We start from the raw sequence: 538,351 nt of genomic DNA, 5'->3' as shown, positions 1-538,351 counted from the left end.
ACATTGCGAGTGTACCCATGAGTTTACCAGTCAAGTCAAATTGCCAGGGTTAGAGGTTCCAAGCCCGTTCTATTCATTATATTTCTATATGTGCTGCTGCTGCATTGTGGAGACATTGCCTAGGCAACCGTAGACTAATTTGCTTGTTTCAGCAAGGAGCAAAGTTTCATCACGTTGTTAAGAGTCCACGTTATGGCCAAAACGGACTCAACCTCACGAATGCCCGGCCATCCCATCTTCAGTTAGTTGTTTGTTCAAACAAAACAAAAAACAAAATATTTTAACGGTTATGATGGTTACTTTATTTTCATGAAGGTCTTCATCCATAACCGTCGGTTACACAGTTATACGATAATTGTGCCAGCCTTAGTTGTTCCTTCCCAGTAGTCTGAGTGACAGGACTGTGGTACTGGCACACGTTGCACGGCAGATTGGACCTGGACAATCTACGCAGAACAGCAGACACAGCTATTTCTCTGTTCCCTATTGTTTCCCTTTGATGCATATAAATAGCTGTTTATTCCACCTTTTGCTTACAACTCGTTTTAGTGGCTGGGTTCGATGTCACAGTCCACACAGCCTGGCAAAGTGAAATTTATAAAAGACCTCTGCTCTGAATTATTAGGCAGTCCATTAGAGCCAATCTTATGGCGCTGTAAATGGCTGTTATATGACTAGTGCAGAGTACATCTGTGTGAAATACTCTTATTACAGAGCAGTTTCTTTTCATCTGTATTTGTCTAGAGGGAAGTTAAGAGCTGGACCAGTTTCTGGATAAGTAAGAGGAGGGTTGTTATAGTATGCCATATATTTCACCTCAAAGAAGTGCTTCTGGACACAGCTGCACTTTCTAAAGTCAAGCCTTAATGTTTTTCTCTCAATCTCTTTGCTAATAATGAGATAGCAGCTCATCCATATGCATCTACCTTACTGAGGAGGACCTTGGGAGTATGTTTATGCTGAGTCTTCTTAGTCTAATACAAGTCAAACACACTATTCATAATTGCAATTGCAACCCAATAATACATAGACCTTGCTCACCCTACCTTGGGAAAGATAATACCGATGCCATGCTACAGTGGAACGCGTCTCCTTGCATATTCAGTAGTCAAGCGTGGAGAGTCGTAATGATATAAACGGTGTCGACGTCTCCTGATGGAGAGGCTGCTGCTATGTGGAAGGTTTGGAGGAGGGGTGGGTAACTCTCCTTCTGGCTTCATCTCTGCAGTGGTGGGTCTACTGTTAGACCCTGTAGCGTCAAGCTTCAAACAGGCTTGGACATTAAAGGTGCCATGCAGATGGCTCAGCTTTTCGACAGGGAAATTGATAAATACAGCAGAAATTAAAACGTAGGCCCATTGCTTAGTATGATTCATAAGCTACAGGTTAGGTAGAATTGACCCCATATTGAGCAGCCTTTGTAGTGTCTAAATATGTGCTGTATATGAGAATGTTCTAGGAAATGGCATGGTCAATACTACTGTTAGACCCTGTAGCTTCAAGCTTTTCCTGAGCCAAAAAAGATCAGCAATGACGAAGGAAATATAATAACTTGAGTGGATATCTAATGAAGAAAGAAGGGCCATATAACAATCAGTTTACTCACAAAGGCTGACACGGCTGATTAAATAAATCATGTAAACTGGTATAACAGCAAACAGCATAGGGAGACAAGGCTAGTACTCATCAGGAGTCAAAGTTAGTACCAGTGCTAGGGTTGTGGTTCTGGTTAGAGGAGGAAGAGGATGGGAAAGGGTGGGTGCTAATGTAAAATTTAGACATACAAATAATAATATTAATTAAAATCATCAGTCCGTAACTGATTAACAATACAAACAAATTGGTTTAGAAGAGATTCAGACTCCTTCTTCTAAATTATTAACGTAACAGAATCAAAGTGAAATGGTAGCTCCATGTTATTTTGTTATTACAAAAAAAATTGCTAAAGAGGCCAACTTCGTAATCCTAGATTCCACTAAATTAATGAAATGGACATTGGTGTGCTGCTAACAGTATATCTTCCTCCACTGTCCCTGTCCCCATACTAGGCTCAAACCAGTGATCCTAATGCTTTGCAACACACGTGACCGCCTCCTTGCCAATGTACCAACTGTTTGAGTTATACAAAAAGTACCAATTAGATAGCTCCATTAGTGACATTTCAAGCTAGCTGTGGAGTGAGTTTACGGCACTTTCTTAAATCTGTTCCATTAAGGGTTAAAACAATTCCAGCACTGACCCTTGACTTCAAATCATAAACCTTTACTAAACCTTTGTAATGAATACTCGGACAGAGTGGTAAGATCCAATCGCAGAATAGCGATGCTTTATTAGAGTACAGACAAGGGAATAGCTTAATCGTGGTCGGGCGGGCTGTGGTCAAAACCGGGCCAGGCATAGACAGGCAGAGGTACCAAAGGAGCGGGCTTAGTCGTAGTCGAGGTCACAGGCACAGGATCAGAGAATGGTAATCACTGGGGCAGACAAGCAGAGGATTAAGCAATACGGGGAGTCAAACAACAAGGCACAGGTCGGATACACGGGTAATCAAAACAACAAACTCTCTCTCTCTCTCTCTCTCTCTCTCTCTCTCTCTCTCTCTCTCTCTCTCTCTCTCTCTCTCTCTCTCTCTCTCTCTCTCTCTCTCTCTCTCTCTCTCTCTCTCTCTCTCTCTCTCTCTCTCTCTCTCTCTCTCTCTCTCTCTCTCTCTCTCTCTCTCTCTCTCTCTCGGAACAAAACGCTTAGCAAGTCACAAAGGAACAATACCTCGCACCGACTGAACCTCTGAGCACACCTTATATCCAACCCTAATTACGGACAGGTGTGCTCAGAACTCAGGTGAACCAGATCGAGTCTGATGACTCCCCCTCTCTGTAGATCGGGGAAGTGTCAGACTCTGTCTAGACCCAGCCAACCCCCGATCCCTTACAACCTTACACTCTGCCAATGCTTAGTTCAATCCATATGTCATCAGATTTATTTTGGGGTAAATCACCATGAGGATACGTATCTGGTTCTTAGATTAATAGACCATAGTGTGGAATAAAAGTGGATGAGAAAATGTTTTCGGGCCATATCAAGAGCCATACAATCTTCAACTCCGTATATTTTCATCTAAAACGATACACTTAAAAAAAGAAAGAAAAAAACCTGTTGGATATACCACACATGATCTATGTGTCCCTCTAGTAATGCGGTTGAGGTCTGCTTTGCTATGACAGCTCCCTGCTTGGGTGGGAAGTGTTCTTCATTCAAACTGGGTTGAATAACTTTTGAGGGTGTTGGTACTAGATATGATCCAGGATTTCCACCCACAATATTACTGACGTAATATAATGTATGGTTCTGGGCAAATGTACTTGTCCAACTTTAGTTTAACCTCTTTTGACTAAAAGTAAACAGGCTTGGAGAAACATCTTTAATGTCCAAACAGGCTTGGACATTAAAGGTGCCATGCAGATGGCTCAGCTTTTCGACAGCAGAAATTAAAACGTAGGCCCATTGCTTAGTATGATTCATAAGCTACAGGTTAGGTAGAATTGACCCCATATTGAGCAGCCTTTGTAGTGTCTAAATATGTGCTGTATATGAGAATGTTCTAGGAAATGGCATGGTCAATACCATGTTCAGTGGAGCTGTTTTATTAACACATTCAGATCCCCCATATGTAAGCCGTTTTCACTGTCAGTTGAGATCTCAGCTGTCTTGGATCAAGCTGTACCTTTGTTTTAGCATCACATGCATATTCTAAAGGTTGCATTGCTGTAGATTTGTGTTCTGTGTAGTATAGTGAGCTTTACTTTCCACCACTCTGTCGACAACAATCCGCTTTTAAGTGATACCATGTTTTAACATACAGTAAGTTCTCATCAAGAGAGATGCATAAAACGTGCACATAACTACCTGTTTGCCAAAAAGGAGAATTTGGATCCAAAAGCTAATATTGTTTGCAGGATAAGAAAGTGAGCTAGGTGGATGACGATGAAAGACAACAGCAATTGAATGAGAGGTTAAAAATAAAAGCATGGTAAAGATTGTTATAGTATGTCAGAGAAAGAATGCATCCATTGTCTTCTCTGTGGATTTCAATGTTAGCCACAGTGGGCCTGGCAGCATGGAGGATTCTGTCTCTGTCAGTGTTATGGATGGTGCTGGACCAATGCTGTTGCTGAGTGTGAGGCTCTTCACGGGACCCCCAGAGAGTGTCATCACTATGATGTTAAATTCGCTCACAGCCCAGACTCACTACCAGGAAGCTCCTCTCTAAAGGAGATGCTGTAGGTAGGGAGGGGAACCTTGTAATATTGGATGTTTCATTTATGAAATAGAAATGTGAAGAAACCATCAACAGTAACCCATTAAATATAAATAATGTTGTTATCGGCATATTGATAAACATTGTTTTATTAATGCTGTAGAAAATATCAATGCAGCTCCTGCCTCTGGCATTTCATAACAAATATTGGACTTGTTTATCTGATTCTGGTGGTGTTTGTCGATTAGTTATTGCGCAATTATACCAGCACTGTGTGCATGTCAATGAAGTGTTGTCTTTTACTAAGTCATTTGCTTATTTCAAGGCTATTTGTGATTTTGAATGTACACAGTGTTTGACAATTATGTAGATGTGGTTGGGATAGATGTTGAGTCTAGCCTATATACACTGCTCAAAAAAATAAAGGGAACACTTAAACAACACAATGTAACTCCAAGTCAATCACACTTCTGTGAAATCAAACTGTCCACTTAGGAAGCAACACTGATTGACAATAAATGTAACATGCTGTTGTGCAAATGGAATAGACAACAGGTGGAAATTATAGGCAATTAGCAAGACACCCCCCAATAAAGGACTGGTTTTGCAGGTGGTGACCACAGACCACTTCTCAGTTCCTATGCTTCCTGGCTGATGTTTTGGTCACTTTTGAATGCTGGCGGTGCTTTCACTCTAGTGGTAGCATGAGACGGAGTCTACAACCCACACAAGTGGCTCAGGTAGTGCAGCTCATCCAGGATGGCACATCAATGCGAGCTGTGGCAAGAAGGTTTGCTGTGTTTGTCAGCGTAGTGTCCAGAGCATGGAGGCGCTACCAGGAGACAGGCCAGTACATCAGGAGACGTGGAGGAGGCCGTAGGAGGGCAACAACCCAGCAGCAGGACTGCTACCTCAGCCTTTGTGTAAAGAGGAGCAGGAGGAGCACTGCCAGAGCCCTGCAAAATGACCTCCAGCAGGCCACAAATGTGCATGTGTCTGCTCAAACGGTCAGAAACAGACTCCATGAGGGTGGTATGAGGGCCCGACGTCCACAGGTGAGGGTTGTGCTTACAGCCCAACACCGTGCAGGACATTTGGCATTTGCCAGAGAACACCAAGATTGGCAAATTCGCCACTGGCGCCCTGTGCTCTTCACAGATGAAAGCAGGTTCACACTGAGCACATGTGACAGAGTCTGAAGACGCCGTGGAGAACGTTCTGCTGCCTGCAACATCCTCCAGCATGACCGGTTTGGCGGTGGGTCAGTCATGGTGTGGGGTGGCATTTCTTTGGGGGGCCGCACAGCCCTCCATGTGCTCGCCAGAGGTAGCCTGACTGCCATTAGGTACCGAGATGAGATCCTCAGACCCCTTGTGAGACCATATGCTGGTGCGGTTGGCCCTAGGTTCCTCCTAATGCAAGACAATGCTAGACCTCATGTGGCTGGAGTGTGTCAGCAGTTCCTGCAAGAGGAAGGCATTGATGCTATGGACTGGCCCGCCCGTTCCCCAACCTGAATCCAATTGAGCACATCTGGGACATAAATGTGGTCCTCTGTAGCTCAACTGGTAGAGCACGGCGCTTGTAACGCCAAGGTAGTGGGTTCGATCCCCGGGACCACCCATACACAAAAATGTATGCACGCATGACTGTAAGTCGCTTTGGATAAAAGCGTCTGCTAAATGGCATATTATTATTTATTATTATGTCTCGCTCCATCCACCAACGCCATGTTGCACCACAGACTGTCCAGGAGTTGGCGGATGCTTTAGTCCAGGTCTGGGAGGAGATCCCTCAGGAGACCATCCGCCACCTCATCAGGAGCATGCCCAGGCGTTGTAGGGAGGTCATACAGGCACGTGGAGGCCACACACACTACTGAGCCTCATTTTGACTTGTTTTAAGGACATTACATCAAAGTTGGATCAGCCTGTAGTGTGGTTTTCCACTTTAACTTTGAGGGTGACTCCAAATCCAGACCTCCATGGGTTGATACATTTGATTTCCATTGATAATTTTTGTGTGATTTTGTTGTCAGCACATTCAACTATGTAAAGAAAAAAGTATTTAATAAGATTATTTCATTCATTCAGATCTAGGATGTGTTATTTTAGTGTTCCCTTTGTTTATTTGAGCAGTGTATTATGGCTGATTGATTTTTTTGAAAGCTATATTACCAAGTACCATGATCACCATGGTGACATTCAGGATCTTATCTGGGTCATAAAGGATGCTGGCAGGATTTTGTTTCCACAACCTGAAGTGGTTAAACCATGATCTAAACTTGATGTCTAGCACAGAAGGTGGGCTCTTTCGTGAGATCATGTAAAACATAATTGTTTAGCCACACATACCTTCTTTAACAACACAACACTTCTGAAATAAAATGAATGTTAGTTGCAACAGAAATCAATGCCTTCTTTAATTTGCCTTCAATATCAACTGGTGTAGCCTACCACCTCAAGACCTAGTATTGATATTGTACATTACAACCAATCTGTCTATTTTCTATTCTATCATATAATTTAAGAAAACAGAAAGACACATTTTCCACTCAGAAATTGAGGTTGGCAAATGAACTAAATCACACTGATTGTAGCCAAACCCTGATGTTTGTTTCAATTAACATTTCTAAAACATGCTGCCTCTATTCAGCAGTCATGAAGATGTGTGCTTGATTTCTTTTTGACACGTAGCTCCCCATTTGTTCACACAGTCAACTAATTACAAACTAATTTAGGCAATGTTCTGAGGCACATTCCCACTCTCACTCTCTGTTGTTGTAAACTAGAAATTATAATAAAGAGAACTTTGCTTTAGAACAGGGTTCTTCATCCTTTTCTTGTCCAGGGACCCCCTCCCAGGCAAACCGGCGACCCAGGGACCCCCATCAAGTTAGCGAAACATGTTTTTTTCTCCATGTCTTGTCTTATCATCTGGTGAATGATAATGGCAAGGACAAGTAATGAACATTTTAAAAGTAATAGATTTGGTCGTTTTTCATTATTTTGACATCCCCACGTTATAATTGGAAGAAGTGTAAACTCTAACATTGCAAGGTTCTGTATTTATTTTCTTAGTCAACCTTGTGTTCCCTGTTTCTTTGTGTTCTTGAACGTAGCCCTGTCTTTCATTTTTGTTCATTGATTTCACCTGTGTTAGTTACTCACCTGGTCTCATCAGCTCCTTATTTAGTTCAGGTCATTCTGTTAGTGCCTTGTGAGGTATTGTTCATTTTGACTCTACTAAGCCTTTTCCTAGCTTGTTTGTGAGAACCAGTTATAGGCTTCAGTCCTAGTTTTTGATTCACCTACCGGTTTGCCTACCTGTGTATGACCATTGCCTGCCTGTGACCACGATTTCTGCCTTCTATGAAGGCGAAATTAACACCTGCCGCGCTCTGCGCGTGAATCTACACGTTTTTCTCCCTGAGTATTCATTACAGAATACCTCACCCCCAAAAAAACGGAATGGATTCAGCGGAGCTACAGCGGCACCTAACCCAGCAAGAGGAGCATATGGAGGAAATCTGCCATCTTCTCCGCAAGCATATCCCTACTCCTCTGATGCCAGGTATCGTATCCCATAGCCCTCGTTCATTCATATCCATGCCTGGAAAATATGACGGTTCACCTGGGAAATTTCTGATGCAATGCAGCAAATACATTGAGCACAACCCCACTAACTTTGCCACCGACAAGAGCAGGGTGGATTTTGTTGTGTCTCAACTCACAGGCAAAGCCCTGGATTGGGCTACCGCCATATGGACTGCCAACAGCACAGAACTCGGATCCGAGACCCATTTCCACACCCACTTCAAAGAGGTATTCGATCACTCTCCTTCCGGTCTTCCTATAGAAGACCTCCTCATAGAACTTCAACAAGGATGCAATTCAGCTGCCGAGTATGCCCTTGAGTTCCGCACCATGGCTGCAGGGAGTGGATGGAGTGAGGCTGCTTTACTTACCATCTACCGAAGAGGGCTCAACAGGGAACTTCAGGCGGTGCTGGCCTGTAGGTGACTTTCAGGATTTAAATCAATACATTCGTATGTCCATCTCCATCGACCACCTCATCGCCAACCGCCGAAGAACTCTGCCACCCAGGAACCCGAAACCTTCTCTTTCCATGATTCCGTCATCCCGTCCAAGTCTTCCAGAGCCCATGCAGTTGGGCCATGCTTCTCTCCCGTGTATCGAACGTCAAAGGTGGATCCAAGAAGGGCTCTGCCTATATTGTGGAGGGAAAGATAATCTACACAGCCAATGCCCTGTTTACCCCCCACGGAGAGATGAGAAGGGTCCCTCCGCTGCCACGCAGGTAGGCATGTCCTTATTGCTAAATATCTCCCAGAAGCAATTCTCCATCCCAGTATTGATAACCGTGAAGGGGTTACTAAGTACGTAGTGGGCTTGATAGATTCGGGAGCAGCAGGTAATTTTATTGATCACCAGCTAGTACAATAGCTTGACATTGATCTAACATCTGTCACTCTCCCTTAAGGATTAACACCCTGGACGGGCAGCCACTGGGCTCGGGCTTCATTACGTGGTCCTCTGTAGCTCAGCTGGTAGAGCACGGCGCTTGTAACGCCAAGATAGTGGGTTCGATCCCCGGGACCACCCATACACAAAAATGTATGCACGCATGACTGTAAGTCGCTTTGGATAAAAGCGTCTGCTAAATGGCTTATTATTATTATTATTATTATTATTATTATTATTATTATTATTATTATATTATTACACACCTGACACAGAGCGTCACCCTCCAGATTGGAGTCTTCCACACCGAAACCATTCAACTCATGGAACTCTCATCCCCCAAACAGCCACTCAACCTCGGACACCCCTGGCTTTGTCGTCACGACCCTGCCATCTCATGGCGACAAGGTGAACTTCTGTCCTGGTCTTCTACCTGCTTCACTAGTTGTCTCAGCCTACCCTGCAGAGCCACCACCATTGAGGCCTCTGCAGTGCCACCCACCATACCATCTGAATACGCCCAGTACAGCAATGTCTTCAGCAAAATCAAGGCCTCCACTCTGCCACCCAGGAGACTGTGCTATTGACTTACTCCCTGGAGTGTCCCCACCAAAGGGCTGTGTTTACCCCTATCTATCCCGGAAAATGAGGCAATGGAGAACTACATTGATGAAACACTCAGACGGTTTCATTCTTCCCCGGCTGCGCCCAGTTTCTTCTTCATTGGAAAAAAGGACGGTGGTCTCCGTCCATGTATTGATTACCATTCCCTGAATGACGTCACGGTCAAGAACCGTTTCCCTCTTCCTCTGATCCCAGCAACCCTTAAACAAGTGGGCCGCGCTAAAATCTATACAAAACTCGACCTGCAAAGTGCATATAACCTTGTCCGTATACGTGAAAGCGACGAATGGAAGACGGCCTTTATCACCGCACGAGGGCACTACAAATACCTGGTCATGCCCTACGGCCTTACTAACGCCCCGCCGTCTTCCAATCCTTTATGAACAAGGTTTTCCAGGATATGATCAACCGCTTTCTCATCATCTACATTGATGACATCCTGATTTACTCCCACTCCCTGAAGGAACACATTCCGCATGTACAAAAGGTTATTCAACGGCTCTTTGATCATAACCTTTTATGTGAAGACTGAAAAGAGCACCTTCCATGTAACCTCGGTAAACTTCCTCGGGTTAGTACTGACACCTGGAGGGGTCAGCATGGATGAGAACAAAATCACAGCCGTCAGTAACTGGCCCAAACCCACCACCGTTAAGGAACTCCAACGTTTCATTGGGTTCTCCAACTTCTATCGCCGATTCATTCGGAACTTCAGTCCAACTGCCGCTCCCCTCACTGCCCTTACCAGCCAGAAGACCCGGACCCTTCAATGGACTGATACCACCCTGACTGCTTTCAACAACTTGAAACGCCTCTTCACCTCAGCTCCTGTCCTTCGCCAAACCAATCCAACCCTTCCTTTCACCCTGGAGGTGGATGCCTCCGAAGTAGGTGTAGAAGCCATACTCTCTCAGCGGGTGGGAACACCTCCAACATCACATCCCTGTGTCTTCTTCTCCAGGAAGTTATCCTCCGCTGAGAGGAATTACGATGTGGGGAACAGAGAACTCCTCGCCATCAAGCTGGCCCTCGATGAGTGGCGCCACTGGTTGGAGGGCGCACAACATCCCTTTCTCGTCCTAACAGATCATCGTAATCTGGAATATATCAGAGGGGCCACGAGGTTAAACTCCAGACAAGCCAGCTGGGCTCTCTTCTTCACACGCTTCCATTTTCATGTAAAAGCTGATGCTCTCTCCCGCCAGTTTGACCTTCCGACCAGTAACTCAGACCCTACACCCATTATTTCTTCCTTTTGCATTATGGGACCGGTACTGTGGGAGGTTCTCTCTGCCATACAAGAAGCCCTAACATACCCGGCTCCTCCTGACACACCAGCTGGGAAGAGTTATGTACCAGCAGCTATTAGACCCCAACTGATGCAATGGTGTCACACGTCCTTTGGGTCAGGACATCCGGGCATTACACGAACCACGAACTGCTAGCCCGTAAATTCTGGTGGTCCTCACTGGCATCAGATGTAAGGGATTACGTACTCTCCTGTCCAGTCTGTGCCCTAACCAAAAGCCCTCATCTCCCTTCCGGTAAGCTTCAACCTTTGCCAATCCCTCACAGACCCTGGTCCCACATAGCTGTTGACTTCATCACAGACCTTCCTGAATCCTCTGGTAACACCACCAGCCTTGTCATAGTAGACCGTTTTTCAAAAATGTGTTGTCTTCCTCATTTACCTAATGCCATGGAATTGGCTGAGTGTATGTTCCAGCAGGTGTTCCGTCTGTATGGGATTCGGGAGGACATCGTCTCTGACCGCGGGCCCCAGTTTGTCTCCCGGGTGTGGCGAGCCTTCTGTGACTGACTGGGGGTCACCCTCAGCCTCTCCTCCGGGTACCATCCCAACGGGCAGACGGAACGCCTGAACCAAGAAATAGGGAAGTACCTCCGCTAACAATGTTCTGACTCTCCTCACGACTGGAGTCGGTTTATGGCCTGGGCCGAATACGCTCAGAACTCACTCATGCATTCATCCCTCCGTCTTACTCCATTTCAGTATGTACTTGGTTACCAACCCCCCATGTTTCCCTGGGAGGCAGAGCCTGGTACTGTCCCAGCTGTCGATGACTGGTTTGGGCATAGTGAGCGGGTATGGGGGACCACTCACCGGCATTTGCAGGAAGCCTCTAATACCCAGAAACGCTTTGCAGACAGACGCCACCGACCTACGCCACTCCTTCACCCCGGACAGCGTGTGTGGCTCTCTACCAGAGACATCCGGCTCCGCCTCCCTTCAAGATAACCCATCGCATCAACCCTGTCACGTACCGCCTCCAGTTACCCCGTTTGTATAAAATCTCCTCGTCCTTCCATGTGTCTCTGTTAAAACCGGTCACCTACAGTCCTCTTCATCCTCCAGTCTCTACCCGCAGTGCGCCCCCACCGTTGGACGTCGGAGGGGAACCTGCCTACGCCATTCAGGCCATCCTTGATTCCAAACCTGAGACGACGCTTCCACTAACTAGTGGACTGGGAAGGTTATGGGCCTGAAGACCGGTCATGGGTCCCCGACCAGGACATCTTCGACCCAGAGATGATTCAGGCATTCCACCGTAACCATCCGGATTGTCCCGCTCCCCGACCTCGGGGTCGACCCCCGAACAGACCCACTGGACATCAGCCTCGACGCAGAATGTTTGTGCCTTGTGAGGTATTGTTCGTTTTGACTCTACTAAGCCTTTTCCTAGCTCGTTTTGTGAGAACCAGTTATAGCCTTCAGTCCAGTCCTAGTTTTGATTCACCTGCCTGTTTGTCTACCTGTGTATGACCATTGCCTGCCTGTGACCACGATCCCTGCCTTCTGCGAATGCGAAATAAACACCTGCCGCACTCTGCACGTGAATCTACACCTTTTTTTCCCTGAGTATTCATTAAAAACATAGTCTATTAGCTAGAAAGGTAACTCCAAACTACGGCTGCTATGGAATTTTGGGTAACAAACAATTAATTGTCATGCAAATGGACACAGTTATTGTCATAATTGTAATTTTTGTAGATTTTATTTTCAGAATGCATCTTTGAAAAACATACCTAATGAATACAGCACAGCTTTGGTGACACCCCTGTCTCAATAACCAATGGTTTTGATAGACTTTTGGAAATGAAGCTTCTCCTCCTAAAACTGCCGTTCTGCTCATAAAATGATTACTAACTTTACCCACTTCATGTAAAAAAAAAAAAAACTGTAACGCCTCCTGCGTGGTGCAGCAGTCTAAGGCACTGCATCGCAGTGTTGCGGCGTCACTACAGCCTGGGTTTCGATCCCAGGCTGTGTCACAACCGCCTGTGACCGGGAATCCCATATGGCGGCGCACAATTGGCACAGCATCGTCCGGGTTATGGGGGGGCTTTACTTGGCTCATCGCGCTCTAGCTACTCCTTGTGGTGGGCCGGGCACCTGCAGGCTGTCTTCGGTCATCAGTTGAACAGTGTTTCCTCCGACACATTGGTGCAGCTAGCTTCCGGGTTAAGCGAGCAGGTGTTTAGAAGCACGGCTTGGCGGGTCATGTTTTGGAGGACCTTTATATACACTACCAGTATAAAGTTTGGACACATCTACTCATTCAAGGGTTTTTCTTTATTTGGACTATTTTTTTACATTGTAGAATAATAGTGAAGACATCAAAACTATGAAATAACACATATGGAATCATGTAGTAACCAAAAAAGTGTTAAACAAATCAAAATATATTTAATATTTTAGATTCTTCAAATAGCCACCCTTTGCCTTGAAGACAGCTTTGCACACTCTTGGCATTCTCTTGACCAACTTCATGAGGTAGTCACCTGGAATGCATTTCAATTAACAGGTGTGCCTTGTTAAAAGTTAATTTGTGGAATTGATTTCCTTCTTAGTGCGTTTGAGGCAATCAGTTGTGTTGTGACAAGGTAGGGGTGGTATACAGAAGATAGCCCTATTTGGTAAAAGACCAAGTCCATATTATGGCAAGAACAGCTCAAATAAGCAAAGAGAAATGACAGTCCATAATTACTTCAAGACATGAAGGTCAGTCAATATGGAAAATGTCAAGAACTTTGAAAGTTTCTTCAAGTCCAGTCACAAAAACCATCAAGCGCTGTGATGAAACTGGCTCTGATGAGGACCACCACAGGAATGGAAGACCCAGAGTTACCTCTGCTGCAGAGGATAAGTTCATTAGACTTACCAGCCTCAGAAATTGCAGCCCAAATAAATGCTTCAGAGTTCAAGTCACAGACACATCTCAACATCAACTGTTCAGAGGAGACTGTGTGAATCAGGCCTTCATGGTCGAATTGCTGCAAAGAAACCACTACTAAAGGACACCAACAAGAAGAAGAGACTTGCTTGGGCCAAGAAACACGAGCAATGGACATTAGACCAGGGGAAATTTGTCCTTTGGTCTTGAGTCCAAATTGGAGATTTTTGGTTCCAACCGCCGTGTCTTTGTGTGACGTGGTGTGGGTGAAACGGATGATCTCCGCGTGTGTAGTTCCCATCTTAAAGCATGGAGGAGGAGGTGTTATGGTGTGGGGGTGCTTTGCTGGTGACACTGTCTGTGATTTATTTAGAATTCAAGGCCCACTTAACCAGCATGGCTACCACAGCATTCTGCAGCGATACGCCATCCCATCTGGTTTGGGCTTAGTGGGACTATCATTTGTTTTTAAACAGGACAATGACCCAACACACCTCCAGGCTGTGTAAGGGCTATTTTACCAAGAAGGAGAATGATGGAGTGCTGCATCAGATGACCTGGCCTCCACAATCCCCCGACCTCAACCCAATTGAGATGGTTTGGGATGAGTCGGATGGCAGAGTGAAGGAAAAGCAGCCAACGTGCTCAGCATATGTGGGAACTCCTTCAAGACTGTTGGAAAAGCATTCCATGTGAAGCTGGTTGTGAGAATGCCAAGAGTGTGCAAAGATATCATCAAGGCAAAGGGTGGCTATTTGAAGAATCTCATATATAAAATATAATTTGATTTGTTTAACACTTGTTTGGTTACTACATGATTCCATGTGTTATTTCATAGTTTTGATGTCTTCACTATTCTACAATATAGAAAATAGTAAAAAATAAAGAAAAACCCTTGAATGAGTAGGTGTGTTCAAACTTTTGACTGGTACTGTATATACAGTGCATTCGGAAAGTATTCAGACCCCTTTACTTTTTCCACATTTTGTTACGTTACAGCCGTATTCTAAAATTGATTAAAAATAAAACATCCTCATCAGTCTACACACAATACCCCATATTGACAAAGTGAAAACAGGTTTTTAGAAAAAATTAAAAACAGAAATACCTTATTTACATAAGTATTCAGACCTTTTGCTATGAGACTTGAAATTGAGCTCAGGTGCATCCTGTTTCCTTTGCTCATCCTTGATTGGAGTCCACCTGTGGTAAATTCAATTGATTGGACATGATTTGTAAAGGCACACACCTGTCTATATAAGGTCCCACAGTTGACAGTGCATGTCAGAGCAAAAACCAAGCCATGAGGTTGAAGGAATTGTCCGTAGAGCTCCGAGACAGGATTGTGTCGAGGCACAGATCTGGGGAAGGGTACCAAAACATTTCTGCAGCATTGAATGTCTGCAAGAACATAGTGGCCTCCATCATTCTTAAATGGAAGAAGTTTGGAACCAGAGGAGAAGGGCCTTGGTCAGGGAGGTGACCAAGAACCTGATGGTCACTCTGACAGAGCTCCAGAGTTCCTCTGTGGAGATGGGATAATCTTTCAGAAGGACAATCATCTCTGTAGCACTACACCAATCAGGCCTTTATGGTAGAGTGGCCAGACAGAAGCCACTCCTCAGTAAAAGGCACATGAAAGCCCGCTTGGAGACGGTGAGGCTAGTTAGGATCGAGGGAAAGATGATCAGAGCAAAGTACAGAGAGATCCTTGATGAAAACCTGCTCCAGAGAGCTCAGGACCTCAGACTAAGGTGAAGGTTCACCTTCCAACAGGACAATGACCCTAAGCACACAGCCAAGACAATGCAGGAGTGGCCTCGGAACAAGTCTCTGAATGTCCTTGAGTGGCCCAGCCAGAGCCCGGATTTGAACCCGATCTAATATCTCTGGAGATACCTGAAAATAGCTGTGCAGCGACACTCCCCATCCAACCTGACAGAGCTTGAGAGGATCTGCAGAGAAGAATGGGAGAAACTCCCCAAATACAGGTGTGCCATGCTAATAGCATCATACCCAAGAAGACTCGAGGCTGTAATCGCTTCCAAAGGTGCTTCAGCAAAGTACTGAGTTAAGGGTCTGAATAGTTATGTAAATGTGATATTTCCGTTTTTTATTTATTTTTCATTTGTAAAAGGTTTAACATAATTTAAAGCATCTAATGTCCATTGCTCATGTTTCTTGGCCGAAGCAAGTCTCTTCTTCTTATTGGTGTCCTTTAGTAGTGGTTTCATTGCAGCAATCCGACCATGAAGGCCTGACTCACGCAGTCTCCTCTGAACAGGTTGATGTTGAGATGTGTCTGTTACTTGAGCTCTAAACAGCTTGGAAAATTCCAGAAAATGATGTCATGGCTTTAGAAGATTCTGATAGGCTAATTGACATAATTTGAGTCAATTGGAGGTGTACCTGTGGATGTATTTCAAGGCCAACCTTCAAACTCAGTGCCTCTTTGCTTGACCTCCACAAGTCTGGTTCATCCTTGGGAGCAATTTCCAAACGCCTGAAGGTACCACGTTCATCTGTACAAACAATAGTACGCAAGTATGAACACCATGTGACCACTCAGCCGTCATACCGCTCAGGAAGGAGACGCGTTCTGTCTCCTAGAGATGAACGTACTTTGGTGCGTTTAGTTTTACTAGCGTTTAAGAGCGGTTGGAGGCCACGGAAGGAGTGTTGTATGGCATTGAAGCTCGTTTGGAGGTTTGTTAACACAGTGTCCAATGAAGGGCCAGATATCTGAGAAGTAGTTGGTGAACCAGGTGAGGCAGTCATTTGAGAAACCAAGGCTATTTAGTCTGCCAATAAGAATGCGGTGATTGACAGAGTCAAAAGCCTTGGCCAGGTCAATGAAGACGGCTGCACAGTACTGTCTTTTATCGATCGCGGTTATTTTATCGTTTAGGACCTTGAGCGTGGCTTAGGTACACCCATGACCAGCTCTGAAACCAGATTGCATAGCGGAGAAGGTACAGTGGGATTCTAAATGGTCGGTGATCTGTTTGTTAACTTGGCTTTCAAATACTTTCGAAAGGCAGGGCAGGATGGATATATGTCTGTAACAGTTTGGATCTAGAGTGTCACACCCTTTGAAGAGGGGGATGACCGCGGCAGCTTTCCAATCTCTGGGGATCTCAGACGATCTGAAAGAGAGGTTGAACGGGCTGGTGATAGCCCAGCTGATTTGTAGGGGTCCAGATTTTGCAGCTCTTTCAGAACATCAGCTATCTGAATTTGGGTGAAGGAGAAGCGGGGGTGGGGGGGGCATGGGCAAGTTGCAGCGGAGGGTGCAGAGCTGGTGGCTGGGGTAGGGGTAGCCAGGTGGAAAGCATGGCCAGCCGTAGCAAAATGCTCGTTGAAATGTTCGATTATCGTAGATTTATTGGTAGTGACAGTGTTTCCTAGCCTCAGTGCAGTGGGCAGCTGGGAGGAGGTGCTCTTATTCTCCATGGACTTTATAGTGTCCCAAAACTTTTTGGAGTTAGTGCTACAGGATGCACATTTCTGTTTGAAAAAGTTAGCCTTTGCTTTCCTAACTGATTGTGTATATTGGTTCCTGACTTCCCTGAAAAGTTGCATATCGCAGGGGCTGTTCGATGCTAATGCCATACACCACAGGATGTTTTTGTGCTGGTCAAGGGCATTCAAGTCGGGGGTGAACCATGGGCTATATCTGTTCTTAGTTCTGAATTTTTTGAATGGGGCATGCTTATTTAAGATGGAGAGGAAAGCACTTTTAAAGAACAACCAGGCATCCTCTACTGACGGAATGAGGTCAGTATCTATCCAGGATACCCGGGCCAGGTCAATTAGAAAGGCCTGCTCGCTGAAGTGTTTTAGGGAGCGTTTGACAGTGATGAGGGGTGGTCGTTTGACCGCGGACCCATTATGGACGCAGGCAATGAGGCAGTGATCGCTGAGATCCTGGTTGAAGACAGCAGAGGTGTATTTAGAGGGTAAATTAGTCAGGATGATATCTATGAGGGTGCCCATGTTAACGGAATTAGGGTTGTACCTGGTAGGTTCCTTGATAATCTGTGTGAGATTGAGGGCATCTAGTTTAGATTGTAGGACGGCCGGGGTGTTAAGCATATCCCAGTTTAGGTCACCAAGCAGTACGAACTCTGAGGAAAGATGGGGGGCAATCAATTCACATATGCTGTTCAGGGCACAGCTGGGGGTTGAGGGGGGTCTGTAGCAAGTGGCAACAGTGAGAGACTTATTTCTGAAAAGGTGGATTTTTAGAAGTAGAAGCTCAAACTGTTTGGGCACAGACCTGGATAGTATGATAGAGCTCTGCAGGCTATCTCTACAGTAGATTGCAACTCCGCCCCCTTTAGCAGTTCTATCTGGACGGAAAATGTTGTAGCTGGGAATGGACATTTCAGAATTTTTGGTGGCCTTCCTAAGCCAGGATTCAGACACTGCTAGAACATCAGGGTTGGCTGAGTGTGCTAACGCAGTGAATAACTCAAACTTAGGGAGGAGGCTTCTGATGTTAACATGCAACAAACCAAGGCTTTTGCGATCACAGAAAACAAATGATAGTGCCTGGGGAGCAGGAGTGATACTGGGGGCTACAGGGCCTGGGTTAACCTCTACATCACCAGAGGAACAGAGGAGGAGTAGAATAAGGATACGGCTAAAGGCTTTAAGAACTGGTCTTCTAGTGCATTGGGTACAGAGAAAAAAAGGGGCCGATTTCCGGGCGTTGTAGAATAGATTCAGGGCATTATGTACAGACAAGGATATGGAAGGATATGAGTACAGTGGAGGTAAACCTAAGCGTTGGGTAAAGATGAAAGAGATAACATCACTGGAGGCACCGAAAATAATCATGTATTTTCCTGTTTCAAAAAGTATTTACAAGATTGCCTGTTGAACATTTGATTCCATCTCCTCTTAAATGTCTTGATAGGATTAGATTCGTTTTTAAACAGAATATGATCATACACTCAGGAACTTCAAACCCTTAGGGGAAAATACCCAGGGGAATCCTAGTCCTATGTGAAAACAAGCCTAAGTCATTCAGTAGCTCAAAAACGGGGTTCTAAAGGTTCGAACATGATGTGCCAAATCCTTTATAATTATATTATAGTTTTATTCATCAGAATATTGCAGAGACATTCTAAGACCATTTTCAAAATGAATGGGTGCACATTTGGAATCTCTATGAATGTATTCTAAAAGATCAAGCTCAAATAAACGTATCAGTTTACCTGTAAATTTGAGATTTAACCTGTGTTAAGAGCTGCTCTTGCCTGATTAAACATAATATGCGTCATTAGCACGTTCGCGCTGCTTTCTGCAGAATCCCACATCAGTTTTGTTACGGCAGCAGAGATGCACCGCAGTCCGCCTCTTTAGGATTTGTGCGGTTAACTGCTCATCATTTCATATCGACATTGGTGATTATAAGAGTTGGGTAATTTGTCTGGACTTGGTCTATCAACATACAGTTTAACCATGTCGGCGGCGCTCTCATTGGAACGTCAGACCTGACTTGGTTTCTTCATCGGTCTCTGTTCTGCTTGTTATTCCGTTCACTGTCAAACACACAGCAACTGGCAGAGGAGCGGGAGTCGACTGTTTTACCTTCAAACTTTGGGAAGGGATAACGGTTGCACCAAATGTAGCTTGTCCAAGCAGCTGGTCCAAGACATTCTGAGAAAAATTTGTAAACTGACTGTCGATATTGCTTTTTGGGAGTATTGACGGCAGAAACCGGGTGCCGTTGAAAAACCTTTGCCACTCCGGTTGCTTCAGTCATCTCAAGAGTCAACCATCATTAACTGTGTATTAACTGGGAAAACTCCATCAAGGATTTCTCCGAGTCGACGAGCAATATAGAGATTATCCCATAAGTCAGGTATGTTTTATAAGCTATCAGCATATTTGACATTCTTTCATGATTTATCATGTGATTTATTAGGCCTATGTTTTTAAGGCCATTCTCCATTCATTATTCAATTTGCATAATGCAGCTGTAGATTCATGCCTCTTGATGAAAACTATCAAGGCGAAACAAAGTTGCAGTTTCTGATTGATTAGTGTGTGTGTGTGTGTGTGTGTGCGAGCGTGCGTGCGCGAGAGAGAGATGATGAGTAACTGAGTGAGTGCGTATTAGGCTATATTACCCGGAGGTCGATATTTCCAAGTGAGATAATTGTTACTATGTCAACAAACTGATGAAATATTATTATATATTCTTATTTAGAAGAAGTTTAATTTCCCCTCCACAACATTATCATTGAATGAATAAACTAGCTCTCAAGACAGAGTGTCATTTACAAATAAATGAACAAATCTGAAAATACCAGTATTCGATCTCCATTGCGAAATCTGGTGCGACATTTTGTAGTATCAGAGATGCTATCATTTGTTGTTAATTTTGATTTAATTAACAATTGAGACAATAAGAAGTAAACAGTCTTGCCAACTTCCCCAGTGTTTTACTATTTCCCTCACATATTCCACCATTGAGCCAGGCCAGCTCTAATCTCCCTATTAGAAAGCACTGCGTCGCTGTCCATGGTCCTGATTATGACAGTTTGCGGGCCATGCGTGCAGTTGGTGTTCGATAGGAGCCCCTTCTCCAGCCTGGCTTTTCAGTTGAAATCACCAGCACTATGCGCATAGGGACCAGCCACCAGGCAGTACGGTATCAGTTGCCTCATCTCTCTCTTTAAATGAAACACTAGCTTGAGTTCAATTTGACACAGTAAATCAGTACCACAACTAGTACCATCAACGATTGCCACGCTTATTCGATCGGAGTCGAGGCACTGATTGGATACTCACAACATGAGACTCATGATTGTATGACACCTTCATATTCAATGCATTTGAGATACTCCCTGCCTCATGCAACTACAGTATAGTTGATAGCTGAAAAGGATAGCATAAACCACAAAGCTCCCGTCTCTGTAGAGTAGATAGTAGTGATAACACTATGTAGGCCCGAGGCCCTCAAATTGCTTGCTTATCTCCTGATAACAGTAATTGTGATAATAAATGATAGCTTGAGATAGCGTTTTTAAGTTCACTCAATTAGTGGCACTGCCAAACTCAGTGGTTGTTACCCTCAGGATTGTTTGCCTGTAGATGGCAGTACAGGTCAGATATTAATTTACACATAAGGCCATCAAACCTGATAGGCCATAGACAGGTCTAGTGTAATTGGGGTATCATAGCGAGATATTGGTGAATGATTCATTGTGGTTTGATGATGGCCTAATGTATCTTTATCATGATTTATGTTTGGATGGATGGTGATGTAAAACACTGACTTCAGTGAATGTGCAGAGTATACAGTAATGTCCATACTAGGCCTTCATCTAAATTCTGTGGATTACACAGTTGTGCATTATAGACGCTTTGCTTAATTTCATGTAGCAGACCTGGAGATATTTTATGAAGACCTGCTCACCTTAGGCTTCACAGGTGATATACTGATAAGGTCAATACTGATTCAGTTTGAAGTAAACTCACTATGAAATTAAGAAGTGATATTTTATTTATCTGGATTCGGTAAGCAATGCACAGGCTCTATTGGGTGTCTGAGTCACAGGTATCATGGTTTGGTGGTCTGTTGGTGACCCTGTGTTCCTCTTTGTAGAGATGAAAGCCAGACAGCTTTGACACCAACCACAATACAATTCTCTTTGTATTTTTCTGCTGGCCAGCTCCATGTCCATCATATGAATATTTAGAAAGTGAACAGCTGTGCTTCCAGACTACACTTTTAATTTGTATAAAACAATTATTTTCCATGGGTCATGCTATCTGGCCACTGTTGATGTCCCATTGAACATTATTATTGAATCCAGGATTGCATAATATAGACTGCCAACAGAGATGAGTTGATTCAGGTTGAATGTCTACTGCATAAGGAGATAGGGAAAGGGAGATAGATAACCATTAAAAAAGATATTCAGAGAAATAGAGAGAGCGAATATTCACCACTGAAGAGCTACAGAGCTATGAGTTTACTTGATGGCCTCCAATTCTTAGTCAAGTTTTCATTGTCAAATTAAGTGGTGTGTGCCATTTAGAAGATTGAATGGTTCTGTTACACAAACCAGGGCTTTTAGATAAACCAATATTGAATACAGTTGGGTTATTTTCCTTTTGATTGGTTGAAGGAGATGGTGAGGGTTGATCGAAGTGGGTTGCTGGTACAAACATGTATTTCAGGTTGTACATGACAGCCTGATTGGCTAATGGGCCAAAGGTAATGTATCACGTTTGTAATACTTTCTATGTTAAACTGCCATCAGTGCCATGTTGTAATTACATTACATGTTATGCTTCGTGTTGTGCTGTAACCTGAGTCATGCTGTTGGTCTGTCCTGACTGTTTACTGGTTGCCGTAGGCACAGGAGGGTACTGTAGCTAGCTAATCTAAATAACAGCATGTTTTCTCTATGAAGGGTCACTGCCTCACTCTGCCTCACGCTCAACAACAAATCATATAACAAGCACAGAAACACAACACGTTAACTAAGACTCTGCTTTATTTACTCACGTCTCGCAGGGTCACTTGAAGCTGGAGTGTCCTTTCTTTCAACACTTCAAACCTGAATGTTGTCTCCTTGACATACATGTTCTGTATGTCCATTGTTAGTGAATCCACTCCACAGTGTGAATTGGAAACAATGTTTTCTCTTTTCTCCATTGAGTTAGTCAGACTGATGTGTAAGCTGAGTGTTCCCCAGTCTTTCAACATGGCCTCATGACTACTTTGACTTTCTAAGCCTGGTTCACACGTGTTTGAGACCTCCACAGACATGAACCATGTCTTGTGTCAACAAGTCATGTTTATTTTTGTAGCTCATGTTCATTGTCTTAGTCATCTCCGTTATCTGACTTTGTGAACAGAAAATATGGATCTCATTTTTGGGAAGAATAATTTATGATGGTCTGTTCTGCAGTGCAATCTCATTAATTTAAGATCTAGCTACAATGTGTTTGACCCTGCTAGCATTGTGGCTATCTCCTTGTTTAGCCCTGTAGCCAGGAGACTGTTTATAGTCACCTTTGGCTCTTGAATGTCCCGGTCACATCAATAAGAGCACAGCTCTTCTACCTGGGTGACACAGGCTTGAAACACGGCAATTAGCTGTGCAGTCACAGCTAATGTTAAGGCACTTTGTCAGAGGGAACAGGGGGATGAGACAGAGACTGCATCCCAAATGGCACTCTATTCCCTATATAGTGCACTACTTTTGACCAGGCCCCATATGGCTCTGGTAAAAAGTAGTGCAATGTAGGGAATAGGGTGCCATTTGGGACGTACCCAGAGTCACAGAGCTGACGGATGGCAGAGGGCAAAGATATGTTACGTAACACAGCTCTGGTGACGGTCAGACTCAGACTCATTGGGTTCATTGAGCAAACTGATAAGACAGCATTAGTCAAGTTTGAATATTCCCCATTAGGGAAGTCACACATCAAGTGAAAATGGGGAACGGCTTCATTTAGTCTCTTTGGTGAGTATGACACTAATGAGCTCAGCCAACAGTTCTGTATGTATTTGGGTGAAATAGGACTGCATTTGCTGATATCTTCTTTACTACAGTTCATCATTTTTGTATTTGTAAGCCAATGGCTGATATAACCTACCTAGTCATAACTGGGGAATCAGACACTTTAAAAGTCATATTGATCTATTTCATGCCCCCAGTGCTGACATCATTACTTTCCATTACTTTCCTATTTTTCTGGATATTTTTCTGGTTTATGAAAGCAGGCAGTTTAAACTTTATCTTTACATTTTGAATCCTCACCAGTACTCAAATACTTCAGCATTGTATCATTATGCAATATTTCCAGGATCTGTCTCGATGCCATAATGTGATTCTAAACGTGGCTTGGAAAATTACAAGCGACAAAGCATTCAAGTATTGAACGCGGAGCACAAGGCAAGATAAAAAAAAGTTAATTTATTAAATTGTGCTTCCTACTAATTCATGGGCTGTAGTTATTCATTTTAGTCTGTGGTTTTGACTCGCAGCATTGTTTGCACACACAGAGGACATAATGAAATAAGATCTGAGGGAAAGGAATCATGAAGCGAGGGTGTAAAATGGCAAGTGTTCCCCACATTGATCATCAGACTCATATCCCCTGGGGGATATAGAAGACTGGAGTCAATTATCATCAAAACGTTTGTACATCTGCAGTCTATCTGAGTTATTAATGCCAATATAGCACACAAGCTCAGATGCAGATTTGCATTCAAATGCAGAGGATATTTCCTCCCACACCAGAGAAGATAGCATCTCTTTGACTCACTTATGAAATTGGCTGCTTCATTAGGAGCAGGGGGCCTCTGCCTGTACAGTACTTCAGTGTAATCGTCCAGTTCTTGTGGAAGAGAAGGGGAGGTAAACTGTTGTTTGCCAACAGTCAATTGGGGTTGGCTTTAGCTTGATTAATTGAATGACATCATGAATATGTTATTGAGATGTCCAGTTCAAAGATCACCCAGACTCCTACTGTGTGGCAGTTAATACAGAGGTGTGTGTGTCTGTGTGTCTGTGTGTTCGTGCTTGTGTCCTTATGTACTGGAACGATGGAGCTAGATGGGTGGTTGGTTGAGTGTTATTCAGAGCAAAAGGCTCCATATTGTCTCTATGATTTATATGTTCTACTGCTCAGCTGACGTTGACGCCTTAGCGTGGACGGGGCCAAGCTAGTGTCATCTCAGCCGTCCATACAGGACGCTACACGTCCCCATGTCCCCACCCCCCGCCACGTGTTTGGCTGCGTACGTTGTCACTGTGTACAGCACGATGATGAGGACCGTGACCTATCCGCCTTGACCCATACAATGGGTCCATCCGCCAGCCCTGCTCCTAACAGCAGCACTGGCCATTCCACCAGATTAAACGCCTGACCGCCGCAGTAATACACTATATGGTGCACCTGTCTATTGGCTGTAGATCTTTCTCACAGGGCCACTGCCAAGGTTACAGATGGCAACCTGCTGCACTACAGGCTGGTGCTCATGGCTAAAACACAGTCACAGACACTGACTGAGCCAGAATGTCTTCCTGAGATAGATAGAATAGCAACTGCTAGCTATCTAAGAGTGTAAACAGTACTAGTTTTATATTGCTTAAGGAATGCCTTTCCAAATACCATTCAGTATACAGGCTACACTCTTAGAAAAAAAGGTGCAATTCAGAACATAAAGGGGTTCTTCGGCTGTCCCCATAGGAGAACCCTTTGAATAACCGTTTTTGGTTCCAGGTAGAACCCTTTTGTGTTCCATGTAGAACCCTTTAAATTGTGGGTTCTACATGGAATCCAAAAGTGTTCTACCTGGAACCAAAAAGTGTTCTACCTGAAACCAAAAAGGGTTCTCCTATGGGACAGCCGAAGAACCCTTTTGGAACCCTTTTGAGTGTTGAACTTTTTTCTACTTTATTCTATTCTATTTAGGCTGCCCTTTATAGGTAATTAAATTATGTTAAGTGAATCTAGTTATACTTTTCTTTGCTGAAGATGCCACTAACAAGCTTACCCCAGAAGCTCAGGGTTCTTTCTCACTAGCGTTAAGGAGAGTTGGAAATGTAATTATTCTAATTGTTTATTCTCTCTCTCTATCCTGAGTAAATGGCCTGCACTCACTGCATTCATCTGAATTACCTGTACTGAAGCAATTGTACATTACCTTCTATTCTCCACCCCCCCTTCCCTTCTCCTTTCCCCATTTACATAAGTGGATGTTTGACTCTGGTCTCAGCCCAATGCTCCTGCAGCCCTCCGTTCTCCCTGACAAAGTAAGTAGCAGTTTAACATTTTATTAAATAGCTCTGTGAAAAATTAAACAAATCAGTACTTCCCTGTGTTTTAGGGAAGCCTTGTCCTCTACCAATGGCTCTGTGGGACACCCAGAGAGAGAGAGGTCTGGGTTTGTACATCGATCCGGCTGCCTCTTGCTTTTTAAGCTTAGAAACACTTGAAAACATGCCACACTCTCTCATGTCTCCCCCTCGTTCGTCTGGTATTGTTCTTGTTGCAAACATTGAAAACCTGAAAATGTTGTGTGAACCTTGTTGAACAGATCATGACCCTTCCTTCCAGGAAAAGTAGGCCAGGGGCCTGATAGATATGAGGATCATGTCCTCCCAGGCCTTTGTTGGTCAGTATGGGGAGCAGAGCAGAGCAGTGGAGGGAGGAGTGGAATAGCCACTGGTTATAGGAGAAGTGCTGGCACATGGGTTATCACTGCAGTGAGGATGAGACCTCTTTCACCTAGCAGCGTGATCTACTTACTGCCTCTCTTTGAACTCAAATGAGCACCTTGGGTAGAGCCACCGCTGCCTGTCCACCACGTCTTCTGTTCTCATAAGCACTGGGCCTCTTAGGAGTAAGAGGGTTCTCCAAGGTTATCTCTGGGGAGAGCTGATATGAATATGGAAGTGAAATGCTGGATACGAAGGTTGATCAGACAATTAAATCATTCCTGCCAGCCAGAGCACACTTTGGCTAACACTGACCACTTTGCGTATGCTTTTATTCTCAAGCCCCATCTGTTCTATTTTAAACTTTTTATGAGTAGGCTTAAGGAAATGCATTTCCTTTTTGAATAGTCAAATGCTTCTGTTTGACTTGCAGGTGAAGATCGTGACCTTGTGTATGCCATTTGATGCATTCTGCTGTATGTTTGATAGGATAAAGAGGCAGGGCCAGTGAAAGCAGACTCTCTCTCAGCCTGGTATTAGAGTGAAACAGCAATGGGCTGAGTGGCCCTAATATGCAATTTTTCACTCTCAACCCTCACACAGCCCTCTAAACTTCTTTGTACGAACTTAATTAAGGGCTTGAAATCAATGCACTATTGCATTAAATAAAACACAAACAGTGGAGATGGAGAGGGAGAGATTTCGCCATATAGTTAATTATAGAGTATATATTACCAAAGGACTGCTTTATGTTGGTTTTTGGGTTTTTAGTGTGCCCCTCCTAAACCGCTCGGCCCTGCTTTACTTTAGCTTTTACAGACAAAATTACCACGTCATCCGTGTGAACGATAAAAGGGCTGGTCTGTGTGTAAAAGCAGCAGCAGGATTGCAGATTAATGGCCAGACCTGAACATTTACGGCTGGTTATTACCAATTCAATGTTGGTTTTATTCATTTGTTTCCCTTTTTCTGAGGTGTGGTAAAAATGTCAAAATGTTCCCTAGTTATTTAATAGGGCAAATGTGCTTACCGGTAAAAACAGCCTCTTGTGATTCCCTAAACTACAACTATGGTAAACCCCAAACAACCTGGTCATCTACAATAGGTCATTGTGTTGTGTAGAGCTCACTAGACACTGAGACAGTGTATAATCAGAATTTCAGAGAAGTGCAGATGGATTGTCCTCTTTTTTAAAAGCAGTAGCATGATAGACGAGGTGAATGTAAAATGGCTTCAGAAACTCTGTCGTAGCCAGACAGGTCGTATGACACGGCTGGGTTGACTCTATGGAGGCTGTATTAGTATGCCGGGCCCACAGTCATGTCCCTGCTTGTGATGATATCATCTGTAGTGCTCTCCGTCAAATGTCGCCCCATAGTTTACTTGGCCTTACAAAAATTACCCTGGAGCGTGGCCAAATGCACTGCGAACATGGTTGAGCAGCAGCCAACCTGCACCTGGGAGTAGAGCCTAGGAACACTGTTCGAATTTGCTGACAAGTATTCTTAAGCAGTGAGCCCTGGTGACTATAAGATTATGGGAAACAATAATGTCCTGTCCTACAGGTAGCTCTGTCCTACGGCAGCCAGCAGAGGAGCCGACACAGTCCTTAGTCAGGCAGCTAACCAAGAATGCAGTGGTTGATTCTCAGTGACATTGAACAACACTGAACACACGTCAGTGATTGTGAGACAGATTGGGATGCTGTGATCTATAATAGACAGCCATTGTGGAAAAGGATCAGGTGTAAATTATTGCTAACCCAGATCCCTCATCACATGAACATCACATGATAGCTGCATGAGGCATTTGCAATGCATTATGTGAGGAACAGATGGTGCCATAATACATCCCCTCATATCAAGTGCCTATATGTCACATCTCATAAAACCATCATGTGCAGTGTCTTTCAAGTGGCTTATGGAGCCAGAATGTACTCTGTGTGTGTTGCCTGCTGGTCCCTTAGAGACTGTACAGTGAAAAAATCATTGTTGCTTTTTCTTGGATATATATAAATATACATGTTAAATATAATTGTCTTACGTCAGATCGCGTCACTCCTAAATGACGCTCGTCCCTCAACCGATCTGTCTTGTAGGACGTGGAACTCATCTATAAAAATCAAGATTTTGCTCATCCGCCTGACACCAGTTCCTAATTCGGAAAACCACTCCGCTGTTGGTAGCTATCCAGCTACTGTTGCAGCCTAGTGCAAGCTTGTTTGAATGGCCATACGGTAGCTAGTTTGCCAGCTTGTTGATGAAGTTGTACGGCACCAAAGTTATGGGACTGTTTTCAGAAATCAGCATGTATCTGACTCTGACAGCTGGCACTGTGCTTCGCTACTTTGTAACATTTGGCCAACGCGATAACGTCGCAGAGAGCAGTCAGCTGTGCTGTGTTGTTCTCCCCGCACTAATCACGGCAGAACAGATATAATAAAAACGAATTTTTGCATTAGCTAGAACGTCACTTAACTACACTAGCTACCTAGAGGTAGTATTCAGCATTGAGTGTGTGAACTGGCGCTGTTAGCATCTCTGCCTTTTGTTTAAATGGATTGATTTGAGACAGGTTCAGCCAGAAAGCAGACACTAGCTAGCTAACACGTTAACTAGCACATTTTCGTGTATATTCCGAATTTCATAAATACTCATTCTACCACCGCAAAACACCTTAGTTAGATGTAGAATTAGGTAGTAGTACCTACAGGTTTATACTTTTTGGTAAGATTAACTCTTTTGAGAATAAAAGGGGTTCAGTGGACGACATCACCTTGGTAACATTTTCAAATGTTAGGACAGCATGTTGTAGCCTAATTTATTTTTTAGCTATCCCATGAGTGTTTGCGCGTTATCTGACGTGAGACAATGTGTTAAATATAATACTCTAAATGACTCCAGGATGTAGGATCAGAATAAGGACCTGCAGTTGACCAGTCATTACTGTGATTTGTTAATAATTAAGTATTGAGCTCCTACAGTATCTCCTTGGCTGGTAGCAGTCAGAGAGATGATGAACCCGGTGAAACGACTTGGCAGGCCACGCCAGCCACTACTGTCCTGGCTCTCAGAATGGACTTTGATTCATGTCCACTGTCCACCCACACAGTCCCTGGGGGAGACGGACTCAGAGACTGGGTCATTGGTGTCACATTAAAGTGCTGTATATGCTGTGCATGGAGCTCCCTATGGGTGCTCTTTCTTTACTGTGTGTGTGTGTGAGGACGCCGGAACATTATGTTTGTGTGAGGGGGTGGTGTGTGTATATATTTTTTTTCGAACGCACATGTGTACAGCAATGATTTATATATACACTAGATGAGCCTCTCATTGGCCAATACATAGCATCAGCAATCCAGAGTTGATATACATAATTGTTATACAGTTGTTCTGTGCATCAAGGGTTGAGCTTGTTGTGGTTTTGAGTGTGTGAGTATTGTATGCTTTTCAGAAATGCCTGTGTATCTCAGATAGGCACTATTGCTATTGTACACACCTCTGACACTGTTCACTGGAGGCTAAACGCTACACACTATAAACCACTTTCAAGCTGCCCTCTACAACATAGCTCATGGAAACTACCATGTGTGAAGAGAAAACTATTTAGCTATTGATTTGTGTGCTACAGCCAAGCTTTCAAATCAAAGTTTATTGGTCGCGTACACAGTTTAGCAGATGTTATAGCGGGTGCAGCGAAATGCTTGTGTTACTAGCTCCTAACGACAAAATACAAAAAACAAGAAATCAAGAAAATGTCAGAACGAATGCCAGTTACAGTGGCTTGCGAAAGGATTCACCCCCCTTGGCATTTTCCCTATTTTGTTGCCTTACAACCTGGAATTAAAATTAATTTTGTGGGTGTTTGTATCATTTGATTTACACAACATGCCTACCACTTTGAAGATGCAAAATATTTTTTATTGTGAAACAAACAAGAAATAAGACAAAAAAACAGAAAAATTGAGCGTGCATAACTATTCACCCCCCAAAGTCAATACTTTGTAGAGCCACCTTTTGCAGCAATTACAGCTGCAAGTATCTTGGGGTATGTCTCATAAGCTTGGCACATCTAGCCACTGGGATTTTTTCCCATTCTTCAAGGCAAAACTGCTCCAGCTCCTTCAAGTTGGATGGGTTCTGCTGGTGTACTGCAATCTTTAAGTCATACCACAGATTCTCAATTGGATTGAGGTCTGGGCTTTGACTAGGCCATTCCAAGACATTTAAATGTTTCCTCTTAAACCACTCGAGTGTTGCTTTAGCAGTATGCTTAGGGTCATTGTCCTGCTGGAAGGTGAACCTCTGTCCCAGTCTCAAATCTCTGGAAGACTGAAACAGGTTTCCCTCAAGAATTTCCCTGTATTTAGCGCCATCCATCATTCCTTCAATTCTGACCAGTTTCCCAGTCCCTGCCGATGAAAACTATCCCCACAGCATGATACTGCCACCACCATGCTTCAATGTGGGGATGGTGTTCTGAGAGGTGTTGGGTTTGTGCCAGACATAGCGTTTTCCTTGATGGCCAAAAAGCTCAATTTTTGTCTCATCTGACCAGAGTACCTTCTTCCATATGTTTGGGGAGTCTCCCACATGGCTTTTGGCGAACACCAAACGTGTTTGCTTATTTTTTTCTTTAAGCAATGGCTTTTTTCTGGCCACTCTTCCGTAAAGCCCAGCTCTGTGGAGTGTACGGCTTAAAGTGGTCCTATGGACACATACTCCAATCTCCGCTGTGGAGCTTTGCAGCTCCTTCAGGGTTATCTTTGGTCTCTTTGTTGCCTCTCTGATTAATGCCCTCCTTGCCTGGTCCGTGAGTTTTGGTGGGCGGCACTCTCTTGGCAGGTTTGTTGTGGTGCCATATTCTTTCCAATGGATTTAATGGTGCTCCGTGGGATGTTCAAAGTTTCTGATATTTTTTTATAACCCAACCCTGATCTGTACTTCTCCACAACTTTGTCCCTGACCTGTTTGGAGAGCTCCTTGGTCTTCATGGTGCCGCTTGTTTGGTGGTGCCCCTTGCTTAGTGGTGTTGCAGACTCTGGGGCCTTTCAGAATAGGTGTATATATACTGAGCTCATGTGACACTTAGATTGCACACAGGTGGACTTTATTTAACTAATTATGTGACTTCTGAAGGTAATTGGTTGCACAATATCTTATTTAGGGGCTTCATAGCGAAGGGGGTGAATACATATGCACGCACCGCTTTTCTGTTATTAATTCTTTTAGAATTTTTGAAACAAGTAATTTTTTTCATTTTACATAACCAATTTGGACTATTTTGTGTATGTCCATTACATGAAATCCAAATAAAAATCCATTTAAATTACAGGTTGTAATGCAACAAAATAGGAAAAATGCCAAGGGGGATGAATACTTTTGCATGGCACTGTAGCAACCCAAATACACTGAATCAGTAATCAGAATGCAATCTATGTGTATGTAAACCAAAAAGCTATACTGAGAATAATATGTACAGCAGTAGATATATTCATTATATCAAGAATCCAGTATATAAATAAGAATCCAGCATATAAATATTTGGTGTGTATAAACAGTGTAACAAAAATGCAATGTACAGTAGTAGATATATTAGAATGAGTTATATGAAGAATACAGTATATGAATACACATTGTGAAAAACAGTATAAAAGAAACGGAAAGTGTCCAGTGTTTAATGTCTCTATATACACGGGACAGCACTGTTGGCTGTGTGTGTGTTTGTGTGTGTGTGTGTGTGTGTGTTTGTGCGTGAGTATGGGCAGATGCGTGTGTGTGAGTGTATATGTGAGTACAGGAGTCTGTGTGTGTAAGAGGTGTGTGTGTGTGTGAGCTTATGTGTGTGTTTTGTGTGCGTGTGTGGGAGTATGTGTGCAAAAATGTCTCTCAGGTGCAGGACAGAGTACAGGGCAGGTAGCCAGCTAGTGATGGCTGTTGAACAGTCTGATGGCCTGGTGATAGTAGCTGTTTCTCAGTGTCTCGGTCCTGGCTCTGATGCACTTGTACTGTCTCTGTCTGCTAGATGGTAGCAGAGTGAACAGACCGTGGCTCAGGTGGCTGAGGTCCTTAATGACCTTTTTGGCCATCCTTTGACACAGAGTGCTGTAAATGTCCTGGAGGGCAGGCAGCGTGTCCTCCAAAGAGTCATGCGGTTGAGGACGGTGCAGTTGCCATACCAGGCGGTTATGCAGCCCGACAGAATGCTCTCAATGGTGCATCTGTAGAAGTATGTGAGGGGCAATGATGAATTTCTTCAGCCGCCTGAGGTTGAGGAGGCGCTGTTGTGCCTTCTTCACCACGGTGTTGATGTGATGGGACCATTCTCTTTTGGGTCAACTTTGTTGTAAACAAACACAACCAATCAATAGAATATAGGCACAAAAAGTGGAAATAGAAAACAGCAAGAGACAGAGAACAATTCAGAATGGGTTTATGAAGGACAAAAAACATTGACAGTTATGAACAATTTGTGGAGCTTGCATTGGCAAGAGAAGACAATGTACCATCTACCTTTGGAGGGGATTAGGGAGAGTTTCAGTAACCTGAGCTGGCTGAGACTGGTTGCGTTCGACTTCATTATGGAAGAAGAGCAAATTTGGCTTCACATTTTAACTTACGTTGGCTTATGGTGGATGGCTGATGAATTTGTGATTGTGTGGTGGTGTAGATAGAGGTGGTGGGTAGATTTCATGGAAAAGATTGAACACATTTAGCCATAACTGCGGCCTACGCTCCCTAGCCCTCTATAGTCCTCTAGTCAGATGGAAACCTACAGTATGTGAATGGCCGTGCTCCAGTGATAACACAGGCCACGGGTAGGCAGAGCTCTGCCAGCCCCCTCGGGGTAAACATTGGATGCACTAAAGGTTTTGCTGTGTCCAGACTTCTCACATCTCTAGCTGGGGCCTGCTGAATACTAATGCTTTGCCTGCTGGTGTCCATGCATGAGCAAACAGACTGATAGACACGACAGACAGACAGACAGACAGACAGACAGACAGACAGACAGACAGACAGACAGACAGACAGACAGACAGACAGACAGACAGACAGACAGACAGACAGACAGACAGACAGACAGACAGACAGACAGACAGACAGACAGACAGACAGACAGACAGACAGACAGACAGACAGACAGACAGACAGACAGACAGACAGACAGACAGACAGAGCGAGCAGTAAGATGTCTGATCCAGGAGGCCTGAAGGAGAGCCAGCAGCCAACCACATGATTAAGGTGCCTGGTCTTGTTAGCAGAAAAAAGGCAGGGTTGCCATACACTGTGTCATTAGTTCAAACAATGTGCTCTGCTCTGTGTTTGTTTCTGCAAATGCAGAACGAAACATAATCGTATTAATGAAGGCATATAAATTGCATTCGGGCTGCCGCTAGTTTCTCTGTCAAGTGTCAAGTTATGAATTTCCAATGAGGGCTTTAAGAAATATCACTGGAGCACTCCAAATGGGCCAAGTTGGTTTGTTTGTCTGTGTTTTTTCCTCCCTTCATCAAAGCGTGTGATAAATTACAGGTACACCAGTAAGGAACCAGGAAGTCTCAGATAATAATGAGATTATTTGCTCCTGCTCGTACACGTTCCCCCATATCACTCCTAGTCCAGACCCATTGTACGGTTTAGGAAGTGGCTCTCTATTTATGTGCGCAAGTGTGTTCCCAGATGATAGTAGCAGGGGATTTACATTTTTAAAGGTAGTTCTTGGCAGGTCATCCACATTCTCACACAGCCGAGGCTCAGCTTGGAATAGAAATAAAGGGACATTCGGTGGGATATTCAGTGCAGCATGTGTGTATTTTCAGACGTTGAATGTGGATCATGCCATTCGCACAAACTTCCCATATCGTTGTGTGATTATCTGAATGCTGGACATGAAGTGGTGGCCTCAAGCATCTTTGTCGGTGAGGTGGGGAATAATAGCAGAGCTGGCTGATTTCTTCAAGGACAAGAGGACAAAATGGTTAGCATGAAGTGCCATCTTCAACTGAGACAATATAAAGGTCGTTCCACGAAATGAGTGCCTTTTGATATTTTAAATAGAAATTGTGCACCAATATTGTATTTTATAAGCCTGTTATATTAAATGAAGTGCCCTTTAATATAGACCACATGGAGAATTCAATAAATCAGTTATCACTATTTATATAAAACAGTTACCCTAGTTATTTTGTTGCTTTGACAAAGTCATTTCTGAAGATTATTATTTATTTCATATGATTAGTGGTTCATTTGTGCTCCCTAGCACTGAGATGCAGCGGTCTAAGGCACTGCATCTCAGTGCTAGAGGCCTCACTACAGACCCTGGTTCGATTACAGGCTGTATCACAATCCGGCTGTGATTGGGAGTCCCATAGGGCAGCGCACAATTGGCCCAGCGTTGTCCGGGTTTGGCCGGGGTAGGCTGTCATTGTAAATAAGAATTTGTTCTTAACTGACTTGCCTAGTTAAATAAAATAAAAATAAAAATGTGTGTCTGTTCCTAATGTTAAGGTCAACCCTGTTACGTGAACTGAACTTCTGTTTTAATATGGTGAAACTATTCCTTTTTAAATATGTTTTTAAAAGAAACATTGAACATCTATCTAATAGTCAAATCATACTGTAAAAGCAGGTGAGCTGGTTCTACTCTGGCAATTATTTGGTGTTTTGTGGTGGATAACTGAGCAGGTTGAGCATAACACATCAACCCTGTTACCCATAGAAAGACAGGCTAGAAATGTTGTAACAATAAATACATAAAAATTGAAGCTTGCATTCAACTGCCCTTCCCTGTCGCACAAAACAAGCTTCCATTCCCCCTGTCACAAGGGGATTTATGGCTGATTTAAGATGAAATCATCAACCCTGTTACGGTCAACCCTATTACTTTATTTGGCACTTAATAGGCTCTTACTATAGTATTTTTCATTTTATTTAACCTCTTGAAATGGGAAAACTTGTATTTTATTAAGTTGAACATGTGCTCTTTATGACAGAATGTAAAAAATTGGTGAAATCATCTTTTACTTTTTTTTATTTACCAAATGTCGAAGATTCAAAGCAGTCAGAGCATGACTACCCTGAAGGCTTGAGAACGAACATCCAGACGAAGGCTGAGGCACAACCAAACAGACAATCCCAGGTGCTTCGGAGTTATGACAAATCACTGGAGAGAGGGCATGTTCACTGATTTCACAGCTTCTCATACAAACCTACCTTGTGCAACATACTGTAGGAGCTTTAGAGTCAGGCTCCTAACACTGGGACCACTATGTTACATTTAGAAGCTAATAATATTGTTGTACTTCCATTTAGATGGAAATGAGTTGTTGGGCTATTTATTGATATTTTCATATTATTTAGACAGTAATGTTCCTCTCAGTCTGATGCTGTTGCATGATTAGTATGCAGCTAAGCTAAGTGTCCAACTACCGTCCTTCGGTGCACAACGCCAGGAGTAGGGTCATGCCAGCACCCACCTTGTAATAAAGGACAGAGACCTCAGAAGTGTTCCAGTCCTCCCGGGTGTTTGAGAGAGAGAGAGAGAGAAAGAGAGAGAGAGGATCCTCAGGAGGCCTGAGACTGGAGGAGTTAAAGCTACGTTGGCTCACATTGTCTTTCTCAAATTAAATCAGTAGAGCTGGATAGAGGACGGGACAGTTAAAACACTCCTCTTCTGAGGAACTCACTGATCTCTGGCTCTCACTTCAAAGAGCCTCATTATGCTACAGATCCTCTGTGACTGCCTTTACAGGAAGTGAGTATTCTTGCGTTAATCTGAAAAAAACAGTCATTAGCAGTCAGCCAGCATTTGATATCCTACACTGAAGTTTTGTTGGGTTTTGAAACCAGTCCAGCACCATGTGAATGGATTATAACCTTCTGGCAGTTTTGTGACAAGCCATAGTCCTACATACCGTAATTCTGAATTCATGACACATCATATGTTTAAAAGTCAGGGTTGATATTGTCCAATCTTAAATATCCTCCAGGCATATACTGTAGATGCATTCTGTCTCTACTTGACGTAATTGCATAGGATATGAAGAATTGCCTCGGGGTTACATGTGTAACCTTCATTCAGTGCAATTAATCTGCCTACAGTCCAAAAAAAGATACATGTTTTTCTCATTTTATTAAAGATGTTACCCACTTATTGATATCATCTTTTAATACAGCCTGTCATTTACATGCAGTACAAAGGAAGACAATGTGGTTCTTCAATCATTAACATAGCTAATGGCCCTCTTTGCATTCAATCTTCCAAACTTGTTAGTTAGTGCAGTGGACCAATCTTCTCCTATACTATGAGAGGGAATGGCCAAAGCTCCATTGAACAAGGAATAGGTGCACCATTAATATTCCAAAAGAGGTTTTATCCCCAGGTTTAAAAAAAATGGGAAGGCGACATAAACAGAAGAACATTTGTTGTCAAGGATGAACAGATTGGTTTCCAAACAGCGGCGAAGTGTATTAGATTACCCAGTGAGGAGTCTCATCCTGACATCTGAAATGAGGCCCGAACTGTTGAATGCCTAAAAACAAATCCATATTTTGCTGGAGGGACCTCCACGGCTCCCCGAATCCCACTTTAACGTCTTTAAATATCGAAACCTCATTATTTTGTTGTCAGAGAGGGGCATTGAGAGCCAGGGGAAGAGAGATGCCATAGTGGGCATAGGGTGGTGCACAGGAGGTGCGTCACAGAATGCACTCTAAAGATTATAGGGGGGCCGAGGGAGCAGGACTCCATACAGGAGAATTAATAAACCCTAATACCTTTCTGTTGTGTTGACTCTATAGACCCTGAACTGGTGGAGAAGAAGTATGTAAGTAAAGCTGGAGTATTTATTTCCTGGGTTCATAGTGTGGATCAATACTCCTTAGTCTAGTACCAATGACTGTGGCTGTATGTATGTGGCTGCATTTTTATAGACTGTGGCTGTATGTATGTGGCTGTATTTTTATAGACTGTGGCTGTATGTATGTGGCTGTATTTTTATAGACTGTGGCTGTATGTATGTGGCTGTATTTTTATAGACTGTGGCTGTATGTATGTGGCTGTATTTCTATAGACTGTGGCTGTATGTATGTGGCTGTATTTTTATAGACTATGGCTGACGGAGCATGAGTATGTGTGTTCATAGAGAGAGAAGTTAGACATGATAGTCTGACCATCACATTCTCTTTCTAGGAGTGGAAAAGTGGCAGAAAAGTGGTTACTTTGTGGGTTGAGGTGGAGTGATGCTTTTCCCACTGATATGAAACTGGTAAATTGCTCTGGGCGATTGGATGGGTACCATAGGATGGTGATGGGTGCATCCATGGCTCTGTCCATGCCTGTTTGAACAGTAGGAGGTGCTCTGACACCATACAGAGGGCTCATAGGAGGGGTCAGGATTGGTCTCCTTAATTCTACCACTTCAGGTAAAAATAATCTGGGTCCTGCTGAGCCTCAATCTGATAGGAACAGACAAGGCATGAAAGTAAATGCAGGGGGATGAGGGCCCAGGGAACTGTGGTGGCTGAGCTACCAGACAGCCTACATAAACACTGAGGCTCCAGGTGAGTCCTATCCCCCTGGTGGTAGTGGAACATTGCACCATCCAACAGTAGATGATGATGGCTTATTGGGTACAGCGTCAACCTGGGTCCCCACACATTGATTGCTGTCCTCTTGCTGACATGGAAGATGACCGAGGTGCCAGGCATCACCTCAGTGGCAGAGTGAAAGTGGACTTGTGTGTAATCATGGCAGAGTACACCTCATTCCCTTACCTCTGTGTGATATGATGCCCTGGTCATGTGACGTGTGCCAGGTCTCCTCCCACCGTGCCTGCCCCAGCCCCTCCTCCTCTCCTTGGCTGCAGCCAGGTCTGTTTGTCACTAATGGAGCTGCACCACTCAGACCTCAAGAGGAGGCAGCAAGCCTGGAAATGGTGGGCATAAATCATGCATCCCGCGCTCGCTACGCAGCCCCCTGTTAAAAATGCATGCTGTTGAGTACGGCCCTCTTACGGGATGAACGCTCCCACTGAGAGAACAGAACAGGAGCATGGCTGAGACAGACAGCCGCGGGAGGGGCTTTCAACAGGGAGCCTCCTTTAAAACAGACCTGCAGCTATTGCTGATTAATAAATGTCTTCCCACTTCAACGTATTGGCTTAGAAGGCATAAATGGCACTGATACCATTGCTCATTTATTCCCACTCTGACTGTAATTGACAGCACAGCTCGTTGGCAATGTGTTATTTTACCTCATGCTTGAATAAACCAGGACTTGAGTCATTTATACATGGTGTGAGCAGTCCTACCAGCTCCTGGCTCTCCTAATGGAACTGGGAGCCCCTTCGCTGACCATTAGTGCATCACAAACAATGACGGCCAGCAACAGAAAAATAACAGCAGATTGTGAAGTTCGATCCTTGGTTCCCACTCCTCTCTCTCCATCCATTGTGGAGTCATGACGCAGTGTGTCACAGTGGTGGTCTCCTCGGAGAGGGGTTGGAGGCACACAGGTGGTGATCCACTAGCCACTAATTGGGTTGGGTGTTTTACAAATGGTCAATAGAGGCACAGTGGGGGTACACTGACATAGTCATTAACTGTTGAGAACCCTTTGTCTATGACACTGCAGGGAGGAAGATCCCACCCTGCTCATTCATGTTTCATATTATTAACGGCGGATTCACACACGTACACACACACATACACACATACACACACACACACACACACACACACACACACACACACACAAATCAAATCCAAATTAAATGTAACTCACACTACACGTTGGGACATTCTTACAAGCTTGACTTACAGCATTATTGGAGACGGGGGTAATGATCATGAATCAGGTCTGGGTTTTGTCATTGTTGATGTCTGTGATTCATTTAAAGACTAGAGAATGACGAAGCTTCTGAATACAGAACAAGATCCCTCTAAGATCGCATAAAGACATCTAAGCATGGCTGGAGAGGACACAAAGAGAACATTGGCAGATATCTCTTTAGCTGCCTTGTACAAGGTTTCCCAAAAATAAAACATTGTTTACTGTAAGCTTTTCATCCCCATAATAACACACCAGAGAGAGGGGAGGAGGAATTACCGTAAATTAGCTTTTAACAAGCACTATGATTTCGGATTATGCTTTTGAATTGTGTTTAACCACACACTAGCATACAGTACAAAAGTAAGGTAACCAATTGATAACTGAACAACAGGAATGGATCCACTGAGATGAACAACCTTGTAGCCTAATGTAGATCAACAGCACTTAAAATGCAATTAGAGACATGCTCAATGTCTGTATGGAGTTTAGAGCCTCTTCCATTCAATCTACTGTAATCCTCTAAAGGACTTCTTCGCAGTTCCAATCTACGCCTCTGCTGTACAAGAAGTCCATTTTGACCAGCCATTTTAGTCAGATGTGGTAGTTCTTGGGTTACCAAAGTACCGTAGTGCTTCTATTGGGGTTATCAACATGACTACCATTGCCTCTGAAAGGGTGTTGTGGCACTTTGCTGCACTCCATTTCATTCATGCATGCTGCTTTTTCCAGAACATGAACATTTTCTTCCAGACAAAAATTAGTTATTTTTAATTTTCAGTCTCTCTCCATGTTCTTTGAAAGTATATTTTCCGGTTCAAATCCTTCTAAAGTAACTTAGGGGTAAATAAAACCTTCGTCCTAAAATATGACGGGAACAAAACAACAAATTATATGCTTGGCTTGAAGCTGGAATTGGCTTGCCCTTTTCTACTCTGCACATCTGGGTCTTGCAGCTTGTGCTCACAGCTCAGTGATCAGGCTAGTGCTCGGCCACAGACAGATAGACAGAGATCTTCTTCCTTGTATCTGAACATACGACTGCACATACATCTCACAACTGCCTTATGTAACACGGGCGGTTCTTTTTCGAGTGCCATAACCGTTCAGGGATTCTACACCGTCATCCTCCCCTGACGCAAATCCGTTGTTGACAGGTGGCACAGTGCAGAACAGAGATGGCTGGTGGGAATTATCTTGTTGTTGCTCGTGCTGTGGCTTCCTCTCACCCTGAGAATTAGGCCAGGCACACATCATTTGTAGACCTAAATAGGGCACACACGTCCTGCTCTGACTCAGAGATACATCTGAATTCTAATCCCGTTCACCGTGGGATTTTAGCGTTTGCATTATTTAGTGGAGAAAGCCTCTGTTAAGTTTTAGCCACTGACAAGACATAGCCTGTCATTTGTGACTCTATCAAGTATGACACTGAGCAAAAGTCATGAGAACATTGAGATGTGCTGTAGACTAGGCTATGTGATTGTTTTGTTAGGAAGAGGGGGAGTGAAATAGAGTTGTCACACTAACATTCTGAAGAGCTGAAATGACTTCTGGTGAATGCTCATCACATTGAATTTCCAGGAATAGAGGCCTTACAAACACAAACTGCTTTCCTTTTATATTGACCTCATATTAAGCCAGACACCTTTTGAACATACTGCACACATACAGACACACATCCATTAGCCTCAGACTGTTTGGAGCCATTACTGTTCCTTATTCAATTTGCCAGTAAGTCTACAAATGGTGACCTTAAAAGTCTGAGGTCATAGGTCACATTGTACAAAAATACCTGGAACTTTAGCTTGCATTCTAGTCTCTATAAATGTAAATATAAATGTAGAGAGAATTATTCATTACCAGTAAGTGAAAATGGAAGATAGAATTTATGTAATATTTCATCCACACAGATGCCACCTTGCATACTGTAATAATGTATTGGCCACGAACAGCCTCATAATGTACATACTTGTTCTCTATGCTGTAGTAATGCAATAATAGCTGCAGTTAGTATTATTTAAGAGCAGATTATTATAACTCGTATTATTGCTATTTGGAAATCGGTGCTCAGATAATTATTCTAAAAGGAGCTGCAATATGCTCATTAAAGTGGAAGAATATTCACATTAATGTATCAGCACAGCATTCTTCATCCTTAATGTATTCCATGTGTAAAATACCTTGTGGAGTTGCAGTGACATAATAAATAATGCAGGGATGATAAATGAAATTGTCTAGGCCAAGCTATGCAAGTAAGATAAACACACAGCATATGTGTGAATGTGTAATGGCACTGCTGTTGCCACAATGTGCCTTGTAAGGTCCAATCCCCTGACAGAACATCTGTATCAGTGAGACTAGAGAACCCCCACCCATAACACACACACACACACCCTACCCTTGTTTCAATTCACGATGATCCAGCTCAGTTTAATACGTAATTTTCTACAATATTGTGTTTCTCACCTTGGTTTATAACCTGTATCTGCAGTAGATGAGGGCGGTGTACGTAATCAACAAATGTGCCTCTTTGAGGTCTTTAATGAAGGTGGACCGAGATAGGGAGGGAGTCCATATTAATTACCTTTAGAATGGAGGGTATTCAGCTCTTCACTCTCCCATTTCAGATTTAATCAGGCTCTGGAAGGACTGGCTGAGATTTACAGAGAACGAGCAGAAAGTAGAGTAGAGGAGGGAGAGAGGAGGAGGGAGGGAGAGTAGGAGGGGGAGTGTTGAAAAAGAAGGCTTTCTCTGAGAACCACTATGAGGCCATTTCCACATTCAGTATAGCTTTTTAATTTCTTTAAGTAATTGTGTGTCTTTTCACAAGGGGCTTTATTTTACGGTGCAGCACACACTGGGCCGATGCCTATGCTTACAGCCCATAGAGCTCCTGTCAGCTGCTGTATTGCTCCTCCATGGCTGCCGATGCAAGCATAGCAGGCACTCCCTGAAGTGTAATGGAATGATGAATTAGCGATCACACATGCAATACTAGGACACAAACGCTAGCACTCACACACACACAGCTGTGTCCTTCAGAGACAGATGTTCCATCATAGGTCTCCATTCTCAGTGGTTACAGGAAAAGTCCCTCTATCTGATAGTCACGCACTTTCCCCCCCCACACTCTACACTATATCCCTGGACCATTCTGCATAACAGGGAGCTTGGCCCTCTGCTATCGATTTTCCCACTGTGTTCACCTGACTCCTGGCGTAGGGGTAATTCTCTGATTCAGCAGCATTCTGCAAATTTAAAGACAATGGCGTATCCATGGTGATGGCAGACAGAAGTCAGTTCTACAAAAAGGTGTGACAATTCGACCCCCCTTGCCTTCGCAGGTTAGCTTCTTTGTCATGAATCTTGTTCTGGAGGCAGCTCTTCAGAGTAGTCACTAGCTGGCACAGTCACAAAGTCACAAAATCTGATTTTAAACCTAACCTTAACCCTAACCTTAACCAGACTGTAAACCCTAATGCCTAACCCTAAGCTTAAATTTTGAGCAAAAAGCTCATTTTGGTTTTCATGAATTTTTACAATATCCAATTTTGACTTTGAAGCTGGCCTATCTAAGGGGAAATCACTCACTTCTGCATCAGGACAAAACTCATGACAATAAACATCAACCTGCCTTTCTGTCAGGATCGTCTAGAACAGATGAGGACCAAGGCGCAGCGTTGCAGGCAAACATACTCTTTATTACGAGACACGATCAAAACAACAAACGATACGTGACAGTTCACGGTCTACCATAAACAGACTAGAAACAAAATCCCACAAACACGAATGAAACACAGACTGTTTAAATATGGCTCCCAATCAGAGACAGCCAGCAACACCTGACACTCGTTGCCTCTGATTGGGAGCCACTCTGGCCAACATAGAAATAGCACCCATAGACACAAAACACATTGATCTACACACCCTGGCTCAACATAACAGCGTCCCCAGAGCCAGGGCGTGACACTTTCCTTCACCCCACTTTCCCCTCTCCCTGTTCCACCCCTACCTCTTGAACCCTGAGGTCTCATATCCTATTGTCAACCGTCATCTCTCATTTTCAAATGACTACAGCTTAATGTGACACTGCTGGGTCAATGAATACTGAAGATATTCATTTCAAAAATACACCTGGCTTGACCTTTGTATTATGTGTGTATGAACACTATACAGTGCCTTCAGAAGGTATTCATACCCCTTGACTTATTCCAATTTTTGTTGTGTTACAGCCTGAATTTAAAATGGATTAAATTGAGATCTTTTCTCAACCATCTACAGTGGCTTGAGAAAGTATTCACCCCCCTTGGCATTTTTCCTATTTTATTGCCTTACAACCTGGAATTAAAATTGATTTTTTTGGGGGTTTGTATCATTTGATTTACACAACATGCCTACCACTTTGAAAATGAAAAATATATTTTTTTGTGAAACAAACAAGAAATAAGACAAAAAAAACAGAAACCTTGAGCGTGCATAACTATTCACCCCCCCTCAAAGTCAATACTTTGTAGAGCCACCTTTTGCAGCAATTACAGCTGCAAGTCTCTTGGGGTATGTCTCTATAAGCTTGGCACATCTAGCCACTGGGATTTTTGCCCATTCTTCAAGGCAAAACTGCTCCAGCTCCTTCAAGTTGGATGGGTTCCGCTGGTGTACAGCAATCTTTAAGTCATACCACAGATTCTCAATTGGATTGAAGTCTGGGCTTTGACTAGGCCATTCCAAGACATTTCAATGTTTCCCCTTAAACCACTTGAGTGTTGCTTTAGCAGTATGCTTAGGGTCATTGTCCTGCTGGAAGATGAACCTCTGTCCCAGTCTCAAATCTCTGGAAGACTGAAACAGGTTTTCCTCAAGAATTTCCCTGTATTTAGCGCCATCCATCTGACCAGTTTCCCAGTCCCTGCTTCATGGTGTTCTCGGGGTGATGAGTGGTGTTGGGTTTGCGCCAGACATAGCGTTTTCCTTGATGGCCTAAAAGCTCAATTGTAGTCTCATCTGTCCAGAGTACCTTCTTCCATATGTTTGGGGAGTCTCCCACATGTCTTTTGGCGAACACCAAACATGTTTGCTTATTTTTTTCTTTAAGCAATGGCTTTTTTTCTGGCCACTCTTCCGTAAAGCCCAGCTCTGTAGAGTGTACGGCTTAAAGTGATCCTATGGACAGATACTCCAATCTCCGCTGTGGAGCTTTGCAGCTCCTTCAGGGTTATCTCTGCTGTCTTTGTTGCCGCTCTGATTAATGCCCTCCTTGCCTGGTCCGTGAGTTTTGGTGGGCGGCCCTCTCCTGGCAGGTTTGTTGTGGTGCCATATTCTTTCCATTTTTTAAATAATGGATGTTCAAAGTTTCAGATATTTTTTTATAACCCTGATCTGTACTTCTCCACAACTTTGTCCCTGACCTGTTTGGAGAGCTCCTTGGTCTTCATGGTGCCGCTTGCTTGGTGCTGCCCCTTGGTTAGTGGTGTTGCAGACTCTGGGGCCTTTCAGAACAGGTGTATATATACTGAGATCATATAACAGATCATATGACACTTAGATTGCACACAGGTGGACTTTATTTAACTAATTATGTGACTTCTGAAGGTAATTGGTTGCACCAGATCTTATTTAGGAGCTTCATAGCAAAGGGGGTGAATACATATGCATGCACCACTTTTCCGTTATTAATTTTTTAGAATGTTTTGAAACAAGTAATTTTTTTCATTTCACTATTTTGTGTATGTCCATTACATGAAATCCAAATAAAAATCCATTTAAAATCCAGGTTGTAATGCAACAAAATAGGAAAAACGCCAAGGGGGATGAATACTTTTGCAAGGCAAATGCCCCATAATCACCAAGTGAAAACATGTTTTTAGAAATGTTTGCGAATTTATTGAAAATGAAATACAGAAATATCTCATTTACATAAGTATTCACATCCCTTTGACAATACTTTGTAGAAGCACCTTTGGCAGCGATTACAGCTGTGAGTCTTTTTGGGTAAGTCTCTAAGAGCTTTCCACACCTGGATTCTGCAACATTTGCCCATTATTATTTTCAAAATTCTTCAAGCTCTGTCAAATTGGTTGTTGATCATTGCTAGACAACCATTTTCAGGTGTTGCCATAGATTTTCAAGTAGATTTAAGTCAAAACTGTAACTATACCACTCAGAACCATTTACTGTCTTCTTGGTAAGCAACTCCAGTGTAAATTTGGCTTTGTGTCTTAGGTTATTTTCCTTCTGAAAGGTGAATTCCTCTCCCAGTGTCTGGTGGAATACATACTGAACCATGTTTTCCTCTAGGATTTTGCCTGTGCTTAGCTCCATTCCATTAATTTTGTATCCTGAAAAACTCCTGTCCTTAACGATTACAAGCATACCCATAACATGATGCAGCCACCACTACGTTTGAAAATATGGAGAGTGGTACTTCAGTGCCTTGTTGCAAACAGGGTGTATGTTTTGGAATATTTGTATTCTGTACAGGCTTCCTTATTTTCACTCTTTCAATTAGGTTATTATTGTGGATTAACTACAATGTTGTTGATCCATCCTCAGTGTTCTCCAATGAAAGCCATTAAACTCTGTAACTGTTTTAAAGTCACCATTGGCCTCATGGTGAAATCCCTGAGCCGTTTCCTTCCTTTCCGGCAACTGAGTTAGGAAGGACGCCTGTATCATTGAAGTGACTGGGTGTATTGATACACCATCCAAAGTGTAATTAATAACTTCACCAATCACAAAGGGATATTTCATGTCTGCTTTTAAAATGTTTACACATCTACAGTACCAATATCTGCCCTTCTTTGTGAGGCATTGGAAGACCTCCCTGATCTTTGTGCTCGATTCTGTGTTTGAAATTCACTACTCAACTGAGGGATCTTACAGATCATTGTATGTGTGGGGTACAGAGATGAGGTAGTCATTCAAAAATCGTGTTAAACACTATTATTGCACACAGAGTGAGTCCATGCAACTTATTATGTGACTTGTTAAGCACATGTTTTACTCCTGAATGTATTTAGGCTTGCCATAACACAGGGGTTGAATAGTTATTACTCAAGACATTTCAGATTTTCATTTTTTATTAATTTGTAACATTTTTGAAAAACATAATTCCACTTTGACATTATGGGGTATCGTGTACAGGCCAGTGACAAAACATCTCAATTTTATCCATTTGAAATTCAGGCTGTAACACAACTAAATGTGGAAAAAGTAAAGGGCTGTGAATACTTTCTGAAGGCACTGTATATAGTATAGTCACCTTTTAAAGAAGCAACATTTCCTTCAGGCACAGATATTATGAGGCCCCCCCCCCCCTTTTATATGAACTACTTCCTCAAGGCACTAAAACCTTATTGGGTGTTGGAACAGAGGTGAAACTTAATGGGAAAAAGAACACCTCCAAAAATATAAACAATATTTATTTTGTGAAGTAACACTCGCACTTGATTACTATTATTATTTTTATTTTATTTAAAAAATCTTACTAGCTCTGACTTTGCTGATAGCTACTTTATTGAGGAAAAATGTACTTACTATGACTGTGATATGTGGTTGTCCCTTCTAGCTACAGTATTTTAAAATGAATGCACTAACTGTAAATTGCTCTGGATAAGAGCGTCTGCTAAATGACTAAAATGTCAAATGTAAAAATGTCGTGTTATTCTCCAGCAGTATCTCAAGGATGAACTTTTTGAGCAGTCAGTAATCCTCTTGTAATGTAGTATTTATTATCCAGTATGACGGAATCAAACAAGATAGAGTTCCATTACTGACATATACTGTATGTAGCTGTACATGATACAATAGTGTGTTAGAGCTTTTTACAGTTTTCAGAGGCCTTACATTCTCCCCATGTCACGACCATTTACATCAATGAAGAACTTGAAATCTAATAAAAAAGACAGACTTCCCTTTACACTTGAAATTATGAAGAGTGGAATATGTAAGGTATCTATCAGGTTTCACAACACATACAGGAATTTTAGCCTAAAAGGCATCATTCACAGGGTAAAAATCCATTTAGGTCCATTTCACACTTTCAGGTTATTCTATCTCTCTGGTGTTATTTTTTTCCACTCAGTTTAAACACATTATGCTGCTCGGGGGAACTCAGGGGTTGACAAATTCAGCAGTGCTTTTCCCAAGGTTTTCCCTTTATTTGCTAAGGAAGAGTGAGGCAGACATGGAGGAGGGGGAGGAGGCTGAGCACTTTTTCATCTGTTGTCTAAAAGTAAGTAAGAGGTTCTTTTTTTTTTTTTTTACATCAAATAAGATGGAAAGCCCAGGTTTCATAACGCAGTCTCATCAACCTGGTGTCCTGCGTGTTTTGGATTACAAATTAGCAAAAGGCACCGAGCAAAGACAGTTGCCCCGCAAGGATACTGAATGTGATCTCAATGTCAGGCAAATGGTTTGGGAAGAGGTCGTGCAGAATTCTGAAACAGCCATATTTGCTTGACCTTGCATCCAATGAGAAACAGCACTTGTGCCTTACTTCCCCTGGCCACTACTTTATTTATCAGTTCTCTACTAGCGCACTAATGTATCATCACGTCCACAATGCAGACACATCCTGCTAAGTTTAGCAGCACAGTAAGCCCAGCTTTATGGCCAGACCAAACTCCCTAGACTCATTGGCAAGTGGAAATGGGAGGTCAAGAAGCTAATGTGCCCTCGACTGTCCCAGATAAAATAAAAATAAAATAAAACTGTCTCAGATCAAATCTTTATAAATTAATTTTAAAAAAATACTTATTCCAGACACTGTCTGGGACTCCTTTGATTCGAGGGACAGGTCGCCACTAAACCAGGCTTTTGTATATCATAATCATTTCCCTACAATAAACCTCACGTTTGTCCCTTGTCCCCTGCTTCACAGACACTTCTGTCATCTTTTGTAGGCACAGAAATACTCCCAGGCACATTATGTAAGTCAGTGGCGGTCAGTGCTGTTTAAGATGAGGGAGGATGTTTTTTTTTTCATGATCATGGCCTTATTTCTATTACACCATATTGGATGACTGTCATTCATATTCCATTCACCCTGTTCAATGTAACAGCGATAGGTTTAGGCTACTACATGATACTCAAATTTTCCCTATACCCATCATGAGGTTGCTACAACCTAGCCTATGAATGAAAGTTTACAAGATAGGTGCACACAGGTCGTCGCTTGTGGACGTCAATGCACAACACATCAGCTTTATGTGACCAGGCGAAAAAACCTTTCCAAGCCAAACCATATCATAACTGCTACACACAGCCTACATCATTGGCACCATATTAGTTCTACAGCTGCACCATTGAGAGCATCCTGACCGGTTGCATCATCGCCTGGTATGGCAACTACTCGGCATCTGACCGTAAGGCGCTACAGAGGGTAGTGCGTACGGCCCAGTACATCACTGGTGCCAAGCTTCCTGCCATCCAGGACCTACAGTTGAAGTCAGAAGTTTACATACACTTAGGTTGGAGTCATAAAAACTCGTTTTTCAACCACTCCACACATTTCTTGTTAACAAACTATCGTTTTGGCAAGTCGGTTAGGACATCTACTTTGTGCATGACACAAGTAATTTTTCCAACAATTCTTTACAGACAGATTATTTCACTTATAATTCACTGTATCACAATTCCAGTGGGTCAGAAGTTTACATACACTAAGTTGACGGTGCCTTTAAACAGCTTGGAAAATTCCAGAAAATGATGTCATGGCTTTAGAAGCTTCTGATAGGCTAGTTGACATAATTTGAATCAATTGGAGGTGTACCTGTGGATGTATTTCAAGGCCGACCTTCAAACTCAGTGACTCTTTGTTTGACATCATGGGAAAATCAAAAGAAATCAGCCAAGACCTCAGTAAAAAAGTTGTAGACCTCCACTGTCAGGTCGTGTTGTAGGTGTGGTGTAGGAATCAAACGCAGGAAGCAGACTGAATTCCAAAAAGCTGTATTCCTGCCTAAACACAGGCAACAGGACGAAATAAGCCTGACAGCAAAATACGCACGAAGGCGAAAAGACAATGCGCACAAACAGGTGCGTCAGGATGAAATAAGTGCACACACAAGTGCAACGAACGCTCCAGCAAACAGTGGAGAAAATAACGCTCAACCGAGCAATACACAGACTGACGGTAACAATCACACACAACACAAGACAAACACAACGAGAAACTTATAGGACACTAATTACTACAAAACAGAAACAGGTGTAGAAACAAACAGACAAAAGCAAACGAACATGAAACATCAATCGGTGGCAGCTAGAATTCGGAGACGACGAACGCCGAAGCCTGCCCGAACAAGGGAGAGAGGCAGCCTCGGCCGAAACCGTGACAGTACCCCCCCTTGACGCGCGGCTCCAGACGCGCGCTCGACTCGGCCTTGGGGACGACCCGGAGGCCGCGGCGCAGGGCGCGTCGGATACCCCGATGGAATTCCGTCAGGAGCGACGGGTCCAAGATGTCTCTCCTCGGCACCCAGCACCGCTCCTCCGGACCGTACCCCTCCCACTCCACTAGATACTGAAGACCCCCTCTCCGACGTCTAGAATCCAAGATGGATCTCACGGTGTACGCCGGTACCCCTCGATGTCCAACGGGGCCGGGGGGTCTCCAAGATCTCATGTTCTTGGAGTGGGCCTGCTACCACCGGCCTGAGAAGGGACACATGGAACGAGGGGTTAATACACTTATACTCAACTGGTAACTGTAATCTATAACATACCTCGTTCAACCTTCTCAGGACTTTAAATGGCCCTACAAACCGCCGACCCAGCTTCCGACAGGGCAGGCGGAGGGGCAGGTTTCTGGCAGAGAGCCAGACTCGATCTCCAGGTGCGTACACTGGCCCCTCACTGCGGTGTAGGTCGGCGCTCGTCTTCTGTCGACGTATGGCACGCTGCAGATGGACGTGTGCAGCGTCCCACGTCTCCTCCGAGCGCCGCACCCACTCATCCACAGCGGGGGCCTCGATCTGGCTCTCATGCCATGGTGCCAGAACCGGCTGGTACCCCAAAACACACTGAAAAGGGGTTAGTTGGGTGGAGGAGTGGCGGAGAGAGTTCTGTGCCATCTCGGCCCAGGGCACATATCTCGCCCACTCCTCCGGCCGATCCCGGCAGTACGTTCTGAGAAACCTACCCACATCCTGGTTAACGCGTTCCACCTGCCCATTACTCTCCGGGTGGTAACCCGAGGTGAGGCTCACCGAGACCCCCAACCGCTCCATAAAAGCTCTCCAGACTCTGGAGGTGAATTGGGGACCTCGGTCAGCCACAATGTCCTCGGGCACCCCGTAGTGCCGGAACACATGGGTGAATATAGCTTCGGCGGTCTGCAGGGCAGTAGGAAGACCCGGCATGGGGAGCAAACGACAGGCCTTAGAGAACCGGTCCACAACGACCAGGATGGTAGTATTCCCTTGAGAGAGGGGAAGGTCAGTTATAAAATCCACCGAGAGGTGGGACCATGGTCGTTGTGGAACGGGCAGGGGCAGTAACTTACCCCTAGGCAGATGTCTAGGCGCCTTACACTGGGCGCACACCGAGCAGGAGGAAACATAAACCCTCACATCCCTGGCCAACGTGGGCCACCAATATTTGGCACTAAGACAGTGCACTGTCCGGCCGATACCCGGGTGTCCAGAGGAGGGTGACGTGTGAGCCCAATAGATCAATCGATCCCGACACTCGAGCGGAACATACTTCCGACCCTCCGGGCATTGTGGTGGACTAGGGTCGGTGCGTAATGCCCGCTCGAGCTCAGAATCGAGCTCCCACACCACCGGTGCCACTAGACACGACTCCGGCAGTATGGGAGTGGGCTCCACGAACCTCTCCTCCCCGTCATACAGCCGAGACAGCGCATCTGCCTTCCCGTTTTGTGACCCAGGGATGTAGGTGATCTTAAAAGAGAAACGGGTCAAAAACATACTCCATCTAGCCTGCCGAGGGTTCAGCCTCCTCGCTGCCCGGATGTACTCCAGGTTACGGTGGTCCGTCAAAATGAGGAAAGGGTGTTGAGCCCCCTCAAGCCAGTGCCTCCACACCTTAAGGGCCTGTACCACAGCTAACAGCTCCCTGTCCCCTATGTCATAATTTCGCTCCGCCGGGCTGAGCTTCTTGGAATAGAAGGCACAGGGGCGGAGTTTAGGTGGCGCGCCTGACCGTTGTGAAAGCACGGCGCCAATACCGGCCTCAGACGCGTCCACCTCTACCTGAAATGGTAAAGAGGGATCCGGATGCGCCAGCACCGGAGCCGAGGTAAACAGGTCCTTCAGCCTCCCAAACGCCCTGTCCGCCTCGACAGACCACTGCAGACGCACCGGACCCCCCTTCAAGAGAGACGTGATGGGAGCTGCCACTTGCCCAAAACCCCGGATAAACCTCCGGTAGTAATTCGCAAACCCCAAAAACTGCTGCACCTCTTTCACAGTGGTTGGTGTTTGCCAATTACGCACGGCCGACGCTTCGGTCTACCTCCATCTTCACCCCTGACGCGGACAACTGATACCCCAAAAAGGAGATAGACTCCTGGAAAAACAGACACTTCTCTGCCTTCACATACAGGTCGTGCTCCACCAGCCTCCGCAACACTCTGCGCACCAGGGCCACATGCTCGACACGGGTAGGTGAGTACACGAGAATGTCATCTATGTACACAACGACTCCCTGTCCCTGCATGTCCCTGAAGATCTCATCCACAAATGATTGGAAAACCGACGGAGCATTCATCAACCCGTATGGCATGACTAGATACTCGTAATGGCCCGAGGTGGTACTAAAGGCTGTTTTCCATTCATCATCCTTCTTGATGCGCACCAAGTTGTACGCGCTCCTGAGATCTAATTTCGTGAAGAACCGCGCCCCATGCAACGACTCAGTCATGGTCGCAATCAGCGGGAGTGGATAACTATACTTCACCGTAATCTGATTGAGACCACGGTAATCGATGCACGGACGCAAACCACCATCCTTCTTCTTCACGAAAAAGAAACTCGAGGACGCGGGGGAAGTGGACGGCCGTATGTATCCTTGTCTCAGCGATTCGTCTATGTAAATCTCCATAGCTTTCTTCTCCTCCTGAGACAGAGGATACACATGACTCCGTGGGAGCGCAGCTCCCTGCCTGAAGGTTTATCGCACAATCCCCCTGCCTATGGGGTGGCAACCGCGTCGCCCTCGCCTTACTAAACGCGATAGCCAAATCCCCATACTCAGGTGGAATGTGCAATGCGGGCACCTGGTTTGGACTCTCCACCGAGGTAGCCCCTACGGAAACGCCCAAACATCTACCCACACACTGAGCAGACCACTCCATCAGAGCCCTCTCCTGCCACGAAATCACTGGGTTATGGGTACTCAACCAGGGCATGCCCAGCACCACCGGATACGCAGGAGAGTCAATCAGGAACAGCTGAATCATCTCCTGATGATCCCCCTGCGCACACATCCTAAGTGGCGCCGTGACCTCCTGATCAAGCCCGTACCCAACGGACGACTATCTAGGGCGTGAACGGGAAAAGGAACATCAACAGGAATGAGGGGAATCCCTAACGCTAAACAAAACTTTTTATCAATAAAATTCCCAGCTGCGCCTGAATCTACCAGCGCCTTATGCTGGGCATGAGGTGCTACCTGTGGAAAACATACAGGCATACAGAAATGGGCAACAGAGAGCTCTGGGTGAGTGGGGCGCCTACTCACCTGGAAGGAATCCCCAGTGCGGGACCTGTCGTCATCTCCCCCTAGGAGGCCATCCCCAGCACCTAGCCGCGGTGTGTCCTCCCCGACCACAGTTGGTGCAGTGGATGGACCCCCTAGTCTGCCGACTCCTCCTATCTCTAGCGCCAGCGCCCCGAGCTCCATAGGACACGGCTCGGATGCGCTGGAGGATGGAATGGACGGACCCCCCTCAGGACGTCCGCGGGTAGCCAATAGGTTATCTAACCTGATTGACATGTCGACCAGCTGGTCGAAAGTGAGACTGGTGTCCCTACAGGCCAGCTCCCGACGGACGTCCTCTCTGAGGCTACATCGGTATAGATCGATGAGGGCCCGCTCATTCCACCCTGCATCTGCCGCTAGAGTACGGAATTCGAGTGCGAATTCCTGGGCACTCCTCCTCCCCTGCCTGAGGAAGACCAGACGCTCCCCCGCCGCTTTCCCCCTCCGGGGGATGGTCGAACACCGCCCTAAAGCGGCGGGAGAACTCGGTGTATGTAATAGTCGTGGCGTCGATCTTCCTCCACTCCGCGTTGGCCCACTCCAACGCTTTACCGGCCAGGCAGGAGATCAGGGCGGACACGCTCTCATGCCCTGAAGGTGCCGGATGTACTGTGGCCAGGTACAGCTCTACCTGGAGCAGGAATCCCTGACACCCAGCTGCGGTCCCGTCGTAGGACCTCGGGAGAGATAGTCGGACTCCGCGAGGTTCCGGCGCTGGACTGGGTGGGCTGGCCGATGGTGCTGGCAGGGCGGCTGGCGGTGGAGGCGGACCCCAGCCTCGGAGGGTGGTCATCACCTCCTGCAGGGCGGCCCCCCATCTGCAGGAGCTGCTCTTGCTGTTCCCGAACCTGGGTTTCCAGTCTTGAATGTGCTGCTTCGGCTCCTGCTGATTCCATACTGTAAGGTGTGTGATTCTGTCAGGTCGTGTTGTAGGTGTGGTGTAGGAATCAAACGCAGGAAGCAGACTGAATTCCAAAAAGCTGTATTCCTGCCTAAACACAGGCAACAGGACGAAATAAGCCTGACAGCAAAATACGCACGAAGGCGAAAAGACAATGCGCACAAACAGGTGCGTCAGGATGAAATAAGTGCACACACAAGTGCAACGAACGCTCCAGCAAACAGTGGAGAAAATAACGCTCAACCGAGCAATACACAGACTGACGGTAACAATCACACACAACACAAGACAAACACAACGAGAAACTTATAGGACACTAATTACTACAAAACAGAAACAGGTGTAGAAACAAACAGACAAAAGCAAACGAACATGAAACATCAATCGGTGGCAGCTAGAATTCCGGAGACGACGAACGCCGAAGCCTGCCCGAACAAGGGAGAGAGGCAGCCTCGGCCGAAACCGTGACATCCACAAGTCTGGTTCATCCTTGGGAGCAATTTCCAAACGCCTGAAGTTACCACGTTCATCTGTACAAACAATAGTACGCAAGTATAAACACCATGGGACCACGCAGCCGTCATACCGCTCAGGAAGGAGACGCGTTCTGTCTCCAAGAGATGAACGTACTTTGGTGCGAAAAGTGCAAATCAATCCCAGAACAACAGCAAAGGACCTTGTGAAGATGCTGGAGGAAACAGGTACTAAAGTATCTATATTCACAGTAAAACAAGTTATATATCGACATAGCCTGAAAGGCCGCTCAGCAAGGAAGAAGCCACTGCTCCAAAACCGCTATAAAAAAGACAGACTACGGTTTGCAACTGCACATGGGGACAAATATCGTACTTTTTGGAGAAATGTCCTCTGGTCTGATGAAACAAAAATATAACTGTTTGGCCATAATGACCATCGTTATGTTTGGAGGAAAAAGGGGGCTGCTTGCAAGCCGAATAACACCATCCCAACCGTGAAGCACGGGGTGGCAGCATCATGCTGTGGGGGTGCTTTGCTGCAGGAGGGACTGGTGCACTTCACAAAATAGATGGCATCATGAGGAAGGAAATGTATGTGGATATATTGAAGCAACATCTCAAGACATCAGTCAGGAAGTTAAAGCTTGGTCGCAAATGGGTCTTCCAAATGAACAATGACCCCAAGCATACTTCCAAAGTTGTGGCAAAATGGCTTAAGGACAACAAAGTCAAGGTATTGGAGTGGCCATCACAAAGCCCTGACCTCAATCCTATAGAAAATGTGTGGGCAGAACTGAAAAAGTGTGTGCGAGCAAGGAGGCCTACAAACCTGACTCAGTTACACCAGCTCTGTCAGGAGGAATGGGCCAAAATTCACCCAACTTATTGTGGGAAGCTTGTGGAAGGCTACCCGAGACGTTTGACCCAAGTTAAACAATTTAAAGGCAATGCTACCAAATACTAATTGAGTGTATGTAAACTTCTGTCCCACTGGGAATGTGATGAAAGAAATAAAAGCTGAAATAAATCATTCTCTCTACTATTATTCTGACATTTCACATTCTTAAAATAAAGTGGTGATCCTAACTGACCTAAAACAGGGAATCTTTACTAGGATTAAATGTCAGGAATTGTGAAAAACTGAGTTTAAATGTATTTGGCTAAGGTGTATGTAAACTTACGACTTCAACTGTATATACTAGGCGGTGTCAGAGGAAAGCGTCAAAAATTGTCAAAGACTCTAATCACCCAAGTCATAGACTGTTCTCCCTGCTACTGCACGGCAAGCGGTACCGGAGCACCAAGTCTAGGACCAAAAGGCTCCTTAACAGCTTCTACACCCAATAAGACTGCTGAACAATTAATCAAATGGCCACCCAGACTATTTACATTGGTTTTTACACTGCTGCTACCGGCCGTCTATTATCTATGTATAGTCACTTTACCCCTACCTAGATGTACAAATTACCTCCTTTTTATTGCCTCATTATTGTTAGTTTATTTTGTTACTTTTTATTATTTTGTACTTTTATTTGGTAAATATTTTCTTAACTCTTTCTTGAAATGCATTGTTGGTGAAGGGCCTGTAAGTAAGCATTTCACAGTAAGGTCTACACTTGTGCATGTGACAAATAAAGTTGGATTTAATTTGATTAGCTAAAGTAACGTTATTGTCAACATAGCTAATAGAACTAATACGTTAGTAAACCTGCTACAATCATGCAGTAACGTTACAGTGTACAGTCAGTAAGCAGTTTAGCACTACACCGCCGGGCCCTGGTGGCAATACATTTGTCAAACTAAAAGCTTACCTTGACCTGGAAGAGTTCCAGTGTTGTGTTGGATAGTCATAGCCAGCTAGCTAACATAGCATCCTTCTGTTTGAGTAGGCTAAACTAGCTAGCTGCAGTTGCTAGCTGAGTAAGTGAAAAAAAAGTATGAAATCTCTCTCTCTCCCGCTCGCTCTCTATCTCTCTCTTGCTTCGCCTTCATTTTGGAAGAAATTAATTTATTAAAAACTGTTCAACTATTGTCTTTCTCTCTCTTTGAGTCAACTACTCACCACATTTTATGCACTGCAATGCTAGCTAGCTGTATCTTATGCTTTCAGTACTAGATTCATTATCTGATCCTTTGATTGGGTGGACAACATGTCAGTTCATGCTGTAAGAGCTCTGATAGGTTGTCATAATTACTGTGTAAGGCTATGGAAGGGGGTGAGAACCATGAGCCTCCTAGTTTTTGTATTGAAGTCAATGTACCCAGAGGAGGACGGAAGCTAGCTGTCCTCTGGCTACACCATGGTGCTACCCTACAGAGTGCTGTTGAGGCTACTGTAGGCCTCCTTTGCAAAATAGTATGTTTTAATCAATTATTTGGTGGCATGTGATTATATTTAGTATAGTTTTATCTAAAAAGGATTAAATGTTTTACCATTTTTATTTTTCTGAAAATCACTGAGGAGGATGGTCCTCCCCTTCCTCCTCTGAGGAGCCTCCACTGATGTGAGTGTCTCTAAGACCATGCCTCTGTCAGTATGGAAGTCAGACAGAGTAGAAGAGCTGGCTGATGCTCCAGACAGAGAAAGGCTGAGGAGGGCTGGAGGCTAGAGGCTTCCTCTCCCATCCCGTGGAAATCTGTTTTGCCAGTAGTCGGCCGCAGCAGTCACACTTGTTGACCCCGTGGCGCGGTATAAACAAGATTTAGTGGGCAGTCAATACGTGCCAGGCAGCTCCAGCCCCTTCCCCGTCCTGATGTAATTGGAAAGTGCTCTCAGATATGGTGGATCCACGCTCTCCCAGTCCCTCACTCAGTGATAAAGGGAGAGATCCTGCACGACCAATGAATCCCATTTCACTCTACATGATGTAGGGCACAGACAATGTCCCTTATGACTCAATGGGTGGTCAAACTCCTAAATAATATTGGACCGTATATAGACCATTCATAGTGGTTAACTTTGAGAGAGGATTGTTGTGTTTTGGAGTTGAAATGGCTCTGTAAGACGCATTTAATTTCACTCTCGCCTCTCCCCCCCATACAGATTCATTACAGTTTGATGATATCAGATGATTGCTCTCTCACTCCTGGAACAATAGGCTGCTGGTCCCCCTGGCATCAGATCTAAATTTGATGGGCTTTTCGCTCAGACATCAATGAGTCACTTTTGCCAGAACGTCTGCCTCGAACCATATCCTACTAGAGATGAAGGAAGAGAGAAATTCAATTCAATGACTTGAATGCCAAATGAGTGTGAATGGTATTCTGTTAAAAAACGGTCTAGTACCTAAATCTTTTGGGTTTACAAATATACAGTAGAGCACCGTGCATATTGTTATCACCACTCTTTTAAAACTCACATGCCTTGATTAGAATGTTGTGTAGCTGACATTCTATTGATATACAGTGGGGAAAAAAAGTATTTAGTCAGCCACCAATTGTGCAAGTTCTCCCACTTAAAAAGATGAGAGAGGCCTGTAATTTTCATCATAGGTACACGTCAACTATGACAGACAAAATGAGATTTTTTTTTCCAGAAAATCACATTGTAGGATTTTTAATGAATTTATTTGCAAATTATGGTGGAATATAAGTATTTGGTCAATAACAAAAGTTTCTCAATACTTTGTTATACTGTATACCCTTTGTTGGCAATGACACAGGTCAAACGTTTTCTGTAAGTCTTCACAAGGTTTTCACACACTGTTGCTGGTATTTTGGCCCATTCCTCCATGCAGATCTCCTCTAGAGCAGTGATGTTTTGGGGCTGTCGCTGGGCAACACAGACTTTCAACTCCCTCCAAAGATTTTCTATGGGGTTGAGATCTGGAGACTGGCTAGGCCACTCCAGGATCTTGAAATGCTTCTTACGAAGCCACTCCTTCGTTGCCCGGGCGGTGTGTTTGGGATCATTGTCATGCTGAAAGACCCAGCCACGTTTCATCTTCAATGCCCTTGCTGATGGAAGGAGGTTTTCACTCAAAATCTCACCATACATGGCCCCATTCATTCTTTCCTTTACACGGATCAGTCGTCCTGGTCCCTTTGCAGAAAAACAGCCCCAAAGCATGATGTTTCCACCCCCATGCTTCAGTAGGTATGGTGTTCTTTGGATGCAACTCAGCATTCTTTGTCCTCCAAACACGACGAGTTTAGTTTTTACCAAAAAGTTCTATTTTGGTTTCATCTGACCATATGACATTCTCCCAATCCTCTTCTGGATCATCCAAATGCACTCTAGCAAACTTCAGACGGGCCTGGACATGTACTGGCTTAAGCAGGGGGACACGTCTGGCACTGCAGGATTTGAGTCCCTGGCGGCGTAGTGTGTTACTGATGGTAGGCTTTGTTACTTTGGTCCCAGCTCTCTGCAGGTCATTCACTAGGTCCCCCCGTGTGGTTCTGGGATTTTTGCTCACCGTTCTTGTGATCATTTTGACCCCACGGGGTGAGATCTTGCGTGGAGCCCCAGATCGAGGAAGATTATCAGTGGTCTTGTATGTCTTCCATTTCCTAATAATTGCTCCCACAGTTGATTTCTTCAAACCAAGCTGCTTACCTATTGCAGATTCAGTCTTCCCAGCCTGGTGCAGGTCTACAATTTTGTTTCTGGTGTCCTTTGACAGCTCTTTGGTCTGGGCCATAGTGGAGTTTGGAGTGTGACTGTTTGAGGTTGTGGACAGGTGTCTTTTATACTGATAACAAGTTCAAACAGGTGCCATTAATACAGGTAACGAGTGGAGGACAGAGGAGCCTCTTAAAGAAGAAGTTACAGGTCTGTGAGAGCCAGAAATCTTGCTTGTTTGTAGGTGACCAAATACTTATTTTCCACCATAATTTGAAAATAAATTCATAAAAAATCCTACAATGTGATTTTCAGGATTTTTTTTCCTCAATTTGTCTGTCATAGTTGACGTGTACCTATGATGAAAATTACAGGCCTCTCTCATCTTTTTAAGTGGGAGAACTTGCACAATTGGTGGCTGACTAAATACTTTTTTTCCCCCACTGTATGGCACAGGGGAACTCATAGCCTAGAGTTTTGTTACAGTAGCCTTCCATATTCAGCTCATTGGTAAATGTTGCAGTTCCTCTCACGCTATGGTTTTCTTATTTAAACATGGCTAAAGCCGCCATTCTTTGTTTACAACATACAACATGGCAGTTGTAATTTGTAGACAGTAATGTAAAGTGATTTACTTTGTATTACAGAATAGAATGAGCAGCACTATTTGAGAGCAGCCAGCAAGGACACAAACTACACTGTCATTACAGAATACCTGTGGAACTGATTATGGCTGACCACTCTCTCCGATACAAGGGAGGAGCAATCACAAATGGAAGCATTTTCATTTCCATTAACTTAGTTATGGATTAAAACCTGACCCATTTACTAATCACAGCGTTGGCACGGTTTCGGCAGGGCCTGTGCTGGAGACCTAGTTGTTAGACAGATTACACCATTAAACTATCATATCTTCTCTGTATGCGGGACCACCTGGAGGCAGGTATCCAGGAGACAGGTGGTTGGTGGGTGGGGCTTTAAATCAATCACAATACTTTTAGAGAGATAAAGAGACCTACAGTACTTTGCTGTGCTTTGCAACATGTAGTGCATGGTGGATTGGCAGGTAGTTGAGTGGTGGTATTCACAATATGTGATGATGGTGTGGCATGGGTTCTATTTTAGATTGGTGCTCTTTTCAGATTTGCTGGAAGGTAACTAAGTGGGTGAGGAGAAGAAGAAGCAAGAGAATGTGGAGGAGGAGGAGAAGGAGGAGAAGAAGAAGCAAGAAAAGGAGGAGGCGGAGGCAGTGGACAAGGAGAGTGGGTCAGATGAGATGGGGGTTGGGCACAGCAGCGGCAGCTCCTCGTAGCCAGGCGTAGGCAGGCCGATCCTCAGAGTCCGCCTGAGGGGGGCCTGGTTATTACACCAGCGTGTGCTTGGCACCATGCTCTCTTCTCTCCACTCGGGGCAATGGAGCCACGTGGTGCTGTACCCAGCCTTTCTGTGTCTCCCCCAACATCTGTCCACATGCTTGTTCCACATTGTGCATAGAAAACAACCAATCTGCATGATGGCACGCACCTCAGAATGACAGCCCAGGCTGACATATGGAAAAGCTGGCAGTGCTTCATGTAATTCTAGAGAAGACCTCTCCAGCTTGACCCATTGTACATGGGTGGAGAGAATGGCAGGGTGAATGACTAACATTTGAGTCAATTTCAAGTGTCTCTCTATTCAATAGCCACTACCTGGGAGATCATCTTGTTGCCCATGAAATACAGTATAGACAGGATGGATGCTGTTGTAGTACTGAGCATGAGTCATATGACGGGGGCATCCTCCTCTCAGGCTTTGAAGAGCGAACATGGATCCACAGAGGAGAAGTGGGTTGGTGTAATTTACATTGTTAGTGGTTCTTAACAGATATTAGAATCCACGGTCTGCGCTGAATGCAGAGCTTTCATCAGAGTATCCACAGGCAAAAAGCAGCGTTTAGATTCAGTGGGTGGAATGAATCTTGGCTGAGGTCAGGGCAGCGTTTCACTGCTAATGACCAAAGTGCATTAATGTGAAAAGTGCATTAAAACTTTCAATGGGTTATCCGGTTGTCTGTGATAAAAATGGAGCACGTCAATTAAAATATGCAATATTAATGAAATGATTTAAGAGACAATGACACTGAACAAGGAAGACCCAGTTAGCTGGAGGCAATTTTTTCTTTTCAAATGGTTCAGCTCACTCAAATGGGAAACAGGCTGTGCATTGTCTTTCATTCAGTGAAAGCAACAAGCAGCCACAGCATGTGGGTAGCTAGCCCAGTAGTAGCCTTTTGTGACGACACAACAGTCTTCAAGGACAGCTATGCCCACTTGAGCCAAACATCATCCATATCACAAAGGATTTACAATACAGCAACCTCTTTGGCAATAGACAGTGGCAGGAGCGCAACTTTCACTGGGGACGGGGGGACATGACCCCCCAACCCCACACACATTCTAAAATTGCATCCCCCCCTCTTTTATCATTAAACTGTGATACAAAAAAACAGCATAGGTGTGCTTTAGGAACATGCAGACGCCTCAGAGCGGTCGGGTAGGCTGTTTGGTGGTTTCAGCCGGTTGGATTTAGGACCATTCTGTGGTTGGATTTAGGACCACTCGGACACCACAGAGCATGCGGACAGGCTGTGTGAAGGCAAAGCTTCTGACCAGCATGGTGCTGCTGTCTGCAGCTGCAGTCTGTGTGTTGCGCTTTTTCTCAGAGTTGGAAAAGCAAGCAGAGCAGAAACTGGCTACTCTTTATTTGACTGATGTAGCTGGCAAGGTAACTGCTGTTTGACTTTTTTCCCCCAGTGCAGTTCTGAGCTAGTAGCGTAACTGACATGTAATGTTAGCTAATGTTTCATCCCTTCTCGACTGAAGTTCTATCTGAAGAGAATGAACTAGCTAGCTAGCTAGCTAGTAGCTACCACAGCCAGTTCAGCTCTAGCCTCTAGCTATCTGTCAGATAGCAGTATCTAACAGCTGTTGTGTGTATGGAAATGTTTTGTAGCCTTTTTGTCCCGTTTCAACAGGAGTACATTAACTTGATTAGTTTTCGCCAGTTGATGTACCATTAGAGCTATCCAAAAGTTAGATAACGTTAGCTAGCTAGCTCACTAACTTTAGGTATTATTTTTGCCTCAATCACACTAGACCTGAATCAAACGATGAAACCAGCAGCCAAACGATTGAAGATTGATATTCTGACATTTTTTGACAGCACAATGTGAGTTTTTATTAGAGTCAGTACAGCAATGTAAGGTTATTGATCTGTCAGTTTCCCTAGGTAATTCCCTACTTTTCATACTGACACGGTATAAACAGCTCAACAGACTACACTGTCATGGTGCACACTCAGTACACAACACAATATTGATGATGATGAATGAATACAGATACTGTATGTTTGAATGCCCAGTCATGCTCATATAATCTCAGACATAAATTACTGAAGTTTTTTTACCATCCATAGAACATCCTATATGAAAGTGAAACTGAATATCATGCACTCAGAAATGTAATTCCTCTGCTGGAAGTGTAAAACACAAAAGGGGACATCTTTGCATATGTTATTATGTTATGTTATGTTATTATGTTATGGTCCCCCTACCTCTGCGGAAGCACAGTTCCCGCTCAGCCCAGTCAAAACTGTTCGCTGCTCTGGCACCCCAATGGTGGAACAAGCTCCCTCACGACGCCAGGACAGCGGAGTCACTGACCACCTTCCGGAGACACTTGAAACCCTACCTCTTTAAGGAATACCTGGGATAGTATAAAAGTAATCTTTCTATCCCCCCCCACAAAAAAACTATATAAAAAAAACTATACATTAATAAATAAATAAATAAAAATATATAATAATAAAAAAATATATATAAAACAAATGAAGATTAAAAATATACTCTAAAAATTGAAAATGTAAAAATTATAAAAATATAAAAATAAATACATTGTAAAGTGATTGTCCCACTGGCTATCATAAGGTGAATGCACCAATTTGTAAGTCGCTCTGGATAAGAGCGTCTGCTCTTATGTAATGTAAATGTAAATGTTATTGTCTTGTTGGCTGAATTCTAGCAAAGAGTATGTTCTATTATCTCAGAATATCTACAAATTCTCCCTTCTCTCTGTTTTTGTTTGCTTGGAAATGTTGATACTGGAGACTGTTATCAGAAGAAACTGTGTAACTGTGTTTATAGCGTTTAAGAAATTAATTGCCATTAATTGGAAGGTTTGTTATCCTCCCACAATGTCACAATGGATGGCAGAAATGTCAAGTTATGTATCACTAGATCAGTGGAGGCTGCTGAGTGGAGAACGGCTCATAATAATGTCTGGAATGGAGCCAATGGAATGGCATCAAACCATGTGTTTGATGTATTTGATGCCATTGTGTAGCCTATTACCGGCAACTTCAGGAGCATAACAGCAGAATCTGCGAAGGAGAAGGAGGGTCGGGAACAGGTTTTCTTCTTCTGGTTAGGCTATCTTGATCTCTGGCTCCTTCTTGAGTCATTTGTTTGTCATAATTATTTAATCAAACACCTTGCTTAAAGCATCAGACAAGTTCAGTACATATAGCCTAGTTTATGTTTTTTAAACACATAGGGTGTGTCTATATATGCCTATGGAAAAATACACATTTAAAAATGTTGATCAATCGATTGGTCAAAAGAAAAGACTACTCTTGTTGGACCAAGATTTGTTGTTGTTGTGGATAGCCCTAGTAGAAATGCAGGAAATGAGCTTTAGATGCCCCCAAAAATTATGAAGGCGGAACCCCTGCCAGGTTATGTCCCCCCCACTTCTAAAACCAAAGTTGTGCCCCTGGACAATGGACAAAGAGAGTATGGTGGCTAAGTTTCCCCTTATTCTTAAAAACAACTTCCATTTTCCAGGTTGCCATATCAACTGTAGCAGCTGAGTTGCTTGCTATCTGTCAGTGCAGTTATCACAATCGAAAGTTCTGTTCAAGTGTTTATTTAGTCTCTGGTTCCCTAGCCTAGGCAGCCGAAAAAAACAGGGAAAATATTTGTATTTTCTTTATGAAACACCATTTTCCACCACCATTTTTGTATTTTCAGACAGGATGTTGCACACCCTTGGCTGAACACAGTGTGCAACATCCTAAATTAGCCGGAAATCTGAAAATGGTGGTGGAAAATAGCGTTTCATAAAGAAAGTACGCATATAAAGCTAGTTAAGGAGGAAAATTATGCCTTTGCAGCCTGATTGGAGGATGCACATCAAGTTTTACCGGGAATGCACATCAAGCATAGGTGATTGTGCAGATCTAGCGCCCATGCACTATTGGCTGCCTAGGCTACTGGTTCCCAAGTAATCTGATGACTGTCCAGCACTGCTTAAGATATCACAGACTTCAAGTTGCTCTATTATATCCGTGTAGTTATCCCAACTGAATTACTACAGTCACAACATTGTACTATGTTCTGTGTTACCACGTTTATACAATGTTGTTATTAGTGTAATTACAGCTTTCTACACGTTTAAGAGCAACTCAATGTATACTGAACAAAAATATGAATACAACATGCAACAATTTCAAAGATTTTTCTGTTAAAATTCATATAAGGAAATCAGTCAATTGAAATACATTCATTAGGCCCTAATCTATGGATTTCACATGACTGGGAATACAGATATGCATCTGTTGGTCACAGATACCTTAAAAAAGGTAGGTGCGTGGATCAGAAAACAGTCATTATCTGGTGTGACCACCATTTGCCTCATGCAGCACGACACATCTCCTTCGCATAGAGTTGTTCAGGCTGTTGATTGTGGCCTGTGGAATGTTGTCCCACTCCTCTTCAATGGCTGTGCAAAGTTGCTTGATATTGGTGGGAACTGCATCTCAAACATACTCAATGGGTGACATGTCTGGTGAGTATGCAGGCCATGGAAGAACTGAGACATTTTCAGCTTCCAAGAATTACAGATCCTTGCGACATGGAGCCGTTCATTATCATGCTGAAACATGAGGTGATGGTGGTGGATGAATGGCACGACAAATGCCTCAGGATCTCGTCACGGTATCTCTGTGCATTCAAATTTCCATTGATAAAATGCAATTGTGTTCATTGTCCGTAGCTTATGCCTGCCCATACCATAACCCCACCCCTACCATGGGGCACTCTGTTCACAACGTTGACATCAGCAAACCGCGCGCCCACACGACGCCATACACTTGGTCTGCGGTTGTGAGGCCGGTTGGACGTACTGCCAAATTCTCTAAAACGATGTTGCAGGCAGCTTATGGTAAGACATTCTTGATATGCCACACCTGTCAGGTGGATGGATGATCTTGGTAGAGGAGAAATGCTCACTAACAGGGATGTAAAAAAAGGTGTGCACTAAATATGAGAGAAATAAGCTTTTTGTGCATATAGAACATTTCTGCAATCTTTTATTTCAGCTCATGAAACACGGGACCAACACTTTACATGTTGCGTTTATATTTTTGTTCAGTATAAATTGAGATTCTGATTTTGTGACCATGTCTACACAATAGAATCACAACTGAAACTCCCTTTGAAGTGTAGAAATCTATTAGACCTAGCCTTCTCTGCCTTCTCTGCCCTATTATTTAAATATTCATAGGGTACAACTTCAAAGGTTGTTTGTACCCTCTATCTTTCTCTACATGGAAAGGCTGTCTGTGTTGCTGAAAATATTATTTAGGTGAAATTATATATAGTGGCAGTCCCACAATGCTTGTAGCAAACAGAGCAATACTCTCAGCATTCTCCATGTGCCTCAAGTAGCCTATCAATTGTGAAGCGCTTGCAGAACAATGGCTCTATATGGTGGCTAAATCCAATCCGTGGTTTAATTAATTATCCCTCTCAGGTGGTTATATGCTCATATGCACTGACAGGTGATCATTCTGTACTACAAAAAAAATAACATTCATGCAAATAAAATGCAGCCAACAAGTACCTGTGAATGTGATGCAACAGCAGTAAGCTCAGGGAAGTGATTCATTCTGGGAATAATTGCTACTCCAGAAATGCCCACACATAGATACAACACAATAGGTAACCTATAATGGGCTAGAGTAAAATCGTGACTTGATAAGAGGAAGTTTAGTTGCAGACATAGGGAAATAAATATTCCTTGTCTCTTTAAAAAATATTTAGCAGCTTTATTGAAGTTCTTTCCAGGGCCACTAGGTGTATCTCTGCTCCATTTTTCGATCAGCGCATCATCTCTCCAACAGGGACGAGAAGAGACCTCGGCATTTTATCAAGCAAGTGCACCCTGAATCGTGAGGAGCAGATAAAAAAATATTTCAGTTCTTTAGTTTTTATGTCGTTAAGATAAGACCCAGAGCAAATGGTCGTTTCTGATAAAGGAAAGGATTTTGGATTAAAAACACTTGTTCCGGCTAAGGGGGATCCTTTAGTTTGTCTTTATTCTGCGAAATTGTTGGACCGAATTACGACGAAGTATGAAAAGACGAGTTTATAACCTTTGAAGTGAAAAGTCCTATTTTTTCTGGCAAGCTTTCTGTCCCTGATTTTAAAGAGCAATGCACTCTGAAATAACGGGACATGGCACAGAGGAAAATTGTCTGAGGTGACGAGTGGTGGAGATCAAGCCTTATGGTAAATATACATATACGGAAATGTGACAGTTCAAACATGTTATTCGGTCCCAGCTCTTGTGTACTTTTATCAAATGGGGATTTTAAATGCGAGCCTTCGAGTCGAGGTCAGTTGTAAGATATTGGGAAAGAGAGGGGAAAAACAAGTTATAGAATGTCTAAATGTCTCTATTTTCATGCATAATGTGTATATTGTATAGCCTATATAATTTTCCCAGAGTTATGACGAATTTCAATTGGGGATGATGGAATTGTGGCTACATTAAATGATGGAGCATATTTTGCTATACATGCTTGACAATATGCTCCTGTCCAGCTCTCTGGTGTAATCGCTCTGTTGGAAGCTCACACACTCACGTGCCTTTATGTTGAATATGAAAATGTGATTAATCTACTTTCATAAGCGTCAGTTGTGCTGATGCCAGTTGCACAGGTGCTTAGGTCCAAAAATCGCTATCCATTTTAACACCACCAGCAGCCCTGTGAAGAAACCTAACCCTATTCAGTGCAATAAAGAAACGGTAATTCATTTCTCTGCGAATTGGAACATCATCCTCACTTGATGAAGGAAAATTAATTTCCACCCTTAATTGAAATTAATCAGCCAAATGAATTGATATTAATTGACCCATAATTAAGGATATATACCTCACGTTGAGTCGGAATTTCTTAGCCTTAATTAATTAATGTCAATGGTATGTTTATAGACGACTGAATAGACAATTAAAACTCTCAGATGGTGGGTAAACATTTTATGCTATGAAGAACTGAATGTATTATACAGTAAATCGAGTAGGCGACGTTTGATGGGAAAGTTCAACACTATTGGCTATAGGCACAGGGCACCAGAAAACTGGATAAATGCGGTATTTATGTGCGCTCAATTCATAGCCCACAGACAGGACTAGCTACTCATGGCAGTAAAAGACTGGATTAGTTTATTTGGTTTGGCTAATAGTCGTTAATGACATTATCTACAATATGGATGTTTAATGCATGTTTGATATGGGGGATAAATTCACCAGTTATCATTCTGTGATTTTCAAGCTATTAGTCATTGAATTACATCGGTTGCGATATGCATAAGAGGGCATTTATCATATAGGCTCCTATACAGTGCGCTCTGGCATGGTGCTGTTAATTACAGTTTTATTGACACGAACACTGCATGTTGTGTGGTTTTAGCCACATTGGACTTTGCACCTGTAAAAGCTCATAAAATGAGGTAGTAGCTAGAACTACCCAATCAAATCGCACACAATATTAGAGTCAAGGACACAGTTGAATGTGATTTGAAATAGAGAGCCATGTGATTGGCCTCTATTGTAACGCAGGCACAAAAAATGATCTATTAGGCCTACTGATTTGTGAGATCAACTAGTAAAATATTAGCCTCGTTCCGAACAACTTTAACATTAAAAGTCAAAATCAAAATTGTTCATATAAATGTTAATTTAAATGACTAGTTGCGGGATGAAGCTAAATAAAGATATGATCGTGACTCACTCAGCTTAACTAAAATGTATGGTAGGAGCCAAATTGATTTGAAACAAAGGGACACAATGTTGCTAATGCCTAGGCTACTGTTAATGTATTTATATATAATTTTTTTTTACATCTGCAGCATCTAGGTGCAGTAGTTCATACCCCAAAAAGTCTCAAACCATTGATCTATTGTCAAGCCAGTAGCCTGAAAGGTTAGAGCTTCTTACAGTAATCTACCTTCTTTCCTTTAGCTCCTGGCAGCCTCCAACTCAGCTACCCACTCTGTACATGGGAGGGAGCTAGTTCATAAATAATGGAATTGTTGACTTCTGCGTTCCTGTTGTTTCAGGTGCGTTACTTTTGAATTATGTGACCGACTTAGTGAACTCACCCTCATCATGTTGGTTGGGAACACTTTCTTTTTCAGTGCATTATGGCACACTGCAACACAGTGCCTACATTAGTGCTAAATCAACAGCCTATGACAAATGAGCATTGATAGCATATTCCATTGTTCAAGTACAGAAAGTAAACTCCAGGTGTCACAATGAATTATTCATCTAATTAAGTATTGCAAAAAAAAAGTCAGATTGCCAAATTGTCATTGGAATAATACTCTTTTCATTACAGTATTGGCAGAGAGCCTCCAACTGTTGCATGTCTTTGTACATAATATTCTCTGTCTGGGCATTTATAAAGTAAGATGACCTTCACCAGTTTTTCTTATATACTACTCTTTTAGATGAAATTGTTTTTTTTTTAATGAGCAAAATATTTTCCCTTTACAGCTTGCATGGACAGTACTGGCACATAATCACAGTCAGTCAGTGTGGCTTTTAATTTCAGATAATAATTCCACAAGCTAATAGACATGTAGGAAGCACACCTGTAATGGGATTGTGTATTGCCTTACTATAACCCTGTAAGGATCCAAAGGGGAATTCTGTGAAGAAATGAAGGAATATGGTTTGTGAGTACAGTATACAGCAGTACTATCTTTTGCTATGGGATGGAGACTATGGAAGATATCTGCTACCCTTTCCTCATTAGATGATTGCTGTGGAGGTTTCTGTTACAAGTTCTGACATGGTGTTGTTTAATTTGGGGCCATTTTGGAACTGTCTGCATATTGAGCAAATTTTCTAGCATGGGCTCCAAATGGCCCCTCTGAAGAGGGCTTTGTGAGTGTCCTGTGACATGGATGGTGTTTGGGATTTGCCATGGTAGGTGGTTTTTCATGTAAACTAGCCATTTGCTGGTTATTTAGCCCTACAGTCTTTCTTCAGCTCAAGTGGACTGATCACTGATGTCCTCCTCTTGTCAACATGAGAGCTGAGCTTAATGGTCATTTGCTGTGTTTTTGGTCAGTTCATTGTGTCTGACTGATCTGAGGTGGGAAATGGGTGCAGCGAGAGCCTCAGCCCTGACAGGGAGCACAGCAGGCTCTGGGAAATTGGGTATTAATCAGGTCTAAAGTGTGTGTACCCAATGGAGGGACGCTGCAGCACCCCATCTAATGGGTGTACAGAGGCACAGAGCTCTCCTGTGGGACCTGACCCAACCCTCTGGTCGGATGACTCAGGTTCTCACCTGAGGGCACCCAGTCCTTTTACACTTCTTTTGTCCATTTCCTAGAGAAAACCAAAACACATAAAGTGAAACACAGTATGTGCCAGGGACTCAAAGTGCAAGACAAATCTAAACGGCCTTAATGGACTTTTTTTCTGTGTTCCTGTGAGGAGTGCAGTTTTTGCTTGCTGCTCGCTTCCTCTCGTCTGTATTCCACTTCCCACCTATCCACAGCTGCTGGAGTGAAAGGACGTCTCAGCCAGTCGATCAGAGTCCTGTAGCTCTAAAGGTGAGAGAGAGCTGGGCCACAGCAGCACAGCAACACTTTCCAATTCAGTAGGCTCTGTGTTTTCACAATAACACCTGTCCTTCCACTCAGGGGGGTGGCTTTTAAAGCCAGACCAGAGCAAAGTGAAAAAATATTGGATTCATATAGAGAATAAACACCAGAAACGCCCCACTGACGTTTTGACTCATTTATATCTTTTAAAGAAAGTTTTGCCCTCTATTTGTGCCCATTAAGAAACCAAACCCAAGTTTGAGTCCCACCAGGGGAAACTAGCTGAGTGTAGGTTCCGTGTTTACTCTCCCCAGCTAGCAGGCTTGGCCCTTGAGGGCATTCCAGTCCCTTATGAGTTCTGCAGGAGCTAACTGACTAATTATTGCTTTGATGTAAACCAATTTGAGGGGGCCCCCTGGATCCTAGGGGTGGGCTAAAGTGGAGCCGTAAGACCTGTCTGCCCCATGAGAGCAGGGCTGGGGAGAAAACGCCACATTTGGAAAATATTATCTAATAGTGGAGTTGATAATTTTTCAAGTATGATAATGACTTTCCCACGCATCCTCCTAACCAGGCCTGTTCTCTGTGCCCTGCAGTGAGAGAGTGGGAGGTAGTGTTTCTCACTGAGCACAGGGACTCTCGGAGAGAAGGCAGGAAGCTTTTCCATTTTTCCATTTTTCACGCCAACCTGGTACTTCAGCTGTGACCCCTGGCAAGAAGGCACAAAGATGGCATCCAGGTGAACCTAGTGGAGGGAAAAAAACAGATGCCCTCCCACACAACCATCCAGCCATGCTGCATAAATGTAGTCAAATCATGCTTTCTAAATACAGGCTCTAACAAGGGCTGTGATCAGCTGATCACTGCCACCTCTACTCGCTTCCTGCCCCTGTCTTTATCCATTGATTGTGTTATCAATGTTTATTCAACTTGTATTCTCTTTTCTTGCATTGTTTTGTTTGGCTATTCTTGCTTCAGTTTGTTCAGTGTCTTGACACCCACGTGAAATGCACTTAAATATAAACTTGATTTGAGAGATTTGACCTGATTTGCTAAGTAGAAGCACCCATGAAGCTGTCCAGTTATGATCCTGTTTATCATCTTGGTAAACAGTGTAATGTGGGGATGTGAGGCCAGAGGAGGAGGCTTCCTTGAGGGGGCTAATTAAGGGTAAGGGGGTAAAGTAGAGAGTAGTGTAGGGAGTAGTGTAGGCTGAATTGTGCATTGTGATGCAGGACTTGGCCGGAGCCGCTGCAGACTCTGGGAGTAGAGCTGGATGAATAATGCACAGCCACGTCACCCCTGTCGTCATGCACCTCAGTGTTCCGCCACGAGCTGCAGGCGTATGCTGGGCACCATACACCGTGTGTTTCTCTGTGTGTGTGTGTGTGTGTGTGTATGTGTGCAGTTTGTGTGCAGTGTGTGTGTGCAGTGTGAAGAGCTCACGGCTTGCCGTTACAGTTTTAACTCCTCCATGTTCCCAGTACTCCAGAGCACTGAGGGGCCATCAGAGTTGATGTGACATGACAGCACACGAAAACCTGCTACAGTCAGAGGGACGTAAGCAGTAATTGAGTAAATCATGAAATTTGTTAAGTGTCATTAGCCATAATTAAGAAGGTAGTAATGATGGAAAACCAAAATGGTGGATACTACTACTTTTATTAGTGATTCTACTACAATGGCTGCTACCAAATGTAATTGGTGATATTATTGGTATCAGCGTTCTATAATTTTTTATTAGTAGCACACATAGTGGTGGTGGTCATTTGTAATATGATCATAATTGTTTCTTAATCATCATTTCCTTATGGATTTACTATAGATTGTAGATTTCTTATTATTAATGCGTGGATACTGGACTTATTCATCAGTCTTTATTAATAACCCCAGTCCTGGGATTTCCCCCAGTTTGGAGACAGGCCTCAGTGGAGCTGCTGTAGTCAAGTCTAGTTACCCACTTCCTCACAACGTGACTGACATGTTTTACTAAAGGGTGGTGGTGATACAATGGGCATTGTCACAAACGGTGCTCAATTTGTTATGAGTACAGAGGAGGCTTCCAACACGTGTTCTTAATTCACAGCGACATCCTACTGTCACACCGCAAAGTCCCTAAATCACACTCTAGCCATGGCGGACCTGCTGGCTAAGCATATCCACTGAAATAGTCATAAGCAGCCGACTATAAATTCTCCAAAAGCCTTTATTGGAGGTGAAATGAGATCATTAAGGTCAGTGGGAGCTCGCATGGATGTAAACCACACAGTGATGGACGATTTAGTCTGTTGACTGACTGCCACCATAACTCTGCTTTGTGCCCCTATGTTCTCTATTTTTGACAGCTTGGGCTCAAATAATAGGCCGTTTGTTTTCCAGAGTACACCTCTATATAATCGGAGACCTTCCAGTGGCTCCTATGGGGAAACATTTCCTGAACCTCATTAAACGCTCTTCATCTACCATCGTCTCTCAGTCTATGTACTGTATGCCTTTTCTGTGGTATTTTGCCACTCCGTAGACCCATCAGTATGTTAATAGGGTAATAAATAATGTGGTGATGATGTATTGTGATGCATCAGGTATAGATTGTCTATATGTTGGACATAAAATCAAGTCATAACATTGCTTCCCATTGCAAAGCTTCCCGTTTCAGCATTGACACTTGGCTGCAGTGTCCCTGAGCATGTTAGTGATTCGACTCACACTGGGACAAGTTCCTGCAGGGGATCTGCACGATGCATGCTTCTCCATGTACTCTGGGAACCAACAACAAACTAACAACATAGAAATAAACGTAGTTGGAAAAACAGGATAATACATGAGTGACTCCACATGCAAAATAAATGGCAAGGTTGATTTCATAGATCACCTCTTTATGCTTGATCTGCTGAGCTTATTATGGTAGGGTTCTTAAGCAGGGGATTTTCAAAGGATTTGTTAAATGGATATCTTGGCCACGTGTGAAATTTGTTCTTAACACCTGGAAGGGTTTAATCACACACAGAAAGCATGGAAATTGGAGGCAAAGTGGCAACCATTTTCTGTCCCCATTTAGGAAAAGTGAGGAAAATGGAATGAGAAAAAAATTTATAGAAGGAAAACATGGGCACTATTGTTAAGCTGTAGGTATGACATAGATATTACAGAGTGTTAAGGTAGCTACCATAGGTTTGTGGCCCAGTGTTGCTGGGATGTATACGGTACATTTCCACCCCAGAGAGATTTAGCTTTGGGAGATACCTCACTAAACTCCTCTCAGCATAGGCCTGTTTGAGTTAGATTGTCATAAGGATTAAAGGACACAATCTGATCTCATCCTCTGTGCACAGACTCATTCACTTCATCTCCCTCACACTGTGCAGCACAACAATGTTACCAAATCCTACTTTGCTCCAGCCAGCTATCATCGCTCCAGCCAGACCTCGCCCCTCCTGGATTCTGAAAAAAATGTTCAGATTAGAGCCAAAGCCTTGGTTTTTATTTGCCTGTCTGCAGTCTAAATATTTGTCTGGTGTGTCAGCGATGGCAAAGGGTTGCAGCGAGGTCCGTGTGCAGTTTTTCTTAGCCTCCCCATTGTAAAAACCACACAGTAGTTTTATAGCCTCATTAACAATACAGTATACAATCAATGCCAGAGGTTTTCATTTCATTCCTCTGTTTATCTGTTTGCCTAATTATTCCAGGGCGCAGACTGCTTGCTATGCATTTGTTTGGATGCATATAATTTGTACGCCTCTGTCAATAGATGCGATTTGTTTAGAAATATGGCTTTGTTGCAAAGGTTGAAGTGAGAGTGGTACTAATAATGAATGTGTTTGGCTATATACAAAAAATAAATGACTGCAAATATTACCATTGTGCACACAAGGACATCTCATCTGCCGTGTCTGGGATGGTTTAAAACTATCAGAGCCCTGCAAAACTCCTCCAACCCAGAGCATTTAATTTACATTTAGTATGGGATACACAGTATAAAGCTCTGTTCCAACCCTGTATTCTTGTATATTCACACACACATAAGTGTACTTAGGTCTACAGGAGGACCAATAAACAGACAGATCTGCTTGTCCAACCTAAGTGCTTCTTTCAACATGCCCACAGCTACAGTGTATTTTTAGAACTGCTGTATAAAAATGTCCAACCTTAGGGTGTGCTTAATGTCTTGGGGTTGTGGGTTGTTAGGATCACTTCATCTCCCCATGGTGTCAACCTACTTCACCACTGGGCCACTCATTTAAAAGTCACTTACTACATTCAGAGGCGTCATGCCCATAGGGGGCACAGGGACACTTGACTCCTCAGATTTGTCCTGTTTAAAAAATGTATATACATATATATTTTTTTGTATACATTTTTGTTGTTGTTGTTGTTTCGCTGTAATACTACTAGCCACCTAGAAATTTTATGAAGTTGGCTTTAGCTAGCCCAGTTAGGTTCCCAATCTCCAAATCTCATAACTAGCTACCAAGAAGCCATTTCAGGCTATCAATCAAGTTAGAGTAGCTAGCTTGTCAAACTATCTTAGCTGGCATGCCTACTGGCAAGGTTGGTAGACTTTAGAAAAGCAAGCAATAACTAAATGTACTGAATAAAACTCAAATGTCTTTACCCAGATTTTAGCAGAGATACATAGAATTAAGCATAATGATTATGGCTCTGTTTCATTACCAACTCCCAGCCATTCTCACGTACTTTGTGCCCCCTCAGATTTTTTTTTTTCTTGGGGGGCATGACGCCCCTGACTACATGGTTACTACACTACACTTTAAAGTCTCCACTCCGGATGCTGATGTCTCTACGTTTTGGTCTGATCTCTGAATGATGTGCCTGTTCTGCTGCTGTCTCTGTGTCTGTGACTCTGTGTCATTGACTCTATGTGTGGCGGACCCGGTACAGTAATATTGAGGACAAGCGTCCCATTGTGGGAGGACATAAACCTGCTTTGTGTTGCACTGGGAGATCTGGCGCTGTGTTCATGTGCTGGTCTAAATGAATGGCTGATCTGAATCCGCCTGTCACTGGCTCCCCTGGGAGAGAGAGAGCCAGTCGCCTCTAGTTGCAAACCAACCTTCCATTCCTCATTAAGACTTGTTTTCTATAGACAGGTTGGTTGTTTAGCAACAAAACCGATGCGTGCGCAACTATGGGGCAATACAGAAAGGGTTGGCTTAGATCGTGGACAACATGTAAACTATATTTCGTCTCCAATGTTTATTGAAAACATAAATACATTTGCACAATGAGCACTTGTTGTCTCTCAATTACATTGTTACAGTTGTTGGTTAGCTAGCGAATTTTAGCCATATTAGCATAGACGTGACATCAGTCAAAACACCTCAAAACAAGACATGGTATCAAGAACAAGATACAACTAGCTGAAACGAGCCTCCTAAGATTCCCCACATGGCAGCTTCTTTTCATTATTGCTAGCTACAGTGGGGAAAAAAAGTATTTAGTCAGCCACCAATTGTGCAAGTTCTCCCACTTAAAAAGATGAGAGAGGCCTGTAATTTTCATCATAGGTACACGTCAACTATGACAGACAAAATTAGAAAAAAAAAATCCTGAAAATCACATTGTAGGATTTTTTATGAATTTATTTGAAAATTATGGTGGAAAATAAGTATTTGGTCAATAACAAAAGTTTCTCAATACTTTGTTATATACCATTTGTTGGCAATGACACAGGTCAAACGTTTTCTGTAAGTCTTCACAAGGTTTTCACACACTGTTGCTGGTATTTTGGCCCATTCCTCCATGCAGATCTCCTCTAGAGCAGAGATGTTTTGGGGCTGTCGCTGGGCAACACAGACTTTCAACTCCCTCCAAAGATTTTCTATGGGGTTGAGATCTGGAGACTGGCTAGGCCACTCCAGATCCTTGAAATGCTTCTTACGAAGCCACTCCTTCGTTGCCCGGGCGGTGTGTTTGAGATCATTGTCATGCTGAAAGACCAGCCACGTTTCATCTTCAATGCCCTTGCTGATGGAAGGAGGTTTTCACTCAAAATCTCACGATACATGGCCCCATTCATTCTTTCCTTTACATGGATCAGTCGTCCTGGTCCCTTTGCAGAAAAACAGCCCCAAAGCATGATGTTTCCACCCCCATGCTTCACAGTAGGTACGGTGTTCTTTGGATGCAACTCAGCATTCTTTGTCCTCCAAACACGACGAGTTGAGTTTTTACCAAAACGTTCTATTTTGGTTTCATCTGACCATATGACATTCTCCCAATCCTCTTCTGGATCATCCAAATGCACTCTAGCAAACTTCAGACGGGACATGTACTGGTTTAAGCAGGGGGACACGTCTGGCACTGCAGGATTTGAGTCCCTGGCGGCGTAGTGTGTTACTGATGGTAGGCTTTGTTACTTTGGCCCCAGCTCTCTGCAGGTCATTCACTAGGTCCCCCCGTGTGGTTCTGGGATTTTTGCTCACCGTTCTTGTGATCATTTTGACCCCACGGGGTGAGATCTTGCGTGGAGCCCCAGATCGAGGGAGATTATCAGTGGTCTTGTATGTCTTCCATTTCCTAATAATTACTCCCACAGTTGATTTCTTCAAACCAAGCTGCTTACCTATTGCAGATTCAGTCTTCCCAGCCTGGTGCAGGTCTACAATTTTGTTTCTGGTGTCCTTTGACAGCTCTTTGGTCTTGGCCATAGTGGAGTTTGGAGTGTGACTGTTTGAGGTTGTGGACAGGTGTCTTTTATACTGATAACAAGTTCAAACAGGTGCCATTAATACAGGTAACGAGTGGAGGACAGAGGAGCCTCTTAAAGAAGAAGTTACAGGTCTGTGAGAGCCAGAAATCTTGCTTGTTTGTAGGTGACCAAATACTTATTTTCCACCATAATTTGCAAATAAATTCATAAAAAATCCTACAATGTGATTTTCAGGATTTTTTTCCTTCTCATTTTGTCTGTCATAGTTGACGTGTACCTATGATGAAAATTACAGGCCTCTCTCATCTTTTTAAGTGGGAGGACTTGCACAATTGGTGGCTGACTAAATACTTTTTTCCCCCACTGTATCTGACCATCCAGAATCACAACAACACACGGACTTCTGCCGCAACGTTTTCGTGACGTCAGCTATCCCGTCTATAGAGGATGATCCAAATATAGCTTTCAAATATTTATATGTACTGTACTGTATGCAAGGTTGAAAGGTTTCTCTCCTAAGATTTGGAAGTAGCCAGTTAATGTGCAAGGAGAAGCGAGTCAACATGTCGCATTACCTCAAGGCTCGGTTTGCAACTTTTTTATGTTATTGATCTGAGCATATTTCCCTAATTAACGTCACTCTCCTTGTTGAGTAAACTTGTTCAAAAGGGTGCTCTAGTCATAAGAATATGGATGCTCTTAGAGAATGTTTTGATATTTTTTCCCATTTCCATGCTAACACTGTCATAACTGAAATTTCTTTATGTCCCCCACCATGTGTCTGCTCCTGCTCTGGCTGCGAAGTGTCTATGACAGGTGTCATCGCATTATAAACAAATAGGATTTCCTTCTCTATGAACATGATCTTCATAATTCTCCCTCCCTGGTCTGGAAGAGGAGGAGGGATCCCTTACTTAACTAATACCCAGTCACTCAGTCAGTCTGCTACTTGCACATGATTGATGAGGTGTCACTAGGCAGACTGTCATTCCCCTGTGCTCTGCTTGATAGCAACACAGTCAGAATGGAACAGCCAATAAAGCCCTGCTCTGTTCATATTTCTTCTCTCCACCTCAGTACTAATTAATTTTTATTTCTTTCCTGCAGGATATAGACCCACGCCTCGACTGGGGTTGATTTATCTGTGGAAGACCTGCTGCAAATGGCTGCCCTGCCTGCGTCGCCAGGATGGAAAACAGGATTGTCAATAGGATGCGGCCTGACGAATAGCGGCAAGTGAAGATGTCGCCTTCGCCAGTGTGAAATCAGTGGGGAGTACTTGCCATGCGAAGAGCCTTTGAAAGTTTTGACAGCCGCACGTTTGGGAGGCCTGATACTTTTCCTTTGATTGTACCCCTTCCTGTGGGCGGACCTAAAGTGGATTGTTGCTGCTAGCGCTGCGGTGCGGTGAGCCCCAGTTGGTGTGTGTGTGTGTCTACTGGTGTGGCAGAGAGAGCATGCCCCTGCAGAGGCCTGGCCGTCTGAGGCTGCACCCTGCCTGGAGGGCCATGCAGCCCCGGCTGGGCGTAGGCCTGGGTCTGGGCCTGGACCTCACCTTCCTGCTGTGGATACTGAGCCTAGCACAGCAGGCCCTGGTCACGGCCTCTCAGAAACTGGACGAAACGGACCCTGTGGTCACCACCGTCTACGGCAAACTGAGGGGCGTCAAGAAGGAGCTCAACAACGAGATCCTGGGACCCGTCATTCAGTTCCTGGGGGTACCTTATGCCGCACCCCCCACGGGCGAGAGGCGCTTCCAGCCCCCGGAGCCGCCCATCTCGTGGCCGGAGGTCCGCAACGCCACTCAGTTTGGCCCGGTCTGCCCCCAGACCATCGTGGAGGGGCGCCTGCCGGACGTCATGCTGCCTGTGTGGTTCACTAACAACCTGGAGATAGTGTCTTCTTACGTACAGGACCAGAGCGAGGACTGCCTTTTCTTAAACATTTATGTCCCCACTGAGGATGGTGAGTTAACAGCAGGACCAACAGGAAAAACAGACCTAAACCAACAACCCCTTTTTAAATATATTCATATTTGTTTTGTGCTGACAAGAGTGTGAAAAGCATGACCTCTGCATGTTTACGTGCATGACACTGCTTTTGTGTGTGTGAGTATGTATGTGTGTGTGCCTCTGTGTGTGTGTGTGTGTGTGTGTGTGTGTGTGTGTGTGTGTGTGTGTGTGTGTGTGTGTGTGTGTGTGTGTGTGTGTGTGTGAATCTGTGTGTGAGTGTCTGTGTGTGTGTGTCTGTCTGTGTGTGAGTGTGCGGCTGTTCATCAGTCTCCTGATCCCTTCCTCACACACATCCTCCTGTCCACCACAGCACGTCCATTCAGGTGAGACTGGTTCCTCCTTTCCCCTCCTCCTACTGCTCCTCCTCCTCCTCCTCACTCCTCACTCCTCACTCCTCACTCCTCACTCCTCACTCCTCACTCCTGACTGACAGCGGCTCATCATCTGTCCATTGTGTGTAGGCACAATTAATAGGGCCCATCAAGGAGGAAGCTCATGTAAATAATGATTATTGATTGATTTACTGATTGATTAATGAACTAAGCCAGTAAGAGCAACCCACTGGGCACAGACGTCAATTCAACATCTATTCCACATTGGTTCAACGTAATTTCATTGAAATGACGTGGAAACAACGTTGATTCAACCAGTGGTGTGCCCAGTGGGCACTCTCTTTGCTACCTCATTCTCTCCTTCCTCAGCAGTCAGATAGTGGTGTTGCATGCTCCAACTGTCCTTAATGGAGCTCCATGTTATTTTTTAGTCTTCTATTCATTTTACAGTAAAAAGAATATCCAAGGAATGTGCCAGGAAACCGGGCAAGAAAATATGTAGACAAGGAGGTATGTATGCACTGGAATAAATAACAGAAAAAACAGAGAAGGGAAGAGTCTCCCAAAAGGGCTGGTTGCATGGGGCCCCAGAGAGAGGCGTCTCCCCTCCCCAGGCAGCGCTCTACCGAGAGGAGAGGAGAGGAGGTGGGGCCCTCTGATTGGCTGCCAGTTCCCAGGTCAGAGAGTATTCTGTAATTGATGACGTGTGTGAGGAGTTAACTGTGGTGAGATGTCAGCCACTCTTAAATTAGATGGGTGCACGGTGAACTTGCAGAGTCTAATCTCAATTAAAGGGATGGTATCGCTGTACCATTGGCTTGCTCTGGCTTTATCGATCATGGCTTCATCAAGATAATGTCCTCTAGGCTCCTTCCCTCCCCACTCCTCCCTGTCTCTCTCTCCTTCCTTCTCTCCCTCTCTTCTGCTGGCTGGTGGAGTGGCAGTGCATTGTGCCTCTCAGTGCCGGTGACAGCGCCCTTGATAAGGCGTGTGGTGTTAATGCAGCCACTCTGGCAGGCAGGAGGCAGGGGGAGCGCTCATTAAACATCCTCCCTCTGCGCCCTCTCTCCTCGTTACTGAGCTACACACACAGGGCAGTCAAACCCTCTCCAACCCTCCTCCCCTCCGTAGATTTGGGTTCTGGCATATCAGGCTCTGACACTGTTATAGCATTGCCAATATATTCCCACATCATCTCAGATATTCCATCCCACTAGCAGTCCTCCAAGTCCCTTAAACATGTATATCCAGAGGTAGTCACACATATAGTATTTTGTAAACATATACAGTAGCTCCGATGTACAGCACCAGTCAAAAGGTTTGGACACACCTACTCATTCAAGGGTTTTTCTTTATTTGTACTATTTTCTACATTATAGTATAATAGTGAAGACATCAAAACTATGAAATAACACGTATGGAATCATGTAGTAACCAAAGAAGTGTTAAATAAATCAAAATATATGTTATATTTGAGATTCTTCAAAGTAGCCACCCTTTGCCTTGATGACAGCTTTGCACACTCTTGGCATTCTCTCAGTCAGCTTCATGAGGTAGTCACCTGGAATTCATTTCAATTAACAGGTGTGTCTTGTTAAAAGTTAATTTGTGGAATTTCTTTCCTTCTTAATGCATTTGAGCCAATCAGTTGTGTTGTGACAAGGTATACAGAAGATAGCCCTATTTGGTAAAATACCAAGTCCATATTATGGCAAGAACAGCTCAAATAAGCAAAGAGAAATGACAGTCCGTCATTACTTTAAGACATGAAGGTCAGTCAATCTGGAAAATTTCAAGAACTTTTAAAGTTTCTTCAAGTGGAGTCACAAAAACGCTATGATGAAACTGACTCTCATGAGGTCCGCCACTGGAAAGGACGAGCCAGAGTTACCTCTGCTGCAGAGGATAAGTTCATTAGACTTACCAGCCTCAGAAATTGCAGCCCAAATAAATACTTCACAGAGTTCAAGTAACAGACACATCTCAACATTAACTGTTCAGAGGAGACTGCGTGAATCAGGCCTTCATGGTCAAATTTCTGCAAAGAAACAACTACTAAAGGACACCAATAATAAGAAGAGACTTGCTTGGGCCAAGAAACACGAGCAATGGACATTAGACCAGTGGAAATCTGTCCTTTGGTCTGATGAGTTCAAATTTGCGATTTTTGGTTCCAACCGCCGTGTCTTTGTGAGACGCAGGTAAACGGATGATCTCTGCATCTGTGGTTCCCACCATGAAGCATGGAGGAGGAGGTGTGATGGTGTGGGGGTGCTTTGCTGGTGACACTGTCACTGATTTATTTAGAATTCAAGGCACACTTAACCAGCATGGCTACCACAGCATTCTGCAGCGATACACCATCCCATCTGGTTTGCTCTTAGTAGGACTATCATTTGTTTTTCAACAGGACAATGACCCAACACACCTTCAGGCTGTGTAAGGGCGATTTGACCAAGAAGGAGAGTGATGGAGTGCTGCATCAGATGACCTAGCCTCCACAATCACCCGAGCTCAACCCAATTGAGATGGTTTGGGATGAGTTGGACTGCAGAGTGACGGAAAAGCAGCCAACAAGTGCTCAGCATATGTGGGAACTCCTTCAAGACTGCTGGAAAATCATTCCAGGTGAAGCTGGTTGTGAGAATGCCAAGAGTGTGCAAAGCTGTCATCAAGTGGCTACTTCGAAGAATCTCAAATATAACATATATTTTGATTTGTTTAACACTTTTTGATTACTACATGATTCCATATCTGTTATTTCATAGTTTTGATGTCTTCACTATTATTCTGCAATGTAGAAAATAGTAAAAAATAAAGTGTAGAAAATAGTAAAAAATAAAGAAAAACCCTTGAATGAGTAGGTGTTTCCAAACTTTTGACTGGTACTGTATATACCCAATTTACCTTTACTAACTAATTATATCATAACTTGTCCCGTCTCTCCCTGTTCCTCTTTGCTTTATCATTTTACCTCCTTTCCTGCCAGTCAGAGCCACCATGTTGACCCCCCCCCCCACACACACACACACACTTAACACGGAAATTAGAGTATGACAGATGTCACATAACTCTGCCCCTGCTGAGTGAAGGCCAATTAAGTGGCTGATCACACCTTTTAATTTTCTTTCTCTTCAATGTTCACTTTTTGATGGCAAAACTGCAACAACTATGTTACTGTGTTTTGCTACAGTGTCTATTTCCAAGTGTTCTTATTGTCTACAAAATGACACAGCTTCCTCTAAGTTAGGGCTAGAATTTATTGATTGCAGTGCTACATGGGTAAAGCAGTGTGATGGGATGGGATGATGTTTTAGACTCCACAAGCTGCAACACACTGGTATGTCTGATTCATTTTTTGACACTGATCACACAGCATATTGCCACTGCAATTATCTACTCACCCTATATCTCAGGTCACTGTGGAAGCACACAAAATCATGACAATGAGGAGAGCTCAGTGACATCAGTAATGCAGTAAAGAGTCATATTTTGTGCCTCTCTTTTATATGTTTATTAGTAGGCTATTTTTCATCATTCCAGCATTGTTAATAGGATTTCACCTTTACAGATTATCATTTCTCAGTCACATTGATTGTTTCAGGGGAGAGCTAATTCATCTTCTATATCCTCTGTAATACTGCAGAGCTTTTCAGTTATGGTTAGTATTCATTCAATGTTTTGTTCCTCTTTGGGCATATGTAGAAGAGAGGCACATTTTAAGTTGAGTGTTTGGTGGTAATGCAGGTTGAACTGTGATAGTGTGGTCCTTCTACATCAGGGGTTCTCAAACTTTTTAACTCGGGCCCCCCTTCCAGCATTGGGGAACATCCTGCGCCCCCCCTGCGCGTGCATGCACCACGTCTATTTCTATGGGCACAAGCACTGTCCATGACACAAACTGTTCACACCCCTCTTGTTGGTGGAGAGAATTTTGCAGGTTTAAAGCTTATTTCCTGCAATTCTACACATTTTGCCATGGGGTGCAAATAAAATGTTGCCGTTTTAAAGCAAAATCTATGGGCAAAAAAAACAACGAAATAAAAAATGTTAGCTGACATGGGCTAGTTGATCTGGACATTTCTGACAAGTTCTAAACATGAAAAGAGGAACTGATGATGCACTACCCAATTTCGAAATTGCACCATGTGCATTCTACTATTACAACTTTCAATAGGAAGTGTAAAGCCGGACTGAGTTCCTTTAAATAAATAAAAAATATATATACTTCCCGTAATACTTCCAGTAAGATGTTAGTTACGTTGTTCTCTGAATTTGCGTCGACATTGAGGGTACTACAGAGCTGATTTAGAATAGATCTGTGTGGTTGGGGAAAGTTGGATGAAGCTTAAATAAAGCTCTTTCTGCCAGCTCTATAATCAATTTGGGAATGGTTTCTATGAGCTGCTCTTCAGTTGTTACAGCAACACACATCAGTCCTTGGAAAGAATATTTTATAGTAGTTCTGCAGTACTCCAAATAACTGCAACCCAGTGTAGTTAGTGTTATGATGATGTAAGTTTTACACATTGAGTGGTACATAGTTGCCCTTAGTACTATTTGGCTACACTATTTGCCCCCCCCCCCTCCCCCCCTTTCCATTTACGAGGTCTCGTCCCAGTTTTGTAATGGTTGAAGGGGGCTCCTGGGGGAGGTGCAGGGCCTCAGGAATATATTTTTACAGCTCCAATAAGTTTCCAGCCTTCTCCCCACTGTCTCCCCGGAGAGAAGCTGTCTGTAAAACCTGGGCTAAAGTTTTAGTTTTAAAGGTGTGCTGTAGCTTTGTTTATGTGGGCTGAAGCACTGTGGGTGGGTGGGTTGAATTGGAATTGAATTGGTCATTTAGCAGACGCTCTTATCCAGAGCGACTTACAGGAGCAATTAGGGTTAAGTGCCTTGCTCAAGGGCACATCGACAGATTTTTCACCTAGTCGGCTTGGGGATTAGAACCAGCGACCTTTCGGTTACTGGTACAATGCTCTTAACCACTAAGCTACCTGCCGCCCTTGTGAATGTGTATATGATTGTATGTTACCATGTGTTTCAGTCTTTCTCTGGAAAAGAGGTCGAAAGAGGCAGACCTGTGTGTTTGTGCAGGCAAACGTGGGTGTGAATTTGTAGACTTTTCTGTACACATACAAACTGCCTTGCTCTCTCTCAGGAAATTATTCCAGTGGTGATTGTGAACATCACCTGTAGTTTGTGCTAAGTGTATTCAATTTGAGCAGAAGTGTACAATGGTGGGCTCAGCATTTAGAAATCCAGCGTGTGGAATAAAAATCAATCCGTGAGTGAAGTCATTAGAGCTTGGTAGAGTCGGGAAAGGCCCTATATGTTATTCATGGTGGATTGGATTCTCTTGGCGGATTGTGCATGCACATACAGAGGGTTTTAACTGCTGTGGTGTGTAGTAAGTATGTGTGAGTCGTGGGACTGCTCTGTAGACTTAACGAGGTGCCTCCAGACAATCTTTGTGGGAAATCTAATCTGTTAATTTTCAATTGATCGATGTTGATTCCACTACTGAGAGTCACTAGCCACACTTCAAGTGTATTTTCAATCTGAAAAAGTAATATCTCACCTGGATTTGAAAGCTCCGTGCTCTCATGCTGAGTTTCCATCATCTGAGGTATGAAAATGTTGATTGGAAAAGCCTCCCCTGGTCTTTTATGCTGTAGCAGGAAGAATGATGGCTGAACATTTACTATTGTTGTCATACTGAGAGGTTTCTATGAAGATACAAATGGTATTCCAAGGTTCCAATGTTGATAGCTTCAGTTAAATATTAATGACGACTGTATTATGATAAATATATGAGTATCTTATTTTTTTCTCTTTAATAAAGGGCATTAAACTGAAGTAAACAGGCCAGGCATGGCACTCATTATAGAGCTCCTAGTAGTATCATTTCTCAGAAATGATATTTTGATGCAGTGTGAAATACATTGCAAGCTCTCATGCACATTTAAAATATGCTGTTGAAACAACATAGATATTGCTGCCGAGAAGTAACAGCTTTTTACCATAGTTTCAATTTCATATTCGCAGATATTCTTTATGGGCCTTTCCAAAATGTCCTTACACTATGTAATGCAATGAGTAGAGAGGGAAATGTTCCCACATTTAGAGTTTGTTTTCTTTCTAACAATCAGTGTCAATACCATATACTATAGCCCTAGTGTTGATGCACAGACATACAAGCACTGTACAGTATGCACATCTTTCACTTTTACGCGTGCTAACATATGTTCAGCGCAGTAGGCTTTGATTCTATCACTTAATTTTTTGTGATCTCATGGCCTATTCCTCGGAATTCAGAGCAGGGATGAATAGTGGCTCTTTAAAGAAAACACAGGCCCGGATGTGCAATACTGCAGTGAAGGAGAGAGAGAAAGAGAAGAAGAGGGATAGAAAGAGGGAGAGAACGAGAGAGAGAGCGCCAGTGGGTGATATAATGTTTGGACCGACTTGGTCGGTGGCAGCTGTGATAAATTCTGAAACGCCAATTCACTGGGCCCATTTTAAAGGGCCAGGCCACACTTTAGTGCAGAGTTGCCGTGTGCCTCATTTGAACTACAGTGGGAAGCTGTTAAACATCATCTTCCTTGATTTACAATCCACTAATTGCCCAAGGACATGTTCGCTATGTGTCAGAAGACAGTGAAGTATAGCTCAAACAGAATGGTATTGCCATTGGCAACCTGTGATGAAACGTGATGGTACAGGAACCTTGATTTCAGGATGATGCAGGATTGGAAAGTGGCTTGTTTGTTGATTCTGTGATGAGTAAAACCCCATAGGTTTAATATAAGCCTCATATATTGAAAACCTGGGACCATATACTCAGGATACCTTGTTTTTTCTTTTTTGACTATAGTCCAAAAGTTTGTCAATATATAGTACATTAACCAATTGCCATTGATAGTTGTACATCAGTTTGAACCCATTTAATAATTGTCAGGATGGGCATTTACATAACAAGACCACAGCATCAGGCTTATTTCTGGTTACCAACTGCACACCCATTCTTGTGATCAGGAAGTATGACATTTGGTTTTAGCCGACTGCCAAGTCACTTTAATTACGGTTTATGCTAAATTAGGGAGCGTCGGATGAAACAGATTCCGTGCTGCACTTGGCCCCGTTCCCGGCTGAGCACAGTGCATTTTCTCAGTAAGTGACAACTATTGAACCTAAAGAAGAGGGGGGAAAAGAGAGAGAAAGATAGCGGGTTGGAGTGACAAGCTGTTGCAGATGGCCACTGTGCAGGGGAATGTAAGTAAATGCAGGTTTCACCTTGACTTGATAATGGGAACAGAGCACCTGACCCAGAGTGTGTTAATCACTGGGTTTAAGTTTACCTCCCAGCTGCTGCCTCTCCTACAGTCTGCCTGTTTACTGTAGAAAGGTCATTGGCACACTTTCATTCCCATGTAGAGACTCATTTTTAATACTTATGGCCCCCGTAACAAATATGTTTAAATGACAGAGAGGTTAGTGCTGGAATAAGAAGTAATAAACTGTAATTTGCACATACAGTAGTCAATAAATCATTTAGCCAGGAGCCACGTTCTACTGAGGTGCTCCATACCAGAGGGTGTCATTAATAAATGTTTAACCCCAGCAGTTGTCGAGGCGGCTTTGAGATGCATATTAAAGAGAAATCGATGGGGATTTGAAATCATGAAGTACCTTCACCCTGTGTCTACTTGTTTTAATGTTTAATTTAAAACAAAAATCAGGAGTGGTTGAGAATGGTACATGGGGGACTTGAATACTTCGGGGACCAAGACACAAAATACCCAAGTCTCCCATGCTCCCACTCTCCACCAAACATTTCATTATTGGAGTTAAAGCCAGTAATTAGTTTCACCAATCCAGGGAAGTGTGCCTAATTGGAATTTAAGGCTTCTGCCAGTCAAAGGGACAGCAGATGCTCCCCTGCCCCGCCATCTCTTACACACTCATATACAGTACACACACATATACACCCCCCCCATACACACACATACATACACTCTCTCTCACAGACACACACACACACACACACTCCCTGAAGTATCCAGATACAGTCCACCAAAGCAAAATCGATGGGCCTCTTTGTGTCTGCACAAAGGCTGCAATAGACACCTCAGTGCCTCTAATTAGACGAGAGCCGTCAATAACTCATCACTTCTGTCATTAAGCATATTGGCAACCAGGAAATGGGCCGCAGTCAGGTTTTTTTCACTGGTTCAGTGGCTCGCCACATCGTCCGTCCCCCATCTGTGACAGTGCACATCGTCGTTATAGCAGGGGTCATTTAATCACAGAGTTCATAATGTGTGCACGCAGCTGGAAAAGTAACATGTATTCTGGTGGGTGGCCTCCACTCATCTTGCAGCCAGGCGACGCTCTGGTCTGGCAGGTAAAGGCAAAGGTGATGATTAATGGAGGGGTGGAGTACATTAAGTGACGATCAGAAAACAGTCAGACTGGGAGAAATCAGCCTTGAGGTCCGGCCGTGCCGAGCAGGTTCCACAAGCAGTTGAAACTATGAGGAGTTCACCTTGAATATTAATGGCCGGGCAGAGCCATCAATCCCTGTGGCAGCCAGGCAGAGGGAGAGAGGGAGAGAGGGAGGTAGGGGAGCTTCAGTATCAGACCGCTGTGATTATTCTGTGTCAACTGTGCAGTCTGCTTACAGCAGAGTTGTATGTGGACATGATAGACAATTCAAAGCAAAATATTTTCAATCCAACTGCACCTACACTCTTAGAAAAAAAGGTGCTATCTAGAACATAAAAGGGTTCTTCGGCTGTCCCCATAGGAGAACCCTTTGAAGAACCCTTTTTGGTTCCAGGTAGAACCCTTTTGGTTCCAGGTATAACCCTATTGGGTTCCATGTAGAACCCTTTCCCCAGAGGGTTCTACATGGAACCCAAAATAGTTCTGCCTGGAACCAAAAAGGGTTCTACCTGGAACCAAAAAGGTTTCTCCTATGGGGATAGCCGAAGAACCCATTTGGAACCCTTTTTTCTAATAGTGTAGACAAGAAATATCAAGATGTCCTATAAGTAAACTAAAGTAAATCCTGGACAGACGATTTGTATCTATATATTTTCATTAGAGATATTCAATGAGGACACTATACAGGTCAAATCCCCTCCATACTCAGTTTTAAAATTGAAGAACAACAATGGTGGCATAATCCTACATTAGATATACCTTTCTGCCTTCCAGCCTATTATGTATGTCGATAAAGGATCCCAAAAGATTCCCCCATGACGAAAGCAGGGATTTGAAGTCACCAGAGAGAGTTCTTGATAGATTGGAGCTGCTGGACCCACTGGCTAAGAAACAGTATCTCCATTAATATTCATTCAACAAGTAGACATTTTTGTGAAAAAGGGGCAGAGGGGAAAAAAATTAAATGTGTATTGTTTTACGGAGTTTGGCAACTCAAAATAACCAATAATTAGTACACTACAATGCATTAAACCAAAACAACTACATATCTATTCAGACAAAACAATCAAACGGAATCTTATTCGTATATGTTTAATTCCCACAGTCTGCAGAGTGGAGACTTGTTTGAGCTGAGTATACTCCCCTGAGGTTTTGAAGGATGTCAGTGCAGAGTTAAAAGCAGACATCAGAGTCCGGCTGCGCCAATCACATGCCTCACTTTGAGTCAGTAGTCGATTCTATATAGATGGAGCACCATTTCAAGTATGAGTTACACTCCTTTTTGTGTGTGACTAACTTTGGATCATCCCACTCAAACCACACCCCGAGCTAGGATGTGATGCTTTGTTGTCTATTTTATGTTTGTGGGTGTTCGGCGGAGCTGAGTGTATCAGTGTCTCTGTGTAAGAGATCTAAGCCCAAAGAAGATAATGTTAGACATCAATAATTCCATAAAGCAGAATTTCATAGCATGTTGAGTCAGAGGATAGCATCATAAAAAGACAGCTCATTGGGAATGCGTTCCAGCATCCTTTTGTGCTGTCACTTTGTGACAAGAAGGGCTCTATTCAATCCGTAGCACTGAAGTTCCGCTTTATAGCACGATTGACAATTAAAGGCAATGTCTCAAGCGGAAATTACCTTTAAATTTTATCTTCCACGATACTTCGGCGAAACGGATTGAATCCAGCCCGAAGAATATGACAGTATATAGCATCATCTACTGTAGTTACATTATTGTCATATGATTTAGGAATTTTTCTGTTGACCCCATCAGTGTTAGTAAATCATACATTTGTATGCTCTTGCATGTGGTATACAGATGTAGGATATTCATTTGACCACTCTTTTGTTGCTGAGAATGTTCCTGCATTGCAGGAAATGCAGATGAGCTTTGTGATTTACATACATTTACTGAAAACCCACAGTAACACGGTTATATTAACAGTATTGCACTTTTCATGTAGCCTATTTTTGGCCAGATAAAAGCCTAACCACCGATCAAGCAACATTATGGACTAAACGTTCAAATCCTGTTGCTGCAGGATTATTTTGCTGTGAAATTAAGGTAAAATTAAGATCCTACACCTGCATCTGTACTATATGCTGCTTTCTGACACCCTCTAGCTACAGTAATTTTAGCATAACCTTTAAAACAGCTGGATCTTCTCTATGAATTCTGCTTGAATAATCTGTCTGTCTTTTGCAGGCAGCATAGGACCCAGGCACTGCAGGCATGCCATCAGGGTTCATTTTGTGGGATCTCTAAATTCAGTTCTACTCAGTGTCACAGTGAAGAATTCCAATAGTATTGGACAGGCAATGGTCAGGGTCACGTTTGCAATCTCCCTCCAGCGCTACTCCATAAAGAGCGCAATCGGAAGCCTTAGCACTCAGACCAAAGGTCAAAACAGACCAGAACCACAGAGAAAAACCGCAACAACATTCAGAATACAGAAACATTACATTCTTGTAGGGGCCAAATCATTTTTGTTGAAGATTGTAACAAATGTAAGGAGCATATTTCAGGAGGATTTATGACTTGGTGATATAAAACGGCACGCTATACTCGAATAGCCAGCAGCGATTTAGCCTCTAAAGCTGTCAGGACTCCAACTGTTGGTCCTTATTAACCAGTGTAGTGGCATTTAGGAAGCCACATGACAAGCATGGCTAATTCTCTACCTCCTTCCTCGTAAAAGAAGAAGAGAAGAAAAATCAGGCTGAAAATCAGGTTAGCCTCTCGAGACGGCAGAGCAGTCCACAGATTTGAAATATCATGATTGTTACACACACTGGTCTTTCGCTGGTCCCTGACGTTTGAATAATCGCAGGAAGTCAGCCTGGCTTTGGCTCTTAATGTGCTTGATGGCAGTCCACTGTGACTTGGCCCTCTTTGTTCCGCTGTTTAAATATTCTATCTAGCTGCTGACACAGAGGCCTGTGTTTAATTGTATTCAGGGCTCTTTGTTTGGGATTTTGGAGCGCCATTATGCCAGGAAGTCGGGTTAATTGGTGTTTCTGCTGATAGGAAGGACCTTTAAACAGCTCAAACTGAGTTTGACATCTCTGGCCACATATTGCTCAATGCCTCTCAAGCCACTGCTATAGCAGTAACATGATGCTAGTTTCACTGAGGCAGCTTGGAGCAACAGTTCCCACTGTACTGTATAACACAGGATATCGGAACAGCGACTTGTCATAATCTGCTCTCGTGACACCTGTCTCAGTGCACTCCGCTCCTGTTGTCTCAATAATGGGAAAGAAGGAAACCTTAACAACTCACAAATTGTGTTTGCCAAACGTTCCCATATATCAAAGGAGATTTGCACCTGGCTGATACCTCGCTTTTTATTTCCAAAGGCATTTCAAAGTTTGTCAGGGAGATAAAAAGTGCTCCAAAGGAATAGGGTTTGAAATGCTGTTTCTTTTAAAATCATTATATGTCTGGTGTTTCTCTTAAGCCCTTAGAATTGATGGTCGCCTGCTTGTCGCCTGCAGTTCTTAGACGATAAAGCAGAGGCTCTCCACATCACAGTGCCCCCCAACCCTCTGATCCTGCTCTCTGATATCTGCCACTGTCATCTTCCTTCAGCCAGTCATCGATAAGGCCTTGTTCTCAGTCCCTTTGACAGAAGCGAATTTGTTTCATGTGGATCATGTGGTTTGTGAGGATGCGTCACCAAAGCCATGGCTGGATCCCTCTGTACTGCAAATGTGCCCCCCTACTTCTGCACTTGGCTGAAAGGGACCCTTTTTGATGCCTAATGATGATTTGACAGACAGGCAGTGGCCTTTTAGTGTTTAGGGGAAATATGTTTTTGACACAATAAAAGGAGGGCCGATCAATCACTGTGGTCTCTCTAATTATCCCAGGGGAGAAGAGAAGCTGGTGATTAATGGGAGCAGGGACCAATGGGGTGTCAGATAGAATGCTCCCTCCCTCACCCCCCTCAGCTCTGGGCCATGCCTGCTGTTTAGCATAGAAACGCACCTGCTGTGAGGGTCCCTCTTAAAGCAGAGACAGAGCACTAACTGCCCAAGGGTTGGTTCAGGCGTCTAATGGTCAAGTTAAAAGGAAAATTCCTCCCAAAAACTATATTTTGGTATTTGTTTAATTAGTCTATTGTTGACATAGTCCCAAAATGTTTTGCTTGTCAGCAATCAAGTTTTCAAGATATGTAACTTTCAAAATACAGAAATCATCCCCGAATGATACAAAACAAATCATCATATGATGTTTTGAGGTGGATTTTTGCTTTAAGGCTTGCACACATCACAACAAACGTGGATCTAGCGTTCCTCTGCCGATTGTTCAGCGCGCTGTTTTAGGGACACTCACTATAGACGTCTGACTGACATTGGTTAGCAAATTACATTCAGAGGTGCTAAGTACTCTCGGCCAGCAAACGTTACTGCTGTGTCTGAGCCCTTAGATAGAACCTAGCTATAATGATTAATGTGTAGAATTGATTGATAAAAAACGCTGTGTCTGTAACATAGCATAGATTAATTGTAAATGACAGAAGGGCACCAAGCTTTGCAGTTGTCATCTATACAGTCAGTACAGTATATTGTATTAGGACTCCATGAGGCATAGATTCAGCAGATTAAGTTTTTAGACCTGTATTCTGGATTAATATCCCAAAAAACCATACGATGGCAAAGCAGCAGCCTCTAGGGGCAGGCTGAGCTTGCCAGAAAGCCCCTCTGACAGCCCCTTCCTTCCCCTTCTCCTTCTCTTCCCTCCCCTGGGTCGGAGACACACACAGGAGACCATCAGGGAAAGCACTTCCCTTTTGTTGAGAGAAAACAAGCTTGAAGAAATGTGTGAACTCAGGGGCGGCGTCTGACACATCGGGCCAAGCATCGGGCCCTGCAACCTGACCTGCCAGATTGGAGCTTCTGGGGAGGGGAAGCGAAACAGCGATTTCCGCCAATGTTTGGTATTTAAGACTTGGGAGGAGAATAAAAAGAAATTGATGTTGTGATGGATTGTCATTGACTTATGACCTTTTCCCCCTCATTTCAGTGCGGTGAGCCGTTGTCAAATGGCAGAGGGAATTTGCAAAGCCATTACCTTAGTGTCTAAGGTAAATCATATGCCTCTGAGTGGAGATGGCTCCCATAATACCTGCCATTTACTGCCCAAATTATCTATTATATTCCTGCTTCATATTTAGTTTGCTCCAGCCTGGCTCTGAGTCTGAGGGCAGGGAGGGGTGGGAGAATGGGAGAATGGGAGCCTCAGCTTTATTCACACCATGCAGGCCTGGCTTCTATAGTCCTCTTTTTTCTTATTCAGATATTTATTTGTGGATGGCTTTTGATACGCTTTGAGAGACAAGTTCAAATGCATTTTTTTTTTTATATTGCCACAGAGATTTATCAGTTGAGGAGATTTTCACCTTTGGAGATTTCAAATCTGGATAGAATATTAAAATCATCCCCAAAAGGGGCATCAAACTGAGGCAGGCTTCATCATATTGTTTGTGATGGCCTGGTGGAAGCAGCAGCAGCATTCGCAACAGCTGTGGATTCTCAAAAACTGTAATTGTGTGATGAAAGGAGCATAATTGAATTCAAGGTTGTAGGAGGCCACGTTATTAAGCCCTACCCTGCCTGTTTGTAAGGAATTAAAAGACCTAAAATAAACCAATGGAGGGGATATTAATTGAATCAGAAGTTAGACTTTCTGAGCAGGAATTATCTCTTTCTTATGCTAATCTGACGTCATTAGCATGCCTGTGGTAATCTTCCCCCATGCAGACTGACTCACTGTTGCTACCTTCATCTTTCTGTCCATCTGAAAACATGATGCTGTCAGCAAGGGTAAAGCTACAGTACATGGCCTTGTGCTCCATACTAGCTACTGTGTTTTCATAAAAAGAACACAGAATCAATTAGCTATAACGGACATTGAGAACCTAATGTCAGCTTTAATTATAAATACTGAACCATTTTTATTAGTACCCATACCATTGTTTATGTTTTGAGTACCAACAAATTATTTATTCTGTGTGATATACTGTATCTTAGTTCACAGCGTTCCATTTGACAGTAGGTTGCATTTTGCTTCATGGGTTTCCAGGAAGTCCAGACTAGGTGACTGTAATTAACGGTGTTGTGATGCTTGAACACAATATCCCAGTCGCTAGGTCCTTGTTACTAGGTCAAGACACTTTTAATGACTTTGGAATATGAATATATTAAAAGATAATTAGCTGATCTCTGGTGATAATCTCAGTCAAGAGTCAATTAGTAGGTTTTTTTGTTAACGTGACAAAGGTTCCAGAGATAGAGAGGTGACAGTTATTAATTACCTCAGCTTGTCAGGCGTTCTCTATGGAGAAACCCAGACTCAGAGACCAGGGTAAACTGTCTGACATGCCAGCCATAGCCCCAAACAATGGAGAATTTAAAATATTTGACATACTGTACAGGCTGACTGAACACCCTCTCTCCTATTCTATTCTGAGAGCCATTTGTTTCTTTCACTGGGCTTATCTATGCCTTCTCCTGTCCTGCCATACTTAGTTGGACTGTGCCTAGGTGTGGGTAATGAGGATCCTCAGACCTCATTGCCCTTCATTATGACGCGTCCTGCTGGGACTATTTCTCTGTAAGGAATGTCACCCTCAATGTGTTATCCATTGGCGCATCCGTGGAAAAGAGCCCTTACTCTATCTCTATGAGGGTTTTAGTGATCAGGTCCTCATAGGCTTTAGAGTAGAACCATTACACCCATTCACCCATGTACTGTATAGAGTTATTTTAATGGAATTGCTCTAATTCAAGCTTGATTGTAATTTCTTGTGAAGGATAAAGGGTGCCCCTATATGCAAAATATGTTGAAAAGACTTTGAAAAGACATTGAACATAAATATATTTTTAAAGGGCTTGATATTTGCCTTCATGTCTAATCCCCTCTACTCATAGCATGTTCACACATTATATGCACTATAATTATATGCACATCATATGCCCTATATGCCCTGTGTGCTGAATATTACTGTCAAAGTGAAGAAGAATCTGTCCTGCAGCAGCCTCGTTATAAACCATCCTGTTACATTCTGTTTCGCTACATGCAGGTTGGTTTGTACGAGGCTACTGCAAGACCCTCACCAACACACACGGACCCAGATGAGGGAGGTGAAATTGGATTTGAGCAGAGAAAGAGGGGCGCGAAGAACTCCAGATATTTATTTTGATATAGGTGGTATTTATTTACGGTGCAGGTCGTGGAGATAACTGGATCCAGAGTTATTTTGACAAAAATGTAGGCTACAAAATGACAAAAAATACTTGAGAACATTTCAAGAGAAAAGCTGACAAATTAAACTTGGTTAAAAGTTTGGTTTAAGGCAATACATAAGCGTTAACGTTTCTAATAATACTGAACAAAAATATAAACGCAACATGTAAAGTGTTGGTCCCATGTGTCATGAGCTGAAATAAAAGATCCCAGAAATGTTCTATATACGCACAAAAATCTTATTTCTCTAAATTTCTTTGCACAAATTTGTTTAAATCCTTGTTAGTGAGCATTTCTCCTTTGTCAAGATAATCCATCCACCTGACAGGTGTGTCATATCAAGAAGCTGGTTAAACAGCATGATCATTACACAGGTGCACCTTGTGCTGGGGACAATAAAAGGCCACTCTAAAATGTGCAGTTTTGTCAAACAACACAATGCCACAGATGTCTCATGTTTTGATGGAGCGTGCAATTGGCATGCTGACTGCAGGAATGTCCACCAGAGCTATTGCCAGAGAATTTAATGTTAATTTCTCTACCATAAGCCGCCTCCAACGTTGTTTTAGAGAATTTGGCAGTACGTCCAACCGGACTCACGCCAGCCCAGGACCTCCACATCCGGCTTCTTCACCTGCGGGATCATCTGAGACCAGCCACCCGGACAGCTGATGAAACTGAGGAGTATTTCTGTCTGTAATAAAGCCCTTTTGTGGGGAAAAGCTCATTCTGATTGGCCCAACCATGATTTCCTTATATGAGCTGTAACTCAGTAAAGTCGTTGCATGTTGCGTTTATGTTTTTGTTCAGTAAAAATGTAAACACCCCCTAAACGGTAGAAACCAAATAAAAAGATTGGCACGAACTTGTGGCTAAATCCGGGTACTTCACCCGCGGCCACTCACATCGGAGCCAGTTCACTGAGTAGCCTACAAAGAGGTTGGCGATACCAAACAACAGAAATACAATCTTAACATTTGTATGAATGATACAATTACCAGTCTCTGACGTTTGTTATTTTATAATGCAAAGCACAATGTTTGATGGGACCAGCTTTAGAATAGGTTAGTTAGTAAGCAATGTGTAAAGCGAACAGTTAGTCCGTTCATATGGGGGGGAAACGGAGAGAAATGTCAGATTTGAGGAGTTCACATGCACATACATCATTACAGGCGCCTACATAGAAAAATTGTATCAGCACATGCTTTATTGCCAGAAGCTGAAGCAATACCTTGTGCCTTCTGCAATAAATTAGGTAAAAATAATCTGGAGGAGTTGGATGGGAGCTACAGTGTTGGACGAAACAATCTGGCTACCAGAATCAGGGCCAAGTAGAGGCCTAGATAGAAGGTAAGTTAGGTGAGAGCGCTAGTGAGGTGCAGTCCTGGGGTGTATTCATTAGTCGGATTCTCCAAATGGAAAACGTTTTGCAACAAAAACTAGAGTTTCTATTGGACACATTCATGTAGGCCCCTCCCCGTTTGGGTTTGTTTACTTTTGTTTTGTTCCTAAAGTAAACGGTAGACTCTTTCCCTTGCAAAACGTTTTGCAACCGACAAAACCTTTTGCAACGGAATGTCACGATCGTCGGGAACAGAGGAGGACCAAGTCGCAGCGTGGAACGACCGCGCCAACCAAACACCACTGGGGAGGGACCGGGTGGGCACTCCGGGCATGATCCCCACTCCCTCTCTAACCCCCCAAAGTACCCCTGGTCCGGTCTGACCCTGCTGACCGGAGCTGGACTGCACACTGGTGGAGCGGATTGCTCTAGCTCCGGCGTGACGCAGCTGACCCGTGCCGAACCAGGCACCGGTGGAACAGGCACGGGCTGTGCCGTACTGACGACGCACACTACTGGCTTGGTGTGGGGAGCAGGAACGGGCCGAGCCGTGCTGACGAAACGCACCACTGACTTGGTGCGGGGAGCAGGAACGGGCTGGACCGGGCTGACGAAGCGCACCACTGACTTGGTGCGGGGAGCAGGAACGGGCCGAGCCGTGCTGACGAAGCGCACCACTGACTTGGTGCGGGGAGCAGGAACGGGCCAAGCTGGGCTGACGAAACGCACCACTGACTTGGTGCGGGGAGCAGGAACGGGCCGGACAGGGCTGACGAAACGCACCACTGACTTGGTGCGGGGAGCAGGAATGGGCCGGACTGGGCTGGCGACGCGCACCACAGGCTTGGTGCGGGGAGCAGGAACAGGCCGGGCCGAGCTGGCGACGCGCACCGTAGACTTGGTGCGAGTGGCAGGAACAGGCCGGACCGTACTGAGAACACCACTGGCCCTACGCGGGGATCAGGAACAGGCCGGACCGGACTGGCAACACACCCCAGTACCTCTCGCCGTGCCTCTACATCCTCCTTCCCCCTGGTGACCAGTGACTCCCGTAACCTGGCGGCCTCCTGCTGCCCCGTCGTCCACGGCGTGAGCCCCCCCCCTAAAACATTTCTGGGCGTCTCTCCTACCCGTGGACCAGGTCTCCATGTCCCTCGCCAGACTTTCGCCCTTCTGCTTCCAAGTCCAGCCCTTCTCTTCCTCACCCGGCTTGACCCAGTCGAGGAGGCGAAGGAGATCTGCTAGAGATCTCCCTGGCGATGGCTCCTGGACACGCTGCTTGGTCCAGTCTTGGTGGTTTCTTCTGTCACGATCGTCGGGAACAGAGGAGGACCAAGGCGCAGCGTGGAATGCGAACATATTTATTAATTGATGATCACACGAACAAAACAACAAAACGAAAACGTGACGTCCCTGGTTACATTCACAAACCAACACGGAACAAGAAACCACACCAAATGAATGCCTAACGGCTACCTAAGTATGACTCCCAATCAGAGACAACGAGCTACAGCCGTCTCTGATTGGGAACCACCCTGGCCAACATAGATATACAAAACCAGAACAAACACAAATGAAAACTCACACCCTGGCTCAACATACTAGAGTCCCCAGAGCCAGGGCGTGACACGGAATCGGTGTAATGAATACAAATGTTTTTGAAATAGCTTTTATGTTCTCTACCAAATGCTGATAATGGTGAACCACGGCCAAACGAAAGTTCCCAGAGTAGAACATATCATACCCAGTACCCAGTCAGAATCCCATGCAGCTTTATAAGAAAACTGGGCCCAATCCAGCCCTATCCCCTGTCTTATCACTGGAAAGGGATATCCCTGGGCCGTGTGTTCACCCTGCTGTTCTGCACCTGAATCCCAGGGAAATAAATATCCACTCTGGAGTGTTGAGTCTCAGGAGAGCTTTCCATTGTCTAACCTTACTGCTCATTTAAGTTCAGGGGTTTATTGTCATTAAGGGAAGGGAAACAAAATCCCTGAAATGTTCTCCCTCTGTGTAAAGCAATGAGTTGCCCTTTGATGCTGGGGGTCTTAAGATGTTATTAGCTGTGGGTATTGAGCTTTAGAGAATATATGGGGCCCTCTGTTTAAATTTAGAACCGTTTTTCTTTATCTCACCAGTCTAATTAGATGCGGTAGAGACTAATTGTTAATGGCACTGCCATTATTGCTCTGGGTTCTCTTTTTTTATTCCAAATGGAACGGGCTGCTTTTGTGAAGCATAATTAGGTTTTATAGTGTTACTCAAACCAGCCCTTTTTGTGGTGGCAGACAGTCCACACGGTTTTATCAGCCACTATTCTAGAGAGCAATTAGTACGACTACAGCATTTGTAATTCGTCCGTCCCTTTCTGCTTAAACCAATAGATTAGTATTACTGTGTTAGAAGCACTGCTGTGTTCTTGCTCTCAACCTGCTGTAAGACAAGCAATTCTCCAGTAGTTTAGCTTGTTGGTAGAGCCTTGCTGATTTCTAGAGAGTCTTGGTTGTGAATGAAGAAATTCATAACCAGATCTACGGACTGAAGTATGAAATGCCAGTGATTAGGAGATGGGATTCCTCCTCATTTGTAATTTGGCATTGCTCTTAACTAATTTGACGCTTTTCATGGATTTCTCAATTCCGCTATGTTTTGCCTGCTCATATATTTCACTTTAACTCCAGCCCATTAGATGTAGGCCTACACCCCCCACACACTACTGTGTTGTTTGACCCGTTGCCAAAGTTGTAAAGGATATTTAACAAACCAAACAAAAACAAACTTCTTCTTCATTGTGTCTCTACTTAGACGGTCTCACTCCAAGAAGTGTGTTTTCTTTATAATCCTGGCAAGCGAAGCGACTACTGAGAAAACAGCAATTAAGAGGGAGTCATGGAGATGATCCATATTGTCTCCCAGTATGGAAACCATATTTAGTCTTTCCTATTGCTCCAACAATAGGAGAGTTATTGTACTGTTTATCTCTGTGGGCTGCAGGATGTTGCATCCCACCAGTTAGCAGATACATTGATCCCCAGCTAACCAATTAGTCCAAACACACAATTTCATCTACACACTGAGCTCAGTGCAAATACGAGCGGATTGTGTTAAGTCAAATGACACCAAACGCTTTGTATTTTCTCCCTTTGTTAAATTCACCTGCTGGATTGTATGAGTGAAAGTGTGAGTCCCCTAGCCCTGTGTGCCCTGGTCCAGGTCTCCTCTTTAATGACAGTCATCCCAGCCCGAGCATAGAGCTGGAGCTGGGCGTCCTGAGCTGAGCCCTTTAGACCGTGTCAGTAGGAGGCTTAGCACACAGCATTTCTATCTCCAAAGGGCTTATCGGTTACACATCAGAGTAGCCTTTCATGTCCCTACCACACTATCATCTGAACCCAAGAAGCTGGATGTTTTTTTAAGGTGGTGGAACGATTTAGGTAGATGTACGTAGATGTTGATGCAATCAAATATTTATAAAATATCAAAATGTTGTTTGTGGTTTTGATGTCAGTCAGAGAAGTTGAAGGTATTGTTGGTGAAAGATTCACACAGATGGCTGAAGGGAACAGGTATTAACGATAATGCACATCTGTTAGAAATTGGATAATGCACATCCGTTAGAAACTGTAACACCACTTTCTTTTGCAGTTTCATTATCATCAAGCCTGCAGTGGATTTGGTTAGGCTGCAGCTCGGGCTTATTTAGTTGAAAACCCTATTATGAGCTAATAAGTGCTATGCCTGTCTTTATTTCCTGTGTGAGAGTTAGAAAGTCCTCTTCAACTCCGAGGTCGGTGACTTTGTGGATTCAGCCGGTCTGGACACATTAGGCTACACTACATTGCTTAAACAAAATTGATTGTGAGCCTTGAGCCATTCTCAGGAGATTGTCTCTCTTTGTCATCGTTTTTCACATGTCAGCTCCACTAATTGATGTAATTAATTTGCTTATTGATGGGACTCACTTGCCTGATGGTTTTAACTTTTAAAAAATCAGACATTTTAGTCAACTAATGAAGCAATCGTGAGAATGATTGTTTATACTTTACAAGTAGTTTGTGTGAAACTAATGGCTTGTCTGCTATAATTAATTGACCCCAACAAACCTGAATAAGCAGACTTTTAATGAGATGTGACAGGAAAAAAAAGATTCCACTCAGAAGCAGTTTACTGTAAAGGAAAAGCACTGAATCATATGTTCTGTCAGATGAATAGGACATGGCCTTTTTAAGGTTGGTCCAAGTGTACATTGTACATATTAATAATTGTTTTAGGATTAAGTGTGGATTTTTCTTGTAATGGGACTTCTGTAATATTTCCCTAATTTACTATGCTGACTGTGTGCTCTGAGCCATCTCAAGGACTTGGGGAAGGGTGTAATCTATGGAAATTCCATACAATCCAAAGCACATCTGTGTGATAGGCCTACATGTTTTCAAGGCTCAAGCACTTCTCTGCAAAGGGGTCCTTAGCAAATCTGAATATTACTTTCAGAGAATATTGTAGCATAACACAGTATTAAGGCGTTTGTTTTTGACTTTCTTTGGCAGGCTTCATGTTTTGACAGACCTACCATGCCAGTGACTCTGATATCCACAGTAGACATCAATGTGCCAGCATACATGTGTATGACGGATTTCACAGCTGTAAAGGAACAGGTCTCTTTTCTCCAGAGCTGAGGGGCTGAGGGAGGGCTGACATCAGCACAGTACCAAGGGTAGCGGGTTGCATGTTGATCTGCAGATTTAGACTTTAAAACCATGTCATGCTCCTCCATCTCAAAGCAGGGCCGAGATATAGATCCATTGGGTGGGAGAACAAAAGGCCGCCATAAACCCAAGGGAAGGGCAACGTCTTTTTTTCCCACCTCTCTCTTCTCTCGTTTTTGCAGAGTATGCACATTGCCTTCATCCTCCCATCCCATGATATGAGAGAGAGACATGAAAGGCAGCCACATGGAATAAGGATATTTCTGCCAGGACAGGAGTATGGTGTAATTGGATGAAAGCGGTTGACCTTCGCCTCATTCGTTCACACCCATCTAGTGGCAAAATCTGAGAACTACCAGGTGTTAACATGGAGGTGCTCTGCCCCAGCTAAAACAGGTCTCGCCATATCAGCTTCCCTGTCTCTGCTGAGTTATACAGATCCAAAGAGAGATATCATGGTAGGATGTGAGCAAAGTGAAGCACTGGTATTTGGTTTTGGGGGGTGGGAATACCCACTGGGCACACACTGGTTGAATCAACGTTGTTTCCACATAATTTCAATGAAACTACGTTGAACTAACGTGGAATAGACATTGAATTGACGTCTGTGCCCAGTGGGTAGTCATGGATCAATGATGTAGACTCTACTTTGATCTTAGGGGCTCCCAATTGGTTATGTGGTTTGATTACCATGGAGCTACAATTGTAGGTATGCTGTCATATTGGAGAGCTGGTAAAAGCCTTGTCAAGTTATTGGGAAGCTGCATGTGGAATCTGGGCTTGCTGCAGTTGCAACATATACTGATCAAGAACATATAGCTGTTCATCAGAAAAGGAAGGTGTTAGTGAATTTGTGAATGTGGTTTCTGAATTATGGGTGAAGGATTGAATCTACTTGGGAGGGATATTCATTCCGGTTAGGTTGGCATAGGCTACCTAACAAAAACCTGCATACAAGGCCAAGTTTTGTCACTATTGCATGTTCCTCATTTAAACAATGCACAGATAAAGGCCTTTTGATAGTGTAGCCTGCCCACAGAGTTAAATAGCTAATAAAATATGACCTCTAAGAACCTGTAGTATTCCAGAAATGTCTCAAGGACTAGTATAGATAAGTATTCTAAATAGAAGAATGCAATGCAGGGTAAAGGCTAAATGAAATAGTGTATCCTGGAAGGAAATATATTATTGTAGATTAAAAAGAAGGATTGTGAGGTGAATGACTGTTTTTAGCAATATGACCTTGAAATCAATCAAATGGTTACCTAGACCGTCAAAGTATGCCTTTTTAGAGGTCATGTCCAAGCCAAGAAGTGGTTAGACAGTCTTTGGGGTTCTGAAGGACTTATTCAACACCTCAGGGCCAGCAGACCATGGTTATCCAGGAGGGGTTAGCCCTAGTTCAAACACCGCACCATCGCTGCACCAAACAAAACAATTTCACTTTCTCTTTGGAAGAGCGGGATAGAGTGCCGTCTGAAACCACGCAGTCCACCTCGTCGGACTTTTTACGTTAGTTCAGCAGCCTCTGCCGCTCTTTTGCCACGGTGTGGATGAAGCACGCCTCTGTTTCATGCAGCGTGCCAGAGCAGTTCTTCCACTGTCGGGAGAAATGGTAATGCATATTAATATATGTTAATTGCATGCAAATAAAGGTTGCTTCGCTACCACACACACGGAAGCACAATCATGTCCTCGGATTTCGGAGGTGGACGTGTTAGAGTATCTAGCGTCCTGCCTAGCATATCTTTGCTCCGTGGTGCACCTGGGAAGGATCCACTACCTAGGGCGAATGGGGAGGGGGTACTCTTTGCCTGGTCTAGTCAGTGCCCCCTCCACAAAATACAGCTGACAGAGCTTTTAAAAAAATATATATGATAAAACTTGGGCTTAAACATTAAGTTGAGTAAATAATTTAACATCTGAAAAATTCAAAAATAAGTAAAATGTATAAATCTTATGGGGCACGTGCCCCCTTTGGGCATGACATCTCTGCTCCTAGTCTGCTCTCAGCCCCTGCTTTCTGTGTCTGCTGTGTGAGTGTGTTTGTGCCCCAGCCTCTCCATGGAGCCAGCCTTCCACAGATGGTGGCAGCCGCAGCAGACCCCTGCATTCCCATGCACTGCACGTCCTGGGGCAATCGCCACAGCGATTTACCCGCCGCTCTGTTGCCGTGACGACTGAGTAGGAGGGTCAGGATGGGGCCCTTATTAAGTGGTTTTCACCATATGCACATCCTCCCTGAGTGACAAGATCACATCTAACGTTAGAGAGACACAGAGGGCAGAGAGTTCCCATGGTCAACATCTCTTATTTCCCAATTCTATATTTATTTTTACGATTTCACATCTTGTCCATTTTCAAATGTTTCTGCAGGGGGCTAATTGTTCCCTGAGAAGATGCATTGCTCAACACCTGACTTGTAGTCATTCATAGCTGAACCAGTGGGAATATTTTCCCAACTCTTTTTCATGTGGCTGTGCAAAGGACTATTGTCTTGTGGCTTGTTGCTTACATTTTATTGAATTGATTTATAATTTTGCATAATTTGTTTTAGCAGAGACTTCCAAATTGAAAGCTGAATAACATTAGGCACTTAGAATGCTTAATATTGAGGATGAAGCCTTAATATACTTCTTATTACTCATAACTTAGAATTACTGCTGGAGTGGGCTGCGACATATTATAATTTGAGGAGGGAGCCTTTGAGAAGTTTCTCTGCTGAAAAGGCAAGGATGAGGGCTGGAGATTAGAGTTTAGGCTAATGGGAATCTTAGGCTCATTTTGAGTTGATATCTCATCTTTGGTCCTGCTCGTGAGGGGATTGGATTAATCAAGGCTGAGCTCATCTGTAATGGATGCTTGAGCACACAATCTGACGATTTGGATGCAGGGAATGGACGGCTCTCTCTGTTCCTCCTGTGCATATCAGATCTTCATTAATAAGAGAGGGGGGATGCTTTTCAGTTCTGCACACACAGTCCTGTCTGTCTTTCTGTCTGTCTTTTGTTGGTCACTCAATATGTGTCATTTATTTCACAACGGGACTAAAAGTATTGCAGATTTTGTCAGATAGTTTTGACAGGTTAGCGTTTTTCGTCATGAATCTTGTTCTGGAGTGGTCACTAGCTAGCATAGCCACAAAGTCATAAAATCTGATTTTAAACCTAACCTTAACCACACTGCTAACCCTAATGCCCAACCCTAACCTTAAATGAAGACCAAAAAGAAAAATGTTGTTTTCACAATATAGCCCATTTTGACTTTGCAGCTGGCCTATCTAAGGTCAAATCGCTCAGTTCTAAATTTTGAGCCACCTTTTTCCAGTGTTCTTTTATCATTGCTATGCAACAAGAAAACAAACCTCTAATCTTCTGTCTGTACTGTAGTTGTGTCGCAGGGGCAGCATACTGAATTGCTACTGTAGCTGCTTTTTATTCTGCCTACAGAGGAGAATGGAATGGGATGTAAAAGCAAGACTCACGTGAAAGCAATGCAGACGTTAAATATGTTTGACATGGCCCTTCAGGTCCGATGGGAGACCGTCTAAATTAGGTTGCTTAAGATTCAGCGGTTCAATTTGAGGGGAGGTCACGGAGTACCATGAAGCCTACTCACATGAGACCTGCTCATCCGAGATGATTAGACATTTTAGTCAGAATTGTCTGTCAGAAAGAAAAGAGCCTTGTTAGCCTTCGTTTGTAATTGTTTAACAAACTACTGTGATAAACAGATCAAAACAGCTAGAGAAATATGAAATCTCAGGGTTTTCCAGCATTGGCTGTGGCATGTTGAGGGTTTCTTTCATTTGTTCTGTATGTCTCACATTTGTGAGACAGGTAGTATTTTCTACCCTGACTGCCATGCTATTGTTTTAGCTAGGTGGTCACCTCAACAAGCCTCCGACTGATTATCGCAATCCATGTAGCAAAACAGAATGTAAGCATGCAAGCATGCAAGACGTTCAGATGGTTGTTTAATGTTACACCTCAACTGCCAGGGGCCAGTTTGTCAGCTTGTCTTGTACACTGTATGGCAGTGCTGTTTCTGCTTTGTCATAGGAGGTTTGGAGTCCCATATCTGGGCCTGTTGTTTTGGGTTGTGATGCAGTGCGGGTCTCTTTCCAGCCTTTTTGGGAATGCAAAGGCGTGTAGGTTGTCAGCAGTGGTTTGCTTGATGCCAGCCAGGCATGCATAGACATGTGAGCTGGCGGGCAGGCTGGCAGGACGGACGTAATGGGAGAGGCTGCAGCTCACATCCCCTGCGGCTCTTACAGGAAACCCCCCTCCCTCCTAATGCAGGAAAGGAATGACTCTTTCTCCTTCTGTTCTCCTTATTCCTTTTGTCCCTTCTGCCTTCACACTCCTCTTCCTCTCATTTCCCTCCTCTCTTTTTCTCCTCTCTGCCGTCTCTTATTCCCAGCTTTCTCTTTAGGGATGGATTGAAATTTGCAGAATGGTTGCCTGGAGGAAAATGGGGAGGGTCATGCTTTTTTAATTTCAGTCAAGGGGAGGGTTTAGTGTTTATTAAATCTAGTCCAGAGGAGGGTCATGTAATTTGTAATTGACGAAATTTCAATTTTTCTCAGTGTTTTAGAATTAGCTGATTACAGTGCCTTGCAAAAGTATTCATCCCCCTTCACGTTTTTCTTATTTTGTTGCATTACAACCTGTAATTTAAATGGATTTTTATTTGCATTTCATTTAATGGACATACACAAAAAACTTCTAAAAAATAAATAACGGAAAAGTGGTGCGTGCATATGTATTCACCCCCTTTGCTATGAAGCCCCTAAATAAGATCTGGTGCAACCAATTACCTTCAGAAGTCACATAATTAGTTAAATAAAGTCCACCTGTGTGCAATCTAAGTTTCACATGATCTGTCACATGATCTCAGCATATATCAAATCAAATCAAATGTTATTTGCCACATGCGCCGAATACAACAGGTGTAGACATTACAGTGAAATGCTTACTTTCAAGCCCTTAACCAACAATACAAAGTAAAAAAAATAAAAGCAAATAACTAAAGAGCAGCAGTAAAATAAAATAACAGTAGGGAGGCGATATACAGGGGGTTACCGGTGCAGAGTCAATGTGCGGGGGCACCGGCTAGTCGAGGTAATTGAGGTAATATGTACATGTGGGTAGAGTTAAAGTGACTATGCATGAATAATAAACAGAGTAAGGGGACGGGGTGGGAGTGGGGGTGGGGGGGGGGGCAGTGCAAATTGTCCAGGTAACCATGATTAGCTGTTCAGGAGTCTTATGGCTTGGGGGTAGAAGCTGTTGAGAAGCCTTTTGGACCTAGACTTGGCGCTCCGGTACCGCTTGCCGTGCGGTAGAAGGTCCTGGATGGCAGGAAGCTTGGCCCCAGTGATGTACTGGGCCGTACGCACTACCCTCTGTAGTGCCTTGCGGTCGGAGGCCGAGCAGTTGCCATACCAGGCGGTGATGCAACCAGTCAGGATGCTCTCGATGATGCAGCTGTAGAACATTTTGAGGATCTGAGGACCCATGCCAAATGTTTTCAGTCTACTGAGGGGGAATAGGCTTTGTCGTGCCCTCTTCACAACTGTCTTGGTGTGTTTGGACCATGATAGTTTGTTGGTGATGTGGACACCAAGGAACTTGAAGCTCTCAACCTGTTCCACTACAGCCCCGTCGATGAGAATGGGGGCGTGCTCAGTCCTCTTTTTTTTTACTGTAGTCCACAATCATCTCCTTTGTCTTGATCACGTTGAGGGAGAGGTTGTTATCCTGGCACCACACGGCCAGGTCTCTGACCTCTTCCCTATAGGCTGTCTCATCGTTGTCGGTGATCAGGCCTACCACTGTTGTGTCGTCTGCAAACTTAATGAAGGTGTTGGAGTCGTGCCTGGCCATGCGGTCATGGGTGAACAGGGAGTACAGGAGGGGACTGAGCACGCACCCCTGAGGGGCCCCCGTGTTGAGGATCAGCGTGGCAGATGTGTTGTTACCTACCCTTACCACCTGGGGGCGGCCCGTCAGGAAGTCCAGGATCCTTAGCTTAGTGATGAGCTTTGAGGGCACTATGGTGTTGAACGGTGAGCTGTAGTCAATTAATAGCATTCTCACGTAGGTGTTCCTCTTGTCCAGGTGGGAAAGGGCAGTGTGGCGTGCAATAGAGATTGCATCATCTGTGGATCTGTTGGGGCGGAATGCAAATTGGAGTGGGTCTAGGGTTTCTGGGATAATGGTGTTGATGTGAGCCATGACCAGCCTTTCAAAGCACTTCATGGCTACAGACGTGAGTGCTACGGGTCGGTAGTCATTTAGGCAGGTGTATCTTAGTGTCCTTGGGCACAGGGACTATGGTGGTCTGCTTGAAACATGTTGGTATTACAGACTCAGTCAGGGACACTTGCCAGTTGGTCAGCACATGCTCGGAGTACACGTCCTGGTAATCCGTCTGGCCCTGCGGCCTTGTGAATGTTGACCTGCTTAAAAGTCTTACTCACATCGGCTACGGAGAGCATGATCACATAGTCATCCGGAACAGCTGATGCTCTCATGCATGCTTCAGTGTTGCTTGCCTCGAAGCGAGCATAGAAGTGATTTAGCTTGTCTGGTAGGCTTGTGTCACTGGTCAGCTTGCGGCTGTGCTTCCCTTTGTAGTCTGTAATAGTTTTCAAGCCCTGCCACATCCGACGAGCATCAGAGCAGGTGTAGTACGATTCAATCTTAGTCCTGTATTGACTCTTTGCCTGTTTGATGGTTCGTCGGAGGGCATAGCGGGATTATATACACCTGTTCTGAAAGGCCACTAAGCAAGGGGCACCACCAAGCAAGCGGCACCATGAAGACCAAGGAGCTTTCCAAACAGGTCAGGGACAAAGTTGTGGAGAAGTACAGATCATGGTTGGGTTATAAAAAAATATCAGAAACTTTGAACATCCCACGGAGCACCATTAAATCCATTATTAAAAAATTGAAAGAATATGGCACCACAACAAACCTGCCAAGAGAGGGCCGCCCACCAAAACTCACAGACCAGGCAAGGAGAGTATTAATCAGAGAGGCAACAAAGAGACCAAAGTTAACCCTGAAGAAGCTGCAAAGCTCCACAGCGGAGATTGGAGTATCTGTCCATAGGACCACTTTAAGCCGTACACTCCACAGAGCTGGGCTTTACAGAAAAGTGGCCAGAAAAAAGCCATTGCTTATAGAAAAAAATAAGCAAACACGTTTGGTGTTTGCCAAAAGGCATGTGAGAGACTCCCCAAACATATGGAAGAAGGTACTCTGGTCAGATGAGACTAAAATTGAGCTTTTTGGCCATCAAGGAAAACACTATGTCTTGCGCAAACCCAACACCTCTCATCACCCCGAGAACACCATCCCCACAGTGAAGCATGGTGGTGGCAGCATCATGCTGTGGGGATGTTTTTCATCGGCAGGGACTGGGAAACTGGTCAGAATTGAAGGAATGATGGATGGCGCTAAATACAGGGAAATTATTGAGGGAAACCTGTTTCAGTCTTCCAGAGATTTGAGACTGGGAAGGAGGTTCACCTTCCAGCAGGACAATGACCCTATACTGCTAAAGCAACACTCGAGTGGTTTAAGTGGAAACATTTAAATGTCTTGGAATGGCCTAGTCAAAGCCCAGACCGCAATCCAATTGAGAATATGTGGTATGACTTAAAGATTGCTGTACACCAGCAGAACCCATCCAACTTGAAGGAGCTGGAGCAGTTTTGCCTTGAAGAATGGGCAAAATTCCCAGTGGTTAGATGTGCCAAGCTTATAGAGACATACCCCAAGAGACTTGCAGCTTTAATTGCTGCAAAAGGTGGCTCTACAAGGTATTGAGTTTGGGGGGGCATGTTGTGTAAATCAAATGATACAAACCCCCCAAAAATCAATTTTAATTCCAGGTTGTAAAGCAACAAAATAGGAAAAATGCAAAGGGTGGTGAATACTTAGGCTATATATGGATGTGTGCCCAATGCCGCCCCTCATCTCTGATTCTCCACTGTGCGTGCAATATCAAGTGCAACTATACGCTATTTAGTATGATCTCAATCAAATGATCCATAGCCTGTAAGCTATAGGCAACAAAGTGAATGCTCAGAAAAGCACAGAGCAAAGTTATATTTCTAAGATAGCTGCTGGAATGGTGTAAATAAAACTAGGCTGCATTACACATGGCAATGGATATTCCAACCCTGAGCCTTTGGCCTGCTCTTGCTCTTGCTGATCAAAACGTTTTTTTGTGTGCTGTCTAACCAATGGCTGTGCTGTGTAGGCCTACGGTGGTAGTTCAGGAGGAGAGTCAAAGGCTTATTTTGATTATTTGTTTTATTAGGCCTAGTCCAAAAAATGGTGCATGCTGACTAGCCTATGTTCTGTTCAGTTTGAGAAGGATAGCCCGAAGATGAGAAGGAGGACCGGAGGTCAATTTTGATAGCTTGCTACTACTATAATTGATTTGATTAAAAATAATGTTTCTTGACCATGATTTATTTATCAGCGTTATTGACCTCACAATAAGCCGTATTCAAGTAACTTACATTGTGGTGCTGAAACTTGAAGCAGCAGCGGCACAATCAATCGGAAATGGACCACTCATGGTACTGAAAGTAGGCAAATATGAGTATGCATAATTAATTTAAACCGACTTTACTAACAACAAGAGGGCTTTGTGTTGTAGCCTATTTCTTCCTATTTATGAAATAATAGGTAGGCCTATCTGTTTGACAGACAAAAATATCAAAAAATATCAAAAAATATCAAAAAATATCAAAAAATAAAATGTATCCGATTATATAAAGTGATCTATAACAGCGCTTTTGTCCGCAATGCTTTATGCTAGAACCAAGCTGTGAAATACCCGGGAAAGACATGACTCCGATGCATATTGGGAGATACATTACATTCGGAAAGTATTCAGACCCCTTGACTTTTTCCACATTTTGTTACATTACAGCCTTATTCTAAAATTGATTAAATTGTTTTTTCCCCTCATCAATCTACACACAAAACCCCATAATAACAAAGCAAAAACAGGTTTTCAGAATTGTGTGCAAATTTATTAAAAATAAAAAACTGAAATATCACGTTTACATAAGTATTTAGGGTCGTTGTCCTGTTGGAAGGGGAACCTTCACCCCAGTCTGAGGTCCTGAGCACTCTGGAGCAGGTTCTCATCAAGGATCTCTCTGTACTTTGCTCCGTTCATCTTTCCCTCGATCCTGACTAGTCTCCCAGTCCATGCCGCTGAAAAACATCCCCACAGCAGGATGCTGGCACCACCATGCTGGCACCACCATGCCAGGTTTCCTCCAGAAGTGATGCTTGGCATTCAGGCCAAAGAGTTCAATCTTGGTTTAATCAGACCAGAGAATCTTGTTTCTCATGGTCTGAGAGTCCTTCAGATGCCTTTTGGCAAACTCCAAGCGGGCTGTCATGTGCCTTTTACTAAGGAATGGCTCCCGTCTGGCCACTCTACCATTAAGGCCTGATTGGTGGAGTGCTGCAGAGATGGTCGTCCTTCTGGAAGGTTCTCCCATCTCCACAGAGGAACTCTGGAGCTCTGTCAGAGTGACCATCGGGTTCTTGGTCACCTCCCTGACCAAGGCCCTTCTCCCCCGATTGCTCAGTTTGGCCGGGCGGCCAGCTCTAGAAATAGTATTGGTGGTTCCAAGCTTCTTCCATTTAAGAATGATGGAGGCCACTGTGTTGTTGGTACACGAGGTTGGTGGTACCTTAATTGGGGAGAACGGGCTCGTATTAATGACTGGAGCGGAATAGGTGGAATGGTATCAAATACATCAAACACATGGTTTCCATGTGTTTGCCTTTCCATTTGCGCCGTTCCAGCCATTATTATGAGCCATTCTCCCCTCAGCAGCTTCCTGTGGTTGTTGGGGAGCTTCAATGCTGCATTTTTTGGTACCCTTCCCCAGATCTATGCCTCAACACAATTCTGTCTCGAAGCTCTACGGAAAATTCCTTCGACCTCATGGCTTGGTTTTTGATCTGACATGCACTGTCAACTGTGGGACCTTATGTAGACAGGTGTGTGCCTTTCCAAATCATGTCCAATCAATTGCATTTACCACAGGTGGACTCCAATCAAGTTGTAGAAACATCTCAAGGATGATCAATGGAAACAGGATGCACCTGAACTCAATTTCGAGTCTCATAGCAAAGGGACTGAATACTTATGTAAATAAGGTATTTCTGTTTTTTCATTTTTAATACATTTGCAAAAATGTCTAAAAACCTGTTTTTGCTTTGTCATAATGGGGTATTGTGTGTAGATTGATGAGGATTTTTTAATTTATTTAATCCATTTTAGAATAAAGCTGTAACGTAACAATTTTGGAAAAAGTCAGGTGGTCTGAATACTTTCCGAATGCACTGTTTCTTTGAAATTCAGAAGCTGAGCTACAACCTTCTGTAGCCAAGGAGACAAAACATGTACTTTGCTTGGGAAGTAATCTAATTTTGTCACTATCAATTGATTAAGCTATTCACTTTCTGTACAATAGAAGATGTTTAAACCCAGACAGCTTTTGGGGAAACACTTGTGACCTTCTCGTTGGGTTAAGCAACGGAAGAAGAGTAGCCAGCAGTTAAAGCTTACATTTTTCTGTGTCGGTAGGCCTACTCTGTCTGGGGTGGAAAGGCAGGCCTAACTTTTGAAAGTACCATGCTCAGATTCCTAATGACGTCTCAGAATGTATTATTAGCAAACAGGGACAGTTTCATTGCAAATAAGACGCACTGATTTGGCATTAGAGAAATATGATAAGCTGAACACATAGCCCTATCTCTCTGTCCATTCTTATCCTGTAATTTCTGTAATTTGTGTATTACATATTCTGCTAATATGTAAAATGACGTAGAATTCCATGAAATGTTGATAAAAGGCAATTTGTTCTCGGACCTGTAAACACGAATATAGATTCATGCAATGCTTTTACTATAAAGGAGATCTTGTCCACCCCTACTCTTGTTCACCCCTACTCTTGTCCACCCCTACTCTTGTCTACGAACCCACAACAGATGGACAGTTCAGTGAAATAACTGTCCATCTGCTGGTACTTCTCTGTCCTGGTGCAGAAACATAATGAGAATACCAAAGTGTGGGGGCTGAAGCAAGAGGATGCCATGGCAACTCAGCGCTTACCTGTAGCACTGAGTAGGAGGTGTGAAAATAATGAGTTTTTGAAATCGCAGGGGGATAAAATACACCAGCAGGGGCGGATTGGCCATCTGGCCATCTGGCCATTCTGGCAAATGCCAGATGGGCTGGACAATTTGTTGGTTGGGTGGGTTGGTAGAAATGGACACACAAAAAATATATTTTTTAATATAAAAATAAAACAATGAAAAAGGTAACAAGATTTTTATGCAGTTTCTCTGTTATACTAATCTATAATGAGCCTTTGGCTGATCAGTGGGCAACGGCCCCCCCTACCAATATGGGCCGGCCCAGTTTCTGATAGGCTGAGCTGAGCTGAGCTCACGCAAACTCACATTCAAAGTCAAACGCAGCATCAGCAAAGAGACCTGCTCTAACTCCAGCTGGGGGCTGCTGCTGTGATGAGCGAGCCACTCTCCACTCTCCTCTCCACTCTCCCCTCATGCGTTCGAGAGAAAAATGCGCTCTGATCGCATAACATTTAAAAATGCAATTGCAGGAAAAACACAGCTTTGGAACCTTAGTCCCCTTGTTCTTGTCGAACTGAGGTATCAGCTTTCTGGAGGTATACTTTTTAATTCTCAACTCTCCATATTCAGCTCAATAGCAGCAATGTTTTATAACCAATATATTTTATAAAGCTTTGAGATATGGAGCATATTGAGCGGTGCGCACAGGAAATGCGCAGGGCATAGGCCTTTAGGCCTCATGGGGTAGTAGCCTGACCTACAACTACAAAGTTTTTTAGGGCATAAAACGTACTGTTGGATGAATACATGGCTCACAGTGGGTATTATATTTAGAGTTAGCAATCAAGTTAATGTGTTTTGAGTTAATGTGTTTTGAGTTTCCACTTCCTAAGGTGTTAAACCCCAAGGTAATTAGGCTATAAAATTAGGGCTGTCCCCGAAAAATAAAAATGGTTGACCGAGAGTCGTGTGTTCTTTTGCTTAATCGATTGGTCAACATTTAAAAACGTTTTTCCATAATATCCAAATCAACTATATGCACTGAACTTGTCTGATGCTTTAAGCAAACTGTTTGATGAAATAATTAGGACACACAAGTGGCAGTTTGTTAATGTTCTTCAATCGCATTCATCTCTCTACTCGGCCTGTCTGCAACGAAATTGAAACATTGTATAACTATCAACTGGGTCAGGCTTGGAGTTGAAGCTCGCACTAGCAAACTTGCAACATTGTATCAACTATTCTGGGCCCTCACGCCAGTGCTCCGGACAGATACAGCACACAGCAGTATTTGCGCAAGGGATAAGAAGTAATCAGGTATTTTATGACGTTTGCACTGGATCAGAGCATGACATTTTTCGCTTTCATGCCGAGGCTCGTGGTTATCAAAAGGAAGAGAGCTGGAAAGATTTTTCAAATGCATTGAGGAACTGTTGTCATTCTCAATGGATGTAAAAACAGACTTTGTTTACTTGCAGTTTGAGGTGAAGAAAACATTACTTTGAGAAGTAGTGGTGAGTTAAGACAATCAGAAATACTATCAGACATCCCCAAATGGGCACATTTAGACATTTGTGCGCAGGCCAGGTAGCCTAGGCCTACTTATTTTTTTTATTTTTATTTTTTATTACTTTTTACCCCTTTATCCAATTATTATTATTATTATTATTATTATTATTATTTATTTTTTTAGGGGGTAGATCAGCTTTAATATTGCAGATAGATTGTAACTTCCATCAATGTAATTGTCTGCATCACTTCCAATCCCCCATATGTTTTTTTTTCTCGCAAACATATATATATATATACACATACATATACTTTTTAAAAATATATTTCCCTTTATTACTTTCCAACCCCACCACCCTTCCCTAATTGGAGTAAACATTTACATTTAAGCAGACGCTCTTATCCAGAGCGATTTAAAGTTAGTGAATGCATACATTTTCATACTGGCCCCCCATGGGAAACGAACCCACAACCCTGGCATTGCAAGCGCCATGCTCTACCAACTGAGCTACAGGGCACTAAATTAGTGAACAAAAATGCTTAGGCCTCTACTTCCAGCTTATACATACTATATACATTTTATGGACACAGTCAATTTTACAATAATTCTATTTTGTTTGTTTTTACTACTGAACTTCCTCTACCCTCAACCTCTCTGATCATTTTCATGATGTCCATCCGGTTTGCTTCCATATGCCATATCTTTCTAACTGTGCTCTTTCACAAAAGCTCTCAACCTATAACCTATATACTTATTATTGACACAGTATGCTTACATTATTAGTTATCTTGTTGTTATTAGTTGTTGTTAGTTGTTATTAGTCCTATCCTTCAACTTCATTCAACACCACCCATCTATCACTTAACACCATCCATATTGGATTTCTATTTGCCATATATTTTTCAACTGTACTGTGATGTTTTACAAAAGTTCTGAACCTTTCTATTCTCATTGTTTCTACAGATTGTAAATGGAAAATAAACATTTTTGCTAAAAGTATTATTATATTATTGATCGATTGATTATGACTTTTCAGATCACCCAGTAGTGCTATCTGCAGGGTTAGCTCCAGGTAAATATTGCAATCCTTCAGCCATTCGTGGTCCTCTGTAGCTCAATTGGTAGAGCATGGCGCTTGTAACGCCAGGGTAGTGGGTTCGATCCCCGGGACCACCCATACGTAAAAATGTATGCACACATGACTGTAAGTCGCTTTGGATAAAAGCGTCTGCTAAATGGCATATTATTATTATTATTCCTGGACCTGTGACCAAAAACAAGCTACAAATGGACAGTACCAAAACAAATTATCTAATGATTCTGTCTCTTCACAGCAAAATCTGCAGAGCTGGGAAGATTGTATCCCCCATATAAATAACATTCTATTGGTAGCAAGAATTTTATATAATAATTAAAATGGAAAAATTATACGTTTTGAATCCGGCGTTTTGCGTATCAGTTCATAAACACTATGTCATGGAATCGGTATGTCAAAAATCTCTTCCCAACTATTTTGCAATCTATATGGGAAGGCTGTCAATCCTTTGGTCCTTAAATGAAACGTATACTTTTTTATTTATCCCTGTTTTCTTTAACCAATTATGTTATTTAATGCAAGGACGACAGACAAGTTCCTTACTTTTTCCCCCTTCCACTTTCCTCTTCCATTTTTGCTGTAATGCTGCAATTATTTGGTTGTAATTTTGGATAGAGCAGACATTTCCATATGTTTTTGTTATCCAATTGGTAGTTACAGTCTTGTCCCATCGCTGCAACACCCGCACGGACTTGGGAGAGGCGAAGGTCGAGAGCCATGCATCTTCCAAAACACGACCCTGCACTGCTTCTTGACACACTGCTCGCTTAACCTGGAAGCTAGCCGCACCAATGTGTCAGTGGAAACACCGTACAGCTGGCGACTAAAGTCAGCGTGCATGCGCTCGGCCCGCCACAGGGAGTTGCTAGAGCGGGATGGGACAAAACTCCCCTAACCCAGACGACACTGGGCCAGTTGTGCACCGCCTCATGAGTCTCCCGGTCGGCTGTGACACAGCCTGGGATCGAACCCGGGTCTGTAGTGACGCCTCTAACACTGCGATGCAGTGCCTTAGAACGCTGTGCCACTCAGGAGGCTAGTCTAGGCCTACTTCTATGCGTAATCAGGTGTGCATCCTTATAAAAGACAATAAATAAATTGACAAAACTCGTAAATGGAATGAAATAAACCAAAACTTGTTTCTCACACGTATCATAGGTTGTGGGGTGCCATGATTTATTTTTTTACTATTTGCGACTGCTTGACTTAAATAAAATCTCAGTCAACCAACAATGACCAATACAATCAACCAGTCGACTAAATTGGTCAGCCCTAGTGCACATAAAGATGTATGTAATTCATCTCTATAAAATAATATATACAGTGGGGGAAAAAAGTATTTAGTCAGCCACCAATTGTGCAAGTTCTCCCACTTAAAAAGATGAGAGAGGCCTGTAATTTTCATCATAGGTACACGTCAACTATGACAGACAAAATGAGAAAAAAAATCCAGAAAATCACACTGTAGGATTTTTTATGAATTTATTTGCAAATTATGGTGGAAAATAAGTATTTGGTCAATAACAAACGTTTCTCAATACTTTGTTGTATACCCTTTGTTGGCAATGACACAGGTCAAACGTTTTCTGTAAGTCTTCACAATGTTTTCACACACTGTTGCTGGTATTTTGGCCCATTCCACCATGCAGATGTTTTGGGGCTGTCGCTGGGCAACACGGACTTTCAACTCCCTCCAAAGATTTTCTATGGGGTTGAGATCTGGAGACTGGCTAGGCCACTCCAGGACCTTGAAATGCTTCTTACGAAGCCACTCCTTCGTTGCCTGGGCGGTGTGTTTGGGATCATTGTCATGCTGAAAGACCCAGCCACGTTTCATCTTCAATGCCCTTGCTGATGGAAGGAGGTTTTCACTCAAAGTCTCACGATACATGGCCCCATTCATTCTTTCCTTTACACGGATCAGTCGTCCTGGTCCCTTTGCAGAAAAATAGCCCCAAAGCATGATGTTTCCACCCCCATGCTTCACAGTAGGTATGGTGTTCTTTGGATGCAACTCAGCATTCTTTGTCCTCCAAACACGACGAGTTGAGTTTTTACCAAAACGTTCTATTTTGGTTTCATCTGACCATATGACATTCTCCCAATCCTCTTCTGGATCATCCAAATGCACTCTAGCAAACTTCAGACGGGCCTGGACATGTACTGGCTTAAGCAGGGGGACACGTCTGGCACTGCAGGATTTGAGTCCCTGGCGGCGTAGTGTGTTACTGATGGTAGGCTTTGTTACTTTGGTCCCAGCTCTCTGCAGGTCATTCACTAGGTCCCCCCGTGTGGGTCTGGGATTTTTGCTCACCATTCTTGTGATAATTTTGACCCCACGGGGTGAGATCTTGCGTGGAGCCCCAGATCGAGGGAGATTATCAGTGGTCTTGTATGTCTTCCATTTCCTAATAATTGCTCCCACAGTTGATTTCTTCAAACCAAGCTGCTTACCTATTGCAGATTCAGTCTTCCCCAGCCTGGTGCAGGTCTACAATTTTGTTTCTGGTGTCCTTTGACAGCTCTTTGGTCTTGGCCATAGTGGAGTTTGGAGTGTGACTGTTTGAGGTTGTGGACAGGTGTCTTTTATACTGATAACAAGTTCAAACAGTTGCCATTAATACAGGTAACGAGTGGAGGACAGAGGAGCCTCTTAAAGAAGAAGTTACAGGTCTGTGAGAGCCAGAAATCTTGCTTGTTTGTAGGTGACCAAATACTTATTTTCCACCATAATTTGCAAATAAATTCATTAAAAATCCTACAATGTGATTTTCTGGATTAGTTTTTCTAAATTTGTCTGTCATAGTTGACGAGTACCTATGATGAAAATTACAGGCCTCTCTCATCTTTTTAAGTGGGAGAACTTGCACAATTGGTGGCTGACTAAATACTTTTTTCCCCCACTGTATATATATATATATCATGACAATCACTGGGTTAGGTTGCACATAAAAATATCTTGACCATGCATTCCTGCTTGGACCTGTTAGATCAAACAACTTATTTCTTGAATACCTCAGTAGTCTTTTTATTATACATCTTAATAAAGCACTATGAATTACTTTATAAGATGATTACTCATGATTTAGGTCCGACCAAATCATGGGCTGGTGCCACCAACTGTAAAGGTTAGTGACACCAGAGGAAAATGTTAGTCTGGAGACTTGTAATAGTAATTAACTCTTAAGGGTAGATGTTGCAAGGGAACACATATGACAGACACTAATTTGCAATATAGACTAAGTCGTTAGCTTGGCTTTTATAACATACTGTATAAGGCAGACAGGCAGATAAACAAGAGAACAAGAAGAAACACAGTGACAGCAGAGAAGGTGCTGAGACAGATGGACAGCACGAGGGAGGCAAACAAAATGGCTAGAGCAGAGGCACAGTTATAGTGGTGAGTTGTATCTCCAGTGGTGTTTTTACATAATGTATTTGTTTTGAACATGAACTGGTTAAAAAAGAGGAGGACCATGTCTCACCAGTCACTGGTACAGAAATGGTTGAGGAAAGCTGTACTGTACTGCCAATGTTATGTGTCAGCACTACTGCCTGTGTCAAAGTAGGGTGTGTAGGGTCAGGGTATATGGGGTGTGTGTGTATGGCTGGTGGCCTGCTGGGGTGTGTGTGGGGGGGGAGTTGGCGGCATGTGCAGTGATGTGTGCTGGTGTGGATAAAATGCCATGGCAGAGTTCTTGTCCCAATCCGCCCGTGTACACCAGCCATGCATGCCACAAGTCTCCAGATATTCTGGGGAAATTTCCTCCATCTTTCTCTGACACTTTCTCCCCAATGACACCTTTAATGGACTGAGATGAGATAAGTGTATAAGTCTACATGGTCCTTCGGAAAGTATTTAGAACCCTTGACTTTTTCCATAATTTGTTACGATATAGCCTTATTCTAAAATGGATTAAATAAATAAAAATCTATAATAATGACAAAGCAAAAACAGGTATTTAGACATTTTTGCAAATGTATTAAAAATAAAAAAACAGAAATACCTTATTTACATAAGTATTCAGACCCTTTGCTATGAGACTCGAAATTGAGCTCAGGTACATCCTGTTTCCATTGATCATCCTTGAGATGTTTCTACAACTTGATTGGAGTCCACCTGTGGTAAATTCAATTGATTGGACATGATCTGGAAAGGCACACACCTGTCTATATAAGGTCCCACAGTTGACAGTGCATGTCAGAGTAAAAACCAAGCCATGAAGTCGAAGGAATTGTCCATAGAGCTCTGAAATAGGTTTGAATCAAGGCACAGATCTGGGGAAGGGTACCAAAAAATTTCTGCAGCATTGAAGGTCCCCAAAAACACAGTGGCCTCCACCATTCTTAAATGGAAGAAGATTGGAACCACCAAGACCCTTCCTAGATCTGGCCGCCCGGCCAAACTGAGCAATCGGGGGAGAAGGGCCTTGGTCAGGGAGGTGACCAAGAACCCGATGGTCACTCTGACAGAGCTCCAGAGTTCCTCTGTGGAGATGGGAGAACCTTCCAGAAGGACAACCATCTCTGCAGCACTCCACCAATCAAGCCTTTATGGTAGAGTGGCCAAATGGAAGCCACTCCTCAGTAAAAGGCACATGACAGCCCGCTTGGAGTTTGCCAAAAGGCACCTAAAGACTCTCAGACCATGAGAAACAAGATTCTCTGGTCTGATGAAACCAAGATTAAACTCTTTGGCCTGAATGCCAAACGTCACGTCTTGAGGAAACCTGGCATCATCCCTACGGTGAAGCGTGGTGGTGGCAGCATCGTGCTGTGGGGATGTTTTGCAGTGGCAGGGAGACTAGTCAGGATCGAGGCAAAGAGGAACGGAGCAAAGTACAGCGAGCTCCTTGATGAACCTGCTCCAGAACACTCAGGACCTCAGACTGGGGTGAAGGTTCACCTTCTAACAGGACAACGACCCTAAGCACACAGCCAAGATAACGCAGGAGTGGCTTCGGGACAAGTCTCTGAATGTCCTTGAGTGGCCCAGCCAGAGCCCGGTCTTGAACCCGATCAAACATCTCTGGAGAGACCTGAAAATAGCTGTGCTGCAACGCTCCCCATCCAATCTGACAGAGCTTGAGAGGATCTGCAGAGAATAATGGGAGAAACTCCCCAAATACAGGTGTGCCAAGCTTGTAGCGTCATACCCAAGAAGACTCAAGACTGTAATCGCTTCCAAAGGTGCTTCAGCAAAATACTGAGTAAAGGAAAGGTAGATACCTGTCTATTGGTGGAAAAACTACCCTGATTAACTCTTTAGTATTATCCCAGTTTACCTATTTGTTTATGGTCTTGCCTACGCCTAGTGAATATTTGTTTAAATTATATGAGAAAAAAATATTCCATTTTATTTGGAATGGCAAGCCAGACAAAATTAAATGGGCCTATTTATATAATGAATATGAATTTGGAGGACAGAAATTATTAAATATTAAAGTATTAGACCTATCACTAAAAGCTTCAGTCATACAAAAGTTGTACTTAAATCCGAACTGGTTCTCTTGCAAATTAGTAAGATTGTCTCACCCCATGTTCAAGAATGGCCTTTTCGCCTTTTTTTCCAGATTACAACCTCTCACTGTCAGTTATTTGAAAAGGAAATAATCTCCCAAATATCACTATTTCTAAAACAAGCCATAGAAAGTTTGTTGGAATTTCAATTTAATCCTCCAGAAACGACAGAACAAATAATGCAACAAATATTGTGGTTAAACTAAAATATACTAATTGATAAAAAAATGTTTAGAAAAGGTATAATCTTGTAAATTATATCATAGGTAGGACTGGTGGAGTTATGTCACACATGCAGCTAATAAAAACATATGGAAATGTCTGCTCTACCCAAAATTACAACCAAATAATTGCAAAAATGGAAGAGGAAAGTGGAAAGTGGAAAAAGTAAGGAACTCGTCTGTCGGCCCTGCATTAAAGACCATCATTGGTTAAAGAAAATTGTGATAAATAAAAAAGTATACCAGTTTCAATTAAGGACCAAAGGATTGACAGCCGTCCCATATAGATTGCAAAATAGTTGGGAAGAGATTTTTGACGTACCGATTCCATGGCACATGGTTTATGAACTGATACGCAAAACAACGCCGGATTCAAACCTTTTAAAATTATTATACAAAATTCTTGCTACCAATAGAATGTTATTTATATGGGGGATACAATCTTCCCAGCTCTGCAGATTTTGCTGCAAAGAGACAGAATCATTAGATCATTTGTTTTGGTACTGTCCATTTGTAGCTTGTTTTTGGTCACAGTTCCAGGAATGGCTGAAGGATTGCAATATTTACCTGGAGCTAACCCTGCAGATAGCACTACTGGGTGATCTGAAAAGTCATAGTCTATCAATCAATAATATAATACTTTTAGCAAAAATGTTTATTTTCAATTTACAATCTGTAGAAACAATGAGAATAGAAGGGTTCAGAACTTTTGTGAAACATCACAGTACAGTTGAAAAATATATGGCAAATAGAAATCCAAGAGATAGATGGGAGGGGTTGAATGGAGCTGAAGGTTGGGACTAATAACAACTAATAACAACAACAAAACTCATGTAAAACATACTGTGTCCATAATAAGTATATAGGTTATAGGTTGAGAACTTTTGTGAAAGAGCACAGTTTGAAAGATATGGCATATGGAAGCAAACCGGATGGACATCATGAAAATGATCGGAGAGGTTGAGGGTAGAGGAAGTTCAGGAGTAAAAACAAACAAAATATAACTATTGTAAAATTGACTGTGTCCATAAAATGTATATAGTATGTATAAGCTGGAAGTAGAGGCCTAAGCGTTGTTGTTCACTAGTTTACTCCAATTAGGGGAGGGGTGGTGGGGTTGGAAAGTAATAAAGGAAAAAATATATTTTTAAAGGATATGTGTATATATGTATTTATATGTATGTACAGTACCAGTCAAAAGTTTGGACACACCTACTCATTCCAGGGTTTTTCTTTATTAAATATATTTTATATTTGAGATTCTTCAAATAGCCTTGATGAGAGCTTTGCACACTCTTGGCATTCTCTCAACCAGCTTCACCTGGAATGCTTTTCCAACAGTCTTGAAGGAGTTCCCACATATGCTTAGCACTTGTTGGCTGCTTTTCCTTCACTCTGCCATCCGACTCATCCCAAACCATCTACATTGTGTGAGGTCGGGGGATTGTGGAGGCCAGGTCATCTGATGCAGCATCTGTATTAGCCAAAGCTCTCAGATTCAATCTAATATATGCTCTCCTCTCTCTGCCCATCGCCTCCTCCCTCCCTCTCTCTTCCTCTACTAGACTGGGCTGCCAATTTAAAATGGCAAAGACTGATAAGGTTAAACTGGCTCTACATGTTGTAAGATCTACTCTTAGCTTTACTTGTTTTCCTGTTTGTTAAAGCAGAGGAACCTACAAATAACTTCCTGTCTGTGTATTTCTTCAGAGGAATGTTCTGTCATCCCTTGTTTTCTCTGTGGGCATGTCTGTAGGGAGAGTCTGTTTCAGTTTGATTCTCCTCCGTCGGGAGAAGACCAGAATAAACCCCTGCTTATCAAGCTGTCTGCCGTGTAACTACAAATACAGTTTTAAATTTACATTTACATTTACGTCATTTAGCAGACGCTCTTATCCAGAGCGACTTACAAATTGATGGCTAATCTACAGCCCCGCTTCCTGCTTTATTGTGAAATATAGCTTTTAGTTTACACAGCCATTGTGGTCATAGATAGTAGAGCTGGGCAATATGGACAAAAATCCATATCGCAAAATAAATTGCCTGAATTGAAGCGATAATGATAAATGTAATTATAAATTTATCACATAAATGTGCAGCACAGTTTAAAAAAAAAATCATTTAAACTACTAGTTTGATGGTTGTAGCCATCAATTGTCCCATTAACTATCACCCATATTAGCAAACTTATTTCATTTCAAACTTCACATTTCTCTAGTATAGGCTACTTATCGTAACGAACGATATCAGCAAAATGCCTGCAATAAGTGATCAGGATGGTCGGTGTCAATAATTTTCGGTTTATCGTCCCAGCTATGATAGATACTGTAGGTCATAATTTTCAGTTGGTTTATGTCACTGCAATGTTCTTACGCTCTCCTAACCCGCACTTGTTCTGTGCTGGGTGGGACTGGGACTGGGTGGTTCTCCAGCGCATTGCAATGCACATAGAGAGGTGATCATTGGCTGCCGTTTTCCGTGCGATCCATAGCCGACCGTATGCTCAACGATTTCCTGCCAGCCTTTTAATGTATCTATAGGACAGGTCGATGCCTCCGTGGGAAGAATTGTATATTTTTGTGTGATGAACTACTTAATCATCTCAGTTGGTCACTTGCGTCAGAAAATCCATATCCATTTTCCTTTTGTCTTTTATTGACCTGTGCTTTTCAAGTCATCAGAAAGGGAGAGGGGATTAATGGGTCGGCTACTCGGCTTCATACTTTGATACTAATTAAAGCTTTCTGAGACTAATTTATTAGATCATTACCCCTCCCTGCATTAGTGATATGTGGGCGTTTACCCTGATAAGTGCACAGGGTTCTCAGCGTTTAAAATAACATTTATGGTAGGACCCACCTTGCATTTATAACCCCCTTTCACCACTCATCTGCCTCTCTGTCTCTACTTCTCTCTCTCTCTCTCTCTCTCTCTCTCTCTCTCTCTCTCTCTCTCTCTCTCTCTCTCTCTCTCTCTCTCTCTCTCTCTCTCTCTCTCTCTCTCTCTCTCTCTCTCTCTCTCTCTCTCTCTCTCTCTCTCTCTATCTCTCTCTCTCTTTCTCTCTTATTCACACTTTGATCCGCTATCTCTGTGTAGCTCTGCCTCTCCCTCCCTCTCTTTCTATCCCTCCCTCTGTGTTCCTGTATCTCTTTCACCCCCTCCCTCGTCTGTTTTCCTGCCAACTGCTTTATCACTCTCCACAGAGTAAGGTTTGTCTGTGCAGGGCTGCCCTGGTACATATTTGACCAGTTTAATGGCAAACAATAAATGGATTTGAAATGAATTTGGAGCTGTTAAGCGGCTCAGTGCCATAGCTATTTTTACCAGTGTGCCCTCCATATGGAGATCTGATAAGAATGACACGCTCTTCCTGCAGCTGAAATGTTCTTGATTCACTGTGCAATATGTCTATGCAGATGTCATTGCTTGCACGAAGCACTCTACAAACCCCATCCATTAATCCCTAGTAAAATATAACCCCAAACTGCTGAAAAGACTCCATATGGGGATAACTTATTCTATCAATCCAGGCTTTGATTTCCTAGATACACGTAGAGTATACTGAATGCACTTTGATGCATGTTATACAGCCAGACATGATCGTTGTAGTGTTGTAGCATTGTAGCATTGTCAACTGTTTAATGAGTCACATTGAACTGTCAGACACTAAGGTGATCTGCCAAAACTGACACTGTACAACCATGGCTCAATCTAAGAGATGATTTCCAAATAATTTACGTTACATCTTCTATGCTGTATCAAAGTAACCTGATGCTACTTTGTAGTGTTGTGTTTTGCCCAATGATTTATATATACACTAGGTGACTGGTAGGGGCGCTGTGTTAAAGCCACTGTGCCTCAATCTTGGCACTCACCCACCATTGTAAAAAATATTTTGGAAGCTATAGAAATGCATTTATTAATGTCTACATTTGATTTTGCCACATTTATTATATTACAGACACCATAATGCATACTTAAAATTATATTATGTGAGCTAAACATACAGATAAAAAAAGGAAAAAAATATACACTACCGGTCAAAAGTTTGGACTTTTCCTATTTTGTTGCATTACAACCTGTAATTTAAATGGATTTTTATATGGATTTCATGTAATGGACATACACAAAATAGTCAAAATTGGTGAAGTGAAATGAAAAAAAATTACTTGTTTCAAAAAATTCTAAAAAATAAATAACTGAAAAGTGGTGCCTGCATATGTAATTACCCCTTTGTTATGAAGCCCCTAAATAAGATATGGTACAACCAATTACCATCAGAAGTCACATAATTAGTTAAATAAAGTCAATCTGTGTGCAATCTAAGTGTCACATGATCTCAGTATATATATGCACCTGTTCTGAAAGGCCCCAGAGTCTGCAACACCACTAAGCAAGGGGCACCACCAAGCAAGCGGCACCATGAAGACCAAGGAGTTCTCCAAACAGGTCAGGGACAAAGTTGTGGAGAAGTACAGATCAGGGTTGGGTTATAAAAAATATCAGAAACTTTGAACATCCCACGGATCACCATTAAATCCATTATTAAAACATTGAAAAAATATGGCACCACATTAAACCTGCCAAGCGAGGGCCGCCCACCAAAACTCACAGACCAGGCAAGGAGGGCATTAATCAGAGAGGCAACAAAGAGACCAAAGATAACCCTGAAGGAGCTGCAAAGGACCACTTTAAGCTGTACACTCCACAGAGCTTGGCTTTACGGAAGAGTGGCCAGAAAAAAGCCATTGCTTAAAGAAAAAAATAAGCAAACACGTTTGTTGTTCGCCAAAAGCCATGTGGGAGACTCCCCAAACATATGGAAGAAGGTACTCTGGTCAGATGAAACTAAAATTGAGCTTTTTGGCCATCAAGGAAAATGTCTGGCGCAAACCCAACACCTCTCATCACCCAAAGAACACCATCCCCACAGTGAAGCTTGTTGGTGGCAGCATCATGCTGTGGGGATGGGAAACTGGTCAGAATTGAAGGAATGATTGATGGCGATAAATACAGGGAAAGTCTTGAGGGAAACCTGTTTCAGTCTTCCAGAGATTTGAGACTGGGACGGAGGTTCACCTTCCAGCAGGACAATGACCCTAAGCATACTGCTAAAGCAACACTCAAGTGGTTTAAGGGGAAACATTTAAATGTCTTGGAATGGCCTAGTCAAAGCCCAGACCTCAATCCTATTGAGAATCTGTGGTATGACTTAAAGATTGCTGTACACCAGCGGAACCCTTCCAACTTGGAGCTGGAGTAGTTTTTCCTTGAAGAATGGGCAAAAATCCCAGTGGCTAGATGTGCCAAGCTTATAGAGACATACCCCAAGAGACTTGCAGCTGTAATTGCTGCAAAAAGGGGGGAATAGTTATGCACCCTAAAGTTTTCACACCCTGTTTGTTTCACAATAAAAAATATTTTCATCTTCAAAATGGTAGGCATGTTGTGTAAATCAAATTATACAACCCCCTCCCAAAATCAATTTTAATTCCAGGTTGTAAGGCAACAAAATAGGAAAAGTGCCAAGGGGAGTGAATACTATCACAAGCTACTGTATTTTCTACATTGTAGAATAATAGTGAAGACATCAACTATTAAATAACACATATGGAATTATGTAGTAACCAAAAAAGTGTTAAACAAATCAAAATATATTTTACATTTGAGATTCTTCAAATAGCCACCCTTTGCCTTGATGACAGCATTGCACACTCTTGGCATTCTCTCAACCAGCTTCATGAGGTAGTCACCTGGAATGCATTTCAATTAACAGGGGTGCCTTCTTAAAAGTTAATTTGTGGAATTGCGTTCCTTCTTAATGCGTTTGAGCCAATCAGTTGTGTTGTGACAAGGTAGGGGGGGGTATACAGAAGATAGCCCTATCTGGTAAATACGAAGTCCATATTATGGCAAGAACAGCTCAAATAAGCAAAGAGAAACGACAGTCCATCATTACTTTAAGACATGAAGGTCAGTCAATCTGGAAAATTTCAAGAACTTTGAAAGTTTCTTCAAGTGCAGTCGCAAAAACCATCAAGCGCTATGATGAAACTGGCTCTCATGAGGAGTTACGAGCCTCAGAAATTGCAGCCCAAAAAAACGCTTCACAGAGTTCAAGTAACAGACACATCTCAACATCAACTGTTCAGAGGAGACTGTGTGAATCAGGCCTTCATGGTTGAATTGCTGCAAAGAAACCACTCCTAAAGGACACCAATATGAAGAAGAGACTTGCTTGGGCCAAGAAACACGAGTAATGGACCTTTGTCCTTTGGTCTGGAGTCCAAATTAGAGATTTTTGGTTCCAACCGCTGTGTCTTCGTGAGACGCAGTGTGGGTGAAGGGATGATCTCTGCATGTGTGGTTCCCACCGTAAAGCATGGAGGAGGAGGTGTTATGGTGTGGAGGTGCTTTGCTGGTGACACTGTCTGTGATTTATTTAGAATTCAAGGCACACTTAACCAGCATGGCTACCACAGCATTCTGCAGTGATACGCCAACCCATCTGGTTTGGGCTTAGTGGGACTATCATTTGTTTTTCAACAGGACAATGACCCAACACACCTCCAGGCTGTGTAAGGGCTATTTGACCAAGAAGGAGAGTGATGGAGTGCTGCATCAGATGACCTGGCCTCCACAATCCCCCGACCTCAACCAACAAGTGCTCAGCATATGTCGGAACTCCTTCAAGACTGTTGGAAAAGCATTCCAGGTGAAGCTGGTTGAGAGAATGCCAAGAGTGTGCAAAGCTGTCATCAAGGCAAAGGTGGCTATTTGAAGAATCTCAAATATAAAATATATTTTTATTTGTTTAACACTTTTTTTGGTTACTACATGATTCCATATGTGTTATTTCATATTCTGTTGTCTTCACTATTATTCTACAATGTAGAAAATAGTAAAAATAAAGAAAAACCCTTGAATGAGTAGGTGTTCTAAAGCTTTTGACCGGTAGTGTATAAAAACATGTTTCCTTAAAGTATAATGTTTTGGAGATTAATAATGTTACTGTGTCCACTACAACAACAACTTGTACAGTTAAATACATATAATTTTGTCCTTGAAACATTTAAATACTGTAGAATTCCATTCACTCCTATGGAGGACTGCTTCTACTGGGGAGTGCCAATATGGCCGACCGGTAAAGAGAACTAGGCTATTATAAATGGCCAAAGCGTAGCATCAGCAATCCAGGGTTTATATCCATATACAAAAAAAAAATACACAAAAAACGCACCATGCAACAATTTCAAAGATTTTACTGAGTTATAGTTCATATAAGGAAATCTGTCAATTGAAATAAATTCATTTGGCCTTAATATATGGATTTCACATGACTGGGAATACAGATATGCCCCCTTCACAATGGGCCATTAGGATCTCGTCACGGTATATCTGTGCATTGAAATTTCCGTCGATAAAATGCAATTGTGTTTGTTGTCCGTAGCTTATGCCTGCCCACCATGGGGCACTCTGTTCACAACGTTGACATCAGCAAACCGCTCTCCCACACGACGCCATACACGTGACCTACGGTTGTGAGACCGGTTGGACATACTGACAAATTCTCAAAAACAACATTGGATGAGGCTTTTGGTAGAGAAAGGAAAATTCAATTATCTGGCAACAGCTCTGGTCGACATTCCTGCAGTTTGCCAATGACCATCTGGATGATACAGAGGAGGAATGGGAGAAGGTCATGTGGTCTGATGAGACAAAAATATAGCTTTTTGGTCTAAACTCCACTCGCTGTGTTTGGAGGAAGAAGAAGGATGAGTACAACCCCAAGAACACCATCCCAACCGTGAAGCATGGAGGTGGAAACATCATTCTTTGGGAATGCTTTTCTGCAAAGGGGACAGGACGACTGCACCGTATTGAGGGGAGAATGGATGGGGTCATGTATCGCGAGATCTTGGCCAACAACCTCCTTCCCTCAGTAAGAGCATTGAAGATGGGTCGTGGCTGGGTCTTCCAGCATGACAACGACCCGAAACACACAGCCAGGGCAACTAAGGAGTGGCTCCGTAAGAAGCATCTCAAGGTCCTGGAGTGGCCTAGCCAGTCTCCAGACCTGAACCCAATAGAAAATCTTTGGAGGGAGCTGAAAGTCCGTATTGCTCAGCGACAGCTCCGAAACCTGAAGGATCTGGAGAAGGTATGTATGGAGGAGTGGGCCAAAATCCCTGCTGCAGTGTGTGCAAACCTGGTCAAGACCTACAGGAAACGTATGATCTCTGTAATTGCAAACAAAGGTTTCTGTACCAAATATTAAGTTCTGCTTTTCTCATGTATCAAATACTTATGTCATGCAATAAAATGCAAATTAATTACTTAAAAATCATACAATGTGATTTTCTGGATTTTTGTTTTAGATTCCGTCTCTCACAGTTGAAGTGTACCTATGATAACAATTACAGACCTCTACATGCTTTGTAAGTAGGAAAACCTGCAACATTGGCAGTGTATCAAATACTTGTTCTCCCCACTGTATGTGGCATTGTGTTGTGTGACAAAACTGCACATTTTAGAGTGGCCTTTTATTGTCCCCAGCACAAGGTGCACCTGTGTAATGATCATGCTGTTTAATCAGCTTCTTGATATGCCACACTTGTCAGGTAGATGGATTATCTTGGCAAAGAAGAAATGCTCACTAACAGGGATGTAAACAAATTTGTGCACAAAATTTAAGAGAAATAAGCTTTTTGTGCGTATGGAAAATTTCTGGGATCTTGTATTTCAGCTCATGAAACATGGGACCAACACTTTACATGTTGCGATTATATTTTTGTTCAGTGTAAATTGGTTGCCCCTATATAATCAGACTTTTCCCTTTTCGTACATTTAATTAGAAATCGAAGATGATTCATTGTGATGTAGTTTTGCAATGTTTCTCCATTCAGCCGACCGTTGGAGCCAGCCAATAGTGTACCAGGCTGGCCAAATGAGTGGCCATGTTGTTCAGTCTGGATACAATGCTGCTGAGATGTGCTCATTAACTTGAAAACAGGGAAGGAGGAGATCAATTAGCCAGGCTTGGGTGCTGCTGATGTAATTGAGTGATCTGCAAATGGAGAATATTGATTCAGTATTTTGCTGTGCACTAACATTCTGACCATAGGTGGACACCAGGGGATACACAGAGAGAGTTGTGACAGTGGTAGTTTGGCAAAGATTATTGCCTTGCAGTAGTGTTCTTCTGATACCTTACCATAGGTCTACACTAGGAGATACAGAGAAATAGGCCTAGTTGTAACAGTGGTAGAGTTTGGCAAAGATTCCTTCCCACTTTTTAACTTTCCTTAACGCATAGAGTAGTTAGTAGATGGGGGATTGGTAATGGAAATCGGCATCCTCCTTGTGATGGTAAAACTGCAGGAAAACAATGCTTTGATGATTAATTAGCATACTGCTTTATTTCTCAATTGTGTTCCATTCTTTGCAAGTGAGCTTTGACAGCGAATGCTTCTCCTCTGTGCCAATCTATTGTTGTATAGTAGACCATCAGGGGATCGTTGTTGTTGTGGTTTTGTAATACATTTCACTGAGAAACAAACAGTAGCAGAGAGCGGAGATAAGAAGAACATTGGAGGAAATCCAAAATCAACATAATTCTTTTTTGTCATAAGGAAAATTTATTAATCTTATTGCTCTTTAGATATTGCTGCTCTATTAACATTTTTGCATTTTCATTTTTAAATTTTTTTTTTTGGGGGGGCGGGGGATTCTAAACAAATGGGGGATATTGATATAAAATGTACCTTGGGGTGTTGTTGCTTTGGTTTACTAATGGTCTTGTCTCCCTGGCAAGATGCATTGTTCACTTTTAACCTTCTTCCACTGTTATTCATCTTCTCTTCCTCCGAAAAGTGCCGTTCTTTTTAAGTAGATGACGGGGTTTAAATTTAGCTTTGATGAGACGGGATTGAACTTGGTGCTTGGGATGATAGATACAAAACCTCTCTCCTGGAGAACATTAAGGGGAGTTGGAGCCATCCATTATTCAGCCTTACAGTAATATCAAAGGCAAGGCAGTTTCCATGTTGTGGACCTGTTCTTCTCTCTGCCATTGTGTTGCCTGCTTTTTAAGCCTTGCTCTCAACAGGTAATGGGCACAGCTTTAGTTCCTATCAGTGACAATACTGATTAGCATTATTACGTAACCTATCACACACTGTTACGTTCAGAACTTTAAAAACAACTTTGCATTACTTTTGTGATTATTTTCCAAGTGCTGTACACAGTTCAGAGGATACGGCATATCCAAACTCCAAAACGTTTTCCCTTTGCAACCATTAGGATCGGCATTTTGTGAGTTAGAGTGGGATGTATACAGGTTCTCAGATGGGAGAGATGAAATATTGATTAAAAGCTACATTTGTAATTTGTAGGTCCAAATCAAAGGCATCAGTGCACACACATAAAGAAAGAGAGAAAGAGAATGTGTTTGAATTCATTTTGGAGCTGGTAAATGATGCCCAATTCTGCTGACGTGCTGTTTGAGAGGAGGGCTGGGGTTGAGGGATGTTGATGGCAGAGCTGAGCAACGCACTGCAGTCCTCTCTTTCATCCCCGCCGCATGGTAATGCAGTGCTTTGAAATTGAAATGATTTGAAAATAGAATACAGTGGCAAATTAGCCCGTTTGCTGTCCCGCTGGTGCCGGGGCCTCTTTGAACATCCCCCTTTCCTCATCATCTCGCCTCACCTCCCCTCGCTGAGGCCTGGTCTCAGAGGCAAGCTCTGTGCTTCGTGTCATGTTGGGAGCCTGGGCTAGAACCCTGATGAACATTGGCTGTCCCGCTGCTGTCAGAGTACAACTCATCTGGAGTCTAGAGACCGAGCATCCAGCTGGCATAACATCATAACGGGTTGTTTAGGAGCAGGTGCATTGTTCAGCTGCAGGTTGGGTTTGGTCTTTAGTCAGGGCCTAAGGGTGCGGCTAGTGAGTGGTGTAGTCTATAGGTGTCAGGATGTAGGTAGATAGGAGCTGTTTGAAGACAAGCCCCTCCTGAATCACTCTGAGCATCCACAGAGACTTAAACTGGAATGAGAAAGTGAAAGAAACCGAGAGAGATAAGCAGACAAACAGAGACAGACAGACCTAAACAGAAAGACAGAGGGGGAGAGAATGACGGACAGAATGAAAGCAAGAGAGAGGAGGAGAGAACTGTCTCAGAATCTCCTTTTAGCTGTGACATAAAAGGCCCAGTTGAGAGCAAAGGAACCAAATCAATTTGATCAGGCTGCATCCCTGGCAACGATGGATACAAAATGAATACATAAGCAGGACATACAGAAAATAATATTTATGTTTAATAAATGATTTGACTCATGAGGGTTGTTTTATGTGTGTGGCAGCTCCTCGTAAGGTTGTTTAGCTCAGTGTCTGGCTGATTCCTTGTTTGGTCGTTATCTATGGTAGATTTCACATGCTCAACCTTAGGGCGACATTGAACTCAACCGCAGCCGTCTCCAGGCTTGATTTTCTCAAGTCCTTTTGATGTATCAAAGTGAGACAAACAGATGCATACCCGATACAATTTGTAGAAGGAATATATATATATATATATATATATATATATATATATATATATATATATATATATATATATATATACAGTGGGGAGAACAAGTATTTGATACACTGCCAATTTTGCAGGTTTTCCTACTTACAAAGCATGTAGAGGTCTGTAATTGTTATCATAGGTACACTTCAACTGTGAGAGACGGAATCTAAAACAAAAATCCAGAAAATCACATTGTATAATTTTTAAGTAATTAATTTGCATTTTATTGCATGACATAAGTATTTGATCACCTACCAACCAGTAAGAATTCCGGCTCTCACAGACCTGTTCGTTTTTCTTTAAGAAGCCCTCCTGTTCTCCACTCATTACCTGTATTAACTGCACCTGTTTGAACTCGTTACCTGTATAAAAGACACCTGTCCACACACTCAATCAAACAGACTCCAACCTCTCCACAATGGCCAAGACCAGAGAGCTGTGTAAGGACATCAGAGATAAAATTGTAGACCTGCACAAGGCTTGGATGGGCTACAGAACAATAGGCAAGCAGCTTGGTGAGAAGGCAACAACTGTTGGCGCAATTATTAGAAAATGGAAGAAGTTCAAGATGACGGTCAATCACCCTCGGTCTGGGGCTCCATGCAAGATCTCACCTCGTGGGGCATCAATGATCATGAGGAAGGTGAGGGATCAGCCCAGAACTACACGGCAGGACCTGGTCAATGACCTGAAGAGATCTGGGACCACAGTCTCAAAGATAACCATTAGTAACACACTACGCCGTCATGGATTAAAATCCTGCAGCGCACGCAAGGTTCCCCTGTTCAAGCCAGCGCATGTCCAGGCCCGTCTGAAGTTTGCCAATGACCATCTGGATGATCCAGAGGAGGAATGGGAGAAGGTCATGTGGTCTGATGAGACAAAAATAGGTCTTTTTGGTCTAAACTCCACTCACCGTGTTTGGAGGAAGAAGAAGGATGAGTACAACCCCAAGAACACCATCCCAACCGTGAAGCATGGAGGTGGAAACATCATTCTTTGGGGATACTTTTCTGCAACGGGGACAGGACGACTGCACCGTATTGAGGGGAGGATGGATGGGGCCATGTATTGCGAGATCTTGGCCAACAACCTCCTTTCCTCAGTAAGAGCATTGAAGATGGGTCGTGGCTGGGTATCCAGCATGACAATGACCCGAAACACACAGCCAGGGCAACTAAGGAGTGGCTCGGTAAGAAGCATCTCAAGGTCCTGGAGTGGCCTAGCCAGTCTCCAGACCTGAACCAAACCTGGTCAAGACCTACAGGAAACATATGATCTCTGTAATTGCAAACAAAGGTTTCTGTACCAAATATTAAGTTCCGCTTTTCTGATGTATCAAATACTTATGTCATGCATTAAAATGCAAATTAATTACTTAAAAATCATACAATGTGATTTTCTGGATTTTTTTTAAATTACAGACCTCTACATGCTTTGTAAGTAGGAAAACCTGCAAAATCGGCAGTGTATCAAATACTTGTTCTCCCCACTGTATATATATATATGTATATATATATATATATATATATATATATATATATATATATATATATATATATATATATATATAGTGCTATGAAAAAGTATTTGCCCCTTTCTAATTTTCTCTACTTTTGCATATTTGTGATACTGAATGTTATCAGATCTTCAACCAAAACCTAATATTAGATAAAGGGAACATAAGTGAACAAATAACACAACAATTACATATTTATTTCATAAACAAAGTTATGCAACACCCAATTCCCCTGTGAGAAAAAGTAATTGCCCCCTTACACTCAATAACTGGTTGTGCCACCTTTAGCTGCAATGACTCCAACCAAATGCTTCCTATAGTTGTTGATCAGTCTCTCACGTCGCTGTGGAGGAATTTTGGCCCACTCTTCCATGCAGAACTGCTTTAACTCAGTGACGTGTGGGTTTTCAAGCATGAACTGCTCGTTTCAAGTCCTGCCACAACATCTCAATTGGGATTAGGTCTGGACTTTGACTAGGCCATTCCAAAACGTCCAATTTGTTGCTTTTTAGCAATTTTCATGTAGACTTGATTGTGTGTTTTGGATCATTGTCTTGCTGCATGACCCAGCTGCGTTTCAGCTTCAGCTCACAGACGGATGGTCTGACATTCTCCTGTAGAATTCTCTGATACAGAGCAAAATTCATGGTTCCTTCTATTAAGGCAAGTCGTCCAGGTCCTGAGGCAGCAAAGCATCCCCAAACCATCACACCACCACCACCATGCTTGACCTTTGGTATGATGTTCTTACTGTGGAATTAATTTGGTATGATGTTCTTACGCCAGGCATTACTGGAACCATGTCGTCCAAAAAGTTATACTTTTGAATCATCTGTCCATAGAACGTTCTTCCAAGAGTCTTGATGATCATCCAGGTGCTTTTTGGCAAACTTGAGTCAACTTTTTGGACGAGATGGGTGCCATTATACCTGGCGAAAATCAAACACTGCATTCCACTGCATTCCACAGTAAGAACATCATACCAAAGGTCAAGCATGGTGGTGGTGGTGTGATGGTTTGGGGATGCTTTGCTGCCTCAGGACCTGGATGACTTGCCTTAATAGAAGGTTATGCTTGAAAACCCACACATCACTGAGTTAAAGCAGTTCTGCATGGAAGAGTGGGCCAAAATTCCTCCACAGCGAAGTGAGAGACTGATCAACAACTATAGGAAGCATTTGGTTGGAGTCATTGCAGCTAAAGGTGGCACAACCAGTTATTGAGTGTAAGGGGGCAATTACTTTTTCACACAGGGGAATTGGGTATTGCATAACTTTGTTTATGAAATAAATGAAATAAATATGTAATTGTTGTGTTATTTGTTCACTTATGTTCCCTTTATCTAATATTAGGTTTTGGTTGAAGATCTGATAACATTCAGTATCACAAATATGCAAAAGTAGAGAAAATTAGAAAGGGGGCAAATACTTTTTCATAGCACTGTATATATATATATAGATATATATAGATATAATGTACTCTTCATTTCTATCCTAAATTGCTTGAAGTGTCCTGACTCAACATCTTGTGAGGTTTTAAAATAATATATTATTTTAAAACCTCACAAGATGTTGAGTCAGAACTACATATATATATATATATATATATATATATATATATATATATATATATATATATATATATATATATATATATATAACTTCTTTTATAAATTGTACCGGTACATTAAATTTCACCCTAAAAAGACGTGGTCTGACTTGCTTCCATATTCAAAAAAGGTGTGTATGTGTAATGAGCGACCATAGAAATCGACAATAAATAATTTAATTTATGCGCAGTAGGGCATACTAATCAATGATAATAGGAACATGTGAAGCATTGATGAGAAATCATCATGCATTGCCAATACTACATCTTGTGATTCCAGTACAATTAGCACTATCTGTATCTGCATTTTAATTGGATCAATATTTTGCTCTGCTGGGAAATTGGTCACACTCAAATCTATCCTCTCCTTGTGCTTACTTAAGTTTATATCGAATGGAGATGCCACTCTTCATGAATGATTCTGCCCACACTAGGCTGGCCAATAACAGAGCTGCTACAACACATGCTCCTGTTAGATGATTTATCTTCAGTAAGTGTTTCCCCTAGTGTCCATGACCAATGACACATTTTAAAGGTCGTCCTCTTGTCCGCAGCAACACATTTCTTACGCTTTAAAGCTAATGTCCTGCAATTCTACACATTTTGCCATGTGTCTGAGAGACAATTTGCAGTTTTAAAGCTAATTTCCTGCAATTCTACACATTTCCCCATGGCTTATACCTTCTTCTTATGCTATCTGAGTGACTCAAACATTATAATAAAATCAATGATTTTAGATTATCCCTGACTGTCTAGTTTTTATTTAGGTGATTGTCAGTTCTCAAAGATGATCTTTAAAAAATATATATAAGTCCATTATCTTTTCTATATACTTTATATAGGGGAAACACTGATCTTACTATGTGCTCCTCGCGGGGGGCTGAGTCGCTGACCCCCTCCCCTGGCAACTTCCCCTCAACAGGAAGGGTGCTTATTACGAGGTGTGTCATTTCCTATGTCCCTGTTCTCATTCTGACAGCTCCTAATGAAATCCCCCCCTGCGCGCGCACACACACACACACACACACACATCGATGTTACCTGCCTTTAAATCTTGTCAGTGGCTGGCTCTAATGAGCACCAGCACCTTTACAATCCAAAGGCGCTGTGACATTTGGGTCCCCAGGTCCTCTCTGCTCTCCCCGGGGGGGATTCCAAGAAAATAACACATTTCTGCTGGCATTTACTACTGATATTTGAAACCCAGCATCAGACCCTTTTTTGCTGGGTCCAGAGACCCTTGTCATCAGTCGTTAGAATGTCAACCATGTTACGGAAATCAAATATTTATGAGACTCCTGTTGTTACCATTTGTGACTGATGTTACACAGTATTACACTGTGACTGAGTGTGCAGTACATATCAAATATATCAGATTATATAAGTATATAAAAGTGTAGGTATGAGTATTGATTCATTAGGGGAGAAAACACTGAAGTAGAACGCTGCGGGCCCAGACAGAGATCATTGCGGTGCGGTCAACATTTTTCACGTTGCGGGTGGTCAGACAGATGTCTTTGTGATGAAAATATATTTTTTGTCCCGCAGATTATTTGGAAACAGTCATCTTTCTGCTTTGTATGCGTTAGCCTACCTATTGTATTAAAAGCACATATTTGCCGCATTATTCATCTTTGTCGCTGCTTCAACTTCAGTAGCCTACCTCTCCTCTTCTAATTGGGCATGTGAGATCAGCCTCGTCTCATAGACTAGACATAACATAGTAAATCCGTGACACTGAAATTACTATGATATGTTACATTTAGTATTTTTACATAAGACAGAAGTATAATGCGAACAACTTTAGCATTTTAGCTAATTAGCAACTTTTTTACTACTTAGCATGTCTAACCTTAACCCGTTTAGCTAACCCTTCCCCTAACACTAACCTTTAACCTAACTCCTAACCTTAACCCCTACCCCTAACCCAGCTAACGTTAGCTAGCTAGCTAACGGTAACCACCTAGCCACCTAGCTAACGTTAGCTACAACAAATTGGAATTCTTAAACATCATATGTTCGCAAATTCATAACATATTGTACGTTTTGCAAATTCGTAACATATTGTAAGAATTGGAATTCCTAACATATCATACAAATTGTAATTCGTAACATATGATACGAAATTGATGATGGACATTCGCAAATGAGTACATACCATACGAAACATAACATATTATACTAAATGGAGTGTCTCGGATTTACTTATAGAATATAAAAAAATGCTCTGAGACCTGGTTGGGGAGATCAGGTGCACCTAGTATACTGTATGTGTGGTCTCATTGAACTAGAGTAGGCTGCCTATGCATGGGCGCAGTTATCTTTCCAAGGAAATGTCTGAAAATCATCACACTCCTAAAAGGTAGGCTATAAAAATGGTTAGAGAAAGTGGAAGTCTCTCCAACTCTGCTTTCTCCCAAATACGTCTAGTATATTGTCATATAGCCTAGTAATAATTCTGATAGCTTAATATAATGGGCCAGTGTTGAGTCCTGTATGACACAGTTGACATAGTTCTCATATGTTACTACAAGCTGTACTGTATATGAAAGTGCGGGTTGGAAAATAAGCCTTAACTCCCCTGGGAGTGTGCATCTTGTTCAATTCTGTGGTAATCGGTCCTGTCAACGAAAGCATCCTAACCTCTCCCCCTCATCTTGTGCTTTAGCCGTCACACATTTTAGTACAGTATGTCTCGCTTCTACGAGGGTAGAGGATGCTCTCTCTCTCTCTCTCTCTCTCTCTCTCTCTCTCTCTCTCTCTCTCTCTCTCTCTCTCTCTCTCTCTCTCTCTCTCTCTCTCTCTCTCTCTCTCTCTCTCTCTCTCTCTCTCTCTCTCTCTCTCTCTCTCTCTCTCTCTCTCTCTCTCTCTCTCTCCCTGTCAGGTGTGACCAGTAGTAGGACGCGTAGTTAGACAGTAGGACAGACAGACTGCTGGGTTGGAACTGAAGGAAAATCAGGGCGGTTGCTGAGGCTTTTAGTTCCATATGCCGTGGTTAGTTGCCTTGGGCTCGATGTGTTAGCCTAGATGTGTGAGAAGCCTTGACATAGGCAGGCAGCCAGCCAGGCAGGCAGGCAGCTGAGAGGGTCATCTGTTGAACTGGATGTATACTCTGTGTGTTCACCAGAGGATGTTTTTCATCTGCAGAGCATAGTAGTCACATGGTCTTCTCTAACCTGCCTGTCTGTATAGTTTGCATCTACAGAGCCTTGAGAGCTGCATGCATACCTGGCTCAGTAGCTGGCTTAAAGCGGCAATCAGCAGTTGAAACAATAACAAAGTGTTTTGCTAAAAAGCTGAGGGATGGGGCTGGAGAAATATAACCACTCTCAAATTCATAGACAGAGCTATGCACTCTAAAAAGAAAAGGTTCCTGGAGTATCCTTTAGGGGTTTTTCAAATTGAAACTGTGGGGGAACCCCTATAAGTTCTTCAAATAACCCCTTTTAATGGATCCTCAAATACATTTTGAAGAACCTTTTGGGGTTCATTTTTTAACTACACCCCCCTCCCCTATTATTATTATTATTAGTAATAATAATAATAATACGCATAACAATAACAACAATAACACCATATTTTAGTTGTTAGTGTTTATTATGATTTTAGTGGCAAAGCAGAAAGAAAAATCAAAATATGAGGTAAACTCCCAGCAGAGCCCCAAGTCCAATGGGTATATCCTCTGGCGTGTTGATGTTAATGTATTGATGTTTTTCGTATCCATATCCAGAATTATTTTGCGCTGCATGGTGATCGAACAGGTTTCCTGTTATATTCATCAGAGATGTAGGGAGGGTGAAGTCTGTGAATCCATGTTATTTTTATTATACAGATGATTAACAAAACATGCACATGACAGTATTCATACCTTGGTTTTTGTGGTAAATATGAATGAAAAAAACTGTTTTGATAATGGTTTTCATACACACACCTTGTCCAAAATGTAGAGGCCTATGGGATATTCATTGAAGAGGTAAGGGAGGAGGATGGTAAATGTGATCTGCATAACATACCAACACCAATTGACATACCTTTGTATGCCTCCTCGTCTGTATACCTGCAGACATGGACACAAAAGTGAGCAGTTCAGTCATCTGCACCCAATATATCTAGCCTTCAACATATTCTTATAGCCTACATATTCTTACCTCTTTGTTGATTGATATCCATAGAATTTTGTCCATTTTCTGTTTTAGAAAGATTGGCACAAATATGAAAAGATAGATGGTATCATCATAAAACAATATCAATTTAGATCATACAAGGGACACACCTTACCTAAAATTGAGACCAGTTAAGTGCCTGCACCTGCTGTCCTTTTTCAAATTCAAATCCAAATGTTTCAGTTGGGCAGTTAGGTTCCTGCAAGAACCCCCACCAACTAAAGAGGTTCCTCAATGAATTCCACCTCCTATGGGGTTCTTGGAAGAACCTTTTGGGGGCAATTTTCAGTGCCAAGAACCTTAAGGTTATTTTGAAGAACTTTGAGGATCTTACAAAAACCCTTGTTGAATCCCTAATTTCTTGAGTGTGGATGCAAGGACTGACCATCCAGATATCAAAATGATAGTTTTAACCATGGTTTGAGGCTATACAGTGTTTACATTTACTTTGTTTACAAACATTGGAGTAAAACAAGCTTATATTTTGGGTTCTGATGGGGTACACGAGTTGAACTAAGCTCATGGGGCATTTATAAGTTATATTCTTCAAGAATCAATGGGTCCATATCAATAATTTATATGTCAAAGAATGTATGTAGCAACCGCTGATTGCCCCTTTAATGATGAGTGCAGGTTGAGGTTACTATATTGTTTTAGAATGTTAATGCAGTCAAATCCTCAGTTGGTGGAGCACGCCAGGGTTGTGGGTTCGATTCCCACGGGGGGCCAGTATAAATAAAAAAATAAAAAAATACATGTATGCACTCACTAACTGTAAGTCGCTCTGGATAAGAGCGTCTGCTAAATGACAAAAATATCCCCCCCAGCCACACCTGTGAGCATTTGTTTGGCATCTGTGTTATTGTTTCTGCTTTGAGAGCTTGAGTCAGTCAGTCAGTCAGTCAGTGAGCCAGCCTCTCTCTGTTATGTGCCTCTAACATTTGAATAGAGTAGGATGGCATTGCATCAAGTGCACATTACATGGGTGGATGTAGTCAGTAGTGTCCTGTTCCTGAGTACCACCTGTTCCTGAGTCATTTATCAAAGAGATCCACAGAGCTGTGAGCCCTGTAATTGGCTGAATAGCCATGCACACTGTGCTACATGTTTCCCACGGGCACAAGGCTCATGACTCACTCGGCCCCTGGGAATAAGTTGTGCTGTTGGACTACATATGAAAGGTAAGTTCTTGTATATTCTGCTCTTGATCAAAATGTTATGGCACGAACTGCATTGTATGAAATATTTCACCATATAGGCTATATTTCACCATAGACATTCAGTAATTTATCAAAAGATGTGAAATATTTGTACATGCAAGAATATGTTTTATAGCCAGGACTATCGAAGGTCAGTACTTAATCCCCAGATTCATTGGCTTTTGTATGTTAGAGAGCCCGTTGTTTTTATGGACATATCAATGATTGATTGAGCTGGTTTGTTTCCATTTGGATAGGCCTAAGATCCTTGACGAATGTGTCGAATGGATGCCAATGTGCACAATGTGAGATCAATTGAGCTCTAAGCATTAATTACCTAATCTGGATGGAGCCTCAGGGTTCTTAGTGCATTAAAGTGTTAAGGGCCTGGAGCCCCGGAGTCGGCCGCCTGCTGCAAGCTGCACCAGCCCACCTCTTTTTCTGCATTACAGAGTGCTCAAGCGTGAAGTTGCACTTTATCAGTCAGAGATGAACACAAATCAATATCGGCACAACGAGGGATATGGAAATTCATTTGGAAGGGGTGTGTAAGAGCTAGGCTGCAGTAATAAATCAATTTACCATCTGACTGGGAGACAGCATTACTGGTGAGACAGAGAGAGTGTGTGGGGGGGCAGACAGAGACAACGGCACAAGCAGACAGTTTGGCAGTTAGACGGACAGAGAGGCAGAGTAAAGAGAGGGAGAGAAAGGTAGACTGAGGAAAAGGGAGAAAGAGAAAATAAAGACTGGGAAAAACAGAAAAACAGAGAGTCTCCCTAATCAGTGTAGTGGAGCCAGGTGCGATACACAAGCGTTGAGGCCCTCAGTACTCCAAGGGGGTCAGAGGGGTTGAAAGGTCAGTGTGTAGGGCCTGGCCCTCAGTCACTTGGAGTTTAGGAGTGACGGGATGCTGACAGCATGCTGTCATGTTGCCGTCCTGACTGATATGATCCAACCATACCCTCAGTTAGGGGACATGTCACAGCCATGCACAGTCATGTCACAGGGCACTGCAGTACCTTGCTCCAGCATCTCAATTCAGTTACTACCGGTATATAGGCCTTACCTTAGCATATGCGAATGTGATGGTTTAATGATGTGTTCTGATAAGGTAGGTTACAGTGTACTTTACTCTAACTGTTTTCATTTTTTGTCATGTATCTCACAAAATCAATCTCAGCAAGGCTGCTGGGCGAAATGTGATGGTTACGCCAAATGTTCTCTCCAGTGTTGAATGACCTCTGTTTTCTCCAGAATGTTGCTACAAATTATAGAGGTGTCATACCATTGCCTACTGCTCTAGAGTTCTGGCTACAAGACATGAGGAAAATACATGGCTGGACTATTTTAATAGAATGAACAGAAAACAGAGCATTTCCATTTCCCCCTCCCATCCCTGCCTCTCATTGCTTCCCTGTTTTGGTTCTCCTGTACTGTATTGTCATGTTGGAGCATGATCATAAGCAGGATGAGTTTGAGTGGTGTGTGTGAAGACTTCTTTCATTGGCCATACTGTGTCTCTCACTCTTTCATGTGCTGCTCTCTGCTAACACATGCTTGACCCAGCTCGCATGTCTAGACTAGTGCTTTGTCAACCTTGTGTGTGTCTGTGCGTGCCCCCGTCTCTCTTTCTGTGGCCCCGTCTGTCTTTCTGTGGCCCCGTCTGTCTTTCTGTGTGCTCGTCCGTCTTTCTGTGTGCTCGTCCGTCTTTCTGTGTGCCTGTCTATCTGTTTGTCCATCTGTGTCGTGTTTATACTGTAGTACAGTCCATTGCTGTGATCTATGTGCTGTTACTCACTAAATTAATCCTGTCTTGGTTTATTCTGCTGCAGTCTCTGACCTATTTCCTGCTTTATTATTTTGCCAATGAGGGAGAATTAAGCAATTGACCTCTCTGTGTGTTTGGAGCCACTTAATACATGACATTTTTACCATTTGCATTTTGGCCCTCTGTGATCCTGCAATGAAATTACTTCATTTAGGTTATATTTTACATATTTACATATATGAGTCCACTAATGATTCAATCTGGAGTATTCTCTTTTAGCACATTAACATTCACAGACGTGGGCTACTTATTGGAACAAAATGTTACAAGACACCCCCACAAACATCCTTACATGTTGAGTCAAAATGATGCAGAGGATATGGTCATTGGCTTCTTATGAGTACTCTTATACAGTTAACAATTATGCTTTTGTCTGTTTACTTGAAATTGGGAAAGAGGGGTGAGAATGGCATGAGGTAAAGCTGTGTTCTGAAAACACCCTTTCTGTTTTACTGGGAAGGACTTATCTTACATTCTTGAATCTTTTTGAAAGAAAGGGTCCTCTTTTGAAGATCCTTCTTGTTTTGTTACGGTACTTTGTAACAAAAGTCTTACTACCTCATAGCTACCAAGCTCCACAAATGTGTATGATATTGTTTACATTCTTTCTCTTTCAGTCAGATTTTTCACAGGGAAAATCACTTAAGATTTCTTTCTCTTTTGAGCGTTTTTAAGGTTTGTGTGTTCTTGTATTCTCTGTTTCCTCCATCTTCTCCATTCTTGATCCTAGGTCCCCTTACAAAGAAACACAATGATGATTTAGGTGATAATGACGGGGCAGAGGATGAAGGTATTTTTTGATGCCAAACTGATTTGCATGACAAGGAACCCTCACATTTTTCTTCTTTTTTTTTCTTTTTTAAAAAAAAAACATTTCTTGTCCTTTTTTTGAAAGTGAAGATTTTTTTTCTCCGTAATTTTTGCTGGATGTGTTTTGTCTTTTTTGCTTGATGTTTTAAGAGTATGTTTAATGTCGCCCGTCATTCCAGAGTACTTAATTGTTAATAATCTAACATAGGTTTTTGCTTGAATTCTTTTTTAAATGTTGTTTACAAAAATTACATGTTGCATCCCATCTAAAAGAGACAGTAACTATTAACCCTTCAATGAAATCGTAACACCTTTTTGCATGATTTTTCAAAACTCTTTTCCTTTTTCCAAAATAAAAGATACTATTCCATCCCTGGGGAATTGGATACCCTGATCAATACTAACACATAAGTCACCTTCAGTTGTGTTTAAAAAAAAAAAACTGTACGTTTCCTATGCAACATGTATGGATGTTCCTGGATCATTATGGGCAATGACCTGTAACATATTGATCACAAAATCCCTTCCTAACGAGGCCCCTTCGTCACTATTTTACACAAATTCAAGTACATTATGGCACAGTTATGTAAACCTAGGAATCAAGGCCAAATGTTCAAATCGATGAATATAAAATGGGCTTCTCACTGAAAAGTAATAGACTGAAGAAAGTACTCAAATAACCCCAAATGAAGTTATTCAAAGAGAAAGTGAGAAAGTTAACTTCCTACTTAATGACAGAACACAGTCTTAATAATGCACATCTCCTGTATAATCTGGTGAAATAAGCACCAATTACAGAAAACTAAACTAGGAATGCGGCAGATATATTTGATCTGCAGCAACTTGTGATTTCCTGAGTACACACATCAAAAGATTAGAGACACAAATATACAGTGAAATCCCAGCAAGCCTCTCGAGTATTCACTTGATAAAGAATCCAGGCCAGACGAATAATCCTCTCTAAGATGGAAGACAATATGCTGTTAAAACCAACGCACTGAGATGTGTGAATGAAGTGGCCCAAGGACCAATCGGCTTGCTATCTCACTGGCGGTGCTCTTTTGACATTTAACCTCTAGCCACGACAGAGATATGGAATCGAACAACAACACACTGCCATGGAACCTCTCTATGTCATGGAATGTAAGATGTGCAGTTCTTTATAGGTGTCGCTCCACATGTGGATTTGTAATGGCTGGAAACTTTTGTCCTCTGGAGGATTGTGACAGGGACATTCTCTTTATACTGTAGCTTGTTAGCAAGGCCATCCAGATATTACATGGGTGGCATTGGATGCAGATCCAGTGCAATGCTTTTACAGCTAGTCTTCTGTGATGTGAACACCTGTATAGGAATGCACCTGTCCTCACTTACACTGTAACTTACCTCCAGCTAGAATGAGCCTAGCACGCCATGGTGTCTACGTGGGATGCATGACCGAAACCTATGATTAGTAGGCCTAGTTTAGACCAAATGGCTGAATTGCCATCTATTCTCAAAGCCAGCACACACAATTCCCTGGCTTCTATTCCTCATTTATGGAATTGTTTGACCTCTGTCAGAGAAGCCTGGAATCCCTCCAAAAGATTTTGAATGTGCACTTGCTTTTTTGCCACTCACAAAGATGAAGTGAACATAAGAACCAACAGCATAAAGGACCGTGAATGACATGAATGATGTAATGGACATCCAGGCAGACAGTACTCTAAACACCACAGCCATAACCCTCTGTGGGCAGATGTGTGTCACTTTAATATGCTGCTGGCACCCGCACAAGAGACAGAGGGGCGACACATGCACTGTATGAATCTCTCACTTTCACACGCACACATGTACGCATGCACGCATGCACTGACATAGACAGACAAACAGACACGCAATCTTTCCAGTTAGTCTTCATTCCTAGTTTTATTTGACATATTTAATAATTGACCTTGCTGTTATGTTTGTAACTATATGGAGAGATCAGGTATTACTCTCCTGTCTCAATGCTGCGCTAGTTTACACACTAGCGCAGCATTGAGTGAATGGAAGATGTTAGGATTCTGATGCGCAATTTCAGAAAATAATTTCGATTTGCCCTCCGGATCTCTCTCTTTACAGTATCTTCCACTCTTTCCCTATTTCTCTCCCCCCTCTCTCTTGTTCTCTCATTCTTTCCCCTCTAACTTATGCTTTTGCACACACACACACACACACACACACACACACACACACACACACTACACGCATGCACACACACACGCATGCACACACACACACACACATGCACAGGCCACGCACACACACACACTCAGCAGCTGCTCAGTCCTAATCAATAATATAGGAGTTATGGATTGCCTACTGAAGAAGAGAGGATGAGAGGTGCCCCTCTCTACTCTGTAGGAGCCTCCGCTTTCACTGAAAATGTAAGAAAGAGAGCGAGGGAAAGAGAAGGAGAGTTGGAGGAAGAAAATCAACTAAGGAACAGAGATGGGCTTGGATTTTGCAAATACGGCCTCATTTTTGCCATAAAGAAGGCATTTTGGAAGATGCTATCTTATTTTCTTTACTATTTAATTGCTTTCCTTAGCTCTGAGACCTCCTGCAAGTGTCCCCTAACACCAAACATTGATAAGATATTGAACATGAATGTGGATATTTTGCACCCAAGATGAAACGCCTGTCTCCTTTGTGGAAGATGAAAGTAATCGGAAGCCTATTTTTTTTAATATCCCTCCCTATCCCCCATTTAATTCAAACCCAGCGGCCAAACTAGATGTCCTCCCTTCAAAAGACAGCATCAATTGAGTTGATGTCATTATGCAAAGTTCAGTAAGCATAACACTTTGTTAAAGGGGAACGTTGGATGTCTGAAATTGAATTAAAAACTTTTCTTGAAGAATGTTAATCATGAAAACATTTAGGTTCAATCTTGTTTATTAGATTCTACGTTACTGATGAAACTAGCTACCTGTGCCGCTTAAATTGAAATGTCAGTTTTAATCTCTACTCTTCTTTAATGCTGACAGTTTATTGGCCCCCCAAAAATAAGAGCCCATAAAATTTCCTGAAACAAAAAAATAAGATTAATATGGAATTTTCAATCACCAGGAACATGTCATACCTGTCACGTATGAAATGAACGGTTTCACGTGCAAAGCAGAAATTGTCTCAAAGCAAAGTTAATGTGTCAGAAATTATGAGAAAAGCAAAGTGTCCACAATTCAGATTGCATCTCCAGCTGTCAGTTTTAATTTGTCCTTTAATCATTTCCTTCCCCTTCTTGCAGACATCCGTGAAAGCGGTAGCCCCAAGCCAGTGATGGTATTTATCCATGGGGGATCCTACATGGAGGGCACTGGGAATATGTTTGACGGCAGCATCTTGGCAAGTTACGGCAATGTTATCGTCATCACAGTGAACTACCGGCTTGGAGTATTAGGTAAGGTTTTTCAGCTTTTGTCCTTATCACTAATCCCCCAATACTAGCTAACTATATACATACAGGACAGTAGGCGCCCATCAATGCTTTTTCTTTGCCTTGGGGGGACAGCGTGAAACAGAGGTGCCATTGTTTCACCCTCAATGAGATTACGCTGTCAGTTGGTTTCATGAATATCCTTATTCTCTCTTCATATGGTGATTTACCCCTCCTGAAAAGCATCAAGGCTTATATGCACACAACTCTGTGGCAATATCCTCCTTTCACTCACACCATCAGAAATATGTGTCAAAGGAAGGCTAGCTTGGAGGCACAAGATTTAAGATGATAGTAAATATGGGGGATAATTATAACCATTAATACTTTATGACCAGCCCCCAGCATGAGCCCCAGCTTTTGTCCCCATAAAGCGACTATTTCCAAATTGATTTCTTTCCATAACAAGTCTTTATTTGTACAAATTATGAATAATAGAAAATGTGGTATGTCAGATGTTTTTATTGTGAACAATTAGGCAACAACTTGAACGCCTCCTGAATTTAAACTAGCAACGATAATGATTGGAATTTTAAAACATTAGGCCTGATTCCTCTGGACTGGCTTCATATTGATAGTGTTCATGTGAAGAACTAAAAGCACCAGTTTTGGTGATGATCAGGTAAGTGGTGTAGCTGTATTTTCACTAACGCTGGTTCTCCTGTCAAGCTAAGAAGCTGTGGTTTGGCGCTACAGGAAAAATGGGAGCATATTTAATCAGATGTATCTTTTTAGCATCACAAAGGGTCTTGTTGACATTTTCCTCAGTGTTTATATTTACCCCTGTGGCGGTGGGGTAAGTGGATCAAACCACTCAGCTCTGCTGAATGAGATGAGAGCAGAGTAACATTACAGGAGCAAGCAGACGCTGTGTGATGTGTGACAAGCCTGCTCTCTGCTCATCTGACCAGCAAATCAAGGGCCTGTCTAACAAGGCCCAGAAGTGCCTTGGCCTCTGTGGCCCTTTTGTAGTGAGGACTGTGTGTGAATGTACTATAGGAAGTAACAGAGGGGCCCTGTCATCGTGGCCCCTTTATCTTGTGGCTGTGTGTGTGGGAGACGAGGAAAGGAGAGGCTATTTAACCGGCGCTGCTACTCCTCCTAATTAACCTAACAATTACAGGGGAGCAGAAAAGAGAGAGAGAGAGAGAGAGAGAGAGAGAGAGAGAGAGAGAGAGAGAGAGAGAGAGAGAGAGAGAGAGAGAGAGAGAGAGAGAGAGCGAGAGAGAGAGAGAGAGAGAGAGAGAGATCTAGAGCTAGTGGTGCTTTTCTCTCCCACTAATGATCCAGCCAACATTATTGCACCTTTTGGGTTCCTGTTCGGCATTTATGACACATTTGCCACCTGATGATTTGTTTTTCTTTGTCAGGCGAGGCATGCAGAGTCATAAAGATCCCTAAATATGCAGAGCGGCTGACGTGAGCTTTATTTATTGGTTTGGGTGTAGCACGGGATGGATTTGGCCAGGGGCCGTTTCTCGGCCTGCCTGCGTGTGTGTGTGTGCAGATGTGTCAGGCTTTGTAGGACACCTTAATGGAATGTAGTACACTCCGCTGTCAGCGCATCATTATCAGAATTGCTCTGAATTTATGGGCCGAATCATACTCATCATGGCCTCCTGTATAAAACCACAGTCTGGCCGCGCTTCAACTCACATAAGACCTATTTAAAACACAGCCCTGCACACTGTAGTGTTGGCATGAACCTCATGGCCTCAACACATTCTCTGGTCTAATCCATCGTTTAGCATCCTTTGAATTCCTGAATTGTAGAAGCTCACAAATATGACCTTTTAGTAGTTGAAACCAAGGGTAATAAAGGAGTTAATAACATGTCTAAATCAGGATGTATTTTATTGTGCTTAATGACTCCCTGTATCAGAACCCAGCATACAATAAGTTTTGTAGTGATTCCTATGCTGTTGATGTAAAGAGTATTTGTTGGTCCGTGATGTGTCATGAGGAGCAAACAGACGCTGCACTTGACACATTTATGAAATTGCTTATTCCAGATACTAATAAGCATGCACCCATTAAGAAAATAACTGTAAAAATGGTTCAATCCCAGTGGATTGATGAGGAATTGAAAAATTGTATGGTTGAGAGGGATGAGGCAAAAAGAATGGCAAATAAGTCTGGCTGCACAAACGACTGGCAAACGTATTGCAAATTGAGAAATCATGTGACTAAACTGAATAAAAATAAGAAGAAAGTACACTATGAAACAAAGATAAATGACATAAAGAATGATAGTAAAAAGCTTTGGAGCACCTTAATTTAAATTTTGGGAAAAAAGGCAAACTCAACTCATTCATTGAATCAGATGGCTCATTCATCAAAAAAACAAACGGATATTGCCTACTACTTTAATGTTTTTTTCTTTGGCAAGATTAGCAAATTTAGGCATGACATGCCATCAACAAACGCTGACACTAAACATCCAAGTATATCTGACCAAATTATGAAAGACAAGCATTGTAAACAGAGGGTGTTCTTTAATGGAAGCCTCTCCAACATAATCCAGGTAGAATCAGGAATTCCCCATTGCAGCTGTCTAGGCCTATACATTTTTCAATCTTTGCTAATGACATGCCTCTGGCTTTGAGTAAAGCCAGTGTGTCTATGTATGTGGATGACTCAACAATATACATGTCAGCTACTACAGCGACTGAAATGACGGCAACACTTAAGAAAAAGCTGCAGCTAGTTTCAGAGTGGGTGGCAAGGGATAAATTAGTCCTAAATATTTCTAAAACTAAAATAATTGTATTTGGGACAAATCATTCACTAAACCCTAAACCTCAACTAAATCTTGTAATAAATAATGTGGAAATTTAGCAAGTTGAGGTGACTAAACTGCTTGGAGTAACCCTGGATTGTAAACTATATACAAGGCAGGTCCTACAGGCCCTAGTTTTGTCACACCTGGACTCCTTTTCAGTCATGTGGTCAGGTGCCACAAAAAGGGACTTAGGAAAATTGCAATTGGCTCAGAACAGGGCAGCACGGCTGGCCCTTGGATGTACAGTACCAGTCAAAAGTTTGGACACATCTACTCATTCCAAAGTTTGTCTTTTATTTTTACTATTTTCTACATTGTAGAATAATACTGAAGACATCAAAACTATGAAATAACACATATGGAATCATGTAGTAACCAAAAAAGTGTATAAGTGTGTATATTTTATATTCTTCAAAGTAGCCACCCTTTACCTTGATGACAGCTTTGCACTCTCTTCGCATTCTCTCAACCAGCTACATGAGGAATGCTTTTCCAACTGTCTTGAAGGAGTTCCCACATATGCTGAGCACTTGTTGGCCGCTTTTCCTTCACTCTGTGGTCCAACTCATCCCAAACCATCTCAGTTGGATTGAGGTCGGGTGATTGTGGAGGCCAGGTCATCTGATGCAGCACTCCATCACTCTCCTTCTTGGTCAAATAGCCCTTGCACAGCCTAGAGGTGTGTTTTGGGTCATTGTCCTGTTGAAAAACAATTGATAGACCCACTAAGCGCAAACCAGATGGGATGGCGTATCGCTGCAGAATGCTGTGGTAGCCATGCTGGTAAGTGTGCCTTGAATTCCATAATAAATCACAGACAGTGTCACCAGCAAAGAACCCCCACACCATCACACCTCCTCCTCCATGCTTCACGGTGGGAACCACACATGCGGAGATCATCCGTTCACCTACTCTGCGTCTCACAAAGACACGGCGGTTGGAACCAAAAATCTCAAATTTGGACTCATCAGACCAAAGGACAGATTTCCACCGGTCTAATGTCCATTGCTCGTGTTTCTTGGACCAAGCAAGTCTCCTCTTATTGGTGTCCTTTAGTAGTCGTTTCTTTGCAGCAATTTGACCATGAAGGCCTGACTCACGCAGTCTCCTCTGAACAGTTGATGTTGAGATGTGTCTGTTACTTGAACTCTGTGAAGCATTTATTTGGGCTGCAATTTCTGAGGCTGGTAACTCTAATGAACTTATTCTCTGCAGCAGAGGTAACTCTGGGTCTTCCTTTCCTGTGGTGGTCCTCATGAGAGCCAGTTTCATCATAGCGCTTGATGGTTTTTGCGACTGCACTTGAAGAAACTTTCAAAGGTCATGAAATGTTCCGGATTGACTGACCTTCATGTCTTAAAAGGAATGGACGGTTGTTTCTCTTTGCTGATTTGAGTTGTTCTTGGTCTTTTACCAAATAGGGCTATCTTCTGCATACCACCCATACCTTGTCACCACAACTGATTGGCTCAAACGCATTAAGGAAATACATTCCAAATTAACAAGGCACACCTGTTAATTGAAATGCATTCCAGGTGACTACCTCATGAAGCTACTTGAGAGAATGCCAAGAGTGTGCAAAGGTGGCTATTTGAAGAATCTCATCTCAAATATATTTTGATTTGTTTAACACTTCTTTGGTTACTACATGATTCCATATGTGTTATTTCGTAGTTTTGATGTCTTCACTATTATTCAATAATGTAGAAAATAGTAAAAATAAAGAAAAACTCTTGAATGAGTAGGTGTGTCCAAACTTTTGACTGGTACTGTACACAGAGAGCTAATATTAATAATATGCATGTCAATCTCTCCTGGCTCAAAGTGGAGGAGAGATTGACTTTAATCACTACTTGTATTTATGAGAGGTATTTTTAATGAATACTCAGGGAGAAAAAGGTGTAGATTCACACGCAGAGCTCGACAGATGTTTATTTCACCTTCGCAGAAGGCAGGAATCGTGGGCACAGGCAGTCAATGGTCATACACAGGTAGGCAAACAGCAGGAGAATCAAAAACTAGGACTGAAGGCTATAACTGGTTCTCACAATCGAGCTAGGAAAAGGCTTAGTAGAGTCAAAACTAACAATACCTCACAAGGCACAAACAGAATGAACTGAACTAAAAGAGGAGCTAATGAGACCAGGTGAGTAACCAACACAGGTGAAATCAATGAACAAAAATGAAAGACAGGGCTATGTTCAAGAACACAAGGTTGACTAAGAAAATAAATACAGAACCTTACAGTACCCCCAACCACAAGGGAGGCTCCTGACAACCCAACGGCACTGGCGGGGTAACTGGAGGTGGTACGTGGGTTATCTTGACGGGACCAATGAAGCAAGGACAGAACTTTTTGCAGGGGAGGCGGAGCCGGATGTCTCTGGTAGAGCGCCACACACGCTGTCCGGGGTGAAAGAGTGGCGTAGGTCGGCGGTGTCTGTCGGCAAAGCGTTTCTGGGTATTAGAGGCTTCCTGCAGATGCCGGTGAGCGGTCTCCCATACCGCTCACTATGCCGAAACCAGTCGTTGACAGCTGGGACAGTACCAGGCTCCGCCTCCCAGGGAAACATGGGGGGTTGGTAACCAAGTACACACTGAAACGGATGAAGGCGGAGGGATGAAAGCATGAGTGAGTTCTGAGCTTATTCGGCCCAGGCCATAAACCGACTTCAGTCGTGTGGAACATTGTTGGCGGAGGTACTTCCCTATTTTTTAGTTCAGGCATTCCATCTGCCCGTTGGTCTGGGGATGGTACCCGGAGGAGAGGCTGAGGGCGACCCCCAGTCGGTCACAGAAGGCTCGCCACACCCGGGAGACAAACTGGGGCCCGCGTTCAGAGACGATGTCCTCCGGAATCCCATACAGATGGAACACCTGCTGGAACATACACTCAGCCAATTCCATGGCATTAGGTAAATGAGGAAGAGGAACCAGACGACACATTTTTGAAAGACGGTCTACTATGACAAGGATGGCGGTGGTACCAGAGGATTCAGGAAGGTCTGTGATGAAGTCAACAGCTATGTGGGACCAGGGTCTGTGAGGGATTGCTTATCGGAAGGGAGAAAATGGGTTTTGGTTTGGGTGCAGACTGGACAGGAGAGTACGTAATCCCTTACGTCGGATGCCAGTGAGGACCACCAGAATTTACGGGCTAGCAGTTCGGTGGTTCGTGTAATGCCCGGATGTACTGACCCCAAGGACGTGTGACGCCATTGCATCAGTTGGGGTCTAACAGCTGCTGGTACGTAACTCTTCCCAGCTGGTGTCTCAGGAGGAGCCGGGTCTGAGGTTAGGGCTTCTTGTATGGCAGAGTGAACCTCCCACTGTACCGGTCCCATAATGCAAGAGGAAGGAATAATGGGTGTAGGGTCTGAGTTACTGGTCGGAAGGTCAAACTGGCGGGAGGGAGCATCAGCTTTGACGTTTTTCTTTGCAGGGATGTAGAAGTAACATGAAAATGGAAGTGTGTGGAGAAGAGAGCCCAGTGGGCTTGTCTGGAGTTTAACCTCTCGGCCCCGCCGATATATTCCAGATTACGATGATCTGTTAGGAAGAGAAAGGGATGTTGTGCGCCCTCCAACCAGTGGCGCCACTCCTTGAGGGCCAGCTTGATGGCGAGGATTTCTGTTCCCCACATCGTAATTCCTCTCAGCGTCGGATAACTTCTTGGAGAAGAAGGCACAGGGATGTGATTTTGGAGGTGTTCCCACCCGCTGAGTGTGTATGGCTCCTACTCCTACTTCGGAGGCATCCATCTCCAGGGTGAAAGGAAGGGTCGGATCAGGTTGGCGAAGGACAGGAGCTGAGGTGAAGAGGCGTTTCAAGTTGTTGAAAGCAGTCAGGGCGGTATCAGTCCATTGAAGGGTCCAGGTCTTTTGGCTGGTAAGGGCAGTGAGGGGAGCGGCAGTAGAACTGAATTTCCGAATGAACCGGCGCTAGAAGTTGGAGAACCCAATGAAACGTTGGAGTTCCTTAACGGTGGTGGGTTTGGGCCAGTTACTGACGCCGGTGACTTTGTTCCCCTCCAGGTGTCAGTACGAAACTGAGGAAGTTTACAGAGGTTACATGGAAGGTGCTCTTTTCAGTCTTCACATAAAGGTTATGGTCAAGGAGCTGTTAAAGAACCTTTTGTACATGCGGAATGTGTTCCTTCAGGGAGTGGGAGTAAATCAGGATGTCATCAATGTAGACGATGAGAAAGCGGTTGAACATATCCTGGAAAACCTCGTTCATAAAGGATTGGAAGACAGCGGTGGCGTTAGTAAGGCCGTAGGGCATGACCAGGTATTTGTAGTGCCCTCGTGCGGTGATAAAGGCCGTCTTCCATTCGTCGCCTTCACGTATATGGACAAGGTTGTATGCCCTTCGCAGATCGAGTTTTGTATAGATGTTGGCGCGGCCCACTTGTTCAATGGTCGCTGGGATCAGAGGAAGAGGGAAATGGTTATTGACCGTCATGTTATTCAGGGAACAGTAATCAATACATGGACGGAGAACACCGTCTTTTTTTCCAACGAAGATGAAGCTGGATGCAGCCGGGAAAGAAGAAGGACGAATGAAACCGTTTGAGTGCTTCATCAATGTAGTTCTCCATTGCCTCCTTTTCCGGGATAAATAGGGGGCAAACACGGCCTTTAGGTGGGGACACTCCAGGGAGTAAATCATTGGCACAGTCCCCTGGGCGATGTGGTGGCAGAGTGGAGGCCTTGATTTTGCTGAAGACATTGCTATACTGGGTGTATTCAGATGGTATGGTGGGTGGCATTGCAGAGGCAGAGTCGTCAATGGTGGTGGCTCTGCAGTGTAGGCTGAGACAACTGGTGAAGCAGGTAGAAGACCAGGACAGTAGTTCACCTTGTCGCAACGAGATGGCAGGGTCGTGACGAGAAAGCCAAGGGTGTCCGAGGATGAGTGGCTGTTTGGGGAATGGGAGTTCCATGAGTTGAATGGTTTCGGTGTGGAAGACTCCAATCTGGAGGGTGACGATCTGTGTCAGGTGCGTAATTAAGCCCGTGCCCAATGGCTGCCCGTCCAGGGCGTTAATCTTTAAGGGAGGGGTGACAGGTGTTAGATCAATGTCAAGCTCTTGTACTAGCTGGTGATCGATAAAATTACCTGCAGCTCCCGAATCTATCAAGCCCTCTTGGTACCCTTCACTGTTATCAATACTGGGATGGAGAATTGCTTCTGGGAGATATTTAGAAATAAGGACACGCCTACCTGCATGGCAGCGGAGGGGCCCTTCTCATCTCTCCGTGGGGGGGCGAACAGGTACCTGGGTGGCAGAGTTCTTCGACGGTCGGCGATGAGGTCGTCGATGGACATATGAATGTATTGATTTAAATCCTGAAAGTCACCTACAGGCCAGCTCCGCCTGAAGTTCCCTGTTGAGCCCTCTTCGGTAGATGGTAAGTAAAGCAGCCTCACTCCATCCACTCCCTGCAGCCATGGTGCAGAACTCAAGGGCATACTCGGCAGCTGAATTGCATCCTTGTTGAAGTTCTATGAGGAGGTCTCCTATAGGACGACCGGAAGGAGAGTGATCGAATACCTATTTGAAGAGGGTGTGGAAATGGGCCTCGGATCCGAGTTCTGTGCTGTTGGCAGTCCATATGGCGGTAGCCCAATCCAGGGCTTTGCTTGTGAGTAGAGACACAACAAAATCCACCTTGCTCTTGTCGGTGGCGAAGTTAGTGGGGTTGTGCTCAATGTATTTACTGCATTGCATCAGAAATCCCTGACATTTCCAAGGTGAACCGTCATATTTTCCAGGCATGGATAGGAATGAAGGAGGGCTATGGGATACGATACCTGGCATCGGAGGAGTAGGGATAGGCTGGCGGAGAAGATGGCAGATTTCCTCTATACACTCCTCTTGCTGGGTTAGGCGCCGCTGTAGCTCCGCTGAATCCATTCCGTTTTTTGGGTGAGATATTTGTAATGAATACTCAGTGGAAAAGGTGTAGATTCACTCGCAGAAGGCAGGAATCGTGGTCACAGGCAGGCAATGGTCATACACAGGTAGGCAAACAGGCAGGATAATCAAAAACTAGGACTGAAGGCTATAACTGGTTCTCACAAACGAGCTAGGAAAAGGCTTAGTAGAGTCAAAACGAACAATAACTCACAAGGCACAAGCAGAATGACCTGAACTAAATAAGGAGCTGATGAGACCAGGTGAGTAACTAACACAGGTGAAATCAATGAACAAAAATGAAAGACAGGGCTACGTTCAAGAACACAAAGAAACAGGCTACGTTCAAGAACACAAGGTTGACTAAGAAAATAAATACAGAACCTTACAGTATTGACATGTTGAATGCACCGAGCTGTCTGTTTGAACTACTGCATACCCTGTCGGTCACCCATGCATACCCTATAAGACATGCCACAAGAGGTCTCTTCACAGTCCCCAAGTCCAGAACAGACTATGGGAGGCGCACAGTACTACATAGAGACATGACTACATTGACTACACAAATTAGATTAAAAAAATAGATAAAAATACACTTATGGAACAGCGGGGACTGTGAAGCAACACAAACAGAGGCACGGACACATGCATACACACACACGATAACATACACATGGATTTTGTACTGTAAATATGTGGCAGTAGAGTAGGGGCTTGAGGACACACAGTGTGTTGTGAATGTATTGTAATGTTGCAAAAAAAAGTATAAACTGCCTTAATGTTGCTGGACCTCAGGAAGAGTAGCTGCTGCCTTGGCAGCAGCTAATGGGGATCCATAATAAATACAAATACAAATACAACAGTAGGTAGAGCAACAGAGGAAAGTGATCTACCACCGCTGTCTGGGCATTAGCCAGGTAAACAGCCCAGGTTCCACTGCTCCTCCCATGCTAGGCCTGCAGCACGCGGTGTGTCAGCGTGATATTGCGCCAGGCAGGGCTCCGGGAGCAGATGCAGCCAGCATGGGTTTTTGCTTGTAGCCAGCCATGTTCTCCCCATTGTTTACCCTTTCAACAATCTTCACCGCTGCCTTTCGTTCTCCCTTAAATAATTGGGTCGTCAGTTTTTTCTTTAATCATTGCATGTGGCCCAGTGTTGAGGATTATTATTTTTCATGCTTATTTATTTATTCTCCCTGAAACAAAAACCGCAGATAGTTTGTTTCATTAGTCTGCGTTTCTTTCCTGTCTGTTGCTTGATGGCTGGCCTGCCCATTCCCCCGACTAATGTGTTAGCTGCTGGCCTCAGTCTCTGACTGGTAACCCTGGGCTTGCCTATGGATCTTTAAGAGGAACATGGAAAGTGTCTGACCCCATTTCTATGAGCAATGCGTCTTGGGAGATGCTTAATTTGAGTGTGTTTATTAATAAGCATTTAGCGGTTCTTCAGGATTGCTCTCTCTCTCTACAAATGCTACATGTATACAGTGTCTCGTATCTTGAGCAGTGTTAGGTGAGAGTGGATATTTTATACTATTGTATAGCATGTACAATGGCAGTTTTATTCAACGGAGTCAACAGAGAGCACAGTTGCTAAGTGCAAATTGAGGGTTTATTGTTATGAGGCTTGTCCTGGAGGCAGAACTGAGCAAATACCCCCTAGATAGGATAGCTGCAAAGTCAAAATTGGCTATATTGTAAAAATTCATGAAAACAAAAATGTGCTTTTTAGTCTTAATTGAAGGTTTTGACATTAGGGTTAGCAGTGTGGTTTAAAATCAGATTTTATGACTTTGTGGCTGTGGCAGCTACAGCTAGTGCCAACTCTGCAGAGCTGTCTCCAGAACAAGATTCATGACGAAAAACGCTAACCTGCTAGATAAGTAACCTACACATCTGATCTGGTCACGTAAGGCCATCCCAATAGTCAGTTGTGTTCTGCGAATTGGTCCCAGGTAAACTTGATGCTTTCGTGGAGGAAGAGAGAGGCTGTGGCTGAAGGACGTGGGCATGTGCCACCAGCAGGGCTATGGGGGCTGTGGCCTCAGTGTTCTGGTGACATAGCGGATATTAGTGGTGGTTGGTAAAGCGCAGCAGATGTCCGTCTAGGCATACTTAGTGGCTGGTCTTTCTGTCCTCGACACCCACCACATTCCCCCTCGCCCCTCACCCCACAGGCTCACTAGTCGGACCCTCTCAGAACCATGCTCTCCTAATTTAAATATATAGGTTGGCACAAGGTCTGCCTCAGGAAGACATAGTCAGAACCAAGAAACCACTCAGGATGTGGTTTCCTCATACACAGGGATGAGTGTGGCTTTGTTCCTCTTTGTCACTCCACTGCTGTAATACTCTGTGGATCTCACCGGGCCTGCTGTTAGTATTGGTCTGATTTCACTGGGAGGTTATCTGACTGAAGGCTCCCAGCTAACTGTACTGCCCTCCTACCACCTTTATTTACTGTGTCTCGACTGCTGGGGAAAATTGCATTGTGGCTCCATCTCATGTGAAGCTGCCACAATTTACGGCCAAAGCCCCTGAAGTTATTTGGCCGATGGCCACAGGGGTTTCTGTCAAGCTGACCAGCCTCATCCGGCCCAGCCGTGGCATTCATTTTGTTCGCAGATAGGAGATACTGTGAGGAGCTGACGCGCAGGGGGGCAACAACAGATGGATGGATGCGGACTGACACATCTATCTTTGCCACAGCGTGAGGGATAAACTTGCCTTGCTCCTGGGCATTTCTGTGGAAACCAACCTGTGTGGATGATCAAGGTGCTTGCTGGGCTGGGTGCGGGGAGCAGGGCAGCACAGTGCTGGGCTGCTGTCTGGGCTCCGGGAAAACAGATGGATACGTTTAACAACTTGGAAATGAGTCGTATTGGAGGGTCAAAGCAGGAGAAACCTTGTAGCTCAAGAGGGCACCCTGTTCACATGTAGAGGGAAAGTGGGAAAGCAAACCTTTCTCTGTGCCAGTGTCAGTTTTTTTTTATAGACACTAACCATCCTCCCTAGCTGTAATCCCTCCTCAACATTTGAGCCAGTGTATTTTGCAGCTGAATTATTCATATCTCCTGCAGTAATTTGACACAGCCCAGAGGTGTCTTTCTCTTTGTTATAGCAAAGCTATTCTTTTATTCTGCCTTGCTTGAATAAAGCCCACTCTCCTGTCAACTCTTGGCTCGAGGAAAAGCATGTGTCTGCCCCCGCTGCCATGGCCCTGGATGCTGGTTGGTTGGCTGGGTGCTGTAGCTAATATTTTTAGAGGTCAGAGAATCTTCGTCTTGCGGAGGCGAGAGAGAGGGCTGCTGCTGATGCGGGTCAGCGTTTTCTATTCGGCCCTCTCTTACAGCAGCTAATAAGTGGGGATGAAGAATATCTGACATTTACCGTGTCATAATCATGCCATGATGCTCTCCCCCTGCTTGTGAAATGGACATTTATCTGAGAAGATGCTCAGGGGAGGTTTGGCCATGGTGGCATTGCACAGCTTGTTTTTAATCTCATGAGTGCGGGTAAAGTCACATTCCCTCTGATTTCTGTCAGTCTTATGAATCTTCTACATAACCTAACCTGTTGATAACCGAGGTACTTTTTCACCTTTGGGCGCAAAACTCCTTGAAAAATCAGGTGAGATTATGTGCTTGTAACCAGCCCTTAGACTCTCATCCTGGCTATACCCTGAGTTAATAAACAGAGAGTTAGAAATGAGACTAGAGAAATATAGGTTGGAGGATTTTTCTTTAGCCCCAGGCCCGACATGTCTGTGCTCTAACTCTTTGCCTTGACTCTGCTGACCTTGATTATTGAGGATTAAGATTACCAGAACCTCGCAGGAATTTATCTTGGGCCTGGCAACCTGCAGCCATCCAGCCCCACACTCCCTAGATTCATTTATTGGTGGGTTTTAACAGAGATCCACCGCTGTAAATTGTCCACAAATGTGGTTAGTTAGAGGTGAATCCGTGCCCCAGAAGATTTATATCTTCAACCACAAGCGTGAGGCTGGGGCAGGAGCTAGCGTAGCGACTTACTATGGTTTGGTTTAACCTGCTATGCTTCAGCCACTGTGGACAAAAGACAATGTCATGTCCTTTACAATAGACCATGCTTTCCTAAGGACATGAGCTGATAGACATATGGTTGTTGATCTCAACATGTAACTTAGAGAGATTACAAATTATGATGATGATGAGACTTCACTAGTTCTTAATAGCAGACATCAGACATCCACTGTCTATTCACTGGGGTTTACAATGCCATTGTTATTAGTTTTATATTTCATTTCATTTCCTACAACCTAGCCTTTCCCTGCCTTCCTCCCAACCAGGGCCGGCTCTAGCCTCACGACAAAACATTTTAGTGGCCCCCCTCTTCATGGTGGAGAGAGACATTTTAGTTTTAAAGTTTATTTTCTGCAATTCTACACATTTTGCCATGGGGCATAGAGAAAATATTTAAATTTTATGGCACATTTCATGCAATTCTACACATTTTGCCATGGGGCAGAGAGAACATTTTTCATTTTTACAGCTAATTTCCTGTAATTCAAAAAATATATCCATGGGATGGAGAGACATTTTTGCAGTTTTAAAGAACTTTCCTGCAATCTACACATTTTGTAATGACTTGAGTGAGAATGAATAACTAAATCAGTGGGGGCCCCCTGGAGGTCAGGGCCCCTGGGCACGTGCCCTGCATGCCCGGTCTGTATTCAAACAGGATTACTGCAAGTTTAAATTGCTGGCTAGACTAACTACCAATCTAAAAATTGTTAGCTGACATGGCTAATTTTGTGACTGTCAGTGACTGACATAACAAGAGAAAAACTGCTGATGCACAACCAAATTTTGAAAATTGCACCTGGTGTATTCATTGTACTATTCTTACTCTCAACATTAAGTTGAGAGTTGAGAGGGGGCCCTAAGCGACTGCTTATGTCGCTTATGCCTGGAACCGGCCCTGCCTACAACCATATTTTGACTGTGGTCTTTTAGTAATGTGGTATTTTAGTAAATACATCTGCCATCGTCTCTCTGTCTAATACCATCGCAAATCCCCAAATCCCCTTGAAGGTCAGTCTTTTTTCCCTGCAACAGGGCATTTTCATTCTTTCCTTGTGGAAAAATCAATTCATTAAAGGAGTAGGGATCCAGCTCTCTAATCACGTCGCGTGAACAGTGAGTCATCCCATGTTCTCTCCTCATACCAAAATGGTGTAAACCAGGATACCTGGGTAGACTGAAGGCTGTATATCTCATTACAGAGGAGAGAACATAGTGTGATCACAACTTGATGTGCATGTAAAAAATTAATACTGCAGCATATTACATCCTGCTGATTCTAATTACTGGAATAATCATTTATAGAAACATTTAATCATTGATATTAATCTCTAATTATTGTTAATTTTGTCCCTCTAAAACACAACTAGGAAGTGTCACAGCAGTGCAGACATATCAACCTCTTCATTACCTTGGTTATCTCTCTCGCTTTTTCTCTTTCCTTCACTCTCGCTCTCTTTCTCTTTCTCTTTCTCGCTCTCTCTCTCTCTTTCTTCTCTCTCCATCTATTTGTCTTTTCTATCCCTGCCCCTCTCCTAAACAGTATGCTTAGAGGTTGCAGCTTGGCTGTGTTTTTAGTTAGTGTGTACTGTCTGTGAGTGGGTGTTTCTCTCTCTCTCTCTGTCTGCCTGTTACGATATCATGGGGGCGGCATAAACATTCCACATTCTTATTTTCAATACACATCTCTCTCACTGCCATAGTTTAGAATTGATGGATGACCATGAGGGAGATTGGTTGTAACACGGTCTGTCTCCCTGTCTGTTTAGTTTTAGTTTAGTTTATTAGGATCCCCATTAGCTACTGCACATGCAGCAGCTACTCTTCCTGGGGTCCACATAAAATTTACAAATACATGACAAAGTACAGAACAGTTATAGACAAGGACATTACAGTAACAAAACAAAAACAAAATATATATATAATAAAATCAAATATATATATGTTATACAGTACCAGTCAAAAGTATGGACACACCTACTCATTCAAGGGTTTTTCTTTATTTTTACTATTTTCTACATTGTAGAATAATAGTGAAGACATCAAAACTATGAAATAACACATATGGAATCATGTTGTAACCAAAAAAGTGATAAAGAAATCAAAATATATTTTATATTTGAGATTCTTCAAAGTAGCCACCCTTTGCCTTGATGACAGCTTTGCACACTCTTGGGATTCTCTCAACCAGATTCATGAGGTAGTCACCTGGAATGCATTTCAATTAACAGGTGTGCCTTGTTAAAAGTTAATTTGTGGAATTTCTTTCCTTCTTAATGCGTTTGAGCCAATCAGTAGTGTTATGACAAGGTAGGGGTGGTATACAGAAGATAGCCCTATTTGGTAAAAGACCAAGTCCATATTATGGCAAGAACAGCTCAAATAAGCAGAGAGAAACGACAGTCCGTCATTACTTTAAGACATGAAGGTCAGTCAATACGGAAAATGTCAAGAACTTTTAACGTTTCTTCAAGTGCAGTCGCAAAAACCATCAAACGCTACGATTAAACTGGCTCTCATGAGGACTGCCACAGGAAAGGACGACCCAGAGTTACCTCTGCTGCAGAGGATAAGTTCATTAGAGTTACCAGCCTCAGAAAATCGGCAATTAACTGCACCTCAGATTGCAGCCCAAATAAATGCTTCACAGAGTTCAAGTAACAGACAAATCTCAACATCAACTGTTCAGAGGAGACTGCGTTGAATGTTTGAATTGCTGCAAAGAAACCACTGCTAAAGGACACCAACAGAAGAGACTTGCTTGGGCCAAGAAACACGAGCAATGGACATTAGACCAGTGGGAATCTGTCCTTTGGTCTGATGAGTCCAAATTTGAGATTTTTGGTTCCAACCGCCGTGTTTTTGTGAGACGCAGAGTATGTGAACGGATGATCTCCGCATGTGTGGTTCCCACCGTGAAGCATGGAGGAGGAGGTGTGATGGTGTGGGGGTGTTTTGCTGGTGACACTGTCTGTGATTTATTTAGAATTCAAGGCACACTTAACCAGCATGGCTACCACAGCATTCTGCAGCGATGGTTTGTGCTTAGTGGGACTATCAATTGTTTTTCAACAGGACAGTGATCCGATTTGACCAAGAAGGAGAGTAATGGAGTGATTCATCAGATGACCTGGCCTCCACAATCACCCGAGCTCAACCCAATTGAGATGGTTTGGGATGAGTTGGACAGCAGAGTGAAGGAAAAGCAGCCAACAACTGCTCAGCATATATGGGAACTCCTTCAAGACGGTTGGAAAAACATTCCAGGTGACTACCTCATGAAGCTGGTTGAGAGAATGTGAAGAGTGTGCAAAGCTGTCATCAAGGCAAAGGGTGGCTACTTTGAAGAATCTAAAATCTAAAATATATTTTGATTTGTTTAACACTTTTCTGGTTACTATATGATTCCATATGTGTTATTTCATAGTATTGACTTCTTCACTATTATTCTACAATGTAGAAAATAGTACAAATAAAGAAAAACCCTTGAATGAGTAGGTGTGTCAACTTTTGACTGGTAGTGTATATAAAACATAAAAAAATATGTATATAAAATAAGAATTATATATTGGAAAGACACAAGAGACAACAAAAATACTGTTTACACACTATTCATACATATTCATATTCTTATATAGAGTTAAATTAGATCTTTAGAAAGAACAGAGGCGCTGTGATTCAATATGTTTTTTTCAGTTTTTTAAGCTAAACTTTTGGCCTGAGTAACCTCCGGTGGCAGAGCATTCCACGATGACATGGCTCTATACAGTGCCTTCAGAAAGTATTCAGTCCCCTTGACTTTTTCCACATTTTGTTACGTTACAGCCTTATTCTAAATTGGATTTAAAAAAAATAATCCTCAGCAATCTACACACAAAACCCCATAATGTCAAAGCGAAAAATAAAAAACAGAAATACCTTATTTACATAAGTATTCAGACCCTTTGCTATGAAATTTGTGCTCTGGTGCATCCTGTTTCAATTGATCACCCTTGAGATGTTTCTACAACTTGATTGAGTTCCACCAGTGGTAAATTCAATTGATTGGACATGATTTGGAAAGGCACACACCTGTCTATATAAGGTCCCACAGTAGACAGTGCATGTCAGAGCAAAAACCAAGCCATAATGTCGAAGGAATTGTCCGTAACGCTCCGAGACAGGACTGTGTCGAGGCACAGATCTGGGGAAGGGTACCAAAAAATGTCTGCAGCATTGAAGGTCCCCAAGAACACAGTGGCCTCCATCATTCTGAAATGGAAGAAGTTTGGAACCATCAAGACTCTTCCTAGATCTGTCCGCCCGGCCAAACTGAGCAATCGGGGGAGAAGGGCCTTGGTCAGGGAGGTGGCCAAGAACCTGATGGTCACTCTGACAGAGCTCTAGAGTTCCTCTGTGGAGATGGGAGAACCTTCCAGAAGGACAACCATCTCTGCCGCACTCCACCAATCAGGCCTTAGATCCTTGATGAAAACCTGCTCCAGAGCGCTCAGGACCTCAGACTGGGGCAAAGGTTAATCTTCCAACAGAACAACGACCCTAAGCACACAGCCAAGACAATGCAGGAGTGGCTTCGGGACAAGTCTCTAAATGTCCTTGAGTGGCCCAGCCAGAGCCCGGACTTGAACCCGATCGAACATCTCTGGACAGACCTGAAAATAGCTGTGCAGCAATGCTCCCCATCCAACCTGACAGAGCTTGAGAGGATCTGCAGAGAACAATGGGAGAAACTCCCCAAAACAGGTTTGCCAAGCTTGTAGCGTCATACCCAAGAAGACTCGAGGCTGTAATCACTGCCAAAGTTGCTTCAACAAAGTACTGAGTAAAGGGTCTGAATACTTTTTTATTTTTAATACATTTGCAAAGCTTTCTAAAAACCTGTTTTTGCATTATGGTACAGTTGAAGTCGGAAGTTTACATACACCTTAGCCAAATAGATTTAAACTCAGTTTTTCACAATTCCTGACAATTAATCCTAGTAAAAAAATCCCTGTATTAGGTCAGTTAGGATCACCACTTTATTTTAAGAATGTGAAATGTCAGAATAATAGCAGAGAGAATGATTTATTTCAGCTTTTATTTATTTCATCATATTCCCAGTGGGTCAAAAGTTTACAAACACTCAATTAGTATTTGGTAGCATTGCGTTGAAATTGTTTAACTTGGGTCAAACGTTTCGGGTAGCCTTCCACAAGCTTCCCACAAGCTTCCCATAAGTTGGGTGAATTTTGTCCCATTCCTCCTGACAGAGCTAGTGTAACTGAGTCAGGTTTGTAGGCCTCCTTGCTCGCACATGCTTTTTCAGTTCTGCCCACAAATGTTCTATAGGATTGAGGTCAGGGCTTTGTGATGGCCACTCCAATACCTTGACTTTGTTGTCCTTAAGCAATTTTGCCACAACTTTGGAAGTATGCTTGGGGTCATTGTCCATTTGGAAGACCCATTTGCGACCAAGCTTTAACTTCCTGACTGATGTCTTGAGATGTTGCTTCAATATATCCACATAATTTTCCTTCCTCATGATGCCATCTATTTTGTGAAGTGCACCAGTCCCTCCTGCAGCAAAGCACCCCCACAGCATGATGCTGCCACCCCCGTGCTTCACGGTTGGGATTTTTGTTTAATCAGACCAGAGGACATTTCTCCAAAAAGTACGATCTTTGTCCCCATGTGCAGTTGCAAACCGTAGTCTGTCTTTTTTATGGCGGTTTTGGAGCAGTGGCTTCTTCCTTGCTGAGCGGCCTTTCAGGTTATGTCGATATAGGACTAGTTTTACTGTGGATATAGATACTTTTGTACCTGTTTCCTCCAGCATCTTCACAAGGTCCTTTGCTGTTGTTCTGGGATTGATTTGCACTTTTCGCACCAAAGTACATTCATCTCTAGGAGACAGAACGCGTCTCCTTCCTGAGCGGTATGACGGCTGCGTGGTCCCATGGTGTTTATACTTGCGTAATTTTGTTTGTACAGATGAACATGGTACCTTCAGGCGTTTGGAAATTGCTCCCAAGGGTGAACCAGACTTGTGGTGGTCTACAATAATTTTTCTGAGGTCTTGGCTGATTTCTTTTGATTTTCCCATGATGTCAAGCAAATAGGCACTGAGTTTGAAGGTAGGCCTTGAAATACATCCACAGGTACACCTCCAATTAAGTCAAAATATGTCAATTAGCCTATCAGAAGCTTCTAAAGCCATAACATCATTTTCTGGAACTTCCAAGCTGTTTAAAGGCACAGTCAACTTAGTGTATGTAAACTTCTGATCCACTGGAATTGTGATACAGTGAATTATAAGTGAAATAACCATGAAAGTCCGTCATGCATGTTGTTGATGTTAGTTCTATGTGTGCAGTTAAGAGCAAGGCGTGCTGCTTTGTTTTGAGCCAGCTGCAACTTTGCTAGGTCTTTCTTTGCTGCACCTGACCATCTTACCAGACAGTAATCAAGATGGGAAAAGATCAGAGCCTGAACAACTAGTACAGTTGATCTTTGTGCAAAAATGCAGAACTTTTTGTAACAGACACACCTCTCCCCATCTTTACAACAACTTTGTCAATATGACTTGACCATGATAACTGACTATCCAATGTTACTCCTAGGAGTTCAACTTCTGTAACTTGTTCAATGGTCACACCCTTTATGCGCAACTCCAGTTGAGGTTTATGTCTAAGTGAATGCTTTGAACCAAATACAACGCTTTTGTTTTTAGATGTATTTAAGACCAGTTTATTGTTAATTTCTCATTCTGACACTGGCTGTAACTCCTTGCTAAGAGTCTCCTTGAGCTCACTGGTTGAAGGTGCTGATGTGTAGAGTGTGCATTCATTAGCATACATAATCATTTTAGCTTCTTGTAAGACAAGTGGCAAATCATTTGTAAAAATAGAGATGAGTAACAGCCCAAGGCAACTACCCTGAGGGACACCACATTGTACATATCTGATGTTAGAGAAGCTTCCATTGAATAATACTCTCTGAGTTCTATTGGATAGGTAAACTTTCCAACCATGTGATGGCAGGTGATGTAAAGCTATAACAAGTTTGTTTTTTCAATAACAAATTATGATCAATAACATAAAAGGCTGAATTGAAATCTAACAATACAGCTCCAACTGTCATCTTCTTATCCATGTATTTTAGCCAATCATCAGTCATCTGAGTCAGTGCAGTACAAGTTGAGTGCCCTTCCCTATATACATGCTGAAAGTCAGTAGTTAGCTTGCTCTTTGAAAAATAACATTGTATTTGTTCAAACACAATCGTTTTTCCACCTCTTCCACACAAACCTGACCAAATTCCAAACAGCAATCCTTCTCTTTCATTATTAGATCTTCAATACACAAATAATGGTTCACTGTTCAATGTTGTCATTTCGCTTCTCAGTTTGTCCACTTTACCAGTGAAATATTCATTGAAATTATTGGCTATATCAAAAGGTTTTGTTATAAATGACCCATCAACTTCAATGAACAATGGAGACAAATTGGGTTTTCTGACCATACAGTCATTTAAGGTGCTCCAAAGTCTTTTCCCATCTTTCTTTTATGTTATTTATCTTGTTTTAGTAATTTCTTATTTTTTGTTAAGTTTAGTCACAAAATGTCTCAACTGACAGTATGTCAACCAATAACCTGAGCAGCCTGAACTTGTTTGCCACCTTTTTTGCATCTCATCTTTTTCAATTCATCATCAATCTCGAGGGCTCTAACAGTTCTTACAGTTTGTTTATTAACAGGTGCATGCTTGTTAACTGGCAAGAATCATTTTACAAATACTCCAAGTGCTGCATCTGGATTCTCCTCCTTATACACATCAGACCAACATACATTTTCACATCTTCAACAAAAGAGTCCTGAGAAAACATTTTGTATGCGCTCTTATAGGTTGTATTTCTAATAATTATATTTCTGGACTCTCTGGGTGGAGAGTTGGGCTCTCGGGGCGAAGTACTGGTCACTGGGGAAGTGTTGCTGGGGTCTATGGTTGAGGGGATGGTCTCTCTGGGTGAGGTGAAGATCTCTCTGGGAGGATGGCTGGGCTCTCTGGGTAGAGTGCTGGGCTCTCTGGGCGGAGTGCTGGCTTCTCTGGGCAGTGTGCTGGCTTCTCTGGGCGGAGTGCTGGCTTCTCTGGGCTGAGTGCTGGCCTCTCTGGGCGGAGTGCTGGCTTCTCTGGGCAGAGTGCTGGCCTCTCTGGGCGGAGTGCTGGCCTCTCTGGGCGGAGTGCTGGCTTCTCTGGGCGGAGTGCTGGCTTCTCTGGGCGGAGTGCTGGCTTCTCTGGGCAGAGTGCTGGCCTCTGGACGGAGCGCTGGCCTCTCTGGACGGAGTGCTGGCTTCTCTGGGCGGAGTGCTGGCTTCTCTGGGTGGAGTGCTGGCCTCTGGGTGGAGCGCTGGCCTGTCTGGGCGGAGTGCTGGCATCTCTGGGCGGAAAGCTGGCCTGTCTGGGCGGAGTGCTGGCCTCTCTGGGCGGAAAGCTGGCCTCTCTGAGCAGAGTGCTGGACTCTCTGGGTGTGAGCCTGTGGTGTTCTTATTTGCTGGCTTCCCATAGGCTGGATGCTCCTGGTCTTTCTTCTCATATTTGCTGTGTACTTTAGCACCCTTGCAAATACTTTTACACCACACATGTTTAGGTGGATGTGGTCTTGCATCTGGTGAGGGTGGATGTCTTTGTGGTGTGCCAAAAATACGTTAGGCCTTAGTGCACAATTTCACAGAGAATGAGAATGACTCCAATCCCAGGTTGTTCTTGGAGCTGAGCTGAGGTAGGAGTGTTGGTTGAGCTAGCAGAGGTGGTAGGGAGGTTATTTGTTGGAGAGTGATCTGAGGGAGGAGAGTTGGTGTCGGTTGGAGAGGGATCTTCTGTAGGAGACAGGTTGGTGTTGGGTGGAGAGTGATATCCTGGAGAGCTGGTGGGGGTGAGTGGGTGGAGCACGGTGGGAGGTGGGCTGGGGGGAGTGACCCTGGGTAGCTGCTCGTTCAGAGCCTGTATGGTGTCCTCTCTGTTCTTCAGCTTCTTTTTTGCTTCTAAAACCTCTCTTCTAATCTCCTTGATCTCCTCTACTTGTCTCATTGTCACTGTCTTGTGATGTTGTAATGTTGATCAGGGACTGGTAATTTTCCCCCTCTGCTTCCACCATAGATTTGAGTGAAAAAAAGCTGGCTACAAAGGTGTGGAGAGCAGCTTCACTCCCTTGAACCATTACTGTTCCATTCAGCTATATGTTTATTGTGAGGTACCTGATATCACTTTCTTTGTTCTTGATCCACCAAATTCTGTGTGTCTATGTGATAGCCCATGGGGCTGTGGTTTAACTCCGACATGGTGGGGGTCTAGTCATTTATAGGGGACCCTCTCATATGGCCCATCCCAGGCAGAAGGCTTAGATTTAGCTCACACTGTCTGCTGTTCTCTAATCTGCGTGTTCTCTGTGTCTGCCATCGACAGAACAGACAGCGTTCTCCTCTCTCCATCCCTGGCCCTGCACACAGTGCACAGAGGGATCTGTCTGTACTGTACTGGGCTGAACAGAGAGGAACAGAAGCAGGAAGGGATGGAGGGATGGTGGGTTGGGTTTTGGAGTAGCTGCCCATTGCTCCGTGGTGCAGCCTCAGCCCCAGAGGTGTGATGAAGAGGGGGCAGGGGAAAGGTGGATTTATAAGCGCTGCCCTTACAGGTTCATAACAGGTCCCCAGAGAGCTGTGAGGTGGCCGGGGGGGTCGGGATAAAGATTTGAAAACCGAGAGGGTTCTTTACAGCTTTCCAGAGACATGCACTATCATATGTTTACTAACACCCCCCTATAACAGCTTCTGACATAGGAGATGGCTTTCCCCTCTGGGCCAATGCTGCTCACTCCAATATGATTGTGTCCCCATAGTGAATCATGCATAAACTGGGAAGATATTTCAAGTTTACATACACACCATGTACTCTCCCTTTAGTAAAACACCATAGATTACTAGAGGAGGAAGATTGCCTGGTGTGTGTGCAGACAGTTTGTGCCGTGTTTAGGTCTTTTTTAAGGAGAGGGGAGTGTGTGTAGTGAGGCGGTGACACAATGTGTTTGAGCAGGCAGGCTGTAATGAGTTCCCTGTCCCATAGACAGATAACAGGCTCCGCTCCAGACATTGTGGAGATGGGCTAGACAGACATAGACACATACAGCAAGCTGCTAGGGACATTTAGAGTGGGATCCCTACATCCACCTTTACTCTACTCAGTAGTAGTGGTTTCTGGTGTTTGTGTATCTGTAAGTGTGTGGGTATACAACATGTGTTTCAGTATGTGTGAGAGAGTGTGTCTGTGTGTGTGTGCACGTGCTCAATGGATGTGTCTGGTAGTGTGTGTGTCTGCGTACGTGCATCTGCATGTGTGTGTGTGTGTGTGTCTGCTTTAGTGCATCTGTGTGTGTGTGTGTGTGTGTGTGTGTGTGTGAGTACCGTGGTGGGTGCGATGCCACAGGCCTGGAGGGGGGACAGATGTTGAGTTGTCTCCAGAAGCCCTCTACAGATTAGAGCGGTGCTCCCAGGCAACTTCCCAGCACAGGGGGAGAGCAGTGCACAACGCTCCAGGCCAGCAACATCGCTTAACTATGGCAAAAAGAGGAATCTCACATTTAGCTGGAAACTATCTGCATGCCGGCTGGTTGGTTGGTGGAGATTGTTTTCGCAGGTTGCTGTGAGGTGAACCATAAATATTCACTTAGGGGCTGAAAATGAGATGTTTTCTTTTCAAACTATACTGAACAAAAATATAAACGCAACATGCAACAATTTCAACGATTTTACTGAATTACAGTTCATATAAGGAAATCATATAAGGAAATCATATAAGGAAATCATATAAGGAAATCCGTCAATTGAAATCTATGGATTTCACATGACTGGGCAGAGGCACAGCCATGGGTGGGCCTGGGAGGGCATAGGCCCACCCACTTGGGAGTCAGGCCCAGCCAATCAGAATAGGTTTTTCCCCACAAAATGGCTTTATTACAGACAGCTGTCCGGGTGGCTGGTCTCAGAAAATCGCGCAGGTGAAGAAGACGGATGTAGAGGGCCTGGGCTGGCGTGGTTACACGTGGTCTGCGGTTATGAGGCTGGTTGGACATACTGCCAAATTCTTTAAACCTTTAGACATCTGTGTCAATGTGTTGTGTGACAAAAATTTTGAGTGGCCTTTTATTGTCCCCTGCACAAGGTACACCTGTATAATGATCATGCTGTTTAATCAGCTTCTTGATATGCCACACCTGTCAGGTGGATGGATTATCTTGGCAAATGATAAATACTCACTAACAGGGATGTAAACAAATATGTGCAGAAAATTTGAGAGAAATACGCTTTTTAGTGCGTATGGAAAATTTCTGACCAACACTTTACATGTTGCGTTTATATTTTTGTTCAGTATAGTTGATAACATGGGTGTGATGGAATGGGCATTAAGATTGAAGGTTGACCATCTGTAGGTAAGGCACTGGTTTGGATTTATCCTCTCAGAGAAGAGCTGCTATCGAGATATCCTACAGGCACAGCCAGTGGCACAGCACTCTCTGACTCATTTAGGATTGGCTGTCTGTCACGATCGTCAGGGTAAGGAGTAGACCAAGGCGCAGCGTTGCAGGCAAACATACTCATTTATTAAGCGAAACGATATCAAAACAACAAAAGACGGAAACGTGACAGTACACGGTATAACACAACCAACTCGAAACAAGAACCCACAAAACACAAAGGAAAACCGACAGTTTAAATATGGCTCCCAATCAGAGACAACCAGCAAACAGCTGACACTCGTTGCCTCTGATTGGGAGTCACTCAGGCGATCACAGAAATACGGAACATAGATCTACACACCCTGGCTCAACATAACAGTGTCCCCAGAGCCAGGGCGTGACAGTACCCCCCCCTAAAGGCGCGGACTCCGACCGAGCCAACTAAATACCACAGGGGAGGGACCGGGTGGGCACTCCGCCTTGGCGGCGGATCCGGCTCTGGGCCCGATCCCCACTTCCTCTCCAACCCCCCAAAGTACCCCTGGTCCTGTCTAGCCCCGCTGGCCGGAGCCGGACTGACGACACGCATCCCTGGCTTGGTGCGTGGAACAGGAACGGACCGGACCGGGCTGACGATGCGCACCCCTGGCTTGGTGCGTGGAGTAGCAACTGGCCGGACCGGGCTGACGATACACACCCCTGGCCTGGTGCGTGGAGCAGGAATGGGCCGGACTGGGCTGGCGACGCGCACCACAGACTTGGTGCGGAGAGCAGGAACGAGCCGGACAGGGCTGACGAAACGCACCACAGACTTGGTGCGGGGAGCAGGAACAGGCCGGACCGGGCTGGCGACGCGCACCACAGGTTTGGTGCGGGGAGCAGGAACAGGCCGGGCCGGGCTGGCGACGCGCACCACAGACTTGGTGCGGAGAGCAGGAATGGGCCGGACAGGGCTGACGAAACGCACCACAGACTTGGTGCGGGGAGCAGGAACAGGCCGGACCGGGCTGGCGACGCGCACCACAGGTTTGGTGCGGGGAGCAGGAACAGGCCGGGCCGGGCTGGCGACGCGCACCACAGACTTGGTGCGGAGAGCAGGAACGGGCCGGACAGGGCTGACGAAACGCACCACAGACTTGGTGCGGGGAGCAGGAACAGGCCGGACCGGGCTGGCGACGCGCACCACAGGTTTGGTGCAGGGAGCAGGAACAGGCCGGGCCGGGCTGGCGACGCGCACCACAGGCTCGGTGCGGGAAGCAGGAACAGGCCGGGCCGGGCTGACGACACGCACCACAGGCTCGATGCGAGGAACAGGAACAGGCCGGACCGTACTGGGGACACACACCACTGGCCCTACGCAGGGATCAGGAACGGGCCGGACCGGACTGGTAACACACCCCAGTACCTCTCGCCGTGCCTCCACACTTTCCCTCTCCTCTGTGACCAGTGGCCCCCTTAACCTAGCGGCAGAGGTGTGGACTCGAGTCATGTGACTTGGACTCGAGTCAGACTCGAGTCATGAATTTGATGACTTCAGACTCGACTCGACAAAATGTACAAAGACTTGCAACTCGACTTGGACTTTAACATCAATGACTCGTGACTTCACTTGGACTTGCGCCTTATGACTCGAGAAGACTTGCTACGAGGACTTGTAATGACTTGCAAAGACTTGCTAATAGGACTTGAAATGACTCGAAACTAAAATGTAGGACTTTGGACTCGACTTGAGACTTGATGGCTTTGACTTTTGACTCGACTTGGGACTTGCCTCATCTTTGACTCGACTTGACTCGGGACTCGAGGGCAAAGACTTGAGACTTACTTGTGACTTGCATAACAATGACTTTGTCCCACCTCTGCCTAGCGGCCTCCTCTGCACACCCGCTGGACCGCTCCATCGCGGCCTCCTGATGCCCCGTCGTCCACGTCGTGAGCCCCCCCCTAAAAATTTTCTGGGGTTCTCTCCTCCCCGTGGACCAGGCCTCCCTAGTTCTCGCCAGACTCTCACTCTTCTGCTTCCAACTCCCGCTATTCAGCTCCTCAATTGGCTTGACCCAGTCGAAACTCTTAATCCATTGCTCCATAGACCAGCCTCTCTTCTCTTCACTTAGCGGGGCCCAGTCGAAACTCCTACTCCACTGATCCCAGGTCCTTCCTCTCTCCTCTTCACGCTGCTTGGTCCAGTTTAGGTGGGTTCTTCTGTCACGATCGTCAGGGTAAGGAGTAGACCAAGGCGCAGCGTTGCAGGCAAACATACTCATTTATTAAGCGAAACGATATCAAAACAACAAAAGACGGAAACGTGACAGTACACGGTATAACACAACCAACTCGAAACAAGAACCCACAAAACACAAAGGAAAACCGACAGTTTAAATATGGCTCCCAATCAGAGACAACCAGCAAACAGCTGACACTCGTTGCCTCTGATTGGGAGTCACTCAGGCGAACACAGAAATACGGAACATAGATCTACACACCCTGGCTCAACATAACAGTGTCCCCAGAGCCAGGGCGTGACACTGTCATCTAACTGAGATTTGAATATAGAGAAAACATTTTAATATATTTAGTTTACACCACTGTCACTGATCCTGATGTTCTGTCACACCAATGATCTCAGAGTGTACTGTAGGATGTAGGAGTGCTACTCCAAAAACACCTTCTTAGAGGCAGATTGTGTGTCTGTGTCAATGCATGTGTATGTGGATGACTAGCAGCTGCCGTGGTTGGTCCCTTAGTCGAACAGACAATACTGAGTCGGACGTTTATCGTAGTGATTCATACTCTTTAACGCGTTACAACTGATGAGTTGTATTAATCACACTAATCCAATTACCTGTAACTTTACCATATGTCTCTGCGCTTAATGTCATGAGGCAAATCCACACGCCGCTGGCAAGTTAATTAGCTTTTATCCTCAGAAGGCTCGTAAGTCATCCGTTCACCTAAATCAGGAGGTTTTAGTTACCAGATTTACTCTGCTTGTTCATCGTCCCCACTTTCACTAGCTACTGCTGAATGCACGGCTGTGTTTATATCCATGAGAAAAGGTCAGGGCCATCCATCCACATGTTTTGTAACTTCTCTACCAAATCCCTGTAGGTAAGATGATGCTGACTTTTTTTGTTCAGCCACTTTACACAGTGGGTGTCAGTCACAGCTTCCTAGACAAAACCTTGCTACCTCTCACCTGTGGTGTTGCTGCAGACAGTCTAGTTACACCACAGGTCTCTATAGTACTCCATACTAAACTACCCTTTAGCCACTGGTCCTGCTGTTCTGCTGCTCCCCTCATCCACTGATCCATCAGGTCCCTGCAGCCACCATATAGGGGACAGACTGAAAGGCGCTGATGGCAGCTAGTAGTTATTATGACGTTGCCACAGATACAGTAAAGGAACTAAGGCTTGAACTACTGCTATACCTGTCAATAACTTAAGTTATTGACCGGACCAGATGATGATTAATTTTACACTTACGTCTAGCTTTGGAGTGGGATTGTTACACCATGGTACAAAGAGTCTGTTAAACTGGATGGCTGGTTGCGTAGCTTATAGGATATTGAAACCTGACACCATTGTTGTCGAATTTCCATCGTGCGTTGTTTAATGTGTGAGCAGGTGTGTTAAATAAATTCTGTCTTGAGACGCATTGGTGAGAATATGCATAATCAATAGAAAAACAACTAGAATGGGAGCATTCTAGCTAACAGCTGATGCCTGATGTGGAAGGGCAATGCATGCCCTTATCTATTTGCATAGTTAAAACTAAGACTAAGATGAAGCCATATACCACAACATGATAAATTGCTTTTCAATGAGCAGAAAATATATTCCATTCTGGGATTTTCCAAGAGCTCAGCAGCATTGCGGTAATAAGATGGCAGAGAGGGGCATCAAGCAGTCTCTCCCTCAACCCCCTCCTCTCCTCTCCCTCTCCCACTCAGTCTATTCTCTCTCTTCCTCTCCCTCGCTCCTCTCACATCAGTCAGGCTCTCTTGGTTTATATATTTTTTAATGCAATTTTGCCCATTCAAATTTAACAGTAAAATATTATTTTCATTAGCAACTGACAATGAAGTGGATATTTAAACAGATGAGTGGCTTTCAATTTCATCTTCCTGTCACGGATGTGCCGTGCTTTACTGCCGTCCCGCCACAAAAGGACCAAAAGAGCGCGAAGCATGTTTTTCCACCGCTAATGCATATTAGTCAGAGACGTAATTTAAGCATTTTCTTCTGACAACGTGTTTAATCTGTTTCATCAGCGATATTAACACAATTTATTTGCCTCTTAACCAGGAACAGCAGCATAGAGACTCCTCCCCGACATTTTTTAAGAAACTCTCCTGGAGAATGTATGCACCAGTTAAAGTAAAGTACACACGTCCAGGGAATCATTGCATAGCATCAGAAACGGTTCTAGAATGTATTCACTGTGAGACATACATGGGATTAGTCAATGAGCAGGAATATTTCTGATGGGATGACTGTCGGGTTGTGGTTCTCATGGTCAGTCTGAAGGACTTTTACCAAGAAATGTCACAAAATGTCCACACGAAGAAAATAAACACACAGAATTGTGTCAGAAGGTTTTGATATTGAACACCTGTGACCTGGAAGACATTGATAAAGCCTCTTGAATCTCGTTTTGGTGTTCCATGCATATTCCACCTAATATATGGATGTTAAGCAGGAGAAAATGCATCATGAGTGCATGGCTAATTGAAACATGGCCTTCACTGTCATGTTCCAGCAGAATCTGTTCAGCACAATTCCCAGCGCTGCCTGGCGCTCGCAACATGCTCCGTCTTGAGAAGATGATCTCTAAGGATAGATGTGCTACAATTATTCCCGAATAGATTGAATTTCACACCCATTCATTTGCTGGAAACAGGGGGCATGATCAACACTGTGCTGCGTCATTAATACATAGACGTCAACCTCATTATAGCCCACTGTGTGCATGACTAACACCAGAGCCCATTAGTCAAAACCAATATTAACAGGTACATCCAATTTTCATACCTCCCACCATGTGAAGGCAACGCCTGCCCAAGTGGCCATTAATCACCCCGTACTGAGTGACTCACCCTGTGCTGTGTGACTAGCGCCAACATAACGCTAACATAACTCTAACGCAACGAGCACACACTAGCAGGAGGCTTCTACCAATGAGAAAAATACAGGAAATTGATATGTTGGATGCAAAGTTTGGGGAGATGTACTGTAAGCTGTGAGCGTTGGGCTGATAGAGACATGACAGGACTAGACTGGTCTATTATAAAGAGGCAGTCAATTCCCTCCTCAGTTTGGGCTGCACACATCCATCATATTTGGCATGAGTCAGCATCAGGGCGAGATTGGGCTGGGTGGAGGGGGAGGGACAGTACGGGAACATTAAACCCATCCTGAATCCTGAAGAAGGGTCTCTTGTCCTACACAAGGGGATGATGGGAGGGGAAGGGGGTGGGAGTGATTGTGCTCGCATGCTCTCTGTCTATCTGAGGAGTGACTGTGTCGTTCCAGAGGCAGCAGCATTACATCACAGAGTTTAGGGCCTGGGCTAGAAGTGGTGGGGTGGGATGTGGTGTGTACGGCTGTGTGAGCGATAGGTGAGTGGCGGAGCTTAATTCCGGGGGAATATCTCCAGAGCCTGGGTTAACAACGTGCTGCATTTGAGGGGCTGGAGAGGTGGAGGCAGAGCCTGCCGCCCTCTGTGCTCCTTAATCTCTTGCCAGTGTAGCCTGCACCACGTTTTTGCTTCAATTTTTTGGCAGAAGAGGACAAGCTGTCTGGTTTCAAGGAGTGGATCATTCTATTCACAGGCAGGCAGGGCACAGCAGAGCAGACTTCTCTCTCCTCTCCCCAGTAACTGCTGGGCTCACCGTTCAACCGGATGACTGGACCTCTGGCAGGAGCAGGGAGTGGGGAGATGTCTTACCCTCTCACTGGCACCAGCAGCCAGCCAGCCAGCCAAGTCCACTGGAGACAGAACGCTTATAGCCTTCCCCCTCCTCTCCCCATCTAAAACTATACTGATCTGATTTGGGTGAATGAGCTGGACTTATACGTCTGATAGATAGTTGTCTGTCTTTTTATTGTGAAATCACATCCACTCATTTGATTAGTGCGTACATCGAGGGGGTTAGTATTGCACAGGGCCAGACACAGATATGTACACATGGCTTTTCATCCAGTGAGGGAGAGTGGGGTAAATTGAGCCACCCTTGTTTCTAGGAAACCATACATCAAATGTATCATTTGACTAAATGTTTAGGAAGAGGTAATCATTTCATGAAGGAAGTCTGTGAAGGAAGAAACCACATGGAAAAAGTGTTACGCAAGTTAGGTCCAAAAAACTGATTTTCACCAACTAAAATGCATTGATGCTTGTAATTGAATCTTGTATCTAAACCAAAGTAGGACATTCAAAGATTGTTCCATACATCAGTTGGGGTCTCTATAAGCTTCAATATGAGGTCCTAAACCTAACATGAAAGTGCATCCTTGTAGCTGTGTGGGCTAATATAGTCAAAATGTTTGCCTTGGGGTAAGTTGAGCCAATGGACATGGGGTAAGTTGATATAGATAGATAGAGAGATAGATAGATACTGTAGCTAGATACAGTAGATAGATTTATTTGACAATTTCAAACACAATACAGCCAATGGATAATGCATATAAAATCATTCTAGAATTAAACAAAAATGTTTGAAAACGTATTTCCATTGTGGTCCTCTGAAATAAATGTTTAAAAATGTACAAACATAAACATAGTAGGCCTAGGCTACACAGTAGATCAGCGATCTCAGGCTCCTAAACTGAGTTAGATGATGCCTGGTGCAAATTGAAGTGTTTTTTTTCCCCCAGGCATAATGCAAGGTATTATTGATGGGATATGAGGTAACAACAGGGCCTGGCTTATGTAAAAATAAAAATAAAGTACTAAGTGTGTGTTACGTGTTAAGCCTGTGTTAAATGAGGCTTAAAATGATTAAAATACAAAAAAAGCTATTGTGTTGAATTGTTTGGGAAATAAAGATAGACATGGTTTTAAAAAGATAGTGGTAATATTTCATTCAGTACAGACATTTTTAGGCGGCTTAACTTACCCTGTTCTGCAGCTCAACTTACCCCATAAGTTGTGCCAAGAGACCACTTTCTTTGAACAAGCTATGTTTTCAAAACGAATGTTTAAACATGAATTCTGATTATTTCCAGGGATACACAACATCCTGAAATATAGGTAGATCAGTGGAGGCTCCTCAGAGGAGGAAGGGGAGGACCATACTCCTCAGTGAATTTCAGGAAAAAACGTTAAACATGAAAAAAGTTATCCTTTTTAGATAAAACTATACTAAATATATTCACATCACCAAATAATTGATTAAAACACACTGGTTTTCAATGAAGGTCTACAGTAGCCTCAACAGCACTCTGTAGGGTAGCACCATGGTGTAGCTGGAGGACAGCTAGTTTCTGTCCTCCTCTGGGCACATTGACTTCAATACAAAACCTAGGACATGTTGTCCATCCAATCAAAGGATTAGAAAAATAATCTAGTACTGAAAGCATAAGCTACAGCTAGCTAGCAGTGCATACAATGTGGTGAGTAGTTAACTGAAAGCGAGAGAAGACAATAGTTGAACAGTTTTGAAAAAATGAATTTATTCCAAAATGAATTAGAAGCAAGAGATATATATATATATATTTTTTTCACTTTCACTTACTTAGCTAGCGAATGCAGCAAGCTAGTTTAGCCTACTCAAACACCCGGCTCAAACAGAGAGGGATGCTATGTTAGATAGCTGGCTATGGCTATCCAACACTGGAACTCTTCCAAGTCAAGGTAAGCTTTTGGTTTTATTAATTTATTGCCACCGGGTCCCGCCGGTGTAACTGCTAAACTGCTTGCTGCTGACTGTACACTGTACTGCATGATTGTAGCGGGTTTACTAACGCGTTAGTTCTAGTAGCTATGTTGACTATGACGTTAATATGGTGACAACAATGTAGGCTGTGTGTAGCAGTTATAATATGAAGGTTTGGCTTGGACAGCTTTTTTCACCTGGTCACAGAAAACTGATGTGTTGTGCACTGAAGTCCACAAGCGAAGGTAAAAGGTGAGAGGAGGAGAGTGTGTAGATGCGAGAAGGAATCAACGATCCAAGGGATCATGCTGTTATGTGGCTGCTATGACAGTGAACTGTGTTTGCGTGTGATCAGGGGTGTATTCATTCCGCCGATTCTGTTGAAAACATTTTCTTAAACGGAAGCAAACGGAATGAAACAGGGATAAACATACTTGAATTTGTCCACTAGAAACTCGTTTGCAACTGTTGGACTAATCATTAAACACTAGATCAGCTAGATGCAGGCAAGAATGTACAAGTCGGTATTGAATGTGTCGATGTCTGTCACCTCGATTACTCACATTTCTCTCCACCTGTGCACTTACGTTGTAAACTTTCATTCATAGGCTAGGTTGTAGCAACCTCATGATGGGTATAGGGAAAATTTGAGTATCATGAAGAAGCCTAAACCTATCGATGTTACATTGAGCTGGATGAATGGAATATGAATTGACAGTCATCCAATATGCTGTAATTGAAAGAAGACCATGCTCATAAAAATTAAAATAATAATCGTCCTCCTCATCTTAAACGGCACCGACCGCCACTGATGTAGACATCTTTGTTAGAAAGAATACTTTATTTGCCTTGACGGAGTGATGCTGACTGTAAAAATGGCTCAACTTACCCCACTCTCCCCTACCTTAGTTCATTTGGTTTCTATAATGTTGCAAGGGCTGTTGTATTGCTCTACAGTCTTTATGGGGCTTCCTCTCAGCCCTTGACGCCAGCACACCCATTAATGTCTCCCTAAGTTGGCTGTAGTGCACCGAGCGTGGAGGAAGGGGAGGGAGGACACTAAATTTGTCCTCTTGACTTGAAGAGATTGTTCTTGCAATTATTTGAGGACCTTTCCCTGAGTAAATCAATACAATGTAACAAACCTAGATTGCTTGACACTACTTGACTGATGACTCTAGTCTATTTATTTTCTCTCTCTATTTCTTCTCTCTCTCTTTCTTTTTATCTTCTCTCTCTCTCTCTCTCTCTCTCTCTCTCTCTCTCTCTCTCTCTCTCTCTCTCTCTCTCTCTCTCTCTCTCTCTCTCTATTTCTCTCTCTCCTGTCTCGCTCTCTCCTGCTTATGAACAGACGTGTCCAGTTCTTTGTAGTATATCCACTAGGTAAAATGCCCACTACCCTTATGAGAGATCATATATTTCCAATTTGTAATGGAATTGTTTATGGGGAACCACATGGCATGGAGACTCACCTAAAACGGACCCTAGTTCACTATCCGCCCTATGTTTTTATAAGCCGTGGATTTACTGAACGTGAAAGTGCTGTGGCAGTTGCTTGATTTCACTGAGCCTAGGTGTGTTTTTTATAGCACACCATTAGATGGGCTGGAGTTTCCTCAGTGCTTTCTGGATGTGGATGTTCCTTCTAAATCAGTGAGGGTTTCTTTATTTTACTCAGTGCCTGTCACTGCTGTGAAAGATGATTGTTTGCTTTATGGTCATATCTGACTCCAGCCCAATGGATGGTAAATATTATTCCTGTCTCATAGCAGACCGACAACAACATGTGGTGAGGACATGGTACCAAATCAGAGTCAAGATAAGCTTCTCCAACCTGTCCTCCAAATGAATGTAGATTCTCTATCTTAATATGCATGTTCAGTGTCTGCGCTGTAAACCAATAGCCCTCTCCATCTCCCACCAGCACCATTGAAGCTTAGCGCTGTATATTTTCCATTACTTAGCGTAATTGTGCGTACTAATTATTTTCCCATTATGATTAGACAGTGTGCTGCAATTTATCAAAAATGTATTTTTCGTTCAAAGTTGCCTATAAAATGTCATTTTCTTTCTTGAATCCAGACTTTCTCTGTGATAGTGATAAATGTGCCTGGGGATTAGAAGAGCCCTGTCTCAGATGGCACCCTCTCCTTCTCACTTCCTCCCTCCCTGTCTCCCTTCATTTTTCCTCTTTCTCTCTCTCTTTTCCTCTCTTTCTCGCTCTCCCTCCCTCCCCTCCCCTCTACTCTCTCTCTCCCTCCATCTCTCCCCTCTCTCCCTCCCTCTACTCTCTCTCTCCCTCCATCTCTCCCCCTCCCCTTCTCTCTACTCTCTCTCTGCCTCCATCTCTCCCTCCCTCCCCTTCTCTCTACTCTCTCTCTCCCTCCATCTCTCCCTCCCTCCCCTTCTCTCTACTCTCTCTCTCCCTCCATCTCTCCCCCTCTCCCCCTCCACCTCTCCCCCCTCTCCCTCCCTCCCTCTACTCTCTCTCTCCCTCCATCTCTCCCCCCTCCCCTTCTCTCTACTCTCTCTCCCTCCATCTATCCCTCCCTCCCCTTCTCTCTACTCTCTCTCTCCCTCCATCTCGCCCCCCTCTCCCTCTCTCATCTCTCTTATTCCAACCCTCTCTCGTAACCACTGAGTTTCCTCATTGTGGCTGGGTGAATCCTGTTATAGTGCGACAGGGCCCTGGGATGGGGGCTAGGGGGGTTTGGGTAGTGGAGAGATTGCCTGCATGGCCCTTTCTCCCAGACATAATCTCACTATGAGACGGATCACACAGTTTGCACAAGGCTCCCAGGTTCCTACCACAATCCAATTGTGTCGTTATGCTGCTACCATGGTGCTTCCCTAGTACTCGTACCCCTCGTACCCCTGCACATCGACTCGTTACTGGTACCCAGTGTATATAGCTTAGTTATCGTATCTCATTCTGTATTTATTCCTTGTGTTATAATTCTTCTATAATTTATCATTTTTTTTCTCTCTGCATTGTTGGGAAGGGCCTGTAAGTAAACATTTCACTGTTAGTCTACACCTTTTGTTTACGAAGCATGTGACAAATAACATTTGATTTGATTTGATTTGATTTACTGCCAGGGCTCAGATGGCATCACACAGATTACCCATCCCAGGGCATTTTAGGCACTGCATACATCTGGGTTAATGTACAGAATACATACACTGTTATCTTGATGGGTAGAGTCTTAACTCCCTTTTTTGCTCCAGCTCGTCGTCATCGGTGACGTTGACAGAAAACGAAGGGGTGCCTGCTGAATTCTGAACAGGCTGATATGCGATTTCCAGCAGGAGTCCAGATCCAGCAGAGGTCATGGATGGACTACGGGGCATTACATTGATTGAAGTGTGCCCACACACTACCGTTAATGTAGTAACAGTCTCTTGGCTGTGCCCTCTAACCCAATCACTGTTCTGCTGATGTGAGCCCCTAGCTGTTCCTGGCTCCTGCATGGCTCCCAGGACCCAGCGATTAGAGTGAGCTGGACTGATGTTTATTGCAAGCTCTTCCAGCATCCCTGCTTTATGATTCCAGTTCACATTTCCTCACTTCACATGTTGTTTCTTTAAATATGGGGCTTTACTCTGCAAATCATAGAAACGGCCTCATTTTGTGACATCTCGTAAAGTAGCATTACGCAGCGCTGGACCGTTATATGGCCTCCTGTGGCCCTGAATGATAATAACCCTGAGGTAAACGAAAAGAAGTTGTGAACCAAAGAAAACGGATTGCAGATTTATTAGAATTTCGGAGATGACAAGCGTAAGCCAATCACATAAAGAAGAAGAAGCAGCAGCAACAGATGGCAACAGTGACTGCTGACCCTTAGCATTCATCTCTCCGGCCTGCAAATGAAATGTTACATGAGGGAGAGTGGAGTGGAGATGGAGGAGGCGGCAGGCTAGGATTGCTCATTAGATGCGTAGGGAGGACCCCTCTGTTAACCCCGCCAATCCAGACCCCCAAAACGGCAAACAAGCAGATAGATACCTCTTAATTGTCTGTTTAGCATTCACAGTGGCCCTCTGTGTGCGAGAGGGAATCTGGTTGTGTATGGCTTGAAGAGAAAAGGCTCCACAACGCTCCACTAAATCACTGTGTAATGTTGTCCGCTGGGGCAGCCGCACTCTGATGGGTTGTTATTCCATAGAGGAATAATTTCACTGTGGAAAACAAAAAAACAGAACAAAAAAGCATTTGGGAAAAATGATGTTCCCTACTGGTTTAGAATACATTCTGCAGGGTAGGGAAAATAGTTGTTTATTTCTCAAGGACACAATCAAATACTGTTCCTTCAGATTCGGATGGATGATGCAGTAACATAACAGTATTCTCTGTGAGTGCTTTGGTCAGACAGGTGGGTTTGAAGGCTTCGGGTGTCGAGGTGAATGACATTGATCCAAGCCCATGCTAATTGCCATTGTGCTGGTGTTGAGAGCAGCACCTGTATGTATACACCTCCAGTACCTGCCTGCCAGATGCATCCAGGGGTCTTTCAACTGCCTGGCATCACAACAAGGCCTCAGGACCACAGCTGCAGTAGAGCTGTCCACCCTCTCAAAGACTTGCTACATAAATGTATATCTGAATGTGTGTGTGTGTGAGCGTGTGTCTATATATACTCTGTCAACTATCGTTAGTGAAGAACAAATCATCCACAAGAGCTCTTCTTCCACAGCATTGTTGAGTATATGCATATAACGCCTCGCTGATACACACAGCAGGATGTTGAGAGACCTGGCTAGTATCTGGCTAGAGTGGAGGTGGTGGTTCTTACCTACCTGTCTCTGCTGTATCACAGACTCTGCCACAGGGATGGAGATGGGGGGAGTGGGCGTTGGAGTGACGATCACTCCATTCTCTGGAGAGGGATGTCAGATGTGCTATTTATCACCCTGGACTCTACTTCAGAGGGGGCCTGAGCATGGGAGAGCACGTCCATGACAGGGGCACTCACTTCGATTAAGACTCCTGTGTATGTTCCCTACCGCCGTCTGAATACAATCCATCTATAGGGCCACCATGCACTCTCCTCCTTCTTAACTCCTCTCATCTCTGACTCCTATCGCTTTGGCCATTGACCGACCCTCTACGATCCCCCTCTCTCAAAGCATCCATCACCTTCTCAACTCCAAACATTAGACCCATGGAGCTGGGAAACCTTTGCTATCCTATAGGCATCAGGCAGGATGTAAACCACCACCTTTGTGTAGTATATGCTGTGATGTCACGAGAGGCTGTGTCCTGGAGGGACGTTACATCCCCCTGCGGTGGCTGCAAACCCAGACAGCTATGGCTCCATCTGCTGGTATGGTCGGCGAACTCCACCCCTCTATGGCCAATCTTCCCACGCAGCTGAAACAAATGAGGAGCTGATGAGCTGAAGGTTTGGGAGTAGAAACACAGTCTCCAACCTGGGCTCTCTGGAGGACAAGAGTGCTGCACGTCCACTTCCATGAGGAATATAAGGATTTGGAGATACTTACCTTTGGGAAATACTCACCTTTGGATATATGCACCTGTGGAAATACGTGAGAGACATGTGGAAGGACTTTTTGCTGGGTTGGCGCTACTGCAGCTGGGGGACTACAGTAAGGCTGGGGAAAAGTTATCTGAGCGAGTGAGAATTATGATTCTGGATGTGGAAGAGACATCCCTGAACTGTTAACCCCTTAAAGAGCCACAAGAGAACAGAATTTTGTTATATTTTCGTTAATTTCCCAAGACCTATAATAAAATCCTTGTTTTGTTTGAACCTTGTCTCCTTGCACTACTTGAGCAATCCCGCTGAAAGCTGTGTAGCCTCTCGTGACATCACAGATGGTGGAGAATACAGGCACGCTCAAGCGTTAATAGTGCATGTCAGAGGAGGATACCGAAGGTTTGATCACCCAGTGTTCCAAGTTGGCTCGTAGGCTCCCCGCCGACTGAAATGGAGGACATATTGAAAGCCCTTGTTGCTGGCCAGCAAGCCCAGATGCAAGCAAACGTGGCTCTCTTGGAGGAGCAAAAGAAAGCCAACCTTCTGAAGGCAGAGGAATTGCAGTTGCAGAGACAGAGGGTGGTCCAAATACCCGCCCAATAAAGGCAAGTGACTTTATATCTAAGATGGGAGCTACCGATGACATTGAGGCATACCTGCATGCATTTGAGGCCACGGCCACTAGGGGGAAGCCTGGCCCAAGCAACAGTGGGTTGGTCTGTTAGCCCCCTTTCTAACCGGGGAATCGCTGAATGCTGTCCGGGACCTGGGCCCTGACCAGGTTACTGACTATTATTGCCCTGAAGTCTGAGATCCTCAGCAGATATGGACTCACAAAGTTTGGTATGGCCCAGCGCCTTTCACAGCTGGACCCTTCCAACCAGACCAACCTCCTCGGGCGCAGATGCATGAACTTGTCCGAATCGCAAGGAAATGGCTGGATCCGCAGAGGAATACAGCAGCGGCGGTGGTGGAGGCCGTTGTGGTGGATCGTTACCTCGCGCCGCTGCCTTATGAGGCGAAACGGTTCATCAGTCAACAGGCCTTGACCACGGCTGATCTGACCGTGGAAGCTGTGGAAAAGTACCAGGCCACAGCGGAGATGCTGAATGCTTCCCGAAAGACCCCAGGAGGCGCAGCCCACCACAAATGGGAAGAACCCGTCCAAAGGACCCCAAGGGTCTCGAACCCAGCCACGTCAGGACTTATCCCGGCTCCAGGGGGAGCCAGAAACCAGGCGGGTCCAAGAAGAGTACACCAGGATGGGGAAATCGACAGTGTTACCGGTGTGGGGAGATGGGACATATCTCCTGGCAGTGTTGGGGAAACCAGCCGATGAACCTATGCCCACTGCGGAGTCCTCCAGCTCAGCACCCACACATCGTTCTGCCTCGCTCTTGGGAGTCGTAGATGGCGGCCCAGATCGACCCCCCACCTGCCCGGTAACTGTGAATCACCATGATGTGGAGGCCTTACTGGATTCTGGTAGCCGGGCCACCCTGGTGCGTAAGGGATTTGGTGGGCCAACGTGTCTGACCCCGGGAAAGTCCTCCCAGTTTCCTGTGTCCATGGGGACACCAGAGAATACCCCATTACTGAACTTACAATGACCAGCACACGGGGAACCATACACACGACGGGGAAGTGGTTGATTCCCCTCCCCGTCCCTGTCCTAATTGGACGAGACTGCCCAGCCTTTTACCCACTCTGGAGAGAGTCTCAGGAGAGGATAACCCGAGTACCTCAGAAACGGAGAGGCAAGACTCATCCTGGGAAGGCTCCGGTGCAATCCTCCGAGTTACTCACTCCCGCCCGGGCTCTGATAGGGATGGCAGGTGCCCAGACCGACACAGAGACGGAGCTACAGAATCTGGACAAAGAACTGTCTGGTCTGAAGGGGACCGCTGAGAGGTATCGTTTGTTAAAGCAACAGTTAGACATGAAGACAGAAGAGTTAGATATCCTCCAGGCTAAACTCCAACAGAGCTCCTTCCATAAGCAACAGGAGGAGGTGAGAGGCTGCGCAGGACCATCGAGGAGTGAGGAGACCCTGCGCAGTAGTAAGGAGGTCCAGAAGAAGGCAGAGGAGAAGTACAAGGTGTTGGAGAACAAGATGAAGAATGCGGGGAGGCAGAGAGAGAAGGAACTGAAAGCTGCTCAACAGAAGCTAAACTCTGCTAAAACCAAGGCTGATCGTTCAGTAAGAAACTCAAGGAGAGACAACAGGAGGCTGAGTCCCTGGTCCTAGAGGTGGAGGAGTTGAAGAGAGCAGGCTGGCAAGCACCACGGCAATCGGAGCCCTCTCCTCTCGGCGTGATGCCTTCTTCGCTGCCTTTACCCGGCCGAGACGTCGGTCCCGGGGAGGAGGGATGTGTGATGTCACGAGAGGCTGTGTCCTGGAGGGGACGTTACATCCCCCTGAGGTGGCTGCAAACCCAGACAGCTTATTGCTCCATCTGCTGGTATGGTCGGGAACTCCACCCCCTCTATGGCAATCTTCCCACGCAGCTGAAACAAATGAGGAGCTGATGAGCTGAAGGTTTGGGAAGTGAAGAAACACAGTCTCCAACCTGGGCTCTCTGGAGGACAAGAGTGCTGCACGTCCACTTCCATGAGGAATATAAGGATTTGGAGATACTTACCTTTGGGAAATACTCACCTTTGGATATATGCACCTGTGGAAATACGTGAGACATGTGGAAGGACTTTTTGCTGGGTTGGCCACTAGAAGCAACGGGACTACAGTAAGGCTGGGGAAAAGTTATCTGAGCGAGTGAGAATTATGATTCTGGATGTGGAAGAGACATCCCTGAACTGTTAACCCTTAAAGAGCCACAAGAGAACAGAATTTTGTTATATTTTCGTTAATTTCCCAAGACCTATAATAAAATCCTTGTTTTGTTTGAACCTTGTCTCCTTGCACTACTTGAGCAATCCCGCTGAAAGCTGTGTAGCCTCTCGTGACATCACAATGCCTGTGGATTGATTAAAGTGAGAGGAGAAAGGAGAGGCAGAGGGGACAGAGATTGGTCCTGTTGTAACAGCTCCAATGATTCCACAATGAGGGAATATTGACTGGAATGTGCCTGGAGGTCAATCGAAGTTCACAAGGCAGGACCATATTTATGACAATCTATAAAAACACAAGCTTGGAAGTATAGGCTAGTATGTTGGTGGGCTAGTTGTATTTTTTTCACATCAGATTGATTGCTGTTTTTTTGTAATGTTCTACTAGCCAGCCGCCCACTATTCCATAGGTCACACATTCCTTAAAGGCCGCCAAGGATATTGTTTTTTTAATAACCCATTTTATTAGCAAGCAAGCAAGCAGTGCATTCCTGCCAAATGTTTGCTCCTTGTGAGTCTAGAAGATGCAGAGAGGTCATAAGTTTAATGGTCGCCTGGGTTACCAGAGGTCACCTGACTCCCATGTCAATCAGTCCATTTGGAGCATATTGCAGTGGAAGAAGATTAAGCCTTTATGGAGATGGATCTCATAGAGCGAGAGCGAGAGAGAGAGAGAGAGAGAGAGAGAGAGAGAGAGAGAGAGAGAGAGAGAGAGAGAGAGAGAGAGAGAGAGAGAGAGAGAGAGAGAGAGAGAGAGAGAGAGAGAGAGAGAGAGAGAGAGAGAGAGAGAGAGAGAGAGAGAGAGAGAGAGAGAGAGAGAGAGAGAGAGAGAGAGAGAGAGAGAGAGAGAGAGAGAGATATCATAATCTCCTTTAGCCCCCTCCTTTATTGTACACCCCCACCACCTACCTCTGTTCTATCCTCCTCTCCCTTTTGGCAAAGTCATGGTAGTGCTCTGCTCTGACCACAGACCCCTTGGGCCGGCTGTCTAGGAGCCGCCTGGGTGGGGATGGGCTTGCGTGCACGGTTGTGTGTTTGCACCGCCTATATGCCCCTTGGCCTGTCTTGTGACCGCTTATCGTCATTCAACTGCAACGGAGAGGACTTTAGACAACTGCTAAATATATAGCCGCCTCTCTCAGGGAAACCATCCCCAGCGCTCAGATCTCTCTTCATGAAGCATGCTCCATGCCATTCACTAAACAAGACAGTGTCTCAAATCCCCTTTTAGTGTGAAAACATGACCCTGTGCTAAATGATACAGTAGAAGACAAGGCATTTATGTCCCCTTTGTTTCCAGTGAAACAGGATTACTGCTATGATGAGACCACTCCAGTCAGCGAGCTTGCTCTATTTCTAAAACGCTACAGTAAATGAAGCTACCATAGCAATATATTCTTTGTTCCGTTTTTGAGGCTCTGACACACAAGGCTTTCACAGCACATGTCCTTTCCTGTGCCTTTATCTGCTTTGTAGAATGAGCCTGTGTGCTCTTCTCAGGGCTTGCTTCGTTGTTTAGCCGGCTCTTCTCTGTGTAACCTCCTGCACCTGACATGTGAACATCAATTCCCTATGACAAATAAATGGTGGTCATGCTAGATCCCTGTGCCACTATAGCCTGTGAAGAGACCTTTCTGGGTAATAGGCTCTAATAGTCCCTGTGCCTGTATCCATCTTACCAAGAGAGGATCAGTTAAGTTGTCTGCTGGATAGAGTCACCTGGGGGATGTCGCTAGTGCTCACTAAGCCCTACTAACTGAGACGAGGAACGGGAACCTCTATCTCTCTCTTCCCCCAGACACTATCAGACTGTGGCTTCGGTGACAAATCCCCTTTTCGGTAGAATTATTTACTGAAACAGATTAGGCTATCATTCTGAAGGCGAGTTATTATCATGTAGAATAAAAAAGAAGCCACAATGTTTATACTTTCTTTTTTGGGTTAACAACATGTTATGATGGTTAATCCTGACTGGGGGATTGCTGCTGTGTGGAATCCTTTAAGGGAACTGCCTTAAATTCCATGCTGTCATCTACTATAGTAGCGTTGGTGTGGGTCAGATAAGCTCTTGCTCCCATCGTTGTGCTTGTGCCACCCAAACCAAATATTTTATAGTAGAACAGAGAGGGGAAGTTCAAAACTCTGCTTGTCCAAAGCGTGAGCAAATTGTAATGGAAATGTGCAACTGGCAACACTACAACACAGATGTGCATAACTGAAAGCCCTAGTTCAATGTGCCAATCCTGTTTGCTGGAGTACTCAGTCCTCAAGAGCCTGAGTGAGTGGTTTTGGGAAATGATGTCCAGCCTCAATAGTGGGAATTTAGGCCTGTTCCATATGATAATGGTCAAATTGTGTGCAAAATCACATGTAACCATTTCATATATTGAGATTGTTGCATTTGTTCTCCTTCATTGTGATTTACTGACATTTTAATACCACTTATAGAATATTAAACTGATTATATTTGACATTTACAGCAGATCTATTGTCTGAAATGGGCCTTGTTGGAAAACCGTTTGAAACCCATCATGATGCATAATGCCCTTTAATTTCTGAAGTGAAGTAGTCCACAATGTTGGTGAGTTTTTATTAGGCAAGACATATTCAGCCCCTTTAGTCCAGAGATTTAGACTTGACCATGAAAGTACAACACTTTATTTATTTCCTGTTATTGGTTTGCTGTAAGTGTTATTTGTAGTGGTTTTAGTCTATTTGGTGTTATTACTGTACTAAGCTGCATGGCAATTTATTGCAGACAATCATTGCAACTCATGGCACTCCATTTTAAACAGCGCTAACACAAATTCATGTTTGGTCATGTTGTTTCAATTATTCATATTGGCACGCTTTGATCCTAATAACTTCTAAAGTAGCTCAGCGGGCTGTTATCAGCACAGTGTAATGCTGAAACATTACTACAACACTTGGTGTCAAATCAATAATAATTAGCGAATAAAAGCAATTTATTATTTTATTATTCCAGTGCCCTGAATAGTTGCATTGAATAGACTAGCTCCAGCTGAACATTTGCCCTTGTACAACAGCTTAGTAAATGTGACCCTTAGTGGGATGAAAAAGGGACACACATTTTATGTCGTTATAAAACGAGTCCAATATAGCAATCACAATCTGTCTCCCAGTTCGATGTTGTGTTAAAGCAGGTTATTCACAGCAACATGGCTCCATGAGAACATTTCTTTTATCTCCTATGTTACCTGTCACAGAGAATCCCTCCACATCACTCCCAGTTCCCTTGTGTGGTACACAGCATCGTTTACGTGGATTGGATTTACTTGCAGATTGATCTGCTCAAAATAATGAAGGGCTTTTGATTTCCCCCGAGTCGGCTGGGGCTCGTCGCTCCTCACTCACTGAAATCATTGCTGATGGCTCTCTCAGGCCTGGCTCCCTCTATCCACCTGGAATTAACTGCTGAAAGACAAAGCTTTTGGCATTACAACTGTAGTTAGATTACCATATCAGTGTGGAGATAACACACCTTTAATAATCAACGCCTGCATGTGTCAGCTGACAAAACCAAAGGCATAGAGTTGAGAACTGAGGAGAGAGATGTGAGGGGGAATGGGCTGCCTCTTTGTCGGGGTGAAAGTGTCAGTTCTTTTTTTGGAACTATACTGAAAAGTCAATTTCCTTTTTCTAATATTTGACTTTATCGTAATAATGATTTCATCTTGAATTATTGATTTACCTTGGGGGCTGGAAAGAGACAGAGTTAGTCCCTGGAGAGCTATTTGTTTCATTGGGCTTAAGACTAGGAGGATACAGTTTTCATTAGCACAGTCTTCATTAGCACAGTATACTGTATGTTTGGGGTTCAGTGAGACACACACACGCACGCACGCACACACACAGTATGACGCACCCATGTACATCAGCATGGTGTCACATAACATATCTTAAACAGATCTTCAAGGCTGTTTTTAGCTGCAATGGAAATCAATTGGCCTTCTGTAGTTGTTTTCATGAAACCACATCCTGCTTTCCTCCATGGTGGCTGCTGTTCCTATTGATTTAATTATCATGCTAGCAGTTTAAATGTGGTTACATTTTGTCATGTCACTATCTGTGTGCTTGATAACTTCTTGATTATGTCCACATGAACGATGATATTCACGTGGTGGTACTGCAGTGAAAAACGATATTTGCTGTTCTGTAGCTGCATGTAATGTAGAACTAATTGTCTGTGACTCCTCAATAGAAATTCACAAGACACCATGTAAACCAGATTGCTCTGAGAAATGTGTGAAATAAATGCAAAAATTTGACGCAATGCTTTCATATGATTGAGGCTGCTGATTTGTTTATGATTATCTGCATTTACAGTGCATTCGGAAAGTATTCAGACCCCTTGACTCTTTCCACATTTTGTTACGTTACAGCCTTATTCTAAAATGGATTAAATCGTTTTTTTTCTCCTCATCAATCTACACACAATACCCCATAATGACAAAGCAAAAACTGGTTTTTATAAATGTTTGCTCATTTATAAATAAAACCCCCCGGAAATATTTACATAAGTATTCAGACCCTTTACTCAGTACTTTGTTGAAGCACCTTTGGCAGCGATTACAGCCTTGCGTCTTCTTTGGTATGACGCTACAAGCTTGGCACACCTGTATTTGCAGAGACTAATGGGAGAAACTCATTGTGGGGAATTGTGTATAGATTGATGAGGGGAAAAAACGATTCAATCCATTTTAGAATAAGGCTGTAGCGTAGCAAAATGTGGAAAAAGTCAAGGGGTCTGAATACTTTACGAATGCACTGTACCCTCCCATGATATAGGTGATATGGCCGAGGGCAAGCGATGCCTTAAACAGGTTCTTTCTAAACATATCCCTGAGAATCATCAGGGTGATCTCAGATAGACCCAGAGATAGCACATGAGTGTTGGTGTGAGTTTTCTACCCAGGCTCAGCCCTATCCCTGTGGGGAGGTGTAGGGTGTTTAAGCCAAGCTGCTAATGAAAGTGCCTTCAGCCACAGGGAAGCAACAGTATCCATCTTCATTAAGTCACACTTTTGTTTTTAACCCACGCTGACCTCCCTTTTTACCATAGGTTTTCTTTTTATACACCCACAGTTTCGATGCCATGGTAGTTTTATTCATAGCCACTATTTTATTTCATGCTCTTACTGTAAATAATGTTGCAAGTGGTGCACATTTTGGACGGATGCTCTTTTTTCTCTTGCTCTCTGTATGGGCCCAGAAACAAGCCAATAGGGAAAATTGTTTCAAACTCACTGTTGAAATATGAGTCATCGCTGAAATTGGTGGCATCGCGGGATGCTATGAACATTTGTGTGCCAAAAAGTGGAGGACTCATGGAGGGGCATTTGCAGTCTGTATGGGTTAAGCAATCAACTTCAACGTCTAGTGATTTGGATGTAATTGTTACCTTTAGCCATTGTCACAGTGTTCAATAGTCACCTGCACAGTCACTCCTCACGGCCTCCAGGCCTTAGATAAAGACAATCCAACCCTCACTGTGGCACCACCCTATAACCACTATTCAAATTCTAGTCAATCAGAGAGAATAAGAGTCCCCCCCCCTTCATAATAACCCACCCTCTCCAAAATGCATCACAGTCTCTTTTATTGGGATATGGTCATTTGGGAATGAATTGTACTCCCAGCAGTGTGGATGGTAAAAGCAGCTCTGAATAAGACCTATCCCCACAGGTATGGCCGGGCCCCCACAGGTATGGCCGGGCTCCCTGCGAGGACACAGAACAGCTATAATAGGTGCCCTTCCTCTGCTCAAATGTGTTTTAAATGCCATTAGTGTACCCTGCCATTAGTGTACAATTAGACAGGCCCCTGTGCTAATACACCCACGGCTCGTACACCATCATTACCTCTGGAATACTAACAAAGAACACATTCGCCCTGTAAATGGCCAGCATTCCAACAGGCATTTCCAACGTCGCCCTTAGTGAACTAATTGAATTGCAGACCTCTGACTGTTTTTTGGGACCGGATGTCGATCATTTCAATATACAAGGGCATTACCAGTCATGTAGGAACATTTACCCTCCATGTGTTGCCAGGAAGAGCTAGGTCCGTTTGGCCATTAGTACAACCCCCCTCCATCCGTACCCTCCTTGTTCATCAGCATTTGAAAAACACCTTGTGAATGAATATGCTAAATGAATCCAGCATAAAGAGCTCTGCCTGCCTGCATGGTGTTCTTGTTTAGGATACCGGCCCTTTAAAGGGGGAAATCTTTCCAACCATGAGTTATCAGATGTAGCCCAACGGCCATGAAACACGATAGGGAGGGCGAGTTCAGGGACTTTGTCTGATTGTTCCGGAGATGCTTCAACAGTTTTACACATACATGGCCGACTGCCCTCCAATATGAAAATCCGTGCCCAGAGGCATTTCTGTGTTATTGTTGTGCAGAAGGAAGAGAGAGAAATAAACAGATTTACAGTTTATGACCCGTCACTTGCCATCCCATCATGCACTAGTTGCATGCTGCAATTAATGTTATTGACTCATTGTGTTGATGAATGGAGGCAGCAGATGAGTTAACAACCCAGCGTTAACCTGCTCTGCAGCACAATACTACAGTTTACACAATTGTACACAACACCCCCGAGCATTACGGATGAGGCCTGGGCGAAGGACAAGGACACGTGGCCTATTATAATACAATCAAATTCTCTTATTCTTCTTGTCAATTCTAAAATGGAAATAGAGTACTGTTTATGATTACCATTCAAGTGGTACAGCAGGTTACGGACTTTGATGTTATGGGATGAATTATGGATATCTTCGTACCCTGCTATCTCGATACAGACCATCACCCACAGTATCATTAATACTGTCCTCCATATTCTTTGTGGCAGACAGTCAAATAGTGAAGAATCATAATTCTGACTTGAGAGCTATCTAGCAAAAGAAAGTACAATTTGCAGTGCCTGGCTTCCAGAGGTCACAGCAGGCAGTCTCAGTGCTCTTCATGCTCTTTACATATGTATGTGCACAGGCTGATGAGTAACCATTGGATACTCTTTACAGAGAGCTAGCTACTGCTCTTATTCCTCACTCAGTGTGCCAAAGTGGCTCTGTATGAACTTGGCATGTCACGTATCTCATTGTGTAATTCCCTCTGTCAACTGCAGCGTGGTTGCTGTGGCCGTGGCGTCCGAGGCCCTTGGTGGGCACAGACTAAAGATCTGCAGTGTTGACGTGTGTGTCGCCAGGATTAGGGATGAATTAGCAAAGCAGCGCTGGGAGAACAGAGGGCAGTGGTTCATCACTCATCTCTCCACTGCTGCGTGAGAGAGAGAGAAGATGAGAGAGGAAGACCAAGGGAGAAGAAAGAAAAATATAGTTTCCCTCCCTCCCTGTGTGTGTCATTAGTTACCAGTACAGGCTACAACTAGGCCAAGGGGAAGAGCAGGGAGGGTGGAGCGGACAGGGACATGATGGGCCTGGTAATTTACAGTGCCAAGGACTTTCACTCAACCACTGTGTGTGTGTGTGTGTGTGCACAGGCATCTGTGTGGGTGTGTGCATTCACAGGTTGGTGGATAAGGAAAGCATTTGAATCACTCAGGTCCTTCACTTAGCCTAGCAGCCATACTTGTCCTGTGACCCTTCTCCATGGATCAGTAGCCGTGAGCAGACACACACCTGAGCTCTCCTTAAGGCCATGGGAATGAGTGACAGAGCTGAGGGTCAAAAACATGACCTAGCATAATCATATAGCATTTGTTTCATTTCCCTTTAAGGTCAATTCTACAGGCTAGCTGCTGATCCAACACCGCTCTGCTGCCTCCTATTAAAACACATAACAAATCAAATTGTATTACATTGTCGGAATTGAAATTCCTATTCAGGATGTCCATAAAACCTGATCCCATAACCACCAATGAGTTGTGTTTCCATTTGAAATGAGTGACACATTCTCCTCTCTTCCCCCCTGAACTTCCTTTGGAGAATGTTCCTCTCCAGCTGTCCATCCAAGCAGAGCCTTTAAATGCATTTAAAGGTGTTTAAAGAGGGTCCTTGTGGTGCATCGTTGCTGTCAGGACCTGCATTAACAGCTAGAGAGACACAAGACAGATAGGAGGGTTTAAGGGGCTCAGCAGCCCAGGGCCTGGCAGGATTTAGAGCCCCGCCCGGCTTCACTGCACTTCATGCTCCAGGAATGAATAAGGCAGGACTTTACCTCGTCACATTGTTTATTAAAAGCAGACCCTTGTTATTTTCCATCCGCCACTTGTTCTCCACTCGGGTTATAAACACCCAGTAATCGATAGGAGACGTGGGAGGTTGGGGAGAGAGGCTTTATGGGGTTGCCTTTTGTTTTTAAATAGATCCCAGTTAGGCCTAGGATTTGGGATGTGGTAGGAGGGGATGGAGGTGAGGCTCTGGAGAGAGACTGAGAGAGAGAGTCGGAGAGGCTCATGTGGTTCCCGCCACTCACTGTATATGTTAATTGAGGTTATGCACTTACTGTGCTCTGAGCATTATAACAGTGCGGTCATACCACTTGACAAAAGGTGAGTAACTCTTTAAAAAAGTGAATTTACATGATACAAGTATACTGGCCATACTTTTTAGTTGGATTGTCAGCAGCATATATTTATTTGTCTCTGGTGAGCTATTGTTGTACTCCAATGAGTCACTGCATTGAACTGGCATTTAATGGACCCAGCCTTGTCGGTGGAACATGCCTGGAATAATGAGCCCTAATCAGAAGGACCTGCTGATATTTGCGCATGGATTTTAACTAGTCATTATTCATTATTTGTATTGGCGTTTCACCTTTTATGTGGTGGACACACTCTGCAAGATATTACGCCTGATTTTGTTATTAGCATGACACCCTGAAATTCAAGGAATTTGGGTAAAACTCAGGACATTATAGTGGAATTGAAGAGACACATAAGTTGGTATAGCATTCAAATCTCCCGAAGACTTACCGAGCTTGTCTTGTCATATTTTCCTTTTTCCTTATATAAGATCTACACTAAACAAAAAAATATACGCAATATGTAAGGTGTGGCATATCAAGAAGCTGATTAAACAGCGTGATCATTACACAGGTGCACCTTGTGCTTAGGACAATAAAAGGCCAATGCCACAGATGTCTCAAGTTTTGAGGGAGCATGCAATTGGCATGCTGACTGCAGGAATGTCCACCAGAGCTGTTGCCAGAGAATTGAATGTTAATTTCTCTACCATAAGCCGCCTCCAACATTTTTAAAGAGAATTTGGCAGTACATCCAACCGGCCTCACAACCGCAGACCACGTGTATGGTGTCATGTGGACGAGCAGTTTGCTGATGTCAACGTTGTGAACAGAGTGCCCCATGGTGGCGGTGGGGTTATGGTATTGGAAGGCATAAGCTACGGACAACGAACACAATTGCATTTTATCGATGGCAATTTGAATGCACAGATATACTGTGACGAGATCCTGAGGCCCATTGTCGTGCCATTAATCCGCCGCCATCACCTCATGTTTCAGCATGATAATGCACGGCCCCATATCACAAGGATCTGTACACAATTCTTGGAAGCTGAAAATCTCCCAGTTCTTCCATGGCCTGCATACTCACCAGACATGTCACCCATTGAACATGTTTGGGATGCTCTGGATCGACGTGTACGACAGCGTATTCCAGTTCCTGCCAATATCCAGCAACTTCGCACAGCCATTGATGAGGAGTGGGACAACATTCCACAGGCCACAATCAACAGCCTGATCAACTCTATTCGAAGGAGATGTCGTTCTGCATGAGGCAAATGGTGGTCACACCAGATACTGACAAGTTTTCTGATCTACGCCCCTACCTTTTTCTAAAGGTTTCTGTGACCAACAGATGCATATCTGTATTCCCAGTCATGTGAAATCCATAGATTAGGGCCTAATGAATTTATTTCAATTGACTAATTTCCTTATATGAACTGTAACTCAGTAAAATATTTTTAAATGTTGTGTTTATATTTTTGTTCAGTATAATATTGCCTCATCGTTTGCCTATCTGCCATTGTCAGAACACATGAATATTGTTGTACCAACAATAGTATATTGTGTGGGTGCAATATGAGGATAACATAACATCCTGTATTCCGCTTAGCTAATTCTCTTATTAATTAAAGCTGTCGCTTCTCCATTTTCCATCTTCAGCACTGCGTATTGCTGTGTGCAGTATATTGTCTTTAATATAGCTATAAGATGGATAGCTCATGCTAGTAGAGCACGGCGCCCTTGTAACGCCAAGGTAGTGGGTTCGATCCCCGGGACCACCCATACACAAAAATGTATGCACGCATGACTGTAAGTCGCTTTGGATAAAAGCATCTGCTAAGATGGATATGACTTATAAAAAGCATCATCCACCTCTGTCAGCACAGTTCCACCAAGGGACCTGACTTGTTTATAAGCTGGCCATCTGGCTCGCGACCCCAGCGCCAATATTTTATTTTTCTCTCCAGATCATTTGACAAAAAGGGGGAATGGAAGTTAGCTGAGAGGACAAACCGGAAGCCCAGAATTAGCCCTGTGTTCACAGTGTTCTCTGTCAAAGGCACACACACACACACACACACACACACACACACACACACACACACACACACACACAGAGCCCCCTCTTAGCAAATGACAGGTGTGCCTTATAGTGATAACAATAGGAACTGAATTCCTCTTTTGGTCAATGGCAAATGTGTTGCTCTAATTAGAAACCTGTTGGAAATAACCACATGCCTGCAGACAAGTAGAAAATCCTTAATTAAAGATGCACTATGCAGAAATCACAATTTCCTGGTTGTTTGAAGCTGGTTTTAAAATAAACGAAAGTAAAAGACGCTAAAATGAAACTTAAGAACGGGAAGCATAGAAATAGCACACATAGAACATATCTACCAGATATAACAGCTTCTTAGACTTGCTTTCAATGGGAATGACAGATCTATAACAGACATTTCTATGTGAATTTGGTCGGGTTGCACAAAAAGTTACCTATTGAAGGAAAAAAAGCTTCATGCAGGATAACTGTGTGAGCTGAATGCTTAGCACCGACAGACTCATTTATCATAGTCCCGTTGCTAGGGCAACGGGAGTTCTTGGGAATCATGTGATCCCAGGCAGTGAGTGACTGTCTTCTTAAGAGAGGGACTCCTGTGTTTCTGCTAGCAAGGAGGGGAAAAGAGGACGGAAGACTGACATTTTCCCAAACACAAGAGTGGAGCCAGTTGCAATAAAAAAGATCACATCTTTGTCTTTAGATTTGTTTTGATTGCTTTGGAAAATGCCCACACGTCTCCTTAATTGAACATTTCAAAAGTATGTGGTGTTTACGGAGTCTCATGTTGTGTGTGCGTCTGTGTGTCAGCAGCAGATGAATTTAAATCACAGCACTGGGCACTGCGCAACACTTTCTCTTTGTGACAAACTGGCTCATTGCCCCGCACATGCTTAGGGGCTCTGTCTCTCTATCCATGGGTTAGTTTAAAACAGGGGCAGCAGCCAGAATTCCAGCAGATTTTTGCTGCAGGATCTCTGGTACACAGCAGAAAGCCCTTATGCAATTGTCTCAGCTCATTTGCTTTGAGTTTGCCTGGCTTATATAACAGAATGGCTCCATCGCTGCATGCGGCATTGGCGTCGGGAGGTGGTTGTGGTGGTGGGGGGAAGTGTCACTGCTTCTAATATTTGTCTACTGTCTGCTTTTGGCCTTCCTCTTCCTGCTGTTGTGCACATTCACTGTGCGTTATTAGGGTTGTGTTTGTGAGCAGCGTTTATTCTCCTTTTGGTGGGTTCTGGCCGTGATCATTAATGCTATTGCCAAATCAGCTACACTGCAGCCCGAAATTGGCCTACTATAATATGAGGATAGAATAGGCAGTTTAGTACAGAGATACATACAGTAATGTACCACTGGGTCTAAATTGACCTCTTTTATTAACACAGCCTAGAGCACGTCAAGAGCAAATACCCATCCCCCTGAGTGCCTGTGTGTACTCAGACCTTCACTTCAATCTCTGTCTTGGTGCCAGGTAATGAGTTCAGAACCCATTTTAACCTAAAGCCAAACATGACTGGAGTTCACTGCATAGTCCAAATTGTCTCTTTCTTCAAAAGCTTGGAGACTCCTATGGGGTGTGGAGGAGGCTCAAAGAGAATTATTCATTTGGTGTTTGCATACTAGGTTTGACTAAATGAGACTCTGAGCAGTAGCGGTGGTGTTATTTATTGGCTTTGCCTGCAGGATAGAGAGACTTGTTGAGCTCTTGAGAATATGGACACTTCAGCAATAAAGCTCTCTAAGAGGAAAGCTCTCAAACATTGATGATGCTAAATGATCGCAGTGATAAACACTACATTATCAATGTCATTATGTTTGACTTGTCATTCTGGGTTGGATTGATGTTAGACTTGCCTCTGTTTGCTCATTTTCAAAGAACATTATTAAATGGGCTAATTACTAGAACCAGATGCATTGATGCATTCAAATATCCTTATAGATCCATTGGTGATAGGGATGGGGATTGAGAGGATCGTTTTGGGGTCATAAGTCATCATATCACCAATTTTCTTTACCAAACAACATTTAGCCTACCTTTACCCTGCCCGAGTCAAATACAGCCATTCATATAGCACATTTAGCAGAAATATAGCAGTTCCAAGTTCCAAGTTATTTAAAAGGTTCAAGTTATTTAACGGAAAGTAGGGCAGCTATTTTTAACTCATTTTCATTACCGCTGAAAGTCAGACACTTGAGAAACTAGAACACCCATGTAGCACAATACTTTCTGAGGTTCACTGAGAGGCCACACTTGTACATGCTTAATTGATTGTGGTTGACTACAGACCACACTCTCTCTCTCACTCATAACTGTACATTATTCCATGATGTATCCTCCTTTACTGCACAGCTTACCCTTGGGTCAGATAATCACACTATACATATTTTCCACCCCTTGATATCAAATCAAACACCCATCCTGAGCATAGAGAGTATACATTTCAAAGGATAGCATATGGAAAGAACTGTGATCCTTGAATTTATTACCACTTTGACGTATCCTTTTTCAGGTTGATGGTGATGCGGTTAGACTCCATAGTGGAGAGGAGAGACGTGTATTTATCTGGATGCTGGATGTAATAGGATGCTTTAATTGGGTTAGGCTGTATAACAGGCACCCTAAGCTTGAGCTGTAATCTGGGTTTACACTGGCCCAGCATTAATCAGTTTTACATGTCCATTCAGGAAAGGCGTGCTCTGCTCAGCAATGCCAACCCAACAGAGGAGAGGAGAGGAGAGGAGAGGAGAGGAGAGACTCCTCCTCTAGTCCATGATGGGTGGAAGTAGATTGGCTACCAGTACAAGTGTTCTAGTACTCACACAGAATCTAGCAACATTGACTGGAGTGTTGTTGACCTTGGAAACATAGTTAATTACTTAATTAATTAGGTGCTTTTATTTATTTCTGTCAACATTTTATTGTGAGTTCCCTTTTGGAGATTCTTAATGATACAAATTAATGAGATTCCTCAATGTCATGGCCAGGCAAATTAATTAGAAGAGGAGACACCACACTGTAGCTTCTAGTGTAGCTGTTTAGAACCGCCCATTGTCTTGAAATGGGCATTTTCTTTTCGTCTACTGAATCACTTTGTCTAGTTGTTTCTGCGTATCATTAAAAGTCCAGCAAAAGGAAAATAAAAGGGTTTTTATTGGTCAACTCGTCAGGGACCCTGTCCAATTAGGCGGCGGAGGGTGGTGGTGTGTGCCTGTGTACTCCACCACGCCATGTGACATTTCACTCAAACCTGGAAAAAAACACACTGACAAGAAATTAAGAATTCATTTCAGACCTGTTTAGCACAGAGGCCCTTATCAAAGAGACAAATGCTTTTGTCTGCAGAGTAACAAGGAACTGGGCCCCATACGGCTAAATTGGCTCTCTGGCATCTTTGTGTGGCTCTGAGTGACAGAAGCCCCAATCATATTCAATGGAAATGAAGTCCAGGAAGCTGGATGGTGGGTCACAAGAAAAGGTTTCCTTGATATCACCATGCAAAATCAGCATGCTAAATGCTACCAGACAAGCTGTCCCCAAACATATTGAAGATAATGGGCTAGGGTGGGGGAGGAGGAGAGGAGGGAGGGACCATGGCTTTGCTGAAATGAAATCACAAAAGGAGCTTTTTACAATGAGCTGGAGTTTCAATAATTTTCTGCCTGCCATCCCAGCAGTAGTGCCTTCACACAGCAGTTCATTTAAGCTAAAGGATGCCAGAACTGTAAGGTAATGCAATGTCTCCAAATAGATTAACAACAAGATGAAGGTTGACGTGCACCTTCTCCAATTTTGTACAACACATGGCTCGGGGTAACCCTAACTTATCTCTGGATATGCCAATTAAGTTTTTCACTCAAAAGCTAATAATGCTGAGAGGTTGTGGTTCAGTGTCTCTCTAGGACCAGGGGACAATGGCACACTTAGCCAAGTGGTTTTCCCTGCTCAGAACAGGTCTGAGCCGCAGCAACGTTCATTGGGGTAATAAGTTGTGTAACACAAAATTGGTAAAACACATCTGACTCTGACCTCGATGGATTAAAAGAAGAAGCCAATCAATATGGATGAGCAAGAGCAATTTTCATATTTATTAAGTACCTTTTTTAGAGGCAGAGAGCCAATCGCTGTGAGGATTGGGGTCTCAGATATGGTGGGGATGCTGACATTTACAACCGCAGCCCTCTACCATAACTGATTAGAGTGGATCAGAGTTACTGCTACCTAGCCAAGGTGTAGGAATACCATAAACCCTATCATTTTACATTGACATTTTAGTATACGATTTGATGGTATCCTTATCAGTATGATAATATACTATTTGATGGTATCCATATCAGTATGACAACATATCATTTGATGGTATCCATATCAGTATGATAACATACTATTTGATGGTATTCATATCAGTATGATAATATACTGTTTCATGGTATCCATATCAGTATGATAACATACTATTTGATGGTATACATATCAGTAGGATAATATACTATTTGATTGTATCCATATCAGAATGAATCAGAAAATCAGCTACCCTTCATAGACATAAACACAAGGGCTAACCAACCAGCCAGCTCCCTATATCTGGAATTAACTGCTGCTGGTATTTTGAGCCAGTTTTGTGCGTTATCTTTGTGACATAGGACTTAATTGCTACTTTTCATCTTTTGAACTGTGGGGGGACAATAAAGGAGTGTCCTTTGTTTTTTTCTCAGAATTCCGCTTCCTCCTATGTCCATTTCCTCCTATCTCTTAACGAAGTTCATCCCTGCCTCTGTGGTGACATTAAGATCCCTTCTCCGAATGGCATATCAATTACTCAACCTGGGAGGCGGTCCAGAGAAGTGGCTCATAAATTGAAAACCCCTACTGTCAAAGAATATTGAACATCATCTTTTTGATGATTTTGTTTTATCTCCAGAATGTTAAAATAGGCTGAGAAACTAGCTGTGAAATAGCTCGTTAATCTGTGTCCATGAAAACACGTGTCTCACATTTTGTGGAATAAGCGTGTAAAAGAGTAACAGTTTTTAAACTTGGCAACAACCATAGCTTTAGTTATCTTATAGCCCTACTAGATGACTGAATGTCCAGACTTTTTTTGAAAACCTATTTTTACTGGTAATTTCAATTGCATGACATGGTTACAGGCCAGCAAGGGGGGTCTAAGTTAGAAATGCAGAATTAGGCCAACAGGATTCAAGATGTTTTATAGTAGGGTATCAGAAACAGTTACAGTGCCTTCAGAAAGTATTCACACCCCTTGACATTTTCCACATTGTGTTGTGTTACAGCCTGAATTTAAAATTGATTAAATTGAGATTTTCTGTCACTGGAAAAGTGGAATTATGTTTTTCAAAATGTTAACTAATTAAATAAAATGAAAAGCTGAAATGTCTTGAGTCAATAAGTATTCAACCCCTTTGTTATGGCAAGCCTAAATATATAAGTTCAGGAGTACAAATTAGCTTAACAAGTCACATAAGTTGCATGGACTCACTCTGTGTGCAATAATAGTTCTTAACATGATTTTTGAATGACTACCTCTTCTCTGTACCCCACACATACAATTATCTGTAAGGTCCCTCAGTCGAGCAGTGAATTTCAAACACAGATTCAACCACAAAGACCAGGGAGGTTTTCCATGTCTCACAAAGAAGGGCACCTATTGTAAAAAATGAATAAAGCAGACATTAAATATCAGTTTGAGTATTCTGAAGTTATTAATTACACTTTGGATGGTGTATCAATAAACCCAGTCACTACAAAGATACAGGTGTCATTCCTAACTCAGTTGCCGGAGAGGAAGGAAACCACTCAGGGATTTCACCATGAGGGCAATGGTGACTTTAAAACATTTACAGTTTAATGGCTGTGATAGGAGAAAACTGAGGATGGATCAACAACATTGTAGTTACTCCACAATACTAACCTAATTGACAGAGTGAAAAGAAGGAAGCCTGTACAGACAAAAAATATTCCAAAACATGCATCCTGTTTGCAACAAGGAGCTAAAGTAATACTGCAAAAATTATGACAAAAGCAATTCAGTTTTTGTCCTGAATACAAATTATTATGTTTGGGGCAAATCCAATCTAATGCATTACTGTGTACCACTCTCCATATTTTCATGCAAAGTGGTAGCTGCATCATGTTATGGGTATGCTTGTAATCGGTAAGGACTGGGGAGTTTTTCAGGATAAAAAAGAAACGGAATGGATCTACTGTAAGCACAGGCAAAATCCTAGAGGAAAACCTGGTTCAGTCTGCTTTCCTCCAGACACTGGGAGATTAATTCACCTTTCAGCAGGACATTAACCTAAAACACAAGGACAAATCTACACTGGAGTTGCTTACCAAGAAGACAGTGAATGTTCCTGAGTGGTCAGTTTTGACTTAAATCTACTTGAAAATCTATGGAAAGACCTGAAAATGGTTTTCTAGCAATGATCAACAACCAATTTGACAGAGCTTGAAGAATTTTGAAAACAATTGTGGGCAAATGTTGCACAATCCAGGTATGGCAAGCTATTAAAGACTTACCCAGAAACACTCACAGCTGTGATCGCTGCCAAATGTGATTCTAACATGTATTGACTCAGGGGGTTGAATTCTTATCTAATCAAGATATATTAGTGTTTTATTTTTCATATATATATTTTTCAAATGTTATAATTTTTCTTCCACTTTGACATCAAACTATTTTGTGTAGATCATTGACAAAAAAATGACAATTAAATAAATGTTAATCCCACTTTGTAACACAACAAAATATAGATTAAGTCCTGGGGTGTGAATACTTCCTGATGTGTGATACTTGCCTCCCTTGGTGTTTTATTTAATTTTTTCAAAAAGTACATGATGTATCTTCCCTTTAAATTGTCATGGTCATTCATTTTTCCATTAGTGAAGTTTGATTGTGGGAAGCTGTAGACCTCTTTTATTGTATTGGAGCACTTAACTGTTTACTGTTCTGATTTGTAAACTAGACCTGCCGGTTGCCGCTGCAGATTGGATACCAGTTAAAACACCTGATGATGAACAATGAGATCCAATCTCTGTTCGGGGTAGAAATAAAGCACTTATTGAAAACACAACAGTACTGATATACTGTTTGTTTTATCATCTGAGCAAAGAGGGAGAAAAGTGCACCTGGGAGATCGATATAGGAATGAGAAATGCACACATATGCATGAATAGGAATAAGGTTTAATTTTTAGCACACCACCCCCGTTGTCAGTTGACGAGGAGCGGTTATAAAATATTATTTATCTTTCTTAACCATGCTTCCTCTCTTTTCTCCCTTTATTTTCCACTTCCCTCCTTTCCTCCTTCCTCTGTTTCTCTCTGCTGGTTATTAATATGTGGGTCAGCCACAGAGAAGAATGATGATAAATTAAAATACCAGGAGTGCTGCATCCATCTCCATGAAGAATATGGTGGCCATAATAAATCATTATGAGTGCTATGATCAGAGCTGGACTGACAGGGACTATAATCAGCAATATTGGACACAATGCATCAGCCGCAACCCTACAGATATGCTAATGATATTAAGTTCTCGCTGGTGTCCATAAATGTGGGGGCTGGTTGGTGTTATTGACAGAATCCTCGGCTCCAGGGGAGACTAGGATCGAATAGCATCATTATTCCTCACCGGGAAAAAGCGGGATCAGGCTTGGGAAACCTCTTTGGATTATCGGAATATACATTTTTATGATTAAAGTAATACACCATCTCGCTTCTGTTCGATGATGACATTTTAAACGGGGAATTTGCTGCCCTGGTCAAGCCATCAAATATGGATTGCGGTAGTTTTGGTCTGTGCTGTGTGAGTGGACGTTAGCAGAGCAGGGGAAAGATATGAGAAAATGGCTGACTGACTGTGTCTCTGTCTTAGGAAGGCCATCGCCTCTACTCCTGGCACAGTTTAGGGGATGTATAATAATATTTTCACATTGTCATAATTGTATATCTCATCTCTGGGTGAATGGAGTAATATGTGCACAGAACATATTTCTTAATTCTCTGTCTAATTCCCTTGTTGGTTAGTGCAGGGAAAAGGACATTCTTAGGGGAATTATTGGCAGCATGTCTCTGTTAAGGCTGATTTATACTCTTTAGCAAGACTGAAGACTGTCATGCTTTTCAAGTCTTCATGATACAAATGTCTTGGACTTTGAACTGGATTCATTAAAATGCGAACTGCACTTTTAAATGAAATAATATTGCAATGGTGATATGATAATACACAAACTAAAACCTAAACACTTGACCAGCTTTTGCTATAGCTGTTGGTCAGCGACAATTTTATATATGAATGGACAAAGCCATCGGTCACGTGACACCACATAGGAATGAATGAAGACTCAATAGTGCATTGAAGCCAAATGAAGTCGGTTAAGATGGCGTCTCATGGAGACATACTGTAACATGAACAGTTTGAGCTACTCCAGGAAGTGACATTGCAGGCTAGCTCAGTGCTGCCGCCTTTCATGAGTAACTCAAATTGAAGGCCAACCGGGATACTGCAGGAATATATTAGCAACTAAATTATCCTATCCTTATAACTTCTTCTGTGTGCGATTAAAAAATAATCAGTTAAAGGACAGACATTGTGTATTATTGGTACCATGATTTTCTTCTAAATATTTTTTGTATTTACATGAAGATTGACCACGAAGATTGCAATTTTTCCATTCCATTTATTTTTGCAGATAGAGTGTGGCTGCCATCAATGTAATTGTCTGCATCATTTCCAATCCCCTATATATATATATATTTTTAAATTATATTATTTTCCCCTAACCCTACCATCCCTCCCCTAATTGGAGTAAACTAATGGACAACATGTAGCGGGTGATTTTGGACGGAGTCAGGCGCAGGAGGGTAAATCACAGAATACATTGTTTATTCGGCAATGCAGCAGTACGCAGCAATGCGTAAAACACTCCAGTGCGGTAAATACGGCGCACTGGGGAAAACAAGGCACATGGGTGAATATCCCGGCGATACACAATACAATATAGCTCCACCGAGCTGTAGTAACCTCCACAATAAACAATCACACACAAAGACAAGGGGGGCAGAGGGAATACTTATACAGGTACTGATGAGGGGATATGAACCAGGTGTGTGTAATAAACAAGACAACACAAATGGAATGATGAGATGAGGAGAGGCAGTGGCTAGAAGGCCGGTGACGACGAACGCCAAAGCCTGCCCGAACAAGGAGAGGAGGCAGCTTCGGAGGAAGTCGTGACACAACAACACTTAGGCTTCTACTTACAGCTTAAACATATATTTTACAGACACATTATATTTGACAGTAGTTATCTTTTGTTTGTTTTTAGTCCCATCCTTCAGCTCCACGCAACCCCTCCCATCTATCTCTGAACACCATCCAGTTTTTATTTCTATTTTGTTTTCTGCAAAAAATGCCTGCAGTACAGCGGTCGGCCTTGAACTTCAGTGGCTTCAATGAGAGGGGGCAGTCATTCTCCCTTGGTCAGAGAGCACCATCTTTGTTTTAGTGTGAATGTACAGGGAGTTCTAGTTTACTCCAGGACCATTTCACCACGTCACCCCTTTACATCACTAAGAGTTTTAGGGCAAAATGAAATGGGAGGAAAAAAAACATAATAGGCTAATAACAGCGTGAGCGAGAGACTCCTCTAATTTTCATCTCTGCTCCATATGTAGTAGCCGCGTCTCAAAAATGACTGCCCCCTGGCCCCCTGGCCCAGTCTTTTCCTTATCAGTCTTATTTAGAGAAGAGCGCTCCAAGCTCCTAGTCAACTAAAACCTGATCGTATTAACTCTCAATGTTCTCGGTGGAGTTGAAATGAGGTGGCTGCAGCCATTGGCCCAGAACACATTTGGGTCATAAGCATGTTATTTGGAATGTCTCTTTAATTGTGAGTAGTCATAGCACAGTAGTATATTTGTCCACATTTTAAGATACACTGTGACCCAGTAAATGTGATATGCAATGGAATATTCTGACGTTAGGCTTGATATGAACTGTCGCGGAAATAAAGGGGGTTCTTGGCCACGAAACCACAATCCTGGACCTAACTCTAAACATCATCTCCACATGTTCTGGGTCTTGCAGCCCATGGCTCTCTCTTCCTCCACCAGAGGTAAACATGCACAGCAGCTTTCTCTGTGTTCGTTCCCCTGTCTGTCCCTTCCTATCACGGGTGGTGCTTTAATTTTCTCGCTGTCTCTCGTTATCTCATTAGGATGGCTGTCAAATGGCTCCAACAATTACCATCTCTGCTCCTTCAGAAAGAGGTGTGGGCCTAATTGTGTGAGCCTGCTGGGTATCTCATCATGAGACAAGGCCTGCTCAGACTTGGAGTTTACTGGCCACCACCTACACCACAACAACACAACATCGTGACTCAAACGGGGGGGAACCGAGGTTCATTTAAAAGCATTATTTAATTATCTTTGAGTCCTGGCCGGGCGATGAAAGGTTGATGAAATTGATTTATTTTGGTCCAGATCTGATACCCTGTATTCAATCTTTTGGGAAATGTGGTGACTGAGGCACTGCAGATGGTGTTTCATAATTTCTTTTCAATCAGTTCCACCTGCCCTCTGTGATAGCTTAGATATAAAATATTGCACCGCCTCCTCTAAAGTGGTTTATGGTCTTGGAGACGAGGCACAAATCTAAGACAAAATCGCACAGAAAATGTATACACAAAAGTACTAGCTACCTCTCCTAGTACTGACACTAGTAAAACGAATACCTCTACTACTACTACTACTACTACTACTACTACTACTACTACTACTACTACTACTACTACTACTACTACTACTACTACTACTGCTACTACTACTACTACTACTACTACTGCTGCTGCTGTACTACTACTGTACCACAACTTTAACCACTAATTTATTCTAAATTATATCCTGTTTGATCATGTCAAACTAAACAGCAACCATGCTGAAGGTCTTCATTGGAATCACACATAAGGTCCAGTCAGGGCAGAGTGGGGGTGAGTGCACGCGGCACAGAGGCAGTGAGTGTTGACCTTGTATGAGCATGTGTCTCTGGGCCAGATCCCAGGGACTGAGCCCTGAGAGGTTGGCTGAGCAGCATCACCGGCTGAGGTCCCAGGCCAGCCAGAAAGCAGGGGGGAATCAGGCTCTCTCATTTAAGAAACACACACACACACACATATACCATGTGCCCTGCTGATGGGGCAAGGGTTAAGCCAGACTCCATGAGTTCCCAGTGTGTGAACCTCCCATGTGTTTCCAATGTAGTGCTTGTGATATCCTTTACATAGGCTAGTTGTCATGTACTGTATTCTTTATGTACAGTATGTATCTATGTCTGTGTGGTGTTGTATTCAATACTATAGAGCATATGTAAGTATGTTTGTGCAACAATGCCCTTCATGAATGTGTAAGCTTGCGGGGCCTATGAGCCTTGGTGTGTGTGTCACTTTAAGTAGAGCATCTATGGCGGTGGCAGCTGGGGCCGCTGAGCTGTGGAGGGAGAATGAGCCTCTGTTTGTCTCGTTTGCTTCGCGGGAGGTCCTGGAGTGTAATAGCTGGCATCTGCGGGGCTCCCATTAGAAGGGTCCTTGCCCCTCCCCAAACTGGGCTCTGTTTTCAAAGCAAATTAGCCAGCACTTCCATACGCCAATGATCGTCCTCACCTCCCGCCAAGGAAGTGTGTCGCGGCTTAAATGCCAACTTAAGAAAACTCGACCACAAGTCAGCTGCTGTCGCAGTAATTCACAGGAGAGAATAAACTTTTTTTTTTAAAAATGTATGTGTGATTCAACACATTTTCGCCTGATTGGACTTAATAGAAAACACAACCCCAACCATCCCTTGGCTCAGTAAATATTAGCTGGGGAGTATTGTGTGTATGTGTGCTTTGTCTGGGGTCTTGCAGTGAGTTTCTTTGGCCAGAAGAGGGAGTAGGGTCCAGCTGAGATCCCAGAGACACACACATCTGGGTCAGCTTTTGTCTCAAAGTGTGAAAGACAGAATGGTAGCCTAGGGTATGCTAACGTTTAGAAGCTATAGATGTGGCAGCTGTTTCAACAGCACCTAATGAGGTTTTAATGTATGATTCATACATAATATACAGTACCAGTCAAAAGTTTGGACACCTACTCATTCCAGGGATTTTCTTTATTTGTACTATTTTCAACATTGTAGAATTATAGTGAAGACATCAAAACTATGAAATAACACAAATGGAATCATGTAGTAACCAAATAAAGTGTTAAACAAATCAAAATATATTTTATGTTTGAGATTCTTCAAAGTAGCCACCCTTTGCCTTGATGACAGCTTTGTACACTCTTGGCATTCTCTCAACCAGCTTCATGAGGTAGTCACCTGGAATGCATTTCAATTATCAGGTGTGCCTTGTTAAAAGTTAATTTGTGGAATTTATTTCCTTCTTGATGCGTTTGAGCCAATCAGTTGTGTTGTGACAAGGTAGGGGTGGTATACAGAAGATAGCCCTATTTGGTAAAAGACCAAGTCCATATTATGGCAAGAACCGCTCAAATAAGCAAAAAGAAATGACAGTCCATCATTACTTTAAGACATGAAGGTCAGTCAATCTGGAAAATTTCAAGAACTTTGTAAGTTTCTTCAAGTGCAGTCGCAAAAACCATCAAGCGCTGTGATGAAACTGGCTCTCATGAGGACCGCCACAGCAAAGGAAAACCGAGCGTTAGAGTTAACTGCACCTCAGATTGCAGCCCAAATAAATGCTTCACAGTGTTCAAGTAACAGACACATCTCAACAACAACTGTTCAGAGGAGACTGTGTGAATCAGGCCTTCATGGTCGAATTGCTGCATAGAAACCACTACTAAAGGACACCAATAATAAGAAGAGACTTGCTTGTGCCAAGAAACACGAGCAATGGACATTAGACCGGTGGAAATCTGTCCTTGGTTTGATGAGTCCAAATTTGATTGGTTCCAACCGTCTTTGTGAGATGCAGGTAAACGGATGATCTCCGCATGTGTTGTTCCCACCGTGAAGCATGGAGGAGGAGGTGTGATGGTGTGGGGGTGCTTTGCTGGTGACACTGTCTGTGATTTATTTAGAATTCAAGGCACACTTAACCAGCATGGCTACCACAGCATTCTGCAGCGATACGCCATCCCATCTGGTTTGCGCTTAGTGGGACTATCATTTGTTTTTCAACAGGATAATGACCCAAAACATATCTGCAGGCTGTGTGAGGGCTATTTGACCAAGAAGGAGAGTGATGGAGTGCTTCATCAGATGACCTGGCCTCCACAATCACCCGACCTTAACCCAATTGAGATGGTTTGGGAAGAGTCGGACGGCAGAGTGAAGGAAAAGCAGCCAACAAGTGCTCATCATATGTGGGAACTCCTTCAAGACTGTTGGAAAAGCATTTCTCATGAAGCTGGTTGAGAGAATGCCAAGAGTGTGCAAAGCTGTCATCAAGGCAAAGGGTGGCTACTTTGAAGAATCTAAAATCTAAAATATATTTTTATTTAATGCTTTTTTGGTTAATACATGATTCCATATGTGTTATTTCATAGTTGTGATGCCTTCACTATTATTCTACAATGTAGAAAACAGTAAAAATAAAGAACCACTTGAATGAGTAGGTGTGTCCAAACTTTTGACTGGTATTGTATATGAGTTATTCTAAATTAAATGTAGAACATACCAAACCAATGTGAGACGAGGTGTGGAGCAGATGCGTTATGTGTGATATGTAGCTAAAGTGCTGTTATTGTCCAGCGGATAGGTGAAATAATTGTTCCATTTCATGATACCAGTATCAAACTTGGTACGCTAATACTAGATACCTTAAGGAACATTTTAAAGATTGGAGGCAGCCAATGGGGGGACTTTGTGATAGCCTAATAAAAAGCATGAGCTGGCGCACACCCAGAGAAAGTTATTTTGTGTAGAGGTGCTGACTAACAGCAAATAAATTAAGCTATAAAAACAGATAAAGAGAGTCGCACATATATACATAAACTCCCAGTAATTTATTGGTTAAAACACCACCAACGTTTCGGCATCACTGTGCCTTCTTCACTTTGTGATAACCCCACCAAATTTCACACACAGCTAGGGCATGTCTAAATACGTATTTCTGGCTAGAGTCATCGCAGATTTTGTCCATTACCCCTTGGCGGTCATTTCCAATATGGCCACTGAAAAATAGGTTAAGAAACCCAAGATAGGTAACTGGTTGGATAAATGTCGCCAGGGGTACTTTGCTCCGGTCAGAGAGTAAGCAGATGACAGAGACGGTACCAAAGTTCACATATTTATTGAGGACTTGTGGTTGGACATGGTAAAGTTGGATTTGTGTGTGGTTCTGCAACAAAGTAGAGACATAATAAGCATGTTGCATAACATAAAAAAAAGGTGATAAGGATGAATCTATGAAACCAATATATCTCCAATAATGAAAGTAAATGACATGACATCTTAATGTTATGACTTAACTCAAATATGCATGGGAAACAGGAAACAAATTTAACTAGAAAGAAACTGAGGAATGGCTTGATAGGCTCATTCACACCTTTAGTTTGTATTTAAATCCTATCAGGGCAGTCCCGATAATTAGTGACAAGGGTGTGGCATTGAGAGAGAGTCAACAGGTGAAATCAACTTGGTTGATCAAGTTAATCTCAGTAGTATGCTGCTCCACTCTGAGGGCTTTTGTACAGCTGCCAACCAGCTGCATGGGGCTGTACTGGACACGATTCACATGGCCATATCTCCATAAATAATTGGTACATACAGCCCAATGATGGCTTAACATGTTTGAGGAGGTCTGGAAAACACAGTAAAATGGACCAAAGTTGGCATATATAGGTATGTGTTTAAAATGTTTGTAGAAAGTGGTGGAAACGTGTGCCAGCTTACTGTTTTTTGTAAATATTTTCATGGCTAGTTCCAATAGTTTACATGTAAACACTCTAGAAACGTATGCAATGATATATAATATGATATTCTGTTTTGTGTCAATTTTAAGAAATGTGACAAGAAACCTGCCCTGTATACACCACCTTAGGTAAAATCCCATAGGAATGCATTATGTCCAGTAGAGAGACAGGTAACCCATTATGATAATAATAATAATAATAATATGCCATTTAGCAGACGCTTTTATCCAAAGCGACTTACAGTCATGCGTGCATACATTTTTGTGTATTGGTGGTCCCGGGGATCGAACCCACTACCTTGGCGTTACAAGCGCCGTGCTCTACCAGCTGAGCTACAGAGGACCACGATGATGAGACCTTTCAGTCTTTACACAAAGTGAGTAAACTACTACATAAAGATGACTAGCTATAGTGGCATTGCAGATGTAATAACCTATTATACTATAATAGACCAGTTTTCCAAAATGACCTCTAACCAGCTACATTGGTTCTAAGTGGACAGAATTTACATGGCCATATCTTCATAAATAATTGGTGCAGCCCAATGATGGCCTAAAATGTTTAAGGTGGTATGCCTTATGTGTGTGTCCTTTATACATTTCTTGAAATTGACAAAATACAGAACATCATATTTGATATCATTGTAATTAGGAGACTTTAAGGAACATCCGTTTGACAGTTGTAAGTGTTAAATGTAAAATACTGAAAATGAGGATGAAAGTATGTTCAAGAATCAGTAATTTTGGTAGATATTTGGCACTTTTTCAAAACTTTTCTACAAAATATTTCAAGGATAATTGATCTTCAGACCCCCTCAAACACGTTAAGCCATCATTGGGCTGTATGTACCAATTATTTATGGAAATCTGGCCATGTGAATCCTGTTCAACATGGCCCTATGGAGCTGGTTGGTGGTCATTTTGGAAAACTGAGTATAATCAGGGGTGTAGTGCTGCCGGAGCAAGATCACTTAATGATTGATTAATTAGTATTCTGCATAACAGCTGGAATATAATAGCATACTATAACGTTAGTGTAAGACCAAAAACACCACATCATTTCTTATGAGATTTTAGAATGATTGTGCTGAATGTTCAACATTTTTCTCACGCCATAGGATAAATGTGCAGGTAGGCTAGTCTGTAAGCTTGTTAATATCATCTGCTCTGCAATCCGTTAAAATAATATTTATTCACATCACTCAAGAAGATCTAAATGCATATTCTCATGAAACTGAGCGAGATCAAATGGTTATGGTTGGCATTCAGATGCAGCTTGGACGTTTCACCCGTAAAACGTTCTAATCCCCGAGCCGACTAGGTGAAAAATCTGTCGATGTGCCCTTAAGCAAGGCACTTAACCCTAATTGCTCCTGTACGTCGCTCTGGATAAGAGCGTCTGCTAAATGACTAAAATGTAAATGTAAACGAGAAGAATTGTGTTTTGCGATTGACAGTGATGGCCTATTTTGAAATTAGGTAGGCCTAATTTGGTGTTTGACGGTATTAAATATAGAAACATTAATTAAAGTCAATGTTTAAGCATGGGCAGACATTGCATTTGGATGATGCGTTTTATACATATAAAATAATATTATTCAACAGGCTAGTGTGCAAACATTGATTGAGAAATGATGACTTCATTTAATTTTTTGGTGCCCTGGCACCTTAAGAAATTGCAGTACACCACTGAGTATAATAGGTTCAATCTCAATGACACTATTGCTTGACATCTTTGTTTAGACTTTTACTTGCTTTGTGTAAAGGCTGAAAAGTCTCATTATAAAAGTATTTTGTTAAAATTGGTTACTTGTCTCTTGGCTGAACATAATACATTCCTATGGATTTTACCTAAAGTGACGTGTACAGGGCAGGCTTCCTGCTATTTTTCTTAAAATTGACCCAAAACAAAATATCATATTATATATCATTGCAATCAGTAGACTTCAGGGAACACCCATATTGCATGTAAATGATTGGAACTAGCCATGAAAACGTTACAAAAAACAGTAACGTGGCATGTGTTTTCACTACTTTTTTACTAAAAGTTTGCAGGATAAAAGTTTAAATACTTCTTTAGACATGCCCCAGCTGTGTGTGAAATTTGGTGGCTCTATCACAGTCCACAATGTTTTCCCATAGCTGCTGGACTCTGGTCAAAATGACCTCAATATGACCCCCATGAAGGTCTTAAGAGTATTTTATGATCCACATTATTGTCTATATTATCTGTGGGGTTTATTTAGTGGGTAGGAAACATTACAAAGTCATTTTGTTATTGTTTGGAATGATTTTACCCTATTTTATTTTAACTGAAAATCCTGATGGCAGCCATGTTATTAAAATGGCCACCCTGGTTGACTGGCATGCTACCCAGACTGCCTACAACCTTTAAAATGTTCCTCAATGTATCTAGTATTAGTGTCCCAAGTTTGATACTTACATAAAGTGGAACGATCTCAGGTATATTTGGTTCTTATTCGCTGGACTATCATGAGTGTTCGTTTCAATGACCTTGTTTTAGGACCATATGGTGTGTGTTTTTTGCACTTCAGTATGGAGAGATTGAGGAGAATGAGAAGTAGAGAGGGGGAGGGAGTGAGAGAGGGGGGAGGGAGAGAGTGGTGAAGTTATTGCAATGAATTGAATGTATTATTCACGGTTGCCCTTCATGATGGCACTGTGTGCTGCTGTTTCTGGAGGAGAGAGGAAACGAGGAGAGGGGGAAATCATCCCTAATTTATGCTCTGCTCTTATTCCAGGCCTTGAATCTCTCTCAGATCATACATTAGATCTCTGAGAAATATGTAGGTTCTTCCCCGTAATACTGTTATGCTGTCTTTAGCCAGTGGGGTCGCGAGTAGGCCCAGTTCAACTATTTTATTGAAAACAATGAGGTTGAAGAGAGAATCCATTGAGGTAAGAGCTGTATGGTGCCAATTTTGACCTAAAAGGCCTGCCAACTAATGATAAATCCACATCACTACTTAGTTTTCTTTTGATGGCAACTTCACAGTTAGAGACAAGGAAACTTGGTTGGTTGTTCTTTGCCATCAGATTGGCTAGGGAAAGATCGAATGAAGACTGCCATGTGTTTGGTCTCATACAGAGTGGCATGATTGGCCTGGTAGGATCTAAGGAAGAGGTAACCCCAATGTGAAAATTAAGTATTATCTCCTGTCTACTACCTCAGTATCTTTGCATGCTAACCACGGCTAAGGTCTTAGTTCAGTAAGACATTTTAGCTGTCAGATTAGGACTAAAACAGTCAGTGACAAGCATACATGCATACATCTCATTCCAAACCAGATTTATTTAGGAAATAAGTAGTGTTGTGAGCTCTAATTTCTCCGGGTAGTTTTAGATTCAATCAATGCTTAATTAATGAGTGAAGAGGAAGGCAGCTACATGCGTCATATCATCTCCTCCATCACGACTTGCCTTTAAACCACTGAAAAGTAAATATTTTCATTCTGACTCTTACGTAACCCTGCAACATTTCATTTTCATGGAGTCAATGCAAACCCACGGTGTAGAAATTCAGATGGTGGGAAGTTTTCCCATTAGAATTCTGAAAATGTTTCAAGTGGTGTTTTAATTTCCCCTTCTTTTTCTGCTTGGCATGTAGGCTTAATTATCTGAAGTTTCAGCAGCCTAATAAAATCCCTCATGATATAACACAATTCGTTGGAAGCAATGAGGCCAAACTAATCTCTGTTTGATCAAATATGTGGATGGATGTATGTGCTGGTCGGGTGTAAGGGTTTACACAGTGAACACTTCCCTCACAGCAACAGACACCTAAAAGAGGAATAAAATGAGGATATGAGGTGCTGGAGGCATGTTAGGAAATTCTCATCTACCATACCTACAAGACAAATTACCCAGCTCTGTCCACTATGACTTCAGAAATCAGTTTACAATGTTTACGGTACCTCAATCCATAGTAATTTGCATTTTATATTGCATTGATCCATGACCCTTGTTCATGTGTCAATCACGTTATCAGAATCATATCAGTACTGGCATAGCATCTCCAATCTGGATGTTGAATCTATTTGCCATAAAAATACGCAGATAATTGTTTGGCACTCAGGTAAGATAGGCAAAAGGCCTTTGTAATTACAATTGTGAGTAGTATGTCTCCCACTGGGCACAGACATCAATTCAATGTCTATTCTACGTTGGTTCAATGTAATTTCATTGAAATGACATGGAAACAACGTTGATTCAACCAGTGTGTGCCAGTGGGCTGCCTCTCCTGGAGTTGAAAGAAGTTTGCTAAAATAACTAAATTTACACAGGCGAGAAAATCGGGAGTCATTCATTTTCTCTGTCCCACCCTCAAGGAAAGATGCTAATATTATAAGTCTCTGTGGGTCTGATAGCTACTGCAGCATTACTGCAACTGCTCTCTTTCCAAATGGGACTGTCTAGACCTGATGCTCTTCCATTAAAGTACTCATGAAAGATGAAGTTTGAAATATTTCAAATAAATCAATGAAATAAAACCCACGTTACACAAATGGTCATATATACAAGTATTATAATGCCAACATATTGATTTAGTCTAAGTACTGTAGCTCCGAATCATACATTAAAAGTTATTTGCATACCTAAGCTTCCCTGAGGTTAAAACACAATATTAAAGCCCTTAGGAAATGTATATGTTATAACAGAAGTGTGTGGCTTTTCATTAATATGTGATATCAAATTAATTCAAAATGTACAATAGGGGAGAGTGGGGTAATGTGAGCCCTTTTTTACATTCCACATCACTCCATCAAGGGAAATACTGTATAGTATTCTTTCTAACAAAGATATCTACATATATTTCAGGATGTTGTGTATCCCTGGACAATAATCAGAATTAATGTTAACATTACAGTTTTGAAATCAAAGTTTGTACAAAAAAGTGGTCTCTTGGCACAACTTACCCCAGGTATGGGGTAAGTTGAGCCATGAGACAGGGTAAGTTAAGCAACACTACCTTTTTAAAAACATGTATCTTTATTTCCCAAACACAATTGAATAGAATCCCAATCGCTTTTTTGTTTTTTAAAATAATTTTAAGCATCTTTTAACACAGGCTTAACACATAACAAGCACTTTGTACTTTAAAAAAAACTTTTAACATAGGCCAGGCCCTATTGTTACCTCATATCCCAGCGATAATGCCTTGCATTACGCCTGGGAAGAAAACACTACAATTTGCTCAACTTGCAATTGGCTCAACTTACCCTTTGGCCATTGGCTCAACTTACCCCAAGGCAAACTTTTTGACTATATTAGCCCAAACAGCTACAAGGATGCACTTTCATGCTAGTTTTAGGACATCATATTGAAGCTTATAGAGAGTCCAACTGGTTTAGAACAATCTTAACATTATATACTTTGGTTTAGCTACAAGCATCATGAAACCTCTAACACAATAAATTCATTTGACTTGGTGAAATTGCTTACCACTTTTTCCATGTTCTTTCTTCCTTCACAGACTCCATGAAATGATGACCTTTTCCTAAATATTTGTTTAAATTAATAATTTTGTGTATGGTTTCCTAAACAAAGTGTGGTTCAATCTACCCCACTCTCCCCTAGTACTGTGGTCTTAGCAAATAGTTGGAGGTTAGATTATAGTCTCTATAGTTGTGGGCCCAAGGTGGAAGCAGTTGCTAAGAAACTAACAAGTATGGTGGTATACTAGCTGTGCAATTTTTTGTTGTTGTCTGGATGACAAGTTCAGAGAAAAATGTCAGTGAAAAATCTATCCCTTCCACCCGCCTCCTCTTGAGTATTGTTTTCACCTCAGCCTGTCTCCAAATCAAATGAGTCACATAAAAACATGTTATGTTCACTCATTATACTTGATGTGTCTTTGTGTGGATGGAAGCGGAGGTGGAAGCTGGAAGAGGAGGTGGTGGTGGTGGGTTGGGTTGGGTGGATGGATGGATAGATGGAGGGCATTCAGGGACCTGGTTGAGTGACAGGCTCATCTGAGAAAGAGAGAGCGAGAGCGGGGGAGAGAAAGGGAGAGGGGTGAAGGGGACAGACGGCAGTTGACTTAGCCATTAGCAGAGGTGTAGTGGAAGGCCACCTTGAATGTAATGAGGGGTGGAGGAACACATTTACACTGTCTTCAAGGGAGGGATCTAATTGAGAATAAATTACGGTAATTACCAGCGCACAGAAAGAGGCAGAAATCAGGTTTAGTGTGTTATTTGTGTTTGACATTGCTACACGCTTGTCAGTGTAAGTCTGTTTGTGCTCTTTGTGTGTGGGGAGGGAGGCGTTGAGGTTTACGATAATGGATCCATGGAATGTGACTCTATATTTTATGCAGCTTGTCTATTTAAATGAGCTGTAAAATGTAAGCCAGGGCCACCACACAACCCACTCCACACTGTTTGCCTTTGCCACAGTAGAGCAGGAGGAGAATGAGTGCTTTTCTGAAACAACAACACACAGGCAGGATGGTCCCCCCAGACAGCTGTGGAGAGGGTGCAATGGAGAGAAAGACAGAGAGACAGAGAGAAAGATGGAGCAAGAGAAAACAAGAAAAAGGGGGCTTAAGAGAGAGATGGAGAAAGATGAGTGACAGCTTTGCTTGTGCATTGAGGGAGGTGGAGAGAGAAAAGGATGGAGCAAGAGAGGGAGGGAGAGAGCAGAGTTTCTGGGGTCTCAAGAGATGTATCAGGACTGTGTTGCTGTCAGAGTGGGAGTGCATGGCGGTGTGTGGTGCTGGAGTGCAGTCACTGGCTGCCTCTGTGTCACTCTCAATACAGAAAGGCTCTGACAGGGGACCTACAAGACTACCATGAAAAATGGCTGCTTGATTAGGCCAAACCAGCAGGCTGACAACACAAGGTGGATTAAACACTAAGCAATGCAGAGAGACCACAAGACACAGTCACCCATCCAGCATTCTGCATGCTTGATTATCTGTAGCAGTAAGGACTGTTTGTGTTTTGGCTTCAGTCTGTCCCAGGGTTTTAGAAGATTATCTCTTGATGATCTGATTTTGTTTTCCTTAAAGGCCTAGTCTGTAAATCCAATATTGGCATCCGTAGCCTCTGAGGCAATCCTCCATCGACATGATATTTATGTTTTGTGTGAAGGGGATAGGCAGTTATTACACATCTGGTTATTTGATTAATCCTTCTCTAAGATGGCGCTGAGCGCAAATACATGCATTCATGTCGTTTTGATTTCAAATGGAAATGAGAGAAACAACTCCCAGCTGTTGTACTGTGAAATGGGTTTATCTAGTAACTTATTCATGCACATTTGCATCTTGCATTCATTTATTGCAGCAATAAAGCCAATTAAAATTGGTGGCCAAATTTTTTTTTTCTTCCTTCTGATGTCAGCTCTTCTTTGCAGAGAGTAGGGATGGGCAAACATGGAAAATATCTAAAGCCAAACACACACACACACACTCATTCATTCATTCATTCATCTGAGGTACTGTACATGAACTGGTGCTGGCCCAAGTGTGTAATGAACCTGAAGAGGTGATTAAATGTCTCTGTCTCTTCCTCACAAACAGAGCTATGGATGGATGGGTGCCAGGGGGTGTATGGTGGCACTGCATTGTTTACACGTGCCACGTTAAAAATAGCTCTGTTAGGAGAGGATGTTCATCAACATAACACAGCACTGGCTACAAATATTAATCAACTTATCAACAAGGTATTAGCCTGTTATATCTTACGTCTAGAGCAATACACATGAACATTTCTGTCATTTTAGATTGTCTGTTTGAAATTATAATATTTAATATTATATTATAATATTTATATATTTCATTTCATTTTTTGGACAGTATCGTAACCCAGTTATGACATTCGTAGTGATTGTTTATGACTTATCCTCACTGTTTTAGATTCTGTATGTGCATGCTTGTTGTGTGGGTGTGTTTGCTTGTACCTGCTTTAGACCATTTTGTACTTTCAAATCTGATGAGACAATGCTTGCATGATTATGGCATTGGTACACGATTTGTCTTGGTTCCAGTCATTATTTAGCCTATTTGTCTGCTACAATTCCACGTACATTTTAATTCACTGTAATCAAAGTTAACTTCATTATCCTGTTCTTCTCATCTATTCTCTCCTTACACAACTTGCAGTTCCACTTTCCCCTCTTGTTTCCAAGGGAACAGTTTCTAAGGTTACAAGTTTACACTTTTTTTTATCTCGCTCGCTCCACAGAAGGTCTATGCACCTATAGGAAAATTCATGAATATGATGTGGTTATTGTGCTGCCAGGTCCTTTAAAATAGAAGTGATTTCTCCTGGACCATACCCAGATCTTTCAAATATAAGTGATTGCTCCTGGACCATACCCAGATCTTTCTAGGTGTGCTTTGAAGGATACTCATTGCCATTCTGACATGGACACCATGTGACTGATGACCTACTCTCTGAAAAAGCAGGACTTGACACACATCTCTGTAGATACACACATCTCTGGTCCTTCACATCATCTGATGGAGATTTGTTCTATTCCCTTGTGATCTCTCACAGGCCCAATTGAAACCCCTCAGAGTCAGACATGTTAAATTTGCCTCAGCTACGTTCGAATGTGATCCTAATGGCTCTCTACATGTGTCAAGTTAATGAATGTTCCTGCGTGGAGAGTCAGGGAAGCAGCAGGAGTGGTGAGAGTGTGGGAGGGAGGGTGGGCGGCCGGCCGGCCAGTGGTAGCTCTTGCTTTTGCCACTACATATGAATATACTGGCCATGTTGCTTGTTGAACCATTATCTGAGAAGAATATAGCCTCTCCGAGGATGCTGGAATGTGTGGGAGAGTCGACGATGAGCTGGCAATATTATGTTGATAAATGAGTGGGTTGGGGGTTGGGCGCGGCTCAAGTGAGCCATCCTACTATTGATTAGAGCTTGTATTTCCACTGCAATGTTTTGATAAGTGGAGTGACCTCTTAGAGCTCGGCCTGTAGGAGTGAATTTTTGCTTACCATCTGGTTGAAGCATCGACTTAATGGAAATCTATGGCTGTTTTAGAAGGCATGGATGGGCTTGTGAACACTTGGATGTGTTGTTTGTACAGTGCCGTCAGAAAGTATTCATACCCCTTGACTTATTATAGTTACAGCCTGAATTCAAAATTGATTAAATATATTGTTTTTCTCTCACCATCTACACACAATATCCCATAATGACAAAGTGAAAACATGTTTTTAGAAATGTTAGCAAATGTATTGAAAATGAAATACAGAAATATCTAATTTACATAAGTATTCACACCCCTGAGTCATTCTGGGTAAGTTTCTAAGAGCTTTCCACACCTGGATTGTGCAACATTTGCCCATTTTATTATTTAAAAAATTCTTCAAGCTCTGTCAAATCGGTTGTTGACCATTGCCAGACAACCATTTTCAGGTCTTGCCATATATTTTCAAGTAGATTTAAGTCAAAACTGTAACTTAACCACTCAGGAACATTCACTGTCTTCTTGGTAAGCAACTCCAGTGTAGATTTGGTGTTGTGTTTTAGGTTATTTTCCTTCTGAAAGGTGAATTAATCTCCCAGTGTTTGGAGGAAAGCACACTGAACCAGGTTTTCCTCTAGGAATTTGCCTGTGCTTAGCTCCATTCCATTTCTTTTTTATCCTGAAAAACTAAACAGTCCTTAATGATTACAAGCATACCCATACTTTGATGCAGCCACCACTGTGCTTGAAAATATGGAGAGTGGTACTCAGTAATGTGTTGTGTTGGATTTGCCCCAAACATAACACTTTGTATTCAGGACAAAAAGTTAATTGTTTTGGCACATTTTTTGCAGTATTACTTTAGTGCCTTGTTGCGAACAGGATGCATGTTTTGGAATATTTGTATTCTGTACAAGCTTCCTTCTTTTCACTCTGTTGTTTAGGTTAGTGTTGTGGAGTAACTACTATGTTGTTGATCCATCCTCAGTTTTCTCCTATCACAGCCATTAATCTCTGTAACTGTTTTAAAGTCACCATTGGTGAATCCCTGAGCGGTTTCCTTCCTCTCTGGCAACTGAGTTAGGAAGGATAACTGTACCTTTGTAGTGACTGGGTGTATTGATACACCATTCAAAGTGTAATTAATAACTTCACCATGCTCAAAGGGATATTCAATGTCTGCCTTTTATTTTTTTACCCATCTACCAATAGGTGCCCTTCTTTGCAAGGCATTGGAAAACCTCCCTGGTCTTTGTGGTTGAATCTGTGGTTGAAATTCACTACTCGACTGAGGGACCTTACAGATAATTGCATGTGTGGGGTACAGAGGTACAGGGTAGTGATTCAAAAATCATGTTAAACACTAATATTGCACACAGAGTGAGTCCATGCAACTTATTACGCAACTTTTTTTGTTACTCCTGAACTTATTTAGGCTTGCCATAACAAAGGGGTTGACTTTAAGCCATTTCAAATTCAGGCTGTAACACAACAGAATGTGGAAAAAGTCAAGGGGTGCGAATACTTACTGAGTGGTAAAGGAAGCACTAGAATAGATTACAGTTTTTTCAAACCTTTTTCCATCCTCCCTGCCATCTCCGTACCTCACATTCATTTTGAATGTCTTTGCATTTCCCTAGTACATCAATAGAAGGAAGGAAATATGCTACAGTAGGTTTTAAAATATTATTAATGAGATAACTGATTGCTGGGCAGTCCCTTTGAGAGAAATAACCCTAGTATTCCTACTCTCTCTATTCTCTTTGGAACTCTAATAAGTTGTTTCCCTTGAAGCCACATTATTAGCTGATGATGGTATCCATGCTAACCTATCTGTGTGTTGTAAGTTGTGACCCACACTGTGTGAGGCCCAGGGAAAGCAAAGCCGCTGGTAATTACAGATACTTTAGCGAGAAATTATTTCAAATTGACTGATAAGAGTTTTGCCTCCCACATTATTTCTGCCGTGCTGGATTCTTTATCCCATTCTGTCTACTGTGTAGAATGAACATATCTTTGAACAATGACGGAGGTCTCAGAAATACATTTTTTCCTTTCATTTCATCCAATTGGACTCTTTTAGAGTAATTCAAGGCCGCTTTATTTTGCTTAGATAGCTTATATAGCTATTTCCATTTGTTATAGTCGGACCTAGAAATGGGTACAGATGATTTGTCATTAAAAAGTTTCGACCAGGCCTCCCGAGTGGCGCAGCGGTCTAAGGCACTGCATCGCAGTGCTTGAGGCGTCACTACAGACCCGGGTTTGATCCCATGCTGTGTCACAACCGGCCGTGACCGGGAGTCCCATAGGGCAGCACACAATTGGCCCAGCATCGTCCGGGTTAGGGAAGGGTTTGGCCGGTTGGGGGCTTTACTTGGCTCATCGCATTCTAGTGACTCCTTCTGTTTTCCAGTGCGTCTGTACGCTGACTTCGGTCGTCGGTTGAACGGTGTGTCCTCCTACACATTGGTTCGGCTGGCTTCCGGGTTAAGCAGGCGGGTGTTAAGGAGCGCGGATTCGCGGGTCATGTTTCGGAGGACGCATGACTCGACCTTCACCTCTTCCGAGCCCGTTGGAGAGTTGCAGCGATGAGACAAGATCGTAATTCGATATGACGAAATTGGGGGTAAAATAAAAAATAAATAAAAAATATATATATATCACTGAGTTGTGAGATTATGAACAGCAATTTAATATGCTTGAGCATTTGTTTCTCAAAACCACCAATTCAATAGTTGTATCCATTACTTGCATTATTTTTCAATTATTCAAGATGAGGCATGTTTAATATAGCATCCTCCGTCTTCCTATCCTCCACACTCCTTGAGCAATTCATCACAGAAGCAATTTGTGCTAATTTATTCAAACATAGACATACAATTTGTACCAGAAATGATCTAATAGAATAAAGTTTTATAAAGAAACCTATTACAGTATCTGGGTCTGGAGAAGTCCATATACATTTGTAAAGTATTATTTTGCATTAGCAGCCAGAACAGCATGCCCCCACACAAATGCTAATTTTTATGCTTGAGCTACTTTTAAATGTCTGTGAATGTGTTCTGGTACAATGGCTCTCACCCTAATCACAATAACACTCTGCCATCTCACTGCTGTAACCATATTTCACCGAGACTGCGATCACAATGGGCCACACTTCAAATGAAAAACAAAAGATGGCTGTACACATTATTTATAATGGCCGTGGCCAACATGAGCATTTCCCTCTTCAACTCTGTTCATTTTAGTTGCAGGATTTGTTGGAAATTCTATTACCCAGAAAAGTCCATTGAAAGAAATGTAGTGAATTGAGAAGTTTAATAGGCCCAAAGAGAATTAAACGACTTGCCTTGTCTGGCTAATTTCATTAACATTGTAAGCAGTTAATCATTCCCAGGACAGATGAAGCACTGTACAACTCATCCCATAATAATCTGGAATTACGGACAGCCAGGTACCAAATGGTTGTGTGTAAGAAATGTGGCTTAAAAGCCCATACTGAGAGGATAACTGAACTCTAGAAGGATTTTATAGAATTTATAGTATTACAGCAAATGGAACTTGTTCAGAGAACGGAATGTGCACTGTCTGTGATTATGTCACAGGCCTCAGACTGAATCTGAAGGTGGCCTGTAGTGATAAAGAGAAACTGACGCAAAAGTTATCGTCTTGACAGTTCTGGTCACTTTCTTTATTTTCTTTATCACTTTCTTTATTTTGAAGAATAGTGCGCGCTAGGGTTGAATATTTTCCTGGTATTTTACAAATCTTCCATCCCGAGAATGAATCACTTTTCTCCTGGGTAACCCGGGTATGCTCTCTTGGGTAAATAAATACATCTACAGTTGAAGTCATAGTTTACATACACCTCAACCAAATAAATGTAAACTCAGTTTTTCACAATTCCTGACATTTAATCCTAATAATAATTCCCTGTCTTAGGTCAGTTAGGATCACCACTTTATTTTAAGAATGTGAAATGTCAGAATAATAGTAGAGAGAATGATTTATTTAAGCTTTTATTGCTTTCATCACATTCCCAGTGGGTCAGCAGTTTACATACACTCAATTAGTATTTGGTAGCATTGCCTTTAAATTGTTTAACTTGGGTCAAACGTTTCGGGTAGCCTTCCACAAGCTTCCCACAATAAGTTGGGTGAATTTTGTCCCATTCCTCCTGACAGAGCTGGTGTAACTGAGTCAGGTTTGTAGGCCTCCTTGCTCGCACATGCTTTTTCAGTTCTGCCCACAAATGTTCTATAGGATTGAGGTCAGGGATTTGTAATAGCCACTCCAATACCTTGACTTTGTTGTCCTTAAGCCATTTTGCCACAACTTTGGAAGTATGCTTGGGGTCATTGTCCATTTGGAAGACCCATTTGCGACGAAGCTTTAACTTCCTGACTGATGTCTTGAGATGTTGCTTCAATATATCCACATAATTTTCCTTCCTCATGATGCCATCTATTTTGTGAAGTGCACCAGTACCTCCTGCAGCAAAGCACCCACACAGCATGATGCTGCCACCCCATGCTTCACGGTTGGGATGGTGTTCTTCGGCTTGCAAGCAAACCCCCTTTTTCCTCCAAACATAACGATGGTCATTATGGCCAAACAGTTCTATTTTTGTTTCATCAGACCAGAGGACATTTCTCCAAAAAGTACGGTCTTTGTCCCAATGTGCAGTTGCAAACCGTATTCTGGCTTTTTTATGGGGATGTTGGAGCAGTGGCTTCTTCCTTGCTGAGCGGCATTTCAGGTTATGTCGATATAGGACACGTTTTACTGTGGATATAGATACTTTTGTACCTGTTTTCTCCAGCATCTTCACAAGGTCCTTTGCTGTTGTTCTGGGATTGATTTGCACTTTTCGCACCAATGTACGTTCATCTCTAGGAGACAGAACGTGTCTCCTTCCTGAGCGGTATGATGGCTGCGTGGTCCCATGGTGTTTATACTTGCGTACTATTGTTTGTACAGATGAATGTGGTACCTTCAGGCGTTTGGAAATTGCTCCCAAGGATGAACCAGACTTGTGGAGGTCTACAATGTTTTTTCTGAGGTCTTGGCTGATTTCTTTTGATTTTCCCATGAGGTCAAGCAAAAAGGCACTGAGTTTGAAGGTCGGCCTTGAAATACATCCACAGGTACACCTCCAATTGACTCAAATTATGTCAATTAGCCTATCAGAAGCTTCTAAAGCCATGACATCATATTCTGGAATTGTCCAAGCTGTTTAAAGGCAGAGTCAACTTAGTGTATGTAATCTTCTGACCCACTGGAATTGTGATACAGTGAATTATAAGTGAAATAATCTGTCCGTAAACAATTGTTGGAAAAATTACTTGTGTCATGCACCAAGTAGATGTCCTAACCGACTTGCCAAAACTATAGTTTGTTAACAAGAAATTTGTGGAGTGGTTGAAAAACGAGTTTTAATGACTCCAACCTAAGTGTATGTAAACTTCCGACGTCCGCTGTAAGTCTTCCTCTTTATTGACCTCTGGCTGCTGCACTGGTACGACATCTTGGAGTTCCTCCTGCACTTCGTCATCCACTTCAGGCTCTTCAGGCTGTTCCTCGATCTGTTTTTTTGTTCTTGTGGTGTCACTGTAGGTCTGAACTCCTGAGCAGTAGCTTGCAGTCTGGTATGCTGCTCTGGTTGACTTGGTTGCAGTCTGACATCGCTCTAGTGGAGCTGAGGACTGTACAAGTAAATATTGTAGCTTTCCTCTTTATCTGAACTGTCAAATTCTTGGTCATCTTGTCTGTTTCTGTTTCTGTATTTGTATTTTTCTTTTCACAAATTTGGTTTGAGTGTCTTGTTTCATAGGTAAGTCATTTAGGTAAGTCAAGTAACAGGAGGTTCCGGTACAGCACAAGAAGGGATTTGTCTCCAGACTCCGACTGGATCTTGGACACTGGACCCTCTTTGATCCTCTCTACGACTTGGTGTACCGTCTTCTCCCCAGGGCCACCTCTCTCCGATAGGTTCCTCACAAGGATTCGGTCGCCTGACTGGAGTATTGCACCTTTGACACCCTTGTCGTAGTACTTATTTCCTTTCGCTGTGGACTTTTGACTGTTCTCAGAAGCGATCTTGCAGTTTTGTTGCCCACTTCTCTGTGAATGTATGTTGGGTTCTTGTCTTAGTTTCTGGTTCGAGGTTGAACAGTAGTTAGATGGGAAGGCGTGGGGCTCTGCCATACAGGAGGAAGAATGGTGAGGATCCCGTTGCTTCGTGCGTTTTACAGTTGTAGGCATGGACGATGTTTTGGAGAAGGTCTTACCACTCTGTCTTCTTCTCTTCTTGCATCTGCAGGAGTGTTCGGTTCATCCTTTCCACAGGGCTCCCTTGTGGATAGTATGGGGTTGTTCGAGAGTGTGAGATCCCTGCAGGCTGTTGGAGACTCTGGAACAGGTTGTTCTCGAACTCTCGCCCTTGGTCGTAGTAAAGCTTAGTAGTATAGCTGAACTGAGGAATGAAGTCTTGGAATATCTTCTTGGCTGCAGTTTTTCCTGACTTATTCTTCATTGGGTAGGTCTGTGCAAAGCGTGTGAAGTGATTGATCAATATAAGGATGTATTCGTTCCTTTGATTAGCTCCAGGTGCATGTAATCAACAGAGAGCAGCTTGAATGGTACACTGGTGGTGATAGAACCCATAGGTGCTTTCTCTGGAACACAGGGACATTTCTGCTTGATACATGCACTGTCTGATCACATAGTCCTCTACTTCATGCTGCATGAACGGCCAGTAGAATCTTTCCCTGACTAGATGGATCACTTTGTCTACTCCGACGTGGCCGATGTCGTCATGTAAGTTCTTCAGCACCACTGGTTTCAGCTTGCTGGGTAACACCAGTTGCTTTTGTTCTCCAGCCTTTCTGTACAGGATTATATCTACTCATGCACAAGTCTCCTTGTTTCTGGTCCCATTAGCTTTTTCTCTTTCTCATTTGGATTCCATCCTTTGTTTTTCATCAAGATGACTTCTCTGATTGCAGCATCTTTGTGCTTTGCAGCTTTGATGTTCTCCGGTGTGATGGCAGGCACACCTCCAGGTGACACACCACCGTCTGTAGAGTTGAGTTGCAGTGCAGCCACCCATGGAACATCCTCATTTCTCACTGCTTTGCTTCCTTGCCATATAGCTGAGATGACATCTGGTGGCATAGCTTCCGTGTATTCACCCACGTGGCTGTGGAGATTGACAGGACAACGTAATAGCGTGTCAGCATCTGTATTCATCTTCCCAGATCTGTACTTCAGGTTGAAGTGGAAGTCAATCACCTCCCCGACCCAGCGGTGAGTCTTGCTGTGCTCAGAACGTAGGTCAACGGGTTGTTGTCTGTGTACTTGAGTGGAGGTGGTAGTTTTTCTCTGTAAGTCAGGGTATGCTAGTATGGGTTAGCATGTCCACAAACATAGCTACGATGGCTCTGTGTACAGACATCCACTGGACTGGAGTCTTGAGATGCAGTTGTCCACTGCTGGATTTTGCCTCTCTTGGTTTGCGCTTGGCAGTTTTACCCCTTGCTTCTTCTGGACTTTGTAGCAACTGGTTTGGCCAGCTGGGAGAAATCCTGGATGAACGACCTGTAATAGCTGAGGAATCACAGCATTGTTTCGGACCTCTCCAAATGTCTGTGGCTCCTTCTCTTTTAGCAGCAATACGGCCTCCAAGTATTTTGGGTCAATTTGGACTCCCTCGCCGGATACCATCCGACCTATGTACCTCACTTGCCGTCAGAAGACTTCTCACTTTTTTGGCCGCAGTTTGATACCCTGCTCCCTCATCTGACACAGCACTCTTCTCAGGTCTTCGTCATTTTCACTGAACATCTTTGTGTAGATATGGAGAACCGCAGTTGTCTCTCATGCCCTCTAGAACTCGTTGGTCAGGCCAAAGGGAATGCGAGCCCACTCATATAACCCACAGGGGGAGCTGAACACGGTGGCATGTCTTGAGCTTTCATCCACAAAGCCTTTATGGTAAGCGCTGCCTTGGTCTAGTATCGAGAACCAGGTGTATCCCCCTAGGTTGTCCAATAGGTTTTGTATCCGTGGCAACAGGTGATGGTCAGGCATGATCTTGCAATTCAGCTCTCTGAAGTCGACACATAACTGCATACTGCAGTCCTTCTTCCGCACGCAAACCACTGGGGATGAGTATGGTGATGTGGATTTCTTGATCCAGCCTCTTTCCAGCAGGATTTGGACATATTCTTTCACCTCTTTGTATAGGGGTTTCGGAATTGAGTTTTAGCTTTTCTGGACAGGCGTGTCATCCTTCAAGTTGGGTTTCAGCTTCAGGTTTGGAATACAGCCGATGTCACCATCTTCCTGTGCGAACACATCAGATTCCTCATACAACATTCTTCTGACCATTTCCCTGCTACTTTTCCTGTTGATGTTCTAAGTCAAAAGGGGGAGCCATTTTTTTCTGGACACAGCTGGTGTGTGACTCTCTTTTCTCTGTTCATGTTGTTCAGAATGGAGCTGAGTTGTGCAGAGGTAAGCATCACTGAACTGACTCACAGGCTTCTTCTGACTGTCAGGTGGAGTGATTACAGGTCTGATGTCTCCTGATGTCTCCTGAGTGGCGCAGTGGTCTAAGGCACTGCTTCGCAGTGCTAACTGTGCCACTAGAGATCCTGGTTTGAATCCAGGCTCTGTCGCAGCCGGCCGCGACCGGGAGACTCATGGGCGGCGCACAATTGGCCCAGCGTCGTCCAGGGTAGGGGAGGGAATGGCCGGCAGGGATGTAGCTCAGTTGATAGAGCATGGTGTTTGCAACGCCAGGGTTGTGGGTTCGATTCCCACGGGGGGCCAGTATAAATTAAAAAAAAATGTATTCACTAACTGTAAGTCGCTCTGGATAAGAGCGTCTGCTAAATGACTAAAATGTAAATGTAAAAAATGATGTCAGCTATTTTCTCTACCCAGCCCAGCACTGTTCTCTGAGAGAGGTAAATGTCATGTTGTGCGGAGTTCTGAATTGGAATCTTTACCACCTTAGAGGCGCCACAGGGCACATCCACGAGGCATGGAAACAGCTCCAACCCATCTGGGCAGTGGCTCTCCATGGCTGGCTCGAACATCATTGTTACTCCCTCTGGCCAGGCTCTGATTCTGCATTTCACCTCTGCTATTTGACCTGTATGAATGGTGAGTCCTTTCTTTCCCACTTTCACAACATGTCGGTGACATTTATTTATGTGTCATAACTTGAATGGCAGAGACCATGGTGTCAACAACTAATCCTCTAACATTCATCCCCTCACTTAGCAGAGCACTGAGATTGACACCATCATGTTGTTAGCTGTTTTCTCTGATGAGTTCCTCTATGACATTAAAGCCTATTAGTGGACAGTCTACACAGCTCTGACTGACTAGCATAGGCACATGTATGGCCATTTTCCCATGTTGAGTACTCAAAAGCCCCAGGAACACTTCTAGCCATCCATTAAAGGGGACAGCAGTGTCGTAGGCTGCAGTCACGTGGAGCTGGCCATCAGTTAACAAAGTCTCAAGGGGTTGGATCTTAACACTTGGCAAAGCATTCTCTACCCAGGCCCTCCTTACAATGCTAACCCGTGCCCCTGTGTCTAACAACATCTCTGCTTTGACACCATTGACTAGACATGAGACCATACATCTATTGCCAATGAGTTGTGCGACGCGTTTCACATTTGGTGTCTTAGACTGAGTGTGTTGTGGTGTTGCTGTGTGTGGTGGTGTGGCTGGTTTATCTGTCTTCACACAGTTGACACGTTTTGTTTGCAGTGGTCACTGTCTGTCCCTCGTCAGCGACCTGGACCCTTTTCCTGACGTCTGTCTCTTCAGGCAGCCGACGGCTCTGTGTCCTTCTTGACCATAGCGGAAGCAGTGAGGGCAGCTTTCGATCCCTTGCTGGGCACAGTCTCGACATTTAATTTAATAATATTAATTAATATGCCATTTAGCAGACGCTTTTATCCAAAGCGACTTACAGTCATGCGTGCATACATTATTGATTTTTTGTGTATGGGTGATCCCGGGGATCGAACCCACTACCTTGGCGTTACAAGCGCCGTGCTCTACCAGCTGAGCTACAGAGACCATTTAACCTTGGTGTTGACTCTCTCTGTCGTCTGTGCTTTGGATGGTGGGGAGGGGGCATATCCTTGTGCCTCACCTCTCGTCTGTGCTCTAGAGGATGGGGGATGTGTATCCCTGGGTCTCACCTGCAGTAGGTTTCATAATTTTCTCCAGGTTTTGAGCCAGTGCCGACACAGTGTCAGTCAGCTCCTGGATGGCTGTGTGGTTGGCCTTCACTTTACCGTCAACCTGAGTGGGGGAGACTGGTCACATTGTTCACTTTCCCCATGTTTCTGTGTTGAGCTGACATTTACTGGTCTGTGTCTAGCACTGCGACCTAGACGTTTATGTCTATCTGCTTCCTCACTGGCTGATTTTGTTCTCTGCTCGAGGATGAAGTCGTCAGTCACACTACGACCAGAGATGTGTTTCTTGATGTCATCTCTGATTTTTGTGGGTGGAGAAGCATACCCTGCACCAGCTCCTTGTCATAGTCAAACCCGTCACCACTCTGCTGTGACGCAAACAGTAACCACTGTTTTAGCCCCATTAACCTGTATGAAACTGCTGAGGGGTTTCCTTGTCCTGCTGTACAGCATTACTCAGCTCCTGAAAGAGCTCTGTGCTACTTTTATCTCTGAGATGGGACCTAAGGAAGCGTTTTAGCTCAGCTACAGTAAGACCCTCTTTGTTTGTCAACATGTCCCTGAAAGTACCTGGTTTGATTACATTGAGTACATTTCTGACTACCTCCGACTTTGCATATTTCTCTCTGAGAAATGCTGTAAGTAAAATCAGACCCAGAATCAGAGATTTGTCCACCATGTATCTTAAACTCTCTACGGGGCAGCTTTGCAGCTACATCAGTAACCCTCACCAACCCAGATACCTGTTCTGCAACAAGGAGTGCTGCAGGCTCAGTACCATTGCTCACAGTGCCTTTGGTTGGTGTCGTGTTGTTGTTCTCAGTTGGTGTGTTGTCGTTGGTTTTGGTTGATGTAGTGTCATTGTGTTTATTTGGTGTGTTGTCGTTTTCTTCGGTTGGTGTAGTGTAATTTTCTTTGGTTGATAACAGTTTATCAAGTTGATCATGCAGGTGAGGCAAGCAGGACAAGCCCTCGTCCTCCAGCTTCAGCAGCTTCTCACCCTTGATGTGGTCAATGATGTAGTCGAAGGGATCTGGTTCGTTGGACTCAGATGCCTCTGGAATGTCTCTCTCATTCTCGCTGTCTAGTGCCACTGCTAGTGTGTGCTGGCTTCCATTCAGTGATGTTAGCTGTTTTTGGATGTCCCAGATGATCTTGCGATGTGTCACCATCTTCACTGGATACCTGATGTCTCACTCTGCTCTTTGATGACTCTCGAAGTTCTCTCTGTAGCCTCAGCTCTCTGGATGACTCTCGCAGCCCTCTCTGCAGCTCTGCTGTCAGTATCTCAGTGTTGTAGGATCAGGAACCAGCTATACAGTGTTGCAATCCCGCACGAGCCCCCAAATGTTACCAGCCTCAGACTGAATCTGAAGGTGGCCTTTAGAGATAAAGAGAAATGGATCGTCTTGACACTTCTGGCGCTTTCTTTATTCTGAAGAATAATGCGCGTGCTTGGCCAGAACTTGTTCTTTACCCCACTACCACAGTGCAACAGCACCATCTATTGGACTGATGGTAACTACTGCTAAAGTGTGTGAAAATTAGACTGTGTGACACATACTGAGTATACGAAGAGGCAGGACGCAGATGCAGGAATGAACAAGTTCAAGGTTTACTTAACAATGAGCAAGAGAAATAACAAAGATAGAGTAAACAACACGAAGCTTAACAATCATACACAATATCATCTAGAACAGTCCAGGGCTAAATAGGGGTGGTGATGAGATGATGAGGTGCAGGTGCGCTGGAGGTGATTAGGGTGTGTTGGGTTTCCATTCCGGTGGTGCGCTCAGACCGGTGGCTCAGTAGACTGGCGAATCAGAGCGCCTGAGGGGAGCAACGGGAGGAGACGTGACAGAGCCACCACCCCCCAGGATGACCCCGAGGATGAGGAGCGGGCCGGTCAGGGCCGAATTAGGTTGGGGTCCAGAACGTACCCAGCCGGAACCCAGCTCCTCTCATCAGGACCATACCCCTCCCAGTCCACCAGGTAATGGAGCCGCCCCCCACGGAACCCAGCAGGTCCCTCACCGCATACGCCGGACTCCCGTCAATGTCTAGGGGCGGAGGAGGCGTACCCTGGTGGACAGCATCCGCCAAAGGACCAGGAACCACCGTCCTGAGGAGAGACACATGAAAAGTGGGTGAGATACGGTAGTGAGGGGGAAGGAGCAGCCGGTATTATACCTCATTTATCCGCCGGAGGACATTAAACGGCCCCACAAACCAGGGGCTCAGTTTCTTGCAGGGCAGGCGGAGAGGGAGGTTTTTTGTGGACAGCCGGACACGATCCCCAGGCTGGAATACAGGGGCTTCACTGCGGTGGCGGTCGGCTTGGTCCTTCTGCTGACTAATGGCCCTCTGGAGATGGACATGGGCGGCGTCCCAGACCTGTCCGGCCCTGTGGAACCACTCGTCGACAGCGGGCGCATCGGTCTGGCTGGGTGTCCAAGGGGCCAGGGCCGGCTGGTACCCCAGGATGCACTGGAAGGGAGTGAGCCCCGTGGAGGAGTGAACGAGGGAGTTCTGGGCATATTCTGCCCAGGGAAGAAACCTCGCCCACTCACCCTGCCGGTCCTGACAGTGTCAACGAAGAAACCTCCCCAGCTCCACCTGCCCATTCAACTGAGGCCTATACCCGGAAGTGAGGCTGGCCGTGGCCCCGATCTTCTCCAGGAAAGCCTTCCACACTCGGGAGGTGAATTGGGGGCCACGGTCCGAGACGATGTCCTCCAGAAGTCCATAATGCCAGAAGACCTTTTGGAACAGGACCTCAGCGACCTGGAGAGCAGAAGGAAGACCAGTTAGTGGCAAAAAACGGCATGATTTGGAGAACCGATCTACGACCACCATGACTGTGGTGAAGCCGTCAGAACGTGGAAGGTCGGTGACAAAGTCTATAGATAGGTGTGACCAAGGTCGCTAAGGCACTGGGAGAGGAACTAGTTTGCCTGCCGGAGCATTCCGAGGTATCTTCGTTTGGGCACATACGGAACAGGAGTTGACGTAGCGGAAGACATCAGAAGCCAAGGTGGGCCATCAGTATTTTTGGGCTAGAGAATGCAGGGTGCATGTTATACCAGAGTGCCCTGCCGTAAGGGTGGTGTGCGCCCAGATCAGCAGGCAGTCACGGACACTGGTGGGTACATACACGCGCCCCAGAGGGGCATTGGCAGGCACTGGGTCCTCCTGAGCCGCCAGGCGGATGTCTTCATCCACATCCCAAACAACAGGAGCAACGATGAGAGGCAAGGGCAGGATAGGATCCCTCAGAACCTTCCTTTCTCCAGTATGGTGCATCCTGGAGAGTGCGTCGGCTTTCACATTCTGGGATCCTGGGCAGTAGGACAGAATGAATTGGAAGCGAGTGAGAAATTGGGCCCACCTGGCTTGACAAGAGTTCATCCGTTTCGCTGCCCTTATGTGCTCCAAATTCCGGTGGTCAGTAAGAATCCGGAATGGATGGACTGCGCCCTCCAGCCAGTGTCTCCATTCCTCCAGAGCGAGGACCACCGCCAACAGCTCCCTGTCTCCAACTCCATAGTTCCTCTCTGCGGGGGTAAGCTTTTTAGAGAGAAAGGCACAGGGATATATTTTCTCTGGCTTACCGTGCCGCTGGGAGAGGACCGCACCCACGCCCTCCTCCGATGCGTCCACCTCCAGGATGAAAGGACGAGATGGATCTGGGTGTTTTAGGATGGGCGCTGTGGTGAATCTCTTCTTCAGCCTCTTCAAGACAGCGTCAGCCTCAGGGTTCCAGGCCAGCTTCTGAGGCCCACCCTTAAGGAGAGAGGTGAGCGGGGCAGCTATGGAGCTGAAGGACCTGATGAAACACCGGTAGAAATTAGCGAAGCCCAGGAAGCTCTGTAGGCCCTTGATGGTGGTGGGAACTGGCCATGACCTGATGGTGTCCGTCTTCACTCCTTCCATGAACACCCCCTGAGGACTGATCCGGTATCCCAGGAAGGAGATGGCCTGTTGGTGGAATTCACATTTCTCCCCCTTCACCAACAGGCTGTGTTCCCGGAGGCGGAGTAGGACAGCTCGGACGTCCCTGACGTGCTCCTTGAACGTAGTCAAGTAGATCAGGATATCGTCGATATACACCACCACCTGTCTACTCAGCATGTCCCGGAACACGTCATTGATGAAGGACTGGAACACAGAAGGTGCGTTGGCGAGGCTGTAGGGCATGACGCAATATTCATAGTGGCCTGAGGTAGTGCTGAATGCCATCTTCCACTCGTCTCCTTCCCGGATTCGGATCAGGTTGTAGGCACTCCTCAGGTCCAACTTGGTAAAGTACCGGGCCCCTCGTAGCTGCTCGATGGCCGACGGAACCAGAGGGAGGGGGTACCGGTACTTTGTGGTGACTGCGTTCAGCCCCCTGTAGTCAATGCATGGTCTCAGTCCTCTGTCTTTTTTGGCCACGAAGAAGAAGCTGGCGGAGGCAGGAGAGGTAGAGCGTCTGATGAACTCCTGTTTCAGGGTCTCCGCCACATACTTCTCCATGGCCTCAGTCTCCGCCATGGAAAGGGGGTAAATACGACTCTTCGAGGGGTGTTGTCCCTCCAGCAGGTCAATGGCGCAGTCTCAGGGCCTGTGAGGAGGGAGACACGTAGCCTTTAATGAAGAGAAGACATCGGAGAGATCTGCGTACTCACGTGGAATGTTGGGCTGGAGGGCAGAATCCGACTCTCCACTGACTTGGAACAACAAACCACCGGCAGGCAGGTCTTCCGGCATGAGGTGGACCAGGCTGTGATCCTCTTGGTGCTCCAATTGATGGTGGGGTTGTGTAGTCTGAGCCAGGGCAATCCCAAGACGATCCTGTGAAGGGGTGATGTGACGTGGTGCTCTGTGATTCCCACTGTTAGTGTGGGAATGGTGATGGTGATGGGGAGAGTGACGTGCATAATGGTGCCTGATCCGAGGGGTTTATTGTCCAGTGACGTGACGTGTAGCGGAGAGGGCAGTGGCACGGTGGGCAACCCCCATTCAGAGACCAGCTCCCTATCTATAAGGTTCCCCTCTGATCCGGAATCTATCATTGCAGTAGAAATGGAAGAGAAGGAATAACCAGTCACCGTTATGGGAACTAAAAACAATGGTTTTGGGAACTAAAAACAATGGTCGCCGCTCCGTAACACTCACGGAGCGGCGACGGGAGTCATAACGCCTAGATAGGGAGCCGCCAAGAGATCTGTGGTCCGTGGTGGTGTAGGGGTGCTGCCCACCTCCATGGGTGAGGACTCAGAAGCAGGGCGGCTTCCATAGCTCAGATGGGGTGAGAGTCGAGGCTCCGGGAGGTGTTGGGAACGCCGTCTCTCTCTCAACATGTCGTCAAGACGGATGGACGTGGTGATGAGGGTATCAAGGTCCATCTCGTCATCCCGACATGCGAGTTCCATCTTGATGTCCTCCCGTAAGCCTCTCCTGAAGGCCGTGCGCAGAGCACGCTCATTCCAGCCGGAAGACGCCGCCACCGTGTGAACGCTCAGAGCGTTCTCGGACCCAGGTCACTCTCTCTGTTGTAGATGGAGGAGACGCTCACCCCCGTCCTTTCCCTCCGTGGGATGATCAAACACCGCCCTGAACCTAGCGAGGAAGGTGGGGTAGGGAAGTGCCACTGCCTCCTCTCCTTCCCAGACTGCCGTGGCCCAATCCAGCACCTTTCCTTTAAGAAGCGAAATCACCAGCGCTATCCTGGCTTGGTCAGATGGATATGCCTCAGGCTGATGCGCCAAATAAAGGGAAACCTGTAGCAGGAAGCCGCTACATTTAGTAGTTTTACCATCATAGCGCTCCGGTAGGGCGAGGGTTCCCGCAGGAGTGGGTGATAGCACGGGAACAGGTGGATTGGGGGCACTCGCCGCTCCCTGAGGTGGAACCGGAGCGCTGGGCAGATTATGCAGAGTTTGGAGCACTTCCTGCATGGAGGCGTTCATCTGGGCAAGCTGCTGCTGGTGCTGGTCGAGGCACTGCGAAACTCCTGCTGCATCCATTTTCGTTTGGTGTGTGATTCTGTGATGCGTACTGAGTATACGAAGAGGCAGGGCACAGATGCATGAATTAACAAGGTCAAGGTTTACTTAACAATGAGCAAGAGAAATAACAAAGATAGAGTAAACAACACAAAGCTTAACAATCACACACAACATCATCTAGAACAGTCCAGGGCTAAATAGGGGTGGTGATGAGATGATGAGGTGCAGGTGCGCTGGAGGTGATTAGGGTGCGTTGGGTTTCTATTCCGGTGTTGCCGAGGTGGTGCGCTCAGACCGGTGGCTCAGTAGACCGGCGAATCAGAGCGCCGGAGGGGAGCAACGAGAGGAGACGTGACAGATTGATAAGACAAACTTTGGTTGAAAAGAATTAAGGGGTGTCTGTTTTTAGTGACTTTGTTTGTCAACCCATTAAAATTACATTCCCAAATCTGACAAGACTAAGAGAAAATATGAACACATCTGTAAAGCCTAGTGCACCTCCCTCTCTCTCTCTCTGTAGTGTGGTGCAAAGGAAATCCCAGAGCAGATGGGATAGAGCAGGAATAAAGACAAGGCATGCATCAGACGAGCAATCACAGTGTCTGTGAATCAGTGTGGCTCACCTCTATCTTCTCTCAAGGTGCCATTAAATAACTCTCCAATTATTTTAAATAATTATGTAATCATCCAGGCCTGACATGTGAGGGGCTTTAATTAAGTTAATTCATTAGATGAATTAATGTGATTTTTCTCTGGAACAGAAACTGAAGTCACTCTCTCAACTTCTGAAACACAAGTGTAATTAACACTTTAACCAGAGAGCCCTCTCTTACATCTGCACAAACAGTTAGACACATGTTGTGTTCTGTGCTGAGAGAAGGAGGCGGCGGCTAGGACACAGCCCCCTCACAAACACCCTATGTTGTGTGACGAATAACATTACATGTGAAAATATAGGCTGTGGGAAATATGCATATGAAGAGCTACATTATTTTCTCCAGTACACTTTTTTTAAACACTCAATGAAGGCCCATTATGTACTGTAAATGTAAAGCCTAAATGTGTGTGGGTTGACTGACATGTTTTCACTATCTTTTGTTCATTCACTCTACACTACCACGCATGCGGATTAAATATGCTTGCAACATTCTGTTCAACCATTTTTGGGGGAGCTGAATGTGTCGCTGCCAAAGGCCAGTGTATTTGATGCCTCGTCTCGTCACATTGTCAGACCATGTTAAGTCTTTGTATCAACCGTTTTTTCTGGTGGAAAATGTCTTAATAATAATTAAAGGTATTTTAATAATCTCAAGTGACCTTTGCGCCTGTAACGGTATGTAGACAGTTGATCCAATATATTTTAATAGGGTACTCAATTTATCTGGAAATGGTGAGTCCCCTTGGGAGAGCGATAACGTCTATCTGTCTTTTACAAAACAGCAATCTTTTTTTCCTACAATTTTTCCTCATATCATGATGAAGTGACCAATTAAGGACATTGTAGGGCAGACCTGTTTCCTCCTTCTATGGTAATTACAACCATCAGTGTGTTACCTCCTCCTGTATTATAGACTACGCCATCCATTCCCACGGGGGGCCAGTATGAAAAATGTATGCACTCACTAATTGGAAGTCGCTCTGGATAAGAGCGTCTGCTAAATGACTAAAATGTAAATTGGATCACAAAAAATTTAAAGTAAATGACACACAGACCATGGTGTCCATAACACTCTCTGGGAGCTGAAAGGGTTCTGGCCAGACATATGAAATGCTCCATCAAATACATTCCAATGGAATATAAAGTTAATGAACTAAATTGTGACTCGTTTTAGGAAACAAGTCACTTCTAAACAGGAGAGCCATTTGAACGTAAAACATTTTTGGGGATCAAAATGCATTGTTTTGGCAGAAATGCCTTCTGGAACATGTGAACTTCCGTGTGCCTTAATAACAAACTTGTATGCCATCTGTAAATACAAATAAAATTGTTAAATTACGAGCCTAGTTGGTTTAGCCACGGAAAAAGACAGCAACCTTCCCGCTAGCCATGATTGGCTGAGATAAGGAGTGGGCAGGACATGCCGAGAGATGAGTTCAGATTGGTCTGCCATGTAGCGCGCTTCTGTCTATATGAGCTGGTCAGTATGTGTAGGTAATCCTTTCTCGCACGACTATTTTGAAAGATATCATGAAGAACTGTTGCTAAAGTGTTGCTAATGCTTTCCACTTTCTGGAGGACAGAGTTTTGAAATCAGTGGAATGTCTGGTGGAAGCATGATAGCTAAGGAGATGGAGAAAATTATGCCGTTTGATTGCAAATATGCAGACGGAGTCGAAAAGAGAACACACAGAAGGCTGTTGTATAAAACACCTGTCTCCGGATTACATCTTCAAACTAAGGGCAACCATGGCATCCGTGACAGAGAGGGAGAAGCGTGCATCCATGTATACGGGTAAGATAGTCTAGCTAGCTACATTTTCAGATATTACACGTTTCTAATTTTGTCAGAAAGTCCTTTTCATTTCAAGTTAAAGTGTACTGTTAGCTAGCTAGCTAACGTTAGCTGGCTCGCTAGCTAATGTTACATGTATGATCTGTGTAGTAATATTATTCGTATCGCAGAGCCATTTGCATTGCTAGTTATAGCCTAATGTTAGCTAGCTAACATTGAACCTGGTTGGTTAGCTACCTGCAGAGTCATGCAGGGTAGTAAAGTTATGAGTTGGGATTATGGTTCATTGTTTAGCTAGCTACATGTCTAAACAAAAGACTCCACTATGCAAGTAACCATTTCAATAGAATGTTTATGATGTCACCGCGACAACTGTCGATAGACGTAGCTGGTAAATTTGCTCTGGCTATCTACTCCGATTTCAGAGCACTCTCATCTGAGTGTGCCAGAGCACAGAATAACTGATGAATTTACGAACGCTCAACACCGGTTGAATATGGCCAGTGTCAGTAAACATTGGCAAAAAAGCGTAATTAAATTGTTGCCATCAGCACAGTTGCAGTCACCAACGCTCTGGATAACATAAAAACAGCCTAACCAGCTCTGCTAGGGCGGGTAAAATGTTCAGAGTGAGCTGTTCTCTAGCTGTTCTTTGTGTCTAGAGGTAGCTAGCAAGCTAGCCAACGTTAGCCAGTTAGCTTGGGTGCTTGACTGCTGTTGTTAGGTCAGAACGTTCGGATCAACTCTACTCCTCGGCCAGAGCGCCCAGTGTGCGCTCTGAACGCTCAAATTTACGAACGGACAAGCTGACAACGCTCTGAGTTTACGAACACACTCTGGCACTCCAGATTAAATTTACGAACACACCCGTAGTATAAACCAGCCTTTCGTCTTTAAATCTTTGGTTGTTTAGTACATGGCCTCACATGTGAATCCTTAAAGAGATGGGTGGGGCTAAAGCTTAAGAGGGTGTGAACGATGCTGATGGTGTACCAAACATTCAAGGGCCATTTTCTTAAAAGTGAGGTTACAAGTTTATCAGCTTTCAAAGCAGAATTACTTTCCCATTGTTCCTCAACTGTAGTGTATTATATACAATTTTCTAGCTCTGAGTCTCTACTTTTATCCAATGTAAAAAACACAATTTCAAATTTTGCCACATAAGATCGAGCCGGTCGGTCACAATTGGTCATGCATGATGAAATGCGCATCATTGCTTTGTTTGTCTGTAAGATAAACTTTCCTAACAAGCTCAAACTCTTTCCCTCTTTTAAATGCGGGGGTCTGCTTGTTACACAATAGCCTGTCTGTCTGACTTTATTTACAACTTGAAGGCTCCTATCTGGATATCAAAACTCATCAAACGATATAAAGATGTGCACGTCAAAGGAGTCCAAAGTCTCTGTGGTATTCTGCTTCTCGCCACAGTGTGTCCAGTACACAGCACTGCCAAACATACCATCAAACACTAGTGATGTGTGTTGACTGGGTGGCAGAGTCTTTGGGAGTTTTTTTATATGTCTCGCTGACAACGTGATGAAATAATGCGGTTGGTTCTGATGGATGGCTCCCTTGTTGCCATTTGATTTCATTTTCACTGTTGATGGTTGCTCTGAGGTTCCATTCTTAACTCTCCAGAGACTAAAGCACCACAATGATGGCAGCTGTGATTCTGTTAAAAATGATTGATTATTGATTATCAATATTACAAGAGTATGCTAACTGGTAATAATGAGCAGAGGAGTGGTAATATTGATAGCCTTCTGAGGCTGCTGTGGCTATCATATTACGATCGAGCCATTAGAATATAAACATTTTCTTCTGTTATGACATTGTGCTTTCATGTAGAGTGTAAGAGTGATCTATTGCGGTCTTTTTTCACAGTTAGGCCCATGACAGTGATAATTGTCCACTCCTCAACCGAAGATAAGAAACTCTAATTGGAACTAAATTGAATCCACACTAAGGAATTTCACACTCTAAAGATTCCCTTTCTAGTCTTTGGACACTCTGGCTGACCTTCAAGTGGGAACCAAGGTTACTGCAGTAATACACTTTCCAGTCTGGCTACAGTCAGTTTATTGTTAAAGACATTCAGTCCATAAATGAGTGGAGACATCAATTACTATGAGCAGAATAATGAGACAGAGAATGCTTTCCTTTAGAAACCATTCCCTCTGTGTATTTTGTATAGTTTTTTATATCAGCCTCCCCACCAAAGGCCGTTTGCTCCTCAAGGACTTGGCTGGTGCGGAGTGATAATTGAATGGCACCAGGTTGAATGCAAAGTGGCCTGTGTCCGCGCTAACAGATTTATCAGCCCAACTCAAGCCCCTGTCCCTTTGACCTTGCTTCCTGGACGGCATGTCAGCATGTACATACAGCCATTTCTCAGTGGGGAAACACTTAGCCTGCATGCCCAGGAGAATACAAATATGGCTTGAAAATGGGAGTTTGTCTCTTTCACACAGCTATATATCCCTGCTAAGGTTTTGTCCGATGTTTGGTGGTAAACTATTCATCTGTGGTCAAGCTGTATGAGGCATTTCCTCTGTGTGTGTATGCCAGTGATGTCTTGAGGTTGGTGGCTCTGTCACGACCTTGCTACTCTTTATGTATCTATTTCTTCACTCCTGCAGTGTGTGGTGCATCAGTAAGTGGGTGTAATGAAGTTGTGCAGGGCATTCTTAGGGAAAGGTCAAGCAGAGAGCTGGGGGCCATGGAGGTTGGTAGGAAGGTCTGAGCCTGCCATGGAGGTTGAGATATCCATTAGAGATGTGGCTGGAGAGATGTGATTTCTATCAAACACACTAGAATAATGTCCATGTTGGCCATGATTTCACCCGCATACATCATCTGGAATCTTGACATGTAGTGAAAGGCAGACTTTTGCTTTTGATTGTAGGAATTCTAGCAAATGGTCTCACTCATGATAGTTGTAATTGCCGTGTGCTTGGTATGTGGCCTCTTACCCTCCTGTCAAGTAGAAAAGTTAGCATGATGTCTTAAAGGTTGGCAAAAAAAAAAAAAAGCTGGAAAAACAATAGGTTTCCTGCAGCGTCTTGCTCTGAATCTTAATAACAAGAGCTTGCCTCGACTGTAGCTGTTTTGTTCGTAATAGATTATTCAGGTATGGTGGACTGTGCTAGTGATAATAATAATATGCCATTTAGCAGATGCTTTTATCCAAAGCGACTTAGTCATGTGTGCATATATTTTTACGTATGGGTGGTCCCGGGGATCGAACCCACAACCCTGGTGTTACAAGCGCCATGCTCTACCAATTGAGCTACAAAGGACCACTGGGCTACTGGGCTCTGTCTGGTAGAGGCAAGGCCTCGGGGGCTAGGCCCAAGGCTGTTGACATACCCAGAGCTGTGCTCTGTTTAGAGCTCTGAGTTGCTCTCACTTGCCCCTCTCTTTGTCTTAGCACCCAGAGGGCCGTTTGGAAATGGTTTGTGCGTTTTGTGCATGTACCGGATCCATTCTGTGATGTGTTTCACTCTTCAGTCCCACTCGCTTTGTTTAATTGGCTGAGACCCGGCCTTTCCTATAATCCGTCTATGGCTGGTGGCTGAGAGAGACAATGGAGTGGGAGCTAAGCAAGCACTTTCCTACTAGAAACAAATCACACTGAGGGGTTTACACTCGTATGTGTTGACAAATTCTCTGGAATAAATTGCCTGATGAAAATTAAACCTCTGTCTCTATATATCTAATTTAAGTCAGCAGCATTCTGTAGTTTTAAGCATTATTTTTCTTCATTAGAGTAGTAGAAAACAACATCCTATAAAATGGTGACACTTTCCATCAGGATTATGTTTTTAGACTGAAGCCATACGGTACATTCTGTCCACTTTTGACTAATTCCTATATGTAAAGGCATTATGTCATGACATTCAGCAAGTCCTTTGTGTCGCCTAGATATGTTTTCTAAATAATACAGGCTTAAATGCATTATCCCAACTGTAGTTAATACCAGTGTGGGATGCGTACATCATCACCACCATTGTACTATAATCACCATGCAGAGCGGCGAAACACAACAATAGATACCAAATCAATGCAGGCTAACAAAGATCAGCAGGCCTGCCTAAAATATGTTATCTCAATTGTGACTATTGGAAATTGAACTTATACAGTCACACATTAAGTAGTACAAAATGGTTTCAATAATCAAGAGACCTGCGTAATAATTTGTGTGACCCTGTCTCAGTGCATTTAAGCAATAAGGCCCGAGGGGGTGTGGTATAGGGCCAACATACTGTACCACGGCTAAGGGCTGTTCTTATGCACAACACAACGCGGAGTGCCTGGATACTAGGGCTGTCCCTGACTAAAAAAAGTATTTGTTGACCAAGAGTCTTCTGTTCTTTCGAACAATCGATTGGTCAAAATGTTAAAACGTGTATTTTTCCATATATAGACAAATCCTATGTGTTTTTTAATCAAATCAACTATATGCACTGAGCTTGTCTGATGCTTTAAGCGAACTGTTTGATGAAATAATTAAGACACACAAATGACTAGAGGGAGTCCAACCGCAATTGATTTGATTGTGCCGGGCCTGGCTCAGATTTGCTGCGCTGTGTAAAAAAAAAGACAATGAGTGACTGTGTGATTAGCACCCGTTGTCTCTCTCTCCTCACTGCTGCAGCGACCACCACAGAACATTAACAATGTGTATCGCGCTGTCCGTGTTGCTGAAGCTGCAACATAATTACAGCCATTTCTGACTGTAAAGTTATGTTACCGAAACCCCTAATTTGTTTAGGAAAAACATTCCCTATTCCCTCAACCCTTGCTCTCTTTACGTGACACATGTATGCATCGCATGCACGTGACCAATAGGGCCTGACCTATAGCATATCATAATCACGTCAATAAATTGGTTTTAACAAACTCTGAACACCGTAACACATGTAACAGCAAAATGTATGCAGAGGACGCGACAAATAAACTTGAAACGGGGGCATGTTTACTGTTTGCGCAGGAGGTTAAGGGGAAGTCAGACGTGTGGAATAAATTTGACTAGTTGTGGAAAATATTGGAGATCAAGAAAAAGAAGGTATGGAGCAAGTGCTGCGTGCATATTATGTGTGCCAAACAGGTGCTGTTAGATTACAATATATTTTTTCAGACCATTTGGAACAATGTAAACAACACTAAATAAATCTGTTGTAACGTTTTACTTTTTGTATTTTTTTGTAAAGCCTTTATTACAGCAAAGACTATAGCTATATACAGTGGGGGGGAAAAGTATTTAGTCAGCCACCAATTGTGCAAGTTCTCCCACTTAAAAAGATGAGAGAGGCCTGTAATTTTCATCATAGGTACACGTCAACTATGACAGACAAATCACATTGTAGGATTTTTAATGAATTTATTTGCAAATTATGGTGGAAAATAAGTATTTGGTCACCTACAAACAAGCAAGATTTCTGGCTCTCACAGACCTGTAACAACTTCTTTAAGAGGCTCCTCTGTCCTCCACTCGTTACCTGTATTAATGGCACCTGTTTGAACTTGTTATCAGTATAAAAGACACCTGTCCACAACCTCAAACAGTCACACTCCAAACTCCACTATGGCCAAGACCAAAGAGCTGTCAAAGGACACCAGAAACAAAATTGTAGACCTGCACCAGGCTGGGAAGACTGAATCTGCAATAGGTAAGCAGCTTGGTTTGAAGAAATCAACTGTGGGAGCAATTATTAGGAAATGGAAGACATACAAGACCACTGATAATCTCCCTCGATCTGGGGGCTCCACGCAAGATCTCACCCCGTGGAGTCAAAATGATCACAAGAACGGTGAGCAAAAATCCCAGAACCACACGGGGGGGACCTAGTGAATGACCTGCAGAGAGCTGGGACCAAAGTAACAAAGCCTACCATCAGTAACACACTACGCCGCTAGGGACTCAAATCCTGCAGTGCCAGACGTGTCCCCCTGCTTAAGCCAGTACATGTCCAGGCCCGTCTGAACTTTGCTAGAGTGCATTTGGATGATCCAGAAGAGGATTGGGAGAATGTCATATGGTCAGATGAAACCAAAATAGAACTTTTTGGTAAAAACTCAACTCGTCGTGTTTGGAGGACAAAGAATGCTGAGTTGCATCCAAAGAACACCATACCTACTGTGAAGCATGGGGGTGGAAACATCATGCTTTGGGGCTGTTTTTCTGCAAAGGGACCAGGACGACTGATCCGTGTAAAGGAAAGAATGAATGGGGCCATGTATCGTGAGATTTTGAGTGAAAACCTCCTTCCATCAGCAAGGGCATTGAAGATGAAACGTGGCTGGGTCTTTCAGCATGACAATGATCCCAAACACACCGCCCGGGCAACGAAGGAGTGGTTTCGTAAGAAGCATTTCAAGGTCCTGGAGTGGCCTAGCCAGTCTCCAGATTTCAACCCCATAGAAAATCTTTGGAGGGAGTTGAAAGTCTGTGTTGCCCAGCGACAGCCCCAAAACATCACTGCTCTAGAAGAGATCTGCATGGAGGAATGGGCCAAAATACCAGCAACAGTGTGTGAAAACCTTGTGAAGACTTACAGAAAACGTTTGACCTGTGTCATTGCCAACAAAGGGTATATAACAAAGTATTGAGAAACTTTTGTTATTGACCAAATACTTATTTTCCACCATAATTTGCAAATAAATTCATTAAAAATCCTACAATGTGATTTTCTGGATTTTTTTTTCTCATTTTGTCTGTCATAGTTGACGTGTACCTATGATGAAAATTACAGGCCTCTCTCATCTTTTTAAGTGGGAGAACTTGCACAATTGGTGGCTGACTAAATACTTTTTTCCCCCACTGTATGGATGATTTATAAAGCCAGGCACATTTAACAGTTAGGCTATTGATTATAGACTTAATTAAGTTGGGGTTTCCTCTCTCCTCACTTTTCTTAGACAATTAAGGAAAGGGCTGTTTTCTCATCTCCTAACTCGGCTGCGGCCTCCGCCGCAATGTTCTCAACACCAATATGCTGGATAACTTTGCTTATTATGCATATACAGTGGCTTGTGAAAGTATTCACCCCTCTTGGCATTTTTCCTATTTTGTTGCCTATAATTTGATTTACACAACATGCCTACCACTTTGAAGATGCAAATTTTTTTTTTTGTGAAACAAACAAGAAATAAGACAAAAAAACAGAAAACTTGAGCGTGCAGAACTATTCACCCCCCCAAATTCAATACTTTGTAGAGCCACCTTTTGCAGCAATAACAGCTGCAAGTCTCTTGGGGTATGTCTCTATAAGCTTGGCACATCTTGACACTGGGATTTTTGCCCATTCTTCAAGGAAAAACTGCTCCAGCTCCTTCAAGTTGGATGGGTTCTGCTGGTGTACAGCAATCTTTAAGTCATACCACAGATTCTCAATTGGATTGAGGTCTGGGCTTTGACTAGGCCATTCCAAGACATTTAAATGTTTCCCCTTAAACCATTCGAGTGTTGCTTTAGCAGTATGCTTAGGGTCATTGTCCTGCTGGAAGGTGAACCTCCGTACCAGTCTCAAATCTCTGGAAGACTGAAACAGGTTTCCCTCAAGAATTTCCCTGTATTTAGCACCATCCATCATTCCTTCAATTCTGACCAGTTTCCCAGTCCCTGCCGATGAAAAACATCCCCACAGCATGATGCTACCACCACCATGCTTCACCATGCTTCACTGTGGGGATTGTGTTCTCTGGGTGATGAGAGGTTTTGGGTTTGCGCCAGACATAGCGTTTTCTTCACACAAATTCAGACAACTGACGTTTTGAAAGAGCTGCCATATCTGGACCCCTACAAATCAGCTGGACTAGACAATCTGGACCCTTTCTTTCTAAAACTAGCCGCCGAAATTGTCGCAACCCCTATTACTAGTCTGTTCAACCTCTCTTTCATAACGTCTGAGATCCCCAGAGATTGGAAAGCTGCCGCGGTCATCCCCCTCTTCAAAGGGGGTGACACTCTAGATCCAAACTGCTACAGACCTATATCCATCCTGCCCTGCCTTTCGAAAGTATTTGAAAGCCAAGTTAACAAACAGATCACCGACCATTTCGAATACCACCGTACCTTCTCCGCTATGCAATCCGGTTTCCGAGCTGGTCATGGGTGCACTTCAGCCACGCTCAAGGTCCTAAACGATATTATAACCGCGATTGATAATAGACAGTACTGTGCAGCCGTCTTCATCGACCTGGCCAAGGCTTTCGACTCTGTCAACCACCGCATTCTTATTGGCAGACTAAATAGCCTTGGTTTCTCAAATGACTGCCTCGCCTGGTTCACCAACTACTTCTCAGATAGAGTTCAGTGTGTCAAATCGGAGGGCCTGTTGTCTGGACCTATGGCAGTCTCTATGGGGGTGCCACAGGGTTCAATTCTTGGGCCGACACTTTTCTCTGTGTATATCAATGATGTCGCTCTTGCTGCTGGTGACTCTCAGATCCACCTCTACGCAGACGACACCATTTTGTATACATCTGGCCCTTCATTGGACACTGTGTTAACAAACCTCCAAACGAGCTTCAATGCCATACAACACTCCTTCAGTAGCCTCCAACTGCTCTTAAACACTAGTAAAACTAAATGCATGCTTTTCAATCGAACGCTGCTGGCACCCGCCCACCCGACTAGAATCACCACTCTAGACGGGTCTGACCTAGAGTATGTGGACAACTACAAATACCTAGGTGTCTGGTTAGACTGTAAACTCTCCTTCCAGACTCACATAAATAATCTCCAATCCAAAGTTAAATCTAGAATCGGCTTCATATTTCGCAACAAAGCCTCCTTCACTCATGCTGCCAAACATGCCCTCGTAAAACTGACTATCCTACCGATCCTTGACTTCGGCGATGTCATTTACAAAATAGCCTCCAACACTCTACTCAGCAAATTGGATGTAGTCTATCACAGTACCATCCGTTTTGTCTCCAAAGCCCCATACACTACCCACCACTGTGACCTGTACGCTCTTGTTGGCTGGTCCTCACTACATGTTCGTCGTCAAACCCACTGGCTCCAGGCCATCTATAAATCACTGCTAGGCAAATCCCCGCCTTATCTTAGCTCATTGGTCACCATAGCAGCACCCACCCGTAGTCTGCGCTCCAGCAGGTATATTCCCAAAGCCAACACCTCCTTTGGCCGCCATTGCTTCCAGTTCTCTGCTGCCAATGACTGGAACGAATTGCAAAAATCTCTGAAGCTGGAGACTCTTATCTCCCTCACTAACTTTAAGCATCAGTTGTCAGAGCACCTTACCGATCACTGCACCTGTACACAGCCCATCTGAAATTAGCCCACCCAACTACCACATCCCTATATTGTTATTTATTTTGCTCTTTTGCACCCCAGTATCTCTATTTGCACATAATCTCTTGCACATCTAGCATTCCAGTGTTAATACTATTGTAATTATTTTGCACTATAGCCTATTTATTGCCTTACCTCCATAACTTGCTACATTTGCACACACTGTATATATATTTTCTGTTGTATTTTTGACTTTATGTTTTTTTACCCCATATGTAACTCTGTGTTGTTGTTTTTATCGCACTGCTTTGCTTTATCTTGGCCAGGTCGCAGTTGTAAATGAGAACTTGTTCTCAACTGGCTTACCTGGTTAAATAAAGGTGAAATAAAATAAAATAAAAAAATGTTTTGGGAGTCTCCCACATGCATTTTGGTGAACACCAAAGGTGTTTGCTTATTTTTTTCTTTATGCAATGGCTTTTTTCTGGCCACTCTTCCGTAAAGCCCAGCTCTGTGGAGTGTACGGCTTAAAGTGGTCCTATGGACAGATACTCCAATCTCCGCTGTGGAGCTTTGCAGCTCCTTCAGGGTTATCTTTGGTCTCTTTGTTGCCTCTGATTAATGCCCTCCTTGCCTGGTCCGTAAGTTTTGGTGGGCGGCACTCTCTTGGCAGGTTTGTTTTGGTGCCATATTCTTTCCAATGGATTTAATGGTGCTCCGTGGGATGTTCAAAGTTTCAGATATTTTTTTTATAACCCAACCCTGATCTGTACTTCTCCACAACTCTGTCCCTGACCTGTTTGGAGAGATCCTTGGTCTTCATGGTGCCGCTTGCTTGGTGGTGCCCCTTGCTTAGTGGTGTTGCAGACTCTGGGGCCTTTCAGAACAGGTGTATATATACTGAGATCATGTGACACTTAGATTGCACACAGGTGGACTTTATTTAACTAATTATGTGACTTCTGAAGGTAATTGGTTGCACCAGATCTTATTTAGGGGCTTCATAGCAAAAGGGGTGAATAGATATGCACGCACCAGTTTTCCATGATTTATTTTAGAGATTTTTTTTAAACAAGTTTTAAACAAGTTCACTTCACCAATTCAGATTATTTTGTGTATGTATTACATGAAATCCAAATAAAAATCCATTTAAATTACAGGTTGTAATGCAACAAAATAGGAAAAACGCAAGGGGGATGAATACTTTTGCAAGGCACTGTAGCAACATGGTCTAGGAAAAGGCGACAATTCAACAGCACACTGATGTGTTTCTGAACCGCTGACAGCGACCACTATCCAACATGGTAGAAAGCGCATTTGTTATAAAATAATATAATTGCATTTGTGTTGCACCATTGTTATTACAAAATCTAACCATATACAATTTCAGTAGCACGTCTTAGACTGATAGACTGTGCCATCCCCACGGCCTCCACAATCGATCAGTCTACTCAAACAGGCGCGAACAGACAGGTGTCTTGTACACCATTATTTTTTTTATTTTTTTTTGCTACTGCTAAAGAAATCCCGGTCGACCAAACAATCGACCAGTTGCCTAAATGGGGTCAGCCCTATTGGATACAACCCTTAGCAGTGGTATATTGGCCATATACCACAAACCCCTGAGGTGCCTCACTGCTATTATAAACTGGTTACCAACGTAATTAGAACAGTAATTTTGCGCCATACCCATGGTATATTAAAGCAATAAGGCACGAGGGGGTGTGGTATATGGCCAATATACCATGGCTGAGGGCTGTTCTTAGGCACGACGCAATGTCAGCCAATCAGCATTCAGGGCTCGAACTACCCAGTTCATAATTTCTGATATACCATGGCTTTCAGCCATTCAGAATCCAGGAGTCAAACTACCCGGTTTATAATTAAGCAACAATGCACGAGGGGGTGTGGTATATGGCCAATATACCACAAACCCCAGAGGTGCCTTATTGCTATTATAAACTGGTTACCAACGTAATTAGAGCAGTTAAAATAAATGTTTTGTCATACCCGTGGTATACGGTCTGATATACCACGGCTGTCAGCCTATCAGCATTCAGGGCTCAAACCACCCAGTTTATAATATGTAATAATACACTGCAACGTTTTATGCAACAAAACAGTGTCACATGCTCTCTCAGATCAACAGCATCCATCGCCTAGAGTTTAGAGAAAGGCCACTCTCCTGTGGGTGTTTATTTTGTGAAGGACAAGCAATTCTGTGTAAGGTTGTGGTTGTGAAAATGCTGGACTGTAGGGATTATAGGAAGGAGATTTATTGCTCTCTATCCACCCTGCTGGTCAAGTCTCTCTGCCCTCTGCCCTCTGTGCTCCCCAGCCCCAGTTAGCTAGACATCATCAGCTTGAGTATTGTAAGTACTGTAGAGGTGAGGTAAACAGTACACTACATCACTGTGACTAGTGTATTTATCTCCTAATCCTAGCTATATTATTAGAAAAGGACCGGCAAAAGACATACTTGAACACCTTAATCACATATAATTTGTTTTTCCCTCACATAATCTCATTTTTTTCTCTATATGCTATAATGGGTCTGGCTGCTAAAGACACAAACAATGATTTGCAGTGTTCCCTGCTGCAATGGAGATGGAGTGAGACAGAGAGAGAATAAACTAGAGGAAGAAAGAGAGGATGAAACGGAAAAATTGAGAAAGAGAGAGGCAGGTATTTGCAGTGCACCCCACAGTGAACAGACATGCATCATAGGCAGCTGTCTGGCTTGCTGTTTGTCTGTCTGTCCCTAAGGCTAAAGGTGTCAGACCAGATAGCGGGAAAGAGAGATGGATACAAGGAGAAGAAAGGGAGGGGATATGAGAGATGGACAAAAAGAGAGGCAGAGATTGAGAAAGAATTGACAGACCGAGGGAGAGAGAAGGCTATAGGGAGAGATGAAGAGAGAGGGAAATGGGTCCCCCTGCTTTACTCTGTAGTCCACTAGCTCCCCTGCCTGTATGAAAGAGAGCGAGAAATCCATTAATCAGAGGGAAATCATCACTTTGGGCTCAGTGTAGCACTCCCTGTCAGAGGGGCGTGTGCCATGGGCGGATGTAGAAATAAAAAAGGTATCATTGCGAAATCATTTCTGTTAATTTAGGACTGGGGACGATGCATTATTGTTATTATTCAATGTAGGATGGGCTTGCAATGAAGAGGCCACAGTGCATCCAGGCCCCATACATTACGCTATTTATGTTGCCACACTCTGCATTCTTTCTGGGATCACATCATTTATTATAAAGGACAGAATGCCATTTGTCTGAAAGCTTTTTATGACCTTGTTATGATACAACACCATCCATTTTGTGCCAAGTGTATTATTCAGATTCATAGCAGCACGAGAAGGGGCGATCCCCTGCATTATTTATGCATTGCCATTTCTAAGATGCAGTGCTACGTTCTTCATCCCTGATTCATTACGCTGAGATAGGGGGATAGTGATACCGTTTATGTCATCCTGGAAACCCGATACAAAATAACATATTTCCCAAATGGATTTCCATATTCATCCTCTTTCAAAAGCACCAGCACAGCAGCCCTTTTATTGAGATAAAGTCGGCTCCTTAGAAGGAATGATGCACAAATCAAATTTGTGTTTTCAAATCAAATCAAATTTTATTTGTCACATGCGCCGAATACAACAGGTGTAGACCTTACAGTGTAATGCTTACTTACAAGCCCTTAATCAACAATGCAGTTTTAAGAAAAAATACCTAAAGAAAAAAAGAAAGAAAAGCAACAAATAATTAATGAGCAGCAGTAAAATAACAATAGCGAGGCTATACACAGGGGGTACCGGTACCAAGTCAATGTGCAGGGGCACCGGTTAGTCAAGGTAATTGAGGTAATATGTACATGTAGGTAGAGTTATTAAAGTGACTATGCATAGATAATAAACAGAGAGTAGCAGCAGCGTAAAAGAGGGGCGGGGGGCAATGCAAATACTCTGGGTAGCCATTTGATTAGATGTTCAGGAGTCTTATGACTTGGGGATAGAAGCTGTTTAGAAGCCTCTTTGACCTAGACTTGGCACTCCGGTACCACTTGCCGTGCGGTAGCAGAGAGAACAGTCTATGACTAGGGTGGCTGGAGTCTTTGACAATTTTTAGGGCCTTCCTCTGACACCGCCTGGTATAGAGGTCCTGGATGGCAGGAAGCTTGGCCCCAGTGATGTACTGGGCCGTACGCACTACCCTCTGTAGTGCCTTGCAGTCGGAGGCAGAGCAGTTGCCATACCAGGCAGTGATGCAACCAGTCAGGATGCTCTCGATGGTGCAGCTGTAGAACCTTTTGAGGATCTGAGGACCCATGCCAAATCTTTTCAGTCTCCTTAGGGGGAATAGGTTTTGTCGTGCCCTCTTCACGACTGTCTTGGTGTGCTTGGACCATGTTAGTTTGTTGGGGATGTGGACACCAAGGAACTTGAAGCTCTCAACCTGCTCCACTACAGCCCCATCGATGAGAATGGGGGCGTGCTCGGTCCTCTTCTTTTTCCTGTAGTCCACAATCATCTCCTTTGTCTTGATCACGCTGAGGGAGAGGTTTTTGTGCTGGCACCACACGGCCAGGTCTCCTCCTTCCTCCCTATAGGCTGTCTCGTTGTTGTCGGTGATCAGGCCTACCACTGTTGTGTCATCGGCAAACTTAATGATGGTGTTGGAGTCGTGCCTGGCCATGCAGACATGAGTGAACAGGGAATACAGGAGGGGACTGAGCACACAACCCTGAGGGGCCCCCGTGTTGAGGATCAGCGTGGCGGATGTGTTGTTACCTACCCTTACCACCTGGGGGCAGCCTGTCAGGAAGTCCAGGATCCAGTTGCAGAGGGAGGTGCTTAGTCCCAGGGTCCTTAGCTTAGTGATGAGCTTTGAGGGCACTATGGTGTTGAATGTTGAGCTGTAGTCAATGAATAGCATTCTCACATAGGTGTTCCTTTTGTCCAGGTGTGAAAGGGCAGTGTGGAGTGCAATATAGATTGCATCATCTGTGGCTCTGTTGGGGCAGTATTCAAATTGGAGTGGGTCTAAGGTTTCTGTGATAATGGTGTTGATGTGAGCCATGACCAGCCTTTCAAAGCACTTCATGGCTACAGACGTGAGTGCTAGGGGTCAGTAGTCATTTAGGCAGGTTACCTTAGTGTTCTTGGGCACAGGGACTATGGTGGTCTGCTTGAAACATGTTGGTATTACAGACTCAGACAGGGAGAGGTTGAAAATGTCAGTGAAGACACTTGCCAGTTGGTAAGCGCATGCTCGGAGTACACGTCCTGGTAATCCGTCTGGCCTTGCGGCCTTGTGAATGTTGACCTGTTTAAAGGTCCTACTCACATCGGCTACGGAGAGCGTGATCACACAGTTGTCCGGAACAGCTGATGCTCGCATGCATGTTTCAGTGTTACTTGCCTCGAAGCGAGCATAGAAGTAATTTAGCTTGTCTGGTAGGCTTGTGTCACTGGGCAGCTCGCGGCTGTACTTCCCTTTGTAGTCTGTAATAGTTTGCAAGCCCTACCACATCCGACGAGCGTAGTATGATTCGATCTTAGTCCTGTATTGACTCTTTGCCTGTTTGATGGTTTGTCGGAGGGCATAGCGGGATTTCTTATAAGCTTCCGGGTTAGAGTCCCGCTCCTTGAAAGCGGCAGCTCTACCATTTAGCTCAGTGCGGATTTGCCTGTAATCCATGGCTTCTGGTTGGGGTATGTACATACAGTCACTGTGGGGACGACGTCATCAATGCACTTATTGATGAAGCCAGTGACTGATGTGGTGTACTCCTCAATGCCATCTGAAAAATCCCGTAACATATTCTAGTCTGTGCTAGCAAAACAGTCCTGTAGCTTAGCATCTGCTTCATCTGACCACTTTTCTATTGACCGAGTCACTGGTACAGTGCCTTGCAAAAGTATTCATCCCCCTTGGCGTTTTTCCTATTTTGTTGCATTACAACCTGTAATTTAAATTGATTTTTATTTGTATTTCATGTAAATGGGCAAAATAGTCCAAATTGGTGAAGTGAAATGAAAAAAAGAACTTGTTTCAAACAATTCAACAAAAAAAAAAATGGAAAAGTGTTGATATGAAGCCCCTAAATAAGATCTGGTGCAACCAATTACCTTCAGAAGTCACATAATTAGTTAAATAAAGTCCACCTGTGTGCAATCTAAGTGTCACATGATCTGTCACATGATCTCAGTATATATACACCTGTTCTGAAAGGCCCCAGAGTCTGCAACACCACTAAGCAAGGGGCACCATGAAGACCAAGGAGCTCTCCAAACAGGTCAGGGACAAAAGTTGTGGAGATCAGGGTTGGGTTATAAAAAAATAAACTTTGAACATCCCACGGAGCACCATTAAATCCATTATAAAAAAAACTGAAAGAATATGGCATCACAACAAACCTGCAAAGAGAGGGCCGCCCACCAAAACTCACGGACCAGGCAAGGAGGGCATTAATCAGAGAGGCAACAAAGAGACCAAAGATAACCCTGAAGTTGCTGCAAAGCTGGCAGGGACTGGGAAACTGGTCAGAATTGAAGGAATGATGGATGGCGCCAAATACAGGGAAATTCTTGAGGGAAACCTGTTTCAGTCTTCCAGAGATTTGAGACTGGGACGGAGGTTCACCTTCCAGCAGGATAATAACCCTAAGCATACTGCTAAAGCTACACTCGAGTGGTTTAAGGGGAAACATTTAAATGTCTTGGAATGGCCCAGACCTCAATCCAATTGAGAATCTGTGGTATGACTTAAAGATTGCTGTACACCAGCGGAACCCATCCAACTTGAAGGAGCTGGAGCAGTTTTGCCTTGAAGAATGGGCAAAAATCCCAGTGTCTAGATGTGCCAAGCTTATAGAGACATACCCCAAGAGACTTGCAGCTGTAATTGCTGCAAAAGGTGGCTCTACAAAGTTTGGAGGGTGAATAGTTGTGCGCGCTTTTTTCACAAGAAAATATATTTTGCATCTCCAAAGTGGTAGGCATGCTGTGTAAATCAAATGATACAAACCCCCCAAAATCAATTTTAATTCCAGGTTGTAAGGCAACAAAATAGGAAAAATGCCAAGGGGGGTGAATACTTTCGCAAGCCACTGTACTTCCTGCTTTAGTTTTTGCTTGTAAGCAACAATCAGGAGGATAGAATTATGGTCAGATTTGCCAAATGGAGGGTGAGGGAGAGCTTTGTACGCGTCTCTGTGTGTGGACTAAAGGTGGTCTAGAGTTTATTTCCCTCTGGTTGCAAATTTAACATGCTGGTAGAAATTATGTAAAACTAGGAGCGCTGCCTATGGATGAGCATTTTCCTGTTTGCTTATGGCAAAGTTCATTGAGCGTGGTCTTAGTGCCAGCATCGGTTTGTGGTGGTAAATAGACAGCTACGAAAAATATAGATGAAAACTCTCTTGGTAGATAGTGTAGTCTACAGCTTATCATGAGATACTCTACCTCAGGCGAGCAAAATCTCGAGACTTCCTTAGATATTGTGCACCAGCTGTTGTTTACAAATATACATAGACCGCCACCCCTTGTTTTACCAGAGGCTGCTGTTCTATCCTGCCGATACAGTGTATAACCCGCCAGCTGTATGTTATTCATGTCGTCGTTCAGCCACGACTCGTGAAACATAAGATATTACAGTTTTTAATGTCCCGTTGGTAGGGTGTACGTGCTTGTTGTTCGTCCACTTTATTATCAAGCGATTGTACGTTAGCCAATAGTACCGATGGCAAATGCAGATTAGCCACTCGTCGCCAGCTTCTTACCAGGCACCCCGATCTCCTTCCGCGATATCTCCTTCTCTTTCTACTGCGAATGACGGGGATAAGGGCCCTGTCGGGTGTCTGGAGCCAATCCCTCTCGTCTGACTCATTAAAGAAAAATTATTTGTCCAATTCAAGCGGAGTAATCGCTGTTCTGATGTCCAGAAGCTCTTTTCGGTCATAAGAGACGGAAGCAGCAACATTATGTACAAAATAAGTTACAAACAATGCGAAAAAACTAACAAAATAGCACGGTTGGTTAAGAGCCCATAAAACGGCAGCCATCCCCATCCCCTCCATTGTCGGTTCTATGACTGATGGATCAATACCTGCTGGGCTGTTTATTTAGATTCTGATATTTGAGCACTTTACAACTCCAGTGCATCACAGTAATGTCACCTGTTAAATTCACTTCAATCGGTATAGATGAAAGGGAGGTAACAGGTTAAAGAAGGATTTTTAAACCTTGAGACAATTGAGACATGGATTGTGTATGTGTTCCATTCAGACGGTGAATGGGCACGACAAAAATGTAAGTGCCTTTGAACGGCGTATGGCAGTAGGTGCCAGGCATACCGGTTTGAGTGTCTCAAGAACTGCAACTCTGCTGGGTTTGTCATGCTCAACAGTTTCCCGTGTGTATCAAAAATGGTCCACCACCCAAAGAACATACAGCCAACTTGACACAACTGTGAGGAGCATTGGAGTCAACATGGGCAAGCATCCCTGTGGAACGCTTTCGACGCCTTGTAGTCCATACACCGACGAATTGAGGCTGTTCTGAGGGCAAAGGGGGTTGCAACTCAATATTAAGAAGTTGTCCCTAATGTTTAAAATGCTCAGTGTACATCAGAGTGAGTGAGAAAGGGTGTCATGCACAAAAATTGGAGATTACATAAGGTAGGTGGGTGAGTGAGGGTACACAGGCACAAGATACCATTGGTAGAGGGTTGTGAGTATTTACATACAGTATTTACATTGTGAAAATCAGTGACCTTCATAGTGGTATATTTTTTTAAAACAGCGCTGCCAATTCAAGTTACACAAGTCTGGAACAAATAAGCCTAAGGAAATTACTGTCTGGAAAGTAAGCTAGTTTTTCAAACAGCCTTTGTGAGACAGTGAGCACAATCAAGGTTATTTATTCTCTGGGTGTTGTGTAAATTGTTTTCTTAATATAGAATCCATTTGTTTCTTTTCATTCTCACTTTCTCAGAGTTTCAACAGATATATGCAACAGTATAGTCGATTGGATGGTGCCATTTTGTCATACCTATTTTAGTCTTTCAATAATGATTTCTCTCCAGAGCTCACAGTAAGGGTCCATGATGCTAGCTTTGGTTCTGTGTTGGAAGAGGTGACATGTGCAGGGGGGTTGATGTAAGGGCCAGATGTGATGGTTTATGGATCAGTGGTGCCAGCTTTCATGGTAGTGTGTCTCAACTTAGCAATGCAAATACTATGCACATCAGTGTTGTGTTCAAGGCCACCTAAAGCGAGACCGATTCAAGACCAAATAGAGCCACTCTACAAATTATTACTAACCCAAACACAGTAGGGAACAATGGGCATTCTACACCTTCAGAGAAGGGCTAAGGATTTGTAAAATAATGATAATAATGATAATGATATTATTATTTTCAATGATGTTCTGATTTAATCTCTTCAGTTTTTGTTGGAAAGGAAATGGTTAACACTGAAGAGAAAAATAGATCCAATCAGGATTTTTCTTTGCTGGTCTCTGCTATTCAACTTTATTAGGGCAAAAATGTTAAGTGACAGTGGAATCAACCAATCACATTTTGACTTAATTGGTGGGACCGTTTTTACAAAAACGTATGGAAACTTCTGCCATCTTGAAGGCCAAAGGGTCACTGCGCAATAGCGAGCAGTAGTTTTCCAACAGTCTAGCTAGCTAGCTTTTGTTGTCGGCTAGTTTGCAGCGGCTGCAGCAGGTGTTATCAAAGAGGATGTTGTTGCTAATTTGTTAACTTCTCCCTTTTCAAGAATAACTTTCAACAAGAAGTTAAGTTTCAAATGATCATTGTCTGGCGAGTGGAACTGTTTTTTTTTTTATTGCAGCACGCTTGCTGTTGTTAGCCATCTCTTTGAAAATATGTGTGAAATATTGTTGCATTTTAAGTGGAACTGACAGCATTTTAGCAACATGAAATCTTATTCAAATCTGTTCATATACACCCCCAGGAAGACTATGACACTTTTCTAAACATTTTCTGACAAGCGACTACTTAGATATGGTCATTTTCACATTTTCATAAATTCTTGGAATGTTTGGGAATTACGTATACTAAGGCATTTGTGAAAATTCTATAGCAATATAGAGTGGGAAAGCAGCCATGTGTTTGGACAATTATGTTTTAGCTTACTACATAAATAGATACGTTAGCCTATTTGCCACGTTATGATTGACTTGTGATCATTGCCCTTGCTAGTTTATTGTATTGATATTACCAGCCTTAGTTACATTCGTCCGTTTTTGTCCAGTAAATTGAGTCATTAAAATTGAAACAGTGCATCCCGAATGGGATAAAATATTTCACGTGCTTTGCGATTGTGTAGGCTACTTTGTGCATTCTCTATTGTACTACTGGACATAATTGATCAATCGTATACCTCCACTACACTACTTTGATACGCATCAGTAAGGATTAAGAAGTGAGTATACGCAATGCCCACTGAAAAAAAAGTGGGTATACGGTTTATACCTGCGTATAGCCTCTACTACAACACTGGCCCATTGTGTTTTACAAAAATTGCACTCTCCTACATGAGTGCGCTGGTATTACGGTTGCTGTCCTTTCAGAGTCAAGAACCAGTCACACACTGAAGGCCTATAGGTTCACCACTGCGCAAACATGTCTATAATAGATATAAAGGCTGTTAAGATACTGTATTAATGTTTCAAGAAAGGAGTGTATATACAGTGCATTCGTAAAGTATTCAGACCCCTTGACATTTTCCACATTTTGTTACGTTACAGCCTTATTCTAAAATTGATTAAATAGTTTTTTTCCCCTCATCAATCTACACAATACCCAATAATGACAAAGTAGAAACAGGTTTTTAGAAATGTTTGCTAATTTATTAAAAATAACAAACTGAAATATTACATTTACTAGGGGTGTAACGATTTGTTTTAACAACGATTCGATTTGTATCACGATTCGTGGTTGTCGATACGATTCAAGGACGATATTGGTTCATTTAGAACGATACGATCTGAAACGATTCAGTGACTTGAAATCGATTCAGTAACCTTTTAGCCAAAAATTCAACCAGTGTGACTGAAATAAATACCTGGATACTGGACAGTGCAGGTGAAGTTTCCTAGATTCCTGTTTCTTGTAAGGACCGCAATGGTGGCTTGATAATTTCTCGCTCGTCGGCTTCTCCTCTGTCGTCCGCCATGCTATGTTTTGTTGTCTTTGCGCCTTTGCGCTGCTGCTGGCGCGGGGCGATGATGTCACGGATAGGCAGACTGAATCGAGTAATGTTTAAAGCCTTTATCATTAAAAGTGCTAAGAAAAAACATCCTATAAAGTCTGACGTGCTTAAATCCAATGGGTTATTTCCTAGTATCGATACAATCGATTTATTACATTTTAAAACGATGTTAGATTGATATATGTTGTCCAAAAGGCCAACTCGCCGAGCACAGATCGATGTAGTTGGATCATAGGAATATAAATCGATACATCGATGTAGTAGATGGATCGTTACACCCCTAACATTTACATAGGTATTCAGACCCTTTACTCAGCACTTTGTTGAAGCACCTTTGGCAGTGATTACAGCCTTGAGTCTTCATGGGTATGACATTACAAGCTTGGCACACCTGTATTTGGGGAGTTTCTCCCATTCTTCTCTGCAGATCCTCTCAAGCTCTGACAGGTTTAATGGGAAGCATCGCTGCATAGCTATTTTCAGGTCTCTCCAGAGATGTTTGAACAGGTTCAAGTCTGGGCTCTGGCTGGGCCACTCAAGGACGTTCAGAGACTTGTCCCCAAGCCACTCCTGCATTGTCTTGACTGTGTGCTTAGGGTCATTGTCCTGTTGGAAGGGGAACCTTGGCCCCCAGTCTGAGGTCCTGAGCGCTCTGGAGCAGGTTTTCATCAAGGATCTCTCTGTACTTTGCTCCGTTCATCTTGCCCTCGATCCTGACTAGTCTCCCAGTACCTGCCACTGAAAAACATCCCCACAGCATGATGCTGCCACCACCATGCTTTACCGTAGGGATGGTGCCATGTTTCCTCCAGACGTGACGCTTGGCATTCAGGCCAAAGAGTTCAATCTTGGTTTCATCAGACCAGAGAATCTTGTTTCTCATGGTCTGAGAGTCATTTAGGTGCCTTTTGACAATCTCCAAGTGGGCTGCCATGTGCCTTTTACTGAGGAGTGGCTTCCTTCTGGCCACTCTACCATAAAGGCCTGATTGGTGGAGTGCTGCAGAGATGGTTGTCCTTCTGGAAGGTTCTCCCATCTCCACAGAGGAACTCTGGAGCTCTGTCAGAGTGACGATTGGGTTCTTGGTCACCTCCCTGACCAAGGTTCTTCTCCCCCGATTGCTCAGTTTGGCCGGGCGGACAGACTCTAGGAAGAGTCTTGGTGGTTCCAAACTTCTTCCATTTAAGAATGATGTAGGGCACTGTGTTCTTGGGGACCTTCAATGCTGCAGAAATTTTTTGGTACCCTTCCCCAGATCTGTGCCTTGACACAATCCTGTCTCGGAGCTCTACGGACAATTCCTTCGACCTCATGGTTTGGTTTTTGCTCTGACATGCACTGCCAACTGTTGGACCTTATATAGACAGGTGTGTGCCTTTCCAAATCATGTCCAATCAATTGAATTTACCACAGGTGGACTCCAATCAAGTTGTAGAAACATCTCAAGGATGATCAATGGAAACAGGATGCACCTGAGCTCAATTTCAAGTCTCATAGCAAATGGTCAGAATACTTATGTAAATAACGCATTTCTGTTTTCTATTTTTTATGCAAACATTTCTAAAAACCTGTTTTCACTTTGTCATTATGGGGTATTGTGTGTAGATTGATGAATAAGGCTGTAACGTAACAAAATGTGGAAAAAGGGAAGGGGTTATGAATACTTTCCGAATGCACTGTATTTGGCCTGGGGAAGCGGTTTTATGCGCTGACTGAATGGAAGCTGATAATTATGAGTTTCTTTACTCAGCTGGTCTCGGGACGAAGTTCCTCACTGTCCGAGACCTAGTCAAGACCGAGTACAAATGTATCCGACACTGAGACGAGACCGAGACACTCAATATGTGGTCTTGAGACCAGACTCAAGACCGAGACCGGTCTCGAGTACTGCAACACTGATGCACATAGACACAAAACATACCAGGGCATTGGCCCAATATTATCAAGATCCAGTCTTTGACTCTGACCCACCACCAATATATAATTTACTATAAATAAAAAATATATATATTTGGTAATGTGCCTTTGTTTGTGATTATTCCAGCCTGAGCCCTGTTTCAGCCAGCTGAGATTCCCTGGGCTGATCTGCTGTGCTTCTGAATCAGTTGGACACACCGATGGGCTAAATTCACTTTATGGCCATGTTTGGTTCTGGCTCTCTGTGTTACACTCACTGTGTCTGGGTGTGAGCTCTGCTCGGCTCTGCTCTGTATGCTGGGAGAATTAAGCCTTTTACACCCAATTTATGCAGATATGCTGATAAATACACTGTAGTATTCCAACAGTGTGTCAGTCTGAACAACGTTTATTTACAGCTGCAAAAGAGATTATACAATTGGCCTAATGAATTCGATGTTAACATTAATGCTGTAAATAATAGCTTGCCATTTAATGTGTTTTTTGTTTGTATCAGTGCTGTGTGACTGATTTTGTGTGAAAAGCAGCATTCCAAAACACTGACTATAACACTTCCTTTCAGAGCTGGAGGCTCGTGCCGTTAAATGTCTGTGCCCTTGCATCAGGAAAAAAGCTATTGAACATTTACAACTGTCCTGCAAATCTCATTGCCTGGGCCCTGTGGCTGTGGTATGATTTTATTGCATCCCCCACTAGTGTCTAGATAGAGGTGATAACCCCATCTCTCCAGCCAGAGTGCTGAGCTGCAAACTTTCTGATTCCTGCCATAAATTGCATTTTTTTCACTATGGAAAAGCATAGGAGAAGAGCGGGAGAAATACGGAGGCTCCTGGATGTGTTACTTGGCCACCCACAATGACTGGCCTCACACAAAATCAGGGCAAAAATAGGGACAGTGATATCAGAAACATTCAGCTAGAATAAGTCTCCTCATCCATTCACTTTGTATTATCATGTGTGTGTGCATGCAACCGTATGTGTGTGTGCATGCAACCGTATGTGTGTGTTGTGCATGCGCGCTCACAGGGTTCAAAGGGTGGATTTATCATCAGGAAAGGAGATGAAAAGGAGGAACACATTACGTGCTAAGATGGGAAACCCATGGCCCTATGTGATGAGACCTAAACGGACTCTAGAAATGTTATTTATTCCACGCTTTACAGTCCAGTTTCTCCAGAGACCATTGTTAGGGGTAGGGACGATAATATAGATCACTCTGCAATGTCTTATTAGTGGAGGATTGGCTTCTTCATTGGATTCAACCTCATAGTTTCCTGGGGGAACTTGATTCAGTAAACAGTGGCATCAGACCCAGGCAAAGGTGGTATACCAATGTTATTTTCACCCACATGATCCTCTTCTTGTTAGTTGGATCTCTAGGCAGGGTTTAGTCTAGCATATGGATGGGATGAGGTGAGTAGGGAGGTGTCTCTAACACTTTGTTATTATTATTATTATTTATTTTTTTTACAAGGTTTTTATTTGCTTTGTCTTTTTTTGGGAACAATATTAATCTCAATGTATACAGTTTATACCACATGTACCCATTGGCTGCCACTCAAAAAGAATTGATCACACAGACATTTGTAATAATACAATTGGGATGTAAAGAAAACTCCCCATCCCATTAACCCCAGCCCAACATGTCGCCGTCTTGCCCATTCACCGTCTTGCACACATACACAATCCATGTCTCAATTGTCTCAAGGCTTAAAAATCCTTCTTTAACCTGTCCCCTTCATCTACACTGATTGAAGTGGATTTAACTAGTGACATCAATAAGGGATCATAGCTTTCACCTGGATTCACCTGGTCAGTATGTGTCATGGAAAGACCAGGTGTTCTGAATGTTTTGTATACTTAGTGTATACAGTGCATTCGGAAAGTATTCAGACCCCTTGACTGTTTCCACATTTTGTTATGTTACAGCCTTATTCTAAAATTGATTAAATTAATTATTTTCCTCATCAATCTACACACAATACCCCATAATGACAGTGAAAACAGGTTTTCTGAAATTTAAACAAATGTATTAAAAATAAACAACTGATACCATATTTACATAAGTATTCAGACCCTTTGCTATGAGACTAGAAATTAAGCTCAGGTGCATCCAGTTTCCATTGATCATCCTTGAGATGTTTCTACAAATTACCTGTGGTAAATTCAATTGATTGGACATGATTTGGAAAGAAACACACCTGTCTATATAAGGTCCAACAGTTGACAGTGCATATCAGAGCAAAAACCAAGCCATCAGGTCGAAGGAATTGTCCGTAGAGCTCCGAGACAGGATTGTGTCGAGGCACAGATCTGTGGAAGGGTACCAAAACATTTCTGCAGTATTGGTCCCCAAGAACACAGTTGCCGCCGTCATTCTTAAATGGAAGACGTTTGGAACCACCAAGACTCTTTCTAGAGCTGGCCACCCAGCCAAACTGAGCAATCGGGGTAGAAGGGCCTTGGTCAGGGAGGTGACCAAGAACCCGATGGTCACTCTGACAGAGCTCCAGAGTTCCTCTGTGGAGATGGGAGAACCTTCCAGAAGGACAACCATCTCTGCAGCACTCCACCAATCAGGCCTTTATGGTAGAGTGGCCAGACGGAAGCCACTCCTCAGTAAAAGGCACATGACAGCCCGCTTGGAGTTTGCCAAAAGGCACCTAAAGGACTCTCAAATTGTGAGAAACAAGATTCTCTGGTCTGATGAAACCAAGATTGAACGCTTTGGCCTGAATGCGAAGCGTCACGTCTGGAGGAAACCTAGCACCATCCCTACGGTGAAGCATGGTGGTGGCAGGATCATGCTGTGGGGATGTTTTTCAGCGGCAGAGACTGGGAGAATAGTCAGGATCACCTTCCAACAGGACAATGACCCTAAGCACACAGCCAAGACAATGACTTCGGGACAAGTCTCTGAATGTCCTTGAATGGCCCAGCCAGAGCCAGGACTTGAACCCGATCAAACATCTCTGGAGAGACCTGAAAATAGCTGTGCAGCGACGCTCCCCATCCAACCTGACTGAGCTTGAGTGGACCTGCAGAGAAGAATGGGAGAAACTCCCCAAATACAGTTGTGCCAAGCTTGTAGTGTCATACCCAAGAAGACTCAAGGCTGTAATCGCTGCCAAAGCTGCTTCAACAAAGTGCTGAATAAAGAGTCTGAATACTTATGTAAATGTGATATTTCAGGGCTTTTTATAAAATAAATTTGCCCAAAATTCTAAAAACCTGTTTTTACTTTGTCATTATGGGGTATAGTGTGTAGATTCATCTGTATTTTTTTTTTTAAATCAATTTTAGAATAAGGCTGTAACGTAACCAAATGTGGTAAAAGTAAAGCGGTCTGAATACTTTCCGAATGCACTACAGTACCAGTCAAAGGTTTGGACACACCTACTCATTCAACGGTTTTCTTTATTTTTTACTATTTTCTACATTGTAGAATAATAGTGAAGACATCAAAACTATGACATAACACATATGGAATCATGTAGTAACAAAAAAACTGTTCAACAAATGAAAATATATTTTAGATTCTTCAAAGAAGCCACCCTTTGCCTTGATGACAGCTTTGCACACTCTTGGCATTCTCTCAACCAGCTTCACATGGAATGATTTTCCAACAGTCTTGAAGGAGTTCCCACATATGCTGAGCACTTGTTGGTTGCCAGGTCATCTGATGCAGCACTCCATCACTATCCTTCTTGGTCAAATAGCACTTACACATCCTGGAGTTGTGTTGGGTCATTGTCCTGTTGAAAATCAAGTGAGAGTCCCACTAAGCGCGTGCCTTGAATTCTAAATAAATCACAGACAGTGTCACCAGCAAAGCACCCCCACACCATCACACCTCCTCCTCCGTGCTTCACGGTGGGAACCAAACATGCAGAGATCATCCGTTCACCTACTCTGCGTCTCACAAAGACACGGCGGTTGGAACCCAAATTTCAAATTTAGACTCATCAGACCAAATGACAGATTTCCATTTCGTGTTTCTTGGCCCAAGCAAGTCTCTTCTTATTATTGGTGTCCTTTAGTAGTGGTTTCTTTGCAGCAATTCGACCATGAAGTCCTATTTCACGCAGTCTCCTCTGAACAGTTGATGTTGAGATGTGTCTGTTACTTGAACTCTGTGAAGCATTTATTTGGTCTGTAATTTCTGAGGCTGGTAACTGTAATGAACTCATCCTCTGCAGCAGAGGTAACTCTGGGTCTTCCTTTCCTGTGGCGGTCCTCATGAGAGCCAGTTTCATCATAGCACTTGATGGTTTTTGCGACTGCACTTGAAGAAACTTTCAAAGTTCTTGAAATGTTCCGTATTGACTGACCTTCATGTCTTAAAGTAATGATGGACTGTCATTTCTATTTGCTTATTTGTGCTGTTCTTGCCATAATATGGACTTGGTCTTTTACCAAATAGGGCTATCTTCTGTATACCCCCCCTACCTTGTCACAACACAACTGATTGGCTCAAATGCATTAAGAAGGAAATAAATTCCACAAATTAACTTTTAACAAGGCACACCTGTTAATTCAAATGCATTCCAGGTGACCTGGCCTCCACAATCACCAGACCTCAACCCAATTGAGATGGTTTGTGATGAGTTGGACCGCAGAGTGAAGTAAAATCAGCCAACAAGTGCTCAGCATATGTGGGAACTCCTTCAAGACTGTTGGAAAATCATTCCTTGTGAATCTGGTTGAGAGAATCCCAAGAGTGTGCGAAGCTGTCATCAAGGCAAAGGGTGGCTACTTTGAAGAATCTCAAATATAAAATATATTTTGATTTGTTTAACACTTTTTTGGTTACTACATGATTCCATATGTGTTATTTCATAGTTTTGATGTCTTCACTATTATTCTACAATGTAGAAAATAGTAAAAAATAAAGAAAAACCCTGGAATGAGTATGTGTGTCCAAACTTTTGACTGGTACTGTATATATAATTTTAAGTTTGATACGGATAGTGTTCCTACGTCTTTCCCTCTTTACAAGTTAGTTCATTTTATCCGGGCTCTCTTACCTTGCCACATAGATTTTTAAACCACACTATGGATTTTATCACCTTCATTTTTACAATAGATATTCTGCCGGTTAAAGCAACTGGGATATTAGTCCATCTACTGAGTTCGGATTGAATTGATTTGAGGATTTATCGAAGGAAGGAAATATATCTATTCCCAAATATTTAAAGTGGGAAAAGATTGAGAATCCATAAGTAGAGATGGAGTGCTCCGTCGGGGTGTTGAGAGGCAGTAGGGTAGATTTGGTTCGATGTATTTAATAACTTGAGATGGAGCTGAATTTGTCTATGATCTTCAAAGCTTTTGGGAGGGATTGAGGTATATTGTCTGGATAAAGTAAGATATCGTCGGCATATAATGAGATGATGTGATCCATAGAATTGAGAGATAATGGTGTAATTTCTTTTTATTGTTGAATTGCCTGGGGCAGGGACTCCAGAGACAATAAAGATAGCAGTGGTGAGATGGGATCACCTTGCCTGCTACTTCTAGTTATTCTGAACGGAACCGAGCCGATATTGTCTATTATTACTATGGCTGAGGGATTGGCATATAGTATTTTAATCATATGAATAAAAAGTCCCATATGTTCCAAAATCAAACAAAGATACTGTATGACCATTCTACTCTATCAAAAGCTTTTTCTGCGTCGAGAGATAGAACTGCCCAAGGAGCTTTGATTTCTGATGAAGCATGTAAGATATGTAATTGACGGAGGTTATCTGAGGAGAATCGTTTTTTAACAAACCCGCTTTGGTCCAGATGTACCAATTTGGGTAAGTACGTTTGGAGATGGAATTTCAATTTTAGAAAATAGTTTAATATGTGGTTATCAAAGATGAAGGGTGATAGTGAGACCACTGGGTGGCGTCCTTACCTTTTTTTAGTAACAGCAAAATTATGAAATTAGTGCTGTATGGATTCTTACAAAATTATACACTGAGGGAAAAAGTATTTGATCCCCTGCTGATTTTGTACGTTTGCCCACTGACAAAGACATGATCAGTCTATAATTTTAATAGTAGGTTTATTTGAACAGTGAGAGACAGAATAACAACAACAAAATCCAGAAAAAAACGCATGTCAAAAATGTTATAAATTGATTTGCATTTTAATGAGGGAAATAAGTATTTGACCCCTCTGCAAAACATGACTTAGTACTTGGTGGCAAAACCCTTGTTGGTAATCACAGAGGTCAGACGTTTCTTGTAGTTGGCCACCAGGTTTGCACACATCTCAGGAGGGATTTTGTCCCACTCCTCTTTGCAGATCTTCTCCAAGTCATTAAGGTTTCGAGGATGACGTTTGGCAACTCGAATCTTCAGCTCCCTCCACAGATTTTCTATGGGATTAAGGTCTGGAGACTGGCTAGGCCACTCCAGGACCTTAATGTGCTTCTTCTTGAGCCACTCCTTTGTTGCCTTGGCCGTGTGTTTTGGGTCATAGTCATGCTGGAATACCCATCCACGACCCATTTTCAATGCCCTGGCTGAGGGAAGGAGGTTCTCACGCAAGATTTGACCATCCATCGTCCCTTTGATGCAGTGAAGTTGTCCTGTCCCCTTAGCAGATAAACACCCCCAACGCATAATGTTCCCACCTCCATGTTTGACGGTGGGGATGGTGTTCTTGGGGTCATAGGCAGCATTCCTCCTCCTCCAAACACGGCGAGTTGAGTTGATGCCAAAGAGCTCGATTTTGGTCTCATCTGACCACATCACCCAGTTGTCCTCTGAATCATTCAGATGTTCATTGGCAAACTTCAGACGGCCCTGTATATGTGCTTTCTTGAGCAGGGGGACCTTGCAGGCACTGCAGGATTTCAGTCCTTCACGGCGTAGTGTGTTACCAATTGTTTTCTTGGTGACTATGGTCCCAGCTGCCTTGAGATCATTTAGAAGATCCTCCCGTGTAGTTCTGGGCTGATTCCTCACCGTTCTCATGATCATTGCAACTCCACGAGGTGAGATCTTGCATGGAGCCCCAGGCCAAGGGAGATTGACAGTTCTTTTGTGTTTCTTCCATTTGCGAATAGTCGCATCAACTGTTGTCACCTTCTCAGCAAGCTGCTTGGCGATGGTCTTGTAGCCCATTCCAGCCTTGTGTAGGTCTACAATCTTGTCCCTGACATCCTTGGAGAGCTCTTTGGTCTTGGCCATGGTGGAGAGTTAGGAATCTGATTGATTGATTGCTTCTGTGGACAGGTGTCTTTTATACAGGTAACAAGCTGAGATTAGGAGCACTCCCTTTAAGAGTGTGCTCCTAATCGCAGCTCGTTACCTGTATAAAAGACACCTGGGAGCCAGAAATCTTTCTGATTGAGAGGGGGTCAAATACTTATTTCCCTCATTAAAATGCTAATCAATTTTTAACATTTTTGACATGCATTTTTCTGGATTTTTGTTGTTGTTATTCTGTCTCTCACTGTTCAAATAAACCTACCATTAAAATTATAGACTGATAATTTCTTTGTCAGTGGGCAAACGTACAAAATCAGCAGGGGTTCAAATACTTTTTTACCTCACTGTAGAAACGGGTAAATCTTTGGTTGATTAATTTGGGTTCTCATAGTAATTCACCTGATTCAGAATCAATAGTTGCAATATTTTCTAATTGATCATTACTGCGAAGCATGTTAGCTAGTAGATGACTGGGTTTGATTACCATGGAAGTAATGGCAAATTCTGCTCTCTTTATCAATAGATTTAGTTCTATCATGACTTTGAAGAGAGTAGTCACTACCTGGTCTTGTCACGCCCTGGCTCTGGGGACTCTAGTATGTTGAGCCAGGGTGTGAGTTTTCATGTGTGTTGGTTCTAGTTGTTGTATATCTATGTTGGCCAGGGTGGCTCCCAATCAGAGACGGCATTAGCTCGTTGTCTCTGATTGGGAGTCATACTTAGGTAGCCGTTAGGCATTCATTCATTGTGGTTTCTTGTTCGTGTTGGTTTGTGTTTGACCATTGACTGTCACGTCATCGTTTTGTTGTTTTTGATCGTGTGATCATTATATAAATAAATATGTTCGCATTCAACGCTGCGCCTTGGTCCTCATCTGTTCTAGACGAGCGTGACAGAAGAAACCACCAAGACTGGACCAAGCAGCGTGTCCAGGAGCCATCGCCAGGGAGATCTCTAGCAGATCTCCTTCGCCTCCTCGACTGGGTCAAGCCGGGTGAGGAAGAGAAGGGCTTGACATGGAGGCAGAAGGGCGAAAGGCTGGCGAGGGACATGGAGACCTGGTCCACGGGTAGGAGAGACGCCCAGAAATTTTTTAGGGGGGGGCTAACGCCGTGGACGACGGGCCAGCAGGAGACCGCGGCAGAGCGGCCCAGCGGGTTGGCAGAGGAGGCCGCCAGGTTCACGGGGGCCACTGGTCGAAGAGGGGATGGAAGGTGTAGAGGCACGGCGAGAGGTACTGGGGTGTGTTACCAGTCCGGTCCGGCCCATTCCAGATCCCTGCGTAGGACCAGTGGTGTGTGTCCCCAGTACGGTCCGGCCTGTTCCTGCTCCCCGCACCAGGCCAATGGTGCGCCTCGTCAGCCCGGCTCGGCCCGTTCCTGCTCCCCGCACCAAGTCAGTGGTGCGCCCCGTCAGCCCGGCTCGGCCCGTTCCTGCTCCCCGCACCAAGTCAGTGGTGCGCTTCGTCAGCCCGGCTCGGCCCGTTCCTGCTCCCCGCACCAAGTCAGTGGTGCGCTTCGTCAGCCCGGCTCGGCCCGTTCCTGCTCCCCGCACCAAGTCAGTGGTGCGTTTCGTCAGCCCGGTTCGGCCCGCTCCTGCTCCCCGCACCAAGTCAGGGGTGCGTTTCGTCAGCCCGGCTCGGGCCGTTCCTGCTCCCCACACCAAGCCAGTGGTGTGCGTCGTCAGTCCGGCACAGCCCGTGCCTGTTCCACTGGTGCCTGGTTCAGCACGGGTCAGCTGCTTCACGCCGGAGCTAGAACAATCCGCTCCACCAGTGTGCAGTCCAGCTCCGGTCAGCAGGGCCAGACCGGACCAGGGGTACTTTGGGGGGTTAGAGAGCGAGTGGGGATCATGCCCGGAGCCGGATCCGCCGCCAAGGCGGAGTGCCCACCCGGTCCCTCCCTGTGGTATTTGGTTGGCGCGGTCGGAGTCCGCGCCTTTTAGGGGGTACTGTCACGCCCTGGCTCTGGGGACTCTAGTATGTTGAGCCAGGGTGTGAGTTTTCATGTGTGTTGGTTCTAGTTGTTGTATATCTATGTTGGCCAGGGTGGCTCCCAATCAGAGACGGCTGTAGCTCGTTGTCTCTGATTGGGAGTCATACTTAGGTAGCCGTTAGGCATTCATTCATTGTGGTTTCTTGTTCGTGTTGGTTTGTGTTTGACCATTGACTGTCACGTCATCGTTTTGTTGTTTTTGATCGTGTGATCAATATATAAATAAATATGTTCGCATTCAACGCTGCGCCTTGGTCCTCATCTGTTCTAGACGAGCGTGACAGGTCTAAAAAAAAGTGTTTGTTGAGAATGCGCTAACGTCATTAACAACTTTTCCAATTCTGATATTTTCTTTAATTATGTTTTATTCAGCCTAGATGCAAATGCAGTAGTGTTGTTTTTAATAAAAGCTTTGATGGCGTCTCATACAATTTTAGGATCATCGACTGAATCTTTGTTAATCATTATGAATTCATTCAATTCAGTTTGAAATTGTTCACAGAAAGTAGGATTTTTTAGTGCCTCTTTTAAGAAATTCAGACATTTGTATCTAGAATTAATAAGCTTGATGATCAGATAGGCTCATATGTCAAATTTCTATTTTCTTGATTAAAGAAAATAGAGGAGTAGATAATGGTACGAAATCGAATTCGGGAGAATGTTTTGTGCCTGTTTGAATAAAGTGTACTCTTTTGCTTTAGGGTTATGAGCTCGCCAGGCATCAATGAGGTTGTAATCAGAGTGTATATGTTGGAGAGCCTTGGTAACCTGTGGATTGTAGTTGGTCTTATTAGATTTGTCCCGCATGTCCAAAATGGCATTCATGTCTGTCCCAATAACCAGTTGGAATTCAGTTAATTCTGACAGTATGCTGTTCAGAGAATCAAAAAAGTAGGATCATATGAATTTGGAGCATGCACATTAAAGGAGAAGTTTAACCAAAAATCCAGAAACTCCCAAGTGATTCCATACATTGAAACTAGTTCAGTGATGTTTGCCCTCTCCCTTTCTGGAGTGCAGAACTGAGACTGTAACGATCCCGGCAGTCTGAGTCGGGTCCTGTCTGTGGACTAGTTTTTTCTGCTCGTGATCTCCAGCTTCCCGAGGGTTCTGGAACGCTCCGGGGAGCTCTCTTGATTTCCGCACCTGCATCCCATCAGCAATCTGCACACCTGGTCCTGATCATCACCCTTCTTAGGCTCTGGCCTAACATCCATTCCCTGCCGGATCGTTAGCCATGAACATCACTCATCCGGGACCTTCATCCAACCTCTGCCTGGTGGTCGGCGGCTGCCGAGCCATGATTGGATCAACCACTGCACCCCCAACAACTAATCAACGCCGCCCGCTCTGTTCCCTGGATTATTCAGCATCACTCTTGAATTTGTAAATAAACACTCACCTTCGTTTCAACTTACCTTGTCCTGGTCTGCTTCTGGGTTCTGGCTTTGTAACTCATGACAGAGACAGCTGCAAAAATGTGTCACGTAACTTGTGACGTTGCTGGAGGCAGGCCTCTCTTCGTTGTCAATGAATGCATGATTCACAAATCCATTGAACTGTTCATTGTTTTATTGAAAGGGTACATCCGAATTAGCTATTTTTGTCAAAAGTACTATCGGTGTACCTAAAATATTTGCAATTATTTTAGATTATTATTTTATGTAGCTGACTGCCACAGCAGCGGATATGGGTAACATCTGCGCATGAGTGCCCTTGTAGGACAAACTCTGCTACGTTGAAATTTCACAATATGCACTTACAGTTGAAGTCGGAAGTTTACATACACTTAGGTTGGAGTCATTAAAACTCATTTTTCAACCACTCCACAAATTTCTTGTTAACAAACTATAGTTTTGGCAAGTTGGTTAGGACATCTACTTTGTGCATGATACAAGTAATTTTTCCAACAATTGTTTACAGACAGATTATGTCACTTATAATTCACTGTATCACAATTCCAGTGGGTCAGACGTTTACATACACTAAATTGACTGTGCCTTTAAACAGTTTGGAAAATTCCAGAAAATTATGTCATGGCTTTAGAAGCTTCTGATAGGCTAATTGACATAATTTGAGTCAATTGGAGGTGTACCTGTGGATGTATTTCAAGGCCTACCTTCAAACTCAGTGCCTCTTTGCTTGACCTCATGGGAAAATCGAAAGAAATCAGCCAAGACCTCAGAAAAGTAATTGTAGACCTCCACAAGTCTGGTTCATCCTTGGGAGCAATTTCCAAACGCCTGAAGGTACCACATTCTTCTGTCAAACAAGAGTACGCAAGTATACAGTGGGGAAAAAAAGTATTTAGTCAGCCACCAATTGTGCAAGTTCTCCCACTTAAAAAGATGAGAGAGGCCTGTAATTTTCATCATATGTACACGTCAACTATGTCAGACAAAATGAGAAAAAAAAATCCTGAAAATCACATTGTAGGATTTTTAATGAATGTATTTGCAAATTATGGTGGAAAATAAGTATTTGGTCAATAACAAAAGTTTCTCAATACTTTGTTATATACCCTTTGTTGGCAATGACACAGGTCAAACGTTTTCTGTAAGTCTTCACAAGGTTTTCACACACTGTTGCTGGTATTTTGGCCCATTCCTCCATGCAGATCTCCTCTAGAGCAGTGATGTTTTGGGGCTGTCGCTGGGCAACACAGACTTTCAACTCCCTCCAAAGATTTTCTATGGGGTTGAGATCTGGAGACTGGCTAGGCCACTCCAGGACCTTGAAATGCTTCTTACGAAGCCACTCCTTTGTTGCCCGGGCGGTGTGTTTGGGATCATTGTCATGCTGAAAGACCCAGCCACGTTTCATCTTCAATGCCCTTGCTGATGGAAGGAGGTTTTCACTCAAAATCTCACGATACATGGCCCCATTCATTCTTTCCTTTACCGGATCAGTCGTACTGGTCCCTTTGCAGAAAAAACAGCCCCAAAGCATGATGTTTCCACCCCCCATGCTTCACAGTAGGTATGGTATTCTTTGGATGCAACTCAGCATTCTTTGTCCTCCAAACACGACGAGTTGAGTTTTTACCAAAAAGTTCTATTTTGGTTTCATCTGACCATATGACATTCTCCCAATCCTCTTCTGGATCATCCAAATGCACTCTAGCAAACTTCAGACGGGCCTGGACATGTATTGGCTTAAGCAGGGGGACACGTCTGGCACTGCAGGATTTGAATCCCTGGCGGCGTAGTGTGTTACTGATGGTAGGCTTTGTTACTTTGGTCCCAGCTCTCTGCAGGTCATTCACTAGGTCCCCCCGTGTGGTTCTGGGATTTTTGCTCACCGTTCTTGTGATCATTTTGACCCCACGGGGTGAGATCTTGCGTGGAGCCCCAGATCGAGGGGAGATTATCAGTGGTCTTGTATGTCTTCCATTTCCTAATAATTGCTCCCACAGTTGATTTCTTCAAACCAAGCTGCTTACCTATTGCAGATTCAGTCTTCCCAGCCTGGTGCAGGTCTACAATTTTGTTTCTGGTGTCCTTTGACAGCTCTTTGGTCTTGGCCATAGTGGAGTTTGGAGTGTGACTGTTTGAGGTTGTGGACAGGTGTCTTTTATACTGATAACAAGTTCAAACAGGTGCCATTAATACAGGTAATGAGTGGAGGACAGAGGAGCCTCTTAAAGAAGAAGTTACAGGTCTGTCAGAGCCAGAATTCTTGCTTGTTTGTAGGTGACCAAATACTTATTTTCCACCATAATTTGCAAATAAATTCATTAAAAATCCTACAATGTGATTTTCAATCGAACGCTGCTGGCACCCGCCCACCCGACTAGAATCACCACTCTCGACGGGTCTGACCTAGAGTATGTGGACAACTACAAATACCTAGGTGTCTGGTTAGACTGTAAACTCAACTTCCAGACTCACATAAAGAATCTCCAATCCAAAGTTAAATCTAGAATCGGCTTCCTATTTCGCAACAAAGCCTCCTTCACTCATGCTGCCAAACATGCCCTCGTAAAACGGACTATCCTACCGATCCTTGACTTCGGCGATGTCATTTACAAAATAGCCTCCAACACTCTACTCAGCAAATTGGATGTAGTCTATCACAGTGCCATCCGTTTTGTCTCCAAAGCCCCATACACTACCCACCACTGTGACCTGTACGCTCTTGTTGGCTGGTCCTCACTACATGTTCGTCGTCAAACCCACTGGCTCCAGGCCATCTATAAATCACTGCTAGGCAAATCCCCGCCTTATCTTAGCTCATTGGTCACCATAGCAGCACCCACCCGTAGTCTGCGCTCCAGCAGGTATATCTCACTGGTCATTCCCAAAGCCAACACCTCCTTTGGCCGCCATTCCTTCCAGTTCTCTGCTGCCAATGACTGGAACGAATTGCAAAAATCTCTGAAGCTGGAGACTCTTATCTCCCTCAATAACTTTAAGCATCAGTTGTCAGAGCACCTTACCGATCACTGCACCTGTACACAGCCCATCTGAAATTAGCCCACCCAACTACCACATCCCTATATTGTTATTTATTTTGCTCTTTTGCACCCCAGTATCTCTATTTGCACATAATCTCTTGCACATCTAGCATTCCAGTGTTAATACTATTGTAATTATTTTGCACTATAGCCTATTTATTGCCTTACCTCCATAACTTGCTACATTTGCACACACTGTATATATATTTTCTGTTGTATTTTTGACTTTATGTTTTTTACCCCATATGTAACTCTGTGTTGTTTTTATTGCACTGCTTTGCTTTATCTTGGCCAGGTCGCAGTTGTAAATGAGAACCTGTTCTCAACTGGCTTACCTGGTTAAATAAAGGTGAAATAAATAAATAAAAAAAAATGTAATAAGAGTATTTTCTTTCCATTATGGATACATTTAAGGAAAGTGATTCTCCATTCTTATCTTGGTCTTCGCCTTTACCAAGGATGGTGATATTGAGTTTCTTACGTATCATTATGATTACACCCTTAGTTTTGTTTGGGGCTGATGAAAAAGCAGCAAGTTTGTACAAATGGTTCTCTATTCTGTGTGTGTCCTTTTGGAGCAGGTGTGTTTCATGGAGCATTGCTACTGTATATCAAAATGGTTTCTTTCTAGAATATCAAGACAGCTGGAACGCTTGATAAGAATATTAAGGCCTTTCAAATTCCACGCGAGAATAGCTAGTGTTGCCATTGTTTTTCTAAAATGTAATTGTTATCTTTAGTGTTGATAAGCCCATGAATGTAAAATAAAAAGCAGGACCCACAGGGAATCCCACCCATTGATTGCTCCCCACCCAGAAGACCCTCTCTATAAATCGTTCACCCCCTTCCCTGCCAGTTTATCCCCTTTTGTGTTGGATTTCGAAAAATTATTGAGCTTCCTTGGCAGTGGAAAACGTGTGTATTGTGTTCTGGAAGGTCAAGATGAGTTTTGCCGGATGGATGAAGCTGCATCTCAGGTTTAGTTTGCGTGGCTGGGATCTCACCTCGTTGTAGGTCTCCCTCTGTTTAAGCAGTTCGGCAATCAGGTCTGGGTAGGTGCTGATCCTCTTCCCTGCGTAGGTCAGACCCCCGGATTCCGCTGTAAGGCGAATAATCCGCCACTTGAATTCAAAGTTGTGTATCCGTACCATCATACAGCGAGACCCATTCCGGAGAGCACCCGTGCGGTCAGCAATGTTAATCAGTGGCATGGGAACCAGCTTCTCCTGCCCGAACAGTTCATAGAAAAGACTGCTCATGAAGAAAGTTGAGTGACCCGCTTCCACACCAGTTTCAAGTCCTGTGACCCTCACATAGAATTTATGGGAATGATTTTCGAGTGATTCCGTTTTCTCTTTTAAGAGTTTGATTATCCCTTCCAACTGATTATTCCCTTCCAGGTCATGGAGTTGTACCTCTGTCGCATTGGCTGTCTTCTGCAGACTTTCCACTTTGGTTGAATAGGTATCCACTTTAGCAGTGAGAACTGCCAATGATTCATTTACCGGTTTTAATTGTAAGTCGAGGGCAGAGGTAATCTCCTCACTAACAATCTCTTTTATAGTAGCGGCCAGACTTTCTGTTGTCTGGTGTTGATAGCCTCCATGTTGCCACAGTTGAATTGTGGACGGACAAATTCTAGCTGCTTGAGCGTAATAGACCTGCTAGTTATTTATTGTCACACAATGAATGTCCCACACCTTAATATGATGTTTAGTATTGATAAGTTTTAGGAAATAAGTCAGTTAATTCATAGTAATTTGCAAATGAAAGCCACGGAAAGGCCACGCGTTTCAATGCATGCCATCGGAACAGGAATACATCTTTGTTAGTTTTGACTGCATTTCCAGGCAAGGGAAGGCAGTTGGTCTGCCAATTACGGTTTGTCCTCCCTGATCTTTTTAGTTGGCTAATTCCAACAACCTTCCAGTCACCTTCTGCTTCCCCAGGCTGTGTGTGGAGGAGTGTAATAGCCTTGGCGTGTGTCTGTGTGTGTGAGTCTGCCTGGCTGGCCCATTCCCGGCCCGGCTGCCTCTCGCCATACAACCCCCCTCTCCTCCTCTGTGCAGGTACTCTCTGGACAGATTGGGGTTTTGTTTTGCGACTCCCGTCTCGCGGGTCTTTCCCTTTCATCAGTTTTATTTTGGAAGGGGGGCAGGGCAACGGCATGCACCCTCTCCGGCTGTCCCTTCCTCCCACGCTGGTCCTCTGAAGTTGGAGCTAATTAGGCTTGGCGTGGGACTTAGCCTCCTGTGCAACGCCCTATCTCCTGACTCCTCCGCTCCTTTCAAGGTCATAATAAAGAAGTGACAACATGGCCTGTAATGGCCAGCAGTCACAGGGAGAGGAGCAGAGCCAGGCTGCAGAGAGAGCAAGCTTCTACTGTATCATGATGATTCACAGCCAGTCCTGGACTCCACTGAGAACATATTTTACTTTCCTCATTCTCATGCTGCCTCTTGTGATTGTGAAGTAAAAAACTAAGAGCTGTATACTGCCATTGCTTCTGTTCTTGGCCCAACAATGCGGCCAGCTGATGTATGAGGTGCTTTGTAGGTGTTAAATAATATGTTTTATTGTCACATACACCGGATAGGTGCAGTGAAATGTGTTGTTTTACAGGGTCAGCTATGGTAGTACAGCGCTCAAGGGCACATCGACAGATTTTTCACCTTGTCGGCTCGGGTATTTGAACCAGCGACTTTTTGGTTATTGGCACAACGCTCTAACCGCTAGGCAACGTGCCACCCTATGTTTATCGATTGGTAGTAACGCTCTCCGTTTATTTGTGGCTCATTTAGGTGTGTGGTGCATCTCTTAGAAAAAAATATAAACTATTGGAATCAAGACTTAAAAATAACTGATATTGGCACAAGATGGAGGGAGTGTTGGAACATCACAAACAAAATTAAGGTTAACGAAAAGTTACGCTTAATCCAGTATAAACTAATGTATAGAATTTATTATACAAGAGACAAAATTAACAAATTCTACAGCACAACATCAGAGTCATGTATTAAGTGTAAAACTAACAATTACTCAATAATTCATGCCTTCTGGGAGTACTATAATGTCCAAAAGTTATGGGCAGAGTTAGAAGGCTGGCTGTCAGAAGTTTTACAATCTAAGTTTACTTTTAATCCGTCTATCTGCACATTTCAAGACATGGCATATGGGGGTGCTGTGAGATACCCAATAGGTTGGGCAATATTATTTTTGTCACTTATATTGAATAAGATATTACTTAAATACTGGAAGACAAATGAAACTCCAATGTTAAGAGAATGGAATAATTTTATTATTGAAATATTGAAAGAAATCTGGCTACAGACAGAAACAACATAACACAATTTGAAGTCATATGGGGCAGAGTCTTACAAGCATTGGAAACAACATTGGGTGTGGAGACAGTGGGAACATGTGGGTCTGAGCAAGTGTGATGTCATTGGTGTTTGTGGAGGTTTATGTATGTAAATGTTAAGTTGTCTGTTTTTGTCTATGTATGTTTTTGTTTATTTTCAAAAGAAGGAAGTGAAATAAAATATTACAAACAAAGGAGTGTGGGGCAGTGGACACCCCTGGTCTGGGGATCGGGGGGTTAGTTAATTCATTCTGGAGGCTGGTCCCATTCTGGAGGAGAGACTCCTACAACAGACTGGATGGATGTGCTAATTTGGTTTTGTTCTAAACATGATGACAGCTGTTCTCCGGTGTGTTGTTGAGTAGGTAAGACAAACAGAGAGAGAGAGGCAGCGCTACTCACTCAAGCACACACCATAAGATCAATATACACTGAGTGTACAAAACATTAAGGACACCTGCTCTATCCATGACATAGACTGACTTGGTGAATCCTGGAGAAAGCTATGATCCTTTATTGATGTCACTTGTTAAATCCACTTTATTCAGTTTAGATGAAGGGGAGGAGACAGGTTAAAGAAGGGTTTTTAAGCCTTAAGATAATTGAGAGATGGATTGTGTATGTGTGCCATTCAGAGGGTGAATGGGCAAGACAAAATAATTAAGTGCCTTTGAATGGGGTATGGTAGTAGATTCCAGGCGCACAGGTTTGTATCAACAATTGCAACGCTGCTGGGTTTTTCATGCCCAAAGTTTCCCGTGTGTATCAAGAATGGTCCAACACCCAAAGGACATCTAGCCAACTTGACACAACTTTGGGAAGCATTGAAGTCAACATGGGCCAGCATCCCTGTGGAACGCTTTCGACACCTTGTAGAGTCCTGCCCCTACGAATTGAGACTGTTCTGAGGGCAAAAGGGGGGGTGCATCTCTGCGTTTAGGGGTGGGGCTAAGGCTTAAGATGGTGTTGGGGCATAAACAAAGACGAGCTCTCTGGGAAGTATGAAAATCTCATCAAAATCTTTCAAAAGGTATTATCTCCTACTTGTCTTTTAAGTGGGATAACAAGTTTATCAACTTTTAAAGCAGCATATCTTTCCCATCCAACTACAGTGTACAGTGATATACCATTTTGAAGCTCTGAGTCTGTACTTTTATAAAATGTAAAAATAAGCAAATCACTTACATTTGACATAAGCCTCAATAGAGAAATCTGGAGAAATATTTTGAAGCTACACATTGTTTAACAAAGTCTCAAATGAAATATGGGGAAAAATAAACCAAATTAATATTTTATCTTCAACATAGAAATAATACCAAATGCTACCAAGTTATCCGGATTGACTGACCTTCATGTCTTAAAGTAATGATGACTGTCATTTCTCTTTGCTTATTTGAGCTGTTCTTGCCATAATATGGACTTAGTCTTTTACCAAATAGGGCTATATTATGTATACCACCCTTACCTTGTCACAACACAACTGATTGGCTCAAACGCATTAAAAAGGAAAGAAATTCCCGAAATTAACTTTTAACAAGGCACACCTGTTAAATGAAATGAAATGCATTCCAGGTGACTACCTCATGAAGCTGGTTGAGAGAATCCCAACAGTGTGGAAAGCTGTCATCTACAATGTAGAAAATATTACAAATAAAGAAAAACCCTGGAATGAGTAGGTGTGTCCAAACTTTTGACTGGTACTGTATGTATGAATGTATGTTTATGTATATACAGTGCCTTGCAAAAGTATTCATCCACCTTGGTGTTTTTCCTATTTTGTTGCATTACAACCTGTAATTTAAATTGATTTTTATTTGGATTTCATGTAATGGACATACACAAAATAGTCCAAATTGGTGAAGTGGAATGAAAAAAATAACTTTTTTCAAAAAAATAAATAATGGAAAAGTGGTGCGTGCATATGTATTCACCCCCTTTGCTATGAAGCCCCTAAATAAGATCTGGTGCAACCAATTACCTTCAGAAGTCACATAATTAGCTAAATAAAGTCCACATGTGTGCAATCTAAGTGTCACATGATCTGTCACATGATCTCAGAATATATACAACTGTTCTGAAAGGCCCCAGAGTCTGCAACACCACTAAGCAAGGGGGACCACCAAGCAAGCGGCACCATGAAGACCAAGGAGCTCTCCAAACAGGTCAGGGACAAAGTTGTGGAGAAGTACAGATCAGGGTTGGGTTATAAAAAAATATCCAAAACTTTGAACATCCCACAGAGCACCATTAAATGCATTATTAAAAAAGGGAAAGAATATGGCACCACAACAAACCTGCCAAGAGAGGGCCGCCCACCAAAACTCACGGCCTAGGCAAGGAGGGCATTAATCAGAGAGGCAACAAAGAGACCAAAGATAACCCTGAAGGAGCTGCAAAGCTCCACAGTGGAGATTGGAGTATCTGTCCATAGGACCACTTTAAGCCGTACACTCCACAGAGCTGGGCTTTACAGAAGAGTGGCCAGAAAAAAGCCAAACAAATCAAAATATATTTGAGATTTGAGATTCTTCAAATAGCCACCCTTTGCCTTGATGACAGCTTTGCACACGCTTGGCATTCTCTCAACCAGCTTCACCTGGATTGCTTTTCCAACAGTCTTGAAGGAGTTCCCACATATGCTGAGCACTTGTTGGCTGCTTTTCCTTCACTCTGCCGTCCGACTCATCCCAAACCATCTCAATTGGGTTGAGGTCGGGGGATTGTGGAGGCAAGGTCATCTGATGCAGCACTCCATCACTCTCCTTCTTGGTAAAATAGCCCTTACACAGCCTGGAGGTGTGTTGGGTCATTGTCCTGTTGAAAAACAAATTATAGTCCCACTAAGCCCAAACCAGATGGGATGGCGTATCGCTGCAGAATGCAAATTCTTTGTTTGTTTTTTTACCCCTTTTTTCTCCCAATTTCATGTTCGATCTTGTCTCATCGCTGCAACTCCCCAACGGGCTCGGGAGAGGCGAAGGTCTAGTCATGCGTCCTTCCGAAACATGATCCGCCAAACCGCACTCCGTAACACCTGCTCGCTTAACCCGGAAGCCAGCTGCACCAATGTGGTGGAGGAAACACTGTTCAACTGACGACTGAAGTCAGCCTGCAGGCGCCCGACCCGTCACAAGGAGTTGCAAGAGCGCGATGAGCCAAGTAAAGCCCCCCAGCCAAACCTTCCCATAACCCGGACAACGCTGGGCCAAATTGTGTGCCGCCCTATGGGACTCCCGGTCATGGCCGGTTGTGACACAGCATGGGATCGAACCTGTGTCTGTATTGACGCCTCAAGCACAGTGATGCAGTGTCTTAGACAGCTGCGCCACTCGGGAGGCCTGCAATCATCTGTTTTAAAAGCACAACCATAACAGACCCTTCTAAAACTCAAATAGGCTCCCTCTCATCCGTCTCTCAGTGCTAAAGGGCCAGAGCAGGGTCAAATCTTCAGAGCACTTGTCCCTATGGGCCATACAGTACTGTACTAACCCCCCTCTGCATCACATGCTTTTCCCTGGGCCTGCAGTCTGCTGTGTCTCTGTGTCATCTCCAGCACTCCACACGTGTGTCTCACATGCCTCTGGGCTGGTCAGAATGCCTCTTTGTGTGTCAGGGCACACAATTACCTGGAAGCCCACAGCAGCCGTCACCACCGCTGCCTAGCCAAGGGGAGAGAGCAGCACTATGCAGGGAGCTAAGTGCCTGGCTGAGACTAGGACGTGTCCGTGGGCTTTACTGATTACACAGCCATAATTCAACAATGGCTCTAGTCACTAGCCACAGCATCCCTCATAGCCCTCTATGATCACTTATTAGCACTGGGATTCACAGAGCTGTTCCTCTCTCTTCTACTGTTAGAGCGCTGTAGATTATCCATCTTAAGAAATGATATACGGTAGACAGAACATAGGCTACAGATGACTGTATATGCCAGTGCAGAGAGGGAAGAAGAGGGGAGCTGCTGAAGCTAAAAGCACCAGCTGGAGGGATTTTCTACCTGATGCCACCTTGCTAACACGAGGGAGCTGTCATTGCCATGCCACGCCTCTAATGTGTTGTTGATTACACCTCAGAACAACACTCTCCACTCCCAACCTGTTCATCTGACCTCCTCCAGAATAGAGTCTGGAGGAAGTGCTTCAAATAGGTGCTTTTAGCTGGAGCGACTTAGAATTCAGCCACTTCAGTCAGATTTTTGGGAAAGGCTCCCATCTGACTGCCATCTGACGGTTGTAATCATGCAGTTGTTGGATAGGTGGGTCTGGAAATGTACTTGTGGTCAGGAGGCTCTTAGTGTAAATACTCCAGCTCAGAAATTACCAGTCAGTGTTCATTATACCTGGCTGAGCCTCACCTATTTCATCCATAAGTTCTCAAACTGGGTGTAAGTAATGATGTTCTTTGACGAGACTAAAATGAAGCAGTGTCTAATTGTATGCCTGAGAAAACCTAATGTCAACAGCCCCATACACCTGTGTAAAATACGCTGCTAAGTAAAAAAACTAAAAACAAAAACAGCAGGCAACAACTATAGATCTGTCACAGAGTAGAACTCCTGCCAGGAGAATATGTTTTGTTTGATCATCTACTCAAAACACAAAAATTGCTTTACCCCGTTTCCAAAAGACATCAAAACAATTTAGTTTGCCATTTAATTTGCATAGTTTTGGATGAACAAACAAAATAATGACTAGGGGCTATTGTTAGCTGCATTCTGGCACATGCACAACAAGTGATGTCCTAAAGTGGGCCACCTGCACAGAAAGGACCATACAGTACACCAACATGCTATGCTAGACACACACACAGCAGACTTCTGTCTTTCTCAAGCTATTACAGCCCTACTGGACTGAAAGGTTAGTTAACCAAGACATCAGCTAAAATATCATTTATCCTCAACATTTTATCCATAATTAGTCATAATCGATTTAAGACCATAACATTATACTAGCTGTAATGTGAAGTTAACCAATCCAAAGATCCCACTGATATTTTGGTAACCGTCCATGTTATTTGGCATACACGTCTGAGTGAATTGACCATTTGGCCATAATTTCAGAACGCACTAGCTCTGTTGCGAACGATAACAACTGTGATCCTTAATTCAGCTAAGCAGTTTATAGGATACCATTCAGGTACAAACTGTAATATTAAGAGCGGTTCAATGTTCATTTTAAATAATGATATACCTATTGATTCTTCAAGAACATACTTTGTAGATGTCTCATTAGATTAGTACCACTATACCCGATCATAACCAATAATATATGGTTGCTTTACTCAAATGTCATTTGAGACTTTTTATTTTTATTCCTTTCTTCTGAATACTTTCCGAATGTACTGTGTGTGTGTGTGTGTGTGTGTGTGTGTGTGTGTGTGTGTGTGTGTGTGTGTGTGTGTGTGTGTTTGTGTGTGTGTGTATATATAAATACAGTACCAGTCAAAAGTTTGGACACACCTACTCATTCAAGGGTTTTTCTTTATTTGTACTATTTTATAGTAGTGAAGACATCAAAACTATGAAATAACAGATATGGAATCATGTAGTAATGAAAAAAGTGTTAAATAAATCAAAATATATTTTATATTTGAGATTCTTCAAATAGCCACCATTTGCCTTGATGACAGCATTGCACACTCTTGGCATTCTCTCAACCAGCTCCACCTGGAATTTTTTTCCAACCATCTGCCGTCCGACTCATCCCAAACCATTTCAATTGGGTTGAGGTCGGGGGATTGTGGAGGCCAGGTCATCTGATGCAGCACTCCATCACTCTCCTTCTTGGTAAAATATTCCTTACACAGCCTGGAGGTGTGTTGGGTTGAAAAACGAATTATAGTCCTACTAAGCCCAAACCAGATGGGATGGCGTATCGCTGCAGAATACTGTGGTAGCGATGCTGGTTAAGTGTGCCTTGAATTCTACATAAATCACATACCGTGTCACCAGCAAAGCACCCCCACACCATCACACCTCCTCCTCCATGCTTTACCGTGGGAACTACACATGCAGAGATCATCCGTTCACCCACACCGCGTCTCACAAAGACACGACGGTTGGAACCAAAAATTAACTTTTAACAAGGCACACCTGTTAATTGAAATGCATTCCAGGTAAATACCTCATGAAGCTGGTTGAGAGAATGCCAACAGTGTGCAAAGTTGTCATCAAGGCAAAGGGTGGCTATTTGAAGAATCTCTAATAAAAAATATATTTTAATTTAACAATTTTTTGGTCACTACATGATTCCAATTTACATTTACATTTACATCATTTAGCAGACGCTCTTATCCAGAGCGACTTACAAATTGGTGCATTCAACTTATGATAGCCAGTGGGACAACCAATTTTTTTTTAATGGGGATTGGGGGAAGAAGGATTACTTTATACTATTCCAGGTATTCCTTAAAGAGGTAGGGTTTCAAGTGTCTCCGGAAGGTGGTCAGTGACTCCGCTGTCCTGGTGTCGTGGGGGAGCTTGTTCCACCATTGGGGTGCCAGAGCAGCGAATAGCTTTGACTGGGCTGAGCGGGAACTGTGCTTCCGTAGAGGTAGGGGAGCTAGCAGGCCAGAGGTGGATGAACGTAGTGCCCTCGTTTTGGGTGTAGGGTCTGATCCTGAAGGTAAGGAGGAGCCGTTCCCCTCACTGCTCCGTAGGCAAGCACCATGGTTTTGTAGTAGATGTGAGCCTCAACTGGAAGCCAGTGGAGTGTGCGGAAGAGCGGGGTGACATGAGAGAACTTGGGAAGGTTGAACACCAGACGGGCTGCAGCGTTCTGGATAAGTTGAAGGGGTTTAATGGCACAGGCAGGGAGCCCAGCCAACAGCGAGTTACAGTAATCCAGACGGGAGATGACAAGTGCCTGGATTAGGACCTGTGCTGCTTTCTGTGTAAGGTAGGGTCGTACTCTGCGAATGTTGTAGAGCATGAACCTGCAGGATCGGGTCACCGCTTTGATGTTAGTGCAGAATGACAGGGTCACGCCAAGGTTCTTTGCACTCTGGGAGGAGGACACAATGGAGTTGTCAACCATGATGGCGAGATCATGGAGCGGGCAGAGTCCTTCCCCGGGAGGAAGAGCAGCTCCGTCTTGCCGAGGTTCAGCTTGAGGTGGTGATCCGACATCCACACTGATATGTCTGCCAGACATGCAGAGATGCGATTCGCCACCTGGTTATCAGAAGGGGGAAAGGAGAAAATTAATTGTGTGTCGTCTGCGTAGCAATGATAGGCGAGACCATGTGAGGATATGACAGAGCCAAGTGACTTGGTGTATAGAGAGAATAGGAGAGGGCCTAGAACTGAGCCCTGGGGGACACCAGTGGTGAGAGCACGTAGTGCGGAGACAGATTTTCGCCACGCCACCTGGTAGGAGCGACCTGTTAGGTAGGACGCAATCCAAGAGTGAGCAGCGCTGGAGATGCCCAACTCGGAGAGGGTGGAGAGGAGGATCTGATGGTTCACAGTATCAAAGGCAGTGGATAGGTCTAGAAGGATAAGAGCAGAGGAGAGAGAGTTAGCTTTATCAGTGCGGAGAGCCTCCGTGACACAGAGAAGAGCAGTCTCAGTTGAATGACCAGTCTTGAAACCTGACTGGTTTGGATCAAGAAGGTCATTCTGAGAGAGATAGCAGGAGAGTTGGCTAGAGACGGCACGCTCAAGAGTTTTGGAGAGAAAAGAAAGAAGGATACTGGTCTGTAGTTGTTGACATAGGAGGGATCGAGTGTAGGTGTTTTGAGGAGGGGTGCAACTCTCGCTTTCTTGAAGACGGAAGTGACATGGCCAGCGGTCAAGGATGAGTTGATGAGCGAGGTGAGGTAAGGGAGAAGGTCTCTGGAAATGGTCTGGAGAAGAGAGGAGGGGATAGGGTCAAGCGGGCAGGTTGTTGGGCGGCCGGCCGTGACAAGTCGCAAGATTTCATCTGGAGAGAGAGGGGAGAAAGAAGTCAAAGCATAGGGTAGGGCAGTGTGAGCAGGACCAGCAGTGTCATTTAACTTAATAAATGAGGATCGGATGACGTCAACCTTCTTTTCAAAATGGTTGACGAAGTCATCCACAGAGAGGGATGAGGGAGGGGGAGGAGGAGGGGGATTCAGCAGGGAGGAGAAGGTGGCAAAGAGCTTCCTAGGGTTAGAGGCAGAGGCTTGACATTTAGAGTGGTAGAAAGTGGCTTTAGCAGCGGAAACAGAGGATGAGAATGTAGAGAGGAGGGAGTGAAAAGATGACAGGTCCGCAGGGAGTCTAGTTTTCCTCCATGTTCGCTCGGCTGCCCGGAGCCCTCTTCTGTGAGCTCGCAATGAGTCGTCAAGCCACGGAGCAGGAGGTGAGGACCGAGCCGGCCGGGAGGATATGGGACATAGAGTCAAAAGATGCAGAAAGAGAGGAGGGTTGAGGAGGCAGAATCAGGAGATCGGAGGGAGAAGGATTTAGCAGAGGGAAGAGATGATAGGATTGAAGAGGAGAGAGTAGCGGGAGAGAGAGAGCGAAGGTTGCGACTGCACATTACCATCGGAGTAGGGGCAGAGTGAGTAGTGTTGGAGGAGAGCGAGAGAAAAAAGGATACAAAGTAGTGGTCGGAGACTTGGAGGGGAGTTGCAGTGAGATTTGTAGAAGAACAGCATCTAGTAAAGATGAGGTCAAGCGTATTGCCTGCCTTGTGAGAGGGTGAGGTCAAAAGAGGAAAGGAGTGGAAAGAAGGAGGCAGAGAGAAATGAGTCGAAGGCAGACGTAGGGAGGTTAAAGTCACCCAGAACTGTGAGGGGTGAGCCATCCTCAGGAAAGGAACTAATCAAGGCGTCCAGCTCATTGGTGAACTCTCCAAGGGAACCTGGAGGGCGATAAATGACAAGTATGTTAAGCTTGAATGGGCTAGTGACTGTGACAGCATGGAATTCAAATGAGGAGATAGACAGATAAATAATAATAAATAATATGCCATTTAGCAGACGCTTTTATCCAAAGCGACTTACAGTCAAGCGTGCATAAATTTTTGTGTATGGGTGGTCCCGGGGATCGAACCCACTACCTTGGCGTTACAAGCGCCGTGCTCTACCAGCTGAGCTACAGAGGACCAGATGGGTCAGGGGAAAAAGAGAGAATGTCCACTTGGGAGAGATGAGGATTCCTGTGCCACCGCCGCGCTGACCAGATGCTCTCGGGGTATGTGAGAACACATGGTCAGACGAGGAAAAGAGTAGCAGTGTTTTCTGTGGTAATCCATGTTTCCGTCAGCGCCAAGAAGTCGAGGGACTGGAGGGTAGCATAGGCTGAGATGAACTCTGCCTTGTTGGCCGCAGAACGGCAGTTCCAGAGGCTGCTGGAGACCTGGAACTCCACGTGGGTCATGCGCGTAGGGACCACCAGATTAGAGTGGCAGCAGCCAAGCGGTGTGAAGCGTTTGTATGGCCTGTGCAGAGAGGAGAGAACAGGGATAGACAAACACATAGTTGACAGGCTACAGAAAAAGGCTACAATAATGCAAAGGAGATCGGAGTGAAATGAACTAAACATCTGGGAAAGCGAGAGAGCGGGGCCTCCTTCACTTAAGTTTCACTGAAACACTAAAATATAACTCTCCCAACTTCCACTTTAGAAATTATAATTGTTGTAAACTACAGCGGTTCAATGTTTTCTAGGAATAGACTCTAACTTAGTTTATTCAGCTAGCTAACTTGGTACAGTATTCTTCTGTGAATACCGTCCAGGGCACTGAATCCTATGACGCCATAGCCAACTAGCATGCCAGCCTCCAATAACACGGTTTAGCACCAATACTCGGTTACAACAAACCAGTGTGTTAACACGCCAAACAGTTAATTCGTGTCCGTGTCTAACGTTGTGTAAAGTTTTGGGTTTGTTTTGACAGTTTGAGTGAGTACGTCGTCAACTTATTCAGCCAGTTAGTTAGCTAGAATAGTTAGCATACTAGCTAGCCATTGCTCTCTGCCAACGAACCACCCCTCCTCCCACAGAGTTTTGATGTCTTCACTATTATTCTACAATGTAGAAAATAGTAAAAATAACGAAAAACCCTTGAATGAGTAGGTGTGTCCAAACTTTTGACTGGTACTGTATATATGATTGCGGAAATATCAATGACTCTCAAGCAAGATAGACCTCAGTTGAACATTTCCAACCATAACAATGTGAACAAATGACTACAGGGGGTAGTTCGCTGGTGCAAACTACCCCCCCTCCCATCCCACCCCCACACACACACACAAAAGCAGGTCTCGTGGAGAGCACTGGATATTCAAGCAATACTACACATTCAAGAACTATGACAAATAATTTGCAATGCTAGAATGATGTGAACCAAGTTTGGTACATTACCATCTTACTTTGCCAATGTAATTTTATATTCCGTTTGTAATAATAAGGGGTATTATTACAATCAGAATATACAGGAAGACAGTTAAATGCTCAGAATCTGCAATTAAATGGTAAAGAGCTTGAACTGCAGTTCTATGAACCAGCAAAGAGGATTTTCCCTCTCTATTGCTCTCTGAGCCATTGCCAAGGGGAACAGAGGAAGAAGGCACAATTAGTTGGCAGATTTTGATCTTCTAAATACAATGTAATGCACTCTTAGCTGCTGAGAGGGATTGCCATTTTGAGAACCTTTTTTCTCAAATATTCCTCTTTGCCTCTAGCAGGCTGATTTTCTTTCTCTTCAGTTTTATCACCTTTAAAAAAGTAATGCAGTTAATTGTGGGTGAGTGAATCAATGCCACTGACCATAGCCGGTTCTGTCTGTGCAGTGTGTACCTAATGCTTTCGGGGGTCTTGAGACCTACCGTAGTCAGTTGATTGGAACATTGAACAAGGGGTGTGGAGGGATGGGGAACGTGGGATGAGGGGGGCAATATGCTGACAAGCTGTTAGGCCTTGGAGCTGGAGTTAATGGACAGCTAATATCATGAGTGAATGGTAAAAGTGGAGTCTGATCCGTTGGTGGATGGAAAATCAATAGTCTATTAGAGTCGACAGGGTAGGGGAAGCAGTGGAGAGGAGAGGGGAAGAGGAAGCCTAGCGCATCGCTGCTTCCCTAGCCCAGGCCTCAGCCTCCCACTCTGTCAGCCAGCCAGCCCCGCTAACTGCTAATGAAGCGGCCGCTGTGCTGCGCCGCCAGAACCGGGCCAGCGAGGCCCGCAGGATTGAAATGGTAATGACAAAGCCAAAGAGGACCAGCAGTGGATGAAGCCACCACACCATAAGGCATGCTGACAGACAATTAAACCTCTTTATCAATGTGTCCCTCTTTCTCCTCAGATGAATAAAAAACTATCCCATGGCAGGCGCGCAACCCTGGCAGGGTCTTGGCACTGCCGTCTGCTACTAGCTGGAGGTTCACTGCCCCCAGTCCTCTTCCATGACTCTGAAGACATCGCTCCACTCCTCTTGAAGGGTTTCCGGGGGAGTTTGTCAAGTCTAATACAGCCTCCATATTGAGAATAAACATCTTGTCTGAGACGACGGCCTTCGTGCCTTCTTGGCTGGTGTGCCTGGCATGTGATGCAGTGTGAAGCCATATGTGTGGGAGCATGAGGTCAGTTAAGCTCCTCCACTTTTCTCACTTGTCTGTCAGACTTTAGTTCTGTCAGTTTTCTCATGACAGGGAGAGAGGGAGGGCGTTGTGTTCAGATAAGGTTAGGAGTGACCAGACAGGAGCTGGTGCTTTTGTGACTGTCTGTGTCTCATAGAGCAGCTCCCAGACCTCCCAAGAGGACCACTTCTGAACGCTGATAAACTAGTGAGGCAAAAACGGAAATAAAAAGTGGGGGGAAAATCCTCTTCACTGGCTAACACACCCTCATCAATTCAGCCACTTGTACACTCATGCCACGTGCGGGGATGAAATGAGGTCCCATTGGCGAGGCAGAGGACATTAGCAAGAGCCACCTATTGCCTCCCACCACATCATGGGGACTGCTTGCCTTGCTGTGGCTGCGGCGTGCGGTGTCACAACGGCTTTGGTGTATCGGCATGAACCGTCCCCTGGGCAAAGTGATGCCATACCTCTGATTTCACAAACAAAAGCAAAGGGGGAAATACAGTGTATAGACAGACGTTTGTTGGGGGATGGGAGTTTGTTCCAGGGAAAGGAAGTATTGACCTGGAAATGGCTCCACATGGCGCTCTTCACAGAGCCACAGAGCAGGAGCCTGTTAGGGAAGGGAAGGGACCACTAATGCCGTGTGGGACTGGTGCGTGTGCGAGCAACAACCTGAGGACTCACACTAGTGTTACATAACCTGGCCGGAAGTCACTTTGGATCACTGCTGAAAAATGTGCATAGCATGGTGAAATATCTGATCAAACCTCCACAATGACGTAAATTATACTTTATGGCACACACCTGTCTATATAAGGTCCCACAGTTGACAGTGCATGTCAGAGCAAAAACCAAGCCATGAGGTCAAACAAATTGTCAGTAGAGCTCCGAGACAGGATTGTGTCTAGGCACAGATCTGGGGAAGGGTACCAAAAAATGTCTGCAGCATTGGAGGTCCTCAAGAACACAGTGGCCTCCATCATTCTTAAATTGAAGACGTTTGGAACCACCAAGACTCTTCCTAGAGCTGGCTGCCCGGCCAAACTGAGCAATCGGGGGAGAAGGACCTTGGTCAGGGAGTTGACCAAGAACCCGATGGCCACTCTAACAGAGCTCCAGAGTTCCTCTGTGGAGATGGGAGAACCTTCCAGAACAACCATCTCTGCAGCACTACACTAATCAGGCCTTTATGGTAGAGTGGCCAGACGGAAGCCACTCCTCAGTAAAAGGCACATGACAGCCCGCTTGGAGTTTGCAAAAAGGCACCTAAAGGACTCTCAAACCATGAGAAACAAGATTCTCTGGTCTGATGAAACCAAGATTAAACTCTTTGGCCTGAATCCCAAGTGTCACATCTGGAGGAAACCTGGCACCATCCCTACGGTGAAGCATGGTGGTGGCAGCATCATGCTGTGGGGATGTTTTTCAGCGGCAGGGACTGGGAGACTAGTCAGGATCGAGGGAAATTAACAGAGCAAAGTACAGAGAGATCCTTGATGAAAACCTGCTCCAGAGCACTCAGGACTTCAGACTGGGGCGAAGGTTCACCTTCCAACAGGACAACGACCCTAAGCACACAGCCAAGACAATACAGGTGTCCCTTCAGAATAAGTCTCTGAATGTCCTTGAGTGGCCCAGCCAGAGCCCGGACTTGAACCCGATCGAACATCTCTGGAGAGACCTGAAAATAGCTGTGCAGCGACGCTCCCCATCCAACCTGACAGAGCTTGAGAGGATCTGCAGAGAAGAATGGGAGAAACTCCCCAAATACAGGTGTGCCATGCTTGTAGTGTCATACCCAAGGAGACTCTAGGCTGTAATTGCAGCCAAAGATGCTTCAACAAAGTACCGAGTAAATGGTCTGAATACTTCTTTAAATATGATATTTAAGTTTTTTATTTTGCAAACATTTCTAAAAACCTGTTTTTGCTTTGCCATTATGGGGTATTGTATCTAGATTGAAAATTAAAATCCATTTTAGAATAAGGCTGTAACGTAATTTGTTTGGGGAAAAGTCAAGCGATCTGAATACTTTCCGAATGCACTGTACTGCAGGACTTTTTAAAGCAATATACACTCCTACTCTTCTATAACTAAGAGTAATCCCTGTAGCCTTCTAGTACAGTATAGGCCTTTCTTTTGAAGTTTTCTCAAGTCAAGCATCATGATGTGTCTTAACGTAGGGCAAGGCAAAATCTAATTTCCATGGTGTTATTGGACTCCTATATTTGGTGACAGGGCTCAGCGGCTCCTACACATCTAAAGAAAGGTTGATATTTACAATATGAATGCATTTCCTCCCCTGAGAGTGCTTCGTTTCCCCCAAATACCACAAGCTGCATGTGGTGACATTTCTGATACTGGGGGAATGCATGTGTCTGTGGTTCAGTCAGCAGTGGTGTGGCTGCTGCTACTCTTATGCATGATTAATAGCCACAGTAAAAGCTTATATCACCCACGCTTTCCATTGAGCATCATTATTAAATGAGCATATACCAGGCCTGGGAGGATTTTTTGCTAGTCTTTTACTGCTACACTATGTGCCAATGCACTTTCCATGGATATATCTGGCCGTGCTCCAGTCAAACTCAGATGGCTGCGCTGCCAACATCTGTGCTTTTCACCTGTCTGGCCAGCTCTGCTAGGTTTGTGTTGAAATATTAAAAGCTACCTCAGGCTTTCTCTAGCATGAGAACATGTCCTTGCCCTTTTTTTCATTTTAAAAGAGTATTTCTGGGACACTCTCACAGATGCTAATGTCATTATTTTACCCATTAATTGCCCTCAGAGTCATGTCAGTATTCAGTCTGTTATGCCCTCTGTTAGCTTAGAGACATCAGCAGACTCATATAATGATGTTTTGAAGTTAGAAATTCCAATGGCACATAGCTATTCTCAATAGGCCTACTGGCATGGAAATACAATACTAATTGATACCTAATTACATATTGATGCAAATCACTTCAGTTATACAGTATGTATTAAATGTTTTATTACTTGTTAACCGTCTGACAAATTTCATACAGCATTACGGATTCTCTGTCATGTCTCCATCAGAAAAATGGTAACCATGACTATTCAGCCAACAACTCTTTCATTGCTGCAAACTCAAAACACTATCAGGAATTTCTTTGAAGAAAAGTTACTTGAGAGCACTTTGAAAGTTTTCTTCCTAACAAAAAAATGTTCCACATAACTTAAGCTCCACACTGTTTAAAACCATACAGCTCCCATTTCCATGCACTGCAGCTTTGGTTCATTATGTAATCATGCATTCTAAACGTGTGTGTGTGTGTAAAGTTTATAGAAGTCGGGGAATGCACATAAAATAAAAAATTATGCAATGCATCAAGCTAGAAGACACCACAGGGAAGCTTCTGTTCATTTGTCAGCCAGATGCTGCACGTTTCAAGTTGTTTGGACTCTGAAGGGAAATCTGAGTAATGTAGTTTATAATGCGACCAAAGCTCAATACACTGTTTACCACCCCCCTATTACACACTTCTGTTTTACCTCCGACCATGAGAAAATGCTGCTTTAACCTCTACAGGATCGGTGTCCCGTATACGGGACGGTTGAGCTATCGTGCGCTAATGTTATAAGCATGACTGTTGTAAGTAACAGCAAACTTTCCAGGACATAGACATGTCTTACATGGGTAGAAAGCTTAAATTCCTGTTAATCTAACTGTACTGTCCAATTTACAGTAGCTATTACAATGAAAAAATACCATGCTATTGTTTGAGGAGAGTGCACAACAACAAAAAACTTATCACGGCAACTGGTTTGATACATTCACCTCTGAAGGTAAATAATGTACTTACATTCAGTAATCTTGCTCTGATTTGTCATCCTAAGGGTCCCCGAGATAAAATGTAGCATAGTTTTGTTTGATAAAATCCATTTTTATATTCAAATGTAGGAACTGGGTTCTACAGTTTGAACCCCTGCTGTCTCTGGCTCCACACCCACCCCGCCCGGCCATCTAGATGTGTGAAAGTTAGTGTATAAGCTAATGATCCATCATGTATGACATTCCTGGGAGTGTGTAAACTTACATTTTGTATTACCACATCATTTTTGTATGTTCTCTATAGTTACGTACTTGGAAATGTATCAATTGACCAATTCGGCACATTTGGGCAGGCTTGATACAAAATAGTCCAGTATTGCAATGCTTCACTGGATCAATCTGAAACTTTGCACACACAAAATCTAAATTGCGCCTAAACTGCAATATTATATTGTGGCCTTACTCTTGCATTTCAAAGATGATGGAACAAATAAATAAATAGAAAACACATGTTTTTTTGTTTGTATTAACTTTTACCATATCTAATGTGTTATATTTTCCTACAATAATTAAAAATGTCAACATTTTAAAGTGTTTCCTTTCAAATGGTATCAAGAATATGCATATCCGTGCTTCAGGACCTGAGCTAAAGGCAGTTAGATTTGGGTATGTCATTTTAGGCAAAAATTGAAAAAAAGGGTCAGATCCTTAAGAGGTTAATGGAGAAACCTGCAGTGTAGTTGGCTGCTTCCAGCCAAACGCTGGCCACTCTGTTTACAGTTAATTTCTCTCTGTTACAACTGCTTTTCAGCACCCTATCCTCTCACTTCACGGCATGGGACATCGCTCAGTGGGTTTAAAGAGATGGCCCGCTATTATTGACTGTATGTTTTGTTTATTCCATATGTAACTCTGTGTTGTTGTTGTTTTTATCGCAATGCTTTGCTTTATCTTGGCCAGGTCGCAGTTGTAAATGAGAACTTGTTCTCAACTGGCTTACCTGGTTAAATAAAGGTTAAATAAAAAATAAATAAAAAACAACACACCCAATTGGACACGCAGACGACCCTCTCCACATCTACATGAGCAGTGTGCTTAATGTCTTAAAGTACACCTCACAAACCATGAAGACGCAACACTCCATCTTGTCTTACTTCAAGCTCAGTATGAGGAGCAGGTAGAGCAGGTTCATGTGGGGTTTACAGCTACTGTAGCAGGCTTGAATAATCTGTTAGGAGTCTTGTATGGAGGGATATTCCTTGTTTGAAAAACATACAGAGAATGAATAGTGATTCCATGACTGTGGTTTCTGTAGTAGATCATACAGTGCAGTATAATGATCATCCAACTGTGAAGAGTGAGGTCATGATGGGGAGAGAGAGAGAAGCTGTTGGACTCATTGAGAACGTGTGTGGTGACAGATTGTGTTGAACTACAGAAAAACCCCTCTCCTCCAACAACTTTGGCTAATGAGAACTGTTTCAGCTTTATGAGAAACTCTGCAATGTTTGATTCATGATACCAAAAAAATACACACAAAAATAACAGTGGCCATGCCCCCTTTAAAGGCCCAGTGCAGTAAAACATAATTTTCCTGTGTTTTATATTTCCACACTATAAGGTTGGAATAATACTGTAAAATTGTGAGAATTATGTTAATGCCCTTTTGGTGTAAGAGCTGTTTGAAAAGACCACCTGAAATATCAGCCTGTTGTGGTGGGATTGAGTTTTGGCCTTCCATGGTGACATCACCATGCGGTAAATTAGTTAATAGACCAATAAGAAATAGTTCCAAACCTCTCTGCCAATAACACCTAGTTTTCAATTGTCCCCTCCCCACTCAGACCACTCCCAATCAGTCCTAGCAAAATTCTTGCTTGAGAAATTGCCCTTTGCTAAGAAGCTATTTATTTACATTTACATTTGCATTTACGTCATTTAGCAGACGCTCTTATCCAGAGCGACTTACAAATTGGTGCATTCACCTTTTTTTTTGGGGGGTAACGGGGGGGGTGACTCCGCTGTCCTGGCGTCGTGAGGGGAGCTTGTTCCACCATTGGGGTGCCAGAGCAGCGAACAGTTTTGACTGGGCTGAGCGGGAACTGTGCTTCAGCAGAGGTAGGGGAGCCAGCAGGCCAGAGGTGGATGAACGCAATGCCCTCGTTTGGGTGTAGGGACTGATCAGAGCCTGAAGGTACGGAGGTGCCGTTCCCCTCACAGCTCCGTAGGCAAGCACCATGGTCTTGTAGCAGATGCGAGCTTCAACTGGAAGCCAGTGTAGTGTGCGGAGGAGCGGGGTGACGTGAGAGAACTTGGGAAGGTTCAACACCAGACGGGCTGCGGCATTCTGGATGAGTTGTAGGGGTTGAATGGCACAGGCAGGGAGCCCAGCCAACAGCGAGTTGCAGTAATCCAGACGGGAGATGACAAGTGCCTGGATTAGGACCTGTGCCGCTTCCTGTGTAAGGCAGGGTCGTACTCTCAGAATGTTGTAGAGCATGAACCTACAGGATCGGGTCACCGCCTTGATGTTAGCGGAGAACGACAGGGTGTTGTCCAGGGTCACGCCAAGGCTCTTCGCACTCTGGGAGGAGGACACAACGGAGTTGTCAACCGTGATGGCGAGATCATGGAACGGGCAGTCCTTCCCCGGGAGGAAGAGCAGCTCCGTCTTGCCAAAGGTTCAGCTTGAGGTGGTGATCTGTCATCCATACTGATATGTCTGCCAGACATGCAGAGATGCGATTCGCCACCTGGTTATCAGAAGGGGGAAAGGAGAAGATTAGTTGTGTGTCGTCTGCGTAGCAATGATAGGAGAGGCCATGTGAGGATATGACAGAGCCAAGTGACTTGGTGTATAGCGAGAATAGGAGAGGGCCTAGAACTGAGCCCTGGGGGACACCAGTGGTGAGAGCACGTGGTGCGGAGACAGCTTCTCGCCACGCCACTTGGTAGGAGCGACCGGTCAGGTAGGACGCAATCCAAGAGTGAGCCACGCCGGAGATGCCCAGCTCGGAGAGGGTGGAGAGGAGGATCTGATGGTTCACAGTATCAAAGGCAGCAGACAGGTCTAGAAGGACAAGAGCAGAGGAGAGAGAGTTAGCTTTAGCAGTGCGGAGAGCCTCCTTGGTGAGAGCACGTGGTGCGGAGACAGCTTCTCGCCACGCCACTATTTATGTTTCTTTTTGACAATTTTAATTTAAAACAATCACAGTAAGGTACTTAATTCTTACCCAGAAATTATTTGATATTGAGATAAAAACAACTGCATTGGACGTTTAAAGAAAAGTCATACAGGTAATTAATTAACATGAAGCTGGTACAGAGAAACCAACCAGAGATTAAAAGGAAATAAAACTGGAGAGAGAGAGGCCGTAGGCTTCTTACAGAATTATTGATGGTGAGATGTGAGCAGTGCTGAAGAGTAAATAAATCCCAAACACACAGAACGCTGGGCTTCTCCATCAGGGGTGCATGCCGAGATTTGGAGCAATTAACCATCCAGCCTTATAGATGTACTGTAGTGTACATGGAGATGGAGATGAGAGAGAGGGACTGGCAGTGGCTGGCAAAACACTTTCTAGAGTTGATTAGTAATATCTTTCACTTTCATAAGGAATACTTGACACAACAAAAAGTATCTCAGCTATTGAAGCTGACCTGTTTTCATAAACCAAGAAAGAGACTCCAAGGCTCTGGGACGCCTTGGAAGTGCATTCCATAGATTGTGTACCATTTTTCTAGTTCTCTGTGAGAAGGTAGCTGTGTTGGTTTTTTCCAATACCGCCTTTTGTGGATTGTAATGCAGGATTTCTGTGCTTTATGTAAGGTTAACCTCGAGCTCAAGGGTTTTATAAAATCTTTGGCTATTTGGCTGCACACAGAAGACTAAATGCTAAGTTATACACTGGGAAGGCAAACAGGACCAAGAGGTCTCATCCATAGCGACATCATCCATAGTGACATCAGTCAATGGAAATGATTTCGCCACACGCTTAGGATGACGTGGAATACCCACCTACCATGACTGATTTGTTGCTCACAAAAGTTTGTTCCTCAATACTGAGGGACAGTTTTACAACAACTGGACACTCTGTTGAAGTGAGTCTCTCTCTCTTTCTTGGCAAAATGTGTGAAACTATTTATCACTGTCTAATTCAGTCTTTTAAAAATGCATGAACAATGTGAGGGCAAACTCCTGTCTGTAATCCTGTTTGGTCTGACATTGTAATCCTGTTATGTTTCGTGTGGAGCAAACGCCTGTTTGTTTGGCCCTTAATCATGCCATGACCATGACTGCTGCTCTGCAGGTGTGGGTGGGTTTATCGGTGTTAATTCTGTTGTCTTATAAACAAATGAATGGTTATACTGTAGTATATACTGTAGAAATAGTTATTAGTTTACAGGTATTTATCAACGCTATCTTTATTTCCCCCTGAAGTCTCATGCTGCAGGCTCATTTGCAGATTGTCTAACTGTGCATGAGAACAGACACATTGCTTATTGAATTTAATCTCCATAATCAAGCATTCCAAAGGAAGATTTGTCCAATATCCTGGCATGTCAGTTTACTACACCATTGTCTTTATTGTAATCTCTTCCATTAATCTGAATCAAAATTATCTGCTGCACCTACATTTTTAAGACATTATCTTTGTCCCAAGTGATCATCATCCTTTGCCTTTTTTATTTTTTTATTGTGTGAATGTGGGATTGCTGACCTTGGAAGTGGGAAAGAAGTCCTACCAACCTATTTAGGTGATAATACCCGAGAAGCATTATCACAACCCCTGTGCAAATATATGCCTGAGAAGCATATATTTGCACAGGTGTTGTTAGGCCCGAGACGAAGTCGATGGCCGGCAAACCGTGCCAATATATCCTCCAAACACCAGCTTCGAGGGCATTATCACTTTTATACAACGAGTTACCAACATTGATTAATTTATTCATACTATTTCATCTTTCCACAAGATATAGTCCCGACACAAATCTAGGGTTGCTACCCAAGCCGGCTGGTCGTTCGTTCTATCGGTTCAGTTGCCAGAGACGCGACCCAGTCGTTCAGTCTTTTTGTTCCATTGCCATACTGGCTGGCAAAGTTATTATCCCTTGCTTGCTAGCTAGCTACGGCTAGCTTAGTCACGTCAGCCAGTATGGCAGCCAGAATAACAGCAAAGTAGCTGCATTTGCATTTGTTTAAACTGTTTTCTACTGACATTTATTTGGATACATCCATAACAATGAGCTAATGAGGCTCAATTTTGCCTGGCATAAAAAATGTGCTCACTCGTCAGGACACTGTTGTTCAGACGAGCTAGCCAACAACACAGCTAACACAATCACTTCAAAATTAAGTTGGAAAGCCTGCAAAAAGCTGCGCTTTTATGCCAGCTGATTCATGAGTTTGACTGGCTGAGAAACGCTGCCTGCTTGTCTGTCTCGTCCCAACTCCCGACACGTTCATTACTATGGGACAGCTGGAGATCGAGTTTGAATATTGAAACAATGTTGCAAATGTCGGCGAGACAGACAGCAAGGTTTGTACGAATCTCCGCTGTTGAACACCAAATGTTAGTCTAAAAGAAATGTGAGATAATGTCTAGATTATTTTTATAGTGGAGATCAAGTTTATAAATTGCTTGGCTGGGCTGATGAGACAGTAGATTGCACAGTCAGTTGGAACAGAGTAAATAGGCATTTTAACGTCATAGATTTAGTGGTAACTTGTGGAATAGACACCGGTTGGAATGAAAATAGTACATGCTTTATTGTAGAATGTTCTAGACAAAGAAGGCCCAGTTAGGCTACAATTGTGAAAATGATCTCAGAATGGAACGTCTGCTCTTGCCGTTCCTAAAGCGTTGATGGTACACTTACAGTGGGGGAAAAAGTATTTAGTCAGCCACCAATTGTGCAAGTTCTCCCACTTAAAAAGATGATAGAGGCCTGTAATTTTCATCATAGGTACACATCAACTATGACAGACAAATTGAGAAAAAGAAATCCAGAAAATCACATTGTAGGATTTTTAATGAATTTATTTGCAAATTATGGTGGAAAATAAGTATTTGGTCACCTACAAACAAGCAAGATTTCTGGCTCTCACAGACCTGTAACTTCTTCTTTAAGAGGCATCTCTGTCCTCCACTCGTTACCTGTATTAATGGCAACTGTTTGAACTTGTTATCAGTATAAAAGACACCTGTCCACAACCTCAAACAGTCACACTCCAAACTCCACTATGGCCAAGACCAAAGAGCTGTCAAAGGACACCAGAAACAAAATTGTAGACCTGCACCAGGCTGGGAAGACTGAATCTGCAATAGGTAAGCAGCTTGGTTTGAAGAAATCAACTGTGGGAGCAATTATTAGGAAATGGAAGACATACAAGACCACTGATAATCTCCCTCGATCTGGGGCTCCACGCAAGATCTCACCCAGTGGGGTCAAAATGATCACAAGAACGGTGAGCAAAAATCCCAGAACCACACGGGGGGACCTAGTGAATGACCTGCAGAGAGCTGGGACCAAAGTAACAAAGCCTACCATCAGTAACACACTACGCCGCCAGGGACTCAAATCCTGCAGTGCCAGACGTGTCCCCCTGCTTAAGCCAGTACATGTCCAGGCCCGTCTGAAGTTTGCTAGAGTGCATTTGGATGATCCAGAAGAGGACTGGGAGAATGTCATATGGTCAGATGAAATCAAAATAGAACTTTTTGGTAAAAACTCGTCGTTTTTGGAGGACAAAGAATGCTGAGTTGCATCCAAAGAACACCATACCTACTGTGAAGCATGGGGGTGGAAACATCATGCTTTGGGGCTGTTTTTCTGCAAAGGGACCAGGACGACTGATCCGTGTAAAGGAAAGAATGAATGGGGCCATGTATCGTGAGATTTTGAGTGAAAACCTCCTTCCATCAGCAAGGGCATTGAAGATGAAACGTGGCTGGGTCTTTCAGCATGACAATGATCCCAAACACACCGCCCGGGCAATGAAGGAGTGGCTTCGTAAGAAGCATTTCAAGGTCCTGGAGTGGCCTAGCCAGTCTCCAGATCTCAACCCCATAGAAAATCTTTGGAGGGAGTTGAAAGTCTGTGTTGCCCAGCGACAGCCCCAAAACATCACTGCTCTAGAGGAGATCTGCATGGAGGAATGGGCCAAAATACCAGCAACAGTGTGTGAAAACCTTGTGAAGACTTAGAGAAAATGTTTGACCTGTGTCATTGCCAACAAAGGGTATATAACAAACTATTGAGAAACTTTTGTTATTGACCAAATACTTATTTTCCACCATCATTTGCAAATAAATTCATAAAAAATCCTACAATGTGATTTTCGGGGAAAAAAAATCTAATTTTGTCTGTCATAGTTGACGTGTACCTATGATGAAAATTACAGGCCTCTCTCATCTTTTTAAGTGTGAGAACTTGCACAATTGGTGGCTGACTAAATACTTTTTTCCCCCGCTGTACACATAAGAAATGGCAATTATGAGGAGAGAGTGGAAGAGAGGCTCTGTGGAACGTATAAAAAGCGTTGTGTATATAGTCTTCCATTTCTCTTATTTTACTGTATTTAATTTAGCACCAGTCTTCTCCTTCTCTTCTACTCTCAGCCCATACTCAGTGTGATTAGAGGAGGAGAGAGGTGTTAAACAGGGATTGATAGAACGAGAGAGCGCAAAGAGAAAGGGAGAAAAATGAATGGTCTGAGCTGTGTTCGTGTGTGTCAGTATTCATTTTGTCAACAAAAACACCTCGTTTTCAGTGGATATTATAACTAAATAGTTCCAGAAAAAACGAAATCATTATTAAAATGACAAAAATGTTTCTTAATTATATTTTAGTCAAGGCTAGACTAAATAAATAAAAAAGTGCAAAAATTAACACGTGTGTGTATGTGCGCGCAGACCAGAGGCAGGCTGGGAAGGCGGGCAGGCGCTGCAGTAATGAATCTGCGGCCTCTGCCAGTGCAGCACTGTGGAGATGAAATTGCATTGGCCTTTCTGGAGGCTGAGTTAATTGGCTGATTGTTGAGCTTTCTCTCTGGCTGTAATTTATGACTTCCCCTCCATACGTGTGTGACTGTGGAGGGTGCACTTGACCTTCTCAAAATAAGGGGGTGGTATTATTTGGGAGGTGTGGTATGCGCTGGGCTTTAACAGGGGGAGGTTGTGGGTTTCCTGACAATTTGTTTAATGTCAAACAGGACAGCTTGTGAGACAGCTCTTTCTTTGGAAAGTTAAAAGCCTAAGCAATTCATGGCTAAACACTCACACGAGGGCATAGCGTATACACACATAGCCTACACACACACTCAGCATGGGCAGACAGATGGTCACTTGTGCAGAGTAGTGGCTCTAAAGAGTAGCCAGAAATTCCCTCCCATTTATTACAGTAGTGTTATACAAGCTTGGAATACATGAAGTCAACTGTTACTTCAGAAGTCATTCCATAACATTGTCACAGTGTCATCCAATTGTTTCGGTTCCAGGTTGTCAACCCTATCCCTCTCAGCTCGTGTTAGTTTGATCCCACATCACTGACCTTAAAAACATGGAGAATTGAATTGAGAAAATTACAGGACAGGCTAGCTTGCAGTTTGATGGACTGGGTCCTGGCTGGATGGCATTCCCATCATGTTAACCTCAACCCCAGACTGGACTCTGAACGGACCCAAAAGCAGCTGCTGGCTGCCACTTTGCTTGGCCCTCACATTTCTGGACCATGGAAACTGTCCATCCTCCCTCCCCAAACCACCTTCTCACTCTCTCCAACTCATCTCACACCTCTTTCTCTGCCTCTCTCTCTCATCCTCATCCAGTCCATTCCTCACTCTATTCTCCCTCCCTGTGTTCACCCATCTCTCTCCTTCAGCCTCTCTCTATCTCTCTCCTCCCCCTCTTTCCCCCCGTCTGTCCTTCTCTGCCTACCCCTCATTGCGCTGACATCTTAGGCACACATACGGCTCCCGAGGAACAGGCAGGAATGTCACAGCCATTAGAAATCACCCGTCCTGTCTGACTTAGAGCTGACTGTACCCCACCCAATTAACCTTTCTGTAGAGGAAGCCGTGAGAACGCACACAAAACACAGCCAACGATGATCTATTCATTTGTTTCTGTTCTCTGCCAAGACAATTTATAATGAATCAGTGGCATAGTATCTTTTCATATGCTTGGGTCAAAGTGCTGTGTGCATGTGGATCGGTGTCATTCCACATACAGTATTGTACACTTCCAAGCCTTTTCTCTCTGAACACACACCATCATTTAGGTTGGGGGAAGAAATAACAGTCATATATATCAGTCGACTCAAATTTATAGTCATAATTTCTCTGTTGGTGTACATTTTTCACCGCAAGAGCCTATGACGGGTTATTTTGGAGCCCAATTGACCATAAATATACCAGAAATGTGAAAACACTGCTGGGGTTTTAATAAAACATGAAAGGATCACTTCATCACCATTTGGGATTTGTTCCTGTTTGAGCTAGTGTGGGCTGGTGATTGATTCCCGTAGGAATGGTGCTCACTCCTCTGAGTGTTCTGCTGAAGTGGGGCTTCACGTCATGCCTAGCGATAATGTTCAGATATGCTGCTGGGCTGTGGTGATGTTTTATTAACACTTCCAGTGTGTTCAGCTGCCGGACGCTCTTTGATTCTGTTGATTTGCACTCAGGTTGGTCTCGGCAGGGTTTCTGTGGAAATCACTTTGCGCTGGGCTGTTTGATCTCCTGGTTTTATTTACTTGGGCACGGGGCCGCAGGAGGGCTACAGCGGGGCTGGGCCTCTGGCCAGGGGGGCAGAGTAAAGGATGTGGTTACGATGTATGTAATTTGCACCAGAATAAACCCATGCTCACGCTCCTCACTGCTCACCACTGCTCACCACTCAGGGTTTGACATCACGTCTGTCTTCACCATGAGGCGTCTCATTGAAAGGAAGCACCTTTCACACAGGTGTCATCCCTAATCAGACACATGCTACCCTTTGGTCCCTGGTCATCTGTCCAGTCATGTCACTGCTGGTCCACTGTTTTTCAGAGGCTACAGTTGGATTTACATTGCCTTCAGAAAGTATTCATACCCCTTGATTTATTCCACATTTAGTTGTGTTACAGCCTGAATTATTTTTCTCATCCATCTACATACAATACCCCATAATGACAAAGTGAAAACATGTTTTTAGAAATGTTTGCACATTTATTGAAAATGAATTACAGAAATATCTAATTTACATAAGTATTCACAACACTGAGTCAATACTGTGTAGAAGCACCTTTGGCAGCGATTACAGCTGTGAGTCTTTCTGGGTAAGTCTCTAAGAGCTTTCCACACCTGGATTGTGCAACAATTACCCATAACATTTTTCAAGATTCTTCAAGCTCTGTCAAATTGCTTGTTGATCCTTGCTAGACAACCATTTTCAGGTCTTGCCATAGATTTTCAAGTAGATTTAAGTCAAAACTGTAACTCGGCCACTCACTGTCTTCTTGGTAAGCAACTCCAGTGTAGATGTCTGGTGGAAAGCAAACTGAACCAGTTTTTCTTCTAGGATTTTGCCTGTGCTTAGCTCCATTCAGGGTTTTTTTTATCCTGAAAAACAACCCAGTCCTTAACGATTACAAGCATACCCATAACATGATACAGCCACCACTATGCTTGACATATGGAGAGTGGTACTCAGTAATGTGTTGTATTGGATTTGCCCCAAAATAACAATTGCTTTGCCACATTTGTTGCCTATTACTTTGGTGCCTTGTTGCAAACAGGATGCATGTTTTGGAATCTTTTTTATTCGGTACAGGTTTCCTTCTTTTCACTCTGTCAATTAGGTTAGTATTGTGTAGTAACTACAATGTTGTTGATCCATCCTCAGTTTTCTCCTATCACAGCCATTAAACACTGTAACTGTTTTAAAGTCACCATTGCCCTCATGGTGAAATCCCTGAGCGGTTTCCTTCCTTTCCGGCAACTGTGTTAGGAAGGACGCCTGTATCTTTGTAGTGACTGGGTGTATTGATACACCATCCAAAGTGTAATTAATAACTTCACCATGCTCAAAGGGATATTCAATGTCTGCTTTAAAAAAAAAATCCATATACCAATAGGTGCCCTTTGCGAGGCATTGGAAACCCTCCCTGGCCTTTGTGGTTGAATCTGTGTTTGAAATTCACTGCTCGACTGAGGGACCTTACAGATAATTGTATGTTTGGGGTACAGAGATGACGTAGTCATTTAAAAATAATCTTAAACAGTATTATTGCACGCGGAGTGAGTCCATGCAAATTATTATGTGACTTGTTAAGCAAATGTGTAGTACTGAACTTATTCAGGCTTGCCATAACAAAGGGGTTGAATACTTATTGACTCAAGACATTTCAGCTTTTCATTTTTAATTAATTTGTAAACGTTCCAAAAAACATAATTCCACCTTGACATTATGGGGTATTGTGTATAGGCCAGTGACAAAACATCTCAATATAATCTATTTTAAATTCAGGCTGTAACACAACAAAATGTGGAATAATTCAAGAGGTGTGAATACTTTCTCAGCATGTAAGAATTCTCAGTGAGCCTACAGTGAACAGGGGTCATGCTGAGACCTCTGGACACCCCTCTAGGGCCAGACATGCTACAGGGATTCAAACCCCTGCACACACAGCCCAAATGAACAACCCTCATAACATATGCTAATTTCATGCTAAATTATAGATAACATAAAAATATATATTCCACTTTTTCTCAACTCCTGTGTTTTGTACAGAGAATAAAGATGAGGATGAGGGGAGTGCAGTGAGTTATGATAGTTTTGACTGCATGGGGACCTGGTTAGGTTGGAGGTTGGATGGGTATTAGTTTCCCACTAACAGGTCACTTTACTGCACTCCAGTTCTCTGTTGGTTTTTGCTCGGCTCAATTGGAGTAATTATTAGTTCATATCAGTTTCAGATTTGTGCCGTTGAGAAACTTTATCAAAGCCAACACAACTCAAGTGTGAAACTCCATTCCAACGAGGGTAAACATTTTCCCTTCTCCAAAGACATAATTACTGTTCTTCTCTCTGAAGAACCCCAACTCAAGTATTACAGTTAGTCAATTAGACATAATTGTAGCATCTCCCTTACTCAGTATGGTGTTGATTTGAGCTCATTTCAACAATTGTTTGCCAACTTATAGACAAAATGTATTAGCTTGCAAACCCTGTGTATGTTTTATATTAACAACAGCAGTCAATTAGCAGTCTACAAATTATTTGTAATTATGTTCCGACCCCCTGACCATCCACTACAAAAAAAATCAGCCTGCGGCTAAATCTAGTTGATGATCCCTGCTTTAGACCAACAATAGGACCATATTTCACAAGTAGGAGGGTCTCTGTGAGGGTCAGCACTGTCTACCTACTGAATGTGATGGAAAGGCTTTGCTGTAATATAGAGCAGTTCAATAGGCCTCAGAGTAGAACTGGTTATTTCAGCGGTGCTGCTGCATTGTGAGTCTGTGTTGTTGCTGTCTGTATCCTCTATGTGGTTGGTCCTGGGAGGGTTTAAAGTCAGTGTTTCACTCTGGGGTAGTGTTGCTGGCGGATTGTGTGGGACAACGTCTTATGATGCCCCTGTCAGAGAAAGGACATTGTTACAGACGTTTGTGTATACTACAAGAACAGTTTTTGTGACTAGGACAAGAGCAGCACAAACAGGGACGAAAAGTCAGGGACCAAATTTCAACAATTACATTAAACTGTCAGGGAAGATCTGGTCTGGTCACATTTTCCACTGAAATGGGTGGAGGAAGGAGTTTTAAAAAAAAACCTTGTTGGCAATCACAGAGGTCAGACGTTTCTTGTAGTTGGCCACCAGGTTTGCACACATCTCAGGAGGGATTTTGTCCCACTCCTCTTTGCAGATCTTCTCCAAGTCATTAAGGTTTAGAGGCTGACATTTGGCAACTTGAACCTTCAGCTCCCTTCACAGATTGTCTATGGGATTAAGGTCTGGAGACTGGCTAGGCCACTCCAGGACCTTAATGTGCTTCTTCTTGAGCCACTCCTTTGTTGCCTTGGCCGTGTATTTTGGGTCATTGTCATGCTGGAATACCCATCCACGACCCATTTTCAATGCCCTGGCTGAGGGAAGGAGGTTCTCACCCAAGATTTGACGGTACATGGCCCCGTCCATCGTCCCTTTGATGAGGTGAAGTTGTCCTCTCCCCTTAGCAGAAAAACACCCCCAACGCATAATGTTTCCATCTCCATGTTTGATGGTGGGGATGGTGTTCTTGGGGTCATAGGCAGCATTCCTCCTCCTCCAAACACGGCGAGTTGAGTTGATGCCAAAGACCTCGATTTTGGTCTCATCTGACCACAACACTTTCACCCAGTTCTCCTCTGAATCATTCAGATGTTCATTGGCAAACTTCAGACAGGCCTGTATATGTGCTTTCTTGAGCAGGGGGACCTTGCGGGCGCTGCAGGATTTCAGTCCTTCACGGCGTAGTGTGTTACCAATTGTTTTCTTGGTGACTATGGTCCCAGCTGCCTTGAGATCATTGACAAGATCCTCCCGTGTAGTTCTGGGCTGATTCCTCACCGTTCTCATGATCATTGCAACTCCACGAGGTGAGATCTTGCATGGAGCCCCAGGCCGAGGGAGATTGACAGTTCTTTTGTGTTTCTTCCATTTGCGAATTATCGCACCAACTGTTGTCACCTTCTCACCAAGCTGCTTGGCGATGGTCTTGTAGCCCATTCCAGCCTTGTGTAGGTCTACAATCTTGTCCCTGACATCCTTGGAGAGCTCTTTGGTCTTGGCCATGGTGGAGAGTTTGGAATCTGATTGATTGCTTCTGTGGACAGGTGTCTTTTATACAGGTAACAAACTGAGATTAGGAGCACTCCCTTTAAGAGTGTGCTCCTAATCTCAGCTCGTTACCTGTATAAAAGACACCTGGGAGCCAGAAATCTTTCTGATTGAGAAGGGGTCAAATACTTATTTCCCTCATTAAAATGCAAATCAATTTATTACATTTTTTACATGCGTTTTCCTGGATTTTGTTGTTGTTATTCTGTCTCTCACTGTTCAAATAAACCGACCATTAAAATTATAGACTGATCATTTATTTGTCAGTGGGCAAATGTACAAAATCAGCAGGGGATCAAATACTTTTTTCCCTCACTGTATATGTATGTATGTTTTTATGTATGTATGTGTGTGTGTGGCATAACTGGAGACGTCTGTCAGAGAGCTGTCATTCTCTAGGTGCACTGGGCATGTCTGTCCTCTCCAGATGTCTGGGCTGTGATTAGATGTCTAGCATGTCAGCCTCATCACGAACAGACAGTGTGAAGCCACTTTGGGGAGATTTAATTGCATTACGGGATGCAAGAGAGAAGGCATATCCAGGGAGGGAGAAGTCACGATTACCTGCATGGCACTGGGCTTCTGACACGATACAGATCTTCTCAAACTGAGTCCTTTTCAACCGCACATCTAATGGCAAATCTGTATTTTTATGTCTGAAAGGAATTTAGATTTCATAGGAGTCAGAAGAAGGCGATTTTGTTCTGTAATAGAAATGTCTGCAAGGTTGTTCGGGGGTGGGCCGTTCTCCAAATCTCGGATGTCAAACAAGTCTTTGTCCCCATTAAGAACTGTTTAAAAAGCACTGTTCACATTTAAGCATGCCGTCGAAGGGTAGGCTATGCTATTTTTAAAAATATTTTACTATAACAAATAAGTGCCTCCACAGCTCAAATCTGTCAAATATTATTATGTCTCTTTTTCTCCCTGTACTTCTTTATGCCTAACCTCAAAAAGGAGATTAGAGCCATCAACACAATTGCTTTTGCTTCACAGAATTTCAGATCAGTCAAACTTTTGGACACTCATTCAAGGGTTTTTCTTTATTTTCACTATTTTCTACATTGTAGAATAAAAGTGAAGACATCAAAACTATGAAATAACACATATGGAATCATGTAGTAACCATAAAAGTGTTAAACAAATCAAAATATATTTTATATTTGAGATTCTTCAAATAGCCACCCTTTGCCTTGATGACAGCTTTGCACACTCTTTGCATTCTCTCAACCAGCTTCACTTGGAATGCTTTTCCAACAGTTTTGAAGGAGTTCCCACATATGCTGAGCACTTGTTGGCTGCTTTTCCTTCACTCTGCTGTCCGACTCATCCCAAACCATCTCAATTGGTTTGAGGTCGGGGGATTGTGGAGGCCAGGTCATCTGATGCAGCACTCCATCACTCTCATTCTTGGTCAAATAGCCCTTACACATCCTGGAGGTGTGTTGGGTCATTGTCCTGTTGAAAAACAAATGATAAGCCCAAACCAAATGGGATGGCGTATCGCTGCAGAATGCTGTGGTAGCCATGCTGGTTAAGTGTGCCTTGAATTCTAAATAAATCACAGACAGTGTCACCAGCAAAGCACCCCCGAGTGGCGCAGCGGTCTAAGGCACTGCATCTCAGTGCTTGAGGTGTCACTACAGACCCCCTGGTTCGATTCCAGGCTGTATCACAACCGGACGTGATTGGGAGTCCCATAGGGCAGCGCACAATTGGCCCGGGTTTGGCCGGTGTAGGCCGTCATTGTAAATAAGAATTTGTTCTTAACTGACTTGCCTAGTTAAATAAAGGTTAAATAAAATAAAATAAATAAAAACACCATAAAACCTCCTCCTCCATGCTTTACGGTGGGAACTACACATGCGGAGATCATCCGTTCACACACACTGCATCTCACAAAGACACGGCGGTTGGAACCAAAAATCTCCAATTTGGACTCCAGACCAAAGGACACATTTCCACCAGTCTAATGTCCATTGCTGGTGTTTCTTGGTACAAGCAGGTCTCTTCTTCTTATTGGTGTCCTTTAGTAGTGGTTTCTTTGTAGCAATTTGACCATGCAGACCTGATTCACACAGTCCCCTCTGTACAGTTGATGTTGAGATGTGTCCGTGACTTGAACTGTGTTAAGCATTTATTTGGGCTGCATTTTCTGAGGCTGGTAGCTCTAATTAACTTATCCTCTGCAGTAGAGGTAACTCTGAGTCTTCCATTCCTGTGGTGGTCCTCATGAGAGCCAGTTTCATTGTAGCGCTTGATGGTTTTTGCGACTGCCCTTGAAGAAACGTTCAAAGTTCTTGAAATGTTCCGTATTGACTGACCTTCAAGTCTTAAAGTAATGATGGACTGTCGTTTCTCTTTGCTTATTTGAGCTGTTCTTGCCATAATAGGGACTTGGTCTTTTACCAAATAGGGCTATCTTCTGTATACCCCCCTACCTTGTCACAACACAACTGATTAGCTCAAATGCATTAAGAAGGAAAGAAATTCCACAAATGAACTTTTAAGAAGGCACACCTGTTAATTGAAATGCATTCCAGGTGACTACCTCATGAAGCTGGTTGAGAGAATGCCAAGAGTGTGCAAAGCTGTCATCAAGGCAAAGGGTGGCTATTTGAAGAATCTCAAATATAAAATATATTTTGATTTGTTTTTTTTTGGTTACTACATGATTCCATTTGTATTATTTCATAGTTTTGATATCTTCACTATTATTCTATAATGTAAAAAATAGTAAAAATAAAGAAAAACCTGTGAATGAGTAGGTGTGTCCAAACTTTTGACTGGTAGTGTATGTGTGCACTTACAGTCTGTAAAATAACAAGAGACATTCATGCTCTGTGAATGATTAAACTTTCCTGAATTAGCTATCTACTGACCACCAGCCTGTTTTAAATAACATTTGTTTCCATTTATCTATTTCTGTCTGAATTCTCAGAATGAGCGCCACTCTTTTTGTTGCATTCTAAATGCTATTGATGGTGAGAAGCCCTTTTCAAATGTGAAATGAAACCTTTAATCTGTGTGGGGTCTCATTGTTTTCAGGTGGCATGCAGACAGAGAGGTGCATGGTTTCCAGCGGCATTGAACACTAGCACATGGTCTGACTGGTAACCATACCAACAGTAAAACAAATAGGAGTTGCTCCTAATGGAGTGGATTTCATTATTCATATCTGCCAAATTAGGCATGATGCATAGTTTATTAGAGCAGAGCCATAGAAATCTCTTTAATGACCTAGTGAGATGAAGTAACAACAGGAAGTACAATCAGGCAGCAGGAAAGTAGACTCATATTGCGCTGTATGGTCCTTATTTTGGTGAATATGACGTGCATAGCTTTCTGTACCGGTTTCAACACACAACAGCTTGTTTGAAGTCGTTTTATTGAACCGCTACAGACAGAAGAAGCAAAGCCCTACCTCTACAGATGTTGTCATTAACCAGACCTTGCATACGTCATTACTTTACGTTAGTCTTTTTCCCTTTCTACCCATCCCTTTGTTTTCTACCATCAATTAAATTGTTTCAGCTCCTCCAAGCGCAGGACACAGCCAGGAATTATATTACCGGAGCAGATTAGTGGAAAAACCCTTTGGAGTTAACAGATTCATTCTTCAGGTTATTATACAGGTGTACGCTTCCCTCCTTTCAAAGGTCCTAAATAGGGAAAATGCAATTTTCTGTTAATGATCCAACAGATAATGCAATTAGGACTTTCTCTTCATGTTTCTCACTCTTGTACTAATCACGAATCACCTTGTTGTGTATGGGAATAGGGAGCCGCCAATTCTCAGTCTTTTTTCATATTACTACAATGTAAGCTCTCCAAAAGCCCCTTCACCCATTATGGTGCGGATGTGTGCTTTTACTCCGGTTTAATTTTCCATACACGCAGAAATGTGACCCTAGTGGGCTTAAAAGGGGAAGTGAGTTCAAACTGTGAAGTCCTGGCTTTCGCTGTCTCTTAAATCGCAATGCTAATTACAAGAGGGTTCAGAAGACGGGACCCAGGAATGGGATGTGCCAAGTGTGTTTTCGACCCTGTGTGGGGCGTGTCCTGCCACCACCCTGTGCCACCCTGCAGACCTGGCACTGGACCCCAGGGTTGTTCTTCTGAGACATCATTATCCATCAGCTCCTTCTCAGCTTCGCCCAGAAAGTGTCACAATATTCCTCCCACCCTAGGATGGGAATGGGCTGGGTGCTGGGGGAGAGACTTGGTTAATCCCAGTTCTTTGTAACTGTGAGAAATATGGCCCGGTCCGTGCCTTATACATCACAGTGCAGCAACAGAGACTGGCCCTAACGGCCGTATATCTGCCATGTGGCATGTTGCATCGTTTCCAGGAACTTGTTAGGGATGTTTGGCTACAGCGCCAGGTTTTGACTCACTGTGTGTGGACATTAGACTGTAATGGCACTACTTCCACGAGAACCAAACACTGGAGGGAGTCATTATGCGTACCAGTCATACACCCACTCTCATTATGGCTTGTTTAAACAGTTCAATCTAAATTCACCAATACATTTTGGGGGACAATTAAATCAGCAGCACATATTTCATTGCAGTTTTATTTCTTTTTTCCAGGATGCCTTTCACTGACTCATGGAGGATGTGAAAGTTAATCTATGGGTGTGTGGACACACAGACACACACACACAAACACAGGGCTTTAGGATAAAAAAGTCAAAACGCTAGCCAGGCCTGCAGCCACACACACAGCAGCTTAGACGGGTGGCTGTCTGGCTGTCAGCATTCTCATCCCAACAAAGATCCTGTCACGCTCAATGAAAGATATGAGCTGGATCTAACAGTCAGGCTAATGGCCCTTTTACGGCCCTCCCTGGTAATATCAGCTGGCACAGGCCTGCCCAACTCTGCCCATTCCATGTCGTCTTTGTTGACAGGGTTTTACTTACACCACCATTGGATACGGGGGGAAACTTTATGGGGCATCTGCTATTGTGGTATTGTTATGTCCCTATTTAGTGTAATTGATTCAGACCTGGTGAAGGTTAAACCGTTTAAAGTCAGTCCTTTGGAGCAGGATTTACATAGACCCATTGGTTTGTCTACCAGCCCTGATGATTATTGATATCCTACTTGTTCCTGTTGAAGAGATCAATTGAAAGCCGTTCTTCATAATGCTATTCTGCCAACTCCTGGGCTCACCTAGATCATACACGTATCTGAATCCTTTGGCATGAAGGCTATTGTTGAGGCATTTTGTCTGAGAAATCTTCTGACTAACGTCTGCAGCATTGACAACAATAGATAAATGTAGAGCAGAATAGGGGGGAGTTATAAACAAGCTCCAGTTTCTCCACCCAGGGCTCTAAGCAAGCACACAGCAGGGAGTGTGACATTATGACTCAGTGCAGCTGCTCCACACAAACAGCCAGGCACAGCGTTTGGGAAATGAAAAAAAAAAGTATCTGTGAAAATATGTGTGATGACAGCGATAGGTATTTGACTCCTCTCAGCAATAATTTCCTACTGAAACCTGTTTACCATCTTGCATTATATTTTACCATACCTGTCTGCCCTTGACAAGGGATAAGGATGTGTTTTACTGAAATTAGTTTTTATTCCCGACGGTGCTGTGCTGTTTGTGAATACTTGAAGAGAAATTCTAAAACAGAGACCTGCTGTTATTTGTGGGTTTGTGAGACTTCATTCACCATGTACTGCTGCAGTGCAAGCTGTTTGTGGATCTCACATACCAAGACAGGTTTGACAGCCAGTCCCCAAAGAGAGGCTCACTCTCAGTTTAAATCTTTAATAGGCTGCAATATTTAGGAATTCTACAGTGAGCCCCCTCGTCTTTGAGGTGGGCCCCTAGTCTTTGAGGTGGGTCCCTCGTCTTTGAGGTGGGCCCCTCGTCTTTGAGGTGGGTCCCTCGTCTTTGAGGTGGGCCCCTCGTCTTTGAGGTGGGCCCCGTCGTCTTTGAGTTGGGCCCCATTGTTGGTGGATCCCTGGCAATGAGGATCCATCGCAGCTGCACTCTGCTAATATAGTCAAACAGCATCCACTCAGATGAATTGAACTATGTTTCACGAGCACCACAAGAACATTTATGAATGATACAAACTTAAAACAGAAGCTGGGTGGAGCATGCTTAATTAACGCATTTGTTGCTTAATATGCGCTAATTATCCATTCTGAGGGATGTGATAAATGCGTGATCAAGCATACCAGACAGAGATAGAAATAGCTGTATTTTTTAACAGTTGTGTTAATTTGAGTTTAGTTTTTCAAGGGCCCCATTACACTTGAGCACAGCTTACATGAAAACATAGTGCCTCTCTGTTGACAAAATAAATACGTTGGAAACAGCAGTGCACCCTGGGTAAGGCAGGCAGCAGGACCCAGTAAGATAGCAGGACCCAGTCAGGCAGCAGGAGTCAGTCAGGCAGCAGGAGACAGTCAGGCAGCAGGAGACAGTAATGCAGCAGGAGACAGTGAGGCAGAAGGAGACAGTAGGGCAGCAGGAGACAGTAAGGCAGCAGGAGACAGTGAGGCAGCAGGAGACAGTGAGGAGGCAGGAGACAGTGAGGCAGCAGGAGACAGTGAGGCAGAAGGAGACAGTGAGGCAGCAGGAGACAGTGAGGCAGCAGGAGACAGTGAGGCAGAAGGAGACCGTTAGGCAGAAGGAGACAGCGAGGCAGCAGGAGACAGTGAGGCAGCAGGAGACAGTGAGGCAGCAGGAGACAGTGGCTTAGTGAGAGTGATGAATAATGAATAGCATTATTAGTTACCTGACTTGGTTGGGGAACAGATCGATTAATATGTCTGTCTGTGTGTATTGGAGAAAACCGGTCGTGTGAAGCAGTGACATTTCATCTTGGAGAGACAGAGAGTGACGGTGGGGTGAGAGAGGGGGCGGTGGTGGTTAAGGGGAAGGTAACCTAACGTAGCAGCCGTAAAAGAAAATGCCTGAGCGGAGATCCCACAAATGGTTTTCAGCGGAAAAGGAAGCAAGGTTGACTTAGCTGTCTCTCTGAAAACCGGATGCATCCAGTTGTTGGCAACTCCGCTAAGGGTGAGGGGAGAGAGGAGGTGGGTTCATTGAATACACCACAGGGTATTTGGTGGCGCTTCAGTGGTTCATGTGGCTTGGTACAGTACCGACTGCAGAAGGGTGCCATATCAGGTGTAGGCCCAGCCGTCACAGCTGTCAAACACAGTTAGCTCCTCCGGACCTTGAGACTACTCAGTACTGTACGCTCACCTCCCTTCCCTCCCTGGCCCTCTCTCTGACATCTCATTTGTCCTTCTCTCATTTTCTCCACAACAAACTTCTGGCAACTCAGACAGACAGACAGACAGAGACAGACGGACAGACATAACTTACAGAAAACTTTCTGTTGACCACAGCTAATAGCATTGGTCAAGAAAATGAAGCTATGAAACACATAAATTATATTCTGTCACACCAAAAGTGTTGAGCAGTGACTAGGCCTCTGACTTCTTCAGAATACAATAAACTGCATTTGGGGTGTCTGAGTAAGATTGCTGATGTTACAGTTCTTGACTTTTATTTGATGTTTAGCAGCCCCTTTAGCTAAGAGAGAAAAGTACAAGAAGAGCCCCCAAACTTTTTGTGAAAGTTGTCTCTTGCATGTGGTCTGAGCCCTGCAGTCGTAGAAGTTTTGACTGTATGCTGTGAGGGGATAGTGCGGTAGTCTTGCTGCAGACAGCAGGGTCCCCCTTGTCATGTACCCACTGGGCAAAAACTGGTTGAATCAATGTTGTTTCCAAATAATTTCAACCAAAACAATTTATGTGAAGACCTTGAATCAACGTGGAAAACTGATTGGATTAGCAAAATGTTTTTTAACGTAAGGCTATTTATTATTTTTTCACCAACTTTTAACCTAAATCCAATGATGTGATATTTGTTGTTGATTTCACATTGAATTCACGTTAGTTGACAATTCAACCAAATGTAAATGAAAACTAGACGTTGAACTGACATCTTTGCCCAGTGGGTAGGCTCTCTGTGATGACAGACTGATGAAAACTGGTTCTGTTTTGGCATCTTCCCTCTAATGTGGGGGTGGCTAGCTGCAGAGATGGTCTCAGTCATACCAAGTGGGATACATCCTCTTTTTGGGCCTCCATTGTTAGTCATCTCTGGTCTTGGGGAAATGACATGGAGCACTAGGCTATAGCCTATTAGGATATTTTCAGATATCTCTCAGGGAATTGCAGAAGGCACAAATGTGAAGTCTGTTGTCATGTGAATTTAGTTTTTTAGAAATTCACTACCATCCCTCTTTGGAAGATGTGTTGTGTATAGTTTACATGGCTGATGCAACAGATGTTTCCTTTCATCGTATTTGATTTTAGATAAAGATGTGAGCTTTGTAAATACAAAACAAATATGTTTGTATTATTCCAAAGAAGACATTTGTACCATTTGTATTCTTCAAACAATCCATACTTGTTGCAGAATTTCCCCTAATCAATCCTCAGACTCTGTTATGGAGATAATTCCTTATTTGGCAGAGACCCATCTCTCCTCCATGCAATTTGGCCACTTGTCTGGATATGGCATCCATGGTCTACATGATAGCATCTGGTATTCCAACATGATAAACTCTTGCCAGAAAAGGGCATTGTGGGTAATACCTCAAGTGACCATGTAAATCAACAGTGTGTGAGACCAAACAAAAAAGACATATGGCATTAATGATCCCAGATTTTACTTCCAAGTGAAAAGTCTGTATAGAACGGAATAAATCATTGTATGTAAATCCAAAATAAACTCAAACACATCTCTGGAAGAAATGCCTTAGTAGTCCAACCCACCAACCTCACTATAGTCTGACTCCGAGGCCTCTCAGTGCTGCTGTAGAGTCCTGGTGACATTGTCAACCATGCTGTTATGACTGGAGGGAGCGGGCTCCGCAACATCATTTCTCTGCCTTGGCTCATTAGGAAGACCTTGCCTGCAGCCTGCAGGTTCCTCCCATGCAGTCCCAGGTTTCTGGAGTGCCTCTGTGCTCTCCTCAGGGATGGACACTGTGATGTCTGTGATGCCCAGACAGCCCTGGGATCATTGCCCATGTGAAGTCTCTAATATCAGCCTGTCCTCTGTTAACTTAAGATCTGTTTCCAGGTCAGCATCCCTTCTGTTCCCTTTCCACTTGTCGACCACCATCTTAACTACCACTGGTCTACTTACATTTTACAGAGACCTTGGAATAAGTTTCAGTGTGGACTTGTGGACCCAGAAAAATGTATATGGCTGGCTTTCTTATGCTAATGAAAAGTTCACTTATTATGCAGAGTTTGGTATTCTCCCCTCATACTCTCTCTCGCCTTCCATCCAACCACCTCCCACTCTCTTTTCTCTCTTGTTGTCATCTCTCTCTCTCTCTCTCTCTCTCTCTCTCTCTCTCTCTCTCTCTCTCTCTCTCTCTCTCTCTCTCTCTCTCTCTCTTTCCCCTCCCACTCTCCATATCTCCCTCCCTCCTTCCCTTCCTCCCTCCTTCCTCTTTCTCCTCTGTGTGTTAGTCTGTGGAGACCTGTTATCTGTATGCAAATGTTGTTGTTCTCCTAAGAAAGGGAGCTGGTTAACAATTCAGATCAGGCTCAATCTGTGGCTCTGCTGAGATGCACATTTCAAAGAGAGCAGGGATCCAGTCTCTGGGATGCATGTATGTTCTACACACTCTGTGCACTAGTACTTCCACAAATATGCAGCCCCCCATTCTGATGGTAGAGGAGTCCAAGCTGTATCACAACCGGCCGTGATTGGGAGTCCCATAGGGTGGCGCACAATTGGCCCAGCGTTGTCCGGGTTTGGCCGGTGTAGGCCGTCATTGTAAATAAGAATTTGTTCTTAACTTACTTGCCTAGTTAAATAAAGGTAAAATAAAATGGAAAAAAATTAAATCTGCAGACCCTCATACTGTATGTATCAGGTTTGTCTCTGGCCTTTAAATGAATGCCATTTTCAGGAACTGTCACTTTGACAGACAGTGCTATGGAATCGACGTTTTGTCCTTGCAACAATTTCATAGATTTTACTGAGTTATAGTTCATATAATGAAAATCAGTCCGTTGAAATAAATACATTCAGATATGCAGATACCTTTTTTTTAAAGGTAGGGGCGTGGATCAGAAAACCAGTCAGTATCTGGTGTGACTATCATTTGCCTCATGCAGCGCGATATCTCCTTCACATAGAGGTGATCAGGCTGTTGATTGTGGCCTGTGAATGTTGTCCCACTCCTCTTCAATGGCTGTGCGAAGTTGCTGGAAATTGGCGGGAACTGTAACACGCTGTCGTACACGTCGATCCAGAGCATCCCAAACATGCTCAATGGGTGACATGTCTGGTGAGTATGCAGGCCATGGAAGAACTGGGACATTTTCAGCTTCCAGGAATTGTGTACAGATCCTTGCTACATGAGGCTGTGCATTTTCATGCTGAAACATGAGGTGATGGCAGCAGAAGAATGGCATAACAATGGGACTCAGGATCTCGTCACGTTATCTCTGTGCATTCAAATTGCCATCGATAAAATGCAATTGTGTTTGTAGTCCATAGCTTATGCCTGCCCATACCATAACCCACTGCCACCATGGGGCACTCTGTTCACAACGTTGACATCAGCAAACAGCTTTCCCACACGACGCCTTACATGCTGTCTGCCATCTGCCTGGTACAGTTGAAACTGGGATTCATACGTGAAGAACACACTTCTCCAGCATGCCAGTGGCCATCGAAAGGTAAGCTTTTGCCCACTGAAGTCAGTTACAACTCCGACCTGCAGTCAGGTCAAGACACTGGTGAGGACAACGAGCACGCAGATGACCTTCCCAGAGACGGTTTCTGACAGTTTGTGCAGAAATTCTTCGGTTGTGCAAACCCACAGTTTCATCAGCTGTCCGGGTGGCTAGTCTCAGACGATCCCGCAGGTCAAGAAGCCGGATGTGGAGGTCCTGGGCTGGCGTGGTTACACATGGTCTGCGGTTGTGAGGCCGGTTGTACTGCCATATTCTCTACAACGATGTTGGAGGCAGCTTATGGTAGAGAAATTAACATTCATTTCTCTGGCAACCACTCTGGTGGACATTCCTGTAGTCAGCATGCCAATTGCACACTCCCTTAAAACTTGGCATTGTGTTGTGTGACAAAACTGCACATTTTAGAGTGGCCTTTTATTGTCCCCAGCACAAGGTGCACCTGTGTAATGATGATGTTGTTTAATCAGCTTCTTGATATGCCACACCTGTCAGGTGGATAGATTATCTTGGCAAAGGAGAAATGCTCACTAACAGGGATGTAAACAAATTTGTGCACAAAATTTGAGAGAAATAAACTTTTTGTGCTTATGGAAAATGTATGTGATCTTTTATTTCAGCTCATGAAACATGGGACCAACACTTTACATGTTGCGTTTATATTTTTGTTCAGTATATGTTTATTCGAACCACGTCTTTGCTACCTGTGTACCACTAAGACATAATAATAGTCCTCATTGTACAGTCGTGGTCAAAAGTTTTGAGAATGACACAAGTATTGGTCTTCACAAAGTTCGCTGCTTCAGTGTTATGATATATTTTTGTCAGATGTTACTATGGTATACTGAAGTATAATTACAAGCATTCCATAAGTGTCAAAGGTGTCAAAGGTCTTTGGAGTTTCCTGTTCATGGACCCAAAATTTCGATGTTTTGTTCCCCGAGCCACTTAGTTATCACTTTGGCCTTATGGCAAGGTGCTCCATCATGCTGGAAAAGGCATTGGTCATCACCAAACTGTTCTTGGATGGTTGGGAGAAGTTTCTCTCGGCGGATGTGTTGGTACCATTCTTTATTCATGGCTGTGTTCTTAGGCAAAATTGTGAGTGAGCTCACTCCCTTGGCTGAGAAGCAACCCCACACATGAATGGTCTCAGGATGCTTTACTGTTGGCATGACACAGGACTGATGGTAGCGCTCACCTTGTCTTCTCCAGACAAGGTGTTTTCCGGATGCCCCAAACAATCGGAAAGGGGATTCATCAGAGAAAATGACTTTACCCCAGTCCTCAGCAGTCCAATCCCTGTACCTTTTGCAGAATATCAGTCTGTCCCTGATGTTTTTCCTGGATAGAAGTGGCTTCTTTGCTGCCCTTCTTGACACCAGGCCATCCTCCAAAAGTCTTCGCCTCACTGTGTGTGCAGATGCACTCACACCTGCCTGCTGCCATTCCTGAGCAAGCTCTGCACTGGTGGTGCCCCGATCCCGCAGCTGAATCAACTTTAGGAGACGGTCCTGGCGCTTGCTGGACTTTCTTGGGCGCACTGACGCCTTCTTCACAACAATTGAACCGCTCTCCTTGAAGTTCTTGATGATCCGATAAATGGTTAATTTAGGTGCAATCTTACTAGCAGCAATATCCTTGCCTGTGAAGCCCTTTTTGTGCAAAGCAATGATGACGGCACGTGTTTCCTTGCAGGTAACCATGGTTAACAGAGGAAGGACAATGATTTCAAGCACCACCCTCCTTTTAAAGCTTCCAGTCTGTTATTCTAACTCAATCAGCATGACAGAGTGATCTCCAGCCTCGTCAACACTCTCACCTGTGTTAACGAGAGAATCACTGACGTGATGGCAGCTGGTCCTTTTGTGGCAGGGCTGAAATGCAGTGGAAATGTTTTTTTGGGATTAAGTTCATTTTCATGGCACAGAGGGACTTTGCAATTAATTGCAATTCATCTGATCACTCTTCATGACATTCTGGAGTATATGCAAATTGCCATCATCAAAACTGAGGCAGCAGACTTTGTGAAAATTAGTATTTGTGTCATTCTCAAAACCTTTGACCACGACTGTATGTCGATACAGTTTGAAGTTGGAAAATTAACAAATTATTATATTTTATTTGTAACATACAAAGTTAAACACATACTGTAGATACTGTTGTATATATACTGTTGTACTTTACAAATATGACCGACCGGCTCGATTCGGTCTTATTTACCAACATTTGAAATTGTGTTTTTTAAATTGGATAAAAGTAGAGACTCAGAGCTAGAAAATGGTATATCATACACTACAGTTGAGGAACAATGGGAAAGACATTCTGCTTTGATAGTTGATAAACTTGTGACCCCACTTTTGAGAAAATGGCCCTTGAATGTTTTGGTAGACCTACTGGAGAGCTCTTCTTTGTCTACATCCATTCAGCATCGTTCACACCATCTTAAGCCTTAGCCCCACCCATACTACGTCTATCGACATGTCTGTAGACAGTTGTCGCAGTGACATCATGAACATTTTATTGTCGTCCGACATCAAACTTGTTGTTGTCATTATGAAAAAGTATAAACACAAAAACGACAGGCTGCATGTCATTAGCAGCCTGGTGGTCCAAAATAGCATAACTGGTGTATTTTAACACCAATAAACCCATCTGTTTAAAAATGAATTTAGTATATGTCAATCTAGCAAACCAGGCAACTAAAAGCAACTTTCCAAACAATCTTTTGGTTAGTTTCTAGCTTGTTAGCTAGCTAGCTAAAGTTAAGTTAGCTGGCTAGCCAGTTCAAATAATGACCATATCATATAGCTGACAAAGTCTTAACTTTAGCTCATTTGTATTCGTTATTACAGGAAAATAAACTCACAACAAGATAATTATTTAGAAGTGAATGGTGAGCTAATTACAGAAAAAAGCTTACGGTTGTGAGTGTGACGAAATAAAAGCAGGGCATTCTACCGGAGAATTTTAGAACTTGGACACTCTCTCGTTGGCCTAACTTACTTTATATCCTAATTTGACTTTGGTAAAGGTAATGTTTTTCTTCACATTACCGTCTCTGGTAAACACACACTCAAAGTTTATTTGTCACATGCACAGGCTACAGAAGTTGTAAACGGTACAGTGAAATGGTTATTTGCATAGAGTCTTTTGTTTAGACATGTAGCTAGCTAGCTAGTTAAACAATGTACCATCATCCCAACTCATAATGTTACTACCCTGCACGAATCTGCTGGTATCTAAAGCTAACCAACTATCTAGGTTCAATATTAGCTAGCTAGCTAACGTTAGGCTATAATTAGCAATGCAAATGTCTCTGAGATACAAATAATATTACTACACAGATCATACACGTAACGTTAGCTAGCGAGCTAGCCAGCTAATGTTAGCTAGCTAGCAAACAGTACGCTTTAACTTGCAATGAAAATGACTTTCTGACAAAATTAGAAACGTATAATATCTGAAAATGTAGCTAGCTAGACTCTCTTACCCGTATACATAGATGAACACTTCTCCCTCTCTGTCATGGATGCCATGGTTGCCCTTAGTTTGAAGATGTAATCCGGAGACAGGTGTTTTATACAACAGCCTTCTTCTGTGTGTTCTCTTTTTGACTCCCTCCACATTATTTGCAATCAAACGCCAGAATTTTCACCATCTCCTTAGCTATCATGCTTCCACCAGGCATTCCACTGATTTCAAAACTCTGTCCTCCAGAAAGTGGAGAGCATTAGCAACACTTTAGCAACAGTTATTCGTGATATCTTTCAAAATAGTAGTGCGAGAAAGGATTACCTACACATATGTTATAGACTGAAGCATGCTACATGGCAGACCAATCCGAACTCATCTCTCCGCATGTCCAGCCCATCTATTATCTCAGCCAATCATGGCTAGCGGGAAGGTTCCTGTCTTTTTCCTTGGCTAGACCAACTAGGCTCGTAATTTAACAATTGTATTTACAGATGAAATAGAAGTTTGTTATTAAAGCACATGTCCCAGAAGGCATTTCTGCCAAAAAACGCATTTTGATTTTTAAAAATGGTTTATGTTCAAACGGCTCTCCTGTAAAGTATTGACGCGTGAACTACGCCTAGTTTCCTGAAACGAGTCACAAATGGTATATTAAAACTGAGTACAAAGCGAGACCTCCCGGCAATGTCTATTCATTGGTAAGCTTGTGATTTAGCTGAGTCACAAGTCACAATGAGTTACATAACAAATGCATTGTCTCTCCCTGATGACATCACTTCTCCTGTAATAACTGCAGCAGGAGCTATAACAATACACCAGAAATGGGAGCAGCTTTAAACAAATTGAATACTTCCCTTTAAGGCCCTGTAAAGTGGGGCATCTTTTATTTCCACTCTCTAGCCATGAATTTGAATCAAGTCTAGACCTACTAATTATAGGCAAAATAAACAATGCCTCCGTGGCCTGTGAAACAGCTTAATCACACACTGTTCAAAAGCAAAGCTGTCATTACATCTCTCATCAATGCCGCTGTGCTGTATTCAGCCTAGAATGACTGGGCCCTAGCTGTCTAACACACTGCACTACTTACCATCCCATGGATTCAGTTCAGCAGCTCGAAACACTCAGTAACAAGACTGAGTCGATGGCCTTAGTGAGGGCTTTGTTTAAGGATTGGAGGGGGCTGAACACAAATTAACACGTGTTTATGCATACCAAGACATTCGTACATTATTTCATGTGATGCTGACAGAGTAATTTTATTTGCGCTAGCGACTAACACGGGGAGAGAGAAGTTGCCATGTTAGTACAGCATGGGTGTTTTCTATCCTTTAACTGAAGGTACATTGTAAATGGATGTCAGATATAATATTGCCAATTGAAATATGTCCTCTCTCGCAGGAGCAACATACAGCATTTACCATAAAATATTTACAGTAATTGAAAGATACACTATATTACCAAAAGTATGTGGACACCTGCTCGTCGAACATCTCATTCCAAAATCATGGGCATTGATATGGAGTTGGTCCCCCCTTTGCTGCTATAACAGCCTCCACTCTTCTGGGAAGGTTTTCCACTAGATGTTAGAACGTTGCTGTGGGGACTTGCTTCTATTCAGCCACAAGCGCATTAGTGAGGTCAGGCACTGATGTTGGGCGATTAGGCCTGGCTCGCAGTCGGCGTTCCAATTCATCCCAAAGGTGTTCGATTGGGTTAAGGTCAGGGCTATGTGCAGGCCAGTCAAGTTCTTCCACACCGATCTCGACAAACCATTTCTGTATGGACCTCACTTTGTGCAAGGGGGCATTGTCATGCTGAAACAGGAAAGCGCCTTCCCCAAACTGTTGCCACAAAGTTGGAAGCACAGAATCCTCTAGAATGTCATTGTATGCTGTAGCATTAAGACTGATTTCAAAACTCGGTCCTCCAGAAAGTGGAGAGCAACACTTATGCAGCTCTACTACTCCATACATTAAAAAAAAGCTGCGTTAGACAGGATTACCTACACATACTGACCAGCTCAAATAGACAGAAGCGTTCTATATGGCAGACCAATCCGAACTCCTCTCTCGGCATGTCCAGCCCACTCATTATCTCAGCCAATCATGGCTAGTGGGAAGGTTGCTGTCTTTTTCTGTGGCTAAACCAACTAGGCTCGTAATTTAACACTTTTATTTGTATTTACAGATGGCATACAAGTTTGTTATTAAGGAACATGAAAGTTCACATGTTCCAGAAAGCATTTCTGCCAAAAAACGTATTTTGATTTTTAAAAAAGCTTTACGTTCAAATGGCTCTCCTATGAAGTAGTGACCCGCGACATACGCCTAGTTTCCTGAAACTAGTCACATATGCAGTATGAAATACCTACCCATTGATTCTGGTTGTTGTGGAAAACTAGACTGATAGAATGAAATATTGATCCATTGTTGCATTAGTCCATTAGTCCCTCAGTTGATCCTTGTCTAAGGTAGAAGAGCACATTGATTCTGTACAACTAAAGTCTATGCAGGATTACCCAAGCGCCTCTGTTTTCTGTTTTCCATTCCGGTGGATCCTGTGTATCCATTAAACAAAGTTAGCCAAGTAGAATAAGTGCAGTGCAAGTGTTTGCATTAGCTTTCATTAGACTCCCCTCTCCCCTGTGCACCTCAACTGGGACTGAATATAATTAGAGTATCGCTGATCCACCCAAACCCAAACTCCACCAACCACAACCTTACACACATATACTGAATATAAATACATTTATACCTGGCTGAGAGAATAGAACTCTGATACTATGTGGAATACATTTTCTTCAAACATCTGAACCTGTCTAGCTGTTTCTTTCCAGATACTGTACATTTATTGAAATATGAAGCTTTTAGAGCGATATACAGCAAAGCCTCAGCATGGAGTTATGTGGTGTGTTCATTCACATTAGCAAACAGTAGGGTTCGCCCAAGTTAATTTCACACACACTGTCTACTGAAATGGGATATGACATGGCTAATGTATGCAGAATAATGCAGCATCCTGACTGTAGGTGCTATGTTATCTTCCCCATTATTGAAATGTACATTTAACTTTCATCACTCTCATTTACCCTAGAAAGATAATTCAACTGCTGCTTGTGTTTGGACTGCATTTGGAATGGCTTTTTTCATATGCTAATATACTATATCCACGTACTGAATCCATTTTGCCTGTGAATATCAAACCCTTTATATGTTATTAAAAATATATATTTCCATTCATATTCAGTCAAACACTAGCCCCACTATCTTCCCAACGGGCATTCAGAGAGAATTTTTTTTAGAAAAATAAGAAGATAAAACAATTGTGTGAAAGTATTTTGAGGGAAATTGCAGTGTTGAAATTCTGTTGTTGTTTTCTCTATTTTGAAGGCGCATTGAGGAGATTGGAATTGTAGTGTCTGTGTATTTCGCCTGGGGCAGCAGTTTCGGTCTTACATTCATTCATTTCAAGGAATTTAAGTCATAAATAGGACTGTCAAGTCACATCCCGGCAAGATAATGAGAACGCTTGCTGTTGTTAACCTCTGTGTAATAGCCAGCAGTCACACCGGCCAGGTACCTGGGGAGCTGGAGAGGGCTGAGGGAGGGAAGGGAGTACAGAGGAGGGGGGACGGGGGGACGGGGGAATGGGGGGATTCCTTTGTATAGATACTGGGGATATTGCAGCGTAGTTTAACCACCAACCACATGAGGCACTATGATCTCATCTGTCTTCAAAAGTAGAGAATCTCCTTCAAGATTAGGGAAGTGAATAGATAACTGGTAATGAAAACCATCATCATGGAAAAGGAATCAATTTGGTGGAGAATTCCACCACCTACTGAATTCCAACTAACCCCTGTGTTCAGCTTTAAAGTAAAGAGTGCATTGTGTTTAAAGTAAAGAATGCATTGTGTTTTATCAGTGTGCTCCTTGGTTGCCTCCATGCCAGTACTAGCGTATGGAGAAGGCAGATATGAATGTGTTGCTGCTCTAGCACTGTAAATATTCTGTAGCAAATGTTTCTGAGGGGTTCATTTTTTCCAGGCATTGTGTGAAAAAGAGGTTGGATGAGCAAATACAGCACCAAGACATTTGGGCAATGTTTCTTTTTGTAATGCCAAGGGTGCCAAACATCAGAATATATCATTCCAAGCACATGCCCCACTCTATCTCCACACCTTGAAAGGACTGGGAAATAATGTCTCAAACAGCTTTTTCATCACATCAGGGATCGTATTTTGCTTTTCTCTCTTCCTCATCTATGCCCTTTCTTTCCCTCCGACTATCCATCTGAAATGGAGATCAATTCAACGTCTTTGCTTTTTGCTGGTGTTCAGAGAGGCAATGATTAAAGTATATGACACTTAGACCCACGCCTTTCTGCTGATCTTTTATTGAGGTGTGCAATGTGTCATTAGATAGATAGAGGTCTCTTTCCTCAGTCAGAATGTTTGTTTGGCCTGACGTGGTTTGCGATAATCCTGCAGGTTCCATAATAAAAGCCTTTAGTATTTTACACAAACTCTAGATATGGCAATTAGAGGGAAGGCAGACACCCCTTACCAAGAGATGGACCCGTGAACTGTTATTTTCTTTTCATATTACTTTGCTTCTGTTTATGGCTCTTTCCCAGTAGTTTTTGGTACTCTCTGCCATTGGTTGTGAATGTAATAAATGTTAAGTGGTCTTTTGTGTGATTTATTTTCTCACATTTGGCATTCATAAGACAGGGGAGAGGATTAGAGGCTATAGAGCATAACTGTGAAAAATATATCTGTGCAGAAAGCGGCATTTCAAGTAAACCATTTTTCCATCTGCCTTTTCTCTTGGTTCGGTTGTGATAATATGACTTAAGCCGACCCCAGACACATTGTGACACATCCCATATAGTAAAGGAAAACACACCATATAGGGAACAAAGAGGGATGGCATGACGCTGAATCCTATACTCCATGTTTGTAAAAATGTTTTGTACTTTAAAATGACAAACACACAATTCAACATTGTGCAAATTGTAGATCAATTTCCTCCCCAGAGATTCAAACATGGAGCATTGAATTCAGACTCCCTCACTCTGATCTGTTTACCTTACCTTATTCATTCACAAAGCACAGTTCCCAAAGTCCTCTTTAGGTCTCTCACCCAATGTTAGACCAGAGAGCAACATAGACACAAATCCATCTGTATCACTCCTCAAGCCTTCAGAGATCTTTCACTGTACCATAGCTTCAAGATTACTTGTGTTCACCTCACCTTGCAAAATGTTCCATGGCACATACTTTCTTTGTGATTTCACCAAGGAGAGGATATGGTATCGCTGCTTTAGCCCACTTTCTACCCCAGTAAGTATCTCTAGACACAGCTTGCTCCCTGATCTTAGACTATGTACACCATATGCCTGAAGTGAGCTGGTGTCAGTCCGCTTCATTCACAACTCTGTACTGTTCACTTAACTGGGGGCCTTGCTCTTTTTCATTGAGTGTGTTATGTTCCCTGTTGACACTGGTGCATGTAGATACATGTCTGTTTAGTCTGATTCACCAGCAGGCCCCAGCAGTGGCCAGACCCACCGTTTGATTGCTATTCATTTTCAAGCCATGCCTTTTTGATTCACCCCCACATCCCAGCCCAGCTAAATTGAATAAATTAAACACGCTCTTGTAGATTGTTGTTGCTTCCAGAAGATTAGGCTTTGAATGGATGGGAAAAAGTAAATTAAGAAGTCTGCCAGACTGCAGGTCTCAATGCTTCGGATGTGCATTTTGCAGGAGCGAAAGGTTCTGAGCCAGAGATCGCATTTTGATACTTTGTGTGTCTGTTGAATTGATCTATTTGGTAAAACCTAGGTTGACCCTGCATAGTTCTATAGGCGATGGTGAGCAACATACAGCTCTATAAGAAAGAGAAAGAAGTGAATTGAAAATGAGCCAGTAAAGGAAAAATTTATCAGCGTTATAGTGGAAAGCACTCCCAAGGTGATGGACCTTTTAGCATGGAAAACAGACAATAAAGGAATAGGACTGCCATTAAATGGCTCCACTGTTGCTCTTTTGGGATTCATGGACTTAATCGGATATATTTCACAGATGCCATCTTTTATTTATAGTTTTAGAACACCTACTCATTCAAGGGTTTTTCTCTATTTTTACTATTTTCTACATTGTAGAATAATAGTGAAGACATCAAAACTATGAAATAACACATATGGAATCATGTAGTAACCAAAAAAGTGTTAAACAAATCAAAATCTATATTATATTTCAGATTGTTCAAATAGCCACCCTTTGCCTTGATGACAGCTTTGCACACTCTTGGTCACCTGGAATGCGGGCGGCAGGTAGCTTAGTGGTTAAGAGCGTTGTGCCAGTACCCGAAAGGTCACTGGTTCTAATCCCCGAGCCGACTAGGTGAAAAATCTGCCGATGTGCCCTTGAGCAAGGCACTTAACCCTAACTGCTCCTGTAAGTCGCTCTGGATGAGAGAGTCTGCTAAATGACTAAAATGTAAATGAATTATAAATGAATGCATTTCAATTAACAGGTGTGCCCTTGTGCAATTTTTTTCCTTCTTAATGCGTTTGAGCCAATCAGTTGTGTTGTGACAAGGTAGGTGGGTGGGTGGGGGGGTATACAGAAGATAGCCCTATTTGGTAAAAGACCAAGTCCATATAATGGCAAGAACAGCTCAAATAAGCAAAGAGAAATGACAGTCCATCATTACTTTAAGACATGAAGGTCAGTCAATACGGAAAATGTAAAGAACTTTGAAAGTTTATTCAAGTGCAGTCGCAAAAACCATCAAGCACTATGATGAAACTATCTCTCATGAGGACCACCACAGATATGGAAGACCCAGAGTTACCTCTGCTGCAGAGGATAAGTTCATTAGAGTTACCAGCCTCAGAAATTGCAGTCCAAATAAATGCTTCACAGAGTTCAAGTTACAGACACATCTCAACATCAACTGTTCAGAGGAGACTGCGTGGATCAGGCCTTCATGGTCGAATTGCTGCAAAGGACACCAATAAGAAGAAGAGACTTGCTTGGGCCAAGAAACTGAGCAATGGACATTAGACCGGTGGAAATGTGTCCTTTGATCTGGAGTCCAAATTTGAGATTTTTGGTTCCAATCACTGTGTCTTTGTGAGACGCGGTGTGGGTGAACGGATGATCTCCGCATGTGTATTTCCCACCGTAAAGCATGGAGGAGGAGGCATTCTGCAGCGATACGCCATCCCATCTGGTTTGGGCTAAGTTGGACAATCATTTGTTTTTCAACAGGACAATGACCCAAGAAGGAGAGTGATGGAGTGCTGCATCAGATGACCTGGCCTCCACAATCCCATGACCTCAACCAAATTGAGATGGTTTAACCTCCCGAGTGGCGCAGTGGTCTAAGGCACTGCATCGCAGTGCTAGCTGTGCCACTAGAGATCCTGGTTCGAATCCAGGCTCTGTCGTAGCCGGCCGTGACCGGGAGACCCATGGGGCGGCGCACAATTGGCCCAGCGTCGTCTAGGGTAGGGGAGGGAATGGCCGGCATGGATGTAGCTCAGTTGGTAGAGCATGGCGTTTGCAACGCCAGGGTTGCGGGTTCGATTCCCACGGGGGTATGAAAAAAAAAAATGTATGCACTCACTAACTGTAAGTTGCTCTGGATAAGAGCGTCTGCTAAATGACTAAAATGTAATGTAAAATGTTTGGGATGAGTTGGACTGCAGCGTGAAGGAAAAGCAGCCAACAAGTGCTCAGCATATGTGGGAGCATTCCAGGTGAAACTGGTTGAGAGAATGCCAAGAGTGTGCTAAGCTTTCATCAAGGCAAAGGGTGGCTATTTGAATAATCACTTTTTTGGTTACTACATGATTCCATATGTGTTATTTCATAGTTTTGATGTCTTCACTATTATTCTACAATGTAGAAAATAGTAAAAAATCAAGGAAAACCCTTGAATGAGTAGGTGTTCTAAAACTTTTGACTGGTAGTGTATATGGGTACACATTGATCTTCAGTGTTACAAGTCCCTAATTGGACAGAACCATGTGGGATAGGCCCAGAATGAGACAGCAGAGAAGAATGATGATACTCCCTTTAATTGATCAGGGCCTTGCTGCTATCACAACACTCAGAGGACTTGTTGAAGTCATACAACATAACTAACTAGAAGTTACTAACTGGTGTTAGGCTTCTGTGTTTCTTTTGCTACTAATCTCGGCACCCAGAACCAAATCTTGCATTCATATAGCATACATAACATTTTTACTATAACAGTGTCGGGGCAATAGTGTGGGATCTTGATGTGACAGCAAGCAATTCTCCAATTTTTTGATCAAGCTAGAGCATCATATATGATACATTATGTAACTAACTAGCTATGTCTTCAGAAATATAAATCACATTATTTTTGGAAAGCTTTGATGATTTTCTACAACTTTGATGTGTTTCTATGGTAACATACAGTTCATACTTAATGCTGTAGGCCTATATGACATGGTATGACTCAAAATGAGACATTCTTAAAGAGTTTCCGTTTGCAGGTCTGCAGCTGAGACAGCCTGCATATTATGTTATCTTTACATGACTACATTTGATTATTTTATCCATAGTGTATTTTTTATGTGGTATGGATTTATATCTGTGTTCCTCAAAACTGTTGCTATTGTGTTATTGTGTTATTGACTGTTGACTGTTGTTGTTGTTTTTATTGCACTGCTTTGCTTTATTTTGGCCAGGTCACAGTTGTAAATGAGAACTTGTTCTCAACTGGCTTACCTGGTTAAATAAAGGTGAAATAAAATAAAATAAAATAAATACAATTGGATTTCCATAATTATATTTAGCGTAGCGTCCCCTAAGTTGACTCTTTGGAATAATAACTCCTGTTTTATTGCTAAAAGTATTAAATGCACAAGCTTGTTGGTTTTGCATGTAAAACTTTGCTGTGCCTAAAGAGTCTGTTGTGAGTCATTTCCAGGTAGACTCAATAAGACGTTTAATCATCAAACACTATGAAATACCTTAAAAATACATATCAAATAGAGCTTTCTCTCTCATTAACTTTACATGGAGTTTCTTGCAAAGTTTTGACTACATTATAAACTTCTGTAAAATATGCAGAGATATAATCAGTGTTTGCATAGGAATGAACCGTAGCACCACAGATAGAACAATGAGACAGATATTTTACCGGATGTGTAAATGTGAATCATCCGGTTGGCGTTTCCACTCACCAAATATGTGACCCACCACCTGAATTCTGTCCTATGTAGCAAAATTTGAAATTATGTTTTTTTACATTGGATAAAAGTAGAGACTCAGACCTAGAAAATTGTATATCAAACACTGCAGTTGAGGAACAATGGGTAAGTCATTCTGCTTTGAAAGTTGATAAACTTGTAACCTCACTTTTGGTACACCTACTGGAGAGCTCTTTTTTGTCTACACCCATTCAGCATCGTTCACACCCTCTTAAGCCTCACCCATCTCTTTAAGGATTCACATGTGAGGCCATGTTCTGAACAGAGTGAGTAGTGTAGTAAACATCCAAAGATTTCAAGACTAAAAGTGGTAAAAGTAGTAGCCTACAATCTCCTTTGCCTATATCCTAATCTGACTTTGGTGCAGGTCATGTTGTTCTTCACATTACCGTCTCTGGTAAACACACACTATATCAAATAAAATCTTATGTTTATTTGTCACATGCACAGGATACAGAAGGTGTAAACGGTACAGTGAAATGGTTACTTGTATATTTGCATAATAGCAATATCAAAACCAGAAAGTGTCCAGATAATTATTAGATGACGCTTACCCAGACACACTTGTCTAAATTGATGAGTCATGTGAAATAAATGTTATAACCACCCCCCAGCCACATCTAGCTAAGTGGATGGGTCACTATTGTCTAGACATGTACACATGTTCATGAAATACAATAGATGGCCATAATCACCCTCAGACACACCTGGCTAAATTCATGGTTCATGTAATCATCTGGCGCAGTGGTCTTTTGTTTAGACATTTAGCTAGCTAGCTAAACAATGAACCGGAATAATCTCAACTCATACTACTACCAATACAAACTGATTGTCATAGTTGTAGTATGAATCTGCAGGTAGCTAAAGCTAACCAACTAGGTTAGATGTTAGTTAGCTAGCTAACAGTATGCTTTAACTTGCAATGAAAATGACTTTCTGACAAAATTAGAAACTTATAACATCTGAAAATGTAGCTAGACTCTTACCCGTATACACGAATTAATGCTTCACAGCAGACTAGAACCATTTAACTCAGTTTTGTTTGAAGCTCATCTTGTTTGGCCAGCATTGTTTCAAGTCACTCCGGTTCACACTGACCGTGGCGTGTGCAGAAAGTAGCACTTCACAACTTTTTCCAACTGATCTGTCAATAGCGCCTGCAAAATTCAGGGCATCAATGTTATTTAAAAAAGTAGAAACACTTGTAGTTCTCGATGGGTAATGTATCTTTCAAAAAGCCTTGGTAGAAAGGATTATCAACACATACTGAGCAGCTGACATTATAGACAGACGCATGCTACATGGCAGACCAATCTAAACTCATCTCCCGGCATGTCCAGCCCATCCATTATCTCAGCCAATCATGGCTAGCGGGAAGGTTCCTGTCTTTTTCCGAGGCTAAACCAACTAGGCTCGTAATTTAACATTTTTATTCGTATTTACGGATGGAATACAAGTTTTTTATTAAGGCACATGAAAGTTCACATGTTCCAGAAGGCATGTCTGCCAAAAAACGCATAAAAAAATAATAATAAACAAATTGACATTCAAATGCGTGGTTCTCTGTAGCTCAGCTGGTAGAGCACGGCGCTTGTAACGCCAAGGTAGTGGGTTCGATCCCCGGGACCACCCATACACAAAAAAAAAATGTATGCACGCATGACTGTAAGTCGCTTTGGATAAAAGCGTCTGCTAAATGGCATATTATATTATATTATATAAATGCCTCTCCTGTGAAGTAGTGACGTGCGACATATGCCTAGATTCCTGAAACGGGTCACATATGGTGGTGAGAGGAAGCCCAGTGGCTGGCAGTGGGAGAAGATGGAGCGAGAAGGAATTTGGCAGATTTTCTGCTAATTTTCTCATCGATTAAACATTTGATCTCAATACAGTTTTCTGTTTCCAACACTAGAATCTGTTATGAACAGAGTGGACTAAGTTTTGTAGACTTTACCCTTTGCCAAAGTTTTTAAAAATGGCGTTGTTTAGAAGGAGTGCAAGGGAAAATGGAGTTATTTTACACGCACACTTCACAGAGTAGGCGTTCCCTAACCGAAATATGCAAATACATGCTAGAACACGCCAATAGGCTCTCGCTAGCTCGTGCTTGGCTCTGCCCACCTCCTTGCTTGTTCTACCCACTATGATTAATTTGCTCCCATTGGAAACGACAGGCTGTGGTCTATCTTGGGTTAGTTATAAAAATCTTTGGTAGCTCTGTGTTCATACCTCCAAGACAGCCCAGGTTATTGATCTGTTCTCTGTTTTGTTCTCTCTGTCTTCCAGGTTTCTTAAGCACAGGGGACCAAGCTTCCAAGGGAAACTACGGACTCCTTGATCTGATCCAAGCTCTGCGCTGGACTAGCGAGAATATTGCTTTTTTTGGTGGTGACCCTTTACGAATAACTGTTTTTGGATCAGGGGCTGGCGCCTCCTGTGTCAACCTCCTGACCCTGTCCCATTATTCTGAAGGTAACCGTTGGAGCAATTCAACCAAAGGTATAATGCAGAGGTTGCAACTTTTGAAAATTTTCGGTGTTGCATGCCACCTTCATTACTGTGTGGTTTGAGTTGATGTGGGTATTTTGTTCTGGAATGGCTGAATACGGGTGCTTTTGATTATGTGATTTGACATGCCACTGGACCTTGTATTTTGTAAAACTCTTGAATGTTTACTAATCCATGGAGGTTAAAGTTGACTAAAGCAATGACCATATATACTGTAGACTCTGATGGTATTCCATACCAGAATACAACACACAGCCCCACTTTATTTTGATTGTATCACTCTCTCATCTCCTAATCCACGTTCCCAGGGGAGCCCCAGTAAATGTTACCATGTCAGTGTAAGTGTATTGCTCCCTCTAATCTTATTGTCTTCAGAGATTAATTCCATGCAAAAGTATGAATATTCATACCACAGTATGAAACACCATTCAGATGCAGTATGACAAATCCTAGTCACTGCTGCCAATGCAGGTGAATGACAACACTTTTACATCGAACAAGATTTGACAGCCCTTTTCACAGTGATATATGATAATTTCCTATGTATTCCTCTGAGCCATCACCACAGGGTCTCTGAGGGCTCTGCTCCTACAACTTTGTAACAATTGCTAAAGTGCATATTGAGATACACATAATAATAATAATAATAGTAATAAGAATTTATTACGCTTTTATAGAGCTATTCATTACATAAAGAATCTCAAAGCGCTTTAAAGCAACACAAAAAATACAAGCAATTTAGAAAATGACAACAACAACATAATGAGATGGAAGGTCATGAGAGGGTTGGAACGTTCATGGCTTGAGTGGTCATCGGAGGGAGGTGGTGAAAGGGGGAGAGCAAGCAAAGATGATCTCTGAAGCAAGTTTGGGGGCAGGCAGCACGGTGTCATCAAGGTGTCTCGCAGTCATTGCCGTCAGTGAGGCTTCTCCAGTTCATGGACTCCGTAGCAGGTGTAGCTAGGCTTCACTGCTACCAAAATGAAGCACCCATTTGGGTGAAGCTACAGCAGTCATGTGGCGCCAGAAAACACACATTACAATGATAATGCAAGAGTAGCCTTGTAACTTAGTCCTCCTTAGGATCCTAGTCATGGCACACCTCAGCCGTCTTGCTTTCGGGCTTCTCTCCATCCTCAACCTCCGAACACACATTTTACATTTACATTTTAGTCATTTAGCAGACGCTCTTATCCAGAGCGACTTACAGTTAGTGCAGTCATCTTAAGATAGCTAGGTGGGACAACCACATATCACAGTCATAGTAAGTCAATTTTTTCCTCAATAAGGTAGCTATCATCAAAGTCAGAGCTAGTAAGGGGGGAAGTCAAGTGCGAGTGAGGAGGTGGTTCGAGGGGGTGTGCTGTGGGAATATTTAAGATACTCTTTGAAGAGGTAGGGTTTCAGATGTTTTCAGAAGATGGGCAGGGACTCTGCTATCCTAGCTTCAGGGAGAAGCTGGTTCCACCATTGGGGTGCCAGGACAGAGAACAGCTTGGACTGGGCTGAGTGGGAGCTGGCATCTCGTAGGGGTGGAAGGGCCAAGAGACCAGAGGTGGCAGAACAGAGTGCTCGGGTTGGGGTGTAGGGTTTGAGCATAGCCTGAAGGTAGGGAGGGGCAGTTCCTCTTGCTGCTCCATAGGCAAGTACCATGGTCTTGTAGTGGATGCGAGCTTCGACTGGAAGCCAGTGGAGTGTGCGGAGTAGCGGGGGGGCATGGGAGAACTTGGGAAGGTTGAACACCAGGCAGGCTGCACCGTTCTGGATAAGTTGCAGAAGTTTGATGGCACAAGCGGGGAGCCTAGCCAACAGTGAGTTACAGTAGTCCAGATGGGAGATGACAAGTGTCTGGATTAGGACCTGCGCCGCTTCCTGTGTGAGGTAGGGTCGTACTCTACTGATGTTGTAGAGCATGAACCTGCAGGAGCGAGTCACTGCTTTGATGTTTGCAGAGAGCGACAGGGTGTTAACAGTCCAGGGTCACACCAAGGTTATTTGAACTCTGGGAGGGGGACACCGTGGAGTTGTCAACCGTAATGGAGAGTTCTTGGAGCTGGCAGGCCTTCTCCTGGAGGAAGAGCAGCTCCGTCTTGTTGAGCTTGAGGTGGTGGGCCGATATCTCTGCCATGTACGCAGGGATTTGTGTCGCCACCTGGGTGTCAGAAGGGGAGAAGGAGAAAAGTAGTTGAGTGTCATCCGCATAGCAATGATAGGATAGACCATTTGAGGATATATATGATGGAGCCGAGTGACTTGGTGTATAGAGAAAAGAGGAGAGGGCCTAGAAATGATCCCTGGGTGACACCAGTAGTGAGAGTACGTGGTGCAGACACAGTTCCTCTCCATGTCACCTGGTAGGAGCGGCCTGCCAGGTAGCATGCAATCCAAGAGTGTGCAGAGCCTTAGATGCCCAGCCTTGAGAGGGTGGAGAGGAGGATCTGATGGTTCACAGTTTCAAAGGCAGCGGATAGATCTAGGAGGATGAGAACAGAGGAGAGAGAGTCAGCTTCGGCAGTGCGGAGAGCCTCCGTGACACAGAGAAGAGCAGTCTCGGTTGAGTGACCCATCTTGAAGCTTGACTGGCTAGGGTCAAGAAGATCGTTCTGAGAGAGATAGTGAGAGAGTTGGTCAGAGACAGCACGCTCAAGTGTTTTGGAAAGAAAAGAAAGAAGGGATACCGGTCTGTAGTTTTTGATGTGTCAAGTGTTGGTTTCTTGAGGAGGGGATCGACTCATGCCATTTTGAAGTCAGAGGGGACGCAGCAAGTGGTCAGGGATGAGTTGATAGGGGAAGTGAGGAATGGGAGAAGGTCTGGAGAAGGGAGGAAGAGATGCAGTTGTGCGGACAGGTTGTCTGGCGGCCGGACCTCACTAGTGGCATGATTTCATCTGGAGAGAGAGGGGAGGAAGAGGTCAAGGCGTAGGGTAGTTCTGTGTGAGTGGGACCAGTGGACTCAATAGGCTGAGTGAATGAGGAGCGGATTTCGTCAACCTTCTTTTCAAAGTGGTTGATGGCTGGCATTCGAATCAAAACAATTGCCAGCTAGCCAGTTTACATTAGCTAGCTAGCCAAACAAACAAATGACTTGCCAGATTCAGTCTAGAAACTCTGTGGTGGATTCTGATGACATTAATTATATATATTAATTGTTCAATCTTAAAACAAAACGTTTGCAGGGAAAAATGCCAAAAAGTTATTAATTATACAAATATTTACAAAATGTACAGAAGCTCGCTGCCTAGGCGACCTCACAGCGCCATGACAACCCCGGAATCCACATACAGTGGGGAAAAGAAGTATTTAGTCAGCCACCAATTGTGCAAGTTCTCCCACTTAAAAAGATGAGAGGCCTGTAATTTTCATCATAGGTACACGTCAACTATGACAGACAAATTGAGAAGAAAAAAATCCAGAAAATCACATTGTAGGATTTTTAATGAATTTATTTGCAAATTATGGTGGAAAATAAGTATTTGGTCACCTACAAACAAGCAAGATTTCTGGCTCTCACTGACCTGTAACTTCTTCTTTAAGAGGCTCCTCTGTCCTCCACTCGTTACCTGTATTAATGGCACCTGTTTGAACTTGTTATCAGTATAAAAGACACCTGTCCACAACCTCAAACAGTCACACTCCAAACTCCACTATGGCCAAGACCAAAGAGCTGTCAAAGGACACCAGAAACAAAATTGTAGACCTGCACCAGGCTGGGAAGACTGAATCTGCAAAAGGTAAGCAGCTTGGTTTGAAGAAATCAACTGTGGGAGCAATTATTAGGAAATGGAAGACATACAAGACCACTGATAATCTCCCTCGATCTGGGGCTCCACGCAAGATCTCACCCTGTGGGGTCAAAATAATCACAAGAACGGTGAGCAAAAATCCCAGAACCACACGGGGGGACCTAGTGAATGACCTGCAGAGAGCTGGGACCAAAGTAACAAAGCCTACCATCAGTAACACACTACGCCGCCAGGGACTCAAATCCTGCAGTGCCAGACGTGTCCCCCTGCTTAAGCCAGTACATGTCCAGGCCCGTCTGAAGTTTGCTAGAGTGCATTTGGATGATCCAGAAGAGGATTGGGAAGAGTCACATGGTCAGATGAAACCAAAATATAACTTTTTGGTAAAAACTCAACTCGTCGTGTTTGGAGGACAAAGAATGCTGAGTTGCATCCAAAGAACACCATACCTACTGTGAAGCATGGGGGTGGAAACATCATGCTTTGGGGCTGTTTTTCTGCAAAGGGACCAGGACGACTGATCCGTGTAAAGGAAAGAATGAATGGGGCCATGTATCGTGAGATTTTGAGTGAAAACCTCCTTTCATCAGCAAGGGCATTGAAGATGAAACGTGGCTGGGTCTTTCAGCATGACAATGATCCCAAACACACCGCCCGGGCAACGAAGGAGTGGCTTCGTAAGAAGTGGCCTAGCCAGTCTCCAGATCTCAACCCCATAGAAAATCTTTGGAGGCAGTTGAAAGTCCGTGTTGCCCAGCGACAGCCCCAAAACATCACTGCTCTAGAGGAGATCTGCATGGAGGAATGGGCCAAAATACCAGCAACAGTGTGTGAAAACCTTGTGAAGACTTACAGAAAACGTTTGACCTGTGTCATTGCCAACAAAGGGTATATAACAAAGTATTGAGAAACTTTTGTTATTGACCAAATACTTATTTTCCACCATAATTTGCAAATAAATTCATTAAAAATCCTACAATGTGATTTTCTGGATTTTTTTCCCCTCATTTTGTCTGTCATAGTTGACGTGTACCTATGATGAAAATTACAGGCCTCTCTCATCTTTTTAAGTGGGAGAACTTGCACAATTGGTGGCTGACTAAATACTTTTTCCCCCCACTGTATACTGTAGCTGATGGGAGTTACAATGTTACACGAGCTCATCACCTTAAGGCATCACATTGCACCGCTATCTGAATGTGCTTAATTTCCATCTTCTTCTGAATGTACATGTGTGGGTTAGATTGAAAGATTTCATATCAACATGTTTGAAGATTTTATAGTTAAACCAAGTTTTCTTTGTTAACCTCTACGGGATCGGTGTCCCGTATACGGGACGGTTGAGCTAACATGCGCTAATGTGATTAGCATGACTGTTGTAAGTAACAGAAAACTTTCCAGGACATAGACATGTCGTATGTGGGCAGAAAGCTTAAATTCTTGTTAATCTAAGTGCACTGTCCAATTTACAGTAGCTATTACAGTGAAGAAATACCATGCTATTGTTTGAGGAGAGTGCACAACAACAAAAAATGTATCACGGCAACTGGTTTGATACATTCACCTCTGAAGGTAAATAATGTACTTAGAGATAAAATGTACCATAGTTTTGTTTGATAAAATCCATTTTTATATTCAAATGTAGGAACTGGGTTCTACAGTTTGAACCCCTGCTGTCTCTGGCGCCACACCCACCCCGCCCGTTCATCTAGATGTGTGAAAGTTTGTGTATAAGCTAATGATCCATCATGTATGACATTCCTGGGAGTGTGTAAACTTACATTTTGTATTACCACATCATTTTTGTATGTTCTCTATAGTTATGTACTTGAAAATGTATCAATTGACCAATTCGACACATTTGGGCAGACTTGATAGAAAATAGTCAAGTATTGCAATGCTTCACTGGATCAATCTGAAACTTTGCACACACACTACTACCATCTAGTGGCCAAAATCTAAATTGCGCCTAAACTGCAATATTATATTGTGGCCTTTCTCTTGCATTTCTAAGATGATGGAACAAAAAAATCTAACGTGTTATATTCTCCTACATTAATTTCACATTTCCACAAACTTCAAAGTGTTAACTTTCAACTGGTATCAAGAATATGCATATCCTTGCTTCAGGTCCTGAGCTACAGGCAGTTTGATTTGGGTATGTCATTTTAGGCAAAACTTGAAAAAAAGGGTCCGATCCTTAAGAGGTATTAGAATGATAAAAATACATGTTTACATAAAAATACATGTGATTTCTTGTTTATAAAACAACATTTATAAAAAACATGAATTAGACACCTATTGCGATTTCCTCAATACTGAGCCCATGGGCTGTCATAGTAACACAGACCAGTTACCTCTCTTTACCTCTCTCTCTTTTTATCCATCTCATTCCTTATCATCCTACACTACATGGTGTATTCCTACCTGGCTTGTGTGGTGTGTGTCACGTGTGTTTGATCACATAATATATTATGACAGCAAGTTTTAATGAGCACTGTGCACCCTGTGTGAGAAAATGATACAGACAATGTTTTATGATAAGGCACATGGGTAGTTCATTATAAAAGCAGTAGTATACAGTATAGTATGAGTATGTAATAGTATGTAATATCATGATCATTCCTGTGTAAAATGGTGTAACATGTTTGTCTACAAACCTTGGCAAACAAACTCTGAAATAGCAAGTCTGTCTGTTTGTAAAGCACTAATCACTGCTAACAATGCAGACGTCTGTCAAGGCAATAGACAAATGTTTCCCTCTGCTCTCACAGAAATGGCACAATAAACTAATCCAGACAAACTGACTTTGATATTGTTAAGGTTTTGAGGAGAGTTATGTCTATTGCCAGCAAGTGTAATAATCAGCAAAATAATAATTATAAAAATGTATTCAACTTTTATAGTAAAAGTAGGCTGTTTATCAGTGAAATTATGAAAATGGTACGTTGTTCAAGTGCACATTTTGATGTAAGTGCAGTGGTAGATGCATGTTGTGTGTAATGCATTGTGATTCTATGAGGCGTTGTCTCACTCAGGTTGGCTTCTATCTTATCTCTCTGCAGGACTTTTCCAGAGAGCTATAGCACAGAGTGGCACTGCGTTGTCCAGCTGGGCCGTCAGCTTCCAGCCTGCTAAGTATGCTCGCATGTTGGCCAAGAAGGTGGGCTGCAACCTGAAAGACACAGTGGACCTGGTGGAGTGTCTGCAGAAGAAGCACTACAAGGAGCTGGTGGATCAGGACATCCAGCCTGCACGGTACCACATCGCCTTCGGGCCTGTTATCGACGGTGACGTCATCCCAGACGACCCCCAGATCCTCATGGAGCAGGGTGAGTTCCTCAACTATGACATCATGCTGGGCGTCAACCAGGGCGAAGGCCTGAAGTTCGTGGAGCTCATCGTAGACCATGAGAACGGCGTCCAGGCCAATGATTTTGACTACGCCGTGTCCAGCTTCGTGGACGACCTGTACGGTTACCCGGAGGGAAAGGACATTCTGCGGGAGACCATAAAGTTCATGTACACGGACTGGGCTGATAGGCACAACCCAGAGACCAGGAGGAAGACCCTACTAGCCCTGTTCACTGATCACCAGTGGGTGGCTCCGGCCGTGGCCACAGCAGACCTCCACTCCAGCTTTGGGTCGCCAACCTACTTCTATGCCTTCTACCACCACTGCCAGACAGACCAGGTGCCCCCCTGGGCAGACGCTTCCCACGGCGATGAGATCCCTTACGTGTTTGGCCTGCCCATGATTGGCCCCACAGAGCTGTTCCCTTGTAACTTCTCCAAGAACGACGTCATGCTCAGCGCTGTGGTGATGACCTACTGGACTAATTTTGCCAAAACTGGGTACGTGCAGTACTGAAACATATTTTAAGATGTCGTGTATGTGCGTGCATGCGTGTCATACTTACACATTTCTCTAGTTAATGAATTGAGTACCATTTGGTTGTGTTAATTTTTATGTTTTTAAAGCTTGGACAGAATATCAATGTGTATCATTGTCTCATCCCATATTCTTTAACATGCTGTTAATTAATAACAAATGACAGTTTCCTTGAGAGTGCAATTCTCAATAGGAAAACATTAGAATCCTTTTTTGCATTGCCTTTAAGCATGTAGTCATGGAAGTAATTGTTTTTTGGAGCATAATGGGGGACAATGGCTTTTTCCCTCTGCAGCCAAAGAGCCCAACGGCACCATCGGGATACTACTGATCTACATATATAACAGTAAATTAACATATAACACAGGGCACCTATGAGATTTATGCTTCCACATTCCATTTTGCCAGTTTATGATGTGTTCCGATTGGCTCCATATGCCATTCCCAAACAATGGTGCTCGTTCTGCTGGAATGAGCCTCCATTCCTCATGCTGGGTAGTGGTGCTTTACTCATACTAAGTTCCCTCTTTCCCTTGCAGTGACCCCAACCAGCCGGTCCCCCAGGATACCAAGTTCATCCACACCAAGCCTAACCGTTTCGAGGAGGTGGCGTGGACGCGCTACAACCAGAAGGACCAGCTGTACCTCCACATCGGCCTGAAGCCCCGAGTCAAGGAGCACTACCGGGCCAACAAGGTCAACCTGTGGCTGGAGCTGGTGCCACACCTCCACAGCCTGAATGAGGTCACCCAGATCATCTCCACCACCACCAAGGTCCCACCACCAGAGGTCACCCCCAGGACACCAAAGAAGATCCCTGTCAACACCAAGAGGCCTAACCCCACGCCCTTCCCCACCGAGACCCAGGACAGTCAGAACCAGCCCTTCCTGGTGGACCAGAGGGACTACTCCACAGAACTGAGCGTCACCATCGCCGTGGGCGCCTCGCTGCTCTTCCTCAACATCCTGGCCTTTGCAGCGCTCTACTACAAGAAGGACAAGCGGCGGCATGACGTTCACCGGCGCTGCAGCCCCCAGCGCAACACGACCAACGACCTGGCGCACACGCAGGAGGAGGAGATAATGTCCCTGCAGATGAAGCACACGGACCTGGACCACGAGTGCGATGCCATGCACCCACACAAGGTGGTTCTGAGAACTGCCTGCCCGCCAGACTACACGCTAGCCATGCGACGCTCTCCTGACGACATCCCCCTCATGACCCCAAACACCATCACCATGATCCCCAACACCATGCAGGGCCGCCAGTCCTTGCACAACTTCAACACCTTCCCCAGTAGTGGACAGAACAGCACCCTGCCTCACACCCTGCCTCACCCGCACTCACACTCCACCACCAGGGTATAGCCGGACGGACGCTGACATACACAGCACATGCCAGAGCTCACACCCAGCCTGAATCAAACAGATGTGGATTAACTTCTACTCATGTGAATATATGAAAGGAATATAGGGATGTTGCTGGGACGGGAGAAGAATTTCATTTTATATAAAAGAAGATATGATTAAAAGTACAACAATATTTCAAATGAAAAATTAAACAAAGAGAAGGATCATTTTTATTTCTGGTATTGCAACAAAACAAGGTCAACTTTTCCAGCTATAGATATCACCTTCGGAATTTTATAAACTATTGCTTGATCCTGTTATCTTGGAAAAGAGAGAAACCTCAGTGGAGCCTCAGAGGAGTAGCAGGGCCGCTTTGTAAATGAAAGAAAACATATTGTTTTCCTGAGGAATCAAACTGTAGATTACTCTTTCTGGAGCCAAGAGGAGATGCCACTTTACCAATTTAGGCATGTGTTACTCTACAAGTAGAGGCAATGTAAGATATCACAAAAACTATCTAGAGAGAGGGGGAAAACTCTTAAAGAATATGCACAATGTAGACATTTTTAAAATGTCTTGGATTCTTTTCATCAATTTATTTTTGGGGAACAGTTTTATTGTATAGAACCTATTTACATATCTAGATATGTACACAAAGCACCAATGCTGTTTAAGTCCTTCTTGGGCGTCAATACCGCAAATCTGCCAGCAGAACAAAAAGGGGGGGATCCACTGGCTTTCTGGCAGATTCAGCTTCATCACACAAGTGCTGTCTATACCGAAAGCTGGAGGACAAAGGATACTGGATATTTTTAGCACGACGCGCATGACAATTTATCTGCTTGATGGCTGTTCTGCTGATTAAGTCATAATTAAGAATACTTTTCATCCCCATTGGATTAGTTTGAAGGAACACTGCTGATTAGCTTACAAACCCACAGGATTTTGGGAATGGTCACATGGGTGAAGGTCATGGGTCATAATTGAGGACAGCAGAGGAGGGTGGGCTTATGGTAACTACATTACATACACAATAGCTTGAGTGAACATGAGTATAAGGACTAGTTTTGTACAATTTGTGTTGGTACAACTTTTTGATAGTGGTGAATCACTCGCTGTTTGGGATCCCAATGGAGGGACCTTTCATTGTACTCTTTTACTTTGGATCAATGTTCTTTGCTATTATACATATTGGGTTTCTTATCACCACTCTTGACTAGTTCAAGACCACTTTAATGTAGAAAAGTAATTACCTGCACTGTTGATTCTTTTCTTTTCTTTTTTCCGTATGAATGATTCCTGAACACAAAGCGTGCCCAGGGCTATGAAGAAGGGAAGGTGAAGGCTAGGAAATAGTAGAACCTCTTGACTGCATATATTTTCTTTCCTCCCATTATCCTTTCATAGAGTATGTTCCGTAGTGTTGTTTAAAGATTAATGCGTATAAATGTGTAATTGAAGCGAGGAGGCCCTCCGCTGACATGGTTGATTAGGGGGTCCTCTCATCCTGTTGTGCCTGCAACCCAACAGCAGGAGAGCGCGAGAGAGAGCGAGGGAGAGAGAGAGAAAGGGAGAGGGAGCGCTCCAGGAACTCCCATAGTACACCTCTCCCAGGCAGGGAACAGTGATCAGTCAGATTCTCGCTCACTGCACTAGAACCGGTCAGCCATCACCCTCATCTCTCACAGAGTAAATGCCATTTGCCTCTGTTTTTTTATTTTCTACTGAAAATGCTATACTGTATTTTCTGGACTTTTAGTTATCCTTTTTCTTTAGCATGGTTTACACACGCCTTGGTGTCACATTGTACATGCCTGTCGGCATGTTACCATGACTGTCCCACTAACCCTTAGGCAGCCCTCAGTGAGTGTTCCTGCCCTTGCAGTGCCAGAGTGCAACTTCCCTCTGCCAGCTAGCGCAGGCCAGGGGAGTAATAATGTGTCATACAAATACAAACCAGAGTGAATAGCTTAAAGGAGGAAGCCGCTGAAGGGAAAATAGCTCTCTCTAAACAGACAGAAGGCCTGCTGTACTCAAGCAGAGAGTGGAGACGACACGTAAGTAAGACATAAAGGAAGAAAAATAAAAGCCTGGACATTTGCTCCACCGTCTCCTTTATTTACTGGCGCTCTACAGTCATTCAAAGGAGAAACATACACTTTCAAACAACGGGATGTAGACAAGGTGTAGCTTTTCTGGGGGAGGTGAACTTAAATTATAACAAAACCTTCAGATGTCCCAAAACTAACACCCAAGCAGTTTCACCAGCCTGTATTACAGTGGTGTGACCTCTTAACAAGGCTCCTCACTGGAGAAATGACACTTGGGGGGAGAGAACCGCCCATTGCGAATTAAACTTGTAATTGCACTACGGATAAATTATCAAGTAACATTGGAGAGTTGGAAGGAGAGGAGAATGTTAAAGAAGCGCTTACTTTAGCATGCATAAGCCAGTCCTCAACAGATTTGTTTCCCCCAGAGTTCCCCCCTCTCAGCTTCACCACTACTTACCATACCGGGGAGGATTGTAAACAGAGTTAGAAATGAGCCAACCTGTACTACTCTCCTCTCCCATCCTCCTTCCCTCCCATAACAGCTCACTCTGTACACCCCCCATATTCAAATACTGCAGGTATGAATATGGATAGTTGCTGCTCACTGTACTCTCTCTCCATCATGCTCCCTGAGAGTGGTGTTAAAACTGTATGAGCCAGTGGTAAAGGAGAGCTTTGAGGGCTCTCCCTCCAAATGTGCATGCAGGACTTCTAGAAGGTAAGAGAAAGAAGGGGTATACCTGAAACTATAATGTGACTATGTGGCTCATGCCTGACCTGTGTTACCCAGGCTTGGAAAGAGGAGGGTCAAGCATTGTGAATGAATGTAATGCAACGAGTGCCATTTTATAAAAAACACTTCTCAACATCTTTGAGATCTATTAAGATCTTTAAGATCTGTAAAAGGGTGATCGCTCTTTCAAAATGTCTGTGAAAAGGGCGCTATGTGAGTGGGTATGGCAGTTGTATTGTAGATTATTTGTCACTTGTCTTTCTTTCTGGTTAAATAGTAAATACTCTTCTGGAGCACAATAAATGATTTTAATAAGCTGAATTAGCATTACTGCAACTCTTTTTTCCCTGTTATGTTTGTTCAATAGGCTGATTTGATTAAATTGCAGAGTAGACACTCACAGTTAAAGAATGCTTGACTGAACTGAACTTCAAACAAGCCTGTAGTTACTCACTTGTCAGTTGGTCTGTCACACACTGTTGGGTTCCTTTGCTAGGGCTGTATAGGACTTCATGTTGATGTATCCTAGACCTAGACTTAAAACAGAATCTCCGAAAGTGGACTTTTGCATGGCTAAAGTAACCAAATGAATACAACCAACAATATGGAAAAACAAATGACTCTTCTGAAGGTTAATGTACACACCAAACATACACTTTCCGTTTTCACATTGGTTATACAACAGACATTCAGCTAATGCGCGTCACAATTTGTTTTGTATACACTGTGTATCATTTTTACAAGTAACAGAAGCCCCAGATATAATATCCCCTCAAACCATAATGTAATATAAAATGTATCAGTGGAAGGTTTCTCAGTTGCTACCTGCTTGGAAAAAGTACAAAGGCTTTAGACAGTGCCATTATTTTCTGGCATACTGTATTTCCATCGATCCTGTACACCTGTCACTCCTCGTTGCTTGTTGTACATGTTATGAACTTGAAATTTGATTGTTGAACACTGAAAGAGGAGCAAATATCATTGCTGGTAGAGATGTCCTCCCTTACATTTTCTCAGTCAGCGTGTAAGGAAAAATAAAATTCAGCTAGTTAGTCTTCAGTATCAAAGTATTTAATTTTATACATACTTTAGAAAAAGGATATAACTTATATTGTTTTTATCTGACTTTGTCAACTCCTTTGATCTGAATGAAGAAAAAATACCTACAGTGAGGGAAAAAAATATTTGATCCCCTGCTGATTTTGTACGTTTGCCCACTGACAAAGACATCATCAGTCTATAATTTTAATGGTAGGTTTATTTGAACATTGAGAGACAGAATAACAATAAAAAAATCCAGAAAAACGCATGTCAAAAATGTTATAAATTGATTTGCATTTTAATGAGGGAAATAAGTATTTGACCCCTCTGCAAAACATGACTTAGTACTTGGTGGCAAAACCCTTGTTGGCAATCACAGAGGTCAGACGTTTCTTGTAGTTGGCCACCAGGTTTGCACACATCTCAAGAGGGATTCTGTCCCACTCCTCTTTGCAGATCTTCTCCAAGTCATTAAGGTTTCGAGGCTGACGTTTGGCAACTCGAACCTCCGGCTCCCTCCACAGATTTTCTATGGGATTAAGGTCTGGAGACTGGCTAGGCCACTCCAGGACCTTAATGTGCTTCTTCTTGAGCCACTCCTTTGTTGCCTTGGCCTTGTGTTTTGGGTCATTGTCATGCTGGAATACCCATCCACGACCCATTTTCAATGCCCTGGCTGAGGGAAGGAGGTTCTCACCCAAGATTTGACGGTACATGGCCCCGTCCATCGTCCCTTTGATGCAGTGAAGTTGTCCTGTCCCCTTAGCAGAAAAACACCCCCAAAGCATAATGTTTCCACCTCCATGTTTGATGGTGGGGATGGTGTTCTTGGGGTCATAGGCAGCATTCCTCCTCCTCCAAACACGGCGAATTGAGTTGATGCCAAAGAACTCGATTTTGGTCTCATCTGACCACAACACTTTCACCCAGTTCTCCTCTGAATCATTCAGATGTTCTTTGGCAAACTTCAGACGGACCTGTATATGTGCTTTCTTTAGCAGGGGGACCTTGCGGGCGCTGCAGGATTTCAGTCCTTCACGGCGTAGTGTGTTACCAATTGTTTTCTTGGTGACTATGGTCCCAGCTGCCTTGAGATCATTGACAAGATCCTCCCGTGTAGTTCTGGGCTGATTCCTCACCGTTCTCATGATCAATGCAACTCCACGAGGTGAGATCTTGCATGGAGCCCCAGGCCGAGGGAGATTGACAGGTCTTTTGTGTTTCTTCCATTTGCGAATAATCGCACCAACTGTTGTCACCTTCTCACCAAGCTGCTTGGCGATGGTCTTGTAGCCCATTCCAGCCTTGTGTAGGTCTACAATCTTTTCCCTGACATCCTTGGAGAGCTCTTTGGTCTTGGCCATGGTGGAGAGTTTGGAATCTGATTGATTGATTGCGTCTGTGGACAGGTGTCTTTTATACAGGTAACAAGCTGAGATTATGAGCACTCCTTTAAGAGTGTGCTCCTAATCTCAGCTCGTTACCTGTATAATAGACACCTGGGAGCCAGAAATCTTTCTGTTTGAGAGGGGTTCAAATACTTATTTCCCTCATTAAAATGCAAATCAATTTATAACATTTTTGACATGTGTTTTAATGAATTTTTTTGTTGTTATTCTGTCTCTCACTGTTCAAATAAACCTACCATTAAAATTATAGACTGATCATTTCTTTGTCAGTGGGCAAACGTACAAAATCAGCAGGGGATCAAATACTTTTTTCCCTCACTGTATGTCTGGTATTTAATAAGAACCAGTAAATCATATACTACAGAATACCAATGTTAAACTAATTTAGACGAAGCAGCTACCAACCCCACCCATGTTTGTTGCATTTGTAAAGGACAAGTGGGTGGCATTTTTGTGAATTTTTCTGTAAATAATGCTTTATTATAACTTACTAATACAAGTGATAATGGTATCCCATCATTTTAGCTGCTGCATTTTATAAGGTATCTTACAAGGTGCCAAATCCAAACACCAGACCTTCAGTGTCATCCGTATACAACCTACTACAGTGGTGATCTGTAAAGATGCAATAAAGCCATTTGTCATTCTAAAACAATCTGGACAGTTATATAACTTTCCCTGTTTAAGATCTGAAATAATGTCATAGCAGTCTCTCTCACACTTCCTGATCATAGGAAAACATTTTTGTGTCTGTTTTTTTCTGATTCCCGTGCTCAACATAATAGAGGACAGTCTGTCATATTCTATAGTAGCATTTGCATGCTTTCACAAATTTTTGCTCTTTGTGTACTAATTGGCCTTTCAAAGCAATCAACAATGTCTAATGGTTTATTCTTTGCAGGTTTTGACTGTTTCAGCTGTTGTTTTAAAGTGACAGATATGAAAGATGAGTAATTAAATTGATTTTCACTGCTGTGCTTTCTGTGGTCTGTTGGGGCTGTGTGTCATGAAGGTCTCAATTGTATATTTTCCTCTTATCTGTAAAAATCACAAGCATATTTGGCATTTCCTTTCATGCTAATAAGAAATCATTCGAGACTCTTGTCCACTTTGGAAATGTTGACATTTCTACTTGTTGGCAACGATTAATAACCAATTATATCACCGCCTGACTTCGATATTCGCTAGCAGGCAAGGGATTCTGCCTTGAGACTGAGAGGGGAATAAACACAGAGTTGTTTACCATGCGTGGTTTTGACCAAGGGCACAGATGCTCCTGTCAAAGAGCAGCTCAAATCCTGTTTGATAAGGGTTTGCCATTTCCCATTATGGAGTATTTCACAACATTAAACACTTCTGCCTCTGATAACCAGTCTTTCATTTAGCAGCACTGTTTGAGCTATCTACTTTCTTATCCCTGGGCCATTTCTTGCAAGCCTTTTATAACATTAGATAATTGCTATGTACTTCAGCAATGTTTTATAAATAAAACTATAGCATTTCTTACCTTTATTTAACTAGGCAAGTCAGTTAAGAACACATTCTTATTTACAATGACGGCCTTCTTGAAAAGCCCCCCCCGGCCAAACCCTCCCCTAACCCGGACGACACTGGGCCAATTGTGCGCCGCCCTATGGGACTCCCGATCACGGCCGTTTGTGACACAGCCCGGGATCGAACCCAGGTCTGTAGTGATGCCTCTAGCACTGCGATGCAGTGTCTTAGACTGCTGCGCCACTCAGGAGGTTACTTTGTACTACCTATATAGCACAGCAGCATATTTTGTGAAATAAATTGAATATCCTGTAAAAATTGCAATGCAATATGCTCTGACAGTTGGGAATACCAGACAGAAGAGTTGTCCATTACCAATCCCTATGTATGTTCCAGATTTGAATGACTGTGGGGAGCTAGTTAGCGTCACAATTAAGTTTGAATTGTTTGTTACAAATGGAGGTTCAACAGCAAATCAGCTACACTTCAATCATGTCACCCCCCCTTTTTTCAAGTACAAGGGAGTCACTACAAATAAACGTACACTTCTATGTGACCCTGTGCAACTGACTCTGTCAATAGACAATGTACTTTGCATTATTGGTGGCTTGTTCTCTTTGGAATCTTCAAAATAAAGTTAACAGCCTCCTCCCACCAAACCCATTTGATTTGTAATGGTAAGGCTTCTGTTTGTCTTCAGTGACTTAAGTTTGTGTTTGGACATCCTTGACTTTCATGAGCATTTTTTATATCATTAATAAATATTATCTTATTTTTTAACTTGCTCAGACTGTTGTCCTCCTGTGTTCTATAACCGCCATATAAATATATCCAACACAGCAACACTGACTGGTGCTGAAGAGTCTTCCTATTTTTTACTTAGGGAATCTCATATGTTTTATGAGTAATGCATGATCCTAGGATGGCAACAAATTAATTCTAAGTGGTTTTAATGGGCTTTCTCCATTCTGATTGTTTTAAACGCAATCAAAGTAGGACAAAACTGTAGTCCAATTTGTAGAACTTTTCATTTATTAAGCACTGTATCAAAATATCGATATAGACTGTATTGTAAAACTCCATACCAGTATGTGGATCCATACCGGTATACCTTATAACACCCAGCCCGGCCCTAAATATTACAAAGCCATAGTCTGCATTATCTGGTGTATGGTATTGAATACAATGTGCTACATGCATAGGCCTACAAGCTTCCTGTCCTTATAGTTTTCCTCAATTTCATCTGGATTTGATACAGATGAGGCATGTTCTAACATGAAGTTTTATAATTATTTTTGTTATTTTGACAACGTGCAGAAGCATTGTTCACGTACTTCTTTCTTAAAAACTGCTTTACATTTTCTTCTCTAAATAAGTGGATTATTTATCTTTAGGCCTACATACGAAGTTTATAGATCTAACTTAATTAGATTATATAACCTTTTCTAAATTACGAAATATTTGATCAACTTACCTCAGAATCGTCTTGTTAGAGTGACCTACATTTTTTTGATGAGACAGATAAAATGTTTAGTTGAGCAAGAGTAGTTGCAGCAAGGGAAAGAAAAATTGGTGTCATAAAGTGGTTTCTGTGAGAATTACGGGTGGGGCAGTTACCCCGGGGGGCTTTTACCCCACGTTACCCTACTACTGAACATGCATATGCTTGATCAAAGGTGAGTATATGAGCACACACAGGCATTGATGTTATACAAAATTCGCTCATAATTGTAATGACCCGAATTTGAACTTGAACGTCTCCATGAGTCTTGACCACCTGGACTTCAATGTTGGTGAACGTTGGCTTTCTTTGACTTTGAGCTCAATTCAGTTCAACCTGCATTGCTGTATTTATGCAGTATCTCAAAGTATACATATTTCCTTGTGGTTAAACAAAGCTAAATCATTTTGGACACAATGTCTGGAGGACTACTCCAGTACATGTTTTCAGTTTTTAGAATAATGGCTCTATTCAATCCGTATCGCGGAAGTTCCGGGTTACAGCGTGATCGAAATGTAAAGGCATTGTTCCCATGTTAGCAGAGAGTGCATTCACAGTAAACACTGCATATGTCGGCTCAATCGGAAATTACCTTTACATTTCTATCACGCAATCTGTAACATTTCAGCAATACATATTAAATAGATCCCTTACACACGTGTGAGTCCAGGGAGAAGTTTGTTAATGATATTGCATAAACATTGCTAGAGCAGGTGCAATGGCCCTCTACCATGCTTTCCCTGGTTAGCAATGTCCAATCAGAGCTTCTTAAATGTCCTTCTGAAATATCTAGAAATATGAGTGTTTAATTGGTTGTTGTCAGGTGCCAACATTCATGAATGTACCTCAGTGTCTTTTTAACTGAACAGCTAAAATCTAAAACCATATTGTCTGTCTGTCTGCCTGTCTGTCTGTTTTCTGTCTGACTTTCTCTGGTGTAATGAGAACAACTCAAAAGTTAATGGGAGAATGTCTTTACTTAACCAAGCAGGCACAAAATCTCTCCATGTCATACAGAGACAAGAGGACTGAGCAAGGGGGAATTATTTACTGTCAGGCAGTATCCTCAGACACCCTCAGACACAATGTTCCCTTAGCTGTACAGCTCAGTATATGTGTTCCAGGCTGCACCAGAAGCTGGACGGCCTGCATCTCAGGCATCTCAGACATTTTGTCGTAATCTAGTGACAGTCTTTCATTCGAAAATGTAACAAGGATACCGTGTCTTACAACTTCCTCAGTCCACAAAATGATGTCATCCTTTACAAAAACCTAGGTCAATAGTTGTGGAGGAATGTTTACGGATCTCCCTTCCGTTTGATAACACCTGAAGACAGAGTGGGGAGAAATGGATGTAGTGGATGATAAAAGGAGCATTCATTTTGTACTTTGGCAGGAGGTTTATTGAGGTGTCCAGGAAATTTGAAATGTGGGGTTTTGTTTCATCTGATATTTCTACCATGTGTCCACAGCCTCTTTGGTAAAAATCTGTGGCAGGGCTAAAGCTGATGATGTCATGGTGTTATAGCCCCTTCCCTCAGCCCCATTGATGTTCATTGCATCATGCTTTCATTTTGACAATTACAATGTCATTTTAAACGTTTTTAAGAGGATTTTGCCCTTTGTTTTATGTACTGCAATTCAGTAGCCGTGCCATTAGAGATTCTCTGGAGGGAATGTAACCCTGTGACATCATATTTGGTCAGAGTAATGTATTTTCTCTGTTGTGTGGACTAAAGCATTGTGCAATATATACATTGTGTTGAATCAGTCTACTGTATGTACTGAACGTCTGGTGGGTACAACTGTAAGACTGTTATTCCTGACAATTGTGTTTTTGAGTTAAATACCCTGTGTGTCAAGTAATCAAATGTATTCAAATTATAAATGCCTGCATCACAAAGCAATAATGCCATGCATGTAGAAAAGTTGATATGTCACATTGCAAACATAATCATAATTTTCCATCCACCTTAATGAAGCTGAAAATTAGACCTTGCTCTTGAGTCCACCATGGGTGCATAAATCAGACCAACCACACAGCCTACCTTAATTCCAACCCAGCGGGAAGTTGCTTTGACCTCTGGTCTTATAAAAGATCCAATGTCACTTGCTCTTTCTCTCTCTGGGAGAAATGTTTCATTAAAATGGGCAAAAATAGCTTTTCAGCCCAAATATATTTCTCAAGCTAGAATGTTGCTAGGATTGTCTGAGAGTGGACTGAGTGGGGAGTTAGAAACTAAAAACTAGCTGTTGTTGGCAGAGAGGTTTTGAACTCTCTTAGTTATTGGTCTATTAACCAATTAGGCTACTGCATGGTGATGTCACCATGGAAAGCCGAAACTCCCGCCCATGCAAACCTGCTGATTAGAAGTTCCTGTGTAGATTGCGTTTTCAACCAAAAATAAAACCAGCAACCAGCAATAAAACGGATCAAATGTTTTCACACTTTTAGAGTGTTAGTTTCATCAGCTGTTGTACAATATGATACAAAACACAGGAAAAACAGAGTTTGGACTGCACTGGGCCTTTGACCGCGCCACACTAAAATAGCCAGCTCTAGCCAGCTCAACCATCGTCTGAGAGATACCATGACTATCATTACCTTTTGTTCTGTTTTATTCCACAGCAAATTCTCTGGCACTTGCCACAGGATCAGACAATGAGCAGTTATCTCCCCTAAAGTTTTCCAAAAACTTCACAGAAAATAACCACAACATGTTTTGACATCTGTCTCTCAAATGTCCGTGTCTCTACCTTGAAATCCCTTTAATATTATCAGTCTGAAAATCATCAATGTACAGTATAGGCTAAAGAACCAGCAACCCTACAATATTTTTTATCATGGGAGAAAAAATAATAAGTAGCTTAGGCTAGATTATGTTTCAAAGCTCTTCAAATGTAGGCATTTCAATCCAATTTCATGACCGTTTGCTCTGTCGCGCGCACATGATAGACGTGCACGCTGCACGCGCTAGACTGGAGGACTATCAGGAGAAATTGTGGACAGTGGTGGGAAAGACAGGAGCAAATGTAAGTAAAATGTTATAACACGAAGTAGGCCTAAAACAGCTGTAGAGGGAAAATAATAATAATATTTTCGACACCTAGCCTAGGCCTAGCAGAGATTAGGCTATACCTAAATCAGTAACACTTTATTTTACTACCAGTGCTCACAGTCTCATGTCATAATTAGACGTTCATCCATGTTTCACAAATGTCAGATTTCGAAGTTGTTCCAAACGTCAAATGTTGAAGTGTTTAAGGTTAAGTTTATGCATTTACTCAGATTATTTTAAGGTTACGGTTAAATTCAGGTGTTAACTCCAAATTCTTAAGTTTAGGCATTACCTCCAAATGTTTAAGGTAAGGGTTAAGGTTTGGGATAGGCTTAAAACAAAAATATCAAAAATAACTTCCTATCACTGGATTCAAACTTCCAACATTTGGAATCGGAGGCAGATGCTTACGTCCATCCACCATTCCCATCCACAACAACCAAAACCGAAACCTACTTGACAGTAACAGGGCTCACTGTTGCCTCTAGTGGCCGGTTTCCACATCATCTCCCGAGTTCCTCAGACATGGATGGATGTCAAATACTGACTTGTATCACGGGTGACCTTGCTGTTATTTTAAGGGTCCATAATAAACAATTTATAAGGCACTTATAAGGTATTTACAAACCGTTTACTCACCATGTAATAGTCAATACTCCCACATTTGTAAATGTTAGTAGGTTATTCACACATGTATATATATTTCCTTAAACAAATCTGTGTTGTGTGCTTATTCTTTTACCAGGTACTACAGAATGTCTACCAATGGCATGCATATATTTTTGGGATAAATTACACTCGTCATTGAAAACATTTCAAAAGTATTTCTAAAATATAAATAGCACTCACTTTGGATTAGAGACTGCAAAATACTTGACTAATTATTTGTTAAATGGTTTATAAATGTGGGAGTAGTGATTAATAAATGTTGAACGCACAATTTATAAATGGTTTATAAATGGTTTATTATGGACCCTTAAAATAAAATGTTACCCATAAGTCACCTGACTCAGCATTCAGACACAATGTGTGATGCAAATTCCGGTCGAGGGACGAGTGTTTGTTTGAACTGTTCACAACCTCTCTGATTAAGCTGATTTGTTTTTTTAAAGAATTCTAGTAAGCCTACATAGTCGGTTATGCATTACTTTATTATTTTGCCATCTTATATCCGTTTTTTTCTTCTCAATTTATTAAAGTTTTAGCTTTAGGCTTACTCTAGTTCCAGCGTTCTGATCTACCTGCTTACCTTTTAGCGTCCGGAGCTCCTGCCCTCCCCCTCAACAAGCGAAGCCCCTGGTATTAAAGTAAACATCACATAGAGCCTACAGATATTTTGTTTTAATTGATAGTCCACTTTGCTAGTTGTCATGAAAGACAACCTCTCATCTGTCACGGACAGTCATGGTTTGAACTTGACCACTGCATATCCATGGAATTGTAATGGCGCGTTTCCCCATCCTCCGCCCATCAAATACCAGCCAGGTGCCATAAATAGGTCATCCATGAGGATTATATGTGGCATGGCACGTGCTGTTACAGCTTTCATCAGGAATTAGGCACTAAGAACTAAAGGCATAAAATACTCAATACTAGGCCTACTTACTATTAACAGCAGTTCCTGTGGCTTTTCCTAAAGTGGGCTAGTGTTTGTCAGCCAGGTTCCAAGAGACATATTGGAGTGATAGGTGGTAGTGATGCGAGGGTTGACTCAACCGTTTAGACAGGCAGCTCAATTCTTTTTCCACTAATTGGTATTTTGACCAATCATATCAGATCTTTTCACATCAGCTCTTTTTCAGAGATGATCTGATTGGTCAAAAGACCAATTAGAGAAAAAAAAATAGATCAGAATTGGGCTATCTGCCTAAAAGCAGCCATATAGTCAAGAACGTTATTTTCAAGGCAGATACCTGAACCTCTTTTAATCTACGATAGGGTAATGTGAGGTAACATTACAAGTGCAATGGCCCTCACCATGCTTTCCCTGGCTAGCAATTTCTAATCAGAGCTTCTTCATGTTCCTTCTGATATATCTTGAAATGTGACTGTTTTATTGGTTGTTGTCAGGTGTCAACATTCATGAATGCACCTTGTGTCTTTTTAACTGAACAGCTCAAATCTAACACCATATTGTCTGTCTCTCTGCCTACCTGTGCCTGCCTGCCTGCCTGCCTGTCTGACTTACTCTGGTGTAATGAGAACAACTCAAAAGTTCATGGGAGAATGTCTTTACTTAACCAAGCAGGCACAAAATCTCTCCATGTCATACAGAGACAAGAGGACTGAGCAAGGGGGAATTATTTACAGTTAGGCAGTATCCTCAGACACCCTCAGACATAATGTCCACTTAACTGTACAGCTCAGTATACGTGTTCCAGGCTGAACCAGAAGATGGACGGCCTGCATCTCAGGCATCTCAGACATTTTGTTTTAATCTATGTAGTCTCTTTCTCATCCCCTGCTTCCCCTCCTTGTAAAGCCCTCCTCTACCTCTGTTCTTTGAGTTTATTTGTGAAATGCTATGATAGAAAAATTGGGGACAGTACATGTTCAACATAAAATGTAGCGTTGCTGACAATCCATTAGGTCAGCAAGGGCAATTCTGGCTTTTTTTCTGTTATACTGTGAACAGAGTATATTGACAGAAAGCCAAAGGAAGAGCCTGTAATCTAAGGGTGGAGTGTATCCAGTCATACCGTTGTGTCAACTGAGAGTCTAGTGAGAGTCTTTCATTCCAAAATGTAACAAGGATACACTGTCTTACAACTTCCTCAGTCCACAAAATGATGTCATCCTTTACAAAAACCTAGGTCAATAGTTGTGGAGGAAAGTTTCCGGATCTCCCTTCCGTTTGATGACACCTGAAGACAGAGTAGGGAGAAATGGATGTAGTGGATGATAAAAGAGGATTAATTTTGTACTGTGGCAGGAGGTTTGTTGAGGTGTCCTGTAGAGTGAATTTTTTTTTATGCCTCTGAAAATTGCTCATGAGCTGCAGACAGGAAATTTGAAATGTGGGGTTTTGTTTCATCTGATATTTGAAATCTTCTGATATATTCTGATATTTGCCTCTTTGGTAAAAATCTGTGGCAGGGCTAAAGCTGATGATGTCGCACTGTTATAGCCCCTCCCCTCAGCATCATTGATGTTCATTGCATCTTGCTTTCAGTTTGACAATTACAATGTAATATTACTTTATTTCGAGGATTTATGCCCTTGTTATTATTTTCTTTACAGCAATTCAGTAGTTAAGCCATTAGAGATTCTCTGGAATTCATCCCAATGGGTAGAGGGGACATATTGTGACATATCTGGCTAGAGTAATGTATTTTCTCTGTTGTGTGGGCATTGTACAATATATACATTGTGTTGAATCAGTCTATGTATGTCTAGTGGGTACAAATGTAAGACTGTTATTTCTAACAATTGTGTTTTTGAGTTTACCCTGTGTGTCAAGTAATTGACTTTAATCAAATTATAAATGCCTGCATCATAAAGCAATAATGCCCTTCATGTAGAAAAGTTAATATGCCACATTGGAAAACCAATATTTTCCACCAAAAGCCACAAATTTGACTTTGCTCTTGAGTCCACCATGGGTGCATAAATCAGAACAACCACACTGCCTACCTTAATTCCAACCCAGCGGGAAGCTGCTTTGACCTCCTCTGGTCTTATAAAAGATCCAATGTCACTGGCTCTTTCTCTCTCTGGGAGAAAATGAGTTTGGGTGCAGTAATTTCTTGAAAGTTGACAAGTTTATTGTGTTGTGATCTGCAGGACCTGAGTGATGAAATGACACAGGGTGGTAAAGTGCTGATCTGCAGACACTTCTCTTGCTTGTTAAGACCGCGCCACACTAAAATATCCGGCTCGACCAACGTCTGAGAGGTACCAAGACTACCATGACCTTTTGTTATGTTTTATTCCACAGCAAATTCTCTGGCACTTTCCACAGGATCAGACAATGAGGAGTTATCCCCCCTAAAGTTCCAAAACTTAACAGAAAATCACCACAACATGATTTGTCATCTGTCTCTCAAAGGTCAGTCTGAAAATCCTCAATGTACAGTATAGGCTAAATAACCATGCAACCCAGCAACCCTACATCATTTTTTATCATGGGAGATAAAATAATAAGTAGCTTAGGCTAGATGATGTTTCAAAGCTCTTCAAATGTAGGCATTTCAATCCAATTTCAGGGCCTTTTGCTCTGTCGTGCGTACATGATAGACATGCACTCTGCACGCACTAGACTGGAGGACTATCAGGAGAAATTGTGGACAGTGGTGGGAAAGACAGGAGAAAATGTAAATAACATGTTATAACAAGAAGTAGGCCTAAAACAGCTGTAGAGGGAAAATAATATTTTCGACACCTAGCCTAGGCCTAGCAGAGATTAGGCTATACCTAAGTCAGTAACATTTTATTTTAATGGTCCATAATAAACAATTTATAAGGCACTTATAAGGCAAATAAACAAACCATGTATTAATCATTACTCCCACATTTGTAAATGTTAGTAGGTTATTCACACATACATTTCCTTAAACATCCTGTGTTGTGTTTTTTTATTATTTTACAAGGTACTGCAGGAATGTCTACCAAAGGCATGCCCATCTTTTTGTGAGAAATTACACTAGTCACTCAAAACATTTATAAAGTATTTATAAACAATAACTAGCTCTCACTTTAGATTAGGGACTGCAAAAACTACTTGACTAATGATTCGGAAATGGTTTATAAATGTGGGAGTAATTAATAATAAATGTTGAACACGCAATATTAATGCATCAAAAATTGTTTATTACAGACCTTGGGTCAGCCCAGGTAGCCTAGCGGTTAAGAGTGTTGGGCCAGTAACTGAAAGGTTTGAATCCCCGAGCGGCAAGGTGGAAAAATCTATTGTTCGATCCTTGGGACGTCCCAACTCTGATGTTGAAATTTCAAATGGGTAAGGGTAAGGGTAGGGGTTAGGTTTTAGGGTAGGGACGCCCCAAGGAGTCCGTATAGCACTAACCGTTATGTCACCTGACCTAGTATTCAGACATAAAATGTGATGCAGTTTTCGGTCGAGGAATGAGTGTTTGTTTGAACTGTTAATGACCTCTCTGATTAAGCTGATTTTAGCCCTCAGCTTTTATTTTCTCAAATGTTTTAAAGATTCGTTAGCCTACATAGTCCGGTTACGCATTACTTTATTATTTTACCATCTTATATGTTTTTAATTTTTAATTTTTAGCTAGGCCAGGTCTCTAATTCTGATCTACCTGCATACCTGTGAGTGCGAGAAGCTCCTGTCCTCCCCCTCAATGTCAAGCGAAGCCCCATGTATCAAATTAAACATCACAGATGGCCAACAGGTATTTAAAATCAGTGGGGTAAAGTACTTACGAAGTACTTTATAGTATAGTAGTTTTTTGGGGGGTACCTGTACTTTACTTTACAATTTATATTTTTGACAACTTTTACTTCACTACATTCCCAAATAAAATAAAAAACGTTTTAATCCATACACTTTCCCTGACACCCAGAAGTTCAATTCACACACTTACAGTATTAAGAGAACATCCCTGGTCATCGCTACTGCCTCTGATCTGGCGGACTCACTAAACACAAATGCTTTGTTTGTAAATTATGTCTGAGCGTTGGAGTGTGCCCCGGGCTATCCACAAATAAAACAGTCACATTTCACACTTTGCTTGTTGTAATGAAAGACAACCTCTTATCTGTCACGGACGGTCATGGTTTGAACTTGACCACTGCATATCCATGGAATTGTAATGGCGTATTTCTCCATCCTCCACCCACCAGGATTTAGGCACTAAGAACTAAAGGCATAAAATACAAAATAATAAATACTAGGCCTATTTACTATTGACAGCAGTTCTAGTGGTTTTTCCTAGAGTAGGCTAACCACTAAACTTGTCTGACAGACTGTGATACCTCTGGTTCACAGTCTGAGGTTATTGCCATTCATTTGTTTGGAAAATAATCTCTCACAAGCTCTACAAGCCAGAATGTTGAATACAATTATATTTTAACTTACTTTACCTGTCTGTGCAGTTGCTCCTTTTGTAGCCTAGGCAGCCGATAGTGGGCGCTAGATCTGCACTATCTTCTAGGATTGACGTGCATTCCCGGTAATACCCATACAGAAAACGAATGTATTATAAGATATGTACATACACTACATTACCAAAAGTGTGTGGACATCTGCTTGTCGAATATCTCATTCCAAAATCATGGCCAGTAATATGGAGTTGGTCCCCCTTTTGCTGCTATAACAGCCTCCACTATTCTGGGAAGGCTTCCACTAAGTGTTGGAACATTGCTGCAGGGAATTTATTACATTCATCCACAAGAGCATTAGTGAGGTCGGGCACTGATGTTGGGCGATTAGGCCTGGCTCGCAGTCGGCGTTCCAATTTATCCCAAAGGTGTTCGATGGGGTTGAGATCAGGGCTCTGAGCAGGCCAGTCAAGTTCTTCCACATCGATCTCAACAACCATTTCTATATGGACCTCACTTTGTGCATGGGGGCATTGTCATGCTGAAACACCTGTCAGCAACGGGTGTGACTGAAATTGCAGAATCCACTAATTTGAAGGGGTGTCCATATACTTTTGTATACATAGTGTATATGCGGGGGAATTTAAAATATATTTACATACAGTATATGTCCAGAATGTATTTATGAAAGATATACCTTGAATTGAGAGCAAGTATGTAAATATATTTTTTAATATGTGTTAATTGAACATATTTTTGCACCACATGTATCATGCTGAATTGTAATGTTGAATCTAATGACCTCTAGTACCTTGGCATTAGGTTCCCAAAGTGGAGTTTTCAAGCAAAAGTTCAAAATAAATGATGCAGCTTTTGAGGCTACCTGCCACTTATGAAATATAGTAAGATTAATTATGTATATTTCGAAATGAGACACATGAACCTAGAACATATTTATCCCGAGCTGTCAATCACAATTTGAAATGTTCCCGAGCTCCGCCCCAAGCCCACATCCAACTAACAGAATAGCCATTGCCATTTTGAATCTTCTTCAGATGAAGGAGAAGAGCAGCTGTTATCACCAAAAATCTTCTCATGGATAATGGCATTTTATTTGATTATATAATCCTAACATTGATTTAAAACATGTTTGTCACCTAGCGGGTGACAGAGTAAGAAGATATTTTCTTCAACTGCTTGCAAGCAAGAGTTTTCACTGACCTAGCTAACACAGCTAGTTAGCTAGCTAGCTCCTTTAAATGTTGCTTGCTAGCTAGCAAACTACACTGAACAAAATATAAACGCAACATGTAAAGTGTTGGTCCCATGTTTCATGAGCTGAAATAAAAGATCTCAGACATTTTCCATATGGACAAAAAGCGTATTTCTCTCAAATGTTGTGCATAAATGTGTTAACATCTCTGTTAGTGAGCGTTTGATCCTTTGCCAAGATAATCCATCCACCTGACAGGTGTGGCATATCAAGGAGCTGATTAAACAGCATGATCATTACACAATTACACCTAGTGCTGGGGACAATAAAAGGCCACTCTAAAATGTGCAGTTGAAGTTGGAAGTTTACATACACCTTTCACAATTCCTGACATTTAATCCTAGTAAAAAATCCCTGTTTTAGGTCAGTTAGAATCACCACTTTTTTTTAAGAATGTGAAATGTCAGAATAATAGTGGAGAGAAGGATTTCTTTCAGGTTTTATTTCTTTCATCACATTCCCAGTGGGTCAGAAGTTTACATACACTCAATTAGTATTTGGTAGCATTGCCTTTAAATTGTTTAACTTGGGTCAAACGTTTCGGGTAGCCTTCCACAAGTTTCCCGCAATAAGTTGGGTGAATTTTGGCCCATTCCTCCTGACAGAGCTGGTGTAACTGAGTCAGGTTTGTAGGCCTCCTTGCTCGCACACGCTTTTTCAGTTCTGCCCACACATTTTCTATAGGACTGAAGTCAGGGCTTTGTGATGGCCACTCCAATACCTTAACTTTGTTGTCCTTAAGCCATTTTGCCAAAACTTTGGAAGTATGCTTAGAGTCATTGTCCATTTGGAACCAATATTTAACTTCCTGACTGATGTCTTGAGATGTTGCTTCAATATATCCACATAATTTTCCTTCCTCATGATGCCATCTATTTTGTGAAGTGCACAAGTCCCTCCTGCAGCAAAGCACCCCAACACCATGATGCTGCCACCCCCGTGCTTCACGGTTGGGATGGTGTTCCTCGGCTTGCAAGCACCCCCTTTTTCCTCCAAACATAACGATGGTCATTATGGCCAAACAGTTCTATTTTTGTTTCATCAGACCAGAGGACATTTCTCCAAAAAGTACGATCTTTGTCCCCAATATGCAGTTGCAAACCGTAGTCTGGCTTTTTAATGGCTTTGGAGCAGTGGCTTCTTCCTTGCTGGGTGGCCTTTCAGGTTATGTCGATATAGGACTTGTTTTACTGTGGATATAGATACTTTTGTACCTGATTCCTCCAGTATCTTCACAAGGTCCTTTGCTGTTGTTCTGGGATTGATTTGCACTTTTTGCACCAAAGTACGTTAATCTCTAGGAGAGAGGACACGTCTCCTTCCTGAGCGGTATGACGGCTGCGTGGTCCCATGGTGTTTATACTTGCATACTATTGTTTGTACAGATGAACGTGGTACCTTCAGGCGTTTGGAAATTGCTCCCAAGGATGAACCAGACTTGTGGAGGTCTACCATTTTTTTTCTGAGGTCTTGGCTGATTTCTTTTCATTTTCCCATGATGTCAAGCAAAGAGGCACTGAGTTTGAAGGTAGGCCTATCAGAAGCTTCTAAAGCCATGACATCATTTTCTGGAATTTTCCAAGCTGTTTAAAGGCAGTGTCACGCCCTGACTCAGGGGACGCTTATATGTTGAGTCAGGGTGTGTATATTCCTTGTTGTGTTTGGTCATTGTTTGTCGATCTAGTGTGTATGGTTCTATGTTGGCCATTGTGATTCCCAATCAGAGGCAGCTGTCGTTTGTTGTCTCTGATTGGGGACAATACTTAGGCAGCCTATTGGCACTAGTGGGTTGTGGGATCTTGTTCCGGTTAAGGTATGTTGTGTCGTCTACCTTGGACTTCACGTTTCGTTGGTTGTTTTGTCGTTGTGTTTAATAGAAAATAAACATGTACGCATATCACGCTGCGCCTTGGTCTGACCAGTCCTTCAACGAACGTGACAGAAGATCCCACCAAACGAGGACCAAGCAGCGTGTCCAGGAGCAGACAGCCTGGACCTGGGAGGAGATCCTGGACGGTAAGGGATCCTGGACTTGGGAGGAGATTCAGGCTGGGATGGATCGCCGTCCTTGGGAGGAGACAGTGGAGGCCCGGTATAGAGAGGAGAAACGGCGCCAACAGTGCCGACGACGGAGACCCGAGAGGCAACCCCAAGAAAAATTTTTTTTTGGGGGGGGCACACGGTGTGGACGACGAGGCAGCAGGAGGCCGTGACAGGGCGGATCTGCAGGTTAGGAGAGGAGGCCACCATATTACGGGGGCTATTGGTTCAGAGGGAGCAGGAGGTATTCGGTCAGAGGGAGGTGCTACAGGAGGCTAGAAGGGAGAAGGAAGGAGTAGAGGCACGGCGAGAGGAGCTGGTTAGGCAGCAGAAGGAGCGGGGGTTAATAAAGGAACCCAGTCCTGCTCCTCGCACCAAGCAAGTGGTGCGTGTCGCCAGTCCGGTCCGGCCCGTTCCTGCTCCCCGCACCAAGCCAGTGGTGCGTGTTCCCAGTACGGCCCGGCCTGTTTCTGCTCCCCGCACCAAGCCTGTGGTGCGCGTCGCCAGCCCGGCCTGGCCTGTTCCTGCTCCTCGCACTAAGCCAGTGGTGCGCGTCGCCAGCCCGGCCCGGCCTGTTCCTGCTCCTCGCACCAAGCCAGTGGTGCGCGTCGCCAGCCCGGCCCATCCTGTTCCTGCTCCTCGCACCAAGCCAGTGGTGCGCGTCGCCAGCCCGGCCCGGCCTGTTCCTGCTCCTCGCACCAAGCCAGTGGTGCGCGTCGGCAGCCCGGCCTGTTCCTGCTCCTCGCACCAAGCCAGTGGTGCGCGTCGCCAGCCCGGCCTGTTCCTGCTCCTCGCACCAAGCCAGTGGTGCGCGTCGCCAGCCTGGCCCGGCCTGTTCCTGCTCCTCGTACCAAGCCAGTGGTGCGCGTCGCCAGCCCGGCCCGGCCTGTTCCTGCTCCTCGTACCAAGCCAGTGGTGCGCGTCGCCAGTCCGGCCCGGCCTGTTCCTGCTCCTCGCACCAAGCTAGTGGTGCGCGTCGCCAGTCCGGCCCGTTCCTGCCCCTCGCACCAAGCCAGTGGTGCGTGTTCCTAGTCCGGTCCGGCCCGTGCCTGCTCCTCGCACCACACCAGTGGTGCGTTTGACCAGTCCGGCACGGCCCGTGCCCGTTCCACCGGTGCCTGGTCCGGCACCGGTCAGCTGCTCCACTCCGGACCCAGAGCAGTCCGCTCCACCGGTGCCTGATCCAGTTCCGGTCAGTGGCTCCACATCATGCTGCGTCTTGGTCTGTCCCGTCATTAAACGAACGTGACAGGCAGTGTCAATTTAGTGTATGTGAACTGGAATTGTGATACAGTGAATTGTAAGTGAAATAATCTGTCTGTAAACAATTGTTGGAAAAATGACTTGTGTCATGCACAAAGTTGATGTCCTAACCGACTTGCCAAAACTTTAGTTTGTTAACAAGAAATTTGTGGAGTGGTTGAAAAACACATTTTAATGACTCCAACCTAAGTGTATTTAAACCTCCGACTTCAACTGTATGTCTAAAGTTTTGAGGGAGCGTGCAATTGTAATGCTGACTGCAGGAATGTCCACCAGAGCTGTTTCTCTACCATAAGCCGCCTCCAATGTCATTTTAGAAAATTTGGCAGTACGTCCAACTGGCCTCACAACCGCAGACCAACCGTTTGCTGATATCAATGTTGTGAACAGAGTGTCCCATGATGGCGGTGGGGTTATGGTATGGGCAGGCAGGCAGGCATAAACTACGAACAACGAACACAATTGCATTTTATCGATGGAAATTTGAATGCACAAAGATACCGTGATGAGATCCTGAGGCCCATTGTTGTGCCATTCATCCGCCGCCATCACCTCATGTTTCAGCATGATAATGCACTGCCCCATGTCGCAAGGAGCTGTACACAATTCCTGTAAGCTGAAAATATCCCAGTTCATCCATGGACTGCATACTAACCAGACATGTCACCCATTGATCATGTTTGGAATGCTTTGGATTGACGTGTACCACAGCGTGTTCCAGTTCCTGCCAATATCCAGCAACTTCACATAGCCATTGAAGAGGAGTGGGACAACATTCCACAGGCCTCAATCAACTGATCAACTCTATGCAAAGGAGATCTGTCGCACTGCACATTCTCACGTAGGTGTTCCTCTTGTCCAGGTGGGAAAGGGCAGTGTGGAGTGCAATAGAGATTGCATCATCTGTGGATCTGTTGGGGCGGTACGCAAATTGGAGTGGGTCTAGGGTTTCTGGGATAATGCTGTTGATGTGAGCCATGACCAGCCTTTCAAAGCACTTCATGGCTACAGACGTCAGTGCTACGGGTCGGTAGTCATTTAGGCAGGTTATCTTAGAGTCCTTGGGCACGGGGACTATGGTGGTCTGCTTGAAACATGTTGGTATTACAGACTCAGTCAGGGACATGTTGAAAATGTCAGTGAAGACACTTGCCAGTTGGTCAGCACATGCTCGGAGTACACGTCCTGGTAATCCGTCTGGCCCTGCGGCCTTGTGAATGTTGACCTGCTTAAAAGTCTTACTCACATCGGCTACGGAGAGCGTGATCACATAGTCATCCGGAACAGCTGGTGCTCTCATGCATGCTTCAGTGTTGCTTGCCTCGAAGCGAGCATAGAAGTGGTTTAGCTCGTCTGGTAGGCTTGTGTCACTGGGCAGCTCGCGGCTGTGCTTCCCTTTGTAGTCTGTAATAGTTTTCAAGCCCTGCCACTCTGGATAAGAGCATCTGCTAAATGACTAAAATGTAAAATGAATGTAGTATTTTCACCCTTGTGAAGTAAGATGTATCTTTAAAGTATTGACTCAAGCGACAACGTTATTGTTCAAGCAAATATGGTGTAAACAGTACTGGAGGGGCAGAGCAACCAGGTGGGCTTCCTCCATCTTTGGGGATACACTGAGGGTGGAGTTTCAGGGCCGGGGTGAAGCCAAAGATGGAGGATAAAGATAGTTAATTCAGGCTGTTTACCATTGTCTACACCAATGCGATAGCAGCTGGGTCTGGTCTACTTAGTTAATTTACTTTTATTGAAACAGAAAAAATGTATGAGTGGGATGTCTCGCTTCCTCTTCCATCTCTGGTAAAGCCCTTGATTCACCTGGCTAGAGGTTATGCGGTGGGGTCCAACTGACCAAGAGATTATGCAGTGGGTTCTAGCTTGGACCACTATGAAGAATATGGGAGATCACCTGGCACCTAGGGTGGAGACAGTGGGAGATGAATAGGAGGGAAAGGAAGATGGGGGTATCTGAGTAGAGTGCTGTCAATATATGGTCAAGTAAATTGTGAGTGTGTGTCTCTGCCTGCCTGACTGTCAGTCATTTGCTACTCAAAGCATAGTCTACATCAGTCGATGAACTTTGCTCCTACTTCGGCTGGCGGACATCTTCCTGGCCCCTTCGATGGTCAGCAGACTGCACCGAGGGGTGAAGGACAGCAGGGGGATCTGATAGGTGCTCACCTCTCCTGCAATATAAGTATTGAATGCAGAATAAAGCATCTCTCATGGTGATTGAATGTCAAATAAACCCTTGCCAATAGTTGAGAAGAGCTTCTGTTGCTAGTCTAGACCCAGATCTGTATGTCAACTCACCCACATCTACTAATCATATACCAGGGGGTCAATCTGAAGTTATAGAAAGGATGAGGGAGAGAGAGAATTCGCCATCATAGTAGGAGTGCTGATCTAGGATCAGGTCCACTCTTTCCATAAAATAGTATTCATTATGGTCTTACCTTTTGCAAATTCTTAGTCTGGATTGTTCTCTTGGGTCAAAGTGGACCCTGTACATTAATGAAATGTGAATTAGTATTGTAAATCCATATGTACATGTCACAAAAGGTTGGTGGCACCTTAATTGGGTAGAACGGACTTGTGGTAATGACTGGAGCAGAATTGGTGGAATGGTATCAAATACATGGTTTCCAGGTGTTTCATGCCATTCCATTTGCTCCTTTCCGGACATTATTATGAGCCGTAGTCCCCTCAGCAGCCTCCTGTGGTACATGTACATTTTACATTTTAGTCATTTAGCAGACGCTCTTATCCAGAGTACAATTTTTTTTTCATACAGGTCCCCCGTGGGAAAAGAACCCACAACCCTGGCGTTGCAAATGCCATGCTCTACCAACTGAGCTACACAGGACCGTAGTAGTACCTAATATGGGATACCTACTTATATCAGCTGTTATAGATTAACTTCATGACGATGAGATCCTACATGTGGTCCAGTAAAGTTGCCCTCCCGTGGCCACCACCACTCCTCCAGCCACATCTGGAACTCCTAGACAGACAGGCTGGCAGACACACACACACACACACTGTCTGAGAGCTGGGCAAAATAGATTAATGCAAAACAAATGTTGCTATTTATAGGTTGCACCTCCATCACTGGGTCGCGTCATGCCATTGTTATAAAAGTTCACAAGCTGCCCTCTGCCGGCAGTGCCATACTCATCTATATGGATGAGGATTTCTACTTCAATGAGTCAGAGGCGAATGACATACTGCTCATCCTGGACCAGGCCCAAATCCCCAACACACGAAGAAGAATCGGCTTCATTAATAAGTGCATCGACGACGTCGTCCCCACAGTGAACATACGTACATATCCCAACCAGAAGCCATAGATTACAGTCTACAGCCACACTGAGCTAAAGGCTGTAGCTGCCACTTTCAAGGAGCGGGACACTAATCTGGACGCTTATAAGAAATCCCGCTACGCCCTCCGACGAACCATCAAACAGGCAAAGCATCAATACAAGACTAAGATCTAATTCTACTACACCGGCTCTGATGCTCGTCGGATGTGGCTGGGCTTGCAAACTATCACGGATCACAAAACGAAACCCACCCGTGAGCTCTCTATTGCACTCCACACTGCCCTTTCCCAACTGGACAAAAGGAACACCTACGTGAGAATGCTGTTCATTGACTGCAGCTCCGTGTTCAGCCACATTGTGCCCTCCAAGCTCATCACTAAGCTAAGGACTGAACACCTCCCTCTGCAACTGGATCCTGGACTTCCTGATGGTGGTGAGGGTAGGCAACAACACATCTGCCACGCTGACCCTCAACACAAGGGCCCCTCAGGGGTGCGTGCTTAGTCATCCCCCCGTACTCCCTGTTGACCCACGACTACGTGGCCACACACGACTCCAACACCATCATTAAGTTTGCCGACAACATGATGGTGGTAGGCCTGATCACCGATGACGATGAAACAGCCTATAGGGAGGAGGTCAGAGACCTGGCAGTGTGGTGCCAGGACAACAAGCTCTCCCTCAATGTCAGCAAGACAAAGGAGCTGATCGTGGACTATAGGAAACAGAGGGCCGAGCAGGTCGAGCGCTTCAAGTTCCTCTGTGTCCACATCACTAAGGACCTATCATGGTTCAAACACACCAACACAGTCGTGAAGAGTGCACGACAACATATCTTCCCCCTCAGGAGGCTGAAAAGATTTGGCATGGGCCCTCAGATCCTCAAAAAGTTATACAGCTGCACCATTGAGAGCATCTTGACTGGCTGCATCACTGCTTGGTATGGCAACTGCTTGGCATCCGACCATAAAGCAATACAGAGGGTAGTGCGTACGGCCCAGTACATCGATGGCTCCCTGCCATCCAGGACCTCCCTGCCATCCAGGACCTCTATACCAGGTGGTGTCAGAGGAAGGCTCTAAAAATTGTCAAAGACTCCAGCCACCCAAGTCATAGACTGTTCTCTCTGCTACCGCAAGGCAAGCGGTACCTGAGTGCAAAGTCTGGGACCAAAATTCTCTGGAACAGCTTCTACCCCCAGGCCATAAGACTGAAGCACAGTTAATCAAATGGCTACCCTGACTATTTCCATTGACACCCTTTTTATTTGTGCAGACTCTCTTGCACTGGCTCTATACACACACACTACATACTGACACACACATGCATATTGATACCACACACACTCTCACACTCTTCACATACGCTGCTGCTACTCTGTTTATTATCTATCCTGATTACCTAGTCACTTTTACCCCTACCTACATTTCAGTGCCTTAAGAAAGTATTCACACCCCTTGACCTTTTCCACATTTTGTTGTTACATACTGAATTTAAAATTGATTACATTGAGATTGTGTCTTTGAGATACCCCATAATATCAAAGTGTAATTATGTTTTTAGAATATTTTTTACATTAATAAAGAATGAGAAGCTGAAATGTCTTGAGTCAATAAGTATTCAACCCCTTTGTTATGGCCTAAATAAGTTCAGGAGTAAAAAGTCACATAAGATGCATGGACTCACGGTGTGCAATAATAGTGTTTAACATGATTTTTGAATTACTACCTCATCTCTGTACCCCACACATACAATCAAATCATCTGTAAGGTCCCTCAGTCGAGCAGTGAATTTCAAACACAGATTCAACCACAAAGACCAGTGAGGTTTTCCAATGCCTTGCAAAGAAGGGCACCTATAGGTAAATGGGAAGAAAACAAAAGCAGAGATTGAATATCCCTTTGAGCATGGTGAAGTTATTAATTATACTTTGGATGGTGTATCAATACACCCAGTCATTACAATGATACTGGCATCCTTCCTAACTCAGTTGCCAGAGAGGAAGGAAACTACTCAGGGATTTCACCGAGGCCAATGGTGACTTTAAAACACTTACAGAGTTGAATGGCTCTGATAGGAGAAAACTGAGGATGGATCAACAACATTGTAGTTACTCCACAATACTAACCTAAATGACAGAGTTGTAACATAGACGCAGGGAGTCAGGAAGCAGTTAGTGAGTTTAATAATAACGACGACCGTCAGCGCAATACAAAACAAGAGCCACGTCTGACATAGAAACAAACAATACTACCTGATGACTGATAACAAAAGAGTGCTATATAAAGGGTAAGTAATCAAGGGAGTAATGAGGTCCAGGTGTGACTGATGATGAGACGCAGGTGTGCGTAATGATAGTTGCCAGGAGTACGTAAAGATGGGTTGCCAAGACCGGTGGTTAGTAGACCGGTGACGTCGAGCGCCGGAGCGGGGGAGCGGGAGTGGACGTGACAAGAGTGAAAAGAAAGAAACCTGTACAGAATAAAAATATCCCAAAACATGCATCCTGTTTGCAATAATGCACTAAAGTAAAACTGCACAAATGTGGCAAAGAAATTAACTTTATGTCCTGAATACAAAGCCTTATGTTTGGGGCAAATTCAAAACAACACATTACTGAGTTACCACTCTTCATATTTTCAAGCATGGTAGTGGCTGCATCCAGTTGCGATTTTAGCGTGTAAATCTTGGTGGGGCAAAACAATTATGATTATGTATGCATTACAGAAAAGCCACTATACAACAAAACACAACACAACACTAAACAATACATTCATTGCACTATAACGGTAACAAACGGTCCCAACAAACTGTTAGGGCCTATATAAAGCTGTCCCAACAGCAGAGCTTTCTTTTCAGCACCATGGAGTGAATCCGTACCACCACTACACCTGGCTATCAGCGGAGCCTTGTCTGGCAGAGAAACAGTTCATTCAGCCTAATTTACTGCCTTTTAAAAAAGCATAGCTGATATGGCTGACTTGCTTAAACAAATGTGGTTTCTACTGACAATTGAGATGTACAACCTATGGCATAAGGGAATGATAAGCAGATAAGAGGCAATCCGTGATTTCGATTAAGACATTAATGAGCGAATTTCTTGTTAACAAACTATAGTTTTGGCAAGTCGGCTAGGACATCTACTTTGTGCATGACACAAGTAATTTTTCCAACAATTGTTTACAGACAGATTATTTCACTTATAATTCACAGTTTATATAATAATAATAATAATAATAATATGCCATTTAGCAGACGCTTTTATCCAAAGCGACTTACAGTCATGCGTGCATACATTTTTTTTTTTTGTGTATGGGTGGTCCCGGGGATCGAACCCACTACCATGGCGTTACATACTGTACACTAAGTTGACTGTGTCTTTAAACAGCTTGGAAAATTCCAGAAAATGATGTCATGGCTTTAGAAGCTTCTGATAGGCTAAGTGACATCATTTAAGTCAATTGGAGGTGTGCCTGTGGATGTATTTCAAGGCCTACCTTCAAACTCAGTGCCTCTTTGCTTGACATCATGGGAAAATCAAAAGAATCCGCAAAGACCTCAGAAATAAATTGTAGACCTCCACAAGTCTGGTTCATCCTTGGGAGCAATTTGCAAACACCTGAAGGTACCACGTTCATCTGTACAAACAATAGTACGCAAGTATAAACACCATGGGACCACGCAACCGTCATACCGCTCAGGAAGGAGACGCGTTCTGTCTCCTAGAGATGAACGTACTTTAGTGCAAAAAGTGCAAATCAATCCCAGAACAACAGCAAAGAACATGCTGGAGGAAACATGTATCAAGGTATCTATATCCACAGTAAAACTAATCCTATATCGACATAACCTGAAAGGCCGCTCAGCAAGGAAGAAGCCACTGCTCCAAAACCACCATAAAAAAGCCAGACTACGGTTTGCAACTGCATATTTGGGCAAAGATCATACCTTTTGGAGAAATGTCCTCTGGTCTGATGAAACAAAAATAGAACTGTTTGGCCATAATGACCATTGTTATGTTTGGAGGAAAAAGGGGGTACCTTGCAAGCCGAAGAACACCATCCCAACCGTGAAGCACGGGGGTGGCAGCATCATGCTGTGGGGGTGGTTTGCTGCAGGAGGGACTGGTGCACTTCACAAAATAGCATCATGAGGAAGGAAAAGTATGTGGATATATTGAAGCAACATCTCAAGACATCAGTCAGGAAGTTAAAGCTTGGTTGCAAATGGGTCTTCCAAATGGACAATGACCCTAAGCATACTTCCAAAGTTGTGGCAAAATGGCTTAAGGACAACAAAGTCAAGGTATTGGAGTGGCCATCACAAAGCCCTGACCTCAATCCTATAGAACATTTGTGGGCAGAACTGAAAAAGCATGTGCGAGCAAGGAGGCCTACAAACCTGATTCAGTTACACCAGCTCTGTCAGGAGGAATGGGCCAAAATTCACCCAACTTATTGTGGGAAGCTTGTGGAAGGCTAACCGAAACGTTTGACCCAAGTTAAACAATTTAAAAGCAATGCATCCAAATATTAATTGAGTGTATGTAAACTTCTGACCCACTGGGAATGTGATGAAATAAATAAAAGCTGAAATAAATCATTCTCTCTACTATTATTCTGACATTTCACATTCTTAAAATAAAGTGGTGATCCTAACTGACCTAAGACAGGGAATTCTTACTAGGATTAAATGTCAGGAATTGTGAAAACTGAGTTTAAATATATTTGGCTAAGGTGTATGTAAACTTCCGACTTCAACTGTACATATTACGTCAATTACCTCGACTAACCTGTACCCCCGCACATTAACTTGGAACCGGTACCCCCTGTATATAGCCCAGTTATTGTTATTTTATTGTTGCATGTTTATTTTTTACTTTAGTTTATTTAGTAAATATTTTTCTTAACTCTTATTTTTCTTAAAACTGCATCGTTGGTTAAGGGCTTGTAAGTAAGCATTTCACGGTAAGATCTACACCTGTTTTATTCAGCGTTGCCACTGGCTGCATCATGTTATGGGTATGCTTGTCATCGGCAAGGACTAGGGAGTTTTTTAGGATAAAAGCTAAGCACAAGCAAAATCCTAGAGTAAAACCTGATTCAGTCTCCTTTCCAACAGACTCTGGGAGACAGATTCAGATTCCTGCAGGACAATAACCTAAAACACAAGGCCAAATATACACTGGAGTTAGTTACTAAGATGACATTGAATGTTCCTGAAGGGTCTAGTTACAGTTTTGATTTAAATCGGCTTGAAAATGGCTGTCTAGCAATGATCAACAACCAACTTGACAGAACTTCAAGAGTTTTAAAAACAATAATGTGCAAATATTGTACAATCCAGTTGTGCAAAGCTATTAGAGACGTACCCAAAAAGACTCACATCTCTAATTGCTGCCAAAGGTGAGTCTTACATTTATTGACTCAGGGGTGTGAATACATATGCAAATTAAATATTTATGTATTACATTTTCAATACATTTGCAAAGAAAATTAAAAACTTTTACTTTGTCCTTATGGTGTATTGTGTATAGATGGGTGAGGAAAACAATCAATTTAATCATTTTTGAAATCAGGCTGTAACACAACAAAATGTGGAATAAGTCAAGGGGTATGAATACTTTCTGAAGGCACTGTACATATTACCTCAATTACCTAAAATTCCTCGTACTCCTGCACATTGACTCGGTACCTGTACTCCTTGTTTATAGTCTTGTTATTGTTATTTTATTGTGTTTCTATTTTCTTTCTTATTTTTTTCTAATTTTTCTAACTTTCTGGCTCTGCATTGTTGGGAAAGGGCTCGTAAGTAACCATTTCAAGGTAAAGTCTACACCTGTTGTATTCGGCGCATGTGACAAATACAATTGTATTTGTTAAAGTAGGCAAATGTTCAGTAGGATACAACTTTGCCATCATTATCATGTTGTCGCTAGATATAGGTAGCTACCATAGTGATCCCCTTGAGAGTAGCTAATTTCAGTGCATCATTCATATAGCTTGCTAGCTAGCTAGTTGGCTGTGCTAGAAATTATATAGTCATGCTACCTAATTGTTTCAATGCACCTTCCAAATGTAAAGTGAGCAGTATAATAAGAGTCTGGTTGCATTAATGTATATGTGTGTGTGTGTGCATAAGTGAGTGCATGTGTGCTAAGGTGTGGAGAATCAAAGCAGGTAGTCAGTCCAGTTCAGATGTTCAGCAGTCTGATGGCTTGTAGATAGAAACTGTCTCTGAGCCTGTTAGTATCAGACCTCATGCTCCAATATCGTCTGACCGAGGGTAAGGGAGAGAACAGCAGTGATTGGGGTGTGTGGGGTCCTTGATGATGCTGCGTGCCTTCCTCAGGCACCATTTTGAGTAGATGTCCTGGATGGGTGGGAGCACTGTCCCAGTGATGTATCTGTGCCGTCATCACCACCCACTGGAGGGCCATGTAGTCGTGGACGGAGCAATTCCTGTACCAGACCGTGATGCAACCGGTCAGGACACTCTCGATGGTGCAGCGGTGGTATTTGGAGAGGACCTGGGAAGGTATGCCAAATTTTTTCAGCCGCCTTAGGAAATAGAGATGCTGTTGCACCCTCTTGACAAGAGTGGTGGTGTTGTTGGTCCATGACAAGTCCTCTGTGACTCTCTACTGCAGTCCTGTTCAAGTGGATCGGGAATGTTCCCTCCTCTGCTTCTTGAAATCAACTATCAACTCCTTTGTTTTGCTGACATTGAGGGAGAGGTTGTTGTCATGACACCACAATGCCAGTTCACTTACCTCTTCCCTATAGGCTGACTCGTCGTTGTTGATTATCAGGCCTACAACCATGGTGCCATCAGCAAGCTTGATGATGGAGTTGGTGTCGTGCAAAGCCACACAGTCATGGGTGAACAGGGAGTACAGAACACACCCCTGGGGCGCCCCTGTGTTAAGAGACAGTGTGGAGGAGGTGATGTTGCCAATCTTCACAGCCTGTGGTCTGCCCATCAGGATGCCCAGGATCCAGTTGCAGAGGGTGGTGTCCAGACCCAGGGCTCTGAGCTTGATGTAGAGCTTGGAGGGAACATTAGTGTTGAATGCTGAACTGTAGTCAATGAACAGCATTCTCACATTGGTGTTCCTCTTGTCCAGATGTGTTACAGCCGTGTGAATAGCGATGGAAATGGCATCTTACGTGGATCTGTTGGGGCGGGAGCAAATTGGAGTGGGTCCAGTGTGCCTGGCATGCAGGCCTTGATGTGGCATTGATGTGGCACCAGCCTCTCGAGGCCGATTGTCATTTGGGCATGTCACTTTGTTTTTCTTGGATACTGGGATGATGGTGGTCTCCTAAAAGCAGGTGAGACTACAGCCTGGTACAGGGACAGGTTGAAGATGTCCGAGAAGACTCCTGCCAGCTGGTCAGCACACACTCTGAGGACACGGCCAGGGATGCCATTTGGGGCGGCGGCTTTGTGAGCATTTTTTAAACTCTTTTGAAAGTTTTCCTCACATCAGCCTCGGAGATCAAAGCACCTGGCTGTCCGGAACAGCGAGAGTCTTCCTGGATGGCTCGTTATTGTCTGCTTCGAAGCGAGTATAGAATGTACTAAGCTCGTCTGGGAGAGAGGTTTCGGTGGGCACCACACAGCTGTATTTGCCTTGTAGTTTGTGATAGTCTGTAGTCCTTGCCACATGCGACTCGTCTGAATTGTCGAACATCAATTCAAGTTTGAGTCTATATTTTGCGTCCCTAATGGATTTGTGGAGCTCGTACCTGCTTGCCTTGCCTGATACATGTTGCGTGCCACAGAGTCATCAGGTTTTTGTTCTGCTGACATTGAATGCTGCAGTACATGGTCTCAGCATTGTACGGATATCTCTGTTCATCCAGGGTTTTTGGTTGTTATTGTTGTTACAACATCATCAACACATTTCCTAATGAAGTCTGTGACTGACGATGTACAGTGCATTCGGAAAGTATTCAGACCCTTTGACTTTTTCCACATTTGTGACCGACCGGCTCGATTCGGTCTTATGTAGCAAAATGTGTGTTTTTTACATTTGGATAAAAGTAGAGACTCAGAGCTATAAAATTGTATATCATACACTACAGTTGAGGAACAATGGGAAAGTCATTCTGCTTTGAAAGTTGATAAACTTGTAACCTCACTTTTGAGAAAATGGCCCTTGAATGTTTTGATAGCTACTGGAGAGCTCTTCTTTGTCTACACCCATTCAGCATTGTTCACACCCTCTTAAGCTTTAGCCCCACCCATCTCTTTAAGGATTCACGTGAGGCTATGTACTAAACAACCAAAGATTTGAAGACTGAAGGCTGGCTTATACTACGGGTGTGTTTGTAAATGTAATCTGGAGTGCCAGAGTGTGCATTGGGTGTTCGTAAACTCAGAGGGTTGTCAGATTGGCCAGCGTTTCGCTCTCGGAGCGTTCAGAGCACACACTGGACACTCTGGACAAAAAGTAGGGTTGATCCGAGCGTTCTGACCTAACAACAGCAGTCAAGCACCCAAACTAACTGGCTAAAGTTGGCTAGCTTGCTAGCTACTTCCAGACACAAATGAGAGAACAGCTCACTCTGAACATTTTAATCGCCCTAGCAGAGCTGGTTAGGCTGTTTTTATGTTATCCAGAGCGTTGGTGACTGCAACTATGCTGCTGGCAACAATTTAATTACGCTTTTTGCCAACGTTTACTGACACCGCCCATATTCAACGGGTGTTGAGCGTTCATAAATTTGTCAGTTATTCTGCGCTCTGACGAGAGAGCTCTGAAATCGGAGTAGATAGCCAGAGCAAATTTATTAGCTACGTCTATCGACAGTTGTCGCAGTGACATCATAAACATTCTATTGAAATACTTACTTGCATAGTGGAGTCTTTTGTTTAGACATGTAGCTATCTAGCTAAACAATGAACCATAATCCCAACTCATAACGTTACTACCCTGCATGAATCTGCAGGTAGCTAACCAACTAGGTTCAATGTTAGCTAGCTAACATTAGGCTATAACTAGCAATGCAAATGGCTCTGAGATACGAATAATATTACTACACAGATCATACACGTAACGTTAGCTCCAAGAAACGTTACATCCAAGAACATCATTCTGTTCATTAATGGACATACTGTATCAATATCAAAGAGTAGGTGGTACACCGCAATTATTGATTTATGGATACATTGTACAAAAGCAATTTATCCACAGTACTTAGCAGCCTGTTCAATTAGGACAAGAGGAATACCTATGTAAGAATGCTGTTAATTGACTATAGCTCAGCATTCAACACCATAGTACCCTCCAAGCTCATCATTAAGCTTGAGGCCCTGGGTCTGAACCCCGCCCTGTGCAACTGGGTCCTGGACTTCCTGACGGCCGCCCCCAGGTGGTGAAGGTAGGAAACAACATCTCCACTTCGCTGATCCTCAACACTGGGGCCCCACAAGGGTGCGTGCTGAGCCCCCTCCTGTACTCCCTGTTCACCCATGACTGCGTGGCCAAGCACGCCTCCATCTCAATCATCAAGTTTGCAGACGACACAACAGTAGTATGCTTGATTACCAACAATGAAGAGAACGCCTACCCCCCTATCCACATCGATGGGACAACAGTGGAGAAGGTGGAAAGCTTCAAGTTCCTTGGCGTACACATCACTGACAAACTGAAATGGTCCACCCACGCAGACAGTGTGGTGAAGAAGGCGCAACATAGCCTCTTCAACCTCAGGAGGCTGAAGACATTTGGTTTAGCACCTAAAACCCTCACAAACTTTTACAGATGCACAATTGAGAGCATCCTGTCGGGCTGTATCACCGCCTGGTACGGCAACTGCACCACCCGCAACCGCAGGGCTCTTCAGAGGGTGGTGCGGTCTGCCGAACGCATTACCGGGGGCAAACTACCGGCCATCCAAGACACCTACAGCACCCGATGTCACAGGAAGGCCAAAAAGATCATCAAGGACATCATCCACCCAAGCCACTGCCTGTTCACCCCGCTATCATCCAGAAGGTGAGGTCAGTACAGATGCATCAAAGCTGGGACCGAGAGAATGAAAAACAGCTTCTATCTCAAGGCCATCAGACTGTTAAATAGCCATCACTAGCACATTAGAGGCTGCTGCTGCCTATTGAAATCACTGGCCACTTTAAGAAATGGAACACTAGTCACTTCAATAATGTTTACATATCTTGCACTACTCATCTCATATGTATATACTGTACTCTATTCTATAATATTCTACTGTATCTTAGTCCATGCAGCTCTGTCATTGCTTGTCCATATATGTATATATTCTTAAATTCCATTCCTTACTAGATTTGTGTGTATAGGGTATATGTTGTGAAATTGTTAGATATTACTTGTTAGATATTACTGCACTGTCGGAGCTAGAAGCACAAGCATTTCACTACACCCACAATAACATCTGCTAAACACGTGTATGTGACAAATAAAATGTGATTTGATTTTATTTGAATTAATTACTTCAGTGGAAGCGCACATAATATTCAAATGAACATGAATGAATGGTCCATACTGAAATTAGTCATTTTCAGTTATTAACCCTTCAAAGTCTGTCCTTATGTATTGACATTTTGCCTCATTACAGTAGATGTTGTTGAATTGATGTCCCTGAAACATAAACGATAACACAATATGAATGATGGTATTGTCACTGACAGCTGAATGAGATACATAGTGTTATTCTAACCAACATTTCCAATGAATTATGTTCTTAAACCATTAGTCATTGGATTACAGTGACAAAATGGAAATGCTTATTTGATGGAAACAGTAAATGTGAGGGCGCTGAAGCACTCTGTTATTCAGCTTTACTACTTAGCTGTTTTGTAAAAAGGCATCTGTTTTTTTATTTATGCCTTTACATTATAGAGCTTTATAAAGAATTAAGAGGGCAGTTAAAAAAAATCAAATCCACTTTCTCTAGCATTTTCGCCAAGCCGTCATTGTAAATTAGAATTTGTTCTTATTAATTGACTCGTCTGGATAAATAAAGCAAAAAAATACAAAACAATCTTTGCTTGAGTGGGCTCCATCCAAGTGAGAGAATTAAAATTATAAACCTGCCAAGCATCAATGACAAAGAGAAATAGGGAAATGGTGGTCTAATAACAGCAATATCTCACTAAATAAATAATAAATAATAACAAATAATAATTGAAGGCCCATTTAACACTGCTTCAGCCAAGGTCACTCCTCTTTACTGATGTTTCCTGCTTTTTGCAAATGACAACATTACTTGGATAACACAAGCCAAGATGACTGTAGGGATTGAATATACCTTGATATGTTCACTGATAATCAGTGAGTGTCACGATCGTTGAGAGACGGGTCAGACCAAGGTGCAGCGTGATATGCGTACATGTTTATTAAGACGAATAAACACTTGACAAAATAACAAAACAACGAAAACATGAAGTCCTATGGGCTATACACACAACAAGCCTAACAGGAACCCAAACACGAGTCAAGATCCCACAACTAAGGTAGGCAACCAGGCTACCTAAGTATGATCCCCAATCAGAGACAACGAGCGACAGCTGCCTCTGATTGGGAATCACACCCGGCCAAACATAGAAATATCAAACTAGATCTACAACATAGAAATACAATAACATAGATCTCAACAGAAACTCACACCCTGACCCAACCAACAAGAGTTCTCTAGATCAGGGTGTGACAGTGAGTCACATACCCTTGTTAGTCACTGAAATCATACAAGTTCTGACCAGATTAACATGGATACTCTGACAAACAGTGAAGTTAGGTTCAGTTTCTCTTGCATTTATAGAGCATTTGTCACTTGACTTGATGTGAACAAAACATCTTTGGATGGATAATGGATACTGTTACCACTTACCAAATTGAAGGGTTTCCCAGTGATGCTGTGTATGAGCTTAATTAGCATGTTGCCTGGACCTACATCCTGATTGACAATCACTTTACTCTTGAGTAATTAGGCTCTCAGGATAGCCTAAATATAATGCTCTATGTGTACACTGTAGTACACATTGTATTGGCCAGGGCCCAGTTCCCCCGCTGCATTTTATGAAACTTTATCCGCTATGTGAATGTCTTATTGTTTCGAAAATACAATGTTCTGTGTTTCTTAGAATACATTTGCCTAATGATACACTATGTTGTTCTGTGAGCAGTCTGGAGTAGTCATTAATACGTTATATAAAGGTTATAACATAAATGTTAGTAATGTGGGTTTTGATTAATCTTTGATTATTAACAATGCACCTTACATGGTCTCTAAAGTCGATATTAATGCTACGAAGGCTGTGAAAGGATGCCCAGAAGGCTAGCTTTCCAACTCATTGGAAGCTATGGTATATACGTCTAGTATTAGACAGCTATGAGATGTTAATCAGTGGTAGGTAATTGAGACATGAATGAGTAACACCAATTTAATGAGGAAGAATTTTAAGTTGCATTCATGTTACCACCAAAAGTTTGATTGTTGAAGTTTGACACTGATTTGAAGTAATTAAAAGTTAATTACTTTTACTCACAGATTGCAAAGGTTTCTGTTTTCAAACATATTAAATGTTGTCTTTAATCTGTGCTCTTGTGCCAGGGAATAACACCTATACATAGATTTGTATGAACAGCTCTAGTACTCTAGTCCTTAGTGCTAAATATAGATAATGGCAGGGTACGATGGATTATAGAATGGCTTAAAGGAGACATGATATCTGGGAGGGAAATTACTTTAGCTTAATGAAGTACATAACTCATTGCTCTTGTACTGGCAGTACCTACTACATACTGCATTATCTCAATCTAAGACAGAGATGGGCAACTTTGATGGGGTTGAGGGCCACAAAAAATGGGAACTCATCATGAGGGGCCGCAGTGACTCGTGGGTCTGCGTACCCACATCCATACCCACACATGCAGTCAGGGCCGGCCCTAGACTTTTTGGCGCCCTAAGCGAATAATAATAATAATTTATATATACTATACTGTATATAAGACAACAAATAAGCAGTACATACAAGCAGTACCCAGGGGGAGCAACCACACACAAAAAAGAGGAACAAATAAAAATAAAAATAATAACTAAAGAGAAGAATCATGAAGGCAAAAACAAAACAGATAGTGTGCATATGTACAGATGTAGGATCTTAATTTGATCATTCTTTTGTTGCTGAGAATTTTCCTGCACAGCAAGAAATGCAAACTTGTAGTGTATTCGAGGTTTAACAAGGCTACTAAAGTTTGTAATTTCCACTTTAAAATGTCAGACTTGATTTGCCCTAATGAAAAATTTATCAACCCCTACAAAACATGTCCATTAATTAGGCCTATAATCCACATTATAATTCACATTTCCTGTTGCTGCAGGATTACTTTCCTGCAGTATCAAACTGGCTCAAATTAAGATCTGTACACATACATACACATACACATAATGACCAAACATACAAACGATTGCCTATAATAGCAGCCAAACATCCTAAAGAGAAGTATCCTAGATCAGATTTTGGATGTACGTGATAGCCTTGGACCAGTCGGGAAAGGGAAAGGGGGATACATAGTCAATTGTAGAACTGAATGCATTCAACTGAAATGTGTCTTCTGCATTTAACCCAACCCCTCTGAATCAGAGTTGGTTAGTGTCTTAATGCTAGCTCCATACATTTTTACAGCTGATCTTTCTAATATACATATGTTGTTGAACATTAACACCCAAACTTTACACAATACAGTATTCGGTTCAAACAAGCTTTTAAGGATGTTTTTTTTTATAGCTGACAAAACTGCTTAGATTATTTGCTTTTCTTGAAAATAACTTTAGAAATTAGGGTTGTAACCAAAGACCATTAGAGCAGGGGATAATGAAAGGATTAATTGAGAACTTTTCCTAAAATGTCAACAACATATTTCCAAAGAGCTTCAACAGTTGTACAGTGCCGAAACATGTGCATGTGCATGTATAGTAGTTTCCTATAACAGAAAAGGAGCAGTTATTACACTGATCATTATACGCAAGCCTCAGTGTAAATCTAGGCTCAGGAGTGAGATATAGTTGGAAGTCGGAAGTTTACATACACTTAGGTTGGAGTCATTAAAACTCATTTTTCAACCACTCCACAAATTTCTTGTTAACAAACTATATTTTTGGCAAGTCAGTTAGGACATCTACTTTGTGCATGACACAAGTAATTTTTCCAACAATTGTTTACAGACAGATTACTTCACTTATAATTAACTGTATTACGATTCCAGTGGGTCCGAAGTTTACATACACTAAGTTGACTGTGCCTTTAAACAGCTTGGAAAATTCCAGAAAATGATGTAATTGCTTTAGAAGCTTCTGATAGGCTAATTAACATCCTTTGAGTCAATTGGAGGTGTACCTGTGGATGTATTTCAAGGCCTACCTTCAAACTCAGTGCCTCTTTGCTTGACATCATGCGAAAATCAAAAGAAATCAGCCAAGAAAAACAATCCTTGGAAGCAATTTCCAAACGCCTGAAGGTACCACGTTCATCTGTACAAACAATAGTACGCAAGTATAAACACCATGGGACCACGCAGCCATCATACCGCTCAGGAAGTAGAAGCGTTCTGTCTCCTAGAGATTAACGTACTTTGGTGCGAAAAGTGCAAATCAATCCCAGAACAACAGCAAAGGACCTTGTGAAGATGCTGGATGAAACCGGTCAAAAGTGTCAATATCCACAGTAAAACAAGTCCTATATCGACATAACCTGAAAGGCCGCTCAGCAAGGAAGAAGCCACTGCTCCAAAACCACCATAAAAAAGCCAGACTACGGTTTGCAACTGCACATGGGGACAAAGATCGTACTTTTTGGAGAAATGTCCTCTGGTCTGACAAAAATAGAACTGTTTAGCCATAATGACCATCGTTATGTTTGGAGGAAAAAAGGGAAGGCTTGCAAGCCGGAGAACACCATCCCAACCGTGAAGCATGGGGGTGGCAGCATCATGCTCTGTAGGTGCTTTGCTGCAGGAGGGACTGGTGCACTTCACAGAATAGATGGCATCATGAGAAAGGAAATGTATGTTGATATATTGAAGCAACATGTCAAGACATCAGTCAGGAAGTTAAAGCTTGGTCGCAAATGGGTCTTCCAAATGGACAATGACCCCAAGCATACTTCCAAAGTTGTGGCAAAATGGCTTAAGGACAACAAAGTCAAGGTATTGGAGTGGCCATCACAAAGCCCTGACCTCAATCCTATAGAAAATGTGTGGGAAGAACTGAAAATGCGTGTGTGAGCAAGGAGGCCTACAAACCTGACTCAGTTACACCAGCTCTGTCAGGAGGAATGGGCCAAAATTCACCCAACTTATTGTGGGAAGCTTGTGGAAGGCTACCCGAAAAGTTTGACCCAAGTTAAACAATTTAAAGGCAATGCTATCAAATACTAATTGAGTGTATGTAAACTTCTGACCCACTGGGAATGTGATGAAAGAAATAAAAGCTGAAATAAATCGTTCTCTCTACTATTGTTTCACATTCTTAAAATAAAGTGGCGATCCAAACTGACCTAAGACAGGGAATTTATACTAGGATTAAATATCAGGAATTGTGAAAAACTGAGTTTAAATTTATTTGGCTAAGGTGTATGTAAACTTCCGACTTCAACTGTAGGTCTTGTGTGCAAATTTTAAATCTATCAGCTGATGGGAAAGGTTTTTAGACTAACTAAAAATGTTGTTCCATACCATTGGCCAACCCCATTCAATACCGAGGCTCTACAGGTCTCTTTCCCACATCATTGTGACAGGGAGAGTGATGACATTGTGTGAGGGTAACTTATTATAATTGAGGGACACCATTCCAGTCATTCTGGTAGAGGAAATAAGCTTCATAAGAGGGTGGGAGCCTGGACATGCATCCCATGGAACACCATACGTTTTCATCAGGGGCGCAACTCATTTTTAAAGGTATTTTATTTATTTTTTATCCATTAGGATAAACACTCCAAACAGCCTACCCGACCACTCGGAGGCATCCTAAAGCACACTGTTGCCTAGTTTTGTATCACATTCCAATGGTAATATTTGGGGGGGGGGGACAAACATGCAATTTCAGAATGTGGGGGAGACCTGTCCCCAGTGAAAGTTGCACCCCTGGTTTTCATAGTATGTAGTTTGAGATAGAAAAGTCCCTGTTGGTTGAAGATATCATTTAGTATACACTACCGGTCAAAAGTTTTAGAACACCTACTCATTCAAGGGTTTTTCTTTATTTGTACTATTTTCTACATTGTAGAATAATAGTGAATACATCAAAACTATGAAATAACACATATGGAATCATGTAGTAACCAAGAAAGTGTTCAACAAATCAAAATATATTATATATTTGAGATTCTTCAAATATAATTTGTTTTTCAACAGGACAATGACCCAACACACCTCCAGGCTGTGTAAGGGCTATTTTACCAAGAAGGAGAGTGATGGAGTGCTGCATCAGATGACCTGGCCTTCACAATACCCTGACCTCAACCAAATTGAGACGGTTGGAAAAGCATTCCAGGTGAAGCTGGTTGATAGAATGCCAAGAGTGTGCAAAGCTATTTGAAGAATCTCAAAAATAAAATATATTTTGATTTTTTGAACACTTTTTTGGTTACTACATGATTCCATATGTGTTATTTCATAGTTTTGATGTCTTCACTATTATTCTACAATGTAGAAAATAGTAAAAATAAAGAAATACCCTTGAATGAGTAGGTGTTCTAAAACTTTTGACCGGCAGTGTACATATACCTATCTTAGCTCATTGTGGTAAGATGAATGGCATGGAACCAGACAGAAGAGAGTTATTATTCCAAGGTATTACTGCAGGTTACAGACATATTTTTCAAGTTGACACCAGAGGGCTCTATTTTCTGCTGGCGTTAAGGCAACGGTAGTGTCAAACGCACATTCGTTGTCAATTTCGACCTGTTAAAGCCAGCGCTCTGCTATTTTCAAACTGTTGCGCAAGGATTGGTAAATTACCTGTCTTATATCAGCTCGATTGAGCTAGATGGGAGGGGTGGAAATATTTGAGGTGTGTTTCAGGCAGCGTTGGCAGGGATATTTAAGATCACCAAAAGCTGGTTTAAGCGGTAACACATTTGATTTTGGCATGAATTTTGACAGCGGAAATGCAGCCTATCCAGCCGTGACACACACTTGCTATTTGCACATGGAACAAGAGTAATGTGCTTTTGGTGCCTTTATACTTTGTATTTAGAAAAATAAAAAACTAATGTTTTTCCCCATTTCGTTTTATTTGATTAAAAACCAAGCATAGCCTCCGCTCCTCTCAATGAAGGTAGTTTTTTTTGGGGTCCTGCCCAAAGCAATCGCCAAGTAGTCAAGACATAGGGTTTAGCATTCCCTATGTATTGTAGGCAGGCCTACATTATTTCAGCCATGCAGCTCCCATTGTGGACGTGCATAAAAACCCCACTATGATGTGAGCTACATGTGTCCATGCCCATCATGAAACGAGAGATGAGAATATCGGTGAATACCAGTGAACTTCATATTTAGAAGTTATTTTCCTGTAACAATTGCTTGTTTTCCGTTTCATATGTTCAAAACCCAAGCCCTCCGTATGCTACCCTTGCCCTAGGCCTACTATAACAAAGGCTGGTTCAACAGAAATGCCTAGTGTCTTTTTATCCTGACGATTTTATGATATCTATGGTATTTATTGTTGTTGTTGTTTAAAAAAAAAACATTGGTTGTTTTTGGTTTATGGTGGGAACATCAGTGGAATGCATGCAATGCAACTTTTGGAGACGTGTGAATGTGATCTGTAAGATGGTTTCAATATGTTTATAAAACATTATATTTGGGAGCAGTACAACGGTGAGTCAGACCCGGCTCTAGGATAAAGTGACTAAGGGGGCAGTTGAAATCAGTGAGATGACACAATTTTGGGGGGTTCTTGCATTGGAATTATAATGAATTCTGCATATATCACGCTATACCACAATAAACCTAAAGTTCAAATGCCTGAGACTCCAAGACCATTGATTGAGTGCTTTTGAAGTGACAGGTTGGTGCAAAATCTGTAGCCTATCTCCCAGGTGCTTTATCAGCACAATCGACAATGCCCTACACACTAAAGCATGGCTGTTCTGGTAATGAATAAAGGCTACAAGATATACTGAACAAAAATATAAATGCAACATGTAAAGTCTTGGCCCCATGTTTCATGAGCTGAAATGAAAGATCCCAGGAATTTTGTGAACACAAATGTTTTACATCCCTGTTAGTGAGCATTTATTATTTGCCCTAGATAATCCATCCACCTGACAGGTGTGGCATATCAAGAAGCTGATTAAACAGTATGGTCAATACACAGGTGCACCTTGTGCTGGGAACAATAAAAGGCCAGTCTAAAATGTGCAATTTTGTCAAACAACATCACATTGCCACAGATGTCTCAAGTTTTGAGTGAGCATGCAATTGGCATGCTGACTGCAGAAATGGCCACCAGAGCTGTTGCTAGAGAATATAATAATATATATATAATTTTCATTTCTCTACCATAAGCCGCCTCCAACGTCATTTTAGAGAATTTGGCAGTACGTCCAACCGGCCTCACAACCGCAGACCACGTGTAACCACGCCAGTCCAGGACCTCCACATCCGGCTTCTTCAACTGCGGGATGGTCTGAGACCAGCCACCCGGACAGCTGATGAAACTGAGGAGTATTTCTGTCTGTAATAAAGCCCTTTTGTGGGGAAAAACTAATTCTGATTGGCTGGGCCTGGCTCCCCAGTGGGTGGGCCTGGCTGCGCCCCTGCCCAGTCATGCGAAATCCGTAGATTAGGGCCTAATGAAGTTATTTAAATTGACTGATTTCCTTATATGAACTGTAACTCAGTAAAATCGTTGAAATTGTTGCGTTTATATTTTTGTTAAGTTAGATAGGGTTATTCACCTATTACAAACAGCCTATGTGAATGCAGCCATACACACAGCTGTCTTACCAAAATAATGCAAACTAAATTCTGAAAGTATTAGCCTAATTATTCATGCGTGCAAACAAAAATACTGAATAGCAGTTTGGCTTAGAATATGACACAACTGCAAAGGCGAACTAATGAATGTGAACAGAACAAAACAGCGGTACAAAGTTGTCTTGCCAAACAAATAGGCCTATAGGCCCTCTTCAAACATGGAAAATCATGCTGCTCATGAGTACAGCAACACGTTGTGATATGGCACAATACACTTCTGTGAATCAACTTCGACCCACGTAATCAATTAAGCAATGCCAGCCTACCATAAACACGTTTCCAATACATGCAGTTCCATTTATAACCACGAAAACCAATTGGCTACCAAGAAAACCATAATAGAATGTATCTAGTTCTATGATGAAACATGTCAATATGCAGCTATACCCAGGGGGTTCTTGCATTGGAATTATATTGAATTTGACTTATATCACGCTATACCACAATAAACATAAAGGTACAAATGCCACACCATTGAATGCTTTTGACCATGAAGTGACAGGTTGATTAAAAATCTCCGCTGGACTCTTTCAGCAACATGGACAGCGCCCTACACACTAAAGCAAGGCTGTTGAAAACCTAGGCTGGCTAAGAAAGTCATTTTGCCATTCCATACCCTAGATTTTTGCTGAAATGATGCCACTGGCTATACCACCAAGATTTTTAGAAAAACTAACCAGCTAGATTGTTTCTTACCTTTTCAGAAGAGTTGCTGCCTCTTTGATGCTTTGTGGAACTTCCTGAGTAATCGATCATTCCATTCTCCCCGGAATGTTCTTGTAAGATACCCCTAAAATGCCATTTGGATTAGTTGAGCTTTCCTCTGGTATACCATAGAGCTCTCCTACCCGACCCAAGCCCAACGGGCCCCCACATTATACATGGTGTTAGGGCCAGGAAGGGCCTGTTTTTTCATCAATAACTAGGTCTTGGGTATCACTAAATTGATCACTAACATTTTGAAGCTGCGCCATTTTCTTGTGCTCTGCTGCGCAGTACAGTCATATCTGACTAAGATAATAACATGGTGTCAGAAGTGCTTAAACCTTGTCAAATATAAAATGGGAGAGATTATTTCAAAAATATATCATGTTTCTTGAGTTTTGTCGGAATTTAGAAGTCTCTTCGTTTGTTGAGCAGAGCCAGATATAATTTTGAGGAGATGGGAAACTCCATTGGAATCGTATTAACGCCCATTGCTACGTCAATGGGCCATGTGGTGCATTCTGGATGATTCTGGGACACGGAGAGCTCTCCTTCAAGGAGTGAATGAGAGTCAATTGGGTGCTAGCTCAAAAACTGAACATTAGTGTGAATTTCGTCAACAAGAAGTACAACATTACAAATCTTTTACGAGATATGAGATAATTAACTTGCCATCTGTAATATTGTATAGCTTTGGAATCGTGACATTAAGTACTTTCAAGGAAAATAATTCACATTTCTCGACTCATACCCTTACTTTGAGAAGGGATTGCATGACTATTAGCTTAGTAACCGCATGACGCAGCATGACAACGTGAACGCGATTGGTCGACAGTCTGCTGGGTGGGGTGTTATACGTTCCTCCATTCATTGCCCAATGGGATTCCTATCTCATTCTTTCTCTAACATCTCTGGCAGAGCAGCCCGAGTTGAGCCGTTGCTATGGATACACAGACTCAGAGCCGCCGTGAGCAGAGTGCATGCAGAGCGATCTTCCTGTGCGCAGGGAGTGATCGAGTGACAGTCAGAGAGGAGCAGTTAATTGATTTACTAATGGAGGAAGTTATTTCTGACTTCGGGTTTCGGGCAGGGCCAGGTGTCATGTAAAAATCTTCCCAGCGTGAAATAGTTCCCAGTTGTTCTGATTGTGTTCTGATTGTGAAGTCATGCTGTAAAATTTCTCCCAGCGTGAAAATGTTCCCAGTTCAATAATTCCTCTTTATGTGGATGGCTGAGCGCATCTGTTTATGTGAATGGCTGAGCTCGTACAGATGTTTCTCTCACACCCTCCATCGACCACGAAAAAGTGTTCTGTGGGCACGCGCATTTGCTTCACAAATCTGCCAATCAATGGTGGCCAGGAGTATTGACTCTGACCAATCAGAAGCTTGTTGAGGCGTGAGGTCTGCATATAAATACCCGGAGTCGCGCGTCGAAGTGCTGAGGGTTGATGTGAGGAGAGATTTTTTGCGATTGCAGACTTGGGCGCTACATTTTCGATTGACAGTGCATATATTTGTTTGTTAGTTAGTTAGTTAGCTAGCTATACAAACAAATTAAAACTGCACACCTTAGAGAACAAGCCATCTCGACCAGTTTACAGCTAATTATGCTACTTAGCTAGATAAATCAAGGGCGAGGGGATGTGAGAGAAACATATGCACGAGATCAGCCATCCACACAGTGCAGTTATTGACTGGGACATTTTTCATGCTGTGAAAATGTTTACACCATGACATCACAATCATAACACAATCAGAACGATTGGGAACTATTTCAAGCTGGGAAGATTTTTACATGACACTGGGCCTTAAATTTGGCAGAAGCAATCGGGCCTGGGTAGGGTGGGCCTGAACTTTGTGGGCATGGGTAGTGTAAGGGATCGGGGGTTGGCTGGGTCTAGACAGAGTCTGACACTTCCCCGATCTACTGAGAGGGGGAGTCATCAGACTCGATCTGGTTCACCTGAGTTCTGAGCACACCTGTCAGTAATTAGTGTAGGATTTAAGGTGTGCTCAGAAGCTCAGTCGGTGCGAGGTATTGTTCCATTGTGACTTGCTAAGCGTTTTGTTCTGAGAGAGAGAGAGAGAGAGTTTGTTGTTTTTGATTACCCGTGTATCCGACCTGTGCCTTGTTGTTTGACTCCCCGAATTGCTTAATCCTCTGCTTGTCTACCCCAGTGATTACCGTCCTCTGATCCTGTGTCTGTGACCTCGACTACGACTAAGCCCGCTCCCTTGGTACCTCTGCCTATCTCTGCCTGGCCCGGTTTTGACCACAGCCCGCCCGACCACGATTAAGCTATTCCCTTGTCTGTACTCTAATAAAGCATTGCTATTCTGCGATTGAATCTTACCACTCTGTCCGAGTATTCATTACAGAATACCTCGCCATTACCATGGATCCAGCGGAATTACAGAGGCGATGGGAGATACAGGAGAAACGGATGGATGAACTCCTGCAGCTACTCAACGCTGGTGCGGCTGAAGGCACCACCACGAGCACGGTCAGTCCTCGTCATGCACCTCCAATTTCTCTACCGACAAGGTACGACGGGGAACCTGGCAAATGTCAGGGGTTTCTACTCCAGACGTCCCTGTATATGTCGTATAATCGTACTATTTTTTCCGATGACCGTAGCAGGGTGGATTTCATGATTTCTCTGCTAACGGGAAGAGCACTGGATTGGGCTACTGCGCTTTGGGCAGCTGAGGTCCCAGAGTTGAATGCGGAAGTTCAGTTCAAGAGACTGTTCCAAGAGGTGTTCGACCACCCAGTATCTGGGCGTAGTGTGGGAGACCAACTATGCGAACTTCAGCAGGGCCGTCGCACAGTAGCCGACTACGCTTTAGAGTTCCGTACTATAGCAGCCGGTAGCGGATGGAGCGAGACTGCTTTGCTCACCGTTTTCCGAAGAGGGCTGCGCAAAGACGTACAGACTGAGTTGGCTTGTCGAGGAGATATCACTGCGCTACATGAGTTTATCAAAATCGCCATCTCTATTGATAATCTGATCGTGCAACACAAGGTATCCACAGTCCGGGAGCCCTCGGTCACTGGTCCTACGCAATCGTCAGAGCGGAGGAGAGAATCTGAGGAGGAACCTATGCAACTGGGACGGTCACCTCTACAGGGTTCGGTGAGACAACAACGTCGGCAAGACGGACTATGCCTGTATTGTGGTCAGTCGGGTCATTTCATTCGGCAATGTCCGGTACGACCAAACCGTACCTCAGAATATCGCCTCGGAACTGCCAAACCGGTGAGTGAGACTCACGTTTTCAACATCACATCTAAACAAATGTATGTGCCAGTTACCTTATCTGTTGGAGAGAGAGTGCGCAGATTGGAAGGTCTTATTGATTCCGGGGCGGCTGCCAGTTTTATGGATGTGGGTCTCGCTGAGGAATTGGGAGTTCAACTTATCCCACTTCAACCTCCCCTGCGAGTCAACGCGCTAGACGGTGAGCCCATGGGCACTGGGTTCATTACGCACCGGACCGAGGAAATAAAGTTACAAGTGGGCTCCCTGCACCATGAGAACATCATTCTGTTCGTCATCTCCGCTCCACGGGAGCCGCTAGTCCTCGGCCACCCCTGGCTCGTTACCCATGATCCGGTCATCTCCTGGAGATCTGGCGATATCACGGCTTGGAGTGAGGTATGTAGGGCAGAGTGCCTCAAATTACCTTGCAAAACGTCTACTGTGGAGGATGCGCAGGGTGCGGTGTCTACGGTTGTTCCTACAGAGTACCAGGATTACGCGCAGGTGTTCTCCAAGGAGAGGGCTACCATGTTACCACCGCATCGGGCCTGGGACTGTGCAATTGATCTGCTATCCGGGGCTACACCTCCTCGCGGAAGAATCTACCCTTTGTCACAGCCGGAACGAGAATCTATGAGCAAGTATATTGATGAGGCACTTCAGCAAGGGGCCATTCGCCCATCTACGTCTCCCGCCGCATCCAGTTTTTTCTTTGTTAAGAAAAAGGGATGGCGGACTGCGTCCCTGTATAGACTATCGAGGTTTGAACGATATTACCATTAAAAATCGTTACCCTCTTCCTTTGATTCCAGCAGCCCTCGAGCAGGTGGGGCAGGCCTCCATCTACAGTAAACTGGACCTCAGGAGTGCGTACAATCTGGTGCGCATTAGAGAAGGGGATGAATGGAAGACCGCCTTCATCACCCATCGAGGACATTATGAATATTGTGTCATGCCCTATGGACTTACTAACGCGCCCTCTGTGTTCCAGGCGTTCATGAATGACATTTTAAGGGACTTGATTGATCGCTTTGTTATAGTGTACATTGATGACATCCTAATCTACTCTAACTCTCTGAGTGAACATGTGTCCCATGTGCGACAGGTTCTGGACCGACTCCGACAACACTCTCTGTTCGTGAAGGCCGAAAAGAGTGAATTCCATGTCACGACGATTTCCTTCCTTGGGGCCATACTCACTCCCGACGGGGTACAACTGGATGAAAATAAGGAGCAAGCTGTACGAGACTGGCCTCAACCCCAGACGGTGAAAGAGCTCCAGAGATTCTTAGGGTTTGCCAATTACTATAGACGGTTCGTGCGTAATTTCAGCACAACCGCAGCTCCCCTGTCGGCGATGACCAGCTACAAGGGTCGTGGTCTGAAATGGACGGAGGGGGCAGTGCGGGCTTTTGAGACATTGAAACAACGATTTACCACCGCTCCCATTTTATGTCAGCCGGATCCTACCTTGCCGTTCATCGTGGAGGTGGATGCCTCGGAGGTTGGAGTTGGAGCCGTGCTATCCCAGCGCCAAGGTGAGCCGCCCAAATCACGACCCTGTGCTTTTTTTTCTAAGAAGCTGAATCCGGCCGAGCAGAACTACGACGTGGAAAATCGTGAATTACTGGCGGTGAAGTTAGCACTGGAGGAGTGGAGACATTGGCTGGAGGGAGCAGATCATCCGTTCCAAGTGCTCACGGACCACCGCAATCTGGAGTATCTTCACAGTACTAAACGACTGAACTCCCGACAGGCAAGGTGGTCTTTATTCTTCAACCGTTTCCAATTCACTGTCTCTTATATTCCCGGGTCCAAGAATTGTAAGGCGGACGCGCTTTCCCGACGGTTCGAGCGCGCTGAAAGACCCGTGGAACCAGAACCTATCCTCCCCATGAGTTGCCGTGCTGGTCCTGTGAGGTGGGCTATCGATGACACTATTCAGGAGAGCCTACAAGCGGAACCAGCCCCTCCAGAAACCCCAGTGTCGAAGGTGTTTGTACCAGCTCCGCTTCGACCTCAACTGATGGAATGGTGCCACACGTCGCTAGGATCTGGTCATCCCGGAATCACTCGAACTACACGACTCATCAGTCGAAAATACTGGTGGGATTCCCTCACAGATGACGTCAGAGACTACGTATTATCCTGCCCAGTATGTGCTCAGTCCAAGGCGCCTCGAGCACTACCGGAGGGTAAGCTGATGCCATTGCCAACTCCTCAACGACCCTGGTCGCACATTGCTATGGACTTTGTTACCGACCTACCAGAATCAGAGGGCCATACTGTAATTCTCGTGATCATCGATCGATTCTCCAAGATGTGCCGGTTAGTACCCATGACCCGTTTACCTAACGCCACACAGATGGCGGAGACTATGTTTAACCAGGTGTTCCGGCAGTTTGGTGTTCCGGAGGATATTGTTTCCGACCGGGGACCCCAGTTCGTATCCCGGGTATGGAAGGCCTTCTGCGAACGCTTGGGCATCTCGGTGAGCCTCACCTCCGGATATCATCCCCAGGCTAATGGGCAGACAGAACGGCTCAACCATGAAATTGGGAAGTATCTACGGCAACAATGTTCGCGGCAGCCGCAAGAGTGGAGCCGATTCCTTCCTTGGGTAGAGTATGCTCAGAACTCACTCATTCACACCTCCCTACGTCTAACGCCCTTCCAGTGTGTTCTAGGGTATCAACCACCCCTGTTCCCGTGGGATACCGCACCCGGGATGGTACCGGCGGTGGACGAGTGGTTCCGTCGGAGTGCGCAGGTCTGGGAGACGGCCCATCAACATCTCAGTCAGGCCTCACAACAGCAAAAGACCCTACGCCGACCGACGCCGGAGACCTACTCCCACTTATCAACCCGGGCAACGAGTGTGGCTGTCTACCCGAGACCTGCGGTTCCGACGGAGCTGCAAGAAGCTCCAACCCAGGTACATCGGGCCTTTCAAGGTACTGAGACGTATTAACCCTGTCACCTACCGTCTGTTACTCCCTCGACACTACAGGATAAACCCACGTTCCACGTCTCCCTGTTGAAAGCTGTGCACTATAGCCCGATGCACCCCCCAATTGCTCAACAACCTACTACACCACCTTTGGAGGATGAACAGGACACCACCTATACAGTCCACGAGATACTGGAGTCAAGACGGAGACGAGGGGGCATCGAATATCTCGTGGACTGGGAGGGATATGGACCTGAGGAACGGTCCTGGATCCCTGCTAAGGACATACTGGACCCCGCGCTCAAGGCCACCTTCCACGCTGAACACCCAGATCATCCAGGACCCCGACCCAGAGGAAGACCACCCGGTAGAGGTAGAAGGCCGTCAGGAGCCGGCCCTGGGGAGGGGGATACTGTAAGGGATCGGGGGTTGGCTGGGTCTAGACAGAGTCTGACACTTCCCCGATCTACTGAGAGGGGGAGTCATCAGACTCGATCTGGTTCACCTGCGTTCTGAGCACACCTGTCAGTAATTAGTGTAGGATTTAAGGTGTGCTCAGAAGCTCAGTCGGTGCGAGGTATTGTTCCATTGTGACTTGCTAAGCGTTTTGTTCCGAGAGAGAGAGAGAGTTTGTTGTTTTTGATTACCCGTGTATCCGACCTGTGCCTTGTTGTTTGACTCCCCGAATTGCTTAATCCTCTGCTTGTCTACCCCAGTGATTACCGTCCTCTGATCCTGTGTCTGTGACCTCGACTACGACTAAGCCCGCTCCCTTGGTACCTCTGCCTATCTCTGCCTGGCCTGGTTTTGACCACAGCCCGCCCGACCACGATTAAGCTATTCCCTTGTCTGTACTCTAATAAAGCATCGCTATTCTGCGATTGGATCTTACCACTCTATCCGAGTATTCATTACAGGTAGGGCTTAAAATTAATGCGCGTGTAGGTTTCTAGTGTACCATGCTTCTTCTGTGCTGACTGAACACATTTGTCAAAGTGGAAAATGAGTTCTCGCATGTAGCTGCGGATGCCCCACTCAAGAGCCCTATGATTTCATTTTGAATATCGTGTGACGTGTATGTGGCATTGTGAGGTATGGGGCTAAACACCTTGGCAAGTTCCTTGTCTTTTCGTAGAGTATATCCCATCATAAACAGAAAAGGTCCACTGCCCCCCTCCCCTCTTAACTCTATCGCGTCCAATGTCGCCCTTAGTGGTTGCTGGTGTGAAACAAGGAACTCAATAGTGTCCACAAATGCTGACAAATGCATACGATTTTGTGCCAGCTGCCCATCATTAACAAGTGTTGACTTCGATGTTCCCATAGCACTTCGAAATAGTTTTTCTTTCCACAGTGCAGTGCATTTCAAATCCTTTTTGCTTGATGCGTGCCTAGCGAATCCTTTGGTACTATCAATAGCATGCTTCCAGTTAGAATACCCAGCTTGGATGAAGGCCTTGTCTGTGTTAGCATTGGACCCAACAGAGAACTTTCGACATGGGAAACAAAATGCTGCATCTGCAGTAACCCAGTATTCGAGCCACTCTCTTCCTATGAACCATTTGCTATTAAATGTATGTTTTTGGACAAAATAGGGTAGGATTCTAGGCTAACCTGGGCTGGCTCCTCTGTTCCAAGATTGTCACAAACAGTCGGAGGTGGAGGGGGCTGTGGAGCCAAGCTAGATCTGCACGCCGAGCTAGCTGAAGCTCGGCAGCATCATTGCTGCTGGGCTTGGAGGTGGCCTAGGTGATTTGATGCTGCTGTTGCTGCTCATCACTCTCCTTCTCCTTTGGCTTTGTTTGGGTACTTTGGCGAAGCCAATTGCTGATATCCATCGTGGCAGTGGCAGATTAGCTGGTTCGAGGTAGCTAAATAGGCTAAGGCTAATAGCACTAATGCTTTTTACAGCTAGCTAAGAAGCTAACTGAACTCTGTAGTGTTGGGGCGTGAGGCAGAGTTGAGTGAAGCAGCTTCAACGGAAAACTTGACCCTGCCCTTATAAATCAAAATAAAATATTACAGGCGGAGGCGTATCACATTTTTCACTAAGGCTACCAAGTGTTTTTTCCCACATTTTACGGAAACCCAAAGGAGTCATACCTAACCACCCCAGTGGCTTTCCATAGCCCCCCTACACACACCACGGCACGCTCTGCCCATTGTGCTGACAAAGCGCAGCGGAAATACAGATTTTGTGCCAACCTGTCACTCAATAATTTTTATCTAGGGGCATAAAACTAAAATTGAGGGGGCACAAGTTTCAACTGATGGGGCTAAGCCCCCTTTTGCCCCCTTGTGGAGTCGGACCTGTGGTGAGTAGACATTCCCCCTTTCTCTTTATATTGGATCTTTATCCAGCTCCTGTGACTGTGAAAAGTTTGGATGTGTGTAAAAAACCTCCATAGTCTAAGTTTCCTTGTCTGTATTATCTGCCCACGGGGAGAAATTATGGTGCCTTGCTTATTGACTACGTTTGGCATGTCCACAGACTGCAATTTACAGTAGCCCCTATATCATTGTGAATGCTATAGCCTATGTTTAACAATGTATTTCCATATTGAAGCAATGCAATTGGATCAATGTGGACTGCAAACATGTTCAACATATTTAGCAAATATGGGGCAGGCTATGTAACGAACTAGCTATAACAGACTAACATTCGAATTGGCGTTGATGATAACGCAATACATGAAAGACAGTAAATACACAACTTGAAGCAAACACATATTTAGCCATGGAGCACATTCTGATCGGCCAGTGAGGGGCCAAGCCTCGACACACCCACAACTTGTTTATTCATCAAAACCCAGCCCTTTCGCACCACCGCCAGGAACTGCACCCATATTTATGGTTGTGAAATTACCAACAATATTTCTGACCCCTCCCCGCCCGAACCTACAGTGCTACCGCCAGCACTTACATTTACCATTGCGTTAGGTTTGTTAAAATAGAGCTCAGACAATCAAAGTATTGGTTAGAATATAATATGTGACATAGAAGTATTTTGCTCAACTGCAGAGAAAGGCAAATCCTGGATTCTGATTGGGTGGGACAGGACGTTCTCTACCGTATGCCAAGGCACACAGGAAGGGGTTATTTTGAACAATAAACCCAAATTTTTTAAAGGAGATCAAACGCTTTCATGGCTTTGTCAAGTAAAACAGTGCCTTCAGAAAGTATTCATATCAATTGACGTATTCCACATTTTGTTGTGTTACAGCCTGAAATGTTTTGGGACATTTTTGCAAATTTATTGAAAATGAAATACAGAAATATACTTTACATAAGTATTCACACCCCTCAGTCAATACTTTGTAGAACCACCTTTGGCAGCTATTACAGCTGTGAGTCTTTCTGGGTAAGTCTCTAAGAGCTTTCTACACCTGGATTGTGCAACATTTGCCCATTATTCTTGAAATAAATAATTCAAGCTCTGTCAAACTGGTTGTTGATCATTGCTAGATAACCATTTTTCAGGTTTTGCCATAGATATAGATTTTCAAGTAGATTTAAGTCAAAACTGTAACTCAGCCACTCAGGGACATTCACTTTCTTCTTGGTAAGCAACTCCAGTGTAGATTTGGCCTTGTGTTTTAGGTTATTGTCTTGCTGAAAGGTGAATTCATCTTCCAGTGTCTGGTGGAAAGCAGACTAAACCAGATTTTCCTCTAGGACTTTGCCTGTGCTTAGCTCCATTCCATTTATTTTTTATCCTGAAAAACTCCCCAGTCCTTAACAATTACAAGCATAACATGATGCAGCCACCACTACACGCTTAGAAAAAAATGTTATTCTGCTGTCCCCATTGGAGAACCCTTTTTGGTTTCAGGTTGAACCCTTTTTGGTTCCAGGTAGAACTATTTTGGGTTCCATGTAGAACCCTCTGTGGAAAGGGTTCTACATGGAACCCAATAGGGTTCTACCTGGAACCAAAAAGTGTTCTTCAAAGGCTTCTCCTATGGGGACAGCCAAAGAACCCTTTTCATTTGTAGATAGCACCTTTTTTTCTAAGAGTGTGTGCTTGAAAATATGGAGAGTGATACTCAGTAATGTGTTGTATTGGATTTGCCCCAAACATAACACTTTGTACTCAGGACAAAAAGTGAATTGCTTTGCCACATTTTTTTCAGTATTACTTTAGTGCCTTGTTGCAAACAGGATGCATGTGTTGGAATATTTGTATTCTGTACAGGCTTCCTTCTTTTCACTCTGTCAGTTAGGTTAGTATTGTGCAGTGGCGGTCAGTGCCGTTTAAGATGAGGGAGGACTTTTTTTTTTCTCATGAGAATGGCCTTATTTCTATTACACCATATTGGGTGACTGTCATTCATATTCCATTCACCCTGTTCAATGTAACAGCGATAGGTTTAGGCTACTACATGATACTCAAATTTCCCCTATACCCATCATCAGGTTGCTACAACCTAGCCTATGAATGAAAGTTTACAAGGTAGGTGCACACAGGTCGAGAGAAAAATTTGAGGTGACAGACAGTGACACATGGACAGACAGTGACACATTCAATACCGCCTTGCACACTCTTGCCTGCCTCTAGCTGATATAGGGTGTGATCATTAGTCCAACAGTTGCAAACAAGAATTTCTATTGGACAAATTCAGGTATGTCTATCCTCGTTTTGTTCAAAACTGTTCAACTATTGTCTTTCTCTCTGTTTGAGTTAACTACTCACCACATTTTATGCACTGCAGTGCTAGCTAGCTGTATCTTATGCTTTCAGAACTAGATTCATTCTCTGATCCTTTGATTGGGTGGACAACATGTCAGCAGTGGTGGAAAAAGTACTCAATTGTCATTCTTGAGTAAAAGTAAAGATACATTAATAGAAAAGGACTCAAGTAAAAGTGAAAGTCACCCAGTAAAATACTACTTGAGTAAAAGTCTAAAAGTATTTGGTTTTAAATATACTTAAGTATCAAAAGTAAATGGAATTGCTCAAATGTACTTGAGTATGAAAAGTAAAAGTATAAATCATTTCAAATTCCTTATATTAAGCAAACCAGACGCCACAATATTCTCATTTTTTTTATTAACGGATAGCAGGGGCACACTCCAACACTCAGACATAATTTACAACCGAAGCATTTGTGTTTAGTGAGTCCGCCAGCATGTCAGTTCATGCTGCAAGAGCTCTGATAGGTTGGAGGACATCCTCCGGAACTTGTCATATTACTGTGTAAGTCTATGGAAGGGGGTTAGAACCATGAGCCTCCTAGGTTTTGTATTGAAGTCAATGTACCCAGAGGAGGACGGAAGCTAGCTGTCCTCCGGCTACACCATGGTGCTACCCTACAGAGTGCTGTTGAGGCTACTGTAGACCTCCTTTCCAAAATAGTATGCTTTCATCAATTATTTGGTGACGTGATTATATTTAGTATAGTTTTCTCTAAAAAGTATATAAGTAAATGTTTTACCATTTTAATTTTTCTGAAAATCACTGAGGAGGATGGTCCTCCCCTTCCTCCTCTGAGGAGCCTCCACTGGTATTGTGGAGTAACTAGAATGTTGTTGATCATCCATCCTCAGTTTTCTCCTATTACAGCCATTCAACTCTGTAACTGTTTTAAAGTCACCATTGGCCTCATAGTGAAATCCTTGAGCAGTTTCCTTCCTCTCCGGCAACTTAGTTAGGAAGGACGCCTGTATCTTTGTAGTGACTGGGTGTATTGATACACCATCCAAAGTGTAATTAATAACTTCACCATGCTCAAAGAGATATTCAATGTCTGCTTTTCTTATTTTTACCCATTTACCAATAGGTGCCCTTCATTGCAAGGCATTGGAAAACCTCCATGGTCTTTGTGGTTCAACAATCATGTTACACTATTATTGCACACAGAGTCCATGCAACTTATGAGACTTTTTAAGCAAATGTTTACCCCTGAACTTATTCAGGCTTGCCATAACAAAGGGGTTGAATACTTATTGACTTAAGACATTTCAGCTTTTCATTTTTAATTAATTTGTAAAAATGTCTAAAAACATAATTCCACTTTGACATTATGGGGTATTGGGAGGTGGCCAGTGACAAAAAAACTCATTTAATCCATTTTAGATTCAGGCTGTAACACAACAATATGTGGAAAAAGTCAAGGGGTGTAAATACTTTCTGAAGGCACTGTAGATTAACTGATACACACAGCTTTATATTTTAATTTTATGTTTGCTCTCTATTATAACTTTCCCTTAAGCTATACTTGATGAATACATATATTTACCAATTTGTTTTCATATCTTGAAAAGTAGATAGTTGGATATTCATGTAATGTATAATGGTGGTTCAGATGATAATAGTTGATAATGACTGTAAACACTGATTATGGAAAGCTGTTAATCCTGATATGAAAACATGATATCCTTCACTTCTTTACGTGCATACGTTTGTTTCCAGTTCAACTGTCTTAGTTTACATTAAAGGAGGACTGTAACACTTCCATTTAATCATAGCTAAGTAGTGAGGGCAACTCTATCACAATGTAAAACAAGATAAAACCACAGAAAACAAGGTATTGAAGTCATTATTTGGAGACACAGTTTAACATAATTAGTATTTCTATATATTTCATCCGGGTTGGAAAAGCACTATCATCCCATAAATAAAGATTTTTGAGTGATCAAATGTCGTTCTGACAATATAAACCCTACAAAGAATGTCTAAGGGAAGCAGTATAAAAAGGGTTAGTGTAGTATTTTATAGGGTTAACAATTTCCAAATGACTTGGGTGTGAGATTGAAAGTGAAGGGCGTGCTCCTAGGCGAGTGGGAAAGTGTAAGAGTGGCCCTAATGCAGCATCTCATTAAAGCAACTGTCAGGATTTTTTTTATTTTACCATCACCTCGCTTATTCCATAAGAGCTAAACTGTCGTTTCGAGTGAGTGTGCCGCCAAAGAGGCATTTACAAATAAATGAAAAATGTCACAATTGATTTCACTCCTCCAAGACTGCAGCGTCTCTGCTTTGTCACAAACTGTCTTTGTTGTTCTCTTTTCTTGCAGGTCCTGCTCCTGGACGTGGTCAATAGTTTTTGACGGGTTCGGGCCCTTTCCATCTCACCCAGGGTAAGCCCCCAGACAATGACCTTTCATTAATGTTGTTGTAGCGTTTTTCTCTGTCTCTTTCAGTCGCTGCGAATGCCTTTTCTAGCGAACAGGAAGTTGCTGCAAGTGAGGGTAAAAAAGCTAGTCAGGAAAATAAAGAGCTGGTAAAATGGCGTGGCATGCCGATAGTAGAGAGAGCATGGTATAGTTTTTAACCCTTGCCTTGTTGTTTGCCTGGGATGCACAGCTGGCAACAAAGACAGAAAATTAAAGTAACATCGCTCCTTTTTCTTGTTGGTTTACAAAGGATCGCAGAGAATTGTGATTTTGATGACAGAATGGAACGTGGTGCATTGTCACAGTTCCGTTGATGAAACCTTTTGAATGGCTATATCGGTACCTACTTGGCACGTTAGCAGGTTGCACCAGTGAGTGTTGGCATGTTTGAATTGTTGCAGCATGCATGCGGTCTGATTTCCAAGCATATGGCTTTTTCCATTCCTCTGAATATTATATAGTAGGGTTGTCTTGCCCAATATGATACCTTTAAATATATTACTTACCATTAATGTTTGATTCAGATCTTGCAGTGAAGTTTTATGTTTTGCTTTGTAAAATGTACATGCTAAGTATAGATATTTAACGAATATCTTACAAATCGCCACATTTCTTTGATTTGCCACGCCATACGGTAACAAAGTAATTAATGTGGATTATACCATTTGTGTTTCAATTATACGTATAGCCTAGTAATATGCCTACCATTATTTTGCCATACTTTTCTTTTGCCTTACTATGGTCATTCTACCATTTTAGTGATGTTCATCCATTTTGCAATTCTATTCTCTGCACCTGCCGCCGCCATGTTTCATGCATTTTGCACAGTGCACTGTTATTGTATCAATCTGGATTAGTACATTATATGGTGCAACATTTGCTCCGGTAGAAATTAGAATTTTACATATAGACTTGCAAACTGCATAAATATACATTGAGCCTATGAAACATTTGTCTCATGTCACAATTGTCGCATCAAGATTCACCACATCAGTGGGAGGAATATATTTCTCCTTACTCTTTCACCTCAGCTGAACTCTCCATATGTAACCCAGACAAAGGTATATTTGTAATATATGCACTGAGTGTCGTAGAGGTACGATATTCCCTTGAGAGCTTATATTATGCTTTGTAGCACAGCTTGCCTATTGTTAAGTCTAATGTACACCCTTCTTATGTTCAAAGGACTTGTCTCAAGAGACTGTCTTCTTAGTCATAATGGTCTTGATGCACATTTTCTCTTTCTCCTTACAGGATGATGATGGGAATATATACTTTGTTGACCCTTTGATCAACCTTTTATATTTAAAAGCAGCCTATTCCTTTCTTGCTTGTTTTTTTTATATCCATCATAAACCTTTTACCTTTGTAAAGTCTTTGAAGTTGTTCTTTAAGATGATGCATTGTCATGGTAATGCATGTAGCACATGATACTGCAGATGAGTACGGATTTATAAAAGTTTCCCAATACAAAGTTACTGCAAGTGTCTGGTCTGCTCCAATTTACTGTTTTGTCAGGCGCCTTGAAGTATCTTCCTCCAACAGCTACTGGTAAACTAAGAAAAAAGTTAATCAAACTTCACTTACCTTCAGTAACTTCTACTTGTCGCAGCTAGTATATTTCCAACTGGACACAAGTATCGCTTTGAAATGTTTGCTACTCCAGCCAGGTTGCTCTGTACAGGTCTTTGTATGGACTGGAAGTCTCTAGTAACCTTTTTAAAGGACACAAAACAAAGTCTCAGACCGAGGAGAATAGGTTTACTGTCTGCAGTGTGAGAGATGTGTCTGGGAAATGGACATGGTTTGAAGATTCAGCCTCTTGGATGTTTCTACATTTAAAGTGTGGTAACGATGCATAGCCTTCACTAAGGAAGCAATGGATGTGAGCCAAGGGAGAGTGTGGGACACCTGTTGTGACCTTTCCTGTCTGACGGGCAGACGGCTGAAGGCTGAATGGGGCCCTCTGAATGAGCCAGCCTGAGCTTTTCTGACTCCAGACATAGTTGAGAAAACAGAAAGAAGGCGCTGCTTTTCTTGCTGTACATTCGCAACTGGCTGCTCCTATGCCTGGCACATGGATTACACATCTCAGGAACCCCACGTTTAGATAAGCATTTATACGTTTTCTCAAACAAGGCCAGTCTGTACAGCTTGCGACTAAAGCCAAGCCCATTCAGATGTTCAAGAACGTGTTGTCGCCAAGCACCTTGGCCACCTGTAGAGAAGACATCAGTGGTGGAAAAAGTACTAAATTGTCATACTTGAGTAAAAGTATAGATACCTTAATAGAAAAGGACTCAAGTAAAAGTGAAAGTCACCCAGTAAAATACTACTTGAGTAAAAGTCTAAAAGTATCTGGTTTTAAATGTACTTAGGTACAGTGGTGGAAAATGTAGTCAATTGTCAATTGAGTAAAAGTAGATGCTATCAATCAAATTCCTTATATTAAGCAAACCAGATGGCACAATTTTATATTTTTTACATTTATTTACAGACTGCTAGGGGCACACTCCAACACTCAGACATAATTTAGAAATGCAGTATTTGTGTTTAGTGAGTTCGCCAATTCAGAGGCAGTAGGGATTACAACGTGTTATTTTGATAAGTGCGCAAATTGGACCATATTGCTGTCCTGCCTGAGCATTCGAAATGTAATGAGTACTTTTGGGTGTCAGGGATAATGTATGGGAGTAAAAAGTACATATTTTCTTTAGGAATGTAGTGGCGTAAAAGTAAAAGTTGTCAAAAATATAAATACTCAAGTAAAGTACAGATACCCCCCAAAACAATTTAATGAGTACTTCAAAGTATTTATATACTTAGTTACTTTAAACCACTGGAAGCCATATGTGTGTGTGGTGTGTGACAGATTAGCTTTATTTAGTTGAGGTCACTTCTGAGATGTCAGACATTACTTAAGAGTCTGACGGTCCAGTGTTAATGTGACATTCATTTCCAGACAACGGTAAACTGTGTGTATCTCAGGTAGTCATTTTCATTAGAGCTAAGAAGTAGGCATGTTTATTTAGGAGGACAATGTAAATAAATGTTATTTGCAATTAAAGGTCATAAGTTAAAAGCTGTACGGAAGACACGTTCCTCTCTTACTTGACTTTTCCTTTAATGTCTTCAGATGAATTCAATAACACTGAGGTTATTCAGAGGTCAGACTATCACATGTGAATTGATTTGCATAAAAACATTCCCTGTAATGCTACTGCTCTACTGATCTAGTACTTACAAAGCTCTGATTTATCCTCCATGTCCAAATCAATTTGGTTGGTGGTTGTTGTTACTGACCATTTGCTGTAGGATTACCATAGCCACTAGTCATATCTTATCCAAAGATACATAATTGCTAATGTGCTTCAAAGACACTGCAATCCTGAATAACTGATTAATTGTCAGATAAGTGTGGCTAGATTTAAAGCACTACCATAAATAACATTGGACGTTTTTCAGGCCTTAGCACAGACAGAGTTTTACTCCATTGTCACCACATATTACCATGGAGGATGAGGAGATTTCATGTGACTTTGTGCTGAAGCAAGGCTTACACTCATAGGCTGACTCAACTTTAACTCCAGGCACTTCAAACAGCAACATTGGGGCTTTGCAGCAGACAAATACTAGAAATATGGTATCTTTTTGTGCAAAAAGACTGAACAATGCATTTATTTTATGCGTAAACTGTGAATCGCCATAGTTATTCACTTGATAGCTGGAGTGCTCCATGAATGTACAGATGACATTGTCCACCCTTTGTGGGTGTGAGTTTTAGCAGACTGGCTGGAATTCAAGTTTTGCGGAAAGCTCGAGCTAAGAAGAATGTCACTGCAATAGGGACATATAGGCCATTTTAACATAAGCTGTAATTACGTAAATTTTTCACACCTTTATTTAAATCCATCAATCATACAGTGAGGGAAAAAAGTATTTGATCCCCTGCTGATTTTGTACGTTTGCCCACTGACAAAGAAATGATCAGTCTATAATTTTAATGGTAGGTTTATTTGAACAGTGAGAGACAGAATAACAACAAAAAAATCAAGAAAAAAATGTATTTGCATTTTAATGAGGGAAATAAGTATTTGACCCCCTCTCAATCAGAAAGATTCCTGGCTCCCAGGTGTCTTTTATACAGGTAACGAGCTGAGATTAGGAGCACACTCTTAAAGGGAGTTCTCCTAATCTCAGCTTGTTACCTGTATAAAAGACACCTGTCCACAATGATCATGAGAACGGTGAGGAATCAGCCCAGAAATACACGGGAAGATCTTGTCAATGATCTCAAGGCAGCTGGGACCATAGTCATCAAGAAAACAGTTGGTAATACACTACGCCGTGAAGGACTGAAATCCTGCTGCACCCGCAAGGTCCCCCTGCTCAAGAAAGCACATATACATGCCCATCTGAAGTTTGCCAATGAACATCTGAATGATTCAGAGGAGAACTGGGTGAAAGTGTTGTGGTCAGATGAGATCAAAATGGAGCTCTTTGGCATCAACTCAACTCGCCGTGTTTGGAGGAGGAGGAATGCTGCCTATGACCCCAAGAACACCATCCCCACCGTCAAACATGGAGGTGGAAACATTATGCTTTGGTGGTGTTTTTCTGCTAAGGGGACAGGACAACTTCACCGCATCAAAGGGACGATGGACGGGGCCATGTACCGTCAAATCTTGGGTGAGAACCTCCTTCCCTCATCCAGGGCATTGAAAATGGGTCGTGGATGGGTATTCCAGCATGACAATGACCCAAAACACACAGCCAAGGCAACAAAGGAGTGGCTCAAGAAGAAGCACATTAAGGTCCTGGAGTGGCCTAGCCAGTCTCCAGACCTTAATCCCATAGAATATCTGTGGAGGGAGCTGAAGCTTCAAGTTGCCAAACGTCAGCCTCGAAACCTTAATGACTTGGAGAAGATCTGCAAAGAGGAGTGGGACAAAATCCCTCCTGAGATGTGTGCAAACCTCGTGGCCAACTACAAGAAACGTCTGACCTCTGTGATTGCCAACAAGGGTTTTGCCACCAAGTACTAAGTCATGTTTTGCAGAGGGGTCAAATACTTATTTCCCCCATTAAAATGCAAATCAATTTATAACATTTTTGACATGTGTTTTTCTGGATTTTGTTGTTGTTATTCTGTCTCTCACTGTTCAAATAAACCTACCATTAAAATTATAGACTGATCATTTCTTTGTCAGTGGGCAAACGTACAAAATCAGCAGGGGATCAAATACTTTTTTCCCTCACTGTAAATGTATTGGATTAGGGCTTTTTTGGTGCCATTTCCATGGAAATCACTTAACTGCCTCAAAATGAGAAGAAAGCAACATGCCATTGTCCCCTATATATGTCATTTGTTGTTGCATTTTCTAGGACAGCAGAGGTGTTTTATTCGGGAATGCATTTGCCTTTAAAGGGATAGAAAAATTAATACAAAATCTTTATTCATCCTCTGTAGCTCAATTGGTAGAGCATGGTGCTTGTAACGCCAGGGTAGTGGGTTCGATCCCCGGGACCACCCATACGTAGAAATGTATGCATGCATGACTGTAAGTCGCTTTGGATAAAAGCGTCTGCTAAATGGCATATTATTATTATTATTATCATCTCTAGCACCACCACAACATCAACATATGTGAAAATGGCGCATTTCTATGTTTTGTAGTAAAAAAAGATAGAGGAAGATAAGTGTTTCCATTGACATCATCAACCAACTAGTAGACAATTAGTAGGCAATGCCTACTCATAATTGGGTAAAATCACACAACGCATACGATGATGTCATTGGAAATACTTATCCTCCTTTATCTTTTTTACTACAAAACACAGAAACTTGCAATTTTCACATATGTTGATGTTGTGGTGGTGCTGGAGATGATGAATATGAAGTTGAACATTTTTAAAATGTCCCTTTAAACATACAGTAAATAATGTATCAACACTTCTAATGATGTACTTCTTTCATATTCAGAAACTTGCCTTGTTTGGCTTTTTATCCAGTCTATTGTCAGTACTTTTGTGCAGGTATTTTTCTTCTGAACACCCTCTTATGAATAATAAAAGTAGTTAAATCTCCCTAGGGGAGTTGCTGTGCCATCACTACATACTTTGATAGAGAGACCAGCAAGCATTCTCCTTTGATGTGTTGACGAGAAGGACATTTTCCATGCTCCAATTGCTTAAACTGGCAGTTTAATGACATCCGACACTAAGAAAAAAGGGTTTCAAAAGATTTATTTGGCTGTCCCCATAGCAGAACCCTTTTTGGTTCTGGTTTGAACCCTTTTTGTTTCCATGTAGAACCCTCTGTGGAAAGGGTTCTACATGGAACCCAAAAAGGTTCTATCTGGAACAAAAAAGGGTTATTCAAAGGGTTCTCCTATGGTGACAACTGAAGAACCCTTTTGGGTTCTAGATAGCACATTTTGAGTGTATGGGTCCCTCAGAAAGAGGGGAGTGTTGGAAATAATTCTGCTGATTTATGAAAAGTGGCTAGTATGAAAAATAAAATGTGTCTCCATCACATTTGTATCAATTCAGCAATTTTCGCCACAATTTTTCAGGGCATGGCATGAATTGTTAATAGTCTTACCATGTTATATGACATAAGAGTGTAAAAACCCACAAAACCTACCACACAAGGCAAAACATTTCATTAAACCACAGCCTACTCGTCAACAGTATTTTTATGTTATATAAAAATTTCTGAAATTAAATTATTATTGTAATTGTGCACACATTGATGTCAGACATGCACCTACCCCACTGCACTGTTGCTGATGACTGGGGTGAATGCAGGAGCAGATTTCAGGAGCAGGACAAGACACCATCTTTTTGACTGATGACTGACATAAAGGCATGTACGTGATAGGCCTATCTGGCTAATATGATTATGATGGTTATAATGTGACTTGACAGTGTCATTAAGTGTATTTTCTTAGTCTAAGTAAAGTGACACAGGATGGTCATAATGCTTCATGACAGTGTCATAAAGTGTTTTTTCTACAAGTTACTTCAAATATGTTAAAAAAAAAAACGTGATGTAAAGAATTCATTTAAGAAACAAACTTTCAAATGAAAGGAAACTTCTTGGCAGTGAAAAAACACATTTGCATTAATGTGGGTTTTGACACTCTTATGTAGGTGTCATAACCAGCCATAAAATAACTACCTTGGTCAGTTTTGTGGGTTTTGACACTTATGTAGGTGTCATAACCAGCCATAAAACAACGCAATATATGTCACAACAGGTGTAAATATATGGGTCATGACAGTGTTATGACCATATTATGACAGATTATGACAAAGTACATCGGCTGTTATGACATATTTTGACATGGTTATGACCATGTCATAAAGTGTTATGACGCTAGGTGTCAAGTAAAGTGTTGCCCAATTTTGTGAATGAGAGGAAAGGTTGTCAGGAAAGCATTATATTTTCCAACTGTATAACAAGCCAACATATCAGCACAATAATATTTGTAACAAAGGTTAGCTTTGCATTATAATTCATGTGACATTTCAGTTGAAGAGCAGGGAGTGCCGAGTCCACAGGTGCAATCACCAGACCACTCCACCAGGTCTTTATCAGGCGTAGCATGACAAATAATTCAGCTGCACCTGACACTTGTGACAGCTGACACTTTTTGCTTAGATACCCTGACAGCGCTCGTATTGAACAGCAAGGGGCATCCGCTCCATTAAGTTAGTGTAAAATGAAATGTCTAACGGCTTGCTGTTATGGCTGATGGTGGGAGCGGTGGGGTGTGGAGGACAACAGGGAGGATACACTGGGAGCTGAGGGGACCAAACGAGGGGGACCATGGTAGGGAACCAATGGGAGGGAAGCAATGGGATCTCTGCCGAGGCTCCATGTGTCACAGAGTCCATGTGCGGATGACCCAAAGCCATGTGACAGGATGACTGGGGTTGAGGATAGTAGAGGTGGGTGGTTAGGTAAACAACCTACCCCAAAACAGTAGTATGGCTACTCACTAACTTAGAAAGATGATGATGGACGTGGTCTGACGCTGTATAGGTCATTTTTGCTCAAACAGTTGGTTGCTCAGACTGTTGGTTGGTTGCTTGTTCAAGCTGTGATTCTAAAAACTCTGATTTATATGCACATTTGTCATTGAGTTGTGAGACTGCTTGTGCTCGGACTCCATCTTTTAGAACAGTCTGGTAGACTGAGACATTCTGTGCCATGATGGCAACTGCCTGATGCTCCATTTGGTTTAAATGGGATTATTAGATGCTAAGAGGATTTGCTGGGCCGGACTACTATAATATAGGACAAGCCTTTGCTTTCCAGGAAAAAGGCAGGATAGACTAAATATGAGAGATACTGGGGTTGTTTATACTAAGATTAAAGAGATTATCACCAAGTGTGCTTATTACTGTATGTGGTCCCTGTAAATTGTCTCAAAACCATTATTGTTCAGCGTCAATAGTTGGGTTCAGTTTTATAGAGTTTTCTTTCAATACACCTTAGACAGATGCTCAGTTATTTTTTAACACTACTCTCTATGTAACCACACATAATTCTCCAAAGAAAGGCTAAGCAGCTTGTTCCTGCCCTGCAGTACTGTGTGGTTATCTCTTGGTTATCGGTTCTTTAATAAATAAATACAAATAAGTGCATTATTTTTGTTACACCAGGGGCAGTTGTTCCAGCCTCACAACACTGATTACATCAGTACGCTCTACACAGGTCATCTTTGCTTTTACCCCCCTTAGGAAGTGCCTGGTAGATCCTGGAGATGTCCTACGATAACTTGGCACATATCGTTACGTGAGATGTCGACAAACATTTACAGAAGAGAAAGGCATTTCTCAGATTAAAAGGATAGTATTTTGATAATTGTTGGACTATCTGCTTTATATACACTATACACTGCATTTGAGCCAATCAGTTGTGTTGTGACAAGGTGGGGGTGGGGGGTATACATAAGAGAGCTCTATTTGGTAAAACACCAAGTCCATATTATGGCAAGAACAGCTCAAATTAGCAAATAGAAATGACAGTCCATCATTACTTTAAGACATGAAGATCAGTCAATACGGAACATTTCAAGAACTTTGAAAGTTTCTTGAAGAGCAGTCGCAAAAACCATCAAGCGCTATGATGAAACTAGCACTCATGAGGACCGCCACAGGAATGGAAGACCAAGAGTTACCTCTGCTGCATAGGATAAGTTAATTACCAGCCTCAGAAATTGCAGTTCAAGTAACAGACACATCTCAACATCAACTGTTAAGAGGGGACTGTGTGAATCAGGCCTTCATTGTTGAATGTCTGCTAAGAAACCACTACTAAAGGACACCAATAATAAGAAGAGACCTGCTTAGGCCAAGAAACACGAGCAATGGACATTAGACCAGTGGAAATGTGTCTTTTGATCTGGAGTCCAAATTGGAGATTTTTGGTTCAAACCGCCGTGTCTTTGTGAGACGCGGTGTGGGTGAACGGATGATCTTTGCATGTGTAGTTCCCACCGTAAAGCATGGAGGAGGAGGTGTAATGGTGTGGGGGTGCTTTGCTGGTGATACTGTCTGTGATTTATTTAGAATTCAAGGCACACTTAACCAGAATGGCTACCACAGCATTCTGCAGCGATACGCCATCCCACCTGGTTTGGGCTTAGTGGGACTATCATTAGTTTTTCAACAGGAAAATGACCCAACACACCTCCAGGCTGTTTAAGGTCTATTTTACCAAGAAGGAGAGTGATGGAGTGCTGCATCAGATGACCTGGCCACCACAATCCCCCAACCTCAACCCAATTGAGAAGGTTTGGGATGAGTCGGACGGCAGAGTGAAGGAAAAGCAGCCAACAAGTGATCAGCATATGTGGGAACTCCTTTAAGACTGTTAGAAAAGCATTCCAGGTGAAGCTGGTTGAGAGAATGCCAAGAGTGTGCAAAGCTGTCATCAATGCAAAGGGTGGCTATTTGAAGAGTCTCAAATATATCATATATTTTTATTTGTTTAACACCTTTTTGGTTACTACATGATTCCATATGTGTTATTTCATAGTTTTGATATCTTCACTATTCTACAATGTAGAAAATAGTAAAAATAAAGAAAAACCCTTGAATGAGTAGGTGTGTCCAAACTTTTGACTGGTACTGTATATAAACGCAACATGTAATGTGTTGGTCCCATGTTTCATGAGCTGAAATAAAAGATCCCAGATATTTTCCATATGCACAAAAAGCTTATTTCTCACAAATGTTGTGCACAAATTTGTTTACATCCCTGTTAGTGAGCACTTATCCTTTCCCAAGATTATCCATACACCTGACAGTTGTGGCATATCAAAAAGCTGATTAAACAGCATGATCATTACACAGGTGCACCTTGTGCTGAGGACAATAATAGGACAATGTAAAATGTGCAGTTTTGTCACACAACACAATGCCACAGATGTATCAAGTTTTGAGGGAGTTTGCAATTGGCATGCTGAAGAATGTCCACCAAAGCGGTTGCCAGAGAATTGAATGTTCATTTCTCTACCAAAAAATGTATGAAAAATGTATGCACTCACTAAACTGTAAGTCGCTCTGGATAAGAGCATCTGCTCAATGACTAAAATGTAAATGTAAAAATCCCGCCTCCAATGTCGTTTTAGAGAATTTGGCAGTACGTCCAACCAGCCTCACAACCGCAGGGCGAGCAGTTTGCTGATGTCAACGTTGTGAACAGAGTGCCCTATGGTAGAGGTGAGGTTATGGTATCGGCAGGCATAAGCTACGGACAACGAACACAATTGCATTTTATCGATGGCAATTTGAATGCACAGAGATACTGTGACGAGATCCTGAGGCCCATTGTCATGCCATTTATCCGCCGCCATCACCTCATGTTTCAGCATGATAATTTAGGCCCTATGTCGCAAGGATCTGTACACAATTTCTGGAAACTGAAAATGTCCCAGTTCTTCCATGGTGTGCATACTCAACAGACATGTCACCCATTGAGCATGTTTGGGATGCTATGGATCGATGAGTACGACAGCATATACAAGTTCCCGCCAATATCCAGCAACTTCACACAGCCATTGAAGAGTAGTGGGACAACATTCCACAGGCCACAATCAACAGCTTGATCAACTCTATTCGAAGGAGATGTGTCGCGTTGCATGAGGGAAATGGTGGTCACACCAGATACTGACAGTTTTTTTTTATTCACGCCCCTAATTTCCAGTCATGTGAAATCCATAGATTAGGGCTTAATGATTTTTTTTGAATTTACTGAATTCCTTATATGAACTGTAACTCAGTAAAATCTTTGAAATTGTTGCATGTTGCATTTATATTTATGTTAAGTACATTCTTCTTGTAATGCCAGTGATATTATGTATAACTCTACAGTAAGATATGAGTAAGTAAGAGCCCCATGCTGACATAGGGACAGGGACAGCACTAGTGATGGGGTGAAGAAATCGATACAGTTACATAGAGAGATATTATTTTTGATGATACTGTATATTGTATTGTTTTGACAATATCACAAAATTATTTTTGCGCTAGTTAGCTGTACCTGCACCAAAACTCTAGTATTTGTTCTTCATTGCTTATTCTCCATCTTCTTTATAAACAGGGAGCTAATTTGTTTTCAGCACTTCTATTTCCATGACTGATCAAAATTTGTTCTCTCATAGCTCTCTCTTGTCCCTCTGCAGCAGACATATGGTAAGCAATATGTTTGGAACATCAAATCGCAATAAAATCACAGTATCAAATCGCAATACATATAGAATCATGAGAATCGCAATACATATGGTATCGGCACCAAAATATTGTGCTAATATCGTGAAGTCCATGGCAATTCCCAGCCCTAGACAGCACAGCAGTTGAAGTCTTAAATTGTCAGGTTAGAGTGTGATTTAAAACTGCATTAATTTGAAATGAACCTTACAATGACATTAATGATTGGACACTGCCTGTCTCTCATAGATTTATTTTAATTTCAGTTGCATTGGCAGTAATTGTCTGAGTGGAAAAAGTAAACCCAATTGTCTGATGATAGTTGATCAGAATTTGTTGAATCTTCTGTTATGTACTTTCCTGCAACCAGATATACAATTTGGAAGGGTTGAGTATTAAATGCATGACTGCATAGATTGAACAACATTTAGCAATGACTTTTGGAAAAAAGTTAATAGGCCTATGTTTGTCATAATGACGTGTGCACAAAGCTATATAATTACTTGAACACAGCATCACAATGTGACATGTTTACCTCAAGGACATGAGGCCATTCTCAAAATAAAAGGGCTTTTGTATAAATTATTAAGCTAGTAGCATTCAATCACCATGCTCAACATGTCTGGAGGTCATTATCGAAGAATGGGTCTCAAATGAAAACAGTCCCAGTCTCATTTGTGCACGTATCATTCTTTGACACCCTGGTTTGTCTTTGTTCAGTTTAATGGGAAATGGGAATATGTGATGGAAATGTAACTCTTAGGCATGCCCTAGATTTTCTCCTGTCAGGATGCATTACTGTTACTTAGGTTTTCCGTGGCAGTGACACTTATTTAAAACCACTTGAACGTCAATCAAGAAACAATGGAAACATTCCCCCTATTACTGCTTTTACGGGTGTTGTGTGTGCTTCAAATAGCAGACTTGACATCTCTGACAGGACCAAAATGATCGTTAGAGTGCCGTTTTTAGGGAACAGGAGTTTTCCATATCAAAATGATCACAGTATCGATGTTTGTTTTTCCATAGAGGAAATATTGAGTTCCCTGCAGGGCTGAGTGTGTATCAAGACAGGTCTTTTTTTTTGTACAGTTTACGCCCAATTAGAACATTTCTTACCTGCATTCCACATGCATTTGAACAATACTCTCTATAGCATACAAAACATTGTCTATGCAGTATGAATATTATTTCCTTGACAACAGTGATATTATACTATAGTGGGCTGTTGTTGAAGTGTAAACATTACCATTGATACATGGACATTGATGTAACCGTGAAGGATGTTACTTGGAAACATGCACAACACACAATATCAAGAATATGATCAGTAGATAAGTGTGATGTGAACACATCTTGACATTCAATTGAAGCTCCTTGCTCACTTGTCCTTCAGCTTTGCATTAATGACACCCTCTGTTAACCCTCTGTTTTCTCCACCGTGATGTCATAAACGCATGTGATTTTCATAAATGCACACTCCAGTATTATTGTTCCCAACATTTTGAAGGCACTGGTTAACACATTTATCGCCTTTGAATTGATGTGACTTATCTATGCCATCTATACATTACAGTGCATCTTTATGTAGGCACTAGGCAGTTGTATCTTGAGGCCGAATGCCTTGTTATTTTTTCTGTACCTAAATGCATTTTTTCAGCAGAACACAGAGTGAGCTGCATTTATTGATTGTGGGGGATTTGATGCTGAAGGACTCCTGCTCAGGTGTCCCCATGAGGCTTTTAAATGGATTACTATGAGTTACAAGCTGTTTCCTCATGATGGATAGTGTTGCTTGCAATTTACAAGTCAATGTCCAGAGATAACACTGAGAATGTATGGAGTATTGTTGCAAATGGTCTCTCCTTCAACATGAGAATTATGAGAGAGGTTTCCTACCAGAGTCAACCAATTAAGTCACCTGGATGGTGTGAGTCAGTTTAGTTTTCATTGTTCTATTGGATATTGTTAGTTTTAGGTCATAAAAAATGCTGCATATCTTAAAAGCTATCACATTTACACTACTGGTCAAAATATTTAGAACACCTACTCATTCAAGGGTTTTTCTTTATTTTTACTATTTTCTACATTGTAGAATAATAGTGAAGACATCACAACCATGAAATAACACATATGGAATCATTTAGTAACCAAAAAAGTGTTAAACAAATCTAAATATTGTAAGGTTCTGAATTTATTTTCTTAGTCAACCTTTCTTAGTGTTGTTGAACGTATCCCTGTTTCTTTGTTTTCTTGAACGTATCCCTGTCTTTTCATTTTTGTTAATTGATTTAACCTGTGTTAGTTACTCACCTGGTCTCATCAGCTCCTTATTTAGTTTAGTTCATTCTGTTTGTGCCTTGTGAGGTATTGTTCGTTAAGACTCTACTAAGGGTTTTCCTAGCTCGTTTGTGAGAACCAGTTATAGTCTCCAGTACTAGTTTTTGATTCTCCTGCCTGTTTGCCTACCTGTGTATGACCATTGCCTGCCTGTGACCACGATTCCTGCCTTCTGCGAAGGCGAAATAAACACCTTTTTCTCCCAGAGTATTCATTACAAATATATTTTATATTTGAGATTCTTCAAATAGCCACCCTTTGCCTTGATGACAGCTTTGCACACTCTTGGCATTCTCTCGACCAACTTCATGAGGTAGTCACCTGGAATGCATTTCAATTAACAGGTGTGCCTTGTTTAAAGTTAATTTCTGGAATTTCTTTCCTTCTTAATGCGTCTGAGTTAATCAGTTGTGTTGTGACAAGGTAGGGGTGGTATACAGAAGATAGCCCTATTTGGTAAAAGACCAAGTCCATATTATGGCAAGAACAGCTCAAATAAGCAAAGAGAATCGACAGTCCATCATTACTTTAAGAACTGAAGGGCAGTCAATACGGAAAATGTAAAGAACTTTGAAAGTTTCTTCAAGTGCAGTCGCAAAAACCATCAAGCACTATGATGAAACAGGCTCTCATGAGGACCGCCACAGGAATGGAAGACCCAGAGTTACCTCTGCTGCAGAGGATAAGTTCATTAGAGTTACCAGCCTCAGAAGTTGCAGCCCAAATAAATGCTTCACAGAGTTCAAGTAACAGACACATCTCAACATCAACTGTTCAGAGGAGACTGTGTGAATCAGGCCTTCATGGTCCTCTGTAGCTCAGCTGGTAGAGCACGGCGCTTGTAACGCCAAGGTAGTGGGTTCGATCCCCGGGACCACCCATACACAAAAATGTATGCACGCATGACTGTAAGTCGCTTTGGATAAAAGCGTCTGCTAAATGGCATATTATTTATTTTATTATAAACCACTACTAAAGGACACCAATAAGAAGAAGAGACATGCTTGGGCCAAGAAACACGAGCAAGGGACATTAGACCGGTGGAAATGTGTCCTATGGTCTGGAGTCCAAATTTGAGATTTTTGGTTCCAACCGCCGTGTCTTTGTGAGACGCGGTGTGGGTGAATGGATGATCTCCGCATGTGTAGTTCCCACCGTAAAGCATGGAGGAGGAGGCGTTATGGTGTAGGGGTGCTTTGCTGGTGACACTGTCTGTGATTTATTTAGAATTCAAGGCACACTTAACCAGCATGGCTACCACAGCATTCTGCAGCGATACGCCATTCCATCTGGTTTGGGCTTAGTGGGACTATCATTTGTTTTTCAACAGGACAATGACCCAACACACCTCCAGGCTGTTTAAGGGCTATTTGACCAAGATGGAGAGTAATGAAGTTATGCATCAGATGACCTGGCCTCCACATTCCAGGTGAAGCTGGTTGAGAGAATGCCAAGAGTGTGCAAAGCTGTCATCAAGGCAAATGGCGGCTATTTGAAGAATCTCAAATATAAAATATATTTTGATTTGTTTAACACTTTTTTGGTTACAACATGATTCCATATGCATTATTTCATTGTTTTGATGTCTTCACTATTATTCTACAGTGTAAAAAATAAAGAAAAACCCTTTAATGAGTAGGTGTTCTATAACTTTTGACCAGTAGTGTATGTAGCTAAGTCTGTTTCATTAAGGTAATGGCAAGTGTTTGTTTAAAAGTCCAATGAAGCTGTTTTTATATCAATATCAAATCATTTCTGGGTAAGAATTAAGTACCTTAGCGTGATTGTTTTCAATTAAAATGGTCAAAAAGATACCAAAATTGCTTCTTAGCAAAGAGCAATTTCTCAAGCAAGAATTTTGCTAGGACTGTCTGGGAACTCTCTTATTGGTCTATTAACTAATTCACCAAGCAGGCCAAAACTCATAATTTTCACAATTTCACAGTATTATTCCAACCTCATAGTGTGGAAATATACATTGATTATACCAAACATTCCGAACACCTTCCTAATATTGAGTTGCACCGCCCAGTGCCAGGTGCGCCTGGCACCTTCTACCGTACCCCGTTCAAAGGCACGTACTTTTTGTCTTGCTCATTCACCCACCGAATGGCACACATACACAATCCATGTGTAAAACCAAATAATGGCAATAGGAAAAAGACAAATAATAACTCAGGATCTACAGCAATCCTTTAAGTGGAACACTAAAACGATTAAATACTTGATTGATAAGTGACAATGATTGATAAGTGACAACAAATATATAAGTATACTCGGTCATAACAGACTTTATATGGGCAAATAAAATTCATAGGATAAAAAGGAAAGTTTTACATCTTCCTAAGTCTGAGGGTGGGTTTAACCTTCCAGACTTGGAATTGTATCAACTCGCTACCCAAGGCTTTTACTTGCGACATATAGTTAAATGCACTATAGAGGAACAATGAGTACATATTGAAGATGCGCATGCTCATCCCCAGAATCTTTTTACGTGTCCATTTTCAGAGGATAAAGCTAAGAACATTAACAACTTCATAGTTAAGAACACTATAACAATATGGAAGAAAATGAAACGTATTCTACAAGAACCAATATCACTCCCTAAAAACACAACCCTATGGAACAATCCTTGGATAGCTTTTCAGAATTCACTGATAAATTGGTTCCATGGAAAACTGAAGGCATAGAAACCATAAATGACTTGGTAACAGGAAATTAAAAAGCAATCTTGGACTGACCAATGTAGATAGTCTCAAATACATGCAATTTACAAGTTACGTATCACAAAATTTAGATTTGAAATTGTTTGGACATCAGAGCAACCTTGAGGGAATCTTATTTGAGTCAGAAAAATATGTTCATATGATAGGTAAGATATATAAAAACCTTGCAGAGAGCATATCCAACTGACAATCTCTTAGAAAAAAATATTAACAATTGGAACCAAGACTTAAAAATAATTTATGTTGGCACAAGATGGAGAGAATGTTGGAGCATAACTAACTAAATTACAGCTAACTAAAATGTACACTTAATCCAGTATAAACTCATCTATAGAATGTATTATTCAAGTGACAAAATTCACAAATTCTACAGCACAACAGCAGAGTCAAGTCTTAAGTGTAAAACTAACAATGACTCAATAATCCATGCTTTCTGGGAATGTTATAAAGTCAAACAATTATGTGAGGAGTTAGAAAGTTGGCTGTCAGAAGTATTACAACATAAACATACTTTTAATCCGTCTGTCTGCATATTTCAAGGCATGGCATATGGGGGTGTAATGAGATACCCAATGGGCTGGATGACTCTCTTCTCATCACTCATCTTGAAAAAACTTATATTAATAACTTGGAAATCAATCAATCCGCCATTATTATTACCATTAAAAATCTAATTATATATTATTGAAATATTGAAATAATACGTGCGACGAGAAAAACAAATTGGTACAATTATTTAAGGCCAAGTGGCAAACAATAATGCAGGCACTAGGGATGGGGTTGTGAACATGCGGGTCTGGGCAGATGAGATGTAGTCGTTGTTTGTGTGCGTCTGTAAATTGTTGTCCGTTTATGTTTGTATTTGGTGTGAAAAAAATATTTTAAACAATATAAAAAAAAAAAGATTATATAAAAGATTACAAATAAACATTAACTTATCACATTCACATGAGTTATTAGACTATTATTTATGATTGTGTATTAATATTAGTGATGTAGTGGGGGGAAAAAAGTGGGTAATAGGTCAACTATAAACTCCAGTGGGTGATCGAGATAAGACGAACAACCACCTATATAAACCAAAACGAATGACAACTGTATTGTTTGCTTTTTGATTGCATTTTTATGTAGGCCTGTAGGGAAGATAGGGCATGTATAGATGTTCATATTGAAAAATATATTTTTTTGGGGGGGGTTCCTAACTTGTTTGATAAGATTAGTACAGATTTTCTCAGGGGACCCCACATGGGGCCCCGACCCCAAGTGTGGGAACCACTATACTAACCTCTCTCTCTGCTTGCTTCCTCTCTGTCTCCTCTGCTTCTTGCTGCATGCATTGCAGCCTGCCTCAGCCTCACCACATTGCTGTCTGGCTCAGTAGCCTACTCTCTGTAAAGCAAAGTTATTATGAGAACTTAGTAGCCTATTTTTTGCTCCTGCTAAGGTAGGCTCCTTATAACGTGGGCTTCTTACTTCATCCTTCCAGCTGGCTAAGTAATACTAGCTAGAGCCCTTCAACGTTACTACGATAGAAGTCTCTGCCGGCAGCTAGCCACCTGACTGACTGACATCTATAAGTGACTATTTACCAGTTGTGCACGCATTCTCAGAGAGTTGGTTTTTGTTTGTTTGGGGGATGTCTGTAGACAAGTCAGGAGTCACGGGATGGTTTTAAAATTGCCTTTTGTCCGGCATCTCGCAAACACACTGTCAGCAGCGTCTTTAGTTGCCTACTTGAGCCGACTCCGAGCTGGGGTACTTAGTTTCACATCTCAGGCCCTCGGCCTGTGCAACAAGAGGGCGGAGTTAGCCATTTTAGAGAGTGGTGAAAGTGCTGCTAAAAAGGCAAATCTGGGGGAGCATAATGAACAAACAAACCACTGTTCATGATTCCAGTCATTAGACTAGAGCCAGGCGCGATTAGAACTCAGTCAGATCAAGAATATAATCGTTCTGAGCTTTGATCAACGCTGGGAGCAGTATTTAGATGTTGACCCGTAATTGATTTTCTTTGTGTACAAAATATATATATTTTAAAAAATTAACAACGTCCGGACCTCGGTGTCCTCATATGTAGTTACGGCCCTGAACAGGAAACATCTAGTTTTTGACTGCACTTTAAGAACCACACATGTGGGTGATATTTTATGTCAATTGATTTTGTCACATTTAAATCAATAGGCCTATATCAGAGTTCCAATGGCATGATTCTAATGAGAATGATTTAAAGACAATTCACAGAGGATGCTTTCTCAGTTTCATCCTTGGCTTTTCATGTGAAGGAGAAGAAGGTGTTGAAGGAGCATGACTGAGGAAAATTGCTGTCAGTTGCATCGAATACATGATACCGTTTCACTTTTAATCCCCCAATTCCCTCAGAGACTCATTATCAAGCCAAGTCTCAGGGAAGTAATTAATTCTGCAGTTTTTTTATATTGGTTTGATGCTGCAGAGAATGGCAGGCGGCCTGTTGGTGCGTGAAAGAGAGGGTTGTGAGCTGAAGACTGAGAGAAAGGCGACTAAGAGGTGACATGAAAAGCTGCACTACAAAGAAACTCGTATTTTATGTGTGTGTGTGCGCGTGTGTGTGCGTGTGTGTGTGTGTGTGTGCGTGTTTGTGTGCGTGTGTGCATTCTTTTAGTGCTTCACATTCATGTTTAAATAGAACCACAGTAGAGCTCAAAGGTTCCCTATGTAAAATAAATGCCAAAATGGATATCAACAGTGAATGTATCTGGGTGCCAAAATGTGACCATGACCTTTGTTCTCATAGGGCCTAGTAGACTTTCTAATTTCCTGCTTTAAATTTCTGCTGAAAAAATCTCTCTTTCGTTTTAAATGTGCATCTAAGACAGGGCCCCTGATACTAGGAAAAGTAGGTCCACTGCCTCAAATAGAAACATGCTATACCCCAGGGGTCCTGAGTGAACGGCCAGGAGAGGGACGGTGGGAGAGAGGGCCATCATCTGATGAAAAATAATATTTGTCATTTGCTGCTGCGAATAGTACCCCGAGGATGCAGATGGGACTGTTTGAATTCATTGCTTTTCAAGATATTGAAGAGCCCCATGCATTCATTGTATTCTAGTTTTTATTTTGGTTGTTTTTAGTTCTCAAAGACTATATTATTAAAATATACACCACTGGTCAAAAGTTTTAGAACACCTACTCATTCACGGGTTTTTCTTTATTTTTACTATTTTCTACATTGTCGAATAATAGTGAAGACATCAAAACTATGAAATAACACATATGGAATCATGTAGTAACCAAAAAAGTGTTAAACAATAATATATTTTATATTTGAGATTCTTCAAATAGCCACCCTTTGCCTTGATGACAGCTTTGCACACTCTTGGCATTCTCTCAACCAGCTTCACCTCTGCAGTATTTAGAAACTAAGAAATATCAGAACGAGCAATGTTAGAGTCCGAAATATAAATATTTACACTGAGTATACAAAACGTTAAGAATGCCTGATCTTTCCATGAGATAGACTGACTAGGTGAATCCAGGTGAAAGCTATGATCCCTTATTGGAAAAAAAATGTATGCACTCATTAACTGTAAGTCGCTCTGGATAAGAGTGTCTGCTAAATGACTAAAATGTAAATGTAATGTCACTTGTTAAATCCACTTCAATCAATGTAGATGAATGGGAGGAGACAGGTTAAAGAAGGATTTCTAAGCCTTGAGACAATTGAGACATGGATTTTGTGTGTGCCATTCAGAGGCTGAATGTGCAGGAAAAAGGATTTAAGTGCCTTTGAACAGGGTATGGTAGTAGGTGCGAGGCACACCATTTTGTGTCAAGAATTGCAAAGCTGCTGAGTTTTTCACATTCAACAGCTCCCCGTGTGTATCAAGAATGGTCCACCACCCAAAGGACATCCCTGTGGAACGCTTTCGACACCTTGTAGAGTCCATGGCCCGACGAATTGAGGCTGTTCTGAGGGCAAGGGGGGGGGGTTACACCTAATGTTTGGTATACTCAGTCACAGGAGGCTGCTGAGGGGAGGATGGCTCATAATAATGGCTGGAACGGAGAAAATGGAATGGCATCAAACACATAGAAGCCATGTGTTTGATGTATCTGATACCATTCCCCTGATTCCGCTCCAACCATTACCACGAGCCCGTGCTCCCCAAATAAGGTGCCACCAACCTCCTGTGTACTTAGTGTTTATAATGGTGTGTATAGACAGTATGGACAGTATATGAATAGAAAAGGTGTGTGTAGCAGTAGTCATCCTTGCTAACACCTTATCTTGAGACACATATTTTAGCTTCTGTGCAAATATTAAAAGGGATATGAATGTGTTATCTCGTTGTGAAACACTCTGAGGCATTCATGTAGGCCATCATATCGTAGGATATCATCAGCCTAATTGGAGAGCACCACAGGGTGATACAGTTCCAGTACACTACATGCTGCCAGCAGTGTGTCAGTCTACATGCTAGCTATAGGTATGATGCTTGTGACAGGACTCAGACTCAAATACCATCAACTGATACAGCATAGAGTCATTCTATACATTCACACGACTTAGCAGGATGATCTGCAGCTCTCTCCCTCTCCCTCCCTCTCCCTCTCCCTCTCCCTCTCCCTCTCCCTCTCCCTCTCCCTCTCCCTCTCCCTCTCCCTCTCCCCGCCCGCCCGCCCGCCCAGGCTGAAAAGATATCTGGAAGGCACTGACCCACTCCAACATGAAGTCACCCGGCTTAGTCTGCTATCTGAGGTAATTATTGGGACAAAAATACTTGGAATAGTCTACTGCAGTGGGGAAGCTCAGGAGAGCACAGGAGAATGTATGCTTTTTCCAGTGCAACTTTTAACAAGTGTTGAAACTCCAATCTGGAACTTTCATCACCTGCTCCAACAAGCGTCCCTGCATCAGCAGTCTCTTGTCAAAGCAGGATGCTTCTTTACAATGCAAATGAGTACAGACTAAGCGGCCACACACTAGAAATGAGTCAAATACTTGGTGTAGTGCTGACACCTCTATAATAAGTGTATCTAATGCCAGGTCTGCAGTTCATTGGCAAACCTAATCAGTATACTTTTATCTCTTGTGTTTCCTTTTCACCACAGCCAACATTTGGTTGGTTTAGACTAAAGGCTGTGTTTTGTAATGCACACTGGACTTAAAAAGATCTCTTTGAGTTCGACACCCACTGCCCATCTATTTTGATGTAAACTGTGAATGTTTGACTGTTTAGAAAGATGCTGTGTTTTCATTTCATTTGCATTTCCTATCAATTTCAAACACCAACACATCACACTGTTATCAGTGAGCTGGCCTGAATGAATGTAAATGCCGCTGTTGTTTATGAAGTTAAACTTTCCCAATCTTCTCCTTCCCTACCGAGCAGAGGTACTGTCAATAGAACAACGGTTCAGATCAGCTAGACGTTCTCTATAAGGTGCACATACACAGTTTTCTGAGATCTTGTCAAGATCTCAGTTAAATCCATTAAAAGTTGGTAGTCACGGCAGGTGCTGTACCGTCCCCTGACTAATACCTGTGCTCAGACAATAGGAAACGTTCTATAATTAACTTCTTATCATTGATCAATCGTGTCTGCCTCTGTCAACTCAAGCTTCTCATTGCGTAACTATAGGGATATAACATTTTTCAAACAGTTCTACACACTACCTTCAACAGTAGGCTAAGCTTATTAGTGCCACCTACTGAGACAATTTGCATATTATCAGTTGTTTGTAAAGTGAAGCGTATACTTGTAATTAGGAATAGCTGTAGCCGAATGAGAGGATGAACTATATTGTCATGTGGTAGAGAGTTATAGAGCCTTATTGATGTCGACTTGGTGAGTTCTTTTGATTATTTTATGTTTACTAGGCTCTTTTGCTTTGGACAAAATTGCCAATAAAGACTGTTGGAGTACAGTTTAGGAGAAGGTCGAACAGAACAGAGAAACTTTGACAATGAACAACTGTTTAGAATGAACTGACAAAAGGAGAGGTTTTCTCGTTGTAACTTAAGCCTAGATGTCTGTCTCCCTCAGTATTGGCTAGCTCTGTTGTCTCTGCCCTGCCACACAGGCCACTGCTGAAACAGCCAGCCTATTGTAACTTTTATCCTACAAAAATGAAATAACACAAAACCTGGCCTTTTCTCTTCTTGCTCATCTATTTTCTCCTGTAAGCTCTTAATGGTGATTACCATGCTCTGGTGAGTTTGCTTGTGTGTCCTCTTTCACTGTAGTACAAGTGCTGTCAGTGAACTCAGTCTCAGGCTGTTAGCTACTATCGATTTTCCTCAAATGAATGCATATTATACAGTGCAGGCTTGTGGATAAAGAGGAAGGGGAGGGACATTGTTATCAGGTGGATCTCAACATTAAGAAACAGCCAGTGTGCCGGTGCCAAGACCCTGTCACTTAGAAACCATTGGCAGTAACCAGAGACCACAGTAACATCCCCATTCACCTTCCCTCAAGACTCCCATCAGGGGATTTGAACAAAGGCCCCCGACAATGGTCTTGGCTCCTTGGGCCCCCTCCTCCATACACCTAGTGACTGTTTATTATACCGTTGTCAAAGCAAAAACTATAACTAACTATATTCCCCTCTTCAATACTATATGACACATTATTTTAGCAGATGATTCTTCTGTAACATGACATGAATAATAGAATATCAAATTAAATTGAATTGAGACAGTATACAGCTTATCCTTTCACCCACAGATGTCATTGTCTAAAACAGTTGTTTAAAAAAAAAAAAAAATCAAAAAGTTGTATCCTAATTCAACGTTGTTTACATTTTTCAGTGCTTTTCAGTTTTGATATCTTAATGCTAAATTATGATTCTGAGCTGCAAATATGAGGTTGCCCTCATTGAGCTGTCAGATTGTTGCCTAGTAGAGACATATTCAGGCAGAATAAGAGTTTAGGATTTGTCACATTTAGCATTCAGAAATTCACTGTGGGCTTGTCAAAGTACAATAGCACGTTCACCTATCTTTGCCCCATACAGTTGTCCTCTCAGAAAAGTGAGAGAGGGGAAGAGGGGAGAGAATGAATGAAAGTATGGATTGGGGAAGAGAGAGGCAGACTGCATTCATGTCATTCTCATTAATGTACTGTAAGATGTATGGACTGAGGCAGATCTCAAGGCTTGCTTGTTAAATCCATCCATGAATGGCCATTTAAGTGGCAGCACCATTCCTCATATCAAAATAAATCCATGTTGCATTCAGAGAAGAGTCTAGTCTCCTATAGTACAGTTGAGTTGTAAAGGTGAAATTCCTCTCTCATTGTATGTTGATTGTTGTCTAATCAACAATACCCATTACATACAAGAAAACGATCTACCGATGCTGTTACCATATGGTCTTGCCTTGACTCAGCTTGTTGAAGGTTGTCCTTGGGGTTTAAAGCCTTGTGGTGGCTTTCAAATCCACTCAGAGAACCACATGCAGTGGGGAAAAAAAGTATTTAATCAGCCACCAATTGTGCAAGTTCTCCCACTTGAGAGAGGCCTGTAATTTTCATCATAGGTATACGTCAACTATGACAGACAAAATGAGGAAAAAAAATCCAGAAAATCACATTGTAGGATTTTTAATGAATTTATTTGCAAATTATGGTGGAAAATAAGTATTTGGTCAATAACAAAAGTTTCTCAATACTTTGTTATATACCCTTTGTTGGCAATGACACAGGTCAAACGTTTTCTGTAAGTCTTCACAAGGTTTTCACACACTGTTGCTGGTATTTTGGCCCATTCCTCCATGCAGATCTCCTCTAGAGCAGTGATGTTTTAGGGCTGTCGCTGGGCAACACAGACTTTCAACTCCTCCAAAGATTTTCTATGGGGTTGAGATCTGGAGACTGGCTAGGCCACTCCAGGACCTTGAAATGCTTCTTACGAAGCCACTCCTTCGTTGCCCGGGCGGTGTGTTTGGGATCATTGTCATGCTGAAAGACCCAGCCACGTTTCATCTTCAATGCCCTTGCTGATGGAAGGAGGTTTTCACTCAAAATCTCACGATACATGGCCCCATTCATTCTTTCCTTTACACGGATCAGTCATCCTGGTCCCTTTGCAGAAAAACAGCCCCAAAGCATGATGTTTCCACCCCCATGCTTCACAGTAGGTATGGTGTTCTTTGGATGCAACTCAGCATTCTTTGTCCTCCAAACATGACGAGTTGAGTTTTTACCAAAAAGTTCTATTTTGGTTTCATCTGACCATATGACATTCTCCCAATCCTCTTCTGGATCATCCAAACGTACTCTAGCAAACTTCAGACGGGCCTGGACATGTACTGGCTTAAGCAGGGGGACACGTCTTGCACTGCAGGATTTGAGTCCCTGGCGGCGTAGTGTGTTACTGATGGTAGGCTTTGTTACTTTGGTCCCAGCTCTCTGCAGGTCATTCACTAGGTCCCCCGTGTGGTTCTGGGATTTTTGCTCACCGTTCTTGTGATCATTTTGACCCCACGGGGTGAGATCTTGCGTGGAGCCCCAGATCGAGGGAGATTATCAGTGGTCTTGTATGTCTTCCATTTCCTAATAATTGCTCCCACAGTTGATTTCTTCAAACCAAGCTGCTTACTTATTGCAGATTCAGTCTTCCCAGCCTGGTGCAGGTCTACAATTTTGTTTCTGGTGTCCTTTGACAGCTCTTTGGTCTTGGCCATAGTGGAGTTTGGAGTGTGACTGTTTGAGGTTGTGGACAGGTGTCTTTTATACTGATAACAAGTTCAAACAGGTGCCATTAATACAGGTAACGAGTGGAGGACAGAGGAGCCTCTTAAAGAAGAAGTTACAGGTCTGTGAGAGCCAGAAATCTTGCTTGTTTGTAGGTGACCAAATACTTATTTTCCACCATAATTTGCAAATAAATTCATAAAAAATCCTACAATGTGATTTTCTGGATTTTTTTCTCATTTTGTCTGTCATAGTTGACGTGTACCTATGATGAAAATTACAGGCCTCTCTCATCTTTTTAAGTGGGAAAACTTGCACAATTGGTGGCTGACTAAATACGTTTTTTCCCCACTGTACATTAGTGTTTAGAGATCCTGTCCAATCCCTGCTAGCCAGTCACCTTTTATCTGCGGCAACAGGACATGAAGGCATACACTACCGGTCAAAAGTTATAGAACACCTACTCATTCAAGGGTTTTTCTTTATTTTTACTATTTTCTACATTGTAGAATAATAGTGAAGACATCAAAACTATGAAATAACACATATGGAATCATGTAGTAACCAACAAAGTGATAAACAAATCAAAATATATTTTATATTTGAGAGTCCTCAAATAGCCACCCTTTGCCTTGATGACAGCTTTGCACACTCTTGGCATTCTCTCAACCAGCTTCATGAGGTAGTCACCTGGAATGCATTTCAATTAACAGGTGTGCCTTGTTAAAAGTTAATTTGTGGAATTGATTTCCTTCTTAATGTGTTTGAGCCAATCATTTGTGTTGTGACAAGGTAGGGGGGTATACAGAAGATAGCCCTATTTGGTAAAAGACCAAGTCCATATTATGGCAAGAACAGCTCAAATAAGCAAAGAGAAACGACAGTCCATCATTACTTTAAGACATGAACGTCAGTCAATACGGAACATTTCAAGAACTTTGAAAGATTTTCAAGTGCAGTAGCAAAAACCATCAAGTGCTATGATGAAACTGGCTCTCATGAGGACCGCCACAGGAATGGAAGAGCCAGACTTACCTCTGCTGCAGAGGATAAGTTCATTAGAGTTACCAGCCTCAGAAATTTCAGCCCAATTAAACGCTTCACAGAGTTCAAGTAACAGACACATCTCAACATCAACTGTTCAGAGGAGACTGTGTGAATCAGGCCTTCATGGTCGGATTGCTGCAAAGAAACCACTACTAAAGGACACCAACAAGAAGAAGAGACTTGCTTGGGCCAAGAAACACGAGCAATGGACATTAGACCAGGGGAAATGTGTCCTTTGGTCTGGAGTCCAAATTTGAGATTTTTGGTTCCAACCGCCATGTCTTTGTGAGATGCGGTGTGGATGAACGGATGATCTCTGCATGTGTATTTCCCACCGTAAAGCATGGAGGAGGAGGTGTTATGGTGTCGGAGTGCTTTGCTGGTGACACTGTCTGTAATTTATTTAGAATTCAAGGCACACTTAATCAGCATGGCTACCACAGCATTCTGCAGCGATACGCCATCCCATCTGGTTTGGGCTTAGTGGGACTATCATTTGTTTTTCAACAGGACAATGATCCACAACACAACTCCAGGCTGTGTAAGGGCTATTTTACCAAGAAGGAGAGTGATTGAGTGCTGCATCAGATTACCTGGCCTCCACAATCCCCCTACCTCAACCAAATTGAGATGGTTTGGGATGAGTTGGACTTGAGAGTGAACGAAAATCAGCCAACAAGTGGTCAGCATATGTTGGAACTCCTTCAAGACTGTTGGAAAAGCATTACAGGTGAAGCTGGTTGAGAGAATGCCAAGAGTGTGCAAAGCTGTCATCAAGGCAAAGGGTGGCTATTTGAGGACTCTCAAATATAAAATATATTTTGATTTGTTTAACACTTTTTTGGTTACTACATGATTCCATATGTGTTATTTAATAGTTTTGATGTCTTCACTATTATTCTACAATTTAGAAAATAGTAAAACATTTAGTAAAACCCTTAAATGAGTAGGTGTTCTAAAACTTTTGACCGGTTGTGAATACAGTTGAAGTCGGAAGTTTACACACACTTAGGTTGGAGTCATTAAAACTCGTTTTTCAACCACTCCACACATTTCTTGTTAACAAACTATAGTTTTGGCAAGTCAGTTAGGACATCTACTTTGTGCATGACACAAGTAATTTTTCCAACAATTGTTTACAGACAGATTACTTCACTTATAATTCACTGTATCACGATTCCAGTGGGTCAGAAGTTTACATACACTAAGTTGACTGTGCCTTTAAACAGCATGGAAAATTCCAGAAAATGATGTCATGGCTTTAGAAGCTTCTGATAGGCTAAATGACATCATTTGAGTCTTTGAGTATTTCAAGGCCTACCTTCAAACTCAGTGCCTCTTTGCTTGACATCATGGGAAAATCAAAACAAATCAGCCAAGACCTCAGAAGTAAAACTTGTAGACCTCCACAAGTCTGGTTCATCCTTGGGAGCAATTTCCAAATGCCTGAAGGTACCACGTGCATAAGTACAAACAATAGTACGCAGGTATAAACACCATGGGACCACGCAGCTGTCATACCGCTCAGGAAGGAGACACGTTTTGTCTCCTAGGGATGAACGTACTTTGGTGCAAAAAGTGCAAATCAATCCCAGAACAACAGCAAAGGACCTTGTGAAGATGCTGGAGGAAACAGGTACAAAAGTATCTATATCCACAGTAAAACGAGTCCTATATCAACATAACCTGAAAGGCCGCTCAGCAAGGAAGAAGCCACTGCTCCAAAACCGCCATAAAAAACCCAGACTACGGTTTACAACTGCACATTGGGACAAAGATCGTAATTTTTGTAGAATTGTCCTCTGGTCTGATGAAACAAAAATAGAACTGTTTGGCCATAATGACCATTGTTATGTTTGGAGGTAAAAGGGGGATGCTTGCAAGCCGAAGAACACCATCCCAACCATGAAACACGGAGGTGGCAGCATCATGCTGTGGGGGTGCTTTGCTGCAGGAGGGACTGTTGCACTTCACAAAATAGATGGCATCATGAGGAAGGAAAATTATGTAGATATATTGAAGCAACATCTCAAGACATCAGTTAGGAAGTTAAAGCTTGGTCGCAAATGGGTCTTCCAAATTGACAATGACCTAAAGCATACTTCCAAAGTTGTGGCAAAATGGCTTAAGGACAACAAAGTCAAGGTATTGGAGTGGCCATCACAAAGCCCTGACCTCAATCCTATAGAAAATGTGTGGGCAGAACTGAAAAAGTGTGTGCGAGCAAGGAGGCCTACAAACCTGACTCAGTTACACCAGCTCTGTCAGGAAGAATGGGCCAAAATGCACCTATTTTATTGTGGGAAGCTTGTGGAAGGCTACCCGAAAAGTTTGACCCAAGTTAAACAATTTAAATGCAATGCAACCAAATACTAATTGAGTGTATGTAAACTTCTGACTCACTGGGAATGTGATGAAAGAAATAAAAGCTGAAATATATCATTCTCTCTACTATTATTCTGACATTTCACATTCTTAAAGTAAAGTGGTGATCCAAACTGACCTAAAACAGGGAATTTTTACTAAGATTAAATGTCAGGAATTGTGAAAAACTGAGTTTAAATGTATTTGGCTAAGGTGTATGTAAACTTCCGACTTCAACTGTATGTGTCCATGGGTATTACATAAACTACAATAGCTACAGTTGTAGATATACCCACCTTAGATATATATACCCTACCATTACAATATTGCATTTTGGTTGGAATGTGGGATTATGTTCATTCAAATTCTGTCAGACAGCAGTTGATGTCTATCTGGTAAAGCAGCACAGCATATGTCCATAGATGTCTGTATTGTGGCTTACTTGTATTTCCTTCGTCTTGAATTCAAGTCAGCAACATCTTGTTGAACCTAAATGTTTGCTCAGCAGGTTTAACATTTAAAGCCTCTGTTTGGTAAATGGAATGTCATCCAGTGTAAAGGACCACAATTGGCATGCCCTAGACTCCTGGATTGATGAAGGGGATTTTAACAGCCACCAATGATGATATATTGCCTTCATACACAGGCCCTCACAGTGGCACCCATCTCTGGGAGTGTGTTCACATTGATCCACAGAGTTAGCCCAGAGTATGAAAACAAATGTTACTTTGTCTCAGCTTTTTCATTTGTTACCACCATTTTGGCTGTGCCACTATAGTCAATGCTCTTCACCCTGTGGGTATTGATCTGTTGATAATTAAATGCATATTAAGTGACAATTATTGAGCCAAAGAGCTTTGATGATAATTATTATCACCATATGGAGTGGGCTTTGATCTCCCCTGCCAAGACTTTAGCACTACTGAAATGGTTTCTTTATGTGCTCTCCCTCTCAATGGATTCCTTGCTAATAGACCATAGTGTAATATTTGGCCATTTTCTTTGTCATTCCACTTTTTAATATTGCCCATTGTTGGCATCCCCCCAAAATAATTGTTCCTAATAGGAAAATGGTTTCAGTTTACATATCCTCATGAATTTCACAAGTTGATCATTAAATGTAAGTTTAGAAGCGGCAAGATCTCCCCTTGGTATTGCTGTTCTAACACATATATAACACAGACATTCCCAATTTGTATTTATTCGTTAATATATATATGTATATATATTTTTATATTTTTTCAGCTTTAGCTTTAATATTGCAGATAGATTGTAACTTCCGTCAATGTATTTGTCTGCATCACTTCCAATCCCCCATTTGTTTTTTCTTCTTCTGCAATATATATATATATATATATATATATATATATATATATATATATATATATATATATATATATACTACCGTTCAAAAGTTTGGGGTCACTTAGAAATGTCCTTGTTTTCGAAATAAAAGCAATTTTTTGGTCCATAAAAATAATATCAAATTGATCAGAAATACAGTGCAGGCATTGTTAATGTTGTAAATGGCTATTGTTGCTGGAAACGGCTGATTTTTTATGGAATATCTACATAGGCGTAAAGAGGTCCATTATCAGCAACCATCAGTCCTGTGTTCCAATGGCACGTTGTGTTTGCTAATCCAAGTTTATCATTTTAAAAGGCTAATTGATAATTAGAAAACCCTTTGGCAATTATGTTAGCACAGCTGAAAACTGTTGTGCTGTTTAAAGAAGCAATAAAACTGGCCTTCTTGAGACTAGTTGAGTATCTGGGGCATCAGCAATTGTGGGTTCGATTACAGGCTCAAAATGGCCAGAAACAAATAACTTTCTTCTGAAACTCGTCAGTCTATTCTTGTTCTGAGAAATGCAGGCTATTCCGTGCGAGATATTGTCAAGGAACTGAAGATCTCGTACAATGCTGTGTACTACTCCCTTCACAGAACAGTGGAAACTTGCTCTAACCAGAATAGAAAGAGGAGTGGGAGGCCCCGGTGCACAACTGAGCAAGAGGACAAATACATTAGAGTGTCTAGTTTGAGAAACAGGCGCCTCACAGATCCTCAACTGGCAGCTTCATTAAATAGTACCCGCAAAATACTAGTCTCAACGTCAACAGTGAAGAGGCGACTCCAGGATGCTGACCTTCTAGGCAGAGTTGCAAAGAAAAAGCCATATCTCAGACTGGCCAATAAAAATAAAAGATTAAGATGGGCAGTCTGAGATATGGCTTTTTCTTTGCAACTCTGCCAAGAAGGTCAGTATCCCGGAGTCCAAGTTTTGAATCTGGCGTCGTTTTGCGTATCAGTTCATAAACACTATGCCATGGAATCGGTACGTCAAAAATCTCTTCACAACTATTTTGCAATCTATATTGGATGGCTGTCAATCCTTTGGTCCTGAAATGAAACAGGTATACTTTGTTATTTATCACAATTTTCTTTAACCAATTATGGTCTTTAATGCAGGGCCGACAGACAAGTTCCTTACTTTTCCCCCCTTACACTTTCCTCTTCCATTTTTGCGGTAATGCTGCAATTATTTGGTTGTAATTTTGGGTAGAACAGACATTTCCATATGTTTTTGTTAGCGGCAAGAAAGTAGTGACTGAACGTTACCTTTGTGAATTTGAAATTGGGTGGCAATCAGATAAAACTTTGGTATTTTGTAAACCCTCAAGGTTCTATGGATTAATCAACCTGTGCTATGAAAAATTACGATATAGACTTGTAGATGATGTTGTTTGGAAAGATACTTTGATCGCCAATGCACTTAAGAGTTAAATTGATGTGTTGTTTTGAACTTGGTTAGTACTAGAATCTCAAAAGCATATTGAGCGGAGCACAGAAAAGCCCAATGGCATAGTGTGGTTCAAAGTTAACCAATTATTTACTTTTGTTTGGATTAGTGTGGAACAGTCCCATAAACTGGCACAAAGCTGAATTAGCGGTATTATCCTTTCCATTGTGCTTGCGGGTGAATATCCCTCACATATAGGAGGTTAAAACGTATCCGATGTCTCACATGGGGGAAAACATGTTGGTTGTATTACTGACTACTACAAACATTAAATCCTTTAATAAATCCTTTCCCATCTCTTTGCTTCTAGGAAGGAAAAATATTCTGAGTTTAAACACTTTATGAGTGAATTTGTTATTTTTTTTATATGAAAGTGAAATCTGATACCTTCACAACACAATAGAGTAGCCTTGCTGCTTATGCCTGTATAACAGGTGGGTCCAGTCTACAGCAATGAGGAGGAAGTGATGTCAATCAACAGCAGAACAGGTTAGATTAGTACAGGTGAGCCAGGAAGCAACCTATGCTAATGTCTGTACATTTCTAGTGTTACAGCTTAGTCGGGAGGACGGCAGTTACATGGGAGCCTATTAGATAACCCATTTCCCTGTCCCTGGACTCACACAAACAGGGAATTAACAATGGGAGACACACATGGATATCCTAGCGACCCAGCCCTGCAAGGTAAATGATTATATTGCCACACTGTTTGTTCCACGATTCTGCTCGATCCGTTGAATGCATCGCCTCATCTGTGTACTGCTTTCCCTGAATAGGGGAAGTTTGCTGGAGCAACAGCCGCTCCTCTATTGCCTGGGTCTGTTAGACCGCCAGCCGCATGCAAAACTCTATGTTTGTTACTGGTGGTTGGCTCTCTGAAGAGAAAGGAGCTATTTTTTGTGCTTAATAACATTCATATGAGGAAGGTAGGAGGTTTGAAAAAGACGAGCGCTAGCATTATTCTGTCTCCTCTCTTGCTGGCACTCTCTGCTGGAGGAGAGAAGCAACCCACAGGCTGGCTGTAGGATAAAAAAACAGGTGCTTCTGCTGGCTGGCTGGCTGGCTGCAACAAGGGATAAGGTTTGCTACTCCATTATACATTTTTAATTAACAAAAACTTCACAACCAACATCCAGTCATTTGAAATAGTTTGAGACAATGAAATTATACAGTGGTTAAACTCAATTTTACAGTCCATTATATTTTTACCTGGTATTTACTTGGAATTACATGGCAAATTGGCAATTACTCAATAATAACTTAATAATTACTCTGTCCTTTTGTTTCTTTAGGATTGATTAAAACAAGCATTAATACACACTATTTGGTACCAGCGAGTTACTATTTTATTACATTCTTTGTAAGTATGAGAAAGTACCCATTGGTACCACATATTTTCAATGCAAATACCAGGCGAATATCAGGTGAAACAGGACTGTTTTAGTAACAGTAAGACCTGTCTGAATTTGGCCTCATCTCTCTCTTGCTGTTCTTATTCATTATACTCTGTGTTCCTACATTTGCTCTGTGTTGCCAGCTGAGCTTCTCTTTATTTCACTACATATACTCTTATATTGGAGATGTCCTGAGTGTTTCAAGATGCTTGACTCATAGTTTTATTTACAGTAAACATTACATTCTGTGTTCCTGTCAATGGGCCAACTTGTCTATGAAGGACCCACTTGTCTATGGGACCCACTGTTTTCAAAGTGGGTTCTGAACTTTTTCCATTATTTTTCTACTCTATTTTAATTATATGAACGCATAATAAAGCTGTCCTGGAATTGTGTGGATTTGTAGTCTATTTTAAGATTATTTTTTGATAGGGGCTCCAGTCCTGTCTGTCATAATTTCGTCCTGTGGAGGTCCTTGTACAGTAAGCCGTTCTTCAGCCCAGCGTTGGCATTCCACCCAGGTAGCACATTAATTCAGCTGGCTTAACGTCCTAGGTGGACAGTCAGTGGTGAGGCTGAGGTGCAAAGAGAGGAGAGCACATTTCACTGGGTTTCTATTTAGGACCCAGGTCACATTGTCTACACTTGTTAGATTGACAAAACACATTGTGCTGTTTTCTCCTCGCCCACCGGGGTCAAAGGTGGATACTTGATTAGTTTCCGACTGCAAATTAACTTTCCTCTATCATAACTAAACCACTTATAATAATTCACATGAAGGCAGGGAGCTGGGAGGTAAATGTCAATTTAGGATGGACGTGTGGTGTGTTTGCTTGTGAGATGCAGGTCGCGGTTTAGGGTCACATTACAATGAGAGTATAACGTTATTGTACTCCCCTGGCAGAATGTTCCATTTTGTAGTCTGGTTGTTAGGTATGGTATTGTGTTTGCATAATATCAATGTGATAGGACTCAATTATACATTTCAGACACTCTGCCACTCTGCATTAGAAAGAGCACTGGGTCAGAAGTTTAGTCTTACCTTTGGCATGATTTTTTCTCAACTTTCCAGAGAGATCATACATTATCTGGTGTTCACCTTTTCTTTTGAAATGTGATCAGATGTGTCTTTTCAGTAACAATGGAGCAGGGAGGCCAGCTACGCTACAGCCTGGTATCTTAGCCGGCTTGGGAAAGCTCTTTGTTATCTGCCCAGCAGAGAGAACGCTCTTTATTATCATCAGACATTGATAAGGACAGGCCTCATCGCGCGTCTGCTAGCTTACAATGGCAAACTGATACCTCTGAGCTACGTGCCTCTTTGGTACCTGCATTTGGTCTTGTTATACACTCCTGACAGAAAGTTTTCAAGTTAATTTCCTGCAATTCTACACATTTTGCTATGGGGCAGAGAGAACATTTAGCAATTTTATAACACATGTTTTACTGTTTTACAGCTAATTTCCAGAAGTTCTACACATTTTGCCATGACTTATGCCATGTTAATATGATATCTGAGTGAGAGTGACTAACAAAATCAATGGGGGCCCCCTGGAGGTCAGGGCCCCTCGGTACGTGGCCTTCGTGGCCTGTCGGTAATTTGCCCAGGAATACTACAAGTTTAGATTGCTTGGTAGACTAACTTACCAATCAAAAAATGTTTAGCTGACATGGGCTAATTGAGTGACTGACATAACAAGAGGAAAACTCCTGATGCACAACCAAATGTGTTTTCTACTATTCTAATGCTCAACAGTGTTGAAACCCCAAATTAGGTTTTTGGGGGGTCGGGGTCCTCCTAGCGGCCGGGGGCCTTAGGTGACCGCCTACTGTATGTCGCTTATGCCCAGGGCCGACCCTGCCCAGCAGACAGGAGAAAATATAATGTATCCACTCTTTGAAGGAGGAAAAAATCCAGAGGCTATAATGGATTTGTCAAGTTTTTGTAGTGGAGCCTGAACCAGGAATAGAAAAGTTGCTTGCGAACGTGGAATGACACACAAATGGATATTTGAACAGCGTGTGTATGTTAGGCCCTGTCCTTTCCTTCTCGGTCCATAAAATAAGTGCTAAGCCTCTTTTAGTCCATCTCTTCTTTATCCCGCTTTGCGGCAAGTTTTTAAATATGTCAATTTAAACAGATACAGCTGTGCAGGAGTTTCTAATGTGTTTAATCTCACAAGCCCTTCCAAGGGCCTAGTTACACAAATTTAGAGCATGTTCACATTGAAGCCTAATCTGACTCATCTGCACACACTAATCCCTGGGAAGGCATGCAAACTGTTTTCATGCTCAATGAGAGTGGTCATTGGCTGACTATGGATGTGTGGAAGTAGCTCCAAGATATTAAAACGAAGACTCATTCTGATGTCATGTGTTCAAACGTGAGGAGAAAGACTGATATGGCCCTTCTCAATTGGTCAGCTAAAGAAAGGTCAACTGAAGAGTATTTTATTGAGAAGTCAGTACATTTTCCCCTGCTTTCTGGCGCAGCGGTCAAAGGCACTGCATCGCAGCGGTCAAAGGCACTGCATCGCAGTGCTGGAGGCATCACTACAGACCAGGGTTCGATCCCGGGCTGTATCACAACCGGCCGTGATCGGGAGTCCCATAGGGCAGCGCACACTTTGGCCCAGCGTCGTCCGGGTTAGGGGAGGGTTTGGTCGGGGTATGCCGTCATTGTCAATAAGAATTTGTTCTTAACTGACTTGCCTAGTTAAATAAAGGTTCAATAAAACCTTGTCCCCATATCTTAACAGCCAACATATGCAGCATTTACCGTGAATGCAGTTGGATCTTCTGCGATACAGATTGAATTCAGCCCTTATTTAATTTCCAAATACTCACTGGCATGGCATGTCCCAGTTAACCCAGTGCCTGTAAACATGACTGTGGCTCTCAGTCAAACCAATCGGACAGTCACATGCATCACAGATGCACCGCTTAAATGTCACGGCAGACTACTAAGTATTTTCAAACACAGCAGCCGCTGATCTAAGACCTTATTTCTCAGCGCAGTCAAGATTTTGAACACAGGATTGACTGCTGACATAGACAGATGTCTGCTTCTTTATTCATGCATTTTCTCTGTGTAATTTCTGTCATTTGTTAATGTGCTGTAGCTACCACTCCCTGGTTTGTCCTGGGTTTCCTGCAGTACAGTTCATGAACTCCTCAGGCAGATTTATTGGTGTGTCGACAGAGTCAGCGGTGCCTGCTATGACATGGCTGATCGCCGCTGAACACGTGGAGGGAGGCAGCCAGCCCCCAGCCAGAGCTGGGGTCAGGGGGTCAGGGATTTTGGCTTAACTGGCACTCAGCCACTCACACATCAGGATTGCTGCTAGAGGAGGAACAGGCTTAACGTTTGTCCATGGAAATGAGCATACAGGCTCCTGTAATCATGTATATACTGTACCATTCATTCATAACTAACTTTTGGAGCAGAGTAAGCTATAGAAAGAATAGTGTTGGCATTTCTACAAAAAGGGTGTACGTTTACATTTTCTTGTTGAAATGCACTGTGTGTTTTATAAGAGTTGACCTCATCCTCCATAAGAAATGCAGATTGTTGTGTCAGAACACACTTAGGTAGAGATAAGAGGGATTTGTTCTGTTCTCTTGTATTGATGACTAATGTAGATATTACTTTACTTGTTCTCCCTTTTAACAAACCATGATGAATTACCTATGAGTACCTATGTAGTAACTCAGGGCATGTCGGTTGATCACATTCAGTTACCTCTGTTCTCCTCTGTCACATACTGTGTATGTGGTACAGGGTTGGTTGGTTAATTACAAATAATTAATAACTGCAAACATAAGTTGAGACAATACACCATTTGTTCATGTTATGAAACTTTTATAACCTGACGAGACTCAAATGAGAGCTTCACTGAAAACAAGATACATCTCCCAAAGAAAGAACAAGAACAGGGCCTATCTGATTTAGTCAGCTACATTGATAAAAAGGCCCAACAGTGAACAGCATTGATTATCACTTGAGCACAGATATTTTCATAATGAGAGCGCTCCCTTAACACTTGGCGCATGACGACTTTGAGATTTTAATGATGCAAACAAGTCCCATGCTCGGGCTCATTAATTAAGCAGGCTCTACAAGATGTTGGCTAATTGATTACCTCCTATGATCAAATGACAATAGTTGAAAGCAACAGCTCTAAATATGTAGAAACCCCCTACCGCACCCCCTCCTCCTCTGCTACAGTGTTTCTTCACCCCATTCTCCCTCATTCTGTGGAGAGCGCCTAGTTAGACCCCATACAAAACAATCATGCATTTCAGCAAAATGACAAAGGGTTATGAGCCTTATATCCTTTGTCGTTTGAGGTACAAGCATGCCGATATGGCATGTTTATCAGCCCATGCCTGCATATTGAAGCAGGACACAATCCACTGGTTTTAACCCGGCCATACACATGTTTCAGTAGGGCCCAGATGACTGGAGGGTCAAAGCCCAGCCGTGGCTCTCCTGCTCCTTATCAGGTCTCTTAAGTACTGGGTGATCTAATGGGACTGGAAGCACGACTAAGGCATGGGCCCATGAGTCTCAAGCATCTTGCACTTTAACTCACACATTTCTTGCAGACGACCCATATCTCTTTTAGGCCTATTTAGATCAAGTTACAGATTTTGTTGTGATCTGCAGGGCCCTCATTGTCTATAGAAGCGACCATCCCTTGCCTGGTGAATTTAATGGGGAAGGAATTAACTCGAGTTGGAACATGTCTGACATGGAGTGTACAGTATGTGCTGATCTTTATTTGTGCTTTGTCACTGATCACCCCCTGTGCAGAGCAGAGCAGAGCTCCAGTCAGAGCCCGGCTCTGAAGAGGTTCTCTGTCTCTCTCAGTGTTTAATTACCTCCGCTGTCTGCTGTTACCACCAACTCCATAATTACATATGCATTTGGAATCTGGGCCTAGTGTTTTGAACCACGGTTACTGGCTGTGACATCCCTAACACAAATTATTAAGATATCTAACATGGCTACAGGTGATTATAGTTATTAATTAGCATCTGTTGGCAAATAGGTCAAGAAAAAACACATTTATTCTCATGTATTTCCTTTCAAACATTTAACAGATTTTTTCCAGTGATTTTCCAGGATGAGCCATAGCAATAAAAATAGGCCAATGTTTGGGTAGGTTAGTGCCTTTTCTCTCTGTGAGTAGTTCTGTATCAACAAGGGGTGAAACAACAAAAAAGCAATGCGTTATTGACTCTTCACCTGCTATTCGGAGAGAGAAGGTTAAAGTATGTTTGTGTGCGTTTCTGAGCAATGCAACACAGCCCTTTCAAACGTGTGTTCCTCCACTGGCCAACTGATGCTAAGAGCTGATATGAATAATTTAGTGCTTATGGATGTTCTTCTTCATTTGTGGCAGGAAAGATTCTGCTTGACTAAACAATACCTTCACGCCCAAACCCTGAGACGTCTTATGAAGACTGAATAGAAAAACACCATGTGTAGATGAATACTTTAGAGTCAGGTTGTGCTAACAGGAAACAGAGCAGTGATTTAAATGCAGAGGAGGCAGCAGCCATACAGTCAGGGGTGGACTGACCATCTGGCATTTTGGGCAAATGCCAGATGGGCTGGTACATTTTTTGCATAGTGGGACTGCCTAACTTGTTAGTTTTTTGTGCAAAATTATCATTATCTGGCTAATAGTGAGGGCCTCAATGAAAAAAATTGCCCGGTGTGGGGGCCTCGAGGAAAAAAACCCGACATCAATAGATGAAGGTGACTATTTGAGAGATATTTCTCATTCCCTTTTAAATCAGCCTATTTAATGGGAACCTGGGTAATTTCTCTCAATTTCCTCAGCGTCTGCCCAATTTCCTACTGTGACACATTTTCCCCCATCACTCTTGAAGGACATGGGGACATGCTGCACAGATATGTCATATGTTCCAGAATAGGTTGTTTAGGGCCCTATGAAATCAGTGATGTGGAGAACGAATCCAGACATTAAAACGGCATTGAACTTAGTAGGGAAGCAACTAAATGTATTGAAAATGTATTCATTTTCCCCTTGCGAGATCACGCACGAGAGCCCGTGAGACGGGCTGCACCCTCTCCCTCAACGTGATCAAGACAAAGGAATTGATTGTGGACTACAGGAAAAAAAGAGGACTGAGCACGCCCCAATCCTCATCGATGGGGCTGTAGTGGAACAAGTTGAGCGCTTCAAGTTCCTTGGGGTCCACATCACCAACAAACTATCATGGTCCAAACACACCAAGACAGTCGTGAAGAGGGAACGACAAAGCCTATTCCCCCTAAGGAGACTGGCATTGGTCCTCAGATCCTCAAAAAGTTATACAGCTGCACCATGGAGAGCATCCTGACTGGTTACATCACCGCCTGGTATGGCAACTGCTCGGCCTCCGACCGCAAGGCACTACAGAGGGTAGTGCGTACGGCCCAGTACAGCCAAGCTTCCAGGTGGTGTCAGAGGAAGGCCCTAAAAATTGTCAAAGACTCCAGCCACCCTAGTCATAGACTGTTCTCTATGCTACCGCAAGGCAAGTGGTAACGGAGCGCCAAGTCTAGGTACAAAAGGCTTCTTAACAGCTTCTACCCCCAAGCCATAAGACTCCTGAACAGCTAATCATGGCTACTCGACTATTTGCATTGCTCGCCCACCCCACCCAGAACCCAGTTCCTACAGTTGAAGTCGGATGTTTTCAAACACCTTAGCCAAATACATTTAAACTTAGTTTTTCACAATTCCTGACATTTAATCCTAGTAAAAATTCCCTGTCTTAGGTCAGTTAAGATCACCAGTTTATTTTAAGAATGTGAAATGTCAGAATAATAGTAGAGAGAATGATTTATTTCAGGTTTTATTTCTTTCATCCCATTCCCAGTGGGTCAGAAGTTTACATACACTCAATTAGTATTTGGTAGCATTGCCTTTAACCCTTGTGCTTTGCTGGAAAAAAATGACATCCATTATGTTACGGGTCAAATTGACCCGCACAGTTTAAACACACTCAAGACAGTCAAAGAATTAAGTAAAAACAGAAACAACTTTATTTTGTCTTATCAGACATTTCAGAAAGAAGAAATACAATACTTTTTTATTTTTTTAAACAATATTTAAGAACTATTTGTTAAACATATTTCCTTTCTCACAAACAAGATTTTTCAGTTTCCCCAAGTAGGTTTTTTTCCCCCTATTGGTCCATATTATCCCTTCAGTCTTTCTCTCTACATGTTGAACACAATGTGTGTGTGTGCTTTCTGCAGATGTATTTATTGCATTCTACACAAGTGGTGCTTGTTTTACTGTCTTGTCGAGGGGGCAGAGCTGGCATCTTTTCCGTTTCTTGCCACTGCCTGTATCCACTGGATCCATTTCTGGTTGATTGGAGGCATGTGTTGATGGTCCAGCTTGAATTTTCTGGACGGCAGATGCAGCTGCTGTCGACCGAGGAGGCCGGACTCTCCTCTGGATCTTGGGAGTGATGAGAGCTTTGCCGAGCTCCTCTAGGAAAAGCCAAGGTCGGTACAATTTGCCACCATTCCATTGCTGGTTGATTTCAGTCCACAGGACATAGGCATTGTAAGCAGACACATCCACAATGTTGTAGAAAATCACCAAAGGCTAGCGGGCAGTCATGCGCTGACAACTATATGTTGCTGTGACTTTATCCAAATTGTCAACTCCTCCTTTGGTGGAATTGTAGTCCAGTATTATTTGTGGCTTGATGTCCTCTCTTGCACTCAGCGATGCATCTTTGTGCATTGTGCTCATTACAAGAACATTCTTGTTCTTCTTTGGGCAGTATGAAACAACAGTTGCATTTTCAGAGAAAGCAAATTTAGAGGAATGCACAGTTCTGCCTCTGCATTTTCAGAAGCTCACTGGGAAGTTCAGGTTTGTTTTTTTCTGATTGTTCCAACCATGGTCAGCTTTCTCTTCTGTAGTTCAACACCAAGGCGGTAGGATGTGAAGAAGTTGTCACACGTGATGTTATGACCTTGCAGCCCTTCACTCATGTCCAGCACCACCCGCATCCCCTGGTTTTTCTCAGGCACTCGCCGGGTGGCTCCCAGTGTAAACTTGCATATTCCATGCATAGCTTGATGTGGCATCACATGCTGCCCATATTTTGATGCCATATTTTGCAGGCTTGTTTGGCATATACTGTCTGAAGGGACAACGTCCTCTGAATGGAACAAGCTTCATCAACTGTAACATGAGGACTGGGATTGTACAGTAACGGTAGAATTTCCACCCGTTTATCCCATACATCTCTGATTGCAGCTAGTTTGTCTCTTTCACGCCGACCGGTCTGGTATCACGGTTATCAAAGCGAATCACCCGAGAAATTATGTGGAATTCTTTGTAGAGACATTGTTGCCCGAAATATTGGCCTTCCATTCTCTTCATTCCACAGGCTGGCCGTTGCTTCTCCGTTTGACCGGTAGACTCCAGCTAATATGAGCAATGTATGCATGCAAGTCAATCCGATCCAGTGGCTTCCAGTTCTCTTGAAACACACGGCTCCCCTCCAAGTTGGTCATGTCCAGAACAATCTTCTCTATTGCTTGGGGTAAAAGAGCTCAAAAGCTGATTGTATGTCGTGGACTCGAGTGACAGCAAATCGCGTAGGTCCTGGAACCATTTTTTATTACATTGGAAGCTGAGAGTCTACCTTGACCTCGTTGTGGTGACGGTGACCATTCAATATGACCATCTTTAGACTTCCATGTCTTCTCTTCTCTTGATGATGCTTGTTGCATGCTCTGTCTCTCATCTGATGTAGGGGATGGTACGGCAGACTCCTCCTCTGAATCCTCTTCAATGAAGACAAAATCTGGATCATCAACAGCATTGTCCTCATCTCTAAATATCCTCTGTCTCTGAAACCTCTTCTTCTTTTTCACTGTCACAGTCCAGAATTTGTGATAAGACTTCATTGATTGAAAATCTTTTGGAGCTCATTTTGAGTGTCTGTGTCAGGGACCTGCTGCTCTCACACTGAGGAGAAGCTTGGGAAAGCCCTTTTAACCCAAACACAATTCTAAAAGTGCAACCAGGACCAGTCAAAACAAAATACATCAAAGACACTTTTTTGTTTTGCACCTGTGCAAATATATATACACATGAAAGCCTCCGGGTCAAAATGACCCACAACATCATGTTTGTATACAAAATGTACACAGACATTCCACAACACATCAGTGTGTCCACATTTTGCAGTTAGGTTCATGACCCTAAATGAGGAAAAGTCATGTAATTTCATGGCGAAAAAGAGTGGTTAACTAGTATTTTAGACAACGCAAAAGTGGAAACGGGTCAAATTGACCCACAACATAACAGGAGGGTTAAATTGTTTAACTTGGGTCAAACGATTCGGGTAGCCTTCAACAAGCTTCCCACAATAAGTTAGGTGAATTTTGGCCCATTCCTCCTGACAGAGCTGGTGTAACTGAGTCAGGTTTGTAGGCATCCTTGCTCGCACACGCTTTTTCAGTTCTGCCCTCAAATGATCTATAGGATTGAGGTCAGGGCTTTGTGATGGCCACTCCAATACCTTGACTTTGTTGTCCTTAAGCCATTTTGCCACAACTTTGGAAGTATGCTTGGGGTCATTGTCCATTTATAATATAATAATATAATAATATATTTAGCAGATGCTTTCATCCAAAGCGACTTACAGTCATGTGTGCATACATATTTAGGTATGGGTGGTCCCGGGGATCGAACCCACTACACTGGCGTTACAAGCACCATGCTCTACCAATTGAGCTACAGAGGACCACATTTGGAAGACCCATTTGCGACCAAGCTTTAACTTCCTGACTGATGTCTTGAGATGTTGCTTCAATGTATCCACATAATTTTAGGATGGTGTTCTTCGGCTTGCAAGCAGCCCCCTTTTTCCTCCAAACATAACGATGGTCATTATTGACCAATAAAATTTGATTTGATATGGACATTTCTACAAAAATTACGATCTTTGTCCCCATGTGCAGTTGCAAACCGTAGTCTGGCTTTTTTTATGGCGATTTTGGAGCAGCGGCTTCTTCCTTGCTGAGTGGCCTTTCAGGTTATGTCGATATAGGACTCGTTTTACTATGGATATAGATACTTTTGTACCTGTTTCCTCCAGCATCTTCACAAGGTCCTTTGCTGTTGTTCTGGGATTAATTTGCACTTTTCGCACCAAAGTACGTTCTTCTCTAGGAGACAGAACGCGTCTCCTTCCTGAGCGGTATGACGGCTGCGTGGTCCCATGGTGTTTATACTTACTATTGTTTGTACAGATGAACGTGGTACCTTCAGCTGTTTGGAAATTGCTCCCAAGGGTGAACCAAACTTGTGGAGGTCAACAATTTTCTTTCTGAGGTCTTGGCTGATTTCTTTAGATTTTCCCATGATGTCAAGCAAAGAGGCACTGAGTTTGAAGGTAGGCCTTGAAATACATCCACAGGTACACCTCCAATTGATTCAAATGATGTCAATTAGCCTATCAGAAGCTTCTAAAGCCATGACATAATTTTTCTGGAACTTTCCAAGCTGTTTAAAGGCACAGTCAATTTAGTGTATGTAAACTTCTGACCCACTGGAATTGTGATACAGTGAATTATAAGTGAAATAATATGTCTGTAAACAATTGTTGGTAGATGTCCTAACCGATTTGCCAAAACTATAGTTTGTTAACAAGAAATTTGTGGAGTGGTTGTTGAACGAGTTTTAATTGCTCCAACCTAACTGTATGTAAACTTCCGACTTCAACTGTACGTTAGCTCAAGACCGATCCCGTAGAGGTTAACTACAAAGTAGCCTATGCTTACCTGGCAGAATGATATCCTGATTATTTGCATCAGTCCGGTAGCTATTTGTTTTGCAAACTCTACCATCACATGTGCACTACAAAAACACCACTAAACAACAGCCTCTTGCTAGGTGTGCACTGAAATTAAATGGTAACTAAATTTCTCTAAATTCTCCCAGGCCTCAAAAGATGTCTCCTGATGTGGTTTAATCATTGTTGTCGACATCCAATTTAGTTGTTTTTCTATTTAAAAAAGTGTGAAAAAGAGGGCAAAACTGAAATCTGGAAAAACATAATGGAGCAAATGGAATTTTGGGGAAAAAATAAACAGAATCAGGCAAAAAATTAAACAGATTTTATAGGGCCCTAGCTGTTCATTTCCTCTGTTCCTCTGTTCCTCATTTCCTCTAAAAAGAGAGACTGAGGGGGGAGTGTAGGACCACCCAGGCTCCCTCTGTCCTGTCCTCCTACTCATTATTAGAGGATTGAGCAGTGGGTGACATGCTTGCTCTATTTAACAAGTGACACCTGCTGTGCTTTCATGTTTCAGTTTTTTGATGGGGGAATTCATTTTGTTTGGTGATTTACAGTATATGATGGTTGGACTGTGTGGTATTCTGATCATGTTATTTAACAAGTAGTGCTGAGCGATTCGTGCCTTTTGAGGTTGGTTTGGTTTCGATTATTAAAAAATAATTACGGTTTTGGATTTCGGTTTCGATATTTTTTCCCACATTAAATGCATTATGAAATAATTACATTACAATTATTTCACCTGCCTTTTTCCTGACACTGGGTTGAATGCTGTAACAACACAGAATAAAACAATTAAGAAGAGCCCCATTATGTTTTTTATTTATTTAACCCGGTAATTTGACTGAGAACACCTTCTCATTTATAGCAACGACCTGGGGAATAGTTACAGGGGAGAGCAAGGGGGATGAATGAGCCGTTTGGAAGCCGGGGATGATTAGGTGGCCATGATTTAGCCAGGACACCGGGGTTAACACCCCTGCTCTTACGATAAGTGCCATGGGATCTTTAGTGACCACAGACAGTCAGGACACCCGTTTAACGTCCCATCCAAAAGACAGCACCTTATACAGGGCAATGTCCCCAATCACTTCCCTGTGGCATTGGGTTATTTTTTTTTAACCAGAGGAAAGAGTGCCTCCTACTGGCCCTCCAACACCACTTCCAGAAGCATCTGGTATCCCATCCAGGGACCAACCAGGACCAATCCTGCTTAGCTTCAGAGGAAAGCCAGCAATGGGATGTAGGGTGGTATGCTGTAGTGAATGCCCATTACTGCTTATCACTTAATAACCATATTGTATTCACATTACTTTAATAAAATATTTCAGTTCTGTATATATATATATTTTTACTTTATTATTTTTCATTCCTTAAAGTCATCATTTAATCTCTGCTCAGGCAGTAGTAGCCAGCCAGACAACCATCTAACGTTATCTCTGTGAACGAGTAATCATATTTAGCTAGGCTAGTAATAGCTAGCTGGCTGACAAAATCATTTGACTAGTTCTTTAAAGTAGATAAGGCATACTTAATAACATTGCTTATTACCAACTGCTTCAACTATCAATCGGGTAGAGCTACTTCACCTGTCTCTATCCCTCTCGTCATTTTGTTGTGTTGTGCCATTCCTCTCTCATGCGGTCCCATATGGTCTGCGTGTGTATCCGCCTCTGTCCGTGGCCAGAAAAAACAGGCGCAATGGATTATGGCCATTGTAGTTAATTACCAAGTTTCTGCGCTGAACTAGGTTGAATATTTGCCTAATGAAAACTATAACTTCAAATCAGACCAGCGTCCCACATAGTTCTTGACAATTGATCATGAATAATTTGATTTCTCTCTAGAGAAACAGCATGTTGAGCTCACAAAAACTACAAAACTAAATGGAATGCAAGTAATTGAACCGACGTCGGTCAATTAGTTGTTTAATAACCTCCCCCAAAAAACACTATTTCTGTTCATTGCTCAGCACTATTAACAAGCTCAGCTCAATGTCATGACATTGCTAAACAGCACACAATGCTTATTCTGTGACCATCTATACCGGCCACATTGAGATTCTGTCACGATCGTCAGGGAGAGACCAAGGCGCAGCGTTGCAGGTGAACATATTAATATTTATTTAATGATCACACGATCAAAACAACAAACGAAAAACGTGACGTCTATGGTTTAAACACAAACCAACACGAACAAGAAACCACAAACACAAAGTGAAAGACAGACAGTTAAATATGGCTCCCAATCAGAGACAACCAGCTGACACTCGTTGCCTCTGATTGGGAGTCACTCAGGCCAACATAGATAGACAACGACTAGAACCTAAACAAAATAAACACCCTGGCTCAACATCCGAGAGTCCCCAGAGCCAGGGTGTGACAGTACTCCCCCAAAGGCGCGGGACTCCGACCGCGCCAACCAACCACAACAGGGGAGGGACCGGGTGGGCACTCCGCCTCGGCGGCGGATCCGGCTCCGGACATGACCCAGGCACGGGTTGTGCTGGACTGACGACGCGCACCCCTGGCTTGGTGCGTGGAGGAGGAACGGGCCTTACCAGGCTGACGACGCACACCGTAGGCTTGGTGCGTGAAGCAGGGACAGGCCGGACTGGGCTGACGAAGCACACCACTGACTTGGTGCGGGGAGCAGGAACGGGCCGAGCCGGGCTGACGAAGCGCACCACTGACTTGGTGCGGGGAGCAGGAATGGGCCTTACCAGGCTGACGACGCACACCGTAGGCTTGGTGCGTGGAGCAGGGACAGGCCGGACCGGCTGACGAAGCTCACCCCTGACTTGGTGCGGGGAGCAGGAATGGGCCGGACCGGGCTGACGACGCGCACCACTGACTTGGTGCGGGGAGCAGGAACGGGCCGCGCCGGGCTGACGAAACGCACCACAGACTTGGTGGGAGTGGCAGGAACAGGCCGGACCGTACTGGGAACACACACCACTGGCCCTACGTGGGGATCAGGAACAGGCCGGACCGGACTGGCAACACACGCCAGTACCTCTCGCCGTGCCTCTACAACCTCCTTCCCCCTGGTGACCAGTGACTCCCGTAACCTGGCGGCCTCCTCTGCCAACCCGCTGGACCGCTCTATCGCGGCCTCCTGCTGCCCCGACGTCGTGAGCCCCCCCCTAAAAATGTTCTGGGGGTCTCTCCTCCCCGTGGGCCAGGCCTCCATCGTTCTCGCCCAACACTCGCTCCTCTGTCTCCAACTCCCGCCATTCAGCTCCTCAATGGGCTTGACCCAGTCGAAGCTCTTCCTCAACTGGTCCCAAGTCCACCCTCTCTGCTCCTCACTAGGCTTGACCCAGTCGAGGTTGCCACGGAGATCTGCTAGCGATGGCTCCTGGACACGCTGCTTGGTCTGGTTTTGGTGGTTTCTTCTGTCACGATCGTCAGGGAGAGACCAAGGCGCAGCGTTGCAGGTGAACATATTAATATTTATTTAATGATCACACGATCAAAACAACAAACGAAAAACGTGACGTCTATGGTTTAAACACAAACCAACACGAACAAGAAACCACAAACACAAAGTGAAAGACAGACAGTTAAATATGGCTCCCAATCAGAGACAACCAGCTGACACTCGTTGCCTCTGATTGGGAGTCACTCAGGCCAACATAGATAGACAACGACTAGAACCTAAACAAAATAAACACCCTGGCTCAACATCCGAGAGTCCCCAGAGCCAGGGCGTGACAGATTCAATCTTCTGTTCGGAATGTTGTAGCTACACCACTGTACCTTTAAGTCTGTGATACAAATGTTCATGCTCGGATTTCAGTGTTAAAAAAAAATCACAGTTATGATCATTTTGACTCTGATGCAGTTTGTTTCACAAGCGTATCATCATGTGCTGGCAGGGGTGTGTTATGAAATGAATCTCTTTGGCATGCCGATGGCCTCCATTATAGCAGGTCACTACTGCTTTGTCACAAACTATGGAGCATTATTCTGCGCCTGGGCTAGCTGCATTATCTGCATCACATTGCATGTGCAGTATGTTGATGGTTTTAAGCATTCTCCATGGAAGCTGCAGTAATGAATGCTTTTGGAACTGTTCAGTGACGTGTCTGCAGGATGCACTATAACATTATGAATCATTAGTCTTCCTCTGAAGAATGGTTGTAACCAGCGCTACTGTCACTGCAGCATTTAACCCAATGTATAGACATCATAGCCACAAATAAGGATACTACAACAAATTGCCCCTTTAACATTACCATGAGAGAGTACCCCAAAGAAACCCAAAGAGAGTCTTACTCATACATTCATGGGTTGGGTGTCATCCATGCATTTATAGGCTAATGTTGTACTATCCCCAGTGAGATTTAGAACCTTCAGCTTTAATCCTTAGGTTTCTGTCTGTCAGGAGCATCTCAGTCCGTCTTTCTATCTCTACATCTTTTCCTGAGCACTGACTCTGAAGTGACAAGCACCTCTCACAGACCTCTCCCAGACGAGACAAGCCTTGAGTCTATAGGTCTATGTGAAATGGAAATGATTGGCATCCTAGCACCGAGCAATATGTACCTTTTTTAAAGCTGGAACCCCTTTAAAAATATGGGTCAGGGGGTCTTATCTTCCCCAAACACCTGTACATGCCCTACTTTGGTATTCAAGGGTTTACGCCGCATGAAAAGGTGACAATGCTATTTGTTGTGCCTTTATAGCTGTCACTGACTTCACATACAAACAGCTTTTGGCATTGTGACTTGTTCTTTTTTTCCAGTTTGCCTCTCTTTTGGCCAAGACTACTTTTTATCTACTCTGTTATTTTCAAATAGTTTTTAGTTGTTTAGGAGTTTCTGGTGAGTAAATGCCATTCAACTACTAAGGATGAGATGCACCCTATAGTGGTAAATCATAGTGTGATAGCTTCAGTAGTGACTCACTCCATGGTCAGGGTGTTATGTATGAGGTTTACATTATATTGTCCAAAACATTGTTCAAAATCCATTCCTCCATCATCTCTACTGCCAGAAACTTTAGAAATGTGTATTTTTTTTATAAATTGTCAGTCTTATTAAAATATAATTTAATCACGCTTCTGCAAGTTCAAATTTATTTCTTGTTTTTTCCTCAATTCTAATCTTGTAAATTACGGTAATAAAATGTGTCACGACAGCTTCTTCTCAAATAATCTTTACATGTGATTTCTTGAGCTCTAAACATATGTTCAAGTGTTCATAATCTAAAGAAAATGATTCTCTGGGAAACAATTAGCCAGGCTGTGGGGTCTGGTTTTGAATTTTCCACCAGGACAAACCGCTCTGACATTGACAAAAGTAGCGTGCCGACACCGGCCTCGGGGACGGCCAGGAGGACGCGGAGCAGGGTGAGCCGGATGGCGATGGTGGAAATCCCGCAACAGGAAGGGATCGAGTATATCCCTCACCGGGACCCAGCACCGCTCCTCCGGACCGTACCCCTCCCACTCCACGAGGTATTGAAGGCCCCCCACCCGACGCCTCGAATCCAGGATGGAACGGACGGAGTACGCCGGGGCCCCCTCAATGTCCAGAGGAGGCGAAGGGACCTTCCGCACCTCAGACTCCTGGAGCGGACCAGCCACCACCGGCCTGAGGAGAGACACATGGAACGAGGGGTTAATACGATAATCTGGTGGGAGTAATAACCTATAGGTAACCTTGTTTATCCTCCTCAGGACTTTGAACAGCCCCACAAACTGCGGGCTCAGCTTCCGGCAGGGCAGGCAGAGGGGCAGATTCCAGGTTGAGAGCCAGACCCAATCACCCGGTACGAAGACCGGGGCCTCACTGCAGTGGCGGTCAGCGTTGGCCTTCTAATGACGCACGGCACGTTGGAGGTGGACGTGAGCAGCATTCCACGTCTCATCCGCGCGCCGAAACCAGTCATCCACCGCAGGAGCCTCGGTCTGGCTCTGGTGCCAGAACCGGTTGGTAACCTAAAACATATTGGAATGGCGTTAGGTTAGTGGAGGAGTGACGGAGAGAGTTCAGGGCATATTCGGCCCATGGCAAGAACACCGACCACTCCCCCGGCCGGTCCTGGCAGTAGGACCGCAGGAACCTACCCACATCCTGATTCACCCGTTTCACCTGTTCATTTGACTCGGGGAGGAAACCAGAGGTCAGGCTGACTGAGACCCCCAGACGTTCCATGAACGCCTTCCAGACCTTGGATGTGAACTGGGGACCCCGGTCAGACACTATGTCCTCTGGTGCCCTGTATCAATCAATCAATCAATCAATTTTATTTTATATAGCCCTTCTTACATCAGCTAATATCTCGAAGTGCTGTACAGAAACCCAGCCTAAAACCCCAAACAGCTAGTAATGCAGGTGTAGAAGCACGGTGGCTAGGAAAAACTCCCTAGAAAGGCAAAACCTAGGAAGAAACCTAGAGAGGAACCAGGCTATGAGGGGTGGCCAGTCCTCTTCTGGCTGTGCCGGGTGGAGATTATAACAGAACCATGCCAAGATGTTCAAAAATGTTCATAAGTGACAAGCATGGTCAAATAATAATCAGGAATAAATCTCAGTTGGCTTTTCATAGCCGATCATTAGAGTTTAAAACAGCAGGTCTGGGACAGGTAGGGGTTCCATAACCGCAGGCAGAACAGTTTAAACTGGAATAGCAGCAAGGCCAGGCGGACTGGGGACAGCAAGGAGTCACCACGGCCGGTAGTCCCGACGTATGGTCCTAGGGCTCAGGTCTCTCAGTTGGCTTTTCATAGCCGATCATTTAGAGTTGAAAACAGCAGGTCTGGGACAGGTAGGGGTTTCGTAGCCGCAGGCAGAACAGTTGAAACTGGAATAGCAGCAAGGCCAGGCGGACTGGGGACAGCAAGGTGTCATCATGCCCGGTAGTCCTGACGTATGGTCCTAGGGCTCAGGTTCTCAGAGAGAAAGAGAGAACGAGAGAATTAGAGAGAGCATACTTAAATTCACACAGGACACTGGATAAGACAGGAGAAGTACTCCAGGTATAACCAACTAACCCCAGCCCCCCGACACATAAACTACTGCAGCATAAATACTGGAGGCTGAGACAGGAGCGGTCCGGAGACACTGTGGCCCCATCCGAAGAAACCCCGGACAGGGCCAAACAGGAAGGATATAACCCCACCCACTCCGCCAAAGCACAGCCCCGCACCACTAGAGGGATATCCCCAACCACCAACTTACAATCCTGAGACAAGGCCGAGTATAGCCCACAGAGGTCTCCCACCACAGCACAAACCAAGGGGGGGCGCCAACCCAGACAGGAAGATCACGTCAGTAACTCAACCCACTCAAGTGACGCACCCCTCCCAGGGACGGCATGAAAGAGCACCAGCAAGCCAGTGACTCAGCCCCTGCAACAGGGTTAGAGGCAGAGAACCCCAGTGGAGAGGGGAACCGGCCCGGCAGAGACAGCAAGGGCTGTTCGTTGCTCCAGCCTTTCCGTTCACCTTCACACTCCTGGGCCAGACTACACTCAATCATATGACCTACTGAAGAGATAAGTCTTCAGTAAAGACTTAAAGGTTGAGACCGAGTCTGCGTCTCTCACATGGGTAGGCAGACTGTTCCATAAAAATGGAGATCTATAGGAGAAAGCCCTGCCTCCCGCTGTTTGCTTAGAAATTCTAGGGACAATTAGGAGGCCTGCGTCTTGTGACCGTAGCGTACGTATTGGTATGTACGGCAGGACCAACTCGGAAAGATAGGTAGGAGCAAGCCCATGTAACGCTTTATAGGTTAACAGTAAAACCTTGAAATCAGCCCTTGCCTTAACAGGAAGCCAGTGTAGGGAAGCTAGCACTGGAGTAATATGATCAAATTTCTTGGTTCTAGTCAGGATTCTAGCAGCCGTATTTAGCACTAACTGAAGTTTATTTAGTGCTTTATCCGGGTAGCCGGAAAATAGAGCATTGCAGTAGTCTAATCTAGAAGTAACAAATGCATGGATTAATTTTTCTGCATCATTTTTGGACAGAAAATTTCTGATTTTTGCAATGTTACGTAGATGGAAAAAAGCTGTCCTTGAAACAGTCTTGATATGTTCGTCAAAAGAGAGATCAGGGTCAAGAGTAACGCCTAGGTCCTTCACAGTTTTATTTGAGACGACTTTACAACCATCAAGATGAATTGTCAGATTTAACAGAAGATCTCTTTGTTTCTTGGGACCTAGAACAAGCATCTCTGTTTTGTCCGAGTTTAAAAGTAAAAAGTTTTCAGCCATCCACTTCCTTATGTCTGAAACACAGGCTTCTAGCGAGGGCAATTTTTGGGGCTTCACCATGCTTCATTGAAATGTACAGCTGTGTGTCATCCGCATAGCAGTGAAAGTTAACATTATGTTTTTGAATAACATCCCCAAGAGGTAAAATATATAGTGAAAACAATAGTGGTCCTAAAACGGAACCTTGAGGAACACCGAAATGTACAGTTGATTTGTCGGAGGACAGACCATTCACAGAGACAAACTGATATCTTTCCGACAGGTAGGATCTAAACCAGGCCAGAACTTGTCCGTGTAGACCAATTTGGGTTTCCAGTCTCTCCAAAAGAATGTGGTGATCGATGGTGTCAAAGGCAGCACTAAGGTCTAGTAGCACGAGGACAGATGCAGAGCCTCGGTCTGACGCCATTAAAAGGTCATTTACCACCTTCACAAGTGCAGTCTCAGTGCTATGATGGGGTCTAAAACCAGACTGAAGCATTTCGTATACATTGTTTGTCTTCAGAAAGGCAGTGAGTTGCTGCGCAACAGCTTTTTCTAAAATTTTTGAGAGGAATGGAAGATTCGATATAGGCCGATAGTTTTTTATATTTTCCGGGTCAAGGTTTGGCTTTTTCAAGAGAGGCTTTATCACTGCCACTTTTAGTGAGTTTGGTACACATCCGGTGGATAGAGAGCTGTTTATTATGTTCAACATAGGAGGGCCAAGCACAGGAAGCAGCTCCTTCAGCAGTTTAGTAGGAATAGGATCCAGTATGCAGCTTGAAGGTTTAGAGGCCATGATTATTTTCATCATTGTGTCAAGAGATATAGTACTAAAACACTTAAGTGTCTCTCCCGATCCCAGGCCCTCGCAGAGCTGTGCAGATCCAGGACAGCTAAGCCCTGGAGGAATACGCAGATTCAAAGAGGAGTCCGTAATTTGCTTTCTAATGTAGTGCCTGAAGACGTGTGTAAACAGAGCCTCTGCAGTCTGCAGGGCCGTGGGGAGACCGGGCAGAGGAAGGATGCGGCAGGCTTTGGAAAAGCAGTTCACAACAACCAGGATGGTGGTGCTATCTTGAGAGAGGGAAAGATCAGTAAGGAAATCAATACTCAGGTGAGACCATGGCTGTTGTGGAACTGGTAAAGGCTGTAACTTACCCGCTGGGAGATGCCTAGGTGCCTTACTCTGGGCGCACACCGAGCAGGAGGAGACATACACCCTCACGTCCTTAGCCAAGGTAGGCCACAGTACTTTCCAGAATACAGAATACAAACTTCCAGAGTGTAAAACCGGTGCACTGGAACCAAACAGGCACACGGGAAAAATACCCCGGCAATACAAAACACACGGAGCTCAACCGAGCTTCACTGTCCTCATAATAAACAATCACACACAAGGACAAGGGGGCAGAGGGAACACTTATACAAGTACTAATAAGGGGATAAGAACCAGGTGTGTGTAATCAACAAGACAAAACAAATGGAATGATGAGATGAGGAGCGGCAGTGGCTAGAAGGCCGGTGATGACGAACGCCGAAGCCTGCCCGAACATGGAGAGGTGGCAGCTTCGGAGGAAGTCGTGACACTGTTGCAGGAGAACTTTCCTGCAATGCAATACATTTAAAACTTGAAGTGTATTTGAAGTTTAAAAAGGCTTCTGACGTTTGTAATTTCCACTTAGAAATGTCAGACTTGATTTTCCCTTACGAAAAATGTATCAAACCCTACAAAAATGTCCATTAATTATAATCCACATAATAATTCACATTTGCTGTTGCTGTAGGATTATGTTCCTGCTGTAGCAAACTGGCTAAAATGAAGATCCTGTAACCTAGATCCCCTCACTCTGTGTGCGGTTGTCTTTCCTTTCAGTGCACAATAGGAATCGTGGGAACTCTGAAATGCAAATATGGCCAAAATCAAACGTGTTTTTGAGGAGGGAAGCGTGATGTTTGTGCAACAGTGCACACAGTTGACAAGCACTTGGCTGTGTTCACAGCCTGCAGTATTAGCACTTCCATGTCTGTCTTTCTCTCACTTGCTGTTGGGAAAGCCAGGAACATTGCATAGAGTTCGACCAAGCTGAGCGGAAACAAAACAAATCTGTCTGTTCTCCAGCGTGACAGTGTTGATGGTCCAGCCTCCCATCTCTGCCTAGCACCTCTGCTACCCTGGCAACAGGTCCCCACAGGAGTCAACCTGTGGAAATAGTACAGCTCAGCTCAGCTCAACTCAGCCCTCTGCCTCTCCCTCTCTGCCTCTCAGGCTCCCCATCCCTCATCTGTGATCTGTCTCTGCAGCCCCATTCCTTATCAAGCAGCCGTAATCTGTTTTTGTGGCTTTTCAAAGTGGCCGGGTCAAGCGTGAGGGCTAATCTAAATTTAATTCACTTTATCACCAGGGAGTTTCAGTGGAAGAAAGAAGAGACTTCACTGATGTTGTCCTCTCTCTCTCTCTCTTTCTCTCTCTCTCTCTCTCAATTCAATTCAAATTTAAGGGCTTTATTGGCATGGGAAACATATGTTGACATTGCCAAAGCAAGTGAAGTAGAGAGTAAACAAAAGTGAAATAAACAATAAAAATGTACAGTAAACATTACACTAATAAGTTCCAAAATAGTTTCAAATGTCATATTATGTATATATACAGTGTTGTAACAATCTGCAAATAGTACAAATGGGAAAATAAATAAACATCAATATGGGTTGTATTTACAATGGTGTTTGTTCTTCACTGGTTGCCCTTTCCTTGTGGCAACAGGTCACAAATGTTGCTGCTGTGATGGCACACTGTGGTATTTCACCCAGTAGATAAGGGAGTTTAGGCACCTAAAACCCTCACAAACTTTTACAGATGCACAACTGAGAGCATCCTGTCGGGTAGTATCACCGCCTGGTACGGCAACTGCACCGCCCGCAACCGCAGGGCTCTCCAGAGGGTGGTGCAGTCTGCTGAACGCATTACCGCGGGCAAACTACCCGCCCTCCAAGACACCTACAGCACCCGATGTCACAGGAAGGCCAAAATGATAATCAAGGACATCAACCACCCGAGCCACTGCCTGTTCACCCCGCTATCATCTAGAAGGCGAGGTCAGTACAGGTGCATCAAAACTGGGACCGAGAGAATGAAAAACAGCTTCTATCTCAAGGCCATCAGACTGTTAAATAGCCATCACCAGCACATTAGAGGCTGCTGCTGCCTATTGAAATCACTGGCCACTTTAAGAAATGGAACACTAGTCACTTTAATAATGTTTACATATCTTGCACTACTCATCTCATATGTATATACTGTATTCTATTCTATAATATTCTACTGTATCTTAGTCCATGCCGCTCTGTCATTGCTTGTCCATATACAGTTGAAGACGGAAGTTTACATACACCTTAGCCAAATAAATTTAAACTCAGTTTTTCACAATTCCTGACATTTAATCCTAGTAAAAATTCCCAGTCTTAGGTCAGTTAGGATCACCACTGTATTTTAGAAATGTGAAATGTCAGAATAATAGTAGAGAGAATGATTTATTTCAGCTTTTATTTCTTTCATCACATTCCCAGTGGGTCAGAAGTTTACATACACTCAATTAGTATTTGGTAGCATTGCCTTTAAATTGTTTAACTTGGGTCAAACGTTTCGGGTAGCCTTCAACAAGCTTCCCACAATAAGTTAGGTGAATTTTGGCCCATTCCTCCTGACAGAGCTGGTGTAACTGAGTCAGGTTTGTAGGCCTCCTTGCTCGCACACGCTTTTTCAGTTCTGCCCACACATTTTCTATAGGATTGAGGTCAGGGCTTTGTGATAGCCACTCCAATACCTTGACTTTGTTGTCCTTCAGCCATTTTGCTACAACTTTGGAAGTATGCTTGGGGTCATTGTCCATTTGGAATACCCATTTGCGACCAAGCTTTAACCTCCTGACTGATGTCTTGAGATGTGCTTCAATATATCCACATAATTTTCCTTCCTCATGATGCCATCTATTTTGTGAAGTGCACCAGTCCCTCCTGCAGCAAAGCACCCCCACAGCATGATACTGCCACCCCGTGCTTCACGGTTGGGATGGTGTTCTTCTTCTTGCAAGGAACCCCCTTTTTCCTCCAAACATAACGATGGTCATTATGGCCAAACAGTTCTGTTTTTGTTTCATCAGACCAGAGGACATTTCTCCAAAAAGTACGATCTTTGTCCCCATGTGCAGTTGCAAACCATAGTCTGGCTTTTTTATGGCGGTTTTGGAGCAGTGGCTTCTTCCTTGCTGAGTGGCCTTTCAGGTTATGTCAATATAGGACTTGTTTTATTGTGGATATTGATACTTTTGTACCTGTTTCCTAAAGCATCTTCACAAGGTCCTTTGCTGTTGTTCTGGGATTGATTTGCACCAAAGTACGTTCATCTCTAGGAGACAGAAAGTGTCTCCTTCCTGAGCTGTATGACGGCTGCGTGGTCCCATGGTGTTTATACTTGCGTACTATTGTTTGTACAGATTAACGTGGTACCTTCAGGCATTTGGAAATTGCTACCAAGGATGAACCATACTTGTGGAGGTCTAAAACATAATTCTGAGGTCTTGGCTGATTTCTTTTGATTTTCCCATGATGTCAAGCAAGGAGGCACTGAGTTTGAAGGTAGGCCTTCAAATACATCCACAGGTACACCTCCAATTGACTCAAATGATGTCAATTAGCCTATCAGAAGCTTCTAAAGCCATGACATCATTTTCTGGAATTTTCCAAGCTGTTTAAAGGCACAGTCAATTTAGCGTATGTAAACTTTGTGATATAGTGAATTATAAGTGAAATAATCTGTCTGTAAACAATTGTGGGAAAAATTACTTGTATCATGCACAAAGTAGATGTTCCTACCGACTTGCCAAAACTATAGTTTGTTAAAAATAAATTTGTGGAGTGGTTGAAAAACAAGTTTTAATGAATCCAACCTAAGTGTATGTAAACATCCGACTTCAACTGTATGTATATATTCTTAACTTCCATTCCTTACTAGATTTGTGTGTATTGGGTATATGTTGTGAAATTGTCAGATATTACTTGTTAGATATTACTGAACTGTCGGAGCTAGAAGCACAAGCATTTCGCTACACCCGCAATAACATCTGCAAAACGTGTATGTGACAAATACAATTTGATTTGATTTGATTTGATCAAAATTGGGTTTGTTTTCGAATTCTTTGTGGATCTGTATAATCTGAGCGAAATATGTGTCTCTAATATGGTCATACATTTGGCAGGAGGTTAGGAAGTGCAGCTCAGTTTCCACCTCATTTTGTGGGAATTGTGCACATAGCCTGTCTTCTCTTGAGAGCCAGGTCTGCCTACGGCGGCCTTTCTCAATAGCAAGGCTATGCTCACTGAATCTGTACATAGTCAAAGCTTTCCTTAAGTTTGGGTCAGTCACAGTGGTCAGGTATTCTGCCCCTGTGTACTCTCTCTCCCTCTGCCCCTGTCATCACACTGATAGGCACAATGTCAAATCCTGAGTCTCCAGGATTCAAAGCAAACACGTAGCAAGCCAGGTGATTATCACATGTGCAAGCTATTGCACTTTAAGGGCTTACCTTGTGTTTTTTTGTAAGTATAACGGAAGTAACTAGCTTACAATGGGTTGAAAACACATGCATGCATCCAGATTCCAACCCTTAAAATGCTGTTGATGATAATGACAGGGTAGTGTCTACACCTATTTATGGGGCTTTGTGTGAAATTAACCTGCAATATAAATATTCACCTTTGAAAGGGTATCACCTGCTCTTGAGTCAACATAGATGGTGCTCTCCTTGACTGCTATTTATGTCTGCTTTTGCTGTTGTTTCTTACATTTTTTTCTACTTTCTCTTGATTACAGCTCAGGGAGTGTGTAAGTAGGCCTTCTTGGAATCTGCATCCCCTTTAGAACTCTATGCTTCTGTTCCACCCAGTGACCTCTCCACAGCCTTACATGTAATTACGTGGCGTCACTGGCGTGATATATGATATGTTGCTTTTCTTTCTAATCATACTGAAAGCTCTAATCCTGAATTTACAACCACGGTGGAGGATGCATGGCAGTGACATGCGTCTGTTTTTCTGCTCGACTCCCAGGTTTCCAAGGAAACTTGGGAGGTGCACAGAAAGCTAAAAGGCCTTGCTGCTTTGTATCTTGGTGGTTTAGAGACCAAACACCGCTCTCTCTGCACCTGGCTAATGATGATGGTGAAATGGAATTACAAGAGGTGGATTTTGGATAGGTCATCATTAAAGGAAGGGTTGTTGTTTTATTTAAATGTCTTTCATGTGGCTGAATTTACAGTGAAAGCAATTGATATGCAGTCAGAGCTACATTAATTACGTGTTGATTGATGTTCGTAAAAAGCGTACCCTTTGTCTATGAAAGATAGTGAAATTAAAGTCAGTAGAGAATTGGGATAATTGATCTACTGTAAACGTCTTAACAATATGTAGTGTAGTTGAGACACAGATAGGGTTCCCCCAGGACTGTTTTAATGGCTGTGATTTCCTGTGTGGTGACTGGTCAAGGCACATGGGTGTCACATGTACTGGAGAAAATACTCCTCGTCTCATTATATCAAATAAAGCATGTGCAGGCTGTATTAGCTGAACTAACCAGGGAATTGGCCATTTTAATGTATATTATATGTTCAGTGTTGGGCGCTCAAAAGGGAAATCAAGACATGGCATGGTGTCATTGCTCTCAATGATATACACGACCAAAAGTTTGTGGACACCTGCTCGTCGAACATCTAATTCCAAAATCAGAGTTGGTCCCCCCTTTGCTGCTATAACAGCCTCCACTCTTCTGGGAAGACTTTCCACTAGATGTTGGAACATTGCTGAGGGGATTTGCTTCCATTCAGCCACAAGAGTATTAGTGAGGTCGGGCACTGATGTTGGGCGATTAGGCCTGGCTCGCAGTCAACATTCCAATTCATCCCAAAGGTGTTCGATGGGGTTGAGGTCAGGGCTCTGTGTAGGCCAGTCAAGTTCTTCCACACTGATCTCGACAAACCATTTCTGTATGGACTTCACTTTGTGCATGGGGGAATTGTCATGCTGAAACAGGAAAGGGCCTTCCCCAAGCTGTTGCCACAAAGTTGGAAGCACAGAATCTTCTAGAATGTAATTGTATGCTGTAGCGTTAAGATTTCCCTTCACTGGAACTAAGGACCTAGCCCGAACCATGAAAAACAGCCCCAGACCATTATTCCTCCTCCACCAAACTTTACAGTTGGCACTATTTATTCGTGCAGGTAGCGTTCCCCTGGCATCCGCCAAACCCAGATTCATCCATCAGACTGCCAGATGGTGAAGCGTGATTCATCATTTCAGAGAACGCTTTTCCACTTCTCCAGAGTCCAATGGCATCGAGCTTTACACCCCTCCAGCCGACGCTTGGCATTGCGCATGGTGATCTTAGGCTTGTGTGCGGCTGCTCGGCCATGGAAATCCATTTCATGAAGCCCCCGACGAACAGTTATTGTGCTGACATTGCTTCCAGAGGCAGTTTTGAACTCGGTAGTGAGTGTTGCAACCGAGGACAGACGCTCTGTGAGCTTGTGTGACCTACTACTTTGCGGCTGAGCCATTGTTACTCCTAGATGTTTCCACTTCACAATAACAGCATTTACAGGTGACCCAGGCAGTTCTAGCAGGGCAGAAATGTTATCCTATGACGGTGCCACGTTGAAAGTCACTGATCTCTTCAGTAAGGCCATTCTACTGCCAATGTTTGTCTATGGAGATTGCATGGCTGAGGCGATTTTATAAACCTGTCAGCAACGGGTGTGTCTGAAATAGTCGAATCCACTAATTTGAAGGGGTGTCCACATATTTTCATATACACTGAATTGCGTATGAATGGGAGTGCCTACCTCTGCCTAAGCCTGGCAAATGTTTTTTGTATTGACCCTTAGTCTGCAGTCAACCTGTTTACTCAGTCATATTTTTACTGCTACAAAAGTTGTGAAAATTATGCATGCAACCGTGTAGCTTAGAGGTCCCCTGAGTCCATCTCTACCGCCATGAAGCAGCAGTTCATTGGAAACCGATGTTTATCTTCACATAGTGTGTTCTGCACAGTTTACTGGACACATCAATAGTGTACTGTCTTTATCAGTGCGATAATAAAACACAAGCTGAGATTGTCACCCTATCTCTTGGTGTAAACACAGCAATCAATTAATTTGTGTTCAAGGTGAAAAGCCCAGACCTCTGCTCTATTTTCTTGAAGGGAAAACATCCACAACAAGCGTTCTGATAAAGAGATACATATTTAACATCTTCCTCCCTCTTTCATCAGAGCTACAGTAGCACTGCTCTGTGCTCAACCAGAGAAAGGAGAGAAGGGACTAAGTATTCTACTCCTGCGGGGAGCACAGTGGTGGATATGACATTGGTGACAGTTGTGCTTGTAAGCAGCTTGGCACACTCTCTGCATTTACAATACACTGTTGATAGTGATTAAAGCGCAGAGGAGTCGCCTGTGATGTGCCCTGGGAAAGCATTAATCTTTCTGTATTCCTGCCCTTTCCCTAAAGAGCCATGATCAAAGCAACACGCCACAGCTCAAGGACGGTGGAGGACTTTGGGGAGGGGGGCGAGGGGTGCCAAGGAGGCAGGTACACCAGATGGAAAGTTCAGACCTGCTTGTTTCACACAAATGTCAGAACTGTAAAAAAAAAAGCTTTTATAAACCATCAATCACATATAATGACGACTCCAGGAATAGTCAGGAGGCTACAGAAATTAGACCTCTCTGGTGAACTGTGGAGTTAATTACTGCTGCTTGGCTTAGGTCACATCCTTTTTAGGGAACTCAAGGGTCGGCAAGCAGTTTTCAAAAACCCATCAAACTGAACTGGTCCTGAGGAAAGCTGTCGTGTGACAGGCACAGAGCTAGGGGAAAATCCAACTGCCTCCTCTCCCCAACACTTCTAACAGGCAATATGTGGCTGACTGTATATGTGGATGTTTTATGTGACTGTGTGTATGCAGTGTATAGGTATATTAAATGTGTAGATGTATTGGCTTGGGCACAGGTTAGGTGTTTGTGTGCTGTTGTTAGTCCATCAGACAGGTAGAGGGAGATGCTGTTTTTACCTGAATATATTATTACTGTGCCATGTATTTAGGCTGGGAAATTATTGGAGCATCAATCCAGTGGTCTTATAGGGCACACTGTGTTCCCTTGTGATTGAATGAATTACTTTATAGGCTAAGCTATATTTATTTTACCACAATATGACATTTTATTTGACATGCAAAGTGCTCTCCAGGCTTGCTTTACGGACAAAATATTTTACCTTGACTTTGCAAAACTGTATTGCTATCATGTTTTATTAGTAGTGTGTGCTTAGGTTGATTAAGAAGGAGATCCTTGGTCGTAATTTATGTTCTGAAAACAGAACACTGGGATGTTGCTTTGATTTAACATTCACAAGCGGAACCAGGGCCTAGTAAATGTCCAATGTCGCAAGCATTGGTTCAAGAGTAATTTTATATTAGCATTGTTTGATTGTTTTACCATATGTAGAAACTTTATCAAGCAAGAAAGGTACACAGCAAGGTAGAGTTAAGTTAGGCTAATTAAGGTAAGGTAGTAAGTGGGCAGTCTTGTTGAATATTGGATAGTTTTAGTGTTTCACTCTGAGGTGTTTTGAAAAAGAAGTAATTGCCAACCCATACGCAATTTACCCATATTTAGACCTTCATCCTAGCATCTCCGTCACCTTTCTTTGTTCAGTATAATTGATATAATAAAAGTGAACATGTAAGGTGAGTTCAAGACGACCCAGTCATTTTAATTGAATTAACTTCTTAAAAGGCTCAGTGTGAATATCAAAGTTCAGTTTGAGCTTCAACAGTGAAATGGTAATGGTGCAATATGCAGTAGGAGACCTTTATGTCTGCATCAAAGCTTGTCTTAATTGGCTGAAAGTAGGAGGTGCCACAAAGAGGCTTTAGTGCCTAGCCCTAGGCTATGGCACAGTGTTAGAATGAAGAGTTAAACCCTCAGAGTTCAGAACTGCATGTAAGTGATTGTACTGTACTGTATATGGGCCTACTGTATAGTTACTGGCTGTCTCTCGCCCATCTGTGCTTAGATAACACATGAAAACTGTATTCCAGAAATGGTGATATCCACAGCACCACATACAGATGTATGCTCTTAATTTGAGCCAGTTTGCTACAGCAACAGGAAATATAATCCTGCAGCAACAGGAAGTGTTAATTACAATGTGGATTATAATTAATGGACATTTTTGTAGGGGTTGATACATTTCTTTTTAAGGGAAAATCAAGTCTGAAATGTCAAAGTGGAAATTACAAACTTCAGAAGCCTTTTTAAACCTCAAATACTCTGCAAGTTTTAAATGTCTTGCGTTGCAGGAAAGTTATCCTGCAACAGGGTGATCAAATTAAGATCCTACATCTGTCGATACTGTATATGACTAGAGTAGGCTATTACTCTCCAAAGAAACTGTAAGTTATTCTCCTCATATGCTTGTCTGACATTATCAAATGTGTCATTTCTGAGCTCCGACTGGTCACCTTCCCTCCAGTATGAATCATATTTCCATGTTCTTTTAAAAAGTTTATTGTTTAACCACTTTTTGGAGATACATCGCTTGATCAGTGCGAAATCAATTATTTTCTCCTCTCTTCTCCCAGACACTTTGAAATGTAATTCTTGAAGCTTTGAAAAAAGTTATTACTGAAATGTTGAGAGTTTAAGAGTTAGAACTAATAAAAGAAGAGTGCCATAGAAAAAGAAAAAGCTAGCCACAGGTTACGCCACCATAAACGGCTTCATTTGGTACATCGTCTCATCTCTGACTTGAAAGCAATAAGAGAGCTCTTTGTCTGCTATAATTATATATTTTTCTATGTCTCATTTTTTGCACCCATTGCATAATTATAATGCTAGGATTTTGTGATGGTCTGTGCCATTACTGGTGTACAATGGCCTGTAGGGAGACAGATTGGATTCTCCAACACACTCCCACAAAACACCTAGATTATTCTGCATATCAATGGAAAGGCTGTGTTTAAATTGCACATACCGTTATTATTATTTTTGTAAAGAAATGGTAATGACATTTCAATTCTCTGCCATTTAATTGTGCGAAAAGAAGACATGGCAAACAGACATGGGGGACAGGCATATTTTCCATCAAAGAAGCAAGTTATTCTAAGCATAGATTTTTTGGGGGGGCCCTTTCTTTCTCTTGCCGTCTGTCTCTCCATTGGGGACTTGGCTAGTAAGGAGACCCTTGGGTTTGAAGCAAAAAGGTTTTCTGAAGTAAGGCTTCAAGGATATCAACCCAGACTTAAATAACAATCTCAGTGAAGTTGACCATGTTCTTTTCTTCTCTTAGGGATTCTGTTCAATAAATAACAAGCCCCTATTTTGAAATGGTTGCATCTCTCTCCCTATTCGTCAGGATATATGTAAGAGCAATGCTCTTTTGGTGAACAATGAGGTTTGCTTGCTTAGAGGACAGCAAAGGCTTATTAATGTTTAATAAATCAACTCTCAGTGTGTGTGTGTGTGTGTGTATGTGTGTGTGTGTGTGTGTGTGTGTGTGTGTGTGTGTTTGGACATCTTTAACTATTCTTAGAATAGTAAACAAACAAACATTTGACAAACCGGGGACATTTTGTTAGTCCCCATGAGGTCAAATGCTATTTCTAAGGGGTTTACGGTTAAGGTTAGAATTAATGTTAGTGTTAGAATTACATTAAGAGTTATGGTTAGGAGCTAGGGTTAGTTTTAGGGTTAGGGTTAGGAGCTTGGGTTAGGTTTAGGGTTAAGGTTAGGTTTTTGGGTTACAGTTAGGGTTAGGGTTAAGGTTAAGGTTAGGGTTAGGGTTAGGGTAACGGTAAGGGTAAGAGTACGGGTTAGGGTTAGGGTTAGGGGTTAGGGTTAGGGTTAGTATTTTGAATGGGACTGAATTGTGTGTCTCCACAAGGTTCGCTGTACAAGACTGTGTGTGTGTGTGTGTGTGTGTGTGTGTGCGTGTGTATGCATGTGCGTGTGTGTGTGTGTGTGTGTGGTGTGAGAGCCATCAGACAGTAGTTACACAGATATGGACATGGCTACTGTAGCTATTGACAGCACATGTTCTCTCCCAGGGAGATAATTAGTTTAGTTTTACCTCCTGGACCCTCTTAGCTGATAGCCAGGAGGCTGGACAGTTGGTAGTACCAACAACTATCTGAGATTCGGTGACTCATTACCTGTAATGCCCCTGCTCAGGTTTAGCTTGGCATTTGTCCTCAGATCTCATCTCAGCTTCCGTCCTGAACTTTCTTTATCCTTTCACGGAATGACATCACAAGTGACTCAATTGAATCTCTTGAAATAGCTCACTGTGTACTGTGTCATTGACGAACACAGGAAGACAGGCTTGCATTATGTCCTTGTCTAAAGCATGCTTACTTACAGGTGGTCCTCTGTAGCATGGTGCTTTGGTGCTTGCAACGGCAGGATAGTTGGTTTGATTCCCGGGACCCTACATGAATTAGTAGTGTTGGATTAAAGCATCTGCTAAATGGCATATATTATTATTTTATGTCCTTGTTTAACTGGATTCTATTTCTATGAACTACTGAGTATACCTGAAAAAAAAGTGCCTGAAAAAACTCACTTTCCCTAAATTTTAAGTCTAATAGGTTGTCCTGTGCTTTTACAGTTTATTCAAGTGAGAGACTGCGAGAATACAGAGGAGTCAATAGTTTCCAATCACAGTCTAAGCTAAAACAACCAAAACATCATATTTTTACATCAGACTGCAGATGACACAAATATTAGGTCCTTTCCCCAACTCTCTCTCAAAGAATGATCTCCGATTTTTTTGAAGATTGTGAGAGTCGAGTATTGCCAGCTGTGAGACAAAGCTACCCTAGCACTCATTGGGGAATATAGAGAGAGATTTAAAAGATGCTTTTCCCCATTCATCTCTCTTTCCAAGCCACTTGAGAGTCCAGTTCAGATGTTATAATAATAGACAGAATTCTGCAAATAATAGAAGTCTCCTAAATTCTCTCTCAAATCTGTCCTTTTTCTGGAGCCTGTCAGAGGGGTGTCAAGGTTTATAAAGCTCCATGATGAACAGTTCCCATGGCAATATGAAGAGACTGCATGATCACTAGCAGTATTTATCATTATTTTGGGACTAAAATGATTCAGCTTTGATCAAATATTGAACTTTTAGCTTTTATTTATGTATTTTGGAGCATTTTGAAATGTATATAGGCCAGTTTCTTTTTCTGGTTTGTTAGGATGAAGAGTTGATCTGTGGAGAGTTGATGCACTGCCCTCTTATTAAAACAGTTATGTGGTCAGTTTGTCATCAGGGCATATTGGTGCAGTGGCTGAGACAGTGATGTTACGCGACAGGAACTCAGTCATCGTCATCATGGACCTCAGACAAATGCAATTCATGCATGACTATGACCAATGATCCTTTAACCTCAATGTCTTGGCAGGATGTGGTCTAAAGCCCCAAAATGCAGTAGACTAGCACACTCTTCTGCAATGCTAAATGAACAGACAGGAGTTAGATGTATGAAATGTAGACACTGCTTGTTTCCTAGTGGAGCGGGGTGCAAAGTGCGCTGATGTCGAATTTGATTGTAATGCCAGCACATGTGGTGAATTGTCAATGCCTGCCAGTAAACGGCACTTCCAGTAAACCTCCATGTGAACTCCACTCAGTAGGACCTTGACAGACAGAGTGGTTAACTGAGTGTGCAGGGACTGTGGAGAGAGAGAGTGAATGTGTGCTTGCACATGAAGTGTGTGTGTGTGTGTTTGCCTTCTTGTGTGCTAAATGCCTCACAAGTGTATGTGTGTTTGTGCATGAACAGGTATAATGTTGTGTGTGGGTGTACTTCATGTGCGTCCTTGTGTTTGTGTGTGTGTGTGTGCTTGTGTCTGGCTCGGAGTGAGAGTGCGAGATGGCAGACACTGCCTGGGCTCCTGTCTATCCGGTATGCTGTGGTTACTGTTGCGTCTGAGTCAGTGCGCTCCATTGCGCAGGTGACCTGAAAGCAGATTGCAAGTGCTCACATCAGCCAAGCTAGTGGGCTGTTCACACTGTGCTGCTACCATGATTTATGGCCCCCAATACAGTCAATAACAGCCTCGGCCCAGATGCAAAGCTCACCAAGATTAGATTACAAGGCTTAGCCCTGCATTTAGGTTTCTTCATTAGGAAGTGTCAGCACCTTACATGGCCACTGCTTGGTGTCTCTTGGTTTATGCACTCTCTCCTTTGAGGATTTTCTTGCTAATAGATTCACAGGATCAGGTGGGGGCTCTATGGCTGCAGTGAAATAATGCTCGTTAAGGATATTCCCATCCTTGAATATAAACAAATGTTTAATAAGACCTCTGTGCAGCACAGAACAATTCTAATTCTCCGCCTCTCTCCACTGACTTTTGTTTGCCAATAAATTAAGTTGTTAGTTTGTTTCAGGCCAATAAATAAACCAACTTTGAGAACATTATATGGCCTATTTTTATAAAAACAATGGTCAATTGGTTTAAAATGTTAACCTAGCGCTCAATCAGAGAGAGAGAGAACATTAATGGATGGGAGAGCTTTGTAAACCATATTTGCATTATTTTGTGTTGCCTTATCCCATACGTTGCTGTTTTTCCCCTAGTTGTGATTGTCTGATTTTCCCCTGGCCATGACAGCACAATCATTGGTTCACTGGTGAGGGAGTGGTGTGATATGGCTCCAAGGTAACGTTGTTAGGTGGATAATTTGATTGATAGTGACTTGCTTGTCAGAGGCGTTCAACTCTCATGTGATGGTTTAAACATGCCAGACAATTAGATCACTGGCAAATGGCTGACCTTGCCCCTGGCATTTACTGTTAAGTGGGCGAGCACCTCTCTAAATACTCTAATAACTCAACCGGTCAGGCCTACCGCAACATGAACCTGTGAAACGCAGGATCACTGAAGGGATTAGGACTTTTTGTATGCCAGGTTAGTTACACTTTTATTACAGTGACCTCATTCTGTGTGTGTGTGTTTGTTTGTGTTTGTTTGTGTGTGTGTGTGTGTGTGTGTGTGTATGTGTGTGTGTGTGTGTGTGCAGAGCTCCAGACTGACCATTTAGTCGCATTTTGCAACCCTTTGACTTGGCTGTGCTAGTTAGATTTTTAATTGGTTACGCATCATTGCGAGTTGCAAATTATAGCTTTCTCCTCACTCAAGAGGGACAGGGTTCATTGTAGGCTAGACTATGCAGCTGCTGTTGTTGTTAGTAGCCTACAAGTGATCAGACTGAAAAAACGTATTGTTTCCATGCATACAGCATGCTTAGCATACAGCTAATGTTTAGATGTTGTCACGATCGTCGTAAGAAGCGGACCAAGGCGCAGCGTGATATGCGTACATCTTTTAATGAGTACTTAATACACTTAACAACAAAACGATACGTGAAATCTAAAGGTTAATACACAAACCTATAAAGAACAAGATCCCACAATTAACTGTGCCAAAACAGGCTGCCTAAGTATGCTTCCCAATCAGAGACAACAAGCCACAGCTGCCTCTGATTGGGAACCACCCCGGCCAACAGAGAAACACATGAACTAGAACATGAACATAGAACACTAAACATAGAAACTACACACCCTGGCTCAACATTTAAGAGTCCCCAGAGCCAGGGCGTGACAGTACCTCCCACCCCAAAGGCGCGGACAGTGACCGCACCAACTAAACCCAACAGGGGAGGGGCCGGGTCCGGCTCCGGGCGTGACCACCACTCTCTCGCTACCCCCCCCCGTAGCGCCCCTGGTCTAGTCTGGCCCCGCTGGCCGGAGCTGGACTGGACACCGGTGGAGCGGATTGCTCAGGCTCCGGTGTGGAGCAGCTGACCGGTACCTGACCAGGCACCGGTGGAACAGGCACGGGCTGTGCCGGACTGACGACGCGCACCACTGGCTTGGTGCGGGGAGCAGGAACGGGCCGGACCGGGCTGACGACGCGCACCACTGGCTTGGTGCGGGGAGCAGGAACGGGCCGGACCGGGCTGACGACGCGCACCACTGGCTTGGTGCGGGGAGCAGGAACGGGCCGGACCGGTTGGCGACGCCGCACCACTGGCTTGGTGCGGGGAACAGGAACAGGCCGGACCGGGCTGGCGACGCGCACCACTGGCTTGGTGCGGGGAGCAGGAACAGGCTGGACCGGGCTGGCGACGTGCACCATTGGCTTGGTGCGGGGAGCAGGAACAGGCCGGACCGGGCTGATGACGCGCACCACTGGCTTGGTGCGGGGAACAGGAACAGGCCGGACCGGGCTGGCGACGCGCACCACTGGCTTGGTGCGGGGAGCAGGAACAGGCTGGACCGGGCTGGCGACGTGCACCATTGGCTTGGTGCGGGGAGCAGGAACAGGCCGGACCGGGCTGATGACGCGCACCATTGGCTTGGTGCGGGGAGTAGGAACAGGCCGGACCGGGCTGATGATGCGCACTATTGGCTTGGTGCGGTGAGCAGGAACGGGCCGGACCGGGCTGACGACGCACACCACTGGCTTGGTGCGGGGAGCAGGAACGGGCCGGGCTGGCGACGCGCACCACAGGCTTGGTGCGGGGAGCAGGAACAGGCCGGGCCGGGCTGGCGACGCGCACCACTGGCTTGGTGCGAGGGGCAGGAACAGGCCGGACTGGAGGTCTGGAGCGAAGAGCTGACACAACCCGTCATGGCTGAATGCCTATTACTACACACTCTGTGTGAGGCATCAGCACAGGACGTACAGGGCTGTGCACTCGTACTGGCACTACAGCACGTGGCACTGGCGCAGGATATCCGGGACCGAGGAGGGGTACTGGAGGCCACGAGCGTTGAGCCGGCACACTCCGTCCTGGCTGCATGCCCACCTTAGCATGATACGTGCGTGGTGCTAGCACAGGACGTACAGGACTGTGCCGGACCACTCGCAGCACAGTACGCAGCTCCGCATACCTCGGAACCTGCCCAGTCTCACGCTGCCTAGCCTGAGTACGGGGAGTTGGCTCTGCTCTACCTCTAGGCTCCGCCAACCTCCCTTCCAGCCCCCCAAACCTGGTGGCCTCCTCTCCTAATCCGCCGATACGTCCTGTAGCTGCCTCCAGCATCCCCGTCGTCCATGCCGTGTGCCCCCCCCAAAAAAATTTTGGGGGTTGCCTCTCGCCTGTCCGACGACGGCACGGTTGGCGCCGAACCTCCTCTCTCGCCAGGGCCTTAACTTTTGCCCATGGCCCTCTGCCCGCGAACATGTCCTCCCAAGACAACCATTCGCCCACCTGGGACATCGCCAACTTCTCCAGTTCCTTACCCGGCGTTTGCTCCTGAACACGCTGCTTGGTCCTTCTTTGGTGGGATCTTCTGTCACGATCGCTACAAGAAGCGGACCAAGGCGCAGCGTGATATGCGTACATCTTTTAATGAGTACTTAATACACTTAACAACAAAACAACAAAACGATACGTGAAGTCTAAAGGTTAATACCCAAACCTATAAAGAACAAGATCCCACAATTAACTGTGCCAAAACAGGCTGCCTAAGTATGGTTCCCAATCAGAGACAACAAGCCACAGCTGCCTCTGATTGGGAACCACCCCAGCCAACATAGAAACACATGAACTAGAACATGAACATAGAACACTAAACATAGAAACTACACACCCTGGCTCAACATTTAAGAGTCCCCAGAGCCAGGGCGTGACAGATGTATAGGCTGCTACATTTATATAAGAGTTTTTGCTTGTGTCTTCGGGAGTGATGTATAGTGATGTGCAGTTCGCAAACTATTAGTTATTTTTGAACTACTCCTTTAACTGACTCGAGAGTCATGATAATTTTTTTCAGAGTGACTCATTCATTATAATTGTTCGTTTGACCTGCTGGCCACAATTAATTATACAGCAGGATTAATACGCGCTCCTCCCGCTCAGCGGCTCCGGAGATGTGCTCTGACCAGCAACTGTGTATATCATGTGCACAAGGGAAAATAGATCATGCTGTATGCAGCATAGAGAAGAAAAATACATGTTTAGAACAGATAATTGATTGCAAAAATTAATGCAATTAATAGATTATTGAATGTTATGATGAACACAGCTTTGTAGAACCAAAACATACACAGCCTCTGCTCAACAAACTCAAACTTGACAACGAATTGTTTGGGGGGCTGCAGCTCGCAAGTGATATTGTGCATATCACTCTCACGGCAGTCAAGCAATGCATTCCGCCAAGAGTCATTCACAATCTAGTCCGGTTGTGTCCCCAACTAGACCTCGTTTCAAATGTATCAACAAATAATCTTATTTGTATGCCTAGAAATTAACAAATGTACATTGTTTAAAGCACAGTCAATATAGCTAGTGTGTTTAGAGTTCTCCACTTCCTCAGGTGGTGAATTAGCCCCAAATTAATATGTAGACAAAAGGTTCTCTATTGACCAAAACAAATCAAAAAATTCGGGAGCCCTATTTTGACAGAAAAATATAGCAACAGTAGCCTTATTGTCAACCCAGAATTCATGACAATCACTGGTTTATGTTGCACATCAAAATAATTGAATCCTGCACTCCTGCTTGGACATGTTTGATGAAAAATGATATTTCTTTAATCATACCACAATCCTCCATAGTCTATTGTTCTCAATAAAGCACTGTGAAGGACTTCATAAGATGGTTGCTAATTTGTTCTATTGCGTTGTTTTGGTGCGACAAAATCCTGGGCTGGTGCCAGCCTGGAAGGAGCCAATACTATGGGTTCATAGCTTCAACCCCACAGCACACACACACACTTACTACACACACCAACTGATTATTGGACTGCTGAATGTTTTTTTTTGTCTCTTGCTTTGGTTGTTCTTTTCCATATTTTGTCTCTGAGAAGCTACCAAAGAAAGGGCTGAAAATAGCTCATATTAATTAGTGCTTTGCGAAAGTATTCACTCCCCTTGGCATTTTTCTTATTTTGTTGCCTCACAACCTGGAATTAAAAAAATTTGGGGGGTTTGTATCATTTGATTTACACAACATGCCTACCACTTTGAAGATGCAAAATATTTTTTATTGTGGAACAAACAAGAAATAAGACAAAAAAACAGAAAACTTGAGCGTGCATAACTATTCATCCCCAGAAAAGTAATTACTGTGTAGAGCCACCTTTTGCAACAATTACAGCTGCAAGTCTCTTGGGGGTATGTCTATAAGCTTGGCACATCTAGCCACTGGGAGTTTTGCCAGTGGCTAGATGTGGGCAAAACTGCTCCAGCTCCTTCAAGTTGGCTGGGTTCTGCTGGTGTACAGCAATCTTTAAGTCATACCACAGATTCTCAATTGGATTGAGGTCTGGGCTTTGACTAGGCCATTCCAAGACATTGAAATGTTTCCCCTTAAACTACTCGAGTGTTGCTTTACCAGTATGCTTAGGGTCATTGTCCTTCTGGAAGGTGAGCCTCCGTCCCAGTCTCAACTCTCTGGAAGACTGAAACAGGTTTCCCTCAAGAATTTCCCTGTATTTAGCGCCATCCATCATTCCTTCAATTCTGACCAGTTTCCCAGTCCCTGCCAATGAAAAACATCCCCACAGCATGATGCTGCCACCACCATTCTTCACTGTGGGGATGGTGTTCTCGGGGTGATGAGAGGTGCTGGGTTTGCGCCAGACATAGCGTTTTCCTTGATGGCCAAAAAGCTCAATTTTAGTCTCATCTGACCAGAGTACCTTCTTCCATATGTTTGGGGAGTCTCCCACATGGCTTTTGGCGAACACCAAACGCGTTTCCTTATTTTTTTCTTTAAGCGATGGCTTTTCTCTGGCCACTCTTCCGTAAAGCCCAGCTCTGTGGAGTGTACGGCTTAAAGTGGTCCTATGGACAGATACTCCAATCTCCGCTGTGGAGCTTTGCAGCTCCTTCAGGGTTATCTTTGGTCTCTTTGTTGCCTCTCTGATTAATGCCCTCCTTGCCTGGTCCGTGAGTTTTGGTGGGCGGCCCTCTCTTGTTAGGTTTGTTGTGGTGCCATATTCTTTCAATTTTTTATAATGGATTTAATGGTGCTCCGTGGGATGTTCAAAAATGGGATGTCAGATATTTTTATATAACCCAGCCCTGATCTGTACTTCTCCACAACTTTGTCCCTGACCTGTTTGGAGAGCTCCTTGGTCTTCATGGTGCCGCTTGCTTGGTGGTGCCCCTTGCTTTTTGGTGTTGCAGACTCTGGGGCCTTTCAGAACAGGTGTATATACAGTTGAAGTCGGAAGTTTCATATATTTAGGTTGGAGTCATTAAAACTCGTTTTTCAACCACTCCACAAATTTCTTGTTAACAAACTATAGTTTTGGCAAGTTGGTTGGGACATCTACTTTGTGCATGACTGTCACGACTTCCGCCGAGGCTGCCTCCCCTCCTTGTTCGGGCAGGTTTCGGCGTTCGACGTCACCGGCTTACTAGCTACTGCCGATCCATTTATCATCACTCCATTTGTCTTGTCTTCAATCACACACACCTGGTCCTTATTCCCTCATTAGTCATGGTATAAGTGTTCCCTCTGTTTCCTTGTCTGTGTGGGTGATTGTTATTTCTGGAGGTTTGTGAAGCTTGGTGGAGCTCGTCTATTGTGTATCGACGGGAGTATTTTCCTGTGTGTCTTGTATTTTCCAGTGCGCCTGTTTTGTGCCCTGGAGTGTGTTTGACGCATTTCTGCGTAAACCTGTATTTTGCGGATTAAAGGCTGTTATTCTGTGATTTACCCTCCTGCGCCTGACTTCTTCAACACCACCTCATCACAATGACACAAGTAATTTTTCCAACAATTGTTTACAGACAGGTTATTTCACTTATAATTCGCTGTATCACAATTCCAGTGGGTCAGAAGTTTACATACGCTAAATTGACTGTGCCTTTAAACATCATGGCTTTAGAAGCTTCTGATAGGCTAATTGACATAATTTGAGTCAATTGGAGGTGTACCTGTGGATGTATTTCAAGGCCTACCTTCAAACTCAGTGCCTCTTTGATTGACATCATGGGAAAATCAAAAGAAATCAGCCAAGACCTCAGAAAAAAAATTGTTGACCTCCACATGTCTGGTTCATCCTTGGGAGCAATTTCCAAAACCGCCATAAAAAAGACAGACTACGGTTTGCAACTGCACATGGGGACAAAGATCGTACTTTTTGGAGAAATGTCCTCTGGTCTGATGAAACAAAAATAGAACTGTTTGGCCATAATGAACATCGTTATGTTTGGAGGAAAAAGGGGGCTGCTTGCAAGCCGAAGAACACCATCCCAACCGTGAAGCATAGGGGTGGCAGCATCATGCTGTGGGGGTGCTTTGCTGCAGGAGGGACTGGTGCACTTCACAAAATAGATGGCATCATGAGGAAGGAAAATTATGTGGATATATTGAAGCAACATCTCAAGACATCAGTCAGGAAGATAAAGCTTTGTCGCAAATGAGTCTTCCAAATGGACAATGACCCCAAGCATACTTCCAAAGTTGTGGCAAAATGGCTTAAGGACAACAAAGTCAAGGTATTGGAGTGGCCATCACAAAGCCCTGACCTCAATCCTATAGAAAATGTGTGGGCAGAACTGAAAAAGCATGTGCGAGCAAGGAGGCCTACAAACCTGACTCAGTTACACCAGCTCTGTCTGGAGGAATGGGCCAAAATGTACCCAACTTATTGTGGGAAGCTTGTGGAAGGCTAACCGAAATGTTTGACCCAAGTTAAACAATTTAAAGGCAATGCTACCAAATACTAATTGAGTGTATGTAAACTTCTGACCTACTGGAAATGTGATTAAAGAAATAAAAGCTGAAATAAATCATTCTCTCTACTATTATTCTGACATTTCACAGTCTTAAAATAAAGTGGTGATCCTAACTGACCTAAGACAAGGAATATTTACTAGGATTAATTGTCAGGAATTGTGAAAAACTGAGTTTAAATGTATTTGGCTAAGGTGTATACTGAGATCATGTGACAGATCATGTGACACTTAGATTGCACACAGGTGGACTTTATTTAACTTATTATGTGACTTCTGAATGTAATTGGTTGCACCAGATCTTATTTAGGGGCTTCATAGCAAAGGGGGGGAATACATATGCTCGCACCACTTTTCCTTTATTTATTTTTTAGCATTTTTCGAAAAAAATATTTTTTTCATCTTTATTTAACCCTCCTGTTATGTTGTGGGTCAATTTGACCCGTTTCCACTTTTGCGTTGTCTAAAATACTAGTTAACCACTCTTTTTCGCCATGAAATTACATGACTTTTCCTCATTTAGGGTCATGAACCTAACTGCAAAATGTGGACACACTGATGTGTTGTGGAATGTCTGTGTACATTTTGTATACAAACATGATGTTGTGGGTCATTTTGACCCGGAGGCTTTCATGTGTATATATATTTGCACAGGTGCAAAACAAAAAAGTGTCTTTGATGTATTTTGTTTTGACTGGTCCTGGTTGCACTTTTAGAATTGTGTTTGGGTTAAAAAGGGCTTTCCCAAGCTTCTCCTCAGTGTGAGAGCAGCAGGTCCCTGACACAGACACTCAAAAATGAGCTCCAAAAGATTTTCAATCAATGAAGTCTTATCACAAATTCTGGACTGTGACAGTGAAAAAGAAGAAGAGGTTTCAGAGACAGAGGATATTTCAGAGATAGAGGACAATGCTGTTGATGATCCAGATTTTGTCTTCATTGAAGAGGATTCAGAGGAGGAGTCTGCCGTACCATCCCCTACATCAGATGAGAGACAGAGCATGCAACAAGCATCATCAAGAGAAGAGAAGACATGGAAGTCTAAAGATGGTCATATTGAATGGTCACCGTCACCACAACGAGGTCAAGGTAGACTCTCAGCTTCCAATGTAATAAAAATGGTTCCAGGACCTACACGATTTGCTGTCACTCGAGTCCATGACATACAATCAGCTTTTGAGCTCTTTTTACCCCAAGCAATAGAGAAGATTGTTCTGGACATGACCAACTTGGAGGGGAGCCGTGTGTTTCAAGAGAACTGGAAGCCACTGGATCGGATTGACTTGCATGCATACATTGCTCATATTAGCTGGAGTCTACCGGTCAAACGGAGAAGCAACGGCCAGCCTGTGGAATGAAGAGAATGGAAGGCCAATATTTCGGGCAACAATGTCTCTACAAGAATTCCACATAATTTCTCGGGTGATTCGCTTTGATAACCGTGATACCAGACCGGGTCGACGTGAAAGAGACAAACTAGCTGCAATCAGAGATGTATGGGATAAATGGGTGGAAATTCTACCGTTACTGTACAATCCCAGTCCTCATGTTACAGTTGATGAACGCCTTGTTCCATTCAGAGGACGTTGTCCCTTCAGACAGTATATGCCAAACAAGCCTGCAAAATATGGCATCAAAATATGGGCAGCATGTGATGCCACATCAAGCTATGCATGGAATATGCAAGTTTACACTGGGAAGCCACCCGGCGGAGTGCCTGAGAAAAACCAGGGGATGCGGGTGGTGCTGGACATGAGTGAAGGGCTGCAAGGTCATAACATCACGTGTGACAACTTCTTCACATCCTACCGCCTTGGTGTTGAACTACAGAAGAGAAAGCTGACCATGGTTGGAACAATCAGAAAAAACAAACCTGAACTTCCCAGTGAGCTTCTGAAAATGCAGGGCAGAACTGTGCATTCCTCTAAATTTGCTTTCTCTGAAAATGCAACTGTTGTTTCATACTGCCCAAAGAAGAACAAGAATGTTCTTGTAATGAGCACAATGCACAAAGATGCATCGCTGAGTGCAAGAGAGGACATCAAGCCACAAATAATACTGGACTACAATTCCACCAAAGGAGGAGTTGACAATTTGGATAAAGTCACAGCAACATATAGTTGTCAGCGCATGACTGCCCGCTGGCCTTTGGTGATTTTCTACAACATTGTGGATGTGTCTGCTTACAATGCCTATGTCCTGTGGACTGAAATCAACCAGCAATGGAATGGTGGCAAATTGTACCGACGCCGGCTTTTCCTAGAGGAGCTCGGCAAAGCTCTCATCACTCCCAAGATCCAGAGGAGAGTCCGGCCTCCTCGGTCGACAGCAGCTGCATCTGCCGTCCAGAAAATTCAAGCTGGACCATCAACACATGCCTCCAATCAACCAGAAATGGATCCAGTGGATACAGGCAGTGGCAAGAAACGGAAAAGATGCCAGCTCTGCCCCCCTCGACAAGACAGTAAAACAAGCACCACTTGTGTAGAATGCAATAAATACATCTGCAGAAAGCACACACACACATTGTGTTCAACATGTAGAGAGAAAGACTGAAGGGATAATATGGACCAATAGGGGGAAAAAACCTACTTGGGGAAACTGAAAAATCTTGTTTGTGAGAAAGGAAATATGTTTAACAAATAGTTCTTAAATATTGTTTAAAAAAAATAAAAAGTATTGTATTTCTTCTTTCTGAAATGTCTGATAAGACAAAATAAAGTTGTTTCTGTTTTTACTTAATTCTTTGACTGTCTTGAGTGTGTTTAAACTGTGCGGGTCAATTTGACCCGTAACATAATGGATGTCATTTTTTTCCAGCAAAGCACAAGGGTTAACCAGGTAAGCCAGTTGAGAACAGGTTCTCATTTACAACTGCGACCTGGCCAAAATAAAGCAAAGCAGTGCGATAATAAACAACAACACAGAGTTACATATAGGGTAAACAAAACATAAAGTCAGAAATACAACAGAAAATATATACAGTGTGTGCAAATGTAGCAAGTTATGGAGGTAAGGCAAGAAATAGGCCATAGTGCAAAATAATTACAATTTAATATTAACACTGGAATGATAGATGTGCAAGAGATGATGTGCAAATAGAGATACTGGGGTGCAAATGAGCAAAATAAATAACAATATGGGGATGAGGTAGTTGGGTGGGCTAATTTCAGATGGGCTGTGTACAGGTGCAGTGATCGGTAAGGTGCTCTGACAACTGATGCTTAAAGTTAGTGAGGGAGATAAGAGTCTCCAGCTTCAGAGATTTTTGCAGTCACTAATTTGGACTATTTTGTGTATGTCCATTACATGAAATCCAAATAAAAATCAATTTAAATTACAGGTTGTAATGCAACAAAATAGGAAAAACGCCAAGGGGGATGAATACTTTTGCAAGGCACAGTATGTAGCCTTAGAAATAAGGTTCATGAAATGAATAACTTGCTAACATCAGATAACATTCATATACAGTATTAGCCATTTCTGAGACTCACTTAGACAATTCCTTTGATGATACACCAGTAGCAATACAAGGATAAAACATCTACAGAAGAGACAGAAATGCTTATGGGGGAGTTGTTGCTATATATACTCAGAGTCATATCTCTGATGCTTAGAGAAGATCTCATGTCAAGTGTTATTGAAGTGTTGTGGTTGCAGGTTCACCTGCCTCATCTAAAGCATATTCTCTTGGGGTGTGTCTATAGGCCACCAAGTGCTAACAGACAGTATCTAAATAATGTGTATGAAATACTTGATAGTGTATGTGATGCAAACAGAGAGGTATACTTTCTTGGGGACCTGAATATTGACTAGGTTGATTAATAACCTGAACCAGATTACAGGCACTGGTTACAGTGAGAAGCTTCCTCTTGAGCGGACAGCTTCAAGCTACTTCAATCAACCTACCAGGGTGTTCACAAACACTACAGGAACGAGATCATCCACATCTATTTATCACATTTTTACTAACACTGTAGAACTTTGTTCTAAAGCTGTATCCGTACCCATTTGGATGCAGTGATCACAATACAGTGGGTATATCTAGGAGAGCCAAAGTTCCAAAAGCTGGGCCTAAAATAGTGTATAAGAGATCATACAAAAGATTTTGCTGTGAGTCTTATGTGGATGATGTTAAAAATATTTGTTGGTCTGTGATTAATGTGACTAATAAGGAGCACCCAGACACTGCACTTGATGAATTTATGAAATTTCTTCTTCCAATTATTGATAAACATGCACCTGTTAAAAAACGGACTGTTAGAACTGTTAAGGCTCCATGGATTGATGAGGAATTGAAAAACTGTATGGTTGAAACAGATGAGCCAAAAGGAGTGGCTAATAAGTCTGGCTGATCATCTGACTGGCTGACTTACTGCAAATTGAGAAATTGTGTGACTAAAATCAACAAAAAGAAGAAAAAACTGTTTTATGAAGCCAAGATCAATTATATAAAGAATGATGGAAAAACACTTTGGAGTAATTTAAATGAAATTATGGGCAGAAAGACAAATTCAACTTTAATTGAATCAGATGGCTTATTCATCACAAAACCATTTGATGTTGCCAATTATTTTAATGATTACTTCATTGGCAAAGTGGGCAAACTTAGACAGGAAATGCCAACAACGAACAGTGAGCCATCGTATTCATGCATAAAAAACAAATAATGAAAGAAAAGCATTGTACGTTTGAATTTTGTAAAGTTAGTGTGGGAGAGGTGGAAATATTTGTGTATATAATGACAAACCTGCTGGCATTAATGGAAAGCTACTGAGGATGGTAGCTGAATCTATGACCACTCCTATTTGTCATATATTTAATCTGAGTCTAGAGGAAGGTGTTTGTCCTCAGGCCTGGAGGGAAGGCAAAGTCATCCGCTACCCAAGAGTGGTAAAGCGGCCTTTACTGGTTCTAACAGCAGACCTATCAGCTTGCTGCTGGCTCTTAGCAAACTGTTGGAAAAAATTGTGTTTGACCAAATACAATACTATTTATCTGTAAACAAATTGACCAGACTTTCAGTATGCTTATAGAGAAGGGCACTCAACATGTACTGCACTGACACAAATGACTGATGATTGGTTGAAATAAATTGATAATAAGAAGATTGTTGGAGCTGTATTGTTAGATTTCAGTGCAGCCTTTGATATTATTGACCATAACCTGTTGTTGAGAAAACTTTTTTTATGGCTTTTCAACCTCTGCCACATCATGGATTCAGAGCTATCAATCTAATAGAACTCAGAGGTTTTCTTTAATGGAAGCTTCTCTAATGTCAAACATGTAGGGTGTGGTGTACCACAGGACAGTTCTCTAGGCCCACTACTCTTTTCTATTTTTTTTACCAATGATCTGCCACTAGCATTAAACAAAGCCTGTGTGTCCATGTATGCTGATGATTCAACCATATACGTGTCAGCAACCACAGCTAATGAAGTCACTGAAACCTTTAAAAAGGAGTTGCAGTCAGATCATTGTATTTGGCACAAATCATTCCCTAGACTAAATTACTTGGTGTTACCACAGATTGTGAACTGTCATGGTCAAAACATATACAGTGCCTTGCAAAAGTATTCATCCCCCTTGGCGTTTTTCCTATTTTGTTGCATTACAACCTGTAATTTAAATGGATTTGTATTTGGATTTCATGTAATGCCCACCAAAACTCACGGACCAGGCAAGGAGGGCATTAATCAGAGAGGCAACAAAGAGACCAAAGATAAACCTGAAGGAGCTGCAAAGCTCCACAGCGGAGATTGGAGTATCTGTCCATAGGACCACTTTAAGCCATACACTCCACAGAGCAGGGCTTTACGGAAGAGTGGCCAGAAAAAAGCCATTGCTTAAAGAAAAAAATAAGCAAACACGTTTGGTATTCACCAAAAGGCATGTGGGAGACTCCCCAAACATATGGAAGAAGGTACTCTGGTCAGATGAGACTAAAATTTAGCTTTTTGGCCATCAAGGAAAATGCTATGTCTGGCGCAAACTCAATACCTCTCATCACCCTGAGAACACCATCCCCACAGTGAAGAATGGTGGTGGGGATGTTTTTCATTGGCAGGGACTGGGAATCTGGTCAGAATTGAAGGAATGATGGATGGCTATGAATAGTTATATATGCTCAAGTTTTTTTTTGTATTTTTTCTTGTTAGTTTCACACACAACAAATATTTTGCATCTTCAAAGTGGTAGGCATGTTGTGTAAATCAAATGATACAAACCCCCCAAAAATCCATTTTAATTCCAGGTTGTAAGTGTCAGGGCGTGCTGTAGGTGCAATAGTGGAATCAAACGCAGGACTCAGAACGATATTCCAAAGGCTTGTATTACTGCCCAAACTAAGGCAAAAGGACAACTTTGCCCGAAGGCAAAAATACGCACGACGGCGAAAAGTAACAGCGCACAAACAGGTGCGACAAATAGTAACTGCGCACAAACAGGTGCGAAAATACTCCAGCGTAGTGGAGAGAAGCTCAACCGAGCAATACACACAACTGACGGAAAATAATTACACACAACACTAGACAAACACAACGAGAAACTTATAGGACACTAATTACGCCAAAACAGAAACAGGTGTGGAAACAAACAGACAAAAGCAAACGAACATGAAACATAGAGCGGTGGCAGCTAGAATTCCGGAGACGACGAACGCCGAAACCTGCCCGAACAAGGGAGAGAGGCAGCCTCGGCCGAAACCGTGACAGTACCCCCCCCTTGACGCGCGGCTCCAGACGTGCGCCGACTCCGGCCTCGGGGACGACCAGGAGGACGCGGAGCAGGGCGCGTCGGATGCCCCCGATGGAATTCCGTCAGGAGCGACGGGTCCAAAACGTCTCTCCTCGGCACCCAGCACCGCTCCTCCGGACCGTACCCCTCCCACTCCACTAGATACTGGAGACCCCCCATCCGACGTCTCGAATCCAAGATGGATCTCACGGAGTACGCCGGTGCCCCTCGATGTCCAACGGGGCGGAGGAGTCTCCAAGATCTCATCTTCTTGGAGTGGGCCCGCTACCACCGGCCTGAGAAGGGACACATGGAACGAGGGGTTAATACACTTATACTCCACAGGTAGCTGTAATCTATAACATACCTCGTTCAACCTTCTCAGGACTTTAAATGGCCCTACAAACCCCGACCCAGTTTCCGACAGGGCAGGCGGAGGGGCAGGTTTCTGGTAGAGAGCCAGACTCGATCACCAGGTGCGTACACCGGTGCCTCACTGCGGTGGAGATCAGCGCTCGCCTTCTGACGTCGGAGGGCCCGCTGCAGGTGGACGTGTGCAGCGTTCCAAGTCCCCTCCGAGCGCCGCGCCCACTCATCCACCGCAGGAGCCTCGATCTGGCTCTGCTGCCAGGGTGCCAGAACCGGCTGGTAACCTAACACACATTGAAATGGAGTTAGGTTAGTGGAGGAATGGCGTAGGGAATTCTGGGCCATCTCGGCCCAGGGAACGTACCTTGACCACTCCACTGGCCGGTCCCGGCAGTATGTTCTGAGAAACCTACCCACATCCTGGTTTACGCGTTCCACCTGCCCATTACTCTCCGGGTGGTAACCCGAGGTGAGGCTTACCGAGACCCCCAACCGCTCCATAAACGCTCTCCAGACTCTGGAGGTGAATTGGGGACCCCGATCAGCCACAATGTCCTCGGGTACCCCGTAGTGCCGGAACACATGGGTAAACAGTGCCTCGGCAGTTTGTAGGGCAGTAGGAAGACCCGGCATGGGGAGCAAACGACAGGCCTTAGAGAACCGGTCCACAACGACCAGGATGGTAGTATTCCCTTGGGAGAGGGGAAGGTCTGTTATAAAGTCCACTGAGAGGTGGGACCATGGTCGTTGTGGAACGGGCAGGGGTAGCAACTTACCCCTAGGTAGATGTCTAGGCGCCTTACACTGGGCGCACACCGAGCAGGAGGAAACATAAACCCTCACATCCCTTGCCAACGTGGGCCACCAGTACTTGGCACTAAGACAGTGCACTGTCCGGCCGATACCCGGATGTCCAGAGGAGGGTGACGTGTGAGCCCAATAGATCAATCGATCCCGAACCTCGAGCGGAACGTACTTCCGACCCTCCGGGCACTGTGGTGGACTAGGGTCGGTGCGTAACGCCCGCTCGAGTTCAGAATCGACCTCCCACACTACCGGTGCCACCAGACACGACTCAGGCAGTATGGGAGTGGGCTCCACGGACCTCTCCTCCGTGTCATACCGCCGAGACAGCGCATCTGCCTTGCCATTCTGTGACCCAGGGATGTACGTGATCTTAAAAGTAAACCTGGTCAAGAACATACTCCATCTTGCCTGGCGAGGGTTCAGCCTCCTCGCCGCCCGGATGTACTCCAGGTTACGGTGGTCCGTCAAAATGAGGAAAGGGTGTTGAGCCCCCTCAAGCCAGTGCCTCCACACCTTTAGAGCCTGTACCACGGCTAACAGCTCCCTGTCCCCTACGTCATAGTTCCGCTCCGCCGGACTGAGCTTCTTGGAATAAAAAGCACAGGGGCGGAGTTTAGGTGGCGCGCCAGACCGTTGTGACAGCACGGCTCCTAAACCGGCCTCCGACGCGTCCACCTCTACCTGGAACGGCAAAGAGGGATCCGGATGCGCCAGCACCGGGGCCGAGGTAAACAGGTCCTTCAGCCTCCCAAACGCCCTGTCCGCCTCGGCCGACCACTGCAGACGCACCGACCCCCTTCAACAGAGACGTGATGGGAGCTGCCACCTGTCCAAAACCCCGGATAAACCTCCTGTAGTAATTTGCAAACCCCAAAAACTGCTGCACCTCCTTCACAGTAGTTGGTGTTTGCCAATTACGCACGGCCACACCCGGTCTACCTCCATCTTCACCCCTGACGCAGACAACTGATAACCCAAAAAGGAGACCGACTCCTGGAAAAACAGACACTTCTCTGCCTTCACATACAGGTCGTGCTCCACCAGCCTCCGCAACACTCTACGCATCAGGGCCACATGCTCGACACGGGTAGGCGAGTACACGAGAATGTCATCAATGTACACCACCACTCCCTGCCCCTGCATGTCCCTGAAGATCTCATCCACGAATGATTGGAAAACTGACGGAGCGTTCATCAACCCGTATGGCATGACCAGATACTCGTAATGGCCCGAGGTGGTACTAAAGGCTGTTTTCCATTCATCACCCTCCCTGATGCGCACCAAGTTGTACGCGCTCCTGAGATCTAATTTCGTGAAGAAACGCGCCCCATGCAACGACTCAGTCATGGTCGCAATCAGCGGGAGTGGATAACTATACTTCACCGTAATCTGATTGAGACCACGGTAATCGATGCACGGGCGCAAACCACCATCCTTTTTCTTCACAAAAAAGAAACTCGAGGACGCAGGGGAAGTGGAAGGCCGTATGTATCCTTGTCTCAGAGATTCGTCTATGTAAATCTCCATAGCTTTCTTCTCCTCCTGAGACAGAGGATACACATGGCTCCGTGGGAGCGCAGCTCCTGCCTGGAGGTCTATCGCACAATCCCCCTGCCTATGGGGTGGCAACCGCGTCGCCCTCGCCTTACTAAACGCAATAGCCAAATCCCCATACTCAGGTGGAACGTGCAATGCGGGCACCTGGTTTGGACTCTCCACCGAGGTAGCCCCCTACGGAAACGCCCAAACATCTACCCACACACTGAGCAGACCACTCCATCAGAGCCCTCTCCTGCCACGAAATAGCTGGGTTATGGGTACTCAACCAGGGCATGCCCAGCACCACCGGATACGCAGGAGAGTCAATCAGGAACAGCTGAATCATCTCCTGATGATCCCCCTGCGCACACATCCTAAGTGGCGCCGTGACTTCCCTGATCAAGCCCGTACTCCAACGGACGACTATCTAGGGCATGAACGGGAAAGGAACATCAACAGGAATAAGGGGAATCCCTAACGCTAAACAAAACTTTTTATCAATAAAATTCCCAGCCGCGCCTGAATCTACCAGCGCCTTATGCTGGGAATGAGGTGCTACCTGTGGAAAACTGACAGGTATACAAAAATGGGCAACAGTGAGCTCTGGGTGAGTGGGGCGCCTACTCACCTGGAGGGAATCCCCAGTGCGGGACCTGTCGTCATCTCCCCCAGGAGGCCATCCCCAGCACCTAGCCGCGGTGTGTCCTCCCCCGACCACAGTTGGTGCAGTGGATGGACCCCCTAGCCTGCCGACTCCTCCTCTCTCTAGCGCCAGCGCCCCCGAGCTCCATAGGACACGGCTCGGAGGCGCTGGAGGGTGAAATGGACGGACCCTCCGCAGGACGTCCGCGGGTAGCCAGCAGGTTATCCAGCCTGATGGACATGTCGACCAGCTGGTCGAAAGAGAGGCTGGTGTCCCTACAAGCTAGCTCCCGACGGACGTCCTCTCGTAGGCTACATCTGTATAGATCGATGAGGGCCCGATCATTCCACCCCTGCATCTGCCGCTAGAGTACGGAATTCGAGAGCGAATTCCTGGGCACTCCTCCTCCCCTGCCGGAGGAAGACCAGACGCTCCCCCGCCGCTTTCCCCTCCGGGGGATGGTCAAATACCGCCCTGAAGCGGCGGGAGAACTCGTCGTAGGTAATCGTCGTGGCGTCGATCTTCCTCCACTCCGCGTTGGCCCACTCCAACGCTTTTCCGGCCAGGCAGGAGATCAGGGCGGACACGCTCTCATGCCCCGAAGGTGCCGGGTGCACTGTGGCCAGGTATAGCTCCACCTGGAGTAGGAATCCCTGACACCCAGCCGCGGTTCCGTCGTAGGCCCTCGGGAGAGATAGTCGGACTCCTCGAGGTTCCGGCGCTGGAATGGGCGGGCTGGCCGATGGTGCTGGCAGGGAGGGAGGCGGTGGAGGCGTACCCCCAGCCTCGGATGGTGGAAATCACCTCCTGCAGGGCGGTCCCCATCTGCTGGATCTGATCTCGTTGGTCCCGAACCTGGGCCTCCAGTCTCGTCTGGGCTGCTTCGCCCCCTGCTGATTCCATTGGTGGTGTGTAATTCTGTCAGGGCGTGCTGTAGGTGCAATAGTGGAATCAAACGCAGGACTCAGAACGATATTCCAAAGGCTTGTATTACTGCCCAAACTAAGGCAAAGGACAACTTTGCTCGAAGGCAAAAATACGCACGACGGCGAAAAGTAACAGCGCACAAACAGGTGCGACAAATAGTAACTGCGCACAAACAGGTGCGAAAATACTCCAGCGTAGTGGAGAGAAGCTCAACCGAGCAATACACACAACTGACGGAAAATAATTACACACAACACTAGACAAACACAACGAGAAACTTATAGGACACTAATTACGCCAAAACAGAAACAGGTGTGGAAACAAACAGACAAAAGCAAACGAACATGAAACATAGAGCGGTGGCAGCTAGAATTCCGGAGACGACGAACGCCGAAACCTGCCCGAACAAGGGAGAGAGGCAGCCTCGGCCGAAACCGTGACAGTAAGGCAACAAAATTGGAAAGATGCCAAGAGGGGTGAATACTTTCGCAAGCCACTGTAGATTCAATGGTTGTAAAAATGGGGAAGGTCTGTCCATAATAAAGAGATGCTCTGCATTTTTGACACCACACTCAAAAAAACAAGTTCTGCAGGCTCTCGTTTATTCTTATCTTGATTATTGTCCATTCATGTGGTCAAGTGCTGCCAAGAAAGACCTAGTTAAGCTGCAGCTGGCCCAGAACAGAGCAGCACGTCTTGTCTTCAGTGTAATTAGAGGGCTAATATAAATACTATGCATGCCAGTCTCTCGGCTAAGATTTGAGGAGAGACTGATCGCATTACGTCTTCTTTTTATAAAAACATTGATGTGTTGAAAATTCTAAATGTACACACAGCTCTGACACACACAGTTACTCCACCAGACATGCCACCAGGGGTCTTTTCACAGTCCCAAATCCATAACAAATTCAAGAAAGCGTACAATATCATATGGAGCCATTATTGCATGGAACTCCCTTCCATCTAATGTTACTCAAATCAGGCGCCGGTGTTATGGTCGAGTCTTAGGGGCCTGGCCCGCCCTACTGTACCTCCTTGCCCAACCAAATAAAATATTGAAATATTGATCATTTATTTGACAGAGACGCGCACCGACAGAAAGACGCATCAATCTCCAATAAAGCATCCGAGCGAGCGAAACAGCGCCCCTCTTTCTCAGTATGCATAGACCATGTATCTGATGCTGTCTGGATAAAAAGAGTATGGCATGTCATAGTATTTCTGGCCAGACAGGATCAGATACATGGGCTACATATAGTAACACAGAGAGGGGCACTGTTTGGCGCGCTCGGATGCTTTCTCCGGTGATAGTTTCAGCAGAGAGGAAGAGGGCTCACTCTCTCCAAAATCTGTTCAGAATAAGCACAATGCGTTTTTATGGGCATATTATGCAGACCTAAACTTGTAGCCTGCCTTCCCGCCTTTGGGACATCTTGTCATTATATACAGATCTCTGGTTTCAGCCTTTTACGAATTGGAAAGGAAAGTTGGCGAATGCACAGTGCACTGTTCGGATGCGTAGCCCTATGCCTATTTGGGCGATTAGTCCTGGCTCGCAGTCGGCGTTCCAATTCATCCCAAAGGTGTTCGATGGGGTTGAGGTCAGGGCTCTGTGCAAGGCAGTCAAGTTTTTCCAGACCGATCTCGACAAACCATTTCTGTATGGACCTCACTTTGTGCATGGGGGCATTGTCATGCTGAAACAGGAAAGGACCTTCCCCAAACTGTTGCCACAAAGTTGGAAGCACAGAATCGTCTAGAATTACATTGTATGCTGTAGCGTTAAGATTTCCCTTCAGTGGAACTAAAGAGCCTAGCCCGAACCATGAAAAACAGCCCCAGACATTTATTCCTCCTCCAACAAACTTTACAATTGGCACCACACATTTGGGCAGGTAGCATTCTCCTGGCATCCACCAAACCCAGATTTGTCAGTTGGACTGCCAGAGAACGCATTTCCACTGGCGGTCCAATGGCGGCGAGCTTTACACCACTCCAGCCTATGCTTGGCATTGCCATGGTGATCTTAGGCTTGTGTGTGGCTGCTCGGCCATGAAAACCCATTTCATGAAGCTCCCGACGAACAGTTCTTGTTCTGACGTTGCTTCCAGAGGCAGTTTGGAACTCGGTAGTAAGTCTTGCAACCGAGGACAGACGATTTTTACGCGCTACGCGCTTCAGCACTCAGCGGTCCCGTTCTGTGAGCTTGTGTGGCCTATCACTTCGTGGCTGAGCCATTGTTGCTCCAAGACGTTTCTAGCAGGGCAGAAATTTGACGAACTGACTTGTTGGAAAGGTGGCATCCAATTCCTGCGCATTCATTGTGTGAATTGTTTGCCCTTTTATTGTATATGTTTTTGATCAATTCTCCATTACATATGTCACCAGTAGGCCTAGTAAATGTACCCTTAATCCTCCTTCATTTGGTTATATTAATTTCTGTTAATGCATGTATTTATTAGTAATTTAGCCTGCATTTCTCATTATCAGAATGGAAACGTTGTGTGCAGAGTTCACAACCTGCTACACTTTTGAGAAACAGGTATCGGTTTATTTCATAACCATAATATATACGTTTTGTAAATGTTTTCATTGTCTTTTGTTTGGAGTGCTACATAATAGAATAATAATAGTTCTTCACAGTACTTGAAAAATATTTTCAACACTCTTCCGGCCTCGATAATCACCAAGCCTCGGTGTGAAAGAGAAACATATCATGATCTGATGAGCCCCTCATAAAAAACTGCTGTCTGTCCCGAGCTCACTGGTGCGCGAAACTCCAGGCAGACAGGCAGAGTAGAGAGATTCATGTTATTTGAAACAACCAGAATTTTCATGTTTTTTATTTGTCGGCTTTAGGCCTATGTATTTTACTTAGTTGACGATGGAAGTTATAGGCCTACTGCTGCATCGGCCTATAGGCTATCTCTTGAGTTCCATGCGCTCATTTCTTTAGCCGATGATAGATAACGGTGTGTATCAATCTGTCCATATGGCAGAGGCTGGTGCTCTCGCTTTAGTTTAATTTTAACTTTCTGATTTTCATAATTTTGAGTTCCTATTTTTATGATTAACCACGTGACAATGATTTTGAGAAACGAAAATGTTATATTTGAAATGAAACTGTTCCACGAAAATGTGCATATAAAATTAATCATAACTGGCACGCAGATCGGTAGAAATGGTAGGATAAATTGTAAGCGTCCCCAAAATTGAAACTCACCAGCTGCCTAAGTCTTTACGATAACACCCATAAAAACAATTGTGAACGCGCTTAGGAGGTCCCTTGAAAAAACATGCCCGCCTATGGAAATCATTGGCCCGTCCAACTGATTCGTTCTGCCGCCGGCCCTGGCTCAAATGAACAGCAAACCTGGTAAAAAAAAAAAAAAAACAGATAAAGCAACACCTCACGGCACAATGCCTCTTCTCTATTTTACCTAGATATTTTGTGTGTATGTATTGATATGTAGGCTATGTGTGCCGTTTTTAAATGTATGTAGTTCTGTCCTTGAGCTGTTCTTGTCTATTAATGTTCTGTATTATGTCATGTTTCATGTTTTGTGTGGACCCCAGGAAGAGTAGCTGCTGCTATTCGCAACAGCTAATGGGTGGGGGGCATTCAACAATATTCAAAAATGTATTGAACTTAGTAGGAAATCAACTAAATCTATTGAACTTATTAGAAAATGCATTAATTCCAACCAAGGGAATCATAAGAAGTGAACAAATACATCAGTGATTCATATTTTCATGCAACTTTCTGAAACGACCCAGGAATGTCCCTGTCTGTGTGTATGTGTGCAGTGTGCAAATATGTCTACACTTTGTATATCCTTTAGTAATGATGCTAATGACAACTTTCTTCTGGTAGAGATGGAAAGGCTTTCTCAAAAACCTTCTCAAATAAATGTTAACTACAATACAAAGTAGCCTATGCTTACCTGGCAGAATATCATGATTATTTGCATCAATCCAGTGGCCATTTCTGCAATCACATGAGAGCAACACTGCTTAACAAAACAACGCTCTCTTCCTGGTGTTCACTTGCATTAAAGGCTAACTACACCCCAAAATACATATGGGAGGAAACATGGAAAAACTAAATGGAGAAAATAGATTTGGAAAAAACTAAACGCAATCAGTCCAAAATAAAACAGATTTTATAGGGCCCTACTTTTTCCAGGTCCTCACGAGGACAAAGGCTATTTTAGGCTTAAGGGTTAGATTTAGGGTTAGGGTTACAAATAAGGTTAGGGTTACAATTATGGTTAAGGGTTAGGTTTAGGGTTAGGGTTAGGGTTAGGGTTAAGGATAAGGGTTAAGGTTTAGGGTTAGTGGTTAGGGAAAATAGGATTTTGAATGGAAATCAATTTTAGGTCCCCACAAGGATAGTAAAACATATGCTGTGTGTGTGTGTGTGCGTGTGCGTGTGTGCAATGTGTTCATAAGCTCCATCCAATCGTTGGCTATTATATTCTGTCTTGAACTTCTGAAAAGTAAAAGTAGGCCTTGGCCATGACATTTGCAATATTTACATTATGCACATTTATACAATAGCTCCTGTGGAAGGAACTAGAAGCATCTTAGACAAATTGTGCATTGGATGGCCATTGCCAGATTTCTTGGAATATTATAGCAAGAGAAGTGTGTCAAGAGCTGAGTGTAAGTTAGTGTACGATTAATTGTAGTGTAGTTTTGAATACAGCTTTTGTTATCATCACTGAAATATGAACAGAAAGCTATTAAACAATTTTCATTTGAAGCATTTCTTTTTTATCTTGTGGCCTCTTACTTGAGGTACTATCACCTCCACTAATGATTGTCTAGAGCCAAACGTATGGAGCCATGCAAATTTGAAGAGCCAATGTACTGTATCTTTAATGTTAAACGGAAATCATCTGTATGAAATAGGTCCATATTTTGCTTGAATTGACTAATGAGCTAGATGTAAGTTGAAACATGACATAGTAAACATAGCCTGTCTTATTACCATGTTTCCTTTTTGGAGGCAGGTTGTTTAAGTTTGAGCCTGGAGTCAGTGAAAACACTCCAACTGACAGTATTGCCTTTAACATCAGTCTGCTTCATTAGCAGTGTGAGTTTAGTCTGACACTAGGGAAAACAGAATGAGTGGAATGACTTATCTGTGAACTCTTCAGCCCCCTGCCAAGTGTGATCACCTAAACACCCTGACTTGTGTAGGCTGTAATTGTTGCTGCCCACTGTGTTCATCATGTTGACATTATCGATATGGGGGACCTGCCTGTGACCTCTGCTGAGTACAGTATTTAGCCCAGCTCATCAGCTTGACTCACTCGTGGTCCTCTAAAAAGTCCTTACAATTAAAGGGACAATCCGCAGTTGGAAAAATAACAACGCGAATTCCCTGCTCCTGTTTCTGTAAAAAGCATAGGGATAGGGCTGGAGAAATGTAACCACTCTCAAATTCATCGACAGAGCTATGAATGCAAGGATTGACCATCCATAATATCAAAATGACAGATTAAACCATGTTTTGAGGCTACATAGTGTTTGTTTACATTTACTTTGATTACAAACATTGGAGAAAAACAAGCTTATATTTGGGCTTGTGATGGGGTACGACAGTTGAACGAAGCTCATGAAGCGTTCATAATTTATATTCTTCAGAATCAATGGGTACATATCATAATTTTTTTTATCCAAAAATGTATGTAGCAACTGCAGATTGCCCCTTTAAGGTTTGCTTCTCTTTTTTACTTGAGGAAGATATTCAAATGAATTTACATTTGCAGAAGGAAATCATGTCATGTTGATTTTATTTAACTGCAATCGTTGCACTACGTTGCTCTTTTATTACTTTTCTACTCCACCTAAATAAAAAATACAAATAGATGTTGTATTGTCACATACATCGGATAGGTGCAGTGAGATTAGTTGTTTTACAGGGTCAGCCATAGTAGTACGGTGCCCCTGGAGTAAAGTATGGTTAAGTGCCTTGCTCAAGGGCACATCAACAGATGTTTCACCTTGTCGGCTCGGGTATTCAAACCGAAGTCTGCGTATGTCTCTGTGGTGAGTTAGGATATGAAGAGGGGAAGGGTTGTGTTGATTCCCCCACCACATTACAGTTACCAACCATCAGTCTGCTTCTATCATGTCATCTGAGGTAGCTTTGTGCAAGGAGGCATTCTAAACCAAGAGGTCAGTTGAGCATGAAGAATATGCTAACTCCATGTGAAAATCTGAAATTATAAAAAATGCCCTTCACTTATTATGGTATGCTGTAAAGGATATACTCTGCTTCCCCACCCTGAAACAGACAGAGGGATGGTGTTTTTATTTTTTCCTGTTTAGTTGTTGGGCTGTATGTTTTTTCTAGAATTACATGCATATCAGGATGTCAGATTCCATTTCAACACAGGAGCTGTGATGTCTGTGCAGCCTCTTCATTGACGATTCAGTTGGTCATGAAAATAAATATTTTTGTTCCTGTTGCTGGATTGATCCCCCCACCACCCCTCCCAAGATCTTTCCCTCTGCTCCGCTCTAAGCCTACATGTTATGGCGCTACATAAAACTACATCAGTCTTACAACTTCTGGCGCCTTATCCCTAATCCTGTCATATTGCTGTAGTGCCGTCTTCAGTATTGACAGTAGACTAGTGTTTGAAGCATGTGGCGCCTTAACCCCACAGCTATTTCCCCACAAGCACTAGACTGAAGCCACCCTTTGCGTGTGCTGGTGAGAGATGCCTGAGATGAAGTGTCATCAGTGATGCAATGACATACAGCATGGGATGAAAGACAGGGACAGGAAGGAAGCAATTTGACAACGTGGAATTATTTTGAAATAAGATACTGGTGTTTGTATAACAATGCCACTTTTACCTGGATAATCTTTAATATGCTGTTCATGACTGTAATGTGATTATGACATGGCATACTCAAGGCTCATTAATCCCTGAGGACATCTGCGTTAACAGTTGCCCCTGCTCTCTTAACCTCTCCATCTTTGAGGCCTTCCAGGCTGTAACTCCAGCATCTGTAACTCCAGATAGAGAGGAACCATTTGGGCATCCATTATAAGCAACCCCATGGAGCCATCAAAGTGACAATACACAGGTGATTTGCATATGGCAAGGCTTGATATCTTCTCACTTTAAAAGTCATCCATAAACAACTAATTTTACACATTTAATCTGGGACCCCTGGGTAAAATTCAGCATATTGGATACTCAAGGAAGGCAATTAGATTGTTAATATCTTCCGATAACTGGTTTGTCTTCATTAGCCAATAATGTATATTTTTTGGAGTGGTTGTCGACTGGAAGTCTGGGACATCATTCAAGACGTTCCATTTTTTCCATTGCACATTTTTTTTCTTCCTCTGATTCATTTGTAACCGAAATTCACAGACAACATATTCGGTCCCTGAAACTTCACATTAGGCTCTAGCAAGTGGTAAGAGAGAGTAACAGCTTCCATGTTTGACCGTTTGATAGAAATGTCATCTGTTTAGACACATTTGTATCAAATGTTGGCCTTTGGAGAGATTTAACCGCATAGCAGTCAAATCCAAGCTTTTAGAATGTACCCTGCATGTTTCAGTCTTTCTGACATACACATTTTCATGGAAAGAGATTTTCAACTGTCAAGTTGCGATGTGTACAGTCATTGTCACATCTTCCAGGGAGCGGATAGTGGGTTGATCGCACAATCCCACTCAGTTGCAATCATTGTCAGTTCCACTCTGTGTGGATCACAGTTGTACAGAATCAATTCCGCCCTGCGTTGGCATCTGGACTGTGTCCACAAATGGAGATGGAGAGGCCTGGAAATTGTTTTCTTAGATTGCTACATTAGTAGTTCAATGTTTAAGAAATGTACAACATACTGTTTCAGACCACAACCAAAAGGTGGATGGGGTTTATTTACTATAGACCAGTGTCTCTTTTACGAGGGAGCCCTGCATATACAATTTCAAAAAATACATCAAATATCCAGTGGTGTGTATTCATGGATGCCAAGGGAAGGCAGGCTTCCCCCAAAAAATTAACCAAGAAAAAAATACAAATAATAACTTATCTTTCATCTCTCTGTGTTTCATAATTTTCCTTCAATTTGCAAGAGGCTGAATGTATCTCACCAAAGAAAGCATCCGAGCTAGGGAAACAGCGTCCCTCTGTCTCAGTATGTGTAGCCCATCTATCTGATGCTGTCTGGTCAAAAAGGGTATGATATTGTTGCCACCCATAGCATTGAATGCAAGGGAAGTCAGCAAGTATTTGGCTTCCCTTGATTAAAAAATAAAAATAGACAATCAGCGTTGCACTAAACTGAATGAGCTCAACCGTGAATGGTTCTGGCGCACCAAAAAAAGTATCAAGGGAAGCCCGTTTGGATTTGGCTTCACACCAATCACATCACATCAAAAGCAAAAAAAATCAACAGAAGAAACTTGAATTGTTGCTACTCGTTGTGTTGTTCTCCGGTGGCTAGCTACCAGATGGCGATAGGGATTTGACCATAATTCTCCGTACTGGCCAACAATTATAATGGGGATTCTGATCCAACCATACAGTGAGGGAAAAAGGTATTTGATCCCCTGCTGATTTTGTACGTTTGCCCACTGACAAAGATATGATCAGTCTATAATTTTAATGGTAGGTTTATTTGAACAGTGAGAGACAGAATAACAACAACAAAATCCAGAAAAACACATGTCAAAAATGTTATGAATTGATTTGCATTTTAATGGGGGAAATAAGTATTTGACTTACTAACATGACTTAGTACTTGGTTGCAAAACCCTTGTTGGCAATCACAGAGGTCAGACGTTTCTTGTAGTTGGCCACCAGGTTTGCACATCTCAGGAGGGATTTTGTCCCACTCCTCTTTGCAGATCTTCTCCAAGTCATTAAGGTTTTGAGGCTGACATTTGGCAACTCGAACCTTCAGCTCCCTCCACAGATTTTCTATGGGATTATGGTCTGGAGACTGGCTAGGCCACTCCAGGACCTTAATGTGCTTCTTCTTGAGCCACTCCTTTGTTGCCTTGGCCGTGTGTTTTGGGTCATTGTCATGCTGGAATACCCATCCACGACCCATTTTCAAAGCCCTGGCTGAGGGAAGGAGGTTCTCACCCAAGATTTGACCGTCCATCGTCCCTTTGATGCGGTGAAGTTGTCCTGTCCGCTTAGCAGAAAAACACCCCCAAAGCATAATGTTTCCACCTCCATGTTTGACGGTGGGGATGGTGTTCTTGGGGTCATAGGCAGCATTCCTCCTCCTCCAAACACGGCGAGTTGAGTTGATGCCAAAGAGCTCGATTTTGGTCTCATCTGACCACAACACTTTCACCCAGTCCTCCTCTGAATCATTCAGATGTTCATTGGCAAACTTCAGACGGGCCTGTATATGTGCTTTCTTGAGCAGGGGGACCTTGCGGGCGCTGCAGGATTTCAGTCCTTCACGGCGTAGTGTGTTACCAATTGTTTTCTTGGTGACTATGGTCCCAGCTGCCTTGAGATCATTGACAAGATCCTCCCGTGTAGTTCTGGGCTGATTCCTCACCATTCTCATGATCATTGCAACTCCACGAAGTGAGATCTTGCATGGAGCCCCAGGCCAAGGGAGATTGACAGTTATTTTGTGTTTCTATAATAATCGCACCAACTGTTGTCACCTTCTCACCAAGCTGCTTGGCGATGGTCTTGTAGCCCATTCCAGCCTTGTGTAGGTCTACAATCTTGTCCCTGACATCCTTGGAGAGCTCTTTGGTCTTGGCCATGGTTGAGAGTTTGGAATCTGATTGATTGATTGCTTCTGTGGACAGGTGTCTTAAACAGGTAACAAGCTGAGATTAGGAGAACTCCCTTTAAGAGTGTGCTCCTAATCTCAGCTCGTTACCTGTATAAAAGACACCTGGGAGCCAGAGATCTTTCTGATTGAGAGGGGGTCAAATACTTATTTCCCTCATTAAAATGCAAATCAATTTATAACATTTTTGACATGCGTTTTTCTGGATTTTTTTGTTGTTATTCTGTCTCTCACTGTTCAAATAAACCTACCATTAAAATTATAGACTGATCATTTTTTTGTCAGTGGGCAAACGTACAAAATCAGCAGGGGATCAAATCGTTTTTTCCCTCACTGTATGTTTTTTAAATGACAAATCATTGTCAATTCAAATACCAAGGTATTTGTATGTAGGGACTCAATTATAGCGCCATCCAATGAGTGAATATGTAATCCATCTGAGGCAATCTGACGAGAACTTTAAAATAACATGTATTTAGTTTTGCCCGTAAGTTTTAAATCAGTAAAGGATTTCTGCACAACTGCAACATCGGACTGTAGCCTTGTCACAGCCAGGTCAGCCGTCAGGGCAATTGAGTACATAACAGTATCATCCGCATATGTGAAAAGAACAGGTCCTAGTATCGATCACTGCGGAACACGTTTATATACTTCAAGAAATTCTGACTTAACCCCATCAATCACGATGACCTGAGTTCTGTCACTAAGATAATCATTAGTCATATCCCAGTTTACTTATTTGCTTATGGTCTTGCCTACACCTAGCAACCTGTTTTTGTAATTATATAAGCAAAAAATATCCAATTTTATTTGGAACGGCAAGCCAGACATATATAAAAGGGCCTACAGTGCATTCGGAATGTTTTCAGACGCCTTGACTTTTTCCACATTTTGATACGTTACAGCCTTATTCTGAAATGGATTTTAAAAAATGTTCCCTCAATCTACACAAAATACCCCATAATGAAAAGCAAAAACTGGTTTTTAGAAATGTTAGCAAATGTATCAAAAATTAATTACTGAAATATTACATTTACATAAGTATTCAGACCCTTTACTCAGTACTTTTGTTGAAGCACCTTTGACAGCGATTACAGCCTCGAGTCTTCTTGGGTATGACGCTACAAGCTCGGCACACCTGTATTCGGGGAGTTTTACCCATTCTTCTCTGCATATCCTCTCAAGTTCTGTCAGGTTGGATGAGGAGCGTCGCTTCCCTCGATCCTGACTAGTCTCCCAGTCCCTGCCACTGAAAAACATCCCCACAGCGTGATGCTGCCACCACCATGCTTCACAGTAGGGGTGGTATTGCTCAGGTGATGAGCGATGCCTGGTTTCCTCCAGTCGTGACGCTTGGCATTCAGGCCAAAGAGTTAAATCTTGGCTTCATCAGACCAGAAAACCTTGTTTCTCATGGTCTGAGAGTCCTTTAGGTGCCTATTGGCAAACTCCAAGCGGTCTGTTATGTGCTGTTTACTGAGGAGTGGCTCTACCATAAAGGCCTGATTGGTGGAGTGCTGCAGAGATGGTTGTCCTTCTGGAACATTCTCCCATCTCCACAGAGGACCTCTGGAGCTCTGTCAGAGTGACCATTGGGTTCTTGGTCACCTCCCTGACCAAGGCCCTTCTCCCCCGATTGCTCAGTTTGGCCGGGCGGCCAGCTCTTGGAAGAGTCTTGGTGGTTCCAAACTTTTTCCATTTAAGAGTGATGGAGGCCACTGTGTTCTTGGAGACCTTCAATGCTGCAGACATTTTTTGGTACCCTTCCCCAGATCTGTGCCTCGACACAATCCTGTCTCAGAGCTCATTCTGACAATTCCTTCAACCTCATGGCTTGGTTTTTGCTCTGACATGCATTGTCAACTGTGGAACCTTAAATAGACAGGTGTGTGCCTTTCCAAATCATGTCCAATCAATTGAATTTACCACAGGTGGACTCCAATCAAGTTGTAGAAACATGTCAAGGATGATCAACGGAAACAGGATGCACCTGAGCTCAACTTCAAGTCTCTTTTTAATATATATATATGTACGTATTGTCATGAGCACTCTCTCTCCCTGGTAGCAACATTAATTGCATTCAATTATCTTCCACTCTGCTCACCTCCCTCTCTCTACTCAGCCTAACTAGCTCCACCTGCCCTGCTCTGCTCTTGTTACCTGGCCAGCTGCACTGCATTTCCCACTCACCATCCTCACCTTGCCTCACTCTGTTCTAATTACTCTGCCAGCTGAACTGCATTTCCCCACTACCTCTCCCAGTATATCAAGCCCTGTTTTTCAGCCAAGCCCTGTCAGATCGTCTTCAAACCCGGACCAGTAACCTGCCTGTCTGCGCTCTGACTCCTGTTTGTGATACCGATCCTTTCTTGACTGCCTCCTTGTTCTACTGCCCCGTCTATCCCAACCTGCCTTCTGGACCTCGACTACTCTCCGATCTTCAGCCCCTCCGGTAACTCGTTTCTGCCTTCTGTCTCTCACCACGATATTTGCCCAGCCCTGATCTGTACTTCTGCCTGCCATTCATATTGCTGTTGTGTGTGTGTGTCCCCCAGGTCTCCGACCACCAGATGAGCGTGCCCAGACGTTTCACCACCCTCAGCCCGATACGCCGCTCCATCACTGGGGAACACACACACTAAGCACTTGGACTGGACACCCCCGGACATTTGGTGACCCCCGAGCACAGGTACCCACAGGAGGATCCTGAAAGACCCCTGACACCCCTGGGACTCCTCTTCCCGCCTGTAACCTTGAATAAAGAACTCTGAATTTGAACTTGCGCTCTTGGGTCCTCTTCTGTTCGTGACAGAACGATCTGACCATCATGGACCCAGCGCACTCCCTGACCACGATGGAGGAAGAGCCAGAGAGGACTGCCCTACAGCGACTGGAACGCTCTGAGGGAGACATAAATCGGATGGCTGGCGACATCGCTTCCCTTCTCCAGCTATTCAACCAGCAGCAACAACAGTTCCAACTGCAGCAACAACAGCTAGCCCAAGCCCTGCAACTACTCTCAAGCCCGGCTACTCCACCTGCACCCCCCCTGGTCCTTTTGTTCCTGTACCACCGATACTCCCTTCATCCCTCCGCTGGAGGTCCCCATGCTGCAGGCCCGGCAGTGCTGCCACCAGATCCCCACGCTCCTGAACCAAGGATTGGGAACCCGGAACGTTTTGATGGCAACCAGAAGCAAGTAAGACCATTCTTGAGCAGCTGCCGAATCCAGTTTGCACTACAGCCCAGGACTTTCTCAACAGAGGGAGCCAAGGTGGGGTATGTCATCACACATCTCACCGGTCGAGCTCGGTTGTGGGGAACGGCGGAATTCGACCGGCAAACCCCAGCCTGTGCCTCCTTCAGTGCCTTTGAGGAGGAGATGTTAAAGGTCTTTGACCTAGGCTCGCCAACAGCCGAAGCGTCACAAGCTCTGCTCACCATCCGTCAGGGCAATCGGACAGTGGCAGACTTCTCCATTGACTTTCGTACCCTGGCCAGTCAAAGCTCGTTTAACCCAGAGGCACTGGTGCAAGCCTTCCTCCATAGCCTGGCGGACTATATCAAGGACGAGCTTGTTTCCCATGACCCGCCCTCAACGCTTGATGCCGCCATTGACCTTGCCGTTCGCATTGACCGCCGTATACAGACCCGGGAGGAGGGAGAAGGGCCGTCTCAGTCAACCTGCCATCCGTACTCGGGGTCGATACCGCTTCTGTCCAGCCCCTGCCTGTCAAGTCCCATAGCCAACTCAATCAGCCTGAGCCCATGGAGATTGGCCGTGCCTCTCTGACTCCCGAGGAGCGTCGGCGCCGTCTAAGCTCCAACCTTTGCCTCTACTGTGGTGGCGAGAATCACCGTGTCGCTACTTGTCCGGCAAAAGCCGCAGCTCACCAGGTGTAGGGGAGATCCGGGTGAGCTCAACAAGCCTTCAGTCTCCCTCCATCCGAAAGACCCTGCTTCATCTCCGCCTTCAGCTTTCTGACAAGACTCATACATTGGCCGCCCTTGTGGATTCCGGAGCCGAAGCAAACATCATGGACCCTGAGCTTGCACAGCAACTGGGCGTGAACCATCATCAACTGACACAACCCATTCCTGCACGAGCCCTGGATGGGCATCATCTTGGCACTGTCACTCATATCTCCGCCCCTGTGACAATCCTGCTGTCAGGAAACCACCAGGAGTCCATCCAGTTTCACCTCCTACACTCACCTGGCCAACCACTCATTCTTGGATACCCGTGGCTCCGTCAGCACAACCCCCACATCGACTGGGAGACAGGAACAGTCCGTGAGTGGGGAAGGAGTTGTCACCAGACCTGTTTAAGGGGGGCCACCCTGCCCGTTCACCGGGAAGGATCTAGCGCTACCTCCGACATATCCAATGTTCCGGCCTGTTACCACAGCCTGAAAGAGGTGTTCAACAAATCCAAGGCGACATCTCTACCCCCACACAGACCCTATGACTGCGCGATTGATCTCCTGCCTGGCACAGCACCTCCCAAGGGTCGTCTGTATTCACTGTCAGCCCCGGAAAGAAAGGCCATGGAGGACTACATTAATGACTCTCTTGCCTCCGGGATAATTAGGACCGTCGTCTTCCCCGCAGGAGCGGGATTCTTCTTTGTCGGCAAGAAGGACGGTTCTCTTCGTCCATGCATAGATTACCGGGGTCTGAACGACATCACGGTTAAGAATCGCTACCCACTGCCCTTACTTTCGTCTGCCTTCGAACTGCTGCAGGGAGCCACTGTATTCACTAAGCTGGACCTTCGCAATGCCTACCATCTGGTGCGGATGAGGGAGGGAGACGAATGGAAGACAGCGTTCAACACACCAACCGGCCACTATGAATATCTCGTCATGCCCTTCGGCCTCACCAATGCCCCAGCAGTTTTTCAAGCCCTAGTGAATGATATCCTCAGGGACATGCTAAATACGTTCGTATTTGTGTACCTTGACGATATTTTAATATTCTCAAAGACTCTGTCAGAACACACGCACCACGTCCGGTTGGTCCTGCGCCGCCTGCTGGAGAACTCTCTTTTCGTGAAGGCAGAGAAGTGCGAGTTCCATGCCAAGACCGTTTCATTCCTGGGGTATGTGGTGACCGAGGGCAGCATTCAGATGGATCTCACGAAGGTGTCGGCTGTCACTTCCTGGCCAGTTCCTGAGTCTCGGAAGAAGTTGCAACAGTTCCTGGGCTTTGCCAACTTTTATAGGAGAGTCATCAGAAACTATAGCACAGTGGCTGCACCCCTCACGGCGCTAACCAGCACTAAACAACCGTACCAATGGACATCAGCTGCTGATAAGGCCTTCAATATCCTCAAGACATGTTTCACTTCTGCTCCCATCCTCCAGATGCCAGATGCAGCAAGGCAGTTTGTGGTGGAGGTAGATGCTTCGGACGTGGGAGTGGGTGCAGTGCTTTCTCAAAGAGCAGCTGAGGATGGCAAGATGCACCCCTGTGCCTTCTACTCCCCGTCGGGCTAACCCCTGCCGAATGCAACTACGACATTGGGAACCGCGAGCTGTTGGCTGTCAAGCTCGCCCTTGAAGAATGGCGGCACTGGTTAGAGGGGTCAAAGGAACCATTCGTAGTGTGGACAGACCACAAGAACCTGGAGTATATCCAAACAGCCAGGAGGCTGAACTCCCGTCAACAGCGGTGGTCTCTGTTCTTTACGCGCTTCAATTTCACGCTCTCCTACCGCCCGGGATCTCGCAACATCAAACCTGATGCTCTTTCCCGGATGTTTCAGAAGGACGAGACCACCGCCATGACAGCTCCCATTCTTCCCAGCCACTTGGTCGTAGCGGCCCTCACCTGGGAGATCGAGAAGCAGGTCATGGAGGCTCTTCGGGACCAGCCAGGTCCAAGCACCAGCGCCCCAACCGTCTGTTTGTTCCAGCAAATCTCAGGTCACCTGTGATTCAGTGGGGGCACGAATCCCGTCTGGCCTGTCATCCCGGCATCACTCGCACCCTTCATCTGGTCCGCCAGCGGTTCTGGTGGCGGGGGATGAGACGGGATGTCCGAGAATTCATCCGAGCTTGTCCCACTTGTAACCGAAACAAGACTCCCAACCAGCCTCCTGCTGGGTTGCTGCAACCCCTACTCATACCCAAGAGGCCCTGGTCCCACGTTTCACTGGACTTTGTTACGGGCCTTCCGCCCTCTGACGGACACACAGTCATCCTTACCATTGTTGACCGCTTTAGTAAGATGACCCACTTCGTGCCCCCTTCCCAAACTACCCTCTGCTAAAGAGACCTCCCAGGTGGTCCTGGAACATGTGTTTCGTATCCATGGCCTACCCCAGGATATAGTGTCAGACCGGGGCCCGCAATTCTCAGCAACCTTTTGGAAGGAGTTCTGTCATCTCCTTGGGGCCACCGCCAGCCTATCGTCTGGATTCCACCCGCAGTCAAACGGCCAGACTGAACGCATGAACCAGGAGCTGGAGAAGGCACTGAGGTGTGTGGCTTCCCAAAATCCCCGGGCCTGGGCTCAACACCTGCTCTGGGTGGAATATGCCCATAATTCACTCACCAGTTCCTCCACCGGGCTCTCCCCCTTTCAGTGTGTCTACGGGTATCAACCTCCACTGTTTGCCAGCCAGGAGGCGGATGCCACCTGTCCGTCTGCTCTTGCGTATGCCCGCCGCTGCCGCCGCACTTGGGCCCAGGCTCGCACTGTGCTCCTGAAGTCTGGAACCAGCTACGCCGTCGGTGCCAACCGACGGAGGACCCCAGCACCTACTTACCGGGTTGGTCAGAAGGTCTGGCTGTCTGCCCGGATCTGCCGCTGCGGGTTGTATCACGAAAGCTGGCCCCTCGCTTCATTGGTCCTTTCCTGTGCAGAAAGTCATCAGTCCAACGGCGGTCCGACTTCAGTTGCCCGCTTCCATGCGGGTCCACCCCACCTTCCACGTCTCCAAGGTCAAGCCGGTCCATGAAAGTCCCCTGGTCCCTGCAGCTCCGGCGCCACCTCCTCCGCGCCTCGTAGATGGCGGTCCTGTCTTCACCGTCCGGCGGCTGCTCCGCTCTAGGCGAAGGGGTAGGGGTCTCCAGTACCTCGTTGATTGGGAGGGATATGGTCCAGAGGAGAGGACCTGGATCCCGGCCAGGAGGATAGTGGACCGGACCCTTATCACTGACTTCCACCGACTACATCCTGATCAGCCTGCAATCCGTAGGGGCCGTCCAAGAGGGGTTCCTAGCCGTCCGGCCCGCCCTGCTCCTGTCTCAGTGCCTGTCCTGTCTCCCGACCGTGACCCTCCAGCTCCTTCTGAGGATGAGGAGATTCACTCGGACCGCTCGGAGGAGTTCTGACCCGCCGCCTGCTCCCCTCCACCCTCCCGGCATGATGTTGTTCTTGGGACTTCTGGGGCCGTCCCTTGGAGGGGGGGTCCTGTCATGAGCACTCTCTCTCTCCCTGGTAGCAACATTAATTGCATTCAATTATCTTCCACTCTGCTCACCTCCCTCTCTCTACTCAGCCTAACTAGCTCCACCTGCCCTGCTCTGCTCTTGTTACCTGGCCAGCTGCACTGCATTTCCCACTCACCATCCTCACCTTGCCTCACTCTGTTCTAATTACTCTGCCAGCTGAACTGCATTTCCCCACTACCTCTCCCAGTATATCAAGCCCTGTTTTTCAGCCAAGCCCTGTCAGATCGTCTTCAAACCCGGACCAGTAACCTGCCTGTCTGCGCTCTGACTCCTGTTTGTGATACCGATCCTTTCTTGACTGCCTCCTTGTTCTACTGCCCCGTCTATCCCAACCTGCCTTCTGGACCTCGACTACTCTCCGATCTTCAGCCCCTCCGGTAACTCGTTTCTGCCTTCTGTCTCTCACCACGATATTTGCCCAGCCCTGATCTGTACTTCTGCCTGCCATTCATATTGCTGTTGTGTGTGTGTGTTCCCCCAGGTCTCCGACCACCAGATGAGCGTGCCCAGACGTTTCACCACCCTCAGCCCGATACGCCGCTCCATCACTGGGGAACACACACACTAAGCACTTGGACTGGACACCCCCGGACATTTGGTGACCCCCGGAGCACAGGTACCCACAGGAGGATCCTGAAAGACCCCTGACACCCCTGGGACTCCTCTTCCCGCCTGTAACCTTGAATAAAGAACTCTGAATTTGAACTTGCGCTCTTGGGTCCTCTTCTGTTCGTGACACGTATATATATTACCAGTCAAAAGTTTGGACACACCTTACTCATTAAAGGGTTTTTCTTTATTTTTACTATTTTTTACATTGTAAAATAATAGTGAAGACATCAAAACTATGAAATAACACATATGGAATAATGTAGTAACCAAAAAAAGTGTTAAACAAATCAAAATATATTTTATATTTGAGATTCTTCAAAGTAGCCACAATTTGCCTTGATGACAGCTTTGCACACTCTTGACATTCTCTCAACCAGCTTCATGAGGTAGTCACCTGGAATGCATTTCAATTAACAGGTGTGCCTTGTTAAAAGTTAATTTGTGGAATTTCTTTCCTTCTTAATGCATTTGAGCCAATCAGTTGTGTTGTGACAAGGTAGGGGTGGTATACAGAATATAGCCCTATTTGGTAAAAGACCAAGTCCATATTATGGCAAGAACAGCTCAAATAAGCAAAGAGAAACGACAGTCCATCATTACTTTAAGATATGAAGGTCAGTGAATCCGGAAAATGTCAAGAACTTTGAAAGTTTCTTCAAGTGCAGTCGCAATAAACATCAAGCGCTATGATGAAACTGGCTCTCATGAAGACCGCCACAGGAAAGGAAGACCCAGAATTACCTCTGCTGCAGAGGATAAGTTCATTAGAATTAACTGCACCTCAAATTGCAGCCCAAATCAATGCTTCACAGAGTTCAAGTAACAGACACATCTCCACATCAACTGTTCAGAGGAGACTGCGTGAATCAGGCCTTCATGGTCAAATTGCTGCAAAGTATGAAAATGTATGCACTCACTAACTGTAAGTCGCTCTGGATAAGAGCGTCTGATATATGACTAAAAATTTAAATGTAAAAACCACTACTAAAGGACACCAATAAGAAGAAGAGACTTGCTTGGGCCAAGAAACACAAGCAATGGACATTATACCGGTGGAAATCTGTCCTTTGGTCTGATGAGTCCAAATTTGAGATTTTGGGTTCCAACCGCCGTGTCTTTGTGAGACGCAGAGTAGGTGAATGGATGATCTCCACATGTGTGGTTCCCACCGTGAAGCATGGAGGAGGAGGTGTGATGGTGTGGCACACTTAACCAGCATGGCTACCACAGCATTCTGCAGCGATATGCCATCCCATGTGGTTTGCGCTTATTGGGACTATCATTTGTTTTTCAACAGGACAATGACCCAACACACCTCCAGGCTGTGTAAGGGCTATTTGACCAAGAAGGAGAGTGATGGAGTGCTGCATCAGATGACCTGGCCTCCACAATCACCCGACCTCATCCCAATTGAGATGGTTTGGGATGAGTTGGACCGCAGAGTGAAGGAAAAGCAACCAACAAGTGCTCAGCATACATGGGAACTCCTTCAAGACTGTTGGAAAAGCATTCCAGGTGAAGCTGGTTGAGAAAATGACAAGAGTGTGCAAAGCTGTCATCAAAGGCAAAGGGTGGCTACTTTGAAGAATCTAAAATATAAAATATATTTTGATTTGTTTAACACTTTTTTGGTTACTATGTGATTCCATATGTGTTATTTCATAGTGTTGATGTCTTCACTATTGTTATACAATGTAGAAAATAGTAAAAATAAAGAAAAATCCTTGAATGAGTATGTGTGTGCAAACTTTTGACTGGTACTGTATATTTACAAAAAATATATATGGGGGATTGGAAATGATGCAGACAATTACATTGATGGAAGCTACAATCTATCTGCAATATTAAAGCTAATCTAGCCCCTAAATAAAAATAAATAAATAAAAGATAATCATGAAACCAAGAACAGGCATCAGAGCCCAGGCCAATCAAGGTCATCTTGTTCAATAAAATAGCATGATCAACAGTATCAAACGCTTTTGACAGATCCACAAATAAGCAGCACAATTTAGCGGTCCTTTTGTGGTCCTCTGTAGCTCAATTGGTAGAGCATAGCGCTTGTAATGCCAGGGTAGTGGGTTCGATCCCCGGGACCACCCATACGTAAAAATAATGCATGCACACATGACTGTAAGTTGCTTTGGATAAAGCGTCTGCTAAATGGCATATTATTATTATTATTAGCGTCTAAAGCATTGACAATATCATTAACAACTAATGTGATTGCTGTGATAGTGCTGTGCCCTGGCCTAAACCCAGACTGATTTATCTTCAAAATACCATGCTCAGATAAAAAAAGAGCGAAGTTGCTTTTTTACCAAAGATTCGGGAATCTTGGCTAGACGTGGTAGCCTGGAGATGGGACAATAATGATCAAGATCACTACTATCCCCGCCCTTATGGAGTGGCAGCACATAAGCTGTTTTCCATACTTTTGGAATATTCCCTGATAACAATGTTAGATTGAAGATATGGGTTACTGAGCCAGCAATGAGGGGGGCAGCACACTTGAGCAGACCAGGCTCCAATTAATCAGCACCAGTGGATTTGTTGGTATCTATAGCAAGTAAGGCATCAAGGACTTGTTTTTCTGTGAATTGCCGAAATGCAAAAACTTGACTACCATTTTCTGAAACAATCTGCAAAATTCCAGAATCAGCGTTTAGCCCACTCTTAGAGATAGAAGGGTTAGACGCTCTTTCAAAAAGATAGGCCGCTGAAATAAAATGACGATTAAATGCATCAATGATGCCATTTTTGTCCGTAATGGGGCCTGAGTCTGAATTAATTTGTTGTGGCAGAGAGGAGGAAGTGCAACCCTTTAGAGATTTGACAGTTTTCCAGAATTTAGCCTGATGGTTACATAATTATCAGATTTAGCCTTTTTGATCAGTCTTGCACATTGATTCCTCAGTTGCCTAAAAGATTGCCAATCCGGGCCTAAGCCTGTGTTCCTGCCCTTGACCCAGGCAACATTTCGCTTATGACTTTGGATAATTCAGGAATGAACCAGGCATTTGATCTACCTATAACTCTCAGAGTTTTGAAGGGTGCATGATTATCTACAATAGTATTGAAGACGTTTGCAAAAAAGCTTAAAGCTAAATCAGGTTCAGGGATAGCTGAGACACAATCAAGGTCACTAAAATAAAGATCATGTAAGAAAACTTGTTCACTAAAGTTTTTAAAGTTCATCTTAGTGATAACACAAGGCTTAGTGAGGGAAAACCCCACTAGCAACATTTTTATCTGGAGTATTTGTCAAAATAAGATCAATCAGGGTAGATTTCGATGGTTCTTAGGATTCAGCCGTGTAGGCTCAGTTATCAGCTGAAACAGGTTTAGCTCAGAGCAAATATCTTTCAGCGTATCTGACACTGGTGTCCTCCAATCAATATTAAAATTGCCCATAATTAATATTTCAGATTTACCATACTTAGATAGGTTTTCAGATCAATTGTTATGCGCACATGAGGAAGCAGAGGGAGGGTGATACACTCCTACGGGTGTCAGCTGGTTATTATGACCAAGGCCCACATTAAGAACTAGACAATCAAACTGCTGAGGGACAGAGGTAGCAAGAGATACAGAAACATTTAAATTGTCCTTTGTAAATATGACAATACCCCACTTCTGCCAATTCTGTCTGATCTGTAAACATTATAACCAGACAGAGACACATCAGAGTCCAGCACAGCATTATTCAACCAAGTTTCAGAAATTACCAGAATGTCCACGTTGGATTGAAAAGCCAGAATTTCAATAAAATCCATATTTGAAATCAAACTTCTGGCATTTAAGTGAACAAATCCAAGACCGTAGCTGCGGAATTTAAGGTCAGATGGAGTCCCTAATACAAGCATGCTATGATCAGTAGGTAACTCCTTATTTGTAAATACCATAGGATTGGTTTGAATTGGTATAGGTACAAGATTGGTTCATGTAACATAGCTTACTATCTGTTGTCCTGGACTGCCTCTGCTATTTGCCCTTTTTGATGTGGAAATGGGAGACTAATTGGTTTGGGTACATCCTTAATTTCTGTAATATTTTACTACTTCAATTAATAACTTTGAAATGAGAAATAGACTCATAATATCACTAAATGCATGTATTTATTGTTTATGCTAAATGCATTTTCAGCAGCAATTTGTAGAAAGCAATCAGTTTAAAATTGGTTGTATCGAAGTAAACAGTTTGTTTTGATTTCACCTCTAAAACCCTGATAATTATTCTAAATGATTAATGCTAGTAATGTAGCCTGTGGCATGAACAAACTGCTTCACTGTGCGACAGAAAAGAGCTGTAAATGGGGAATGTCCAACAAGTGGAGTAGTTGGCAAGCCAAGTGCTCAAAGCAATTAACAGATCCTGCAGACTGTCTCAGGGCTCCATGGCTTTTTCAGCTCTGATTTCAAATTTTAGATTCCAAAAGCTCTCAGGGAAGCTATAGCTGGCTATATGCTATTTGGACATCCATTAACCATAGAGAGGCACTTTTTGAGGAAGCTCTTAAGGACTTTAGAGGGGATCAAGGGCAACTTTCTATGCGGACATATGTTATGTGGTGATGCGGTTTTTCATTGAATGACATGCTCTGCTCTTTCTTTCTTGGGCCGCCTTCACTCTAGAAATATGGATTTGTGTTTAGCACATTACCATGGTTGGGTTGGGGGAAGCCAAGAGAGTAGAAAAACTTCCGTATCTCAGACATTCACAGTTGTTTTAGGGTCTTTGGGGGTTTTCACCTGAATGCATACAAATCAGCTGATGGAGGTTTTACGATCCGGCAAATGCAGGAAATTGAAAGGTTTAAATAACCAGGGATTTCACTGGACAGGAGGATACTATGTGAGTCAAGATATAGAAAATCGTATTTAGGTTTTAACAGGGTTTTATCTGTTTTTAAGCAAATATACTACTGGTCAAAGGTTTTAGAACACCTACTCATTCAAGTGTTTTTCTTTATTTTTACTATTTTCTACATTATAGAATAATAGTGAAGCCATCAAAACTATGAAATAACACATATGGAATCATGTAGTAACCAAAAAAGTGTTAAACAAATCTTCAAATAGCCACCCTTCGCCTTGATGACAGCTTTGCACACTGTTGTTTAGTATTATGTTTGTATTGTTTGCCCTCAAATTGGTATGGTTGTCATCCAACTCTGCCCATCTGTATGCCTGAACACCTTTTAAAAACATAACACTGTTGAATATTCAGATTCTTAATAGGAGTTCTAGTCATTCTTCAATAATATTGCACGGTATTGTGATAGATTCATGCATATTCCATGCCAAAGCAAACAATATTTCCTGTATTCTGTTGAATATGGTTAACCATGGTCATATTAAATCAGGAACACTGCTATGCACAACTAGAAATATACATGGAAACCCTAGGCATGTGCAGAAGACAGTATGCTATAGTATGTTTACTCAGTATTTACACAGAGATACACATTAACATCGGAAACCTAGAGCTCTTTGTTTATCATATTGTCCCACTGAAAGCTCTCCATTGTTTATCTCTGCAGCACATATCCATTTTGTGTTGTTGTGGCGTAGTCAAGGTTGATGAGACGGTTGAGTCGTTCCCAGTATGAAGGTGAAGTTTTACAGAGAGGCTGTTGTAGGAAGTAGCTCAGCTCCCTCTCCCAATGGGGAGCACACTGCCATGTTGCAGAAGAGAGAATGATTCATGATTGACTGGCACAGAAGGAAAATACATATTAATCAAGTGCCAGGAGAAGTGTGGTGCCATAATGCAAATGGTATGTTAATTGAGTGTTGGATGGCTTTGAATAATGGGTGAGGATTTTCAGCCATCAGTGCACATCACAACAATTGGGACAACAAATGTACATGGGTGTTCCTTATGAAACCAATTTTAAACATGTCTGTAGCAAACTGAGTTACAAAACCATGATGCATCTGCAAAAATCAACTATCCTTCTGAAGATGTTATGATTTAACTGGATAGAACCCAAATGCAGACAAGTACACCAAGCCAGAGAAGTTTTAACAGGTTTATTATAATGTTCAATAGTCCAGGTTTCCAATAAATGGGGAAGAGCAAGTCCAGGTTACAGGGAGGGTACAGATCCAGGTCAGGGCAGGTGTGGTACCGTAATGTCCTAGTGTCCGTGGTGAGTCCAAAGGAGAGGCCCGATAGTGGAGAGCAGGATGGTGGTGGCAGGAGTGAAGCGGAGGCAGGAGTCAGGTTCCAAATATCTGTGGCACAGGAGAAAAAGTAAATAAACAGTCCAAAAAACACAAGAGCGAAAACAGACAGGTTGAGTCGGCAGCGAGACTAACATGGTTGTCTTGACTATGATCTGACGATGAGTGGAAAGTTTGACCGGGTCTTAAAGGCTGAGGTGATTATGGTGAATGAGCTGCAGCTGGAACCCTGACTCCCGCACACCAGACTTCACTCCTGCAATCAAGGACAGACAGAGGGGAGGGGGAGAGCAGAGAGAGAGCTACCTAGCAGCAGTAGGCCTAACAGTACCCCCCTCTACGGACGCCACCTGGCGGCCGACAGGGTTTATCAGGATGTAACCTATGAAACTCACGAACCAGAGCAGGATCCACAATGAAGCTCCTGGGCACCCAGGAACGTTCCTCAGGACCATAACCCTCCCAATCCACCAGGTACTGGAAACCACGACCCCGGCGGCGAACATCCAGAAGTCGCCGGACAGTGTAGACCGGACCCCCACCCACGATCTTGGGCGGAGGAGGGGGACGAGAGGGCGGGCACAAAGGGCTAACCGACACAGGCTTAATCTGGGAAACATGAAAGGTGGAATGAACCCGTAGGGAGGCAGGAAGCTGTAGCTTAACCGCGCAGGGGTTAACAATAGACAGTATCTTGAACGGTCCTATAAAACGAGGCGCCATCTTCTTCGACTCCACCTTCAATGGAAGGTCCCGTGACTTCAGCCATACCTCTTGACCAGGAGAGTAACCGGGAGCCTGGGACCGGTGACGGTTGGCTTGCCTCTGCATGTACGCCGAAGCTCGGGACAGAGCTACCCTGGCCTTCCTCCAGACCTTGCAGCAGCGGCGCATGTGGGACTGCACCGAGGGTACCGCAAGTTCCCTCTCTTGGGAAGGGAACAGGGGAGGTTGATAACCCAGAGCACACAGAAAAGGAGACAAACCAGAGGAAGCGTTAGTCAAGGTGTTATGAGCATATTCCACCCAGGGGAGCATGGAGCTCCATGACCCAGGGTTAGACCCAGTGACACAGCGAAGTGCGGTCTCCATCTCCTGGTTCGCTCTCTCGGCTTGCCCGTTGGTCTGGGGGTGATATCCAGAGGACAGGCTGGATGTAATGCCCAAAGCTTTACAGAAAGCTTTCCACACCTGGGAGACAAACTGGGGACCCCTGTCAGAGACAATATCCGTGGGTAGACCATGAGAGCGGAACACATGTTCAACCAAAATATCAGCCGTCTCTCTGGCAGTGGGCAGTTTAGGTAGGGCCAAAAAATGAGCGAACTTAGAAAAACGATCAATCACCGTAAGAATGACAGTCTTACCAGATGAGGGGGAAGTCCAGTGACAAAATCCATAGCGATATGCGACCAGGGCCGGCTGGGTATAGGTAGAGGTCGTAGATGACCAGCGCTGGCCTGGGTGGAGTTTTTACTTCGTGCACATACCGTACAAGCAGCAATGAAGGCTCGAGTGTCCGCCTCCATCGTGGCCCACCAGAACTTCCGTCGCACAAAGTCAAGGGTCCGCGAAACTCCAGGGTGACAGGTAAGGGGAGACGAGTGAGCCCACTGAAGTACCTGGGAGCGAGCAGACTCAGGGACAAACATCCGGTTAGGAGGACCCCTCCCAGGGTCAGCTTGATGATGTTGAGCCTGTCTAACAATCCCCTCGATGTCACATGTGATGACTGCAATACTGCAGGTAGGAGGCAAAATGGGTTCAGGGTTACTACCAGTATCAACAGCCGAATGAACACGAGACAGGGCGTCAGGCTTGACGTTGCGTGACCCAGGACGGTAAGACAGAGAAAAATTGAATCTCCCAAAAAATAGTGCCCACCTGGCTTGACGGGGGTTGAGCTGCTTCGCTGACTGGAGGTAAGCCAGATTCTTATGATCCGTCCAAACGATGAAGGGTTGTTCCGCCCCCTCCAACCAATGTCGCCACTCCTCGAGAGCCAGCTTAACGGCGAGCAGTTCACGATTTCCAACATCATAATTCCTCTCTGCCTGAGAAAGTTTCCTTGAGAGAAAAGCACAGGGATGCAGTTTGTTATCTTCAGGAGAACGTTGTGACAACACTGCACCTACCCCAGTGTCGGATGCATCCACCTCCCACGACAAACTGGCGGTCGGGGTCCGGCTGCATCAGAATGGGAGCCGAGGCGAAGCGATGTTTCAGTTCTTCGAACGCTGATTCGGCCCCTTCATTCCAAGCGAACGGTCGTGAGATGGAGGTGAGAGCGGTGAGTGGCGCCGCAATGCGGCTGTAGTCCTTGATGAACCTCCTATAGAAGTTCGCAAACCCCAGGAATCGTTGAAGTTGTTTTGCGGGTAGAGGGAGCTGGCCAGTCCGTGACAGCAGAGATCTTAGCTGGGTCCATCCGCAGCTCCCCCTGAGCTATGATGTAACCCAAAAAGAGGTCTCAGACACATGAAATTCACATTTCTCCATCTTCACAAACAGTTTGTTCTCCAACAACCTTTGCAACACCTGGCGCACATGCAGTTCATGTTCCTGGGAGGACTCTGAGAAAATCAAGATATCATCCAGATAGACAAAAACAAACCGATTCAACATGTCCCGAAGGACATCATTGACTAGTGCCTGAAAAACAGCAGGGGCATTAGACAACCCAAAAGGCATAACCCGATACTCAAAATGTCCCAAGGGTGTGTTGAAGGCAGTCTTCCATTCATCACCCTTACGAATGCGCACCAGGTGATACGCATTTCGTAGATCCAGTTTCGTAAAGATGGTAGCACCATGAAGGAGGGGAAAAGCAGAATTAATCAAAGGCAGAGAATACTTGTTCTTAATGGTGATGTTGTTAAGTCCACGGTAATCAATACAGGGTCTAAGGGTCTTATCCTTCTTAGCAACAAAAAAGAATCCCGCTCCTACAGGTGACGAGGAAGGACGCATAATACCTGCCGCCAAGGAGTCCCGAATGTAGTTCTCCATAGCCTCCGTCTCCGGCCGGGAGAGATTGTACAGGCGACTGCTGGGGAGCGGGGCTCCTGGCTGGAGGTCAATGGCGCAGTCGTAAGGCCGGTGAGGAGGAAGAGAAGTAGCTCTGTGTTTGCAGAAAACGGATGCCAGGTCATGATACACGTCAGGAACAGCAGAAAGATCCATGGACTCCAGTGGAGGTTGAGGCACAGTACTGGCAGGAGTCTGAGCAGAACACAAACAATTCACATGACAAAATGTGCTCCATGAAACAATGCTACCTGTCACCCAATCAATGTGTGGATTGTGTTTTATGAGCCAGGGGATACCAAGGACCAGGGGGAGTCTGTGGGCAGTCGATAATATGGAATTGAATGTTCTCCTGATGATTTCCCGACACTCTAAGACAAACAGGAACAGTCTGATGGGTAATGCGGGTCAACAATTGTCCATTTAGACCCTTAGCCTGCAGCGGACAGTCCATAGGAACAGTCTCCAAATCCATTTGTTGAGCCCACTCTCTATCCAAAAAGCTTTACGTCGGCACCAGAGTCAATCAGCGCACTAACAGAGAAATTCTGGGACTGCCACTGGAGGGATGCCTGGAGCAGAATGCGGGGAGAAGAGGAAGAATCCGCTGCTCGGCTCACCAAAACTTCTCCCATAAATGATGAGCCGGCCCTTTTCCCGGACGAACTGGGCAGGAAGGAACGAAATGACCAGCTTCTCCACAATACAGGCAGACCCGAGCCTGAATACGACGTGCACGCTCCTCTGAGGACAACCGTGCACGACCCACCTCCATGGCTTCGGGTTCAGTGCTCCTCGTATCGACTCGGGAAGACACGGCTCTCTCCGTAGGGACGATGCAGGGAGGAGTTTGTTGATGACAGACAGGTTGCTTGGAACTAACACTCCTCTCCCGGCGGCGCTCCCGAATCCGATTATCCAACCTGATAGTGAGTGAAATAAGATTATCCAGCGTAGGCGATTCATCATATGACACCAATTCATCTTTTAAAGTCTCAGACAAAGCATTGATGAACACAACTTGTAATGCCTCGTCATTCCAACCACTCACTGCTGCTAAAGTCCGAAACTCCACTGCCATCTCCGCCACACTACGAGCCCCCTGCCGAAGAGAAAACAACCGTTTCGCAGCCTCCTTGCCTCGTACGGGGTGGTCAAAAACCTTCCTCATCTCCGTGGTGAAGGCCACGTAAGCGTTGCAAATGTCCGACTGACTCTCCCAGACCGCGGATCCCCAGGCACGAGCGGAACCGCTAGTAGAGTTGATAAGGTAGGCAATACGGGCTCTTTCTGAGGCGTAGGTGAGGGGCTGTTGTTCAAACACTAACGAGCATTGAGTCAAAAAAATCGCCACAGGTTCCCATGTTCCCGTCATAGCGCTCTGGAGCAGGAACAAAAGGCTCTCTGATCTGGGCTGAAGGGGTAGTAAGGGCAGACACTTGATTGGTGAGTAATTGAACCTGATTAAGCAGCACCTGACTGTCCTCAGCAATCGTCTTAAACAGGGTATCATGTTGGCCAAGTAGAATGCCCTGATTGGCTATGGCAGTCCAAATTTGAGTGCACTCTGGGGTGGTATCCGAACTATTGTCTGCTGGGTTCATGTTGGTCAGATCATACTGTTATGATTTAACTGGATAGAACCCAAATGCAGACAAGTACACCAAGCCAGAGAAGTTTTAACAGGTTTATTATAATGTTCAATAGTCCAGGTTTCCAATAAATGGGGAAGAGCAAGTCCAGGTTACAGGGAGGGTACAGATCCAGGTCAGGGCAGGTGTGGTACCGTAATGTCCTAGTGTCCGTGGTGAGTCCAAAGGAGAGGCCCGATAGTGGAGAGCAGGATGGTGGTGGCAGGAGTGAAGCGGAGGCAGGAGTCAGGTTCCAAATATCTGTGGCACAGGAGAAAAAGTAAATAAACAGTCCAAAAAACACAAGAGCGAAAACAGACAGGTTGAGTCGGCAGCGAGACTAACATGGTTGTCTTGACTATGATCTGACGATGAGTGGAAAGTTTGACCGGGTCTTAAAGGCTGAGGTGATTATGGTGAATGAGCTGCAGCTGGAACCCTGACTCCCGCACACCAGACTTCACTCCTGCAATCAAGGACAGACAGAGGGGAGGGGGAGAGCAGAGAGAGAGCTACCTAGCAGCAGTAGGCCTAACAGAAGACTACGATTTAAAGTTTTTGGTAGTATCTTATTTGAAATGCATTTGACATTTTTGCCAAAAAAAATTACATTTTCACCACATTACCAAATGTGTCCGGAATAAATTATCGGGTCATTTTATACAATTTTACTTTAGAAAAACCTAACTTATTTGAATAATGCACAAAATACAGTATGTTGCTGTAGTCTGTCCATAAATAATACAAATTGTATACTAGTTGAAGTTTACATTAAACTATAATATGTATTACTTTAAAACAGTGTCTGTGGACATGTCTCATTACCATAACACTTTTTCAAGTTCCTGTAAAAACTCCTATCAGTTTTTAAATAAAGTTGTATTAACCCATTATGCATCATCTAGAGGAGTAGTCCTTAGATGAGCACAAGTTAAGTTAATTTATTCTCTTATATGCCTTCAGAATGAGGTTCTTATTCTCAAACACCCCCTTTATGCCGCTTGAGAACCTTAATTTCAGTAATGATAAGCTGATTCTAATGTATAGTCAATGGGTGTGCTGTGCTGGTAACTTTATTTACTAGGACCACTCCTAGTAGGTTTTGTAGGTTTTGTCAACAAATATGGGGTGTCTAAACCCCATTTAGCTTACTTTAAGCCACAATTGTCAGTTTGTGTTTCAGCAAAGAGCTGAAAACTGTTGAGGTAATGATAATGTTTGTGTTGGTAGTTGTGGAAATTGTGGTAAAAAAATCATAATATCTGATCAAAAAACATAATAACAAATAGGCCAAACATTCGTACTCTACAGACGGTGGAGAACGATTTTCGGAATGTCTCATGGTCTGACAAACACCGCTGTAGCTTGGCCAGCTTCCACCGCAGATGTGGAAGGCCGCCATTGGCGGATGCGGTGGATTCAGAAGCAGCCCATGCAAAAAAAACAGCTTTCTCTAGGTTAAACTGACAGGTTTAGATTTTATTTTATTTTATTGTGTTACTTAGATTGACGTGGAAAAAACGTTGATTCAACCAGTTTTTGCCCAGTGGGATGGCCTCTGGACAGTTGGCTGTGATGGAAATGTTTAAAAGGCACTCTTAACTGTCATAGGGAAATTGTGGGGAAAAGGTGGGGGTAGCCTATTTATTTATACATTCTTTGATTATGTGGATGGTGCATTGTTACACTATGTATTTTATGATATGGCTTTGCTTTTATTCCTAGTTTGAGAGAAAATCTGTATTTCTTTACCTTTCAGTTTTGAGGAATTTAGGAATTCTAATAGCTCACGTATTTATGATGCATTTGTTTCAATGTTTGTTTTCTCTTTATATTCCAGAAATGAGAGGCCTTTTGGCATGTAATGTTTCACTCTGCTATCTGAAAAAAATGTGAGCTCCAAGAGATTTTCCAAATTGGGCTTCGGAGGTCTCTTTAAACCACTTCAACCCTGAAACCCATAGGCTTAAAGCGCGGCAGATGCTGCTTAGTTATATGTCAAGGAACATCTGGCATATACTTAACGATGTCCCTCAAAGGAGACTAATTGAGTCATTAAGATTGTACCATTAGAAAATTGACCAAAAAATATCAAGCACAGCAATGCTATCCCCGAGTTTGTCTTAATTACACACCATCATCTTGCTAAATGAACTTTCCTTTTGCATCCTGAGGGGAAACAGATCGACAAACACAAAATCTACCTTACTTCTGGCAATCAAACACATTAATCCGAGAATCGGCCTGTTCAAGAAAGACAGCCTTAAGGGGCAAGAGCTGCATATCATCCAAACCTGAAATCCTGAGGTAATCCCAAATGGGAGGCTGGATAAGTGATTTAACTCAGTAAAATATCCTCATCTATTTACTCAATAAATACCAATGTCACTAGCTCTAACATATATTTTAGCGATATCTGTCTGTTAATGCACTGTTATACAGGTATATACAATATAAATATACCTTTAAATATATTAATATGTATATACAATATATACTCAAATATGAATATATTATATCAATAGGCCTATATAAGTATATACTTTATATTAATATATTACCTCATCAGGTCCACATCATGCCACTCTTATGTTTATAAAAGCTTTATTCATTGTTTTCACAAAAGCTTAAGTATTTGACACAGAGAGCATACATTTACCTATGTGACAAACATCAGAGTATATCAGACAAGGCTGTGAATCTCTTCAAATCAAAATGCAATATATTGTGCACTAGAGAAGTAACTGTCATGTGTACACCGTTGACACATTGACTATATCATATTTTTTTTTTTTTATAAATCTAGGTAATAATTTCAAAGACATGCCCTCAAATAAAGCAGAGTTGATTGAAATACCTTTGGGTAGACACTGCATTTAACACTTCACTGGGTTTTTAGCTGAAGAGATGTGTTCTATGAAGATTTAGCCCATATTCTTGGCAGGATACATTAGCATATTAATGGATTGGTGTTCTTCAAACAGTTATTTAACTAATTAATCCACAATTATGTGGATTGTTTAATTATCTTTGCCACCACTATACTGCAGAAGGCTTAACAATAGCAAGGCTTTTATGAGCATAGTAGAAGACTCAGGAACGCGTGGTCTCTGTGTAATTAACTATCAATACACTTTTTGCATGCATACATTACTTGTTTCTGTATCGTGTTGATTAAGCACAAACAACAATGATGATAGTAATAGTGTTTTTGAGCCAAAAATGGTCAGAATCACTCAGCAATGTTTTCAGTGATGCATAATGGACATATTGATAATATGCCAAACTGAAATTGAAACAGAATGGAAATCAAAATGTTCTCATCTTGAAATGGCCATAATGTAATATAAGCAATATGCCCTTGCTTTTGAAAGTCAATCAGAAAATTAAGCTGTCACAGTTCATGGAATTATGATGACTGATACAATTTGAAGATACACACATACAAGATGAAGATTGAGATGTGGGACACAACGACAGGATTAGATGAAAATGTGATTTCCCTGAAGTTAACTGAATCGTTGTGGAACCCAGCCTAGAGGCAAAAATTACGCTTTGTATTCACTTTGTGTGTGGTCGGCCTAAGATAATTCAACACTTCCTTGTTTAGTGTTTTATTTGAAAATGAAACAGAATCTGTGTATTGATTCTATGTCAGTGTGGTAAACAATAGGTCTAGGTCAGGAGCCTATCATATTAGAACAGGTGGTAATCTACCCCACTTGAATTGTGTGTTGTACACTGAATAAAACATGAAGTCTCTCTTTTCTATAGCAGAGTTGCTAGCTAAGAAGTAAATAGCTATTTTTTGAAAAAGTAATGCACACCTATTGGAGTCTTACCTCTAAACTGCCACTTGAGCTAAACCATCATGTAAATACTTCCTGATAGTTTGGCTATGAATCTATGTTTTACCAGCATATACTTTACCTTAGGGCGGTTCAATTCTCTTGCGGGCTTACATACGGCTTGTCTTATTTTCTCAATGCTGTCAATTAATATCATTGATTGGCTGAGAGATCGCTAATCTGGTGTCCTGGATCTGAATCAGTCCCTGATTAGAAGTAAATAAATGAAAACAAGTACTGCTGCAGTTCTCCAGGACTCTAATTGAATAGACCTGCTGTACCAGACTTACACATAGACCACATTTATATAAGACCCCTATGATCAATTCAATGTAACATATGCTTGTCTTGTAAAATTGTTTTGAGGAGATTTTAAATACACTGCATGTATCACAAATATTTAGTTTACTATTATTACATGTTTTACCTTATAAATATACATCTGTAACTCATGGGTTATTTGGCAGTGTGGGTGTCAGGAAAAACCAGGAAAAAGTATGAATCTCTATGTCTGCATTTATTTAGTTAACCTTGACATCGCCCTTAGCACAATCGCCCTTAGCACAATTGTGCTAAGGGCGATTGAGGTTTGGTAGCCTAGTGGTAAAGATAATTGATTTTCCCAAGATTCGGCAATAATTACATTCTGTGAAATGAACAAATGGATTCCAGGGTGTTAGAAAATAACTGCACACGATTAAACAGCCTCAATCAAGGTCAAGTCCCTAGTGCTGTGAAAAGAAGAGGAGTGATAAAGATTTAAGTAGTAAAGATTTCCCATATGAACGAGTATAGTATAAAATATGTTATCTCTGGGGGCATGCAGCTGAATGTGGGGGCTGGGGGTCTCTGGTGTATCAGGGTAGCTGACCAGAGATAATGCCTGTAGCCATGGGTCCAGGTGGTCTCTCAGGGCAGTTGTCAGAGGCCACAGAAGATTGAAGCAGGTTTTGATCCTGCTCCCTGGGTTTACCACAGAGCACTGAGTAGGGACGGGCACTCATAATTGCAAACGGTTCATTAGAACACGATCCAAATACCCCTGAGTACTGTCCTGGCTGGAGGGAATAGGCTACATGCTGTGCTCACTACACTCTTCGAAAAAAGGATTCCAAAAATGTGCTATCTAAAACCAAAAAGGGTTCTTCGGCTGTCCCAATAGGAGAACCCTTTGAATAACCTTTTTTGGTTCCAGGTAGAACCCTTTTTGCTTCCAGGTAGAACTATTTTGGGTTCCATGTAGAACCCTCTGTGGAAAGGGTTCTACATGGAATCCAAAAGGGTTCTTCCTGGAACCTAAAGGGTTCTACCTGTTGTGGTTTCAATAGGCTTCCTGTTGCGACGACCACGAAGAGCCATCTGCTAGCCCTAGCCCGCTAGCATGCGCAATCAACAGCCGTGCCTCCTGCTCGCCTGTGCTGTAGCAGCCTACGAACTGCTCCCGGACTTACCTATTGCTGTTCACTGGACCTTATGATCACTCAGCTACACAGCTGATGCCTGCTGGACTGTTCCTTTACACGGTACCCTATCCTGTTTATCTGTTTAGCCTCAGCCCAAACTTTCGTCGCCATTACCAGTTGTTGTCTTAGCCCTCTCGAATAACACCTGTGATTGCGTTATGCCTCTCTCCCATGTCAATATGCCTAGCCTATTGCTGTCTGGGCTAGTTCTTATTGTATTATTTCACTGTAGAGCCCCCAGTCCCGCTCAACCAGCCTCAGAGAGCTCCTTTGTCCCACCCCCATACACGCGGAGACCTGTTTAATCGCTACCTCCGGTGATGCTATCTCTTTCATCGTTACCCAATGCTTAGGTGTATCTCCACTGTACTCATATATTTCCATATCCTTGTCTGTACATAATTCCCTGAATCTATTCTACAATGCCCGGAAATCTGCCCCTTTTATTCTCTGTACCCAATGCACTAGAAGACCAGTTCTTAAAGCCTTTAGCCGCATCCTTATTCTATTCCTCCTCTGTTCCTCTGGTGATGTAGAGGTTAACCCAGGCCCTGTATCCCCAAGTATCACTCCTACTCCCCAGGCGCTATCATTTGTTGACTTCTGTAACCGTAAAAGCCTTGGTTTCTTGCATGTTAACATCAGAAGCCCCAAGTTTGAGTTATTCACTGCGTTAGAACACTCTGCCAACCCTGATGTTCTAGCAGTGTCTGAATCCTGGCTTAGGAAGGCCACCAAAAATTCAGAAATGTCCATCCTGAGTTACAACATTTTCCATCTAGATAGAACTGCCAAAGGGGGCGGAGTTGCAATCTACTGTAGAGATAGCCTACAGAGGTCTATCATACTATCCAGGTCTGTGCCCAAACAGTTTGAGCTTCTACTTGTAAAAATCCACCATTCCAGAAATAAGTCTCTCACTGTTGCCGCTTACTACAGACCCCCCTCAGCCCCCAGTTGTGCCCTGAACACCATATGTGAATTGCTTGCCCCCCATCTTTCCTCAGAGTTCGTACTGCTTGGTGACCTAAACTGGGATATGCTTAACACCCCGGCCATCCTACAATCTAAAATAGATGCCCTTAATCTCACACAAATTATCAAGGAACCTACCAGGTACAACCCGAAATCCGTAAACATGGGCACCCTCATAGATATCATCCTGATTAATTTACCCTCTAAATACACCTCCGCTGTCTTCAACCAGGATCTCAGCGATTCCTGCCTCATTGCCTGCGTCCATAATGGGTCCAGGGTCAAACGACCACCCCTAATCACTGTCAAACGCTCCCTAAAACACTTCAGCGAGCAGGCCTTTCTAATTGACCTAGCCCGGGTATCCTGGATGGATATTGACCTCATTCCGTCAGTAAAGGATGCCTGGATGTTCTTCAAAAGTGCTTTCCTCTCCATCTTAAATAAGCATTCCCCATCAACCCTCCCATTGTCCTAGGGTCAAAATGACCCGCCACTGTGTTGAACCAACTTTATTTAATTTTTATATTTTTTGGATCATTTGTGAGAAGGAGGCAGTGATACTTTCTTTAAATTAAAGTCTCACTGCCTCCTCACAAATGATCCAAAAAATATAAAAATTAAATAAAGTTGGTTCAACACAGTGGCGGGTCATTTTGACCCTAGGACAACGGGAGGGTTAAATGGCTGGCCATGCTTTCCACCTGGCAACCCCTACCCCGGCCACCAGCTCTGCACCCTCCGCTGCAACTTGCCCATGCTGCAACTTGCCCCCCCCCAAAAGCTGCAAAATCTGGACCCCTACAAATCAGCTGGGCTAGACAATCTGGACCCTTTCTTTCTAAAAATTAGCCGCCGAAATTGTCGCAACCCCTATTACTAGCCTGTTCAACCTCTCTTTCGTATCGTCTGAGATCCCCAGAGAATGGAAACCTGCCGCGTTCATCCCCCTCTTCAAAGGGGGTGACACTCTAGATCCAAACTGTTACAGACCTATATCCATCCTGCCCTGCCTTTTGAAAGCCAAGTTAACAAACAGATCACCGACCATTTTGAATCCCACCGTACCTTCTCCGCTATGCAATCTGGTTTCCGAGCTGGTCATGAGTGCACCTCAGCCACTCTCAAGGTCCTAAACGATATAATAACCGCAATCAATAAAAGACTACTGTGCAGCCGTCTTCATCGACCTGGCCAAGGCTTTTGACTCTGTCAATCACTGCATTCTTATTGGCAGACTAAATAGCCATGGTTTCTCAAATGACTGCCTCGCCTGGTTCACCAACTACTTCTCAGATAGAGTTCAATGTGTCAAATCGGAGGGCCTGTTGTCTGGACCTCTGGCAGTCTCTATGGGGGTGCCGCAGGGTTCAATTCTCGGGCCGACTCTATTCTCTGTGTATATCAATGATGTCGCTCTTGCTGCTGGTGACTCTCAGATCCACCTCTACGCAGACGACACCATTTTGTATACATCTGGCCCTTCATTGGACACTGTGTTAACAAACCTCCAAACGAGCTTCAATACCATACAAAACTCCTTCCGTGGCCTCCAACTGCTCTTAAACGCTAGTAAAACTAAATGCATGCTCTTCAATCGAACGCTGCTTGCACCCGCCCGCCCGACTAGAATCACTACTCTCGGCGGGTCTGACTTAGAATATGTGGACAACTACAAATACCTAGGTGTCTGGTTAGACCGAAAACTCTCCTTCCAGGCTCACATTAAGCATCTCCAATCCAAAGTTAAATCTAGAATCGGCTTCCTATTTCGCAACAAAGCCTCCTTCACTCATGCTGCTAAACATGCCCTCGTAAAACTGACTATCCTACCGATCCTTGACTTTGGCGATGTCATTTACAAAATAGCTTCCAACACTCTACTCAGCAAATTGGATGTAGTCTATCACAGTGCCATCCGTTTTGTCACCAAAGCCCCATATACTACCCACCATTGTGACCTGTACGCTCTCGTTGGCTGGCCCTCACTACATATTCGTCGCCAAACCCACTGGCTCCAGGTCATCTATAAATCACTTCTAGGCAAATCCCCGCCTTATCTTAGCTCATTGGTCACCATAGCAACACCCACCCGTAGTATGCGTTCCAGCAGGTATATCTCACTGGTCATCCCCAAAGCCAACACCTCCTTTGGCCGCCATTCCTTCCAGTTCTCTGCTGGAAATGACTGGAACGACCTGCAAAAATCTCTGAAGCTGGAGACACTTATCTCCCTCTCTATCTTTAAGCATCAGTTATCAGAGCAGCTTACCGATCACTGCACCTGTACACAGCCCATCTGTAATTAGCCCACCCAACTACCTCATACCCATATTGTTATTTACATTGTTATTTATTTTGCTCATTTGCACCCCAGTATATCTATTTGCACATCATCTTCTGCACATCTATCACTCCAGTGTTAATACTCAATTGTAATTATTTTGCACTATGGCCTATTTATTGCCTTACCTCCATAACTTACTACATTTGCACACACTGTATATAGATTTTCTATTGTGTTATTGACTGTACGTTTTGTTTATTCCATATGTAACTCTGTGTTGTTGTTGTTTTTAATCGCACTGCTTTGCTTTATCTTGGCCAGGTTGCAGTTGTAAATGAGAACTTGTTCTCAACTGGCTTACCTGGTTAAATAAAGGTTAAATAAATTTTTTTTTTGTTCAAATAAACAAGAGAGGCAGGATATCCAGGGTATGAAAATGCTGGCACTTCCATTTTACTGTCACTGCCAGCCGTAACTAACCTGACCATTCTATGACATTTTCCTTTGACTAACATTCAGAAAGTAAAATAGGTGAAGAAAAAAAAACATATGGAAAAAGCTGAACCAAACATGTCATAATCATATTCTCTTTGGTTTTGTCCCTTTAAGGGACAAAAGGGTTTTTTCATGCTGTATAGGATATGTACTGTACGGCAGTCCCAGCTGCAAGCATACAAGCGTGAAACTCCAATTGCAAGCTGTTGTTATCACGTTCTGCTTTTTCATTCCCATACCACAGATTGGTATCTGCTCTTAGAATTTAACATGGTTGTATGTTCTCACTATATGCGCTTCTCTTCACACACTTTACCATGCCGTGCTTCCCCCAACTCTGACTTGCCACTGCTGTTTGACTGTGGAAAGGTAGGTATCACTGACCTGATTTAAACTACAAAGAATATGCAGCAGTGCGATTGCAAACCAATTTATTTATCTTTCTGCTCGACTTGGCCCCTTTGTGAGATGTAGATTGCCCCTAAAAGTGTATTTTTAGGAAGCACCATCTGGTGTAACTGTACGTGCATGGCAGATGTGGCATTTCTCCCCATCTTTTCTATGCCATGGTATTGTTGAGCACGCTTGATTTTCCCATAAATGAAGTATTTTGTGAAATATACTTTGGTAAAGCTTAACAAGATATGAAGCGTGTGGCAGAAGTATATTGAGCCCGCTGCAAATGTGAAATGTGAGCTCATTTTTGTTTCTGTTGCAACAGTGGTTTGTGGTATTTTGTGTTATTTGTGTTAACTATACAATTGTTTTTCATGTGATTCTACAACTGACCCTTACATAACCCTCTCTGAGTTGTACTGAATGATTTACTTCACTTTGTTATCATTAGACTGACAATGTCATACTACGTGTGAATACATAATGCATGTCGGAGCTCTTTGCTCTTTCTGTAAGAATACTCATTCACAAAGATAATGGTTGATACAAAGACCTAAGCATTCCACCTGCATATTCTTCTTTTCACCTGTCAAGGCTACAGTAACACTCTTATTGCTTTCAGTGACTACAATAATATCCGAGCTCCCAGTATGTCAAAAGCACTCTAACTCTCAATGGGAAAACAGTAGCCAGTGCCCTTGCTCCCTTTCTTAAGTCCAGTAGAAATAGTCCACTCTCCATGTGAACTGTATTAATAGTCTCCATGGTCAGGTCATGACCGGTTTGATCCTCTTGCTCACTGCCAGCAGGGCCCTCTCAGGGTTATACTTTACAGTATCAGTGTAATAACAATGACAGGATTTCAGGAACGCCGCTGCTGTCTGAGATAACAAATACGATTGTAGAAATACACACACACATGCTTTGAGTAATCAGGGTTGATGCATTGTGGGGAAAAAGCACTTAACAAAATACAATTTAAGTTAACATTCCACTTGTTTTGATTACCTAATGTGATTAGGCAACGTTAATATGCCCGTATTCATTCCAGTCATTACAGAAGTTCTGTTTCAATGTTATTTTACAAGCTTTTGGTATTCAGAAGTTAGGAACAGTATTTATCACCGTTAACACAATAGGCTGTTTATTCTTCCACCTTAATTTTTTAATTTGTATTTATTTTTTTTATTTTTTTTTCATATTTATATATATATATATATATATTTTTTTTTTGTCATTTAGCAGACGCTCTTATCCAGAGCGACTTACAAATGACTGGAAGCAATCTGTTGGAAGCTGGGCTATGAGGATGAATACAAAGTGAATATTGTGACAGTATGTTGATATTTTGTTATAGAACATTAACACTGTTGAGATATGGATATGTAATTCAAGGAAATGTATGTAGAATTTAAATGTAATTGTAGCACAAACAAATTATCTGAACGAAATTTGAACTACCGGTCAGTTCTTATCTGGCCAAAAGCGATGCAGAGGATTCCAGTTACAGTAGGGAAGGAGCATCGGTAACAAATGGTCAGAGATAGGTCTGACAGGCTTTTAGAACTCAGTACAAGTCAAGTCGTTTGTGACAATGCATTACACTAAGAGCCGCTGGCTCTAATTGCATCATAACTGGTTATAAGGATAATGAAAGTGGCTCATTGTTTATCGTTCCCTCATTGATTATTGTCTGAACACTAATTACAGAACAACCATGTTGCTACATGAAATGAAGCACCACCATATTTCAAACATGTATTAATTTGTTGGTCAATTAAAATGGATTTACACCAGTTTTAAATATGCTAATGCTTTGTTATCACTAGGTGAAGCGGAAGTTAACTTTTCTCCAATCGGTTGGTTTGCTTACAAAGCGGATGATTAATCGTGCGGGGCAGGTCAAATCTATCACACACAGAGAGGTGATTATTTCATTATTAACCTCTAAATAAAAGTTTGGTCAATGCAGCCACAGCCTAGCTGTTTATCCCCACTGTCACCTTTGATTTTCCCCTATGCAGAGACGCTGCTGCTTCCCCACCATATCATCTGGCCCCTCAGGGAATTCACTGAAAATATAGATTAACTTTGTGTCACTATTAATTAATAGAATAATTAATGGCGCGTTAGAGTGTTATTTTCTTTCTGTGTAGTGTTAGAGATAATGTTTTTCAGCAAGGCGGCAAGAAGTTGCTGTGGTAGAAGAAGATGAGTTGAGAAATGGCCAGGTTCTCACCCAGATGGTAAGGGGACAGACAGACTGTCACCCTGCGTGACCCTCGTATGATGAATACACAACAAATCCTCTAACAGGGAAATTCAACCAACTGCCATAGAGCGCCATAATCTATGCTTTTTTTTACAATATGGGGGATTATTTCTATCTCTTCCATGGACATGATTCTGAGATTATTTCTCTCTCCATGAAGAGGATTTTGACTTTCCACCTCACAATTAGCTGACACACTAACTTCCAGAGAAGTGTTCCCAAAGGACTGCAAAGGAGCAAAAAGAAGCCCACCTTAACTCTACTGCTCTTCCCAATGTTTTTACTCTCCCCCTCTAAAATGAAAGGGTTACAGTTTCCAGTGAGTTTGCATGGCACTGTAGAGGGGATTATTTGCAGAGGTTTCTCTCTTACTCCCGATGTTGCCCCCCTGGGAAGCGCCTCGTTCCTGCAGCAAAACTAATGGCTGGAGAATATATATTTTTCTAAATGATCCAGAACTCTTACTCTGAGAGGATCTGTCAACCCTGACACGGGGGGTTCGGATTATGGCCCACCAAGCCCAGGGACTCACACCAAAGATGAATGACCCGTTTTTAGGGGTGAAATATGGCTACCTTCGGTATCACACAGGCTTTCAAGACACCCTGGAAAGGTATCAGCAAGAGACCAGTTCAGTGAAGAAGAAGAAGAAGAAGAAGACCAAGACCAAGACCAAGACCAAGACCAAGACCAAGACCAAGACCAAGACCAAGACCAAGACCAAGACCAAGACCAAGACCAAGAAGAAGAAGAAGAAGAAGAAGAAGAAGAAGAAGAAGAAGAAGAAGAAGAAGAAGAAGAAGAAGAAGAAGAAGAAGAAGAAGAAGAAGAAGAAGAAGAAGAAGAAGAAGAAGAAAGGACCATCCACTGGTGCTTTATGTCTTGCTGGTGGATGATGTACAGTTGTAATGCATATTCAGCCCATTATGGAGGCTCCCTGTGAAAAAACCAAAGGGAATTCATCCACCAAGGCAGCTGTACTGTAGAAGGACCATGATCTATTGTTGACTCCTCAGATCACTCTATCAGCCATCTCACTGATCTCAGTGTAAAGATGCATGGAAATGGCTGCTCCAGAGAGCTGTATGGTTGCAATATATGGAATATGAGGCAGGAGGTAATTAGCCCTGCAGGTGGGGCAGCTTGCCTGTATACTCTACTGGCCCATTCCTCTACAATAAACATCATCTGCCATCAGATACCATTGGAGCATCTTTTAGCGTGTGAATATCTCTAATTATACTCTATGGTAGAATTACCTGTAGTGTGCTCTCTTTCACTCTGAATGCTGAATATCTGGCATATTAATCATTGTGTGTGTGTGTGTGTGTGTGTGCGTGCGTGTGTGTGCATGTGCATGGGTGTGTGTGCATATGTGTGTTTTCATATGTGAATTGGCCATTGCCTCGGGGTTCAGTGGATTTTAACTTTGAGCCATCTCCCCCCACTGTAGCAATGATACTTTGTATGTATGCCCTCGCGAAGCCATAATCAATTTAAGAGTTTGTCTTGGGTCATTATTACCTGCTGCAGAGCCATCTGTTAGCCAAGTCAGACTGAGGCCTGTGCCAGGTAGCTCAAATGTTGGAGTGCATTGCAATGTGGAGGTCTGTAGCACTGGGTTGAGTGGATGGAAGGATGGCAGGACTGGAGGGAGAGAGGGAGGGAGGGAAGAGAGAGAGAGGGGGGGGGGGTACTGCCAGATGGTCAGGGACACCAGCCTCTTTACACTGCCAAATGGGCCCAAGCATATTTAAGAGTACCAGGACTAAATATAATTACTCTCAGCGTCAACTCAAAGAAGGGTCTGCTTGAGCACTTGCTCTCATACTAACTGTGATGAACTATACTGAAGACTAGTGCAGACATAGAACAGTGTCTGGTGTGTTTGACGTCAGACAGCTGTGATGCACTCACAATGAGCTGACCTTTAGTCTGTATAACAGCACAAGGACCCACCTCACTGCAGGTGACGTCCATTTACATAACACACACATTTCATGGCCGCCGCAACCACTGAGGAAATCAAAGGACTATATTTGTGTCTCGAGTGAAAAGAAAAGGGCACACCTGTAGCATCAAACATAACCTTCATTATTTCCATGTGTTTTTAGAGTGACTTTGTTTGACAGGGAGTGTGACGATCCATCATTATGTCACACAAGGGAAAGACCTCATTTTGAACAGCAGAAGGTGACATTCTCTTTGTGTGACAGTGGTAGGTGATACTGAGTGATCTGTGTTTGGGAGAAAAAGAACACCAGTGTGACACATACTGGCTATATTTAGATCACTTTTCTTGTGAGTGTGACTTTCAACAAACAGGAACTGGATCATATTTGAGCCATGGGGATGGGGAGAGGAGTAAAGCATGTGATTATGATTTAGTAAACTACATTACAAGCAAGTGTATTGGAGGTCACATAAATCTCTCTTTAAACTATTACTTATCAAATATAGACATTGCCATCTGAAAAGTAACTGTATATAATATGCTATCATACATGTGTGCATTTAGATGGTATTGATTGTTTTTAATGCTATAAATCAATGAAAAAAATCTATTGAAAAGCGTTTTCAACCACTCTGTGGTTAGAAATGAGAGAGGATGAGCAGACACTGTATTCACTCAATGGTCATCAGTGTAATATTCATTCTCTCTAACTGGCATGTGAGAGGGTCATGTGCTGGACCTACAGAGTGTACCATGGACCGTGGTGGATTTAGTTAGAGATTTGCAGGGAGAGCCTTGTCTGTCTGTCTGTCGAGTCCTCACTGACTAGCCTGATCTCTAATTAATGGGTTGACATTAGCTAATGAAGCTAATGGAGTAAACTGAGCAGCATATGGCCGCCCCATGGGGATCCATACTTAAAGCTTTAATTTTGATAAATGATGCCCCAGGTTATGTTTTTTATTAGCATTTCATTTGCAAAGCTGGATTAAACATAGATGGTAACGATCAAACAGGGGTGGGGGGTTGGGGGGGGGGGGTTGGGGGGCTGGAGGGGGTTGGGGTGCTGGAGAGTAAACATACCATAGGTCCTGTTTGAAAGAGGGATGTTATGTGCCACATGTTCCTGCCTGGATAGATCTCCTGGCCATGCATGAAGCTTGCGTCAGATAAAAGGATGGGGAGGAGAGGGAGGTTGTGGTGGAGGACGTTTGGCATGTGTTACAATGTCAGCCAGAGAGCCTGGGTGAGGAGGAGAGGTAGAGGGCATTAGCTGGCTAGATGAAAAGGCCTGTGGAACATGGTCCGAAAGCTTGTTATTGTGCAATTCCTCAGGTCACAGGAAAGGTTACTCATCACGAGTTAGGCTATACGTATACATTTAATGTTAAATTCTTCTCACTCCCTATCATGTCACCTTAGCCAATGAAAGAAGAATGTGTGTGTGAAATGTAGGTTTGTGAAAGATGAACAGAAAAGACAGCAGAATACCAGTTCCAGGTGCAGTTTGATATACAGTAAAGTCAATTTTCCCTTAATTAAGAAGTGAGGGGGTTTCGCCGTCAGTGCCTTTATATAATTATTTGACTGAATCATACCAGCCTCACAGAAATAGACTGCTACTACACAGTACGAATGATTTGTGCATGCTGCTCACAATGTAAAATATGCTACTGAAAATGGATGTGGTTGGTGTGTTAAATTCATACAGCAACATGAAAAGCAAGTGTTAGAGGTTTTAATCAAGCTTACAATACAGTCTTGTTTTACACTTACAGCCATTAGTCACAAAGTCCTTATTTGAAAGAAACTGAGTTATACACTGAGTGTACAAAACATTAGGAACATCTGCTCTTTCCATGACATAAATTGACCAGGTGAATCAAGGAGAAAGCTATGATCCCTTGTTGAATCCACTTCAATCAGTGTAGAGGAAGGGGAGGAGACAGGTTAAAGAAGGATCTTTAAGCCTTGAGACAATTGAGACATGGATTGTGTATTTGTGCCATTCAGAGGGTGAATTGGCAAGACAAAAGATTGAAGTGCCTTTGAACGGAGTATGGTAGTAGGTGCCATGGGCACCGGTTTGAGTGCAACACTGCTGGGTTTTTCACGCTCAACAGTTTCCTGTGTGTGACAAGAATGGTCCACCACCCAAAGGACATCCAGCCAACTTGACACTACTGTGGGAAGCATTGGTGTCAACATGGGCCAGCATCCCTGTGGAACGCTTTCGACACATTATAGAGTCCATCCCCCGATGAATTGAGGCTGTTCTGAGGGGAATATGGGGTGCAACTCAATATTCAGAATGTTTTCCTAATGTTCTGTACACTCAGTGTATATATGTAATGAAGGATTGTTAGTATAATTCAGGTCTTAATGATCTGAGTGCCACTGGTAATTTGTTGTGGATGATAAAAGCCAGGCTCAATTGTGTTTCCTGCTTTTATAACATTTTACATTTACGTCATTTAGCAGACACTCTTATCCAGAGCGACGTACAGTTAGTGAATGCATACATTTTCATACTGGCCCCCCATGGGATGCGAACCCACAACCCTGGCGTTGCAAGCGCCATGCTCTACCAACTGAGCTACAGGGGACTATAACAGACATGTCTCATCTCACAATTGACTTGATATACAAATGTGCACAATAACATTCATTGTGGTTTGCAGCCTGACAGATGGCCTTAATAACCCTTACCTCACATTAGGACAGCTCAAACGGATGTTTCTGTTGACTCAAAGTTGTTCACTCTCCAAGCAGAATGTAATGGAGGCCAGTCATTGATCTGATTTCCCTGTAATGCTGCTGGCGCTGTTGTTCCCAGAAACCCTGTATTTATCTCTCGGATCATATTTATATCTCTGAGCTACAGCATCACTTCCACCTCTGTTTATTGATCTGGATACACAAATGATGCATCGCTCACTGAAGGAGTCTTGTTGCACAATGCACACACAGCAGCCTGCATCTGTTCTGTAATGAGGAGTAAAACACTCAACAAACCACTGCCATATTGAGTCAGAGATCAGAGAATACCTATGGTATTGAGGGTTCTGTAGTTGCCATGACGCCTAAAGGCAGCCTAGGCAGAGAGCTCATGTAAATTCTGTATTTAATCATTTTTATGTAAATATTTGTACAAACATTTTATTTTTCAATAGCTAAATGAGTGCAGATCAAGTCTTGATATCATGAGTTGGATTCCCACACGTAAATTGATGAAAATCAGCATTGTCAACAAGCTAGCTAATGCTAACTAGCCGGTGTGTGTTTTCATTTGAATTACACCTAACTAACTTTACTATGCATGCAGAGTTGGCAGTGGGACAGCTTTTTAATTGCTCAGGAGTATACTTCTGAATTCAAACTTTATCACAGAGTCCCAATACAGAGAATGTGCAGACGGTGGAGACGCCCTGATGACATCGAGCTACCTGCCTGCCCTTGGACACCTGAACACAATCTCCGACCACCATCTCTGACCACCACCTTTGCTGACCATCTAGCTATGAGGTTCCAGATCCTCTCATGATCCATCTGCTGGAGGCTTCAAGAAGCACTCAAACAGACTTGATCTAGCTGATCTACAGTAGTTACTGTTGTAGCCTATATACAGTGGGGGAAAAAAGTATTTAGTCAGCCACCAATTGTGCAAGTTCTCCCACTTAAAAAGATGAGAGAGGCCTGTAATTTTCATCATAGGTACACGTCAACTATGACAGACAAAATGAGATATTTTTTTCCAGAAAATCACATTGTAGGATTTTTAATGAATTTATTGCAAATGATGGTGGAAAATAAGTATTTGGTCACCTACAAACAAGCAGGATTTCTGGCTCTCACAGACCTGTAACTTCTTCTTTAAGAGGCTCCTCTGTCCTCCACTTGTTACCTGTATTAATGGCACCTGTTTGAACTTGTTATCAGTATAAAAGACACCTGTCCACAACCTCAAACAGTCACACTCCAAACTCCACTATGGCCAAGACCAAAGAGCTGTCAAAGGACATCAGAAACAAAATTGTAGACCTGCACCAGGCTGGGAAGACTGAATCTGCAATAGGTAAGCAGCTTGGTTTGAAGAAATCAACTGTGGGAGCAATTATTAGGAAATGGAAGACATACAAGACCACTGATAATCTCCCCTCGATCTGGGGCTCCACGCAAGATCTCACCCTGTGGGGTCAAAATGATCACAAGAACGGTGAGCAAAAATCCCAGAACCACACGGGGGGACCTAGTGAATGACCTGCAGAGAGCTGGGACCAAAGTAACAAAGCCTACCATCAGTAACACACTACGCCGCCAGGGACTCAAATCCTGCAGTGCCAGACGTGTCCCCCTGCTTAAGCCAGTACATGTCCAGGCCCGTCTGAAGTTTGCTAGAGTGCATTTGGATGATCCAGAAGAGGATTGGGAGAATGTCATATGGTCAGATGAAACCAAAATAGAACTTTTTGGTAAAAACTCAACTCGTCGTGTTTGGAGGACAAAGAATGCTGAGTTGCATCCAAAGAACACCATACCTACTGTGAAGCATGGGGGTGGAAACATCATGCTTTGGGGCTGTTTTTTCTGCAAAGGGACCAGGACGACTGATCCGTGTAAAGGAAAGAATGAATGGGGCCATGTATCGTGAGATTTTGAGTGAAAACCTCCTTCCATCAGCAAGGGCATTGAAGATGAAACGTGCCTGGGTCTTTCAGCATGACAATGATCCCAAACACACCGCCCGGGCAACGAAGGAGTGGCTTCGTAAGAAGCATTTCAAGGTCCTGGAGTGGCCTAGCCAGTCTCCAGATCTCAACCCCATAGAAAATCTTTGGAGGGGAGTTGAAAGTCCGTGTTGCCCAGCGACAGCCCCAAAACATCACTGCTCTAGAGGAGATCAGCATGGAGGAATGGGCCAAAATACCAGCAACAGTGTGTGAAAACCTTGTGAAGACTTACAGAAAACGTTTGACCTGTGTCATTGCCAACAAAGGGTATATAACAAAGTATTGAGAAACTTTTGTTATTGACCAAATACTTATTTTCCACCATAATTTGCAAATAAATTCATTAAAAATCCTACAATGTGATTTTCTGGATTTTTTTTCCTCATTTTGTCTGTCATAGTTGACGTGTACCTATGATGAAAATTACAGGCCTCTCTCATCTTTTTAAGTGGGAGAACTTGCACAATTGGTGGCTGACTAAATACTTTTTTCCCCCACTGTATATATTTGTAATTACTTTTTGTTGTTTATTTTGCTTAACAAGCGCTTTAAGATTTTGTCTGTAATGAAAAGCGCTATAAAATGTTTATTAAATTATTATGATGATGATGATGATGATGATTATTATTATTACCTATGGGCAGGAAATGCCTCTCACTCTTAGCCTATTAAGTGAAGTGTCAAGGACACTCATTCCTGCTTGCTTTACCTCATTGATGAGATTATATTTTTTTATATTTACAAGGTTATCTGTTTCTGTAAAAGTTGAAAAAACTAAAAAGATATTGCACATAACTTCTAATAAATTTCTAGAATTACATCATGATGGAAGTATTCTATGTATGTATTCTGTGTGTACAAGCCAATGAACTACTACTCTAGGCTCCGCAACAATTAGAAATCAAATGAAATGCTTGAGCGTAGTGCACACACAATACCAATAATAATACCAGAATGTCCAACCTATGAGTTGATTTGAAGGTAAGACTTTCTTCTGATTTCAGAGCAGAAAACAGTGTCAGATGTGAGGAAATGGATGTGGTGCATGTTATTGTTTTCTTGTCTAGCATTCTTAGACATGGCCCCATGTACTGTACATTGAGATTTAATGCAGAGATCCATAAAGTAGAATTATTTGGGCACACCCTGGGGATGGCATATTTTATTCATGAGCACTATAAAAATAAAGGTTTGCTCTGATGGCCCAGGGCCAGTAACATATTCTGAGAGCTGGGCCAGATGCTGGTTCTAAATGGATACTAGCAACACAGCACAGCAGCCATGCTTCCTCTCGTTCCTCCAGGCTGGTGCAGGGTTAGTTCCAGCCACTGTTGGCCCACAGTAGTTCATGACCAAGCATATACTTCCTATACTTACAATTGCCTTTTGTGTCTGTCCATTAAATAGAGTGTGCTGCTGTTTATTTGTCAACAGCATTGGCATTGTGTGCTGCTTATGTTGTGCAGTGAGTTGTAGGTATTCCATGGCAATAACTTGCTTAAGTTTTTCTCGTCACCTTTCTCCAGTTTCTTTGCCCTACTGTGAACTGATTGACAGTTGGCTTCATGTTCTGCAACTACGGCAACTGACAAGGTCATGTCAGATGAGATGATGGGTAGGCAGGACTGTGCTGGGAAATATTTACTCTCTCTTTTTTGTCCTTCTCCCTCTCTCACCCACTCACACGCCCACACACAATAGTCTACTACACACGGACACACACACACACACACACACATTTCTCTTTTACTATACTGAACAAAAATATAAACGCAACATGCAACAATTTCTATGATTTTACTGAGTTACAACTCCTATAAGGAAATCAGTCAATTGAAATAAATAAATTAGGCCCTAATGTATGGATTTCACATGACTGGGAATACAGGTATGCATCGGTTGGTCACAGATACCTTTAAAAAGGTAGGGACGTGGATCAGAAAACCAGTCAGTATCTGGTGGGACCACCATTTGCCTTGTGCAGCGCGACACATCTCCTTCGCATAGAGTTGATCAGGCTGTTGATTGTGGCCTGTGTAATATTGTCGCACTCCTCTTCAATGGCTGTGTGAAGTCCCCAGCACAAGGTGCAACTGTGTAATGATCATGCTGTTAATCAGCTTCTTGTTATGCCACACCTGTCAGGTGGATGGATTATCTTGGCGAAGGAGAAATGCTCACTAACAGGGATGTAAACAAATTTGTGCACAATATTTGAGAGAAATATTTGTGCGTATGGAACATTTCTGCGATCTTTACATGTTGCGTTTATATTTTTGTTCAGTATATACAGTGGCTTGCGAAAGTATTCACCCCCCTTGGCATTTTTCCTATTTTGTTGCCTTACAACCTGAAATTAAAATGGATTTTGGGGGGGTTTGTATCATTTGATTTACACAACATGCCTACCACTTTGAAGATGCGAAACTTTTTTTGTTGTGAAACAAACAAGAAATAAGAGAAAAAAACAGAGAAATTGAGCGTGCATAACTATTCACCCCCCCCCAAAGTCAATACTTTGTAGAGCCACCTTTTGCAGCAATTACAGCTGCAAGTCTCTTGGGGTGTGTCTCTATAAGCTTGGCACATCTAGCCACTGGAAATTTTGCCCATTCTTCAAGGCAAAACTGCTCCAGCGCCTTCAAGTTGGATGGGTTCCGCTGGTGTACAGCAATTTTAAGTCATACCACAGATTCTCAATTGGATTGCGGTCTGGGCTTTGACTAGGCCATTCCAAGACATTTAAATGTTTCCCCTTAAACCACTCGAGTGTTGCTTTACCAGTATGCTTAGGGTCATTGTCCTGCTGGAAGGTGAACCTCCGTCCCAGTCTCAAATCTCTGTCAAGACTGAAACAGGTTTCCCTCAAGAATTTCCCTGTATTTAGCGCCATCCATCATTCCTTCAATTCTGACCAGTTTCCCAGTCCCTGCCAATGAAAAACATCCCCACAGCATGATGCTGCCACCACCATGCTTCACTGTGGGGATGGTGTTTTCGGGGTGATGAGAGGTGTTAGGTTTGCACCAGACATTGTGTTTTCCTTGATAGCCAAAAAGCTCAATTTTAGTCTCATCTGACCAGAGTACCTTCTTCCATATGTTTGGGGAGTTTCCCACATGCATTTTGGCGAACACCAAACATGTTTGCTTATTTCTTTCTTTAAGCAATGGCTTTTTTCTGGCCACTCTTCCGTAAAGCCCAGCTCTGTGGAGTGTACGGCTTAAAGTGGTCCTATGGACAGATACTCCAATCTCCGCTGTGGAGCTTTGCAGCTCCTTCAGGGTTATCTTTGGTCTCTTTGTTGTCTTTCTGATTAATGCCCTCCTTGCCTGGTCCGTGAGTTTTGGTGGGCGGCCCTCTCTTGACAGGTTTGTTGTGGTGCCATATTCTTTCCATTTTTTTTATAATGGATTTAATGGTGCTCCGTTAAAAACCCAACAATGATTTGAACTTCTCCACAACTTTTGTCCCTGACCTGTTTGGAGAGCTCCTTGGTCTTCATGGTGCCGCTTGCTTGGTGGTGCCCCTTGCTTAGTGGTGTTGCAGACTCTGGGGCCTTTCAGAAAAGTTGTATATATACTGAGATCATGTAATTGGTTTCACCAGATCATATTTAGGGGCTTCATAGCAAAGGGGGTGAATACATATGCACGCACCACTTTTCCGTTATTTATTTTTTAGCATTTTTTGAAACAAAATATTTTTTACATTTCACTTCACCAATTTGGACTATTTTGTGTATGTCTGTCCATTACATAAAATCCAAATAAAAATCAATTTCAATTACAGGTTGTAATGCAACAAAATAGGAGAAACGCCAAGGGGGATGAATACTTTTGCAAGGCACTGTATCTCACCAGTATTGATCCATATGGAAATTACATGAATAGATAATGTAGTTACAGATACAGGCATTCAGTTGACTATTGAATGGGTACGGCTGCGGAAGAAAGGACATGGGCTTTTCTTTCAATCTCTCTGTCATTGGCATCTAAGGGTTGAAAGTTAAAGAAGTGTGTTACCCTCAGCATTCCAATGTTATTCTCCCCTTTCAAACACTGATCCACAAACACATTTGTATTCCATTGTGTGCCCTGAATATCAACAATATAAAGTGCTATCAGGGTATTGCGCAATATAAGAATTATAGTTACTAAGGCTACTGCACATGTTCATTATATCCTGTATACACTTCGATTTGTTCTTTTTTGTATAACTTGAACAGGAATAGATGAGTAGATAAACAGTTAGTTTCAGCATTAATGCTAGAAAGTCCATGGTAAGGCCAGTGTGATGCCATTTGAAAGTGTTGGCAGAAGACTGACAGACACAGTTAGTTGTGGTGTCTTCATGCCTGCCCTAGGCAATCAGGTAATCGATCATGTGTTGGCAGCTATTCACCATATTGTCAGTTGTCTCATTTGATTTAAATCAAAATGACAAATGACTGCCTTGCATATTCATACATCCAATCTTAGAATAAAGGGTTCCAAAAGGGTTCTTCAGCTCTCCTCATAAGATAACCCTTTTTGGTTCCAGGTAGAACCCTTTTTGGTTCCAGGTAGAACCCTTTTGGATTTTATGTTATGTGGAACCCTCTGTGGAAAGGGTTATACATGGAACCAAAAATGGTTCCACCTGGAACCAAAAGGGTTCTACCTGGAACCAAAAAGGGTTCTTAAATGGGTTATCCTATGGGGACAGCCAAAGAACCCTTTTAGGTTCTAGATAGCACCTTTTCTCTTCTAAGAGTGTATGAATAAAAAATAGCAACACTAACTCATTTGTGGCTACTGGTTATGCAGGTATTTAGCAGGTTGGTTATGTACTGTAGGTGTCTTAAAATGTAAACAAGAACCAGCAATACCATGGCACCAAATAAAATGCTAAGCATGTATTAATATAGGGACCCTTACCATGTGAGGTGTCAGTCTGGCATCCGTCATGGAAAAGTCAAAGACAGTAATAGAATGGATGGCTTTGTCTGAGAGTTGAAAGGCATTAAATCGCTGGTGTTCCTGTGATTAAATGTAAGCTGTCACTCTGCATGGGAGAGCTGCTGTTTCCCCGCACCACCATATGTACAGT

General features: G+C 43.3%; 1 protein-coding gene across 4 annotated transcripts; it reads left to right on the top strand.

Moving 5' to 3' along the window:
• The first annotated feature begins 65,480 nt into the window (after positions 1-65,480).
• nlgn1 (neuroligin 1) lies at positions 65,481-345,992 on the top strand. Of its 4 annotated transcripts, XM_041839273.1 has the most exons (9): positions 65,481-65,859; positions 67,595-67,692; positions 76,970-77,827; positions 78,657-78,716; positions 142,074-142,133; positions 145,425-145,577; positions 333,678-333,863; positions 340,708-341,497; positions 342,074-345,992. In XM_041839273.1, the coding sequence occupies exons 3-9, from the start codon at positions 77,320-77,322 to the stop codon at positions 342,900-342,902; spliced, it is 2,586 nt and encodes an 861-aa protein (XP_041695207.1). In that variant the 5' UTR covers positions 65,481-65,859; positions 67,595-67,692; positions 76,970-77,319; the 3' UTR covers positions 342,903-345,992. The 4 variants fall into 4 exon arrangements, with proteins under 4 accessions (XP_041695207.1, XP_041695205.1, XP_041695208.1 ...); XM_041839271.1 differs by lacking the exon at positions 67,595-67,692 and having other exon boundaries at positions 333,678-333,890; XM_041839274.1 differs by lacking the exon at positions 78,657-78,716 and having other exon boundaries at positions 333,678-333,890.
• The last annotated feature ends 192,359 nt before the right edge of the window (positions 345,993-538,351 follow it).

Source organism: Coregonus clupeaformis, chromosome 20, assembly GCF_020615455.1.
Source record: "Coregonus clupeaformis isolate EN_2021a chromosome 20, ASM2061545v1, whole genome shotgun sequence".
Classification (NCBI taxonomy): domain Eukaryota; kingdom Metazoa; phylum Chordata; class Actinopteri; order Salmoniformes; family Salmonidae; genus Coregonus; species Coregonus clupeaformis.
The sequence above is the reverse complement of the archived record's forward strand: the minus strand, read 5'-3'. Positions and strand labels throughout refer to the sequence as shown.

What these genes read in the sequence shown, in the direction of transcription:
- nlgn1 (XM_041839271.1), top strand. Translation starts at nt 77,320, where the DNA reads ATGCCCCTGCAGAGGCCTGGCCGTCTGAGGCTGCACCCTGCCTGGAGG. An exon ending in CTACCGGCTTGGAGTATTAG is followed by an intron (nt 145,578 to 333,677) that starts GTAAGGTTTTTC and finishes TCTGTCTTCCAG; the next exon opens with GTTTCTTAAGCACAGGGGAC. An exon ending in TTGGAGCAATTCAACCAAAG is followed by an intron (nt 333,891 to 340,707) that starts GTATAATGCAGA and finishes ATCTCTCTGCAG; the next exon opens with GACTTTTCCAGAGAGCTATA.